This window comes from Pongo pygmaeus, chromosome X, assembly GCF_028885625.2.
Source record: "Pongo pygmaeus isolate AG05252 chromosome X, NHGRI_mPonPyg2-v2.0_pri, whole genome shotgun sequence".
Lineage (NCBI taxonomy): Eukaryota > Metazoa > Chordata > Mammalia > Primates > Hominidae > Pongo > Pongo pygmaeus.
Genome location: NC_072396.2, coordinates 42,055,430 through 42,632,145, shown reverse-complemented (window position 1 = coordinate 42,632,145; position 576,716 = coordinate 42,055,430). Strand labels below are relative to the sequence as shown.

Sequence of the window (576,716 nt, the reverse complement as noted above, 5' to 3'; positions counted from 1 at the left end):
GCCAAAATTGACAAATGGGATCTAATTAAACTCAAGAGCTTCTGCACAGCAAAGGAAACTACCATCAGAGTGAACAGGCAACCTACAAAATGGGAGAAAATTTTCGCAACCTACTCATCTGACAAAGGGCTAATATCCAGAATCTACAATGAACTCCAACAAATTTACAAGAAAAAAACAAACAACCCCATCAAAAAGTGGGCGAAGGACATGAACAGACACTTCTCAAAAGAAGACATTTATGCAGCCAAAAAACACATGAAAAAATGCTCACCATCACTGGCCATCAGAGAAATGCAAATCAAAACCACAATGAGATACCATCTCACACCAGTTAGAATGGCAATCATTAAAAAGTCAGGAAACAACAGGTGCTGAAGAGGATGTGGAGAAATAGGAACACTTTTACACTGTTGGTGGGATTGTAAACTAGTTCAACCCTTGTGGAAATCAGTGTAGCGATTCCTCAGGGATCTAGAACTGGAAATTCCATTCGACCCAGCCATCCCATTACTGGGTATATACCCAAAGGACTATAAATCATGCTGCTATAAAGACACATGCACACGTATGTTTATTGCCGCATTATTCACAATAGCAAAGACTTGGAACCAACCCAAATGTCCAACAATGATAGACTGGATTAAGAAAATGTGACACATATACACCATGGAATACTATGCAGCCATAAAAAATGATGAGTTCATGTCCTTTGTAGGGACATGGATGAAATTGGAAATCATCATTCTCAGTAAACTATCGCAAGAACAAAAAACCAAACACCGCATATTCTCACTCATAGGTGGGAACTGAACAATGAGAACACATGGACACAGGAAGGGGAACATCACACTTCGGGGACTGTTGTGGGGTGGGGGAGGGGGGAGGGATAGCATTGAGAGATATACCTAATGCTAGATGACGAGTTGGTGGGTGCAGCGCACCAGCATGGCACATGTATACATATGTAACTTACCTGCACATTGCGCACATGTACCATAAAACCTAAAGTATAATAATAATAATAATAATAATAATAAAAGAAAAAAAAAAGACTATAAAAAAAAAAAAGAAAGTAAAAGGGCAGAGGTGGGGTAGGCGGATTGATATGAGCATTGTAAGTCAGCTAAAGTTAGAGGCCATTATTATTTGTGATGTTATCCCCAAGGTTGCTTCATTTTCTTCAGCAGAGATCAGCAGATTGAGTGTTGAAGTGGAAAACCCAGAAACATCTCAAAATTTTTATGACAGAAGGTACTTCTTGAAAAGTTATTTCCCAGGATGTCCGAATTGGAGAGAAAAAGAGCAGCTATATCTGAAAGAGGAAGGAGGATAATATAATGGTTTTTCTTCACAAGCCATCACTTGATCTGTGTAGGTCATCCTTCAGTTCAGTTTCCTTTATCTGGTTCTTAATCTTCTCAGGCCCCATGAACCAATACTTCACAGAACATGACAGACCAATAGAAAGTAAATGAAGTCATATTTTTAAATGAACTACTATTATATGACAGTGACATATTCCAATACGGTTTACTTGGATAAAAACTTTTCAGTTTGGGGCTATTTAAATCTTGTGGCAGTTTCAGGTGACTAACACTTTTTGAGGAGAAACTGCTAAGCAGCTATGATCAAATATTTACTCTGGAACTTTTTCCAAAGAAAAAGAATATGACACATGAGTTACTATGAATAAAGAGCGTCAGGAAATGATGGGTTACTCAAGGAATCTAGATAAAAATTGTCATCAAATGGCTCACTTGGAAAAAAATTACTTCCAACTTGTAAATTCTTAATTTCAAATATTGTGCTTTTCTTTTTATTTTATATAATATTTTATCCATGTGAAAGGGTTAATGAAATGCTTAAGTTTAAAAACATAGGAATATAATAAAAGTCAATGAAACCCTTACCTAAGCACTATAACATTGTAAATAACTTGTATCTACTTACATGTTCTTCCCTATCCAAGTCTCCCACCTCCCTACAAAAGTACTTACTATCTTGATTTTGTGTTCACCATTCTATTCCTTTTTACAGTTTTATCAAATATGTATGTGTGCTTGAACCCTATATTATTAAGCTTCCTTATTTTGAGTATAAAAGTGTATATTACTGAAAAAGTTATACGGGCTAAATACTGTATGAGTCCATTTATATTAAATTCAGGAAAAATCAAAACTCTAGTGATAGAAAAAGTTTATTACTAAAAAAAAGTACAAACGTTTATAGCTAGATTTTTCACTATACATTATGCTCCCCAAAATAATTCATATTGTCACTTGGAGATATAGTTCATTCATTTTCATTTGTGTATAATATTCGATTTTATACATACAGCACATTTTGATACATTCTTCTGTGGAACATTCAGTGATTTTGTTTTATGTTTTTTCCATGTGTGTATATTCCCTGGAACACACAGGAAAAATTTTACTTTGGGTATTTAAAAAAGGAGAATTGCTAGCTCATAGGGTAAGCAAATGCTTAACTCTACAGCATAAATGCCAAAATTTTTTCAAGAATGGTTGCAACGACTTACAATCTATCAACAACATATGAGTTCCTATTAATCGAATCCTCTCCAGCACTTGGTGCTGTCAGACTGCATCATTATTACAAATATAGTGAGTATAAAATCTTATTTCATAATAATACACAAAACAACATGAGTAATCTCAGATATTAACACATGCTAAGTGAAAAAAGTCAAACATAAAAGGATATATACTGTATGAGTCCATTTATATTAAATTGAAGAAAAATCAAAACTCTAGTGATAGGAAATAGGTCAGTGTTTGCTGGGGCCAGAAGAGGGGATCATTAAGATGATGGAACTGTTTTATATCTTGATTGTGGTGGATGTTACATGAATGTATGCAATTATCAAAATTCATCACACTGCACTTAAAATGAGTGACTTCTATTGTATGTAAATTGTATCTTAACAAGCTAAGAATTTTTTTGTTTTTGCTGTTGTTGTTGTTTTTGTTTTTGTTTTTTGAGACAGAGTCTTGTTCTGTTGCCAGGCTGGAGTTCAGTGGCAGGATCTCGGCTGACTGCAACCTCTGCCTCCCAGGTTCAAACGATTCTTCTCCCTCATCCTCCCGAGTAGCTGGGACTACAGGTGCGCACCACCACACCCAGCTAATTTTTGTATTTTTAGTAGAGACAGGGTTTCCCCATGTTGGTAAGGATGGTCTCAAACTCTTGACCTGAGGTCAAGATCCCCCCTCCTCAGCCTCCCAAAGTGCTGGGATTACAGGCGTGAGCCACCACGCCTGGCCAAAATGTTTTTAATATTTTATTTTGGTCACAATTTCCATTTCCCTGACTACTAACAAGAGTGAGTGTAGTAGACACTATTGGTGCCCTGAGCAGATCTCCTTTATTGGGCCAGTGCATTTTTCCTTCAGATGCGGCCAGATTGGCTGCTAGTGGCTCATAGCTTCTCTCTTCTCTGGAGAAATGCTCTTGGTCAATGTGAGTCATCTCACCTGAAGAAGCCTGGGGCAGCTCACTGCCAACGACTGGCCATATAGGAATAAAAAGGCCCAGTCCCTTCTCTTCTAGTGGGACAAATTTATCAACAATTTTTTTGTAGTTTGAAACTTATCTTAAGATAAATCTGTAGTGCCATACCATGGGATCAGACTGAGAACATATCTCTTGTTTGGCTTCTTCTCCTGCTCTGTCTGTCCTACTTTTCTCACTTCCTTACAGGTTTCTCCTTACAGCACTACCCTCTCACTCAAGAATCCCTGTCTCAGGCTTCTAGAGAATCCAGCCTAAGGTAGTCCCTCTCTCTTTGTCTCTCTCTCTTTTTAATAAAATGCTAACTAATGTCTTTTGCCCATTTTCCTAATGGGTTGCTCTCCTTTTCTTATTAATTTTAGGAGTTCTTCATATACTGTCAGTTTTATGTGTTATAAATATCTTTTCACAATATGTAGCTTATTTTTCATTTGCTTTTCAGCTGTCATTTGATAAACAGATGTTCTTAATTTTAATGTAGACAAATTTATCAACAATTTTTTTGTAGTTTGAAACTTTTTATCTTGTTTAAGAAATCCTTCCACGCCCCTAGGTCTGAAATATATTCTTCTAGATCTCTTGTCAAAGGTTTTTAGCTTTTGTTTTTTACATTTTTCTCGTTTATCCACCTGGATTTGAATTCTGTGTATGGTGTAGGGTGGGGATCCAATTTCACTTTTTAATATATTCATATACATTAATATCCATTTATTTAAGAATTCCTCTTTTTCGCCACTCATCTGCAAGGACATCCACAGCATAAATTATAGTTCCATATATGTATGGGTCTCTTTCTTAGCTACCATTGCATTCCTGGGATAAATCCTATTTTTACCTTTCTTATACGTGACTGGATTGGGTTTCCTAATGTCTGTTAAAGATGTCTGCATAGATTCAGTAATAAGATTGGTCTGTAATTTCTTGCTATAATGTCCTTGTCTGGTTTTGGTAACAAGCTTATAGAATAAGTTGGGAAGTATATCAATTGCTAACTTTTCTAGAGGACTTTGAATAAGACTTTGTGGAAAATTAGGATGATCTGTTGCTTACAATTTCAATAAAACTTACCCATAAATCCCAGTAGATCCAATGATGTAACTTGCTAATTAAAGAAAACAAAATCACCAAATCAACAAAAGTCAAACTACAATAATTTAATGTAACAGATAATAATTGGCTTACACTAAATTATCCTCTTAAACTTAAGTATGGAACTGAATGTTATGGCCCAAGTTTGGTGGTGGTGGTGGCTATTGCTGTTATTTTTGGCACACCTATATTGCAATGCACCTGTGATGACTAAATCCTCCCACTTCTTTATTCAAAGCCCCGGAACATCTTCATTGTACACTGGTGATGTCATTTGGCTTCAACTAGGGCAAAGACATCAGGATCATTTACTTTTTCCGACCGTCTCTAATTGCCTAGGGAGTCCTAATAAAACAACCCAGTTGGTATTATTTTGTGCCATCTAATCACTGAAGCCAGTGCAGCCTCTGAAATCTTATGGCTGTCCTCAGTTTAAAGGGTCATCCAGAACACATTGAATTTATTTTTTTTAGATTGTCATTTAGATAAAAACAAAAAATTCTTCAATTCTCATAGACATTATTTGGCCGATGAAATGCATCACTTCTGAATAAAAGCTTCAGAGGACATTGTATGGCTTCCCATAGTTGTCTTTGCTTCTGTCCTGCCAACCAGGAATGTTCCAGATAGATGTCATTGTAAAATGGCATCTTGGGCTTAGGCCCTGGGGCCCTGGGGTAAAGCAGAGCCACAACTGACCCGAAATGTAGATATAATGTGAGCTGGAAATAACCCTTTGTTGCTGTAAAAATAATCTAAAAGAAAAGACATGGATCTTGTAGACTAGGTCTGTAGATCCCATTTTAAGAAATACTGGTCAGAAAAGTAAGCATCTTACACTGGCATGTTTTAAAAGCCTTAGATAATCTGTTCCAATCAACATTTCCCAAATATTTGCTTATCACTGCACTGAGCAATCCTTATACTTTCTTATCATTGAGATTTTACTCATGGAATTCTCTCTCCCTAGACTTTTATCTCTCTCCCCATCTCCGCTCCCTACAGATAATCAAAGACAATTTTTCTTCAGTCATTCCAGTGGAATGACGATTGAACTTTACATCTCTTTCGTGACACATATTACATCTTTCCTTCTATTTTACTTTTTCTCTATGTGTCTTATATTCCCTACCAGATTCTCTCCCTGAAAGCTGGAATGGGTCTTCTACATCTTTGTATACCTCCCAGTCCCTAAAACAATGTGTTGTTTATACTAAGGGCTCAATAGACAGTTGTTGAATAACTGAGTTTATTTAATCTTTATTAATGTGAGTTTAATAGCAATAACATTAAGATTGGTAAACATGACAAATCTAGACCACGCAACTTTCTTTGTAATGCAGCTGCAAAAACTGCTGTCCTACAATGACTGATTATGTTTTTGAACAGTTGTAAAACATTAGTTATGGAAAACGCCACAGAGGCAGAACTAATTTATCTGGTATTTAGTTAAAATTCCACAGGGCATGAGGCAAGAGAAGAATTATTGTAAATGCTCATTCTTATGAATGATTTAATTAGCCTTCTCTACCTATAGAACAAAATTAATTTAGAGACAAATATTGCTGGAAAATTTTTCAAATGTAAACTTTTTCAAAACCTAGAAGTTCTTGTTAAATTTCATAAGGTGTCTTTAAAAAATGCAAAACAGTCTCCTTAAGCATCAAGATAATTTTTCATCAGTCACCTTTAGGAGGTGGGGGTGGTGAAGACTAGCTAGACAAGACAAAAACCAAGGGACAGATGAGGGATTAGAGTCTAGGACCTTCAACTCTTTGCCCTACCAGTCTTGTTTCAAAACCCCACACTGCTCTAGAGTCTGTGTTCCTCTAGACCCTGACTTCTGGCTGCTTTGGTCAGCCTGTTCAATGCCCTGGCTTCACTCACTATTAGCTTCATGATAGTTGGGGCAGGAGCAAGAATAGGGGGCTCAGCTCTGCACCACATTTCCTTAAACACCACACCCAAGCCAGCTGACATTCTACTACCCAGTGCTCACCCCCATAGTCACAGTAGGAGACTAATGCAAAATGCCCTGGAGTCCTTGTGGGTTGAGAATTGAGGTGTGGGGGAGTCATACTCTGGGGAAGAATTAAAGCATAATCTGGGGACAGAGGGAAGGGGACACAATTGTTATAGGCAAAGAACCATCATGTGTAAAGGAAAAGAGCATTGTTGTATTTAGGAAGCTATTACATGTTCAGATGTGTGGGACACAGATAGAGGTTGAGGAGTGATGAAAGACAAGGCTTGAGAATATCATCATGATTCAGTTTTTGTCTTGAAAACATCATTCTGGAATAGGAAGAAGTCAGATGGGAGCCAGGGAGACCAATTCAGAGGGGATTGCAGTCATATGGGTGAGAAGTAATGAAGGGGAAACTGGGACAGCTGCAGTGGGGACAAAGAAAAGTGAACGGATCTGAGAAATTTATGAAGATACAATTAAAGAATTAATCACTGCATTCAGGGGGATGCCCAGTTAAAATCAAGCTGAATGGTTTGGTGCACCAGAGCCAGTGTGTTAAAAAGGCAGTGAGTTCTAGACACATCATGGGAATAATTTCCCTCTGTTAGTCAAATCAACTTTCCTGACCTAAGCTATGGATCCTGGACATTTGTTATTCAACCCAAGTCCCTAACACTCTTACGGCTCCACTGCCCAATCACTTCAACTTCTTGCTCTCCATCCTCCTTCATAAATTTCTGACCCAGTAATTACCCTGGCTTTCCTTCTAACTCAGCCCAGGGAACAAAAGATGCAGATCTGTTTAAGTCAACCGAGGCCATCCCGGGAGCCTGGAATGGAGTCAGCTCTCTCCAACATACATGGGCTGTAAAGGTAGGGTACAATTAAGAAGGGGACTGGGTAATATGTCTCTTGTGAATGTCCTCCTGCATGCCTATTGAAATAATTCTACCAATCTGTCAGGATAAGATTCAAATGCTACCTCTTTACTTTTTTTTTCAACCTTTATTTTAGTTTCAGGAGGTACATGTGCAGGTTTGTCACATGAGTAAATTGCATGTCACTGAGGTTTGGTGTACAAATGATCCCGTCACCCAGGTATGAGCATAGTACCCAATAGATAGTTTTTAAACCCTTGCTCCTCTCCCACTCTCTCCCCCATGGTCCCCAGTGTCTATTGTTCACATATTTATGTTCATGTTTACTCAATATTTAGCTCCTGCTTGTAAGTAAGAATATGTGATATTCAGTTTTCTGTTCCTGCATTAACTCACTTGGGATACCTGCCTCCACCTTCATCCATGTTGCTGCAAAGGACATGATTTCATTCGTTTTATGGCTGCATAGTATTCCATAGTGTATATGTACCACATTTTCTTTATTCAGTTCATCACTGATGGGAAGCTAGGTTGATAGCATGTCTTTGCTATTGTGAATAGATGCTACAATGAACATATGAGTGCAAGTGTCTTTTTGGTAGAACCATTTATTTTCCTCTGGGTATATATCCAGTAATGGGATTGCAGGATCAAATGGTGGTAGTTTTGCTTTAAGTTTTTGAGAAATCTCCAGACTGCTTTTTACAGTGGTTTAATTAATTTACATTCCCACCAACAGTGTATAAACATTCCTTTTTCTCTGCAACCTCACTAACATCTGTTGTTGTTGTTTTTTACTTTTTAATAATAGCCATTCTGACTGGTGTGAGATATATCTCCTTGGGGTTTTTATTTGCATTGCTCTGATGATTAGTGATGTTGAGCTTTTTTTCATGTTTGTTGGCTACTTATATGTCTTCTTTTAAGAAGTGTCTGTTCCACTTCTCAAAAGAAGACATTTATGCAGCCAAAAGACACATGAAAAAATGCTCATCATCACTGGCCATCAGAGAAATGCAAATCAAAACTACAATGAGATACCATCTCACACCAGTTAGAATGGCAATCTTTAAAAAGTCAGGAAACAACAGGTGCTGGAGAGGATTTGGAGAAATAGGAATACTTTTACACTGTTGGTGGGACTGTAAACTAGTTCAACCATTGTGGAAGACAGTGTGGCGATTCCTCAAGGATCTAGACCTAGAAATACCATTTGACCTAGCTATCCCATTACTGGGTATACACCGAAAGGATTATAAATCATGCTGCTATAAAGACACATGCACACGTATGTTTATTGCGGCACTATTCACAATAGCAAAGACTTGGAACCAACCCAAATGTCCATCAATGATAGACTGGATTAAGAAAATGTGGCACATATATATCATGGAATACTATTCAGCCATAAAAAAGGGATGAGTTCATGTCCTTTGTAGGGACAGGGATGAAGCTGGAAACCATCATTCTCAGCAAACTATCGCAAGGACAAAAAACCAAACACTGCATGTTCTCACTCATAGGTGGGAATTGAACAATGAGAACACATGGACACAGGAAGGGGAACATCACACACCGGGGCTTGTCATGGGGTGGGGGGAGGGAGGAGGGATAGCATTAGGAGATATATCTAATGTAAATGACGAGTTAATGGGTGCAGCACACCAACATGGCACATGTATACATATGTAACAAACCTGCACATTGTGCACATGTACCCTAGAACTTAAAGTATAATTTAAAAAAAGACAAAAAAAAGTGTCTGTTCATGCCCTTTGCCCATTTTTTAATGGGTTATTTCCTTTTCGCTTGCTGAATTTTTTAAGTTCCTTATAGATTCTGAATATTAGACCTTTGTTGGATGCATAGTTTGTGAATATTTGCTCCCATTCTGTAGGTTGTCTGTTTACTCTGTTGTTAGTTTCTTTTACTATGCAAAAGCCCTTTAGTTTAATTAGATCCCACTTGTCAATTTTTGTTGTTGTTGCAATTGCTTTTGGGGACTTAGCCATAAATTCTTTGCCAAGGCTGATGTCCAGAATAGTATTTCCTAGGTTTTCTTCTAGGATTTTTATAGTTTGAGGTCTTACATTAAAGTCTTTAATCCATCTTGAGTTAATTTTTGCATACAGTGAAAGGAAGGGGTCCTGTTTCAACCTTCTGCATATGGCTAGCCAGTTATCCCGGCACCATTTATTGAAAAGGGAGTCCACTCCTCATTGCTTGTTATTGTCACCTTTGTCAAAGATCAGACGGTTATAGGTGTGTGGCTTTATCTCTGTATTCTCTATTCTGTTCCATTGGTCTATGTGTCTGTTTTTGTACCAGTACCATGCTGTTTTTGTTACTGTAGCCTTGTGGAATAGTTTGAAGTTGGGTAATGTGATACCTCTGGCTTTGTTCTTTTTGCTTAGGATTGCTCCAGCTATTCGGGCTCTTTTTTGGTTCCACATGAGTTTTAGAACTGTTTTTTGCTAATTCTGTGAAAAATGACATTGGTAGTTTGACAGAAATAGTGTTGAATCTGCAAATTGTTTTGGGCAGCATTGCCATTTTAATAATATTGATTCATCCAATCCATGAGCATGGATGTTTTTTCCATTTGTTTATGTCATCTATGATTTCTTTCACCAGTGTTTTGTAGTTCTCCTTGTAGAGATCTTTCACCTCCTTGGTTAGATGTATTCCTAAGTACTTTGTGTGTGTCTGTGGCTAGTGTGAGATTGCATTCTTGATTTGGCTCTCAGCCTGAACAGTATTGGTGTAAAGAAATGATGCTGATTTTTGTACATTGATTTTGCATTCTGAAACTTTACTGAAGTTGTTTATCAGCTCTAGGAGCCTTTCAGTCAAGACTTTAGGGTTTTCTACAAATGCTACCTCTTTAAAGAAATCTTCCCAGACTCCACCACCGTTAACCCAAACTGTAAGTATATACTTAGTTAAAAGTCTGCCTCTTTTATATTTTTTTAACATTTTTTTTTCTGAGATGGAGTCTCACTCAGCAGTCCAGGCTGGAGTGCGGTGGCACGATCTCGGCTCGCTGCAACCTCCACCACCGGGGTTCAAGCGATTCTCCTACCTCAGCTTCCCGAGTAGCTGGTATTACAGGCGCATGCCACCATGCCCAGCTAATTTTTGTGTTTTTAGTAGAGTCAGGGTTTTGCCATATTGGCCAGGATGATCTTGATCTCTTGACCTTGTGATCCGCCTGCCTCGACCTCCCAAAGTGCTGGGATTACAGGCGTGAGCCACCGCACCCAGCCTTTTTTTTTTTCTTTTTTTTTCTTTTTTTTTTAACATTTTTAACCTGTCTTTGAGTACTTACATAGTCTATAATTTATAATATTTATAAATTTATAATTTGACTACATATGTTTTGTCTCATACTAGATAATAAATACCTTAAAGTTGAAAACTGCCTTCTTAATCTTTCATTTATTCATTCAACAAATATTTGAATGATTGAATGAACTAAGGGATGAATCTCTCTCTACTCCCCAGTGCCTTATATATAACATCATCCTTCCTCAGAAATCTTCCCAGAGCTATTAAAAAGAGAATACTTTATCAGCCTTAAAAAGAAGGAAATCTTGCCATTTGTGACAACATGGATGAACCTGGAGGACATTCTGCTAAGTGAGATAAGCCAGGCACAGAAAGGCAAACAGTGCATGATCTCACTTATACACACAAATTTTAAAAGTTGAACTTATAGAAAGAGAGTAGGAGAGTCATTACCAGGGGTCAGAGAGTGGGGGAAATGGAGAGATGTTGGTCAAAGGGTACAAACTTTCACTTATAAAACGAATAAGTTTTGGACATCTAATGTACAGCGTGGTGACAATAGTTAATAATCCTGTATTGTATGCTTGAAATTTGTGGTTAAGTATTCTCATCGCAAAAAAAGGTAACTGTGTGAGGTGATTAGTATGTTAATTAGCTTGATTGTGATAATCATTTCACAATGTATACATATATCAAAATATCACTTTGTGCACCTGAATGTATACAATTTTTATTTGTCAATTATATCTTAATAAAGCTGGAAAAAAATAAAATAGGCTACTTTTGGTAGTCATGACTGATACCTTCTTCCTCTAGGCTAGGAGTGAAACTACAAATAGATAAAATAAAGAATAGAGTAAAAAGAGGAGCTTAGAAGAAGAGGGCTAGATCCAATTGATCTTCCTCTTTCTTTCATATTACTTTTTCCTTTTTTTTTAAAGAAATTGCTTTGAATGACTGATAAAATCCCAAAGGCTTCAGTATTTTTATAGCCCAATTTGAGGTAAACTGTTTTTCTTTATCCTGTCAAATCTCTTCTCTATAAATATATCAAATAGATTCACCTTATTTTCCTTCCATCAGTATAAGTGTAAGTAAAATGATTTACAGGCTGGGTACAGTGTCTCACTCCTGTAATCCCAGCGCTTTGGAAGGCCAAGGCAAGAGGACTGCTTGAGGCTAGGAGTTTGAGACCAGCCTGTGCAACATGGAAAGACCTTGTCTCTACAAAAAAATTAAAAGAAAGCCGGATGTGGTGGTGCATGCCTATGGTCTCAGCTACTCGGGAGGCTGAGGTGGGAGGATCACTTAAGCCCAGGAGGTCAAGGATGCAGTGACCTGTGATCTCACCACTGCACTCCAGTTTGGATTTACAAAATGATGATCTGTAATAGGATGCCAATATGTGGCACATATTTGAAGCACTGTCATAATGGAATTTTTAAGTAATTAAAATTATTTCACAACTAATTAACAACAGTTTATAACCCCATAAAGCATTCCAACTTAAGGATTTCTATTCATACTCCATCTGCTAAATATTAAGTAGAACAGTACAAAAATAAGAAAGGGGAAGCCATTTCCAATTATGTTCCCATTTTCTATTTATTTAGGGCAATAGCTTAACTCATTTACTTCTCTTGATTAATAGCATTTAATATATATAAATGACTATAAACATTCATTATGAATGCAGAAGAAACACTGTTTATTCTATTTTAAAAAAGCAAAATGGAACTATCCTGCCTTTTAGATTTGTCTAAGCAAAGGCCAATACTAGTTAGAGAAAACATCTGTCTGAATAAAGTCAGAAAATTCCCAAGGATATACTTAACTACTTCTAAGCGTGCTTTCAGAACAGACGTACCCATATACGTGTCTTGCAGTCCAGATGGAATGATGAAACTTCCAAGACCCTCCTGGCATTTATTTAAATGTTTGGCTGTCCAGATACAAACTTTATCCAACAAATAAGAATTACCATTCCAAAAATAAGTGGTTCAAACCATCCACTTGCTTATAGAAGTAGCAAGTGAATTCTTCATGCTTTAATTCATACTGTGCTAACACTGTTTCTATTCTAGAATTTGAAGACCTTCAGTCAACACACATTGATTGGGCTCCTGTCCAGCAGAAGCCACTGTGCTACAAGTCTAGAAAAATGAATGAAATACATCTATCTCTCCGAAAGTGTCTTGGTAGGAGAGAGAGAATTTACCTATGAATACCTATAATGCAATAGCAGGAAATTACACAAGAGAAGACATAGTATTTGACATAGAATGTAAAGTTGGTTGGGATTTCAAGAAGCAGCAGTACCAGGAATAAAGGGAAAAAGGCAGAAAATATACAGTGTAAATGCATGAGCTTTTGCAATATTATTTACGATATGTGGCAGACACTATTGACACTCAACCCATATCCCCTTGTAACTCTCTGTTCTCTACACACAACCCTCAGACACAGAAGCATGAAAGCTGGTTAATCAATTCCTCTGCTTCTTCACCTCTCAAGTAGGATGTACTGTACCCTCTCCTAGAGGTCCCCAGCAGGATAGAACCCAATTACCCACATTAATAGACTATGTATTGGCCATTTTTCTTCCTTGTCTAACTTCCCTATGTCCCTAGCAGTGCTTCCCAACATTACCTCCCATGTAAAATTCTTCACTCAGACTACTCAGAAGATCAGCTTTTTGGGGAATCCAAACTAAAACACAATAACTCAGCCAAGTGGGAATGTTACTGATGACTGACAGAATGATCTGTTATTTCACAAGCCACTGGAATAGAGCAGCATTTCTCCAAACAGCCATACACAGGATATCTGTGACCACTGATTTGTTCTTCTTGGAGATTTACAATACACATTAGGATAAGGACAACATTAAAAAGTCCATTAGCATGCTGGGCACGATGAGTCATACCTGTAATCCTAGCACTTTGGGAGGCCAAGGCAGGCGAATCACCTAAGCTTGGGAGTTCGAGACCAGCCTGACCAACATGGTAAAACTCCATCTCTACTAAAAATACAAAAAATTAGCTGGGCGTGGTGGTGCACACCCATACTTCCAGCTACTTGGGAGGCTAAGCCAGGAGAATCGCTTGAACCCAGGAGGCGGAGGTTACGGTGAGCCAAGATCACGCCATTGCACTCCAGCCTGGGTGACAAGAGCGAAACACTATCTCAAAAAAAAAAAAAAAAAAAAAAGTCAAATGGCAAAACCAAAACCTATTTAACATTGTTTAAGAGTTAACCAAACTTATTTGGCACCCTTATTAGCCTCCCAGTTAAAGCCAGTTTGGAAAGTGCTGGAATTGATATTGATGCATTTCTAATTTTAATGAAATGTACTCTTCTTTCATAGAGACCCAGAGCCAAATTAAAACATGTTCGCTAGTGTCCAAATATTCAGAGTTTTAAGCCAAATTTTCATTTTTTTCAAGTACATTTTCAGTTGTTTGCTAATGATGGCAGATTGATTTTTGAATGCCTTAACCTAAGCAATGTTTAATACTGTTCAGACTCTCAGCTCACATGGCTTTCTATGCACCAATGGCCTTGACCTAATTTTCTGTGGGAACCCCCTACACTCAGAGGTGGAAAGAAGGTTAAAAAAGATTCTAGAAAGATGTCAACAGAAACACGCATCCCTGCTGCCCAATGCCTCACATCGCCAATCCGATGTGCACAGGGGCAGCCACAGGGCCCAGAGAGCAGGTGAGGGCTGAAAAGTGTGAGGAAGTCCTGATCAGACATCTCGGAGTTCTGAGGAAGGAACTTTCACACAATTTTGCTTCCCTCCAGACTGAACTAGAGTCTAGGAAATTCCTGTGGCAAGAAACTCTAGGATTGAGAACCAGAGCTTCTAAATTCCTAGAGACACGTTTGCTCCCTAAAAATCTCAGAACTCACCCCACCCGTAAAAGCCACTGGGAGTGGTCCAGAGAGGAGCTGTCAGGGAGCTAAATCTGGAGGTGAGTCCTCGATGCCAGAGAGATTGCTAGGATCTGGTCTTTCACTCTGAAAAGACAGTGAACAGTGTAGCAAACAACTTGCCCAAGAGGAGCTGCAGTACTAAAACAGAGTTCCTAAAGGACATCATAAAGGAAAAAAACCACCGAATGAGGGTCAAACAGTTCAAAATAAGAGTTTCTGAGGCCAATAAACATGATTTTTTTTCACTTTTAAGAAAATCAGTGGATGAAATGAAAGAGAAAATGAACACTTTTGAGACTTATATTGATGGTATGAAAGATCAAAAGGGAAAAATGTTACAAAACACAATGCAAAGAACTTCAACTTCCAGCCACAAAGGTGCAATATTTCTGGGAATAATCTTCCTGCCAACAACCATTATAAAAGTTGTTGGATACATCAAGTATCTGTTTAACATTATTGGACAACAAGGCAGGCAAAACTTCAAGGGTCAAAATGTTAGAATCGGGAGGTACATTGAGGTGAGCCCCACATTCACCTGTGACTTTTCCTTTAGGACATTTGCGAGTTCACTGCACTGAAAGTTGGAGCCTAGCAGAAATCAGTGGTCAGGGGCTTGTGGAAATCTCTTTGGGCTGCAGAGAAAAGAGTTAGTTTGGTATTGCCCAGGGGACCAGTGTCTCAAATAAGAGGAGAGAAGTAAACTAAAAAATTCTAGAATCAACCTCACCTTGAGATGTTTTCTAATTCCTAAGTTGTGTGCATGCTTAAGTGAGAGTCCCAGAAACCTAGAAGAAAGCCACATCTGGGAGGCTAAAGAGTTATTAAAGGACTTCAGCAGTCTAATAGCGCTAGGGAATCAGCAAATGAAGTTCAAGCTCAGCAAAGTGTAATGGTCCTTTTAAGCACACAAGGGTTTAAGTTGGGACTCCAGAAGGGAAAATCCCTAAGTGTAAACGTAATATTCTGCCAGTAACAACAAACTGGAAATAGACCAGCCATGACAAAGGCTAACACCTGCCATCAATTGAATCAAGGTGATCTTCCAATGCTGTGTGCCTATGAGCTAACATCAGTTGAAGCAGCCACAATTTTTCATACACAGTGTCCTGCATCCAATTAATAAGAATTTCTTGACACATCAAGAAACATGAATAGATACCTGAAAATCAAGAGATAAACCAGACAATAAAAATTGGCGATTTAAGTGTTGGTGTTACCAGACATGGAACTTAAAATAATTATGAACAATATGTTTAAGAAAGCAAAGGATGAAGAATCTCACCAGAAAACTGAAATTATATACATATAATTCAAGAACTTCATTATATATAATTCAAGAAACTATATATATATAGAGATATAGATATAACTCAAGAACTGAAAAACACATTTATTGAAATGAAGAATTCAATAGATGAATTTGATAGTAGAAGAGAGAACTGGCAAACTGAAAAACAGATCAATAGAAAATATCCATAATTGAGAGAAAATAAAAAGATGGAAAATTCAGAAAATAAACATATGGGACAAAAATTGAAGGATCTAAGATGTGTAATTGAGTCCCAGGAAGAGAGAGGAAATGAAAACAATGATTAAAGAAATACTGGCCAAGATTTCCCAAAACTAAAAAAAAAATTAATAATAAAAATATCAATTCAAGAATCTCTATAGACTCCTAACAGGATACTTTATAATAAGCTTCCTAAAAACTCAATACAAATAGAAGACATTTAAAGCTTCCAGAGGGGAAAATGACATATAACCATCAAAATAGTAATAACACCAACAACTGTCTTTTGCAAAGAAACTGTAGAATCCAGAAGACAATGGAATGACATCTTTAAATGATTTAAGAGAAAAGTGCCAACAGAGAATTCTACACTCAGTGAAACTATTTCAAAAACTAAATGTTCTAACAAATAAAAATAAAACAATTCCAGCAGAACTCCACCAAAAGAAATACTAAAGGGAATTTTTCAGATGGAAGGAGAATAATCTCAGATAGAATAATTCAAGAATAAATTAAAAGCACTGGGAAGAATATGTGACTAAATCTAAATGTATACTTTCCTTAGGGTTTAAAATGATAACTTTAATATATCCTTGTAAAATTTTAAATATATGAAGAAGTAAATATTGACGTCAGTAACACAAAAATGTGAAGGAGAACAAACGGAGTTGAGTTATAAAGAGCCAGGGGCAATGGCTCACACCTGTAAATCCCAGCACTTGGAGAGGCTGAGGCAGATGGATTGCTTGAGTCCAGGAGTTTGAGACCAGCCTGGGCAATATAGCGAGACTCTGTATCTACAAAAATTAGCCAGGCATGGTGATGTACACTTGTAGTCCTAACTACTCAGGAGGCTGAGGTGGGAGGACCACTTAAGCCCAGGAGGTCAAAAGTGCAGTGAGCTGTGATCACACCACTGCAATACAGCCTGGGCGACAGAGTGAGACCCTGTCTCAAAAAAAGGTTATGAAGTTATTAGGTTGCTCAAGAAATTATAAAAGCATTCATTTAAACTAAACAGTAATATGTTGATTATGCATGTTATAATCTGTAGAACGGGCACTAAAACAAAAATTTTATACCAGCTTCATTAAGATATAGTTCACATACCATGCAATTCATGCATGTAAAGTACACAGTTCAATGGCTTTTTGTATATTCAGAGATATGGGCAACTATCACTACATTCAATTTTGAGCATTTTTGTCACCTCAAAAAAAGAACCAAAACCCTGTACTCTTTAGCTATTGCCCAATCTCCCCATCCCAGTCAGCTCTAAGCAGATTTGTCTATCCGTGATGTTTCATATAAATGGAATCATACATCTTTAGTGACTGGTCTGTTTCACTTAGCATAATATTTTCAACGTTTATCCATATTGCAGCATATACCAGTACTTCATTCTCTTTTATGGCTAAATAATATTCCAGTCTAAGGATATATCACATTTTTTAATCCTGTGTTTGGTTGAAAAAAATGAGTAGTTTCCGCCCTTTGGCTATTATAAATAATGTTGCTCATGAATATGTTTTTGCATTGACATAGGTTTCCATTTCCTGTGTGTACATATCTAGGAGTAGAATTCCTGAATCATAGGTTAACTCTATGTTTAACCATTTGAGAAACTGTCAGACTGTTGTCCAAAGTGGTGGCACCATTTTACATTCCCACAAGCAGCATATGAGAATTCCAAATTCTCTGCATCCTCACTAACACATGTTATTATCTTACTTTTAATTATAGTCATATAGTGGGTATGAAGAGGTATCTCACCATGTGGTTTTGATCTGCATTTCCCTGACAACCAATGAGGTTGAGCATTTCTTTGTGTGCTTATTAGCCATTTATATGTCTTCGTTGGAGAAATATCTATTTAGATTCTTTGCCCATTTTTAATCATGTGATTTGTTTTCTTATTATTGAATTGTAATTGTTCTTTATACACTAGCCCCCTCTCCTTTATTTGCAGTTTCACTTTCCACGGTTTCAGTTACCCATGGTTAACTGCAGTTCAAAAATATTAAATGGAAAATTCCAGAGATAATCTACATTTTAAGTTGCACTCCATTCTGAGTTGCATGAAATCTTCCTCCATCCCACCCAGAATGTGAAACATCCCTTTATCCAGCATATCAATGCTGTATATACTAGCCAATGTCACTTAGTAGCCATCTCAGTTACCAGATTTTAAAAATAACATAGTACCTATAGAATTCAGTACTATCTGTGGTTTCAGGCATCCACTGAGGGTCTTGAAATATATCCCCTGCAGGTAAGAGGGGGAGATTACTATACTTTCTAAAAACAAATCCTTTATCAGATATATAATTTGTGGATATTTTCTTCCATTCTATGAGATATTTATTCTTTCTCTTGATAGTGACCTTTGAGGCATAGCAGGTTTTTATTCTGATAAAATCCAATTTACCTACTTTTTTTTTTGTACTTTTGCAGATTTACCCCTATGTTTTCTTCTAAGAATTTTATAGCTTAAGCTCTCACATTAAGGTCTTTGACCCATTTTGAGGTAATTATTTTACATGGTGTGAAGATAAAGGTCCAACTATATTGTTTTTCAACCAGTTGTTCCAGCATCATTTGTTGAAAACACTCTTCTTTCACATTAAATGGTCTTTGTGCCCTTGTAAAAAATCATTTTCTCTGTTATGTAGTCTCTATATCATTTTAGTCTCTGTATCATTAATTTCCTTTCTAATGTTTATTATTTCCTGCCTTCTGCTACCTTTAGCTTTACTTTGCTCTGCTTTTTCGAGTTTCTTAAGATGGAAGGTTAGGTTATTGATTTGACATTTTCTTCTTTTTTAATATAGGCATTTACAGGTATAAATTTCCCACTAGCACTGCTTTAGCTGCATCCCATACATTTTAGCATCTTGTGTCTTCATTTTTATTCATCTCAAAGTATTTCTAATTTCATTTTTTACTTCTTCTTTGATCTATTGGTTATTTAGGAGTATATACTAGTTTCCACATTTGTGAGTTTCCAAAATTTCTTTCTGTTACTGACTTCTAATTTTGTTCCATTATGGTTAGAAAACATACTTTGTATTTTTCTATCACTTTAAATGTATTCAGTTAATGTATGTAACGTATGGTCTATCCTGGAGAATGCTCCATCTACTCTTGAGAAGAACGTTTATTCTCTTGTGTTACATGCAGAGATGTTTGTTAGGTCTAGATGGTTTGTAGTGTTTTTCAGTTCTTCTATTTGCTTGCTCATTTTCTTCCTGGTTGTTCTTTCCATTCTTCAAAGTGGAGTATTGAAGGCACTATTACTGTAGAATTCCCAGTTTGTTTGTTTTTTCCTTTATTTCTGTCAGCTCCTACTTTATGTATTTTGGTGTTCTGCCATTTGATATACATATGTTTATCATTCTTATATCTTCCTGATGGTTGACCCTTTCATTATTACAAAATGTTCCTATTTATCTCTAGCAATATTCTTTCTCTTAGGGTCTATTTTTTCTCATATTAGTACACTCACTCTAGCTTTCTTGCGGTTGTTGTTTGCATAATATATCTTTTTCCATACCTTTACTTTTGATTTATTTGTATATTTGCATCCAAAGTGTTTCTCCTATAGACAGCATATGGTTGGATATTGTTTTCCTACCCAGTCTGAAAATCACTGCCTTTTTTATTGGATTATTTCATTCACTGGCAGCATGCTTAACAGTGCCCCCACATTTCTCTAAGACTCTGTTTATCGTCATTCTTTTTTCTCGGTTGCTTAGATTGCATAATCTCTTTCAATCTGTCTTTCAGTTTGCTGATTCTTTCTCCTGCCAGTACTAATACATTATGAATGCCTCTAGTAAATTTTCATTTAAATCACTGTACTTTTCAATTCCAGAATTTCCATTTTTTAAAATTTCTCTTTATCATTTTCTCTACTTGATGTGACATTGTCATTATACATTCTTTTACTTGTCTAATAATGGTTTCCCTTAGTTTTTTTAACATATTTATAATGGCTATTTTGAAATCTTTGTTAATTCTGACATCTGGTCACTTTACACAAACACTTCAGCTGCCTGCTTTTTTTTTTTTTTTTTTTTTTCTGGTGTAGGGACCATACTTTCTTGTTTCTCTGCATATCTCATAATTTTTGTTGAAAATCAAACATTTTAAATAACATATTGTAGCAATTCTGGGTACTTATCCTCCCTGTCTGGGCCTGGTCATTGTTATTTGCTTGTTTACTAGTTTAGTGAATGGCTTGTTTTAAGGAACTCTATTCCTTTCTCCCCTGTAGTATGAAGTCTCTGATGTTGCTCCTCAGGGATACAGCCTTGGATATGCCCAGAGTCACTCTAGGATGACAGTGGTTTTCCACAGCTCTCTCTAACTATCTCATTCTCTGACCACACCCCATTTTTAAGCTCCATTAATTCCAATTCTAGCTCCTTTGAAGATATATTTCCTAAGGTCAGGGTTTGAAATTTGTTCTGACCCCAGGAGGTCTCCCCAGCTGTCTCTTTCCTGTTTCTCTCTAGCAAACTAGTCAACTTACAATTACAATATGGCTTATAAGTCTAATAAATCAATCAGTCTTTTTGCAGTTGCCTTTCACTACCATTTCCACTGTTTCTGTGAGCTTCTTAGGCTTGAATTGCTCCAGGTCTGTTGCAAATAAAATTAGTTTTTGGGAGTAGAGATTTGTAGCTCTATGTTCTACAGTCTGCTTTCTCTTCCCAGCTCAAACCTTTGAGCCAAGGTTCTAGCACTGAGTACAGAGAGAACATGCTTCTTTCCCAGTGACACCACTGCTTTAGAAGCTGAGCACTCAATGGATGGGGGAGGAGAGAGCATCAGCTTACACCTTTCAGCATGGAACCCCTGCCCTATGGGCTGGGTGCAAGGGCAATTTGGACCCCAATATTCTAAGCAGCACCATGCCCAAGGTAGAGCCTTCATCTCACAAGCAGTGCTGGGCAGAAGGGGGCCCCATCTCTCAGCCCCACTCATGTGAAACTTAGTCTCAGCAACAAGTAGCTAGGAGCAGGATGAGAAACGTTAACATTCTGCCTCTCCTTGGAAGCTAGCCTTTTATCTGGGAGCTGGGGAGAGGGAACCTTGTGTTCTTGGTTTACCAGTCTGGAGTGGAGCTTCCATCTCACCAAAGTGGGAAGGGGAAGGATGGCACAGATATTGGTTGAAATACCAAAGACTCTTGCAATTCTTACCAAGTTTTAGAAGATTTTCTTAAATATATGTTTAGTCATTTGTTGTGTGTCCATAGGGCCACTGGACCAGCACAGTGTGACAGAGCTTGTCACACTATCATACTGGAAGTGGAAGTACTAAAATAAAATTGTAAACTATATAACTAATAAGCTAACAGAAGATGAAATAATAAGAAATACTTCAATAGTGTATGAGAAGTCAATAAAGGAAGAAAAAGGAAACAAGAACAGATTAGACAAATATATGAGTAAAATAGACAAAATCAGCTCTATCATTAATTACATTAAATCTGAATGAACTAAATTCTCAAAACACAGTTATCAATCAATTATCTTCTTTTGAGAATATCTTTTCAAATCATTTGCTCACTTTTAAATCAGAGTGTTTTGTTTTGTTTTTATTGATGCATAACAGTTGTACATATTTGGGGGTACATGTGATATTTTGATAATGCATACAATATGTAATGATCAACTCAATGTAATTAGGATATACATCACCTCAAACATTTATCTTTGTGTTGGGAACAAAATAGCTAATTCTTCTAGCTATTTTGAAATATACAATAAATGATTGTTAGCTATAGTTGCCCTACTGAACTATCAAACACTAGATTTTATTCCTTTATCTAACTGTATTTTTATATCTATTAATCAACCTCTCTTCATCCTCCCCTTTCCCTACCCTTCCCAGCCTCTGGTAACCACCAATCTACTCCCTATCTCAATGAGAGCCACTTATTTAGCTCCCACATATGAGTGAGAACATGTGATATTTGCCTTTCTGTGCCTGGATTATTTCACTAATGTATTCCCGGTTCATTTATGTCACCACAAAGGATAGAATTTCATTCTTTTTTATGGCTGAATAATATTCCATTGTGTCTATATACCATATTTTCTTTATTCATTCATCTGTTTGTGAACACCTAGGTCGATTCCACATCTTGACTATTATGAATAGTGCTGCAACAAACATAGGAATGCAGATATTTCTTTGATATATTAATTTCTTTTTTTTTAGATATACACCTAGCAGTGAGATTGCTGGATCATATAGTAGTTCTATTTTTAGTTTTTTGATTAACCTCATTGCTGTTTTCCATAGTGGCTGCACTAGTTTATATTCCCACCAACAGTGTACAAGGTTGTGCACATTAATCTGCATTCTTACCAGCATCCATTATTTTTTGTCTTTTTGATAAAAGTTCTTTTAACTGGGGTGAGATGATATCTCATTGTAGTTTTGATTTGCATTTCCCTGATGATTAGTAGTAATGAGCATTTTTTCATGTACCTGTTGGCCATTTGTATGTCTTCTTTTGAAAAATGTTTATTCACATCTTTTACTCAGTTTTAAATCAGATTATTTGTTTTTTTTTTTTTGCTATTGAATTGTTTCAGTTCCTTATACACTTTAGTTATAAACCCCTTGTCAGACGGATAGTTTGAAAATACTCCCTCCCATTATGTAGGTTGTCTCTTCAATCTGTTGATTGTTTCTTTTGCTATGCAGAAGCTTTTCAATTTGATATATTCTATTTGTCTATTTTTGCTTTTGTTGCCTGTGCTTTTGAGGTCTTATCCATAAAATCTTTTCCCACCAAAGTCCTGAAGCATTTCCCCTAGGTTTTCTTCTAGGAGCTTCAGAGTTTCAGGTCTTACATTTAAGTCTTTAAACCATCTGGGGTTGATTTTTGTATATGGTGAGGGAAAGAGTTCTAATTTTATTCTTTTGCATGTGTATATCCAGTTTTCCCAGCACCACATATTGAAAACTGTTCTTTACCCAGTGTATGTTCTCAGTGCCTAAATGGCCGGAATAAATGTAAAAAAAAAAAAAAATGGTCAGCATCACTAATCATTAGGGAAATGCAAATAAAAACCACAATGAGATATCATCTCACTCCAGTTAAAATGGTTATTATAAAAAAGACAAAAAAAAATGTTGATGAGGATGTGGAAAAAGGGAACTCTTGTACACTGTTGGTAGTAATGTAAACTAGTAAAACCATTATGGAAAACAATATAAAAATTCTTCAGAAAACTAACTATAGAACTACCATATGATCCAGCAATCCCACTGCTGGGTATATATCATAAGGAAAGGAAGTCCCTATGTCCAATAGATATGTGCACTCCCATGTTTATTGCAGCACTATTCACAATTCAACATATGTAATCAACCGAAGTATCCATCAATAGATGACTGAATAAAGAAAATGTGGTATATATACACAATGGAACATTATTTAGTCATAGAAAAGAATGAAATTCTGTTATTCATGTCAATATGGATGAGTCTGGAGAACACTGTGTTAGGTGAGATAAGCTAGGCACAGAAAGACAGATACTGCATCTTCTCATTCATATGTGAAAGCTAAAAAAGTGGATCTCATGAAGCTACAGAGTAGATTAGTGGTTACCAGAGACTGGGAAAGGTAGGGGAGAGGGAGGATGAAAAGAGGTTGATTAATAGGTACAAAAATGCAATTAGAAGAAACAAGAGCTAGAGTTTGATAGTTTGGTAGGGTGACTATAGTTAATAATTTAGTGCATATTTCCAAATAGCTGGAAGAGAGGTTTTTGAATGTTCCCAACATAAAGAAAAGATAAATGTTTGAGGTAATGGCTATCCTAATTACCCTGATTTGCTCATTACATATTATATACTTGCATTGAAATATCACACTGTATCTCCAAAATACACAACAATCATTATGTATCAATTAAAAATAATAACCAAAAAAAGTAAAATAGAAAATAAAAGACAAATTTATCAGACTGGAATTTTTAAATCAACTATACGCTGCTTACAAGAGACACGCTTTATATATAATGACACAGAAAGTAAGAAACTAAAAGGAAGGAAAACTACTAACCAAAGGAAAACTGGTACAACTATAATATTAGATAGAATATTATTTAAAGCAAGAAATATTACTTGAGATAAAGAATATTCTGTAACAATAAAGCATTCAATTCAACAGGAAGCTATAACAATCCTAGATTTGTATGTGACTAATAAAAAAGTTTAAACTATGTATAGCAAAATTGGCAAAACTTAGAAGAAAATGATAGGGAAATCAGAAATAATATTTAGAAATTTTAATATACCTCTTTTTAGTAACTAATGGTATCATTAAGAATGTAGAAGAATGGAACAACAGGACTAAAAACTTGCCCTAATAGACATATATAGAACATTGCAATAAACTGCAGAATAAACATTCTTTTCAAGTGAATATGGAACTTTTGCCAAAATAGAACATAAGGTAGAGCCATTAGTCAAGTCTCAACAAATTTCAAATGGTTAAAATCAGACACAAATTGAATTACCTAAACAGGTGAATTAAACTTGAAATAAAATCCCCAAATGTGTTAGAATTAATCAGTATGCTTCTGAATAATCCATGGGACAAAGAAGAAATTGCAAGGGATATTAGAAAATATATGAACCATATAGTAATGAAGATACAACATATCAAAAGCTTATAGAATTCAGTGCTTAGAGAGAAATATGTAACCATAAATGCATAAATTAGAAAATAAACAAGGCTGAATAATAAATAAGTCATCTAAATATCCATTACAGAAAGCTAAGAAAAAAGCAGCAAATCAAACACAAAGAAAGAAGAAGGAAATAAATAATAAAGATGAGAACAGAGCACCATAATATAAAAAACAATTGTGCAAAAAAGAAAATTACCACAGCCAAAAAATATTTCGTAAAAAGATGAATATAACCAATAAACTCCTAGCAAAACTGATCAAGAAATAAAGAGAACAAAATTATCAATTACCAATATGGGGAATGAAAAAGAGGACATTATTACAGATCCAAAAGACACTAAAAATATAAGAAGAAGATATCATGAATAATTTTTTAGAAAGTAATTTGGCAATATTTATTAAAACTGTAATTACATATACTTTTCAACTCAGAAATCCTACTCCTTGACTCTAATGCATAGAAATAAAAACACCAATTGAAAAACGAATCTCCCATGCATATGGAATATATCCAAAGATGTTTATTGCAGCAATGTTAGTAGTCCCAAAAAAAAACCCATGAAAATAAAGTAATGTAAACTAATTGGAGAATGGAATATTAGGCAGATATAGAAAAGAATGAGGCAAAAATAAAAGCAATGTACAATGAGAAAAGGAAGATACATCACAAAGATTCTGGGATTTGGGTTTTTCCATTTTAATTAATTTATTTTTAAATTGATGAGTAAAAATCATATATTTATGATATACGATGTGATATTTTGATATATGTATACGTTGTGGGATGAGTAAATCAAGCTAATTAACATATTCATCACCTCACATACCATTTTTGCGGTAAGAACATTTAAAATTTACTATTAGCAATTTTCGAATATGTAATACATTATTATTAACTATAATAGTCATCATGCTGCACAGTAGATCACAGTACATCTCCAGAACTTATTCATTCTAACTGAAACTTTGTACCCTTTCACCAACATTTCCCTATTCCACTCCCCCAGCCTCTTGTAACTACTGTTTTACTCTTTGCTTCTATGGGTTCCACCTTTTTTGTTTCCACATGTAAGTGAGATCGTGCAGTATTTGTCCTTCTGTGTCTAGCTTAGTTCACTTAGCATAATTTCATCCAGGTTCATCCATGTTGTTATAAATTAGATTTTTTAGAACTGAATAGTATTTCATTGTATAGAATGCTGCATTTTCTTTATTCATTCATTTGTTGATGGAACTTAGGTTGCTTTCATAGCTTAGCTATTGTGAATAATGCTGCAATGAATACAGGAGGGCAGATATGTTTTTGATATACTGATTTCATTTCCTTTGGATATATACCCAGTGGTGGGATTACTGGATCGTATTATAGTTCTATTTTTAATTTTTTGAAGAGCCTCCGTGTATTGGTTTCATAATTGCTGTACTAATTTAAATTCCAACAACAGTGTACAAGAGTTCTCTTTTCTCCACATCCTCACCAACACTTATTATCTTTCATCTTTTTGATAATAGCCATTCTAATAGGTATGCAGTAATACCTTACTGTGGCTTTAATTTGCGTTTCCCTAATGATTAGTGATATTGAGTGTATTTTTATGTATCTGTTGGCCACTTGTATGTCTTCTCTTCAGAAATGTCTATTCAGGCCCTTTGTTCATTTTTTTAATCAGGCTATATATTTTCTTATATTGAGTTGAGTTCATTACATATTTTGCATATTAACCCCTTATCAGATGTATGGCTTGCAAAGATTTTCCCCCATTCCATAGGTTGTCTCTTTACTCTGTTGACCATTTCCTTTGCTGTGCAGCTTTTTAGTTTGAAACAGTCTCACTTGTTTATTCATGCTTTTGTTGCCTGTCCTCTTTTTGTTTGCTTGTTTGTTTGTTTTAGAGACGGAGTCTTACTCTGTCACCCAAGCTGGAGTGCAGTGGTGTGATCTCGGCTCACTGTAACCTCCACCTCCTGGGTTCAAGCCTCAGCCTTCTGCCTCAGCCTCCTGAGTAGCTGGGATTACAGGTGCACGCCACTACACCTGGCTAATTTTTCTATTTTTAGTAGAGATGGGATTTCACCATGTTGGTCAGGCTGGTCTCGAACCCCTAACCTCGTGATCTGCCCGCCTCAGCCTCCCAAAGTGCTGAGATTACAGGTATGAGCCACTGTGCTCGGCCGCCTCCACCTTTGTTCTTTTAGCTCAAGATTGCTATGGCTATTCATGGTCTTTTGTGGTTCCATACAAATTTTAGGATTGTTTTCTCTATTTCTGTGAAAAATGTCACTGGAATTTTGATAGGAATTGCATGGGATCTGTAGACCACTTTGGGTAGTATGGACATTTTAACAATATTAATTCTTCTAATCCATGAACATGAGGTATCTTTCCATTTTTTTGTGTCTCCTTCAATTTCTTTCTACATTTTATAGTTTTCAGTGTACAGATCTTTCACCTCCATGGTTAAATGTATTCCTAAGTATTTTTTGATACTACTGTAAATGGATTGTTTTCTTGATTTCTTTCTCAGACAATTTGTTGTTAGTGTATAGAAATGCTACTGATTTTTGTATGTTGATTTTATACCCTGCAACTTTACTGAATTCATTTGTCAGTTCTAACAATTTGTAGTGGAGTCTTTAGGGTTTTCTATATAACATCATGTTGTCTGCAGAGAGAGACAATTTAACTTCTTACTTTTTAATTTGGATGCCTTTTATTTATTTTCCTTGCCTAATTGTTCTGGCTAGGACTTCAAATACTATGTTGAATAGAAGTGGCAAAAGTGAGCATCCTTGTCTTGTTCTTGCTCTTAGTGGAAAGGCTTTCAACGTTTTACCATTGAGTATGATGTTAGCTGTGGGCTTGTGATATACGGCTTTCATTGTATTGAAGTATAGTGCTTACGTACCTAGATCCTGTTTCTGTTAAATGGTTCTTAACTCTCTCTCTGTGTGTGTGTGTGTGTGTGTGTGTGTGTGTGTGTGAGAAATTCTATGATCTTGAGAAAAGGTCTGGGAAAATAAATACCAAGTCATTTATACAGATTAGTGGAGGTGTCGGTGGGAGGTTGAAGTATCAACAAAAAATTAAACAAAATTCATTTTTTCAATGTATGTCCGTATCAAAACATCTCATGTAACCCCATAAATATATACACCTACTATGTACCCACAAAAATTAAAAATAAAAAAATTTAAATTTTTTGAAAAGAAAAATCCTGTTCAAAAAAAGTTGTCCACAATTTAAAAGATAGTATGTATCATATTTTCTCTTTTAAGTAAAAGTACCCATGTAAATATGCATGCATCAACATGAAAGGATAGTCTCCCAAAACATTAATGGTGAGGATCCTGGGGTGGTGAGATTTCAGAAAGCTTTTATTTTCTTCCATACATGTTTTTCTAAATAGTATGAATTTTTTGAAAAGCAAAAATGTTTTAAAAGCTATTTTCATTGGTAAAACAATAAGTAAAAATAAAGGTAGAAAGCTGAATGGAGGGAAAAGCCAAAGTAGAATTAGAAATTGGGCAACGAAGCATCCCAGAAACATGGTGAGAAAATCTCTCTGTGTCTTCTTTTAGTGGAACCTGTCGCCATGGCACCAGAGTCAGAGGATTCCAGATAATCTCTCTTTTATTGTTTCTTAAATGATCATAACCAATATCTGAACCAGAGATGACTGACAATCCAACCATGAATAATTAGCCTGGGTCCCTCTGAGAAGCCAGAAGAAACCAGGGCATAATATTTCTGGCAGGCCTCCTTGCTTTGTCAGTTTTCCTGTGATTCTGCTTGGTATGGGCCAGTGTAACTGTTTCCTTAGATTTGCTTATTCAAGATGACGCCATGGTCCATTATACTCAGGTACCAGGTTCCATTATCCAATCGGTCACCTTCTGCCTACTCTGTGTCAGTTAAAACAACTGTGCCCCAGCCACCACCCACGCAGGCTATAAAACCGGTTTCAGGTTTTCATAGTGAATCACATCCCTGCGATGTTAACAGGAGCCTGCTTTTCCCAGACTGACATGTCTTTCCTTGAGGGTAACACCTTTCATTTTCCACCCACACACCACCCATAAAAGTTCTTTAATCATCTTCAGTTCTATTTGCTCTGAATAAATCTTATTCACAGTTCCTGATGGGCATGTGGGATAGAAGTATGCTATCACTTTTCCTTTGCCCAATAATGACACCCATTTTCTCTTTCCTAATGACTTTCTGAGTTTTTCCAGAACCACTGAGATCATGTCACATTTAACCCTGTTTCTAAATTCTATCCACCTCTTTCACTATTATTTCGCTCAGGCCAAAGTCCTTGAAATCATCCTTAACTCCTCACTCTCTTGCACATTCCACATCCATCACATCAGTAAACCTGGCTCTACTTTGCTCAACATCATTAGTTGTCAGAAAAATACAAATTAAAATCACAATGAGATACCACTTCATACCTAAGAGAATGACTAAAGTAAAAAGTACCAACAATATTAAATACTGACAAGGTTACAGAGCAACTGGAACTCTCTTGCATTGCTGGCAGGAATGCAAAATGATACAGCTGCTATGGAAAGCAGTTTGGCAGTTTCTATAAAGTTGAACAGGCACTTACCACATATACCAATCATATTCCCAGATATTTACCAAAAAATCTGGTAACAGAAAATCTGGTATGAACAAAAAATTATGTTCATACAAAAGCCTGTGCACAAATATTTATAGACACTTTATTCATAATCACCAAAAACTGGAAACAACCCAAATGTCCTTCAGTTGGTGAATAGAAAAACAAACTAAGGAACATCTATACAGTGGAATTCTACCCAGCAGTTATTAATAAAATAAATAAACTTTGATTCATACATCATAGATGAATGTCAAATGCATTTTGCTTAGAGAAAGAAGCCAGACACAAAAGTCTGCAAACCTTATGATTCCATTTATGTAAAATTCTGGAAAAGACAAAACCATGGGGGCAGAAAACACGTCAGTGGTTACCAGCTATTGGGTTTGAGGGACTAGTGTGACTACAAAGAGGCAGTATGAGGCAATGTTTAGAATATGAAACTGTTTTATACCATGACTTTGGTGGTGGATATGTGAATATATGAATTTGTCAAAACCGCCCTTGTCCAAGCCACCATCAACTCTTCCCTAGACTCCTACGGTGGTCTCCTAACTGCTCTCTTGCCTCCAGTATTGCCCTTTTACAGTGCATATGGTAGCCAGAATGATACTTTCAGATCTAAGTCATATCATATCATATCATACCCATGCTCAAAAAGCTTAAAATAAAATCCGATGTTCTTGCCATGATCCCTATGGCCCTACATGATCTGGCCCCTTGATAACTTCTCTGACCTCATCACCTAGTATTGCCTTCCTCACAATTGTATTCCACCTACACTGGCCTCCTTGCTTGTCCATGAACAGGCCAAGGGTACTTCAACTTCAAGTTCTTAACCCTTGTTGTTTCCTCTCATGGGAATATTTTTCACTAAATACCTGCATGGCTTATTCCCTTGCTTAAAACTATCACTGGCTCTCCACTGTGCACAGGATAAAATTTCAACTCCTTAGCATGGCACTTAAGACCCATGATGTGACCCACACCTATCTCTACATTCTTATCTGTCACACGTTGTACCCTGAACATAGCAAATTGTGTTTCTGAATTCTATCCACTTCCCCTTTTTTGCCTGATGAATATCTACATATTTTGTTTTTTGAGACTCCCTTCAAGCACTGCCTTCAGATAAAACAGATGGCTCCCTCTTCATGTACCTACCATGTCCTGCATGTGCTTCCATCTGGACATGTGTTTCATCAAGCTCTCCAGGTGATTCTTATGCATATTAACATTTAAGAAGCACTGGCCCAACATTTATCACATGTGATGTACGTGATTATATGTCTGTTTCCCCTGGCTGGACTGAAAAGGGTTTTGATCTATCCCCACAGCCTAACACAATGTCTGACTCCCAGTAGGAGCTCAATAAATGTTAGATGAAAGGACAATTGAATGAATACATGTCCACGTTTCCTACTTCAATGTTCCTGACAAAACAGAGTTCTCTCCCTGTAATGATCACATGTCCAACCAGAAATTAGAACAGCACAGAAGTGCAGTTGGATCTGGCACATACCTGCCTTGTGTTGTTGGAACCAGACTGTGAGTTTTCTTTCTTTTTAGGCTGGCTCACTAGGTCATTACAGACTTACTCAGGTTGTTGTTAATTTAGCTAGATATTTAGTCACAAGACAGTCCCTGAAATCTAAGTTTGAGGGCTACATTCATTAATTACACAGCATGAGTGCAAAGGTCTAGGGGTCACTGTAGATTTTTAAACCTAAACCATTTATTTCACCGACTAGATCTCCATCTTTCTTTGAAGGAAACCATCCCTTAGATGTAGAAAATTTGATATATTCATACTAAGTTCTTTTTTTAAGTTGACTCATTTCATAGTTACTGCTTCTGATTAAAATTCACTATTCTAGGAAATAATACGTTGAACAAAATCTTTATCAATGTTAGTTTTTTATTGAACTTAACTCGTACAAAGAATTTTAATCTGTAAAGTCCTTGACCGTCTCAGGCATTTACTGAAAGACAACATAGGTTCTCTCCACCCAGCTGCCTTTTAGTAGTATCACAATTGTTCCTTTCCGAGTAGGGATGATGAATTGCTAAACAAGGCCACTGGCAATTAAGAGTAGGGTACATGATATTTGCTACTATTAATGCCATCAATCCTGAGAACTGTCATGAGGCTTTATTTCTACCATCTAACAACTTATCTTCACTGTCCCAACAACCTACTCCAATGCTAATGCTTTCCAATAAAGCAGTGGTAGGTTGGAAAGAAAGAAAAGAGTAAAGGGAAGTAAGTGTCTTTCTAATTGTTATAAGGAAGTTGGGGAATCAGGGATAGAAGGAGGTGGCTGCCCAGACATTTCGCTTGGAGTGATATGTTCATGCCTACATCAGCCTGAATATTAGGTAGGTGTGGCCAGGAAAAAAGAAAAGGTTTTTAACTGATCGTGACTCATTCCCACATAGTGTATACTAATTAAGCTCCCACCCACTTATTTTTCCAGCCCAAAAAAAAAAAAAAAAAAAAAGATTTATGGCAAGATAGTCTGAGTTGCCTGCACTGTGACTCAGCAGTTTCTGTCTATGAAACCCAAACTGCTATAAAATCTTAAAGAAATTAGGATTAAGCATCTCTAAAGTTGGAATATTATATATTAATGGATCTTCTATCCCCAGATGTGTTTGATCTAATTTTTCCAAGTAGACTCTTCTAGTGGGCTTTAGGCGTACACACAGCCCTATGGCTAGAAAACAGAACATGTCAGAAGCCTACCAATGCCATCTGACACTTTCCCTCTTGCATCCCTTCTATATGGGTTTGTACAGGAGGGTGTGAGGCTCAGTTGAAAGCTGACACTGGTTTTTGCATGATTAAAATTATTGCGTGTAAATTTTCTGAGAATTTATTTCTGAGAATTTAAACAAGAGGCTGTGGCTGAGACTGCTTGTTGTCCTCCTAAGTTCATTCTCCTTGACTTTCATAATGACGGCAATGGCACATGACCACCCAGAATACATTACCCAACCACCTTTGCAGCTAGGTATAATAAATTATCCACTTCTGGCCAATGGAATGTGAATGGAAGTAGTATGTTCAACTTTCAGGTTGTGCCCTTATAGAGCAGAGGCCTGCCCTCACCTTGCACTTGGCTCATTCCTATTTATTAGAATGCTGGCATGACGGTGGGAACTGAAGCAAACATCTTGGACATAAGTTGGAAGCAATGAATTAAATGTAGAGGAGAAACAAACAAGATAGAAGGTGCTTGAGTCCAAGATGATTATGGAGCCAATATACCAGCCTTGAATGGTCTACCCAGATTTTTATATTAAAAACTTCCATCTTGTTTAAGCCACTATTAGTTTGGGTTTCTCTGTTACAACAGCTGTAGCAATATCCTAACTAGTATAGATACTTTCTTTTTTTTTTTTGGAAGCAAAATCAACCCTGTAGCAGGCAGAAAAACAGAATTTGAGATTAGACCACACCATGCTCAGTCATAGCAGCAAATAAGGATAAGACAAGGTATTATCTTAGATAGATGGGCCAAGACCAGGCCTAGAGGCAGGACCAAATTACCTTAGAGGAAAAGGAAAGTAGTTGCCAGCAGTCTCTGTAAGCAGGAATATTAAAACCCTTCCTTAGAGAAGCTGAGAAGTATGGAAGCAAGAGTCTTTGTTGTTTTCAGAGAAGGAAAGAAAGAGATGTTCCTAAGCCCTGTGGCATAATGAGATTGGAATGCATCCTAATATTCCAGCATTTCATCTCTGATCATCCTCTTCTTTACTGTATGAGTAACTGTATTCCCTTGACTTCTACCTGTATTCCTTCTCAAACAAAAATGGCCAGAGTGGACAACTTTGGGTCAATTTGAACATCAAAATAAATAATAATGGTAATACATTATAACACATTGACTTTTACAAGAAATATTCATAAGTCTACAGTGATACTCTAGAAAAGAGGAGGGAGGCAAAGTATTTTTTCTCAGAAGAATGCCAGCTAACAACCATAAGAAAATGATAAAAATTAGAACATTATCTGATATGGTTTGGATCTGTGTCTCCGCCCAAATGTCATGTCAAATTATACTCCCCAATGTTGGAGGTGGGGCCTGGTGGAAGGGGATTGGATCGTGGGGTCTGATTTCCCTCTTGATGCTGTTCTCTTGATAGTAGGTGAATTCTGAGTTCTCATGAGATCTAGTTATTTGAAAGTATGTACTACCTCCTTCCTTCTTCTGTTCCTTCTGCTCCTGCCATGTAAGACCCCTGCTCCTTCTTCACCTTACACCATGAGTAAAAGCTCCCTGAGGCTCCCCTAGAAGGAGATGCCACCATGCTTCCTGTACAGTCTGCAGAACGATGAGCCAATTAAACCTCTTTTCTTTATAAATTACCCAGTCTCAGGTATTTCTTCATAGCAGCGCCAGAACAGACTAATACGTTATCATTTTGCAACCACCACTGTAATAATTTATTCAAACTTTGGTGAAAAGCTTGTTGAAGAACAAGATATTTACACACAGTCTTGCTTTCTTCACCATAGACCACTTTTTTTTTTTTTTTTTTTTTTACTTTAAGTTCCTGGATACCCTTGCAGAATGTGCAGGTTTGTTACATAGATATACATGTGCCATGGTGGTTTGCTGCACCTATCAACACGTCATCTAGGTTTTAAGCCCCGCATGCATTAGGTATTTGTCCTAATGCTCTCCCTCTCCATACCAACCTGAACGTGCCCGATCTCCTCTGACCATAGAACACTTTTTAGGCGCAAAGGAGAAAAGGTCCAATGGAGAAATCCACTGAACACTTACCTTAGCCAAGTGCTCAAATTCAGTGCAATGATGAGAAAGCCTGAGACAATATGCATCCCGATGTGATGCACTGAACACTACACACTAGCACTTCTTGCAAAAAATGTGTAACTGAATCTAACCATAAACAAATAATTGGACAAATTTGAACTGTGAGACAACAAAACAACTTGTCTGGACTCCTCAAAAATGTCATTGTCGTAAAAGTTCCCTCCTCGGCCTTCCCAGAAAATAACTTCAAAAATTGTTCTAGATGAAAGAAAATAAAAGGCACCATGGTTAAGTTCAATATGCGGTCCTCGAAAGCATCCTGGATGTTTAAAAAATAGCTATAAAAGCTGTTACTAGGGACAATGGGGATATTTTAAATACAGATCTCAAAATAGATATTATTATAACAATATTAATTTCTTTGGTGTAAAAATGATATCTCATTATTTATTCTCATTATGGCCATGTTCTTACGAAATACGTGCTGAAGTATTTAGGGGTGAAGAGTCATAATGGCTACAATTTACTTTCAAATGGTTTGGGGGAAAATTTTATGTATACAGAGAAAGAGGGACAGAGAAAGAGAACCAAATTTGAGAAAGTGTAAATAATTGGTGATTCTAGGTACATGGTACGTGGGTGTCCATTGTTCTGTTTTTCCAACTTTCTTTATTTGAATTTTCATTAAAAACAAAGGAAAATGGCCAATTTGCCTAATGATCCAGATTTATCTTTATTCCACATATTTCTCTCAGTAAACAAACTAGTTAAGAAAAGCGGGGCTATGCTTTTCTATAGTCACTCACAATTCCTTCTCAACCTCCAAAGGCTATTATTTTTCAATGAAAGCCCAAAGATTATGAAATATTTATATATTCTAATCAAAAATCTTACTGCTTATTTGACAATTAATAAATGCAAAGGGGATCTTCTTCAAAATTGTGTTTTGATTCTGGCAACTTTAGTCTGGTAGGCTCTGATGAATTGAATAAAATCTTGGCTTTCCTTCTGAAGAATATATGTACCTGTTCCTTTCTAGACCAACAACCTTCAGCATCTATTGACACATGAGAAATAGCTATTTGAAGTCCTTGAAGCTTGTCAGTATTTGAGTTTCTGTCCCAAATATTTCCAGTGGAGGATTCAGCATTCTCCTATGAGTAGGGGAAATTAGAATAATGGCGAGATGGGTACATATTTGAGTTTTGCTGGGGTTAAAAGAATATTGTTTCATATGGTTTTACAATACACTGATATAGTTCAGTAATTTTACAGAAAGACTGTTCCACTGTCCTTGCGATGGTTCATAAAATCATCTTGGACCATGCAGTGGACCAAAAAGTGGAAAAGTGGACTTCATCTTGAAAAACAAGAATTAAAACTCAAAGAAGTTGGTGGTTTTCAAGATGAAGCCTACTGTCGATTACATAGAATAGACTTTCTTCACTGAAGGAAATAGGGTATGGCTGTCTCTAGGGATGGAATGGTTTGGCTCACTTGTCCAGAAAAATGCCTTACAATTTAGAGCATTAGTGTAGTTATTAAATAAGTGTCCACTCTCTATATGAAAATTACTATTTCCTTCAATCTGCTCATTTGGATAGGTAAACTGAGGCACCTCAGCAGCTATTATGATGTAACCAAGTAGCAAGTTCTATTTTCACTCTTTATATTTTTCCAGGGCACTCTTATGGATGTCCATAGCTCTGATTACCATCTCTACGTGCTGACAGTTTCCAAATCTGTATCTGTAACCCAGAGTTTTCTTCTAAGCTTCACACCCATATATCCAATTGTCTAGATGTTATTCTGCTGGGAAACCCCACAATTCTGTCAACCTGCATGTATCCAGAACAGAATTGGTGACGTGCTCCTTAAATCCTGCGCCTCCTGAATCCCCTTTTCAGTGAAAGGCGTTACCATCCACTCAGTTGTACAAACCAGAAAGCTTGGCATCATCTGTAACTCTTCTCTCTCCCTCACTCCCCATGTCTAATAAGTTACAAAGTCCTGTAATGTCTGCCTCTTATATATCTCCCAAATCCACCCACCTTTTCCATCCCCCTGGATTCAGAAGATATACTTCCAAATAGATTATTAAAATTGTCTACAAACTGTACTTCAATTTTCTCCTCTTCAAACCATTCTCTATATTGCGACCACAGTAATTTTCCCAAAGTGAAAATCTAGTTCTAAATCTCTTCTGCTTGAAATCTTTTAATGGATCCCCACTGCATTTAAGATGAATTTCAGATTCCTTGGGCTTAAAAGGTCCTGTAAAGGTCCTGTATGGTAGGGGCCTCTGCTAACCTCTTCCTAATTTATCTCTCACCAGTCAGCCCTTCAAACCCTGTGCTCCAGGAATACTGAACTTCTTTCAGTTTCTCAAAAATGACTTGTTCATACCATAGGGTATTATACTGTATTGTGGGATAACTGTGTGGATTGAGTGTTTGCTTATCTATGTTCCTTCACCAGACTGTAAGCTCCATGAGGACAAGAATTGTGTCTAGCTTGTTCACCATTTTATCCCCAGCTCATAGTGCAGTGCCTGCACGATTTCGCTTTTTGAAGTTTTCCTTAAGACATAGTAAAATCAATTTTGTAATTATGGTGTGGCTAATTAGAAAGAAAATATATTCTCTGCAGGGTATTAAGTTCAATATTTTTATTAAATTAACTTTATTAATTATGTTATTCAAATTCTACACATCCTTTTGTTTTTATAAATAATAGGGTTGTATCAAAGTCTCTCAAAGCTATTAGATTTATGTGAATTTGTCAATGAGTTTCTAACAGCTTCTGCTTTATAATAGCGACACTAAGCAATTTAGCATATACAGTTTATTATATCTTTGCTCTGTGTAATGCTTTTTGTCTTGAATTCCACTTCACCTGAAATTAATATTGCCACCTCTGCTTTCCTTTTGCTTGCATTTGCGAAAAAGATAAATTTTTGTCCGTCTTTTTCTTTTTAAGATTTAGTGTCTTTTTGTATGCTATTTCACAATATATAGGCATATTTTATATTACAATCTAATCACAGAGTATTTGTATTTTAATGAGAAGTTTTAGCAATTTATGTTTGTTATAACTGATGTCTTGTTGCTTTTATGACATTTTTCATGTTCTCATTGTTCCTTTAAAGCCACATATATTCTACACATTGTGCTTACCTCATTTGATCATTTAGAAAATATAAACTTTGTTTATATTAAAGAGAATATTTAATTTTTAAAGAATAGTCTTTAACCTAGTACCTAGGTCTTCCAAGTTAAAAATGGTATTATGATATCCTCTGGCTCTTCCACTTAACTTGCCCTCACTTGTTATGCCATTTTCAAATTTTTATTATTTGTTGGTAGTTATATAATCTTAATAATTTATCTTCACTTTCAGGAAGTGTGTGTGTATATATATGTGTAATCCATATAGTAAATGTTTACACAGAAGGAATATATCTTCAACTTATTTTTCAAGAAGTAACATGGATGGAATATTTTCTGAGTGCCTGATATTCATGTCTTTCTATTGCCTTCATTCCTAAAAGAAAATTGACTACTTGAACCAAATATTTTTCTGTCCAAACATTTTAGTCATTGCTTTGTAATCTTTTAGCACTTGCTTTAGTGGAAAATATAGGTGTTAGCCTTATTTTTTCTTCTTTTATATGTAAATTAATTAAATATCTAGACACTTATAGAGTATGTTTAAATCTTTAGGATACAAAATATGTCTATGTGGGAAATTCTTTTTATTTTCCATGGCTGGAAGATTCTAGACTCTTTAAATCTTCACAATCAGATCTTTTTCTACTCATGAGCATTTTTTGCAATTATATCTGATTATTGCTTGTATTCTAATCATTTTGATCTCTTTCTCTAGTATATCTATAATTTTACGTTTGATAATTGTTCTTACTCAAGCCGTTTCACTTTTTTCTACTTGTTCCATACATTCTAGGGCAAAAAAAATGTGTTTGTTTTATGCATTACCACTTCAATTTTTAGTGTCAATTCTGCTTTTCTCCATCACCAGAAAGGATTTTTGATTCTGCTATTGAATTTTTAGCTCTCTCATGGTTTCTTTTTTTAATTTTTTTCTTTACCTCAATTGTTTTTCTGTTATTCTCTTACAATTTTCTTCATTTCTGTTACAGTTTCCCTAAGCTTTCTGATCCTCTTTTATAGAAGTCACATCTTCTAGCCTTAAAGATATAATTTTCTTTTTTTAACTTTTATTTTAAGTTCAAAGGTACAAGTGCAGGTTTGTTATATAGGTAAACCTGTGTCATGGGGGATTGTTATATAGATTATTTTGCCACCCAGGTACTAAGCCTAGTACCCATTGGTTGTTTTTCCTGATCCTCTCCCTCCTCCTACCCTCTACCCTCTGATAGGTCCCAGTGTGTGTTGTTCCCCTCTATGTGTCCATGTGTTCTCTTCACTTAGTTTCCATTTATAAGTGAGAACATGTGGTATTTGCTTTTCTGTTCCTGTGTTAGTTTGCTAAGGATAATGGCCTCCAGCTCCATCCATGTCCATGCAAAGGACATGATCTTGTTCTTTTTCATGGTTGCATAGTATTCCATGGTGTATATGTACCACATTTTCTTTATCCAGTTTATCATTGATGGGCATTTAGGCTGATTCCATATGTTTGCTATTGTGAATAGTGCTGCAATGAACGTATGCATACATGTGTCTTTACAATAGAATTATTTATATACCTTTGGGTATATACCCAGTAATGGGATTGCTGGGTCGAATGGTATTTCTGTCTTTAGGTCTTTGAGGGATTGCCACACTGTCTTCCACAATGGCTGAACTAATTTAAGACTGCACACCTAGAAGATATACTTTTCTACTGGTTTCAATAGTAAATCATTTCCACAGTCCCATTTTTCTCCTGAGTCTTCACTGTGGTGTTTCTCTTGTTTTGCAGAGTTTTTTTCATAGGTTCCTATGTACCTCTTTTCTATTTGCACGTTCCAAAAACAGAGAGAGATCTAGCCTGGCCCAGTTCTTGACAAAAGAAAGACTTTGGTTATTCTCATTTTCCTTTGGGTATTGCTCAGTTCACCTTCTGAGAGTTCAATCGTGTTGATATTCACTGTTCTCAATCCAATTTTCACTGCCCAGAAGATATTAATTTTGGGCAACTCTGATATACTAAGTTGGAACTTTCTCCCACCCCCATAGCTTGGTTCTGTAATGCTCTAAGTCAATAAAGAACATGGAAAACTATAATGACATTAAGTTGTTTCCAAAAAATTAGTTCACCCCCAAAAGACAAATGACAGCATAGATTGAATCAAAAGTGCAACCCTTATATACATGTAAGGGTTCTTTTGGTCTCTTCAACTGCAATGAGGTATTATTAACTGTTTTCTGAAAGATTTTTGGTCTCTACTAAATATAAGAAGAGACATACTAATATAAAAGTAGATATGCAAGAAAGAATGCTCTGGCTGTCTCATAAAATCTCCCCTCTAGCAAATGGATGGCTGCCATGTTTTCTGGTAGGTCCATACCTGATGATTCTGAGCCACAGAACAGACAGTGAAGGAAGCATGAAATAACCTCCTTTATAACATTGGCAGATTTTGTTTTCTGTAATTGATGGCAAAGTACCAGATCACAAATTGTACTTTTCAAACAAGTATATCACCCTTGTAATTAAGTGAAATTCTACAGAGTTGGCAAACGACAAAATGTCAGTCTTGATTTTCTTTGTTATTATGAGCCTTCATCTTTTTCTGTGTTCATGATTATTTTACTGACAAGAATTATAGCAGCAGAAACCACCAGCCAGATACCATCTTAAGACAAAAATTACACCTTGATTTTGACACATCACCTCCAAAATCCCTCTTCCCAACCTGTCCAAAAAAAAGTAGAATCAAACCTAATTATATAACTTGTATTTTCCATGTTTAGCTTGGAAATGACATTATTTCCAAAAAGTTAATTCACCCTCAAAAGACAAACAAGTGACAACAGAGACTGATTCAAAAGTTCAGGCCACAGGCTCTCAAAGTAGGAGTTTCAAAGGTTCTTTGAACCATGGCCATATTGAAAGAATGAGTTGAAAAAATTCCCATGAAACTACTTTGAAGAGAATGGTTCTCATTTGTATGCTGAAGTTCTAGGGTGTTGTTAAAAATTCAATCACATTACTTTATAGCCACACCTCTACATAAGGTGTTTCTTTCTCACTCACATACTGCTTCATTAATTGCCATTAATCAAGCACTCATGTTAATGTTCTTAGGCCTAATCTTTACTTTCCTTGGGATAGAAATCTTAACTTTTCTGAGTTGCCTTATTGTCAAAAGTTGTTGTGCCAGTTCTTAAGCTATTCTCTCTCAGCTCCAAATTTGTTTTATGATGCAAATAAATACAAACCACATTTCTGCTTTGCTAACTGCTCCCTGTTAGGCACTGCCTATAGGGAACACTAGAGAGAGATACAAGATTAGAAGAGGAAGAAGAGACATGCTCCTTCCGGTTTACTTCCTCTATTTGGGATTTTCTATCTGCTTCTTGCTTCTGTGAGAGTCACCCCAACCTCACTTCCTAATTCCAGCAGTGACAGTCCCTACCTGTAGCAGCAGCTGAATCCAGTTTGCAGCTTTTCCCACACTTATAGAACCAGTCTCATCGTGCCCCCATCCCAGAGACACCCAGCCAGCCAGCACCCCCTCCTCAGGAGGCTGGGTCCAGGCCCCATGAAACCTCTTCTCTCAGCACAAAGACACCAACACCAGCCAACTGGCTGGTGTCCCTTCCTCAAGCATCTGCAGCTCAGCCTCATGTAGTCCCTCCTCCTGGCCTTTAAGTTTTAATGATTTCAACTTCCTCCCTTTGTTTCCACGGCCATAGGGATGGTAGCTGTTTCCTAAAGTTGCTACCTACATGATATGTCAGAATTTTCTTTTTGCCTCTTTAAGTATTTTTTGGGTTGAACTGTGTCCCCTAAAAAGATGTTGAGGTCCTAGCCCTCAGTACCTGTGAATGTGACCTTACTTGGAATTAGGGTCTTCATAGATGATCAAGTTAAGATTAGGTTATTAGGATAGGCTCTAATTCAATTTGACTGGTGTCCTTACAAAAAGGGGAAATTGAGGCACAGGGACAAACATATATAGAGAGAAGGCAATGTGAAGACACAGGGAGAAGACCATCTACAAGCCAAGGAAAGCCTGAAGCTACCAGAAACTAAGAGAGAGAGACCTGGAACAGATTCTCCCTCATAGTCCTCAGAAAGAACCAATCCTGCCAACACCTTGATCTTAGATTTCTGACCTCCAAGGACGTGAGGCAATAAATTTCTCACTATTTAAGCCACCCAGTTTGTGGTACTTTGCTATGGCAGCCCCCCAAAAAAAAATATAAATACTAAGCTGACTACTTTACACTTAATTAAAAATTTTTACACTTAATTAACAATTTTTACAGTAAATTCTCTGTTAAAATAAGTGGTGGGGGGCCAGGTGCAGGGGCTTATGCCTGTAATCCTAGCACTTTGGGAGGCTGAGGCAGGCAGATCACTTGAGGTCAGGAGTTTGAGACCAGCCTGGCCAATATGGTGAAATCCCATCTTTACTACAAATACAAAAATTAGCTGGAAATCACTTGAACCCAGGAGGTGGAAGTTGCAATAAGCCGAGATCATGCCACTGCACTCCAGCTTGGGTGACAGAGCAAGACTCTGTCTCAAATAATAATAATAAGTGGTGGGATTTCTGTCTCCTGACTAGACCCAGACTGATACTTGGGATTCCCTCCAGAAGCAGACCCTGAAAAAAGGATGTGAACACCAGTAGTTTATTTGGTTTCCAGGCAGTGGGCGAGCAGGTCTGAGAACTTGCCCCAGGCTACCAGCCTCCCAGCTGAGAAAGCAAGCAGGGCTTTTGCGCCTCCCTGCCTGTCAAGTCTGCACACTGGATTCACGCCCTCCCCCAAATTCTGGCCAGGAGACTTTGCCATCAGTTGGAATTGTTACAAAGTTCAGCTGGAGGTTTCCTTCTCCCTGTGGTCTTTTCCCAGTACCTCTGGCAGCCCTTCCCAAGGACCCCTGTGAGACAAGTCAGAAATAGGTTCCCTGGGGACCCAGAAAGCCCACAGGGCTTTTCCCGCTGCTTCCTCTACCCCTGTATTTCACTCAGCTCTCTAAATTGACTCAGCTTCAGTTAAGGTTGAATCCTTCTCCTGTGATCTAGACCTTCAGGTTCCCCAGTGAGGGTGTGTGTTTGGGAGCGGACAATCTCCCTTTCCCACTTTCACAGCTTTAGCACTCACAGTATTTGAGCTGTCTCCCGGATCCTGCAGGAACAATCCACTTCCTTCAGAGGATCTGTGGATTCTCTCAGCTTTCCTTGTATATTTCTGCAGTAGTTCCGGAGCAAAAGTTCACAATGTGAGTCTCCACATGCTGCTCTGACTGTCTGAGTGGGAGCTGCAATCTAGTCCTGCCTCCTATCTGCCATTTTCCCTTTCTTTTCCGAGTAGTTTATTTGGGATGTAGTTTATTGGGGAGTAGTTTATTTTGGAGGTGATACCAAGAATAACCAGTAGGAGAGACAAGGAAAGGAAGGAAGGCAATACAGGGTGGGTTATGAAGTTACTGCTATGGGCAATTAGGGTTTAACCCTGCTGGGGACCTCTGAGTGACTCTGTAGAACATGCCTCAGGATGATGAAGCTAGGGTATTTATCCACCAGCTCCTGTCCTTCATTAGTGGAGAGCTAGTCCTGGAGACATTAACTCCCTAGCACCTCCAGTCTTCTTTGTGCAGAGACTAAGCATGCTCCTATGGTCAGAGAAAGCCCTCAGGCAGAGTCATAGGTGCTTATGGCAAGAACCAGTCTCATTATGTTCCCTTCCCAGAGACACCCAGGCAGCCAGTACCCCTTCCTCATGGGTCTGGGTCCAGACCCGGTGAGACTTTCAGAGAAAAAGACACTCAGCACAAAGACACCAGCACCAGACATATATATATATGGTCATATGCAGGAATGGTGAGGACAAAAAGATAGGTGAGTACCAACAGCATCTGCTACATTGATTGTTAAGTCTTCAAGGTCTAGCTATTCAAAGCCCAAAGTTACCTTAAGTGGCACAGGAAATTATGAAATGTGAGCACCTTTTATTTTGCCTAAAGAATTGTACTGAAGTGGCCAGGTGCAGTGGCTCACGCCTGTAATCCCAACACTTTGAGAGGCTGAGGCAGGTAGATCACGAGGTCAGGAGTTCGAGACCAGCCTGGCCAACATGTTGAAACCTTGTCTCTATTAAAGATAGAAAAAAATTAGCTGGGCGTGGTGGCGCGTGCCTGTAATCCCAGCTACTCGGGAGGCTGAGGCAGGAGAATCACTTGAACCCAGGAGGCAGAGGTTACAGTGAGCTGAGATCACGCCATTGCACTCCAGCCTGGACAACAGGGCAAGACTCCGTCTCAGGAAAAAAAAAAAAGAATTGTAGTGAAGCCTTTGCAAATCAAGAGGCTCAGCAGAGTTGCACAATACAATACAATAACGCTCCCTTTTCACTTGCTGTCTGAACTTGTCGAATGCATGAAGGTATATTATGAAGATTTATTTAAACTATTTTGTTTATAGTCCTGATCCTATACCCTCTTTCCAGTGACTTGACAGAATCACAGAAAGTAAGAACTAGAGAACGTCTAAGAGATCAACTTGTTTGCAAGTTAAAAAAAAAAAAAAATCAGACTCAAATCTTTCTGCAAACAAAATCTTACAATAGCAAAAACAGCTGAAAGTGGAGTTGTTGGAGTTGACGTTTGTGACGGGACAAAAGTTGAGGGGTTTTATCTTTTTTTGAGTGCCCTCTCCCTCACATCCCACTGGCACCCTCGAAGGGAGGTCAGAAAACCCCTAGTGCTCATTTGGCCCAATTTAACAAGCAGTGATCTATTCCAACCTTCTCTTGCTAATGGGGAGAGAGAATTCCCATTTTTCTCCCCCAAAGTCTACAAAATAATACCATGTTATCTAAGATTGACTTTATCTTTGTTTTTAAAATCCTCATAATTTGGATCAGAATAATTCAGAATGGCTGACTGGGTTTTTACTTGAGTGCTTACTACTGCAAACAGGATTCGCAAAGCAAATTAATTAGATTAAAATAAAATGATTTGATGACCATTTCCATTTAAAAATCCTTCCAGCCACTTTATATAATGTGTTTTCATTTTTTAAACTGGGAAAAACAGCTCAGTGGAGGGACAGAAGTGAAAAGTGGGATAGGAGAAAGAACTGGCAGCTACAGTTGTAAGAATCAGTAAGTAGTTCTTGAAGGAGTACTGACATCGTATGCGTGGATAAGCTTCCTGAAGGTATGAAGCCCAAAATGAAAAGAACAGAAACCACAGGATGGGGCTTAGAAGCCAACTATCATTAACAGAGGAGAAAAATTAGCAAAGACACAGAAGAGTCAAATGGATAAGAAAAAACACAACTAATGTCAGAATTTAACAGAGGAGATTTAAAGAGATTCAAGTAGTTAATGTAGCACAGCTGAGTAGTTAAGAATGAAAGTTAAATTTGTGCCACTGGCTTTGGCCAAATAGTTTTAATGGTGCTCTTAAATGACACAGTTCTAATGAATGGTAATGCAGATTCCAGAGGATTCTAAAGAACATAGGTGTGGCCACCTATTGGGATCTTTACTAATTAAAAAAGAAAAAAGTCTGCTTTTCATGAGGTTCTTTTCAATGAATCTTTTGTTAAACCTCAATTACCCGTAGTCTACTTTTTCCTTAATTTGTCCTCTAGCCAAGGTTATGGGTACCAATTTGATGAATCTGTAGTTCAGGTAAAGGCTCTCCTATTTTAATCTGCATCACAGCTTGATTTCTTAGTATAGTTATGTTTGTGGAATGCTAAGAGGCTATTAAAGCATTTTTGTTGTATCTTCTGAAGATGGCTCGATTCTGGACATAATTCTTCAGTCTCATAATTTTTTCAGTTTTATATTTATTGAACAGTCATAATTTATTTCAAAAGGCCTACAGCAAGCATCAGTGGTAGTTTTCATTATTTAACAGTTTTCATAAGAATTCAGTATGTTAGAATGCATTCCTTACTGGCACTTCAATATGCAGGTCTCTACTCTACCCAACTGACAGTAATTCTTGTGGGCTGGTCAATCCTTACTCAGGGTCATCCCTGCTGCAATGAATTGTAACTTTAATACTTTTGAGAATTTCTGTGGTGTTCCTCATGGTACTGAGAATGGCGACAGGGAGATTTTTATCAAAACAGAAGGGATCCCTCATTTTGATGCTGCTTCTGAGGGATAAGTGATGATCACGTTTCTGTCCTTCCCTGATTCTTCGCAATCGCTGGCAATCTGCATGTCATGAGTAATGAGGACCACCATTCCCTTAGCCCTCAAGCAAGAGACTCAGGAATGATCTTTGCCTCTTCACTTTCATGCCTCCCTGTGGGTGTTACTAAATTCTGTTTTTTCTTCTTTCACACGTATTCTAGTTATTTATTATTGTGTGACAAAACACCCTGCAATAGTTTGTTTCATGTTTCAACTTGACTGGACCACAGGATGCCCAGGTAGCTGGTGAAATGTTATTTCTGGGTGTTTCTGTGAGAGTGTTCCTGGATGAGACGAGCATTTGAATTGGTGGACCGAGTCAAGCAGATGGCCCTCCCCAGTGTGGGTAGGCATCATCCAACCTGTTGAGTACTTGAACAGAACAAAAATGTGGAGGGAGGTTGGATTCAAGCTACTCTGCCTGACTGCTTGAACTAAGACATCAGTCTTCTTCTGCCCTCCTGGTTCACAGGCCTTCAGACTCAAACTGGAATCTACCCCATCAGCTCTCCAGCTCTCAGGCCTTTAAACTACACCACCAGCTTTCCTGCATCCCCAGCTTGCAGACAGAAGATTACGGGACTTCTCAGCCTCCTTAATTGTGAAGCAAAACCACACACATACACACACGCATATCCTATTCTGTTTCTTTGGAGTATCCCGACTAATACACTAATACACACCTCAAACTCAATAGCATAAAACAACAACCATTTAATGCTCACAGATTCTGTGGATTAGAAATTTAGACAGGGCCCAGAAAGGATGGCTTGTCTATGTGCTATAATTTGGGGGACACACAGATTCAGATTTATCTGGAGGTGGCTCAAATGACTGGGAGCTGGAATTATCTGGAGGCTTCTTCATTCACCCATCTGGCACCTGGACTGGGATGACTTCAAGGCTGGGCTCGGTTGGGACTGTTGACCAGGGCACCTACATGTGGCCTCTCTGTGTGGCTTGGGGTTCCTTGCAGCATAGAGCCTCACTTCCAAGAGGCAGTGTCCTGAGAAGTAGCATGTACAGAATTAGTATTTCAAGGGAAGCAGGTAGAAACTGCCTGGTCTTTTCTGACATAGCCTCAGATATTATGCAGCATCACTTTCATTACATTCCACTGGTTACAAGCAAGTCACTATGGCCACCCCATATTCAAGGGGAGGGGCCCCTTGATGGAGAAGTGGCAAGTTCTCACTGCAGAAGAGCATGTGGTATGGGAGATATTGTTGTAGCCATCTTTGGAAAATACAATCTGCTACAACACTTTTGATGGTCATTTTTGCTCTCTGTTTTGTAACAACTCAGCAAAACCCCTCGTCTGAGCCCTGGCTATCTTCCAGTCACACAATAAAAGCCTCCTCTGCAATAGCTTCTATATTTCTTTTCTTTTTTAAAACACAAATTTATTATTTTACATTTTTGTAAGACCAACACAGCTCTCACCAGATAAAATCAAGGTGTCGGCAGTGCTGCGTTCCTTTCCACAAGGCTCTAAAGGAGAATCTGCTTCTTTGTTCATTCAGGTTGTTGGCAGAATTAAGTTCCTTATACTTGTGGGACTAAGGTCCCATTTCCTTGCTGGCTGTCAGCTGAGGGCTGTTCTCAGCTTCTAAAGGTCTCTGAATTCCTTGGCTCATGGCCCCTTTTCTCTAGCTTCAAAGTCAACAACAGTGGGTGAGGCACGTCCCTCTCACACTGCCTGTCTCTCCCAACTACTCTTCCGTGACATCTGTCTGACCTACTCTTCTGCCTTCCTCTTCTACCTTTAAGGCCCCTTGTGATTACATTGGGTCCACCTAGGTAATCCAGGATAATCCCTTTATCTTAGGATCCCTAACCTTAATTCCATCTGCAAAGTCCCTTTTGCCAGATAATATAACACATACAGGCATAACAGCAGGGATTAGGATATAGACATCTTTGGGGGAGGAGAGCCTTATTCAGCCTGCTGCAGTGACTCCACATGAGAGCATTGCTTCTGTTTCTCGTTTTATTATTATTGTTGTAAAATATACGTAACATAAAATTTGCCATTTTAACAATTTTAAGTGTACAATTCAGTGGCATTAAGTATGTTCACAATGTTGTGCAATCATCCCCACTATCCATTTCCAAAATCCTTTCACCATCCCAAACCAAAGCTCTATAACTGTTCATCAATGACTCTCCATTTCCAAATCCTTTCACCATCCCAAACCAAAGCTCTATAACTGTTCATCAATGACTCTCCATTCCTCTCTCTACCCAGTAACCAATAATCTCCTTTTTGTCTCTACAAATTTGCCTACTCTGGATATTTCATATAAGTGGAATCATATACAATTTACCCTCTTGCATCTGGCTTATTTCACTTTATTCCTTTGTATGGCTGAATAATATTCTGACATATGTATATACCACATTTTATTTATCCATTCATCTGTTGTTGGGTACTTGGGTTGTTTTCACCTTTTAGTTTGTGAATGATGCTGCTATGGACGTTAGTATTCAAGTACCTGCATGAGTCTTTGATTTCAGTTCTTTTGGGTAAATACCAAGGAGTAGAATTACAGGGACATATAATTCTAAGCAGGAACCAATAGTTCTATGTTTAACTTTTTGGAAAAAATGCCAAATTGTTTTCCACAGCAACTTCACCATTTTACATTCATATCAGCAATGTATGAGGGTTCCTATTTCTCAACATCCTTGCCAACACTGGTTATTTTCTGTTTTTTTTTAATTACCCTAATAGGTGCAAAGTGATATCTCATTGTGGTTTTGGTTTGCATTTCTCTAATGACTAATGATGTTGAGCATGTTTTTATGCACTTATTGGCCATTTGTATACCTTCTTTGGAGAAATGTCTATTAGAGTCCCTTGCCCTTTTTTAAATTTAAGTTGTTTGTCTTTTGGTTGTGGAGTTGTACGAGTTTTTCATGTATTCTGGATATTAAATGCTTATCAGATATATGAGGTTTTAGTCTGCTCAGGCTGCCATAACAAAATACCATAAACTGGGTGGCTTTAACAATAGAAATTTGGCCGGATGTGGTGACTCACGCCTGTAATCCCAGTCCTTTGGGAGGCTGAGGCGGGGAAATGACCTGAGCTCAGTAGTTCAAGACCAGCCTGGGCAACATAGCAAAACCACGTCCCTACAAAAAATACAAAAATTAGCCCGGCATGGTGGTGCACTCCTGTAGTCCCAGCTACTCAGGAGGCTGAGGCAGAATGAGCCCAGGAGGCAGAGGTTGCAGTGTGCCAAGATTGTACCATTGCAGTCCAGCCTGGGAGACAGAGCAAGGCTCTGTCTTTCAAAAACAAAAAAAAAATATTTTCTCACATTTCTGAAGGCTTGTAAGTCCAAAATCAAGGTGCTGGCAAGATAGGTTTCATTCTGAGGCCTCTTTGCTTGGCTTGCAGGTAGCTACCATCCCACTTCTTTTCTTTGTGCAGCACAGAGAGCAAACATGTTCTGGTCTCTCTTCCTCTTCTTACATGGACACCAATCCCATTATGAGTTTCTACCCTCACGACTTCACCTAAACCCAATTGCCTCCCAAAGGCCTCACCTCCAGATGTATCACATTGGGGTTAGGGCTTCGCCATACAAACTTTAGGTAGGCGTGAATATTTTGTCCACAGCATATGCAAATATCTTCTCCCATTCTGTGAGTTGCCTTTATACTCTCTGAACAGTGTCCTTTGACAGACAGAAGTTTTTAATTTTGATGAAGTTCAATGTATCTCTTTTTTCTTTTGTCACCTGTGCTTTTGGTGTCATATTTTAGAAACCACTGCCAAATCTGGGTTATGCAGAACTTCCCATTATGTTTTCTTCTAAGAGTTTTAAGTTTTAGCTCTTATCTTTAGGCCTTTGATCTACTTTGAGTTAATTTTTGTATATGATGTCAGGTAAGGGTTTGACCTCATTATTTTACATGTGGATATTTACTAGCTCCAGTGCCATTTGTTGAAGAGATTGCTGTTCTCCCATTGAACTGTATTGACATCCTTGTTGAAAATGAATTGAATACTTCTCTATTTCTTGAGCAACTTTTATAGGGTAATCGCTATTTGTTGCTTCTTCAATTTTTCCCTCTATTCTCATTAGTTTTGTTGATCCTGTCCTCAGAATGTCACAGTGACTTCTGTGAACTAAGGTCAAGGCTGTTTCTTTCAGTGAGCAGTGCTCAGTCCACCTGGTCTGTCCCCAAGTCCCTCTATACTGTCATATAATTCTCCCCTAGCAGAGAATGTCCTATGGACAGGCAGTTTGTAAATTGTCCTCCTACTCCTCTTTCAATAGTTTTTATAAGCACCCCCACCCCATCCTTTGTTGCAGATTGTCAGAACTAGATCAAAGAACTTTTCCACACCCTGCCTCTCATTCTTCTCCCAGTCACGCATTCCATCTTGTGGCCTCAAGTTAAAGACTCATTGCTTCATTCACTCATTCATTCATTTAACAAATACTTGTCAAATCCTTCTATATGCCAGGCACTGAATTTGATGCTGGAATTTTCTATTCTCTGCCAAGTTGCTTTGGAGTGGTATTTCCCTGGGGCTAGCTCTTTAATTGTCTGCTTCAGCTTTGGCCCTGGTTGTAGTTTTTTTGAACGCCTTTGGCTCCATGCCTATCTTTCCTCAACTTCCTGAAATTCTACCCTGGGTTTGAAGCCTGTACCTCCTGCTTGGCTAGAAACAGAGATTATACAGTCTTCCCAAAAACATTATTCGTCTCCTCATGATAATAAAAGAGGCTACCTTGAATTGACACCTACTCTGTGCTGGATATTGTGCTGGACACTTGACAGTTTATCTCTAATGCTTATTCTGCCAATCATTGTTTTGGCCCTAAGGATACAACAGGGGACAAAACAAAGTTCCTACCTGAAAGGAGCTTATGTTCCCTTGTAATCCTTGACAAGATTCCGCAAGGCACAAAGAAGCAAAGGGGCCCAGAGAGCTTAAGTAACCTGCACCAAACCACACAGCTATTAAGTGTCAGAGCTGGAATTTGAACCTAATTCTCTGACCCCAACAATTATATTCTCTATACTGAATCAAGCTACCTCTCATGGTCTCACTGTAGTCAGTAGCTCACATTTTCCAGCAGAAAATTTCTCAACACCAAAACTGTCACATTTTATAAATGGATTAAAACCTTGATGAACGATAAAAACTGCATGTATTAAAGTACATGTAATTTGTAGATCAACTAGAAATTTTTATTTGTTTCAACCTTAGTTTTTGGCATCCTTTAAAAAATATATTGGTTAACTTTTCCACGTTTGTAAGAATAGTGCCTTGGGTTGCTCTTTATGTGCAGCAGTAGTATCCCCTTTCTATACTGACATGTTTTCAAGGTGCAATAGTTTGAGCACAGGCAGGCTACCTCCAGGTCAAATAGCTAATTTCTGTATTTTTGGTGCATCTGAGTTAGTAGTCTATATTCTAGCCTTGGCTCTGCTACAAGTTAGATGACTTCATACAACTTGGGTCTTTTCTTGAGCCTCAATTCTGCCTTCTTTAATATAAAAGAGATTGGGTTAAAAGCAATACTGTTAGGCAGGGCACAGTGGCTCAGTCCTGTAATCACAGCACTTTGGGAGGCCAAGGCAGGCAGATCACCTGAGGTCAGGAGTTCGAGTGCAGCGTGGCCAATGTGGCAAAACCCTGTCTCTACTAAAATTACAAAAATAAGGTGGGTGTGGTGGCACGTGCCTGTAATCCCAGCTACACGGGAGGCTGAGGCAGGAGAATCGCTTGAACCCAGGAGGTGGAGGTTGCAGTGAGCGGAGATCATGCCACCTCACTCCAGCCTGGGCGACAGAGTGAGACTCTGTCTCAAAAAAAAAAAAAAAAAAAAAAAAAATAGAGTAATACTGTTCATGTAGTGTTTTACATTTTTCAGTCAATATCTGCATATCAGCTGATTTATCATAATAATGACCTCATTATCCCATTTTACAGATGTTTCAGATTAGGTTTAAGGACATGCCCAAGTAATAAAGACTTAATCTTAACCTTTATCTGTAGACCCCAATCCCATGTTATTTCAGAAGAAAAGATCTTCAATGTCTCCTGCAGTTTCTACAATCTAAAATTTTACAGCTATGCTACTTGAGTTCTGATTAATCAAGGTTGTACTTATTCCAGCTCTATTTTATCATTTTTCTGAATATGTGCTACTATGTTCACCAGTATGAACAATATAATTATGAAAAAACTTGTTGGAATTCAGGTTACTAGAAATCAAGAACTCTTGCCTTTTCTTGCTTAGAAAATAGCTTAAGTATGAAAAGTTGACATTTATTGACTTTTTACTACGGGCAAGGTACTGTTCCAACTACTTTATACATATTAACTCATATAAGTCTCCAACCAGCCCTCTAAAGTAAATAACATTATGATGCCCATTTTGCAGATGATGGCTACTGAGGTACAAAGAGATTTGCCATATTAACCAAAGTCCCATGGTGTGTTAGATTGCATTATTTGCTCGCAATTTTTGCTTCTTGCCATGTTCCCCCTCCATAGGAGAAGTATACTTCCCTGCTCCATTGACATAGGCAATGGCCAATCAAATGTTAGTTGGCGTAACACAAGTAACGGTTTTAAATGTGCCTGTGTAGTTTGGCTTTCTTTCTTAAACTTCTGCCCATCTGCCATGGGGCAATATGCCCTGAGTAACTTCTCCAGAATATGGAGACACTTGGAACAGACCTGAATCCAATCTGCACCCTGGAATTAAGCCCAGCTGATTCCAGCTGAGCTCAAGAGAACCACAGTCAACCCAATGGCTTACTAGTGAGAAAAATAAGGGAGATTTGATAGTTATTTGTTACACAGTATTAGTTTAGCAAAATCATGAATAACACACAGAGCTGAGACAAGGTACAACCAGAATTCAAACTCCATAGCCCACATTTGACTTGAACTACTTCTAATCAATTTAAGACACTGTTCTATAAGTACTTAGTTCACAGCTATTTGACCTGGAGGCAGCCTGCCTGTGCTCAAAGTATTGCACCTTGAAAACATGACCAGTATATAAAGGGGATACTATTGCTGCACAAAAACAGCAACCCAAGGCAGACAGGCTTGTACTTACTTAGATAGGCTCTCACTCCACTAAAAATAATTCATAGATTTTGCTCTTGGGGGCCACATAGCCCAATTCAGTATGTTCTGCAAATTAACTTGGACAAAGTGATGTGTACTCAATCACTTTTCTTAGATTTACTAATCGTTTTATTTTTCTTTTGTACTAGAATCATAAACTTGGGTGAGATATCTTGTTTTAATGGTGCTGCACAAAGGGCATGGGAAGTCTTGTAATGGTTCTTTCAAGATTGTTTTTCCTCTGGTAGCACCTGAGGCAACATTATTAATTGTGTCTAACTCCATGTGGCAACCTTAAATGTCAGTACTTTTTTCTGCCCACTAGTCTCTCACTTGGCTTATCTGTGTGGGGCCAAATTGAATGGTGCCTTCATTCCCAGATGGCGTCCCTGCCACTCCTGGATGCCTGGCTCAAGATTCTCTGGGTCTTAGGTAATCAGGAATGTAAATCTCTTCATTCATTCAGTAAATATTTGTTGAGCATTTGCAAGATGAGGCATCATGCTAGGCAGGCACTGACATGTCCTTTGTTGTTTTCTCTACACCATAAACAGGTGACAAAAGAAGATGTGGGTAGACTGAGCCAGAAAGCTCTTCCTGCCTCTTTTCTTCACTTTTCTTCTGGTGAGTCTTGGTATTGTCACCTCCCAGGTATCCTTCCAGTCCTTCTCAGTTCTCTCTAGCCTCTGGCTACCCTCTTTCCCTTCCACTCCACACATTTAAGCTCCTTCCTAAGGTAGATCTTTTCCATACCCCTTAAGTAATATCATTTGCCCCTTTACATGTCAATCGAATCTACCTTGACTCCAGTTTAGGAATTATACACTCAGGGGCAGCTGATATTTCTGGCATATGTAGATAAGGCATCATCACTGGTGGGGATGAAACTGCTATTGACAATGTTTCCAAGTGTAGAGGCGCAGAAAGTGGTGTTACTTTTGGTATGCTCAGGCTTCTCTAACCTCTTTGAGCCTCAATCCCCTCATTTGTTAAAAAAAAAAAAATGCATGCAAAACAACTTGAATGCACCCCAACAAAAAGGTGGTTAAAGAAGATATGGAATATACATAATTTGGGATTCTGTGCAGCCGTTTTTTAAATGAGGTAAATTTATAGGAACTCACATGGAGAGATAAGTTATTATTGCAAGTAAAAAGCAAGTCAGTAATGCATGATCACATTTGTAATACAAAACACATATTATTAGGACTTATTTTAGTCAAAACCTGTGCTAGGCACTCCTCGTGTGTTGTCATATTTAATCTTCATAATAACACTACAAACTGGTCATTATTATTTCCCCCCACGTTAAAGGTGAGGAACTAAGAGATGATAAGTCACTTCCAAGGCTAGTAAGTGTTGCAGAAAAGATTTGAATGCCAGACCCCCCAACCTGAGATATTCCTTGAGTTATAATTCTCCTGTATAGAAAATGGAGTAAAAAAAAAAATAAAGCACTGTTCTGATTCTTCTCCCTGATTCTAGGCTTTTAGTCTCTTCAGAACAGTGCTTTCCCATTGTGTGGAATTTGTACTACTGATGGTGATAGGAGAGATAATTTCAGAGATGGCTTCTGGCAGGCCTCACACCTACCATTAAATAACGTTAAGTCACATAGTGACAGCATTATTCCTTGTTCAATTCTTTTTAATCCTCTGATTACATCACTACCAAAGTTTCAATTCAGTGTGCTAGTCTGTAATACTCTGTAACACTTTCTCTCTCTCTCTCTCTCTCTCTCTCTCTCAACAGAAAGCCGATCTCAGGCCCTGAGCAAGCAAGTGTATCTAGTTAGAATTCAGTAACACTGTGCTATTTTCATTATATTTTTCTCCATGGTAATCTTCGGTAATCTTCTATTTAAGGCAAGTGATACAGGGTATTCATTTATGGTGATAATGAAGTGTTTCCTCCTTTAAGGAAATATAATTAACATTTTTCTTCATTTAAGCTTATTAATTTAAAGACAAATATTAAGTAGTAGGATAAGTGGTAAAATAAAACAAAAGTCAGTACTTAACACGACTAAAATGTGAAATACTATACTGTGAAATAAAGCAAATGCCTCCAAATAGTCATACACACACCAACTATTTCTCAACCAGTTGATATCAATAAGATAACATGAATAACATATATTTTATATAAACAAAATTTGAACAGTAAAGTGTAAATAAAGTTTTGATTGCTAAGTAAGGAACCTAAGTTCAGTAAGGAACCTAAGAAATATAAAGTCACAATAACTGATGCTTGTTTAACACTTAATATGAGCCAGGCACCATAAGCCTGTGACCTATTGTCCAGTCAATGACACCCAGTCATCCAATGAAGTCTGTGTTGGTGACTCCAAATTAACTAATTAATTACATGTATTATGTTTTACATGTATTAACTGACAACAACGCTATAAGATAGATATCATTATCTCCATTTTATAGATGAAGAAACTGAGGTACAGTGAAGTTAAATAACATGTTATTTACATAGATTGTAAGTCTGACTCCAGAGTCCATGTTCTTGATTACTATGCTATACTGCCTCTTGATGTTTAGAAAACAAAATTATTCTAAACATTTATTCAAATTCTTCTTCTTCCTAATTACTTTCTGAGACTCAAGAAACTGAATCTCAGCTTTCAGTTGTCATGCCAGTCATTACTTTGCCACCTATATTCTCTTCTTTGAAAACTTGCTTTATCTTCCACCATAGAAATGGCAAGCTTACTACATCCCATGTTATGTCATCCCCATCCTTCGTCACAGTTGATTGCACCAGGGGATTACACCTGACCCAATCTGTGACAATCAGTTACTTTCTCCTGGAAATTTGGAATTGGAACATGGTGAAACTGAATTCAGAAATCAGGGTGCTGAGAGACTGAATCTTGGATAGAAAATCAAGTAGAGAGAGGGTAGGAGCCAGTGCCATGGCAAGCTAAATCCACACGTGAGCTGAAGTTCTGGATGTATAAAAAAAAAAAAGCCATGCAAGACAGCACCAAGCAACCTTGCCAAGAGAAGAAATTGTGCTGTGGCTCCACAAGAGTTGGCAGGACCCCCTTCGGTGCCTGACGTCCCAGTTCCCATTCCTCTGTGGTGTGGCCACAGTCCAGTTCTTATCCTTGAGTGCTTATGAGATTGTAGCATTTTAAAATGTGACAATAAATCCTGCTTTACTTCTAGGTAGCTTGAGTAGATTTTTATCTCTTGCTATCAAACATGCCTAAATAGGATTGAAGTTGCATACAATAGAGAGATAATCTGAAACTACCCATAGAGTGATGGTAGAATCAGTGGTCATAAGGTGTCCCCAGCCCCGAGCTGGGAAAATGGCAATACGTGTATAGGTGGCAAAGCAACTGCTTAAGTTATAGCCAGCAGTCTCAAGTGCCTGTGAAGGGACACCCATCAAGAAGGAGGGTTTAGGGGACTTGATAGCCAAATGTAAGAATATCTGAGTGACTGAGCTACATCATGGTAGCCAAATGTAAGGATATCTGAGTGACTGAGCTACATTAAGTAAAGAACATCAAGAAAAAGACAAATTCTTTCCAAAGTGCCCAGCTGAAGGAAGATAAAGAAAAGCAAGACACTTAGGTCATTTTCATAGGCTGTTCTTCCTTCTGTAACAGTTTGTCCCACGGAAATACTGGACAATCTCTAAAGTCTGAAATGTCTTCAGCAGGAAAGTTTATAATACTTTACTGAGTGATGATTTGGAAAGTTGTTAGTAGGCCTGATAGTCATAAATAAATCATCTTGCAGAGATAATTTAAATTATACATCATTGGTAGTGATTATTCAGGTGTAATGAGTTTAATTGATTACAAGAGAGTGGCTTTTTTTTTTTTAAGATGATGTAATAATCATCAGTGCTAGTTCGCTGTTTGAAGTGCACACTGGTGGGAATGATTGAAAAATTTAAGATATCTGATTTGCATTCGTTGTGAGAGATATTTTAAAATATGTAAGCAGGATTGACGCTCTCCCATAGCCCTGGATTGCCCTATCTGTCACTAAAAGATAAGGCTTTGGTTAATGCTCAAAAGCTCCTATTTTAAGGCAGTTATCTCAAGCAAATTCACAAAATCCAGTATTATTCATTCTTGTCTGCCCCAGCCAAAGAGGGAAAAAAGAAAGAAAAGAAAAGAGATCTTGCCACCAACCCCTCCTCAGCTAATTGAGGGCAGGCCTACAACCCCCCAGACACAGTGAATTATTATGTAAGCCTGCCTTCCTTGTTCTTTCTTCCCCAATCCACCATGGACCAATTTGGAGATCCAGGAGTAGTCAAAATAATAACAATAAAGTGAGTATATGTGGCAGTCATAGAGATGTGCTGCTCAGATTGTCCTTCAAGAAAAAACTTGTCATTCAGCTGCAAGAAGCTCGGGCAGCTGACCGCACCCAGATGTAATGTCTTCAGCATCTGCCTCAGCTCAACCAACCCCAGCCAATGACTCCTCATGGCAGAAGGACCAGGGACTGGCCATTTCTGCCTAATTCAGGACTCCTCTAATGGCAATCAGATCATGTAGGGCCTTGTAGGCCACAATGAGGACTTTGACTTTGACAAGAGTGAGGAGTCTGGAGGGTTTTGATAAGAGGAGTAACATGATCTGGCTTATCAGGATCACTCTGATTGCTCTGTGGATGGGGAGCTTGAGTGGAAGAAAGGGGGCCAGTGGCAGTTTGTTGCAACAGTCCAGGAGAGAAAGGTTAAAATGATATTGGTTTGAAGCAAATGGGTTAGCAGTGGAAGTGAGAAGAACTAGCTGGATTCTGGATATATTTTGAAGGTACAAATGATAGGATTTGCTGATTGATTACATGTGTATGCTGTAGACGAGAGGCATTAAGGGTGACTCCAGGGGATTTGGCCACAGCAACTGGAAAGGAAGCTATTTCCTGAGATAAGGGACACTGCAGGAGGAGCAGGTTTAGAAGGAAGACTGGAAACTCCATTTGGGACATGTTTTGTGTACGATGCCAATTACACACCCAAGTGGACCTGTTAAGGAGGCTGTTGTATCATCAGAAAATTCTCAGGATCTGAAACAACACAGCAGTCTAGCCAAGTAATTGCTAGGCTTCAATTCAAAGGATGCCGACCCTTGCCAGAAAGATACGTTTTGATGATGTATCTCCCTACAAGAGACTCCTTGCCAGTTTTCTTCCTCCAAAGCTGAACTTGCTCCAATGTTCTGTATCTCAGTAAGTGGCAACACCATCTATCCTGAAACCCAGAAGCCACTATCTTTTCCCTAAATGTTCCTCTCAAACACACATCCAATCAACCACCAAGCTCTATTTAATCTCCCTCCTCTATAAGTCTTAAATTCATCTACATTTTTCATCATCACTCCTATCTCTCTGATTCAAATACTGCCATTGTTCACCTGGACCACTGCAGATGGTCTCCTGTGTTCTTTCACATCCCTTACATCCATTCTGGATTCTACAGAGAAAGGGAAAATTAACACACAAGTTTGCCCAGGAGTACCCAGGATCCCACCCCACCTTGGGCTCAAAATCTGGGATGGACAGTAGAAACTCAGATAGTTGTGTGAGAATCCAGGAATATCAGGAGTGGTGTTGGATGGTGGCAAATAATGATAATTGACATCCTTTTGAATTGGTAGTGACAAATAATGGTTATTGAATTTGGGGAAATATTTAATAAATATAGTGGAAAATGATAAAATAAGTTATCTGCTTTAGCTAAAGTTTCCTTGATCTAGCTTGATATGGTTTGGCTCTGTGTCCCCACCCAAATCTCATCTGTAGCTCCCATAATTCCCACTGTTGTGGGAGGGACCCTGTGGGAGATGATTGAATCATGGGGGCAGGTCTTTCCCGTGCTGTTCTTGTGATACTGAATGGGTCTTTCGAGATCTGATGGTTTTAAAAACTGGAGTTTCTCTGCACAGGCTCTCTCTTTTTGCCTGCTGCCATCCATGTAAGATGAGACTTGCTCCTCCTTGCCTTCCACCATGATCATGAGGCCTCCCCAGTCATATGGAACTGTGAGTCCAATTAAACCTCTTTCTTTTGTAAGTTGCCCAGTCTTGGGTATGTCTTTATCAACAGTGTGAAAACAGACTAATACATAGCTAAAGTTGAGTCTGATAACAAAAAATGATGTTATATTTATTTGCACATTTGGGCCATGATATGTGATGTCAACCTGGCTCAATGAACCATTATTACCTTTTCGTCTGTAAGACACACACCATTCCTTCTACCCAAATGCTCTTTCCCCACCCCAAATGGATTGCTATTTATCCTTCAAAGCTCAGCTTCAATGGCCCTTCCTCAAAGAAATATCCACCCCCAGATTCAGTGGGTTCCCTTTCTACCCATTCTTAACACCTTCAGCATGTCCTTTCCAGCATTGACTACAAGTGTAACTGTATAATCATTTAAATCACTCTTTCATGTCTGTCTCATCTAGAATGCAAGCACCTAAATGGAGACTGCACTTAACTTGTTTACAAATTGTATATTATAAGGGCATAGCACAGTACCTAGTATATAGTAGATGCTCAATAACCATGTGTTAAATTAATAAATGAATATGGATATTTTACACTTTCATAATTCCAAATTCATAATCTGGAATTTTTCCTTTTTTTTTTTTCATTCACACCTTCAATCAGATAGCCAGCTCTGAACCTCAGGGAAGGTATGTGACAAGGCAGAGAGTGGAAAAAGCCTGCAAATCTTCCTGACTTTTGTTTTCTAAAAGCCTAAGTCTTTTGGAAAAGATTTGTAGGTCTATATAGAGTTTCTTGAAGAAACATGTAAAGAAAAGGATTTCCCTCAGACTAGAAAGAGATTTCCTCAAACTGGCAGAAGTAAGGGCTCATGGGACCTTAGAGCAAAGGGATTGGTGCCCTGCTTCTCAGCAATGCCCTTGGGGAGGGAGCAACACCTAAGAGACCAATGGGCACCACATGGTCAAGGTTAGAGTATGTCTCAGTGTGGACCAATCACAGAGCACCAGATGGACACTTCCACACACAGTATATTGACTCGAGGTAAGATCCCAGCCATGGGAATTAAATAGGCTTTAGGGAAGGCAAACCAAAAAATGATGAAAGTGGCATTTTAGAAAAATTTACAAAAGGTCATTTTTTTGCACGCATGGGTTTGTGGACTGACATTCATTAATGCTACACGCTTGCTTTACCAAAGAGATATTTACATACAGTTTAGCTTTCATGCCATACACGGTTTATTCTAGCCCAATCATTTAAAACTGACCTCCTGCATATGGTGTTGAAGAAACCTTGTATTTACAATCACATTTGTTCCTTACAATAATCCTGTGAGATAGAAAAAGTATGCATTATTCCCACCACTATCCCATTTTACAGGTGAAAAAAAAACTAACTTGGAGAGGTCAAATGAATGGACAAATGTCACCCAGCTATCCCAGAAGCAGAGTTGATCTTCTGAACCATAATTGCATAAAATTCTTTATGTAATGCCATACTACCTTTATTAATCAAAATGTTGATTTACAAGAACATTCCATCTCCTGACTCTATTAGACAACTATGAGTTTTCTGTATTTTGGATCAATTTTTCCCAACAAAGTTAATTTGCATTTTCCCACATTCAGTTACAATTTTCAAATATTCTTTATAGAACTGATGTCACATTATTTGTTAATTGTTGCTAAATTATTGAATATACTTGTCTGTTGGTCCAACTAAACTTTTTTTCCCTTTTGGATGAGATACATTCTGCTAAAATTACCTGCTGTTGTTTGTGATTCTGGTGTTTGATGCTGCCAGCTGGAAAGAGGAACGACAGCTTGAGTGAAATTTTCATGTTTGATATCTTCAAAGTGAGGCCTGCAATTACTTCTCTCCATTTTAAAATTTAAAACACGGTCGGGCTACTCAAATTGCACAATGCGGTCCTGAGGTGTTCTGATGTTTCCTCAAATTCTAAGACTTGTTTTATAATCATGACTGTATAAAATCTCTCGGTGTCTCCAGCAGCAAACATGGCTACAAAGGAAGCTCACTTCATGAAATACTGATGGAATAAAAAATATTTTCTTTGGTATTCAGCTATGTTAATGTTATAAGGAGGATAATCCCACATCAGCCCTTCACCTTAAAATTGTATATTGTAATAACAGCATTCCAGAGGCATTTGTCAAAAATAAAAATATGATAGACCACTTCATTTCTTTCTAACATCTTCACATAGACGAACAAAAGAGGGGAAAAAGTCTTACAAAAATGGTTTTATAAACACAAACATTGACCAGTGACTATTTTAAAAATATGGTAAAAACAGTATTATAAAAGGTCTGCTTTGTCTGGTTTTCTATTTTCATCCCCAAAGCAAGCATGTGGTTAATGATGAAAACTAGTTTCACTGAAAGTATGACTGCAAAGATAGAAGTGTGATGGTGTGGAGCAGAGAATGCTGGGCTGGGAGAGCTGCCGTGAGGACCGGTTTTGTTGCTGGCTTGTCAGCAAATCATTAACCTCTTTATGTGTATGAGTCTTATTTGTGAAATGAAGATACTACCACCTGTTCTTAATCAAGTGTAAATGGATGTTAGGAGGATTAATTGTACAATCCCTTGAGCTCCAAAGGGAACAGTGAGGTACATAGACAACAGTCGAAGTCTATTAACTAGATGCTAATAGACCACTATAGAAGCAGATTGCCTGTGCGTTGACATTTTCATTCTCTTATTTAGGAAAGATAAACCATCAAAAACTAGTTTTTAAAGAATCAGTAGCTTTAAGAATAAAGAATAATAAACATAAGCACCATCTATCATTGCCAGATACAGACATCTATGTTAGAAACTCCTAATCAGTTAATCCATCAAGTTAACAACGAGGAGTAGATGTGCCATCTAGAAATTTGCTCCTCCTCCGCCTTTTTTTTTTTTTTTTGAACCCTCTAGAAGAGATAGAGATTATCCAAGGACACATGCACACCAAATCCTTTTTTAAGTCGTCCAAATAGCTCAGGGCATAACGTTCCATGTTACCCTGTGGACTCAGAATGCTAAATTGTAAATATAAAATTTCATACATTGTGCCCTAAAATGTAATCAATTTTGAAAATTAGACAAAACATATCTGATTATTATATTGCTCTCATTAAATATATGTTTAATGAATAATAATTGTTTTAATTTTCCAGGGTTTAAAAAACCAGACTCAGGCGATAATTTGAAAAGTTAAGAAGTCTTAGCCAGCACACAAAACATTTATAGGATCTATCAGTTTTATCTCTCAGATAATTGTTTCTATATAATAGCTGGTCTTATACCCCTCATAAACTTTCAAATTAAGCTTCTACATGCTCTCCTGATTCATAATTTTGTTCTTATGGATACTACTGATATCAGTTGAAGTCAAGTCACCTAATGCCTTTCTCTTAAGAAAATGCACAACTAGCTGCTCATCTTACTTAGAATGAACAATTATGCTTGTAAGAGATAGAAAATACACTAAATAAATGCAATGTGAATAGATAATAAAGAATAATAACAAAATCAGAACATGGAATCCTCAGCCTACTCTTTGACTGAGAGAGGGTTAGTTCTACCGTCCCTGAATAATAGAATGAAACTTAACCAAAAATCACATCAGTGTATTTTAAGTCAGATTTTTGTCATTTGAAACATAGTACAGTTAAGTTACAAATTAATTAAAAATTATGTTAAGAAAAAGAAAAGTAAAAAGAGTTTTCTTAGAAGCAAGCAATGACCATTTAGTGAATGCAAGGCCCTAAAAATATAAAAGGACTATTATGGTGCCATGCACATTCTTCTGCTTGGGGAAACTGGCTCCTAGAAAGAAGATAATAAGCATTGAATCAACTGAAACACAAACTAAATGATGCTAATATCATGTTAAGATATAGCAAATACTAGTTTTTGTTTTCCATGGCCTCTATTCAATCTCGTCACTGGTTTATCTCACAGACACAGGATTAATATCGTGTATTAGAGTTCTAGTGCTGCACTGCAAATTACCACAGATTTAGTGGTTTCAAACAACACAAATATATTATCTCACAGTTCTGTAGGTTAAAGCCTGGGCACAGTGTACCTGGATTTTTCTGCTTAGTGTCTCACCAGGCTGACATCAAGGAATTGGCCAGGGCTGTGGCTCTCATCTGGAGCTTGGAGTCCTCTTCCAGGATCACTGGTTGTTGGCAGGATTTATTTCCTTGCAGTTATATAATTTAGATCCCTATTTTCTTGCTAACTATTGGCTGGGGACAGTGCTCAGTTTCTGGAGGTTGCTCGTAGTTCCTTGCCATATAGACCCTAGGTGCTTCACGTGGATGTTTGCTTTCTTCTGGGCCAGCCAGTGTCACTCTGCCTTCCTCTTCTGTGACCATCTGGAGAAAACTCTTGGCTCTAAAAGGCTCACTGCATTAGGTCAGCCCCACTAAGGATAATCTCCCTTTCTTACAGTCAACTGTGTCATATAACATAAAGTAATCATGGGAGTGATATCCCATCACATATATAGCTCCCTCCCACTCTCAAGGGGAGGAGATTATATAAAGGCATGAGCCATTGTGGATCATCTTAGAGTTCTGCCTATCATACATAGTTTACAAAACATTTCAATGTAGTTATCATTTCACAATCTCAGAAACCTGATGCCTGTTTTTAAAAATAAGAAAATCAAGATAGGAATAGGACAAAGAGGGGGAGGAACCATCAATTATGGCATTCCTGCTGAATTCCAGGACAATACTGGGTGCTTCTTATTTAGTGCCTCTTAATTTTCACAAAGCTTTTGAGATGAGGGCCTTATCCACCTTTATACATGAGAAAAACTAGGTTTAGAGTAGATGAGTAATTTGCCCAATGTTACAAGGCATGTAAGAAATATAGCTAAGACTTGCACCCAAGTCTTTTGATCCCAATTTCCTTTTTTTCATTTTCTTTTTAAATCGGTATTCATAATGAGAACAAAATATTTTGTGTGATGTGTGCTTGACAAAAAGAAGAAAAGAATTACTGATGTAAGAGCGTCCTGGGTGTGGCAGTTGAAAAGAAAATGGGCAAATGTGCAAGTGTGATTCAGATACAGTGATGTTGCTCAGAAGGAAATATAACACCAGCAAATGGGAATAACTCTGTAAAGGATGATTGGACCACATCAACCCAAATTACAAAAGTATATGACCTTTTTTTTTTTTTTGAGATGGAGTTTCACTCTTGTTTCCCAGGCTGGAGTGCAATGGTGCAATCTCAGCTCACTGCAACCTCTGCCTCCCGGGTCCAAGCCATTCTCCTACCTCAGCTTCCCGAGTAGCTGGGATTACATGCATGCATCACCATGCCCGGCTAATTTTGTTTTTTTTTTTTTAGTAGAGACGGGGTTTCTCCATGTTGGTCAGGCTGGTCTCGAACTCCCAACCTCAGGTGATCCACCCGCCGCGGCCTCCCAAAGTGCTGGGATTACAGGTGTGAGTCACCACACCTGGCCCAACAAAAGTATATGACCTTTAACCTAGCAATTCTACTTCTAAGAATGATTTCCTACTTCTAAAAATAAAGTCTGTGGTAATTTGCAGTGCAGCACCAGAAAACTAATACACGATATGAATCCTGTGTCTGTGAGATAAACCAGTGATAAGATTGAACAGAGGCCATGGAAAACAAAAACTAGTATTTGCTGTCTTTTAACTTGACACTAGCATCATTTAATTTGTGTTTCTACAGATAGATTTCTCATGGGAAAAATGAAGCACATACCAAGTTACGCTTTTCAGTACTGTTTGTTAAAAAAAAAAAAAAAAAAAAAGAATGGGGGCCAAGCATGGTGGCTCACACCTGTAATCCCAGCACTTTGGGAGGCTGAGGAGAGCAGATCACCTGAGGTCAGGAGTTCAAGACCAGACTGGCCAACGTGGTGAAACCCCATCTCTACTAAAAACATAAAAAAATTAGCGGGACATGGTGGTGCGTGCCTGGAATCCCAGCTACTTGGAAGGCTAAGGCAGGAGAATCTCTTGAACCCGGGAGGCGGAGGTTGCAGTGAGCTGAGATCGCGCCATTGCACTCCAGCCTGGGCAGCAGAGGGAGACTCCATCTCAGGAAAAAAAAAAAAAAAAAAAAAAGAATGGAAACATTTTAATTTTTCATCAGTAAGGGGCTGGTTAAATAAACCATGACACATCCATGCAATAAAGTGCTATAAATCCATAAAAAAGAATGAGGTGGCTCTTTATGCATTAAAATGGGATTATTTCACATTTTGTTAAGTGGAAAAAAGCAAGATGCAGAACAGTATGCATGGCATGTTACCATTTTTGTAAAAATGGGGGAAGAAACATAGATACATGTTTGTGTGTGTATGTATAAAGTATATATGTGTGTGCATGTGACTTGTGTGTGCATAGTATATCTGGAAATACACAAACACACACACACACACACAAACTGCTAACATGATCACCTCCAGGCAGGAGAACCGGGTGGGTGAGAATAAGAAATAAAAAGAAACATTTTGCTATGTAGACTGTGTATCTATTTGACTACTGATCCATGTGGATATGAAAATATATATATACAAGTAGGTGGTCTACTTGCATGGTGGAAGAATACAAGGGAAAGGGAAGAATAGGCTCGAGCTGTGGAAGATATTTGTGTATAGAAATTTGTTTATTTGGCAAGGGACATGGAGTTATTTCTGAAATTTTTGTTTGAGGAGCCAGTGTTGAAATTTACGTCACTGCCTATTAAGTCCAAAAAGCTAATAGCAAAGAAAAATAAAGGTGAATAGAAGCCACTAAGAGAAGTTTGAGGCACAGAACATTTAGAATTTAAATAAATGAAGAATGAAGCAATGTTAGAAGGCTAATGGAACCAGGACTGGAAATATGAGAAAATCACTTTAATGAAAGAAGTTACTGCTTTCTGTCCATGCCAAGCAGGTAGAGTAGATTCAGTTTATTCTCCTGAAACTTGTCATTTCCTACATAACTTACATCTTTATACTTTTAACTATAACATAGTAAATAACCGTCCTCTGTTTTCTTAAAACAACTACAATTTTGGGAGCTGAATCAGGTGTGGATCCTGCCACAGACTTGGTGGCAGAATATGGGACAGAGAAAGAATTTAGATATCAGTCATGATGCTCTACATGGGGTCTGTTTAGTGCCAAGGAAACCAAGTTTATCCTCAAACCTTCAACATAAAAGTTTTGAAAACTTGGGGTTTCCGGACAGCATCTGCATTAAAGGCTTCCAGGACTTACACACAGAAACTTCTGCAGATCACAGTCCCTTTGATCCCCTCTCCTCAGAGGCAGCCTGGTGGTATTTAACACTACAGGGGAAGGGCCAGATGGGGGAGAAACTGTAAGCATAGAGAAAGGAGCAAGCCCAGAAGGTCAGATAAGACACTTCTCTTTCTCCTGTTTGCTCTGTCCTTATAGGTATTGTTGCTTCCTTTCACAGCCAAAAAACTGGGAGATTCAACTGCAATTGGATTATGCCCTCTGTACCTAGGCTGACACCAGAGACTATCTAGCAAGCAACATTTCTTGTTCTGTTATGCCTATGCTGTCCTCATAACCCTGCATTTCCATTTTGCACCAGAACCAAGCCACCCAGTAGACCTTCATGAATCATCAGTGGTTAAGTACCCTCCTCCAGCATTTCCTTGAGAAGTTCTCCCTTTTAAATTTATTTTTCATTTGCAAATAAAAAATTTACCTGTAGGTGCTACGACAACAGTGGTTCAGGTCTGTTTGCTCCTGAAATTGTATACATCCTTTTCACCTACTCTGTTTCTAAAGACCTCAACTTCTGAAACGTTCTCTTTATTTTTGGCCCTTCTCCCTCACAACCCTCAGGGGGTGGAAATTTAGTAATTAAAATCTGAAAGAAAAAGTCTAATTTGCATTATAGCTTTAAAATGAAATTATTTTGCTGCAGAAAGTGCCACTGCACTATATCTAAAAATCATGACATATAATGGAGCCTGTAACGTTTTGTTGGAACAAATTAACTCAACATATTGCCAACTCACAGTTCACAGGACAGTAGTAGCTTTATGGAATTCCATGTTTAATCAATCCACTAGGGACAAAGAAATCTTTTCAGTTTGGTCACTGACTGCTTATATGATGGGTTTAAGTTTGGAGAATCCAAATGAACCCTAAATATATGCACTCACATTGCTTGGGCAGAATTAGCAAAATAAAAGACCGTGGCAAAAAAACATAGCAGTCAGGTAAGGCCATAAAGGGTTGTAAAGATTTAAAACGGGAGGCCACATGTGCCAATTGTTGCATATTTTAAAATCTCAGAGGACAAAGGGCACAGGCATCTGTCACATCCAGGGTGCTAGAGGGAGAAAACACCACATTCAAATGAGAACAACAACCTCTACACTTCAGGGAAAGATTATTTTTGAGCTATGGAAGAATCAACAGCATTATGACTGTTCTCAAAAGTTTCCTTTAATCATTTGAAACTAAAAGCGCCAATGCCTATTATGAACTCTCTGAGTTTGAGAGATATTTTGAAAGTAAGCTCTTAGGAATCAACTCTACCAATGTTTCATGGATTGTAAACGGTAGAGATTATAAAAACAACATCTAGGAGTAAGGACAATTCATCAGGGTAAAATGTAGTTTAGGCATAAGCCTTAATTTGGGGTCCCTCCAAAGTAGTCCCTGAGAAAAGAACGGGAGTACAAGTCGTTTATTTGGAAGGCAAATGAAATACCCAAAAGCAGAGTGAAGAAGTAAAACAGAAAACAGAAAGAAGCCAATAAAACTGCCTGTTTTCACGTTGGCGACTTGAATTCAGGTTCACTGAGGAATCCTGGTTGCCAATGGAGCACATACACCTGAGAGTTGTTACACACAAGGGTCCAGACAGCTGGGGTATTTATACACCAATTCCTGTTATTTATTGAATAAGCAATATTCCCAGGGGAGCATTAATTTTCCTGTACTTTCGGCCTGCTACATGAATGGCAAAGTAGGCCCTGGAGGTCAGAGAAAACTTTCAGGCCAATGTGCTTGAAGGTTGTAAGAGTGAGGGGATTCAGGCAAGGTGCCATTAGCAACCATTACCCTCTCTCATTGTACACTCCAATTTGCCACTGAAGTAGTGACTATAACTGAATTTATAAATCCTTAACAATGTGATTGCTGGCCTCCAAGCCCCAACCTTTTGTACCATGCTGTTACGTGTAATTCCTAAAACGTATTTGTTGAATGAATCAACAAATGATTTATCCCATCCGTTATTATTATTATTGGTGCAATATTTAAACAGCAAAAGCTCATCACATAATTTGAAGGTTCTTTCCAAATGTGCTCTCCTCCAAAAATAGCATCTAAAACCCTAAGCAGCACGGCCAAATGTGTGAGGAAATAGCAATTTGCACACTGTTAGTGAGCGTGCAAATAGGAGCAAGCTTCTTGGAGGCCAATTTGTCAATATTTATCAAAATGTTAAATGTACATATTTTTGGACCCAACAAATACACTAGTAGGAATTTATCTTACAGACATACCTGCATAAGGGTACAACAATATATATATAAGATTTCTATTGCAACATTCTTTGTAATAGTGACAAACTAGAATATAAGTTACCTATCAACAGTGTAAAGATTAAATACATTATAGTAAAACCATAGAATGAAATGCTGCACATAGCATGTAGGCATTAAAAGGAATGAGATATAGCCATATGGGCTGACAGAGAAAAAGTCCAAGATATATTTCTTTAAAAAAACACCAAATTGCAAAACAGTATGTTCAGTATGATCCCATATGTGTAAAACAAAGGGGAGGCTGGATATTCACAACATAGGTACGCTTATTTGTGCAGATAAAATACCTAGAAATCAAACCACTGAGTTTCCAAATCCATGAGACATCATAGAATCTTTTTATTTAATCTGGCCCTTACCCTCCAACTAAATTGATTGGCTATTTTGACAACTATATATTATATATACTTCGCCCTTACCAAAAATTCCACAAACTGGACAATAGCATCCTCTAGAGTAGTCACTGTCAGTGCCCTATTCATATCCCATGACCCACCTCAGAGGTGACCTACAGAAAATTCCAGTACAGGCCCTGCTTCCTGCATCTCTTTGCCTGGAGACATTCCCTAGGTACAGGAATCTTCCGGACTTGCAGGAGGTGTGGGCTGGAAGTGCCCCTCATCCAGTGAGTGACAAGAGATTGTGGATAAATACCCCAGCTTCCTTGGCTTTCGTGGGCAATGTTTTCAAGGTGCGTGCTACACAGTCCCTCAGAATGTCCCCAGTAAGATTGAACCCCAGTTGCCCAAAGCAGTAACCTGCTCATCAACACATCCTCTGCTGGCTTTCTCCTTTCCTTGTCTCACTTTCCCCACTCCTTCACTGGGTTTCCTGCAAAATTCTCCGAAACAAAATAATTGTACCTAAATCTTTGTCTCAGAGCCTACTAACCAAATGTTTATCTCAGGGTTCTTCTTAGGCTGCAACATCACCATGTAATAGGTTAAGAAACTGAGACTCTAAGTGGATAGGTAACGCACACCACACCACATAGCTGCTAGGTTGAACTAAATGAAACTGTTGTTTCTGCAGGTCAAAATGGTCAAATATCAACAATTTTATCCGATTGAAACTAATAGTAAATATTAGAGTGGAGGTTTGAATCCAGATTGATAACAAAGCTTGTGGGTTCAAACTGATTCTAATAGGTGTGGCCCAGAGTTGAATAAACTTTCCTTCAGTAGACAATAAAGGTTTGTTGTACACATTTTGCATACTGGTTATGAGTATCGGCTTTGGATTGAGTCAGACTTGGGTTCAAATCCTGCCTCTCATTAGTGTGCAATGTTTAACACATTCCCTAATCCCGCAGAGCTCCCACTTCATCACATATACAATTTAGCTCCCTCATAAATTTCCTGTGAAAACCATAAGAGATATCATGCAGCAAGTGCCTGGCACATAGTAAGTGTCCAATAAATAAATGGCTACTTGCTCAACATGAAAGAAAGAAAAATTCTGTTTTTCTTTTTTCTTTTTTTAAATTGTTATTTTTATTTTAAGTTCCAGGGTACATGTGCAGGATGTGCAGGTTTGTTACGTAGGTAAACATGTGCCATAGTGGTTTGTTGCACTTATCAACCCATCACCTAGGCATTAAACCCATCATGCATTAGTTAGTTTTCTTTTGCTTGCAATGGACAGAAACCCAATTCAAACAAGCTTAAGCATAAAGGGGTTTATATTGGGCCATGGAACCAAACAAAGAACATGGGTAAGCTGGCCTCAGGTGACTGGATGCCGGGACTTTGGACACTCTCTTTCTGCCCATTGCTTCACTCTGCTTTGTTTTTTAAAACATTCATCAGGTTTTGGGGCATGGAATTGCAGGCAGGCAGCTGGTAGAAAGAGGACTTACTCCTTTCTCCCAGCTCCAGTTTGAAAAATCCCAAAGAAGGTCTCTGAGAGGTCTGTCTTTGACTCATATGATCTGGACCAATTCTTGTGACCAAAGAAAAGTGTCCAGGTCTGGGTCACTTACCCACTTACTGAGATGGGTAAAGGGGTCTGGCTACCAGCAGAAGTATGGAAGAAGGAGCTCTTGGCAAACAAAAACAAAACTGTTCCTATCAATTTTAGCAGTCATTAACATAGACAGAAACAGGGTTTGTTTATTTTTAAATTAATTGGTTTTTATTTTTAGAACAGTTAAAGGAAAATTGAGCAGAAAGTACAGAGAGATACTATATACTCCCTCTCTTCCCCTTCCATTTCCCCTATCTTGCATTAGTGTGGTACATTTGTTGCAACTGATGAATCAATATTGGTACATTATTATTTACTAAAGTCCATGGTTTACATTAGGGTTCACTCATGGTTTTGTATGTTCTATGGGTTTTGCCAAATGTATAATGGCTGTATCCACCATTACAGGATCAGACAGAATAGTTTCACTGCCCTAAAAATCCTCTGTGCCCACCAATCATCTTTTCCTTCCCTCCTCCCATCCCTGAAACCATTGATCTTTTTACTGTCTCTACAGTGTTGACCGAAACATTGTTTTGAACAAACACTTGTAAAGGATTTGAAAATGATAACATTTTGCTTTATCAAAATTTCTGTTGTTTTCAAAGGAAGAAATGGAGATTATTTTACAAACCGATAAACTTGCTTTTTTGAATAGACAACCTATGTATCAGATCCTGTTGTGTTCTCACAAATTTAGTCTTACCCCAATTTGCCTCTTCTTACTCTTGTGCACTTTAATACCCCTCTCCCTGTACTTCTGGCATCTTTTAAGCTGCAAACACATGGCATTTGGATTAATTTACTGTCTATTAATTGGAAATCAAACCTGCTGTACTTGGTATGATGTTAAATTATTGGGTAGGTAAATTTTTGTGGCTTTAAGAGAGGTGTCTTCAGGAGGGTAGTTGTAGGGATGTTGTTTGGCACTTGCTTTGTTTTCTTTTGATTTTCCCTTCAATTTTATTCCCTAACCTAAATGCCATGGGAATTGATATGGCAGCTGTAACGTCACTCACAGCCTCTTGACATTGCTCACAACTTGTTTATTTCTTTTCTTCATTGCTTCCTTCAGATCCTCCAAACTGATTTCTCTTCTAAAGCATCTTTTTCAAAAACAAACAAACAAACAAAAAAGTATTACAAAGAAAACCCACAGCTAAGAATTCATGCTGCATTCTTCATATTAAAAAAGCACTTTGGGGATCGCCTTCATTTCTGCCAACAAATAAACATTTTCCCAAGGCTTAAACAAAGGCACTGCTTTAACAGTCTATAAAGAGACTGGCAAAGTTTGATACTATATTAAAACGCTGATGTTATCATGTTAAAAATTATACAGATAACACATAAAGATTATATTGGCTGAATAATTTTTTTAAAGATATTTCAGTACCACTTTATTACATTTTTCTTTATTGGTTGTATGTTTAACCATGTTAAAAATCTTCACAATGATATTTGTCATATGATGCTCTGTGACGGGGGAGAGAAAATCAAGAATAATACTGTCTTAAGTCCATAGTAAACCGTTCAGTTCAACCAGCATTATTGGGTGTGTACTGTGGCCTTAACAAGGTTTGGTTGTTAGTGATCAACACCTGTGAAAGGAACATGGGGAGAGTGGGATTGAGCTGAGAGAGAAGTTGAAGTGCAATCCAAGTCTGACAGTCTCTCTCAACCCAGCAGGGAGCTCTGAAGCAAGAATTGTTCATCGAAGTTGTTCCGAAGCTGAACTGGGTGAGGCTGAACACCAGCAGCTTGATCAGTCATTGATTGTGGGCTGCCTAGGAAGGGACCTAGGGCAAGGGAATGCCACAGCAGAAACAGACCCTGAAGGAGCTAGCCACCCTCCCTGCAACTGGACAGCAAGTCCTCCCTCAAAGGAGGATCTGGGCAGTGCATCGCTGTGTCTGCCATAGTCTGGTGGGAAGGACATAACCCAAATGTAATTCTAATCACAATATGGGGAAAGCTATGACAGAGTGTGTGTAGGTTGCTATAGAAATACAGAGCAGAGTCTGGGCCAGAGAGGGGATCAAAAAATGGCTTCTAGGCTGGGTGCAGTGGCTCACACCTGTAATCCCAGCACTTTGGGAGGCCAAGGCAGGCAGATCACGAGGTCACGAGATCAAGACCATCCTGGCTAACACGGTGAAACCCCGTCTCCGCTAAAAATACAAAAAATTAGCCGGGCGTGGTGGCTGGCGCCTGTAATCCCAGCTACTCAGGAGGCTGAGGCAAGAGAATGGCGTGAACCCGGGAGGCGGAGCTTTCAGTGAGCAGAGATTGCGCCGTTGCACTCCAGCCTGGGCGACAGAGCAAGACTAATCCCAAAAAAAAAAAAAAAAAAAAAAAAGGCTTCTAGAGAGAGGTGACCCCTCAGCTAAAAAGTAGCCAGGGCTGAAGAAGTGGAGGAAGATTTGTATTTTCACAGCATATTTGATCTGAGACTCTCTAAGCATTGGCTTCATTTGGTTCCTCTCTGGATTGGGACTTTGAAGAATTTAATTATTTCCCTTTCACAGCAGGATGAAATCAGCTATTCAAAGTCATTTAAACACAGAGCCAGAAAGAAACTTCAGCAGTCTTAGGGGCTCATATTTTAATCACTAACTTGATGGCCAAGGTGCTTGTTAGTTGAAGAAAATATTCCAATCTGCTAATGGCAGGCTTGATAGGAGGCAACACCCTGAGGTTGAGTCCAGTTATTGAAGGTTGAGCACCCATTTGTTTGTTGCATAATATGAAATATCTAGCTCTGGGGAAAGATCCAGGTAACTAACTGAATGTTTCACATTTTTTTAGTTGTTTTTTGTTTTGTTGTTGTTGTTGTTGTTTTTCAAGACAGAGTCTCATTCTGTCGCCCAGGCTGGAGTGCAGTGGTGCGATGTCGGCTCACTGCAACCTCCGCCTCCTGGGTTCAAGCAATTCTCCTGCCTCAGCCTCCCAAGTAGCTGGGACTACAGGTGCGTGTCATCACGCCCGGCTAATTTTTTGTATTTTTAGTGGAGACGGGGTTTCACCGTGTTAGCCAGGATGGTCTCAATCTCCTGACCTCGTGATCCGCCCACCTGGGCCTCCCAAAGTGCTGGGATTAGAGACGTGAGCCACCGCGCCCGGCCCCGAATGTTTCACATTTTTTATGAATTTTGGTGTCAGGTAGACACAACCAAACTAGTAATTATTATCAAAACAGTACAAAGAAGAGGAAAATACCAAAAATTAGCAAAGATAATTATCACCACAGGTAGTTTGTTTCTCATCACTGAAATTTGCAAAACTTAGTTCCAGCTCTCAGATTTTGCCTAACATAATGAATAAAACATTGTATCTATGTGTGACAATAAATATAACCAGGGCTGGTTTCTTGGGCAGATCACCTATGCAGTCGAACAAGACCCTACAATTAGAAGGGGCCCGCACTTCATTTAATGCTCTGCTGTTGCTGACTTGAAATTCTTAATAATTTTTTAACAAGGTTTCGTTTTACACTGGACCCCACAAATTATGTGGTCGGTCCTGATTATAAACAATTGCTTAAACTATGAAGCAGGTCTGTTTTCTGGGTCTACGCAAAATCTAGTGTTAATTGCTTTCAGGAAATTTGAATTTTAAGATCTGGAAATTGAAAATATTTTGTGTTTTTATTTTGTGTTTTTTAAATTAGATAACTATGTTTATTGTAGAATATTTGGCAAGTACATAAAGCATAAACAAAATCACCCAGAAATATACCTTCCTTGCGCCCCCTCTGTGACTGCAAAGATATTATTAATCATATCATTGATTAATCTTTCTTTGATTGTTTCCTGCAACATTTAAAACGTTGCTAGAGAAGTATGTCTTGTACCAGGTTCCAAAACCAAAGGGGATGAGGAAAGGAAGACCCATACGAATTCTAATTAGTCAGGGTGCAGTGGCAGATGCCTGAAGTCCTCAGCAGACTCAGGTGGGAAGATCATTTGAGCCCAGCAGTTCGAGGTTACAGTGAGCTGTGATCATCCCACTGCACTACAGCCTGGGCAATGGAGGTAGACCTTGTCTCTCTCTCTCTGTAAAATTAAAAAAAAAATGCTGAGATGATTAGGGTGGTGAGAACTTGAAGGTGAGATGTGTATTAAAACCCAGAGCTCAACTCCCATCCTTAGCACTCCCCGCCAAGAATAAGCACAGTGGGGAGGTTTCAGAGGGAATGAACATATTAGCAGTGTCTTGTTCACCACTGCACCTCCAAATCTAGCACTATACTCAGAAAATGTTTGTTCAATTGCCATTGAATTGAAGGAAGATTTTGATACATGGAGAGGTAGTAGCAGAACACTTAAGCAATAGGAGCAAATGAGGTGAATTTGGGAAAACGATGTGTGTTTAGAATAGACAAATAGGAATGAAGCTGGGGTAAGTCAAATAATGCCTTCTCCCCACCAAGATGTCCATGTCCTTATCCCAGGAACCTGTGAAGATGTTACCTTATGTGGCAAAAGGGACTTTGCAGATGTGATTAAGGTAAAGATCTTGAGATGAGGAGACTATCCTGGATTATCTGGGTGGGCCCCATGTAATCACAAGGGGTTTATAAGGGGGAAGCAGAAGGGTCACAGACACAGAAGACAATAGGCAATGTGATAATGGAAGGAGAGACAGAGAAACAGAGAGAGAGGGAGGGAAAGAAGATGCTACACTGTTGGCTTTCAAGATAGAGGACAGGGCCATGAGCAAACAATGCAGAAATCAAGGAAACAGATTGTTCCCTAGAACCTCCAAAAGAAGCACCTCCTTGCCAACTCATTTGAGGACTTCTGACCTCCAGAACTGTGAGAGAAAAAAAAAAAGTATGTTGTTTTAAGACACTAAATTTGTGGTAATTTGTTACCACAGCAATAGGAAACCATTACAGAAGCTAAAGGTTAACTCAAGGAAATGGAGCAGATAATTCTGGAAAGATCAAGTTTTCAAGCAAATGAACATTTTTTATTCATCGTATAATGGCAAGCTAGTCTTAATCTCCACAGAAATCAGGAAGAGGCATAGATTTGTAACATCATTAGGCATTTTAATTGACCAAAGAAAATTGCGGTGTCTTCTTCAGAAGGAACTTAAACACTAGGGGAGTTTAATTTACCACTCTGGTATGGTTTAGGTGCAATCCAGCTGAAAGCAAAATCAACACCAAACATTTATGAGTTGTGCAGATCACAAGCAACCTTGCAATAGATTTGCTTATATTTCTCTGTGATTAGAAAGAGTTTAGAAGCAAAGCCCAGGGGATGCTACCAGGGAATATGTGTTAGAAAAACAGGTAGAATAATTGGAGAAAGTGTTTGCCTAGAATTTGGATCTAAAGTTATATGACTCACTTTCCTGTTAAGATATTCAACAACAGATTTATGGAAGGAGAAGACAAGCAAACTAAAAAGGAAAAAAAGGGAGGGTTGAAGTGGAATTCCCAAATACAACTTTTCCATCACTGTCGTCTCCCTTTTGCTATTAGAATCTTGCTGCTTTTGAAAATCATGATTCCTGTAAATGACAATGAACACAAATATTATTATTCTCAGCTAATTGTCCATGGCATCTATTTTGTTAGTAATAAAAACAAAAGTACTATTACTTTAATATTTTTATGTCTATAAATAATGTTTTTTATGATCAGCAAATCTGCTAACTTAACCTCCTAACTACATCTCTAATCTGTTCATTTCCCTTCATACCCTGCCACCACCTACATCACTGAAGGTACCAAGAGGAAATATGTGACACACTCCAATTAGAAGAATAGGAAAAAGGTTTATTTACACAAGTGTGAGTGTAGAGAAACCACACCAAATAGAAAATATAGAAACCTTGGCAACAAGAGCAAAGCTTTTACCACCCCCAGTCCTGAAGGGACCAGAGGAGGGAGCAGTTACTAGAGCCTGGAAAGAGAGTCGTGTGCAGAAGGTAAATTTGAGAGGAATACATCTCTTGTTGAAGGACACAGCCAGCCAGAGGCAGCCCAGGAGGAAAGGAACTGGGGAAATAAATACCCTGACCTCATTCTCTCCTACAGGGGCTTCCCGTTGGCCAAACTCAGCCAGAAGCCAGAGGGCACAGAATGCTGTTTCTGTAGTTCATACAGTTCAGCTTCCCAGGGCATAAAGCAGGATGAAGAAGGTGGAGAGCAAAACTGGGGGAGGGGGGATGGAGAACGTCCAGCACAGCCCCCTCATACCATCGATCACCATCCCTCCACCACACGAAAGCCTAAGTGGTTTCTCACCATCCACTCTGGCTCCCCTCCAGTATGTGCTCCAAACTGCAGCTGAAGTGATCTTTCCAATACGCAAATCTGATTATGGTAAATCCCTGTTTAAAACCCATCAATGGCTTCTCCAAAAGGATCAAAATACTCACTATATCCCCAATCTCATCTTGGGTCAATTTTCTCCTCACTCCCGTTGTTCCTGCCACCACAGGCCTTCTTTCAGTTCCTACAATATGCCTTGCATCTTCCAACCCCAGGGCCTTTGTACATGCTATTTTTTTCTGTCTGGATTTCCTCACTCCCTACCCAACCCTTGGCCTAGTCCACACCTCCTCTGGGGAAGGCTTACCTGACCTCCCACTGTCACACCCCCAGTTCTAGGTTAAGTTTCCATTTTATACACAATGGTGTCTTTCCTGAGTGTACTTCTCTTAGGTTGTAATTCTTTATCTATTTGGTGTGATCCTTTGATGAAGTTATCTTCCTCTGTTTTGTTATCCAATGTGTATCCTGTGCTGAGCACTGTGCTAGGAACTTAGTAGGCACTAAAGAAAAAAAAAAAAAAGAATGAAAGACATATTAAATAAATTATGTAAATGTAAAAAAGTCTAATATTAGTAAATTACCTTGAAACTGAGTTAATTTTTTTGAATTCAAGCAGAAGCTAAAGTGGATATGGGAAAGAAAATTAGCTTTAAACTCCAGTTATAGAGGAACCTGCTAAAGAAAGCAGTTTTTTCCTTGCCAAAATGTGTTCCATTCCTTCATTTCTGAGAGCTATGATGCCTTCCATCATTCTCCTGCAACCATTTTCTCCAGCACAGCCTCAGCGCCTGGTCTCCCAGAGGAGGCAATGCTTCCCACAAGAGCCTGGTAAGGTACAATAAAACTGCCTCTGTGTTCTAGACATAAATGATGACTTAACCAGGAGCCTCTCCCTGCCTCCCTTCTCTGCATTTGTCCTACCTCTCAGGTCATGAAGGAGAAGAATTCATGACTCAGGAAATTTCAACTTATAGATGAGCTGCAGTATTTATTCCTCTCAATCTAAAGGCTGATATAAAAAGAGATCATAGTACTTGGTGGTATAATTCTTTGTATGTATGTTGATATGTAATGAATTTTAATGGTGGGTTTTATGACTTCCAATAACCCCAGGCTTAAAAAAATGACTCCCTATGTCTTAGAAGTCTGTAAATTCTAAACATTCCAGTTTAGTAGATTTTTCCACAAGCCTAGTACTAACTTAGTTTCTTAGTTTCTTGGGCTTTTTTTTTGTTGTATTTTGGGTTTTTTTTTTTTTTTTTTAGACAGTCTCATGCTGTCAACCAGGCTGGAATGCAGTGGCACGATCTTGGCTCACTGCAGCCTCTGCCTCCTGGGTTCAAGCGATTCTCCTGCCTCAGCCTGGGCAGGAGGGATTACAGGTGCCCACAACCATACCCAGCTAATCTTTGTATTTTTGGTAGAGCTGGGGTTTCGCTATGTTGGCCAGGCTGGTCTCGAACTCCTGACCTCGGGTGATCCGCCCACCTCGACTTCCCAAAGTGCTGGGATTACAGGTGTGAGCCACCGTGCCCAGGCCAACTTAGTTTCCTTAATTGAAGTATTTATAAGGCAGTGGGCATCATGTACTTTGGCTGGAGAGCCTCAACTTACTATTCCAAGTACTCTATATGATCTTTCATGTGATAAGTCTGCTCAAATGATGCCTTATCTCCTGAAAACATTTATTCCAAACCATTGTGGATTCTAGCATTCTTTTTAACATTTCTTACATTGCTTTCAGAAAAAGCAATTGTAAGGAAAATAGCTCACAGGCTAAGGGGAGGACAATTTGCCCAGGTTTTTCTTCCTATTGAAAAGCATCACATTTGACAGAGAAGCTGTTTTATCAACACACCCAGATTCTTCTTCCAGCCATTTTTAAATCCTCAAGTTCATGGCCCTAAAGAATTTCTAGCGACTTAGGCCTTCTGGGAATGAAGCTCTAACCTGCGTGTGCAATTGTGAACTCCATCCACCACCTCCATGTTACCCCAGTATTTGTGAGCTTATAGAGGAATGGCAGGACTATGTTCCTTCACTTGACCCAAGTTCTGTCCCTGTTTGGTCCCACTTAAGCCAGTAGCAGGTCCATCTCTCCCCAATTCCATTCTTGACACCCACTGCCTGATCCCAGGCTGCCTGACAGTATTTCTCCTTTGGCCTAAAACACAGCATCCATCAACCTTGCACTGCTCAACAATTTTGTGTGAATGGCTTTTTCTTTTTTTTCTTTTTTTTTTTTTTTTGAGACAGAGTTTTGCTCTTGTTGCCCAAGCTGGAGTGCAAAGGCACGATCTTGGCTCACTGCAACCTCCACCTCCCAGGTTCAAGCGATTCTCCCGCCTCAGCCTCCTGGGATTACAGGCGCACGCCACCACGCCCGGCTAATTTTTTGTATTTTTAGTAGAGATGGGATTTCACCATGTTGGCCAGGCTGGTCTCGAACTCCTGACCTCAGGTGATCCACCCACCTCGGCTTCCCAAAGTGCTGGGATTATAGGCGTAAGCCACCGTGCCCGGGTGTGAATGGCTTTCTTTAATGTCACAGTAGCTTCAGTCTGAAGTGCTTCAGTAGCTCCAACAGGTCATAACCCCCACACAGTCCCCATGATTATCCAGCCAGGGCATCTGCCATTTTTTTCTCCTTTCCCTGGGAGAACCGCTGTCCAGCTCACACCCACCAACTACCTTATTTAAGCGAAAGCAATCTGTGATTTAACCTGAACTCTGGCATATAATCAAGGTCTTTGTCTTAGGAAGTCATGCCCTCAGTTGCCACTCTGCCCTGCCAACAACAGGCTTTTAAGGCAGCCACTCTACTTAAAAAAAAAAAAATCTAGGCTCTACCTCCACCAGGGTTTAAAAGTGTTATATCTTTGGTGCAAAAGGAAAGAAAGTTATTGGAATAAAAACAAAGAAAACCCAAAACTGTTATCCTGATTCTGCACGTAGATGCATTTCTCATTGGCGGGGTGGGTAGAGGGACTGTCGTTATTATTAGAGATAAGCCCTTTGTGAGCACCCTTGCTATCCACTGGTACCCATACTCTAAACTTGTTGCTCTGTGATCTCTTTAATGGCAGTGATTCAACCCAACAAGAGGTGGTTTTGTTCATTCATTTGAAGACCTGGTTATCTAAGCTGGGTAACAGTTTAGAGCATGAACGTTAAGCACAGGAAATGGGCTCAAATTTTATCTCCACCCATGACTAATCGTGTCACCTTGAGCAAGTGACTTGGCCTTTCTAAAACTGAGTTTGTTCTATAAAATGAACACAATAAAAAGCTCTCTCACAGAGTTGTTTAAAAGATCAAAGGAGATAAATGTTTTAATTTTACATTTTAAATTTTTAAAAAGCTTTTAATTGCAATAAAATACATTTAAAATTTACCATCTTGGTTTTTTTTTGTTTCTGTTTTTGTTTTTGAGACAAGGTGTTGCTCTGTCACTCTAGCTGGAGTGCAGAGGCAAAAATCATGGTTCACTACAGCCTTGAACTCCTGGGCTCAAGTGATCCTCCCACTTCAGCCTCCCAAGTAGCTAGGATTACAGGTGCACACCACCACACTGGGCTAATTTTTGTATTTTTTGTAAAGACAAGGTCTTACTGTGTCACCCAGGCTGATCTCCAACTCCTGGCCTCAAATGATTCTCCCACCTCAGCCTCTCAAAGTGCTAGGATTATAGGCATGAGCCAGTGCACTCGGTCATCTTAACTATTTTGAATGTACAGTTCAGTAATGTTAATTATATTCACATTTTGCAACCAATCTCCAGAGCTTTTTTATTTTTGCAAAATTGAAACTGTATACGCATTAAAAAACTTCTCCTTTTTCCATCCCCCTAGCTTCTGTCAACCACCATCCTACTTTCTGTTTCTATGAGTTTGATTTCTCTTGATGCCTCATATAAAGGAAACCATACAGTGTTTGCCTTTTTGTGACTAGCCTCTTTCATTTACCATAATATCCCCAAGATTCATCCATATCGTAGCATGTGTCAAAATGTCCTTCCTTTTTAAGGCTGAATAATATTTCATTGTATGTGTATACCACATTTTGTTTAACCATTCATCCGTCAATGGCCATTTGGGTTGCTTACACTTTTTGGCTGTAGTGAATAATGCTGCTGTGAACATCTGTGTACAAACATCTCTTTGAGATCCTGATTTCAATTATTTTAGATGTATACCCAGACGTGGTACTGCTGGATCATATGGTAATTCTATTTTTAACTTTTTGAGGCACCCACCATACTGTTTTCCGTAGCAATTGCACCATTTTACATCCCCACCAACAGTGCACAAGGGTTCCAATTTCTCCACATCCTCACCACACGTTATTTTGTTTTTTTTTTTTTTTTTTTTTGGAGAGCAGCCATCTGATGAGCATAAGGTGATATCTTATTGTGGTTTTTATTTGCATTATAAGCATTTTGGCCATTTGTGTATCTTCTTTGGAGAAATGAATATTCAAATCCATTTTTGATTGGATTATTTGGCATTTTATGGTTGAGTTGTAGTTCCTTGTATATTCTGGATATTAACCACTTATCAGATATGTGATTTGCAGATATTTTCTCCCACTCTGTAGGTTGCCTTTCACTGTGTTGATCGCACAGAAATTTCACTCTTTTGATGCACAGAAGGTTTACTTTTGATGCAGTCCAATTTATCTGTTTTTGCTTTTGTTGCCTGTGCTTTTGGTGTCCTATTCGAGAGATCATTGAGAAATCTAATATCATGAAACTTTCCTCTATGTTTCCTTCTAAGAGTTTCATAGTTTTAGGTCTTAGATTTAGTTTTTTGATCCATTTTGAATTAATTTTTGAGTATGGTATAAGGTAAGGCTGGCTCCAACTTCATTATTTTGCATGTGGATATCCAGTTTTCCCAGTACCATTTGTTGGAAAGACTATCCACCCTGTGAATGGTCTTGGCACTCTTGCCAAAATAATTATACATTTATTTTTGTGATTATTTGATTCATGTCTGCCTCCCTCACTGAGCTATAAGCTCCAAGAGGGCAAGAATCTTGTTGATTTTACTCACTTTTGTACCTTTAGTCTCTAGTACATAATAAAGGCTCAATAAAGTTTTATTGAATGAGCCAATAAATGCTTGAAAAACACTTAGCACAGTGCCTGCCACTAAATAAAACTTCAATAGACAGGAATGATTATTGTCATTGCTGTTGTTATTCAACCTATTGTACTTTTTGCCTGGGGCATACATTGCTTAATATGAAGAAAGTGAAGATAAGACTTACTGCCTCAGAGAAATACACAAAAGCCAAAGGCTTTTGTACAATGATTCAGCCTTTGAGATATGGCAGATTTGGTTCAAGCATTGGTCCTGTCTCTTTCTTGTTGTGTGATCCTTGGCATATTAATCAACCTCTCTCCAAGTCTCAGTTTCCTCATCCATAAAATGAAGGTGATAATATTTATCTTATAAGTTTGTTATATGGGTTGAATGAAACATGTGTAATGTCTTTGCATAGTGTCTGGCATTTATAATAAGCCTCCAATAAATGGTCCTTCTGTTATTTCTTTACGGATCATTAGAATCTCTATCTTTTCCCCTTAGTTTGGTTTTGCTACCATCTCTAAAAATGCTACTGTCTTAGCTATTGTCTCCATTTATAAGACAATTTAAAAGCGATGACAAAGGTAAATAAGCCTGAATGGAAAATATTCGATTAGGACACTTAAGGTAAAATATTACTAAAGAGTTCCTAACAGACCTGGAAATTAGCACAAACAGCCTACGTATTTTTTCTCTTGACCAAAATGGAAAACATCTCATTAGTGCAGATCCTGACATAGGTTACCTCTGTGAGAATAAAGATTTTTCAGGAAGAGCGCCTCCATTTTTAAGAAGATATCATTTTATGAGAAAGTATGCTAAGAAGGAAATATCTCCTTAAGAGTTTTATAGACTCAAACTGCCAGAAAAGACCCCCAGAAAGGATCTGCTTCACTGAAGCCCCAAGGAGAGTAAATGATTAAAGCTTCCAGTGTTGATAGGCTTGTATCTCATATTGGTGACTTATTAATTACTTGACCTTTTCCACAGTGCACTTAGCATAGTAAATTATACTCATTTCTATTGGGACTTGGGTGACTTACACGACTCTTTGCAACTTAACCAGGGCTGGGCTCAATATAAGTCACCCAGTGAACGTATTGTAGCTGATTGTGTGTTTTTACCATGTGGTGTGACGGTTTCATGGCAGCTTGGAAAGAAAGCACCAAGAAATACAGATAAAATAATTTAAGGGAGAGATTTAATTTCTCACGTTTACCTTTGAAATCTTTCATAGCTAAAAATAGAAGGAAAAATTCCAGTGATGTGTGAAATTTTGTTTTTCTACATAAAAGATAGCTAGTAGAACTATTTTCAATTAGTAGAAATAAGTCCTGTGCCCCCTTTTCTGTCCCTGTTCCCTTTGATACCTTTTCAGCTCTAATATTTTTGACTCTCCCCTCCTCTGAGAAAATCCTGTTTCTTCTGTTAGGCGTTTTCTCCCCAAGAATTGAACCACTTTGTTTCTGTTGACTTCTCATTCTTTTTTCTAACTACGCATAATTCTCTAATTCAATAAATATATAGTAATTTGTTTCTTTACCAAATATATATGGAGTACCCACTATGCTTCAGACACTTTCTAGGAGTTGGTGGTGAAGAGAAAAAAAAGGATATAAACAAAATGAATAAAAGGGAATTCCAAGAAGTGATAAGGTATATGAAGCCATTCATTCATTCCACATTCAACAAATGCCTTTAGAATGCTTACTACACATCAGGCATTGTTCTAGATGCTGAGAATCCTCTCTCATGGATGTGAATTGAGCCTTCCCAGGGTGAGTAGGATAGGACAAGCAGTTGGAGGGAGGGGTCCAGTTAGTAAAGTGGAGTGACATTTTAGTATGGGTTGATGGGGAAGTGGATTGGGGTGGGGACTGAAGAAAGGGGAAAGAAAGGAGGATCTAAATGAAATTTTGAAATAAAAAATTGACAGGGTGTGGTGACTAGCTGAAATGTGGAAAAAAATAGAGTGCTAAGAAAAAGCCAATACCAGTGTTTGGAGGACTAGGAGAATAGGGAGCCTTCCCACCATTCATTCTGCCCTTCTCCTGCTGAAAGTGTCTTGATTTTCCTTTGTGGATTTTTCCTATCCCCATTCCCACCCCCAGCTTAATAACTTAACCCTGATTGGTTAAGTTATTTAGTGATTCTCATTCCCCAGCTACATTGATTGGTTCAGGGATAATCATGTGCCCCACTATCAAGCCGATGAAAGAGAGTGAATCATAGAACATGGGCAGGATCTATTTGATAAGACTCCTTTTCTCTTGTCCTAGATGTATAAGGAGATGAAGTCTGAAACAGTGGCAGCTGGTTTGCTACATCAAAGGGAGAGCCTGGAGCTCTGGGTGCTACGTTGTTGCACCTAAGTAAGGATAAAGCCAATACCACAGAATGCATAATGTTGAGACTGGGAGAAAGTGGATCTTCAGTGATATTATTTGAGTCCTTGATCAAGCCTCACCTGAAGCTAGCATACATCTCAATTTTCAATTATGTAAGCCAATAGATTATTTGTATTTTTAAGCTTGTTTAAGTTTTCTGTCACTTGCAACTCAAAGAATCTGACACTGTGCTGTTTCCAAAGGCAATATTATTTCCACTGTCAAAGTTTCCAGTGACTTGTTCATTGATATTAAAGAAAGAAGGGCAAAATGAATCATTTTTATTTATATGGTACTAGTACAATTTGTTACAAGGACACATTGCGTAGTGGCAGTGGGGAAGTCTGGGCTTTTAGCATAACTATCACCCGAGTAATGTACATTGTACTCATTAAGTAATTTCTCATCCCTGACCCCCTCCCACCCTTCTGAGTCTCCAATGTCTATTATTCTATATACCATGTCCATGTGCACACATTATTTAGCTCTGACTTATAAGTGAGAACACGCAGTATTTGACTTTGTTTCTGAGTTGTTTCATGTAAGATAATGCTTTCCAGTTTCATCCATGTTGCTGCCAAAGACATGATTTCATTCTTTTCATGGCTGAATAATATTCCATTGTGTGTGTTTGCATATGTATGTATATATACCACACAAAATGAATCTTTAGACACAGGTTTATGGGACTGGCACCAGAAGAAACTGGGAAGGAAACACATTTGTAGTCAGGTCCTCTTCTGCTCCCTGGAGTGTTCTTTTGCATTTCTCATGCCTTCTCCACCCTAGTGATGAGGTCAACCCTGGATCCTTTTTTCCAGAGAGCTTATTCAGCAGCCAGTGTTAGGACAGTGGTTCTTAATTTTTAGGTGTACTACTAGACTTACTTGTGGAGTTCATAAAAATACAGATCTCTTAGGAGGCTGAGGCAGGAGAATTGCTTGAACCCGGGAGGTGGAGATAGCAGTGAGCCAAGATTGCGCCATTGCACTCCAGCCTGGGCAACAAGAGCGAAACTCCGTCTCAAAAAACAAAAATAAATAAAAATAAATACAGATCCCTGCAACATGTTCCAGGAGATTCAGGTTCAGTATGTCTTGGGTGGGGCCCAGGAATCAACATTTTTAACATTTTTCATAAGCTTCCAGGTGATTCTGAGGCAGTTATCACTTGGAGAAACACCATTGTCTTAGGATGGATTCCCCAAAAGCCGATCCTGATAGGGTATTCATGAGCAGGTGATTTAGTAAGGAAGTGCGCCCAGGAGAAACTTGGTAGGTAATGAGAGAAGTAGGAAAGGGAACCAAACAAGGGTCGGATTTCAGGCAAAGTCCTGGGAAGGGTACTTTCAGCCTGATCCCACAGAGGACCTCTGGAGTGTAAGTAACCCCTCAGAGTTGTCCCCTCTTCCCCAGTCAAGGCTTTCATATTCTTGCACTATGGGTCATTGGCTAACAGCTAATCAACCTAAACTCCCAGGCACTTCTGCGTGGGCAAAATGATTCCAGTAGCTTGCAGGAAGTCCTTTGGAGTCACATGTATGAACTTTGGAAGCAAAAATACACTGAAGCTGGAGTGAGGCACACAGAAATGGTAAAGGGGATCCGAGGGAATTTGAATGGAGCACCTACAGTGTCTGCTGAAACCATTTAAAGGATTTCATATTTACTACAGGAGTATCTGGATTTTTAAAAGTAAGGGAGAGAACAACATGCACCCAGTGCAAAGGGAATAATTATTTAAAAGTAGAATTCTGTTCATGCTTGGGGTTTCAGGGTAACTCAGTCTACACATAAGACTCTAGTACCACTGAAATCTGTAATCTTTCAGTGAATGAACTCTTTAAAATGGTAATTGATGCCTTTCAGTATCTGGCCCCTGCCTATTTCTCTAACTCCCTCTGGCCTCTTTCTTCCTATAGGCTATGATCTAGCCGTGACCTACTTCTCCAAAAGAGCATGTTCTTCTTCTAGAAGAGCATATTCTTGCTCACCTCCAAGACTTCAGAAATGTTGTTTTCTCTACCGATAATCAAGTGGCCCCTACTCCCTTCACCTGATTAATTTCTATAATTTCTATAGTCTTGGTCTAAACACTTTTTCAATTGGGCCTTCCCCAACCCATAAGTCCTCTCAATATGTGTTCCCCATACTTCCCAAATCCTAAGAAACATCACTCTTCAATGTAATTACTTGCCGACAACTTGTTTTCTTTTAGAATGAAGTTCAGAGAGGGCAGGAACCATTTGCAGCTATAGCCCCCATGGCTAACACAGACATTCATTGAATAAATATAAAATAAATAACTTGCAAAATGATATCAGAGTATAAGTCTAATATATGTAGCTTTTTCTGGAGAGAGGAAGGATGTCTTTCACTTTAGCTTAGAACATCCTGTTCATACCGTGAGGCAATAACTATTCCAGTTGAGAACAGTGTCATTCTTAATTTTATTCATTAATTCAGTAATAATTTATATCCTTAAACAATCATACTACGGAGTGAGGCTGAACTCTAAATTGCCTAAATTAGCCCTGTGCCACACTGACCTCTGTGAGTGGCCCTCATGCTAATATTTCTCTGGAGTGTGTTTTTCCATTGTATATCTGTGTTATGCTGAAATGATGTGGGAGCCCGACAACCTGAGAATGTCTAGTGCAGTTGTGAGGAAAGTCCAAGACCTCAAAGTCACTGAAAATTTGCACTGACATCTGAGAATCAAATTTGTTTAGCACCAACTCCAACCTTGCGGGGTTTTAGATGTTTCTGAATTTTTTAAGGCCTATCAGTTATATACTAGAGGTATAGCTACATTATGATGAAGACATAGAACTGTTTTATTGGTAATTTTCCTAGCATTAGAAATCGGCCGGGTGCAGTGGCTCAAGCCTGTAATCCCAGCACTTTGGGAGGCTGAGGAGGGCAGATCACTTGAGGTCAGGAGTTCAAGACCAGCCTGGCCAACATGGTGAAACCCCACCTCTACTAAAAATACAAAAATTAGCCGGGCATGGTGTCAGGTGCCTGTAATCCCAGCTACTTGGGAGGCTGAGGTAGAAGAATCGCTTGAACCCAGGAGGTGGAGGTTGCAGTGAGCCAAGATTGTGCCACTGCACTCCAGCCTGCTGCCGAAGCCCATTTTCCCCCTACTTCTCCCTTGTCTACCTCCCAAGAGGAGGCAGGAGAAGACAAATACCCGTGTCCCCAGCTTCCCTTGCAGGTAAGTGTTGCTGCCTGTGACTCTGTCCTGGCCCGTGAGACGAGAAAAAGATATTTTCTTTCCCTAATAGATGAGAGACGGAGCAGAAAGGCCTCTCCTGTCCTTACTGCCCTCCTGCTTCCTCCCTTTAATGTCTGAAATTGCAGCAGCCATCTCATAATGATGAGGTAACAAGCCTGAGGATGAGATGCTAACATTACAAGAATGGCAGAGTAGAACGAATAAACCTAGGTCACTGATGACGCACTTGAATAGCTGATCACTGTTAATAACCACACATCTCCTTGCTACATGGAAAAGAGCACCCCGCCCCCTTGCATTTGTTTAAACCACTGTTAGTTGAATATTCAGTTGCTAACATCTGAACACAATCTAATAGATGCACTTACTTTAACATTTTCTTTGTGGAAACGAAAACAGAACCAAATCATTGACACCTGACTCACTAATACATGGGCTTATTTGTTGGAACAGTATTGGATTTTTGGAAGACACCCAGAGAAAAATTAATTTAAAAGGTTTGGTTATTTTAGTCCCCGAAGCAGAGAGGATCTACTTCTAGCCATCATACATGGTACAACTTCTGAGGGATGTGTATTGCAGAGAATTTCTATATGACTAAATATCACACTGGGAACTGGGAGATCTAAGTACAGATCAGGAGAAAAAGTCCTCAGCTTTGTGCTGATTGGCAGACCTCAAACCACTCAAAGCTTGTGACCAGGGAGTGCCAAGAGCTGATTAAATTAGGCTTATCGCTGTGGCAAGGGGGCTGCATGTGTTAGTTTAATTAATCAGAGCCCACCTCTCCGGTAAAGATGGTTACAATCTCACCTCAAGTCCAGAGCTGCTACCCTATGGTGGGGGAGAGGGGTGGGATGGCTTTTGGGAGAGCAACCACCACATTCTTCCATCTGTAAGTGAGGGAGGCTCTTTCCGGATCCAAACCAACTGTGATCCTATGAGCAGAGCGCTTACTTATCTTTGCAATCTCTCTCTCTCTTTTTTTCACCTGCACTTTCTTTTCTGTTTTACTTTATAATTGTCCTTTTCTACCTCTGAGCATAGGTCCTTGTGGAAGACAACAAACCCCAAAATGAAGTCGACAGGGCTTGGTATAGCTCAGTCTCAGGCTGGGGAAAAGAAGTGAAGCTGACAAGGTGACTTGAGAGGGTCCCTGTGCACTTCAGGGCAGAATGGAGTGACGCCTTATTCATTAGACATGAGCTGGACATGCCAACTTGTGGCGAGTAACTCTTGGACCCTTAAAGGAGGCAATGTTTCTCAAGTTCTGAAGCCCCCGTCTCTAGAGAATGCACAAGCTCTTTGAGAAAGGAGGAAAACCGTGTGCAATTACACTTGTCCTCTGATCAGCATTAAAAAAAAAAAGGTTTAGTATCCAAATCCTTAGCAGGCAAACCTCTCAGCCTTTTGAGGGAGTGGTCAAGGGTTTGCACGAAACGTTTCTGAAGAGAAAATAGGCTGTGAGTCTCCACATCATCCCCTCCACTTTGGTATTAATAAATACTTTTTTTAAAAAAAATACTGCACTGAGAAATTTACCAGACAATTTCTGGAAACTGACTTATGAACTAATTGGGCACTTTTGCTGTGCGGAGGAACAAAGACACTATTGGTCTTCAACTGAGGCATATACCTGTCTGATGGCGTTGGCTCATTCCGCACATGCTCAGTTGAACAGAAATCTTCATATTGAATGCAACCTAGCACAGCGGCAACACCCAGAACCTCACTCCCTGGCTGCTCCTGTGCCTGCACTCCCTCTAGTTGCATTTTGTTCCTGACAAGTCTAACATTTATAGGGAGCATAGAGAGCAGAGTAGGTGCTGGGAGTTTGAGGACAATATACAAAGGAGCTTAAAGTCGCGGTTTGTCCCTGCCTTCCTAGCTTCTCTCTAGGTTGGTCTCTAGTGAGGGTAGGCGCTGGATAGATATTTGTTGAGTTTGGGGCAGAACGTGGGAGAAGCTGTCTCTATTGATGACCGTTTGCTGTCGCACACCTTCCTAGGCAGTTTTTGTTTAGTCCTTTTCTTGGACGACCTCCCCTTACCCCCAGCCCTCATCTTCATTAAGGAATGACAGGGTAGCACTAAAAGCATCCGCTGCCAAGCACGGATTCAGTGACAACCTCTCTCCACCTCTCTTTTAGCTTTCTCATTCATTAGCACCTTTTCCCTGCCTCTTTTCCCAGCAAAAAAAAACTGGGAAAGGCTCCCTGCGATTACAAAAGAAGGAAAGGGGAGCGGCCAGAGTTTCGTGCCTCTTGCCCGACAACGAGCGTGCAGCCGTGGACCTTTTGTCTCCAGCCCCTTTCGCGGCTTGGTCGCGGCTAGGCGCGGAGGCGACGACCCCAACCAGCCCCGCCTCGGCAGCTGCAGCCGGCGCGCCCCGCTCAACCCCCCGCGCCCTCTAGAATCCCGGTGCCCGCCCGTTCGCCGTGACGCGGCCGGCGCCCCGCGCATGCGCCGCTCAGCCCGCTCCCCTTTCCCTGGGCCACCGCCTCCCGACGGGCTGGAGTGGGCGGAGCCTGTGGTTCTGGAAGCCGCGCCGCCGACGGGGGAGGAGGGCGTGTCTGCGCGAGGCGGGTGCGCGGGGCTGGCGAGCCGGTCGGCTGCTGAGGCGGAGGGGCGGAGCAGAAGGCGGTGGCCGCGGCTCCCGCCCGCACAGAGTGCCAGTCCCGCGAAGCCCCCTCCCACTCCCGGGCGGGCGGTGGCGGCTGCGGGAGGAGGAGAAAGAGGAGGGAGCGTCTCTGCCGCCGCCTCCTGGTCCCCAGCGCCGATCCGCCGCCGCCACCTCCCTCCGCGGCGATCCTCGCTCCATGGTCCTGCCGCGGCCCCCTCTGTAGCCCGAGCTGCTCCGCGACGCGACGGAGCCGGCCTCGGACAGAGGGAGCGGTCGCGGCCTCGCGGCCCGCGCGGGCTGACGAGCGGAGAGCGCGACGCCGCGCGGTCCCCGAGGATCCGCACGCCGGGCAGCGCGGCCCGAGCAGCGCGAGAAGCAGCGGGCGGGCGGGCGGGCGGCGCCGGGCCCGGGCCGCCCTCGCTCCCGCGCCCCGGCCCCGCCGCCCGCGCCGGGGCGGTCGCCTGCAGAGGAAGGCGCCGCAGTCTCTGGGCCTCGCGGCCCCACTCGAGCGTCCTCGGCACCGAGGGCTCGCGGGTCCTGAGGGGAGGAGGCGATCCCGGGGCTGGGCACTGAGCTCTTGGGCGCCCCCACCCCCGTTTTCGAAGCCCTCCACGCTGCGGCCGCTATCCCCTCCGGACCATGGCCGACGACGACGTGCTGTTCGAGGATGTGTACGAGCTGTGCGAGGTGATCGGAAAGTGAGTCTCCGCGCGAGGGAGCGGGAGTGTGGAAAAATGCATTTCAGTGATGCCCCGGTCTTCCCGCACCCACTCGGGGCCTGCCGCCTGCCCTCCCTCCTTCCCCTCTTCCCCTCTCGTCCTTCTCATCCTGGAGTATTTATAGACGTGTACCTGGAGCTCCTGCCAGGCGGGGGCCTGGGGGTTCTCAGCGGTCCATTGAGGCCACCGAGCCGAGGTTGGCCACCCCGTAAGGCGTGGGGCCGGCTGCCTGCATTTTATCTGACGGTCGCACAGGGACGTGGCACAGCCGATTTTATAGTTGCTTCAGTTGGGGTTATTGTTACCTTGCATGTACCATAGACCATTTTTGAAACAGAGCAGCTTGCATTTCCTTTGCTTGTGTGGTGAGAGTCCAGGGTTTTAATTGTGGGGTGTGTGTCTATTGTGCGGGATATTAGACAGATGCCTTTGTGTACACCCCATGCCCGGATTGGAGGGGGTCATTTAAGACGGGGTGCGTTCAGTTTCAGCAAACTCCCTCCTGGTGTACACGAACGTGGAAAGAGTTGGGGGCATTCGAATTTTTAATGCCTTGTTATGCAATGACTGTTCAATCAGTGCTCGAGGCTCCCCTCGACTGTTGTTGGGATGGTGGTTAGCGTGGTAGAGCCGTCTGCTTTGAGTCACCGGGCTGGTCTAGAATATAGAACTGACAGTCCAAATGCTCATCCTTTCATCTGTGTTGTATAATTACGCTGGGGAAAAGCAGGGAATCAGATTAATCACAGTGCTGATTGAGAATTAAATCTGCAGTTCCTCATCTAATTGTCCATTCCTTAAATCTATTTTGAATAGTTTCCTTTTCATTCTTGTCAAACAGTATTCCAAGTGCACAATCCTGCTAATTTGCTTGTGAAGGAAATGCTGGCAATCTGAAGTTGATTTCCTAACACAGCGTGTATTCTGTGGCTTTAGAAGTTGAGGAGATAAGATTTAAGAGCAAATTTTTGCTTAATAAGGATCGCTAGAGCTAACATTGAAATATCTTACCTCTTTTTTTTTTTTTTTTTTTTTTTGGAAGCGGTGCTTTATTGTCTATTTTAAGGTCCACAGTTGGGAAATGAAACCAAGACCTTAGAGCAGTTGGCCCTATCTCTTTTAAGTTGTCTGCAGTACTCAATTTCAATTTGAGTGCTAATTTGTTTCCTTTTCTTTGCATATTGAGGTATTACAGTGTTACCTCACATGGTGAAATTGTGGGTAGAGCTTGCTACACACTTTACTCAGACCCAATTGATGTGAGGACATGTTACTCCTTGCCCTATTGTTACATGACCAGCCAGACTGTTAAAAGGAAAGTATCCAAATGTGTCTTGTTAAAGTGGTTGTGGAAGTGTTCTAGAACAGCACTGTCTAAAAGATATATTATGAGCCACATTTGTAATTTAAAATTTTCTAGTAGCCACATTTAATAAAAACATACAGGTGCAATTAATTTTAATAAAATATTTTATTTAACCCTGTAGATCCAAACTTAACATTTCAACATGTAATCAATATGAAAAAATATTAACGAAATATTTTACATCTTTTATGCTGTCTTTGAAATCCCAATGTGTATTTTACGCTAACAGCACATCTCAATTCTGACACTAAGCTACATTTCTGATGAAAATCAGAAATACTTAATCTGTATTTAGGTTTCATGAAATTTGCATTTGCAAAAGTTGTTCCCAATATACATAAAAGTTTTCCAATAACCGAATCAAGTACCTTTTTCTAAATTTAAATTTTAATTAATTAAAATTAAATACAATTCAAAATTCAGTTTCCCAGTCGGACCAGCCACGTTTCAGGTGCCCAGTAGCCACATGTGAATAGCACAGTTCTAGAGAAAAAAATGTATCAAAAATCTCCTTGGTTTCCTCATTCTTAGGAGCACCCAGTGAAGATAAATTAGGTGTTTCCCAAAAGCCTCCAAATGACTGTATGTGTGGGTGAATGATGTTTGTTGCATCTTAGTTATAGCTGATGTAAATGAACTAACAAAGTCATAATTGGAAAATGTGAGATTAAAATGTTAATTATATTGTGAAGATGTAAAATAGCCATCCCTGAATCAGTTTTGGTAACTAGTTCTGATTCCTTAAAGTCTGGAAGGGTGATGATGTGATCTCTTTGGATATCAAAAAGAAATGTTCAGAATCACATTAACACAGTCCATATTCCGCTGATTTGTAATTGATAGAATATTTTTCAGGAAACACCCCTGGGAGAAAAAAATTCATCTTTTCTGACTGTTTCAGAGCTGCATAAAGAGGGGCAGCAAGCTAATTTTGAGGTGATAGGTACTCTATGGCTACCTTAACTACTATGAACTGTGAAATCTCATTCATATCCTACAAAATCTGACTTGGTCAGTGCCAATTATAAAATGCCATTATGTGAAATAATGAATTCAAGCTAGCCTTATTGTTAAAGAATGTAATAATAGTGTTCCTCAATCTGAGTAAAAGTTGAAGGTTTCTCTAGTAAATTGTCTTAGTATATATTGATCTGGAAATTGAAATTAGCTTGAGATTTTCTTGCAGGGACCTTGACAGCATACATTTTTAACTTAGAATTTGTTCACCTCTGAATTTGAACAGATAGCCCTTGAAGATGTTCACATGTACTGAAAACCTTTTTATTGATTTCTATCCAAGTTCTATGGAATTTTGATTTTCTTTTATACCAAATTAGTATCACAAGTTGTTTTTCACCACTAGATCTTAATAGGTTTTAATTTTTACTAAGGTACTTTAAAATAGATTTCACTTTTCAAGACTAATTGACTACCCACTCACTCCTCTACCTACGCAACCACCTACTCACTTAACCACTGTGTACTTGGCCTTACTTGATGTCATAAATGAAAGTTCTCGTTTAATTTAGACCCTTCAGTGTGTTTTTTTCCCCCCCTTGGTTGAGAAAGATAACTTATAGAGTTAATGAGGTTTTGAAATATAAGATCATTATTTGGAATATGTTTTCTTTCCAGTGGTTGCAGCCTTTACCCTTGTTAAAGCTGTCTTTGAGGGAACACGTGCCCAATTTGTTACAAATATTGGAAGGATGCCGTTTCCCTTTTTAAAAATTAAAATTCTTTTCCCTGTGTTTCTCATTTTTGAAAATCTTGCAGAAACTCCTTTGAATTCCTGTTGGTTCTATAACATTTTCTATGTAACTATCTTTTAAATGACTGAGACAAATCTCCAATAATACGACCTTATCATAGTCCCAAAACTTCTTGTCTTAGCAAATGTAGCAATTACTGGAAAGGAAAGGTGTTATGCAAATAAGGTTAATGACTAATTTTTATGTCAAGATCATTTACTGTATCTTTTACAATTATAAGTAAGTGTACAACCGGTAATACTACATGAAGGAAATTTAAGACAATTCATCGAAATTAAAACATAGAAAAATGCCTACTTTCTTGGTATAGCAGTGTCTATGAAAGAGAATAACAAAATACACACCATTTTTACCTTGTGTTAGGTGAATACTTGCCCTGTTATTTAGTAGCCTTTAGCTTCTGACTTTCCTGCTCTGGTAGGACATACACTAAAATTGGAATGATGCAGCATGACCCTTGCTTAAGGATGATGTGCAACTTTGTGAGGCATGCTGTATTTGCTTACACCTCGAGAGCACTTATATTTAATTACAGTTACTTATTTATGGATCTCTCTAGTTCACAAATAAGGAGCTTCTTGAGGGCAGGGAATGTTTCTTACACATCTTTCTCCACTAACACAGTGCTTGCAATGTAACCGCCTTTCATTAGCTGTGGAATGAATTGAGTAGTTTTAATAAAATCTCATTAAAAGGCAAAAAAGCATGCTTATCAACCTCAGAGCAATTATTGTCCCAAGAGCCTGCATTAGTTTAAAGTAGTGGTTCTCCACCTGGCTGCATATTAGAATCATCCGGGGAGCTTTTAAAAAAGATCAACGCCAGAGCCCTGTGTCAAAGCAGTGAAATCCGAGTTTCTGGGAGTGGGTCCTGGTCACTGACATTTTTTAAAGCTCTCTGTGTGATTCTAATGTGCAGCTATAATGGGGAATCATTGGCTTAAAACTTAGATTATGTATGTAATATTTTGGGACTGGCTTTTCAGAGGCTTGCAACTCTTACAAAGTAGAATAAATTCTTTTTGGAAGGTATTGAAGCTAAATGGCTAAAACATGGATTTTATCTTCTATGCACTTGTGTTTCTCAGCCTTATTGTGTAAAAATTTAGTTTTAGCTTGTGTTTGGCTTTGATTTCTTGGGCCTTTTAAGATCCACATTGATTTATGACACTCATCTAATGCTAACATGGCGATTGTCTGACGTTTGGAACAACACAGAACAAGGATTCCTTCAATAACAGTTGATGATGGTTTTCCACTATAATGGCTTGATTTAATATTAAGAAATTTATCAGTTTAGTATGGATTGTGTTTGTACATACACTCTTTAAAAGAGTATGGTTAAGTTGCTTGTATGCTTTAAATTACATACTTGTGATTCCAGTAATGCTGTTAGCCGGAGAATTGAGTTAATGCAGTCTTTATGTAAATACTGGATTAATAATATGTAAAGTATATAATTCAGCATACAGAAAAATTCAGCTTTACTAATTTGTACTAATTACTATGACTTTCACATGTATTGATTCATGCAGTGATTTGGGATTCTAGTACCATAGGGAGAATGTCGCATTGTGTTGAAAAAATGTTTCCTGGAAATTTTAACTAGACTTTGTAGGTAAACTAGTTTTTAATGTTAGGAAAAGATCAAGTGTTTGCCTGAAGGAACCGAGAATTTTCCAGAAATTAGTAGATATTCCAAAAATACCAGTGATCGTGAAAGAAGTGCATGATCACAGTGACAGCCAAGTAACAAGGTAAAAGAAGTGATCAGCAGCTAAATTGTTGGTGGCCCAGAAAGAATGCAAGCCATGGGAGTTAAGCTGTACTTCTACAGAGGAAAAACCTTTTGAACTCAGGGTGTGGATCCTACAGATAGCAGGCCTCAATGGGAGTAGGGAAGCAATATTGATTCCTGATGATCCTAGGATCATTTGGAGGGAGAACAGAGGTACTCCGTTGCTTTTCTGCATGTATACAACCTTCTCGAGTCTCTTCCTGTCTGCTTTTTACAGATTGCTTTAGGGTGTGTTGTTTGAAGTTGTCTTCATAAATACTTCCTGTGGACTCCCTTAATTTTTATGACCGTAACACACTTCTATGTACGTGACATACGCAGTTCTGCTCTCCAATTTTTCCTTGTATCTGCAACAGTTTCACCTGATGAACTACGTCTCAAATGTCCCTAAATTGTGTACCTGGATACTTCCTTTAAACTGAAAATTCTGTCTCCAGCTGTAGTTCTACTCAATAAATTAAAGAAGCAGATATACCTTGCTTCTGAGATTATTCTTGAATTATTACATTTTTGTAAACGTTTTCTCATTTTAAATGTGGTAGGAGCACTGCATTTAAAGGAACTTTGACATAAGGTTGTTTAAAAAACTTTTATAACTTAAAGCTTACTTTGTAAAGGGAATTGACATTTATTCCTCTAATGTTAGGCATTTTGGATGTATTATTTAATCATACCCATTTTACAGAGAACACTGAGATTCAGAGGGGGTGATCAGTAATTCACCTAAGATCACACAGATTCCAACGCGGTTCCATGGTTTTAAAGTCTATTCATTTCATGCTGCATTCTGCTGCTAATTCAAGTTGTGAAAATACTGCGTTGGATTTTCTTAAAGACACATATCTTCATTTTCAGAGTTTCTATACTGCAAATTTTAGTTGTTTGACTTTCTGGTCAAATTTCTTATCTCTTCAGTAGAGGTTCCATATACTCTATTCTTTCATCTGTTTCTTTTTTATTTTTGTCTTTCTCTTTAATGAAACATCAGCATTTGTTACCAAACTAACTGGCAAATCTAGCAATGGAAATATAGACTCTTAGCCATCTGTCCAAATATAATTTGTTTTGGAACTTTCTCTACTCCTTTTACTCTCCAAATTTTTTCTTCCATTTCCCTTGCCCCAACAGACAGGATAGTTGATTAATTACTCCTAACTTGCCAAACCAGAAGTAATAAGGTTTCAGAGGTAGATGTTTGTTGGAAGTGGGGTGGAGTGGTTTCCAAAGGATAGTTATTCCTTTATCCTGTGATAAAAATACGGAAATTGTTCTCTCGGATTCTGAAAACTGTGTAGTGAGCTGCAGCCGCTGAGTCTGTGAGCTTCTAGCTGTTTGCGAGCACTGTACACCTTAAATAATCAAGAGACTGAGTTAACTATTGCAGAGCAGGTACCTGACCCCAGCCAACAAGTTGATGGGATGTGCTGTTCTCACATTTTTTCGTTTTATTTTTTAGTTGCAACTGACAGTGAAGATTCTAGAAGCACCAAATATGGCTCTGGATTTATGCTGTAGGATTTAAGATGCTACAGAACTTGCTCTCCTTCCTTTCTGTCCTGGAGCCACTATGGTATTGGTTGTAGAGCCCAAGTCAGTATAGAGTCTCTGACTTCTACCCTGGGAAAATTTCATTTCCAAAGCTAGTTTGTTTTGAAGTTAATGTTTATTTCCAACATTGAGATTTAATAATTTTGTGTTACTTTTCTTTATTAATTAGTTTTTATACAGTAAATTATAAAAGTAATGATGCACGTAGTAAATTTTATTTTATTTTCTTTTTTTGAGATGGAGTCTCGCTCTGTCTCCCAGGCTGGAGTGCAGTGGCACGATCTTGGCTCACTACAACCTCCGCCTCCCGGGTTCAAGTGATTCTCTTGCCTCAGCCTCCCAGCAAGCTGGGATTACAAGCATGCACCACCGCGCCTGGCTAATTTGTGTGTGTGTGTGTGTTGTTTTGTTGTGTTTTGTTTTGTTTTGTTTTGTTTTTTGAGACGGAGTCTCACTCTGTCACCCAGGTTGGAGTGCAATGGCGCGATCTCGGCTCACTGCAAGCTCCGCCTCCTGGGTTCACGCCATTCTCCTGCCTCAGCCTCCCGAGTAGCTGGGACTACAGACGCCCGGCTAATTTTTTTTTTTTTTTTTTTTGTATTTCTAGTAGAGATGAGGTTTCACCGTGTAAGCCAGGATGGTCTCGATCTCCTGACCTCGTGATCCGCCCGCCTTGGCCTCCCAAAGTGCTGGGATTACAGGTGTGAGCCACCGCGCCTAGCCTAGTTTTTTATTTTTAGTAGAGACAGGGTTTCACCAGGCTGGCCTCAAACTCCTGACGTCAGGTGATCTACCTGCCTTGGTCTCCCAAAGTGCTGGGATTACAGGCGTGAGCCACTGTGCCTGGCCGTACAATTTAAAATATAGGTGATACAAAGATAAGTAGTGAGTCTGTCTCAATTCTCCTACCGTCCATATCCCCATTCTCTAGAGGTAACCATTGTTCAGTTTCTTCTCCATCTTTCTGGAAGCTTTTTGTTTAAAAGTGAGATATTTGTATACTATGCTGAAATATTGATTTTTCATTAATAGTAGTATATACTTGATGATCTTGTCATATCCATCAATATATCTGTCTGTCTCTATCTCCTCTTTAACTGCTGCCCAGTATTCTGTCATATGGATTGTTACTTTGGCTTTGGATTGAGTGCAAGCCATCTGTAATTTTACATTGCTGGAAATGCTGAACTGTAATTTGGGTGAGAGGTATGGAATGGCAGTGAAGATTTGGGAGTCATCTGTGTGGAAGTAAAACTGAGTGAACAACTTCTTGGGGGTTGACTGCTCTAGGCCTTGTGGTTTGGAGTATAACTCATAGAGTTAGAAGAATCAGGATAATGGACTGCACAGAAGTTTAAAAGTGGGGGGAGGATCAGTAATGTAAAATGCCAACGTACTCTGAGGACTAAGAACACACGTGGCTATAACAGAGAGACAATTTAAAGCACTTATCAAAATGAATATTATGTTTAATAGTCAATTCATGATGTGTCTGAAAAGCTAGGTCTGGCTTCTTTTCTGTGGATACTAGTAATTTTATACTATCTCTCTGTAAATCTATCTGAGAACCAACATATTTAGGGTAAAAACAAAGTAGATTTCTTTTTCACTCTAATTGTGTTTTGCAGATTTCTGATGACTGGCTTTTAGGTAAAATCATTTGGTTTTCCTAAGATTATGTCCTTTTCATTCCCAAGCTTGTGCATGACCGTCAATTAAATGGAAGCCTTTCATGAAGTGACAAAGTAAATTTTAGATACTTTACATTTACTTTAAGTTCTTGGTATGTGTCAAACCACTGTTATTGTCTTATATCTTTCTACTATAGGAAACTGAATTCTTTCTAGCCTCAAGGGTTTTTGTCCACGTTGGATGAGTGTAGTACTGTCCTCCTCTTTCACATTTCTTATCCCGTCACCTCCTAACTAAATTTGTTCTATGGCTATTTTTGGTTGTCCACATCCATTCACAATAAGAAACGATTGCTTCATTGTACGTAAGCCGGTTTTTTGGTATCTAAGTGCATGTTATTTCACTTCAGCTTCTTGTATTCTATTTATTACTGGGCTGTTGTACATTGTTTTTTCTCCCAATCTTTGTGATTTCTTTTAATATACTTTTTTTCCTTTTTGCTTTGTAATCATTGTTTTGAGTATTTGAATCATTTGCAGGTAAGAATGTGGATTGTTCTCTCTCTCATGTAGTTTAATAATATCCAAAATATACTATGTTCAGTCTGTATTTCAGGCTTTTAACCCTGAAGTTAGAGTATTTTGGTATATTTAAATCTAGGATAGAAGTACACTGTATTACCATTCAACTACATGCAGATTTTAATGTTTTCTTAAATTAAAGGATGATGATATTCATTCACTTACAGAGGTCTCTCTCTCTAGTCCTTCCATGGTGTGCAGATTACCATTATACTACTGCTATTTTATAGATTCTAATTTGTGTTTTTAGAAAACATTATCAATTCTTGGCCTTTTTTCTTACCCTTGGTATGTGATTTCCCCTAAACGTATGGATTGCGGTTGCTCCGTGGCTTGTTAGGCAGCCCCCTTCTGATCTGGTAACCTTTGGGCACAGTGTGGCTATTTTCTCCTTGTTTATAAAAGGAATGATAGCTGCTTCACAAACCATTTGTGTGGATTAGTGAATTGTAAAGTGCAGCATAAGTATTTTTTATTTCTAGAATGTCTCTGAGATACTCAAATTACTTTTGGCAGTTATGTACGTAAGTTTCAACAATTTCCAAATGTGCACATTCTCAGTGCTAAACACAGGCTCTATTACATAAATAATATGGTGAAATGAACATTCTTTTCTACCATGTGTGTAAAATTGTTAGTGGTGCTAACTTTTATTCATTGTTCATTTATGCATTCATTTCTAGCTATGAGGTCCTAGGCAAGTTAGTTAGCCTCTCTGACCCTCAGTTTCTTTATCTGTAAAATGTGGTTAATGGTACATACTTTGTAAGGTTGTTGTGAGGATTGAATAGCATGATCTATGTGAAATGTCTAAAGGTTGTTATTTTAATTGTCATTGTTATTATTATTATTTTTTTAATTTTATTATTATTATACTTTAAGTTTTAGGGTACGTGTGCACAACGTGCAGGTTTGTTACAAATGTATACATGTGCCATGTTCGTGTGCTGCACCCATTAACTCGTCATTTAGCATTAGGTATTGCTATTCACCAAACACTTGAGTTCTCTGGCCTCAGGGAGCTCAAATGACTTATTCACACACTCATGCACATATCCTCTGCATAACTTGGTAACCGACAGACACATAGTAAAATATTTGGTCAGCAGTTGTTGAATGAGTGAGTACATTAACTGAGAAATCCAGAGACCGTGTGACCACCTAGTAGGAGAAGGAAGTTGGGGAAATCGTTACAGAGGAGGTGGGGCTTGAATGATTTGTCGGTCTTCTCCTTGGGTAACTCATGTTATCTTTGTAGGCCTGCTTCCTCATTTATAAAAAGGAGTAGAGGAATACAGGTAGGGAAAATTAAAGAAACTTTAATAAAGTCATATGTATTACTTAAAAAGTATAACTTTCATAAATTATATAATTATAACATTATATATATTTTTATATATATTTTATATATATATATAAATCACTTGCAAGAGAGAGGGAGGGAGAGAGGGTCTCACTATGTTGCCCAGGCTGGTCTCAAACTCCTGGCCTCAAGCAGTCCTCCTGCCCCAACCTCCCAAAGCGCTGCAATTACAGGCGTGAACCACTGCACCCAGCCTAAGAAATATATTGAAGAGTGCTTTGTGTCTTTTTAAAAACCGTCCAGGCCGGGTGCAGTGGCTCATGCCCATAATCCCAGCACGTTGGAAGGCTGAGGCGGGTGGATCACTTGAGGTCAGGAGTTTGAGACCAGCCTGACTAACGTGGTGAAGCCCCGTCTCTACTAAAAATACAAATATTAGCTGGGCATGGTGGTGCGTGCCTGTAATCCCAGCTACTTGGGAGGCTGAGGCAGGAGAATTGCTTGAACCCGGGAGGTGGAGGTTGCAGCGAGCCAAGATTGCGTCACTGCACTCCAGCTGGGGCAACAAGAGCAAAACTGTCTCAAAAAAAAAAAACAGAAAACAAACAAAAAAACTGTCCAGTGAGCTGTAATCACTGCACTCCAGCCCAGGCAACAGAGCAAGACACTGTCTTAAAAAAATTCTTTTAAAACTGTCGTTGCTCTCATTGTTCAACTCCCACTTATGAGTGAGAACATGCAGTGTTTGGTTTTCTGTTCCTGTGTTAGTTTGCTGAGAATGATGGTTTCCAGCTTCATCCATGAGAACACATGGGCACAGGGAGGGGAACATCACACACCGGGGCCTGTCGGGGGTTGGGGGGCAAGGAGAGGGATATCATTAGGAGAAATACCTAATGTAGATGATGGGTTGATGGGTGCAGCAAACCACCATGGCACATGTATACCTATGTAACAAACCTGTATGTTCTGCACATGTATCCCAGAACTTAAAGTATAATAAAAAAAGTTAAAAAAAAAACAAAAAACTGTCATTGCCTCTTATGTACATAGAAAATATAGTATTGAGTTACAGATTTTCATAATTTGTTTCCAAGTCTGTTCTAGATTATAATTCCGTAGTGTTGTGAAAAACTCCCAAGATTATGTTAAAAGAAGGAATTTTGTATCACACTTCTTATGTTTGCATTTAGACAATTGACAGATTAATTAATTGTTCATAATGTGAAATTTCAAGACTGAAAAAAGGAAAATCCCAGAATATATATTTCAGAAACACCCATATATAGGATTTATGAATATTGTAGTGTTCCTTTATGTAACTTCCCCAAATTTTATTACAACAGCAATTTCTACATCTTAACAGTGAGCAAAATGAGGTGGAAAGATTCTGAAGTTGTAGTCTCTGACACTACTGGGCACTGAATCTAAATAACCTAAATCCACAGAACAGCATTTCATCTTCTAGTTCTTATTACATTGTCAGGTGTAAGAATGATCGTGTTGAAATTGAGTGGTTGGTCTGTTTAGATCACTCCTATGGAAATACTGCTTAGATTGGTTTCAGAAATCCTTGGACAGTATTATTTATATTGCATTATTTAGGTTAGAAATTTTTGCTGACTTCCATCTGAGTTATTAGTTCAGAAGCAGAATCATCAGCCTTTATATAGAATCTCTGCTGGTCCTCATCTTAGGCTTAGTATCTTCTTAACTGGGTTTTTGTTAGCAGTATAGTGTGGCATTAAATTTGAGACTATCTTTTTAATAAATTTTTTAAAAATTTTGTCAGTTGTAGAATAATTAGATACTTGTAAAACAAGCAAGAAGCTGTTTTCACTGAGGACTTTCTTTAATTACATTTCATATAAATTTAAGAGAACTGTTATTAGAATATTAAAATCACAGGTTAAAGTGAGAATGTATTTCACATAATCAACATACATAACATTTTTAAAAGCATGCTAAAGATGGAAAAAACCTTTACCAACCATACATATTATAGGAAAAGCTTTAAAAAAACAAAACATTTTGCTCTTATGGATGTGAAAGTAATCTGTGTAAATATGTGTTCAAATGAAAATATCTATTCATTATCATTGCAGAAGGAGTGTGGGCATCTGGAGAGGGAACATTCTAAGCTTGCTGCTCTACTTTTTGGATTATCTACATTAATATTTCTCCCATTGCTGAGTATTTCTGTTATACTGCTGGATCATCATACTTCCATAATCTATGACCCACTTGCTCTAATGGTAGAGTGGGCTTTAAATTGCCATCTGATTAAAGTTCAGGTTTCTTAGTTAGACTTGCCTGGGTGGCTTCAGAATTAGGCCCACAAATATGAATATGGACTTGAAGATCTTACTAGAACAATATTTTCCCCGATAAAGACACATCCATAAACATGGTCCTAAAAAGATATGTGTAAGTTGGATTTGAAAAATGCAATTTAAGAGTTACTAGGAAAAAGGAATTTTAAGGAAAAATTTTAAATAATTTGTGTGATATCACCAGTTGATTTTTCTTCAGTTTCTTCATCTTGTAAAAGAAGGATAGTAATGGCTATATTATCTACCTCATGAGATTCTCATGCACATAAAATTACATAATTCTTAAGTCTTAAACTACCTTACGTATATTATTATTTCAATTTTATTGAAATAAAACACTTTTTTTTTTTTTTTTTTTTGTGATGGAGTCTCACTCTGTCGCCCAGGCTGAAGTGCAATGGTGCGATCTCTGCTCACTACAACCTCTGCCTCCTGGGTTCAAGCAATTCTCCTGCCTCAGCCTCCCGAGTAGCTGGGACTACACATGTGCACCACCACGCCCGGCTTAGTCTTGTATTTTTAGTAGAGACAGGGTTTTGCCATGTTGGCCTGGCTGATCTCGAACTCCTGAGCTCAGGTGATCTGCCTGCCTCGGCCTCCCAAAGTGCTGGGATTACAGGTATGAGCCACCGTGCCTGGCCCAAACTAAAACACTTCTAATGGACTTGTACTTTGGCCGGGCGTGGTGGCTCACACCTGTAATCCCTGCACTTTGGGAGGCCAAGATGGGTGGATCACTTGAGGCCAGGAGTTCGAGACCAGCCCAGGCAACATGGTGAAACCTCGTCTCTACTAAAAATGTCAAAAAAATTAGCCGGCCATGGTGGCATGTGCCTGTAATCCCAGCTACTTGGGAGGCTGAGTCAGGAGAATAGTTTGAACCTGGGAGGCAGAGTTTGCAGTGAGCTGAGATCATGCCATTGCACTCCAGCCTGGGCGATAGAGCAAGACTCTGTCTCAAAAAAGAAAAAAAAAAAAAAAAAAAAAAACAAGAACATGGACTTTGTTGACTTTTCTTTGATTTTGTAAGAATCATTTACCTTTGTCTTTAAAACTGATTTTATTTTCTTGTTTGATTTATAGACGTTAATACTTTCAATTCCTTATAGGGCTCAGAACATGTTAGGTGAAAATATTGAATAAAGAGATTTGAGAATGAATGGGGCAATGATAAATTTACACTGAAGTCAAAGTAAAGAAAGACTCCTGAGTATTTTGTTTTCCCCAGCTTCTTTTTAAATTGCTTAATTTTGTTGGAGCTTTGATGTTTGGAACTTACTACAAGTGACAAATGTTTGTGGCCAATCAGATGGCACATTCTGTTCCATCTGATATTGAACATCCTGTTTAGTCAGTGAGGTTTAGATCAGTGGTTTTCAAAGTGTGGATCTTCTGACCAGTAGCAGCATCTGGAAACTCATTAGAAATGCAGATTCTCAGGCCCTGCTCTGGCCCTACAGAATTAGAAGCCCTGGGGTTGGAGCACAGCTATTTCTGTTGTAACAAACCCTCCGAGGGAATTCTGAGGCACGCTAAAGATTGAGAACCACTGCCTTAGAACTCTAGATCAGGGGTCAGTAAACTATGGTCCATGGGCCAAATCATCCTACTGCCTGTTTTTGTAAATAGTTATTTGGAACACAGCTAACATCATTTATTTAAGTATCATCTATGGTTGCTTTTATGCTATGGGGCAGAGTTGATTAGTTTTGACAGAGACCAAATGGTCCATACAGCCTTAATCATTTATCCGGCTTTTTACACAAAAAGCTTGCCAATCCCTACTCAAGATAAAGCCTTCGTGCTGTTTTCTTTCCTTTAATTCTGAACTGTGAACAGCTAAAATCATTAGGTAAGCACTTGTGTTTGTCTTTACACCTGACCCTCCTATTTCTACAGATCCATTCTTCTCTCTGATATCAAATTATTAATTCAATGAGTAGAGACTGGTAAATGAAAATAACATACTACTCTGCCCTTTCCTTTTCTGTTAGGTAATGGTGGTAGCCTGTTTAACAATTCTGTGACCTTTTCTCACTGATTTTGTGCTGGTGTGTCCTTGGTTTTTCTGTACTGTAGTGTAATCTAACTTAATCATGTATTATAATCTTCATTTTTCCCAATTCTTACTGCCTTTTTACTTCCTCAAGAGAAAACCCACCTTGTGACTGCCAAGTTTAGGGATTCATGTGAGCTGTTTGGAATGTTTCTTTGTTTGTTTGTTTGACAGAGTCTTGTTCTGTCGCCCAGGCTGGAGTGCAGTGGCACGATCTCAGCTCACTGCAACCTCTGCCTCTCAGGTTCAAGCAGTTCTCCCTGCCTCAGCCTCCCGAGTAGCTGGGATTACAGGCCACCACGCCTGGCTAATTTGTCTAATTTGTCTAATTTTTGTATTTTTTAGTAGAGACGGGGTTTCGCCATGTTGGCCAGGCTGGTCTTGAACTCCTGACCTCAGGTGATCTGCCTCCCTCAGCCTCCCAAAGTGCTGGGACTGTTTAGTGTGTTCTAAGCCAGGGGTCCCCAACCCTTGGGCTGCTGACCAGTACCGGTTCATGACCTGTTTGAAACCAGGCCGCACAACAGGAGGTGAGCAGCAGGCCAGCCAGCATTACTGCCTGAGCTCTGTCTCCTGTAAGATCAGTGGCAGCATTAGATTCTCATAGAAGCACAAACCCTATTGTGAACTGCACATGCGCGGGAACTAGGTTGCATGTTCCTTATGAGAATCTAATGCCTGATGATCTGAGATGGAACAGTCTCATCCCGAACCCCCCACCCCCCGCCCAGTCCCCATCGTCCATGGAAAAATTGTGTTCCACAAAACTGGTCCCTGGTGCCAAAAAAGGTTAGGTACCACTGTTCTAAGCCATTGAAATAGTGCCATCCCTTCTGGAAAATTGTTACCCTTGTCCTGGAGTGCTGTAGTCACTGGTATTTCACCAGGATGTTAGGGTATTTCACCAGGATGTTAGTGAGCACATAGATATTGAATATTTCGGGCAATCTTAGAACGTTTACTGGGAGAGTTTTAAAAGTTAGCCTTCCCACATCCATCCAAGGATAGCTGTTTCTCTTTGTAGTTGGAATGTCATGTTGTACTCTTGATTCTCCTTCGTACCTGTTCTTAGCCATTAAGGTGATTGGTGGTCAACTTCGTATAAAATACAACTGAATTTTACCATTGTTCTTATTGATGCACATGAATGTTTCTCTTTACGCATATCACTGAGGGAAGTATAATAGCCTTTGAAAGAAAGGCCTTCTTGTAGTCTCCACTGGCTCTTGTAGCAAGGTCAGGCAAAAGTGTTGTTTTTGCAGTTGTGACTCCATGGTTGTGTTTTTCCTTATGTAACTGATGTTTTAAGTCAGGAAATATGACTTTGCCAAATGATACTGAGCTATATTACTGGTGAGTTTGTTTGATTCCTGATTTCTTTCAGTAAATCTGGGTTGAATACTTTAGTAGTGGATGCTGGGGAAGATACAGGAAATAGTGAGTTTGAGACTGGAAATGATTGAGTTAGACATTTAATTTAGGCTTTCCCAATCAACTTACTTCATACCTTTTGCCCTGCTTACTCATCCCAGAGGTGAGGAACAATGAGAAAAGGGGTCAGGCAAAGGCCATCCCTCAGAGTGTGGTTACTTAGGTCTGTCGCCAAAGGCAACCTATCTACTGGAAAATTTGAGCTTTACTGTCTTCTGCAGTATAGTGTTGGAAATGCAGTATTTTAAAAACTAAATTGTTATTTATAGCAGTGAATAAAATGTGAACTCTTTAAAAGAGAGCAGTGTTACTGTCCCAGCTAGCACAATAGCCACCCACACGAATCATCTGAACAACCTCCTCATTTCTGTTTTATCTACCTGAAATAGGGGTCAGCAGTAGGTGATGATGAAAGCTTGGGAAATCATGCCATGCATTAGGCAAGAGAAATGCTGTGGTGACTCTTTCTGTGTTGTCCTGCCCTGCCTTCATGTGCATAGGAGTCTGGGGCAGCCCCAAGAGCTAGAGGTAAGCTTTAATAATTTCCCTGGGTTCCTTGGCAGCTGGCTGTGCTTAGGAGCTGGGTGCTACTTCCAGAGTAGCAACTGCTGTAGAAAAGTTCTGCCAAATGTGTAGATTTTGAACCATTTTAAAGGCTATAGTGTTCAGACTCAAATTTTTTAGTAGGCAGAGAGTATTATTTAAGGGTACTTATGCTGCAGTATTGGATAAGGTTCGTTGTGAAATAGATACTACAACAAGGCCTCCATGTGACATAAACTTATTAGAACTTGTGTGCTTTTAAAACCATATGTTTAATACATATTTTGAGCTTCATTAGGTCAGGATTTTTGGCTATCATAGTCATTGTTGTATCTCTACAACCTAGAGTAGTGTCTGGTACATAGTAGATGTTCAGTATATAGTTGAATCAGTTCAAACAAGGGGAAGAAGTGGCTGAACACATTAGAAAAGATAAAATTTATGGCCTATAATGCACAAAGTCAGAAGTTCATATTTTCTTTTAGTGCTAATATCTTGCTGCTTCAAAACCATTTAGTTCTCATAATGTTCTTTTGAAATAGGTTAGTAGAGATAGAATTGTATAGTATATGCCAAACATAGTAGTGGAATCCTGAATAATACCTGGTTTCCCTAGTTGAGATCTATAAGAGCAATGCTCTAATTAAATCAGATGAAGAAAAGAAGTTTCTAAGGTTGAAATGGAATGGAGAATTTTATAGTGAGTGGAATTACTAATGACTGGCTTACTTGATCTGTCTAAAACTATTTCATTGTTTGTAAAATGGAGACAGTAGACTTTAACTGATAGTATTGTTGTGAAGATTAAATAAGATAGTGAGTATGAAGTCCTTGGAGCCTTGCAGGTGTGCAGTGAGCATGAATTGTTTTCAACATCAACAGTAATTTTTGAGAGCTTCCTAATGAGTCACCTAGCTAGTCCCACCCGGCCTTGGGTGAAGTGAAGGGGCCATATGCCAAATCCTGCTGTCTGCTTTATATTGTAGCCACTAGCCAGATGTGGCTATTTCAAGTTAATTAAAATTAAAATTTAAAATTCACTGAACAGACATTTCTCCAAAAAAGATTTATAAATGACCAATAAATACACGAAAAGGTGCTCAACATCAAGTCATTATGGAAGTGCAAATCAAGACCAAATGAGATACCACTTCATGTGCACTAGGATGGTTAGAATCAAAAAGACAATAACAAGGGTTGGCAGGGATGTGGAGAAATTGGATCTCTCATACGTTGGTGGGAATGTAGAATGTTGCAGCCACCTTGGAAAACACACTGGCAGTTCCTCAAAAAGTTAAATATAGAGTTTCCATACAGCCCAACAATTCCATTCCTAGGTGTGTGCCCAAGAGAATTAAAAATGTATATTTACACAGAAACTTATACATGAACATTCATAGCAGCATTTCATAAAAGCCAAAAGGTGAAAACAACCCCAGTGTCCATTAATGGATGAATGGATAAACAAAATGTGGTAGTTGCACACAATGGAATATCATTCAACTACAAAATAAAGATAAAGACACATGCATGTGTATGTTCATCACAGCACTATTCATAATAGCAAAGGCATGTAATTGACCTAGATGCCTGTCAATGGTGGACTGGATAAAGAAAATGTGGTACATATATACCGTGGGATACTATGCAGCCATAAAAAAGAATAAGATTATATCCTTTGTAGCAACATAGATGGAGCTGGAGGCCATTATTCTGAGTGAAGTAACACAGGAACAGAAAACCAAATACCGCATGTTCTTACTTATAAGGAAGAGATAAACATTGAGTCCACACAGACACAAAGAAGGGAACAGTAGACACTGGGGCCTACTTGAGGGTGGAGCATTAGGATCAAAAATCTGTAGGATACTATGCTGATTACCTGGGTGACAAAATTATCTGTACACCAAACCCCTGTGACATACAATTTACCCATGTAATATGTATCCCCTGAACCTAAAATAAAAGTTGGAAAGAGGAAAAAAAAGATCACTTTGGGAAGAATTGATAGCTTAAATTATTGCGTCATCCAATGTATGAACAAGGTATATCTCTATTATTTGGGTATTGTTTAATTTCTCTCAGCAGTGTTTTGTAGTTTTAAAAGTACAAGTCTTGTACATCTTTTGTCACATTCTTAAATATTTCATATATTATGCTGTGGTAAATCTGTTTTTCATTTGAATTTCTGATTGATTGTTGTTAGTATATGGAAATGTAATTGATTTTTTGTATTTTACTCTTGTGTCCTGCAACTTTGCTAGATTCACTTATTCTAGTAGAATGATGTATATTGCATTGGATAGTCTACATAGATGATCATATCATCTGTGAATAAAGACTTCCTTTCCCCAAAAAAAGAAATAAAGTACAGATACATGGTGCAACATAAATTCAAAAACATTATGCTGAGTAAAAGATGCCAAACACAAAAGACCACATATTGTATGATTTCATTTTTAAGAAATGGCCTCAGTAGGTAAATCTGTTGATATAGACACTAGATTAGTAGTTACTAGGGACTGGGAGGAGGAGAGTGTGGGCCGTGACTACTAATAGGTATGGGGTTTCATTCTGAGGTTATGAAAATTTTAATGGAATTTAGGTAGTTCTTAGTGATCAAGGCACAACTTTGTGAATATACTAAAAACCACCAGATTGTATACGTAAAAAGGGTGAATTTTATGGTATGAATTATATCTCAATAAATGTTATTTTTAAAAATTCAGTTCCTTAGTTACTTTAGCCACATTTCAGTTGCTCAGTAGCTACAAGTGGCTAGTGACTGCATGGTAGATGGTGCAGATTTAGAACGTTTCCATCATCACAGAAGGTTCTGTTAGACAGCACTGATCTAAGAGTCTCAATCTGAGACCAAAAAATAAAGGAAGAAAAACCAGTCTAAAAAACACAGGGAGTGGAGAACAGATTATGTTCTGAAGAAATGTTACTTTGGGGTAATTTTACCCTTTGTTGCCCTTTGACTGTTCTACTAGGAGTCCTCAACATTATTTTCATTTTATTCTCAAAACAAATGCCTGTGGTAGGTACTGTTGTACTCACATTTTATAATTGAATTATATGAGTTTTAAGATATTTGTGTAGTAAGGGTAGAGCAAAATTTCTAACCTAGGTACATAATCTCTGTTACATTGTTTACCTCTGTTTATGGTATTTGATTTTCTTACCAACCATCCTTCACTCCCACTTTGTTGCTAGCCCAATAGAGCTATTTTCAGTACCCTAAATGCACAGTTCTTTTTGTGCCATAGCAGATGCTAGTCCTCCTTCCTCCTTCTGCCGTCTCCCAACACTGGTATGTGCATGTACACACATTTACTGGCCCCACTTACCTGAAAGCATGGTGCACATCTCTCTTCCTTTGTGAAGCTATCTGATAACGACAGTTTTAGGGGCTACTCTCTCACCTGGTTAAGGTTACATAATGTCGCAAGATATAAGCAAGAATGCTGACAGGATTCTTGTTGTGACACTATGACACACTGAGCCCAATTCATAGCTGCTGTGTTGGTGACTCTCACAGGGAAGTGGTCTTCTAGTCCAGGCCCTTGGCTCCCATTTATATATTACCTCCTTTCCATTCACAGCCTTCTTTCATCCCCACCCTCACTGCTACAGTGCCTGACTGAACTTTGCCTTTCTTTGCCTCTTCATATGTTTTTCTGCTTAAGCTTTTTGAACTTGATGAGATACTGCCATGTTTTTATATTTTTCTGCTCACAAAACTCTTAATGGTAAAAAGATACCTGATTGAATTCTGAAGTGCTTTCATGGCTTTGCCTGATTCTGAGGTCATATTTTCTAACTTTATGCTAACATCAGTTTACTCTCTGGTTTTATATGGAGTATGTACTCTGTAGCTTCTGAAGAAAGGTTTAATGGGAAGCAAATTTTGAGACTACATGTAGTAGGCTAAATCATGGCCCACCAAAGATGTACATATCCTAATTACTAGAACCTGTGAATATGTTACTTTACATGGTAAAAGGATCTTTGCAGATCTTATTAAATTTAGGATTTTGAGATGGGGGATTATCCCAGACTATTTGGATGGACCCAGTTTAATCACAAGGGTCCTTATAAGAGGAAGGCAGGAGGGTCAAAGTAAGTAAAAGGAGACACGACAATGGAATCAACCAGAGTTTGGAGTGATGCACTTTGAAGATGGAGGAAGAGGGCCACAAACCGGGGAATGCAGGCAGCTTCAAGAAGATGGAAAAGCTTCTCCCCTGAAGCCAACATCTTGATTTGAGATTTCTGACCTCTGATCAGAACTGTAAGAGAATAAATTTGTGTTGTTTAAAGCCACTAAGTTTGTGGTAATTTATTACAACAGTAGTAGGAAATTATGAATACACCATGTATAAAAATGTCATTATGCCCTTTGACTTGATTGATAGTTTATGTAGACCTAATATATATGTACACATACTAGTCTCCATGGCTCCATGCTGCAGTGGACCCAGGACCCAGGCCCACCATCCATGGACTCAGGTTCCAAGCCCACCCCAGCAGACTTGGCCTCCAGACTCACCCTGGTGGATCCAGGCTCCAGGATCATCCCTGGTTGTCTCAGACTCCAGGCCTGCCCCTGCAGACCCAGTCTTCAGGCCTACCTTCGTGATCCCAGGCACCAAGCCTGCTTCCTTGAATCCAGGTGCCAGGCTCATTCTAGCACCAGGCTAGTCCCTTAAGACTCAGGCTCAAGGCCCAATGCAGCACCAGATTGAGCTTTATGGACCTAGGATTCATGCTTGCCCCTGTGAATACAGGCTTTAGGCCTGCCCTGCATGCCCAGCTGACAGGCTTACCTGAGTGGGCCGTGGCACTAGGCTGGTCCCCATGCACACCAGGATTCAGATCCACCCCAGCAAACTCAAGCCATAGGCCTGTCCTAGTGGACCCAAGTTTCAGGATAGCCCACCTGAAAACTCCAGCAGCAAGCCCACCTGCCACACAGCCCTCCGGAATTTCTGGACAGGCTGACTGGTAAAAGACTTTTCCTGCCAAAGCCAGTCTGTGAAGACTGCAAGTGCCTACTTCTTTTTTTTTTTTTCTGAGACAGGGTCTCACTCTGTTGCCCAGGCTGGAGTATAGTGGAGTGATCACAGCTCATTGCAGCCTTGACCTCTCAGGCTCAAGCAATACCACTGCCTCAGCCAATCCTACTGCCTCAGCCTCCTGAGTAGCTGGGACCACAGGCAAGTGCCACCAGGCCTGGCTAATGTTTGTATTTTTTGTAGAGACAAGGTTTCTTCAAGTTGCCCAAGCTGGTCCTCAAGCAACCCACCCGCCTTGGCCTCTGAAAGTGCTGGGATTACAGGCGTGAGCCACCATGCCCAGCCAAGTGCCTGCTTTGTAAAATGTGCAGACACTAATGCAAGGCTGCAAGGATCACCGATAATCAGGGAAACATGACATCACCAGAGGAACAAAATGAAGCACTGGTAACCAGTCATAAAGAAACGGACATCTATGAATTGACTGATAAAGAATTCAAGGCCAGGTGTGGTGTCTCACATCTCTAATCCCACCACTTTGGGAGGCCAAGGTGGGTGGATCACTTGAGGTCAGGAGTTTCAGACCAGCCTGGCCAACATGGTGAAACCTCATCTCTACTAAAAATACAAAAATTAGCCAGGTGTCATGGCATGTGCCTGTAATCACAGCTACTCGGGAGGCTGAGGCAGGAGAATTGCTTGAACCCGGGAGGCAGAGGTTGCAGCAAGCCGAGGTCATGCCACTGCACTCCAGCCTGGGTGACAGAGCAAGACTCTGTCTCAAAAAAAAAAAGATTTCAAAATAATCAAATAATCATCTTAAAAGAAGTTCAGTGAGTTAAAAGAGAATACAGATGGACAACAAAATCAGGAAAATAATACACAAACAATATGAGAAGTTCAACAAGGAAACCTCAAAAAAAAAAAAAAAAAAGAACCAAACAGAAATTCTAGAGCTGAAGAACACAGTGTCTGAACTGAAAAATTCCATAGAAAGCTTCAATAGTAGACTTGAAGTAGAAGAAAAAATTAGTGAGCTCAAAGATGGGTCATTTGAAATTACCCAGTTAGAGGAAGAAAAAGACAACTAAATGAAAAAGAGTGAAGACAGCCTATGGGACTTATGAGATACCATCAAACAAAGCAATAAATGCATATGAGATTTCCAGATGAAGCAGAGAAAGAAAAAGGGGAAGACAGCTTAAAGAAATAATGACAGAAAATGTCCCAAATCTGGAGACATGAATGAACATCCAGATCCATGAAGTCCAAAGAACCTCCAGCTAGATTAAAGAGATCTTCACTGAGACACTTTATAATCAAATTCTCAAAAGTCAAAGATAATTTCAAAAGCATCAAGAGAAAACAAACCATCACCTACAAGGAAACCTCTATAAGACTATCAGTGGATTTCTCAGCAGAAACTTTCCAGACCAGGAGAGAATGGGATGATATATTCAAAGCGCTGAAAGAAAAAAAAAAAAAAACAAAAAACCTGCCAACCATGTATTCTGTACCTGGAAAGGCTGTTTTTCAGAAATAAAGTAGAGATAAAGACTTCCCTGTGGGAGTTCATGTCCCACTAGACCTACTTTACAAGAAATGCTAAAGGGAGTTCTTCAAGTTGAAACAAAAGGACTCTAACAACACAAAAACATATGAAAGTATAAAACTCACTATAAAAGTAAGAATATAGTTAAATTCAAAATCCTCTAATGCTGTAATGATGGTGCATAAATCTCTCAATTCTAGTATAAAAGTTAAAGACAAATATTAAAAATGACTATAGTTGCAATAATTTGTTGATATGCAATATATACAAGATGTAAATTGTGACATCAGTAATAGTGGGGCAGAGGAGAAAAAGTGTCGTACTTTTGTATGTGGTTGAAGTTATCAACGTAAGATATTTTATAATTATAAGATGGTTTATGTACACCTCATGGTAACCACAAAGAAAAAATCTGTAGTAGATTCACAAAAGATAAAGGAATCAAAGCATTCTCTTACAGAGAAATCATCAAATCAGAAAGGAAGGGAGCAAGAGAGGAAGAGTGGAACAAAGGAACTACAAAACAGGAAACAAGGTATCAGTAGTGAGTTTTTACCCATCAATAATTACTTTAAATGGCTTAAATTCTTCAATCAGAAGACACAGAGTGAATGACTGGATAAAAAGAAATAAGATTCAACCATATGCTACCTACAAGAAACTCACTTTAGTTTTAAGGACACACATAGGCTGGAAGTGAAGTGGAAAAAGATATTCTGTGCAAATGGTAACCAAAAGAAATAGAGGTGGCTATATTTATATAAAACAAGATAGACTATTAAGTCAAAAACTGTCACAAGAGACAAAAAGGATAATTATATAATGATAAGGGGTCAATTCATCCAGATGATACAATTATAAAATATATATGCACCCAACATCAGAACATTTACATATATAAAGCAAATATTAATAGAAGTGAAGAGAGAAGTAGATAGCAATACAATAATACTAGCAGATTTTAATACCCCACTTTCAACAATGCACAGAAAATCAATAAGGAAATAGCAGATTTGTACTACACTGTAGGCCAAATGGACCTAAGAGTCATCTGCAGAATATCTTATCCAACAGTAGCAGAATGTGATGTTCTTTTCAAGTGCGCATGGGCCAGTCTCTAGGATAGATCATATGTTAGGCTACAAAACAAGTCTTAACAAATTTAAGAAGATTGAAATCTTATCAAGTGTTTTTTTCTGACCACAGTGGTATGAAACTAGAAATCAAAAGAAAATGGAAAATTCCTAAATATGTGGAAAGTAGACAACACACTCCTGAACAACCAGTGGATCAAATAAGAAATTGTAAGGAAAATAAAATCTTGAGGCAAATGAAAATGGAAACACAACATACCAAAACTTATGGGATGCCATGAAAGCAGTTCGAAGAGAGAAGCTTATAATGATAAATACCAATACATGAAGAAAAAAGAAAGATCTCAAATAGACAACCTAACTTTACACCTTGAGGAACTAGAAAAAGAACAAACTAAGCTTGAGGCCAAAAAAGGAAGGAAATAATAAAGATCAATGCAGAAATAAATGAACTAGAGACTAGAAAAACAATAGAAGTTATCAACAGAACCGAGTTGGTTTTTTGAAAAGTAAAATCAACAAATCTTTAGCTAGACTAAGAAAAAAAGAAGACTCAAAATTATAAATAAAAAAGACATTGCAACTTAAATACAAAGATTTATAAGAAACTACTATAAACAATTATATACCAACAAATTTGATAGCCTAGAAGAAACTGACAAATTCCTAAAAATACAGCCTATCAAGACTGGATCATGAAGAAATAGAAAATCTGAACAGACCTATAATGAGAAAGGAGATTGACTTAGTAATCAAAAACCTCCCCCAAAAGAAAATCCCAGAACCTATGGCATCACTGGCAAATTCTGTCAAACCTGTAAAGAGGAATTAATGCCAGTCCATTTTAAACTCTTCCAAAAAATCGAAGAGGGAATACTTCCAAACTCATTTTATGAAGCCAGCATTACCCTGATGCTAAAGCTAGACAAGGACAGTACAAGAAAAGAAAATTACAGAAAATACAAGAAAAAAATTCCTGATGGATATAGATGCCAAAGTCCTCAACAAAATACTAGCAAGCCGAATTCAACTGCATATTAAAATCATGCATGCTTGGTACAACAAATATATGTGAAGAGACTCTTTATGGTTGGTTTCTTCTTGATTGTCACTACCTCTTAGTATACAGGAAGCTCAAAATATTACTGTGTGACCTTAACAAAATAAATTTACTTCTCTGGTCTTTAGGTTTTTTCAATGGGAAAATGGGAAGGTTGGCTCCATTAGTGTCTAAAGTCCCTTTGAGCTCTGAAATGAGTAATTTTATAATTTCTAAGTGTTTAATTCATTAACTATATGACTTTACCTTTTTTCTTCATTACCTGTCAAATTCACTTAAAAACTAATATCACACTTCATTTGCTTTCTAATAAATTTCTGACAGCATGAATGGGAGAAAAAAAGGGACTATACAGCATGATCAAAGAGGATTTATCCCTGGAATGCAAGGATGGTTCAACATATACAAATTGATAAATCACATTAACAGAATAAAGTACAAAAACCATATGATCATCTCAATAGATGCAGAAAATATGTTTGTCAAAATTCAAAATCTTTTCACAATAAACCTCTCAAGAAATTAGGTGTAGAAAGAACATACCTTAACACAATAAAGGCTGTATATGACAGGCCCACAGCTAACATCAACACTCAATACTGAAAAGCTGAAAGCCTTTTCTCTAAGATTAGGAAGACAGGGATATCCACTCTCACCACTTATATTCAGTATGATATGGGAAGTCTGTCCTAGCCAGAGTACACAAGAAAAATACATCCAAATCAGAAAGGAAGAAATAAAATTTTTGGTTTGCAGATGACTTAAAATTATATATCAAAAACTCTTAAAAACTCCACCAAAAAAACCTGTTAAAACTAATAAGCAAATTCACTAAAGTGGCAGATACAAAATCAACCTACAAAAATTAATAGTGGGGGAGGAGGGAGTAGGGATGGTTAATGGTCACCAAAATATAGTTAGATAGAATGAATAAAATCTAGTGTTTGATAGCACAACAGGATGATTACAGTCAACAATAATTTATTGTACATTTGAAAATAACTAGAAGAGTATAATTGGAATATTTGTAACACACAGAAATGATAAGTGCTTGAGGTAATGGATATCCCATTTACTCTGATGTGATTATTGTGCCTCTATCAAAATATCTCATTAATCTATAATGAGATATAGATTCTCATTATAGATTATAAATCTATATATATATAATATAGACTATAAATCTCTACACCTATGTACCCATAAAAATTAAAAATTAAAAACAATAGCATTTGTATGCACTAGCAATGAACTGAGAAAGAAATCAAGAAAGTCCCATCTACAATAGAATCAAAAATATATAATTCATTTCTAAGAGGTTTTTTTGTTCTCTCTTCTTTTATATAGCTTCAAGATTTTGTTTCTTGTATGCTATGTCTAATGTCCTCCAAGAGAAAGAGAGGGAAAGGGAATTATAATTAATTTAACATTGTCTTTTCCCTATATTATCTGTTTTCTCTGATTTTCTTTTTTCCTGTTTTTTAGCTTTGATACTTCTCTGTCTTTCATGTTAGAGGTGTTTCTCAAGCATCTTTAGCTGTTTGTTGCTATTAAGGAAAAGTTTATTGGAAACTGTGTTCATGACTATGGCTTGTTCAGTGATGGACCTCATGTGGTGTGATTGAGGGAAACCTGGCTATTTATGGGGAGCCTATCAGTTCTTTTTTCTTAAGCCAGTCAGCTTTTCTAAATAGGATTTCTAAATTGAATCTCTTGTGGGAGGGAGTTTGGGAGTAATAAGCTCACATCTAGGGCTGGATCCTTAATCATTGGCTGCAAAGACTTATTTAATCCTTGTTTTCAGTAAGGCATCCCATTTTTGTTCTCAGTTATGGCTGGTGTTCCTGAGTTGAGGGGCTCTGATTCAACCTCTCCAGAGAGTAACTTAAGCCCTCTGCTATGTGGAGAAAAGGCAGTTGCCAGATGCTCTGGTTGGAGTGAGAGTATGTGAAAATCTTACTTCTCTTTTTTAAACAATTTTTCAACATCCCCCCACCACTTGCTTTAAAAAAAAGGATTATTTTCTTCAAATGTGCCCATAAGCTGCAATTCCTGAGCTTTTACCTTCTGTTCTTCCAGGGTGCTCAGGAGTGAACTGGCTTACTTGCCTCAATTTAGATTCCCCCACTGCAGGTACTTGGCACAAAGAAGAAAGATACAATCAAGTCAGTTACCTCTTTTCCAAATGCTTTTCATTTTAAATTTTGTGGACATATCTCCTTTGCTGTCATCATCTCCCCACTCTCTTCATCTTGTTGGTTTATATCTTTTCTACTTCTTCAGTCTTTTGATTTGTAGAGGGAGTTAGATAAATGCTTGTATCTGATCAGTTACGTTTAAACAAAAGCGCCTCCCTCCCTTGACACCTTCTCTTTTTCTTGGACTTCTGTTTCTTAGACTCTGTTTCCACCATTAGAATAAGAGTATGTCAAGGGCAGGAACCAGGGTGTTTAATAGCTCCAGCATTTGTATAATGCCTGGAGTATAGTAGGATTATTAAATAAATGAACATGCCTTTATTTTCAATTATGGATTTCTCTGACTTGAGAAATAATTTCAAATAAAACAGTGAAGTCTCTCTTACAGATAAGTTAGGAAGCTTTCCTCTTTCCTTGATTCTTGCTTATTTTTATCCACAGTGCGTCTCGTGAAGGAAAAGAATGGATCATTCTTTCTTGGTTTCCTCATTGGTAAAGTATTTGGCTTTAAGAGCTATTCAAATTAATGTGCAAAGTAAGAGTAAGTTGGGCGTATTTCTAGCACTAAGTTGTTGAGGTTCTAGAAAGGTAGTTTTGTGCCTTCTAGATACTATGTCTGCCTTTTCTAATGAGCCTGGTATGTATACTTTTCTGCCTAGCATAACTAGGAGCAATAGGATAGAGAAGTGGGATATACTATTTCAAAGATTCACTGATGCTGCTTAGAAACAAAAATCTAAATGAAAACCAATGTACATAAATTAGATAATTCACATATACCATTAGAAATTCCACTTAAAGTCAGTACTGTTAGAAACCTTGTCATTACCTTGCTTTAAATGCGCTTTCTGATTAATTCTTTTTCAGTTTATTTACCTGGGAGGTATTTGATCTAAGCACCAGCATCTCTGCCCCCACTTTTATCTATTAATATTTACAGGTTTCTTCCTCTATGAAGCTCCCTACTGAATTCTGAATGACTTTGAACTTGGAATTGTTCTGGGTCTGCTTTTCACCTCCTTTCTCTACTTCCCACCCCTGACCTTCACTAATTTGCTTTTTTTTTTTTTTTTAAATATTTGGGTGGTTTCTTCTTGCATCCCCTTTTTTCTATATGCTCCATGACAGCCTGGACCACATTTCTGTTACTCACTGCTGCATCCAGTGCTTAGCACATGCTGGGCCTTAAGTCACTGTTTATTGAAAAGAATAAATGGATTACTCGTTGAAATTTTTTTAATTATGAATAACAAAAATTAGTAATCTAACTATATATTATCAATCTTTTGCTGTCTTATCTTACAGGTTTTCTTTCTGGTTTTCATACTGTATAGTCTCTATTGACCTAGCTTCAAGTTTGCTGATTTTTTTCTACTGTCAGCTTAAACTTGCTGTTGAGTCCTAGTGAATTTTTCGTCAAATATAGTACTTTTCAACTCCTCAGTTTCTATTTTTTTTAAGAATTCTTTTTCTTTCTTGATGTTCTCTATTTGGTAAGTCATTATCCTCATACTTTAAAAAAATTCTTTAAGTATAGTTTCCTTTAATTCTTTGAATATATTTATAATAGCTAATTTAAAGTCTTTACTAAGTCTAACAGCTGAGCCCCCTCAGGAACAGTTTCTATTGGCTGCTTTTTTTCTTCTGTATGGGCCATCTTTTCCTGTTTCTTTGAATGTCTCATAATTTTTCTGTTGTTGATAACTGAACATTTTAGATAATATATTGTAGCAACTCTGGATTCTGATCCACTCAGGTAGTGGTTATTGTTTTTACTTTTGTTTTTCCATTGCTTAATGACTTGCCTGGACTAATTCTACAGAGGCCGTCTTTGCTGAAATGTGTGGCCACTGAAGTTTCTGCTAGGATTTTTTGTTTTGTTTTAAATTCTTGTTTTTATTTTTAAGCCTGGCTTCCTAGGGTTTTCCCCTTGGTCATGCAATGGTTGGCCACAAGTTTTCCTTAAACACTTTGAGCCAATAAGCCTTCCATCTTTTGCTGAAGGAATCTCCGTGTGGGTTGGGGCATACATTGAAAGTTCAGGCAGTTTAAAAGTCTGCCTTGGCTTTCACTTTCAGCTTGTGCAGGGCCTCACAGTCAGCCAGGAGCAGCAGATAATTGGGAATCTCTCTGGTCTCTCTTGAACATGCATGCATGCACAGAGACCTCCAAATGGACACAACCTTCTGGAACTCCCAAGTATGTCAGAGCTTTAAGCTTTCTATGGCTGTCTCATTCCCCACATCTACCTTTTACATGTTGGCTAGTGTCTTACTTACTTCAACCAGTATTGCAGACTTAAGCAGCTGTGATTGTTTCTAATGATCACTATTGTTTTTGACAGTGCCCCTGGCCATGGGGCTTTCTCTTGAAGCTCTAAATCAAGTCAGCTTCCTTCAGTGGAACTGTCCACAAAGCTACAAGGCCAGCGAATTGTGGTAGAAGCTGACCCAAGTTAAAATGTCACAGACCCTGCTGGTCTTACCTAGGATCATTAGTAGCTGAGGTCCTCACTCTGCCATTCCAGAAGTCCTGCCCCCCACCTCTGCCTTAGGTTTTCAATGTGTTTTTATAGCTGTTTATAGTTTTGTGGCTTTTCATTTAGTATAAATATTTTCTCATGTTCTTGATAACTCATTATAACTAATTTCTACTGGCTCTCATCATTTGAATGTCTCATAATTGATTTGGTAATTTCCCCTATTGTTGGACTTCAGATAATCACTGGTGTAATTTGCCTTTCGCAACAGGCTCTAACCTGAATGAGGCCTGGGACTGCTTTGTTTACCACTTCATCCTCAGTGCCTGACACAGTAATTCTTGTTAAATAAAGGTCACCCCACAATTTTTTAAATGTTATAAATAACACTTTGAGGTGGATCTTACTGCCAAAACTGTATTCAGATTTCAGATTTTTTTTAAGAATGGAGTTTCAGAAATGGAATTGCTTGGTCAAAGGATATAGACATTTCTAAACCTCTTGACATAGGTTGCCAGATTGATTTCTTAAAAGGTCCTATCAAAATAGAACCTTTTGGCTGGGTGTGGTGGCTCACACCTGTAATCTCAGCACTTTGGGAGGCTGAGGCAGGTGGATCACTTGAGATCAGGAGTTCGAGACCATCCTGGCCAACATGGCAAAACCCTGTCTCTACTAAAAATACAAAAAATTTAGCTGGGTGTGGTGACGCGTGCCTGTAGTCCCAGCTGTGCGGGAGGCTGAGGCAGGAGAGCCACTTGAAACCCGGAGGCAGAGGTTGCAGAGAGCCAAGACCACGCCACTGCACTCCAGCTTAGGTGACAGCCAGACTCTGTCTCGAAAAGAAAAAAAAGATAACCTGTTTTTTCAGCAGCATCCTTATCTGTTGCATTGTATATTTGGCAACATCAAATGTGCTAGTTGCTCAAGTTTTATCGACCTTATTGGCCAAAAAAAAAAAAAAAAAATTCTCGTTGAACTATTTTGTGTCTTTTTTAGAGACAGGGTCTCAGTCTGTCACCCAGGCTGGAGTGCAGTGTTGCAATCACAGCTCACTGCAGCCTCAACCTCCTGGGCTCAAATGATCCTCCCATCTCAGCTTCTCAAGTAACTGGGACCACGGGTGTGTGCCACCACACCCAGCTAATATTTTTTTTTTAGAGATGGGGTCTCACCATGTTGCCCAGCCTGGTCTTGAATTCCTGGGCTCAAGCAGTCCTCCCACCTTGGCCTCCCAAAGTGCTGGGATTACAGGCATGAGCCACCATGCCCAGCTATTTTGTGTCTCTTTGATAACCAATGAAAGTATTCGTTTTCTTCATACTTTCTTAAAAAATTCTTTCTATAAATTGGCCATTTGTTTTTCCCCCATTTTGCTCTTAGTTGCCTAATGTTTTTCTTGCTAATTTATGTAAACTTTATATATCAAAGATATTTATCTATTTTTGTCTTTTATATATTTTTAAAATTTTTCATTTTGTTCCTGATGAGTTTGGATGTGCAGAAACTAAAAATCATACAGAAGTCCTTTATTTGATATGATTGGATCTTACAACTGGTCTGCTAAAGAGGGAGGAGTATAAAAAAAGTCTACAGATATCTCTTCAATATTTTAACTTAAAGACAAAATATACATTAAGTAGCTAATCCTTTGATATTATGTGACCCTTTTCTTTGAATAAGTCTAATTGATTCGAAACCTGCTCTATATTTCTTTTATATATCTCATCCAAAATGCATCATCAACGATGTCCAGTTTTGATTTATTTAAAATGGAGTACTGACTTAATGAGCTGTAATCTGAGTGCAAAATCCTTTTGGATATTTTATAGATCCTTGCTCCCCCCACCCCCCCACCCAGTCTTTTGCAATTTTGTCACCCACATTTAATTCAGTATCTCCTTTATCTGGTCTTCGCAGCCAGTTCTTCTCTTTTGCAGTCACATTCGATTGCTGTAACATATATGTAACATATAATTAAGAATTATAGGCCAGATGCAGTGCCTAACACTTGTAATCCCAGTACTTTGGGAGGCCGAGGTGGGCAGATCGCTTGAGGTCAGGAGTTCGAGACCAGCTTGACCAACATGGCAAAATTCCATCTCTACTAAATAAAAAAAAAATAGCTGGGCGTGGTGGCACGCACCTGTAATACCAGCTACTTGGGAGGCTGAGGCATGAGAATCGCTTTAACCCGGGAGGTGGAGGTTGCAGTGAGCCAAGGTTGCATCACTGCACTCCAGCCTGAGTGACAGACTGAGACTGTCTCAAAAAAAAAAAAAATTATAGTAACACCTACACAACCAACATAAAGAGGTACACATTTAGGAACAAATACAAAATTAAGTTGTAGACAACTTAATTTGTGGGGTTCATGGGCTCATATGTACTACACAGTACCCTGTCAGCATTGAGCAGTCAGCATGCAGCAGGCATTCATTAGGTTTCTGCGGAGGGAATGGAGAATTGATCAGTCTGTGAAATTTGTTAAGTGGGGTTAATTAAGAGTGCTTCTACCATGGTCAAAATCTAATCAGTCTTTTTCTTTGTTGTGATTGTTTCCATGCTTAGAAAGTCCTTCCCTTCTTGAGAGTTATGCGAAAATTCACCTACATTTTTCTGTCTTTCTTTTGATTCATACATTTAACTCTTTAGTTCATCTGAAATTTATTTTGTTTTTTAGTCAGAAGTAAGGATGTAAGCATCTAAATAGATTTTCCACCTTCAAATAACGTGCTGGTTTTTTTTTCCCCAGCATAGCCAGTGCGTTCTTCAAAGGCAAAGATCAAAAATGTAATTCTAGTTTTCAACAATTAGAATAGGGGTTGAATGGGTCTGGGTCTTGGGAGTGGAAGGTCAGTATGGTCGTTGGGGTTGGGGAAGGGCAGGCAGAGCATAGAGTGGAATTTAAAACACACACACACACACACACACACACACGATAAGGAGAAAAAGATAACTGAGAAATTGGATAATAACAGAGCTAGTAGGAAGAGGATATTGTCCGAGGAACCCTCTTTAGAATGCAGGCCCTTTCCAAAATGAAAATTTGAAGGGTACTTGGGCTCTATTTGATGAATTATAGTGAGGTAAAGTAGTTTATTAAGCATTTTAATAAACCTAAATAGTTAATAAGCTACTGTTTATTAATAAAAGGTATGCCAACAAGGAAGTAATTATGCTAAGTTCTACAGAGCTGTCAAACTTGAAAGCATGTTTTTCCCCACCAATTTTGCCAGTCTCTACTGGGAAATTATTTATGATCATTCCCTCAGTCTTTTGAATAAGTCAGCTTCTCTCAGTGCAATCATTGCTTTTTCCTGGGCCATAACATTAGGTCAATTAGTGAAATATTAGGCATAATACTCTTTAAGGCTACGAATGGCCTTGAAGTACTGTATGAAAAATATGAGATTAATATTAAGAAGCTGCTATGAAGCAAATGTTACCAGTGGAAAATTTTATTATACAGCGGTGTTTATGCTGGTTTTAAGTTTTAAAACATTTTATCTTTAAATTACCACTGTATAAATGTTACTTTCAAAATATTGTTTGGTGTTGATAGGTTCTATTTACTCTTCCCAACATTTATTTATATTATGAGTCACTTCATACTGACTCACCAGCATTGCATTAAAATAACCAATCACCATCAAAAAGTGGACTAAGGACATGAATAGACAATTCTCCAAAGAAGAAATACAAATGGCCAACAAGGGTATGAAAAAATGCTCAACATCACCAATGATCAGGGAAATGCAAATCAAAACCACAATGCAATACCACCTCACTCCTGCAAGAATGGCCATAATCAAAAAATTAAAAAAAATAGATGTTGGCATGGATTTGGTGAAAAGGGAACACTCTTACACTGTTGGTGGGAATGTAAATTAGTACAACCACTATGGAAAACAGTATGGTGACTCCTTAACATCTAAATAGATTTTCCACCCTCAAATAACGTGCCTTTTTTTTTTTTTCCAGGATAGCAGCTGCGTTCTTCAAAGGGACAGATCAAAAATGTCATTTCTAGTTCTCAACAATTGGAATAGGGGTTGAATGGGTCTGGGTCTTGGGAGAGGAAGGTCAGAACTAAAAGTACATCTACTGTTTGATCCAGCAGTCCCACTACTAGGTATCTACCCAAAGGAAAAGAAGTCACTATACAAAAAAGATACTTGCACACACGTTTATAGCAGCACAATTTGCAATTGCAAAAATATGGAACCAGCCCAAATGCCCATCAATCAATGAGTGGATAAAGAAAATGTGGGGTGTGTTTGCGTATATATATACACACATATATATACACATACATATATATATACATACATATACATGCATATAAATACATATATACACATACATATATACATACATAATACATATATACACATACATATACATATATACACATACATATACATATATATATAATGGAATACTACTCAGCCATAAAAAGGAATGAAATAATGGCATTTGCAGCAACCTTGATGGAATTGGAGACTGCTATTCTAAGTGAAGTAGCTCAGGAATGGAAAACCAAACATTGTATGTTCTCATAAGTGGGAGCTAAGGTATGAGGATGCAGAGGCATAAGGATGATATATTGGACTTTGGGGACTCAAGGGAAAGGGTGGGAGGGGGCTGAGGTATAAAAGACTACACATTGGGTACAGTGTACACTGCTTGCGTGATGGGTGCATCAAAATCTCAGAAATAAAAAAAAATAAAAATAAATGAATCAGCAACCAACAACCAACCAATATGGGAGATTTGTTTCAGCTGGAGGGCCTTAGTTTCTTAAAGTAGTTTTCTTCTCTTGCTCTGGAAAGTACTAATTCCAAGGCCTCTTTTCTCCTCCCAGTTGTAGGATATTGGAGATTCTTACTAGAAAGCATAGGCAGAGCACATGCAGCCAGTATCCCCAAGTTTTTTAGACCATCTGGAGCTACCTGTGGCTGCTGTGTAGCCTAAAACTTCAGAAGGCCTTATGATCTATTGGCAGATGGCTAAACTGGGATCCTTCGGTCAGGGTTTTCTTTTATCTTATTTTTAAATTCCAGAATAGAAGAGAAAATGAAATGGAGAAAGAAGACATTGAAGGTTGTGGTGTTTTCTGTGAAGTTCAAGAAGTATTGACATTTCTCAGAAGAGTATGACTATAGATGATATTGTTACTGTTTGGGGTTTTTTGTTGGTCATGATGGTAGTGATGGATTTTTTTTTAAGAGTCACATTTCTTCACCTAGAATTAGCTGAGGAAAAGTGGCATCTGTATTGATGGTTTTAATAGATATGACTTTATTGGTGGTGCCTTCAGAGTAGTGGCTTAGAGTAATTAGAAAGACATTATTGCTTTGTATAGGTCTTAAAAAGAATGTTGTTGAACTTTTAATTCAATGTTGGCTGAGTCTGCTGTGCCTGATACATTAAAAGAAAAAAGTCTTATGATTTACTGAAAAGAGTAAAATGGTCCTGATTTCAGTTACTCCCTTCTACTCATGCACACTGTGTTGCTTACTGCCCTTTTTAAATCCAAGGTGATTCTTTAGCCTCTTACATTGTTTTAACATTTCACTCTATGTCTAGGACATGTCTAGAATATTTAAGTGCCTTTTTCTTGGAAATAAAAGAGATGTATCATACCCAGTTTTATTTGCTTATGTAGCAGATAAAGACTTCAGAAATACTCAATATTTGAGTACTTGGGTTGGAATTTGACACGTGTGTGTGTGTGTGTGTGTGTGTGTGTGTGTGTGTGTGGACTCAACTAGCCTAGAAGAAAGATAAATGCCTCTTAGAAGATAGAGGGGAAAAACCTATGAAAACTTAGTTTGGGATGTCCCTGTGATGAAGAATTTGCCCTCTGATTTCTCTTCCATGTGGCTGATTTTGAAGGTTGTATAGTATTGTGTTTTTATGTTTTGATACAGCTTTTAATTCTTGACCATTTTCCTCAGAAATTGGCATTTCCAGATTGGCAAAATCTAGTATCGTTGTAGGTAGCTCTTTACAGATAAATTTGTACAGGAGAGTATGCAATATATTGAAACTTCTGTTTTTGTGTGTACAAATCTCTAAATCAGCCCAGATGGTGGCCATTATGGATAGTAATAGCAAGGAAGAAAGCTGTTAATATCACAGCTTCTAACATATGTCTCGTGATTGTGGATATATATGCCTGGTGTCAAAGATAACGCTACAGCATACCTATTAGGGCTTTTAAAAAGTTACTAAGGCATTTCTATCTATATCAGCCAACTAGAAGGATGGATTAGACAACATGATATATGTAGTTCTTTTATCTCTGGCAGGTAGCTAAGTCTTTGAAAGAAGCTTTTATCTTCTCATCTGGCCAGAATGTTTTGATTTTAACTTGAAATTTCCTAACAAGAGTTCTTATGTGTTTATTATTGCATGTTCTTATGTGTTTATTTTTAAAACTATCCTTTAGCATTTAGGCACATTAATTTATAGCACCTGTAGAGCAATCAGTTGCAATATCTGCATATATGCCTTTTATTTTCTGTAGTTGAGATCTGTATTATATTTATATAATCAGTGTGTAAGTTACTCTAAAAGTTACCTAGTCAAGCTTGACTTTAAAGATGTCTTTGTAACTTGTTCTACATTGTTACTGTTTCCTTCAGAAAGTTAAGTTTCCAAGCTTCTTTAAGTTACATTCTAGACTTTCCGAGGGGTTCCAAAGTGTTGAAAAGGAAATTGAAGTAAGCTTTGGAATATGTTAATAAGCTTCAACTGGAAACATGTATGGTAGCGGCTGTTTTAAAGGCCGCTGATAGTGAGATGTTAATTGAGTACTTTTTAAAATATATTACCCAACCTTCTCTAAGCTCTGAAGCTTCAATTACATTTATCCTAGGCACTAAGACTTGAATACAAAGGGGTTACTTCACTGCTCTTCTTGAGGTTGGGGGTCCTATGTTATTCACTATTGTAACAGCAACAGATTATAATGATTGGTAGGCAACCAAATGCTTGCTGATTTAATTAAACTTGCCTAGTTATTTTTACCTTATTGTAAATTTTGGTCTACAGAGCTGAAGAGATTTCTCCCCTTTTCTTTGAATTAAGAAAAAGCCACATATGTGTGGTAAACTCCCCTTCACCATAATGAAACTACTTTTTCTTCATTCTTTGTAAAATATTAACCCAGTAGGGTAAAAACTGAATTCTTCCATGAATGGTGGTATTTTTTCTATCTGGCAAATTAAAGCAGTGGAGACCATTAGGGTATAACCTTGAACTTTTTGTGCTCCCTCCACCCTGGTCCGTTATTTCTTTGGTATAAAATCAGAAGAATGAAATCTTAGTAGAGTTCTCGTACCACTACACAAGACAAGGTAACCATGCTCTTGAAATAGATTTAATTTTAGATGTTGAGTGTTCCTAATGGGTGGCAAATTATTTATGCTAATTGTGAGGAATAAATTACCTATAGATTTATTAATAATTTACACATTCATAGTAACTTAAGGTTCAAAGTTTGTTAACACTTATTTTATATATGACATTCACATCAACTGTATGAGGTAACTAGATTTTTCTTTTTCCATCTCATAAATGAAAAAAACAGGTTTTTTGTGAAAATGCAACTTGCCCAAAGTTGTAGAATTAGATTTTTATAAACAGATCTGAGTTACTTAATATGTGTAGAAATCTTTACTTGACAAATTTTCGACATTGTAAGGTTTGTAATTTTATCTCAGAATCCTAGAATTCTAGAGCTGAGAGAAACTTAAGTTGATACAAATGGAAAATAGGTTTTTTATTGAGTGCCAGGTTAATATCAATTGTAGCTGTTGAGACTTGGAGTTGAGACATTTTTATTGACTTATTTCCAGTTTATTGGCAGAGAGTGTCCTAATTGATTAACCATGCCTGAAGTGGACATGGGGCAACATATAGATGACAAATATGTGGCAGTCAGACTCAGTAAACTTGATATAGGATTTTGAAAGTAGCTGATACAGCTTTTTACAGATTCTAACATGAGTTTCTATTAAATTTGGCAAATTCCTCAGTAAGTTACAGGATTCTGTAGCTATCAAGAATTGAATTTTGCAGTGTGGAACAGAAAACCCAAATAATAGTGGCTTAAGTAAATTTGGATTCTTTTTTCTGTAATGAAATGAGAGAATTAAACATTCCAGGGTTGATAGGGTGCCTCCAAGATGTCATTAGGGCCCTAAGCACCTTCTCACCTTCTTCCCAGCCATCCTTGTTGTGTGCTCCTAGTTATAAGATGGCTCCTGAGGCTCCAGTCATCCCATTTGTGTTCCAGGCAGGCTGGAAGACAGGGAGGAGCAAAATGGTGCCTGCCAACTGAGTAAGACCTCTTAAAAGAGCTTTGCTGTAAACCACATCTATTGAAGTTTGCTTTTATCTCATTGGCCAAGCTGTATCACATGACTGTCTCATCTACCGCAAAGCTAGGAAATGTATTTTTACTTAAGCACATTGGAACCCAGCAACAATGGCCTTCTGACAGCAAAAAAAGAAGCAGATGGATAATTAATAATCTTTGCTACAGTACACCTCTTTAGCTATCCAGTCCTTACTCAGTTATCTTCCCACACAAAGAACATGCTTACCCCTTCCTTAATGGAAACACCTCCGAAGTCTTATCTAGTTAGTATATCCAACTTTTAAGTCTTTGATTTCTTGGTGATGTACAGTCCTCTCAATTAGGTCTAGGTGTGGCTTCTTGTGGTCTGGTGTCCCACAAACTGCCCCCTCCTTCATTGTTACGTAGATAGAAAAAGAATAGGATAACTTTAGTAAAAGTTCCCACCCAACCAAAAAGGAGAGAGTAGGAAACGTAGCATTTAACAGATCCTATTGGGCAGGAAAAGCAAAGACTCTCTGTCCTGGCTTCTTGGATGGCCCATCTGGCAGGCCCTGGCTCTGCTCTAGGGGAATTTCCTTTGCCTGGGAAAGAAATTTGTAAGGGAAGCCCCAGTATCCTTGAAGAACTCTGTGATCAGTGAGAAATTAACAGCGGGAACTGCGGCCACTGATTGGGAAACCTAAATACAATGAGGGTAATTGGATCCCAGGATGGCAAGGAGCAGTAGCACTTAATTGCCAAAGGAAGGGCAGGCATGGTTACTGAAATGGACAGCAGAGTCAAAGCAACAATTAGAATGAACTGACTAGTACAGGATGATTTCCTTTGCTCCAAGCAGGCCGCTGGCTGTTCTCTGGAGATTCTTTATTGTCCATTCTTCTCCATGGCCCTATCTGAAATGCTCTTTGGGGAGCACATTTTTCTTGGGGACTACACAGCTTTCATAGCTAACATATTACTGTTGAGGATTTGGAGCCATGAATTATTTTAGAGATTTAATAGCTATTGGCTGCTGCAGGGCAGTTTTGGGGTTTCCATGACAATATCGTTCCCTCAAAAAATGTCGATATATTTCTTTTTGTTTTTAGTAAGCTCCATGGGGGAGAAGCCACATCTAGACATAGTTTCTTAGCCTGAAAAATTCTTCTACTTACTGGCCTCTGTGCTCTGCCCTTTTCTTTCAGCTTTTGAGTTAATAGCAAGCTGCCTCGAGGTAGGCAACACCCTTAATCTGATTTTTGCTGGCTAGTTTTCTTTCTTGTCCTGAAGGGAACTCTTAAAACAGCTTGGGGTTGTGGTTTCATCTCCTGCTAAGACAGCCACTTCTCTGAGTTACTGCTTATAATCACCTCAGTTTGAGAGTACAGGAGCTGTTGATGTTTATAGTCCTCCAGAGCTTCAAATTATGTGACTTTCAGTCGATTTAGATTGAAGGCTGCAGGCACAGAATGGCTGGCTCAAGTTCTATTTGGTCTCTCTTAGGACTGGGCTCAAAAGCTGCAAGAGGAAACCATCATACGTCCATATCCCGAGAATGTCCTACATTTCCATAAACTGTAGCCTCATTTGGCATATGGTATTACCAAATGTTTTGCCACTACCTAACAAGAGTAGCCAGCTTTAAGAGTCACTGTGAATTGGTTAGAGACTGATGGGATTAGTTAAGACTAATTTTCCTTAAAGTCTTTCCTTTTCCTTGATATAGGTATATTCCAGGTGTTGATGGGCAGCTTGGGGTTTATTTACTTTTTAGACTTATAAATTGGGAGAAATTAGGACTAAGGGAAATGATTTTTTCTAAGGACATGAACATTTATAAAAGACAAGGAAAAAGTATGATGGAAGAAATATGTGGATGTAATTGCCAAGAAAGGAGTTCATCAGTGATGAGTAAATGGTCAAGAAAAAATGGACAATGTGCTCTCTGTGTGATCCTGTTAATATATATTGTGCCAGCCATTTTTTCAGCCACCAAGTGATGCAGTTTACCCAAGGTCTGGGTTCCAGTCCTCAGTGAGAGGAACCGTGGTTAAGAAGAAAGTGAACCTACAACCAGGAGTTTATATGTTCTCCCACATTTACCCTTAGGGTGGTGTCTAATCATTTGCTCCTCTAAATGAAAAGTATTACATTCTCTTGTGGCTGATTTCTCTGGTACTTATCTTATATATTCTTAAACTTACCTTTATGTAAATGTGCTCAATCAATTTTGGTAAGACTTAAACTTCCTGAGCTCTACCTTTTAACAGCATCCTAGACTGAGAGTTAGTTTCAAAAGTCCAGTTCTATAAGAGAATCCTTTATGCTGTTTAACTTAATATGTTGTAGTGTTGTGACTTCTCTACCTTTCAGTGTTTCTTGATTAGGATTCTTCAAGGTATTTCTTTTGTTTTTAATCTTAAAAAAGTTAACATGTCAAATAAGAGAATAAATAGTACCTGGCCTTTATTAGAATCTTATTTTCCATAATGTTTTAAATATTTTCATATCCTATGAGATATGAAGGGAAGAGTTATCAAACAATAAACATTTGAACACCAACTATCAGCCTTTTACTACACCATAAGGCTTAATAATAGTAAATAGTAGTTGGTTTTTATTGAGTGCTTATTAAATACCAGGCACAGTGGTAAACATTTTATCTTTTATATATATTCATTTTATCCTGAAAACAATCCCAAGAGATAGATGGTGTTATCTTCGCTTTATGGATATATGTAAACCAAGGCTCAGAGAGATGTAAGCCACTTGCCCAGGGTTACCAGGCTATTGAGTGGTAAAGCTAGGGGTCTAAGGAAGTTCAACTCCAAAGTCCGAACTGTGTAGCTACCTTGCTATAATTGTAGATGGTCCCTGCCATTTGGGAACTTGGTTTAACAGAGGAAGTAAACATGGAAATAATAAATTGAATGATTTCCCTTTCTTAGTTTGGCCATAGTTGTTATGATCATTTCATAATAATCATTTCTATAAATATAAGTTGGCACATGTGAAGCACCTTTGGTATGATGTCAGAATATCATTTTTGAAGTAGTGAACTAAAATGGCATATCAACTGACCCAAAATGTCATAAAGCTTTTTGGAAACATTCACTCTACGAAATTTATTGAACGATTATTATGGTCCAGGGTCTTCTGGGCCCAGAGGGTACAGTTGTGAATAATATAGAAGCTGTCCTTTCTGTCATGGAACTTGCAAGTTAGAGAGGGAGAGACAGGTTAAATAATTCTACAAACAATTGTTTAAAATTCAATGGTGGTGAGTGCTGTGAAGGAAGCCATGGAAGTGCTGCAACAGTATAAAAAGGGAACTGAACCTACTTCAAGAGTAAGAATCAAGGGAGTGATTCACCTTCTGAGTAGAGCTGTCTTTCAAACTCCATAACATACTTTAATATTTTATCAGTGAGTCTTGTAATTCTTGATCATTATTCTTTCTACTAGTATACTGCAGTCTTGTGCTTTGTGAGCACCAAGGGGAAGAGAGCTTAACTTGGTCTGAGGGGAAATGAAAACAATTCTTAGATACTTAAGCTAAATCTTGAAGGGATAGTAGAGAGGAATTAGACCAGGGGAAGTATATTCTAGGCAGAGGAAACAGTTTGTACAAAGTTTACACAAAGGTATTGGGGGCAGATGAGAACATAATCCTTTAAAGATAATTATGGTTAGTATAGCTGGATGCGGTGTGTGTCTAGATGGTATTGAGAGATGAGGCTGGAAAGATAGATAGAAGATGTGAAATATTTATGTAACCAAGTCTGGTTTCTGTAGAGTTGGTCTATTAACTTTTCCCCATATTTCAGAGGATCTAAGAGATGTGAGATTTTCTTTTCTCCCCCATATTTTAATTGTTAGCATTGTTAAATAAAGTGTAAGAATTGGCTTAAATAGATGTATAGTGAGATATCTTATAGTTTTAAAATGTATGTAATGCAGTAATTTTAAGGGTTGCAGTCAGGTATCCAAAGCAAGGTAATTAATTAGTGAAATACATTTGGATCTCCTGGCTAGACTGAGGCTTGAGTGTTGTAGAAATACATATTACTGCGTGTGTATAAGATTGGGTCTGCCTGAAGAGAAGGTTTAAGTGTGGTGTTCCAGGTGTATTCCAATGGTGAGGCAGAATATTTTGTTAATGATCAAAGGAGAAATAAGAGATCAAGTGGGAGGAAATTATTAACAGTGAAAGCAACATGGGCAGTTTGATGTAGAGCACTGAGAACTATGTAGGAGACACATGGCTTGCATCTGAGCTGGCCTCTACCACTGACCATAGGCAAGTCTCTGGGTATTTTGGAATCTGAATCCAAACTTCCTATTGAAGTATAACATGGCATACAGAAGAGTATATAAATTATAATTATGTAGCTTGATGAGCTTTTACAAACTGAACACATTCCTATAACAGCACCCAAGTCAAGAAACTAGAATGTTACCAGAAGCCCTCTTTGTGCTACCTGTACTTCCATTTGTTTAATCTTTGAAATAGGGGTAATAATGTCTTCTTCACTTTTAGAAGTGCTGAGAAAATGACAAATTGAAAAGTGCCTTGATCTCTCTCAGTGTTGTTATACAAGTGAAATGAGATGCTAGGAAGTAGGACCAGCTTCCAAAGTTGTAGAAGTACATAGAGCTTACTTACAGTATTATTAGTAAACCTATTAAATTGGGGATGCATAAGGAGATAATTCTGAAAACCACAAAGCAAAGGACAAAACAGTTGTCTAAAATGAATCATAAGGGTGCATGGGCATAGTATATGTGATGTATTTTGTTCTTATAAGGTGTCATTCTTGGGATGCAGGAGAGCAACTTGTGTATTTTTACCTGTTCAAAAAATGTGAAACTATTCTCATTATTTGAGGATGCTGGAGAAATGGTAGCTTCCTGAAATAAAAGTAAGTTATGTTTTAAAAATAGCCATAAGTCTTGAATTCACCAAATATTTCTGTTTGGGTTTCAAGAGGTCTAATGCTGAGTCTCTTTTTGTTAATCTGAATGCTTACGAATACTTTTAGAACGGGAAGTCCTCCTTCATGTTCTTAATGCCATTAGCTAAATTGATTTTTTTCAAAATAACAAAGTCATCATAAATGAAATTACATACGATAGTCCCCACTTATCCAAGGTTTTGCTTTCCATGGTTTGTTACATGTGGTCAGCAGTAGCTCGTAAATATTATAGTAGTTCAAAAATAAAGTATTTTGAGAGGGGGGAGCCACATTTATGTAACTTATTATAGTATATTGTTGTAATTATTCTATTTTATTATTAGTTGTTAGTCTCTTACTGCACCTAATTTATAAAATAAACTTTGTCATAGGTATGTATGTATGTATCAGAAAAATCGTAGTATATATGGGATTTGGCGCTATCCACATTTTCAGGCGTCCACTGGGGGTCTTGGAATGTATCCCACGTGGATAAGGGTAGGGGACTGCTGTACTCTTGTAGCACTTTTTGAAAAAGTTTCAAATTTGTTTAGTGTAGTAACAGATTGATGCATACCATTTCTTACATGACACTAGCTCTAGTCACCACAATAATCTGCATTTTTCTATCAGGCCTATTTGCTTTCCAATTCTCCATCATCTCCCTGTACAGGTATCTTACTAGACCCCCTTAAGATCTATTCTGTCCTTTACCTGTATACAGTGAAATATGACTTTTAATTTCTATAAGATAAGATCATTTTATTAGCATATTTTTGTCTTTGATATATAAAATTATCTTTGCTGAGCTCAAAAGTTTAGTAAATTTTTTGATTGATAATTTAAGAAAGTCTGTAACATAGGCAGTACAGTTATAAGGGATAGACAAATAGAGCAGCTTTATTTATAATAAACATTTGGCTCTTTTGCAGGATTTCCAGATTTTAAGATACACTGAACCCAATTTATAGTCTTTTATCCCTCACCGCCCCCCACCCTTCCCTCCCACCGGTCCCCAAAGTCCATTGTATCATTCTTAGAAACATTCTAAGAACCTCATGTTACAGTTCTGAAAACTGTTACATTTACACTTATTGTATTTCTGAAGACTTTGTTACATGTGAGTTACAGGTGAATGAATTTGAGGGAAAAACTGACAAAACTCAGCTTGAAAAAGAACCCACAGTGATTTCTCTACAAGGGTATTTTTTGAATTTGTGAATAATTTATTGGCAGCTTGCTTTGCAAAAAATACTCAAAACCCTATGGAAATAAAATTTTTTAAAAAAAGACAGGAAAGACTGCAAAAACCATGACCTTGCACAAAGGCCATTGCAACCTTATACAAAAAAAAAAAAGAACACTTCTGTTGAGGACATCTGCCCAGCCTTGGACTGGCATCACCCTTATTATTGATCCTTGAAGCCAAGGACAATGACCTAAAAACAATTATGTAATCCTCCTCATTTTTTCTTTGAAAACCTTTGTCTTCCTTTACTTCCCTGAATACACACATAGTTTACTGTGGCACACATATTTTCATTGCAATGCCCTATTCCCAAATAAATACCGTTTTCTGGTTTTTTTTTTAAAGAATATTTTGTGCTATTATGTGATTGATGTTGGTTAGTGCTATTAGTGAAGAAGTTGGTGCTTTAAAATTGAAGCACCAGAGTCTACTTATTTCACTTAAAACACGTGCTAGTTAATTTTTAAAACATATCTTCACACCTCATGAAAATAAGAGGCCTTGTGTCTAAAATGTATATTTTTTTGTGTCTTTCCCATTAAAAATTTAATTGTGGTAAAATTATATAACATAAAATTTGCCATTTTCACCATTTATAGGTGTACAATTTAGTGGCATTCATTACATTTACAATGTTGTGTAGCCATCACCACTATGTCTATACCTTTGTGCTATATTACCCTACGTAGATATTATGGGAAGAAGGAAAAATTCTTCCCATAATATCTACAATGGTATAGAATTGTTAAATCATTTCTTAAGATAGTTTTATTATTTTAGATCTGGATTAAGAAAATCCTTTGGTAAATGTTATAGTTGGATCTGATTGGCCAGAATTCAAACCAGCAAGTACCTTATTCAATAGCTGCTTTTGTAGGCACAGGTATTCCAGTACCACAGGGTAATGAGTATTTCAAACAAAAGAGGGTTAGAGATATGTCTAATGTTTATTGCCATACCCTCACCCTCTGGGCTTTGATCTTTCTGGTGGTCTTAAGTTACTACTATAGATTTCTTCCTTGCTCATAATACCTATTTGGCAATGGGACTGAAATCTGGTAACTTCTATTGGTAACAAACTGTTCCTCTCCATTGTGGAAATGGCTGTTGTCTCATAAGTATTCTCCCTCCTGCTCCCGATTGTTAATACTAAATCTTTAGCCAAGTTATTTAATTTCTCTGAAACTCGATTTCCTTATCTGTAAAATGGGGATAAATATGCTACCTTAGAGAGTTATGAGAATTAAGTGAGTTAATACCAGTACCTCTTAGAAAAATGACTGGCATATAGTAAGTACTCAATAGCTGTAATAATAATAATATACCAATACATACTAATACTAATAAAGTACCTGTTACTAATAATTTTATCATTGCTACTGTTGCTCTTGTTGGAAGATTATGGTAGAGGTGACATGTGAACAGGTAATCCTTTTATGCTTGTATGGTAAGTATAGGACTTTTTACCTGTGGATGCTTTTGACTACTTGGATTTAAATACAAATATTTTAATAATAATTAAACAACTATTAATGAAATTTTTTGTTAAGAAAATATTTCCCAGTCCAGATGGTTCCACTAAGCCAACTCCTTGATCAGTTTTCTGTACCATGCAGTTAAACTATTTTTTCCATTTTCATGTTTATGTTCCTGAAAGTATATTCATTGGGATTACTTTTTTCTGTTTAAATACTAAAACCAGGCTGGCTTTTTAAAGTATCAAATTGTATTAATCATGGTTTCCACTATTTTAAGTCTTCTTTTGTACTGGTATTGAAGTACATTATTTTTTTCTTTATCATTATACGCTAATGTACTAACCAATATAGCTTTTTTAAAGAAGCATTGTTACACTTCCCTGATTATGCTTCATTTAAAATGAATTTTTGTTTCCCCTACAGTCCTCTCCACCAATCCCCACCCCCAACCTTCATATTGTTCTTAACATCACTTTCTTCAATAACTCTGGAGTGAGGGAGCATAAACAGTAGGTTGTGGGTGAAAGTGAAATGGCCCCATAGTGCCATTTCTGATGACTAGAAGAGTAGCATGGCTGAGTCTTGGAGTACACCAGGATGTTCTGCATGAGAGGTTAAAGGTGGGAAAAGGAAGGAAGCTAAAATGATTTCACAAATGCTCTACAGCATCTGAGTTATGAAGAGAGGCATTTCAACAGGAAAAGGAGGCCACAATGTTTAGTTAAGTGGTAAAGAAGACTCACTGAAACTTAAGGAAAAACCAAAGAGTATTTCCATGGTTATTTTCAAATATTTGTTCTCTCATCAATTCTACTCTAGGCAAAGATATAATGCAGAATTTCACTTTTTAAAGAACACATTATTGAAACTATTCTGCTAAGCAATGACTTCTTGGTTTACGGTAGGACTCACCAAGATTTTAAATAAAGCAATAAAAACAGATTTGCTCTAATGGCTTTAGTGTTATACACTGTGGTTGATAGTGTAATGTTTTATTAAGATTGATAAACATTAAGCACTGTGTATTTGAATCAACCACTAATCCAAACCAGTAAGCATCTGTTACCGTTCGTGATTGTCTGTTATGTGAAAAGCAACATTGTTGCAGAGCTAAGAGTATCTTGAGCAGTAATTGAAATAGTAGCCTTTGCAAACTGGACTGATCACTACAACTGTCTTTATTTTCTGATCATTATAATGTATTCTATCTACTAGAGTTGAGGTTTTAGCTGAGTGATCACTTTCAAAAAGAATGATTAGTCTTGATCAATAGTGTATTACCTATCGATGAGACTTTTAGCATAATGCAATTTCCTTAGCTGGTGTTGAGATCCATTTCATCTGTTCAGGAAATGAAAGCAGGAGATATATAGTACTTTGGATTGTTTGTATTGCAGATTAGCTAAATATTTGTAGGAAATCAGAGGTCTAAAACATGCTTAAAATTCTAGTCTGATATCTGGAAAAACAAAATGCAGTACGTATACACCATGGAATACTATGCAGCCATAAAAAGGAACAAGATCATGTCATTTGCAGGGACATGGGTGGAAGCCATTATCCTCAGCAAACTAATACAGGAACAGAAGACCAAACACTGCATGTTCTTACATATAAGTGGGAGCTAAACAATGAGAACATATGGACATGAAGGGGAACAACACACACTGGGGCCTGTGGCGGGGGAGGGAGAGCATTAGGAAAAGTAGCTAATGCATGCTGGACTTAATACCTAGGTGATGGGTTGATAGGTGCAACAAACCACCATGGCACACGTTTACTTATGTAGCTAACCTGCACGTCCTACACATGTACCCCAGAACTTAAAATTAAAAAAAAAAATCTAGTCTGTTATATGGTAGTAACAGACTATTAGGTTGGTGCAAAAGCAATTGTGGTTTTTGCCATTAAAAGTAAAAGCAAAAACTGGCTGGGCATGGTGGCTCACGCCTGTAATCCCAGCAATTTTGGAGGCCAAGGTGGGCGGATTGCCTGAGCTCAGGAGTTCGAAACCAGCCTGGGCAACATGCTGAAACCCCGTCTCTACTAAAATACAAAAAATTAGCTGGGCGTGGTGGTGTGCGCCTATAGACCCAGCCACTCAGGAGGCTGAGGCAGGAGAATTGCTTGAACCCAGGAGGCGGAGGTTGCAGTGAGCCGAGATCGTGCCACTGCACTCCAGCCTCGGCGACAGAGCGAGACTCTGTCTCCAAAGAAAAAAAAAAAAAAAAAAGTAACAGCAAAAACTGCAATTACTTTTGCACTAACCTAATACAATCTCATTAAGCACAGTAACTCTGCATTGTGTATTGTAGAAGCACCAGAATTTTCTCACAAATGAAATGATAATGGCTTTTTTGATGTGTTCCCTAGAAAGAATTGTGGTCCATCATCTTTTCAGTAGATATACTTTTTGTTATTTAGTGCTTTAGGTGTTATTTGCTAATATTACAGCCAAAATAAAATAGGAATGTGCAGTGGAACTCATTTCTTCTCTGTTGTAGCTGGCTCTTTGAAAGTTGTTTGAGGAAATCTAATTGCCTACAGCCCTGCGATGAATTGCACAACAGATGTACTGTTTTAAAGTCTTGATTCTTAATGCATTTTTCACCTTTTACTTCAGTTTTAATATTTCGTTTGGAGCACTTAATGTTAAGCAGTATAAATGTGTCTTTCTAGGTGACATAATTGGATTCTCTCTCTCTCTCTCTTTTTTTTTGTGAGGAAGAAAGCAAGGTCAGCATTAGCTTTTCATTTTCTTCCCAGGTTGTTGTTCCTTGAATGGAGTCAGAGTTGGGTCAGGGTCAAAAATACTGACTACTACTGCTACTACTACTTCTTCTTCTTTAGCTAAGATATAGTAGTAGAATCTACATATTTTTGATAAAAACCCCTTCTGAAATTCTGCATTTTAGGTAATATTCAAATGACATCATTTCATTCCTTTTGTTTGTTATTAATTCTGACAAAGCACTTTTCTGTAAGCTTTTCATTTATTTTACTCTTCAGCCATGAAGTATTTGATTATATGAGGACACAGGAAGAAATAAGGAGTAGCCCATGGCCCCAGCTAATGTGTTAGACATCTTATACAGGATTAGTGCTAGATTAGTTCCATGAGGTGATTTGAACTGTCAAGGTCATCAAAAACAAGGTAAGTCTGAGAGAAACTGTCACAGCCAAGAGGAGCTGAAGGAGAATGATGACTAAATGTAATCTGGTATGCTGGATGGGATCCTGGAGCAGAAAAAGGGCATTTAGGTAAAAACTAAGGAAATCCAAATAAAGAATGGACTTGAGTTAATGCTGATGTATCAATATTGGTCCATTAATTATAACAAGTGTACCATTCTAATGGAAGATGTTAGTAATAGGGGAACTGGATTCAGGGTATATGGAAGTCTCTGTACTATCTTTGTAATTTTTTTGATAATCTAAAACTATTCTGAAAAATAAAGTTTATTCTTTTAAAAGAACAGCATCATAAGAGGTGATCTTTCTGTTTAGATGACCTCTTGGTAATAAGGTATAAGATAACTGTTTAACAAAAGCACAAGGAGCATAGGTAGGGGTATGCCATGAGATCTAGAATTTGATAATCCTGGTAGTGCAGTATCAATTCTTGGACAAGGGCAATTCTAAGTCAAATTGACATGCCGAATTCACTTGAAGCAGAATTGAAGAGGTAGGAAACATAGTCATTTAGCATAACCTGAAATCTTTACTCCAAATGCATTATGTAATTGAGATTAAAACTTGTTGGGAACATCTAAGTTGAGGGGTGGACAACCTTGTTTCTGTAAAGTGCCAGACAGTCAATATTTTAGTCTTTGCAGGCCATACCGTTTTTGTCACAACCACTCAACTCTGCTGTAGCAAAAAAGCAGTCATACACAACGCGAAAGTGAATGAGTGTGGCTCTACTCCAATAAAACTGTATTTACAGAAACAGGCGGCAGTCTGGATTTGTCCTGTGGTCTGTAGTTTGCTGACCCCTGATCTAAGTGATCATACTGCCCAGCTCCATTAGGTGTACTATAATATCTATTTCAAAAAGGAATGCAATCTGAGCAAGATAGAATAATGTTGCTTTCCCTCTGTTTTCAAGGAGAGTAGAAATGGCAGCAATGGAGGGACGGAAGTACATGGTTTACTTGTATATATGGTCATTGTGCCTCTGGAAACCCCAAGGTCTGTGTATCTGAACTCAGAGCAATTTATTAACCACACTCTTTTTAGATTTAGTCTGATTATGGTCTTTTTGTTTATTTGTTTATTCTTAACTGATTTTACTGACACAGTATTCAAAATCCTTTAGGGAAACCCTATACCACTTCTCTTTCCAACAAAATTTCTAACCAGGGCTTAAAGTAATATTTTCCCAAGTGCATGACAGGTATTGTGGTAGGCTGTGTTTTTAGGTGGTACCCTAATAAGTCATTAAATAAACAGCAATAAGCGGAATTATCTATAGTCTTCTTTCAGTCTTTCTTATTAATACATTTGAGAAAATTTAGTTTTAATATAGCATAAACAACCAACATAGCCTCTGTTTTTGGTTTTTGTTTAAGTGAGAATAGCCCTCAAGTTCACAGCATTTGGAAAGGAACAATACTTTCCTGGACTTTTGTAGTGCTATTGTTTTAGTTTGTTCTATTTCTTTTTAAGGTTACCTTCTGTTTATGGCAAGTGATACTGTTTTCTGTTAATGAAAGTGGTATAATAAAAAAAAATTGCCTAAGTAAAGAGAGTCAACTTAAAGGAGATTTCCTGAAGAAAGAGATTCAAATTATGAGAAGAAATTGGTATGAGAGAGATTCTCCATTGCTGGCTTGAAGATGGAAAGGGTTGTGGCACAAACTGAGTGGCCCCTGGCTGATAGCCAACAAGGAAATGGACCTTCAGTCCTACAGCTACCAACAACTTGAATGAGCTTGGAAGTGGATTCTTCCCTACAACCTGTAGATAAGAGCCCAGCCCAAGTAACACCTTGATTTCAGCATTGTGAGACCCTACGCAAACAACCTAGCTGAGACACCTGGACTCCTGACCTACAGAAACTGTTAGATAATAAATGTGTTTTAAGCCGGTAAATTTGTAGTGATTCGTTGTGCAACAGTCAAAAACTAATACAGCCTATAGGCTTTGTTCTTACTGCTCTTCAAACAGAGACCATGCCCTCCTCCACCAACACCACCAGTTCCCCTAACACTGTGTGTCAGTTCTTTTAGTGGTTACCCTTAAAATAACAACATGTATTATATACTTACCAAGTATAATATTAGTCAGTCTCATTAGCCTTATCTCAGCCAATGCAAGGATCTTAGGACATTTTAGCTTTATTCCTTCTTGATTTACATGTTAATGTCTATCATAATTTTAATTCTTTCTGTATTTGAAAACTCAGCAAGACATTATTATTACTTACATAGTCAGTTTGCTTAGGTTTATTCACATACTTAGGTTTTATTTTACTCTTCATTCTTTGCTGTATCTTTGACTTTCTATCCGGGATAGTTTTCCTTCTGCCTGAAGTATCCTTTAGAAATTTGTGTAGTGTGGATCTGCTATGACAAACTCTTTGTTTGTGTTGTCTTAAGTTTACTTTCATCATTGAAGATTATTTTCTCTGGTTATAAAATTATTTGGATGGCACTTTATTTTAGCTCATCAAGTACATCATCATTCTGTTGTCTTCTGATTTCTATTGTCCACTGTCAAACTGTCACTTTTTTGGAGATACTCTGTCCTTTTATTACCTCTGGTTATTTTCAGGTTTTTTCTTTGTCTTTATTTTTCTGTGGTGTGTCTAGGTATAGATTTCTTTTTGTTTATCCTGCCATGATTCAATGGAATCTTGAATTTGTAGATAGACACATCTGATGAAAATTCTATAAAAAGATCCTATGAAAAATTCTCAGCCATTTCCTCATAGATTTTCTCTAACTCATTCTCTCTTTCCTCTCCTGCTGGGACCCCAGTTGACATACATTAAATCTTCTCATTATTTCATCTAAGTTTCTTACCCTAATTCTGTGTTTTTCACCTTTTTGTTTTTCTCCATGGTGTATTCTGGATCATTTACTTTGACCTGTATTTCTCTTCATTAATTTTATTCAACTTTCAGTTCCTCTGAAACCCATCCATTGAGTTTTACATTTTGGCTTTTTTTTTGAGACAGAGTCTTACTTCATCACTCAGGCTGGAATGCAGTGGTGTGATCTCATCTCACTGCAACCTCTGCCTCCCGGGTTCAAGCGATTCCTGTACCTCAGCCTCCTGAGTAACTGGGATTACAGGCGTGCGCCACTGCACCCAGCTAAGTTTTATATTTTCAGTAGAGGCATGGATTCACCATGTTGACCAGGCTGGTCTCGAACTCCTGACTTCAAGTGATCAACCTACCTTGGCCTCCCAGATCGCTGGGATTGCAGGCGTGAGCCACTGCTCCCAGCCTGTATTTTTTGTTTATTTGTTTCAATATCTCATGTCTTTTGTCTTTTATTTTTGCTCATTCTAAGATACGGTATCTTTTCTTGAGAGGATCTGCCTACCAGGTTTAGGGGATTGGGCAGCTCATGGCCAGGACTGCTTTAATCCAACTTTAAGATTTAAAATTCCGTGGACCACCAGATAAAAGAGAGCCAGGCTCCAAGTCCATGTGAGGCCAGGTTTGTTTTGGGTTCACCTCCACCCTAGGCATAGCCTTTCAGAAGAAACCAGAATAAGGTGGAGGTTGGTTTATCAAATGGACTGTAGGTCTTCACTCACTCATTCATTCCTGTGAAGCCCTATGAGTCCTATGGGGCAGTTGCTTCCCAGGAGTGGAGAATCACCCTCCAGGCAAAAGTAGTTTTATGTGATTGAACTCACTACTGTGAGTTCCCTTTTTCTCCTAGATCATCAACTGGCAAAATTTAAGTACCTTATAAGATATTTGATACTTTCAAAAAATGATGGAGTGAGGAAGGTTTTATTTGTTTTTCAGTAGGAAGGCTAGTCCAGGTTATCTATTTCATGATCATTGGAAGCAGAATTCTCTCTGGCTTCTTCCTTGATTCTTTGTTTTGGTAGTGAAAGAGTACCCTTTTAGTATGGCAGACATGATACTTCTTAGGGGAGAAGTAATGAAGAAGTACTTGTACAATAGCAGATCAGCCCCAGAAGTCTCCTGTTGTTCGTATGTGCCAGACACAACCCTTTATGCCTTGTTATTTCCTGTACTGCTGAGAACCCTCTAAAGTAGCTATTATCTCCATTTCACAATGTAAATAAAGTAGCCCCAGAGAGATTGAATAACTGGCCTCTCATTATAGTTAGTAATGAGTAATGGGCACATCCAGGATGCAGCCCCAGGTCTTTTGAGCTGTCAAGCCCTTGCTCTGTTTATGTTGTGGTGGCTTTGATTCAAAGAGGAAAAAGTTAAAGTCTATCAGGGGCTAAAGTGCATTCTCTCAAGGGGACTTTCCCATAATTATGGGGTGTTTGCAGCTGGAGTGTCTGTACTTCAGGTTGCCTGGGCTTGCCAAAAGGAAGTTGTAAGTTCATTGTAAAATATTAATGTGCAGGGATTCTTGGTTAATAGAATAAATTATTTTTTCTTTAAAAAGTTCAATGGTCTCTCAGTGGAGCTGCCTAAAAAAATCATGTTAAAACATCTTTTTCTTTTACATGATCTCAAGCCATCTGTTTGCATCTATGATAGATATTCTTCATGCTTCATTCCTTATTTTTTCCCTACTGGTTGATATAAAATAAAGGATTCCATTAAAGGACAGGGCATAGTAATTGCATATGTCTTGATTTTTAATGAATTGATAAACAGTCATTGGCCAAAATGTTTCTAATTTTATGATCCCATCCTGTGTCTATTTACTGGTTTAAATTTGTGCTCAAAATTGTCAGTCTTCAGTCCAGCATTAATTAGGAACCACGAAGTTTTCTTTGTCATCTGAGTCTTAATTGAGTTTATATACCTCTGACTTCACAAAAAAGTGATCATGTGGATAATATAAGTAGTTTATTTCCATTTAATGATATTTTCTGGTGGTAAGCTATTATAGTGATTGAGTGTCATATTTCATCTTGCCAGATCATACAAACTGAAATTTTTAAGCAAACTATTAAAACATCCAAACCAACAAAAAGCTTGAATTAATTCTGAGCTAATCATTGTCACAGCTGATTTTGTAAACCTTTAGGTTGGAAAGCTTTCTGAAGTTTAGGAGCTATGTTTGGTTCAGTTCTCTGCTATTGCAAAATACTATTTTGTAAAATGCCTCAAGTTTATAAGGCCTATTTTAAATCATTAAAGTATTTAAGAACAGATGTTATTACATGGTAAAAGTTAAAAAGTCTGCTTTTTGAGTCTTAGTTATGGTATCACTGGAAGGATTTTTAATTAGCAATCAATGTCTCTAGTAAAACAAAATTATTTTTGAAGATGTGTTTAAAAAATAGTCAACATGTTATATGATTTTACAGCTTTTGTTTACCTTTCAGTAATTGGCATTGACAAATTAACATTTTTATTTGTATTAGATAAGTGAAAATCTCCCCCAAGGTATCAGAGAGCTATAGCTTCAAATTAACTTAAATGTAACTATGCTAATGTAAGTGTCTGGAAGATGGCACCCATGTTTGTGCATCCTAAAGTGGATTTATCTATTTGTCCATCCAGTAGCATTTACTGGGTCTTCATTAGCACAGTATCAGGCACAGTTCCATATGTTAGAGACTCAGGATGGGTAAGAGAAAATTCCTGCCTTCAAAGAAGTAGTTTAGTCAACTGGTAGGTCCTTTATTAAGAGCTGACCTTCAGTTATGCATAACCGTGCTAGAATACTGTAACCCCTAACTTTCCTATTTGTGTAATATGGAAGGCCAAGTGATGAAATTGTTATTAAAAACACCAATTCCCAAACAGTGTGCCATGATTTTAATATGCTAAATAGACTGTGGCAATGTTAGATTTCCTTTTTGACTCAGGAAGACTGTGAGGGTGAGTGAGTGAGTGAGGATATATATGTGTGTGCATGAGGAGACAACAGAACAGAACCCCTAGTCTAGTATGCTTTGGTTAGTTGGTATTCATCAAACCCCAAAAGATTGAGAAACATCAGTTGTTTGAGACCCTAAAATTCTAAGGTAGAGTGAGGAATCATGGAAGACTACATCATGGACCTGATGAGTTTAATGCCTGCCATTTTTAACTGAGTATGTTGATCATAAAAGAACTGTAGCTTGTACTCTCATTTTAAATAGACTGGACTCCTTCTGTAATAGGGATTGTCAAACAACAACAACAAAAAGAATGGATTCCTAATGCTAGCCAGAAAAAAATAGGTTGAAAATGCACAGATTTCCGTTTCCAGAACAAAAAGGCATAGATTTACTTTTCACTGCCCCTTCCTTCCTCTATAAATATAACTAAATGTCCTGGAAATTATTCAACTGACAGCAATAAAGGGATTCTGAAAGTTGGGAAGAAAGCAGAGTAGCTAGGAACCTCAGGACTAGAAGTTTGAGGACAGTGAGTGCAAGTTCACTGGATTTTCTTTTAATCTCCCATTTTCTCCTAGACTGGGTGCTGGAGAGACCTACAACCCAGAATCACCAGTGGGCAAAGAAAACAGAACAAAAAGCCTGCTTTCTCTGGCCAAAAGACCAGGAAAGGGAAAGCTCAACAAAGACCTAAGTGGGAGTGCTCATCCCCACTGTTTCACAGTGGGTCCCGGTGGGTACACTGATCTGTCCCCATTATGGCCCCAGTTGCTGCAGGAGCAGCAAAGCCCCTGGCCCTCCCACCCACTGCTCTACAACTGGGGCCATGATGGGTGGTTTGTTCTGCCAACTACGGTGAAGACCAGGCCATTTCAGCCCCTGTGGTCTGCTCTGTAGACAGCAGTGGCAACAGCAAAGCCCAGGCTATACTGCCTCTGCTCCCAACTGGCCCCAGCAGGTGGTCTCTTCTGTAGGGAGCAGTAAGCAGCTGCAGCTGCAGCGAAGCCATGTGTCTTCCTGCCCTCCACCTCATGGCTTAAGGAGACCCAGGCCCCAGTAGGTGACCCCCTCCCCCCTCAAGGTTTCCCAGCAATAGCAAGTGGCCCCGGGAAATACCTTTTGTCCCTGCAGATGGCATCAGCAGGGATTGAGTGGGAGTCCCAACATCACCAGAAGAATGAAGCACATCAAAATAGCATTGTGAGGGCTCAGAAAACTAACTGTCATTGGAACTGAAGCCCGCAAAAGTAGTCTAGAACCTACACACTAAACCTAAGCAGGGTGACCACCCTGCTAAAATAGAAGATCCTGTCATCAAGTCTTCTAACAATAAGCAAAACATCCAGGATACAATTGAAAACCACTTGTCATAGCAAGCACCACAAAATATCTAGGATACAATATGAATGAAAAAGACATCAACTGATGCCAATACCCAGTTGAATCAGATATGGGAATTTGATGAGGTTTTTAATTCAGCTGTCATGCAATTTATCCAACAGTCAGTTGCAAATTTTCTTGAAACAAATGAAAAGATAGAAGATCTCAGGAAAGTAGAGCCAAGAGCATTTCCTAATGAACTGGAATGTCAGAGAAAAAAAAAAGGTCAAGAATGGTGCCATAATTTTTGGCTAAGCTATCAGAAGGAAATACGGAGTTGCCTTCAACTGAGATAGCAAGAGGAGAGATTAGAAAGCTTAGTTCATTCAGATGTTTTGGGGGATCTGATTGCGCTTTCTCTTGTCTTCCATGCTCTCTTGTGTGCCTTATTGATTAGCAGGAGTCATTACAGAGACTGAGAGGTTGGTCCATCCATGGGAAACTGGTTAAAAGTGACCGTTACTAACTTGCATACTCACATGCAGGGAGTTTGGTTTCTTACCTAACTTGAAAAGTTCCCCAAGTGTTTAGATATTTGATTTTACTATGTTGCCTAAACAGTTACATCCACTATACTCTTATTTTCAAATTTTTTCCCCTAAAGCAATTATTTTCCAGATCATCTACTTTATGTCTTTAGACCTAGAAACTGATTACTACAGTTATGATTCAAAACCTATTTTCTGCTGCCCTGCACTGAGCTGAGTAATTGGGTGTAAATGGTTATTTCGTTTGCATGCTTTGCCTTTGTGTTAAGTGTTTTTTGGTTAAAAGACCAGAGGTTGCATTATTGCCTGCTGAATATGCTTATATTAACAATTGTAAAAAAGTAAATTACTTTTGGGAGTATTAATGAATAGGCATTTAAATTGCATAGTTAAATCTTTTCCATCCTTTACTAAGCAAACAATTGGATTACCCCCCATAAGAATTTAATTGACAATTTCCATGCCACATTTGGGTAGGGAATATTTCTTACAGAAAAAAGTTGTTTGAAATCAGAAGGTTCTTAGCCATTTCAATTTCGTAATTTATATTTGTGTTGTTATTATAAATACTAAAATTTAGATTATCATGTCCAAAGTCCACTGATAATAAATGCTACATGGGCAACGGGGTGGAGTGTGACAGAAGAGAGAGGTTTCTTAACCACAAGACTGGACTGCTAATGTGTAATATGAGTACGGGGGCAGGAGGTAGGTATTTTATATGGTGTTTCCCAAACTTACTTGAACGAGAAACTTTCATTCTTTAAGGACTCCACAAGATGCCAGTTTGGGAAACCCTTACTTAGAGTGTTAGGTAATTACATTTTTGTTTCTATTTTACAGTATAATTTTGTATAATCCTGATGCAACTGAAATGAATAGAGAGAGGCGTATTGGTGGCTTTGAGATATCTTTCAGTAGCTTATTTAGATAATTTAATTTTATTTAATTTAGAAGTAGGTTTACCTGGTTATGGAGATCTTTAAAACATGGTTTTAAATGAGAAGAGATTAACAGTATTCCACAGAAGTATCACTGAAATAAAAATCTGTTAAGGAGGATAACAACTTCAGAGTGCAGATATTAACCTCCGCCCCCTAGCTGCAGAGTTGTGATTAATGGCTTGCAACAATACTATTATAGGATAATGTAGCATTTGGAAAACAACGTATGTTAGTGGCATATTAACAGAACACATCCCTTAGAAATATGATTTACAATGCAATTTCAGACTTCCAGACTTCCATAATTATTAGTTTCCATTTACAAAGAGTGGATTATGCACAGAGAATTTGACAATTGTGATAATGCTAGGTACTAGTTAAAAGTAATTAGGTTTATGAACACTAGTAGAGAAGGAGGAGTGAAGAGGAGGAGAAAAAGGTCAATAGTGAATTTCAAAAAAGTTGTTTCTCTACTAAATATTTTCATTGGGCCAATTTCTGATGTATAGGCCCACATTTAGAAAATAACAAAATGTGAATGTATAGCTCTTAACATAAAAATGAAAGTTATGGTTTTCTTGCACCAGCCTTAAGAGGAGTGTTCCTGTTTAGGGCAGACCCTGCTAGGCCTTCCTGTTTGTTATTTCCACAAGATATTGTACCTTAAGAGCTTGCCTTTAGCACTTTTTCTTTTTCCTTTCTGGGCTTCTTACAGTCTTATGGGGATGTTTCCAGCAGTCCCTTGGGGAGGGGTTTGGGGATATATTCATGTTTTCTGGGGCTCTGTCTTCTGTATTCTGAAGTACTGTCATTAGCAGCAATGGCTTCAATTACCTTTCATTCACTCATGCTACCTAGGGAGTATAGAGGTTAAGAATTTAGATTTCAAAGTTCCATATGTTTAGGCTCCAGTCCTAGCTCTAACATCCACTAACTGTTTGACCACAGACAACCTCTTAGCCTCAGTTTCCTAATCTATAAAATGAGGCTGATATTATATTAGCTATGATGACAAATAAATTGTGATAAATAACGAGAATCTATGTAAACTTCTTAGCAGCATGCTTGCTGCTGACATGTTATATTATAAATGACAGTTGTTGATGTATTCATTATCATGACCCGTTCCTTGAACTTTATACTCCTATCTATATGCCCTCTATAAATCTCTGCCTGGATATTCCATGGAAACCAATATTTTCCAAACATAGCCATGTGCTTCGTTTCTTTCTCGCCTTCTATCAGTTCTTTCTCTTGTAATTCCTTTCTCATTTGGTGGTATCATTCACCCAGTAACTGTTGCCAGAAATTTGTAAGTTTTCTTACAACTCAACCTCAACCACCCTCTAGCTAATCATTCACTGTGTTATTTTGTGAATTTATTTTCTAAAGTATCTCTCTGTCGCCTTTACTTTATCACCTCTTGCTTGGGCTAATGCAATAACTTCCTGAGTGGCTCCCACCCACTCCACAACGTCTCTCACTCTCTGTCATAGTGATCTTTGGTCCCCTTTTCCTTTTCCAGCCACTTCTCACCCTCCAGTTTTTCATGCTAGCAGTACCAAATAGCTTGAAGTGCCCAGCACACACTTTTTTTTTTTTTTCTGAGACAGAGCCTTGCTCTGTTGCCCAGGCTGGAGTGCAGTGGCATGATCTCTGCTCACTGCAACCTCCGCCTTCTGGGTTCAAGTGGTTCCCCTGCCTTAGCCTCCCAAGTAGCCGGGATTACAGGCATGCACCACCATGCCTGGCTAATTTTTGTATTTTTAGTAGAGACAGGGTTTCACCATGTTGGCCAGGCTGGTCTCAAACTCCTGGCCTCAAGTAATCTGCCTGCCTCGGCCTCTCAAAGTGCTGGAGTTACAGGCATGAGCCACTGCAGCCTGCCAGGGCCCAAAACACCGTGCCCTGTGTTTTGACTTGGCTGTAGGCCATTGCACAGGCTATTACTTACCTCTGGAATCCTCTCCTTTCCCTGCTTAGCCCAACAAACTCCTATTCATTGTTTCAAGCCCTCCAGGATGTCCGTGTGTCATAGAGGCCTTCTCTCAGTACCATGCTATCCACAGATTTTTAAAACTCATAGTGTTCTACTATTTCTATACTTTATAACTTTATACTAACATTATATATAATGTATATGTATACATACATTATATATAATATATACATTATATATGCATGTATAATGTATGTATACATATATAATGTATATATGTATGTGTATAATGTATATATACATATGTATACATACATTATATATACATATACATTATGTAATGTATATATACATATATAATGTATATATACATTATATGTAATGTATATATACATTATATATAATGTATATATACATAACATATAATGTATATATACTATATATTATACTATATATACTGTATATTATACTATATATTATATGTATATATTATATGTATATATAATATATACATTATATATACATATATACACATGTATATGTATATATATACATATATACATATATACATGTGTATATATACACACACACACATATGTCAACAGCAGCCTACTAGATTGGAAGTTCCCTGAGGACAAGAATTGCTTTATTAATCTTTTTCTTGTTTATTCTTTATATCTTTGTCTTATTTTCATTGGGGAAATGAGATAAATAAGATAAAATGTGCAAATGTCAATAGAATTTTTAAAATCTTAGTGCTTCAATATTTATTTTTGATTTAGCTAAGATTGCCTAAAGTGTGTAACCAAGTCAGAATTCTCACTTTTGTAATGTTTATCTTCATATGTTTTCTTGATTGTTTCTTTCCATGCATGTCTAATCTCCTTCTTCACATTTCTTATGTTACAAAAATCTTTTTTCTTCTCTATTAATAGTTCTTGATATATCCTCCATCAAGTATGAGCTAACAAAGACCTAGAATTGATGTCCCTCTACATTGGCTGTAACCCCAGCCCTTCTCACACATGCATGCACACACACACACACACACACCAATCAAATTTTCCAGAACCTTTGCTTTGAGCAGAAATTGCCTTATATGACCGGCAGTCCTCTCATAAAAGTAGTAAATGATGAGTGTATTATAGGTAGACTCAGACCAGAAGATGGTGTGCTACATGAACTCTAAAGTGAAGTCTACTAAACTTCACTGAAGTATCAAGGTGTGACAGAGGTACTAATTATGTCAATATAAGTACTGAGTTAGTAAATGCTAGTCTTAACTCTGAATTGTTCAGCTTTGACAGGTGAGCTAGATTTGTTCCATTAGCTTATTGGAGATTCATTGCTAGCTGTTTCAAATAAACCTCCCCCTTCTATTTTCAAGGAATGATCTGAATCATACTCCTTTGTCAAGTCTTTAATTGTTAACATTTAGGCAACAGTTCCTGAGACTTTTATTTTAATAATTTTCCACTTCGTGTGTGTTTTTTGCAGTAGCAATGAGTAGGAAAACTTTTTTTTTCTTTGGTTTAATCACTGTACCTAAAGCAACTCAGCTTGGTGAATGTATGTAAGCATATGTGTTGGAGCTGGGGATGGGTACCAGAAGTGTTAAAAAGTGTCAGGACAGCATCTCTGTTCCCTTACCGCTATCACATTGATTACCACAATAATCATTGTCACAGCTGATTTTGTAAACCTTTAGGTTGAAAAGCTTTCACAAAGCTATCACAAAGCACAGGAAGACAAGGAAAGGATTTATTGATGAAATTATATGCATAAGCTCTTCTTTAGTGGCAATGACTACACTAAATAGTGTTGAAATAAGAGGGAACAGACCATCGTTATCTTTAATCGGTATAGTTTTTATATAAATTTATATATGTCTATAATTTTCAAGATTTTATTCTTACTGCTAATGTTGTCATTTATAGTTATTTTATTTTAGCTTTGTTTCCTTTTTGCCTACCCACCATCTATGTACCTCAATTCTTAACGTCAGAACTGTATAAAAAGTCGTAGGAAGATACAGATTTAGAAAATGGGTAGAGAAATATCTAGAAGCACCATGATTTCTCAAAATTTTATGTACTTACGTAAAATTGTGTTACTTAATAAATGTATCAATGGCTTATTCATTTCTAGTTTGTCATTTTTCTTATATCATTCACCAAATATTTTTTGAGGGCCTAATGTGTACTGGGTACTCATTAAGTTTATATTTTAATATGAATACAGACACATAAATAACATTACATATTATAAGTATATATGAAATAATATAAATATATGTATGTGTGTATATATGTGAATACACACAGTTTATTCTCAGTATTCATGGTAGTTGTGTTCTATAAAGTTACCATGAACGCTGAATGAACCAATACTGAACCATTGCTCCTAGGGGAAATACACGGTTGGGTTCCTTCAAACCTCTGGTCACAACATTTTCACCAACCGATCAATACATAACCTTGTTTTATGTGTGCTTCTGTTTAAAGATACTGCATGTAATATATACTGTTGATTCATTAACATTGAACTCACAGCCAACGTTGTTATAACTCATGCCTGAAGGAAGCTTCTCTAACTCATGTATTTTCCCCATAAGGCGCATCACAGCCTTCTTGTGCTTAGGAACACTAGACAGTCCCTTCAGCACTATGCTTGGTGACCATATTAAACAGCAAAATCACCAAGAAAAAGCACAAAATGCAAAAAATGCTCTAAATAGGCTTTGAAAAGATGACTTGTTGATGGCATGAGAGCTGAAACAAGAAAGCAGAGCATCATCTTGTTTGCCCTCAGCTGGCATCATGCACATTGGGTGACTCAAATTTTTCACCATTACATGCGTGCCTGTAAACGACTGAAAGTGCCATGACTATTGATTTGGGGGTTATAAGTGAATTTTACCAAGTAGGTGAATTTACAGACATGCACTCTGCAATGTAATGAGGATCAGCTGTATATCAACTTTGTGTGTGTGTGTGTTGTGTGTATATGTGTGTAAAAATTTGTTCTTGGCCTTCACTTTCCCCATCTTTGTCTTTTCTTTTTTAAATCATTCACGGTTTTCCTACGTATCTTGTGATACATTGCACAATTCATTATAAATGTAATGGGGCTTCTAGGCCTGTTGTTATGGACAGAAATTTCATTGCGTTTATTAAAGGTTTCCTGAGACATGATGTGCTTTTGTTTATAGACCTCTCATAGGGTGAAAATTTAACATGTAACTCCAAAGTTTACATGTAGCAACTCGAAGTATTATTTTAAATTTATTACAATTAGTTATAAAATGACAACTGACAATTCATATTGACTTTATTATGTTTGAGATGCAGTGTTTTTTTGAAGTGCCTTCAAAAGCCCTTTGTGCTCCTCCCCAATCACAACCCCCTCCCCCTCAAACCACTATACTGCCTTTTATATTAATCTTTTTAAATTCTCTTTATAGCTTTACCCCCTATATTTGTAGCTCTAAGGAGTATATTGTTTAATCTTTTAGAACTGAGTAGCAAACACAAACTTAGCTGGGTAAAGAAAGGACAATATTACTACTATTGTATGAAGACTTAGGAGAAGAGAAGCTGAACAAGGTCTTGTTCATAGTCTCGCTTCAGATGTTCTGAGAGTGGTTAGGAGCCCATTCTGGGAAGTCGGTTGGCAAGGTCATGCACAAATAAATCCCAAGACAAGGGGCTCTTCACAGGCAGGACATTTCCGCTGTAGTGCAGGATAGGGGGAGGTACTGAGCACCCAGCAGGAATGTGGTGGGGGGCACTGGCTGCCCTGCATTTCCTGCTCTTCAACTCCCTGATGCCTGCCTCCCATTCTCAGGAATAGGTCAAAGCAGGCACTGCTGTAGGGTGAAATTAGAGTCCTCTGCTAGTCTAGGCAGCAGAGAAGGACAGAAATCTCCTCAGCCAATTGTCAGGAAAAGAAAAACGAAAGAATCTGGATCCAGCTCACCTACCTATTCTGTTTTCAGGTTAAAAAGGTGGCCCGTGGCAGTGGGAAACTGATGGCTCTCAGTCTGGACTGGTTGTCCTCTGTGCCTGAGGCACAGCTGTCAGCCCGAGATTTCCCTTCCTTGCATTCCTGGGGATTCCCTTCATCTCTCTTCTGTGTTGGATCTCCTATTTGCTGTCTCCAGGCATGCTTTTTATTGGTCTATTCTTGTTTTAGCAAACACATCCTACAATAATTTCTTCAGAAAGTATGCATGGCAAGTAATTTATTGAGCTTTTTTGTGTCTGAAAATGTCCTTATGGTTATTGATGGTCTGGCTGGATGTTGAATTCAAGATTAGAAATCATTTTCCTTCATGATTATGATGGTGTTGCTCTATTGTCTTCTAGCATTGGCATTGAGAGATCCAAAGGTATTCTGGGTGAATTGTGTCATCCTTCCTCGCTGCACATCTTTACCCCCACTTCTGGAAACCTGACAACCTCCTTGTCCACAGTGATTTTAAATTTTACAGCAGTGTGTGTATGGACATAGGTCATTTATTTTGCTGAGTACTTGGTGGGTCCTTTTAATTTGAGCTCTTTATGATTTAAATTCTGGGAAGTTTTCTTGGATTATTCCTTTAATTTCTTCCCCTTCATTTTCTTTGTTATTTATGCTCTGCTTTTCCCAAGTTTATCGGCCAATGCTTCTATTGATAAATTCCTCTGTGTGTTTTTCAAGGGCTCTTTTGTTTTCTGAAAGTTCTGGTTTTTGTTTCACAATTGTGATATCTTTCTGAGGATATTAATGGTAATTTGAAGTCTTATTGTGTAGTGTGTTTCCTCTAAGTTGCTCTTTTTGTTTGTTTTTGGTTCTATCTTCCAAATTAGAAACTCTTCAGATGTCTTAGGAGCTTTGGTTGTTGTATACTTATGATTAGGAATAGAGCAATGAATCTCAACTGGGGGCAGTTTGAACCTTCCACACCCCAGGAGGATATTTGGCAATATCTGGAGGCCTTTTTGGTGGTTAAAGCTGGAGGGGGTACTATGCTACTAGTATCTAGTAAGTAGAGGCTAGGGATGTTGCTGAGCATCCTACAATGCATAGGACATCCCTGGGCAACAAATTATCTAGCTCAAAATGTTAATAGTGCTGATATTGGAAACCCTATAATAGAGGGCCTCAAAGCTGATTAAGAGAGCTCCGAAGGTGCCGGTGGAACGTGTTGACTTTGGATTTTGCTGGAGGATGATCTAGTTGAGTAGTTTGGAGAACCTCTTCATTATCTTTAGGTCTTTTCTTCTGAGCTAGTCAGATATTCAATAGAAAAGTCTTTCATCTTCTGCCTTAAGGGTAAAGGTCTGGCTTCCAATATTCCCCCTGTTAGTCAAAAAGGGACGCGGGCTGTCTGCGTTCAGTGTATATGTGACCACATAATACCCTTGCTTTTCATATAATACCCACTTCCTCAACAGCCTTGTGTTTCCAGTTGTGAGACCCTATAGTTTGTTTGTTTTTGTTTTTGTTTTTGTTTTTTTGAGACGGAGTCTTGTTCTGTCACCCAGGCTGGAGTGCAGTGGTGCGATCTTGGCTCACTGCAAGTTCCGCCTCCCGGGTTCACACCATTCTCCTGCCTCAGCCTCCTGAGTAGCTGGGACTACAGGCACCCACCACCACGCCCGGCTACTTTTTTTCTGAGACCGTATGTTTTATTTACTCTTTCCAGAGAATTAACCTGTTGGGATGAGGGAGCAGCAGTTATCCATGGTATGGAGTACAGGAGACCACCTAGGGCTCTAACTGCTTCTCTAACACATTTCATTCAAACCTTGTTATTTTAACTCTACCCTCTCTTCACTTCCAGTTCCAGGGTTATCTGGAACCCATTCGTGAGTTTCTTGAGGATTCTACAGTATAGATGGGTTTGGTTCTGAACTTTCTTTATTTTCTCTTTGCAGTTCAGCTTTTCCAGGTCTGCTAAGTCAATTACCACTCTCCCATCTGCTTTCTTGGATTCCAAATTTAATTATTACTATTATCTCCTCTCTTGTACTCCCAATCCTTTTTAAAAACCCCTTTGGTATCATTGTAGTGGAGTTTGGATAGGGAAATAAATTAGATACATTGTGCTCAATCTATCCCATGATTCTGGAAACCAACATACTATATTCTAGCATAATTTCATTTAATTCTAGTCTTATTTTGGTATATTTACCTTTGTTATCAGAATTATTTTCTAGACTTAGGTTTTCTTCACATAAATGAAAACTAGAGGATATTATTCTGTGTCTGCATAGGGACATAGTTGAATTCTTTTCAAAACCTTAGGGGATATTATAGTGATATTCACTTCTAACATATTCTGGTTTAATTTACCTTTTTGCTTAAAAACATAGGCTACTGTAAGCAGCCATCTGCCTCAAGTAGAACCTTGTGTTACCATCCCAATCAGTATTCAGAATTTGTAAAGAGTTGAATAAAGAATATATATTTCATTAAATCTGAAATGCTGTCAATTATCTAATTCCATTTTTAATACGGTCATAATTAGTGGAAATATGAGAAAGATAGTTGTTTATGATGATGGCTTATAACTATCTCTACCAGTATTTTCCCCCACATAAATGTTCAAGAATTGACTGTACCTTAGATTTAAAATTTTAAGGGTGATTTCAAACATCAATAAAGGGTACAGGCCAGACTGAAACCTATACCTCCTGAATTTTTGCTGTTCCCTAAACTGTCATCCAAGCATAAGTGTAATATAGTAGGTGTGTTACACTACTTTATCACTCCTCCCTTTTTAAGATGGGAAACCAAGCCAAATTTTAAATTTTTTATCAGTTTCTGCTGAGTTTCCAGTTAATGGGTTAAGTCGCAAAAACCTCAAAACATATTTTAGTATCTTTTTAGGGTGTTAAATTTGGTTTACCATTGTTAACCCCCTGGATGTCATTGACGGACAGACCCTTAAAATGCTTTACTTGTAACCTGTCTTCAGGTCTTCAGTAGTTCATAGATATAATTATTTTCTTTGCCTCATACTATAAAATTAAAGAATTGGAGATTTGATTTGATTTTTATTCACAGATTTTTAAAAGTTTGTGTTTTGTTGTCTAAGTATTCTCTTTTCTCCCTAGCTCCATTAATTTTATTGTTACTAAAAGAAAAGGGGGGAGAAGATATGCTTTCTTCCTCACCTTTGTTCAAGCAGGAAAAAGTAAAGAATTGACTTGATTGACCATGAACAATCAACCCCACATACAGGTCTTGGGAAGTTTCCAAAAAGATATAGTGAATTGAAGCAGACTACACAAATGTATCATAAATAGAGTCCCAAGGGTTTATGTGTGGACAAAAACCAATTACATGAAGCATTTCCTGAAATTGCTTGCTATTGTCAGGGTAAGTAATCACAAGTAAGACATCCAGGTTGAGAATGAAAACGTTTGTCCCTCACTTTGTAATACTGTCTTCTCACAGAGGAAAATCTTTGAACAGTTTTGAGGGATTATCAAAAGGATCCTCTTTCTGTAGAGTTCTGAAAGATACATTATTACCATTTCTTTTCCTCCCAGGTTAGCTTTTTTAGGTTACTTGAAAAGAGAGATTTGAAGCTGTGGTATAGTTGATGTCCTCATGATATCATCTTGGATAAATGTTTAAGTCTAAGATTAAATTTAGTAGTTCGTACTGTAGCTGAAAGAAGAAAAACTTCAAGGCCAGCAGTATCACAAGTGTAGTACTGTAAATGAAGAACTTTTCTCTATCTGCTAATTGAGCACATGCATCTAGGTGTACTGTTTGTACCTGTAATAAGCGAATGAAGGTGGTTTTTTTCTTTGTTTGCCTTCTCCTCAGGAGGGGAAAAATACACGCATGTATACATGTACACATGTATTTAATGACCACCATATTAACCTTCAAATAAACCAATCACATTGCTATTGCATTCTGTATTTTATAGTCAATTTAAACACACACAAATCTGTATTTGGATTATCTTAATTGAGTTCAGATGTTTCTTTTATAACTGTTAACCACAAGGAACCGTGTGTGTGTGTGTGTGTGTGTGTGTGTGTGCGCGCGCGCGCACGCATATTCCCTGGACCAGGGTATGGGCGTCTTTAAATCATCTCAGCTGATTCAACTGTGAGGTCTGGGTCAGCAAATAGCTAGACCAGTGGCTGTGCTCGTAGAAATTACTTCCTTTCCTCTGGTAATTTCAAACAATTCTAATTTGAAGTTTGAGGAAAATTAAGGATTTCTCTGTGATTTCAGGTGAAACTGGAGAGGTGGTTGGAGACCAAACCATGCAGGCCTTTCTCTTTGTAAAGTGTTTGTTCAAGTCTTTTGCCCAGATTTTATTGGAGTGTGTTTTTTTTCTTATTGTATTTACAAGTTACTCATATATTTTGGTTCTTGACTTGGACTGTGTATTGCAAATACTTTCTCTCTCTGGTGTTTTAAACAGGGATATCATATCAGATTTTCATTTTTTAAATATCATTACAAGAATGAATGGGAGAAACAAGTTTTTCAATAGTTCTAGTAGAAGATGGTAGGATGTGGGACATGGAGAGAAGAGGACAGGTTCAAGAGATATTTGAGATAAACTCAGTAGGATTTGTTAGTGATGATTAGGTAAACGGTGGGTAAGATGAGAGGGAAGTGTCAAGAATGGCTTCAGTTTCTGGTTCATAAGAATACCACCATTACTATGGACTTCACTTATTTTGTTTAAGATGTTGATAATCTATATAGAATTGTACAGTCATTATTTGCCTTGAGCATAAGACTACTATTTAGAATTTTTAAAAAAATTACTGCAAAGTGCAAATTTATTGGTCATTTTTATGGTTTTAGTAATCTTTTTAAATTATTACCTCATGAATTATAGAAAAATATGTTGGAAGTTATATTAAATTTTATTTCGAAAACTGTGTTCAATTTGAAGTCTAAAGTAGAATGGCTTTGTAGTTACATAATATGGCTATGGTAGATAATGAAACAGTAAGACATTAATGGGAAATAGGAACTTAAGAAAATCAATGAATTAAAACTGACTTTTTGTTTTATAGGGGTCCCTTCAGTGTTGTACGACGATGTATCAACAGAGAAACTGGGCAACAATTTGCTGTAAAAATTGTTGATGTAGCCAAGTTCACATCAAGTCCAGGGTTAAGTACAGAAGGTAAGAGATGGATTTCAAGTAAGTTATTTGATGTCTGGCTTTATTCCATCTCCAAAATCCATTTACCAACCTAACCTTCATCTGGGGGTGGGGAAGCAGAGGGTATGATGTAGAGGGAAGTGGGTGGAGACAGTTTAAACTCTATTCTAGTTTGTCAGAATTCTAGGACATAGTATTTGAAAGACAGGGTAATTTACAGAGTTATAAAATCATCTAGGATTTCTATGGGCCTATGTTTTTTGACTAGGAAGAAAGCAAAAATCTGGACATATATTTTTTAGGGTCTAATTTTGAATTATATTGTGTGGGTCATGGGATGGGAAAGGAAGGAGGTGAAATAATGGCAAGGATGATAATTGAAGATTCAGAAGAAACTTAGTTACCTCAGAATGCATCACTTACTACCTTTAGGATTATGATTTAGTGGAATCAAAAGATTCATATCTCACATTTGGCTTAAGTCATATATGAGATATGTGTAAAAATTTGAAAGGTCACTACTGTTAGGACTTTCAGGACTTAAAATTTTGTTTCAATACATTATTATGGATAACCATATTTATATGTATATTTATAAACAATACGTAAACATTTTAAAGTTTTATTTTGTTTGTTTTTTAAGCCATAGTTTCATGTAACTATGACGTACATGCTCATACTTCAGATGGCACAACTGATCATGATACTAACTTTTCTAATTAGCCCATTACTAACTTTTCACTTTTCCACAGTTCAGTAAAAAATGAATCCTTCTTTAGTCCTTCCCTTTTTCATCCCAAGAGCAATACAGTTGATAATTTAGATTGGAAAATCTAGGGCAGTGTAGCCTATTTATATTTTATCCAGTTATTTTACTTTGGGAAGTAGAAGCCCACATATTGTGAGCTTCAAGTTTATCTGTTCCTGGAGATCTTTTTTTCTTTTAAATACTTTTGTGACCCTTTGAATTATTATTATTCATATAATGATTATGGAAGATTCTTAGAAGTTGCTACTCACAAAGAATAACTAACTGATTTGTTTTTAGTGCTTTAATATTTAAAATATTATGGTAAGATTTAGAGATTTTGTATTTTATGGTTTTATACTCTGGAATTGGCTATTATTGCTTTTGAATATAAATTATTTTATAAATCTAGCAACATTTAAAATTGACTTTTAAGTAGGGTTTAGAACAAAATTATATTTCCTTACACTTTTAACTGCCTTTAAGCTTAATATTCTATATTTGATTTTTCTCTACCTCTGTTGTCTGACCAAATACTGAGGTAATTTTGTATAAACCTAATTCATTAAACATATGTTCTGATCCTGTTTATAAACTTAGTAAGACTCCAATTTTAAATCACAAGTCTAAGTCAGTTACTCAGTTACTGATATTAAATTGGAATAATATAAGCCAAATTCTCTTAAGCATTGTTATAAATAATTAAAATAAATATTAATAGCTTCTTTTTCAGCCCAAAATTATCAATACCAGAGTTTTGACTTACCTCATTGTTGTACCAAATTCTAAATCTCTCCAGGCTAAAGACATTCTTTCAGGAAACAATTACTTACCTTCTCGTTGGCTGAGGTTGTTTATTGACAGATTTCTTCAGCCAGATCTCTTGAGCTACAGACTCAGAATGCCAAGCTGAACCTGTCTCTTGTCACTTGGCCAGGGAGTCAAATTCCAAATTTACAAAAGGAGAGAGGACTTAGTATATAGTTCATATACCTGGTATTAAGTCCTGTCTTCATTTAATTTAATATATGGGAGTCTGTTGCTGAAGTTATAGCTCACTCCTTCATTACTTTGCCATTGCTTTGGCTATATAGATGTATTCAAGTCCTATTCTGAAGACAAAGCCACCCATTCTATTGATCCCTCATACTCTTAAGCCTCCTTGAACTTAATAGAATCCTGTACTCTTTTCATATCCTTCCTATATGGTAGGACCACAGCATATAGATATTAAATGACATCCAGTTGGATTTGGGATATTACTCATGACTTTATCTGATTTTGGTCAGAGTTCAGTGGTATTCAAGTGAAAATATGCAATTGGCCCTTTATGTTTATGGCACCAGAATTAAGTTTTTCCATCTTCTTTAGCACAACGACTCAGTTTAAAGTTAGGAAACAATCAAAATTCCATCTCCACCACCTCCACCTTTCTTTTTTGCGATGGGATTCCCATGCCCTCTATTGCTCATGTTCACACAAGCTTTCTTGATTCTAACTTGGACACATTTTATTATAAGATGTATAATATATGTAATAAATAGTAAATTATTTCATTATATAAAGTCTCTATGAACAGTGCTTCCTCTCCCTCAACTTCTTTCAACCCTTTTCCAGTCACTATGGGCAACACATCTTAACTCCTCTGCTCTTCTGGTCCATTTACAAATTGTTAGGGTCCAAAAATGACCTCATTCATGGCTTAGCATAGAAGGAGATGCTACATAAGAAGACACATATTTTGAAGTAAAATTTAACACAGTAAAAAGGAATCCATAAGTTCAAATAATATCTAGAAATATCTATATTTACCGTTACATTCTTTCCCAAATAAACTTATCTCTTAAGCAACAGATAATTTAAAATCTATTTTATTCTTTATTCTTTCCTTTTTGTTTCATTTTATTATTTTATTTTTGGCTTAGTGGTTTGTTTGCTCTTTGTTATTACCTCAATATTTTTTCTTGTTTTCCTAGTGTACTTGTATTCAAATACATTATTGAGTGAAATAGGTCTTTAAAGGGTTATCTAAGAACCTACCATATGCTATTTATTTGGATAGGTCATTATAATACTAATGATAAATAAAAAGAGCCCCTAGCCTTATGGGACCTATGTTTTAATAGTCTCCAACCATTGTTTATAACGTTTTTTATTAGGAAAACAATGTGTAATAAATTCAAAGTAAATCATTTACAAATTAATTTTTTTTCAGATGGGGTCTCTCTCTTGCCCAGGCCAGAGTGCAGTGGTGCAATTATGGCTCATTGCAGCCTCGACCTCCTTGGGCTCAGGTTATCCTCCCACCTCAGCCTCCTGAATAGCTGGGACTACAGGCATGCGCCACCACACACAGCTAATTTTTTGTATTTTTTGTAGAGATGAGGTTTTGCCATGTTTTTCAGGCTGATCTCAAACTCCTGAGCTCAAGTGATCTACCCACCTCGGCCTCCCAAAGTGTTGGGATTACAGGCATGAGCCTCCACTCCCAGCCCACAAATTTACTTTTGAAATGAAATGTGTTGATTTGCGGGAGACCACTTGTACATGTTTCAATATTTTAAATTCTCATTGCTCTAATGAAGATGAGATATTATAATTGGTGAGGCTAAAGATGAGATCTTTCATAAAAGATGAGATATTTTTGAATATCTGTTCTCTACTTTTGCCATCAAAATCATAATTTTTATTTTATAGGGCTTCTTAACTTGCAGCTTGCCGAGTATTCAATAATCCCTTGAAATTGTAAGCATAATTATGTTTATTTTTTTAGAGTCCATAGCTCTTATTAGATTCCTAAAAAGGCATATTATTCCTAAATGATTTAGAATTTCTGCTTTCACATGTATGAAAAAATGAAATTCATGCTTATGAACATGAGATGAATAAGAAGTTTCTACTAAATCAAAACTAGATGAATTTATATTAGGATCTGATTTCCGATTGGGGGATTTTTTATACTTACATATACAGCTTCCATTAATGAGTTTCCTAGATTATTATCTTGAACTTTTAATTAATATACTTTTTGTCTCTTACTTTACTGAGCCACTAATTACAGTTTTTGTTTTAAAAATAGGTATCAAAATTAATTCAGACAAATTATAATAAGGAAACTAAAGGAAAGTAAGATGTATAGAATTGGAAACTATCAAAGTTCTGAGTTCTTGATAGGACTCAATTCTTTATGGTTTATTATAAAAGTCCAAAATTAACTGTTTTTATTTGGAAGTATTATAAATTGTGTTCTAGAAAGAGTATATTTTGGGCTCCAGTTTGCTTAGTCTTCAAGAATGTCTCATTCTAAAGTCCCAGATAGTAGGTGATATCAGTGAAATTGAAGAAGTAAGGACCTTGACAGTTCTCACTTTCATTTAAAAAAAAGAGAAAACTGACAGAAATGTCAGAAGCAACTTTTTCCGGGCTCTGGAAATTGACCAAAGGCTTACAGCTATCCAGGAATAATTTATTCAAGAAAACTGACTGATTCTTAGTAAGAACAGTAAACTTCATAGCATTGTATAATAATTAGTCCCATTCATATCCCCCTTTCTTCCAGTTCTGTAGTAATCTTGAAAACAAACAGTTCACAATCACGATGAAAACCAGCAACTTGGCAGCCATCAAAGGAGGCTGAATGGGGATGGAGCTCCTCCAAGGCCGCATTCCCATAATATTGTCATTTTTTTACTTGTCTGGTAGTTCCCTGGAAGACTTGTCTTAGTACATTTGTGTTTCTATAAAGGAATACCTGAGAGTGCGTAATTTATAAAGAAAAGAGGTTTATTTGGCTCGTGGTTCTACAGGCTGTACAAGAAGCATGACACCAGCATCTGCTTCTAGTGAGGGCTTCAGGAAACTTCCAATCCTGGTGGAAGGGGAAGGGGAGCCAGTGTGTACAGAGATCACCTGGCAAGAGAGGAAGCAAGAGACAGATGGGAGGTACTAGGTTGTTTTTAACAATCAGTTCTCATGATCACTAACAGAGTGAGAACTCACTTGTTACTGCCAGGATGGCACCAAGGCATTCATGAGGGATCCACCCCCATGACCCAGACAGCTCCATTGGGCTCCTACCTTCAACATTGGGGATCAGTCTTCAACATGAGGTTTCAGGGGACAAACATCCCAACTATAGCAACCCCTCTTGCAATACCATCTTTAATTGGCCTGACTCAGACATCACCCAGTGCAAAAAAAGTTTCCTCTGAGGGCATTTGCCAAAAACCTTTAGAGGTAGTTGTTTAATTTCATTGCTGCCTGAGGCATAGATAACAGCTGGGCAAACAAAAAGCTAACCTAAAAGCTTAAAACAAAAAGCTAGCTAATGAGATGCCCATAGAGGCTTTGAAAAAGCTACAACATATTCTCTAGAAAATACTATGTTAAGAAGGCCATGCACATATATAAGGCTGTGAACAAGCTCAGGAAAAATCTAAGAAGGCCTTAATTTCTCACCTCTAGCTGACTTTCAGGCTACATAAACAGGAATTGAATGATAAGGTAGAAATGTGAACTCCCTGACTGAGTGTTGAAGGTATGCCCTACACATCCACAAAACCCTTGAGCAAAGACTAAACTAAACAAGCAGAGACTTAAGTGGCCACACATAAAAAAGAATACAGACTGCAGAATGTGTTCCCCCAAAAAATCGCTAAGCAAAGAGCAAGAGTAACAATAAACAGCAACAATAAATCCTGCAGAAAAGGAGATTCTGATTTTTAGAGTTGACACATAATATTATTTAAGACACCCAGTTTTCAACAAAAAATTATGAGGCATGCAAAGAAACAAGAAAATATAGCTCATACTTTGGGGGGAAAAGCAATCCATAGAAACTGTTCCTGAGCAAACCCAGATGTTGGACTTACTAGAAAAAGAGTTACCAAATGGAAAGTATCAATAATGAGATAGAAACTATAAAAAACAAAAAGAGAAAATCAAATCAAAATTCTGGAATTGAAAAATACAGTAACTAAAGAGGCTCAGCAGCAGATATGAGCAGGCAGAATAAAGAATCAGAACCAGAAGACATGAAGATAGGTTCATTATAATTATCTGGTCTTCAAAACTGAAAGATAAAAGAATGAGCAAAATGAGCAGAGCCTCAGAGACCTCTGGGGATACCATCAAGCATACCAACATATGCATAATGAGAACTTCAAAAGGAATGGAGAGAAAGGAGTAGAAAGAATATTTGAAGAAATAATGGTCCAAAACTTCTTAAATTTGATGAAAACATAAATCTACACAACCAATAAGTTCAGCAAACTCCAAGTAGGATAAATGCAAAAACACACCATAATCAAGTTGTCAAAAGCTACAGACAAGGGGAGTATCTTGAAAACAGCAAGGGAGAACTGAATCATCATATACAAGGGATCTATAAAAATATTAACAGCAGATTTCTTTCAAAAACCAAGGATACTGAAAGGCAACAGGATAACATTCAAAGTGCTGAAAGAAAAATAATATCTACCAAGAATTCTTTATCCAGCAAAACCATACTTCAAACATGTAGGATAAATGAAGATATTTTCAGATAAACAAAAACTGATAGAATTTGTCACTAGCTTCCTTGTCCTACAAGGAATACTAAAAGTAGTTATTTATGCTAAAAAGAAAACTTATTTTTTTAATTTTTATGGGTACATAGTAGATATATATATTTATAGGTTACATGAGATATTTTGATACAGGCTTGCAATCACATCAGGGTAAATGAGGTATTCATCACTTCAAACATTTAACCTTTGTGTTACAAACAATCCAGTTATATTCTTTCAGTTATTTTAAAATGTACAATTAAATTATTAAATTATTTTTGACTATAGTCATCCTGTTGTGCTAGCAAATACTAGGTCTTATTCATTCTTTCTATTTTTTGTACCCATTAACCATCCCTACTTTCCCCACCCCCTACTAGCCCCCCCACCTGCCGTCAACTACCCTTTCCAGCCTCTGGTAACCACTCTTCTACCTGTATCCTCCTGACTTCAATTATTTTAATATTTAGCTCCCACAAATAAGTTAAAACATGCAATGTTTGTCTTCTTGTGCCTGGCTCATTTCATTTAACATAATGACCTCCAGTCCTATCCATGCTGTTGCAAATGACAGGATCTCATTCTTCCTTATGGCTGAATAGTACCCCATTGTGTATATGTACCACATTTTCTTTATCTATTCATCTGTTGATGGACACTTAGGTTGATTCCAAATCTTGGCTGTTGTGAATAGTGCTGCAGTAAACATGGGAGTGCAGATACCTCTTCAATATACTGATTTCCTTTCTTTTGGGTATATACCTAGGAGTGGGATTGCTGGATTGTATGATGGCTCTATTTTTAGTTTTTTGAGGAACCTCCAAACTGTTCTCTATAGTAGTTGTACTAATTTACGTTCTCACCAACAGCGTACAAGGGTTACCTTTTCTCTGCATCCTTGCCAGCATTTGTTACTGCCTAACTTTTAGATAAAAGCCATTCTAAGTATAGTAAAAGCCATTCTAAGTATAGTAAAAGGAAGTATAGTAAAAGTATAGTAAAAGGAATGACAAGAAATCAGAGTAGAACACCATAAAATATCTATTTAACACAAAAGGAGGCAGTATTGGAGGAATACAGGCACAAAAAAGACAGATAGAAAACCAGTAGTAAAATTACAAACATAAATTGTACCTTGTCAGTAATAATATTAAATATAAATGAATTAAACACTCCAATTACAAGGCAGAGATTGGCAACATGGATGAAAAACAGGTGAGTTGGTATCTCATGTAGTTTTTTGCTGTCTGCAAGAGACATACTTCAGATTTAAAAAATACATATAAGTTGAAAGTAAATGAGTAGAAAATGATATACTATGCAAATAGTAACCAAAAGAGCTCTGAAGTGGCTATTACTAATATCAGATGAAATAGACTTTAATAATTAAATCAGAAATTTAATAATCAAACAAATTGTTACTAAAAAAGGACATTTTATAACAATAGCAGCATTAATCCATCAAGAAGATTTAGCAATTATAAACATATATACACTTAAGAACAAAGCTCCAAAATACATGAAACAGAAAAAGGCAGAATTGGAGGGAGAAATAGAGAATTCAGCAATAATAATTGGAGACTTCAGTACCTGACTTAATAATGGATTCAACAACTAAACAGAAGATCATTAAAGAAAGAGAAGGTAGATTTGGGCAACACTAGAAACCAACTAGGCCTGACAGACATCTGTAGAACACTCCACTCAACAACAAGAGACTATACATTCTTTTCAAGTACACATAGAACATTATCTAGGATAGACTGCATTAGCCCATCAAATATGTCTCAATCAACTTTAAAATATCTGAAATCATACAAAGTATCTTCTCTGGCCACAGTGGAATGAAATCAGAAATCAATAACGGAAGCAAATTTGGGAAATTCACAAAGATGTGGAAATTAACATAGTAGCCAGTGGGTCAAAGAAGAAATTACAAGAATACTTTAAAAATACTCTGAGATGAATGAAAACAAAAATATAACATACCAATATTTATGAGATGCAGCAAAAGCAGTGATTGGGGGAAGTTTATTATTGTAAATGCCTATATTGAAAAGTAAGAAAGAGCTCAAATCAATAATTTAACCTTTCACTTTAAGAAACTGGAAAAGAAAACTAAACTTGACAGGCAGAAATAAGGAAGTAATAAGGATTATAGGAGACATAGAGACTAGAAAAACAATGGAAGAAGTCAATAGAACCAAAAGTTGTTTCTTTGAAAAGGTAAAAATAAAATTGAGTAGGCTTTAAACTGACCAATAAAAAAGAGATAACTCAAAGTAATAAAATCCATAATAAAGGAAGGGACGTTGCTACTGACATTATAAAAATGAAAAGGATTATAAGAGAATATGCTGAAAAATTGTATGCCACTTAATTAGATAGCCTAGATTAAATGAGCTAATTCCTAGAAAGAGGCAAACTACCGAAACTGACTCAAGAAGAAATAGAAGATCTAAGTAAACCTGTAATAAGAAATAGACTGATATGTACTCAAAATTTTCCCATAAAGAAAAGCCCAGGCCCAGATAGCTTAATGGTGAATTCTACTACATGTTTATAGAATTCATATAATTGCTTCACACATATTTCTGAAAAATAAGAGAGGGAACACTTCTCAACTTCTTGTATAAGGCCTGCAATACCCTGATACCAAAACCAGACAAAGACATTGCAAGAAAGGACCAATATCCCTTATGAATATAAACACACACATTCTCAAGAAAATACTATCAAACTGAGTTTAGCAATTTAAAAAATGTTCTGTAGTTCTTCAGAAAGTTAAATCTAAGGTTATATGACCCAGCCATTTTACTCCTAGACATATGCCTAAGAGAAATGAAACATATATCCAGATAAAATCTTGTATATGAATGTTCATAGCAGCATTATTCATAATAGCTGGAAGATAGAACCCAAATGTCTACCAACTGGTGAATATATAAACTAAATATGGTATATCCATACAATGGAATGATTTTTTCAACCATAAAAAGGAATGACATACTGATATAAGCTACAACATGAATGAATCTTGAATATATTGTGCTAAGTGAAAGAAGCAAGTCACACGAGATTACATATGTTCTATTCATGTGAAATTTCCAGAATAGGCACATCTATCAGAAGGAAGTAAATTAGTGGTTGCCCAGGGTATGGAGAAAGATGAGATGGGGAGTGTCTGGTAATGGGTATGGGATTTCTTTTTGAAGTGATTAAATGTTCAAAATTTGAACACAGTAATGGTTGCATGACTGTGAATATACTAAAATCCATTAAATTGTATACTTTGTGGGCAGATTGTATGATAAGTTAATTGTACCTGAATAAGAATTTTTTAAGTACCACGAGTAAGTAGAATTATAACAGAAATTCAAGCTTGTTTAAACATTTAAAAATCAATGTAATACACCTTATTAATAGAAAAATGAACAACAGTCCACATGATCATCTCAACAGACAAAAAGCATTTAACAAAATTCAACCCCCTTTCATGATAAAAACACTGAACAACCTACAAATAGAAGGGAACTTCTTTAACCTTTTAAAAGACATCTAAGAAAAACCAAAGTCTAACTTTATATTTAATGTTGTAAGATAATGCTTTCCTCCGAAGATCAGGAATAAGATAAGAGTATCTGTTCTCAACATGTTTATTCAACATTGTACTGGAAATTTTAGCCAGGACAGTTATGCAAGAAATAGAAATAAAAAGCATCCAGATTGAAAAGGAAGACTTAAAGTGCCCTCTATTGACGTATAACATTATCGTGTATATATGAAAATCCAAAGAAATTCACAAAAAGACTTAGATGTAATAAGTGAGCTTAGCAAGGTTGCAGGATACAAGATAAATATACAAAAACCAATTGTATTTCTATACACAAGCAGTGAAAAATCTAAAAATGAAGTTAAGAAAGCAATTCCATTTACCATAGCATCAAAGAGAATAAAATACTTAGGAAGATATTTAATCAAGGAAGTGCAAGGCTTATAAATGGAAAACTATAAATATTGTTGAGAAAAATTAAGGAAGTTCTAAGTAAATGGTAAGATCTCTCATGTTTGTCTACTAGAAGACTTAATATTAAAGTGAAAATATTTCCCAAATTGATCTATAGATTCAGTGCTATCTCTATCAAAATCCCTACTGGCGCTTTTTGCAAAAATTGACAAACTGATCTAAAAATTTACATGGAAAAGCAAGGTACCCTGAGTAGCCTTAACAATCCTGAAAAACAATGGACAAAGTTGGAGTACTCACATTTTTCAATTTCAGAATTTTTTTTTTTTTTTTTTTCTGGAGACAGAGTTTCACTCTTGTCACCCAGGCTGGAGTGCAATCTCGGCTCACTGCAACCTTCGCTTCCTGGGTTCAAGTGATTCTTGTGCCTCAGCCTCCCAAGTAGCTGGGATTACAGGTGTGTGCCACCACGCCTGGCTATTTTTTTTGTATTATTAGTAGAGATGGGGTTTCACTATGTTGACCAGGCTGGTCTTAAACTCCTGACCTCAGATGATCTGCCCACCTTGGCCTCCCAGGGTGCTGAGATTATAGCCATGAGCCACTGTGCCTGGCCCAGAATTTTCTATAAAGCTATATTAATACACATAGTGTAACCCTGGCATAAGGATAGACATATAGATTGATGAAATTGAATTAACAATCCAGTAGTAAATCCATATATTCACAGTCAAATAATTTTCAACTGTGGTGCCAAGACAGTTCAATGGAGAAAGAATAGTTTCTTCAAAACAGTGTGGGACAACTGGAGGCTGACATGCAAAAGTTTGAAGGTGGACCTCTACCCTACACCATATACAAAAATTAACTCAAAGTAGATCAAAGATCTAAATGTGTGAGTTAACACCATGAAATTTTAAAAGAAAACATAGGCATAAATCTTTGTGACCTTGGATTAAGTAATGGTTTCTTCATTATTACACCTAAAGCACAAGCAACCAAAGAAAAAAATAGATAATGGGATTCAACATAATTTAAAATTTTTATGCTTCAATAGACACTATCAAGAAAGTAAAAAGAGGGTAGGCATGGTGGCTCATGCCCATAATCTCAGCACTTTGGAAGACCGAGGCATGCAGATCACTTGAGGTCAAGAGTTCGAGACCAGCCTGGCCAACATGGCAAAACCCTGTCTCTACTAAAAATACAAAAATTAGCCGGGGGTGGTGGTGCATGCCTGTAATCCCAGCTTCCCAGCTACTCAGGAGGCTGAGACATGAGAATTGCCTGAACTCAAGAGGCAGAGGTTGCAGTGAGCCAAGATCATGCCACTGCAGTCCAGCCTGGGTGACAGAGCGAGACTGTCCCCCCACCCAAAAAAAAAAAAACAAAAAGGGAAAAGATAATACACAGCATTGGGGGAACTATTTGCAAATCATGTATTTGATAATCTAGTATCTCAGATATACAAAGAACTCTTAAAAGTCAACAATAAATAAAAACAGATAACCTGATTAAAATGATAATTGATTTGAATAGACATTTCTTCAAATAATATTTACAAATGGTCAATAAACACATGAAAAGACATTCAGTGTCATTGGCTTTTAGGAAAATGGAAATCCAAACCATAATGAGTTACCACTTCACACTTACTAAAATGGCTGTAGTAAAAAAACAAAAAAAACAAAAAACAATAACATGTGTTGGCAAGGATTTGGAGAATTTGGAACCATCGTAAATTGCTATTGGGAATATAAAATGATGTAACTGCTGTTGAAAAGCTTGGCAGTTCCTCAAAAGTTGAACTTAGAGCACCCTATGACCTAGCAATTCTCATCCTAGGTATATACCCAAAAGCATTGAAAACATATGTAGGCATGAAAACTGGTACATGAATAGTCATTGCAGCATTATTTGTAGCAGGCAAATGTGGAAACAAACCAAATGGTCATCAACTGATGAATGGGTAAACAAAATGAATATTGCATACAATAGAAGATTTATTGTTCAGCCTTAAAAAGGAATTAAAGGTATGCAAAACTGGTTCAACATTTGAAAATCAATTAATGTAATCCATCACGTCAACAAGCTAAAGAAGAAAAATTACTTGATCATATTAGTAGATGGAGAAAAGGCAGTTGACAAAATCTAACACCCTCAACTTGATAAAGAAGTCTACAAAAAGAAAACCTACAGCTAACATCTTACTTAATGGTGAGAAACTGATGTTTTTCCCCTAAAATTGGGAACGAGGCCAGGATGTTCCTGTTCCCTACTCCTGTTCAACATCCTACCAGAAACCCTTGCTAATGCAATAAGACATGATAAGGAAATAAAAGCTATACAGATTGGGGGAAAAGAAGTAAAACTGTCTTTGTTCTGAGATGACATGATTGTCTATGTAGAAAGTCCCAAAGAATCAACAACAACAACAAACTCCTGGAACACATAAGGGATTATAGCAGGTTGCAGGTTACAAGGTTAACATATAAAAGTCTATCACTTTCTTACATGCCAGCAATGTGCAAGTGGAATTTGAAATTTAAAATATAACACATTATGTTAACACCAAAAAATTGAACTGCTTATGTATAAACATAACAAAATATATACAAGATACATACAAAGGAAATTTCTAAACCTTGATGAAAGAAATCAAAAAAGATCTAAATAAATAGATATTCCATGTTTGTGGATAAGAAGACTCAATGTTGTTAAGAATCAGTTCTTACCAACTTGATCTGTGGATTCAGTGCAATCCCAAGCATAATTTCAGGAAGTTACTTTGTGGATATTGACAAACTGATCTAAAGTTTATATGGAAAGGCAAAAGATTCAGAATAGACACCATATTATTGAAGAATAAGAACAAAGTTGGAGAACTGACACTACCTGACTTCAGTACTTGACTTCAATACTTTAAGGCTACAGTAATCATGACAGTGTAGTATTGGTGAAGGAATAAGTAAATAGATCCATAGAATAGAATAGAGACCCTAGAAGTAGATCCACACAAATATTGTCAATAGATCTTTGACAAAGTAGCAAAGGCAAACCAATGGAAAAAGATAGTCTTCTCAACAAGTGGTGCCAGAACAACTGGACATCCACTTGAATAAAAATGAACTTAGACATAGACCTTACATTTTTCCAATAAGTTTTTTCATAATACTTTTCCCCTAAGACCAGGAATAAGGCAAAGTTGATCACTTTCACCATTCTTCTTCAACATATTTCTGGAAGCTACCACAGTAAGGGAAGAAAGGTAAATATAAGCATATAGATTGGAAAGAAAGAAATGAAACTGTCCCTGTTTGGTGATGACATGACAGTCTATGCAGAAAAATTAAAAGGAATCTACAAAAAAAAAAAAAAAAGACTCCTGGAACTAGTGAGTGAGTTTGTCAAGGATATGAGATAAACATACCAAAAATCAGTTATTTCTCTATACTCGCAAAGAACACCTGGAAACCACAGTTAAAAACATAGTACCATTTGCAGTTGCTTAAAATAAAATGAAATGCTTAGGTATAAATCCCACAAAACATATACAAACCTTGTATGGTGAAAACTACAGAACTCTGGTGAAAGAAGTTAAAGATCTAAATAAATGAAGAGATGTACTCTGTTCAGGGATTGGAAGACTCAACATAGTAAATACATAATTTCTCCCCAAATTTATCTCTAGATTTGACCCAATTTCAATTAAAATCCTAGGAAGATTTTTTATGGATATAGAAGGCTTATCCTAAAATATTTCTGGAAAGGAAAAAGAATAAGAATAGCTAAAACAATTTTGAAAAACTATGATAAAGTGGGAGGAATAATTCTACCCACTATATAGATTTATACAGCTATAGGAATTAATATACAGTAGTACTGGCAGAGAGATAGACACGTAGCTTGATGGAACAGATTAGATTACCCATAAGTACCCCCACACAAGTACAGCCAAATAGTTTTTGAGAAAGATTCAAACCCAATTCAATGAAGAAAGAGTAATTTTTTTCTACAAATGGTGGTGGAGCAATTGGACATCCATAGGCCAAAAATGAACCTCAATTTAAACCTCATGCCCTATAAAAAAATTAACTCAAAATAGATCATAGATTTAAATATAAAACATAAAGCTACATAGCTTTTTTTTTTGAGACAGAGTCTTGCTCTGTTGCCCAGGCTGGAGTTCAGTGGCGCGATCTTGGCTCACTGGAACCTCCCCCTCCCGGATTCAAGTGATTCTTGTGCCTCAGCCTCCTGAGTAGCTAGCTGGGACTACAGGCACACACCACCATGCCCGGCTAATTATTTGTATTTTTAGTAGAGACGGGGTTTCACCATGTTGGCCAGGCTGGTCTCAAACTCCTGACCTCAGGTGATCCACCTGCCTTGGCCTCCCAAAGTGCTGGGATTACTGGCATGAGCCACCACGCCCAGCCAAGATACATACTTTTGAAAGAAAATGTACCCCAATATCACTAGGACATGGAGGGAGATGAAGAATTCTTAGACATGACACTAAATGCACAATTCGTAGATGAAAAAAGAAAAAAAAACCTCAACAGTAAAAAATAAAACAAATAGTCCAATTGGATAGTGGTTAAAAGACATGAACATTTTTCCCAAGAAGGGTTATACAGGTTCTAAACAATTACATGAAAATATGTTCAACATCATTATCCATTAGGGAAATGCAAATTAAAGCCACAATAAGATATCGCTCCACACTTAATAGAACAGCTACAATAAAAAGGTGAGGCCAGGGGCAGTGGTTCATACCTGTAATTCCAGCACTTGCACAGGCTGAAGCGGGAGGATTGCTTGAGCCCAGGAGTTCAAGACCAGTCTGTGCAACATAGGGAGACCCTGTCTCTTAAAAAAAATAAGTAACAATAATGACAATACTATATTCTGGGAAGGATGCAGAGAACTGGATCTTTCATATATCTGGTGTGAATATAAAGTGGTACAGTCACTCCAGGAAAGAGTTAGGCAGCTTCTTTAAAATACTAAAACACATTTGCCATACAACTCAGCAATTGTACTCCTGGGAAATGTACATCCTAAAGAAATGAAAACTTATGTTCAAAGTAAGACCTGTAATCAAGTTTTTGTAGCAGCTATACTCGTCATAGCTAAAATTTGGAAAGTACCAAAATAACCTCCAATGGGTTACTGGTTAAACGAATTGCGATACATCTATACCATGGAATCCTACTGAGCAATAAAAATGAAAAATCTACTGATGCATGCAACTACTTGGATAGATCTCAAGAAATTCTACTTTGTAAAAAAAAAAAAAATCTCTTAATTGTCGTGTACTGTATGATTTCCTTTATATAAGTTTCAAAGTGATAAAATTATAGAACTGGAGAACAGATTAGTGATTGTCAGGTGTCGGACACTGCAAAGTTTAGGTGAGGATTGTGAGATGGGTGAGTGGGTGTGACTAGAAAGGGTTAGCACTTGGGGTTTTTGTGGGGGATCATTATGTAGCAGTTCTGTATCTCTATTTTGGTGGTGACTACTTGAATTTACACATGGTGATAAAATTGAATAGCTGTGCATATAGACAAATGAGTGCATGTAAAACTATTGAAATCGAAATGAAGTCTGTTGGTTGTATCAATAGTCAGTTTCCTGGTTTTGATATTGTACTACTGTTATATGCTACTATGGGGGAAAATGGGTTAAAGGTACACAGAATCTCTGTACTACTTTTGCAACTTTCTGTTAATGTACAATTATTTTAAAATTTTTAAAAATTGTAAAGTTTCCGTTATGAACTATGTGCTCTTCCATGAAAGAGATAATTAGCCCACAAATATTTGGGAGTATAGGTAAAAGCATTTTAACTAAAGGTTTTGGTTTCCAAACATTCCAAATTGTTCTGTACAGGCAAACCCTGACTGGTGTAACTGATAGCATCATCAAAAACTGTCACTCGTTTTCCTCAAGAAACATGAATATTTAATAGATTTAATTTACATAGGAAATTTGTATTCATTTTGTGGAATAATTACTGGTTTAGTTAATAAATCAGTATACCTTCCTTTTGCATGCAGAAATCATTTGCCAAAACCTTTTAGTTGCAGTTGCATTTTCTTAGTGTCATCATTTGCTTGACTATGGCTTACAATTGATATTGTTAGAAGTAATCCAGCAAATTTCAAGATATTAAGGCTTATACTTTTGTTTAATTTTGTCATGCAAAATACTATAGAATATGCTTCCAGAACAGTTTGATCATGTATTTTTAAATTCCCATCCCATATTTAATATATCAAATTATATAGTTTATAAATTTAATATTTAAAATGAAAACTCATTCTTTGAAACATTAATGAATTGTGTTCATTGTGTGACATAATACGTCACATAAATGTGCAATATTTTATTTTTGAGTTGTCAGATAATCATTTTGAGCATTGGTATTATTAATTATAGATTCTTAAGGATGATGAAATCCTTAAACTTGGCTAGTATTTAAAAAACATATTCGTTAATTGTGGTTCTATGGAGAAAAGGATTTTGTATTTCATGAAATAGTTTGAGCAAAACTGCTGGGGACCAGCTTCTAGCTGCTGTAATAATTTTCAACGAAACACCTCCTTTTCACAGTTCCTGATCATAATAGTCATTTAATTATTGTTTTGCTCATTGGCTAGTATTTTCCTAAATGGGATTTCCCTTAGGGTTTTTTTGTTTGTTTGTTTTTCTTCACTTTTAAAGCAAATATTCTTTGTATAGAATTTCGTATATTTCTGTAGACCTTATATCTTTTTTTTTCCCACAGGGCAAGTTCTATCTGTAGACCTTAGACAATAAATTATGAGTACTGTTTTAGCAAACTGTACATCTTTGACTGTTTTTCCTAATGGTTTTGTGTATGTGTGTCTGTTTTGAATTTTTTCAGGCTAATGAGAGTCAACTTTAAATACGTCTGTTTCTTAATGATTAATTTTGCTGTATTATGACAAGCATTTCTGGATAACTATTTAAAATGAGATACAAATATTACAAATGTAAAGTTTATACTTGTCTTGCTAATCAGATCCTGCTATTCTGTGAAAAACTGCTGTTGAATCTCTAAACCTGAGACAATTTATAGTGATTGTGCTTGAGATCAACTGCATGGGAAAAGAAAACTTACTTCTTTCATCTTGTTTTTTTGCCTTTTAAAAAATAGTATAGATTACCTACTTCTGAAAGTATGTGGCTATTTGTTAACTAAAATGACTCATACTTGTTCAATATAATTCTAGGTGTAAACATGGCTTGATATTACATGTAACATGTTGGCCATAATCCCCAATATCAACATTTTATTTGTAAATGTCTCTTAACCTGAATTTCTCATCTTATATGACTTCAGTATGTAGATTAGGAGGCTCATGTTTATATAATAGAGCTCTCAAAGTTCATTGGCTCATATATTCCATTTTTCTTAGTATCATCTTAATGTTACATTCGGGAAATGTAGCAATATGAAAAAAATGTGAGATGAGTTTCTCTGCTCATTTTTTATTCTGAAATAAAGCAGCTTTTAAAAAATGTTTTTCCAGGCCAGGCACAGTGGCCAGGCATGGTGGCTCATGCCTGTAATCCCAGCACTTTGGGAGGCCAAGGTGAGTGGATCACCTGAGGTCAGGTGTTCAAGACCAGCCTGACCAACATGGTGAAACCCTGTCTTTACTAAAAATATTTATTTTTAATGTTTTTCCTCTACTATAAGTGGAATTTGTGTTTCACAAGTTAAAAATGATTTTTATCATTGTTGTTCTCTTTTTCTATACAAATAGCTACCTATTTTCTTTCAAATCTGCATTTTGCTAGCTTTTACATTATGTGATGTAGAGAATTCCTTAGGAAGCTGTGGGAATAGAAAATAGATAAAGACAGGAACTTGGTGGGTTGACATAACCCTTGATATATGGGCTACAGTAGCTGGGAAATTCAGTCTGTACACTAGGTACAAGATGAATTTTGGAGTATACTTGCTAATTAAAATTTGAGTCTGAAGATTTAGATGAGGAGTGTTCTTAGATGTATTGAATAAGTTACTGTTATCCCATCTATATGAATAGCCTTTGGAAATAACCTAAGAAGTGTCTTTTGTTATTAAGTTTGCTCTGTAAGAAATTTGTATTACACAATTAAATAATACATGTCAGATAGAAAATATAATAAATTCTAACTTAGCAGACAGTTTATTCAAAAGAATTATCGCAAGGGGGAGAAACTATTGCAGTAGGGAGCGGGGTCTATTTTAATAGAGAGAACACTCTCACCATAAGATCTATGAGTATCTCAAGGGTTAGGCAAAAAATATTTTTCTTTTATGGGAGGAATAAACAAGACTAGAAAGAACTTGGTGGGAAGAAGTGGGAAGGCCTGGGGGAAGGAGAGAAGCTTAACCAGTTTGATTAACAGGCAACTTCAAATTGGGTACAAGAGCTCCTAATTGTTCACAAAAACTTCTATACAATATCAAGCACGAATAGTTTTAAGGGAACCACTTTTCAAATTCTTACTTCTATATATACTCTTCATAAAGTCGATATGCTTAAGAAAATGTCTGCAATGGACATAGAAGTTCTCCTTTCTCAATTCCCCTTTCACAAATTTTTCTTCTCTCATTTTACTATTGTCCTTCCTCTTACCCATCCAGAATCTTAATTGTGGTGTGTTACAAGATCTGTTGTAATATGTATCAAAACCTCCAGGGTACCAAACAAAACGACAGTTTGAAAATTGGCATCAGTGTTGAGAAAGTTAATGACTCTGAAAGACCAATAACATACTTTTTCAAGTTAGATCTATTCTTGCTTTGCTTTCAACAAAATTGATGGATGACCTTATCAATTTGTAAGTTGATGCATTATTAACAGTAATTTTTGTGGCTCACTCCTGTAATCCCAACACTTGGGGAGGCAGAGGTGGGCAGATCACCTGAGCCTAGGAGTTCAAGACCACCCTGGGCACAACATGGCAAAACCCCATCTCTACAAAAAATACAAAAAATTAGCTGGGCATGGTGGCATGTGCCTGTAGTCCCAACTACCTGGGAGGCTGAGGTGGGAGGATCGCCTGAGCCCGGGAAGTCGAGGCTGCAGTGAGCTGTGATTGTGCCACTGCACTCCAGCCTGGGCAACAGAGTAAGATCCTGCCTCAAAAAAAGCATAATTTTTATTAAGTCATTATAATTCATGGTATATAACTCAAAAAGAGATTGCTTTAACAGAACTCCATCTATTCCCATATACTTGGTTTTTTTCAAATAGGTTTATTGAGATATAATTCACATACCATAAAACACTCCTTTAAGTTGTATAATTCAGTGGATTTTAGTATATTCAGAGTTGTGCAACTGTCATTGCTTATTTTCAGAACATTTTTATCTCCCCCAAAAGAAACCCTATAGCTTTTCATAGACACCCACTATTTTCCCCCCTCCCGGCCTCTGGCAATTACCAGTCTACTTTCTATTTCTATGGATTTGCCTTTTTTGGACATTTTGTATAAATGGAACCATAGAATATGTGTTGCATCTGGCTTCTTTCGCCTTACATATTTTCAAGGTTCATCCATGTAGTAGCAGGTATCAGTACTTTATTCCTTCTTATGACTGAATAGTATTCCATTGTGTAGATATATATCGATTCATTAGTTGATGTACATTTGGGTTGTATCAGTTTTTTAGCTGTTACATATAATCTTGATATGAATATTCATGTGTAGTTAATCCTCGTTATTCAAAGATTCTTTATTTAAAAATTCACCTACTTGATAATATTTATAACCCCCAAACTCATACTCTTGGCGTCACACACAGACATGTGCAAAGTGACAACAAATTTGAATCATTCAGCATGCACATTCCCAGCTAAGGTCAGACAAGGCAACACTCTTCTGTCTTGTTGTTTGGGCTCTCATACCATAAATGAGTTCCCTTTTCTATGTCTACTTAGTTCCACATTTTTTCACATTTTTGTGTTTTTTGCTGGTGATTTTGCTTCTTAAAGTGGCCCCCAAGCATAGTGTTGAGTGCTGTCTAGTATTCCTAAGTGTGAGAAGGCTGTGATGTGCCTTACAGAGAAAATAAATGTATTAGACAAGTGTCATTCAGGCATGAGTTATAGGGCTGTTGGCCATGGGTTCAGTGTTAATAAATCAACAATGTATATGAAATAACATGTCTTTAAACTGAAATACACATATGATAAGGTTATATATTGATCTGTGGACAAATATGGTGCAACCAGAGATTCACAGTAACCTGTATTTTCCCTAAGGAACAGTGTTTCTGTGTTTCCTCAGTCAGTGTTTGTGTTGACTTTATAGAATATAAGTACTGCAAATAATGAAGATCGACTGTATATGGTTTCATGTAAACATACGTTTTCAGTTCTCTTGGGTGTGTACCCAGGAATAGAATTGCTAGGTCATATGATAACATTGCTTGTTTTGTGAACAAGGTTTCTCAGCGTTTACATCTATAAAAGTGAAAATAGGAATAGAATTTGTGTTGAGCCCTGTCTTATTCTACCACATGCAAGAAAATGAGAACCTTGTTGGGCTGGTGTGGAACTGGCCCCATGACACACAGGAGTGTCACCTTTTGTGACACTTCCATAGACATAACTTCCAAGGACCCCTGAGGAGACATGCCCGAGTGGAAGAAATCACCACATTCAGGAAAGTCCAAAGCTGTTCAATTGTAATTTTCCTAGAGTAGATTGTTTTCTTTGTTCATTATACCAGCTTTCCACCATCTGTCTCACTTTCCTCTTTCCCAGTTCCTAGATGGCCAGTTTATGGGATTGAATCTAGAGAGTTTAAGCCTTACATAGAAAGTTGATAAGCCTACAAGTGGGTTAAAGCTTAGTGTTTTTTTTTTAAAGTTTTGTGTTTTTAAAAAAAGCATTTTCATATGAACTGTTGCTTATTTATTTATTTATTTATTTATTTTGAGACGGAGTCTTACTCTGTCACCCAAGCTGGAGTGCAGTGGCATGATCTCAGCTCACTGCAACCTATGTCTCCTGGGTTCAAGCGATTCTCCTGCCTCAGCCTCCCGAGTAGCTGGGATTATAGGCGTGCACCACAATGCCCGGCTAATTTTTTTGTATTTTTAGTAGAGACAGGGTTTCACCATCTTGGCCAAGCTGGTCTTGAACTCCTGACCTCAGATGATCAGCCGGCCTCGGCCTCCCAAAGTGCTGGGATTACAGGCATGAGCCACCATGCCCGGCTGAACTGTTGCTTTATAATATCTCAATTGTTTACTTCTTCGATAGCATGAATAATTTACTATATAATTAAAAGATTTTAGTGATAGTACATCAAAAAGAGTAGTATCTGCAAACAGAAGCAGTTTTGTGCTTGTTTGTAGTAAAGACTCTATCTATAACCGAGTCAGTAAGCATATTCTCCTTTTTAATTACTGCTGTGTACTAATCAAACACTATTTAAAATGCCAGGCATGTTGCTAGGTGCTGTTCATATCTGTTGTCTTATCTTCAGAGAAACCCTGCAAAAAAATACTTTATCTACATTTTGCAATTGAAGATTAAAGAAGTTAAATAACTTTTGGATTAATGCACAGGAAGTAGTAGAGCCAGGTGAATCCAAGTTGGTCTGTCTTTTGGACTCCAAAAGCTGTATTTTTCCCACATCTCAGGCTGTTAGCCCTCACCCTTTATATCCTAGTCCCCAGCTACTTTATGTGTCCTGCACCCCCAAACCCAAAAGTGGTGCGTGTGTGAAGTGAAGGTAGAAAGTTTTGTTTTTCTGGATTTGTTTTTTCACAGCTTTACTCTGACCACCTAGAACCATGCCTGGCACAATATAGGTAATACTTATTGAGTGAATGAAGGAATACCGTGTAAGTTTTGTGAATTTACTGAGGAGTCTTGGGATGGTGCAGTAAGGGAACAGTGTGACAGTTGATAAACAAAGGAAGGTTTCTGCTTTTTCGCAAAGATTACATCTGTAAAAGGTAAATAGGCTGAGTAGCACTTTCATGGTCAGGACTCCAAAGCTGGGCTATAAAAACACATTCTAATCCATGTTTATCTGTCACTTCTTTTTTTTTTTTTTTTTTTAACAGAGTCTCGCTCTGTCGCCCAGGCTAGAGTGCAGTGGCGCGATCTCGGCTCACTGCAAGCTCCGCCTCCTGGGTTCACGCCATCCTCCTGCCTCAGCCTCCTGAGTAGCTGGGACTACAGGCACCCGCCACCACACCTGGCTAATTTTTTGTATTTTTAGTAGAGACGGGGTTTCACCGTGTTAGCCAGGATGGTCTCGATCTCCTGACTTTGTGATCCGCCCACCTTGGCCTCCCAAAGTGCTGGGATTACAGGCGTGAGCCACCGCACCCGGCCATCTATCACTTCTTACCTGGCTGGCACGCTAGTTTATCCAAACTACTTTATTGTACACGCTTGTTGTACAGCTTGCTATTAATATAATGAGGTCATATAATTAGTTACGGTAGTAGATGGTGACCCTTCTCAAACTATGAGGAAGATGTTTAGGTATCCTCAAAGTAAATTCTGCAGTGATCCCAGAGACAGATTAGGAAGTCTCAGAGATGGACAAAAGACTTGAAAGATAATTCAGAGGCTGGGCACAGTGGCTCATATCTTTAATTCCAACACTTTGGGAGGCTGAGGCAGGAGGATCATTTGCGTCCAGGAGTTCGAGACCAGCCTGGGCAGCATAATGAGACCTGATCTCTACAAAAAATAAAAAAATTAGCCGGGCATGGTGATGTGTGCCTGTAGTCCTAGCTGCTTGGGAGGGTAAGGTGGGAGGATTGCTTGAGCCTGGGAGGCTGAGGCTGCAGTGAGCCGTGATTGCACCACTGCACTCAGCCTGGGCAACAGAGTGAGACCCTGTATCAAAACAAAAAAAAAAGATATTTCAGAAAAAAATGTATCCACATGAGCGGTAAACAATGCACAACTCCATTAGTCATCAGAGAAATGCAAATTAAAACCACAGATACCACTGCATTCCTAATACGATGGCTAAAAAATGAAAATGACAGTTGTAAAGTGGCAGTGAGGATGGAGAGCCACCAGAACTCTTACTGCTAATAGGGATGCAAATTAGTTTAACCACTTTGATAAACTGTTCGGGAATATCTACCAAAGCTGACATATATATATCTTGTGACCTAGCATTTGCATCCCTGGGTATATACCCAACAGAAATGTCTTAACATATGTTCACCCCAAAAAAAAAAAAAAAAAAGTACAAGAATGCTTTTAGCAGAATTCTTCATAATAGCCCTAAATTAGAAACAACCCAAATGTCCAACAGTGGCGGAATGACATAAATAAATACCACTGTATTCATACAGTGGAGCACAACAAAGCAATGAGAATGGATGGAACTTTGTTACACAAAAAACACAGATGAATCTCACAAGCATAATGATAAGTGAAAGAAGCCAGGCTTAAAAAACTACCTACTCTATGATTCCATTCATATAAAGTACAAAAACAGTGTAACTAATACATGAAGTTTGAGGTCAAAGTAGTGGTTACCAGTGGGGGAAGGTAGTGAATGGGAGGGGACATGGTGGGAGCTCCAGAGGTGCTGGTCATGTTCTGTTTCTTGATCTGGATGCTGGTTAAGTTCACTGAAAATTCATCAAGCTGTACATTTATGATATTTGTAGGAAGGATAGGTATACATTGTCCGAAGGGAAAGAGTGGAGCAGTTTTATTTTGTCAGCTCATGTGGTCTGGCATAAAGATCTGTCTGGGCTATTTAAATATTTATATTTTGCATAATGGGGATCTGACTTGTTCACAAAAGCATTCATTCAGTCTTGGGGAGAAAAGGGTGATGAGATACCTGTTCTGTGCCAAATGCTAAGTACTGGGATATGTAAAAATAGAAAGAAAACATAGATATCTTTAAATCTAATAATCCAGACATAAGATTCTCTTCCTCAGTAGTAAATGCTAAAGAGACAGAGTGACTCAGTGTACAGGTGAATCTGCTTTGTTATCCTTATTGGTTACTTTAAAAATAATGACAGAAGGCATTGGTGCAAAATGTATCTAAAGTTACAACGTAAGTGCCATTTCTAAAGCGTTTGGGAGAAAATTCCACTACTCTATTTGAATTGGCCTTGTGTTGTCTATGGTGTTTGGCTTTCTCTTGGGTAGCTTAAATTTCCTCCCCATCAGTATAGTAGATTTTATCTATTTTGTTTACTCTTCAGAAATAACTGCCAGGGGATTTTTAAGACTACTGATTGAGGAATGATTGCCAAATTACCCATTTTTTAGTGTAAAATCAGTAAGCAATGCCAGCTTTCTGAGGAGCTTCACCAATTTTCTCTATAATGTGTAGTATTTTTTTTTAACAGTTTTAATATATGAATGAAAATACTACCAAGTTTCTCCTGGATCCCCACCTTTGTTCATTCAGTGATTTTTTTGGAAATGAACCTTTTGTCTTTTTAGTATGATCCTCTCCCCTCATGTCGGTTGAAAATACCCATCTCTTGCACGAGACTAAGAACAATGCTGTCCTGTTGAGTTCTTATAAAATCCAAAGAAAATTCAAGTACTAAGTGGATGATAGTTAAAGGGTTTACAGCTTTTCTTACAGATCCATCAAAGTGGGAAAATCATGAGAAGAGTTGGAGTCAGACATACCAGACATTCCAAATCTGTCCTGTACAGTGTGACCTTAAGCAGTTCCATAAACCTCAGCTTTACTAGTTGTCAAATGAGGAGAATGATACTGTCCTCATGGGGCTGGTGCAGGGATTAAGGGTGATGATATCTGTGAAGCATCTCACCTTAGTGCTTAGCACACTGTAGGTGGTCAGTAATTTTCCTGTTCTCTGTTGTGATATATCCTCTACTAATTCTGGAGTTATCTTTATCTTGCCTACCTCAATCCATTCTCTACAATTTCCATTTGTTTATTTTAATTATTTTGTCTTCCTCTTTTTTTCCTAAAGAAAGCTACAGGAGAGTAGTTTTTCTGGACTCTGACAAGACGTACATTTTTCTTCTTTTAATACTGTTAAATGTCCAAAAAAACCTTTAAATAAAAAACCAAACATGTTCAAGGAAGTTACTGTCTTTTCTAAACTCTGTCAGGAGGGTGGCTGATAAAATAAATTTTCTACTCATTAGTCTGAGATGCTTATTGAAGACTGCTGATTTAGGAAGTATGGGCCTGCTATGGTCTGAATGTTTATGTCCCCCACCCCAAATTTATATGTTGAATCCTAATTGTCGAGGTGATGGTATTAGAAGATAGCACCTTTGGAAGGGCTCTGCCCTCGTTAATGGGATTAGTGCTCTTATAAAAGATGCCTTAGAGAGATCACTTGCCCCCTCTACCATGTGAGGACACAGTGAGAAGATGCCACTTATGAACCAGAGAGCAGCCTGCATTAGATACCAGATCTGCTGGTACCTTGATCTTGGACTTCCCAGTTTCTAGACCCATGAGAAATAAATTCCTGTTGTTTATAGACCACCTAGTCTATGGTATTTCGTTATAGCCAGCCCAAACAGACTAAGACAGGGCCCTTTTATGTTCTGGCTTACTGTATTTATCTATGGCTATTTTACTAGTCAGAACCCCTCTTTTCTCTAGTGTATGTTTCTGTGACTTAGATTTAGTTTGAGGGCATTTTCATGTTTACTTTTTTCTTAAAAATTTTCTCAAGATTATTAACAGATACTAAGTGAACTTCCCTCTTCCATTTCAATTTTATATGGTATCTCTTTTAGATCTTTCTCTTAAAGTAAATGCATTACATTGTATTTTTAAAACATTTTTTGCCTTAATAAACTGCTAACATTTCAGTTAAGAGGAGTTAATAACAGTTTCACCAATGCACATTGAAAATGATGGGTTCCATTAAATAGTCAATAATTATTAAAATTAAGCCAAGAATAATGAAAGGGATACAGTTACACTAAAGTGATATTTATGTCTTATAAACATTTCTCTTAAGTGAAAATTGACAATTATTAGACTAGCCATACACAAAATCTGGTATTTTAAAACTAATCTTGGCTGGGTGTGGTGGCTCACACCTGTAATCCCAGCACTTTGGGAAGTCGAGGTGGGCAGATCACTTGAGGTCAGGAGTTCGAGACCAGCCTGGCCAACCAACATGGTGAAGCCCTGTCTTTACCAAAAAATACAAAAATTAGCCAGGCATGGTGGCATGGACCTGTAGTCCCAGCTACTCAGGAGGCTAAGGTGTGAGAATTGCTTGAACCCAGGAGGCAGAATTGCAGTGAGCCAAGATGGCACCACTGCACTCCAGCCTGGGCAGCAGAGTGAGACCCTGTCTCAAAAACAAAACAAAACAAAAAACTAAACCAAGGGCCAAAGCAGTGTGGTGACAGGGAAATATTTTATATTTTCCCTTAGAGACTTCAGTGCTGACTCACCCCTTCCACCTACCATGTGAGGACGCAGTGATAACACACCATTGATTAATAAGAATATATTGAGGAAAATACTCTATCAGGCTAACAGGGAAACTGGCACAGTTTTGTTTCCACTATATTTTATTGGTTAGAGAAGTCACAGAGCCCACCTGGTTGGAAGGAGAAAGGATGTAGATCCCACCTCTGGATGGGAGAGATGACAAAAAAATTCCTGGCCATCTTTAATCTGCCACATCAATTAATTTTAAACTTAAACTTTGTTGCCTTAATGTTTGAGTGAGATTGTAGTAGTTGATGCTACTCCATTCCAAAGCAGTACTAAAATCCTACCAGAGGATCAAATGTCCTCATTTAGTCCCAATTCAGGATACATATGACAGCAGTGAATAATTTGTCACTGTGAATAGGAGACTAAAATAAGGACATATCATGTTCCACAATTACAGACTATATGAAATCCAGTCTGGCACTGTTTGTTAAAACAGAATTTTAATATTTTTGTAATCAAAAGATAGGGAAATTATTTCAGGCAGGCTGTTTTTATAATTTCGCTTTGGCATTCTTCTCTTAAAAATGAATAATATTATAAGGAAACAGGTAGTGATTGCCTTTTGAACTATAAAGTGCTTTTCATTTTTAGTAAGAGGTTTATGTCTATAAAATTATCTGAAAAGACAGGCCATCTGCCCACCAGTGGTAGAGTATCCACTGGAATGCTCAGGACTCCTGAAACACATCATAAAATTGTCATGTAAGGAAATTCTTGGAGCTGAGTGCAGAGCTAGTTTGATTTCATCATAATAGGCAGATATTGATGGATTAACTTTGAGCATTTCATGAAATAAAACATACTTTGCTGTTTTTGGTTTATAATACATTTTAAAACGTTTGATTCTGAAACAAAAATTGTAAAGCTGATATTTGTCTTTCCTTTGATTCTATATGTGACCAGTTTAATTTTTATGATTCAGGGCAATCAAAGAATTTGCTGGGTATCTAGAGTGAATATTTTATCATTTTAGATAATCTAGTCTAATCAAAGGCCTCTTAAGCCCAGTAATAACAGTTTTGGTTATTTTTTTCACAGGTGGGGTAGTGTATCAAACAGGGTCCAGTTAGGAGACAGAAACCAAACAGTAATTTAATGTATTTCTTTTGACTTTTTAAAAATTTTTGTTGGTACAGAGTAGGAGTATATATTTATGGGGTACATGAGATGTTTTGATATAGGCATGCAATGTGTATTAATCACATCCTGTAAAATGGGGTATCTGTTCCCTCAACTATTTATCCTTTATGTTACAAAAAACCCAATAATACTCTTGCATTTATTTTTAAATGTACCATTAAATTATTATCTGCTGTAGTCACCCTGTTGTAATATCAAATACTAGGTCTTTTTCAATAGTAATTTAATTTGAACATGCAAAGTTTAGTATAAGGAATTATTGCCAAGGGGTTGGGGTAATTGGCTAGTAAGAATTAGAGAACTGTGAAAAATACAGGCCTAAGAACAGCCACTATTCCAACGGCTGAGATAGAATCCCCAAGGAAGAGGTTTAGCCTTCCTCCTGGCAGCACTAAGATCTGAACCTTGTTGAAGAGAATATGGCCATGGCTCACCGGATCACAGTGAGGTTCACTGAAACACCATGCTAGTGGGACTCATTGGAAATCTGCCCTCTGGAGTCCAGGGGAAGCCATCCTTAGGGAAGGACCTCTGAACATGCAGCAAGCTCACTGAGGGGCTGCTGGGGGAAGCCAGTAACAAGGAGAGTACCTTGCCAGCAGCGCTGTGCTGCAAAGGCACCTGAAGGGGGTTCCAAGAGAAGCTGCACATGGAAAGATACATGCTGCTGGCCACTGTGCACTGCAGATAAACTGCACACACTGCAGGAGCCTGATGAGAAAAACACTGGAACCGGGACAACAGAACTCTTCCTCCTCCAGTGCCCCTCCAGTGCCCTTAATGGACAAAGCTTAATGTTGTGCCAGCTGGAAAAATATTCACAGTCAATCTCCAGTAGTGCAGAGCAGGCAATGAAGTGTGGATTTGGATCTGACAGACAATAGATTGATAAGTGGCATGAGGAGTGGAGAGACTGTGTATATGACAGTGAGTATAGTTTTGATGACATGTATCAAGCAACCTCATTCATTATACTTGGCAATGTTTTTATTTCATTTTGCTTCTTTTTTCCCCTCCTTTAAGGAGATTCATTCAATACAACTTAGTGGTATAGGGCTTAAGGAAGGAAATGCCCACGTTTTTGCTTCATATGACTAGTTGGATAGTGGTGCTACTTAATTTTATTCAAATGGATACTATCAAAGGGTCAGGAAGAATAAATGAGTTTTTGACATCTTGCATCTCAGTAACTTTTGAAATATAAATGTTGATCAGTTAAATATTTTAGTCTAAAATTTAGGACCACAATCTGAACAAAAGAGAAAAGATTTGAAAATCTTCATCATTTTGGTAATAGACAAAACTTCGGAAATACCTGTGATTGCTTAAAGAAAGTATATTAAAAGGCCACAATGAAAAAAAATGATCATGAGGAACCATTTTTGGTCATGAAAAATGGTCATGAGGAATGATCCTGACGAACACCTAAATTTAAAGAAAGGGTGGAAAGGGACAGAGGAAACCAGGAGGAGGAAAGAGAAGTAGAAGAATTATTATCAGAGAATGCTGTCATAGACGCTGAGATCAAAAAGATTTTCTGTGTTGTCAAATGCTATAAAGAAGCCAAATGAGGGAACAACTGTAATGTCTATGGAATTTGGCAACATGGAAACCAGTGTGAACCTTGGCCAGAGCAATTTCGGTATTGCACTGGGGACAAAAGCAAGATTGTAGTAGGCAGAGGAAGGAATGGGGAGTGAGGAAGCAGGGAAAATAAATATAGGATAATTTTCAAATGGCTAGACTGAGAAGAGGAGAGAGAAGCAGTCATAGATGCAGGGGCATGTGGAGCAGGGGTAGAGATTAAAATGAGAAGGATTCCAGTATCTTTTTTTTTTTTTCCTTTTTTGCCAGAAGAGAGAGCTAAGAGGAAAGAAAAGGGTGCACTGATGGACTGAGATCTTTGATAGGCAGCAGGTGGAGGGTGGGCCCCTCTTCCATCAAGACCAAAAGAAAGTCAAGGTACTGATAGAGCTAGGCCTGAAGGCAGGAGAAGGAACCAGAGGCTGTCCCTCAGCTGATGGCCTGATCTTCAGCAGGTGGGAGGCAGAGCCACCTGCTGAGAGTAGGCATGGTGGTAGAGAGTAGAGAGATAAGAGAGTTAGTAATAGCAGGTTAAGAGAGATAAGAGAAATTGCTAGGCTTCCTCAAGGCCCCTCCCCCCACCCCCGCTGAAGCTAAATGCAAGGAATTTGTAGCAGCGCTTATCAACATGTAGATATGATTTCTCTCAGCAACACCAAGTAGCCTACAATTGAGGAAAGGAAAATTGTATGGGTAGATTGTGCTAGAGTGAGAAGTATTACACACAGCAGACATGATGGACGAAGGAATCAAGAGAAATGAAAGTAATAGTAATAGCAAGAGAAAAGACCATGGAGCTGGATGGGGAGGAAGATTTTAGAGGTGCATCAAACATATTCTAGTTGGTCAGTCTCCTCACCGGTCACAATAGTTTTCATGACATCACCGTAAGAGGGACAATAATATGGTGAGTAAGAAAAGGAAGTTAATTTCAGGAGACTTGGGTTCAAATAATGATCTGCCATTTATTTATTTTGACCTTGTGAAAGTTACCTAACTTCTAAGCAAGGCTGCATTTTTTTTCTTTTTCTTTTTCTTTTTTTTTTTTTTTTTTTTTTTGAGATGGAGTCTCACTCTGTCGCCCAGGCTGTAGTGCAGTGGCGCCATCTCCACTCACTGCAACCTCCGCCTCCCAGGTTCAAGCGATTCTCCTGCCTCAGCCTCCCAAGTAGCTGGGACTACAGGTGCACACTGCCACACCCAGCTAATCTTTTGTGTTTTAGTAGAGACGGGGTTTCACCATGTTGCCCAGGCTGGTCTTGAACTCTTGAGCTCAGGCAGTCCGCCCGCCTCGGCCTCCCAAAGTGCTAGGATTATAAACGTGAGCCACCACACCTGGCCGCCTGAATTTTTACACATAATAAATGCTCAACAAATATTTAATATGAAGTGATATTTCAAGAAATAAAAAGGTGCAATACAACACATTAGAGATGCCATTCTGGCACAAAAAAACAAGTCAGTGCCTGCTCTAATTTTAATTTAATGTTACAATAGCCAGTTTTGATTAGAATATTTTGCTTCACCACATGGTGTTCAAGGTACTGTGGCTGCATAACAAATTACCCCAAAACTTAGTGTCATAAAGCAACTATTTAATATACTCACAGCTTCTGGGGCTCTGCAATTTAGACAGGGCAAATCTGGGGTGTGAGCCAGAAGACTTGAGGGCTAGGGCAGGACTCTTCTAAAGGCTCACTAACTCACATCTGGCCATTGATGCTAGCTGTTGACTGAGAGACTTTAGCTGGGAACTTTGGCTACACTTCATGTGACTTCTCTATGTGAAAAGGCTTCCTCATAGCATGGCAGCTGAGTTCCAACGGCAAATATTGAGAGAGACATCCTTTTGCTCAGAATAATGGTCTTGAGATTCATCCCCATGTCTGTTGTATTAGTACTTTTTAAATTGGTTAGTAATGTTCCATTTCATACATATAGCAAAGTTTTTAAATCCGTTTTCTTGTTCTTAGAAATATATGTTGTTTCCAGTTTGGGGCTGAGTAAAGCTGCTTTGAATGTTTGAATGTAAATCTTTTGAGTTGGACATATTGTCACTTCTCTCACATAAATGCAAGAGTGCAATTGCTAGGTCATTAAGAAACTGCCAAACTATTTTCTATAGTGCTTGCACTGTTTTATGTTACTACCAGTAATGTATGAGAGTTACAGATTTTCCACATCCTTGCCAATACTTGGTATTGCCATCCTTTTTAATTTTAGCCATTCTGGTGGGTATGTCATGATATTTCTTGTGGTTTTCATTTGCATTTACCTTATGACTAAAAATGTTGCACTTATTGGCCATTCATATATCTTTGTTGAAGTATATCTTCAGATCTTACACCGATGTCTATTTTTCATTGAGGTGTGTGTCTTTTGTATTAAGTCGTAGGAGTTCTTTGTATATTCTGGATACACTTCCTTGGTCAAATATACGTATTGCAAATATGTTTTCCCAGTTTGTAACTTTCCCTTTTATATTCTTAATGGAATCTTTAAAAGAGTAGAAGTTTTTCATTTTGATGAAGTCCAGTTTACAGTTTTTTCCTTCATGGTTCCTGATTTTTGTGACCTAAGAAAATTTCCCCTACCTCAAATTTGTGAAAACTTTCTTTATATTTTCTTGTATAATTGTAGTTTTGGCTAGGTTTATGATCCACTTTAGCATAAGAGCTGTATTTTGTATGAAGTGTAAGGGTTGAGATTCATGGGTAGCCATTCTCTCCAGCACTATTTGTTGAAATAACCCTATTGAGTTATTTTAGCACCTTTATCAAAAATAATGTTGGTCTATTTTCTGCACTTTCTATTCTGATCTGTATGTCTATCCTTACATCAGATTCACACTGTCTAGATTATTCTATATTAAGTCTTAAAATCCAGTAGCCAAAATCCTACAATTAGGATTTTGTGTTTAGGCTATTCTAGCTACTTATATTTTCATAAACAATTTAGAGTAAATTTGTCAATTTCTGCAATGAAGCATGAGATTTTGATTGGTGTTACTTTATATATTAATTTGGGGAGAATGGAAATCTTAACCATATTGAGTCCTCCAATCCATGAACACTACTCCATTTATGTAGATGTTTTTTACATTCTCCCAGAAAATATCTTTGTAGTTTTAAGAGTAGATACTTTATTCATATTTCATTACATTTATTGTTAGGGCCTCATGTTTTTGATGCTATGGTAAATAGTATTATGTTTAAATTTTTAATTTAATGATTATTGATAGTATATAGAAATACAGTTGATTCTTGTATATTGACCTCATATTTGGCAACCTTGCTAAATTTACTTATTCTAGTGGCTTAAAAAAATCCTTAAGATTTTCTATTTGAACAATTGTGTTATTTTATTTCTGTCCATTCTGTATCCCTTTTATTTCTTTTTCTTACCTTAATGCCCTAGCTAGGACATTCAATTCAATGATCTTATATTGATCTCATATTTGGCAACCTTGCTAATTTCACTTATTCTAGTGGCTTTAAAAAAAATCCTGAAGATTTTCTATTTGAACAATTTTGTTATTTTATTTCTTTCCATTCTGTATGACTTTTGTTTCTTCTTACCTTAATGCCCTAGCTAGGACATACAATTCAATGATCTTAGGGAGCAAACCGATCTCTTACCATTAAGTATTGTCTGCAGGTTTTTCTTAAATGCCCTTTATTAGATTCAAGAATTTGTTTTATCGTCCTAATTTGTTGAATTTTTATTATGGATAAGTGTTGAATTTCTTAGAATGCTTTTTTTCTGAATTGAGTTTTTCGTATTGTTCTCCTTTATTCTGTTACTTACATTGATTGAATTTTGAATACTAAAGTAACCTTGCATTCCTAGGATAAACCCTACTTGGTCATGGTTTATTAAATTTTTTATATACCCATGTGGTAAAAATACTAATATTTTACAAGATTTTTGCATCAGTGGTTATGATGGTTATTGCTTTCTAGTTTTCTTTTTAAAGTTTCTACTGGCGTTGGTTATCAGTAGAGTCAGGTTTACTGGTCTCATATAATTAGCTCATTATTTTCTCAAAATGTTTGTATTGGATTGCTATTACTTTTTCTTAGTGTATTGTGGAATTCACCAGTGTCACTATCTCCTGGGCCCGGGATTTTCTTTGTGGGCATATTTTAAATTATACATGTAATTTCTGTAATAAATTTAGGGTTATTCAGATTTTCTATTTTTTCTTGTGATAGTTCTTGTAATTTGAGTATTTCAAGGAATTTGTCAGTTTCATTTTATCTGTTGGCTATATTGGTATATCTTTATTATATTTCTTATAATTTTCTTGTCTGACATATCTGTACTGATGTCTCCCCTTTCATTGCTGATATTGATAACTTTTGTCTTCTCTCATTTTCCTTGTTCATTAAAATCTTTCCAATAGAATCTTTCAAAGAGCAGAAGTTCTTAATATTGACAAACTCCAGTTTATCATTTTTAGCTAGAGGTTTATTATTTTCATTGATCATACATTGAACAAGCTTTTGGTATCATTAACTTTATTGTTTGTTCATTTTCTGGGTAATTTCTATCACTGTTTTAATAAAGTCCAATTTGTCGATGTATTGTTTTGTGAATTGTACTTTCAGTGCTCCTTCTAAGAAATCTTTGCCTAATCCAAGGTTGGAAAGCTTTCCTCCTTTTTTTTAATAGAAATTTAATAGTTTTAGGTTTTACATTTAGGTCTTTGGTCCATTTTGAGTTAATTTTTAGATATTTTGTGAAGTCTGGATACAAGCTGTCTTTTTTTTTTTGGTCTTGTCTTTTTTTTCCACATATATAGTTGTTCCAGCATCATTTGTTGAAAAGATTATCTTTTCTCCATTGAATTTCCCCTTGCAATTTTGTTAAAATTTGACTGTACATACCTGTGTGGGTATGTTTCAAAACTCTATATTGTTTCATAGACTTATTGATCTGTCTTTAGGGTAATACCACACTGTCTTGATTACTGTAATTTTATGTGTCTTTGGATTTTTTTAAAAATAGAGACAGGGTTTCGCTCTGTTGCCCAGGCTGGAGTGCAGTGGGGTGATCTCAGCCCACTGTAACCTTGACCCCTCGGGTTCAATCAATCCTCCCACCTCAGCCTCCCGAGTAGCTGGAACTACAGGCGTGCACCATCACACCTGGCCAATTTTTGTATGTTTTGTAGAGATGGGGTTTCACCATGTTGCCCAGGCTGGTCTTGAACTCCTGGGCTCAAACAATCCACCCACCTCAGCCTCCCAAAGTGCTGGGATTACAAGTGTGAGCCACTACACCCAGCCCTGTAGTTTTATACGTCTTGAAATCAGGTGTCAGTGTCCCAACTTTGTTCTACTTTATCAAAATTGTTTGCACTTTTCTAGGTCCTTTTCGTATGAATTTTAGAATTAGTTTGTCCATTTCAGCAAACACACACACACACACACACACACACACACACACACACACACACACAAGGCCTCCTGGGATTTTTATTGGGATTATGTTGAATACAGGTAGTCCTCACCTTCCATGGCACTATGTTAAATGAAACGTACATATTGAAACCAAGGCCTCACCATGCACAGTTCCAATATTCATGTTTCAGTTAACACAGTACTAGCACTGTGCAAAGTATGGCCTATATGTAGAATAATTTGGGGGAGAACTGACATATTAATGATACTGAGTCTTCCAACCCATCAACCCAATATCATTCTTTTATTTGTATCTCTCATATATCTCTCAGCAGCATTTTATAGTTTTTAGTATAAATGTTTTTTCAACCTTTTGTAAGAATTTTTCTCTGTATTTCATATATTTGATGCTATTATAAAATTTTTCTAGTTTCAATATCCTTTTTTTAACTTCTGGAATATATAAGTACAACCGATATACAATTGTATATCAGTCTTGTATTCTACAGTCTTACAAAACTCAGAACACATTGAGCTCCCTAGTCCAAAAATTCAGAATGCTCCAAAACCTGAAACTTTTTGAGTGCCTGTATGACATCACAACTGCAATATTCCATAGCTAATACCTAAATCCAAAACACTTCTGGTCCCAAGGACTTTGGATAAGAGATATTCAACCTGTAGTTCTAATAGCTTTTTTGTAGACTCTCTCTGATTTTCTCCATGGATGATTATATGTCAGTTATGTCATCTTGAATACAATCAGCATTAATTACATCTTCCTTTCCAATCTGGATTCCTCTTGTTTGGTTTTCTGGCTTTATTGCACTGACTGGCTAGATTTCTCCTCCAGTATAATGTTGAATAGAAGTCATGACAGCAAATGTTTTCTTATTCCTTATCTTAGAGAAAAAACATTAGATTTTTTACCATTAAGTATTAATATTAGCTGTAGGTTTTTGTGGATGACCTTTTTGAGGTCGAAGAAGTTTCTTTCTATTCCAAGTTTGCTGAGAATTTTCAGTAGGAATGGATGTTGGATTTTGTCAAATGCTTTTTCTGCATTTATTGAGATGACCATTTTAGTTTATTGACATCATGAATTATATTGATTAATTTTATAGTAATCAACCAACCTGTATTCTAAAAACTGCATATTGGCCTCTAGTTTTCTTTTGTTATAATGTCTTTAACTGGTTTTGATATCAAGGTAATGCTGAGCTCATAGAGTGAATTAGAAAGTGTTCCTTTTCAATTTTGGGGGAAAGGTTTGTATAGATGTGGTATTATTTCTTCATGTTTGGTAGAGTTCATCTTGACCTGAAGTTTTCTTTGAAGGACGATTTTTAACTAAAAATTCTATTTTTTATAGTTATAGGAATATTCAGTTTATTTCATCTTAAGTGAGGTTTGGTTGTTTCTTTCATGAAATTTGTCTGTTTTACCTAAGTGGGTAAATTTATTGGCATGGAGTTGTTTGTAACATTCATTATTCTTGGTGTATCTGTAAAACCTTTAGTGATGTTACCTTTCTTTGTCCTTAATATTATTAGTTCATGTGTTTTCTCTCTTTTTTTTTTCTGAGCAGCCTGGCTAGAGGTTTATCAATTCATTGATCTATTTCAAGAACCCATTTTTTGTTTCATTTATTTTTTCTGTTGGTTTACTTTTTCCTATTCTGTTTATTTCAACTTTGGTCTTTATCTTTTCCTTTCATGGGCTTATTTTGCTTTAATTTTCTCATCTTCTAGTTTATTAAGTTGGAGACTAAGATCAAGTTAGTTAATAGTATTGTTCAACTTTCCTATATCCTCATTCATTTTCTGCCTACTTGTTTTACCAATTATAATTTTGGATTTGTCTGTTCATATATTTTTATCACTTTTGTCTTTTATGTATTTTGAAGTTCTGTTGTTAGATACTTATACATTTAGGATTATTATGTCCTCTTGATGAGTTGACTATGTTATTATCATGAACTGATCTTTTTTCTTTGTTCTTCCTTTATGCAGTATATTCTTTTTTCTGAAATAAAAAATTTTGTTTTTTTGGCTGGGCACAGTGGCTTATGCCTTTAATCCCAGCAGTTTGGGAGGACGAGGTGGGTGGATCACTTGCGCTCAAGACTAGCCTGGGCAACATGGCAAAACCCTGTCTCTACAAAAATACAAAAATAAGCCAGGCATAGTGGTGTGTACCTGTAATCCCAGCTACCTGGGAAGTTGAGGGGGGAGGATCATTTGAGTGTGGGAGGCGGAGGTTGCAGTGAGCCGAGATTACACCACTGCACTCCATACTGGGCAACAGTGCCAGATCCTGTCTCAAAAAAAAACTTTGTTTTTATCACTGGTTTTATGCAATTTGTTGATAATCTGCCTTAGTGCCTTTTTTTATTTGTATTTTAATTTACTTGAGATTCTTTGAGCTTCTTATATGTATGGGCTTATAGTTTACATAACATTTGAAAATTTTTTGTGCTTTATTTCTTCAGGGTATTTTTCTTCTCCGTTTGTCTCTTCTCTCCTTTGAAGGGCTCCAGTTACATGTATGTTAGACCCCTTTATATTGTCCCACGTGTCATTAAGCTTCTGTATTTTAATTTTATACTTTTTCATGCATTGTCTAACCTGTTTAGTTCATCCAGTGACTTTTTCATTTGAGATAATAGTTTTTTTAATTCTAGAAGCTCCATTTTGTTTCTATTTTTTTTGTATTTATTTTCTCATTATGTCCATCTTTTCTTTTAAATCTTTGAGCATATTCGTAAGCTATTTTGAAATTCCTGCCTTGTAATGCCTACATAGCTACCATTTATAGGTCTATTTGTATTGACTAGTTTTTCTTTTGGTTATATTTTACAATTTGCTGCTTTCTTCATTAGTCTATATCTAGAATAGCCATTATTTTAGTGCCAAATTTAGCTCCACTACTTAGGTGTGAATTATCCTTAGCATTTCAGTGAGGTCTCTCTACTGTGTCTGGTTAGAACTCCAGTTATCTCCCTGCTCTTTTTGACCAACCTCATGGAGTTTCAAGTTATGCAAGGACAAATTATTATTAAAGTATTGTTGAGACTTTTTTTATACCTCAGTCCCTTCTTTTCAGTACCCTCTCCTGAACATTCCATCTCCTTCATCCTCCCCAAACCATAATCTCTGTTTTCTCTACTCAGTGACACTGCATGCACTGCTTTGCTTCTCCTCCCTGTGCTGTATACTGGAAATTGCTTCCAGGAAGAAGCCAGGCTCTCATTTGGTACTCATTCCATTCATTTCCCTTTCCATAGGAATCAGAATCTTTTACTGCCTGTTGTCTCAGTGCCTCATAATATTTGTTTCATACATCTTATTCAATCTTCTAGTTCAGTGGGTAAAGAAAGTCCTATTCCAATTAAATTTGCATGATTAGAAGCTCTTTTTTTTCCCTTCAAAATCTATTTGCATTTCTTTTTTTTTATTATTATACTTTAAGTTCTAGGGTACATGTGCACAATGTGCAGGTTTGTTACATATGTATACATGTGCCATGTTGGTGTGCTGCACCCATTAACTCATCATTTACATTAGGTATATCTCCTAATGCTATCCCTCCCCCCTCCCTCCACCCAATGACAGGCCACGGTGTGTGATGTTCCCCACCCTGTGTCCAAGTGTTCTCATTGTGTTCACACTGTGTCCAAGTGTCCACCTATGAGTGAGAACATGTGGTGTTTGGTTTTTTGTCCTTGCGATAGTTTGCTGAGAATGATGGTTTCCAGCTTCATCCATGTCCCTACAAAGGACATGAACTCATCCTTTTTTATGGCTGCATAGTATTCCATGGTGTATATGTGTCACATTTTCTTAATCCAGTCTATCATTGATGGACATTTGGGTTGGTTCCAAGTCTTTGCTATTGTGAATAGTGCCGCAATAGACATACGTGTGCATGTGTCTTTATAGCAGCATGATGTATAATCCTTTGGGTATATACCCAGTAATGGGATGGCTGGGTCAAATGGTATTTCTAGTTCTAGATCCTTGAGGAATCGCCACACTGTCTTCCACAATGGTTGAACTAGTTTACACTCCCACCAACAGTGTAAAAGTGTTCCTATTTCTCCACATCCTCTTCAGCACCTGTTGTTTCCTGACATTTTAATGATCGCCATTCTAACTGGTGTGAGATGGTATCTCATTGTGGTTTTGATTTGCATTTCTCTGATGGCCAGTGATGGTGAGCATTTTTTCATGTGTCTTTTGGCTGCATAAATGTCTTCTTTTAAGGAGTGTCTGTTCATATCCTTCACCCACTTTTTGATGGGGTTGTTTGTTTTTTTCTTGTAAATTTGTTTGAGTTCATCGTAGATTCTGGATATTAGCCCTTTGTCAGATGAGTAGATTGCAAAAATTCTCTCCCATTCTGTAGGTTGCCTGTTCACTCTGATGGTAGTTTCTTTTGCTGTGCAGAAGCTCTTGAGTTTAATTAGATCCCATTTGTCAATTTTGGCTTTTGTTCATGGCTTTTGGTATTTTGGACATGAAGTCCTTGCCCATGCCTGTGTCCTGAATGGTATTGCCTAGGTTTTCTTCTAGGGTTTTTATGGTTTTAGGTCTAACATTTAAGTCTTTAATCCATCTTGAATTAATTTTTATATAAGGTGTAAGGAAGGGATCCAGTTTCAACTTTCTACATATGGCTAGCCAGTTTTCCCAGCACCATTTATTAAATAGGGAATCCTTTCCCTATTTCTTGTTTTTGTCAGCTTTGTCAAAGATCAGATGGTGGTAGATGTGTGGTATTATTTCTGAGGGCTCTGTTCTGTTCCATTGGTCTATATCTCTGTTTTGGTGTCAGTACCATGCTGTTTTGGTTACTGTAGCCTTGTAGTATAGTTTGAATTCAGGTAGCGTGATGCCTCCAGCTTTGTTCTTTTTGCTTAGGATTGACTTGGCAATATGGGCTCTTTTTTGGTTCCATATGAACTTTAAAGTAGTTTTTTCCAGTTCCGTGAAGAAAGTCTTTGGTAGCTTGATGGGAATGACATTGAATCTATAAATTACCTTGGGCAGTATGACCATTTTCATGATATCGATTCCTCCTATCCATGAGCATGGAATATTCTTCCATTTGTTTGTGTCCTGTTTTATTTCCTTGAGCAGTGGTTTGTAGTTCTCCTTGAAGAGGTCCTTCACATCCTTTGTAAGTTGGATTCCTAGGTATTTTATTCTCTTTGAAGCAATTGTGAATGGGAGTTCACTCATGATTTGGTTCTCTGTTTGTCTGTTATTGGTGTATAAGAATGCTTGTGATTTTTTGATTTTGTATCCTGAGACTTTGCTGAAGTTGCTTATTAGCTTAAGGAGATTTTGGGCTGAGACGATGGGGTTTTCTAAATATACAATCATGTCATCTGCAAACAGGGACAATTTGACTTCCTCTTTTCCTAATTGAATACCCTTTATTTCTTTCTCCTGCCTGATTACCCTGGCCAGAACTTCCAACACTGTGTTGAATAGGAGTGGTGAGAGAGGGCATCCCTATCTTGTGCCAGTTTTCAAAGGGAATGCTTCCAGTTTTTGCCCATTCAGTATGATATTGGCTGTGGGTTTATCATAGATAGCTCTTATTATTTTGAGATACGTCCCATCAATACCTAATTTATTGAGAGTTTTTAGCATGAAGGGCTGTTGAATTTTGTCAAAGGTCTTTTCTGCATCTATTGAGATAATTATGTGGTTTTTGTCTTTGCTTCTGTTTATATGATGGATTACATTTACTGATTTGCATATGTTGAACCAGCCTTGCATCCCAGGGATGAAGCCCACTTGATTATGGTGGATAAGCTTTTTGATGTGCTGCTGGATTCAGTTTGCCAGCATTTTATTGAGGATTTTTGCATCGATGTTCATCAGGGATATTGGTCTAAAATTCCCTTTTTTTGTTCTGTCTCTGCCAGGCTTTGGTATCAGGATGATGCTGGCCTCATAAAATGAGTTAGGAAGGATTCCCTCTTTTTCTATTGATTGGAATAGTTTCAGAAGAAATGGTACCAGCTCCTCCTTGTACCTCTGGTAGAATTTGGCTCTGAATCCATCAGGTCCTGGACTTTTTTTGGTTGGTAAGCTATTAATTATTGCCTCAATTTCAGAGCCTGTTATTGGTCTATTCAGGGATTCAACTTCTTCCTGGTTTAGTCTTGGGAGGGTGTATGTATCCAGGAATTTATCCATTTCTTCTAGATTCTCTAGTTTATTTGCATAGAGGTGTTTATAGTATTCTCTGATGGTAGTTTGTATTTCTGTGGGATCGGTGGTGATATCGCCTTTATCATTTTTTATTGCATCTATTTGATTCTTCTTTCTTTTCTTCTTTATTAGTCTTGCTAGCAGTCTGTCAATTTTGTTGATCTTTTCAGAAAACCAGCTCCTGGATTCATTCATTTTTTGAAGGGTTTTTTATGTCTCTATCTCCTTCAGTTCTGCTCTGATCTTAGTTATTTCTTGCCTTCTGCTAGCTTTTGAATGTGTTTGCTCTTACTTCTCTAGTTCTTTTAATTGTGATGTTAGGGTGTCAATTTTAGATCTTTCCTGCTTTCTTTTGTGGGCATTTAGTGCTATAAATTTCCCTCTACACACTGCTTTAAATGTGTCCCAGAGATTCTGGTATGTTGTGTCTTTGTTCTCATTGGTTTCAAAGAACATCTTTATTTCTGTCTTCATTTTGTTATGTACCCAGTAGTCATTCAGGAGCAGGTTGTTCAGTTTCTGTGTAGTTGAGTGGTTTTGAGTGAGTTTCTTAATCCTGAGTTCTAGTTTGATTGCACTGTGGTCTGAGAGACAGTTTGCTATAATTTCTGTTCTTTTACATTTGCTGAGGAGTGCTTTACTTCCACTTCCAACTATGTGGTCAGTTTTGGAATAAATGCAATGTGGTGCTGAGAAGAATGTATATTCTGTTGATTTGGGGTGGAGAGTTCTGTAGATGTCTATTAGGTCTGCTTGGTGCAGAGCTGAGTTCAATTCCTGGATATCCTTGTTAACTTTCTGTCTCGTTGATCTGTCTAATGTTGACAGTGGGGTGTTAAAGTCTCCCATTATTATTGTGTGGGAGTCTAAGTCTCTTTGTAGGTCTCTAAGGACTTGCTTTATGAATCTGGGTGCTCCTGTATTGGGTGCATATATATTTAGGATAGTTAGCTCTTCTTGTTGAATTGATCCCTTTACCATTATGTAATAGCCTTCTTTGTCTCTTTTGATCTTTGTTGGTTTAAAGTCTGTTTTGTCAGAGACTAGGATTGCAACCCCTGCCTTTTTTGTTTTCCATTTGCTTGGTAGATCTTCCTCCATCCTTTATTTTGAGCCTATGTGTGTCTCTGCATGTGAGATGTGTCTCCTGAATACAGCGCACTGATGGGTCTTGACTCTTTATCCAATTTGCCAGTCTGTGTCTTTTTATTGGAGCATTTAGCCCATTTACATTTAAGGTTAATATTGTTATGAATGAATGATCCTGTCATTGTGATGTTAGCTGGTTATTTTGCTCGTTAGTTGATGCAGTTTCTTCCTACCCTCGATGGTCTTTACAATTTGGCGTGTTTTTGCAGTGGCTGGTACCAGTTGTTCCTTTCCATGTTTAGTGCTTCCTTCAGGAGCTCTTTTAGGGCAGGCCTGGTGGTGACAAAATCTCTCAGCATTTGCTTGTCTGTAAAGGATTTTATTTCTCCTTTGCTTATGAAGCTTAATTTGGCTGGATATGAAATTCTGGGTTGAAAATTCTTTTCTTTAAGAATGTTGAATATTGGCCCCCACTCTCTTCTGGCTTGTAGAGTTTCTGCGGAGAGATCTGCTGCTAGTCTGATGGGCTTCCCTTTGTGGGTAACCCGACCTTTCTCCCTGGCTGCCCTTAACATTTTTTCCTTCAACTTTGGTGAATCTGACAATTATGTGTCTTGGAGTTGCTCTTCGCGAGGAGTATCTTTGTGGTGGTCTCTGTATTTCCTGAATTTGAATGTTGGCGTGCCTTGCTAGGTTGGGGAAGTTCTCCTGGATAATATCCTGCAGAGTGTTTTCCAGCTTAGTTCCACTCTCCCCATCACTTTCAGGTACACCAATCAGACGTAGATTTGGTCTTTTTACATAGTCCCATATTTCTTGGAGGCTTTGTTCGTTTCTTTTTATTCTTTTTTCTCTAAACTTCTCTTCTCGCTTCATTTCATTCATTTGATCTTCAATCACTGATACCCTTTCTTCCAGTTGATCAAATCGGCTACTGAAGCTTGTGCATTTGTCACGTAGTTCTCGTGCCATGGTTTTCAGCTCCATCAGGTCATTTAAGGACTTCTCTACGTTAGTTATTCTAGTTAGCCATTCATCTCATCTTTTTTCAAGGTTTTTAGCTTCTTTGTGATGGGTTCAAACTTCCTCCTTTAGCTCAGAGAAGTTTGATCATCTGAAGCCGCCTTCTCTCAACTCGTCAAAGTCATTCTCCATCCAGCTTTGTTCCCGTTGCTGGCGAGGAGCTACGTTCCTTTGGAGGGGGAGAGGCACTCAGATTTTTAGAATTTTCAGCTTTTCTGCTCTGTTTTTTCCCCATCTTTGTGGTTTTATCTACCTTTGGTCTTTGATGATGGTGACGTACAGATGGGGTTTTGGTGTGGATGTCCTTTCTGTTTGTTAGTTTTCCTTCTAACAGTCAGGACCCTCAGCTGCAGGTCTGTTGCAGATCCTGTTTGCCTGGGTATCAGCTGTGGAGGCTGCAGAACAGCGAATATTGCTGAACAGCAAATGTTGCTGCCTGATCATTCCTCTGGAAGCTTCGTCTCAGAGGGGTACCTAGCCATGTGAGATGTCAGTCTGCCCTTACTGGGGGGTGCCTCCCAGTTAGGCTACTCGGGGGTCAGGGACCCACTTGAGGAGGCAGTCTGTCCGTTTTCAGATCTAAAACTCCATGCTGGGAGAACCACTACTCTCTTCCAAGCTGTCAGTCAGGGACATTTAAGTCTGCAGAGGTTTCTGCTGCCTTTTGTTTGTCTATGCCCTGCCCCCAGAGGTGGAGTCTACAGAGGCAGGCAGGCCTCCTTGAGCTGCGGTGGGCTCCACCCAGTTCGAGGTTCCTGGCCGCTTTGTTTACCTACTCAAGCCTCAGCAATGGCGGGCACCCCTCCCCCAGCCTCGCTGCTGCCTTGCAGTTCGATCTCAGACTGCTGTGCTAGCAAGGAGTGAGGCTTCGTGGGCATGGGACCCTCTGAGCCAGGTGCAGGATATAATCTCCTAGTGTGCTGTTTGCTAAGACCATTGGAAAAGCACAGTATTAGGGTGGGAGTGACCCAATTTTCCAGATGCCATCTGTCACAGCTTCCCTTGGCTAGGAAAGGGAATTCCCTGAACCCTTGCACTTCCCAGGTGAGGCGATGCCTCGCCCTGCTTTGGCTCACGCTTGGTGGGCTGCACCCACTGTCCTGCACCCACTGTCTGACAAGCCCCAGAGAGATGAACCCGGTACCTCAGTTGGAAATGCAGAAATCACCCGTCTTCTGCGTCACTTACGCTGGGAGCTGTAGACTGGAGCTGTTCCTATTCAGCCATCTTGGAACTGCCCCCCTAGAAGCTCTTATCATGAGTTTTAATGTGATTTTAAAGAATCTTAATTCTAATGATATTACTTTCAAATAGAGACAGACTATTACAGAGTTTTATCTAACAAAGCTAACATTTATTTAGCATTTCAGTGATGTGAGACACCTTGCTAAGAGGTGTCTCAGTTCCCATTATAATCCTATTATAAAGGTGCCATGTTATGCCTATTTTACAGAAAGGAGGACTACAGCTTGAAAACAGTTAAGTGACTTGTTCAAGCTCACATGTCAGTCGAGTAAATGGCAAAACCTAGATTCAAACTCAATCTTGTCAAACTGCCAAGGCCTTGCTTATCATCACCATGTGCTATGGTTTGGATGTCCCTGCCAAAACTCATGTTGAAATTTAATTGCCATTGTAACAGTATTGGGTGCTGGATCCTTTAAGAGGTGATTGGCCTGGCACGGTGGCTCACACCTGTAATCCCAGCACTTTGGGAAGCCGAGGCAGATGGATCACCTGAGGTCAGGAGTTCGAGACCAACCTGGACAACATGGTGAATACAAAAATTAACTGGGCATGGTGGCAGACACCTGTAATCCCAGCTACTTGGGAGGCTGAGGCAGGAGAATCGCTTGAACCTGGGAGGGAGAGGTTGCAGTGAGCTGCGATCATGCCACTGCACTCCAGCCTGGGTGATAAGAGTGAAACTCTGTCTCAAATAAATAAATAAATAAATACATACATACATAAAGAGGTGATTAGGTCATGAGGAATCCTCCGTCATGAATGGATTGATGTTGTCATCACGAGAGTGGGCTAGTTATTGCAGGAGTGGGCTCCTGATAAAAGAATGAGCTTGGGCCCATTTTCTCTCTATGTCTTGTGCTTGGTTGCCCTTCTGCAATGGGATAAGCCTTACCAGATGCTCATGCCATGCTCTTGAACTCCTCAGCCTCCACAACAGTGAGCCAAATAAACCTGTTGTTTGTAAATTTCCCAGTCTGTGGGTTTCTGTTATAACAGCAGAAAACAGACTAAGATACCATAGTATGCTGCTTTGAAGTGGGTGGGCAGCTGGGACAATTAAGGAATCAGTTTCACTACTAAGTGTCTGGGATGCAATGCTTTGGGGGCCATTTTCAGGTTTTGTACAGCAGTCTTTCTTGGGTCACATTTTCACTGCTCTTTACTTCAAAAGGTCAAGTCAGACATCTTTTAAGCAACATCTATGGGTAGGTTCTGATGGCATCTTCCTTATATCTGCATATGATTGGAAATCTAAGAGCATTTGGGAACCTTGTCACTGACCATCTTTTTTTATTGTAACTCTACATTAAAGTGGGGTGTTTGTTGTTGTTGTTGTTGTTGTTGTTTGAGAATGATAAGGTACCACGGGAGCAGAATTACATTACTGGAAAAGTGGTGGCTAGGTTTATAAAAGCAAAACAGTCAATGATGTTCTCAGTCTCAAATTATTTCAAAATAAAAAGATTTTTTAAGAAAAATTTACCTAAAATGATTAGTCTCTTTTCTGTTTAGCCACCAGCTTCCTATATTCTTAGATTGTTTTATTTTGATTTTTGGGGGTTTTTTATTGTGATTTAATTTTTTATAATCATGTAAAACATTTACATGGTTCCAAAGGCAAACTATAAAAGAAAGTATATTCAAAGAAGTATGTTTTCTATCCCTGTTCCCACCCTCCTTCATAAGTAATCATTTTCATTAGCTTTCAGTTTATACTCATTGTCTTTGCTTTAAAATTGTAAATGTTGTAGCTGTGTGTGTTTTTACATACACATACATACACACACATTTCCCTCTTCCTTGGATAAAAGGTGGCATATTCTACACACTATTCTACATCTTCTTGTTTTATTAAGTCGTAGATACTCTGGAGTTCACTCAATAGCAGGGTATTAAGATTGTCCTTTTTTCTTTTTAAAGCTCCAGGATATTCCACTGGATTTAAATTTTTCAAAGTCTCATTTGATAAACATTTGTTGTCTACTGTGTGTGTCATCTGTCAAGGGTAGTGCATAGCATTATAGGGCAAACAGAAATGAACAACATAGAGTCTTCACCCTCAAGAAACTTACAGAATTTTAAAATACTTTTAAAAATGTGTACCTCTCACAGTAGCTGATCCAGTAACAATTATTTTTATTTTTACCCATCTCCTTTTTAGAGAACAGAGTAAAAATTTTTTTGCCATCTATTGTTTCTGTTATATTTAATGTCATTTCAGTAGTATTTATAAGCATTCTAGGAACACATCCCAACATTTAAAATACTTAGATATATGATTGTAAAGTGTGTGGCAGAGAAGTACATCATATGAACGTATGCTATTTCTAAATACTTGCTATTAATTTTAGTCCCTCTAAAGTCAGAATATACCAGACAGTCCAAATTACTGTAATTATACCATCCTTTTAAAAACTTGGCATCTCTTTATTCCCAATATTACTCCAGCCATTATCATTGTGACAGGTTCCTGTTCTGTACCTCACTCACATCTGTACTCTTCTCCAGTATTCCTTATTTCTTTAACATCTGTATCTCATAAGGTGCTGAACTTTTCTTTGAAGACTTAGGCATTGGGGCTGTGGGGGTACTAGCCTAGACTTATTGAAAGCAGCTCACCTATGGTACTTTGTCACAGGAGTGGGTATATCTGTGCTAGGTATTGTCCTTCTTATCTCTTTGTTGGCTCTTAGGGGCACTCCGTCTCTCAGGGTCCTGAGTCTGACTTTGCATCTTTGAATATGGTGTCTCTCCTTAAAGTCATCTTGGTTACACCTTAGGTTTTCCTTTTCTTTGCCTATCCTCCAGTAGTGGCCCTGAAGCCTATCCATGTTATCATTTGGCTACTCCTGGCTCTTCCATCCTGGACCTGTTAACCTAGTTGCTCTTGAACTCTGCATATAATGCCCCCTTCCCTTCCTCTTTCCCCTTTCCCCTTTCCACAGTTGCTATCTAGGTTTTCTAATTTCTTTCCTGACACTATGTATGGCTTTAGTCAAGCGTAACCCTTGTCCCTAAATCCACAAATATAAAGCTAAGACATGTTACTTGTCTAGTTTTCCTAGAGAAGGAAACTTCTCAGGTCTTTGTATGCTTCCTCATACAATTGTAGGTTGCAGCAAGGTTAAATAGCTGAAAAGTGGTGAAGGAACATGTTCAAGAAGTTTCATATTATTTCACTACATGAATGTAGATGTGGTAATCTAGCACCTACTGTACTACTTAAAGCATTTCCTACAGTGAAAGCTTCTGAGAAAATAAATACTATTCCTGAAGTAACCTCACAAAAAAACCTTTTTTAATTCAGAAAATTGATTCCATGTTAACTAAGTCAGCATTTTCTCTCATCAGGCATCGCAACTAATGACATTAATGAGAGCCATGCCATATTTTTTAAAACAAAGGATAAAAATGGGCAAAACTGAGAATTTTAAAAGGGAGTTGTTTCCAGTAGTCTATTTGAACATTGTGATTAACCAAGAAATAAAACAAGAAAAGGCCATTTTAATTGTGTTTTTTAGTACACCATTAACAGTACATCAAGCTCCTTATGAATTGAGACAGTATAAAATGAGTGCTTATGTTAAAGTAGGAAAGCCATCAGTCTGCAGTACAGAGCCTTGTATTAGAGTATCCCAGACCTGAATGAGTATTACCACCATTAGGTAATGCTTAAGTGTCTATTTTAATGAAAGGGTTTTTTGTTGTTGTTGTTATTATAGAGAACAAACACTAAATTGACTAAATAAATGAAGTTTAAACAAGAAATAAAACAGCTAGAATTTGCTTGCTTTTGTTGGTGGTGATATGCTCTTGCAGCCCCAGCAAATTACATCAGCATTGTTACCCTCGACAGGGAGCTTTATAATTTGTAGCATGTAAAATAACCCTTCCCAAAAAAGAAGAGAGCCAGGACCTGTGTTGAACTACTTACAAAGCAAGCATGTCCCTGGTGTCACCTTAGTAGTTTTAGTGAGAAAGATGGGATTTCTAAGGACAATAGTTCACAGTTGTGCTCTCTCTGTTTTCTGTCTTTCATGCTTTAAGGTTTTTTTGCTCTCTTATTTTAAAGTGTGTGTCTCTGTGTATGGGCATGTAAATAAATATGCAGATGGTGGCACCTATGTAAGAAAATGTTTGAACACAGCCCCAATTTCAGAGCTCAATATGGCATGGGGAATTCTTGGGAGAATGTGACCTATTGAGGGTTGGTTGTTTGTTTGTTTTTAAGATGGAGTCTCCCTCTGTCACCCAGGCTGGAGTGCAGTGGTGTGATCTTGGCTCACTGCGACCTCCGCCTCCCGGGTTCAAGCAGTTATCGTGCCTCAGCTTCCCGAGTAGCTGGGACGACAGGCGCCCGCCACCACACCTGGCTAATTTTTGTATCTTTAGTAGAGACAGGGTTTCACCATGTTGGCCAGGCTGGTCTCGTACTCCTGACCTCAAATGATACCCACCTCAGCCTCCCAAAGTGCTAGGATTGTGGGCATGAGTCACCGCGCCTGGCCAATTATCATAAATATATGCTTTTTAGTGGACCATATAGAAAGTTCTATTCTGGTTCTTTATATGGTTGGGTTTTACTTTTATCTAAGTAATGTAAGCCATGGTTTTAAAAGTCAAATCATGCTACTTCTAACAACAAAAAAGCAGTGTCTCTCCTAATTTGTTCCAACTCCACCACTTTAAGCATTTTTGCTGTTTCTTCTGTAACTAACAACATATATTACTATTTCTTGATTTCATAGTTTCAGATATCATCAGTTATTGCCTTTTTGCTATGAAAGATGTAGATCTTTTATGTTGCTACCTTCCCACCCCACTTCCTGGTCCCTACTTACTTTCCCTTCCCCATTTTTATAATATTCATATTTCAGTTATTCATATAATATGATTGTATTTCTTGTGTAATTTATTGTTATATCTGGGGTGAATCATTGACTCATTTCTTTGGTTGCTTAGTTTTTTGTTGTTGTTTTTGAGACAGAGTCTCGCTCTGTCGCCCAGGCTGGAGTGCAATGGCGTGATCTTGGCTCACTGCAGCCTCCACCTCCTGGGTTCAAGCAATTCTCCTGCCTCAGCTTCCCAAGTAGCTGGGATTGCAGGAGCGTGCCACCACACCTGGCTAATTTTTTTTATATTTTTAGTAGAGATGGGGTTCCACTATGTTGGCCACGCTGGTCTCAAACTCCTGACCTCATGATGTGCCCACCTCGGCCTCCCAAGGTGCTGGGATTACAAGCGTGAGCCACCATGCCCAGCCCGATTGCTTGTTTTTCTATGTATTATTGCTAATTTATCCCTAGGCTGTCCCACTAAACTATGTAAATTTCCTCAGTACATTCAACCCCATTGGATAATTTATCACATTCATTGTTTTTCTTGGTGACAGAGGGCCCCCTGCCTGTGAGCATTTCATCTGTTTCATTGTAAGTTGGTTGCTGTCCTGGCCTACTGGGCTCATCATGAGAATTCCTTTTGCCTTTCATCTGTGCTAGAGTCTTTGTTCCCTAGGTTTCTTGTTTTTTTGCTTTTTTGGTTTTTTTGGCTTCCTTCTTCATTTTGATAAAGTATGCCATCTAGTAACTTTCTGAGAAGAGGTGCTTTTTTGAGATACCTGAAAATGTCTTTATATTACTCTACAATTTGATAGTTTGGCTGGGTGTAGAATTCTAGGTGACAATTTTGAAAATATATAGCATATGAATGAAAGCTTATATGATGCAACGAGACTACTTGGGGTCATATCATACTTAACCAGCTGTGTGTGACATGGGCACATCACATAACCCTTCTGTGCTTAAGTTTTCTCATCTAAAAATCAGGCGTAATATCTTACCTGCCCTTACAGTTATTGAGAGGATTGATTGAATAATGTATGTAAAGCACTTAGGGCAGTGCCTGGCCGTTTTTCTCCCAAAGCTTTAATGATATTCTCTTTACCCCAATGCCCTAAAATTTTACAATGATGTGCTTTACTGTGGGCCTTTTTAAAAGTCGTTATACTGATTGCTTAGAAATATTTTTAAATCTGGAAACTCATTGTTCTTTAGTTCAGAAATTCTTTAAAATATTTCTTAGATAACGTCCTTTTCTCCAGTTTCTTTGTTCTTCTTTTCAGGAGTTGCTGTGATTCAAATAACATAAGGGCTTATAAGGTTGGGCTTCATCTCTAACCTTTTCTTTCCTGTTCCTCTTTCTTTATCTGTTTGCTCTACTTTGAAAGATTTCTTCAACTTGATCTTCTAACCCTTCTGTTTGAGTCTCGTGGTTTAGCTCTCATTTTTTATTTTCAAGGACTTTTTTCTGAATGTTTTTCTTTTAAACTATTGTATAGTTTCATACTCTTGTCTTCATAGGTTTCATATTCTTATCTATCTCAAAGTAGTATATTTTTGAAATTTTCTTTGCCTTATACAGGGAACAGTTTCTTCAGAAGAATATTAAGAGGCAAGTGTTAAATAGGTGCCTGGGAACACTTTGTATATGGGTAAATTCATTATCGGTGATCAGACAAAGACTAGGCCATTTTTTGAGCACCTTATGGATATCCGTTATCTGTAGATCTTTTGTTCTTAAGCAGGTCAGTTTGACAGAAGAATCTTCTGATCTTCTGCCTTGGGCTAGGGGTATGTGTATTAGGGGGAGGAAGGGTACACAGGGGCATTTAAGTCTGACTGCAGTGGTTCTGAGAGATAAAGGCTGAGGGTCTTTATTTTAACATGTTTAATACATGGAACTTCCCAGTTAATCCTCTTGTTTGAGTACAGCACTTCAGTTTGACGTGAGCTAGGGGTCTGGTGTCCAAAGTCTCCAAAAAGTGGGGGAAGGATAATTTGCTTGGTCAAAGATATCCAAGGTCATACTGCATACCTATTAAAGGTTCAGCCAGTCCTCCTGTTATCTGCTCCACCATGCAACCCTGCCCTCAAAGATACCTGGTGCTTCCTATTCCTCAACCTTTCTTGGGGACATTTTGACAGGCATATCAGCGTGCTTCTTACTGCCTCGCCTTATTGAAAGCTTGTGTTCAGGTTCTACAGAAAGCTTGTGTTCAGGTTCTACAAAAAGATGTCAAGAAGGGATTTGATGTGCAAGAAATTTATTGAGAGTGAAAATGAATAGATAGGGAGCTGGAGGAGGCTGGGACAGCCATCACAGGTTATGCAGGTCTGACCCCGTTGGAGGAAAAAGGGAAGAAAAAGAGGAGGATTGGGTAGGGAAATTATTTGACCAAGGTGCGGTTTCAAGGATGTTTTGGCAAGGCCTACTGGGAGTCCTTGAGCCAAAGTTGACCATCAGAGACCCATATCTCACAGGAATTAGCCTGCTTAAGTATTCCTGCTGCTCTTAGTCACCAGCTGAGAGTATTTATAATAGCTGCTTTGAAGTCTTTTCTGCTAATTCCAACATCTGGGCTCCCTCAAAGGCAGTTTCTATTTTCTGCTTTTTTTTCCCCTCCTTTGTAAAGGTCACACTTTTCTGCTTTTTGCATGTCTCCTAACACTTTGTTATAGCAACTGTGGATACTGACACCTTCCTCCACTCCAGGGTTATTCTTTTTTAGTTACTTGCTGGACTAGTTCAGTGCAACCTCTGATGTCCCTCTTCAGGACAGGTGTGGTCCTCATCCGTGCATTTCTCTGCTACCTCTGTTGGTGTTAAACTTAACCAATCGATAGCTGATTGCTCCCTTCTTTTTGACAATGCCCTGTGGTATAAATTGCTCTATAGTCTGATCCAATTAAAATTGGGTCCCTTGTCAGGGACAAGTTTTTCTAGTCTTTGAGACTTGCTATACCCTTCCCTGAGCAGAATCTCTGCACTATAGAGTAGGAGCTGGGGAAAATGGGGAACTCACTCCTCATTGGCTGTTCCACCCAGATCCTCCCTCTGAAGCAGGGTTTTTGTGTTGCCGGGAAGGAGGAGGTATGAACTGTGCCTCCTTTTGCCTCTGCTGCTACTCAGTATGGATCTTCCACAGCTCAAAACCAGGGAGTATGATATCTGTCAGTGTTCACTAGGTGCTGAATGTACTCAGAATAGTTCTTTCACCCTAGGAAGTTGAAGGAGATGGTAGCTGCCACTCAGCTGCCAAACACATCTCTGTAGCTCTCTTGACAACACAGAGCTGTGTGGGCAGGGGGGACTACGCTGTTTACCAGCTTCCTCACCTGATTCGTCTGTTTTTAGCTGGAGTTTAGGGGGGAGAAATGGCTGCTGCCATCAGCTTCTGCCGCTTGCTCTATATAGGCCTTCCACAGCATGGAGCCATGCAAAATGGGATCTGCCAATGTTTACTAGCTGTCAAATCCACCCTGAGTAGCTCTTCCACCTCAAGGGGTGGATCTGCCCTTAGCTGCTGAACTCCTTAAAACAGTTCTTTGGCAAAACAGAGCTGTGGGGGGACAGGTGCAGTCCCTGTGTGGTCCCTATCTCGAATGCTACAGCCTCTTATTGTTCTTATCAAATTTCTGTAGATTCTATTGAATAAATGCTTCTCAATTTGTTGTAAGCCCTTTGATCAGTCTCCAAGGACTTTGAATGATTGTGATTTTTGACCAGCTAATATATGTCACTCCAGGGGAGAGATATCCCTGAGCTCCTTTATACAGCCATTCCAGAAGTCCCACCTAGTCATTGTGGGGGTTTTTTTGGGTTTTTTTGAGACAGAGTCTTGCTCTGTCGCCCAGGCTGGAGTGCAGTGGCATGATCTCAGCTCACTGCAACCGGCTCACTGCCTCCCGGGTTCAAGCGAGTTCCCTGCCTCAGCCTCCCGAGTAGCTGGGATTACAGGCGCACACCACCACACCCAGCTAATTCTTGTACTTTTAGTAGAGACAGGGTTTTACCATGTTGGCCAGGGTGGTTTTGAACTCCTGGCCTCAAGTGATCTGCCCACCTCAGCCTCCCAAAGTGCTGGGATTACAGGTGTGAGCCACTGCGCCTGGCTGTCATTGTGTTTTTAATGATTCCATCTTAATAGAAAACTAGTTTTACACAAATATAATCAAGTGACTTAAATTGAAAGGACTAAGATTGAAAACTGAATTGAAATTGAAAATTGAATTGAAATTGAAACCTAAGATTTTTTGAAAGGTATGATTTTTATTACGGAAATTTGCTTGATTGAGCTTTATTTTAATCAAGAGTTTATATTTCCATTTTTAGAATTAATTCAGAAAAATAGCTAACCTATAAAGTTCATCTTCAGAATTGAGTCATTGTAGACCTAAGAAGCAATATAGCAGAGTTATTAAGAGCATAGGTTCTGGGGCCAGACTACCTAGGTTCCAGTCTTTGCTTTGCAGCTTATTGGTTCTACCTAGGTTCCAATCTTTGCTTTGCAGCTTGTTAGTCCTTTTTATTTTTGAGACAGAGTCTTGCTCTGTCACCTAGGCTGGAGTGCAGTGGCATGATCTCAGCTCACTGCACCCTCCGCCTCCCAGTTCTCCTGCCTCAGCCTCCCAAGTAGCTGGGATTACAGGCATGTGCTACCACACCCAGCTGGTTTTTGTATTATTAGTGGAGACAGGGTTTCACCATGTTGTCCAGGCTAGTCTCAAATTCCTGACCTCAGGTGATCCACGTGCCTCGGCCTCCCAAAGTGCTGGGATTACAGGCGTGAGCCACCGCGCCTGGCCGCAGCTTATTAGTTCTGTGAGTGAGTTACTTAACTGCTCTGTGTCTATTCATATATAACATGAGCATCATCTGCCCCTTAGAATTATTGTGAGGTTAAATGGGTCAACACATCTAAAATAGAGCCTGACTCATAGTAAGTACTCAGTAAATGTTAGCTGATGGTTATTGTTGTTAGACACGTTAAAGGCAAATAATCATCTCATCTTTGTATTTTATTATTGAGACCAATAATATTATTATCTAAAGCCAGAGACCTTGATGAAATGCTGGGTGCCCAACTAGCTATAATATGATCTTTAGTTCCCTCTAGTGGAAGAAAATTAGATAGGCTCTTTGCATAAACATGCTGCTTTTGGAATTGTGATCATTTAACCTAATAAAATTACCCCTGAATAATTAACCAAAGACAATATCCACATACATAAATGGATTTAAGAAATTGTTAAAACTTACAATCTTAAATATTCTTTCCAAGTGAAACTTTTTTGGGGACATGTAATTTATAATATTAAGTAATATAGTATATAAACCATCCAGTGACATAAAAAGTTAGGCATATATTACTTTTGTTTAAAGCAAGTGCATTCAGTAGTAGTAGTACCTTGAAGTTTTCCATTTTAACATTCATACCCAGTTATCTGCAAGTAGATGGCATTTCTTGGTCATTCTCTGAGAAGTCTTTAATCATTGTGATATGCCACCTGGAGTAGATTTCCTTGAAGTTTTGGCATTTTTAGCATCCTCTTCCACATAGCATATGGGGTAACAGAAAGATTGCTAGATTGGGAATCTGAGACCTGGGTTCATCTTCCAGTTCTGCTATGAAATATCTGTGTGACTTCGGGCATGTCTTACTAGGGCCTCATTTTCCTTCTGAGTGAAATTTGAGGATAGAGAGGAGCATGTGATGATAACTGTCTTACTGTCACTTCTGTTTCTAACGTTCTCTGATTCAGTGATACATACACTTTGATGTGAGACAGGAGATGTATAATAGATGTTGAGTCCAAGTTGGGTAAATGGGTCCTGTATGCTTGATGTTGCCTTCTAGCAGGATTGGCAGGAATGGAAATCACCAGCAGTGGAATGATTTGGTAAATGCCAAGATCTTGAGGCATCTATGGAGGCGGTTGCTAGATTGCAACAGGGTATACCTCCCTCAGCTTGGGAGATTGTTAAAGAGAACTTTGAGGCAACGTCTAAGTGGGATCTTGATGAACAAGTAGGGGGTTACCAGGCAGAGAAGGAAGCACATGGAGTATCATACAGAGGGAACAACATTTGTCAGGGGACAGAGAGCAGGGGGCCAGTGCACAAGCTGCGGGTGGTTCAGGATTGGGGTCAGGGAGGCTGAAGGAAGAAGCTACTGGAAAGGAATGTATAAATGTGTGACTTCAAAAAAAGAAAAGCAAGAGCTAAATTGTTTGACTAAGAAGCAGGAGAGCTAGCTTCTATTTCCAGTTATACTGTTAAATAGGTCTGTGAACCCTAGTTAAGTTGTTAGACTTAAAAGATTTTTTGGAAGGCTTTCAAAGCCATGCTGAGGGATTATAATGTCTTGCTGTATGGAATGGAGCTCAGTGAAGGTTTTGGAATAATATAAAACTGTTTTAGAGTAAAACTATGATGACACTTTAATGAGTCTAAAGAGAAGAAACTAGAGGCAAAGAAACCCATTTAAAGATCTTTGCTGTGATCCAGTCAATAATTGTTGAGGGCTGAAACTAGGGTAACCGCAGTAAGGGAAAGATAGTTTTGACAGGTGTTGCAGAAATAGAATGGACAGGTTTTGGCAGCTGCATATAGGAAGTAGAGGAGAAGTGGTAGATGGTGTGAAGATGACTCCAAGGGCTGTCTGGAAGATTAATAATTTTGGTAATCAGTAGGCCACACACATACAGCTACATGGGTTCTGTTTACTTTTCTTAACTAGTGTCCTTATTATTAAACATTTTGAGTGTGTCTAGTTTTTTTCCCAAATAACCCTACGGTCAACTTGAGGTTTTTTATGAAATATGTGATTTCCCAAAAAACTGTAGATGAAAACTGAAAAGTTAAAGTAGGCATAGAACTACACTACCTATAGCAGTGTGGTTTACTAATAGATGTTCACATTGCTGCCTTCTTGGTGTCAAACTCGGTTTGATTGACATTTGTTAAACATAGGAAAGAATGATTTCCACCAAAAATGATGAAAGGAAAAGAAAACAAAACTTATTGTGCATGTGCACCATGGCAAGCACTCTCACATACTTTATTAATCATCCAGGCCTAACTACAACCCTGTATAGGAGTTGTTATCTTACTCTTTCTATTTTACAAATGAGGAAACATGTTCTAAGGTTATGCAGCTACTAAGTGATGAAGACAGGAAAGACAGGTCTTTTGACTACAAGTCTATTGCCGTATCTATTATATCATAACTGCCTGCCAGCAGAATGTGTTAGTGCTTAAAAGGATAGATGCCAGATCTGTGGAAGTAGGGTGACCAGTCATCTTGGTTTGCCTGGGAATGAGGGTGGGTTCTCAGAACCCAGGACTTTCAACCTGGAAAGATCCTCGGTGCCCACAACTGAGAAAGTTGCAGGCAAACCAGGACAGGTTGGTACCCTGTCCAGAAAAGTCACTTATATGAAATAAACCATTATCTAGAATGACTTAAATAAGGTATTTACTGTATTTCTTCCCCATAATATTGTGTCATCAATGCTAAATGACAAATGATTCCTAAGTGAAGAGGAGTTAAGGCCCCGCCTTCCTTCCATCTGTTTGTTTTCACTGGCTCTGAGCATCCTGCCTTGCTGCAGTTACACTCAACTATGTGTGAATCAGATACTAGATGCCTTTGCTTCTAAGTCAGTTTTGTTTTATTTTTTTATTTTTATTTATTTATTTGTTTATTTTTAGACAGGATCTCACTCTGTCTCCCAGGCTGGAGTACGGTGGCATGATCTTGGCTCACTGCAACCTCCACCTCTCGGGCTCAGGTGATCCTCCCACCCCAGCCTCCTGAGTAGCTGGGACTACAGGCACACGTCACCACACCCAGCTAATTTTTGTATTTTTTGTAGGAACAGGGTTTCGCCATGTTGCCCAATCTGGTCCCAAACTCCTGGGCTCAAGCGATCCACCTGCCTCAGCCTCCCAAAATGCTAGTAGAATTACAGGCATGAGCTACCGTGCCTCGTCTCTAACTCAGTTTTGAATGAAACGTATGCTTTGCCCATTCCAAATTTGATGAAATGGCAAAAGAGCTATTCAGGGAAAAATCAAGGAGGGCTGTCAGTGTCTGTGATTTCAAAGTATTTATCAAAACAATTAACTCATTTTTCTTGGTCCTTTTTCAAATAAGTATCACATATTGGTAGTTATTTCTTTACAATAAATTTGTTTTATACTATTTTTATGAGACTTTGTTGACAAAAGGATTCTGTAGCTGGATGGGGAAACCCATATTATTAAAAGAAAAAAAAACCTCAGATAATCGTTTCACTATGCCGTATAGAATTTTTACCTCATTCATTTTTTACATATTGAAAGAGACCACAAATTGCTTTCTGGGAAAAGTTTTGGCCCTGCTGTCAGTATTTCCTGGGCTGGCCCCATCCTGGAAGAAGGAGATTTGGGGGAGAAGTGGGTGGTAAGGAAATCTATCCTGTCAACATGTCCTTGTTGAGCTCCTCAGCTATCAGTTAATAAATATAGAAAGTAAATTATAGATAACACAGTTATGAAAGTATAAAGCACAGGTATGTGAAGAACATTTTTTTACTTTGACATATTAGTTGAATTCCCATTTTATTTCAGTAACTTCTCTTTTGCTTTTTAAATTTTATTGAAGAATGTATGCACAATAAAATGTACCCATCTAATTGTACACTTCAGTGAGTTTTGACAAATGTATGCATTCTGTCATCCCACAAAGTTCCTTCGGGCTCTAACATGTATGATTTTTAAGACTTTAATATTGAAAAGTAATTGAGTTATAAACTGATATTTCTCTAATTTTCTTGTATAAAGTAAGGAATACCATGTTGAAATAGGTGTCTGGTTTTTCTAATAGTCAAATGCCCTGATCTTCCCTTCTTTGGTTTACATTTCCCAAAATGAAAAGCAGCAGAGCAATTGCACCTTTTAGACAAACTTAGAGCATTGTATTTCTATGTTTGTCATATACAAATTTGTTACACTTATCAGAACTGAAAACTCTTTGGGAAATATATTACCAAAACCCCATTAATTTGTAAATGCTTAATGCAGTTACAATTGATTTCTAATTAATACACATTTGCCTATTTAAGAAAATTTTCACATCAGTCAAACACTGAATTAATGGTATGCTGCTTCCTTTCTTTATTCACCTGATGATGATATTTGGGGCCATAGGAATTTTTTTTCAATGGGCAAGAATTCAAAGAAATTAGAAGCTGCTTGGATTTCTCTTTGTGTGTGTGAAAAAAGACAACAAAATGTATAGAGCTAGTAGTGAAACATGTAAAAAAAAAAAATCAAAGAAATTATGAGTTTGCAGTTGACCCGGATTTCTATGGGGGCCTGTCTAGGCCTCTACTCTTCACTAGCTGAGGTCAACTTTCCTGAAGGTCAATGAGGAAGATAGCCTCATTAAAGCCAACCTGACCTCTGTTGTTGCCAAAGGCAGCTGGGATCTTTATTCTTCAACTTGATTATTAGATAAAGGTAGAACCCAGCAGCAGAAATTGACTTTGCTACTATAATCCTTCCAAGGTTCTGCTTGGATTCCTTTCCTAAAGTATCATTTGGTCATTAATTTCAGTACACTAAGGAAAAATATGTTGAGTCAATAATGACTTTCATTTACTTATTTTGTTATTAATATTTATTGAAATGAACACATTAATACTTGTCCTAGTTCTTTCTTTGACTAGATTAAAATATTCTTTATTTTGATTTTGTGTCCAGGTCAGCTCTTAGCGAATTTTGTTTAACTGTTGAATTTCTAACACAACCTAGACATTGTTTGGAAATGAATGAGAATACTTATATATTTGTTAGGAAAAGCGCAGTGTCTAGTTTCTGACTATCACTAGTTACAATGCAGCTGAAATAAGCCGGTTCTGTAACAGTCTTGATAGCCTGTCATTCAAGTCAGTATTACCATATTAGCACTATTGTGTGATTGGGTCTTAGGATATATAAAAACTATGCAGACCCAGGAGGCACTGTGGTGTGATGTAAAGAGCAAAGGGCTTTGGTTATTAGTCCTGCTTCCTCCACTTACTAGCTGTGTGATTTATATCATTGAGCCCTGGACCTCAGTTTCTACCTCTGTAAAATGGGGAGATGTATGTGCATATATATGTATGTGTATATGTACATGTATGTCATGCAGGGTTATTACAATAACAATTAAATGAGGACTTATAGAGGGGCACTTTAAAGTCTCAAAGGTTGCATTAGATTAACAATAGTGAAAAAATTCCAGATTTAGTTATTAAATGATGGATTTGGGTTATTAAAAGAAGCTATAGGATTTCCTTCTGTGAAAGTATTTTTTAAAAACACATCTGTTTGAATTTAGATTCTTTTTGGAATGACTGACATTATAAATATCTGTAAGAATTACAGAACTCACAATCAGGAGAGGATAAGAATTAAAGCAAGTCAACTTATCTATAGTGGCACCATTCCAATTTGGTAGACACTAGCCACATGCAGTTATTGAGCACTTAAAATGTGGCCAGACCAAATTGAGATTTGCTATAAGTGTAAAAATACATGCTAGATCTCAGAGATACAGTACAAAAAAAGAATGTAACTTATTTTATTAATTTTAGTATGATTATATGTTGAAATAATACTTTGTATATACATTGAATTGGATAAAATATGTTATTAAAATGAATTTTACCTGTTTCTTTTTAGTTTTTTAATGTGGCTACTGGAAAATTTAAAATTATATACATGGCTTACATTATACTTAAATTGGATGATGCTGATCAAAATCTTTATTGAGCTAGGTGCAGTGGCTCACACCTGTAATCCTAACACTTTGGAAGTCCAAGGCAGGAAGATTGATTGAGGCCAGGAATTCGAGATCAACCTGGGCAACATATCGAGACTCTGTCTCTATAAACTATTTAAAAATTAGCTGGACATGGTGGCACGTGCCTGTAGCCCAGCTGCTCAGGAAGCTGAGGTGGGAGCATCCCTTGAGCCCAGGAGTTCAAGGTTACAGTGAGCTATGATCACACCACTGCACTCCAGCCTGAGCAACAGAATGAGACCCTAGCTAAAAAAAAAAAAAAAAAAAAAAAAACCCTTATTGAATGCTCTCGAGCAAACGAAATCTTAAATTTGGATTTTTTAAGTTCAGATACAGATAGAATGAAAAATTCTCCTAGTTCTTCAAGAAAAAATAGTAGTAAAATAATACTTTACAGGAAAATTATTTTTAAAACAGACCACTTGAACCAGCTTCCCTAACTTTCTCTTACTTGAGGACCAGTCTGATAGGCAGACCCTGGTGGGATACTTGCTTTACTATTGTTGGAAAGCCCAAACTTTTTAGGAAAATAATAATTGTTCTAATGCCATATGACAGGTTGATTTCATTTAAGTTTCTAATTTGGGTTAGAAAATTAAATATTGCTACCTGTATTACTAGTTCCCCTTTTAAAGGGAAATAAATTGATAAAATAAATATAGGCACATAGTTAAATATAAGGACACTAAACACAGAAATAGATTAGTTTAAAATATTTTTAAAATTTCCTGAGAAATTACAAAAAAGAAAGTACAACTTAGCCATAAAAAGGAACAAAATAATGCCATTCACAGCAAGCTGGATGGAGTTGGAGACCATTATTCTTTTTTTTTTTTTAATCTGAGATGGAGTCTTCCTTTGTTGCCCTGGCTGGAATGCAGTGACGTGATCTCGGCTCACTGCAACCTCCGCCTCCCAGGTTCAAGCAATTCTCCTGTCTCAGCCTCCCGAATAGCTGGGACTACAGGTGCACGTCACTACACCCGGCTAATTTTTGTATTTTTGGTAGAGATGGGGTTTCACCATATTGGTCAGGCTGGTCTCGAACTCCTAACCTTAGGTGATTCACCTGCCTCGGCCTCCCAAAATGCTGGGATTACAGGTGTGCGCCACTGCACCCAGCTGGAGACCATTATTCTAAGTGAAGTAACTCAGGAATGGAAAACCAAACATTGTATGTTCTCACTAGTATGTCAGAGCTGAGCTATGGGGACACAAAGGCATAAGAATGACACGATGGACTTTGGGGGAAGGGTGGGAGGGGAGGTGAGGGATAAAGACTACACATTGGGTACAGTATACACTGCTTGGGTGACGGGTGCACCAGAATCTCAGAAATCACCACTAAAGAACTTTTCCATGTAACTAAACACCACCTGTTCCACAAAAACTATTGAAATTTAAAAAAAAAATCTACTCATTAAAAAAAAAGAAAGTACAAAGGAGAGTGAAGAGAGGTACCAGTTACTAGTCTGTAAACAAAACAAAACTTCAAAATAGAGATGGTAACCCTGGGTTATGTCATTCACAGGTACATTTTGTGCTAACATCTGTAAGCAGTCAGATAATCACCACTTTAAATCATATTTTCATCACCTGCTTTCGAATTCCTTCCTGCTTTGCCTCTAGAGTTGATTTGTAGGCAAATAGTGTTTTTAGTTTGGTATGTCAGCGTGGACTTAATAGCACTTAATACATATATCTTTAATTCACATTCATATTTAGAAAAAACATTTTTAGTTTAATATTCGTGGAACCTATAGTTGGAATGGATATATAATGTATTTGTGTTTTTAATTGTGCTTTCTATTTGAGCTATTTAATTTATACTTGAATTCAGGAAAACATGACCACAATTTTTCTAGATCATTGCCCTTATCATTTGAAATATATTTTTATGTTGCTAGTTTCATACTGTCCAATCAGTGTTCTGACTTTAGTTCTGAAATGTCAGATCCGGTGACATTTAAATTGCTTTGAAGGCTGGCCCCCCAGCAATTCTGCCTTTATTTTGAGAGTGGGTAGGTGATAAGAGACTAGACCAAGGACTTGTTCAGCCATTTACCAAATCAAAATGTGAGGCTCAAATGGAGCCAAATGTGTGGCAGAAATGGAGCATCCATTTCTGCTTACAAACTTTCAGTATAACCAGTGTATCACATAGCAAATGGTGAATGTGGAGATAAAAATACAATTTAGACTGGGCACGGTGGCTCATGCCTGTAATCCCAGCACTTTGAGAGGCCGAGGCAGGTGGATCACTTGAGGTCAGGAGTTCAAGACCAGCCTGGCCAACACGGTAAAACCCCATCTCCAGGTGCTAAAGTTGAACGAGCTGATGGATATGAACCACCAGTCCAAGAATCTGTTTAAAGTTCAGACTTAAAATAGTGGCAAATAAAAAGTCCTCATTCGTGATGGTTTGCTTCTGAAAGAAAAAAAAAAGTCTCTACTAAAAATGCAAAAAATTAGCCAGGCATGGTGGTGCACACCTGTAATCCCAGCTATTCAGGAGGCTGAGGCAGGAGAATCTCTTGAACCTGGGAGGTGGAGGCTACAGTGAGCCATGATCACGCCACTGCACTCCAACCTGGGCGACGGAGCAAGACTCTGTCTCAAAAAAGGAAAAATACAATTTAGTTACATGAAAGAGGCAAAATAGAAAATAAACTGAAAATAAAGAGAAAAGATCAGTTTTAATTGTGGCAAACACCAAATCTGTTTACTTCATGACTCCAGTGTCATAGGATAGAGTTAAAATCAGGCTTTTGATTAGAATAGAGAGGAATGGAAAGAGAAAAACTTAAGTTGAAAACAGAAGATATGAAAGGGTGAGTTCTAATAAAAATGGGAAGCTAGAGATAAACATAAAAATGAGTAATAAAAATTTTAAGCCTTTCCTAGAATTGGAAGTCAGAACACTCCTGGAGAGGAAAAATCTGTGCAGGCATGTGATTGATGATGTCTGGCTCAGCCTGGCCCTCCAGCACACTTGTTAAAAGCTTTCCTCGTGGTTATGACTTCCCAGCACAAACCCCACAGCTGCTTCACATCCTCCCCTCCTGCGGGGCCTTCGTAACTACTTTTGGAGATGGAGGCATCTTTCCTGTGCCTCTGATCTCTTCCTTTGCAGTAAACACTGAGCCCCCAGCCCTGCCGTGCTGGGCTCCACACATCCAGCTTCTCATTAGAATCTTAACACTGCCCTTTCCAACTGATTTGGTAGACTCTGCAGGTGCCACATCACTTGTCACTGCCCCATTTCATTGACTCTAAGAAAGTCATTTGTAGAAGTTAGCGGTCAGCCTGCAGATGGTAGGACAAAGGCAGGACCAGCACCATATTTTCTGACTCCAGATCCTGTAGGCTTTTCCTCACTGCCACTTACAAACACACAGAGTGCTTCCTTTAAAAAAACAAACAAGTAAAACCTTCTCTTGACCCCGCTATTTCTTTCCTACTGCCAGATTCTTCTAATATGATCATGTTCAAACCCAGCATGGCATTATTGGAAGGACTGCTGACTTTGGAATTGGGCAGGCCAGGGTTCAAAACCTACCCTTATGATAGCTGTGTGATCTTGAACACATTTCTAAGCCTCAGTTTCTCCATCTGTAAAATACCTACCTCACAGTGTGGTTGGGACATCAAGTGACAGTGACTATATTAAGTACTTAGCCCAATGAGAGGTGTGATAATTTTAATTGATTATTACATAATTTTCTCAGGCATACTGACTTCAACCCTGACTCCTCCCCAAAAATTGATCTTGCCCAAAATTCTCATGACCTTTTCTGGCTGAATCTTGTGGTCTTTTCTCAGCTTTCAGCCTTCTCCAGCTACTTACAACTTAATTTCCTCTATTCTCTTGATTTTCTTAATATTATTGATTCTTCCTTTCCTTGTGGCTTCTCTTTTGTCAAATTTTCTGACTTCTTTTTCTCATTCTACCCTTATGTAAGTCAATCTTCTAAGGTTCCATCTATGATCATTGCTCTGTTGACAAGACTAAGTTGAATTAATAAATCAGAAAGGAGATAATATTATCTATTTTGCTTTGTGCAGTACATCCTTAGCCTTGGTTCTTCCTTACCTGTCCCCCTTTTACTTTCTAATATAAAAATGTCACATTGGATTTTAGTCATCAGCAAACAGGCAAAGCCCCAGTGCTATTAGCACTGGATGGCTTTCATTATTCTATTCCACGTAGACATGGCAAGCGATTTCCATGCCCAAACTGTTTTATATGATGATGATGATGATGATGATGATGATGATGATGATGATATTAACAACTTTGTTTTCCAAATAGTATTATAGAGTTTACACAGTAGTCTTACATACATTATTTGGATTTGTTCTTCAAAGTAACATTGTGAGGTAGGTAAAGTTTGGAATTATCCAACACTTTTTTTTTTTTTTTTTTTTTGAGACAGAGTTTCACTCTTGTTGCCTAAGCTGGAGTGCAATGACGCGATCTCGGCTCACTGCAACTTCTGCCTCCCAAGATCAAGTGATTCTCCTGCCTCAGCCTCCCGAGTAGCAGGGATTACAGGCGCCCGCCACCATGCCCGGCTAATTTTTTACATTTTTAGTAGAGATGGGATTTCGCCATGTTGGCCAGGCTTGTCTCAAACTCCTGACCTGAAGTGATCGACCTGTCTTGGCCTCCCAAAGTGCTGAGATTACAGGTGCGAACCACCACGCCTGGCCCCAGCACATTTTATAAATGATATTTTAAAAATTCTGACTTTGACTCTAGGAGTAGTGCCTTTTCTGTTTAAACCATACTATTTTTTGTTCCCTATTCCGTATAGCTTCCCTGATAGGTCTATAAATGCTAGATTTTAGGCTAAAGAATAGACAACATATTTTTATTTTATTTAGGGAAAAACTAAGAAAAAGAGGTAAAAATCAAAACAGTAAATTGAGTTATTAGTTTATTAGCAGATCAAGGAAGAGTTACAAATTTGGAGGCTGAGATTTTATTAGAAGAGTTGGGGAAAGTATTTGTGGTTTTTTTTTTTTTTTTTTTTTTTTGCTTTTGGGGAAAGTATTAAGAAATGTGAGAAATGTGTACTTTTTTATTAAAAGCCCACTCTATACTGTATATAGATTTAAGCTTGCAAAAAATACGAAAAGCTATAGTCAAAGATTTTAAAGGGTAAAAAGTTAAGCTAAGTTTAAATGGGGGATTTCATCTCTCTAGTTAGAGAAGTATCCATGTTACCATAGATCACATCCATTCATTCATCATTCACTCTAATTGTCTTTTGTTCCTACCTAATGAAGTATGCTGTATGTTTGTTTTACAGATCTAAAGCGGGAAGCCAGTATCTGTCATATGCTGAAACATCCACACATTGTAGAGTTATTGGAGACATATAGCTCAGATGGAATGCTTTACATGGTTTTCGAATTGTGAGTGTGTATTTTAATTCTTAAAGGGTAAAACTTTAAGTGACGTTGGTGTTGGATAATGCTAACACTTTTCTCTTGAAATTTAGCAGTAGTTGTGAACTTATCTGTTCAGAAAGACCTAAAGTCACAAGAAAAAAGGATTATGTCATCATAAGGTTTACAGTGGCAAAGGAAGCAAAAGCTGGGCATATTCAGTTACTCTCATGCTTTCAGCATGCTTCAGAGAAGAGACTCCAAAAGGAAATCGAGTTCAGAGGAATAGGAGGATCCCAAAATATAAACTTCTGACCAGTAGAAGTCTTAGTGAAGAAGAGTAGGATGAAAGTGGAGGCATCCATGTAGCAAGACTCTTGGCAACTAAAAACAAGTAACGACAGACTTAGTTTCCTCTTTTGATATAATCACCATATGGCATATAAGGGCAATTTTATAGATCACAGTGTATCTTGATTTCAATAAGTCACTTGATATGTTTGTCACAGACTTTTTGTTGGTAAGATGGAGAATTGTGAGCTAAGGATAGTACAACTGGGTCATCCAGCTCTGGTCGGATGATTGTGTCCAAAGAGATTGTATAAAGCTTTATAGGACAGCATCCTGCAGGGTTTTATCTTTGATCCTATTCTGTTCAAAATTGTAATCAGTCCGGGAGTGGTGACTCATGCCTGTAATCTCAGTGCTTTGAGAGTCTGAAGCAGGGAGGATTGCTTGAGGCCAGGAGTTCGAGACCAGCCTGGGAAACATACCAAAACCTGTCTGTATTTTTTTCTAAAAAAAAAAAAGGTTGTAATCAGTGACTTTGATTAGGAAAAAAAAACAGAAGATACGCTTGCTAAATATTCAAAAGATACCAAGGTCAGAGGGTATATTCATTACCTATTGCTTCATAACAAAATGCCCCAAAATGTAATGGCTTAAAACAACATACATTTATTATCTCAGTCTCTGTGGAATGTGTGTTCCAACTTAGCAGGGTCCTCTGGCTCTGGGTCTCTCACAAGGTGATAATAAAGCTGTTGGCCAGAGCTGAAGTCATTTTGAGACTCCACTACAATGTGGATCTGCTTCCAAGCTCACTCACATGATTGTTGGCAGTGTTGCCTTCCTCACAGGCTACTGGACTGAGAGCCACAATTCCTTAAGAGCTGTTGGCCCAAGCCTCCCTTGGTTCCTTGTCCGTTGGGCCTCTCCATAGAGCAGCTTCCAGCATGGCAGCTGACTTCATCAGAGCAAGCAAGAGGACAAGTGAGAGTATGAGCAAGACAGAAGTCACAGTCTCGTAACCTAATCTCCAAAATTACACACCATCACTTCTGCAGTTAGAAATGAGTCACTAGATCCAGCCTATACACAAGGGGGATGGGATTATACCAGGGCCTGAATATCAGGAGGTGAGGATCACTGGGAGGCATTTCACAAGTTGCCCCCTACAAAGGGCTAGCTAACATATTGGCTGTCTACATCAAAATTCAAAAATATTTTTACAAGTTTGTAGCAAAGGAGCTGAAACAAAGAAGGTGAAATTTAAGACCAGTTAATGTTAACTCCTTCATTCAAATATGAGTAAGTGCAAGATCAGTGTGAATTTAGTTGTGATTATGTGAAAAAAGATGTAAACATTTTAGTTATTGTTTGCAACAGCTTAAAAAGCCCTGAATGGATGGTTATCCTACATTAATTAGGAGTATATAGTATTCAGAACAAAGTCATACTCCCCCCGTTCACCCTGGACCATTCATAGTAAGCAGGACACTGGAATATCTGCAGAATAGGATAACCAGAATGGAAAGGAGCCTGAAAATTGTGTCATAGAGACACAGCCTTCAAAATCTTTTCTGGCAAACCTGCTAAAAGAATTTTGAGGCCAGGCATAGTGGCTCATGCCTATAATCCCAGCACCTTGAGAGGCCAAGGCAGGCGGATTGCTTGAGCTCAGAAGTTCAAGACCAGCCTGGGCAACGTGGCGAAACCCTGTCTCTACAAAAAATACAAAAACTAGGTGGGCGTGGTGGCACATGCCTGTAGTCTCGGTTACTTGGGAGGCTGAGTTTGGAGAATCACCTGAGCCTGGGAAGTCAAGGCTTTAGTGAGCCATGATTGCACCACTATACTCTAGCCTGGGCAACAGAACAAGACCCTGCCTCAAAAAAAAAAAAAAAAGAATTTTGAAAAACATATGTACCCCTTCACGTATTTTTTAGGTTGATATATAAAAACTTTTATTGTGAGAATTCTCAGTGTCTTGAATATTCTTTTAAATATGTTATGTTCGTTTGTTTTTTTTTTTTGAACAAAGTCTCACTCTGTCACCCAGGCTGGAGTGCAGTGGTACAATCTCGGCTCACTGCAACCTCCGCCTCCTGGGTTCAAGCAATTCTCCTGCCTCAGCCTCCCGAATAGCTGGGACTACAGGCACGCACCACCATGCCCAGCTAATTTTTGTATTATTTAGTAGAGATAGGTTTCACCAAGTTGGCCAGGCTGGTCTCGAACTCCAGACCTCGTGATCTGCCCGCCTCGGCCTCCCAAAGTGCTGGGATTACAGGCATGAGCCACCACGCCCAGCCTTAAATGTATTTTCTACACAACTGTAGAATTGCCTGTTTATCTCATTCACTGTATGGAAAATGTCTGCTATGTGACCTACATGGCAATGCTAGTCCTTATTGTCAAATCACTCAGCCAAATCAGACTCATTTTCTGTCAGGGAAAAAAAAAAAAATCTGACTTCATTTTTCAAACAAAATTAAAGTGTTAAATGGACATCCCTGTGACACTCATCTTAGTATTGATTTTGAATTCTTAAACAGCTTACCATGAATATATTGCCTGGATAAAGTAAGGTGGAACCTCCCTTTTTTTCTCAAACTGTCTTTGTTTTGCTTTCAAGGGTCTCTCCCTCCCTCAGGGGCTGTGCATTTCCCAGCCATCTCTTTGAAGTTAGGCTTTTTGGGTTGGAGGAGTAGTTTGCCTTTTGGATGGGTAACTGGAGATGTGGAGATGGGTGATTGTAGATGTGGAGATGTAAAAGAAAAACCAGCAGACCACAGACTTGTTTACAAACAGACAAAATTATGGAAAATGAAGATAGGGAAATTGATTGCCTTAAAAATATCCTAGTTCATGTGTCTCCTGGAAGGACTTTGGGTATTCCCAGAGATACCCAAATCCTGGGTTGAAGACCACTGGCCTGGAAGAGCAGTTGAAAGACTGGGAGGCTTTGGTTATCCACGAATGTATTCGTTTCATTATTCTGCTGGAAGAGTCCCCAAAGCAGAAGCCCATAGATAGAACATAATCAATGTCCACAGTTATTTGAAAAATTGTCATATTTAAGACTATATGCTTATTCAGTGTAGCATCAGAGGCTGTAACTAGAATCAACAAGTGGCAGACGTCACCTCTAACTAAAGAAGAACTTTTTGATGATTAAACTTACTCCATGAATGAAGCAGCCTGTCTCACAGACTATGTAGTTTCTCACTAGAAGCACTCAAGTTGAAGCTGGATCCTTCTAAGGGGCCTGAAGATAAGGTTTTAATTTTGGACTAGAGATGGCCTCTAACATCCCTTCTAATTTTAAGATATTATAATTCTTTTTTTTTTTTTTTTTTTTTTTGAGACAGAGTCTTGCTCTGTTGTCCAGGCTGGCGTGCAGCAGCACGATCTTGGCTCACTGCAACCTCCGTCTCCCAGGTTCAAGCGATTCTCCTCCCTCAGCCTCCCAGGCACACATCACCACGCCCGGCTAATTTTTGTATTTTTAGTAGAGACAGGGTTTCACCATGTTGGCCAGGCTGGTCTCACACCGCTGGCCTCAAGTGATCAACCCTCCTCAGCCTCCCAAAGTTCTGGAATTACAGGTGTGAGCCACCATGCCCAGCCTCCTAAAAAGCAAGTTTTACATACTATATAAAGTAATGATCACAGAAAGCAAATTTTAAAAATTCACCTAAATTTCACCATGTATGCTAATTGTATCAAAGGGGCCTTAGTGACAGTGTAGTAGAGAAAAGAGGATCTTTGGTTTCATAAAACCTGGGTTAGTATCCCAGCTCTGTCACTTTTACTAATTATGTGAGGTTGGCCAAGTCTTATAAGTTCCCTGAGCCTCAGTTTGCTTACCTTCAGAATCTTCCTAAGATTATGAGAACTAGATGAGAAACTGTACGTGACTTCCCTTTGTAAGTGGTGAAGTGCTTTTAACTATAAAGTATTATTTCCAGTGGCTTTAACAGGATAGTTTTAGTCCCTCATTCTTGAAGTAGTCTGTATGGGATTTTATGTAACTAATTTTGTATGTTGTGATGGAAATAATTCATGGTTGGCTGTATATCGAGATGAGACCGGGTTAAATTGGATATTTTCCAGTGACCTGATCCCAGTGTTAACCCAAATCACTAGAACATGGCCTTATATTTTCTTTTCTTTTGTTTTTTTTTTTTGTTTGTTTGTTTGTTTGTTTTACAGTGTGATTGTGGAAAATTTCAAATGAAAAGAGAGAGTGGTATAATAAACCCCAGCATACTGGTCACCAAGCTTCAATAGTTATCAAAACATTTTGCCATTCCTATTCTGTTCTTCCTGATGTCTTTTTCTCCCCTGGAGATTTCTAAAGCACTATAATTTCACCTATAAATACTCTCGTTTGTATTTCTAACAGATAAGGATTTTTTAAATGATCATATTATTATTATACCTAACAAAATCAACAATAATTCCTTAATATCATGTCATGATCAGCTGATACTCAGTTTTCCCTGATTGAACATGAATTTTAACTGACAGATTTCTGAATTTAGAATTGTTTTATTAGCTCTAGGGACCTGGAAGTAGATTATAAATTCAGTTAAAATAACAGTTATTTCTCAAAAGGGCCAGAAACAAACTAGAAATAGAAAATTGTTCTTTTGTATCATTGTTTTGTAAATTCACCTCAACAATTGGCCTTGCCCAGTTTTTTGCATCCTCCTTATCTCCTGGGTTTCAAACAAACCAAAAATATCGATTACTCTAACATTTAAAGTCATGTGGATCAAAAAACAAAGCCAATGCACTTGTGTATACTTCCACCTACTGGCTAGGTGAGAGATTGCTTCTATAGCTGCTATGTAGACCAAGCTACTCCAGAATTGCCCTCATGTTTCTGGCAATAGATGTAATTACCCCTGGTATTTAGGGGCTCATTGCTCAGGTTATGGGTTATCTAGATCCTTTTTACAGTTTTTGTGACGTGACACCCATACAGTGTAGACAATGAAAGGCAAAAAATAAAATAAAATTAGATCAATTTTGTTGTTTGTTGGCTACTTAGAAACAGCATTATCATTTTGGTGGAGAAAAGGCTAGACAAAACAACGTATTTGGATTATCAGTGAGTTTCTTAATATGGTGTCCGCATCTGTCTTTGCCACAGACTATGTATAACCAACACTCCTTTTTTTCTTCCTAAACTGAAGTCATGAAATTATATGGCCCGAGAATGTTGTTTATCATGTTAGAAAATCCTTAGAACTAGCTGATGGCTGGGCTCAGTGGCTTACGCCTATAATCCCAGCAGTTTGGGAGGCCAAGGCAGGAGGATCACTTGAGGAGGCCGAGGCAGGAGGATCACCCAGGGGTTTGAGACCAGCCTGGGCAATATAATGAGACCTCATCTCTACGAAAAAATTTTAAAAATTAGCCAAGCATGGTGGCACACACCTGTAGTCCCAGCTACTTGGGAGACTGAGGTGGGAGAATTACTTGAGCCACAGAGGCAGAAATTGCAGTGAACCAAGATCATGCCACTGTACTCCAGTGTGGGCAACAAAGTGAGACCCTGTCTCAAAAATAATAAGCCGAACTTGGTGGCTTACACCTGTAATCCCAGCAGTTTGGGAGGCTGAGGTAGGCGGATCACTTGAGGTCAGGAGTTTGAGACCAGCCTGACCAACATGGCAAAACCCCGTCTCTACTAAAAATACAAAAATTAGCCGGGTGTGGTGGCACACACCTGTAATTCCAGCTACTCTGGAGGCTGAGGCAGGAGAATCACTTGAACCCAGAAGGCAGAGGTTGCAGTGAGCCAAGATAGCGCCACTGCACTCCAGCCAGGGTTACAGAGCAAGACTCTGTCTCTAAAAATAAAATAATAATAATAATAATAATAATAATAATAGTTGATATCTACTTAATCACAAATGGTTTATAAGTTTAAAGCATGCTTAAAAACAGAGACTCACAAAACCAGAATTTTAGATATGGAAAAGATTAGATTAGTAAATTTCAAATTTTAGGTTAGAAAATCCGGTATAAAACTTGTTAAACAAGCAGGTACCCAGGTCCCACCTCTAGACATTCACTTTTGCAGATGTGAGTTCTGACAGGGCAGGTCAAGAGATGATTGACCTTTAAAATAGGGGTAATACAACGTAAAGGCTATATCGTCATTGCCCCAACACACACAGTAGTTTTGTAGACATCTGCATATATTTGCACATCCATTACTTTGGGATTACACTTAAATTTGAACCTGTCTGTAGCAATTTGCTGAAACATATTTTAAATACAGGTTCAGTTTTGAAGACAGGCTGAGTTGGGTTATCCCCACAAGTTAAATATTTATTTCTAAGTGACACATTTGGGCTTGTCTTTAGTAGTGTCTGGTACTTGAGTTAAGCTGTAAATCCTAAATTGGCTGGCCAAGGAATTATAATTACCTTATTACAGAGCGATTACATATACCACGGGGAGACTTTTACAATAATTAAATATGGATTTAAAACACATCCGACATGATGTGTATCTTTTAAAATAATTTTTTTTGTATCTTTTAAATTTTTTATCTTTAATATTTTTATCTTTTATATCTTTAATTTTTTATATCTTTTAAAATAATATTAGCAGTCTGTGTTTTTGTAGCTCACAAAGGCGATAAACTGAAAGCTCTTTTTTTATTTTTATTTTTTGGTCTAGTATTTATGCCTGGGGAAGGGAGTGTTTGTGAAATTTATTTATACTGATAGAGTGGAACTGATTACTACTTACCAGCAAACTTGCTGCTTAAGGGAAAATATGTTTGTCTCATACCAAGCAATAAATATCTGTACTGTAGCATTTTAATCTATTTGAAGATTTGCTCATATTTTCATAGCTAGTCTTATATAATCTATTTTGATTTTTTCTTTTTATGTGTGATGATATAAATCGCTATTTGTTCTTTCAGCAAAGTAAACATGTCTTTTGACTCTCAGTATCAAAATGTTTAGTTGATTTTAGTTTTGCAAACTGTGTGTCAGGGATCCCCAAGACCACCCCCAGGCTTGATGATTCACTAAGAAAACTCAAAAGACTCAGCATATAGTCATATTCACAGCTATGATTTATTATAGCTAAAGGATATAAAGAGAAATCAGCAAAAGGAAAAGATACGTTAGCTGAAGTCCAGGGGAAACCAGGCACAAGCTTTCAAGGGTCTCTCGAGCAATGAGTTGTGACAACACATGTGAAATGGTGCAACCAGGGAAGCTTATTAGAGACTCTGCCCTGGGTTTTTACTGGGGGCGGGTCACATAGGCATCTTCCACTTGGCACTTAACCAAATTCCAGACTCCCAGAAAGAAAGCAGGTGTTCAGCATAACACATATTGTTAGCACAAACAGTTTAGACACAGTGAGTCAGTCTTTTCAGTTAGGAATGTAGAGGACCCTCCTGAAATCCAGGTTCCCAGATAAACCTCTCAAGGGCCAACCTTAGTAGGCCTTTCAAGCCTTTTACAAGATAGTAGTTTAGGCCTGCTATATTAACTCTTCTGCACAAACTAAAATAGAGATAAATAGAAGAAGGGTTTTAAAAGAGTTGATATAAACTCCTGGATCTGCAAACAAAATATAATTGACTGTAAAGATAATGACAGGGTTTGGAGTTTGGGTTTTTTTTTTTTCTTTTTAACTGTAAATACAGTATCATTTTTATATCTGTTAAAAAAATTTAGGTGGTCAGATTTTTGTATAAAACAAATCCTGGATTGGGATGTTACAGTATAGAACAGATTTTAAGCTTTGAATGCTATATGAGAAAATAAACTGTATTCAGATGCTACTGTCTTAGAAATACATTTGAAATTGTCACTCCGATAACTTTTCGTCTATGACAATCTTCAAGCCACTAAAATAATTTTGAATAAATTTGTGTACATATAAAATATGAAGAAAATTCCGTTAATTTTCTGTTATTTAAAAGAAGTATAGTTTGTTCATTTAAAAATAAAAGTTATTGGCCAGGCACGGTGGTTCACACCTGTAATCCCAGCACTTTGGGAGGCCAAGGCGGCGGATCACTTGAGGTCAGAAGTTTGAGACTAGCCTGGCCAACATGGTGAAACCCCGTCACTACTAAAAATACAAAAATTAGCCAGGCGTGGTGGCAGGCGCCTGTAATCCTAGCTACTCGGGAGGCTGAGGCAGGAGAATCACTTGAACCTGGGAGGCAGAGGTTGCAGTGAGCCGAGATCGCACCACTGCACTCCAGCCTGGGCGATAGAGCGAGACTCGGTCTCGAAAAAAATAAATAAATTCTTAGTGTACAACCTTTGCCATATACATAACTTGTAAAAATTTAGAAATTACAGAAAATTTTGGCAAAAAATAATGTCTTAATTTTGTTATAAAAATTGTAACAGAAATAAATGTCATTCACAAACATTTTGGACCATTTTCTTCTATTGGAAGCATTTTGCTATACCATTAAATATTTTTTGGATACAATATTTTAATGACTTCATTAAGACATCTAAATGTGTGCATGTGCCATGTTTAATAATTTCCCTATAGTTCAACATTAACATTGTTTTTCCCTATTAGAAATAATTTATAATTAATATCTTGTACATAATTACTTGTTCACGTCCCTTGATTGCTTTGTTTCCCCAGAATACATTTCTGAAAGTAGAATAACTGGGTAAAAGAGTATATGAATACATACAAATACATACATCATACTTAGATTTAACCTTTTTCTCAATACAATGCATCACATTTAGAAAAATGCATTCACATAAATATACAACTGAAAGAATTATTGTAGAAGTGAACAACCATGTAACTACAACCCAAGTCAAGAAATTTTAAAACTGCCAGTACCTCAACAGCCCCTGAATTCCCCTTTCTCATGATAATCCCCTTCTTCTCTCAGAAATAACTAATCTGGACTTCACTTACTAATCTGGACTTCACTTCTGTGCTTTTATATCCCTAGCATCAAAATAGGAATTCTCAGAATTCTCAAATAATAAAGTTCAGTGTCATCTGCTAAAATCTTTTTTTTTTTTTTTTTTTTTTTTTGAGACGATGTCTCGCTGTGTCACCCAGGCTGGAGTGCAATGCTATATCAGCTCACTGCAACCTCCGCCCCCTGGGTTCAAGCAATTCTCATGCCTCAGCCTCCCGAGTAGCTGGGACTACAGGCATGCACCACCACGCCCGGCTGATTTTTGTATTTTTAGTAGAGACAGGGTTTCCCCATGTTGCCTAGGCTGGTCTCAAACTCCTGACGTCAAGTGATCCGCCCGCCTCGGCCTCCCAAAGTGCTGGGATTACAGGCATGAGCCACCACGCCTGTCCTAAAATCTTTATTTGAATGGAATCCTACAGTATATACTCTATTTTTGGTCTCTGAGATTCATCTGGTTGCTTTGTGCAGCTGTTCCGTTATTTTATTGCTATGTAGTATTGCAGTGAACAAACTCGCACTATTTATTCATTTTAATGTTAATGAGTATTTGGGTGATTCCCAGATTTGACTATTTTGTAGAGCAGATCCTTCCACGTTGTTCTTCAGCCATATTTTAAGGGATGTACTTGTCTGCATTTCTCATATACATTTTAGAATGAGGTTGTCAATTTCCACCAAAACAAAAAACTATTGAGATTTTTGTCTTGAATTACTATATCAAATCTTGATAGCAATTTGAGAATAATTGACATGTTTACAGTGTTGAATCATCCAATTCATGAACATAGTGTCTATCTTCCTATTTATTTGGCTCTTTGACTTCTTGCAATAAAGTTTTATATGTTCCTCTTTAGAGGTTGTGTGCATCTGTATTAGATTTATGTATTGTCAGATTTATTCTTAGGTATTTTGTTTTTAGGGTAAGTCAGTTTGTCTCATTCTCCCTTCTCTTTCCCTTTCCTTGTACTAACTTTGTGTTCCTATTCATCAGGCTTCATTAATTCCAACAATTAATCTGTAGAATCATTTGGATTTTCTCCATACATAATCATATCATCTGTGTATAAGGAGGATTTGATTTGCCCTTTCCAATGTTTTTACATCTTTTCTTGCCTTTATTACAACGGATAAAACATTCAGGGCAATGGTGATGGCAGTTATCTTTGCTTATTTCTGATCTTAGAGTTTGCTAAGCATGAATGGATTATGAATTTTATCAAATGCCTTTTTTCTGCATATGCAGTCATGCATCCTATAATGATATTTCAGTCAACAACAGACTGCATATACATGGGTGCTCTCATAAGAGTATAATGGAGCTGAAAAATTCCTATCGACCAGTGGTATCATAGCTGTCATAACATCATAGCTGAACGCATCACTCACATGTTTGTGGTGATGCTGCTATAAACAAGCCTGTGCTAGCAGTCGTATAAAAGTATAACACGTGCAATTATATACAGCACACAATACTTGATAATGATAATAAATAACTATGTTACTGGTTTATGTATTTACTATACTTTTATTGTTAGTTTAGAGTATGCTGCTACTTTTTTTTTTTTTTTTTTAAGTTAACTATAAAACATCCTCAGGCAGGTCCTTCAGGAGGTATTCCAGAAGAAGGCATTGTCATTATAAGAGATGACAGCTTCATATGTGTTATTGTCCCTGAAGACCTTCCAGTGGGACAAGATGTGGAGGTGGAAGACAGTGATATTGATTATCTTGACCCTGTGTAGGCCTAGGCTAATGTGTGTGCTTTTGTTTTTTAACAAAAAAGTATAAAAAGTAAAAAAATAAAAATAAAAAATTTCAAAAACAGAAAAAGCTTATAGAATAAGGATATAAAGAAAGAAAATATTTTTGTACAGCTATACAGTATGTTTTAAGCTAAGTGTTATTACAGGAGTCGAAAAGGTTTTAAAATTTTTTAAGTTTATTATATAAAAAATTTATAGTAAGCTAAGATTTATTATTGAAGAAAGAAAAATACTTTTATATAAATTTAGTGTGGCCTAAGTGTACAGTGTCTAGAAAGTCTACAATAGTAGAAAGTAATGTCCTAGGTCTTCTCATTCACTCATCACTTACTGACTCACCCAGAGCAAGTTCCATGAATGCAAGTTCCATTCATGGTAAGTGCCCTATACCAGTGTACCATTTTTTATCTTTTATGCTATATTTTGATTGTACCCTTTCTATGTTTAGATATGTTTAGATACCCAAATATGTATTACAGTTGCCTACAGCATTCAGTACAGTCACATGCTATGTAGGTTTGTAGCCTAGGAACCATAGGCTACACCATGTAGCCTAGGAACCATAGGCTACACCATGTAGCCTAGGTATGTAGTAGGATATCCCATCTAGGTTTGTGTAAGTACTCTATGATGGTTGTACAGGAACGAAATCCCCTAACTATGCATTTATCAGACTATATCCCCATCGTTAGCAACACATGACTGTATTGAAATAATTATATAATACCATCCTTCAATCTATTGCTGTAGTGAATTGCATTGATTCTTGGGTTAACCAAACCTGGTCATGATTTATGATCTTCATAATCCTTTTTACATATTGTTGGGTTTGGTTTAGGCTTTCTATGTCTCTCTTTTTTAATTTATCTCTACTTTTTTTTTTTTTTTGAGACAGGGTCTCATTCTGTCATCCAGGCCATAGGGCAGTGGCACCATCACAGCTCACTGCAGCCTCGACCTCCTGGGCTCAGTTATTCCTCCTACCTCAGCCCCTTTCTGAGTAGCTGGAACCACAGGCGCACCACCATGCCTGGCTAATTTTGTAGAGATGAGGTTTTGCCATGTTGCCCAGGCTGGTCTCAGACTCCTGGGCTCAGGTGATCTGTCCGCCCAGCCTCCCAAAGTGCTGGGATTATAGGTATGAACCACTGTGGCTTCCTGGTTTTCATACCTAGGTTACACTTGCCTCATAAAATGAATTGGGGAGTGTTCTCTGGGTTTTTTTGTTGTTACTATTGTTCTATTGATTGATTGATTGACTGAGATGGAGCTTTGCTCTTGTCGCCCAGGCTGGAGTGCAGTGGCGCAATATCAGCTCACTGCAACCTCCACCTCCTGGGTTCAAGCAATTCTCCTGCCTCAGCCTCCCAAGTAGCTGGAACTACAGGCGTGCACCACCACACCTGGCTAATTTTTTGTATTTTTAGTAGAGACAGGGTTTCACCATGTTAACCGGGCTGTTCTCAAACTCGTTACCTCAGGTGATCCGCCCGCCTCGGCCTCCCAAAGTGCTGGGACTACAGTTGTGAACCACCACACCTGGCCTCTATTGTTCTCTTTATGTGATTTGTAGAACTCACCTCTAAATCCATCCAGGCCAGAGTTTTCAATCTTAGTTCAATTCCTTAAATATTTATAGGAATATTCAGGGTTTTTATTCATTACTGTGTCACTTTTAGTAAACTGTATTTTGCTAAGAATGAGTGCATTTTATCTAAATTTTAAACAGTTTTGGCATAAAGTTCATAATATCACTGCAGGTTCTGTAGTCATGTCTTCTTTTTCATTCTTAATACTGGTAATTTGTGCCTTCTCTTTTTCGTTCTCAGCCTTGCCAGACATTTACCAGTTTTATTATTCTTTTCAGTGACAACTTGTAGCTTTGTAATTCTTTTTTTTTTTTTTTTTTTTTGAGACAGAGTCTCACTCTTGCCCAGGCTGGAGTGGCGTGATCTCGGCCCACTGCAACCTCCACCTCCCAGGTTCAAGTGATTCTCCCACCTTAGCCTCCCGAGTAGCTGGGATTACAGGTGCCTGCCACCATGCCAGGCTCATTTTTGCATTTTTAGTAGAGACGGGGTTTCACCATGTTGGCCAGACTGGTCTCAAATTCCTGACCTCAAGTGATCCGCCTGCCTTGGCCTCTCAAAGTGCTGGGAATTACAGGCATGAGCTACCGTGCCCGGCCTGTAATTTCTTTTTATTGTGTGTTGTTTTCTATTTTAGTAATTTCTACTTGCTGTTATTTCCATCCTTTTATTTTGGGTTTAATTTTCTGGGAGCTTTTTCCTTTTAGTTTCAACCTTTTTGTATCCTTGAGTTTTATTTGTGTCTCTTGTTAAAGGCATATAGTTGTGTTTTATTCCAGCCTCTCAATCTTTGTCTTTTACTTGGATCATTTAGTCCATTTACATTTAATTATATTTTAGTATATTTTGAGTTTTATCTATGGTCTTATGTGTTCTCTATTTGCACCACCTATTCCATGTTTTTTTTCTCTCTTGATTTATTTGAATCAAATGAATATTTTTATCATTCTATTTTCCCTCTGTTAATTTTGAAGTTTAAGCACTCTTTTCTGTTATCTTAGTGTATATCCCAGAAATTACAGTATGCTTCCTAACACATCAAATTCTGACATTGATACCATTATTGTCCTCCTGAACAGTGCAAGTACTGTAGAACATGTTAATTTTATATAATTCTTTCCTTGACTTTTAGGCTATGTTTTTCATGTATTTAAATTATATTGGTGTGTATAAAAACATAAATCCCATGTATTTATATCATCTCCTATTTCTTATATTATTTGTATTGATTTGGATTTACCCACACACTTATCCTTTGTTTGTTCTTTATTCTTTCAGCATCTCTAAGGTTCTATCTGGGTTCATTTTCCTTGTGTCAGTCTGCTGGATGCAAACTTTCCATTTTTCTTAGTTTCAGAATTATTTCTTATATCCCCTTCAGTCATGAAGGATATTCACTGGGTAGAGAATTCTAGATTGGTATTTTCTTTCCATTAGATATCATTCCACTATGTTCTGGCATCCATTGATGTGGAGAATTCAGCTAGCAGGGGCTGTAACTTCTCTGAAGGTAATGTCATTATTTCTCAGGTTATTAAAAATTATTTCATCATCTTTTGTTTTCTGTAGTTTGTGATGTGTCTTAAGAGTGTGCGTATGTGTGTTTGAACCTTGCCTTAGGTTCTTTGTTTTTTCAATCAGTGTATTGATATTATTCATGGTTTTAGAAAATTCTCAGCCATTATTTCTTCAAGTGTTGCTTCTGCCCCTTTATCTCTTTTGTCACCTTTGTGACCAAATTAAATATTGGTAGAGGTATACCTTGTGGTATTTTCTATGTCTCCTACCTTCTTTTCTGTATTTTGCATGTTTTTTTTTCTCCATGCTTTGGTCTTTTTGTTTCTTCTGTCCTCTCTTACTGGTCTCTTTCTCTTCAGTACTGTTTAATCTGATGTTAATCTATTCACTAATTTTTAAATGTTAATTATGTTTTTCAGTTTTATATTTCTATTTCCTTTTTAAAATCTACTGTATTATTTTTTGGCCGGGCACAGTGGCTCACGCCTGTAATCCCAGCACTTTGGGAGGCCAAGGCAGGCAGATCACCTGAGGTCAGGAGTTCGAGACCAGCCTGGCCGACATGGTGAAATCTTGTCTCTACTAAAAATACAAAAAAATTAGCTGGATGTGGTGGTGGGCACCTGTAATCCCAGCTACTCGGGAGGCTGAGGGCAGGAGAATCGCTTGAACCCGGGAGGTGGAGTGAGCCAATCAGCCTGGGCAACAAGAACAAAACTCCATCTCAAAAAATAGATAGATAGATACGTAGCCAGCCAGCCAGCCAGCCAGCCAGCCTGGGCAACAAGAGCAAAACTCTGTCTCAAAAAACAGATGGATAGATAGATAGATGGAGAGATAGATAGATAGATTGATTGATTGTATTATTTTTTGCTTTTATTCTCTTGCAAAAAAAAAAAACAAGCTCAGCTTTTATGTTCTAGGGCGTAGTAAGCTTCATTGTTTGATAATCTGTGCTGGATAATCTCAGTATATGAAGTCCCTGTGGGTTTGCTTTTATTGTCTGTTATTTTTGCTGGTTATTGGTCGAGATCTCTTATCCCTTCATGTACCTTATTCATTTTGATCTTGTGCTAGAAATTATGTTGAAAATTGTTGGCCTAAGATGATGCTTTCTTTCTCCAAAGAGGAATTTTTTGTTATTGTTGTTGTTGTTGTTGTTGAGACAGGGTCTTACTCTGTTGCCCAGGCTGAAATGCTGTGGCTCAATCACAGCTCACCGCAGCTTCTACCTCCCGGGCTCAAGTGATCTTCCTGCCTCAGCCTCCTGAGTAGCTGGGACGACAGGCACACGCCACCACAGCCACTTAATTTTTTTTATTTTTAGTACAGACATAGTCTCACTGTGTTTCCCAGGCTGGTCTCGAACTCCTGGGCTCAAGGAATCATCCTGCCTCCTCAAAGTGCTGGGATTACAGGCATGAGCCACTGTGCCTGGCCCAAAGAGGATTTTTATTTGCTTCTTCTACTGCGAACCTTCAGGCACCTAGCTGTTTAAGACTTTCTTACTCAAGATTTAAGGCTTAGATTTTCAGTGCCACCTAGATATAAAGCCAGGTTGCAAGTCTGTGAAGGGGCTGATTGCTTCCAGTTCACCCCTAGCTCTTTAGGGCATCAGCTCGGTGCTGGAGAGTAGAGTTTATCAGATTCTCTTGAATTCTCACTCATTTTCCCTTTTGAGCCCAGGAATTAGAGACCAGCCTGGGAAATATAGTGAGACCTCATCTCTAAAAAAGTTTAAAAATTAGCCAAGCATGCTGGTATGCGCCTATAGTCCCAGCTACTCAGGAGACTGAGGCGGGAGGATCACTTGGGCACAGGAGGTGGAGGCTACAATGAGCCAAGATCACACTACTGTACTCCAGCCTGGGCAACAGAGTGAGACTCTGTCTCAAAAAAAAAAAAAAAAAAGAAAAAGAAAAAGAAAAGAAAAAAGTACTTTTTTTTTTTTTACTTATTTAGTTGTCTTCAATGGGAGACATCATCTAGTCTACCATTACAAGAAGCAGAACTCTAGCAATGTATTTAAAACTCTTTTAACGTAGTTTTCATATTACTCTCCATAAAGATTTACCAATTTATATTCACACATGGTAAATAAATGTATCTATGTTTACATTTTGATAGGTCAAAAGGATGTTTTGGTTTAATTTGCATTTATTTTGTCATTAGTGTGGTCAAATATTTTAAAAGTAAGTTTACCCATTTGTTTTGCATCTAGTCACTTTCATTAGTTGTTTAGTTTTCCTTAGTTGTTTTAGTTGTAAGAATTCTTTTTTGTTTGTTTGTTTTTGTTTTTTGTTTTTAATAGAGATGGGCTCTCCCTTGTTTGCCTAGGCTGGTTCTGAACTCCTGGGCTCAAGCAGTCCTCCCACCTTGGCCTCCCAAAGTGCAGGGATTACAGGCATGAGCCACCACACCTGGCGAAGAATTCTTTATTTGCTAAGGATATTTACCTTTTTCATGTATTTGTAAATATTTTCCCCAAATCTGCCTGTTTTATTTTGCTTGTTGATTTTTTTTAACATGCAGAACATTAAAATTCTGTCAGAAAATTACAGATAAGCAATAGGGAAGGCTAGAATGAACTCTTAGCTACTAGATTAGAGTTGAAGACAGCAGTATAATCTCATATTGAATTTATTATATGTACACACACATGCACACATACACATATACATGTACAGATATATACAGAAAGCATAAATTATATGTGCATACATGAGTTAATACACATACATTCCTAGCTCTGTCCACTTAGAGAGCCTAAAGCATACCCATACCTAGATTTTTGTTTCTGAATGTCCTCCTCTAATTTAAGCAGCCAGGGATCCTCAGAGAAATGATTATAAATTCTAGGGCTGGAACAGAGAAAATATAAGATAAACATGAAGCATCTTAGAGTGCCTGAAGGTAAGTAAGTATTCAAAAAGATGGGGGCATATCAGAGAGACATAGGAACCAACCTGAAAGCACCTCCAGTGGCCAAAACTGGAACAATTTGAGCAAAAAATAACATAGTATTAGATTATAATCCAAAGTATAAAATAAATACATATGAATGCATAGTGATATAAAGAAATAATTAGATAAACAATTGAGAGAGAAAAAAAGAATTCCAAGTGTTAGGTATAGATAATTTCCCTCCACCCTTGAGTGTGGGTTGGACTTGGTAACTCACTTTCAAAGAACAAAGTATGGAAAGGGAAATAGTAATTTTACAGTAGAGAGAACTAACAGATTATCTTCACCAAGTGATCAAATTAGCGTTACCAGTGATCATTCCTGTGTATATCATCTGCTCCTTGATATGATGTGATGAGAAGGGCATTTTACCTCTGATATTCTTCCCAAGAAACCCATAACCCTGACCTAGGCAGGAGGGAGACGTCAGACAAACCCAAATTGAGGAACATTCTATAAAATACTTGGCCAGCATGCTTTAAAACTATCAAGGTCATGAAAAACAAGTAAAGACTAAGAAACTGTCACCAACCAGAGGAGACTAAGGAATCTTGACGACTAAATGCAACGTGGAATCCTAAATGGCAAGGGAAAAAGTATATAGTTGACAAACTGATGAAGTCCAGGTAAAGTCTGGAGTTTAGTTAATAGTAATGTACCAGAGTTACTCTTAGCTTTCACAAGTGTACTATAGTTACCTAAGATGATAACACTAGAAGAAGTTAATTTAGTGGTATACAGGAACTCTCTGTACAATCATTCCTCAGTATATATGCAGGGGATTGGTTCCTGGAACCTCACGTGTACTAAAATCCACGCATCTCAAGCTCTGCAGTCAGCCCTGTGGAACCCATATATAGGAAGTTAGCCTTCCATATAGGCAGGTTTCGCATTTAGCAAATACTGTATTTTTTGTCTGCATTTGGGTGAAAACATTCTGCATATAAGTGGACCCACACAGTTCAGACCTGTGTTGTTAAAGGATCAACTGTACTATCTTTTCAACTTTTACGTAAATCTAAAATTATTCAAAAATAAAAAGTTTTCTTTACTCTAAACAAACAAGAACCCATGAGTTTACACCACTATTTCCAGTTTAAAGTAGCAATTACAGATTTTTATTTACAAGACAGTTATTAAATTATAAGGAATTATTATAAGTAATTTTGGTATTATAGTTATATAACAAAAAAGAGTTCTTACCCTTTGGAGATAAGTACTGAAATATTTATGCATAATGCTCTTGTTTTTGTTTTTTTGAAACAGGGTCTCACTCTGTTGCCCCAGCTGGAATGCAGTAGCCCAATCTCGGCTCACTGCAACCTCCACCTCCCAGGTTCAAGCAATCCTCCTGCCTCAGCCCCCCAAGTAGCTGGGACTACAGGTGCGCGTCACCATGCCCGGCTAATTTTTGTATTTTTTATAGAGACAGCATTTCGCCATTTTGGCCAGGCTGGTCTCGAACTCCTGAGCTCAAGTGATCCACCTGCCTCTGCCTCCCAAAGTGCTAGGATTACAGGCGTGAGCCAGTGCGCCCAGTCATTTATGCATAATGTTTTATTGATGTCCGGGATTTGCCTCAAAATCAAGCAGTGGGTAGGCAGTGGGTACTGTGTTGGAATACAGGTGAAACAAGATTGGCCAATGTGTTGTTAGTTGTTAGAGCAATGTAATGAATGTATGAAACTCTGTATTTTCTACTTTTGAAATTTTCCATAACATAAAGTTTTTTTAAGTGAGAAAGAAATTACAGAGTTTTTAACTTTTTAAGTTTTATATTTGTATATCTTATCTCCGAAAATCTGGGTTCCTTGCCACATTAATATACTTATTTGCTTTATCCTACTAGTTTAAATATGCAATAAAAATAAGACTATTGAATGCAGATTAGGATTTCTTTGCACTTCTTTTCATCCGAAGGGTATATCCCACAGGAATGCACAATCAAAACCCTGGGTTTTAAAGAAATTTTAAATAACTCTTCTCATTGTGGTTTTGCCACAAGCTTGATATACATAGATTTAAGTTTGTTTGTTTGTTTCAGTTTGTGTTTTTATTTACATAGTTTTTATTACAATTTTAGATTCACATACAGCTATAAGAAATATAGATCCTTGTAGATTTTGCCCAATTCTTCCCAAAATTAACATTCTGCAAAACTACTGTGTCACAGCCAGGATATTGACATTGATACAATCCACTGATCTTATTCAGATATCTGCATCAGTTTGTTTTAATTTTTTAAATTGTCTTTTTTTCTCCTTGCTTTAATTTTGTTTTTAGATTATGAAAAACATGTATATGATTACACAAAGTCAAACCTGTGAATAGGGTTCATTCAGAAAGGTCTAGTTTGCATCCCTGTCCCCATTCACTTTCTTGCCCTAAAGAAAACTATTTTTAAAAATTAGTTATTTTACTTTTCCATTATTTTTATTTGAAAATACAAGAAGATATGTATATGATTTTGTGCCATCCCCCTTCTTACACACTTCCATATATTCTCATCTAAACCTTGATTTTTAAAAAATTTTAGTATGAAAACACTGGGGATCATTCCATGGCAGTAAGTAGACATCTTCTTCATCCCTGTTTATGCCTGCTGAATACTCCATTATGGCATAGAATTGTTTATTAAACCATTCCCCTAATGATGGACTTTGGGATTATTTTCAGCCTTCTTTTACTACATGAATAACCTTGTGCATACATTATTTCATACTGTTGCTAATGTCAAATTCCTTCCTCAAATGTTGTGTCATTTTGCATCGCCACCAGCACTGTGTGAGGGTTGTAGGCTTCAATTTTAAATTGTGATTTAAAGGACTAAACTAATCTCTGTCATATAAATTAGTATATGTCTTACTTCATTAAAAAACTGTACTCATATGTATAAGGCTAGACAAAGAGAGTCATAGATAAATTCTGATTTATTTTATGGCCCTCATTTATATCTGTGGACTTGACCAGAATGCTTTTAACTAGAGTGGGTTTCTTATCATTGTAAGGTCACTAGGTCTAAGAAAATTTGTAATACTCAGAAATAGAGAGAAGTTCATTTGTCCCTTTGCCATTTGTTTACTTTAGATAGTAGGCAGAGTCATTGAATCTTATTAGGAAATATAAAAAACATACTTGCTCTTTTTGCCAGACTCGAAAAAGTACTAAAGCTATTCATATTTCTTATACAGACCATTGAGAGCTCAAGAGGTTCACAGGAAATAAAGGCAAGATTTTGATGGGACTTTTAAGACATGGCAAGGATTTGGGGTTTATCTTGAAGATGTGGATGCCATCCTAAGGCATATGATCAGATCACCATTTTTAAAGGTTTTTTTTTTTTGGCTACAGTCTGGCTATAGTGTAGGAAGGAACACATTTGGATATGGGGAGAATTGGGAGGCCATTGCCGTTTAGTATGGATATTGGTGGCTAGGATAGATCAGTGTCAGCAGAGAGCAACAGAAGTGAATTAGGAATTAGAAAGGATAGGGTTTGATGATTAAAGGAAGTGAGGAAGGGGAGTCAAAGCTGACTTGCCATCTCTGGCCTGGGCATCTGCTATATGATGGTGCCATTGACTAACTTGGGCAACCCTGGAAGCAGATGATGCAGTATACTTTGGACATGCTGAGTTTGAAATCTCTGTAAGATATCTGAATGAAAGGATTAAATAGGAAGTTAGATATGTGGATTAGGAGCACAGAGAGAAATCTGGGTAGATACAGAGATTTGGGAATGGTTGCTACTTAGATGATTTAGAAGAGTGTATAGAGGGAGAAGAAAAAAGGACTTGAGGACTGAGGTTCTTCCAAATTTTGAAGGTTGTAGAAAAGGAGGAATAGCTAGCAAATGAGATAGAGAAGGAATAGCTGAAGAGATAGAAAATCACGACAGCAAGGAGTTGCAGAAGCCAGAAAAAAAAAAAAAAAAAAAGTGTATCAGGAACAATATTATAGGAAAACGAAGGGTTTGGGTAATTCTTAGTTCCATCCTTTACTAAATTCCTGTATTCTTCAACTATTGTCCAGTGTTCATGCTCTGCACAGCTCCCATTCGGCCTCATTTCTGAGATGTGCTGCCTTTTGGTATCTATTGGTATCTCTTTGCTGCCATTTGGTATTCCTATCTGATATCTCATTTCCTTAGTGAGGGACATAGTGAGTGAAAGAATATTAGAGGACAAATGGAAAGGCCTATACTGTTGTCCTAGCTCTGTCACCAACTTTATTTAGTAATTTTGTTTCTTTATGCCTATTATCTGTGAGATATAGCTAGAATTTCAGGACAGAGATGGCTACACATGGAAACAATTACAATGAGAGGTAAGGAGAGAGAGGAAGAGAAAGAGCCGTCATAGAGGAGGTGATACTGAGAATTGAAGGATGACCAAGAGTTTGCCAAGTGGTAATGGCAAGGATGAAACTAGACAGAAGTAGTGAATATATTATAAAGATACAGAAATATCATAAAGCTTTCTTTTTGAGACAGGGTCCCACTCTGTCTCCCAGGCTGGAGTGCAGTAGCACAATCATGGCTCACTGCAGCCTCGACCACCTGGGCCCAAGCTGTCCTCACACCTCAGCCTCCAAGTAGCTGGGACTACAGGTGCACACTACTTGGATAATTTTTGTATTTTTTTGTAGAGACAGGGTTTCACCATGTTGCCCGGGTTGGTCTCAATTTCCTGGGCTCAAGCAATCCACCCGCCTCCGCCTCCCAAAGTGCTGCGAATACAGACATGAGTCACTGCACCTGGCAAAATAATAAAATTTAAAGAAAGAAAATAGAATGAAGCCAGGCCTCATAGGAACTAGGAAAAAAGATCTCAGGAACCCAAGTTACTGTTCTCTTCATTCCTTAGGGTTTTGTGTCTACTTTGCTCTGGAAGAACCAGCTTTCTCCAGTTACTCAAGCGCTTGCACATGACCCCAAAACAGGCACCCCAGTTTCCAAAATTTGTATGACCTTGAAGCCCAAGTAATTTCTTTCTGCTTTTCTTACTTCACATTCCAGATAGAAAAAAAAATAAACATGAATGAGTGAATGTATCTATTACATTCTGATTATCTCAGTTTCCCCCCCTTTTTTCTAGAACTGAGTATCCTAAGTTGTTGACCTGACCCCCCTATAGATAACCTTATTTTGAATCAGGGATCTGTTTCAACCAGTGGCAAACAGAAGCCCACTGCTGTTTCCATGCTTGGGCTGGGGCTTTAGATGGGAGACTTTAATAGAATATAGATGGCAAATCGACTATGTGAGTGGGAAAAGAGAGAGGCATTACAGGCAGGCAAAGAGCATGTGGAATGAATGTCCAGAAATATGAGCCAGCTTGTGTGGTTGGGGCACTGCTAATAGTGGTGGGCTATGACTTTGGAACAAGGTGCAAGATGAGAGAATGGAGATTAGTTTGGATGTGTAAAAATAAAACCATCGATAAGTATGAAAGAGAAGCTGAGAGTCATGGAGGCCAGTTGAGAATATCCAACACACATAAACAGGAATTCTAGAAGTAGAGCATAGAGGGAATGATGAAGAAAAGAGACCTTATTCAAAAAGATAATAGCCCAAAACTTTCCCAAATTGAAGAAACATTGTAACCTCAGATAGATGTAAGGTTTGGAGAAGAAAATTGCTAATTTTCTTGGATTATTTGAGTTTATGGTGGTTGTAGGATACCCACCTGTAGGTGTCTACTCCAAACTGCCTGAGTCTGGCCCCCAGGAGAAGAACCTAGGCTAGCAATAAGAGTTTAGGAGGCATTACCATTAGCACAGGGTCCATTTCACTTTTTGGCACCTCAGTTTCTACCCTAGCAACTTTTGAGAATGAAATGAAGTGTAAAAGTACTCTGATAATCACAACACTACATAGTTTTACCATTGTCTTCATTGTCATTGTCATAAATTCTATTGAGTATAGAGCCTCAGTATTAGAGGAGAAGAGCTAAGGAACCTGGAGCCAGATTTCCTATATTCAAATCCTGGCCCTGCTACTTTGCAACCATGTGACCTTGGACAAGTTATATAACATTTGTCTTAAGCCTCAATTTCCTCATCTGTGAAATGGTACCTGTCTCCTAGTGTTTTTATGAGGACTAAATAAGTTATTACTTGTAAAGCACTTTAAATGGCACTTGGCATGTAGTTAAATGCCCAGTAAATCTTTGCTATTAGCTATTAACGTACCTGCATTTCACGGGAACCTTCAGTATCTTATTTCAGAGGAGTGACTAATGTAAAAATCATAGTCTATGAGGATAATAAATTTAGGTATCTGTGTCTTCCTGTAATACTCAAAGGATCAGTTTAGTTAACTGCTGGCTTTTGTCTATGTAAAGAGTTTTGTGGTTGTTTGCAAATTGCTCATGATGTTATTTGAACATTCAAGGACTTCTATTTTTTTCTTGGTAATGTCTGAAACTTGGAAATAATTCATGGGCATATGGGATATTCTCCTGAGGACACAATAATGGTTCCATTTTTCTTGCTAAGTTAGAACAATTTAATCTTGAGCAAACACCTATGCTTATGCTTCTGTTTTTGTTTATATCTGTATACATCTATAGTTTTACAAATACCAATATTGACATTTTCATTTTAGCCAGAAACTTGCCTAAAAGTAAGATTACACGAGCTAGTTTGATTTCAGAGTGCAAATGGCAGTAAAATGAAAGCAGAAAATAAAAAATTAACTGTATGATTATTTTGTAATCCCTGGTGTGTTTGTTCAAGGTGAGATCATTTTCCAGATTCATTCTTCACCTGTACCACCTTCCTGATCTGCAAGACCATATCAAGGCTGGCATGGTTATTTACAGTGATTTAGATGTTCTGTGAGGCAGATAAACAGAAGACATGACACAAGTAGAACTCTCAAAAAAAATAACCCAAAATCCATGAATTCCACAAGTGACTAGAAGGAACTTGTTGTGGTTTTCATATCTACATCGTTTGAAAGGGCACTCCCTCTCCTAGAGATCAGGAGCTTTACTGTTAGTGATGGCAGGGGCTGCACTGATACACCTGCCTCTGAATGAAGAGAAGGTTTTGAGGAGCAAGAAGGAGAACTTATTTCTAGAGAGAAGAATGGAAATAAGGGCTAGAGAGACTTAGGAACAATCGCAGATACTCATCCATACCAGAGTTACAAGAACTTACACAGGATAGAAAGCAAACTGATGCAATGGTTATGATTGATTTGGTTTGGGGTGGCAGAGGATCCATCCCAGCTTCTGACTGCAAAAGTAAGTGGGACTAGGTCAAAGGTCTAAGAAACTTAAAAAAAAAAGTGTTTAAACTAGCTGAACTAATACATCCAGTAGATAAAGAATTGCACATAAGGTATTTGTATAATAATTATTTTTTTGAATTAATGAAGTTAAAAAATTTGGGGAGAGAGGGCTGGGTAGAAAAGAGAGAAACTCGAGAACTTGGGCCTTTAGACACTGCAAGCATAACTGGGGCCATTTAACTAACCAATGTCCTAGTTGAACAGAGCTCATTTTGAGTATAGAAACAATAGTAGTTCTTAGTTCTACCTAACCCCATGAAACCCTGTCTGTCTCCTGGTCAGTTGGGAAAGAACTTGTGAGGATTTCAGTAATTAAAAAAGTAATCCCCTTGAAGAATTAGAATGTCACTGTTCTCTTGATAACCCTCGTAAGTCCAAGTTAAGGCAATAGCAACCTCCTCCTTCAAAAAGGTGAACAGGAAGCATGGAGTTATACAGCGGGCTGAGAATCAAGAGACTGAGGTTCTAGTCCTATCTGCTATTAATTAGTTACTAACCTAAAGCAAGTCTCTTAAACTTCCAGTTCTAAGATTCATCGTGATTTGTATCTGGAGGTCCCTCCCCCTCACTTTAGTGTTAGAGGGTAGGGAGGTGAGTGTTTAGCTGTAAGGATTAGTGAGTACACTGAGGGCTAACAGTGAAGTTCCTACATGGTAGAAGCTAGAACGGAATAGGGGCTAGTGCTCTCATCTGCCTTGCTTTTTTTCTGGAAATTATTAGAAAGCCATACAGATATGTATGTTAACATAAACAACAAATCCAGAGGTCATCTTAGAATTATTTGCTATCCCTTGTAGCTGGAGTTTCCTTATCCACTAGGAGGCACCATTGTCAAACAACATTGATTAGGGGTCAAGAGCTCTTGATCATTTAAGCAATTGGAGAGGAGAAATGTCTAGAAAGAAGAAGAAAGAGGTAAATATAGGACCCTGGAAATTGTGACAAATCAATCTTTGTTATCTAGATGGACATTAGAACAGTTCTCAGTTTCTAAAATTCGATAAACAGTATTTCAGACTACATATCAATTTTAGAAGTGGCAAAATCTTTCAGGGCAGTCTTTTTTTCGAAGAAACAAATAGGATATGAAAAAAGACCTTAGAAATTACTAAGCCAAATCCCATCTTTATTGAGGAGTCATGATCAACCCAGAAAGGTTAAGTGTCATGACCAAGATCTGCCAGGCTTGAGTCTAGAACCAATGTGTAGGGGGGGCATTTCTCATTGATTTTGGCCATCCCAACACCTGAACTCTTCAAGTATTTGGAGAATCCCTCATTTTAAGAGCCTTGATAGGGGAAAAAAATCCCATATTCTACTATAAAAGCTAAAAATGGCAGATATTTGCACTACTAAACATTTAGACCCACAGAACTACCACAGGCCACACTTGGCATCAGATTCACTTAGAAGGATACAGGACAGGGGGAAAGAAAAAACAGCTTTTTAGTGAGGCAGCACCAGGCATTCCTCTTCAGTAGGAGTCCTTTCAGTAGTATATACAATAAAGTTCAGTAAATATAACAGGGAAAAGAAGGATTTTTAAATAGTGTTGAGAAAACAAGTTAACAATTCAGAAATCAATTTAGATTCACCCTTCCCCACACATGTGCACATACAACAAAAATACTACAAACAAAACAGAGTTGATAGAAGCTAATCAAATCATAGGAAAGCTAGCAAAACATAAAATTATTTAACAGATCTTTAGAGAGCTTTTAAAACTTCAAAGAACTGGGATCCACAAAGAAAAAAGGTATCAATAGATTTAACAAAAATTGAAAAAACTAGAAAATTAATTTGCTTCAATCTTGACATAAAAGGTTTACATTCTATTGAACATAAAGAGTTCACCCCAACGAAAGGGAAGATATTAAGCTTCATACACAAACAGGCAAGGACAGAATAGACAGCTTCCACCAAAAGAACTACAATTGGTAAAGAGGCATTTGAGGATATGCTCAGTCATTTTAATGTCTTGACAGTATATCAGAATTGCTTTATTAAACAGTGAATATTCCCTTTCTCCATTGAAAAGGTGAAGGTTTCTATCTACTTGCATATCTTAATTAACAATCCTGAATAAGCACCATTCATATTGAAAAAATATGATTATATCCTATTTACAGTATCAATGCAAGAGGAGGCTTAGCTCCATTTATAGCACCTCAGACATTCCCAACCCCAAACCCACCTACTATGTTGACACATTTCCTGGTGCTCCAGGCCTTATTGTTGTTTGTCAGAACAAATGCCTTGAAATGCTGCTGTCCTCTTAACTACCATGTAGTCACCACCACTCCCCCATGCTTTCACCGTTGCTTCTTGAGGACCTGTCTCAGAGGCTGACTACTCCATGAAGACTTTCTTTTTTTTTCCTTTTTTTTTTTTTTTTTTTTTTTTTTTTGAGATGAAATCTCGCTCTTGTCACCCAGGCTGGAGTGCAATGGCATGATCTTGGCTCATTGCAACCTCTGCCTCCCAGGTTCAAGCAGTTCTACTGCCTCAGCCTCCCGAATAGCTGGGATTACAGACGCCTGCCACCACACCTGGCTAACTTTTGTATTTTTAGTAGAGACGGGGTTTCACCATGTTGGCCAGGCTGGTCTCGAACTCCTGACCTCAGGCTATCCGCCCGCCTGGGCCTCCCAAAGTGCTGGGATTACAGGTGTGAGCCACTGCGCCTAGCCCATGAAGACTTTCTTAATCTCTCCTTCTGTAATGTAGGCTCTTAGAAGATGGGATCTTCATGTAACTGGTCCTTCTATCCTCTGCAAATAGTAGATGTTTAATGATTGAATACTGAATGAAACATAATCCCCCCACAAATACGGAGTAGTTTAGATAGGGAAAGGGTGAAAAAGATTGTGCGTACATGACTCCTTTCTTTCAGAAATGAATTCGCCACCAACGAATATTTGTATATACTCATCAATATGTGGGATAGTATGCTGAAGACAAAATACCTGTTTATGCTCTCTATTTGTCTATAGACAATTGTACAGACCAGAAGGCACCTACCCATGAAATAAATAATAGTAACTGCCAGGTGCAGTGGCTCACGCCTGTAATCCCAACACTTCGAGAGGTTGAGATGGGAGGATCACTTGAGACCAGCCTGGGCAATATAACAAGATTCCATCTCTCCAAAAAAATTTAAAACTTAGCCAGACATGGTAGCACTACTTGTGAGGCTGAGGCAGGAGAATCACTTGAGCCTGGGAGTTCAAGCTTACAGTGAGCTATGATTGCACCACTGCACTTCAGCCTGGGTGACAGAGCAAGACTGCCATTCATTGACTTATAAATAAATACATACATACACACAAACAAACAACTTGTAGTGTAGGTCTAAATGACCATAGAGAGGTACAGATTGTTAGGGCCTCATAAGTTCATTGGAAGAAACAGTTGGGAGCTAGAATAGGCAGGCAGGCTTGTAGGAAGTTGATAAAGGGCATCAACACCAGTGTAGGAGTCAGATGGGTGGAAAGGTGAAGAAAGGACATCCCAGGCAGGAGCATATAGAATGCAAAAGTGTTGGGAAAAGATGGTAGTTATGGGACATTTGTGAAGACATCAAAACAGTACCACAAACAAAGCCCTGAATTAGAAAAAAAAAACAGAATTAAAGTTTTTTTAAAAAAAGACTGATTTGTATATGCAAAGATTACAGCATTTATCAATAAACGTACTAAATATAGACAATTCATTTAAATTATATCAATAATATAGTATTCATATGTATCATCTGGAAAGATGGGGACATAGGCTCTGTATTTTGAAAATCCCCCTATATGGTTCTGGAACATGGGGCCCCCATAATAGGCATGAAAATGGATTTCACATATGGAGCCTTTCTTTACATTATTATTTTACCTACTTAGTTATAATCTCTTGTCTTCCATTAAGTAACTGAACGCCTGGAGCAGAAGTGAGGAAGTTTCCCTCTTTGTAACCTGAGCATTTTGTGGAGGATAATGCATGGACTCTAAGTCAGCTTGCCTGAGTTAGAATCCAGGCTTTACCCCTTACAAGCTGTGTGATCTCCTGGTCAAGTTACTTAACCTTTGCTGTTTCTCAGTTTTCTCCTAAGTAAAATAGGGGAGGTAGTCATAATACCTATGTCGTAGACTTCTCGTGTAAACATTAAATGGGTTAATGCATATAAGGGACTTAGAAAATACCTTTCACGTAGTAAGCACTCAATAAATGCTAGCTTTAATTATTTATTACAGCAAAATAAGGTTACTTCTGTCTTTGAACTGTATATAAAATAAACCAAGCAGTTTAAGTTTGGCTACATCTGCTTCACTCAGTATTTTATCTTCAGGATTCAGCCGTATTCCTTTGTGTAGCTGTAATTAATTTCCTTTCATGGCTATATAGTATTCTATTGTGTGACTATACCCATTTTATCTATTCTACTATTGATGGACATTGGGTTGTTGACAGTTTGTGACCGTTGTGAACAATGCTGCTATAAACATTCAGGTACACATATCCTGGTCCACATAAGCACACATTTCTTTGAAGAGACTGTGTTTGCCCAGTATCCTCCTTTGTCATAAATCAAGCCTCTCTATATGTATGGTTATGTTTCTAGGCTCTCTGTTATGTTCTACTGTGCTGTTGTCTGTCCTAGTGTCAATATCATACACTTAATTACTGAGCTTTATAGGACATTCCATACACAGTACCTGTGGACATGGAGGTGGGGGCTAAATTTTGAAATCAAGTACAGCAAAAACTCCAGGAGGTGTTATTCCTCCAGAATATCTTGAGTCTTCTTGGCCTTCTGCAATTCCATATACATTTTAGATTCTGCTTTAGAGTTTCCACAAAACCTGTTGGGATTTTCATTCAAATTCTGTTGAATCTATGCTTCAACTTGGAAGAGATCGGCTGTTTACAATATTGAGTCTTCTTGTCAGTGAACAGGATAATTTTCTCTCCATTTATTTCATTTGTTTAATTTCTCTTAAAAAATATCATACTTTTCTCCACAGAGATCTTATGTAACTTTCTTTTAGATTTATTTCTACATTCTTAGAGAAACACTGTTTTAAAATTTCATATAACTTACAATGATTTTGCTGAACTCTGATTAGTTCTAATTTTAACTTAGATTATTTTGGATATTCTATATATACCATCTGTAATTAATGACTGTTTCTTCCTTTTCTATTCTCATACATTTTATTTCTTTATCTTGCCTTACTGCCCTGGCTAGGATCTCCAGAATAATATTGAGTTTAAATTGTTAGAGTGGACTTTCTTGGCTTGTTCCTGATCTAAGAGTTTTTTAAGTTTTTTAATCACAAATACACAGTTTTAAGTGTTTCGACATTTATTGACATGATCACATAATCTTTCATCTTTAATCTATCAGTGTACACAATTATATTAATTCCAAATGTTAAAAGTTTTGCATTCCTCGGGTAAACCCAATTTGGACCTGGTGTAATTCTTATATATTGCCTGATTTGGGTTGTTAAACTTTTGTTTAGGTTACTTGCATCTATGTTCTTTAGTGAGGTTGTCTTTTAATTATCTCATACTGTCCATAGTAGGTTTTAGTATATGGATTAAACTATTTTCATAAAGTGAGTTGGAAACTATTCCTGCTTTTTATTCATTTTATTTCTCCTTAGAATGTTCAGTAGAACTTGTCAGAAATGGGCTGGGCGCAGTGGCTAACGCCTGTAATCCTAGCACTTTGGGAGGCCGAGGCAGGCAGATCACGAGGTGAAGAAATCAAGACCATCCTGGCCAACATGGTGAAACCCCATCTCTACTAAAAATACAAAAATTAGCTGGGTGTGGTGGTGCACGCCTGTAGTCCCAGCTATTCAGGAGGCTGAGGCAGGAGAATCTCTTGAACCCGGGAGGCGGAGGTTGCAGTGAGCCGAGATGGCACCACTGCACTCCTGCCTGGCGACAGAGCGAGACTCCATCTCAAAAAAAAAAAAAAAAAAAAAAAACTTGTCAGAAATGGCATCTAGGCCTAGAGTTTTCTGTCTCAGAAGATTAAATTACTGATTCAATTTCTTGAATCAGCAAAGGATTATTCAGGTTTTCTAATTCTTTTTGTTAATTTTGGTGAGCTTTATTTTTCTGAGAATTTGTCGGTTTCATATACATTTTTAAATTTGTGACATAAAGTTTCAGTATCATCTTTTATTTCTGCAGCATATGAAATGATATCTCCTTCATTCTTAATACTGGGTGCTATATGTGTCTTTTCTCTTTTCTTTTTGTTATCAGTCTTGCCAGAGATTCATCATTTCATAGGGAACAACTTTTAGCTTTGTTAATTTCTTGAATATGTTTGTCTTCCATTTCATTAATTTCTGCTTCTATTTCCTTTCATCTAATTTCTTTGAATTTAATTTGATGATCTTTATGTAACTTATACAGGTAGATGTTTAGTTCTTAAATGTTTAGCCTTTCTCTTTTTTTGAGCCAGGGTCTCACTATGTTGTCCAGGTTGGAGTATAGTGGTGCAGTCATGGCTCACTCCAGCCTTGACCTTCCAGGCTCAAGCAATTTGGCCGTCTCAGCCTCCTGAGTAGCTGAGACAACAGGCCCCACCATGCCCAGCTAATTTTTTTATTATTATTATTTGAAGAGATGGGGGTCTCACTGTATTGCCCAGGCTGGTCTCAAACTCCTGGGCTCAAGTGATCCTCCCACCTCAGCCTCCCAGAGTGCTGGGATTACAGGTGTGAGGCACTGCACTTGGCCAGCCTTTCTCTTCTAATATGTACATTTATAGCAGTAAATTTCCCTCTAAGTACTGCTTTACCTACATTTCACAAGTTTTGATGTGTTTACTGTTATTATTATTCAGTTTAAAATATTTTCTAATGATTTATTCTGAGATATATGTAATAAAAATATATTGTGTAGTTTCCAAATGTTAGGAATTTTCTAGATTTATTAATTGCTTTAAAATTTATTTATTTACTTTTTTAGAGATGAGGTCTTGCTCCATAGCTCAGATTGGAGTGCAGTGGTGCGATTATAGCTCACTGCAGCCTCAAACTCATGGATTCAATCAAGCCTTCCACCTCTGCCTCCGGAGTATCTGGGACTACAGGCATGTGCTACCATGCCCAGCTAATTTTTAAATTTTTGGTAGAGAAGGAGTCTCACTGTGTTGCCCAGGCTGATATCAAACTCCTGGCCTCAAGTGAGCCTCTCACCTCGGCCTCCCAAAGTGCTGGGATTATAGGCATGAGCCACTGCACCTGGCCTTTATTAATCATTTCAAAGAATCTATTTGTTGCTTTGCTTTTTCTCTGTTTTGTCTTTTTACTTCATTAATTTCTGCTTATTATTTCCTTCTACCTTCATTGGGTTTAATTTGCTGTTTTTTAAAACATGTCTCATGATGAGATGTCACTGACTTGGTAACTTTTCATATTTTGTAATATTTTAAGTCAGCATTCACAATATTTCTATTAAATTTCTAATTAAAGTTTTAAAACAAGTTTATGGATACAAACTACTTTGTAAGTATCATTTCATCTGCATTCTGCTTTTTTTTTAACAGAACTGATTTCCTATGACAAAAGTATAGTGCCTATTCATTTTTTTAAAAGTAAAGGTAAAAAGAAGAAAACAAAAAATTTCAAATACGATACTACCCAGTCTTTAACACCTCATTTTAATACCAAAGCCTTCACACTGCATCTACTTATACATAAATATGCATGATATGTTTATACATGTTAATGTATTATGAACATTAGATGTCAATAAATATATGTCTGTAACATCATTTAATGGCAATATAATATTCTACTCTAGTTACCACAATTCATGTAACCATTCTGTTGGGAATTTAGGTTGTTTCTAATTTCTCCCTATTATAAATAGCTGTGATAAACCCTTGTCATTAAAACTTGACCAATATTCCTAATTATTTCCCTTGGAAGGAAATAATTGAGCCGAAGGACATATACGTGTTTAAGGTTTTTGTCACACATTATAAAATTGCCCTTCAGAAAGTTGTATTGGTGTATTTTTCTATCAATAGTAGATTACCTACTTTAAGCAAGGTTTCTCCAGTGCCGAGTTGTGTATGTAACATGGATCACCAGCTTCTTAACCTGTAAGATTGGACCTATACCCCTCCTCCTTTCAGCCATTTTTCTATATTTGTGGGTCTATTAATGGCAAAACCCTGATCTTGAAATGTAATGTACCAATCCTGTACAAGTTTTGATAGTACTCTTTTCATTATCATTGTTAGGAATATGTTCTGCTGGGCATGGTGGCTCACGCCTGTAATCCCAGCACTTTGGGAGGCCGAGGCAGAGGGGATCACTTGAGGCCAGGAACTCAAGACCAGTCTGGCCAACACAGAAAAACCCTATCTCTACTAAAAATACAGAAATTAGCTGGACGTGAAGTGTGCGCCTGTAATCCCAGCTACTTGGGAGGCTGACGCAGAAGAATAACTTGACCCTGGGAGGCAGATGCTACAGTGAGCCAAGATCATGCCATTGCACTCCAGCCTGGGCAACAGAGCAAGACCCTGTCTTGGAAAAAAAAAAAAAAAAGTTCTAATTTTCATTATGATGATTTCTCATTTGATTAATTGGCTATTTAGCATGATTTCTCAATTTCCAAGCATTTAGGGTTTTCTAGTTATTTTGTTAATTTATTTCTAACATAACTACTTTGTGGTTAGGAAACATACTCTGAGTGCTTGTTTCTTGCAGAAGTTTTTAGACTGAGCTTTTGTCTCCATGGTAAGCATTGAGGTTTTTGGGTTTGTTTTGTTTTGTTTTGTTTTGTTTTGTTTTTTGGTGGGAGGGGATGGGATCTTGCTCTGTTGCCCAGGCTGGAGTGCACTGACAGAGTCATGGCTCACTGCAACCTCAATCTCCTCGGCTCAAGCGATCCTCCCACCTCAGCCTCTTGAGTAGCTGGGACCACAGGTGTGTACCACCACACCCAGCTAATTTTTTTAATTTTTTGTAGAGACGGCATCTCACTCTTTTGCCCAGGCTGGTCTTGAACTTTTGTGCTCAAGCAATCTGCCTGCCTCAGCCTCCCAAAGTGCTGGGATTACAGGCCTGAGCCACCACCATGCCCAACCAGCATTGAGGTTTTTCTGTGCTACCAACATGACATACCAGAATATATTCTGTACCCCATTTTTCATAGTGCAGCTCTATGGTCCCAGCCAGGAGCAAAGGCTGTTTCATCAGAGCCTTAACCTCTTAGATCACCCTGGTGCAAAAGCAACTGGACCCTGTCATTCTCCATCTGACCACCCCACCCCCTCCTACCTCTCTAGAGTTCCTAAAAGTGCCCCTCCTTTCCAAAACCCACATTCTTCCCCTAGGGCAGAAGCAGCTCTTGTTCACCTCTTTGAGCTGTAATCCTTTCTCTGTTCTCAGGACTAGTTTTTCACTCACTATACTGTTAATTCTCACAAGCTTTAACAAAAACTTTTTGTTTGACTGGGCACAATGGCTCATACCTGTAATCCCAGCACTTTAAGATGAGAGGCCCAAGCAAAAGGATCGTTTGAGCCCAGGAATTCCAGACCAGGCTGGGCAACATAGCCAGATCCTGTCCCTACAAAAATTAAAAATAAAAAAATTAGCCAGGTGTGGTGGTGCATGCCTGTAGTCCCAGCTACTTCAGAGGCTGAGGCGGGAGGATCACCTGAGCCCAGGCATTCCAGGCTGCAGTGAGCCATGATTGTGCCCCTGCAGTCCAGCTCTAGGTGACAAAACGAGACCCTGTCTCCATTTAAAAAATAAATAAATAATTTTAAACATTTCATACAGTTTTTGTAGTTGGCGTTTTTGTCATCAAAAAAAATGCTGGTTGGAAAAATCCAGATTTGGTCTGTACAACAGTGTTCTTCAAGGATATTTGCAGATAAGTACCAATCTGTCACCAGTCTGCCATGAGATACGTACAGAAATTGAGAGTAAACATTTAGAAACTGTTATAGCAATTTGACATTGCTGTGAAATCATAGCACATGATTTTGTGCCTTCAACTCCAGATAATCCTGTTGCCAAAGCAGCATATTTTGGAGTGGCATATTCTGATCTCCCTCAATGTGCAGCCAGTAATACCTTGTGCCTCAAGACCTGTGATCTGTTTTGTTTGATGAGTTTGGTTTTGGATAATTTCTTAATTATATAAATAATGCTTGTTTATTATAAATTTTAAAAATTCAAATGGATGAAAAGGAGAGACAGCTAAGCTCATTCATAATCCCATTACTTTTCACAATTCAGACTAAACTGCCCTTAATTTCTCTCTGCATACAGTATAGAAGTCCACCTCCCCCATACTCTTCCATAGGAGGGTTTCTTCTCCCTCTCCTTTCATTCCCTCAGAATGGAGCCAACTAGGAAAATTCACAGTGTGTTCTTTGGGGGTTCTTGACAGCCCCAGAAGCACCCCAAGATGGGAAGCCAAAGAGAAAAGCAATAAAAGATGCCTTGTCAGTTTGTAGAATCATTATATTATCAAATAAAGTTTATCAAAGAATTGAGTCATCAACTTTGTTCAAAAGGTTCAAGGTTAGGATATCAGGATGGTGTGTATTATGAATATGTGTATTTTAAATTTCTTTGAATAAAATTTGCATAAATAACAGTATTTTTAGTTTTCATTTCTATATCTCATGAAATTTAAAATTAGTGGATTGCTTCTTTTACTTTAATATCAATTAATATTATAAATAATCAAATAGCTTTAATAATAGAAAAATATTTTCACAGTGATGCCTCTCTTTCAGAGTAACCCTTCAAAGAATGTGCCTGTATATTTACTAAGTCGCACAGGTGGTTTTGTTTGATATCTGTGGTTATGAAGCACTGAATTAAAAAAATATATAATGGCTGAAAGATCCCATTTATAATAGCAACTAAAATATAACATGTATAGGGAAAAAAACTAATAATAAATACTTTAAACCAATATAAAGAAAATCGTAAAACTATATCTTAGAGACATGAAAGGAAGTGGAGAGACATATCATGTTCATTGATGAGAATATTAGAAAATGTTAATGTCTAGAAGTTAATGGATACATTTACCATCTGAATCAAAATACAAAGATTTTTTATAATTTGACAAAATGATTTTAAAGGTCAACTGGGAAGAAAAAAATCATAAGAAAATGTTGGTGAAGGCCAGTTGCGGTGGCTTGTGCCTGTAATCCCAGCACTTTGGGAGGCCGAGGCGAGCAGGTCACTTGAGGTCAGGAGTTCGAGACCAGCCTGGCCAACACGGTGACATCCTGTCTCTACAAAAAAATACAAAAATTAGCTGGGCATGGTGGCCAGCACCTGTAGTCCCAGCTACTTGAGAGGCTGAGGCAGGAGACTCACTTGAACCTGGGAAGCAGAGGTTGCAGTGAGCTGAGATGGCGCCACTGCACTCCAGCCTGAGTGACAGAGCAAGAGTCTGTCTCAAAAAAAAAAAAAAAAATTGGTGAAGAATAATGAGATTTTTTGCCAAATATTAAAATCTGCTACTACAGTATTTTATTTTGTCTGTCCATGTTTTTGTTTTTGTTTTGAGATGGAGTCTCGCTCTGTCAGCTGGAGTGCAGTGGTGCAATCTCAGCTCACTGCAACCTCTGCTTCCCAGGTTCAAGTGATTCTCCTGCCTCAGCCTTCAGAGTAGCTAGGACTACAGGCGCAGGCCACCATGCCTGGCTAATTTTTTTGTATTTTTTTAGTAAGAGACAGGGTTTCGCCATGTTGGCCAGGCTGGTCTCGAACTCCTGGCCTCAAACTATCCGCCCGCCTCGGCCTCCCAAAGCGCTGAGATTACAGGTGTGAGCCACTGCGTCCGACCCTACAGTATTTTAAATGGTAACTTGATGCAAGAATAGGCAAGTCAGTGGAAGAAAGTAGAAACCTAAAAATACCCCCATGTGTGTATGCACATGTGTAGAGATTGTCATTTCAAGTACCAGTATTTCAGATATGACCAGACAAAATGGATTGATCCATGCTGATAATTATAGCACAGGGCAGTAAATAATTTCCAAGTATTTCTCACTGACTGGTTCCCTCCTTAGTCTTTATACCTCTCACCACTTTGCTGCCTCCTCCCCAGGCTCCGTCTTTTCCCTCGTCCCTTCTGGGTCCCTCCTTTTCCTAACCCCTCTCTCATCTAAGTTGAATCGTGCTTACCCTCATATATCACAATTACAAAGGAAAACACCTAAGCAAAACTGATTCCTTCACTATGAGATGTTTTTTAGTCCTCATAGATCAACTAACCAGCTTAAACTACAGCCAGTTTTTTAAATGGCATTTCTTTTCTCCCCACAGGACAAAGAAATTAAAAATATTTACTCTCTGTAGTAATCAAGGAAATGCAAATTAAAGCGATCATGAATGACTTTTTTCCTCTTATCTAATTGGCAAAGATGGAAAAAAAATAATCATTATCCTAGTAGAGCAAGGGACACATTCACACATGGTAGTGGGAGTATAAATTGTTAAACTGTTTCTGGTCTTGTGTATGTATCAAAAGTGTTATTGTAGGCCGGGCGCAGTGGCTCATGCCTGTAATCCCAGCACTTTGGGAGGCCAAGGCGGGCAGATCATGAGGTCAGGAGATCGAGACTATCCTGGCTAACACGGTGAAACCCCGTCTCTACTAAAAAAAAATACAAAAAATTAGCCGGGCGTGGTGGCGGGCGCCTGTAGTCCCAGCTACTCGGGAGGCTGGGGCAGGAGAATAGCGTGAACCCAGGAGGTGGAGCTCACAGTGAGCCGAGATGCACCACTGCACTCCAGCCTGGGCGACAGAGCAAGACTCCGTCTCAAAAAAGAAATGTTATTGTATATACCCCTTGTCCTAGCAACTCAGCTTGTAGGAATTTTACCATACAGATAATCAGAGTTGCTCACCAAGATGCATGATCACGTTCATCCAGGCTTTATTTCTGATGGTGGAAAATGAGTGCTGCCATACTAGGGAGCAGACTAGATCATTGTAGTAATGTTTATAGTAGACTAGGCCACTATAAACATTATTTTGGAGAAGAATCCTATTTGACATTGGAAAATGTTCCTTAGGTGTGAAATGGAAACTTGGTAAAGTTTTTAGAGCCTGTATAAATGTGAAAGTATTTTCATTCATTTATATAAAACCACACCAAGAATCAAATAATAGAATCAACTGTTCATTAGGTGTCTACAGTGTGCTCAGTCTTCTGCTGACTATTAGGTAGGGGTACATTGAAAGTATAAATATATTTTTTCTTGTTCTTTAGGACTTTACACTATCATGGAACTGTTGTAGGGCTTAAAGATGTGCATTTGTTCCTTGCACACCCAGTAGGTATAGCTATAATCAATGGGAAGAGCACAGGACATAGCTAGACAGGGATTTCGATCTTGTCCCTATCACATACTTGTCCACTTACTTAGACAAATTATTTGAAAATGATGCTGACCTCATGGGGTGGTTATAAGTATGAAGGGAGGCATAACAAGGACTGCTTCCTATGATGCCTCATGAATAGGAAGTATGTTAGTTCCTTTACTTTCCCTTCCAGAAGTTTCTATTTCCTCACTATAATATCTGCAGCAGGTATATTGGGAAACTGAACTACTGAATGAAGGAATGAATGAATGAGATACTGGATTTAAAAATATGTTATAAGCCTTAAAGCATTATGAAAATGTTAGCTATTAATATTTGAATAGTTTCATTAATATGTATAATATGGCAAAATTCATGTATACATATATAGGTATATGTGGGGGGAGGGGGAGGTGTTTGTATGTGCTAAATGTTATGGACCATATAGAGTTGTTATAGAATGAAAAGCAAAGGAAGGCATTAATATGGCTGGTAATCATTGAGGGGGCTTCCAGGGAAGGTAGGATTGGAATGAAACCTTGAATTAAGGTAGGTTTTGAAAATGAAAAGCAATATATACAAAAGTAAAAAAGAAAATGGTGTACTCAGGGAGTGATAATAAGACCGTTCTGCCTAGAGAGAAAGATTTTCTTGAAACATCAGTGGACAAGGTAGGTAGAAGAGGCAAGGTGTGGCCAAGACAACAAGAGGCCTTACTTATCTAGTAAGAAATAGAAAGCCACTGTAAGTTCTAAGACAATATCGTGACATTGTGTTACCAACACATCTATGTGTTACAATATGTTTGTAGCGATGAACTTTGGGAATGGCAGTGTAAACAAAAATAAATTTTATTTTATATATAAGTCATTGTTTTTTCCTTCCACAGTATATAGCCTGAATTTTCCATTTAGTGGTAATAACAATAGCAAGATTTTTTTTAAATCCTTTTATGCTACATAACTGAATGTTTTTGGAATTTGACTTAAAAATATGCACACAACCCTAGCATTGCTGTTTTCTGATGCTTCTTTTTGTGAAAACCTAAAGAAAAATTAGTCAATTTTATATACTCATGTTATTTGATATTACTGTTAGCCTACTCTTCCTGTTTCTTTCCCTGCAGATTTTCAATGTGAAGATGACTGTCATGCCCTTTATAATTTATGTCTATATTTCATTGAAAGAAAGGAGATTTACATAACATAATCCTTAGCAGTAAATCAACTAATAACTTAGTTACAATGTATTCACTTTCAGTGTTGTCTTTCTGGAATTTCCTCTTTTCTTATGTTCTTTTTCACATTTTTTTACAGTATGGATGGAGCAGATCTGTGTTTTGAAATCGTAAAGCGAGCTGACGCTGGTTTTGTGTACAGTGAAGCTGTAGCCAGGTATGTAGTGTATATCTAATCACCAGAGGTCAAGTTGAAAATAAAAAAGAAAATGACAAAGACATCACATGACAAACTGATAAAGAGCATGCTGCTGCTCTTTGCTACAAGGAACATCTCTGTTTTAGTATGTGTTAGTAGAACCGATAGTCACTGGAAATGCAAAATACCGAACAATGAGTTTATCTATTAACATGGGTTTATAGGGGCCAGGTGCGGTGGCTCACGCCTGTAATCCCAGCACTTTGGGAGGCCAAGGCAGACAGATCACAAGGTCAAGAGATCGAGATCATCCTGGCCAACATGGTGAAACCCCTTCTCTACTAAAAATACAAAAATTAGCTGGGCGTGGTGGCATGCGCCTGTAGTCCCAGCTACTCGGGAGGCTGACGCAGGAGAATCGCTTGAACCCAGGAGGTGGAGGTTGCAGTGAGCCGAGATCGCGCCACTGCACTCCAGCCTGGCGACAGAGTGGAGGTTGCAGTGAGCCGAGATTGTGCCATTGCACTCCAGCTTGGGCAACAAGAGCGAAACTCAGTCTCAAAAAAATAAATAAATAAAATGAAAACATGGGTTTATAATACAGGCTTACATTTTCAGTACTGCTGTCTTTCCCATTTCTGATGATTTTTGTACAAGAAGCGGGAATCTAATAGCTCAGGAACCATGTAGAATTCTACTTGGGTTTTTTTATTTTTGTTTTGGCAAATCTGCCTCATTAGTTCTTCATTTTGCCTTTTAGTGATATCAAATTATCTCACAATAATTAAGGAAAAGTAAAGAACAGTAAAAGGAAGAGAAATAAAAGCACCATTTTTAAAAATATATTTGCTTCAGGCCAGTGTGAGACCTACCAATCAAATGGCAGCTGTTGTTCTAAGTGGAGAAGTTGTTTGTAAAGACCTAATGACTCAAAATAAGAAGGAAATATGGGCCGGGCGCGGTGGCTCACGCCTGTAATCCCAGCACTCTGGGAGGCCGAGGCGGGTAGATCACGAGGTCAGGAGATCAAGACCATCCTGGCTAACACAGTGAAACCCCGTCTCTACTAAAAATACAAAAATTAGCCGGGCATGGTGGCGGGCGCCTGTAGTCCCAGCTACTCGGGAGGCTGAGGCAGGAGAATGGCATGAACCCGGGAGGCGGAGCTTGCAGTGAGCCGAGATTGCGCCATTGCACTCCAGCCTGGGCGACAGAGCAAGACTCCATCTCAAAAAAAAAAAAAAAAAAAGAAGTAAATATGAAAAATCACAGGAGCCATGCATGTGCTGGGCCACTTGCTTATACATTTAGAGCAACACAGCTTTCTGTTTTGGTTACATTCAATCATATCATAATTACCCACTCCTGTAGGTTGCCTTTTTAATACATGGAATATAGCATCCCTCCTTAGTCACCAGCCATAATATGTTGAAGAGTTCGAACTCACAAACATATTAAGTTTTTTTTGGGGGGGGGGGGTGCGGCGGGGGACGGAGTCTCACTCTGTCGCCCAGGCTGGAGTGCAGTGGCACGATCTCAGCTTACTGCAACCTCTGCCTCCCGGGTTCAAGTGATTCTCCTGCCTCAGCCTCCCAAGTAGCTGGGATTACAGGATGCGCCACCATGCCCGGCTAATTTTTGTATTTCTTTTAATAGAGATGGGGTTTCACCATGTTGGCCAGGCTGATCTTGAACTCCTGACCTCAAGTGATCTGCATGCCTCAACCTCCCAAAGTGCTTGGATTGTAGGCATGAACTATCATTCCTAGCCTAGGATTTATGAAAGCTTTCTATCATTTGAAAAACAGTTATATTAAATGATTTCCTCTGTCTTACCATTTCTTTTATAATTATAGCATCTTAGACAAACATAGCTGGAAACAACTTGGAGACCACCTTAATACAGCTTTGAGCTCAGCTTGACTTGAATGTCTTCAAACTCATTGCCCTGACTCCTTCTGGCTGAAGAGCAAGGGACCTAGTCTCAGGGATGGAGCAGCCATGGCTATAGCACAAAATAAAGAATATGCTCAATGTGTGGTCGCTGTGTTTTTGTACTGCTGGGGCTAGGGCGAAGGAGCAAATGAAAGTTTATGTGTGTTCTTTAGGCTTCTGATCTATACGTGGTAGAACTAAAGCTAAATATTCTCTTTTCTTTTGTGCCATGTTCTCTAAAGCACATTCCAGGGTTTTTTTAAATCCCATCTTCTATTATTTTGAGTTATTACAATTTTAAATTTTTATTCTTTCTTGTCCCTCAAAATTTTAAAGCATTCTTTCATACCAAAAATAGTCAATACTAGTGAAACTCAATGGAAGAAGGGGATTTTTTCCTTCTTGAACCACAATAACACTGGGATACCTGGCAGGTATGCTGACAGGATTGATGTGAAACCAGTACCACTTTTACTCTGGTCCCCAGTCATCTTTATTGCTTTTCCTTAACTTCAAGCCTATCTCTGCCACTGGGCTACGTGTCAGGATGGGCAGGATGGTAGTGTGAAGAGATGATGTCATACAATGACATGACTTGTGGGCTCTCCTAATCTTGAGATTTATAGAAAAGGTAGATGTTTATACACATCAAAATGAAAGCCTATTGATTTTTAAAGCCACCTGTATAAGCTGTTAAAATGGTGAAAGGAACTTTCCAGAGTGGACCAGAAAAGAGTAGCATTGGGACCAGTAGATGACATTGCAAAGTGAGAGGTTTGGAGGCAGTTTATTAAAGGTTCTTCCTCTGAACAATAAAAAAAGTAGGCGGGGACTCAGAAAGTATTATTATGTGTGTTTGCTATTGCAGAGGATCAATGACCATGCTACAAGGGCTTGTAGATTCTTCCGTTGGTTTAATGACAGACGACTTCTAATTTTTCTTCGTCCTCTCTGATTCTGTGATTTATTGTTAGGAAATTCAGCTTGTATCAGTATTCTAGTGAGACTGACTGCAAGAAGACTCTGAGACACCAAGTGATCAAATTGATAATGTTGTTTTTCTCCAACTGGCTGAGCTTCAAGAGGAGCAGCAAAGCATGGCATAAAATAAAACTGTGTTCAGTCCTTAGTGCAACCCAATTAGTTATTACCTCCATCCTTTCAGGGGTGATGAGTTGTGGAGTGAGCTAACACACAAGATCAGATTATCAAATCAAACTCTCAGAGATCTTCTTAACTAGTACCAAGCTTTACTAAATAATCTCAAGGATACAGGCAGTCAGAAGGCTCAAGTGAAGCAGAGAAGGGAAGGGCAGCCCCCCACGTCACTTCTTACTGCCTCAGAAATGCACCTCTGGCCCAGAATAGATGAGGTTTATACTGGGGTTTGTGGGTTTCCACACACAAAGGGGAGCATTGCAAATATCTTCATTTTACACCCCAGAGATTTGGATAGCTCCATGACATTCTCCAGGAAGCCATCTGTGCCTCAGAGATCCCGTGTTCTACTTACCATAGTAATCCTTAGCCAGAGATATCCTGTTAATGGCATTTCAGAGATAAGGTCTCTTCTGCCTAGCGAATAGCATTAGGCTTTTCACCTGCATTGACAAGAATAGCAGACTGAATCACCTCTCTTCTACCATGCTGCACCCCTGAAATGCCTCCTTCCAAAGGCAGTAAATGCATTGCTGGCCAGTTCTTTCCTTCCATGGAGTTATTATCTTGCTGATCCTTAGGAAAGATAAAGATAAACAAATATATTGCTGAGTTTCTCTGAAAGCACAGGTCCCTATGATGCTTCATGAAGTAAAGTTTTTTGATTAAAAGTTTAGTCAGCAACTTCCTAGAACATGTGGGCAGATTTTAGTTCTTGTTTTATTCTGCTTGCACACTTTGACGTGCATTGCCTCACAGGATCATGACTGGGAGGGTGGAGAAAGATAGTTCAGTTCTGTTATAACTTGGGGAGAAAAACAGTTCTACTGTCTCCACACACACTGCAAAGATTCTGCTGTGTACATACGTTTGGGTCAAATAATTGAGTGTTCTCATATGCAAATGAAAAAAGCCTCATTCATTGAGTTTGGTTTTGTGTTATGAGACTTTGAGATAGGAATTTTCTTTAGGTTAAAGATAATTTAGGTGGCTGTCTCAGTGCTTTGTATCCAAAATAGTTCATTCTGTAGGTACAAGCTATGTCCACTTTAACTAATTTAAATTTACCCAGTATTTCCATGTTGACATCTAGATGGACAAATAAGCTGTTCCTAAATCTTTGATTGAACTTAACAATAATAATATTGTAATAATAATGTCTTAACCTTTGTAGCATGGTTTAGAGTTTACAAAGCACTTGGACAGGTATAGTCTCTTAGCCATTTCAAGGGGTTACAGATCCTCCAAAGCCTGATTTGAACCAGTAATGGGCCACAACACCAAGTTAACCCCTCATTTAAACAAAACTTATGGCCAGGCGTGGTGGCTCATGCCTGTAATCCCAGCACTTTGGGAGGCTGAGGCAGGCTGATCACTTGAGGTCAGGAGTTTGAGACCATCCTGGCCAACATGGTGAAACCCTGTCTCTACTCAAAATACAAAAACTAGCCAGGCATGGTGGCGCATGTCTGTAATCCCAGCTAATTGGGAGGCTGAGGCGGGAAAATCGCTTGAACCCAGGAGGCAGAGGTTGCAGTGAGCCGAGATCCCACTATTGCACTCCAGCCTAGGAGACAAGAGGGAAACTCCATCTCAAAAAATAAAAATAAAAAATAAACAAAACTTAATTACAGGCTACAATGGCCCAAGCAAAGAGTATATGAGCACAACCCCTTATATGTGCATTTGCAAAGTAAGATAAACTAAAACATCAGAGCTAATGATTACATGAGCCTAGCTCTCTGGCTTAAAGCCCCGTTGTAAGGAGCCTGTGATTAGTACAGGAACAAGGCTTGGGTTTGTTTTTGTTTTTGTTTTTTTCTCCTACCTTTCATTTTTAAAATGGAACCCTTCCAATTAATTGTAATACATGAAATAATGCATATGCTAACTAGAGGAATATTCCTGTGAGCTTGATTAAATGGTATCATGCCAAAGAGGGAACTTGATGGAAATGTCTTTTAATTGTAAAGCCAGGATAGGGATTTTTTTTTTTGTCCTGAGTCACATACACGTGTTCAAGGTCACTTGTATCAGAAATATAAGATCTGGAAACAAAACAAAATTCTATAAATATTATAAAATGAACAGTGTTAAGTCTATTGCATTTCTGTCATGCTGGTTGGGAAGGAAAAGGGAAAAAATGAGAAAAGAAGGGGGATAGGAAGAAAAGAGAAAGACAAATGTGGAGGGAATAAAATACAGAAAATAAAACAGATACTCAGAGAAAGAGTAATAGGGCAATTATAGAAGAACTTTAGAAATAGGAGAAGGAGGTTCTAAAGTGGTACTGAATCAATTACTCTTGTCACACATGGTTGCTAGTTAACCCCATTACCATTTTTTAATTCCTGTTCTTTAAAATGCTGATTTCTTCTTTGTTCTTCACCTGTGCTCCATGAGGGCTCCTCAGCTGGCCATGTAAGGAGTCAGGCTTTCTAGGACATGTGTCTAGAATTAACTCCACTTTGTTCAAGGGAGCCCCAACTAAAACTTGATTTTGTTACAAAAAGAAATTGTCCAGTAAGGGCGGTTCTTCCCTCATTTGTCCTCACAGCTAAATAGAAGTAAGATGGAGAGCATCTTATTATTTGCTGGCAGATCAAAGGCTCCCACCGCTTGAGTCTGAATCCTTGGGGCAGCCCTGAGCACTGTTTACATAACAGCAGTCCAGTTTAAGTAGAATTACCTGAGTATTGGTGAAAAAAATTGTCATGTTTTAAGCTTGAATTTTTAGTTTGCAAAGCAAATTTACTTATGAACTGTGTGTAATTCTTTTGACTTAGATAGCTTAGAAAATATAGAGCATACTATTTCTTCATGAAGCCCATAAACTTTTGAATCTGCCAACATTTTCATTATTAAGCTTCACTTTACACCAGTCTTGTCTGCTCAAATAAAATGTGTCCATGGACAGCTAATATGAGAGTGGGAGTTATAAACTAGGAGCACTGTATATTAAGTTTTAAAATAAAAATTGTTTACAGTTTTTAGATTTCTTTTGTTTTTTACAGCCATTATATGAGACAGATACTGGAAGCTCTACGCTACTGCCATGATAATAACATAATTCACAGGGATGTGAAGGTAAGTCATTTGTTATCACTAACTTTAATGTTTGTGAAGAAATACTGATATAACAATGATAATCAAGAATTCTTCTTTAATATTGTCATAAAGAACATCTTAATTTTACTTCTAAGTAAAAATGTGTTTAACTGCTTTGTATTTGGGAAGTCATTGTACTAATTCTTACTAGGAACACTATAATTTCAATTTATTTATTTTTACTAAAGTGTTCATGCAGTCTAAAATTGTATTATTTCTCTTTTGCCATTGTGTGTGAGAGAGAAGTGAAAAATCCAATAAATAGGAAAAACCAAACAATATCCTATACTGAGTTAATTGGGGGGAAAATTAGAATTTGGTTTATATAGTAAAAGTTAATCATAACATATTTTCATAATATTGCAATGCAGAATAGTCAGCATTGTATTTTTTTGCAGATAGTTTTTAAATATAGTATGAAATCATAATTATACATGTAATATGATTTTATGCTTGGAATACCAGTATTATCATTATTCAGTCTTTCTGCCTATTTCATCCCAGTGTCGGGTTAATGAGAACTCTCAGTTCCTGGTTCTTTAACGGTGTCAAGCCAAACATAGAAGGAGGCAAGAAATGAGACCAGTAGGCCTTCCTCCTGATCCTTAGCTTTTCCCAAGGCCCAGAATCACTAGGGAGCCCCTGAGGTTTCTTTGACCCTGGGCTACACTTTTAAGCTCTGATATTTTGTCACTGGCCTTTCTCTAACCTCCAGCATGCACAGATATAGTGTTCCTTCCCTCAAGATGTATTATTAAAGGCCTGGTTTCTTCGATGTATTTAATACTTTAAATGATTAAGAAAATTAAGTAGAGTTTAATTAAAGTGTCTATAATGTTTGGGAAATTTTCACAGAAATCCTTGTAGTTAAAAGCTGAGGGAAAACATAAGCAATTCCAAAACCATCTAGTAAAATATTTTAATAGCAAATGAAAATCACTGGAGAAATATACAAAATACACATTAGTGTAAATTAGTTGTAAGATATCTCACTCATCCTTTTCAGATGTGTTAAGAAAATGATATTGTTATTATCAGAACTCAACACCGAGCATCTCAATGGGTCCACCTTTATGAAAAAGTATTCTGGCCAAGCCCGGTGACTTATGCCTATAATCCCAGCACTTTGGGAGGCCAAGGCGGGTGGATCACCTGAGGTCAGGAGTTCAAGACCAGCCTGGCCAACATGGTGAAACCCCATCTCTACTAAAAATACAAAAATTAGCCGGGCACATGCCTGTAGTCCCAGCTCCTTGGGAGGCTGAGGCAGGAGAATCGCTTGAACCCAGAAGGCACAGGTTGCAGTGAGCCGAGATTGTGCCACTGCACTCCATCCTGGGTGACGGAGCGAGACTCCGTCTCAAAAAAAAAAAAAAGTATTCTTCAGTTATCCAAAGAGAAATAAAAGTGTGGAAAGGTAAAAGGCGGGAAATTGTCAACTGTAGTAGCTTGCTGTACAGTTATTTTGCATTAATTAATGTAAGAAAGTTCATATGTAGAGAGTAAAATATATCTCTTTGTATATATTCTAAACTGTATACAAGAAAAAAATGATAATTTAAAAACCTAAAATGTGTTCATGTAATAGCATTATGTTAAGAACTGTTTTGCTCGAGGCAATTTTATTTTGAATGAATTATTCTCGAAAGATAATTATATCAACATCATATAATAAACAATGATTGACAATATATTCTACTGTAATACTTTCAATAATATAGTCAGCTTTTGATTAACTGGTATTTGATGTGACAACCTAAACCTAATTAATATCCAAAAGTAGATAATTTGACCTCACCTTTTAATTTACCTTCTGATTTATTTATTTAACAAATATTTGAGTGCCTACTTTATACAGATTACTGTGCTTGGAGCCCTAAAAGTATTATGATCTCAGTAGGGAGATAAGGCTCGGTATCTCTTACCTACTGCAGCAGATCAACACATGCCAAAACATAGTGACTTCAATCAATAACTGCTGCTTACTTGCTCACAATTCTGCAGTTTGGGCAGAGCTTGATAGGGACTGCTCAATTCTGTTTCACAGGATGTTGGTGACATAGCGTGGCTAGTTTCCACATAGGCTTCACTCATTTTTCTGGCATCTCAACTGAAGTGACTAGAACAGCTGGGAGCTGGCTGGGCGCTCTTTGCGGTCTCTCATTCAAAACGTCTCTCTCTCTCCACGTGGCCCTATCTCCAGCAAGACAGTGTCTTAGGGCTCCAAAAGAGCAAAAATGGAAGGTGCTAGGCCTCCTGAAGCAAACTGACACTGTGTCACATCTTATGCATTTCATTAATTGAAACATACTTCACAAAAAGGTCACAAGGCTAGTCTGAGCTCAAGGGGAAGAAACATAGATTCATGTTTTGATTGATGGAGTGCCAGATATATACAAGGATGGGAGAATTTGTTGGTGGCCACCTTTAGACAGACAAATAATTATTGTGCAAGGTAGAAGGTGATAAGTATCATTAAAAGATGAGGTCAGAGAAATTTCCTGGGGGAGGTCACATTGGAGCTTGTTCTTGAATCATGGGGTAGTTATATGGAGACAAAAAGACATTTCAGGCAGAAGGAACAGTTTGTGCAAAGGCCCAAAAGTAGTCTTACGTTGGAGTATATTAGATTAGTTTATTATTTCTAAAGTACATGCTAAATAATTTAGAGGAAGCACGTAGAAACATGCCAAGGAATGAAAAAGAAGTAATTCTCAAACTGCAAATTAGTAAGAAGAAACCACCCCAAAAATTGCCATTGTTCAGTCAGGAGACACACTCAACACAGAACACATGTTAATGTTGATATTCTCTTTTTGTTTGTTTTTTTTTGTTTTTTGTTTTTTTTGAGACAGGGTCTCGCCCTGTCACCCAGGCTGGAGTGCAGTGGCGCAATCTCGGCTCACTGCAACCTCTGCCTCCTGGGCTCAAGCAATTCTCATGCCTCAGCCTCCAGAGTAGCTGGGACTATAGGCGTGTGCCACCACACCTGGCTAAATTTTTTTTGTATTTTTTTGTAGAGACGCGGTTTCACCCTGTTGCCCAGGCTGCTCTTGAACTCCTGGGCTTAAGCAGTTTTCTTACCTCAGCCTCCCAAAGTGCTGGGATTACAGGCGTGAGCCACCGTGCCCGGTGTTGATATTCTTTATATTTCAGAAGCTGAAATCCACACATTTTTACATGGGTGAATAGAATACTCACATTTAGTTAACTGAAAATTTTTAATGTTGGTGTATTTTTCTTAAGACATTCATCCAAAAGATATTTATTGAGTGCCTACTGTGTGGCAGGCACTGTCCTAGGAACCGGAGCTACATCAATGAAGAAAACAGACAAAAATCACTGCCCTCATGGAGCTGACATTCTAGTTCAGGGAGGCAATACTCAGTAAACAAATGAACTACATAGTAGGCTAGAATGTGAAAAGTATCACAGAAAAAACTAGAGTGGTCAGAAGGTTAGGGAGTGTCCAGAGAAGGGCTTGCTTTTGTAAATACGGTGGTCAAAGCAGGCCACATTGAGATGATGATATCAGAGCAAGGACTTGGAAGAGAGGAAGTGGGCTAATACGACAGCTGAGGGAAGAGCATTTTAGGTAAAAGAACAGCCAGTGCAAAGACCGAAAGACAGGAACACAAGTAGCCTGCTTGAGGAACAGCAAGGAGGCCGGTACGGCTGAGGCAAAATGTGCAAAGAGGAGAGTAAAAAGGAGACAGGAGATGATCCTGCCTGGCTCAGACCAGAGTAGTAGCAGTGGAGGTAGTAAAAAAATAAAAAGTTAGTTAGATTCCTGATATATTTTGAAGATTATGCCAATAGGATTTCCTAATACAACTTTGGTAACCTAGGCAAAACTTAGTTTTATTCAAGACCCTGTTACAGGGGTATTTCAACATAGTGGTCATTGTAAAACTTCAAGAACAATACATTTCACGTGCTAATAATGTAAATTTTCACTTGGTTTGATTTGTTAATATTTTTGCCAATAAAGCAACCTATGAGCTTTTCTTTCCATTCAGATATATATTCAGTGACTTATCTGTATGTAGATTTGGTTTATGTGTAGATTTTTGTTTCTGCAGTTAAAGTTTTTGTCTAAGTTTTCTTTCCTTATATTTAATAAAGAAAATAGAAGAGCATTGCAATATTTTATTTCTCTAAGAAAAATTTATTTTATCATCTGTTTCATCTAGCCAAGAATATTCTCATTCTCTCTCTCTCTCTGTCATAATTCTTGGCATATGATCCAAAAGCATTGCATTTCCCAAGGATCCTGTTATTATATTTATTAATACTTTTTTCTTTACTTTTTTACAAAAGGCATTTCCTTTTGTAATCATTGTAACTGAGTCTTAAAAGGATTATTTGGTTAGATTTGAATATATGGTACCATGTAATCTATTTTTGGGAACTGCTTGCTCTGGAGAAGCAGTTTCACATAAAACTGCATAAAAAGCAATAATATAATCCTTTGAAATTCAAGAGATGTGTGAACATAGTACTGGGCCTCCCCACAGCCACACTTAGTGACATATCAGGCTATATTCTTTGCTGTGGGAGGCTGTCCTGGGAATTGTAGGATGCTGCTAAGCATCCTTCACCCACTAGATGCCAGTAGCATCTCCCCCTAGTTGTGACAACCAAAAATGTCTCCAAACATTGCTAAATGTCCCCTGGGGCACAAAAATTTGTCCCTGGTTAAGGCCCACTGTCATAATAGACTGTTATAATTCTCAAGATTTGCCTCCCTACAGGTATTAATTAAGGCATGCATATAAATTTCTATTTTTTTCTGTCATCTTCTTCCCTTTAATTCTACTTTTTCTTGTGAAAGAATGTGAAAACTTTCATTATGTTTCTGGTATTTTTTTTTTCTTCCTCTCACCCCTAAATTAAAAGTACTTTAGAAAGAAATAGCACAGTTGTCAAGGTAAATGCAACTCCTGGCTCTTTGCCTTCTTTTATGGGCGCTACTAAGCACTGAGAGTTTGTGGAATTTTCTCCTCTCTCCTAACTCTTGCAGGCAGCCTTACATCATGAGGGTGTGGGGAGACTTCGTTTTAGACCTTTCTGTCACTCTGACCTACTCATGTATAATTCTAATAACTGAAGTTGAAGTGAAACAGTTTCTCTGAGAATGCAAATTGCTACACACAATCACTTTCTATTCTGAATGGTGCCTGTGCCCAGAAAGTCTGGGTGCTGTTTTTAGTTCTCAGAACTGTGCAAACCCCAGTCACACACACACTCAGCCAGAGGCCAGAGTGTTTCTGAGTGTGCTTCCTTTAAATGGTTTTCCTTGCTAACCTGTGTGAACACGCCTGGCTGCTTTTTGGTTCCCTTCTGGTCTCAGTTCTCCTTTTACCTATTTAAGGCCAGGCTTTATGATAAATTTGTGTTTATCATATAACACTGGTTGGCATGACATTGTGGATTTCTTAAAGCATTCCATAGTCTCTTGTTCTCCGTTACTGATGTTTCTTTTACACCTGATACCACAACTCCCCAAAGTTTATCATGTTGTATAGAGAAATTTAAATTCTCATAAAACAAAAACGTATTCATTCATTATTTATTTTTTTTTAATTTATTTTTTTTTGAGACAGAGTCTCACTCTGTTGCCCAGGCTGGAGTGCAGTGGCGCCATCTCAGCTCACTGCAAGCTCCACCTCCCAGGTCCACGCCATTCTCCTGCCTCAGCCTCCCGAGTAGCTGGGACTACAGGTGCCCACCACCACACCTGGCTAATTTTTTGTATTTTTAGTAGAGACGGCGTTTCACTGTGTTAGCCAGGATGGTTTCGATCTCCTGACCTCATGATCTGCCCGCCTCAGCCTCCCAAAGTGCTGGGATTACAGGCGTGAGCCACCGTGCCCAGCCACTATTCTTTATTATTATATTAACATTGGTTAATCTTCTGCATTTCTTTTGTAAGATTTTTTAACATAATGTGCACATTCAGTTTTAATGTGGCATTTTAATAATTGTACTTAGGAAGATCTCATGGATTACATGATTATTATAAATTTATCTTGTGTTTCTAACTGCTATACTTCTCTTTGCCCAGCCTACTCCTACAAAAAAAAGAAGTCAACTCCTTGGTTTTAAGTTTTTCAGCCTGAGCAACATAGTAAGACCCTATCTCTCTCTCTCTCTTTTTTTTTTTTTTTTTTTTTTTTTTGAGACGGAATCTCACTCTGTTGCCCAGGTTGGAGTGTAGTGGCACGGTCTCAGCTCACTGCAACCTCCACCTCCTGCATTCAAGCAGTTCTCCTGCCTCAGCCTCCTGAGTAGCTGAGATTACAGGCGCCTGCCACTACGCTCGGCTAATTTTTTATATATTTTTTTTTAGTAGAGACAGGGTTTCACCATGTTGGCCAGGCTGATCTCGAACTCCTGACCTCGTGAGCCACCACGCCTGGCCAGTAAGACCCTATCTCTATCAAAAAATAAAAATTAACCAAGTGTGCTGGCACATACCTGTGGTCCTAGCTACTCGGGAGGCTGAAGCAGGAGGATTGCTTGAGCCCAGGAGGTTGAAGCTGTAATGAGCTGTGATTTTATCACTGCACTCCAGCCTGGGCAACAGAGTGAGACTCCATCTCAAAAAAAAAAATTTTTTTTTGCTTATTAGAAGTGAATCCTTTTACTGTTCCTCTCCTTCTGAGCCAGGAGTAGCGTGTATGATATAGCCAGAGGTTTTTCTGTCAGGTGCAACTATAGCTGTAGTAACTCTTCCCAGTGTTATCAATTCCATTTGAGTGTAGGGGCCATCAGAGGAAGGTTTGTGGCATTAGGCTGCTGGATTGAAATGCTTATGTTTAGCAGATTACCAGTGTTCCCTCTGTTCTCCCTTTGTGGTTTGCCAGCAGGATTTCCTTTCACCTTGTCTTCCCAGATTTGCCCGTAACTCCCACCCTGACAGAGCACAAGGCCAGTGATAGGCCTAGAGTCCTCAGCAAATTGAACAGAATGGGCCATCTTCCTCTTCTATCCAGGGAGTAGAAACTTACTTACCTGTTAAGTTGTTTATCCTAAATTTTGTTTGTCTAGTCTTAATGGTTTGTGTTCCTGATTATAGTTTGAAAGCTGCCTTAATGAGAGTATGTGTATGCCTGTTTTCTACAGTTTAAGATAAAATCTTGTTGGCCTTTGAGTCAAAATTTGAGATTTCTGAAACCCCAAATTTGTGTTTGACTGTAACTCACACAGACACATTAAAAACACTGTTTTTTTGAAATCCAAACTTTAAAATAGGGTAAGTTTTGAAGATGATTTTAAAACCAGACACAGTGGCTTGCACCTATAATCTCAGCACTTTGGGAGGCTGAAGCGGGAGGATCACTTGAGCCCAGGAGTTCAAGACCAGCCTGGGCAACATAGCAAGAGCACATCTCTACAAAAAAAAAATACAAAAATTAGCCAGGCATGGTGGCACACACCTGTAGTCCTAGCTACTCAGGAGGCTGAGGTGGTGAGATCACCTGAGCCCAAGACTTTGAAGCTGCAGTGAGCTATGATCACCACTGTACTCCAGCCTGGACGACAGAGACAGACCCTGTCTCCAAAAACAGAAGTGATATTTTAAATAAAATATGTACTATGCCATTAAATAGCCAGTTCTTCAATTACATAAAAAATTCAACATGATTTAAAATCAACTGTTTAGGAAAGCATCTATGGTGTAAAGATATCCATGATGATAATGAGCTGAGTATATAGTTCATTCTTCAGTATAGGAAATTAAAATGTGAGTTTATCAGAATGAGTAACTTAAAGAGAAATTGCATATCTCTTTTCCTGCCTTTTTAAATGTAAGAATCTCTAGAAATATTTTTTGTTTAAAGTAGTGGTAGAGCTGTAAAGTGATTGTTTTTTAAATAATTATTTTTAGAAGTTACATTTTTTGGGTTTTTTGTTTTTGTTTTTGAGACAGGGTCTCGCTTTATCATCCAGGCAGGAATGCAGTGGCGCAATCATGGCTCACTTCAGCCTCAACCTCCTGGGCTCAACAGATCCTCCCACCTCAGCCTCCCAAGTAGCTAGGACTAGAGACATGTGCCACCATGTCCAGCTAATTTTTGTACTTTTTGTAGAGACGTGGTCTCACTATGTTGATCAGGCTGGTCTCGAACTCCTGGGCTCAAGTGATCCCCCCACCTCAGCCCCCTGAAGTGCTGGGATTACAGACATGAGCCACTGTACCTGACCAGAAGTTGTATTTTTTTAAAACTCCTAAGTCCAGTGAGATTATTACATGCAGTATAGCTTAGGTTAAACAAACATTACTGTCTTAGTCGGATGAGTTTTGGTCTCAAAACTCATGTAAGAATAAAACTACTTAGGCTGGGCACAATGGCTTACCCCTGTAATCCCAACACTTTGGGAGGCCAAGACGGGCAGATTGCTTGAGCTCAGGAATTCGAGACCAACCTGGGTAACATGGCGAAACCCCGTCTCTACAAAAAAATAACAAAAATTAGCCGGGCATGATGGTGGGCACCTGTGGTCCCAGCTATTCAGAAGGCTGAGGTGGGAGAATCACTTGACCCCGGGGGGGCAGAGGTTGCAGTGAGCCAGATCACGCCACTGCACTCCCAGCTTGGGTGACAGAGTGAGACCCCATCTCATAAAAAGAATAAAACTACTTTTGTAACTGTGGAGAAATCTGTGCATCTCAGGAACTCTCCCTGATGGACTTTGAGTTACTCTATGATTTGCATGCCTAGGAAGTCACCAGATTGGACACTTCCATTTACAGCTACCATTCAGGGAGGTCACCTCAAGTTCCCAAGTCTCCTTTGTCTCTGCACATTAATGAGCCAAAAATCCAATTGCTACTATAAACGAATTGATACTCACTGTAAATTTTGAAGCCAGAATGTGTTCAGACTTTTCTCAGAACATTTTCATGTCTCAGTTAAGCATTGAAGTAGAAAAGGAAAAAAAATATATTTACTGGGTTGTTTTGTGTGTGTGTGTGTGTGTGTGTGGTTTTTTTGGTTGGTTTGTTTGTTTTGCCCCCGGAATAACCTCTAGTGATTTTTGAACACATGGCTCTTGGGCAATGTACTGTGAATTGCTTTTACAGCTCTAACTCAAGAACAAAACATGCTATGAGATTAAAGGCTTGGAAGGATTATGTGAACTTAGTTTAAACTTCATTTTGGACACTGAAGGAATTACTATGTGAAGAAAAAAATGAGTCTTTAAGCAGTCTCTAACAAAGTGGCAAGTTACTATTAACGGTTGTTTTTATTCAGCTGTTTTTGTTTGGTTATCTGAGAAGAGAATACCGGTACCATGGAAGTAGAAATAGACAAGAAGTTCATAGCTCCAAAGTGCTTATGATCTCTTTGGGCAGATAGAACACGCTTTTGTTTTTAATCATAATATATGTACTTATTACAGAATATAGTCACCGTCATTTGTCTACTGACAAGATTACATGGAAGAAAAGAAATTAACATTAAGAAATGCTTATCTTTAAATGTTCACTTAAATATTAGAAAAAATTGGGGTGATTTACTTAACTATGCACATATACATATATATATATATATATTTTTTTTTTTTTTTTTTTTTGAGACAGAGTCTCACTCTGTCACCCAGGCTGGAGTGCAATGGCACGATCTTGGCTCACTGCAGCCTCAGCCTCCCGAGTAGCTGGGACTACAGGCACGCACCACCACGCCCAGCTAATTTTTGTATTTTTAGTAGAGGTGGGTTTCGCCATGTTGGCCAGGCTGGTCTCGAACTCCTGACCTCAGGTGATCTGCCCACCTCGGCCTCCCAGAGTGCTGGGATTACAGGCATGAGCCACTGCACCCAGCCCACTTCAATATTTTCATCAGTAAATTAGTATACTTTAGAGTTATGGTGATTAAAATAATATATGTAAAGCATATAAGTAGAATGCTTGGCAAACAGCAAGTGCTTACTAAGCGTTAGCTACTCATAATAGTAACAGCTGATTTAATATTAGGATCTGTGAATAAGATAGTATTTTCTGCTCTACAAATGAAGAAATTAACACATACAGAGGATAAGTTAATTTGCCTAAGATTGTCCAGCCAAATAAAAAGTAGAGCCAGATTGAACCCAAGAAGTATAACTTCAGAGATCAATCTCTTAACTGCAATACTATTACACTCCCTTATTATTCATTCATTTATTTCACAAAAAATTAACTGTCAGGTATTGTTTGTCACTAATAACATTATATTGAATACAGAAGAAAATATGCACAATGTGATGAAGATGGGCATATAATGACATAGCTTTTTACTTTGACAAAGCCTAATCCAAATATTTAAGCATTTTTATAAGTATCATCTGCTTTAAAACTATAGTCAGTGAATATTGCTTCTCCCCAATAACAGGAGCCAGATAATTTTAAATAAATAATGTGTTTATAAAACCTTGGATTTTTTTCACTGTATTCTTCATGCATTTAGATAAGACATGAATGAGGATATTTCTTATTTATTTTTTACTTATTTTTATTTTTTTGTTTTGTTTTATGAGACAGAGTCTCGCTCTGCCACCCAGGCTGTAGTGCAGTGGCGTGATCTCCGCTCACTGCAACCTCCGTCCCGGGCTCAAGCGATTCTCCTGCCTCAGCCTCCCGAGTAGCTGGGATTACAGGTGCCCACCACCATGTCCAGCTAATTTTTATATTTTTAGTAGAGACAGGGTTTCACCATGTTGCCCAGGCTGATCTTGAACTCCTGACCTCAAAATGATCCTCCAACCTCAGCCTCCCAAAGTGCTGGGATTACAGGCCACTGTGCCCAGCTACTTATTTTTAAAGATTTTAAAATTACCAATGAACACTAGCCATAGATTGACCCTTGTATTCTAACTACCAGAAAGCAGACAAGTCATAAACCATTTGCTTCTTTATCCTAGTCATGAAATAACGTGTTCTGAACAGAAGCACTCACAGTTGAGTTTAAACGGAAAACAGCCTGTTAGTTTCATATGAATGGGATCCTTTCAATATGCTTAATTTTTGCTTCTGAAAGTTTCTGCCATCTCAACGTTCAGTATAAGTAGAACTGTTTTTTGAGTTTTATGAATATATGTTTATTTATTTTTAAAAACCAAAGAGATTTCCTTGGTGATTATTGTCAACCAAGCTGTGACATGTTAATGATGTAGTTTAGTGTCCCTAATAAAGTCACATGAATGCTTTTCTTAATATTGTGGGGTTTTCCATTCAAAAGTCAACCATATGATTGCATATGTGCTGAATTAGATTTTGTAAAGAGATTATATAGTGTCTTCTTGAATGTTTTATCTAATAAAAGAAATATAATGGGGTCTGTGCTACTTCTGGCCGAAGCAAGACAGGTGAGGATGTTTTTTGTTTCTATTAAATAATTCAATTGCTGACAGTTATCTCTTTGGTGTAGAACATAAAAAATGGGTTTAAAAATACTATAAGGAAGGAAGCAAACTATTAGTAGAATCTGGATGACCAAAAGATGTCTTTTCACAGAACTGTAAGTCAAATCTTTCTCCATAATGGACGTACAGGTTCTTATTTTTCTCAGATGGCTTACAAAAGAGTAGTATGATGTTAGTACTACTAAAAAGGAAAATCCAATAAATGTGGTTCCAATGAGACCTGCAATCTGAGAGATCATGGCTCCTAATTCCATCTGCCGATTGTAGCATAGGCTCTCTTCTCCTTCTGTAGCCTCTATGACTGAGTAGTATACGGTAACTGGAATAATTATGCCCAGTACAACTCCCCATATGTAAATGCATAGTTTTCTAGCAAAGTTGGGCTGGCGAAATTTTTTCAGTAAGTGGCCATAAAATATTTTCTCATAGCATGAAGTAGTCTCTTGCGAGGAATCCTTTTGCATTAAGGTAGCATAGCGGCTTATGGCAATCCAACTTAAAATTAAGAGACTGACAAACATACTTACATGCATGGATAGAGTTCCCAGAAAATTGACCACTCTGCATTGAGCAGATTGATATTCCCATTGGAAACCTTTCAGGAAATAGATACTCATGAAAGGCATGGCACTGCACACAAGTAAGTTTGCAGTCACAAGGTGTGACAGGTAGATGTGCGTTGATGTTTTTTTACCTATTTTTGTTAAAAATATCCATTGAGAGAGAGTGTTTCCAAAAACACCAACAATACAAAGGAGGATGTAAATGATTGGTAAAGCCATGGAAGAGATCATAGATGGTTGAATACATGTTGTGGTGTTGTTCATTTATGTCAGGTTTTCTTGAATTTTGTCACAGGAGCTAGAATAGAATTGCAGATATTTAATATTAAAATTATTTTTGGTACAGTATTTAAGCTGAATAGTTTTAAAAAAAATTGAATTAAATAAAATAGTAACAAAAATGTATTGGATGGAATGGGAAAGTATAGATGGCTTCTTACCTTTTCCAATCACGATTGTCCGGTTGAAGTAAAGACAAAAAGTTACTTATTGTGATGGATAATGCCTTTGTCTGAAAAACAAAATTTGGTGTGAATAGTTACATGCCTGGGATTTATAATTTTACTTAGAGAAATGTATAGTTCTTAGATTGTAAAACAATTTGTAAGTGATGATTGATTTTGCCTAGAAATATAATTTAAAAAATTTTAAGGCACATGTAACCAATACATGTTGGCCAAAGTATTATAGAAGTATTTTGTGGCCACAATAATAGAGAGTTGACTGGTTTTTAATTACCACATTACTTATATATAGTTTTCAAAATGGTGTCTTTTTGTGGCTAGGCTAAAACACTCCTTTATAACCTAATACTATTAGAAGAGTCTCTTTTCATATTTCAGAAGTTAACTCAATTCCACATGAACAAAAATTCAGGCAAGATCCTGAATTGAACAGAAGAAAAGTGTAGCAACCAAGGACAGACTCCAAAATCCCAGGGTCATTACCAAAGAATATTTAAAATGTCCTTTCAAATATTTAATGTTAAACTGTCATACTTCAATAAAAGTTTATACATGTATGTCAAAACTGTAGTACAGCCAGATGTGGTGGCTCTGCACCTGTAATCTCAGCACTTTGGGAGGCCAAGGTGGGAGGAGTGCTTGAGACCAGGATTTCAAGAACACCCTGGACAACATAGCGAGACCCTGTCTCTATAAAAAATACAAAAACTAGACCGGGTATGGTGGCTCATGCCTGTTATCCCAGCACTTTGGGAGGCCAAGGCCAGCCTGGGCAACATGGTGAAACCATGTGTCTACAAAAAAATTAGCCAGGCATCCTGGCATGTTCCTGGAGTCCCAGCTACTTGGGAGGCTGAGGTTGGAGGATCAATTGAGCCTAGGAGTTCAAGGCTGCAGCGAGCTATGATCATTCTACTGCACTCCAGGCTGGGTAACAGAAAGAGACCCTGTCTCAAAAACAAACAAAAAAAAAACTGTAGCTGCTATGCTTGTTGGTTAGAGTGTCCTTGTGTGTAATTTGGTATCTGAGTTTTTCAGAGGATTTTTTTTAAAGGATATGATGTTTTAATCACAACATAAATGCTGGTTTTTACTTTTTTCTGTCTTATATTTAAATCTTTCTCGCTTCAAAGGGTACACATGAAGTGCTGAAGAATCATATACAAACTGCTTTTATTCTTATTTTTCTCCTTATTTCCTCACTTCTTTCAGGTAAGAATAACAAAAGTTACTGGATTCTGGTCAAATAAGAACCATGATCTCTATTCAGAATGTGCCATATTCTCTGTGTTCTTCACCATAGCCTTCTGAGCACCACATGCTCCACTCTTTCATGATCTACAGCAAGGTTTCTCAATCTTCTTTTTAATCATGTTCTCTTTTGATAAACATAAAAATTGTACCATACACAGCCCTTTGAAATTCTTATATCCCCCCAGCCCCTCAGGGCAATTTTACTCTCTACCCCCTTCAGAATTATGGTTTGATTTATTTTCTGCATCTTGGATTACAGAAATTGGGGTTTTTTCTCAAATATGATATTATAATTTTATAATAACTTTTTAAACCAATCCACACCCAAAGTCTTGAAAACTTGAGGACTGTGCAGTGTCTGTGGGTTTAAATACCAAGATTCTTAATTAATGTTTACCATTGCCTTTATAATTTTATTTCTTTGCTATTTTTATTTAGAAAACAGTCCATATGCTTCATTGTAAGTTTGTATCTGAATCTAGTGCAACCTGATGAATTATAATCTGGTTTCAGTTAGTGTAGACCCTGGTATAAATATATAAAACCTAATCTGTAACTTCACCAGTTCAAAAATCAGACAGTGAAATGAGCCAGTTTATTTAAGAAAAAATTATCTGCTCACAGTAGATTTTGATTTTACATAAGGATTGGAGCTTCCTTTTATGATGCTGTTAAAGAAAAGCAGTAGCTCCTACCTTGTGCAGATAATGCATAGTATACTAAAAACTGCAAAGGTAATGGTGCTTCTGTATGAATATTAAATGCTTCCAAACAAAAGGGAGATAGAAAGACTTCTGCAGAGGCTAGCTTTATCAGACAGAAGTTGAGTCTCTATAGGACTCTCAGTATAGCAATCAACAACTAGGTCATCATCTTTACCTTCCCAAACTTGTATCTACTATGTACATCTCCTTCAAAAATGAACTTGGATCATAAAACTACTAGATAACTATTTTCCAAAATTTGGAAAGTACTGTTAAGAAATCAAATAAAAATTACATGTTACAGATGCAAAACTGGTCTCCAGAAAATGTCTCTAAGTCTATATTCCCCTCAGGAGAATGTCTATCTCAAGTCACTCATGCATACATTTTGTCTCTGCTAATTTGACAAATGAAAAAAGTTCTACAACTCTTAACTTCAGTTACTAATGACTGTCTACATAGTTAATATGCTGACTGCCTTTCTTAATGATCAGCTTTCAAAACTTAAACCATTAGGTCCTGTTTATTTTTATAGAGTTTAATTTTTAAGCTAAAAATGAATAATAATCACTCTTACCTGTATGAGTAGTTTGTGCCAACTAAGGTTATATTGTTCAGGGCAGTGATGCCAAATTTCAGACTTCAAATTCTCTGATCTTCACTCTTCCAATATCTTTAGTCAGTGTGAATAGATTCTTGCATGACACCAACTACAGTGGGAGGAAAAGGGGAAATTAAACAGAATATTGAAGAAATTCAATAGTTATGGTCAGTGTGGCAACTGCCTCCTCAAAAAACCCTCATTTCTGTTTCTGTAGTGGGAGGAAGTTGGTGAACAATATACATAATTATACTTCCTTATGATTATTTCATGAACTAGTTACACCCCTGTAACCTCTGTTTGCACGATTGACAAGTTAAGTTCACAGGTTTAATCCCCCATGGCCAGTTTTATATGACACAGGTAGAAGGAGCCACTCTGTAGTAACCCAATACAAATATTGGTGCAAACTCGTCTGTAAAATTGTTTGTGGATGGCTTATTTGCAATCCATCTTTATCAAAAAATAGAAACAAAACTCAAAGTTTTCTTATAACTTACTAGAATCAAATATTATAGAGCTAAAATAGAACTTCATGATCATCTGTGGACTGAGACCCTTTGTTTTAAAGTTGAAGAAGCTGAGGCCCAGAGGAACTCACTGTAAGCAGACTGCACCCAGGGTTGGGTCCCAGTTTGGTTACTAATGAGTTAACCCACTCTGTTTCTAATTGCCCTGCACTATCTCCATTTGTCAACATAATACACTGTTTGGGGCATTTCATACTGGATTTGGCAAATCCTGGGAAGTGCCAAGTATGCCTCAGATCAAATGAATAGTTATAAAGAATTGGGAAACCATGACTAGTCTAAAACAATAAAAATTTAAAAAATAAAAAATAGAATTGTGAAACCAGTTTTTTTGTTCAGGATTGTCGAATCAGTCTGTGACCTACTAACTAAATGAAAGCTAAGTGTGTACATCTGAGGAGGAAGACTTGCATCAAGCACTTCCTCTCATCCTTGAGTAGTTAAACCAGTGGGAGTCTGAAAAAGGGAACAGAAATCTAATTTCATCAAACCTGAGCACTTTAGTTATCAGTAAATCTGCACTTAAAATTTACAGAAGTACCTTGCCATTTCTCATAAACCCCTGATGCTTACTTTATTTCATGTTTATTTCATAAATTCTCTCTGATGTTTGCTAATATTTCTCTCCAAAACAAAAGTGAGAACTGCCTAAAGTGTCCAGATTGTGTTCTGCTGCTGTTCATCTTTGCCTTGCCACTATTTACTTAAGAACAGTGACTCATCCAGGGTTACATGGACATTCATTACAGAGTAATTTGGCTTTTAGAATTCCCATCACTTTTACTTCAGTAATGTATCATGTTCCGGGAAGGAATTACATAGAACAAAAAACAATTTTAAGTAATTTAGAGAAGAACAGAAATGGAATGCTATTTCTAAGTGATTGAAAGATAGTTGTAATATTATCTGTTCAGGCATAAGCGTCTTTGGTCCGAAAAAAGAACGCTCTTGTTTTCCTCCATTGTCTCCAAACTCAGTAAATGATACCATCACTCCTTCAGTTATTCAAGCCAAAAACTTACGAATCATCCTTAATTCCTCTTTCTTTCACATCTCACATCTAATCAATTGCTGGTACTACAGCTTCTACTATCACTACCATCATTCATTAGCCACATTTCATGAGAGCTTACTATGTGCCAGATATCTCGCTATGTGCCTTACATCCAAGTCTTATTTGGTTTTCACAACACCCTGTGAAATGTCTCATTTTAAAGGTGAGGAAAACTGAAACTCAGAAAGATCTCATAAGTTGCCCAAGGTCACATAGCCATCTGTCCTCACAGGATGATGATTGGCTCACCTCAAAGCAACTAATTCAAGAACAAGTCCATAGCTGCAATGCCTTTTTGTGATCTAGCCTCTGAAGTCAACACTGTCACTTCTGCAGTATTCTATTGGTCACACAGAGCCAGCCCTGCATCAGTGTGGGAAGGGTAAATATCAGGAGGTGATGATCACTGGGAGCCATCTTGGAAACTGGCTACCAGAGATGTCAATCAACCATTGAAACAAAGGAAGAGTCAGAAGTACTGCTTAAAAACCGTTGTCAGTCCACTGGTTGTTTGTTGGGCAAGCATACCTGGATAGGTGTAAGTTTTGCCAGTTCTTACACTATTTTGGTTTTTAGGTCTATTTTTGTTAAACAGTGTAATTCATTCAACAAATATTTATTGGAGTTTCTACTATGTTCCTAGCAGCATGTGGAGGTCACAGAAGTAGGATGTTTAGTCACAAGCTAATTGAGGGTCTCTGGAAATTGAGCAGATTCCACAAACAAGCCAGGAATTTAGATTAATATGTGATATGTGATACAGATTTCAAATGCTCTGTGAATTAGAGAAGGGCAGAAACAGTGACTCAAAGTGGTTCTGAAAGGCTTTGTGAAAGCAAATGGAAGGAAAAAGAGGAGAACATAACCTAGTAAGTGACAGTTTTGTGCCAGGTATGGGACAGAGCATTTTATGCCTAAGAACCCTAGAGATAGGTGGTGGGAGTCCCATTTTACACGGGAGGAAATTGAGGCTCAAAGAGGTTAAAAAGCTTGCCTAGAGGAATACAATTAGTAAATTAGCTTTAAAATGACCTCATTCTCTGCCTTAGAAAGAAATTATTGGTTGTTCTAGCAGGTCAATAAGGGTACCTTGTGGTACTCACGGTAGGGTCATGTTTTAAGTATTTTTAACTTTGTTCAGATAGGGTTTCCTGTTCTGATTTATGTATTTGTGTATCCTGTTCTAGACTTGAGGTAGCAGAAACTGACCATGGAAGAAATCAAGTCCAGTTTTTTTCTATCTTTGAAAACTCTGGACTTTGTTAAGCAAACTATTATTCCAACAATGGCAGTATAAATTCTTTAGGATTCAGTGATTTTGAGTTCCCCAATTGAAATATACGTAGATTTTATTTTCATTCTTCTAAGAAATTAGGAAATATTGTTACAATTAGTAAAAAGAGTAAATGTCAGGGAATACTAGATTTAAAAAGTATGTTACAAGTATTCTGTAAAAGTGGCCCCTTTGGACTTTTCTCATTCAAATCACCAGTAGTTTTCTTTGGTTCTCATTCATCTTGCCCATCCGTCTCTTCAAGGTTCCCCTTCTATTGTCCAAGTCCAAATGCTCTTGGCTTAACAGTTCTGGTTGATTCCTATATCATCTGCCAAATATTGATCTCCTAAGTGTTCTGCTCTCACCCTTAGGATTTACTTCCTTGAGGTGTTAGAGTTATGTCCTACAATTGAAGTTCTGTCTTGTATTAATTTTCCTGCTTTTGAGATGGATTTGTGTATCAAGTGTGTTTTTTAATCTGGCCTCAAAATTCATTTGGAGTGGTTCAGTGAGAGTGTTTCAAAGGGCAGGCACATACTTACCTGGCAGAGGAGATACCATGATCAAAGGGCAGGCATGTGGACATTTATTTTGGCAATCCATGGTGGGCTATACATAGCAGGGGGACATGAGAGCTTTCCTGACTCACATGGGTTGTTGGGGTTAGAATTAGGGTCCCTTATCAATTTCCCTCTGAGCCAGAACCCAGAGGACACAGGACAGCTTAGTCATTCCTGAAGCCATGTGCTTCATCTAGAAATTATTTTATGCTATCCAAACTAGTATTTAAACTGGCTGCAATTGGCCTTTTAAGTACTCTCACTAACCAATCAGGAGCTCAGGGCATTGGGAGGCTGGTATGCAGAAAGAGAAGACATGACTAATTTAGTACACATTAGAATATCATATTCAAAAGATAATAATTTCTTTAAATCAGGGGCAGTGGTAAGTAAGCCTTGTCCAGTTCAACATACACCCAAGCCAGTGGTTATCTTCAGGAGGAGTGAGGCACGGTGCAGTTACTCAAAGCTATGGTTTGTTCAAGGCTCACTGAGCCCCCTGCCCTCTCCAGGAAGTGGTGTCTGGCCACAGCCTTGTTTCCAGTCACACTGTTCTCAGGCCCTCACTGCCTGCCACAAGCAGCTCTGATCGTGGGTGCCCCACCCTTAATCAGAGTGTGAAGAAAAACCTCTCCTTGTTCTGAAGAGCTGGTTTCTCAGCAAGCAATGGGAGCGTTTCTCTCAAGAATTACTTTTAAAAGCAGCAGAAAATACAGTCTGAAGTTTGTAAATTTATAATAACACAGAAAAGTTATCAGCTTTTGTAAAAAGTAAAGTAGAGTTTCCTCTTCAAAGACTTTCCTCCCCATTTAATTAGGAATAAATAGTAACTTCTCTTAGAAGTGAAATTTATTCAAAGACCTGTGCTAACATTCTTAAATATCTGCTAGCCGTGATAAAGAAATCAATGTACTTTATGTTCTTAGCTCCCACAATTTAGCCTAAATATTTGCCCTGGCATGCTTATACTGGTCCAAGCAAGCATTGGGTCATAGCCTGTTCCTCTTCCTTATTTGAAGGTGTTTTTACTTTTCTCAGCATTCCACAAGTTACTTCCTCCTTCCTTTGTTCTCCTCTGCCTTTGCCTTTTTTAAAAAGTTCTAAGTTGCTAGCCAATCGGGACAAATACAGAATGTGAGGTCCTGTTCCAGCCAATGGAAACCGGACACAGCAGTAGGGTGGACACGTCAGCTTATAAATGACCCTGTCTCCTTTGTTCAGTGTACTCTTGTGGCAAAACTGCTGGCGAGTGTACCCTTTCTGCAGGAAGTAAAAATGGCCTTGCTGAGTAAATTAAATTTATGTTCAAGTGGTATTTCTTTATGGCACTGGGGAACAAGCATTTCAAACACTTTTAAGAAAAGACTAATGACAAAACAGAAATGGACTTTGTGAGTTGAAAAACACACATACACAAACTCAAAGCGCATTTTCTTATTAGTTTGCATTTCTTTATGCATCCAGTGAACCAACTCCCCAGGAGTTGGATCCATCTCTGAATTCCACTAGTAACTTCACCTTCAGTAACCGATTGCAGCACAGCTGCTGCTCCAAACTGTGGGTGACCACCCAGGAATTAAAGGTTCCTCATCTCCCAACCCTTTCATCCTTTGTCTTACCAAACCACATGTTTCCATGAACCTGAACCAGGGCCATTCCAGCAAACCCCACTTCATTGACACTGAGAAAGAGTAGAGACAGGCTTGGCTTCAGCTCACCTCCACTAGAGCACTCCCACTGATCACAAAACCCACACCACTACCTCAAATGCTAATAGTTCTTAAAGAATTCCAGGAATTGGCCTTATGAGATAACTAAGATTGCCTCAGGAAGGAATGCTGAACAATTGATTTACAGCCTTGTTGCCACAGGCCAGACCACCAGGTGGCCCATTACTCAAGATAACCATAGCAACCAGATCTGCTTACCTGCTTTGCTCAGCCCAGCCTGCATACCCTTCCCCTGTTACCAGTTCCTGCACTTTGCCTAATAGGAAAGCCCTATGACTCTTTTCAGGAGGAAGCCCGGGAATTCTCTCTCTCTTGTGCTGCCTCCCTTTTGTTTGGGCATAAGCTCCAGTGAAGCTTTGTCTATGAAAGTGCTTTTGGCCTCATATCAATTTCTATTGCATTGAGAGTCCAAGAACCCATGATCGGTAACAATGCCAATTGAGGGTAGAAAAAAAGAAAAAAAATCACACACAAACTCAAAGTGCTTTTTCTATTCTCTCATTCAACAAGAGTCTAAACAGATGACCTCTGTGACCAAATGTGTGGGGATTTCTCCCAATGAACAAGCAAGCAAGCAATTCAGTGGACACCAGATGTGTGTCCTCTAATTCAGTTCTATTCTGACACTATCTACCTGGAGATAGCGTCAGATCCTACAGGTTGAAGGCTGAGTCCCCAAGACTTCTTCCTACCTTCAGATGCCAATGGCAAGCCCCAGGTTTTTTCACCTGTGCTTCTGACCGACAGGCTATAAATCAAAGATCCCACAGCCCCCCCTCTTTGGGTCCAATTAATTTGCTAGAGCAGCTCACAGAATTCAGGGAAATATGTTTACCGATTTATTATAAAGTATATTACAAAGGATACAGTTGAAGAGATGCATACAGTGAGGTGTGGGGGAAGAGAGGGACGCAGAGCTTCCATGCCCTCCTGGGCATGTCACCCTCCAGGAACCTCCACATGTACAGCTATCCAGAAGCTCCTTGAACCCTGTCATTTTGGGGTTTTATGGGGGCTTCCTTACACAGCCATGATTGATTAAAGCACTGGCTACTGTTGATAACCTTAACCTTCAACCCCTCTACCCTCTCTGGAGGGTTGGGAGTAGGGCTAAATGTTCCAACCTTCTCATCCTGCCTTGGTCTTTCCTATGACCAGCCCCATCCTGAAGCTACCTAGGGGCTGCCAGACCGCAGTCACCTCATTAGCATACAAAAAGACATCACTTTGGAGTTTTTGAGGATTTTAGGGGTTGTATGCCAGACAACAGACCAAAGACCAAATATATATTTCATAGTATCCAGTCCACCCTCTGTCTTGGATCCCTCACATCAAAAGGATGTACAACTCAAAAGATACCGCCAAATTACTAGAATCTCATTCAATCAGTAATAATCAGTCCAGCCCATCATATTGTATGAATGTCTCCCAAGGCGAGGCCACTCAGGTTTGCAGGCTTCCATTCAGTCTTGTCTGAGTGCTCTCGGCAAACATATAGCTTCACCCTTTACAGCAGCTGGTATAATTAAGCTAGGAGACAGATATCATTTCTTGCTCTAAGCCTCTTTCAAGGTATGAATATAATACTGGGTTTCTTTCATTTCATAACCCATTTATTCTTTACTCTCACTACTATTTTTCCTTATCTCTATAAACTCCCAAACTTTTCCACCTTTGGATGGGAAAATAGACTCAGCCACTGTGCTTGTCTAGATTGCAGGCAAGAATGCTAGTCTAGCAAGTGCTGCCCCCTCAGTCCTCTCCCATTCATGCTAGAAATAAATTTTCGGTGCCACAAGAATCGAATCAGCACTCCTGCAAAAAGTTTTCTCAGCAAGGCAAATTAACTTCTATAGAAGGGTGCTTCTCACTGGTGGAGCAATGGTGAGAGCACACAGAACAAAGGAAAGCAGGGGTTTTTATTCCTAATGCAATGAGTTTCTACTACTGTGTCCTGTCTCCATTGGATGGAGCTGGACCACACAATCGAAACTGGTCCTAGTTGGCTAATTTGAAGTGTGCAGGGAGGGGGTTACACTGGCGGGAAGGGCAGTTTTGGGGGTAAGAGCTGTTATGGCAGGAGGGGTAATTTGCAGAGTGAGTGACTAAGGGCAACGAGCAAGAAACAGCTGTGGACTATAGACTGGTGGGAAGGTTGTTTACTTCAGTCAGGGGCAAGGAGACATGAAGAACAAGGAAGTTGAGTTTGAGAACAAAGAACAAGGGAATTAACATGCCAAACTTTTGAAGAGAAACTGATTGTATCTGACATTCAGATAGGGTAAGGTTCCATAGGTGCAGCAGAACGAGTGGGCTGTTTTTACCACTAGGGAGTATAGCTGCATTTATTGTTAGCCCCAATTTTGCCAGATGGGATAAGGCACAAGCCACCCCTTAGGGGTCCACCCCACAATCAGACCCTTAGGAATTCTGACTCAAAGTTTAAAAACATAGTTACAGTTTCTTACTTAGGAATCGCCCCTGCTTCCAGCACTTGTAGTTGCAGCCCTGGTCCTAGGACCAATGCATCAGGTAGGCGAAATGTAAAAAAAAAGTTGAGGTGACGTGGGAAAGAAAAATAAAGTATGATCATTATACCAATGTACTCCTCCCTTAGCAAGAAATGCGTAGTCATACCAGCATCCTTCCACACCCCCTCTTCCCGGATACCTCAGAAAAGCGGAGAAATCTACTGAGTGGGGAAATTCCCTTAGCCCCACTCATGTTGAATGTGAGCACACACTTGCGAAGGCAAATGAGGCAGCTCTTCATGCTTTCATCTCCCTCTGTTTTAGACAACCAGTGTTTTCATTGCCTGTTCCACTCTCTATCAAACTGTTACTCTGAGGAAGATATCTCTCTGCCCATTGCTGAACATTATAGGCTATATAATGTGTTCCTGGGTCTGAAGAAGTGACAGCCATCCAAATCTGTGCAATATCTTCTGCTCTAGCTTTTATGGCACTCTGAGCAAACTATTACTCTGAGAAGAATATCTCTGCCCACTGCTGGAACATTATGGGCTGTACCATGTGTTCTTTGGCCTGAAGAAATGGTGTTCAGCTCTCCAAATATGTGCAATATCTTCTGTTCTGGCTTTTTTATGATATTCTCATCATTCACATCTTCCACCAGGCAAGCAAAGCCCAGTCCAGAATCAGTGTCTACTCCTGTCAAAACCCATTTGTGGCCTCCCAGGGCTACCAGCATCAGCCTCACTTGCCAGCTTGTTCAGGGCTTTCCCACCAAGGAAATCTGCCCCACAGCCATGGGCAGTGTCTGTCTCTTTTGCTGGCAGACAGAACAGTTCTTATTGGCATTTTGTGCCTAAGATGATGCAAAAGAAACATGTCTAAATGCAGCCTATCTCTGCACTGTTGCAGTACCCGTTTATCCACTCATTTCATGGACCCCAGGTGGCCACTTCAAGGGAGCACCCAGAGTTGTCTGCTTGTTGATATCAATCACTTTCTGAACCAGGATCTTTTTTTTTTTTTTTTTCAAGTCAGAGTTTTGCTCTTGTCTCCCGGGCTGGAGTACAATGGCACAATCTTGGCTTGCTGCAACCTCCGCCTCCTGGGTTCAAGTGATTCTCTTGCCTCAGCCTCCCAAGTAGCTGGGATTACAGGTGCACACCACCATGCCCAGCTAATTATTTTGTATTTTTAGTAGAGACGGGGTTTCGCCATGTTGGCCAGGGTGGTCTCAAACTCCTGACCTCAGGTGATCCACCCACCTTGGCCTCCCAAAGTGCTGGGATTACAGGTGTGAGCCACCACGCCCAGCCAAGAAAGGAGCTCTTCTGATGGGCATTGACATGTTCTACTTTAATGCACTCCTCAAATTTCCATAGGGCCATTCTCCATATGGGCATCCCTTTAATAAATAGGCCAGGTTTCCACTGCCCTTCTGCCTGACCATGTGGCTAGGCCACTGAGTCAGTAAAAAAATCAAACACAGGGGCTTTTGCTATTGTTCATTTCTTTAGAATGCAATTCAGCCACCAAGCTAATTTGATCTTACCTTCTTTGATCAAGAGTGGCATCCTTCCAAACAAGATTGTTCATCTTGGAACTGTCATTTACACACGAAGCAACTCTTTGTTGGTCAGTTGAGAGCTGTTTACGGGGCCCTGTCCAAGTGTCAGTAGAATTCTGCAGTTCCTCACACAGTTCCAGAGTCAATCCTAGAGGAAAAGAGGCTCCCTGCTTGAGAGTATTTCCTCTTTGCACTTCCCAGGGAGGATGCTCCTGTATAAACCATTTCCATTTTATTATGGAACTGTTCTGGGCACTGCCATCCGCATTTGAATGTTTCTCTGACATCATGTGAGAAAGCATGGGTATTTCAGGTGTCAAGATCATTTTATGTCCTTCAGTCATAGGGGTTAACTTCAGTTAATGTCCCATAGCAAGGTAGTAAATACCCCCAAGTGGAAATTCTCTACTGCAAAGTCCCAGTAGTTGTCACTGGGAGATGCTCACAGACTTCTGAGTAAGCCCCAGTAAACGCTCACAAAGGGGTAGCAAATGGAGAATTTGTCCCTACTGATATTCCAGCTTCTATTCTACAGATTGTGGGCTTGGGTAATCTTACTGGTTTCCCATTTAGCATGTTCAATTAATATTGCTACAAGGGTGTTTTACAATACGAGGTAAGGGAAACATTCCCCAGTCAGACACAATATCCCCATAATACAGTCAAGTGAAAGAGACAAAACCACTTCATGTAAAGTGTGTTCAAATGTACCAACTTACCTTAATTTTCTCAATGCTTACTTTCCTAACTGTAGCCTCTATTACGACTTTACCAACAGGTTTTGAGTTTACAGTACTAGGTAGGGGAAGTGTTCCCCACCCAGACATAATATCCAGTTCCATCAAACATTCAGGTAAAGGAGACATAACTTCTTTACATAAAGCCTGTTTATAAACATTCTAAATCTCGTATTCCTACCAACCCTTACTTTCTGTCCCAGTCCCAGAATTTCTCTTCTTCACTCCCAGACCATTTTACCATTTTCTCCTTAGAAAAAAGCTTTGAATCCCCAGCAGAGGGTGGAGCCAAGGGACCTTGGCCCTTTTGTCAATCTTTGTCATGATTAACCTGCCTCGACACTGCCCCAAGTAATTGTTGGTCAGCTTTCTCATTGTAATCTCTTCCTCTCATTTTTTCAATTTCTCCTAACTGGGATAAATACACCAAACCTGTTTGGAACCCTTTACCGTTAGGAGAACAGCAGAATCTCCCTACCAACCTTCTATAGTGATGACCTTTGTTTTAACCCCATCAATTTCCACTTTATTCATCCCATTTTTTAATAGCCCTCTAAAGACTCTACCCTGCTTAGATGAGTCCCATGACTCTCCTTTCTTTTTCTTCTTAGTTTCACCCCATCAATGTTTTCTTCATTCACCTTATTTCTCAATAACCATTTAAACTTTCCACCTTCCTGGGATGAGTCCTGTGACTCTCCACTCTGCCTTTGCCCAATCTCTTGTTAATTATACTCATGCTTTCATTGGCGCCCATACAAAAGAGGCTCCCTTAGCCACAGCATTTGTCATGACCTGGGTAATAGGCATATTCAGTCATCATAAAGCCAGTCCCACGTGGTCTGCATAGGAAGCAAATGAGCTGCTGCTTCAGGGTACACCACTTGGCATTTACAGGTGAAATTGGACAGTCCCCTTCTCAGGGTAAACAGGTCCAGTCCACCACACTGGCCATTCCCTTGGAAATAACCTCCTGTGTGTCTGGAAATCTACCTTTCCATCTGTGATTGTTCAATAATGAACTGCAGGTCCTACCTCAACCAAACATGCTCTTCCACTCTTGAGCATTTAAAACCAAAGAAACTGCTCTGACAGTTCCTTCACAGTATACCCTCCAGTTTCAATAGTTTATCAGTTTTACCCTTTCCCCACATTGACTACCCTTCTTGATAACCACAGGTTGTGTAACTGCCCAGTGGGTTCATCTTGCCCGCTGTCTAGACAGAGCTGATTTATCAATACAGGGAAATTGCAATAGAAAAAAAGTAATTCATGCAGAACCAGCTGTGCGGGAGACCAGAGTTTTATTATTACTCACATCAGTGTCCCAGAAGACTCGGGGATCAGAGTTTTTAAGGATAATTTGGTGGGTAGTGGGCCAGTGAATCAGGAGTGCTGATTGGTTGGCTCGGGAATGAAATTATAGGGAGTCAAAACTGTCCTCTCATGCTGATTCAGTTCCTGGGTAGGGGGCCACAGAACTGGTTGGCAGGTCCAGGTGGGGCCATCCAGTTGTTAGAAATGCAAATACCTGAAAAGACATCTCAAAAGGCCAATCTTAGGTTCATGATAGTGATGTAAGTTGCAAATCTTATGACCTCCAGAATAATGGCTGGTAACATTTAGAATTCCAGCCCCTCTCATCCGTACTTGGTGGCTGGTGGCCTTTCATTCATTTTACAAGAACAGTTTAGCTTTTGGGAAGGGCTATTATTTAAACTATAAATTAAATTCCTTCCCAAGGCTAGTTTGGCCTATGCCCAGTAATGGACAAGGACAGTTTAGAGGTTAGAAGCAAGATGGAGTTGGTTAGGTCTGATATTTTTCACTGTCATAATTTCCTTAGTTACAGTTTTGCAAAGGCAGTTTCAATCATAAAGGTGCTTCATTGTCCTTACATAATTTTTTCCTTGGGGTCAGCTTTGAGGCTAGTGGCCTGGGCTCAGACAGACAAAGTCTAACCTATCACTCTCCTTTAATTTCATTTAGCTATTAGAAATAAACACCAAGGAATTTAGTATTTCACTTTTTCATATTAGTCTGCATACCCTTATGCAACCAGTGAACCAACTCCCCGGGAGTTGCATCCATCTCTGAATTCCACCAGTAACTTTTACCTTTAGTAGCTGATTGCAGCACAGCTGCAGCTCAAAACAGTGGGAAACCACATGGCCACCCAGGAATCAAAGATTCCTCATCTCCCACCTTTTTGATGCAGGATTTTTCTTGGCCACTTTGCCAATCAGGGACCTCCACAGCCAGCAACGCCCCTCTACCTGGCCTTTGCTTGGCCATGGGCCTGCTGAGGCGTCAGGCCCACTCACCCCACCTGTGCTATGGCTTGTACCTGCATTCATCAGTTCCCAAGCTCCTGTCCTTATCCAAGAAGAATGAGGATACGCTGACAATTTGAAGGGTGAGGATGGGTAGGAAAGAATTTTATTGAGCAGCAGAACAGCTTTCAGCAGAGAGGGGACACAGGGGTGGCCCCCCACCCCTGCAGTCGGGTGGTTTGTCTCTCTCATTGTGGCTGGGTCCAGGATATTTTATGGATTCAGAATGGGGTGTGTGTGCTGATTGGTTTGTGAGTATGCAGAAAAGGTTAAAGCGAAGACACCACTCAAAGGTGGGCACAACAGTGTAGAAAACCAATTAGGGAAGGGTAGGTATATGTGAAATAGGTGAGGGGCGGGGATCAATCAGAGGAAAGCGCACCGAACGGAAGACAGGTTCTCGATCCAGTCCATGGATTTACCCGGGACATGTAGGTAGGCTTTAAACTGTCTTCAGCTTGAAGGTCGGTTTCACTGAGGACTCGCCCCTATCTGTCTAGGCATTTTGTCTGCCTCCTGCTGCTGTCACTTTCATTCTTTCTCTTCCCAAACCACATGTTTCTGTGAGCCAAGTCCATTCTAGCAAACCCTACCTCATTGAAACCAATTCATAGTTTGGAAAGAAAACAAAACTCACAAAGTGCTTTCTACTCTTTCAACAACAATTAACACAGATGATTTCTGTGACCAAATGTGTGGGGATTTCTCCCCAACCAACAAGCAAGCAAGCAATTCTGCAGTGGACACCAGCTAGGTGTCCTCTGATTCAGTTATGTTCTGACACTATGTACCTAGAGATAGCATCAGATCCCACAGGTTGAGGGCTTAGTCCCCAAGACTGGATCCCACCTTTAGATGCCAACGGCTAGCCCCAGGTTGTGTCACCTATGATTCTGACCGACTAGCTATAAATCAGGGATCCCACGGCTCCCTCTTTGGACCCAATTAATTTGCTAGAGCGCCTCACAGAACTCAGGGAACCAGTTACATATACCCGTTTATTATAAAGGATACAGATGAAAAGATGCATAATGCTGGGGCACGGAGCTTTCCTGTCCTCTCTGGACAGAGGCACCACCATCTGGGAAACTCCACAAGTTCAGCTATCCAGAAACTCTCCGAACACTGTCCTTTTGGGTTTTTATGGAGGCTTCATTATATAGGCATAATTGGTTAAACGATTAGCCATTGGAGATTAATTTAACCTTCAGCCCCTCTCCCCTCCTTGGAGGTTGGGGATGGGGCTTAATGTCCCAACCCTCTAATCCTGCCTAGTCTTTCAAGGCTACCAGCCCCATCCTGAAACTACCTAAGGGTTCCAGCTATCAGTCAACCATTAGCATACAAAAAGACATCATTCTGGAGTTTCTAAGGATTTTAGCAGTTGTATGCCTGGAAAGAGGGTTGAAGACCAAATATATATTTTATAGTATCACAGACCTGATCATCAAAGTTTCACTATCCTTCAGCTTTGGCTTTTGGCTTTTCATATAAGCTTGAGTGTGCTGGCTAAACATTGTCTTTTAGGAATGCACAGCATAGAAACTCTAGCGACTTCAGTGGCAGTCATAAGAATTGGGGTGGTAGTTGAATTTCAGGGGTGGTAGTTGAAAAGCAGACAGGAAATTAGCAGGTTTAGAATGGGGAGAAACTTTAGCATTGAATTAGATGAGGCAAAAATATCTTTGAGGGACAAATTTTGAATTTTGACATCTTCAAATCAGTCAAATTTGGTTCATATTATGCTTCAGAACTAACCATTCTTTTCTGTAGAGTCTTTAAAAAGCCAAAAGTAGATAAAGATTTCTAAGAATGAAGCAGTTGAGGATAGAATTCCAAAAATAATGCTGTTCCATTGTATCGCCCCAGGTACAAAACACACACACACACACACACACACACACACACACACACACACACACACGCACGCACAAAATCTATACCCTGGGAAACGGTGACTTGGATTGCAGTGAGATTTAGCGAATTTAAAAGGCATCATATATCAGTGCCCAGAATTCTACACTCCACTGTCTCTTTCTAGGACCAAGGTTTCCTGGCCATTTTATTACCAATCACTTCTTTTGAATTTCTAGATACAATTGTCTTAAGGTGAAGTCCCCTGCTCCATGTAACTTCCTGTCCTTAATCAAGGGGAAAAAAAGAGAGATAGATGTCAAGGGAAGAGAAAGAAGAATTGAACATCTCATGTCTTCCCTCCTATACCCGTTAGTGTCTGTATTCATTTTCTCTTAAGAGCCCCAAGCATTAAAGTCACAGGTTTCTCTGAGAACCACATTTAGAAAATTAATAATAATAAGTGACAGCCACTGATCTGCTTTTATATATACATTCATATAATTTTAGAAATATCTCTGAGATAGATTCTGTTATTACTGTCACTTTCTAGATGATGGATGTAGTAGGTCCACAGAGGATAACTTGCCTACAGTGATACAACTGCTATATTATAAGGTCTAGATTTGAACCCAGATAGTCTGACTTTAGAGCCCAGATTCTTTACTGTTTTATATGGACTCTCATAATATATGATAATACTCAATAGAATCTAGTTTATTGCTTTAAATAAGGAGACCAGCTATCCCCAATGACCAAAAATATATCTCATTTATGTACTTGTTTCCAATTTTCAATCTCGAGATTTATTAACTCCTGCCAACTCTCCACTGTAATTACCCTGTTTTCATTGTAATTGATAAGTAATCTGAAGGTCATATTTTGAGACTCTGTGAATATACTGTGTTTCCCTTTCACCCACTGGATTTTAGCATTCTTCGATGATTCTCTTCTTGCCTAAATCAGCTGTTTCCTTGGTGGTGGCATCTTGGTAATCTTTTGGTGAATGGATATATTAGATTTGAAGTAGTCCTTTTAAGACATCTTTTGGTGAATGGATGTATTACATTTGAAGTAGTCCTTTTAAGACATCACTCTAAACAAGTCTCGTTGTTTTATATTATTTCTCAAACAGCACTGTATGTGGCATAGTTTCTAATATTTTCATGTTGCCTCTTCTTCCCTTTCCTCTATCAAAAGCCAGCCTAAAAATGTATGGTTTTAATAAACCTACAAATAAAGTATTGAACTGGGAAGTATAAGTTCTCTAGAGTTGCAGAAATATCTGGAGAAAAAAAAACTGGAAAGAAGAAACCTGCGTTAAATTTTATAATAACACTGAAAAAAGTCTTTAAAGAGGGTCACTTTTTTAATAGTGCCTTGGCCAGCAGAGGGCAATATATTACCAGCCCTAGTTAAACCACTTTTGCTGACGCATAAACTGCCCACATTGCACTATTTTCCAGCTAGAAACATAAAACAATAGAAAAGTTTGGGGATTTTTTGAAGCTCCAATGCAACAATAAATTTCTTTTAGTAGCTGAAAACCACTTCACACATGATAGAAAAAAAATAATTGTATAGACAATGGATTTCTGTCCTTAAGATGAAAGCCCAGTGCCACTCATCTGCCTTTAATAGGGTGTGTCCTTTAGGGATAGTTTTTGTTTTGTTTTGTACTAGTGATTATCACAAGAGTTACTTTTGTAAAGTATTCACAACTACAGTTATCCTAGTGGTAGAAAGAAAGTCTTACATTTTAGTATGTGAAAGTTTTTATTACTGTATCTTTTAGTTTTTCTTTAACTTTTTTTAATCATAGAAATTGATGGACATAGTTTTAAAAGTCAAATAACACTGAAAAGCTTGTAATAAAAACATGTTACGTCTATTAATAAATGTAATTTAAAGTATTTTCACCTAATGAAGACAGTATAGGAGAAATCACCTCTATCCTCGACTATAGTCACTTCCTCGTCAGTGTAACAACTTACAACTTACGCTACATATCCCTTCCACTTAAGTGATAATTTTTGTTTTGTTTTGTCTTTTGAGATGGAGTCTCGCTCTGTCGCCAGGCTGGACTGCAGTGGCGCGATCTCGGCTCACTGCAACCTCCAACTCCCTGGTTCAAGAGATTATCCTGCCTCAGCCTCCCAAGTAGCTGGGATTACAGGCACGCGCCACCACGCCCAGCTAATTTTTGGATTTCACCATATTGGCCAGGATGGTCTGGATCTCCTGACTTCGTGATCCACCAACCTCGGCCTCCCAAAGTGAAGAGATAGCTTATAGTAACCATTCCCTCTTTTTTCAGTTCTCTTCATCAGGGGGAGTATGTACTTGTTTTTATCTCCGAGAACACGTGGTTTATTCCTAAATCTTCAGCAGCTCCACTACTCCCTGCCCTTCATTGGTTTGGAAGGTACATTCTGTCTCTCTCTCTTTCTCTCTCTCGCTCTCTCGTGCACACACACAAAGCTTTGAAGTAAAATAACTCAAGGCATTGTCTTTTGTTAAATTACTATATTTGTTGTCATCTTTTTAGAAATCAGTGCTACACATATTCTTCATTTATATTTTTTATGCTTTGTTTATCTATTGCTGCATACTAAACTACCCCTAGACTTGGTGGCTTAACACAAGAACTATTTATTCACTCTCAATTCTGCAATTTATTCTAGACTCAGCTGGGTAGTTCTGTTTGTCTCACCTGGTGGTCATTCATGCAGCTTAGTCATCTGTCAGCTCAGCTGAGGCTAGCTGGTTCAATATGGCCTCACTCATGTGTCTGGAGCATCATCTGGAAGAGTTGAACAGGCTGTGCCCCTCTCTCCATGTGATCTTTCATCCTGGGCTTCTTTACAATGTGATGGTCTCAGGCTCCAAGAGGGCAAAACTGGAAGCTACAAGGTCTCTTAAGGCCTTATTCAAATGTCATACAATGTCTACCACATCTTATTGGTCAAAGCAAGTCTTAATACCTGCCCAGATTCAACTGGGAAAGTAGACTCCACCTCTGGATGAGAAGAGTGGCCAGGAATTGGGGGCAATTTTTAATCTAACACATTTCCTTGGATGTGCTTGCAACTTTAATGTTCTAACTAGACTTGTTATATTTTCTCCTTGAAATGCAGTGAATTGGCTCTTTCTTTAGGGATTACTATAGTATGTGTATCTCAGAGTTCATAGTTTCCTGGGTAATATTCCTAAAAGAAAAGGAAATTTTGCTTTGTGAGAGATACCCACTGTGTCCCACTTTGGTCTTGAAGCTGTCATGTTGTTTTGGTGGTTTCTTGTATTAAAAGGTATATTCAATGTGCCATGAATCTAGCTGGGTACAGTGGCACTTGCCTGTGGTCCCTACTACGTGGGAGGCTGAGGCAGGAAAATCGCTTGAGCCCAGGAGTTTGAGGCTACAGTGAACTGTGATCATGCCACTGCACTCCAGCCTAGGTGACAGAATGGGACTGTGTCTCTAAAAAAAAGTATATGTGTATATGTATATATAATATGCCATGAATCCATGATGTTTCCTTTGTGCTTTTTATCTTCTATAAATCCTCTCCCTTTACCTTCTTTTTCCAGAATATTAATCTAACTTTTCAGTAAAACCAGAAGAAAAGTCTGTTGCTCTTGCTTCCCAATAGCTAGTTTGATTCTGAGAGCTGGATAAGTTCACTGACATCTTCAATACCAGAGCTTAAAAGGATGTAGAAAGATGATTAGTCTAGCATGGTGGGGTAGCTTTCCCTCCTACCATGCTGGGTTGTACTCATTATTCAGGGTTTCATTATTTTCAGGATCATAAATGTCAAACTGCTGGGCCATGAGACTTGCATTCACTTACTTAGCTGCATCCTCTCCCTACTTGCCACATCTTTTTGGAACCCTGTAATCAGTCCCCACAAGAGCTGACCCTGTGTGTTCCTGTGTTTTTCAAGTTTCACTAGCCAAAAAGGGGAACTGAATATGAACATGCATGCAAACCTCACCAGTTCCCTTTGCAGCCAGCTGAAAGTTGTTTTTCATGTAGAGGAAACAGCGTTTTTCTTTTGAGTAGAAACTGAATTTCCACACAAATATGAAGTATTTCATCTTCTGACAGTTCAGAGGACCCAAGAGAAGAGGGCACCAAATTGTGAGAAAGGCCATTAAAAGAGAAACTAGGAAAACAAAGAGACAAACTGAATTGGGGAAAAGAGAGGTGCTGCTGAGTACAGGAAAGGAAAAAAGCAGACCATGGGGAGGGGCGCCGGGGTGCTAGAAAGTCTCAATAAGTAATGGCACACAGGACAAGGCAGGAAATGTAGGAAGGAACTGTCTGCAAAGGGCCTATAATAGCTATGCCAGCAGTATTAATGGAAGGCATTAAGAACTTTTGGTTTAGAAATCTGCTGTTGGACAAAATTTCAAAATATACCACATTTGCGTGATTACTGGGCCTGCCTGAGTTCATGCTATGGAGCCAGGTTTAGATGAAGGTGCCTTGTCCTCACTTCAGAATGCAATATGGTGACCTGTTTGGTGTCTCTGATTACACGGAGAAAAACCAAGAATCAGATATGTATTAACATCTCTTCTAATTTTTTTTTTTTTAGAAGATCTCTGTCACCCAGGCTTGAGTGCAGTAACATGATCGTAGTTCACTGTAGCCTCAAACTCCTGGGCTCAAGTGATCCTCCCACCTCAGTCTCCTGAGTAGCTGGGACTACAGGCACATGCCACCATGCCCAGTTAATTTTTCAATATTTTGTAGAGACTGCTTCGCTATGTTGCCCAGGCTGGTCTGGAACTCCTGAGCTCAAGCAATCCTCCCACCTCAGCCTCCCAGAATGCTGGGATTACAGGCATGAGCCACTGTGCCTGGCCCAACATTTCTTCTAATGGCATCCTGCCAGGTGCCCTCACACTCTCCTCCTTACTTGGTCAAGTTTCAGAGTATGGTTCTGATTAGCATAAAATACAATGGATCTGTTACCTCTCCTGTCCTGGACATTGCTATTATTAGTGAAAGCTGAGGCTGAATAAAATTACTCTTTCTGAGTTACTTCCCCCACCTCCAGATCCAGATCAACTTCCACTATGTATCTTCCTAGTTCTGATGTTTACCCTCAGCTTCTAGCCATTCCATTTTATGTATTTTCTCTGCCTTTCCCTTGGCATTTGGGTATTTAGATACCATATATTGCATGTTTCTACTTGCCAGGTACATTTATTTACTCATTGAGTCCTCATAACAACCCTATGAGTTAGGTACTACTATTATTCCTGTTTTCTCAGTAGAGGAAATAGAGCTTACCCAATGTTACATTCTAAGTGATGGCAGCAGAAATAACTCAGGCAGTCTGACTGCATCATTCACCCTTTTAACCAGTCTTTTATGCTGCCTCTCAGTTTGTTATTTAATAATGCTTAGTATTATTGGGATAAGAAAACCTATTGGATTCAGCCTTACCATAATTCTTGCCATGGCCTTAATGATGGGACCATAATAATCCATATACATTGGCCAAGATCAATCCCCTGGACTGTGTTGGATGGGCAATACCAACATTTTTCTAGCACTTTTTTTCTTCTAGTTTTCCCTCATCCCCTAGTGAACAGCCAATTCTTTCTGTAGATATGCTAATGCATTTAATCAGGTCATCTTCTGGTCTAAGAGACTTTCTGTCTCTGAAGTTGTTTTACATATTTGTACTCAGGTATTTGGATTTTGTAGTTGAACTCTTAGAAAACATTTCTATTTTCATGTTTTCGGGAACACCTGATTTTGACTCCTCTGTACTATTTATAACTGAAATACCAAGCTGTCTAATTATAATTTCATCTGCAAGTTCTTTAGCTTGGTCCTTGAGGAATGCATAAGGGCCAGTGTTTATTTAGATTTATTGATTAGAAAATTTTTTAGTTTTGCTTCTAGTGTCTGACAAAAGAAACCGTAAGCAAAGTAAAAGACAAGTACATAGTGTTAGAAGTTATTTGCAAACTATATAAATAACAAAGGATTTAGAACCCAGAATATATAAAGAACTACTTCAACAATTTTTTAAAAAGAAAAAGGAAAAAAAAGATAAGCAACTCATTAGGGGAAAAGGAAGGGGGAGGGGTATAGATATGAATAGGCCATTCACCCAAGAAGAAACCTGAATGAGCAAAAAGTATATGAAATGATGCTTCATTTCACTAGTAATCAGGGAAGTGCAAATTAAAACCACAATGAGATACCATTTCACACCTACCAGATTGGCAAAAATTAGTAAATCTGATAAAACCAAGTGTTGGTAAGGATGTGGGTAAACAGGAACTCATTTCTGCCTTGTAGTGGGATGGGCATATAAATTGGTAAAATCACTTTGGAAAGCAATTTGTCAAAACTGAGATAAGCTGAAAATGTACATACCCTTACAACCAAGCATTTCTGCTTTTAGGTGTCAGCCATAAACTTCACACATGGGCATTGGGTATACAAAAGACTTCACTTGAGCATGGTTTCAATTAGTGGAAAAAGTGGAAACCACCAAATTGCCCATTGTTAGGGGAAATGGAGAAATGAACCGTTGTTTATTCATGCAGCAAAACACTACATCAGTGAAAATGAATGAACAAGACCTACATGAGTCTACATAGATAAACATAATTTGAGTGAAAAGAGTTACAAAGAATGTAATAGTAAGATACCATTTGTGTAAATTTTTAAAAGAAAAAGTGCATAATGTTATGCATATGTATGTTGTAAAAGCACAAAAATATACGTCAGAATGATATACACCAACTTCAGGAAAGAGGTTTCCTCAGGGAAGGATGTGAAGTGAGCTCCAATATATCTAACATTTTGGATGATGTATATGGGTACGAAAAATCTTTTAAGTAAAACCAAAACGTTAACATCTTTTCAATCGGGGTGATGGGTACTTAGCTGCCTGTTATGTTGTGTTTTTCCATTTTTGTATGTTTGAAACGTTTTATAACTAAAAACTATTTATATGTGAAATTACCAAAAAAGAGTATAAGTGTAACAGTTAACTGTTGCTCCCAGAAAACTTGCATGACTTATTAAAGCAAAAAGAGATTCCATGTATCATCAACACCTGTATCCAAACCATAATTAGAAGGCCTTTCCATCTTCTGATGGTTCTTTATGCATTTCATGGGCCAGAAGCAAAACTAATAAGGGTAGGATGCTCTAATTTGATTCCATTTTTTTTTCCTCTATTCAACCTGTATGAGTTTGTTCTGGATTATCGTACATGTTTCAGAGAGAGCTTCCAGAGTATATAAATGTGTGATGGTTAGAAGACTAGTCTTAAAGATTGTTTTTTGTTTTTGTTTTTGTTGTTTTTGTTTTTGTTTTTGTTTTTGTTTTGAGACAGAGTCTCACTCTCATCAGGCTGGAGTGCAGTGGTGCAATCTTGGCTCACTGCAACCTCCACCTGCCGGGTTCAAGCGATTCCTGCCTCAGCCTCCCGAGTAGCTGGGACTACAGGTGCGTGCCACCACACCCAGCTAATTTTTGTATTTTTATTAGAGACGGGGTTTCACCATGTTGGCCAGGATGGTGTCGATCTCTTGACCTCGTGATCTGCCCGCCTTGGCCTCCCAAAGTGCTGGGATTACAGGCGTGAGCCACCACGCCTGGCAAAGATTTTGTTTCTTTGACATCACACAATTATGATGAGTCGTAAGCAGAAATTTTTGCCCCCAATACATATTAATGGCAATTTATGTTTTTATTTTATTTTATTTTAATTTATTTATTTATTTATGTTTTTGAGACGGAGTTTTGCTCTTGTTGCCCAGGCTGGAGTACAATGGCACGATCTCAGCTCACCACAACCTCTGCCTCCCAGGTTCAAGCGATTCTCCTGCTTCAGCCTCCCGAGTAGCTGGGATTACAGGCATGCGCCACCACGCCTGGCTAATTTTGTATTTTTAGTAGAGACGGGGTTTCTCCATGTTGGTCAGGCTGGTCTTGAACTCCTGACCTCAGGTGATCCACCCGCCTTGGCCTCCCAAAGTGCTGAGATTACAGGCGTGAGCCACCACGCCTGGCAAAGATTTTGTTTTTTTGACATCACACAATTTTGATGAGTGATAAGCAGAAATTTTTGCCCCCAATACATATTAATGGCAATTTATGTTTTTTTTAAATAAAAGACATCTCAGCAATCACCATTGTGCTTGGACAGAACTAAACAAAAGTGAAAAGCATTAGCAGAGACAATGTCAGTAGAATGGAAGTCTACCAACTTGCATCCCTACATATGTAAAATACAGTTGCTGCTTACATCACAATGCCATGAAGATTAACTGATGATAATGCATGGGAAGCACCTAGAACAGTGAGGGGCACATAAATAAACAAATGTTACTTTGCTTCCCATTCCCTTGCATGTGAACTTGAAGTGGGGAAATAAAAGGAAAAATAGAAGTTTCGAACAAACTTAGTACCTCCTTTCCAGTTCTGTGCTCACTGTTACCATCCCCAACCAGCTCTTCTCCAAGTCTTCATCTGAAAACATGGACTGACTGCGGCATTATGGCAGCCACTCAGCTGGGCCATGTAGCTATGACAGAGGACACTACATCATCCAACATGGGAATGCCCCATAGTTTATCTCTCGTCTGAGTTGACATAATTCAGATTATATTCTGAGTTTCAAATCTTTTTTTCTGATTAAAAATACCCCTACAAGCTTCTTTACAAGTGAAGTTTGTTGGTTGGTGGCTGAAATAAAAGGCTCTCCAGTAAATGTCATATCTGTTGTGAATATTTTTCCTGCTTTGTACTTTTGCTTCAGTTTTTATGGTTTGGGACAAAGAATCTAAATTTTTAAGTCAAATCTATGAATTTTTCCCTATAGTTATTTCTATTATTTTGTTTGAAAGTTCTTTCCCATCTACAGATGAACTACTCATTTTTTTAATCTTTTATGGTCTCATTATTTATACTTAATTCTTGAGTGTCCTTATAAATTTTGGGGTATGATAAAAGGTAAGGTTGTAAATTGGCCTTTTATTTTAAATAGGCACAGCACTATTATTTATTAATCCATCTCTTCCTTCCTGATGCTTTTTGTGATGTTTCCTTTATTTGCAGTGATTTTCTCTGAGGGAGGAGAAGGTATGGGGGTCACCTAAGCTTTGCAAAAACACACTTAACCCCACCTTTGCAAGATTCCAGCACATCTTGACTAACAGGAGCTTTTTTTTTTTTTTTTTTTTTTGAGATGGAGTCTCACTCTGTTGCCCAGGCTGGAGTGCAGTGGTGCAATCTCAGTGGGGCATGGTGGCTCATGCCTGTAATCCCAGCACTTTGGAAGGCAAAGGCGGGCGGATCACCTGAGGTCAGGAGTTCCAGACCAGCCTGGCCAACATGGCAAAACCCTGTCTCCATTAAAAATACAAAAATTAGCCTGGCATGGTGGCACGCACCTGTAATCCCAGCTACTCCAAAGGCTGAGGCAGGAGAATTGCTTGAACCCAGGAGGCAGAGGTTGCAGTGAGCCAAGATTGCACCACTGCACTCCAGCCTGGGTGACAGGGTGAGACCCTGTCTCAAAAAAAAAAAAAAAAAAAAGTCATATACATATTTTGTACTTTTCTCATATATCATCTAGGATCTGCTTAGACATGCGTATTCGATTCCACAGACAAGTTTATCCTTGTGTCTGCTCCCCAGTGTTATCCTTACTGAAGGATAAGAATATATTTTAATATCTGATAAAGTATTATATTTTGAAAACCTAAAAAATAATTAGCCCATTAACATGTTGCTGAAGCATCCAGGTTGCTTGTTGGGAGAACTCTCTTCATATTGCTTTTCTCTTGTGGGATAACTTTCAGTAAGTCTTTCGTTCAAATAGTTATATTACCTCTACTTTTATGTCAGCAGGAATAAAGAATCCATTTTTTAAAGTTGAAAATAAAACTGTACTGGAAGAGAATTGTCTTTTTCTACTGACCTAATCTTAGAAATTCAACCACCATCAAACCTGGCTCTATACAGCATACTTTTCTAAAACTAACAGCAATATTCAACACTGAGGTCTCACTCTGACAGCCAGACAATTCATTTTGCCCATATTTGGTTTTGCATGTATGAGATGTTATTTAGAAAGCTGTTCTGAAGGTCTTTGCAAGGTAAAGATACGTATATACTTCTGAATTTCCTTTTCCTATATGCTTCTAGAACTAAACCTTGGGTTAGGAGAGGTAGGAACTGTTTCCTGCTTGCAAATACTAATGCTTAGTAAGAAATAAAAGATTATATGTCATAAGTAGCCTTAACTTTGGTAAGTCAGTAGCATATTTTTTCTAAAAATTTAGAAACCTTCTCAGGATTCAAATTACTCTAAGGCATGTTATCAGATTTCTCTCAGTAAGCAATCTGTTATAAATAGACAGATTGATTTATATCAAAATGTATTTTATTCCAAATAATATAGCAATAATTAATTGAGTATACTTTAAAATTTTCTTAAGAATGCCATTGTGCAGAGCTTTATAGTAATCATCTAGTATAATGAGACAGCTTCTAGAACTGAGTGTATTTATATTCATTTTAATGTTCCTTAAAAGTGATAATAATTGATAATATAATTTCACCAAACTGTATACAATGAGATATGTAAGATGTTTACCAGTAATGTAAAATAAATTTTTAAGTTTGAGGACATGAAGGAAAATAGAAGTTTTCATAACTTAAAACCATACAAACAGAAATGCTAAATTTCATTTAGATGGTATGTGTTAACATTGTCAGGGCAAAGTAATTAATATAATTTTGTCACCTTTTTCTGACCCTCTAATTTTTCTGCAAATTTCAGTATTTATCCTCAAATATTACTTATTTTTAAAATATACTTTTGCTTTGACTTATTCTTTATTCAATTAATTGTGGGCATTTATTGAAAGATAGTTAACTGGCCGGGCGTGGTGGCTCATGCCTGTAATCCCAGCACTTTGGGAGGCCGAGGTGGGTGGATCACCTGAGGTCAGGAGTTTGAGACCAGCCTGGCCAACATGGTGAAACCCCGTCTCTACTAAAAATACAAAACTTAGTCGGTCATGGTGGCAGGCGCCTGTAATCCTAGCTACCCGGGAGGCTGAAGCAGGAAAATCACTTGAACCCGGGAGGCAGAGGTTGCAGTAAGCTAATATCACGCCACTGTACTCCAACCTGGGCAACAGAGCGAGACTCCATCTCAAAAAATATATCTATATATAGTTAACTGAGCACTGTATACAAGCCAAATCTCATTAAAATAAACTCAGTTCTGATCAAAATCTTCATGCTCATTCACATTTATTTCTCAGCCAATGGCCTACCTTAAGTTTTAAGAAGTATTCTGACTATAAAAAAATTTTATACACCATGATAGAAACTTTCAGATGAGTCCTTGGAGTTTGTCCTAAGAGGCTTTTACATATTCAGTCAATAACATTCAGGTTCTGTGTATGACCAAAGAACTGGACAAATGCTGGCCAAACTTTCAAGAATGTTTGCCTAATGACACCCCCTAGATTGCAACTGTATGGTGTTCTATATAGCTGTATTCAAATGGACTAGGAAAAAAGCTAATTACTCCCAACTTTTTTTCTTGTAAGCACCCCTTCCTTCCCTTTCTCCCTATCGTATTCATCCGTCCATTCTTCTTAATTATTCAACAAATGTATATTGATCTCCTATAGCCAAGAAATGTACTAAGCTCCAGGGAGGCAATGACGAACAAGACTAAGACCCCTTTCTTTTAGAGCTTGCTGTCCTGTTATTTTTTAATGTACATGAAAATTGCAGAGTTTGCTCCTTTTAATTCTAATTTGCAGGTTTTTATTGTTGTAAAGTATTTCAAATAGCCAGAAATTTACCAAAAATAATATAATCACATGCCTACTACCTAGATTTAAGACATTAACATTTTGCCATATTTGCTTCAAATTTCTCCAGATATAACCATTAACTTTAAGTTGGTATGTATCTTGTATATATTACCATACATGTTTTGTATCTTTATTGTATATGTATTGGTCCATAAGAATGTGGTATTGTTTTCTACCAGGCGCGGTGGCTCACGCCTGTAATCCCAGCACTTTGGGAGGCTGAGGCAGGTGGATCACCCTGAGGTCAGGAGTTCGAGACCAGCCTGGCCAACATATGAAACCCCGTCTCTACTAAAAATCCAAAAAGTAGCCGGGTGTGGTGGCATGTGCCTGTAATCCCAGCTACTCGGGAGGCTGAGACAGGAGAATCACTTGAACCTGGGAGGTGGAGGTTGCAGTGAGCCAAGATCGCGCCACTGCACTCCAGCCTGGGCAATAAGAGTGAAACTCTGTCTCAAAAAAAAAAAGAATGTGGTATTGTTTTATGTTTTTATATTTTACATAAATGATTTCATGCAGTACATACCCTTTTGCAATTTTGTGGGGTTTTTTTACTCAACATTATATTTGATTATACCCGTGTTGATGCATGTGAGTGTAGTTCATTTCATTGCATCACTACATGATATTCCATTTCATGAGTAAACCAGTTCACTTCTCCATGCCTTTGCTGATATGTACTTATTTCCAGTTGTTTCGTATTATGAATGGTAGTTCACTGAGCATCATTACATGTTTCTTATGTACATATTTGAGTGATTCTGTAAGATGTATACCTTGTAGATGACTTGCTGGATCACAGAATATGCATGTTCAATGTTACTTTATCAAAGTGTGGCTGAAATGACCCTATTGTTTATAAACCTGTTTTAAGTAAGGTGTGGTTTTAAGACCTATTGCTAGGCTATTGAATCGTTAGCTTATCTGTTAATTTTTACTATACAGTATTTAAATTCTTTCCCTTTTTATCTAAGCAGTGATAGATAGTGGGTGATCTCATTTTTTGATAAGGATTTTATTAATTATCTTTTCATCTGTTATAGAGATTTAGGCATAAATGAATACAGTGGCAAATTATACAAGATTTTAAAATGATAAATGAACATATATTTTCTGACACATTGTCAGTTCCCAAATCATTTACTTTTAAACACACTTCAAATTAGTATCAAGTGCTTGATTTTAATAACTACTTTAGTCACTTGAGAAACTATGGCACTTTAATTATTTTGCTGTTAAAGCCATAAATTTCACTTAACTTCATAATCTATGTTAAGAGTATTAGCTTAAAAATGTATTTTGAAAAGATTTTACATACAGATTTAAAAGATAGTACCTTGAAATGGTTTACAATTAAGCAAATGAAATATCGCAAATACAAGCAGAGCTTTGAGATCTGAGTTTTGTAAATGCTAGAACTTTGTTTCCTAATTTTTTAGTTCTTCAAAGAATTAAGAGGCTGCATTATATAATTCATTTTAGTATGTTTACCTCAAGTACTTTTAGAACTAGACTGTATTTTCGCTGCCATAGATGTATCATGCAGGGAGTATCCTGGTTTAAATTCTGAAGTGCTTTCACTCCTACTTGGTTCACCTTGAAATCGTCTAAAAAGAAGTTGGCACATTATTTTGCGAATGTTACTGGACATCAGGAAATACATGACTGGATCTAAGCAACTGTTGAAAGATGAGAGAACCAGCATGATCTCATTGGTTTTGTGAACAATTTCTTTCCAGTAGCAAGATGATACATTTAGCTGTGAAGAAATGTAGATGAATCGAAAGGCATGATAGGGAACAAAACATATAGTAAAAATGATAAGTACAATAAAGGAGTTCCTAGCTGTAGTGGCATATTTACCAGAATTAGGAAATTTTGACCTCCTTTTAGAAATCCTCAATAGATTCTTCCCAATCTTAATATATGAAAGGATTATTAGTAAGAAAATTAGCCAGAACATTACCACAAGAATGAAGTTAAAAATGGCTTCTCCTTTTGCGTTATGCTTATCTCTGTAATGGAAACACATTGTGGAATTATGCCCTCCTTTCTTAAGTGTTAAAATAATCATAGTTAGGAATCCACCAAGAGCAAGCATCCATACTATACAACAGACATAAATACTTTGTTTGGTTGTTATTGCCTTCCGTTGCTGTATGGACCGATTAATTTTTATATAGCGATCCAAACTGATGAATCCAAGCAAAATAATGCTAATGTACATGTTCATATAAAATAGTGTTCCCACAACCTTGCACAGAATCACACCTAGTGTCCACTTGTTTTGGTTAATGTGATACATTATTCGGAAAGGGAGGCAGAAGATGAGTAGGAGGTCTGCAATGGCTACGTTAAGTAGATAAATTTGAATGGAATTTCTTTTGCGGTGAATACCCAGAAATACATAGAGGGCGATTATGTTCCCAACCAGTCCCACGATGAAAATAACAGAGTAGGATGTTGTTAACACAGTAGATAGCAATTTTTCATCCATGGGACAGGTAGTAACATTTGGTGTTGCTGAGAAGTTTTGTGGCGGTTGGTCGCTATGATTGGTTATAAAGCGCATTCTGTGGGAGGAGTAAGGCCAGCTGCTGACTGAAGTTGTCGTCATTGTTATGGTATGACTTCTCATTGTCTTCTGTGGAGATCAAAAAGTGAAAGTGCTAAATGACATATTCCTCATGTGTAGTTCTTATGTCTTCAGATTTTTCCTACAACAGAATGCCAAACATTGAGTCATTTGCTATTTTAATAACAGTTACTTTAACTAAAAGTGTAAATAATAGTCTGGGCTTCCCAGCACGCGCCTATGGTCCTAGCTACTCAGGAGGCTACATATAGCAGGAGGATTGCTTGAACCCAGGAGTTCAAGGCTGTAGTGAGCTGTAATTGGGCCACTGCACTCCAGCCTGGGCAACAGAACAAGACCCCATCTCTTTAAAAAAAAAAAAAAAAAAAAAAGACAGTGTAAATAATAAATGATTTATTTTCAGACATTGTGAGAAACTTTACTTTTATCCTACTGTATGTAGTAACATTATTGTATCATTAAACAAGCAGCACATAGTGTGGTATCTCATTGAGTTTCATGCTCTAACCTTTCCTGTGGCCATGGCCTACATTCAAGTTCTGTTTCATGTATTATATTAAAATAACTCAGTTTATGAGATCATCTTCTCTTAGGGAAGTTCTTATGGGAATACAGATGGTGGTGAAGAGAAATGACAGCTCATATTTCTCAAAGATGAGCATCAGTTTCTCTAAAGGTATGTACAGCCATAAGAGAGCTGGGCCCACTGCTGGCCCTGCCCAGCTTCAGAACCACTTCCTGCCTTGACTTTTTCCCTCATATGTGGCATTCATTCATTTTGACATGTATTGCTACATGGCGTGTGACTTGTGGTGGTCTCATTCTATAAGTGGGAATAAAGAAGAGGATCCTAAATTTCTTTTCAGCCTAAGACCAAGGTAGGGGTCTTAGGGCATGCAATTAACATAATAGACTAAGAGAATACAGCACCTGCAAGTTTACACAGACTGTTGTATCACTGGACAGGAGAAAAAAGTAACCAAACAAAACCAAGTTAGCTGGCAGCTGCTATTTAGCCACTCCTAACCTAGAAGCATAGAGTAATAACGCAGATGGGAAACAGCATGTGCAATCCAAGATTTTGAAAGTAACCTGACCAAAGCTTAAATGTGCCCTGGGTTCAATAATTTGAGACTTGCTAGAACCCTCGAAGAGATAGTGTTTGAATTCTACTTGTTTGTGGCAGCAGAGAATACTTGCAACACTACTTATGATTGGCCCATTGACTGCTGTGAAGAGCTTAGTCTGAGAGCTGGTCATAACAAGTAAAGAAAGCATTTCTGGAGGTCTCATCACATTCCTCTCTTAGAGTGACTGCCCTATTTCTCTACAGCAGCCACTTAGCAGGGTTAACATAAAGATACCCAGAGCAAGGTTCTCAAAATCAGACCCAACTAACTTGTGACCAAGGACAAATAACTTAATCTTTTCTATGCCTTAGTTTTCTCATTTGTGAAAATGAAAAATGCATGAGAAGAACTTAATCCTGGCACATAGTGACTGCTTAATAAAAGTTAGCTTTAATAAACATCTTTTGATTAATCTCATTTTAATAAATATCTCACACTTGGCTAAGTACTGTGTGGGAAAGGAAGGTGGATAAGACAGAGACCCTATTAGTAAACATTTTGGAGGAGTGGACATTCAAACCCTGACTGCTACCATGCAAAGTGGATTTGAATTACATAAATTAAGTCCCTGATTTGATCTTATACACAGAGAAAAATAGCCTTTCTTAAAGCTCTACACATAATTTGATTAAGAACAAAGCATTTTGGTAGAGGGTAACATTAAGGTTTAAAATGTTGTAAAGTTAGGGAGCATTGATTCCACAGAAGAGGAACTGGCTGGTGAAGAGGAAGTTATGTAATCCCTGGTAAGAGCCTGTTTCCAGAATTCAGGAAAGTGGAGGGAGAAAGGAAGGGAGCGGGGAAGGACTGAGTCTAGTCTGTCATGTGTCTCAACTGCAGGAAGACAAATTTCAGAAAGTTTATAGAAAGGTATAGGCATGTTTCTTGTCATCTAAGATTCTGTTTTTTGTTTGTTTGGTTGGTTGGTTTGTTTTGTTTTTGAGACAGAGTTTTGCTCTTGTCACCCAGGCTAGAGTGCAATGGTGTGATATCGGCTCACTGCAACCTCCGCTTCCTGGCTTCAAGCGATTCTCCTGCCTCAGCCTCCCGAGTAGCTGGGATTACAGGCGCCCGCCACCATGCCCGGCTAATTTTTGTATTTTTAGTAGAGATGGGAGTTTCACCACGTTGGCCAGGCTGGTCTCGAACTCCTGACCTCAGGTGATCCGCCCACTTCGGCCTCCCAAAGTGCTGGAATTACAGATGTGAGCCACTATGCCCAGCCTGTGATCTAAGATTCTATAAGGAAAGGGCTATCTAGAAAGAATGTCAGGCTACCAAAAATGAAACTGATAATGCAACCTGCATTACCAGGAAAAGGAAAAGGGTGTCTGTAGAGGAACCACCTATATTGTGTGGTTATGTAGGGAGCTCTCATAGGTTCAGGGAATTGAGGCACAAGAAGTAATATGATTTTGAGAGCTCAAGTAGCTGAAATGACATGAAAAACTCACCTGTGAGTAGTTATTTTGGATTTTTTTTCTTCTCTCATGCTAGACTTTAAGTTCCATTAGGATTAAGAACCAAGTCAGTTTTGTTTGGCTCTCTGTACCTAATGCTTAGCATAATAAATATTATTAAATCAAAGAGGGAATTTAGTAGAAATGTATATGAAGTTCTACATGTGGATATTAAAAAGCAGCTGTACAAGTACAGGAAGAGCTTTAGCTGCATTAACAAACACAATTGCAATTGCTCTATCACTAGCGTAGTGTGGTGGCAACGAAAAACCCATCTTTAGTTGAATTCCTAGATGCGTGGTGTCTGAAATGAAAATTGTTACTACTATGCTGCTTCTGTCCCAGGCTGGTAGGGTCTCACCTGGAATGCAGTGTTTGATCCACAGCAGCACACTTAGAAAAGGCCATGGACTAAATGGAGAGAAGAACTCAAATCATGTCATAGAAGCAAGTTGAAGGAAATAGGCACCTTACCCTGGAGATGAGAATGCTTTACAAAGCCATAGAGAAAAGGGTTTCACTTTGTTATATGTGTCTTCACAAAGCAAAACAAGAACCAATGATAGAAATTGCAGAGACAGATGTTGCCTCCTTTTAAGGAAATCATTTTTTTCTAATGAAATGATCTCTCTTGGGAGGCAATATAAGGATCTTACCACTGGAGATTTTTGAGACTACCACCAATTGGGTTCTTTGTAGAAGGGATTTTCAGTGGTTCTCAATCCTGGCTGCATATTAGAATCCTCTTGAGGGTTTTTTAAAGATACCAGTGCTTGGCTCCTTCCCCAGATATTCTGATTTAATTGGTCTGGAATGAGTTTCAGGCACTGGTTTCCTTTAAAAGCTCCTCAGGGGATTTTAATGTGCAGTCAGAATTGAACTCTTAAGCTAGATGGCCAAACCATTAACTAATATTTATTTAGTACTTTCTGTGTACCAGACACTGTTAAACACATTTATATTACTTCCTTTACGTAATCCTTGCAATACTCTGTGAGGTAGGTATCACAAAAGAGGTAATGAAAGATCAAAAGGTTGGCCAGGTACAGTGGCTCACGCCTGTAATCCCAACACTTTGGGAGACTGAGGCTGGAGGATCACTTGAGACCAGGAGTTCAAGACCAGCCTGCCAGCCAAGGCAACATAGCATGAACCTGTCTCTAAAATAAAAAAAGGAAGAAAGAAAGAAAGTTCAAGAGGTTATGATCTTTACTCTTGGCCACACAACTCCTTTTTTTTTTTTTTTTTTTTTTTTTTTTTTTTTTTTCTTTTTGAGACAGAGTCTCACTCTGTCACCCAGGCTAGAGTGCAATGGCATGGTCTCAGCTCACTGCAACCTCCGCCTCCCGGGTTCAAGCAATTCTCCTGCCTCAGCCTCCCAAGTAGCTGGGACGGCATCCAGCTAATTTTTGTATTTTTAGTAGAGACGGAGTTTCACTATGTTGGCCAGGCTGGTCTTGAACTCCTGACCTCATTTTCCGCCCACCTCTGCCTCCTAAAGTGCTGGGGTTACAGGCATGAGCCACTGCACCCGGCAGGCCACACAACTCTTAAATGACAGTGCCCAAGTTAGGACTCAGATCTGACTTTTAGAGCCCATGATGCTTTTCACCAAATCTCACCCTTATCACATAGGATCAGCATTTTCTTTATTAATATTGAGTTCTATCAGCAGTATTTTGACATGATTCCTTTAACATACACTTTAACAATTTTAAGAACAGATTATGCCATCTAGCTTTACTTCTTTGGAAAGGGTATTAATCTTATTTGCTATGTCCATTATTATAAGGAAGTAAATCCAGAGTTTACAGAATCACAAATCATTCATCAGAATGATTGCCACTACCCGCAGAGCATATCTTTTTAAACTTACTTCTAGACCCGATAGCCGTAATCAAGATGTCTCCAGAAAGCTGTTAGCACAAAGCACATAATCCTGAAACCATTTGCCTCAGCTCTAATCTGCAAATAAAATAAGTAATAGTTGGACAAATCTGTCAGTAAGCATTTCTGGTTTTGCTTTAGTCTTCAGTTTAAAGAGCATAAAGCAAAGCCAATGCGTTTGTTTACGTTATAATAGTGGCCATCATTTAGAACTATGTATTAGACAGCTAGCATACAATTATTGATTCACAAATTGACAGCTGGGCGCCATGGTTCATGCCTGTGATCCCAGCACTTTGGGAGGCTGAAGCGGGAGGATCACTTGAGTTCAGGAGTTCTAGACCAGCCTGGGCAAGATGATGAAACCCTGTCTCTACAAAAAATATAAAAATTAGTGGGTATGGTGATGTGCGCCTATAGTCCCAGCTACTCGAGAGGCTGAGGTGGGAGGATCGCTTGAGCCTGGGAAGCAGAGGTTGCAGTGATCCTAGATCACTCCACTGTACTCCAGCCTGGGTGACGGAGTAAGACCTTGTCTCAAAAAAAAAAGAACATAAAAAAAAAAATTGGCCCGGCACAGTGGCTCATGCCTGTAATCCCAGCACTTTGGGAGGCCAAGGCAGGCAAATCACTAGAGGCCAGGAATTCGAGACCAGCCTGGCCAACATAGCGAAACCCCGCCTCTACTAAAAATACCAAAAAAAAAAAAAAAAAAATTAGCAGGGCGTGGTGGCAGGCACCTGTGGTCCCAGCTACTCTGGAGGCTGAGGCTGGAGAATTGCTTGAACCTGGGAGACAGAGGCTGCAGTGAGCTGTGTTCATGCCACTGCACTCTAGCCTGGGCAACAGAGCAAGAGTCTGTCTCAAAAAAAAATTTTTTTTTAATTAAAAATCACAATTAGATTCTGTTTTAAACTTGATGACTGTTTTTTTTTTCTCCTTTGAAGTTGGTTAGTACATTACAATGTCATTCACTATATAAGGCTATTTACTGATATTTTTAAAACTACCTGTTTGATATGTTAAGAATTGCTTGTGAAGACAAGAAACAAACCACTGTGTTTACATAGGGGATTAATTTCCCAGTGGGCATTGCTTGTGACCCATGTGCTATATTGAAGTGGTCACAATAGTTTTGTAATAGTAGATAGTGTTTTTTAAATGTTGTTACTTGGCAAATCCTATTCACAAGTTCAAAAACCTAGTATTAGTGCATTGTACCCCTGCACCACCACCTACTCCTGCAGTTTTTTTTCAACTGGCTCATGTAGGAGTACTGGACCCAGAGGGCAGGACCCAACAGATTCCACTGTGACTCCAGATGAGCAGAAGCTTTTAAAATGCAGTTTGGGTATGTTTGTGAAAATATCATATTGCTGTGTTGAAATACATACCTATTTGGTAATAGTTGCAACCTTTCACCGTTTTTAGTTTGACTTGATAAGGACTGAATCTATTCAGGGCATGCTTCAAAATTGCATTAACTGCTGTATACAAAATGAAAATTGAAAACATATTACTTTGGAAATAATACTATTAGTAGTGTGTTAGGTTTTGTTACAAATTTAACTGTGTCCATAGAAACACATTTTAAAAAATTATTATTTGAACTAAAGCATATTTTGCTGTCTCTCTTATCTAATATTCACCTTATTTACTTCTGAAACACCAAACTTAAATGTTATATGGTCTGGTAATACTATAAAGTAGTAATAATATAATAAAGAAAAGACAGTAATTGAAAATAGGGAGACAGCATAACTTAAAGTCAATAAGTTATAATTTATAATACATTAGAAATAAAATGTATTGCATATGAAAATAACTTTTAATTCATGCAAGTAGATCTGCAAAATCTTGATGGCAGTATCCAAATACAGTATCAACAATGTGACTATATTGACAGTAGGAGCTTAAATACCTTGAATGTCTTAAAGTACTTAAAGTAACTAAAAAGACAGTCTCATTTGAAATCAAGGCAGAGGTGTCATTCAAGCAATTTACTCAGTAGTTCTAAAAGTGAAGAACTGCTGACATTAGAGTAGCCTTATCACCATGAATCACGTTTCACTTTGAATGTTCAGATAATCAAATTTTAGCTGAAATAAAGGTTCATTTATGTAGCTGAAATCAAGAAATACTCACAGTTCAGGTTCGCCTGAAGTAAAAGGAACAGAACCCCAAGCTTCCCTAGACACTGAGACTCGTCTTGGTTGTGTCAGCTGGGCTCTTCCATCCGGTCGTGGTGCAATTGGTTGGGGTTCTCTTCTGTTTTATGTTCACATGTGGTGGTAGGGGTTTTTTTTTTTCCCCCTCTTTTTTGTTTTTCTTTCTTTTTTCGGTATGACAACTCTCAGATTCCTTTTGAAAATATTAAAAAGCCCTACTACCATGGAACAACTTTAAGCTCAACCAACACTGAACTTTAGGAAATTATTTGTGTCTTCTTTATGAATACCTTCCAACTTGACAATTGTGGAACGTTTTCCTCCCCCGCTCAAAATTTAAAAGTTTTATAAATTCTAAGCAGAAATATGTATTTTCTGTTTTTTGTAAGAAATGATACATCATATGCTATATGGACTTTCAAAGCACAAGCACTGAATTTCTGTTTCTTAAGTTTTCATCTGTACATTATTTTAGCATATTTTCATGTATTTCTTTAAGACCTTTGCTAAAACAATCTTGTATTATTAGGACTAGATGAGATTTCTGATGGTGTTCTCCCCTTTTGATCACTATGATAAACTCTCCCGAGCAAATTAAAACATCACCTGTATTTTAAGCAAAATAATGATGGGATTCTGCAGTCTTGGTTTTGATCCTAGTCCAAAATTTAACCACTATCTGTCCATCTATGTAACTGCTGGCCCTGCAGTTTAGTGTTATTTCCCTTTTTTTGTTGTCATTTGAAATGAAGAAGAGTTAGTTTTTATTCTCCCCATAATTGTTATCCTGCAGCTTGTTTGCACTAAATATTTGACTCATTGGGCTGTATCTAACATTCTAATTATTTCTGGGTATGCTCTTCTGAACATTATATTCTCCAGAGCTTTTTGTTTGTTATAAATATGATATATGGGACAGGATATTTTTAAATTGCTAGAATAAAAATGTTTTGTAGCTCTTACTTCCCCTTAGAACCTCTGAGAAGGAAGGTGGTTGCTGTATTGGTCTGGCAGGATTTTCTTTTATTGTGGTACAATATGTAACATTAAATTTACCATCTTAACTTTTTTTTTTTTTTTTTTTTTTTTTTTGAGATGGAGTTTCGCTCTTGTCGCCCAGGCGACAAGAGATTATACAATGGCACAATCTCGGCTCACTGCAGCCTCCACCTCCCGGGTTCAAGCGATTCTCCTGCCTCAGCCTCCCGAGTAGCTGGGATTACAGACATGCACCACCATGCCCAGCTAATTTTGTATTTTTAATAGAGACAGGGTTTCACCATGTTGGCCAGGCTAGTTTCAAACTCCTAACCTCAGGTGGTCCACCCACCTCAGCCTCCCAAAGTGCTGGGATTACAGGTGTGAGCCATTGCACCCAGCCCCATCTTAACCATTTTTAGGTATACAATTCAATAATGTTAAGTATATTCACATTGTTGTGCAACAGTTTCTAGAAGTTTTTCATCTTGCAAAACTAAAACTCTTCACGACTAAACTATTTCTCTCCTCTCCCCCTGCCCTTGACAATCATGATCCTTTATGTTTCATTGATTTTGACTACTTTGGACACTTCATATGAGTGGAATCACACAGTATTTGTCCTTTTGTGACAGGTTTATTTCACTTGGTGTCATATCCTCAAGGTTCATCTGCGTTGCAGCATGTTACAGGATTTCCTTCTTTTATCAAACTGCATTATATTCCACTGTATATGCACCACATTTTCCCTATGCATTCATCTGTTGATGGATTTTTGGGTTGCTTCCACCTCTTGACTAATGTGAATAATGCTGCAGTGAACATCAGTATGCATATATCTCTTCAAGATCCTAGCAGGAATTTTTTAATGACTAAATAGGCATTTAACTATGTGCATTCTATTTCATATAATCTAGTATGAATATATTTTTTTCTATATTATTTTCCTACATCTAAGCCAACCCTTTTCAAAACACTAATTGTTTTAATCTTCAGTTTCCTCATATTGTGACCACATTTTCTCCTCAATGTGAGTCAGCACAGCTACCACCAGATTTGAGTATAATCTTTTTCTAGTTCTTTCTTTATATAAGCTTTTTCCTGTTCATTCTGAACATTCTGGTTTGTCTCTGCGTTCTTAGCTCATTTTCGATATGTCCTCTTCCCTTCATGCTTCCTCTTTCTCTTGTTGGGATTGTAAGGTATTTATATTAAGATAGAAGTAGAAAAGAACAAATGTATATGCTTGTTTGGTGCCATCTATTACTGATATCACTGTTCTCTTTAAATCCCAACCCTGGTTAAATTCAGCTCACCACCTACTCCAGGCCTGAACCTTGCCATCTAAAATGAGGACTGCTGGATACAAACACTCAATAATGCTGATTGGTCTCACTTCAGATTCATGACTACAAACCTCAAGTGGGCCCCTGGGTTGCCAACAATCCTAGTATATTTCCTTAGTCCAGTGGTTCTCAAAACAGGGGCCCCAAACGAGTTGCGTCAACATCACTCAGAAGCTTGTTAGAAATGTATGTTCTTAGTTGGGCATGGTGGCGTACGCCTGTAGTTCCAGCTACTTGGGAGGCTGAGATGGGAGGAGCACTTGAGCCTGAGAGTTTGAGTCTAGCCTGGGCAACATAGCAAAACCTTGTCCCTAAAAAAAAAAAAAAAAAAGAAAGAAAAGGCCAGGTGTGGTGGCTCACGCCTGTAATCCCAGCATTTTGGGAGGCCGAGGTGGGCAGATCACCTGAGGGTCAGGAGTTCGAGACCAGCCTGACCAACATGGTGAAACCCCGTCTCTACTAAAAATAGAAAAATTAGCTGGGTATGGTGGCACGCACCTGTAATCCCAGCTACTCAGGAGGCTGAGGCAGGAGAATCGCTTGAACCCGGGAGGCAGAGGTTGCAGTGAGCAGAGATTGCACCATTGCACTCCAGCCTGGGTGACAGAGCGAGACTCCATCTCAAAAAAAAAAAGAAAAAAATGCATGTTTCTGACTTCATGCCAGACCTGTGAGCCAGAAATTCTGGGGATGGGGCTCAGCAACCTGTGTGATTCTGATGCTAAGGTTTGAGGACCACTGCTTAATCAGTTCATTCTCCTATTCCTTGAAAATACTTTTTCACACCTGTACTCTTCTCAGACTGCCAGGAACCCCCCTCCTTCCTCACTCCCACCTGGTGACCACTTTTTATTTCACTGAGAAAATAGAAACAGAAGAGAATTTTATTGTCTTCCAGCGTCCACCTCTGCTAGTATATACAAATGTCTCTCTCTAAGAAACAAAAGCTGGGCGCAGTTCTTCATGCTTGTAATCCCAGCATTTTGGCCAGCTGAGGTGGGCAGATCCCTTGAGCTCAGCAGTTCGAGAGTAGCCTAGGCAACATGGCGAAACCCTGTCTTTACAAAAAACTACAAAAATTAGCCGGGTGTGGTGGCACATACCTGTACTCCCAGCTACTCAGGAAGCTAAGGCAAGAGGGTGGCTTAAGCCCCAGGAGGTGGAGGCTGCAGTGAGCCATGATTGTGCCACTGCACTCCAGCCTGGGCGACAGTGAGACCCTGTCTCAAAATAAATAAAATAAAAAATTTAAAAACCTCCACAAAAAAGCTCTAGGTACTGCTATGGAATTACCTATAGAATATATTGTTATGTGGAAATTTTAAATATTTGTACATATTTTCTTATTTTTAAAAAACTGAAGGATAAACTGAAAACTGATAAAAATAGTTACCAATGAGGAAGAAAAGATTGGGAGTGGGGGAAGAGTGCAAAAGCTAGACCTCTCTGAATAGTGTCTGTTTTACAGTTTGTACTTTAGAACCTATGTACATGTTTTATACAATTAAAACACCAAATTAAGGCAAAATCTAGTTGAAACAAATGAACCTCACTCTATTGCAAAGTGAAAGCATAACCACAAGGAGAATTATTTTTGGTAACTTTAAAATAGGGTAGGGGTTTTTGTTTTGTTTTTATGTAATTTTAGACTTATAGAAAAGTTATGAGAACAAGTACGAGGATTCTAGATACCTTTTACTTAGATTCTCTATGTTAACATTTTTTTCTTCATTTGTTTAATCCTTCTCAATCTCTCACTCTTATCCATTTATGTATTTCCTAAAAATAGGGAATTCCTTTACATAGCTGCAGTACAGTTATCAAAATCAGTTAATTTATGTTGACCTAATATCATTATGTATTCTACAGACCTTGTGTCAATTTCATCAGTTGTCCTAGTAATATCCTTTATAACAAAAATAAAAACAAACCAGGCACAGTGGCTCACACCTGTAATCCCAGCACTTTGGGAGGATGAGGCGGGCAGATCACTTGAGGCCAGGAGTTCGAGACCAGCCTGGCCAACATGCCAAAACACTGTCTCTACCAAAAATGCAAAAAATTAGTCAGGCATGGTGGCACGCTCCTGTAATCCCAGCTACTTGGGAGGCTGAGGCACGAGAATCACTTGAACTCGGGAGGTGGAGGTTGCAGTGAGCAGAGATCATGCCATTGCACTCCAGCCTGGGTGACAAAGTGAGACCCTGTCTCAAAAATATATATATATTAAAAACAAGATCTATCTTTTTAGTCTCCTTTAATCACTTTAACCTGGAACTGTATTTGAAGAATATAGGCCAGTTACTTTCTAGAATGTCCCTCTTTGGGTTTGCCCAGTGTTCCTTCGTGATTAGATCTGGTTATGTACTTTGGCAGGAATACCACAGCAGTGTTGCCGAGTTCTCAATGCATCATATCAGGAAGCACATGCTATCAAGCAGTCCCATTAGAAGCAGTGTTAACTTTGCTAGTTTCTGCTGGGTTTCTCCCCTGTAAAATTACTAGTTTCCCGTTTGTAATTAATAAGTATCCTGTAGGGAGATATTTAGAGATCACATAAATATCTTACCACTCTTCAAACTTTCACTCACAGGTTAGCATCCTTGATGATTCTTACCTGAATCAGTTTCGATAATGAAAACTGCCAGATTCCAGCATTTCTTCTACATTTAATTGATTTTCTACTTAAAGTTTTTCCTCCTTCCCCATTCATGTATTTGTTTATTTATTTACATCAGCATAGACTCATGGATTCTTACTTTACTCAGTAGTAAAATGCTATTTTGACCGGGCATACCTAGTGGGATATATCTTAAGGACAAAAAGAACCACAAAATCTTAAACAGCATTCAGTGGTGTTGTTATTGATAATGTAGGTATTACTATTATTTTAAAACTTTCACACACACACACACATTCTGCAGCACAAAGCAAATGAATAATTATGTTAGTATCATTAGGTACCAAGATTACAGTTGACCCTTGAACAACATGGGGATTGGGGTACTAATCCCCGCACAGTTGAAAATCCATGCATAACTTTTGACTCCCCCAAAACTTAACTACTCCTGGAAGCCTTACCAATAACATAGTTGATTAACACATATTTTGTGTTATATGCATCAGGGGAGCCTCAAGTGATCCTCAAGTGATCCTCCCACCTCGACCTTCCAAAGCACTGGGATCATAGGCATGAGCCACCACTCCCAGCCGGTTTGATAATTATAGAAAGAAGTTTGGCTTTAAAAATGTCAAAATAGCAGGATGCAGTGGCACATGCCTGTAGTCCCAGCTACTCAGGAATCTGAGGCAGGAGGTTTGCTTGAGCCCAGGAGTTCTGGGATGTGGTGCATTATGCCAATCAGGTGTCCACATGAAGTTTGGCATCAATATGATCTCCCGGGAGGGGGGTACCACCAGCTTGCTTAAGGAGGGGTGTGAACTGGCCCAGGTTGTCAGCGGAGCAGGTCAAAACTCCCATGCTGATCAGTAGTGGCATTGTGCCTGTGAATAGCCACTGTGCTCCAGCCTGGGCAACAGGGAGAGACTCCCACCTCTGAAAATAAATTAAAATTAAATAATGTCAACATAACAGGAGGATCAGTTTTTGTCAGCAAAGAGGCAGCAGATGAGTTCTCAGATGCCATTCAGAAAAGTATTGAAGAGGAGCAATATCTGCCTGAACAGGCTGTTAATATGGATGAAAAGTGCCCTATTCTGGAAAGAAAATGCCACAAAGGACATCTATTAATAAGGAGCAGAAGCAAGCACCAAGATTTAGGGCAGGAAGGGATACGCTAACTCTAATAAGCATAGTCCTGATAAAATTCCAACTGCATTTGCACAAAACAGTAGAGTCAGCCTATCTGCCTCACTTGAGGCCAGGAGTTTGAGATGACCCTGGGCAACATAACGAGACACTCTAACCCCCCAAAAAATGTTTTTAATTAGCCAGGCATGGTGGCACACATTTGTAGTGCCAGCTTCTCTGGAGACTGAGGCAGGAGGATCGCTTGAGCCCAGGAGTTGAAGGCTACAGTAAGCTATGATTGCACCAACTGCACTCCAGCCTGGGTGACAGAGTGAGACCCTGTCTCTTAAAAAAAAAAAAAAAATTTATCAAACTGTCTTTTGCCACCATTGTATTCTCCAGCTTTTAGATCCTTCACTTTTTTTTTTTTTTTTTTTCCTGAGACAGTCTCGTTCTGTCACCCAGGCTGGAGTGCAGTGTCAGCCTCCTGGGTTTAAGCAATTTTCCCGCCTCAGCCTCCTGAGTAGCTGGAACTACAGGCACGCTCTACCATGCTGGGCTAATTTTTGTATTTTTAGTAGAGATAAGGTTTCGCCATGCTGCCCATGCTGGTCTCAAAGTCCTCCACTCAAGTAATCTGCCCACCGCAGCCTCCCAGAGTACTGGGATTATAGGCATGAGCCACCACACCTGACCCCTTCACCTTCTTTTTGCTTTAAGTTGCCATTTCGCTTTTTCTCAAATTATGTTAGAATCTATAGGTATATCTTTTTTGTATCAATCCTGCACAAACATAAAAGCTGCATTTTCAATACTACTTAAAAAGGTATTTCACAAAAAGTGCAAGATTTTAGCACCTACTGGTGTTAGCTGCAGGAGTAGCTTCATGAATTTCCTTTCCTTTTTTTTTTTTTTTTTTTTTTTTTTTACAATGGTCCTTATGTTGGATTCATTTATCTTGAGATGGCAGCCAACTGCAGTTGCAGACCTCAATCTACAATACATATCAAGCAATTCAGTTTTTTCTTTTCTTTTTTTTTTTTTTTTTTTTTTTAAGATGGAGTCTCGCTCTTATCACCCAGGCTGAAGTGCAGTGGCACAATCTCGGCTCACTACAACCTCCGCCTCCCAGGTTCAAGCAGTTCTCCCACCTCAGCCTACTCAGTAGCTGGGATTTACAGGTGCCTGCCACCATGCCCGGCTAATTTTTGTATTTTTAGTAAAGATGGGGTTTCACCACGTTGGCCAGGCTGGTCTCGAACTCCTGACCTCAGGTGATCCACCTGCCTCAGCCTACCTTTTTCTTGTAATGTCATGACTTCCCTCTGTTTCTTAGGAGCACTTCTAGCATCACCAATGGCACTTTGTATGGATCCTATGGTTTAGCGTATTGCACTAAACACAGTGAAAATAATATGAGAACTGTGAGATTACTTTTACTGTGATATGCAATTTATTGGAGAGATGAACTGCTCAAGCAGAGATAAGTAGCATCACACAACATATTAGGTGAATACTTGCAAGACTTGAGCTCACTGCAACAGCAACAGGAGGGAGCTGTGAAATTATTACAGTAGTATAATATGTACTACAGTTAATTTTATGGTTATGATTTAATATTGCATCTTTGCATTTGTTCACATTTCTCTTGACTGAATGGCACCATTTACAGTCTGTGTAGGTGTAAGTTTTGATAAATTTTAACTCTTTATAATAGATTCGTGTACATTTTTATAGTACTAAATAATAAAATAGTATCTAAATATGTTTTATGCATTTATGATATAGCTTTTTCTTAATTTTTTATTCCAGAAGTCATCCTTCACCTTTTTCTTAATTTTTAAAATAGTTCTAGGCAACAATGGTTGGTCTACGAGTTTTTTCAAGTTGTTACGAATCTCAAAAAAAAAATTTCAATATATTTTGTTGAAAACAATCCATGTATAAGTGGACCCACACAGTTCAAACCCATGTTCAAAAGTGAACTATACTTGCCAAATCAAAGAATTAAAGTAAAAACGCTATAATTGAATAGGAAGAAATATTAGCTTGAACTTGTTTTTTTTTTTGAGACAGAGTTTCGCCCTTGTTACCCAGGCTGGAATGCAATGGCATGATCTCGGCTCACCACAACCTCCGCCTCCCAGGTTCAAGCGATTCTCCTGCCTCAGCCTCCCGAGTAGCTGGGATTACAGGCTTGCGTCACCACACCCAGCTAATTTTGTATTTTTAGTAGAGACGGGGTTTCTCCATGTTGGTCAGGCTGGTCTCGAACTCCCAACCTCAGGTGATCCTCCTGCCTCGGCCTTCCAAATTGCTGAGATTACAGATGTGAGCCACACGCCCAGCGTGGTTTATTTTTCTCCTAAAAAATGCATTCTTTTTTCAGCACTGTTCACTGAAAAGCCAAAGTAATAATAACCCTGTAAAAATAATACGCCTAGTACCCACATCATGGATTTGTTTATATATTTTATTTTATTTTTATTTTTATTATTATTATTTTTGAGACAGAGTCTCGCTTTGTCGCCAGGCTGGAGTGCAATGGCGTGATCTTGGATCACTGCAACCTCCGCCTCCTGGGTTCAAGCGATTCTCCTGCCTCAGCCTCCTGAGTAGCTGGGAGTATAGGCGCATGCCACCACACCCAGCTAATTTTTGTATTTTTAGTAGAGATAGGGCTTCACCATGTTGACCAGGATGGTCTCAATCTCTTGACCTCCTGATCCGCCCACCTCGGCCTCCCAAAGTGCTGAGATTACAGGCATGAGTCACTGTACCCAGCCAATTTTTTTTTTTTTTTTTGAGACAAGGTCTTACTCTGTCACCCAGGCTGGAGTGCAGTGACGCAATCTCAGCTCACTGGGTTCAAGTGAAGCTACTGCCTCAGCCTCTCGAGTAGCTAGAATTACAGGCATGTGCCACCACGCCCAGCTAATTTTTGTATTTTTAGTAGGGACAAGGTTGGCCGGGCTGGTCTTGAACTCCTGACCTCAAGTTATCCACCCACCTTGGCCTCCCAAAGTGCTGGGATTACAGGCATGGGCCACCGCACCTGACCCACATCATGGATTTAAATCCTTTTTTGCACTAAAAAGAAACAGGGCTACTTAGGGAAATGGCTGATTCCAGATCTGGGGCAAGAAATGAACATGACAAGCCTGGAACATCATCTTGTGACTGAAAGCAAGGAAGTTATCAGACTTCTGGAGTCTTACAAAAATACAAAAGAACTGACTTAAAGGGGCTCCCACTGGCCCAAAATGGGACAATTTGAGCACAAAAATTTGTAAAGGCAGCAATTGATTAAAACACATTAAATATATAAAAATCTGTAAGTTCATAATAATTTAAAAAAAAAAACCTCATCAGTCACCTTTGGAGGTTGCCTAGAAACTAACTTGGTATTCTGGAAATAAATTATAACAGCTTTATTCATAATATCCAAAAACTAGAAATAGCCCAAATATCTGTCAACAGGACAATGGACAAACTGATATATTCATACAATGGAATACTTACTCAGTAGTAAAAAGAAATGAACTACCGATCACAACGAAATGGATGAATCTCAGAACATGCTGAATGACAGAAGCATTACATAAAAGAATACATACTTACGGTTTTGTGTCTATCAAGTTCTAATATAGGCAAAACAAACCTATGGTGAAAAAATATCAGAGTAGTGGTTTGCACTGGGGGAAATGGCGGCAGAGATTGAATGGGAAGGGGATGAGGGAGGGAGGTTTGTGGGATAATGAATTTTTTTAGGGGTTTGGGTTACACAAATGTATGCAGTTCATCAAAACTCTAATGGTACGCTTTTGTGCATTTCACAGTATATACATTTTTTACCTTAAACATAACTTTATTTTTTTTTTTACTTTTTATAGAAGTTTTAAGAGATAGGGTCTTGCTGTCACCCAGGCAGGGGTGCAGTGGCACAATTGCGGTTCACTGCAATCTTAAGCTCCCAAGCTCCAGTGATCCTCCTACCTCAGCCTCCCAAGTTACTGGGACCACAGGTGCACGCCACCAAACCTGGCTATTTTTTTTTTTAAGTAGAGGCATAATTTTAAACAAATATTAAATTTCAATGATATGTGTGCTAAGGTGTAGTAAAAAGTAAGATGGATAGAAGAATAAAGAGATAGATATTTGATAAAGCAAATGTAACAATATTTAATTGTAGAATCTAGGTGGCTCTTTACAATATAATTCTTTCAGTTTTCTATATGTTTGATAGTTTTCATAACAAAATGTTGAAGAAAACCTCCATTTTGGAACCTCTAATTATGGGTCTAGGCATCAACATCTGCTAACATCATTGAGTGAAAAGTTGATGGTGAATCTTATAATGATGGGCCAGGCAGACAACACCTGAACCCACTGCTCAATCCTGTCACTAAAAGTAGGATAGCCAGGTGCTATGTTCTTCCTGATGCGATACAATAGATATATCACCTATGAAGTATTAGTGCATAAAACTAAAATTGAATCTGAATCTAATCAAGATTCTAGATCTAACTACAAATTTACAGGAAATACAGGAGAGTAGAGAACATTAAATAATACCATGTGGGTACCATTAGCCAAGTACAGATTGTGGGGGATTTCACAGGAAAAATTACCTAGTATCTTAACAAATCAATGGCATGAACATTGGAAAAAAAAAAAAGCATAAGGAAGGGGATCTGTTACAGAGTAAGAGACACTCACAAGACATTGTCATCAAATGCAATGTACAGACCTTGGATCCTGTCTAGAACCAACCAACCGTAAAAAGACCTTTCTTCTTTTTTTAGTCTGTTCTACTCCTTCAAGTTATTGGTAGAGAAAAGACATTTTTGAGACAATCAAGGAAAACTGAGTGTGGACTGAGTATTAGATGATACTAAAGAAGTATTGCTCATTTTGTTGGACTTAATAATGATATTATGGTTATTTTTAAGTCCTGTGTTAGAAATACTGAACTATTAACAGGTTAAATTACATTTATGTTAAAATACTTCTGGGGAAAAAAAGTAAACAGTTGGGGATAGATGAAGCAAAAATGAAAGAATGTCCTTGTTTTTGGATTTTTCATTTGTTTGTTTTTGTTTTATTTTTGCTTGGAGACGGGCAAGTTGCCCATACATCCCAGCAGGCCAGGGGAGGAGCTGAAAGAATGTCAGTAATTGCCAAAGCTGGGTGATAGATACATGGAAGTTTATTAATCTATTTTCTCCACTTGTAAATGTTAAAAAGAGGCATCCTCATCTTCACACTTTCTTCTACATCGCATTTCTCCATTTTTACTACAGTAAGACTGTGAAAGAGATCTGTATTTACTGTCAGTACATCATCTCCTCCCATTCTCTCCTGAACCTGGTCCAATGGGGATTTTTGCCTCCATCGTGCCACCAAAACCACTCTTATCAAGGTCACCAGTAACTTCCAGATTGCCAAATCTAATGGTCAGTTCTCAGTTCTCATTTTAAATGGCCTTTGTAACATTGATGACTACTAATCATTCCTACTTGAAAAAGTTTCTTTACTTAACTTCAGGATACCAAACTGATTTTCCCCCTGCTTCATTGTCTAGACCTTGTTTTCTTTGCTAGATTTTTTCATCTTCTGACTTCAGATATTGGCGTGCACCAGGACTCAATCTTCTGACTCTTCTCTATGACTTCCTAAGCAATTTCATTCATTACCTTGGCTGTAAATATCATCTGTGTACTGTTGATTCCCAAATTTACACCTCTAATCCCAGCTTCCCCTTAATGTCATCTTATAAAATCTCACACTCAATATGTATGAAACCAAATTTTTTTTTTTTTTTTCATTTTTCTATAAAATAGAGATGGGGTTTTGCCATGTTGCCCAGGCTGGTCTGAAACTCCTGGGCTCAAGCAATCTTCCCACCTTGGCTCCCCAAAGTGCTAGGATTACAGGTGTGAGCCACCGCACCCAGCCTGAAACCAAATTCTTGATCCACCTTACAAACTCCTCCCTCAGTGTTCCCCGTTTCAGTAAATGGCATCTTCATTTTCACTCAGTTGCTCAGACCAGAAACCTAATTGTTATAATTGACTTGTGTCTTTCTCTCACGCTCATATCCAGTAGCAATTCCTGTCAGCTTTACCTTTAGAACATAAACTGAATTTGACTACTTCTCATCATCTCTGCTTCTGTCACTCTAGTCTAGTCCAAGTCACCATCTTCTCTTGCCTGGGCAACTGCAGTAGCCTCTTAATTGGTCTCCTTTTTCCCTATTTCTTCACAATCTCCTCACACAGCAGCCAGAGTGATCCTTTTAAAACCTAAAACTAATGATAGTACTCCCCTGTTCAAAACCTTATGGTGATTTCCCATCTCGCTCAACATAAAACCCAGAGTTCGGAGAGCAGGCCGGAGCCCAGGCCCGGCCCAGCGGCGCCTGCCAGGTAGACCCAGGCGAAGCCGCGTGCCGGCGCGAGGGAAGCCCTCTGCGGGAACATCCAGTCATGGATAAAAATGAGCTGGTTCAGAAGGCCAAACTGGCCGAGCAGGCTGAGCAATATGATGACATGGCAGCCTGCATGAAGTCTGTAACTGAGCAAGGAGCTGAATTATCCAATGAGGAGAGGAATCTTCTCTCAGTTGCTTATAAAAATGTTGTAGGAGCCCTTAGGTCATCTTGGAGGGTCGTCTCAAGTATTGAACAAAAGACGGAAGGTGCTGAGAAAAAACAGCGGATGGCTCGAGAATACAGAGAGAAAGTTGAGACGGAGCTAAGAGATATCTGCAATGATGTACTGTCTCTTTTGGAAAAGTTCTTGATCCCCAATACTTCACAAGCAGAGAGCAAAGTCTTCTATTTGAAAATGAAAGGAGATTACTACCATTACTTGGCTGAGGTTGCCGCTGGTGATAACAAGAAAGGGATTGTGGATCAGTCACAACAAGCATACCAAGAAGCTTTTGAAATCAGCAAAAAGGAAATGCAACCAACACATCCTATCAGACTGGCTCTGGCCCTTAACTTCTCTGTGTTCTATTATGAGATTCTGAACTCCCCAGAGAAAGCCTGCTCTCTTGCAAAGACAGCTTTTGATGAAGCCATTGCTGAACTTGATACATTAAGTGAAGAGTCATACAAAGACAGCACACTAATAATGCAATTACTGAGAGACAACTTGACATTGTGGACATCAGATACCCAAGGAGACGAAGCTGAAGCAGTAGAAGAAGGGGAAAATTAACCGGCCTTCCAACTTTTGTGTGCCTCATTCTAAAATTTACACAGTAGACCATTTGTCATCCATGCTGTCCCACAAATAGTTTTTTGTTTACGATTTATGACAGGTTTATATTACTTCTACTTGAATTTCTGTATTTCCCATGGGGTTTTTATGCTTAATATTAGGGGAGTAGAGCCAGTTAACATTTAGGGAGTTACCTGTTTTCATCTTGAGGTGGTCAATATGGGGATGTGAAATTTTTATACAAGTTATAAATGTTTGGCATAGTACTTTTGGTACATTGTGGCTTCACAAGGGCCAGTGTAAAACTGCTTCCATGTCCAAGCAAAGAAAACTGCCTACATATTGGTTTGTCCTGGTGGGGAATAAAAGGGATCATTGGTTCCAGTCACAGGTGTAGTAATTGTGGGTACTTTAAGGTTTGGAGCACTTACAAGGCTGTGGTAGAAACATACCCCATGGATACCACATATTAAACCATGTATATCTGTGGAATACTCAATGTGCACACCTTTGACTACAACTGCAGAAGTGTTCCTTTAGACAAAGTTGTGACCCATTTTACTCTGGATAAGGGCAGAAACGGTTCACATTCCATTATTTGTAAAGTTACCTGCTGTTAGCTTTCATTATTTTTGCTACACTCATTTTATTTGTATCTAAATGTTTTAGGTAACCTAAGAACAAATGTAAAAATAAGGATGCAGGAAAAATGAATTGCTTGGTATTCATTACTTCATGTATATCAAGCACAGCAGTAAAACAAAAACCCATGTATTTAACTTTTTTTTGTAGGTTTTTTGCTTTTATGATTTTTTTTTTTTTGATACTTGCCTAACATGCATGTGCTGTAAAAATAGTTAACAGGGAAATAACTTGAGGTGATGGCTAGCTTTGTTTAATGTCTTATGAAATTTTCATGAACAATCCAAGCATAATTGTTAAGAACACATGTATTAAATTCATGTAAGTGGAATAAAAGTTTTATGAATGGACTTTTCAACTACTTTCTCTACAGCTTTTCATGTGAATTAGTCTTTTGGTTCTGAAACTTCTCTAAAGGAAATTGTACGTTTTTTGAAATTTATTCCTTATTCCCTCTTGGCAGCTAATGGGCCTTTACCAAGTTTAAACACGAAATTTATCATAACAACAAAAATACTACTAATATAACTACTGTTTCCATGTCCCATGATCCCCTCTCTTCCTCCCCACCCTGAAAAAAATGAGTTCCTATTTTTTCTGGGAGAGGGGGAGATTGATTAGAAAAAAATGTAATATGTTCCATTTAAAATTTTGGCTTATGGCATTTTCTAACTTAGGAAGCCACGATGTTCTTGGCCCGTCATGACATTGGGTAGTATTAACTATAAGTTTTGTGCTTCCAAATCACTTTTTGGTTTTTAAGAATTTCTTGATACTCTTATAGTCTGCCTTCAATTTTGATCCTTTATTCTATTTGTCAGATGCACAAGATTACCTTCCTTTTTTAGCCTTCTGTCTTGTCACCAACCATTCCTACTTGGTGGCCATGTACTTGGAAAAAGGCCGCATGATCTTTCTGGCTCCACTCAGTGTCTAAGGCACCCTGCTTCCTTTGCTCGCATCCCACAGACTATTTCCCTCATCCTATTTACTGCAGCAAATCTCTCCTTAGTTGATGAGATTGTGTTTATCTCCCTTTAAAACCCTACCTATCCTGAATGGTTTGTCATTGTCTGCCTTTAAAATCCTTCCTCTTTCTTCTTCCTCTGTTCTCTAAATAATGATGGGGCTAAGTTATACCCAAAGCTCACTTTACAAAATATTTCCTCAGTACTTTGCAGGAAACACCAAACAAAAATGCCATTTTAAAAGAGGTGTATTTTTTCTTTTAGAATGTAAGCTCCTCAAGAGCAGGGACAATGTTTTTTGTATGTTCTATTGTGCCTGGTACACTGTAAATGCTCAATAAAGATTGATGATGGGAGGCAAAAAAAAAAACAAACAAAAAAAAAACCCAGAGTTCTCACCACAGTTTCAAGGCCCTACACCTTTGATCATCCCTCAGATCACATTTCCCACCACTCTGCCCCTTGCTCTCATGCCTTTCCAGACACACTGGCTTCCTTCTTCTCCAAACAACCCTCCTTATTCCTGTGGGCCTTTGTATTGGCTGTTCTTCTCACCTGGAACTTGCTGCCATGTGGCTTGCTTTTTCACTTCGTTCTGGTCTCTGTTCAGATATTACCCATTAGAGAGGCCTTCTCTGACCCCAACTAAAATAGCAGTTCCCTAGTCCCCATCCCTATAACACCTCCTTACCAGCTTAATTTTACTTCCTAACAAGTAATACTACCTGGCTTTACATTCTGTTAATTTGCATTTATGGCTCTATTTGCTTTCTTAAGTTCAACTCTTTAGGCTGGGCACAGTGGCTCATGCCTGTAATCTGGGCACTTTGGGAGGCCAAGGTGAGAGGATCACTTGAGACCAGGAGTTCAAGACCAGCCTGGGCAACATATCAAGACCCCTCATCTCTTTTTAAACATAAGTTAATTTAACTTAATTAAGTTCACATTTTATAACTTGTCTTAAGGATTCGAGAATGACTGAATCTACACAGAGGAGAATTATATAGATTCCCTTGTAACATTAACTTAAGCATAAACATCATCAACATACTATTAAGGGTATACAGAACTTTGGAGTTCTGATTTCAGCTTCTACTCCTTCCTAAGGTGATAACAGTTACACAGGCATGGCCAGAAGACCCTGTTGGAATCTAGTTTGCATTTTTTTCTTCTGTATCATGTTCATTCTTTTCTAGGCTTGCTCACTTGCTGTGTCCCACACTAGAATCATGCTAGGGGTATTGCCATCTTAGTCTGTTGTCATTGTTCTCTCTTTGAACCAACAGAAAGTTCTAACTAACAGCAGTCTATCCGTTGATTTCGGTAGAGGTTTGCCTGCTCTCCCATAGACTCTTCTTGCTACTTTGTGTCATGCTGTGGTTTGCTCACTATTCATTTCTACACTTGCCTTCCTTCTTTCTCTGGCTCTCACATACACACTTACATTTCCTGGCTCATCTCTGTTTGTGCTAGACTATTGTAAAAGTCTTTAAACTTCTTTGCACAGAAAGAATAACTTCCAAAGTAGAATCCTGATGCTCCCATTGGGCAGAGTAAGGATTCCTCCCACCTGTGTGTCATCATCAAACACAGGTGTACCAGCTCAGTATGATTGCACACGTTTTTTTATACCTATTATGTTGGCTAAAACTGAACAAAAACTGTGTCCTTTTATGAATGAGAAAATGTAGGAGAGAATTTTTAAAAACCTTTTGTCTTCCATGACTAAAGAGACTTGCCTTTTTTACTAGCCCCTGTTTTGAGAGCCGGTCAGACGTAGTTTTAGTCATATTGGGGAGGACAGTGTTTAAGCGGAGACCAGAGCTCCCCATTATGAAATTCTTTCCTGACACCAGCCCCAACTAGGTTCCAGTAAGAAATAGATGCAGAGGACAACATCCTACAAAGGAAACCCTCATTGTTATCACAAAGCATATGATATAAAAGAGCCCTGGTCAAGCAGGATACCCCTTGGGGAGAGGATGTCTTTGCCCTGGACTAGGAATCAGGCAAGTGGTTTTCTTTCCCCTTCTCCTTTTTCACCTCCCACCCCCACAGAGAGGAAAAGCAGATCCAGAGAAGACATGCCCAGGAAGAGCGTTGAAGTCCCTGGGAACAAGGCTTAATTAAAATCATTAAATCTGACCCATCCATGTAGTACTCCTTGGCTTAAGGGTGGAATGAATAAAGCAAAGAAAAGAGGACTGGGCAGAGTGGAGAAAGAAAGGGCCGTGACTGTCCCCTAACAACCAGGATACAATGGCTCTGTAGGTAAAATCAGAGGTTTCAAAAAACATTTTGGAAGTGTAAAATATATTTTTTCTTAAAGAAATCTAGACTGTCACTCGAAGGAAGACAATATTGCATAGTAAGGCAAAAAAAATATATCTGTGTTTCTTGAACATCCATGCTTCCTTAGTAATTCTTAGCACTGTACTCTAACCTTACAAGCAAATAATACCTAAAGAACATTGGATGGAACAGGTATGTATTTGGAGAAATCAGCCAGGCGTGAGAATATGACAAATAATTCAAGCATCCAAAATAATTTAGAAGTTTTTAATGTGTTTTTCTATTATCATGTTATCTAATTTTATGTAAACTGAATTGTTCATCTTCAATTAATCCTTATCTTCGGGTTTGTTTTTTGTTTGTTTGTTCATCTGTTTTTCTTTTCAGCCCCACTGTGTTCTCCTTGCCTCAAAAGAAAACTCGGCACCTGTTAAACTTGGAGGCTTTGGGGTAGCTATTCAATTAGGGGAGTCTGGACTTGTAGCTGGAGGTAAGACTGCTTTAAAAAAAAAAATTTCTTCAAAACCTGGTCACTTGCGACTGGTATAAAACTTTCAAGCTACATATTAGCCCAACCTCAGTGTTTCATACCTCATTCCACCCCACCCCAGCCCCCAAAAAGCATCATCAGATAGTTTTTAATTTAATAACTCTGTAGTCATAACTAGAATTTTAGTCCCTTAAGAATAGACTCTTTTTTCTCTTTGTACCTCCAGTACTTAAGAGACTGTAAGAGATTAAAACAGTGTTCAAAGAAAATAAGTTTGAGGCATAGTGCCTTGTAAAGTTGAACTGGCCAAATGAAGTCAAATCTAAAATGTGTAGATTAGCCACTTCCTGGTTTACACTGGTGGCTAATTTTTAATTTCATACTGTTTTCCTTTTTCCATTTATCAAAGAATCCTGCTCAAGCCATCAGTCTGTATATTAGCAAAGAATAAGCAGATGTGAATGCAGGCTGATTTTATTATTAGCCAAAGCAAAACATAATTTTTAAATTCCCATGCCAGAATAAAAAGAAAAAAGTTACAAATTATATAATCTTGCACAGCACATTTCATATAACCCAATTCCTTATAGCTAGAACCTCAAGCAGTAACAACATAGACCATCTTCAGAAAAATGAGCCATAGGTCATAGTTGTAATTTTTTTTTTTTTTCAGACAATGTCTTGCTCTGTCACCCAGGCTGGAGCACACAGTGGCACGATCATGGCACACTGCTCTGCACCCTTGACCTTCCAGGCTCAAGTGATCCTCCCACCTCAACCTCCCGAGTAGCTAGGATCATAGGCGTGTGCCACCATACCTGGCAAACTTTTTTTATTTTTAGTAGAGGCAAGGTCTCACTACATTGCCCAGGTTGGTCTCAAACTCCTGGGCCTAAGCAGTCCTCCTGCCTCAGCCTCCCAAAGTGCTGGGATTACAGGTGTAAGCCACTGCACCCAGCCCATAGTTGTATTCTTTAAATAATTTTTTCACCACATTGCCCTCTAAAATTAAATTACATTCAAATTTTCTTTTAGTTTCACATTCTTTTCCAGTTAATCATTTCCAATAATATGCAAAATTGCAAGCTGAGTATAGTTTCAAAGAATGCTAATTTTTTCCCCTAATTTAAAACTTTCTGTTAGTGATTGGAAGACTGACCAAAGGGTCAGCTAGTAAAGCACAGTTTAATCATGGAATCTCAGAACTCCAAAGGGCCTTAACTTCTCTAGTCTTGTAACTAATGATTGAATTCTTCCATAATATTCCCAAGAAAAGATTGAGTTCTGGTATTAAACCTCAGAGAGCAAAGTAGTCACTACATCCCAAGACAGTTCATTTCATTTTTGGACAACTCCTTAAGTATTAAAAAGCTCATCTTTGCATCTTTCTGTAACTTCTACCCAGTCATCCTAATCCTGACTTCTGAAACTACTGTGAACGATTTTCATCCTTCCGTATGATAACCGTTCATCTGTTTGTAGACAACTACCATGTCCCCCTAGGTCTTATCCAAGTTAACTTCCCTAGGGTGATTTGGCCATTCTTCATATAAACTGGTTCAAAATCTCTTCAGTATCCACAAAGTACAGGGCCTGGACTGAACACTAACTACAGGTAGTACAGTACAGCCGATCCAGTGCACAGTAGCATTGGGCTATCATTTTTTTGTGTTCTGGGCCTTAAATTTCCCTCGGGTTCCCCAAATTGCATTAGCTTTTTAGACAACTACATAGCACTGATGGTTCATATTGATCTTGTAATCAAGTGAAAATCCTAAATTATTTTTTAAACAAATGTCACTGTTAAGCTAACTCTCTCAATTCTGGTACTTATACAGATCATTTCTATGTTAAGACTATGTAATTATAACAAATAATTTCTGATGATTATATTACCAAGGTTAATGGGATGAAATGAAATGAATTTATTTTATATGTTATATACTGGCCATATATGACTTTGTTTCTGTTGCTCTGGATCTATGTCCTGTTGGTATGTAGAATGTCATGGGCTTCGTATTTTATTGTACATCTTGATTGGGGGGAAAAATAGATGCATTATGTTTACCTGGACATTTTCTCCATATTAATCTTTTTCTAAAGACCATGAACCTTTCACCTACATTGTTTATTTTTAAAGCTAATTTTGAACTCCCCCCCACCGCCTGCCGCCGGTATGTCAGTATTCAAAATTTATTTTTCTCCATGCTTCTAGAATTAAAATACTTCCTAATGGTCAAAATATTGTCATTTCTTAGCATACCTTTTTTTGTATTCTTGAAATAACTTTGAATGTTACGTTTTAAAAAATAGAATATGAATAAATAAGAGATAAATTATTTCTCTTAGAAAAAGCTTTTCTGCTGTTTAAGGTACTTTTGAAATTTTGCTAATTAAGGTTGGGCACGGTGGCTCATGCCTCTAATTCCAGCACTTCGGGAGGCTGAGGCGGGCAGATTGAGCCCAGGAGTTCAAGACCAGCCTGGGCAACATGGCGAAACCCCATTTCTCCGAAAAGATGCAAAAATTAGCCAGGCATGGTGACAAGAGCCTGTAGTCCCAGCTACACAGGAGGATCGCTTGAACCCGGGAGGCAGAGGCTGCAGTGAGCTGAGATCGCACCACTGCCCTCCAGCCTGAGCAACAGAGCAAGACCCTATCTCAAAAAAAAAAAAAGAAAGAAATTCCGTCAATCGTTCAATTATTTATCAACTTTAAAGCAGAAAGCCATTTTCCTGTCAGTTTGAAATCCCAGTCCCTAGTCCTCATAATAGAAAGGAATTCATTTCTTTATATGTTGCATATAGTAAAAATCATTTAAACATATTTACACTCCCCCTACCTGAAACTCAGCTATTTAGGAAACTTACTTATCCAGAATACAACTAGAAACCTAGAAAATAACTATAATAGCAGCAAAATTATTCCTACCCTTAAAAATCCACTCATGCTCCTCACAATTGAGCATCTAAAGACACTCTCTAAGGCTGACTTGCTCCCATGTTTTAAAAAGTTGTATAGATTCGTGTTCCTTCATACCTTGCACATGCTATTCCTTCTAGTTGGAGTGCCTTTTGTCATTTTATCTATCTGGTTAACTCCTACTGTTCTGGAAGGTTGAGCTAACAATTGTCTCCTCTTTAAAGCAGGCTTACCTTCACCATCCCGAGTTGGATAGCCCTATTCCTTCTCTTCTATATTCCCATAACTATCTGGGCTACATACCTCCATGTAGCATTGGATGCAGGGACTTACATCAAAGACTGTGATTTGTAAGAGTAAGGAGGACCATGGCTGAGGGTATCTAGGACCTAGCAAGCACTTAGGAAATTGCTATTAAATGAAATAATCTGGTTGCTAGTCAGGTTCTAGTTAATAGCAGATTATAAAAGCAACAAATTAGGAGAACGCAGAACTAAAGCGTAGTGAGAGAAAAGAAATAAAAGCCTGACAAAAATATATATGATATATACTGAGCAGACACCAAAACTTGGAAAGCACAACAGCCTTTCGGTATGAAAGAAATCAACTCCTGCATACCTCTGAAGTTCCTGAGGGTGCTTTCTGTTCTATAGCCTAGGTCTTTAATCAGTATCTGTAATGACAAGTCTGAGTCATCAAGAAAAGGTTAAATTATGAGCAGCATTCTGTGTAAAAGAAGTCAGGAAATTGTAGAAAGCCATACAAAATTATTTAACTAAGGTGGGCACTGTGACTCACACCTGTAATCCCAGCTGCTTGAGAGGCCAAGGCAGAAGGATCGCTTGAGCCCAGGAGTTTGAGACTAGCCTGGGGAAAATAGTGAGACTCTGCAAAAAAATTATTAAAGCAAAAAGGATTGTGTGCATAAAGATTCAAATCACAATGTATTTTAAAATGTAGCTATTCAGAACAATTCTCCCCCTGAGATTCTGGTAGGAAGGTTTTATTGTATTATCAAAATACATAATATTTAAATATTTGTCCAAAATATCTCAAACTGCCATTTAATTTAGTTTGCTAATTTGTTTCCTTTTCTTAAAATTTTGTGGTCAAAGTCCTAAAAGTAAAGAAGTATCGGCAAAAACAAGGATTTTTAGGAAGTTGGTGTATATTAAAGGTTAACTCCAGTCCTTTTTACCTTCTACTGATTTACATGAAATAAAAGAGCATTCCTCTACATTCTTTCTACCATGGTTTTTCCCCTATCATCTATGAGCAAATTATTGAACCAAACAACAGGCATCTTCCCGAAGATTGAACACTAGTTCTCCAGCATTGGGTAGTCTTCGTCTAGCTAAATGGAGAGAACCTTCTCAGGATGGCTGGGACTGGCCGTGGTCGCTCTGATTATTCCCAGGTTAAGGCCCCCATTTTGAGTGGCTTGGCCCAGGAAGTGGTAGGAGTCAAGTTGAGTTTCAAAGCATCATACAAACTGTCAGCAGGTACCTAACTGGTACTCTGGTACCAGTTGAATGATACTGGTTTCCCCTACTCCTGCTAGCTCCTGTGCATCAGAACAAGGCTAATTCTCCAGTGGCCCCTCCCTGTCCAGGCTATTAATGAAGTATGGAAGGCTTAGTTCCCATCCCTTCAGCTTCTTCATGTTACTTGAGGAAGAAAAATGGGGCAATACAGAAATAAAAATATTTCTCTAGCCAGATCCTTCTAGCCAATAGTTTTCACTGATCTATCGTACATTTTAAATGAAAATATTTTTACTACTGGAACCCTGAACTTAATCTTTTCTATTATGGGGGGAGGAAGGGAAACCATATGATCTGCAGCAAAAGTACATCCTGATACACAAGCTAAGAGCTCTTTTATCTTTCTGCATCCCAACTGAGTTTGATAATCATGAACAGAACTTGATATATTCTCTCTAGCTGAACCAGAAGATCTCTAAGGTCTTTTAAAACCACAGTTCTGAGTTGTAGATAAAGTATTGTACAATCTTCAAACTAAAAATTATCTTGAACTCAGTATGATGAAAGAGAGAGACAGAGGGAGGAAGGGAGGTGGCTGGGCTTGCATATATCTAGAAGAGCTGCCAAGTCTAGTGGGCAGTGCCCCATCCTACAGTGATCTTCCTACAGGGTACAAGCCTTTCATTCCACAATAGAAGACTTCTTTTGGGATACTGAGTTAAAGATAGTTATGAATGTGCAAACAGCTGATATCAGATTCCTTACAGAACGCTAATTTTTGATAGAGAAACAAAAGAAAACTCTTTAAAGAAGATGAAAGTCAAAGAGGATTGAATGGAAGGAGTTTCATAATTTTGCTTTTGTTTATGCCATATATTTGCTCTCATTCTCTTCATATGTTAATGTTAGGAGGAAGCTAAAAACTCCTACTATAACAAAATATTACTAACTATTGTTAATTGCTATAATTAACCCATAAAATCAACTGAACAGGATTTCAGAGTCAAATTCATATTTCAAATAACAGTTCTCAGCATTTGGTTTCATTGGGGAATTTCCATTTGGCAGTCAAGTCATCTTTTTTCCACCGATTTTTTTCTCATGCCTTCCTGCCCACTCCTCTCCTTTCCCCTGCCTCTGCCTCTGCCCAGGGCAGGCCTCCCAACTCTTTCCTGGACAGCTACAGGCTCTGCCTGTTGACTCTTTCACCTACCTCTGCTCTGTATATTTGGTGACTTTCAACCATGTGAAAATTAGAAAATTTAAACTTCTTCATGAGGTAAGAACCACATAAATACCTACTATGTAGCATGCAGAATTCAATAGGGAGTGCCAATGTACAAGACAGAATACCTATTCTGGGCTCAATATTTTCAGGAAGCAATTAGATAAGTAATTTTTTTCACCTGTGTGAACTTGATTTTATGGCGAGGTGGAGAAGTGGTGAGAGTATATGTATTGGTAAACTTTTTATTTGGATTGTTATTGTTCTATTATTTTTAGTTTTCAAGTGAAAATCCCATTTTATGTAAACATTTTTCCTTAATGTTGTTTTAAATGTAGGACGTGTTGGAACACCTCATTTTATGGCACCAGAAGTGGTCAAAAGAGAGCCTTACGGAAAGCCTGTAGACGTCTGGGGGTGCGGTGTGATCCTTTTTATCCTGCTCAGTGGTTGTTTGCCTTTTTACGGAACCAAGGAAAGATTGTTTGAAGGCATTATTAAAGGAAAATATAAGGTAATGCATCATGAACATTTTCTTTTTCCATTGAGATTAATTTATCCTGAAAAATGTTTTTTTGAAGTTACTGTCTGTCTTTGCCCACTAATTGACTGCCAGGTGGTTACCCCATCAGAGAAAAGGTCTTTGCTTACATCATTGATCTAGTGGCCTTGATAGGCAACATAGGCCCCAAGTAAATTTCTGAGTCATTGTCAGCTGAGCTATCACCCTGGTGAAGAAAACATTTATGAACCTTCTTTGTGTAATTTGAGAAAGGGGCTTCATTTTTAAAGCCTTCTGCTTAATTTGTAAAGTTAAAATGGAATTTCATCCAGGTATAATTTTAGTCATTCTTTATCTTAATTTTAAATTTAGGCCAGCACAGCTGAAAACATTTGCCATTTACATTCCAGGATAAACTGAAATGCCAGGATGACAACTGCATTTCATGATACAATATAGAGGCATTTCAGTGTGGCTTAAACATTCCTATTCTTCTTTGGCTATTAGGTGTTGGCAGCCTCATGTACTATCACAGACTTGTGATTAGTAAATCATTACTTTAACTAGTAAAAAATTGAAAATTCATTACTGACATTATGAATAGCTATATCACAAACACCTAAGGACTTCTTGGAAATAAGTAAGCTTAAGGTTGGACTCCTTTGGCCTGTCCCACAGGGTACAACTGACAGTGACTAGGAGGCTGGGCATGGGAAGCATGGGGGAGTGTGTGTCTGGATATCAGGTTAAGGCTGTTTAAGTTGGGGAAATTCTTTTTCCTCTCATTATTACTGAAACTCATACTTTCTATTCAACCTCATCACTGTTTCATTTTCAGCCATGACTGACAACATAAAACCAAAAACATGTGTATGTAACACTGGACTCTAAAACTATGAGGCCCCTAAAGTTTTCTCTTCAATTCCTCGGTAATGTTAGAATTTTATATGGGACTTGGAAAAATAAAATTTAAAAAGAAGAAAAGTAAAGTGGTTCCAGAGTTACAGTCTTATCCTTTTAAGCCATAACTGAAGTTTATGGAGATGAGAATGGTATATACTTTTGTTGGTTTATTTACCAACAAAACTTATATGCACTCACTATCAGTTTATGAGTGCATATAAGTTTGTCTTGTTTTAGTTAGTTTAAGATATATACCAAAACTCTGTTAACAGAGAAAGATGTTTTCAGTGTAGCATTTCCTGCCCCTCCCAGAGTTAGTTGGCCACTGGGGAATAAAATCAATACTTATGAGGTAACTAAATGTCTCGGAAACTGCTTGTAAGTAGTCATCCCTCTTCAATCCAGGGAAGTTGTAAGTTGCTCACAGGAATGCACAGCCAAATTCTGGTTGAATTTAGCCAAGTGAAATCACAGATACTAATATTTTAAAAGAAACATGATTAGTGATACATCAGCATAATAATACTAGCAATAATGATAGCTAACTCAGGCATAGCACATAGCATAGCATAGTTTACATAAGTAAAGTGCTTAGAACAGTTTAATTCATTTAACCCTCACAGCAACTTGTGAGGTAGGTACCATATAATAAAAATCCCCCACCTGAGTTTTTGAGTTATAGGCATTTGCTAATAATAGAATTCTTCCTTTGTGTTTGTTCAGTTGTTAACTTCCTAGTTTCCAAGGCAATGTGCTTCATTCCAACAGACTCTGGTATTTTATTTCGTCTATTTTTAAAACATTGAATAGTTATTTTTTTTTCTTGGTAAAAAGCCTTAGACTATTCACACATGTGCAAAAATTAAGTCATTTAAAAATTCCCTCTTCCTAGTATTATAGTAAGTCAGATGGATGGTGGCAGCTACATCATAATTTTTTTTGTACCCGGGGTTTGAATCTTTGAGGTTAATAATTTATTTACTTTTTTACTTGGCTAACCTCACCTCTCATTTATCTTCAGGACTTTCCTTACAAAAGGCCTAGGTTTTCACCACCTTAGTTTGAAGTATAGATCCATCTCTACCATCTATGATGAATCTCGGCCTTTTTCTTTTAGTATACTGTGATATGATTCTGTCAGCATTTATTTTTCTATCTTTTATTATCAAAAATTTCAAACAAAAATAGTAGAGAGAATAGTATAATGAGCTCCCAGCTTCAATAACACAGACAATCTTGTTTTATCTGTATTCAACATATTATTATATTATTTTAAAGCAGATCTCAGCTGGGCTCACTTGAGCTCAGGAGCTCAAGACCAGCCTGGGCAACATAGGGAGACCTGGTCTCTACAAAAAGTGCAAAAATTAGCCAAGTATGATGGCACACACTTGTAATTTCAGGTACTTGGAAGGCTGAGGTGGCAGGATTACCTAAGCCTGGGAGGTCAAGGCTGCAATGAGCCATGATCACACCACTGCACTTCAGCCTGGGCAGCAGAGCGAGACCCTGTCTTCCCAAAAAAAAAAAAAAAATAGATTTCAAAAAAATTATTTCATCACCCTGGTGGTTCTTTTTTGAGACAGAGTCTTGCTCTGTCACCCAGGCTGGAGTGCAGTGGCATGATCTTGGCTCACTGCAACCTCCCCCTCCCAAGTTCAGGTGATTCTCGTGACTCAGCCTCCCGAGTAGCTGGGATTACAGGCTCATGCACCACGACACCCAGCTAATTTTTGTATTTTTAGTAGAGATGAGGTTTTCACCATGTTGGCCAAGCTGGTCTGAAACTCCTGACCTCAAGTGATCCACCTGCCTCGGCCTCCCAAAGTGCTGGAATTACAGCTGTGAGCCACCACCCCCAGCCTCATTTCATCACCCTAATGGTTCTGAGCAAAAGAACTATTAACAAAATTCTTGATCTCTATGGATATTTTAAAGAAAAGTTTGATGACACCTTTTAAATGCAGTACTTTTTTTTTTCTTTTTTCACCTCCAGCACTTGCAAATGTGAGACCACCTTAGAAAATACTGTTTCACTGGAGTATATGCTAACACTTAACCTCAATTAACTTCTTTATAAAGGGCAAAAATATATTTCCCAAACCGTATATAGGAAGTGTAATGTCATATCATTATTACAGGTAACCAGTTAGTATATACACAGCAAGATTATGCTATGGGTTTGGTATTCAAATAAGTAAGATTGTTTTATAGCCTTATTTTGTTCCCCCGTATAGACTCAATCTCCCAAATTTGTTTTAGCTACTCTTCTCAGCTGAAGGAATGGAAAATCCTGTATTGGACTGTCTTGTAAAAAGGACAAGGGAGTGTCCTTCTAAACCTCTACTCATTTCAGAAATCTTACCACCCCTTTTAGATGATTTCTCAACCACTTTGTCAAGGAAAAATTATTCAGACTTTAAAGAGCACATTCGCTCCAGGATAGGGAGAGGAAACAAGTCTACCCAAGCCCTGTCTAATCGCTTAACCTCATTTCAAACTGGTCAGTTGACCACAATTTCACTAGGATGAAAAGTGTGGGATTTCATCCCTCCCAAAGTGTGGGATTACAGGCATGAGCCACTGTGCCCAGCTGGATAATGATAATTAAACAGCCTCATGGCATTAGTCTTAATGGGATTTGACAAGCAGAAGTGGCTACTATTTGAAATTCTGCCTGTTGGGGGGGAAAATGAAGCACACTTCAATTTTAAGCGTTATCCCCAACATAAAGACACTTTTCACTCCCCATCTTCAAGTACAAAGTCTCACATTAGTCAGAGCTAATGCTAGCCCTTGCTCAAATTGTAATGATTCATTTATACTGCAGTGCAAGTACTGCAGTTTCATTTGGCTTTAAAATGTTGTGGAGTTTATTCTTCATCTTTCTTCCTTAGAAGGTGATGTAGGTCTCTGCCTGTTAAAGCCATGGCTTTGCTTGAAGGTCCTGGCACTGGGTAGCTCACATAAGCTCACCCCATCAGTAAACCTGTTGATGTTGAACAAGGAATGAGACCCTACTCTGTCTCTGTCTCCTTTCCCTACTTGCCTTCTCAACCCCATGCCCTAACCACTCTGATTTTTTTTTTTAATGATTCTGGGTCTCAGACATATCCCTTTTCCCAGGAGCCTTCTAGCACTTGGCTCACAGATCCACAGCCTTTCTCGTAAGTCCTGTGTCTTTTGAACAATTCATAATTATTTTTGTTTGATTTTAATCAATATACCATGTGGCTTAGTTGTCTCATCTCTAAAAGAGACAAAAGTAACTTCACTGAGGATAGTATTCAAGCAAATCTGTTATTCTGTGGGACCTACGGTAGTAGAATACTTTTTCCTAAACACCGAAATTGATATGAAGTGACCAAAATATCCCACTAAAAACTTTGCATAGTTTACAATTATTGCTAACCTCGATTTTTAAAAACATATCTTAAAAATATTTCTTTAAAAATTTTAAGTTTTATTTTAGTTCTTTCTGGATCGATGTATTCTGATCTCCCTAGCTAAGGATCCAAAGATAGAAACTGGAATAATGAACATTCTAGTCTTCAATTATTGAAAATATTATCACTTACATAACAAGAATATGGGTATGGAATATTTACTAACACAAATTCTTATGTAGTAAAGAACAACAGAAGAATTGCATTTGTCCTTTTCTTAGAATGCAAGCCTTTAGAATCAAATTTCTGTTCTTTGCTCTCAGAATTTTATTCACATTGAAGCAATATAGGAATATTAAATAATAGTGAATGTTAATGTCTCATTTAAGGTAACTATGTAGTTTTCCTTTCCTCCTCCTCAGATGAATCCAAGGCAGTGGAGCCATATCTCTGAAAGTGCCAAAGACCTAGTACGTCGCATGCTGATGCTGGATCCAGCTGAAAGGATCACTGTTTATGAAGCACTGAATCACCCATGGCTTAAGGTACATGAGCATTCACAGGTCACCTTCTACACTTTGTCTGAACACTTCCAGTGACAGGAATGCATTGCTCTATGAGATGGTCCTTTTTACCTTTTCTTTTTTCTGAGCAGTTTTCATTAGTTTTTTTCATCTTGTTTGCTGTTCCTGCACATCATCTGTGAACATCTGAATAGAAGACATACCATTTGAGTGTCATGCAGCTATCGGAGGGTAAAAAACAGGATTAAGACAGAATATATCAGGGGAAGGCCTCTTTGTTCTCTGCCAACATGTGTTCCAAAGATATGCAGCATCAACAACTGAAGTAATACCATGTTATAATAAATTAACTATCTTTATTTTGGGTGTGACTGTGTGCTTTATAGCATTAACTATTTTTCAGTAGATACTAGGTATAAATTTACTGTCTTAAGAAAATGGCAGGTTTTTTTTTTTTTTTAGACAAGGTCTGACAACATTGCCCAGGCTGGAGTACAGTGGCACCATCTCTACTCACTGCAACCTCTGCTCCTGGGCTCAATCGATCCTCCCATTTTAACCTCCCCAGTAGCTGGGACCACAGGCATGCAGTACCACACCTGGCTAATTTTTGTATTTTTTGTAGAGATGGGGGTTTCACCATGTCGCCCAGGCTTGTCTCAAACTCCTGGACTCGAGCAATCTGCCCGCCTCAGCCTCCCAAAGTGCTGGGATTACAGGCATGAGCCACTGCGCCCAGCCAAAAGGCAAATTTTAAAAGTTCATTTTATATCCCATCTTGCCAGTGAGTATTAAGAAAAATTATAACTTGGGACAGCAGTGAAACAGCACTTTTTGATTAAAACATTATACAGCCCAATAATTCCAGGCAATTTTCACTTTAGAGGTTAGAAAAACTAATGCTTGGAGAGGTTAAGAATTTGCGCCAAGTTGGCCGGGTGCGATGACTCATGCCTGTAATCTTAGCACTTTGGGAGGCCAAGGTGGGTGAATCACAAGGTCAGGAGTTCGAGACCAGCCTGGCCAATATGGTGAAACCCCATCTCTACTAAAAATACAAAAATTAGCCTAGCGTGGTGGCAGGCGCCTGTAGCCCCAGCTACTCAGGAGGCTGAAGCAGGAGAATAGCTTGAACCCGGGAGGCGGAGGTTGCAGTGAGCCAAGATCGTGCTACTATACTGCAGCCTGGGTGACAGAGCGAGTCTCTGTCTCCCAAAAAAAAAAAAAAGAATTTGCACCAAGTCACAGAAGTTGTCAGTGGTGGAACCAGGATTCTAATTCAGCCTGCCACTACCCTTTGATTTGTGCACCAGATCCTATCCCTTTTTATTTGACCACATTGACCCAACAACTTCCTCCCTTCCTGCGTCATCAGAGTTCTCTCTCTGTTAGATCTAACATGCTATAGGTTATTTGTATTATACACACACTTATATAGACATAATACCTTCTCCTGACCCTACAACCCCCTCCAGCTTTTGCCCCTATTCTTTGCTTCCCTTGACAGCAATTCCTGAAAAGAGTTGTATAGACTACTCACATTGTCCAGTTTCCCATTCCCTTCCCATGAACCCAGTCTAGTCAATATCACAATCTTATTTATTCCACTAAAACAGCTCTGGTCAAGTCACTACTGACCTTCATGTTGCTAAGTCCAGTGTTCAAATCCCAGGGCTTGTTCTTGGCCTGTCAGCAACATTTGACATCCATCCTTCTGAAACACTGTCTTCTCTGGGCTTCTGGAACACCTGCTTTCTTGTGTCCTTCTACCTCCTGGCTGCTCCTTCTCAGATCCTGCTGATTCTTCCTCATTTCCCCTCTTCCACCTCTTCACACTGGAATGCCATGGGCCTCCATCCTTGCTCCTCCTCTTTTTCTCTATTGAAGCTGAAGAAACTCAAACTGTTCTCACACCACACAGCAACAATCAATACAGAAGACTTCTGTGACCAGAAGTGTGGAGATTTCTTCCCACCAACAAGCAAGCAATCAACTCTGCAGCAGACTGCAGCTGGGTATCCTGCCAACTAAATTCAAACACTATCTACCTGGAGATAGCATCAGATCCCACAGATTGAGGGCTCAGTCCCACAACCCTCACCTCTTCAGACACCAGTCATAAGTCCAGGCCACTGAAACTTCTGCCAACCAACTACAAATTGGGGACACCACAGCCTCTTCCTCTTTGGGGTTGGTTAATTTGCTACAGCAGCTCACAGAATTCAGGGAAACATTTACTTATGTTTACCGGTTTGTTACAAGAGATATTACAAAGAATATAGATAAAGAGATGCACAGGACAAGTTATAGGAGAGGAGGGGAGCAGAGCTTCCATACCCTCCCCAGGCACAACACCTTCCAGGAACCTCCATGTGTACAGCTATTCAAAAGCTCCCCAAATCCTGTCCTTTTGGGGTTTTATGGAGGCTTTATTACCATAGGCGTGATTGATTAAACCATCGGCCATTGGTGATCAACTTAACCTTTGGTACCTCTCCCCTCCCCAGAGATTGAGGGGTGGGGCTGAAAGTCCCAATCCTCTAATCCTGCCTGGGTCTTTGTGACCCCATCCTGAAGCTGCCTAGAGGCTGCCAGCCATCAGACATCTTTGGCATTTCTAAGGATTTTAGGAGTTGTATGCCAGGAAATGAGCTAGACGACCAAATATATATTTCACAGTATACCTCTGGTCTTCGAACCTGGATTCCTTACATTAAAAGAATATAGGCCAATGTGGTGAAACCCCATCTCTACTAAAAATATAAAAATTAGCTGGGTGTGGTGGTGGATGCCTGTAATCCCAGCTACTTGGGAGGCTGAGGCAGGAGAATCGCTTGAACCCAGGAGGCAGAGGTTGCAGTGAGCCAAGATCACGCCGTTGCACTCCAGCCTGGGCTACAAGAGCGAAACTCTGTCTCAAACAAAAAAAAAAAGAAATATAAAAGAATATATAACTCAAAAGACACTGCCACATTACTAGAATCTCATTCAGGCATTGATAATTAGTTCAGTCCATCATCATAATGTATGAATAGGTCTCCCAGCGTGAGGCCACTCAGGTTTGCAGGCTTTCCATTGATCTTGCCAGGTTCTAAAAGCAGGAATGGTCTTGGTTTCACCGTTTCAGACACCTGATATAATTGAGCTAAGAAACAGTATTCTTTCTTGCTCTGAGTCTCTTTCAAGGTGTTAATGTAGTGTAATAATGGATTTCCCTGAATTCATAACACATTTATTTATTCCTTTACTCTCAGCTGTTAATTTTTTCCTCACTTTATTAATAACCTTTGGAAGAAACATTAGAATCAACATGGTGCTGGTCTAGATGGCAGACAGCAATATTAGTCTAGTAATTACCTCCTCCTCAGTCCACTCCCATGCAGGGAGACTAAGGTTACATAGGTGCCAATTTAGTGGACCGTTTTTACCACCAGGCAATATAGCTGCATTCACAATTAACCCATTTTGCACAACCCACCCACATCAGGTCCTTAGGAATTCTGACACAAGGTTTAAAAACATAGTTACAATTTCTTGTTTAGGAATCATCCCTGGTTCTAACACTGGTAGTTATGGCTCTGGTCCTAGAACCACTGCCTAGGGAGGGGCGGGGGAGTTTAGGTGATATGGGAAAGAAGGAAAGAAAAAACTATAGTCATTATATCAGCATACTCCCCTCTTGTCAAGAATTGCGTAGTCATAACAGCATCCTCTGCCACTCCCTCTTCCCCAGATCAATCAGAAAAACAAAAGAATATCTAGTGGGGACACTCCTTTAGCCCCACTCATGTTGAGTGTGAGTACACACTGGTAAAGACAAGTAAGCCAGCCCTTCCTGCTTTCATCTCCCCCTGTTTTAGACAACCAATGTTTTCATTGCCTATTTTAGTCTCTATCAAACTATTACTCTGAGAAGAATATCTCTGCCCACTGCTGGAACATTATGGGCTGTACCATGTGTTCTTTGGCCTGAAGAAATGGTGTTCAGCTCTCCAAATCTGTGCAGTATCTTCTCTTCTGGCTTTTTTATGGTGTTCTCATCATTCACATCTTTCACCGGGCAAGCAAAGCCCAGTCCAGAATCAGTGTCTACTCCTGTCAAAACCCATCTGTGGCCTCCCAGGGTTACCAGCATCAGCCTCACTTGCCAGCTTATTCAGGGCTTTCCCACCAGGGAAATCTGCCCCACAGCCATGGGTAGTGTCTGTCTCTTTTGCTGGCAGACAGAACAGTTCTTATTGGCATTTTGTGCCTGAAATGATACAAAAGAAACCTGTCTAGATGCAGCCCATCTCTGCACTGTTGCAGTACCTGTTTATCCACTCATTTGATGGACCCAGGTGGCCACCTCGAGGGAGCACACAGGGTTCTCTGCTTGTCAATGGCAATCATTTCCCAAACCCAGAAAGAGGCTCTTCTGATGTGCATCAACATATTCTACTTATTGCACCCCTCAAATTTCCATAGGGCCATTCTCCATATGGGCATCCCTTTAATAAATAGGCCAGGTTTCCACTGCCCTTCTGCCTGACCATGTGACCAGGCCACTGGTGACTGTCCATGCGTCAGTAAAAAACCAAACACAGGAGCTTTTGTTATTGTTCATTTCTTCAGAATGCAATTCAACTGCCAAGCTAATGTGATCTTACCTTCTTTGATCAAGAGTGGCATCCTTCCAAACAGGATGCTGTCGGTTCACCTTGGAACTGTCATCCACACACCAAGCAGCTCTTCGTTGGTCATTTGAGAGCTGTTCACGGGGCCCTGTCCAAGTGTCAGTAGAATCCCACAGTTCCTCACACAGTTCCAGAGTTAGTCCTAGGGGAAAAGAGGCTCCCTGCTTGAGAATGTTTCCTCCTTGCACTTCCCGGGGAGGATGCTCGTGTATAAACCATTTCCATTTTATTATGGAACTATTCTGGGCGCTGCCATCCCCATTTGAATGTTTCTCTGACATCATGTGAGAAAGCATGGGTATCTCAGGTGTCAAGATCATTTTATGTCCTTCAGTCATTAGGGATAGTTTCAGTTAATGTCCCATAGCAAGGTAGTAAATGCCCCGAGGTGGAAATTCTCTAGTGCAAAGTCCTAGTAGTTGTCACTTGGGAGATGCTCACAGACTTTGGCCATAAGCCCCAGTAAACACCCTGCAAAGGGCGAGCAGATGGAGAATTTGTCCCTACCAGCACTCCAGCTTCTCAACTCCACACTGTGAGCTCAAGCAATCTTACTAGTGCCTAGTTAGCGTGTCCAATTAATATTTCTCGAAGTGCAGATTTACATTTCTTCTGTTTTACAATACTGGGTAGGGGAAGTGTTCTCTACCCAGTCATAATTATCCAGTTCCATAAAACATTTAGGTAAAGGAGACATAACTTATTTATGTATATCCTGTTTAAACATTCCAAATCTCATACTCCTATCAACCCTTACTTTTACCCTTTCTTGTTAAAAAAAAAAAAAAAAAAAGACGTTGAGTCCCCAGCAGCAGGTTGAGCCGAGGGACCTTGCCCCTTTTGTCAATCTTTGTATTGATTAACCTGCCTCAACATTACCCCAAGTAATTGTTGGTCAGCTTTCTCACTGTAATCTCTGCCTTCTGACTTTTTCAATTTCTCCAAACTGGGGTGAATACAGCAAACCTGTTTGGAATCCCTTAACATTGAGAGAACAGCAGAAGCTCCCTACCAACCTTTGATAGTATTATATTGAGATCTTTGTTTTAACCCCATCAATTTCCACTTTATTCATCTCATTTCTTTTTATTTCTTATTTATTTTTTTGAGACAGAGTCTTGCCCTGTCACCCAGGCTGGAGTGCAGTGGCGCAATCTCAGCTCACTGCAACCTCCGCCTCCCAGGTTCAAGCCATTCTCCTGCCTCAGCTTCCCGAGTAGCTGGGATTACAGGTGCCCACCACCATGCCTGGCTAATTTTTTTGTATTTTTAGTAGAGAGGGGGTTTCACCATGTTTGCCAGGACGGTCTCAAACTCCTGAGCTCAGGTGATCCACCCGCCTCGGCCTCCCAAAATGCTGGGATTACAGGTGTAAGCCACAGCATCCGGCCCTATTCTTCCCATTTCTTATTAGCCCTCTAAAGATTCCACCCTGCTGGGATGAGTCCCATGATTCTCCTCTTTCTTTTTTCTCTTAGTTTCACCCCATCAGTGTTTTCTTCATTCACCTGATTTCTTAATAACCATTTAAACTTTCCACCTTCCTGGGATGAGTCCTGTGAGTCTCCTCTCTGCCTTTCCCCAGTCTTTTGTTAATTACACTCGTGTTTTCATTGGTGCCCATACAAAAGAGGCTCCCTTAGCCATAGCATTTACTACAACCAGAGTAATGGATGTATTCAGTGAGTGAATATCTCAGTCATCATAAAGCCAGTCCCACATGGCCTGCATAGGAACCAAATGAGCCGCTTCACCTGGGGTACTCCACTTGGCATTGATAGGTAGAGTTGGACAGTCTCTACCTTCTCAGGGTGTATAGACCTTACAGTGGCTTTTATTCCATTCACTAGGCTGACTGTTCCCTCAGGAATAACTCCGTGTGTGTCTGGATCACATTATACCCATTGTGATTGTTCAATAGTGAGCTGTGGGTCCTGCATCAACCCAAACATGCCTGTCCACTCTGCAGCATTTAAAACCAAAGAAAGTGCCCTAAATGAGTTATTCTCACAATCCATTTTAGTAAAGGATTTTCAGTAAACTGATGATACCAATCTATGAAATGAGACAATTTCTTCACACTGTACCCTCTGGTTTCAATAGTTTCTTGGTTTTGCCCTTCCCTCACATCAACTACCTTCGTGGTAACCACAGGTCGTAGAGGTACTGTCATCCCTGTATAATTTTTCCTTTGAGGGTCAGCTTGAAGACTAGTGGCCTGGGCTCAGATAGACTGAAATCTGAGCTTGGTCTAGCATCAAGGCCTCATCCAGCATTTGTTTCATTTCCGTTCAGCTATTACAACCACCACCAAGGGAGTGAATATTTCATCTTTTTCTTACTAGTTTGCATATCCTTATGCATCCAGTGAACCAACTCCCTGAGTTGGATCCATCTCTAAATTCCACTGGTAACTTTTACCTTTAGTAATTGATTGCGGCACAGTTGCAGCTCTAAACCATGGAAGAACACTTAGTCTACCCGGGAATCAGAGCTTCCTCATCTCCCACCCTTTCATTCTTTCTCTTCCCAAACCACATATTTCTGTGAGCCAGGGCCGTTCTAGCAAACCCTACTTCACTGACACTAACTGAAGGTGGAAAAACTCAGAACTGTTTTCCCCTGCTCTCACACCACACAACAACAACAATCAACACACAAGACTTCTTTCACCAAATGTGTGGGGATTTCTCCCCATTAAGAAGCAAGCAATCAGCCCTGCTGCTGGGTATTCTCTAATTCAATTCTGACACTATAGTATCACATCCCACAGTTTGAGGGCTTGGTCCCCAAGGCCTCCCCTTCCCACCCTTTCAGACACCAGTCACAAATCCAGGCCTCCAGAATGTCAGAATGACTGGCTACAAATCAGAGATCCTACACCTGCTCTTTGGGTTCCATTAATTTGTTAGATCAGCTCACAGAAATCAGGGAAACACTTTTACCATTGTGTTATAAAGAAAATTACAAAAGATACAGATGAAGAGATACATTGATGGAGGTATAGGGGTGGAGTGGGAAGCTTCCATGCCCTCTGTGGATGCACCACCCTCCAGGAACCTCCATGTGTGCAGCTATCCGGAAACTCCCTGAACCCTGTCCTTTTGGGTTTCTATGGAGGCTTCATTACCATTGGCCATTGGAGGTCAACTCAACCTTCAGCCCCTCTCCCCTCCCTGGAGGTTGGGGGTGGGGCCAAAAGTCCCAACCCTCTCATCCCTCCTTGGTCTTTCCTGTGACCACCCCTCATCCTGCAACTGCCTAGGGGCTGCCAGCCATCAGTCAGTCATTGGCATACAAAAAGATAGCCCTTACGCCGTTCTAAGAATTTTAGGAATTGTATTCCAGGAAATGGTGTTGTAGACCAAATATATATTTCAAAGTATCACGTCCATCTACACTCCGGCCCTTGGAGAGCTCATCTAGTTTTGATGGCTTTAAATGCTATCTGTACAACAATGACTCCTGAATCCAGGCCTCTCCCCCTAGGTATTCTTTCTTAATTCTCTATACAGTTTGGCTTCCTGACACTTGACTCATGTCACCCCTTCCTACTCTCCCTTCTTACTCCATTCCCATCATATCGGCCTCCTTGCTGTTCTTCAGACTGCAGGCACATTTCAGCTCAGCACCTTTATATGACCCTTCCCTAGAATACTCTTGCCTCAGGTATCATGGCTTGTTCCCTCACCATCTTCAGGTCTTTGCTTAGATATCAGCTTCTTAGTAAGACCTTCCCTGACCACCCTATTTAAAATGTGGGGGAAGGAATGCCACCAGTATTCCCTATCCCCCTTCCCCTCCCTTATTTTTCTCCATAGCATCTGTCACCCTAAGACATACCTATATGTTACTTATATGTTTATTGTCTGTCTAGGTCATAAAATATAAGCTGTGTAAGTCTAGGGATTTTTGGCTCTTGGTTCACTTCTGTCTAGCACCTAGAATGTATCTGGCGTGCAGTAGGTGCTCAATGAATATTAATGATTTAATCAATGAATGAATGTTTGTTGTATTATACCATGCTACTTCCTCAGATTATACAAAACAATAAAATATTTAAAAAGTAGATTAATAATGTATCTTAAGGCGATGACATGGAATAGTATTACAGGACAATTTTGAGATTTCAGTGGATCTTGATTCTCCTTAAGAATATTACTTCTCAGCCTGGGCAACATAGGGAAATCCCGTCTCTACAAAAATAAAAATAAAAAATTAGCCAAGCGTGGTGGTGCGCACCTGCAGTCCCAGCGACTCAGGAGCCTGAGGTGGGAGGACTGCTACTTCAAAAATATGCATTCACCCCTCTGATACTCAGTGCTAGTTATTCCTGATTTCCCCCAGAAGAGTGGTGAATAATTTTTAGATACTTTCTTTGTTTTGTTTTGTTTTTTGTTTGCTTGTTTGTTTATTTTGCCCTCCCAGATATACAATGAACAGTTTAGAGGTAATTCCTATTTCTCCTTTACTTTTCTCACTTTCTCCATAACGGGGATCTTTTGTTCATTCAAAGCTGGTTTAAATGCCAAATAACAATGAAAATGGCAGCCATTTTAGTCATTTTTCAAATCTCTTAGAAGATAGTTTAACATTATACCGTACCTACTTACAGTGCTTTCAAAGCTTATCTTGGCTAATAGCATATTTATTTTTGGAAACCTTTGTTCCTGCCAGTGATTATAGTTCTCGTTCTAAGTAATTTGAGCTTAATACATAATAAATTTCTAGCACAAGAAAGACAAAAAATGTCAGTAACTTAAATGAAAAAGTTTAAGACGGCTCTTTGAGCTGAGTATCACATGCCATGTCTAAACAACAGTTTAACTTCACTACTTATGTCATCTGAAGATGGAAAAACTCAATTAGAATGTTATTCAGCTGGTAAGAGCAGGCTTATGTTATATTTCAATATTTGTCCATGTGTATTTATAAATCATTACTGTGGATGTAAGAGGTATTTTTTTAGAATGGCTGAAATTTAAATATGAAAAACTCCTGGATAACTTGCAAATTGAAGAGATAAAATGATACTGATTGCAGTGGCTTGAGCCTATAGTCTCAGCTACTTGGGAGGCTGAGTAAGTAATTACTGAGTAATTACTCTAAGTAATTAGAGTAAGGTGGGAGGATTACTTGAGCCCAGGAGTGAAAGGCTGCAGTGAGCTACGACCATGCCACTGTACTCCAGCCTGGGAGACAGAGCAAGACCCCGTCTCCACAAAAAGAAAAAAAAAAAGCAAATAAGATGAAGAAAAACTTTGTAATGAAGGCTACCCAAAGTCATAATACCTTTGCTTTGTGTCAAAAAAAAAAAAAAAAAAAAAAAAACAAAAAAAACCAGGCATGATGCCATGCACCTATAGTCCCAGCTATATAATTTTTTAAAGTTCACAGCCACTGCAAAAACATGCCAAATTGTAAAGACCATTGATGCTAGGAAGAAACTGCATCAACTAACAAGCAAAATAACCAGCTAACATCATAATGACAGGATCAAATTTACACATAACAATATTAACCTTAAATGTAAATGGGCTAAATGATCCAATTAAAAGACCCATCAGTGTGCTGTATTCAGGAGACACATCTCACATGCAGAGACACACATAGGCTCAAAATAAAGGGATGGAGGAAGATCTACCAAGCAAATGGAAAACAAAAAAAAAAAGCAGGGGTTGCAATCCTAGTCTCTGATAAAACAGACTTTAAACCAACAAAGATCAAAAGAGACAAAGAAGGCCATTACATAATGGTAAAGGGATCAATTCAACAAGAAGAGCTAACTATCCTAAATATATATGCACCCAATACAGGAGCACCCAGATTCATAAAGCAAGTCCTTAGAGACCTACAAAGAGACTTAGACTCCCACACAATAATAATGGGAGACTTTAACACCCCACTGTCAACATTAGACAGATCAATGAGACAGAAAGTTAACAAGGATATCCAGGAATTGAGCTCAGCTCTGCACCAAGCAGACCTAATAGACATCTACAGAACTCTCCACCCCAAATCAGCAGAATACACATTCTTCTCAGCACCACATCGCACATTCCAAAATTGACCACATAGTTGGAAGTAAAGCACTCCTCAGCAAATGTAAAAGAACAGAAATTATAACAAACTGTCTCTCAGACCAGTACAATCAAACTAGAACTCAGGATGAAGAAACTCACTCAAAACCACTCAACTACATGGAAACTGAACATCCTGCTCCTGAATGACTACTGGGTACATAACAAAATGAAGGCAGAAATAAAGATGTTCTTTGAAACCAACGAGAACAAAGACACAACATACCAGAATCTCTGGGACACATTCAAAGCAGTGTGTAGTGGGAAATTTATAGCACTAAATGCCCACAAGAGAAAGCAAGAAAGATCTAAAATTGACACCCTAACATCACAATTAAAAGAACTAGAGAAACAAGAGCAAACACATTCAAAAGCTAGCAGAAGGCAAGAAATAACTAAGATCAGAGCAGAACTGAAGGAGATAGAGACACAAAAAACCCTTCAAAAAATCAATAAATCCAGGAGCTGGTTTTTTGAAAAGATCAACAAAATTGATACACCACTAGCAAGACTAATAAAAAAAGAGAGAAGAATCAAATAGATGCAATAAAAAATGATAAAGGGGATATCACCACCGATCCCACAGAAATACAAACTACCATCAGAGAATGCTATAAACACCTCTACTCAAATAAACTAGAAAATCTAGAAGAAATGGATAAATTCCTGGACACATACACCTTCCCAAGACTAAACCGGGAAGAAGTTGAATCCCTGAATAGACCAATAACAGGCTCTGAAATTGAGGCAATAATTAATAGCCTACCAACCAACAAAAGTCCAGGACCAGATGGATTCACAGCCTAATTCTACCAGAGGTACAAGGAGGAGCTGGTACCATTCCTTCTGAAACTATTCCAATCAATAGAAAAAGAGGGAATCCTCCCTAACTCATTTTATGAGGCCAGCATCATCCTGATACCAAAGCCTGGCAGAGACACAAAAAAAAAAGAGAATTTTAGACCCATATCTATCGGGGGACTTGCCCCGATAATCACGTAGGTTCTTTTCTATTTTTCTTAAGCGTCGGCCGGCTTGAGAAATAAAGGGACGGAGTACAAAAGAGACAAATTTTAAAGCTGGGCGTCCAGGGGAGACATCACACGTTGGTAGGGTCTGTGATGCCTTTCAAGCCACAAAAACTAGCAAGTTTTTATTAGGGATTTTCAAAAGGGGAGGGAGTGTGTGAATAGGTGTGGGTGACAGACATCAAGTACTTAACAGGGTAATAGAATATTACAAGGCAAGTGGAGGCAGGGCAAGATCACAGGACCACAGGACTGAGGTGAAATTAAAATTGCTAATGAAGTTTTGGGCACTATTGTCATTGATAACATCTTATCAGGAGACAAGGTTTTGAGATCAACTGGTCTGACTAAAATTTATTAGGTGGGAATTTCCTCTTCCTAATAAGCCTGGGAGCACTATGGGAGACTGGAGTCTATCTTACCTCTGCAATCTTGACCATAAGAGACAGGTACGCCTCGGGTGGGCCAGTTCAAAGACTTACTCCTAGGTGTGCGTTCTCTTTCTCAGGGACGTTCCATGCTGAGAAAAAGAATTCAGCGATATTTCTTCCATTTGCTTTTGAAAGAAGAGAAATATGGCTCTGTTCTGCCTGGCTCACCAGCAGTCAGAGTTTAAGATTATCTCTCGTATTCCTTGAACAATTGCTGTTATCCTGTTCTTTTTTCAAGGTGCCTACATTTCATATTGCTCAAACACACGTGCTGTACAATTTGTGCAGTTAATGCAATTATTACAGGGTCCTGAGGCGACATACATCTTTCTCGGCTGACAGGATTAAGAGATTAAAGTAAAGACAGGCATAGGAAATCATAAGGGTATTGACTGGGGAAGTGATAAGTGTCTATGAAATCTTTACAATTTATGTTTAGAGATTGCAGTAAAGACAGGCATAAGAAATTACAAAAGTATTAATTTGGAGAACTAATAAATGTCTATAAAACCTTCACAATCCACGTTCTTCTGCCATGGTTTCAGCCGGTCCTTCTGTTTGGGGTCTCTGACTTCCTGCAACATCTCTCCCTTTCTTTTTAATAAATGTGCCATGGCAATGAGGGCTTGTTTGTTCTCTCGATTTTGACACAGAATTCTTTGACTGGTCCGGCACACTAAAAACAAACTGATTAAACAGAGAATCATAATCCTAAAACTTACTACAGTGGAGCCCCCAATAGACTTAATCTAAGTCGTGGGGTTTAATCTATAAAGATTTTCTGCCACCTGATCTAACGCCTCAGCTCCAGGCACGATGGATAAGTGAGCTTGAGAGACTTCAAAAATTTGTTTCTTTAATTTAGTTATGTCTAATGATAAATTATCTTCTTTACCTAGAACGTGTCCTTTGACTTTTTCCTATGAATGATCAGTCTCGTTATAGGAATACGGGGTGATGCAGAAATCCGAAGTATTCCAATCGCACTGCACTTGCTTGCAATGTTCGAGACTCACTACTTGATCTCTAAGCCAAATAACAGACTGTCTTAAATCATTAATTTGATTTGCCAATTTTTGATCGATGCCTTGTTGAGAATTCCACATTTGGGTGGAATTGGCTTGCCAATCATTAACAAAATGAGCCCTTTGAATAGATTGGTGTAATGCCCTTCTAGCAGTGGTGGCCATTGCAGTGACTGTAATTAGGCCTATGATAACAGCGATTAAAGTGAAAACAAATCTCTTAGATCTTTTTTTAGAATTCGCTGTAGCACTTCATTAATTAAATGTATTGAGGGGGAGGATACCTAAGGTCGAGGTAAAGTTACTGGAATCTAGATTCCTTCTTGAGCTCAAACCAACATTACACTTTTCCTGGAGTCAAAATGGGAGTTAATACAAGTGTATAGATGACAATTGATGCATTGGACAGTTTGATTATTCGTCTAAATTTTGATATTTCCTACTAACAGCATGTAAGGAGGCTTAACACAACTCTGTATGGGAATAGTCAGGTTGGAGGTAAGTAAAGCAGAATGTCTGGGTCTACGTTGATACTGAGAGAGTGGGACAGTAATGGGAACAACAGTCAAAATAGTTTTCTTTTTCTATACTCGCAGTCCAGACATGGCAATAGCCAATTTTTAAAGTTCTGGGTGTTCTGGGCTCAGAATGGGGAGTATCATATGAGGGCTGGGGGTGGTAATGCCTTTATCTTCATATTTTAAGGGAAAGAATGAGCTGATCCTCGTATGCACAGTAGAATGATGATTCTCCTTCTCCTGATAAGAAATAAAATAAGTAGCCTCCAGGCATTCCTTTCCACCAGAGGAGCAATTGTTTTTTAAATAGCCTTTTGGTGCCTAGTCTATTACTAGACCATATGAGTCATTTTTTAATATTACTGCATGTGAGTTAACACAATCTTCCTAAATTAAAGTTTTAGATGGGCCCTCAAAATTTTTAGGGCATGGTTTTCCTGCAGGTTTATATTGAAAGTATGGGGTATCTCCTATTACTCCTCCTTTCATTTGTTTTAAAGGAGAAAGGGAGAGGCCAGAGACTAAATGTCCTGTTTTATCTGTAGCTGATGTTTCCGGAAGATAAGCAGCCTAAACTTGAGTTCGTAGATGGATGCAACTAGGTGCATGTCCGAGGCACAGAGGGGGGTATTTATAACCTATGGTAACATTAAATGCAGTGCCTTCTTCTGGTTGAGCAGGGCAACGGTCATCTGTGGCTCTAGCCATCCACACACTGTCGTTAGCGTAGATTTCTGTAGGAGCATCTATCTAGGTGAGAGGTCGAATAAGTGGAGGAAAAGGCACATAAGCCTAATAAGAATAATTATGTGTAGCAGGTAAATCAGTGTGAGAGGAAACTTGTGAGACAGAAAGTATAAGGAGGAGAATCATTAAATAAAACCTAGTGTAAGCGAGATTGAGTGCTGAAGGAGGAAGAGAAGAACAGAGGGACGTTATTTTCAGGCTAATAGAAAAGGTGAGATTTTTAGGTTTGTAAGGAGAAAAAGAAAAGTAATCAGGAGGAGTGGGATTAGTTAGATGGGTCTGCATTGCCTTCAGGGAGGATTGATTTACACCTATTGTGATTTGATGTGCCTGTTTCTGAAGAGTCGGCACAGATCTCATCACATCTGAAGGCAGTCTCTGACACAGACGTCTTTTCTCTGTGGTTTTGATTGTCAGTATTCACCTGAAGCTTGAGTCTTCTGGTGGGTACTTAGATAGGGGATTGATGATCTCCTGGTGCAACACAAGCATATCCTCTTCCTCACATTATAATTGTGCCAGATTCCTAGGTATTGGTTTGGGAGTTTTTCCATAACACTGGCTTGCCTTCGTTTAAGGAAAATTTTTTGCCTGTATAATGGCGTTCGGCTGCAGTTAGAGTATTATCTTTAGGAACATTTAAAAAATTTAAAGTAAACAATGCCAAATGTAATTGGGAGTGGGGAGTTGTTAAATCATGTTTTGGTCAGACTGTTTGGACAATTGCGTTTTTAAAGTGCGATTGTAAGGGATTCTAGTAGTAGGATCTGTGATGCCTTTCAAGCCACAAAAACTAGCAAGTTTTTATTAAGGATTTTCAAAAGAGGAAGGAGTGTGCGAATAGGTGTAGGTGACAGACATCAAGTACTTAACAGGGTAATAGAATATTACAAGGCAAGTGGAGGCAAGGCGACATCACAGGACCACAGGACTGAGGCGAAATTAAAGTTGCTAATGAAGTTTCAGGCACTATTGTCATTGATAACATCTTATCAGGAGACAAGGTTTTGAGATCAACTGGCCTGACTAAAATTTATTAGGCAAGAATTTCCTCTTCCTAATAAGCCTAAGAGCGCTATAGGAGACTAGAGTCTATCTTACCTCTGCAATCTTGACCATAAGAGACAAGTAGGCCTCAAGGGGGCCAGTTCAAAGACTTACTCCTAGGTGCGCATTCTCTTTCTCAAGGACGTTCCATGCTGAGAAAAAGAATTCAGCGATATTTCTTCCATTTGCTTTTGAAAGAAGAGAAATATGGCTCTGTTCTGCCTGGCTCACCGACAGTCAGAGTTTAAGGTTATCTCTCGTATTCCTTGAACAATTGCTGTTGTCCTGTTCTTTTTTCAAAGTGCCTGCATTTCATATTGCTCAAACACACATGCTGTACAATTTGTGCAGTTAATGCAATTATTACAAGGTCCTAAGGCGACATACATCTTTCTCGGCTGACAGGATTAAGAGATTAAAGACAGGCATAGGAAATCACAAAGGTATTGATTAAAGAAATGATAAGTGTCTATGAAATCTTTACAATTTATGTTTAAAGATTGCAGTAAAGACGGGCATAAGAAATTACAAAAGTATTAATTTGGGGAACTAATAAATGTCTATAAAATCTTCACAATCCACTTTCTTCTGCCATAGTTTCAGACAGTGCTTCTGTTTAAGGTCTCTGACTTCCTGCAACAAATATCCCTGATGAACATCAATGCAAAAATCCTCAATAAAATACTGGCAGACCGAATCCAGCAGCACATCAAAAAGCTTATCCACCACGATCAAGTCAGCTTCATCCCTGGGATGCAAGGCTGGTTCAACATATGCAAATCAATAAACATAATCCATCATATAAACAGAACCAACGACAAAAACCACATGATTACCTCAATAGATGCAGAAAAGGCCTTTGACAAAATTCAACAGCCCTTCATGCTTAAAAACTCTCAATAAACTAGGTATTGATGGAACTTATCTCAAAATAGTAAGAGCTATTTATGACAAACCCACAGCCAATATCATACTGAATGGGCAAAAACTGGAAGCATTCCCTTTGAAAACTGGCACAAGACAAGGATGCCCTCTCTCACCACTCCTATTCAACATAGTGTTGGAAGTTCTGGCCAGGGCAATCAGGCAAGAGAAAGAAATAAAAGGTATTCGATTAGGAAAAGAGGAAGTCAAATTGTCCCTGTTTGCAGATGACATGATTGTATATTTAGAAAACCCCATCGTCTCAGCCCAAAATCTCCTTAAGCTGATAAGCAACTTCAGCAAAGTCTCAGGATACAAAATCAGTGTGCAAAAATCACAAGCATTCCTATACACCAATAACAGACAAATAGAGAGCCAAATCATGAGTGAACTCTCATTCACAATTGCTTCAAAGAGAATAAAATACTTAGGAATCCAACTTACAAAGGATGTGAAGGACCTCTTCAAGGAGAACTACAAACCACTGCTCAACGAAATAAGAGAGGACACAAACAAATGGAAGAATATTCCATGCTCATGGATAGGAAGAATCAATATCGTGAAAATGGCCATACTGCCCAAGGTAATTTATAGATTCAATGCCATCCCCATCAAGCTACCAATGACTTTCTTCACAGAATCGGAAAAAAACTACTTTAAAGTTCACATGGAACCAAAAAAGAGCCCACATTGCCAAGACAATCCTAAGCAAAAAGAACAAAGCTGGAGGCATCACACTACCTGACTTCAAACTATACTACAAGGCTACAGTAACCAAAACAGCATGGTACTCATACCAAAACAGAGATATAGACCAATGGAACAGAACAGAGCCCTCAGAAATAATACCACACATCTACAACCATCTGATCTTTGACAAACCTGACAAGAACAAGCAATGGGGAAAGGATTCCCTATTTAATAAATGGTGCTGGGAAAACTGGCTAGCCATATGCAGAAAGCTGAAACTGGATCCCTTCCTTACACCTTATACAAAAATTAATTCAAGATGGATTAAAGACTTAAACATTAGACCTAAAACCATAAAAACCCTAGAAGAAAACCTAGACAGTACCATTCAGGACATAGGCATGGGCAAGGACTTCATGACTGAAACACCAAAAGTAATGGCAACAAAAGCCAAAATTGACAAATGGGATCTAATTAAGCTAAAGAGCTTCTGCACAGCAAAATAAACTACCATCAGAGTGAACAGGCAACCTACAAAATGGGAGAAAATTTTTACAATCTACCCATCTGACAAAGGGCTAATACCCAGAATCTACAAAGAACTTAAACAAATTTACAAGAAAAAAATCAAACAACCCCATCAAAAAGTGGGTGAAGGATATGAACAGACACTTCTCAAAAGAAGACATTTATGCAGCCAACAGACACCTAAAAAAATGCTCATGATCACTGGCCATCAGAGAAATGCAAATCAAAACCACAATGAGATACCATCTCACACCATTAGAATGGTGATCATTAAAAAGTCAGGAAACAACAGGTGCTGGAGAGGATGTGGAGAAATAGGAACACTTTTACACTGTTGGTGGGACTGTAAACTAGTTCAACCATTGTGGAAGACAGTATGGCAATTCCTCAAGGATCTAGAACCAGAAATACCATTTGACCCAGCCATCCCATTACTGGGTATATAACCAAAGGATTATAAATCATGCTGCTATAAAGACACATGCACACGTATGTTTATTGCAGCACTATTCACAATAGCAAAGACTTGGAACCAACCCAAATGTCCATCATTGATAGACTGGATTAAGAAAATGTGGCACATATACACCGTGGAATACTATGCAACCTTAAAAAAGCATGAGTTCATGTCCTTTGCGGGGACATGGATGAAGCTGGAAACCATCATTCTCAGCAAACTATCACAAGGACAGAAAACCAAACACCGCATGTTCTCACTCATAGGTGGGAATTGAACAATGAGAACACTTGGACACAGGGTGGGGAACATCACACGCTGGGGCCTGTCGTCGGGTTGGGGGAGGGGAGAGGGATAGCATTAGGAGATATACCTAATGTAAATGACGAGTTAATGGGTGCAGCACACCAACATGGCACATGTATACATAAGTAACAAACCTGCACGTTGTGCACATGTACCCTAGAACTTAAAGTATAATAAAAAAAAAAGTATAACATGAAAAAAATAAATAAAAGTAAAGTTTTTTAATTGAAAAAAGACAGGAATTATTTCTTTGATAAAACCACCAAAAAAAGTTCTATTCACTTATTTCACATCAAAAAAGAATTTGAGTGTTAGACCAAGTAATATGTTAATGTCTTATGACTGTTAAATGATACCTATTTAACACCTTTATCTCTCTGAATTAATGATACTTGGTGTGAATATTTATTCCAACAAAAGTAGGCCATCTAAGATTATATTTTCCTCACAGATGGTTGAGCTCTTCTCACACCCTCTGTAGCCTTAATATATAGACTGTAAAGTATATTGTCATTTAAAAAAAAGTGAAAAGGATATTTATATCAGGCTAATCAATTTGAATTTTGGGAACACACCAATTACATGTGTTTTCCAAATCTCATGTGCACAAGGGACTATGAATCATGTACTTCATTAAAGTGCAAGGCACATTACTATTGAATTTTTTCTGAATTCATATTACATTATTGTTATTAGTATCAGGAGATACTATTTAATTCAGAAAAAACAGCCTGGCCAACATGGTGAAACTCCATCTCTACTAAAAGTACAAAAATTAGCCGGGCGTGATAGCGCATGCCTGTAATCCCAGCTACTTGGGAGGCTGAGGCACGAGAATAGCTTGAACTGAAAACGCGGAGTTTGCAGTGAGCCAAGATCATGCTACTGCACTCCAGCCTGGGCAACAAGAGTGAGTCTCTGTCTCAAAAAAAAAAAAAAAAAAAAAACAAGAGATACCTTAACAGACTTTTTTTTATACTAGCTTAGAAAATAATTGATATCATAATTGAAGCATAATTTTATTTAAAAAAAATACATTTTGACTCTGTCCTCACCTCTCTTTCCACATCACCTTAATGAATGGTGAGCAGAAAAGGTGTTTGCTAAAAATAGAGTTCACAGTCAGATATGTAATAAACTTAAACATATTTGCAATATGTAAAGAATCCTCAAAACTCAATAATAAGAAAACATACAAACAACCCAATTCAAAATGAGAAAAGATTTGAACAGATACTTCAACAAAGAAGATAATATAGATGGCAGATAAGCACAGGAAAAGATGTTCATCATTAGTCATTAGGGAAATGCAAATTAATGCCACAATGACATACCTGTAAACATGTATTACAGTGGCTAAAATCAAAAAGACTGACCATACCAAGTGTTGACAAAGATATAGAACAATGGAGGCCGGGTGTGGTGGCTCACACCTGTGATCCCAGCACTTTGAGAGGCCAAGGTGGGAGGACCCTGTGTGAGTCCAGGAGTTCAAGACCAGCCTGGGCAACATGGCAAAACCCCATCTCTACAAAAAATACAAAACTTAGCAAGGCGTGGTGGCACTTGCCTGTAGTCCCAGCTACTCAGGAGGCTGAGGTGGGAGGATTGCCTGAGCCAGGGAGGTCGAGGCTGTGGTGAGCCAGGATCTCACCACTGCACTCCAGCCTGGGCAACAGAATGAGACCCTGTCTCTAAAAATATATAAATAAATAATGGGGGATTCATTTATTTTTGAGACAGGGTCTTACACTGTCATCTAAGCTGCAGTACAATGGTGAGATCCTAGCTCACCACAGCCTCAACCTCCCAGGCTCCAACAATCTTCCTGCCTCAGCCTCCCAAAGTGCTGGGATTACAGGTGTGAGCCACCACACCTGGCTTGCAGTGAGCTATGATCAGCCCGCTACACTCTAGCCTGGGCAACAGAGGAAGACCTGTCTCAAAAAAAAAAAAAAAAAAAGCGTGTCCTAATTAGAAGAGTCTGTAATTGTTATAGTCCATGACAATGTAGAATGCTGAATCAGTTGTGGAATTGATTTTTCAAATGCCTGTTTTACCTGGCAAATCATGTCAAAGGTAACTTGAGGCCGGGCACAGTGGCTCACGCCTGTAAATCCCAGCACTCTGGGAGGCCGAGGTGGAAGGATTGCTTGAGCTCAGGAGTTTGAGACCAACCTGGGCAACATAGCAATACTCCTTCTCTATTAAAAAAAATAAAATTAGCCAGGCTGGTGCACTTATATCCCAGCTACTCAGGAGGCTGAGGTGGGAGGATCACTTTGAGCCCAGGGGTTTGAGGCTGCAGTGAGGTATGATTGTGCCACTGAACTCCAACCTGGGCGACAGAGTGAAACCCTGTCTCAAAAGAAAAAAAGTAACAATGCCTTTATAATAATTACGATTTGTTATTTTAGCCACATAGCCATATATATGAAATTTATGTGACCTATTATTTCAGCCCTTTATTGCTGAAAATGAAATATTATTTTATTACTATCAGTTTAACCTTAATGTCCCTCATTTCAGATTGCTTACCAGTATCATGGAATAAAATCTCCAATCTAAAATTCAATCTGAGTTTTATATTTAAGAATTTTAGCTTTATTATTTGTTTTAGATTAAGCTTCTGCACTTTTTTAAACGGTTATATATGTTCATTATCTTTCATCTTACATAGGAGCGGGATCGTTATGCCTACAAGATTCATCTTCCAGAAACAGTAGAGCAGCTGAGGAAATTCAATGCAAGGAGGAAACTAAAGGTAAATTAAACAAATCAGCAAAAAAGCCAAACAGATATAGTTAATGATCATGTTTTTATTCTATTTTGGTGCCCATAAATATGTACTAATGCTGGCCGTTGTTTTGGTTGTACCTAAATTCTCATTTCCAAAAATTACCACCACTTCAATAAGATTTTGGCTTTTTAAATTATTTAAGGTAGTATATCAGTATGAGTCTGAACAATAAATTATAATAGAAGATTAGTTGTATTTTAGATTTGTCTTAAATTTATAGCAGAGATATATTATTATCCATTATTATTGAATATGAATCTAGACCATGTTTTTTCAAACTTAAATATTTTGACAAATGTATGTTTAGTTCAATGGCAATAACTTTGAATTAGAATTGGAATTAGGGGCCGGGTGCGGTGGCTTATGCCTGTAATCCCAGCACTTTGGGAGGCTGAGGCGGGCGGATTGCCTGAGGTCAGGAGTTCAAGACCAGCCTGGCTAACATGGTGAAACCCCGTCTCTACTAAAAATACAAAAATTAGCTGGGCGTGGTGGCAGGCGCCTATAATCCCAGCTACTCGGGAGGCTGAGGCAGGAGAATCGCTTGAACTTGGGAGTTGGAGGTTGTAGTGAGCCGAGATCACACCATTGCACTCCAGCTTATGCGACAAGAGCAAGACTTCATTTCCAAAAAAAAAAAAAAGAATTGGAACTAGGATTGAGCAACTATCAGAAAGCAGTAAATAAAATCTTACACTGCCTTGATCTACTAGAAAATATTTTCAGCTCAGATCACTTTTCTCACCTTCTTTATTCTTCCTAGGTGTCTTTCTCCCTCTTACTACTCTCCCTATCCTCCACCTCACCAAAAAAAAAAAAAAGAAGAAAAGAAAACTGGTAATCACCCCATATGGGGAGTCCATTTGACTTTAAAAGGTTCTGAAAAAGACCAAACATAAAATAATGGAATCTTTTCAGCACTGAGAGAAAATGCTGAGAGAGCATCCCCCACCCAACCCTCCAGAGTAACAAAGGGAAATTGATTATCTTAACTTCTTAAAATTAATTTATGTTTGACTTACTTTTGATACTGAAAAATGTTAACTGTTCTCTAAGTGGTTGATTAGATAGTAGTCTTCCTTAGTCACATGACTCCTGCCAACTATAAAACTTTTCTTCTTAAGTATTTTCAGATATGCCATAAATTCTAATACTACCATTTTATTTTTCAACCCCTGAAATTAGTGAATTATTATGTGTAACTCTAGACTTATAAAAACATTTATGTGAATTTTGAGGAAACTATTAGGCCACAATATTATCCTATAGACCTGAAACTTTTAACATGGTACCCGCTTGCCACATGCAGCTATTTAAATTTAAATTAATTAAAATTAAAAGGTCAGTTTCCCAGTCACACTAGCACATTTCAAGTGCTCAATAACCACATTTGGCTAGTGGCTACTATATTAGACAGCACAGATGTAGCTTGGGACATTTCCATCATTACAGAAGGGTCTATTCAACCATGCTACTATAGAACAAGGGAAATATTAACATATCATTGTTGGTGTTGATTATTCCCATTTTAGCCTTTCTTCTCACTGATTTTGCAGTCAAGGGTTCAAAGTGACTCTTCTCTATTTTAAAAATCCTTGGCCAAAATAATTATTAATGATAAGCCATTATTGAGATGGTACCCAAAGAAGTTTCCTAAAACTTTTATTCTTTTTGCCTTGATATCCACCTAAACCTGTGTAGCCTACAAATAAAAAACTCTTTTATTATCCAAAGTGAAATTTGGTCAACTGTTTTTGAAGTTAGTTTCCTCCCCAAAGAAACTATTATTACACTTTTTTGTCAGCTCTTCTATAAGTCCTTCTGAACCTAATGCTGCTTTGGCCTCATGTGACATTTCACTGTATGGGGTTGAACCTTTCATTGCCCAAATACAGACATTTCACCAGAGAGCTTGGGCTTGCCCCATCACAAGAAACACATGCTGTACTTCTCCCAGGGCCACAGAATCAGACTTGGGCCTAAAATAGCCAAAGTGGTGACTAAGATTCATTTGGACGGGGCCAAGCTGTCAAAACAGAGAGGGGTCATGTGGATTTACCACATCCCCTTGCAAGGCTATTTAAAGTTTTAAGACCCACCAAACAACCTAGAACTAGGAACATCAGCAGGGTCATTAGTGAATGTGTTTGGCTTCTGATAAGGCTGTATTCTTTTGAGTAGTTCAGCCACCTTGTTAAAACATGTTACACCTACCATCCTCAAGGAACTAATTCCCATTCTGCCTCTTCAGTGGACTTCTAGAACAGAGATTGCAACTTCCTTGGCTTTCAGAGTCCACCACACACTTTATTTTCACACAACTAGGTGCTCATCCTACCCAGACACTATTCTTAACCTCCTCAGTGGTGGGTGACAGTTTAATTTGTAATGACTCCCTTGGAAGTGATTAAAAGGGAGTTCACAGAAAGCAGTAGAAAATTACTTTTGTGGCCAGGCACAGTGGCTCACATCTGTAATCCTAGTACTTTTAGAGGCCAAGGCGGGCAAATTGCTTGAGCTCAGGAGTTCAAGACCAGCCTGGGCAACATGGTGAAACCCCGTCTCTACAAAATATACAAAAATTAACCAAGTGTGGTGGCTGTGCATGCCTGTAATCCCAGCCACTGGGGGCCTGGGGCAAGAGGATCACTTGAGCCTGGGAGGCGGAGGTTGCAGTGAGCCAAGATCGCGCCACTGCACTCCAGCCTGGGTGACAAAGTGAGACCTTGTCTCAAAAAAAAAAAGAAAAAAGAAAAAAAGAAAGAAAATTACTTTGGTAACTTAGTCATGATGGAATGATGGTGGAAAATGTATTTTCCCCATTTTGGTTACCACGTTTCATGTGTCGAGTTTTTTCCTCCTAATTCATACTAAGCTCTGGAATTGTAATACTTCAGTAAAAAAAAAAAAAAAAAAAGAATCCTCTAGATAACAATACTTTCTTTAATAAACTACATATTTCTGAGCACAGACAGAACTGAATATGAGGATCATATTTTCTCAAACTGAATATTAGGATACATGAGACAGACTGCATGATCTCCAGGCTGTGTGGAAAATCTGTGCTCTGTGGTCTGGGGCTCTTGAGGGGGCACACCTGTACTCTAACCCTGGCTGTCATCTACTGAAGGAGGTACTGAGGAAAGTGGTAACTGTTGTTATCTGAGGATGTCTATCCAGAGAAGAGACTCAGGAGGGAATGTATTCTGAAGTCATCCCTATTGCTTCTTCAATTATTTCTACCCCTAGAAAGCAAATTTCCCACAGTAAAGTATGTTGAAGAAATTCTATACAAATAGAAGCAATATTCTATGTTTGGGTAAGTTTATTGCAGTCCATTTAAGAAATGGTGAGTCGAGTCCACGTGATTCAGTTAAGAGGATAAAATCATTTATTTCCTATATATACAGAAAGCAAGGGTTTCTAATAACTTTCTACAGTTTTTCTTTATTATTATTTTTTTTTATTATTTTTTTTTTTTGAGAGAGTCTTACTCCGTCACCCAGGCTAGAGTGCAGTGGCGCAATCTCGGCTCACTGCAGCCTCTGCCTCCCAGGTTCAAGCGATTATCCTGCCTCAGCCTCCCAAGTAGCTGGGACTACAGGCACCACCACATCCAACTAATTTTTGTATTTTTAGTAGAGACAGGATTTCACCATGTTGGCCAGGCTGGCTTTGTACTCCTGACCTCAAGTGATCCGCCCGCCTCGGCCTCCCAAAGTGCCGGGATTACAGGCATAAGCCACCGCGTCCGGCCTTTATTAATTTTGCAAATTGCAAAAGTATTCTATGACTTACTGATTGGTCACTTGTGTTCCTGAACTGTGCATAACTACGAAAGGTTTGTTTAGGAGTGCCATTTTCTAGTACTGTATAAAGCTGTACTATCCAGTACAGTAGTAAATAGCCATATGTAACTATTTACATTTCAATTTTAATAAATTAACATTAAATAAAATGTAAAATTTGGTTGTTCCGTTGCGCTAGCACCTTTCAAATGCTCAATACCACGTGTGGCTGATGGCTACTGTATTAGACAACACAGGTTTAGAAAATTTCCTTCATCACAGATAGTTCTATTGTACGATATTGCTATGGAGTCTTGGTACCTGCAGAGTAATGCTTATACCTAAGCAGCACTTTTTGATAGGTCAACCAGGAAGCTATAATAGATACTTTTTGGCAATTTTCTTTCTGTTAGTTCAACAAAAACTAACTTAAAGATTTATCAAAGACCTTTGTACCTTAATGAAACCCAGCATTTACATACAGTCTTCTCTGTAGTAAGGGTTTGTACAAAGGCAGTAAATTGAGATAGCAGTCGTTGTAGGCTTCAGCTAATCAGAGCATTAAATCTGGTATCCAAAAGGTAACCTTTGAGCCTAAGCAACATAAGGAGACCCCGGCTCTACAAAAATAAAAAATTGCCGGGTGTGGTTGCACACGCCTTTGGTCCCAGCTACTTGGAAGGCTGAGGTGGGAGGATCACTTGAGCCTGGGAGGTCAAGGCTGCAGTGAGCTGTGATCACACCACTGCACTCCAGCCTGAGTGACAGAGTAAGACTCTGTCTCAAAAATAAGTGGGGTGGGGACCTTAATTCTAAAAACTGAAAACTGTTATTCTGGTATGAGCAGTTCCCAAATATTCTGGTATGAACAGTTCCACAAATAATAAGTGAAGTGATTTTGATCTTACATATTGATTTTACAAATCAATTAATTTGTGATTTTTTTTAAGAAATACATATATAGGCCAGGCACGGTGGCTCACGCCTATAATCGCAGCACTTTGAGCGGCTGAGGTGGGCGGATCACCTGACATCAGGAGTTCGAGACCAGCCTGACCAACATGGAGAAACGCCATCTCTACTAAAAAAAAATACAAAATTAGCCGGGCATGGTGGCACATGTTTGTAATCCCAGCTACTCGGGAGGCTGAGACAGGAGAATTGCTTGAACTTGGGAGGTGGAGGTTGCAGTGAGCCAAGGTTGCGCCATTGCACTCCAGCCTGGGCAACAAGAGCGAAATTCTATCTCAAAAAAAAAAAAAAAGAAAGAAAAGAAAAGAAATACATATATAGATATATGTTGTTTTTTCTTTTTTAATTGAGACGGGGTCTCACTCTGTTGCCCAGGCTGGTCTCAAACTCCTGGACTGAAGCAATCCTCCCACCTTGGCCTCTCAAAGTGTTGGAATTACAAGTGTGAGCCACCATGTCCAACCAGTTTATGATTCTGAAACGTAGAATTTATTACTTCCTGTTGGGCAATAGATTTTGAAAATTATGTACATTTAAGACCATCTTTATAAAATACTTTTACATAGACCCGAAAGAATTTCTAAGATATCTATTCTGTGCAATTACTCTTAAATATAACTATATCTAGTACACTTAGAAGTCTCATTTTTCATTTTCTCTAGAGAAAATACTGCAGCCTCTTTTAGTCATATATCCTGACTGAATATTATGAAATTAAAGGTTTTAGACCTATGTTTAGGTTATGTTTGAGTATTATATATGTATAGGCTATGCAGACTAAACTGAATGATAACTTTGGTTTTGGCTATATGGAGACATATCAAAAGTTCTGATTTAATTAATCATCTCACCTAATTATCATGTAGGACCTAATTATTAAGTATAATCAACCCAAATTCTTTAACATCTCTACCTTGAAATGATTTTCTTGACTTTTGGTCATCTCTGTTCAGCCTCAACCTCTCCAAATTCTCCACCCTTTTTAGGGCTTTTGAGTTCAGTCGTCTGAATTCTAATAGGATGATTATCTTTCAAATTTCTTTGTCACACTCCTATTGGTATGTTCTGGTGATACACTTTCTCCCCTCAGTGTATTTCCCTGTTCTCTCAGGAATATGACTATATATTACCTTGTTATTTAGGTACAAAGCCAATTATTCTATATCTGATACTTGTATATTTTGTATTTAGATGTTTTAAAATGTACCCTCCTGCCATGACTGTGTATTACCTTGTTATTTAGGTACAAAACCAATTATTTTATATCCGATACTTGTGTATTTTGTATTTAGGGTTTAAAAATGTACCCTTCTGCCATTGTGCCTATCAAACTTCATGATGCATGTTTCTGAGCTCAGGAAATACCAAAAAGGGAGTATTCGGTTTTTGGCTTTTGTCTTCAAGTCAGCAATACATCTTTGTTCAGCTCTTGTGTTCCTCAATAACTTTGTTCCCTCCTTAAGCACATTCAGTAGTTAAACTTAGCAGAAATCTGACCTAACCATTTTCTTATTTTCCACTTCCTTAAATGCCACACAGAATCATCTAGCCAGAAGCATTCCATTTTGATGTTTGACATATTGACATTTCAAGAAAACTATAATTATGATTAAGAATTCTTTCTAGTTCTTAACTACAAATTAAAAACTTGTGGTGCTGTTTTTCTCTGAATTTATAATCTGCCTTCTCCTTTCTAGGTTAATTTGCTTGATAGAAAATTACAACTTTAATATTATTTATCTTAACAGATTGTGAATAGTCTAACTCAAAAGTATTATGTTTCACCCTTAAAAGATACTAAATTATACCTTCTAAATTAAAGCAGGTAGAAAACTTCTTTGTCAAGGGTTTAATAAACCAGAAAGTTTGAAGAACTACTTGTATAAAATCTGATTTTTTAATTGTTGTATTACATTATTGCTATCGATGAGCAATATTACATTATTAGCGATCAATAGCAATAATGTAATACAGGGGTTGGCAAACTATGACCTGGGGGTCAAATCCAACCCACTGCCTATTCTTGTATATAAAGTTTTACTAGAACATAGCAAAGTACATTAATTTGCATATTGTCTATGGCTGCTTTCACACTACAGTGGTAGAACTGAGTAGTTGCAAAAGAGATCATATGACCTTTAGAGCCTAAAATACTTACTGTCTGATTATTTACAGAAAAAAAATTGCTGACCCCTAGTATAGTAGAAATCCTTGAACTGGGGAGAGTAGTCATTGGATGTCAATTATGTCTACTCTTCATTGTGTCTCTAAGTTGACAGAGACCTTAACAGGTTGCTAAGCCTCTCTGGACCTCAGTTTTCTCATCTGCAAAATGAGTCCCTTAGAATGAATAATCTCTAAGGTTGATTCTCAAACTAATAAAATTCTATGAATCCGTGACCTATTTCAGAATGATGTTGCTGTTTTACATAATGGCTTGCATTGAATATTTAAACCACCTATAGTCACTGGGTTCAGACAACTAAATATTAGGTGGGGCACCATGGCTTACACCTGTAATCCCAGCACTTTGGGAGGCTGAGGCCATAAGAGTGCTTGAGCCCCAGAGTTTGAGACCAGCCTGAGCAATATAGTGAGACTCAGTTTCTATTATTTAAAAAAAAAAAAATTACGTAAACCTGCTAGTCATAAGACAGATAAATTTAAAGCATACTACTATTGTTTCAAAAGCATTTGCATCTCAGGGCTCTTTTAGATAGTGTTTTCCTAGTAGTATAGGTATTTATTACAGATCTTTGACTATAGTAGCAAGAACAGGCCTTGAAGCATATAACTAACATCTTAAGAAATACAGTTGTACTTCATTTGGAAATAAAAATAAAGCATCTCTAAAAGCCTAGTTTCCGTGTGTGGGAAACGTGATTTGATATATAAAAATTCCATTCCCACCCAGCTTTTAGGAAACATGTATAATACATAAAGTAAAATAAGTTTTTATAAAAAGAAGAACTCAACATTCACTACTGTTTTTTCAACATGGTAGCTATAATTCTGCTTAAGAACCTTTCATGCGTAACTTCAGACTTTTGGAAATCTCAAAAGTTACCTGGAATGTTAACATCAATATCACTTCTCTCTTTTTGCTCTTCCCTTTCTACAGTAAGTAAACTTTGTGGAAATATATTTTATTAATGTTTTCTAGCCAGGCGCAGTGGCTCACACCAGTAATCCCAGCACTTTGGGAGGCCGAGGTGGGTGGATCGCTTGAGCGCAGGAGTTCAGGACCAGCCTGGGCAACGTGATGAAACCCCATCTCTACAAAAAAATACAAAAGTTAGCCAGGCATGGTGGCACATGCCTGTAGTCCCAGCTACTTGGGAGACTGAGATGGGAGGATCACCTGAGCCTGAGAGGTTGAGACTGCAAAGAGCCGAGATTGTGCCATTGCACTCCAGCCTGGGCAACAGAGCGAGACCCTGTCTCAAAAAAATAATAATAATGTTCTCATATTAGCAGATACCTAAACACAAACAAGTTTTATCTTTCCAGAAAAATTCAAGAGTTAATATTTAAAATTTAGACTTAGACTACTTAGGTGATTTGATAAACTAACTAAATGAGTGATTCTACATAGACCAGCAAAAGGCTATGCTCATGTTCTAGATCTTTATTAGTAGAGTTAGTAATGATATGCACTTACAGAATGCTTTACAATTTGCAAAGCACTTTCATGAATACATTATGACTTTTGCCAATCCTGTAAGATAAGTCCATTTTAATATTCTTTTTTTTTTTCTTTTTTGAGACGGAGTTTCACTTTTGTTGCCCAGGCTGGAGTGCAATGGCACGATCTCGGTTCACTGCAACCTCTGCCTCCCGGGTTCAAGCAATTCTCCTGCCTCAGCCTCCCAAGTAGTTGGAATTACAGGCATGCGCCACCACGCCCGGCTAATTTTTTGTATTTTTAGTAGAGACAGGGTTTCTCCGTGTTGGTCAGGCTGATCTCAAACTCCCGACCTCAGGTGTTCCACCCGCCTCGGCCTCCCAAAGTGCTGGGATTGCAGGCATGAGCCACCGCGTCTGGCCCATTTTCATATTCTTACTTTACAGATAAGAAAGCCTAGAGAGGTTAAATGATTTACTCCCAAATACCACATGTTCTTCCTTATAAGTGGGAACTAAGCTATGGGTACACAGAGGCATGCAGAGTAGTATAATGGACACTAGAGACTCAGAATGGGGGAGGGTGGAGGGGCAAGGGATAGAAAATCACCTGTTGGGTACACTGTACACTACTCAGAAGACAGATTCACTAAAAGCCCACACTTCACTACTGTACCATTTATCCATGTAACCACTTGTACCCCTAAAGCTGTTTAAATAAAAAATAAAATAAATATGATTTACTGAAGCAGTAACTCCCAACATTTTTCCACTCTACAGTCCTAAGGGATGTCATGCACTCAAACGGCAGTGATTTCCAAATAGGAATAAGGGGAGGCTATGCATATAGCTTAAAAGAGTCATATGTAGTTGATTCTGTTGTGTGGCCTGATGGAGAATGACTATACAAAAGTAACACATTGTCATTGTTAAAACAAAAAGAGGGAAAAAAGATTTTAAAAAGAAAAATGACTCATAATCCTACCACCCAGAGATAATTAATGCTATTAACATTCTGGTGTATACGCAGTCTTTTATATCCATATTAACTTTTTTACCCAAAAATGAGATTATAATATACATTGATTTTAAACCTTTTTCATGTAATTAATCACAGACATCTTTTCATTCCACTAAACATCCCTCTACAACATCGTTTTATAATAACTGCAGAATATTCCATTCTGTGTTACACGTTTGAATTCAAGATGTAAGTGGTTTCACATACTTTTACAATTCCCACTTAGTATTATTCTGGTATATGCATATGTAATTTATTTCAAGGAATCTGAAATAATTTAAAAACTACCTCTCTTCTAGCCATCATCTCCTATATATTTGACTTAATGGATAATCCTTAAGATAAATAATTTGTTAAATAACTTATTTATATTTGTGTATTTAGGGTGCAGTACTAGCCGCTGTGTCAAGTCACAAATTCAACTCATTCTATGGGGATCCCCCTGAAGAGTTACCAGATTTCTCCGAAGACCCTACCTCCTCAGGTAATTGGATAATTCACTTATTCACCTGTGTGAGTCATTTGGTATTTACATCCATTCTCTCCCATTGTGAATAAACTTTTTCTGTGCTTTTAGTTAAATCCTCGAACGGATTCTAGGGAAGTTTGTCAGCAACCAAATCCTGTCTACGTGTGTCTTGTTCCTTTTCATTTTAATACCAAAGTTGCTTTCTCCTGTGACTCCAAAACCAACCCTTCACTTTTTTTTCTTTTTACCTCAGTAATACTTCTTCCCCTTTACACCCTCTAGACCCAGCATTGTACTCCATCCAGTCCAACATCCTAGTCAGTCTTTTGGGATCTTTCTGATTACCTTCACTCTCAACAAAAACTTCTGACATAAGCTTTTCCCCAGGTCAGTCGTATTAAATCAGACTGTGGGCAGCACTGCTTTGAATGGAATCTTTCAGTGTAGAACTCTCTTGTGAGTTATCTCCTGAAACAGTTACCAAGTTCTTCTTTCTATATAAAAATCTATAACACGGCCAGGCATGGTGGCTCATGCCTGTAATCCCAGCACTTTGGGAGGCCAAGGCAGGTGGATCACCTCAGGTCAGGAGTTCGAGACCAACCTGGCCAACATGGCAAAACCCCATCTCTGCAAAAATACAAAAAAAAAAAAAAAAAGCCAGGTGTGCTGGCCTGGGCCTGTAGTCCCAGCTACTTGGGAGGCTGAGGCAGGAGAATCACTTGACCCGGGAGGCGGAGGTTGCAGTGATCCGAGATCATGCCACTGCACTCCAGCCTGGGCGATAATGCGAGACTCCGTCTCAAAAAAAGAAAAAAAAATCTGTAACACATGCGTACAAGTATCCAAAGGGGAAGAACATAGAAGAGTTATTTGTTTTGATGAACTGTATATAAGTACCCCTGAAACAACCTGCCACTGTTCACAAAATCATTTTATAAGCCAGTGCAGTGGTGTGCGTGTGTAGTCATAGCTACTCAGGAGGCTGAGGCACCCGGCTCAGGAGGATCACCTGAGCTCAGGAGTTTGAGGATGCAGTGAGCTGTGATCACACAACTGCTCTCCAACCTGGACAACAAAATGAGACCTCGCCTCTTAAAAATTAAGAGATAAAAGGCCGGGCACAGTGGCTCACGCCTGTAATCCCAGCACTTTGGGAGGCCGAGGCGGGCAGATCACGAGGTCAGGAGGTTGAGACCATCCTGGCTAACACGGTGAAACCCAGTCTCTACTAAAAATACAAAAAAATTAGCCGGGCGTGGTGGTGGGCACCTGTAGTCCCAGCTACTCGGGAGGCTGAGGCAGGAGACTGGCGTGAACCCGGCAGGCAGAGCTTGCAGTGAGCCGAGATCACGCCACTGCACTCCAGCCTGGGCAACGGAGTGAGACTCCGTCTCAAAAAAAAAAAAAAAAATTAAGAGATAAAAAAATAAAAAACTGAAACCATTTTATAAAATGCTCAGATTTCCATCTTACCAGTGTGATATTCTCAAGGATCATTTACTAAAAACCCATAGGGTCCATTTATATGTATATGTAAATGTGTGTGTGTGTGTTCTAAATTTTTATTTATGCATTTTTTATTTACTTAACTCCTGAATCATGTGTCCTCTGGCCTCAGCTTTTTTTCTTTCTTTCATTAGAGTCACTCCATATTTGTCATCTTTGATTTTTGTACTCTTGGACTAGCTTCATCAATATTCATATATTACCACTGGGACTGAGGCCCTGGGCCCTTCCTAGAGCCTGAGGTTTTTGTCCCACAGTTAGTAATATAGGAAGAATTAATGTGCTAATGCTTCTTTCCTGTTGGTACCATGAGCATCTGTCAGTGTTTATGCTTCTCGTCTCCTCTGTTTATACATGTGTGTGCACCTACACATTCACATACACACACACAGAATTTCTTACCAATTAGTATGTGCTTGTACCTTGTGCAAAATGACAAGATCTTGAGGTGATGGATACCCCATTTACCATGATGTGATCATTATGCCCATATCAAAATGTCTCCTGTACCCCATAAATACGTACTATGTACCCACAAAAATTTAGAACTTTTTTAAAATGACAAGATCAACTTTCCCATTCCAGCAGTTATACAGTTCCTCATTTTGACCTTTACCAATTAGGATGTGAATCTTCCTCTTTTGAGTGAAGGTGATTTCCAAAAACATTCAGAAATGGGAATCTTAGAGAAGAGACTCTGAGGAGAAAGCCTTGCCATTTTTCTCTTGTGCTGACTTGGTCATTATCCAGGGCCCTTCCCACATGAAAGGCAGGGATCTAGTTGTGTTTATAGGTGTGGTCCCCAGTGCTTCTTATTGTTTCATGTCTGTCTTTTCTTCCACTCCATTTTGTTCCCTCCACCTGTAACTTCTTTTGTTAGCTGAAACCTCTGTCTTCTCTCCTCACACTCAGATTACAGTGGACCCTATTTAAGGGGAGTGGATCCAGTAATGGTTTGTATTGTCATACTGTGGCTGTATGATATAATCACATGCTTATAATATATTTAGGATAAATCTCTTTGAGATTCTAGGTCAAGATCTCTACTACCATTTTCATCTTTAGAAATGGGGCTAAAGGCTGGGCATGGTGGCTCATGCCTGTAATCCCAACACTTTGGGATGCCAAGGTGGGTGGATCACTTGAGCCCAGAGGTTCAAGACCAGCCTGGGCAACATAGCCAGACCCTGTCTCTACAAAACCAAAAAAAACTAGCCGGGCCAGGTGCAGTGGCTCACGCCTGTAATCCTAGCACTTTGGGAGGCCAAGGCGGGTGGATCGTTTGAGCTCAGGAGTTTCAGAACAGCCTGGGCAACATGACAAAACCCCGTGTCTACCATGTCTACCAAAAATACAAAAATTAACCAGGTGTGGTGGCATGTGCCTGTTTGTCCCAGCTACTGGAAGGCTGAGATGGGAAGATTGTTTGAGCCTGGGAGGCGGAGGTTGCAGTGAGCCAAGATGGCGCCACTACATTCCAGCCTAGGTGACAGAGCCAGACCCTGTCCCCCCAACAACAACAACAACAAAATTAGGCGGGTGTGGTGGCACACACCTGTAGTCCTACCTTCTTGGGAGGCTGAGGCAAGAGGATCACTTGAGCCCAGGAGTTTGAGGCTGCAGTGAGCTATGATTTTGCCACTGTACTCCAGCCTGGACAACAGAGCAAGACTCTGTCTCAAAAAAAAAAAAAAAAAAAAAGAGCCAGGCATGGTGGCCCATGCCTGTAATCCCAACAGTTTCAGAAGCCAAGGCAGGAGGATTGCTTGAGCCTAAGAGTTTGTGACCAGCCTGGGCAACATAGGGAGACCCTCTACTTTGTAAGAAGTCAAAATATTAGCCAAGCGTGGTAGCACACACCTGTGGTCCCAGCTACTAGGGAGGCTGAGGCAGGAGGATCACTTGAGCCCAAGAGGTCCAGGCTGCAGTAAGCCGTAAGTGCACCACTGCACTCAAAACTGGATGACAGAACAAAACTCTGTCTCAAAAAAAAGAAAAGGGGCCAGGCACAGTGGCTCATGCCTGTAATCCCAGCACTTTGGGAGGCCGAGGTGGGTGGATCACTTGAGGTCAGGAGTTTGAGACCAGCCTGGCCAACATGGTGAAACCCCCATCTCTACTAAAAATACAAAAATTAGCCAGGCATGATGGTCACGCGCCTGTAATCCACCTGAGGCAAGAGAATTGCTTGAACCCAGGACACGGAGGTTGCAATGAGCCGAGATCGTGCCACTGCACTCCAGTCTGGGTGACAGAGCGAGACTCCATCTCAAAGAAAAAAAAAAGGAAAGGAAACTAAAAAGAGTAATACTCTATGCATTTAGGAAAATATGAATATTTAAAATAACAGTTTAAAAACTTGTTATCTAATAAGAAGTCAAACATGTTTAGGTATATTGTTTACGATGTAAAACAATTTTTCTATAAATGATAATTTTCTATTTTGATTATTGAAATTCATACATTATGCATTTACTAGAATTCATTTAATCTTATGATGAACTGTGTATTGCTTGAAGTCGGGCTGGGCACGGTGGATCACTCCTGTAATCCCAGTACTTTGGGAGGTGGAAGTGGGTGGATCATTTGAGGTCAGGAGTTCGAGACCAGCCTGGCCAACATGGCGAAACCCCGTCTCTACTAAAAATACAAAAATTAGCTGGGCGTGATGGCATATGCCTGTAGTCCTAGCTACCAGGAGGGTAGGGAGCCAGGTTGAGCCCAGGAAGCAGAGGTTGCAATGAGCTGAGATTGCACCACTGTACTCCAGCCTGGGTGGTAGAGTGAGACCCCATCTCAAAAAAAAAAAAAAAAAATTCAAAGTCGAAATATTCTTTTCTCATATTTCAAATCAAATAATTCAGAATCAGAACCCAACATTTGATGTCTGAAATCCCAAACAGTTCCAGTGATTGTACTCATGGAACATGAGGGCTCACTTTGGGGTCGGCTGTGGGACCATGCTTCTGGTGGCTCATGTAGTGGGCCGAACTGTGGCTTGATAACCTGCTTGTTCTAAAATCATACTGTTTGTTGTTTGTCCATATGCTGCCTTCCTCCTAGGACTTCTAGCAGCAGAAAGTAGGTATCCCTTTGTTTTCCTTTAAGGTGTATCTTTTATGCAAAAGTGTTTGGCTTTGCATGGTTCGTAATCAGCTTGACTTTTTCCTTGGCTGTTTATGTGTAGTTGTTTAAGTATTAATTTTAACACTGCCTGGTCATAAAATTAAAACTTGGATATATTGATTTTTGAGGCATTGTTACACAAACAATATTAACTTCTCACTTCTTTCATAAGAGGAAAAAAGACAGTGTTAAAATTTCAACCGCACTTAATACTTCACATCTGAATTTCACATACGAATACATTAATTCTGGGGAAAGAGTAACATTTGTTTTAGAGTTTGGTTTCAAGAAAACTTTCAGGGTAAGTGAATTTTTCTTTGACAATTACATCACCTATAAGTGGTCTTTATTGCTTCCTGTTACTGAGTCCATTTTCAGTTTATTTGGAGCTGTGAAATAAATTCTGAAATGATATCTCTTAACAACTTTTACCATCGGATAGAACATTTATAAGGAATAATGTAATAGCTAGATTTTAATTACAAAGGGGCATAATTTCAGTTTGGGAGAAAATTAAAATGTAAGAAATGTACACACTGTTGAGTACATGTAAAACTGAGGTAATCTGAATAAGATGGGTGGATTGTATCAATGTCAGTATTCTGGTTATGATACTATACTATAGTTTTGTAAAATGTTACCAAAGGGGGAACTGAGCAAAGAATACAAGGGATCTCTCTGTATTATTTCTTACAAGTGCATGTGAATCTACAATTATCTCAATAAAAATTCTAATTAAAAAAATAAACCTTTACCTAAAAGATAAATGAGAAAGCCTGGGTATTAATGATTGAATTCATTTTCACATTTTCTTACATTAGTTATCTGTAGCTCAAATTGCAGCTGATTTAATATAAATCTTAAAGTATATTAGTTACCTATTGTTGGGTAATGAATTACCTTAAAACAGCAGTTGTCATCTCACAGTTTCTGTGGGTCAGGAATCTGGGCGTGGCTTAGCTGTGTGCCTCTGGCTCAAGATCTCTCATGAGATTGTGATCCAGTGCTGCTATCTCACCGGAAGGCACAACTGCAGGAGGAATCCTCTTCCAAGCTCACTCACATGGTTGTTGCCAGGCTTCAGTTCCTTACTGGCTGTGGTCCTCTTCACAGGGCTGGCTGTTCACAGCATGGCAGCTCACTTCCCAGCACGAAAGATAAAAGAGGGGGGCAAAAGTGAGAGAGAGTGCCCAAGACTGAAGACACAGTCTTTACAGCCTAATCTCATAGTGACGTCTTACCACTTCTGCGCTATTCTGTTCATTAGAAATGAGTCAGTCAGTCCAGCCTGCACTCCAGGGGAGGGGATTGATTACACAAGGGTGGAAATACCAGGAGACCAGGTTACTGGGGCCCATCTTAGAGGCTGCCCACCACGTACAAATTAATAACTATTAAAATGTAAGATTCTTCCCGTCTAGATTTAGCACTCCTCTTTTTTTTTTTTTTTTTTTTTAATCAGCCAACCTGTCATGTTATTTGAAAATGGGCATCTTGGATGTATCAGTAGTGATTTTCCTTAGTTGTAAAGCTTTACACGAGTGGGTACTTAATAGCAGAATGTTATTAAAGTACTTTGAAAAATCTGTGCTCGAAGATGTTTCTATTTGGAAGCATAGACTATTTTAATAATCATAATGGCATTAGAGATTGTAACATCTATACGCTGACAGAATACATATGCAGAGTTTACTTCCTTTAATAAATTTCAAGGTATCTGTACCATAATCTACATATGGAGACTCTAAAGCATGTATCACCATATGTAAGTTTTCATAACTTTAGTTGGATATGGCACAGATGCTTATGTCCAAAATACAGTTTCCATTACAGGATTCATTATTGCTTATAACTTGATTGATAACAAAAAATTTGCTTTGTGCAGTGGGAATAAAAGATATTGAACAGGGTGTGGTGATAGAGGGAAGAGATTGGCTGCAAAGGGACAAGAGAGAACTTTTTTGAAGTGATGACAGTGTACACTTAAATGGCGAATTTTAACTTAAAACAGTATACCTTAGTAAGCAGATTTTTTTAAAAAAGTATTGTGCTTGCAAGGAGGGGCTTTGATTGAGTAGGTGATAATGTGTGTGTGTGTAATAATATAATGTGTTAATTGATCACTAATATAATAGAAAAGGTATTGATTACTCTTAGAAGAAGCTAGGCTAGATTCAGATTCTAGATTTGCTCAGTGATGCTGAGTTTCATAGCTATACATTGTAAATTAAGAAATACACACACATTGAGAATTTAATGTGTTATTTTGTGAAAATCTGAGAAGCAGGAATGGGATTTAATGATCTCAACTGTCATCCATCTGAAAAACCTAACTTGTGATTTTAAATAAGATGGCATACTGCCTTACACTATTCCCTTTTAAAAACAGGAAATGTCCCTGCTTTTATCTTTATGAAGTTTTATTTATGAATAAAGTTTGTACTATTTTTTAAAAAAAGAAATACACAAATCTTTATTGAAACAATTACAGTGAAAACCTGAGTATATCAAAACTCATTGAATGGTACACTTAAGATTTGTGTATTTCATTCTACGTAAATGAAAAAAAAAATGAAAAAAAAATACCTCAGAGAAAAATAAGCATTGCAATCTTTGCTGAAGTCTTTAAGGGTGAAGTGTGCTAATGCTGGCCACTGCCATTTAATGTGAAATGAATGAAAAATACGTGAACTGATGGATAGATGGGTAGACATGTGATAAAGCAAATACAGCAAACTGTCAACATATGTAGGATCTAGGTGGTGGGCACGATTCTTTCAAACTTTCTGTATGTTTGAAGCTTTTCGTAGTAAAATGTAAGGGGAAAAACTTTTAAGACATACTCAGCGTACTTTAACACTGAGAACTTTTTAGTCTAAACATTTGACTGTTTATTTGTCTGTCCTCCTTTTGGGTTATTTTTACTTGGTCAACCTTTTTATGAGACTTCCACTCTTGTAATGAGATTATTCTAGACTCAAAGCTTTTATTGACCTTAAAAGCATATTTCTCTTTAAAGAAATAGACTTAGAAACATTTTTTAAACAGTTGACATATTTATGCTTTTTTTGACTATTATTTCATAATAGTAGCAGAAAACTTTTGAAAAACTTGTTTGTGCTGGTGAGATTATTTGAAAAAGTAGAAGTATTCAAAGTTAAAATGTGCAGGCCAGTCATGGTGGCTCATGCCTTGCCAGCACTTTGAGAGGCTGGGGTGGGAGGATTGCTTGAGGCCAGGAGATTGAGATCAGCCTGCACAACATAGTGAGAGCCCATCTCTATTAAAAAAAAAAAAGTATGATTATAAACCTGATTTTTAGATACAAACTTTATTGCCAAATGAATTATGAAAACAAAATACTATTCTGAAGGCAGGGCATTATAGTATCTAATAAGTTCATGAATGTGGAAGTTTGGACCAAGGGCTAGGAAAAAACCTTATATGGTAAATCAAATTGAAATTAAAGAGAGAATAGAAATTAGACATCACGCCTGTAATCCCAGCACTTTGGGAGGCCGAGGCGGGTGGATCACGAGGTCAGGAGTTTGAGACCATCCTGGCTAACACGGTGAAACCCCCTCTCTACTAAAAATACAAAAAAAAAAAATTAGCCAGGTGTTGTGGTGGATGCCCATAGTCCCAGCTACTCGGGAGGCTGAGGCAGGAGAATGGCATGAACCCGGGAGGCGGAGCTTGCAGTGAGCCGAGATCACACCACCGCCCTCCAGCCTGGGCGACAGAGCGAGACTCCGTCTCAAAAAAAAAAAAAAAAAAAAGAAATTGGACATCACCTCATTACCAAATGCAAATCATTCTGGTGCATTGCTGAGGATAAAACATGATTTTGTGGGTGGGGGACAGTCTATTATGGAAGGAACACTGAATTAGGAGTCAGAGACCTGGGTTCTAGGATTTGATCTTCTGCTTATTGCCTGTGACCCTTGGAAAGGTTATTTAACCCTACTGAGCCTCTGGTTTTTCAAATATAAAAACACTTGCTGACCAAGCACGGTGGCTCAATGCCTATAATCCCAGCACTTTGGGAGGCTGAGGCAGGAGGATTGCTTGAGCCCAGGAATTTGAGAATAGCCTGGGCAACAGAGAGAGACCCCCATCTCTACAAAAAACTTTTAAAAAAATTATCCAGGCATGGTAGCGTGCCTGTAGTCTCAACTGTTTGGAAGGCTGAGGTGGAAGGATTGCTCAAGCCCAGAAGGTCGAGGCTGCAGTGAGCCAGGATCACGCCACTACACTCCAGCCTAGGTGACAGAGCAAGAGCCTGTCTCAAAACAAAAAAACACTTGCCTGCAGAGACAGGGTTATTGTGGAATCACATAAGGTAGTAAGTGTAAAAGCACTTTGGAAATTATAAGCTGTTAATACAAATATAAGTATTAAAATAATTTCAAATGTGGCTTTAAGGAAACAGTACTATAAAAGAAATTGTTTTCTGTGGTTAAGTCTTTCTCATACTTTGTTTTCAATTCTTCAGAATTTACTCAGAAAAAAATCATTTTAATCAGGCCATTTTATGAAGTGTCTTGGTACAAAGCACTCTGCAAAGTACACCCCAGAATACAGAGGTAAATAGGATACCTACAGTCCTGCCATTAAATCAACTGCCCTCTGAGGTGAACTTGTATACTTTTTATTGATTGATTTTGTTTTCAAGATAGTTACAAGTTTATTCAGAGGTTTTATAGGAAAAACAGCCTTTTTAGTCTTTGAGAAAAATAGTTATATGTGGCAGTATTGATCTTCAAAATGAAGACTAGTAACATCTTAATTAGCATGTGCTGCATGTGTTATATTAATAATCACTACTGCCTCGGGGTTTAAAATCTAAAACAAATAGCAATGGAAAAGCCCGAGAAGTGTCTTTGTGTCTATTTATATCTTATAATGAATTGAAACACCATGGGATTTTTAGATGGTTGGTACTGAACTACAGATATCAATTATACACACATCTATCCAACCAAGAATGTGTTCTGTGGTTCTGTTTGTCATACCCAAAGAAAGAAATAACGGAACTAGAACAGGTGTTAATGGAAGGTGTTAAAATAATCAAGGGTGAAGACCGATTTTGAGGTTAAGCCAAAAATATGTATTTATTCCATTTGAAAAGATGAAGGAGAAATGGAATAAAAACTCTAATTTTTCTGCCTAATTACGGAAACTTAAAAATAGGGGCACTTTTCAGAGCTTGAAATAGACAACTTGAGTACAACTAGGGAAATGCTTCTTTTCATGATTGAGAACCCATCAAGTTAATCATATTTGGGTACAAGATAAGACTATAAATCAGTTCAGAAGAGGTGACAGATCCAAGGAGGTTTAATAGACCTGTTGGAATTGTGGCTCTTGCCTACTCTAAATGCCTGCTAACAGATGCCTTTGTGCTTTCCAGCAAAGTATCTGCTGGTCCTGTCAACACAGCTTTGATCCTGTGTGGGGGTGGTGAATTCCTGCTCATCTACCTCTCTGCGGCTCCCCAACTCCTCCCTAGGCAGCCTGTGTGTCAGTTTGTTTTTACCTCTTCTATATCGTTTACTTCAGGGTATAATATGCCTACTTCACACACCAGTCTGAGAGCCCCTTCCTCAGGGCCAGTGATCATATCTCTGATTTCTCTGAAGCCCTTGCCTAGTACCTAGCAAAAAGCAGGAATATTCAATAAAGATTTTGGGGCCGGGCGCTGTGGCTCACGCCAGTAATCCCAACACTTTGGGAGGCCTAGGCGGGCGGATCACCCAAGGTCAGGAGTTCGAGACCAGCCTGGCCAACATGGTGAAACCCCGTCTCTACTAAAAACACAAAAAATTAGCTGGGCGTGGTGGTGTGCGCCTGTAATCCCAGCTACTTGGAAGGCTGAGACAGGAGAATTGCTTGAACCCAGGAGGCGGAGGTTGCAGTGAGCTGAAATCATGCCACCGTACGCCAGCCTGGGCAACTGAGTGAAACTCTGTCTCAGGAAAAAAAAAAAAAAAATAGATTTTGGTTATTGTCTGACCCAATAGGGCATTGTTCAAGTTCTTTTCCAACCTCCATATTCATGCATAAACCACACAACTTCTTGTTGAAGGTTTCCCGTATGTTTTCTAGCATAGCCTATTAGTGTAGTAAGTTAGGCAAAACATGGACTTTGAAGCCAAACAAACCCAGGATTGAGTCCTGGCTCCACCATTTACTAGCTATGGCCTTCCATGACCCTTCTGAAGCTCAGTTCCCTATCTAGAAGGTGGGATAATATATCTGCCTTACTGTGTTGTCCTGAGGATGTTCCTGGAACATAATAAACACTCAAGAATTGGGAGCTGCTGTTAATGTTTCCTTAAGTACTTAATTCAGTGCATACTTTGTAGATATTATAAAATGAATAAAATAAAGAGCTGCCTTAAGGACCTTACAGCTAAGGGAAAAAAAGAGTGAACAAGCACACACGTAAGTAACTCATGGAGTGCGCTGGTGGTACAGGAATGGCATGGAGCACTTGGGAAGTTCACAGACCAACAAATGATACATCTCTGGTCTGGTACAGCCAAAATTGCTTCCTGGTCTTGAGACTGACCATCTTAGTATTCACTTGATAAAAGGTTATTTTTGCTTTAATCTGATATTATTAATAAACTGCTACATAAACTATATATCAGCACGAGCAATGCTGGTAAAAGGCCGGGCACAGTGGCTCAGGCCTGTAGTCCCGGCACTTTGGGAGGCTGTGGCAGGCGGATCACTTGAGCCCAGGAGTTTGAGACCAGCCTGGCCGACATGGTGAAACCCCATCTCTACTAAAAATACAAAAATTAGCCGGGCGTGGTAACCTGTAGTCCCAGTTGCTTGGGTGGCTGAGGCACGAGAATCACTTGAACCCAGGAGGCAGAGGTTGCAGTGAGCTGAGATCATGCCATTGAACTCCAGTCTGGGTGACAGAGTGAGACTCTGTCTCAAAAAAAAAGAAAAAAAAAAACTCAGTAAGATTTCACTGAGATAACTGAGTGAAGATGATAATTAGGTTTCTGTGGTATCAGCTGAATTTTTTAATATACAAAGGAAGCACTCGATTAGTATTTTTGTTATTGTGGTTTCATAAGTCCAGAAGTTCAGAACTGGCTTTAGTAACTTGATAAACCTAGCATCATTTAATTCTGTTGTTGATGACATGCTGGGGTCAGGGGTTCAGTGGGACATTTGGGACTAATTTCTTCACATCATCTCTTGCTTTCCAAGGCTTTCAGTAAAGGATGAAGAGAAAATTGGCTTTTAACTAATTTCCAGATTTTTTGATGGGGGGGGGGGGCTCTCTGAACAAAGTAAAAATCCTGAGAAGATCAGGTAGAAGGAAGTGGATTGGGTTAATACCTCTTTAGGAATAACAGAGGAGATGAGGACTGATTTCTGCCATTTATCTCTTTTATCCCACTTAATATCCACTTAATGTTTTCAGTGAAAGGATACCAATAGCCTGGCAGGCATAATTCAAAATTTAATATCATCCAGCCGGGCATGGTGGCTCACGCCTATAATCTCAGCACTTTGGGAGCTCAAGGCAGACGGATCGCTTTAGCTCAGGAGTCCAAGACCAGCCTGGGCAACATGGCAAAACCCCATCTCTACAAAAAATACAAAACTTAGATGGGTGTAGTGGTCCCAGCTACTCGGGGGGCTGAGGTGGGAGGATCACTTGAGCACAGGAGGTCGAGGTTGCCGTGAGCCGAGATTGTGCCACTGCACTCCAACCTGGGCAACAGAGCAAGACCCTGCCTCAAAAAAAAAAATTATCCAGGCCAGGCGCAGTGGCTCACGCCTGTAATCCCAGCACTTTGGGAGGCCAAGGCGGGCGGATCACGAGGTCAGGAGTTCGAGACCAACTTGACCAACGTGGTGAAACCCCATCTCTACTAAAAATACAAAATTAGCTGGGCATGTTGGCACGCACCTGTAATCCCCGCTACTCAGGATGCTGAGGCAGGGGACTCGCTTGAACCTGGGAGGCAGAGGTTACAGTGAGCCAAGATCATGCCACTACACTCCAGCCTGGGCAACAGAACGAGACTCTGTTTCAAAAAAAAAAAAAAAAAAAATTATCCATAGTTCCTTCAACAGACGAATGGTCAAACAAACTGGTACATCCACGCAACAACCTGGATGAAGCCCCAGATAATTATGCTAAGTGAAAAAATGCAGTCCCAGAAGGTTACATACTGTATGATTTCATTTATTCTTTTTATTTTATTTTATTTTTTAATTTTTAGAGGGACTCCTCCTTGCAGACCAGGGCTACCCCATAGGCAGTATGCCCAGAATAGGAGCCTCATTTATTATCAAAATGACAAAATTGTAGAAATGGAGAACAGATTAGTAGTTGCCACAGGTTAGGAAGGGATAGAGTAGGAGGGAAATGAGCATGGCTATAAAAAGGCAGTATGAGGGATCCTTGTGGTAATGGAATGTTTTATAGCTTGACTGTATCAATGTCAATATCCAGGTTGTGATATTGTACTACAGTTTTGCAAGATGTTACTATTGGAGGAAACTGGGTAAAGAGTACATGAGACCTTTGTGTTATTTTCTTTTACAACTGCATGTGAATCTACAATTATCTCAAAATGTCAAATTTTAAAAAACAGCTACAGTAATTTCCACGTGGACAACCAACCACACAGTATGTGGCTTAAGACCCAAATCTTTAACATAATTAAATAGAGCTACAAAAATCAGTACCTTATATAGCATTTTTTTTTTTTTTTTTTTTTTTTTTGCTATTGTAGAAAAACTTGGAAAGTATGGACAAGAACAGAATGAAATAGAAATAGGACAGTAAAGATAATGACTGTAACACTTTTGCTGTGTTTCATTCTGTTTTTTGTTTTTCCTGAGTTTGCATATATGTTTTGTTTGGTTTTTTATCGTAACTGGGAATATACAGTTTATATAGTTTTGCATTCTGCTTTCTTGAATTCTATATCATGAAGATTTCTCTATGTCTTTGAAATTCTTCAAAAACAATTTTCATTTGGCTACATATTCCATTATATGGATATTCTATAACCTATGTAATCATCCTCTATTAGATTTATTTTCCATTTTGTATGATAATATCATTATATATAAATCTCCCATTTTTTTCCTTAAGGTGGGTTTTTGTAAATGGAATTACTAAATCGAAGTGCATGAACATTTTTAAGGCTTTTTGATATATGTTACCAATTGCTTTCTGGAAAAGTGGTACTGATATATATTCTCACCAATAATTGCATGTGAATGGATGAGGTCTAAGTCAGGAAGAATTAGAAACAGAGTTCTGGAGCATAAAGATTTTTATCTTTATCAAAAATATAATTTCTCAACCACAGCAGTACTGACATTTTGAGCCAGATAATTCTTTGTTGCGGGGGCTGTCCTGGGTATTGTAGGATATTCAGCAGCATCCCTGACCTCTACCCACTAGACAGCAATAGCCGCCCTCCCGCTGTAGTTGTAACAACCAAAAATATCTCTAAACATTGCGAAATGTCCACCTGGGTAACAAAATTGCCCCTGGTTGAGAACCACTGATCCAAAGACTTGAATGTGCAATGAGACACTTATTCTTAGACTTTCTCTACTGTGTACTAATGTTCTGAAGCTTAGCTCCTTGGAGCTCTTTTTTTGTGGAGTATGTATGTGTATTCTGCATATTGCCTGCAATGTAAAAGAGGCTGATCTTTTTTTTAAGGCTGTGTAAATGGCTTTGTTACTCCTCATTATGTATCTTTCCCTACTGACATCTGCCTGGTTTCCTGGTTATGAGAAGAAACTTAAAGTGATGGCACTTCCATTTGCTTTGCCCTACAAAAATGATTTGCCTTGAAATTTAATATGGTATTTGGAAGTGTCAGTGTACCTATACTTTGTCTTCTGAGTAAGAAGGGTAAGAGTAAAACAGAATGAGAATGACTTTGGGTCTCTTGAGTCTGTATGTAAAGGAGAAAAAAAGGAGTGGACTGGGATTTTTGTTAACTAAAGTTCGAGTCTTAAAAACTAAGAAGCCTATTTTAAGCAGCAGGAGTTCCCAGTTGAAGGTCTGTTCCTTGTATCTACAGCTGGCTTTACCTTCAGTTCTTGATGGAATGCACCTGGGTAAAAGGCCAATCTTGTTTCTATAATATTTCAAAACATCTTGGAGTCCTGAAACCCATACTCTCTTCCTGACATAAAACTTGCTGTGTCCAGATCTTCTAGTGCTTAGGTTATACTTGATAAATTTCATTAATTCAAATAAGCTGCAGTTTCTTTTGAAAAATGAAGAGCACACAAATACATTTAATAAGAACATGAACTCTCTGAAAATAGTGTCCTTAAATGATATGAAACTCATTTAAGTCTATCCTTCAGTAAAGACACTAGCCTTTGAAGTTCTGATATGAATTCATTGTTCTTAAGTGTAAGATTTAGGTTAAAAAAGTTAGTTTGACATTGACTTTCTATACTGGCTGTTTCTTTTCTGTTTGTCCCCCTTAGGAGCAGTCTCACAGGTGCTGGACAGCCTGGAAGAGATTCATGCACTTACAGACTGCAGTGAAAAGGACCTAGATTTTCTACACAGTGTTTTCCAGGATCAGCATCTTCACACGCTACTAGATGTAAGTCTGTCTTTTTATTATTCTTGTTTTTTGGTGAATTGAATATTGGCCAGGCACGGTGGCTCACGCCTGTAGTCCAAGCACTTTGGAAGGCCGAGGCGGGCGTATCAGGAGGTCAGGAGACCAAGACCATCCTGGCCAACGTGGTGAAACCTTGTCTCTACTAAAAATACAAAAATTAGCCGGGCGTGGTGGCGCGTGCCTGTAGTCCCAGTTAGGACTGAGCTGAGGAGGCGGAGGCACAAGAATCACTTGAACCTGAGAGGCGGAGGCTGCACTGAGCCGAGATCACACCACTGCACTGCAGCCTGGGTGACAAAGCAAGACTCTGTCTCAAAAAAAAAAAAAAGAAATTGAATATTTAGCATACCTTTTTGCTTTACATGAATTCTCAGATGTCTATCGTAACAGTCCTTTTCAGTTGCCTTAAGTCTATGAGAAATGTGGGAAATCATCCATCAAAAATTCATGATTGAAATACAGTATATGGCCGGGCACCGTGGCTCATGCCTGTAATCCCAGCACTTTGGGAGGCCAAGACGGGTGGATCACCTGAGGTCAGGAGTTCGAGACCAGCCTGACCAACATGGGGAAACCCCATCTCTACTAAAAATACAAAATTAGCCAGTTGTGGTGGTGCATGCCTGTAATCCTAGCTACTCGGGAGGCTGAGGCAGGAGAATCGCTTGAACCCAGGAGGCGGAGGTTGCAGTGAGCCGAGATCGCTCCATTGCACTCCAGCCTGGGCAACAAGAGCGAAACCCCATCTCAAAAAAAAACAAAAAAGAAATACAGTATATGTACAGTACAAATGCAATAGAGCCTAGCAGGCTACAATGGGGAAAAAATTATATATCTTTATATTTATAAATTATATGTACATAATGCATGCAAGTGGTATGTGAGTTTTTAAAAGAGTAGAATGCAATCCTACTTTACTGAATTATCTTATATTTCTGTTAGAAGAATCCATTGAGGTTAGCTGTGGTTACTTTTTATTGCTTTGCACATTACTTTAAAACATTATACCTCCAGCATGAGTATAGGAGAGAGAAAAGCAAATGAGATACTGTGCAATAGGCTGTATTCCCACACACATTTCATATTTAACATTGTTTTGTTCCATAGATTCAATGTCTTCTCCTTAAAACATAAGCATATACTCCATCTTTAAATATTACAGGCTCCACTGACAGCAGACTGGGATACAAAAGAAAAAACAGAAGCTGACCATTTTCATTTCAGTCACATTTTAAGTAAAATACCTTTCTTAGAGAACTTGGTTCACTTCAACAATGAAAACTCTTGGGTGGTTTTGATGGTGTTTGAACATGTTAGTCTTTTTGCAAGAAAAATCTTCCCTTAATGAGAGAATCATACTTGCTTTGGGGTACCTAGAACTGTTTGGTGCTGAATAATTCACCATATGATGTAAATGAAACTAAAGCAAAATTTCTCAGAATGTGTTCTACAGAGCATTGCTCTGGGAGGTTGCTATGGGTGTTGCCATGGTGGGAGGGGGAAGTAGATCTTAAATTTATTGGTTAAATTATTTATTGACTAAATAAGTTTGGGAAATGCTACATTCTTTAGTCTTTTTATACAGATCCACAGTGGGCATTGGTATATTGATGCTCTGAGATGATCTAAAGCAAAGAAACCTTTTTAACTTTCTTTATCAGCATTTCTCAAACTAATTTGGGCACAGAACTTTTATTCACAATCCTGTTGAGTTCTGTTTTGATGAGGACCAGTTTGGGAAAAGCTCAGCTAAGAGTGTTTGTTGCATTATGCTTCAGCTTCACACTAAATGCAGCCGTAGGTATCTAACAGTTGCTTCTTTCCCCAAATGTGGTCAGTTCAAATTAATTATCAGATTTTCATAGCTAGTTTGGCCTTTGTATATAGTGTACATATTAATTAGGGCTGACTAACTGTTATAACATGTGATTCTAAAATTTGAGTGGCTTAACAGAATAGAAGTTTACTTCTTGCTCACTTCACGGTCCAATGCAGGTAGATGAGGGAGTTCTTTTCCACACCGTCATTCAGAGACCCAGGCCTCTTCCACTAGGTCACACTGCTATTTCCCAAAGTCTTGGAATCTTCTACTGTATCCTTTGTTCCTAGCCAGCAAATGAGAGAAGAGAGAACATGGAGAATCTTGCAGGGTCAAGCTTGGAAATGGGTTTATCTCACATTCCTTGGCAACTGCTAGTCACGTGCCCACCTGGATGTGAGAGCTGAGGAACATAGTTTAGAAATGTGCTCAGGAAGATAAGGAATTGGGTCTTCTCTTTAGTGTAATTTATCTTAAGTAGTATCTATTCACTGTCATTGCTGCAGAAAGTTTTCACAATTGTGTATTTCCCACTGAAGTTTATACCCTTTACTAGAACTAGTTAGTGCAATATTTAGAAAAGGCTGCAGCAGTGTGTGGAGATTTTGTTTATTTTATTGTGGTCAGTGGTTAGGTCATTGCCAGGTAGATTTACTGACCTTCTTTTGAATCAAGGACTTTTTGTAACAAAGACTTTTTGTAATTTAAACACTGAGAGAAGCCCAAATTGGTTTCAAAGTTGTATTTTTTCTTATTGATATAACAAGGTATCTGAGCACATCAAGCTCAAGATTGCAGGGGAGATGCAGGAACATTACTGGCTTATACAAAGAAAGGGGCAGCTATTCAGACACGAATAACTGCTGCACTGTTTGGTATAAATTGTCACAATTTCAGAAGAGATTCTTAGATGTTAGTGAGAAAAACATACTTAACTTTCCTTTGCATTTGTTTACATTATAAAGAAGTATCTGCCTTATTGGCATCTGCCCTGTCAGTGCAGGTCAATTTGAAAGAGGAGCTGTTGGACTGAAAATGAACCATGCCTATTAAAAAGATGCAGTATAAGACCAGGAGTAGTGGCTCACACCTGTAATCCCAGCACTTTGGGAGGTCATTGTGGGAGGATCACTTGAGCCCAGGAGCTCAAGACCAGCCTGGGCAACAAAGCAAGACCCCATCTCTACAAAAAATTTAAAAAGTAGCTGGGCATGGTGGTGTATGCCTGTGGTCCCAGCTACTCTGGAGGCTGAGGCTGAAGGATCACCTGAGCCCAGGAATTCAAGGGTGCAGTGAGCCATGATCACACTACTGCACTCCAACCTCGGCAACAAAGTGAGACTCTATCTCTAAAAAAAAAAAAAAAAAAAGGTGCAGTATCTTCTGAATTTTGTAAACAGGTGCCATACATGAACTCCAGTCAAATTAATGACTATGAGGCCGAGCCCTGGACAATATTTGCATGCATGTGGTTCTGAATCTCCAAACTGAGCTATTTCTAAATGAAAGTTTAGGCCAGGTACGGTGACTCACGCCTGTAATCCCAGCACTTTGGGAGGCCAAGGCAGGCGGATTACCTGAGGTCAGGAGTTCGAGACCAGCCTGACCAACATGGTGAAACCCATCTCTACTAAAAATACAAAAATGTGGTGGGCACCCGTAATCCCAGGTACTTAGGAGGCTGACGCAGGAGAATCACTTGAACCCAGGAGGTGGAGATTGCAGTGAGCCGAGATCATGCCACTGCACTCTAGCCTGGTCAACAGAGCGAGACTCCGTCTCAAAAATGAATGAATGAATGAATTAATGAAAGCTTAATCATCATGAATGAAATAAACCATCATTAGAATTTGCCCTCATACCCTACATCCCATAAATAAGGCTTATTAAGCTCATTTCACAGCTAACAGGCTACATTTTAATAATATAATCAATGAAGAATTCAAGTGAATGCCATATAGAGAAATCTAATCATTTAAAAATTTTTAATATTTAAATGTTTGTGGTATACATTAAGGAAGAAAAATGGCTATGACCAACTCTTGGGGAGCAGCTGTTAAAACTTTGGACTTTCAGGCTGGGTGCAGTGGCTCACTCCTATAATCTCAGTACTTTGGGAGGTCGAGGCGGGAGGATCACTTGAGGTCAGGTGTTTGAGACCAGCCTGGCCAACATGATAAAACCCTGTCTTTACTAAAAATACAAAAATTAACTAGGCATGGTGGCGCACACCTGTAGTCCCAGCTACTTGGGAGGCTGAGGCAGGAGGATCGCTTGAACCCAGGAGGTGGACGTAGCAGTGAGCTAAGATCACACCACTGCACGGTAGCCTGGGAGACAGGGCAAGACTCTGTCAAAAAAAACTGGGCCTTTCATTTTTCTTTCTTCCTATGTTCCACATACCATGGTTGATTTGGAATTGTTTTGTTTTGCAGAATCAAAACGAATTCTTCTGCCTTTTTTTGTTTGTTGTTTGTTTTTTGTTTAAGACAGGGCTCTCCCAGGCTGGCTCACTGTAGCCTCGACCTTCTGAGCTCAAGCACCCTCCTACCTCAACCACCCAAGTAACTGGACCACAGGTGCACTACCACACCCAGCCTTTTTTTTTTTAAGAGACAGGTCTCACCATGTTTGCCCAGGCTACCAGGCTAGTCTCAAACTCCTGGGCTCAAGCAGTTCTCCTGCCTCGGCCTCCCAAAGTGCTGAGATTACAGGCATGAGTCATTGCCCCGGCATGAATTCCTTTTTAAGGATTCCAAGTAGGGACACCCAGGGGGCATAGTTTCATGGACCATGGATTAATTAAGGCTAATTAATCCCACTGAGCCATTTTAGGAAATATCTTTACCATTTTTATGTTAATTCTGTTAACTCAATAACATTCTAAATAGCTAGGTATGAAGCCATAATTTTAAGGCTGACAAAAAGAAACAGGATTAAGTTCCTAAGAAAAACTAAAGATTATCTATGACTTTATTTTTTCTGGTCATGTTCTTAAAATAATAACAAGCTCAAAATTTGAAGAGGCATTATTAGAATTTGTTTAGAGGAAACAAAACTGCCAAACTGAAACATTTACATTAAAATGGAGAAGTACTGTAATTCTACTGAAAGGGAAATGCTTTCTGAAAGCTTTTGAATTTGAGTAAAACACATTTAGTTTAATCTGTAGTTAGAAACTGATACAGAAAACTCTAAATATTTGCTATCTAAGTAGTTCCAGCCTGGCACACATACGCAGCTTCTCATTTTGTGGGAAGAAATACAGAGGCATGAGGAACTGCTTGGTCCAGCTCGTTGCAGTATGCCTGTATTTAAAAATTAAAAGCACTGGTGCTAAGATGATCTTCGTATGAAATGTATAGATCAATTAGTAAAGTACAATTTGACATTAGTTTACTAGGACTGCCATAACAAAGTACCACATGTTGTGTGGCTTAAAACAACAGAAATTGATTGTCTCATAGTTCTGGAGGCTGGAAAGTCCTAAATTAAGGCATTGGCAGGGGCATGCTCCCTCCAAAGGATCCAGGGAAGAATCCTTCCTTGTCTCTTCCAGTTTCTGGTGGTTGCCTGCAATCCTTGGCATTCCTTGACTCGTAGATGCATCATTCCAGTCTCTGCTTCCGTCATCACATGTCATTCTCTGTGCGTGTGTGTCTGTGTATTTACATAGCCTTCTTAGAAGGACACCAGTCATTGGACACCCTAATCCAGTATGACATCATCTTAATTAATTACATCTATAAAGACACTTATTTCCAAATAAGGTCACATTCTGAGGTTCTGGGTAAACATAAATTTTGAGTGAAGGACAATATTCAACCCGGTACAGCATGGAAAACTGATTTAACCCTGAATTAATTCTTCACGTGTGAGTGCAAATTACACAAATCTAATATAAAATAATGAAATGTTACCCTGTCATCCATTAATTATGCTTTATTGGGAATTGGTGTTAAAGTGTTATTTATGTCTTGTAATGATATTTTGAATCAGTTATGGGTTGGAATTTGTATGTGATACATTGGAAGGTCAGTGGGTGGGTGAGTTTTTGATGGACTGAAAAGCCACGTTTTTCAGATTAAAAACGTTTTACAAATATTATTTGGTAGTAGTTTTCAGTCTTCTCAGTTTCTAGTATAAATTTTCCTATTAAAATAATAAATGTTTAGTTTGTAAATCACCAGTGTTACAAAACGTTGTTAAATGACACATCTCTCTGCCAAACTTTGACAACTAAGTTTTAAACATTAACTGGCCATCTGTCATACCTCTCAACAGCTGTTAGCATTTGTTACACACTGCTGTTTCCGTAGTAAATGCCCCCACCTAATTATTTCTGTAAGAAGTCTTAAAATTGTGGTTTCTGAAAATATAATGGGTGATTAGATTAATATAGCAATTTATCGATGAATTTTTAAAATTGCAGTAGCAATTAATTTAGAAGTCTTTATAATATTAATTTATAAGTAGACTTTTATAATAGACTTAGTAACTTTTAAATATTGCATTAGCAATTAACTGATACTTGGAATCTTTCATATTTTGTATGGCCAACATCTTTATTATAATTTTTTACCGTTTAGGGAGAGTTAGCATTTTTCCATCTGGCCTGGAGTTAGCCATGGAAAACTACAATTCTTGATTTACTATTTTGCTTTTTTGAGATGACATTAAATTAGTAGCCATATTTAGAAGAGCTTATTTTTAGAACTCAGAAGTTTCCTAAAGGAAAAAGATGGAACTTCTACAATAATCTGGAGATAATGTTTTTGAGCAATTTGGGGTCTGAGAAGTAAGTTAAATACAGTGTTAGGTTTGGATATTTAAAGAGATTGCCAATCAGGAAATGCCAAAGCTAAGTTTCCCAAGAATTTGTAGTCCAGCCAATTTGCATTTAAATGTCTAGAATAATAAAGCCTATCTGAGGACCTTCAGAGGATGAGCTACTAGTAATTTCTTAGGGCCCCGTCCAGTCTTAAGAGTCAGCTTTGGCAATTATGAAACCAGCTGCACAGTGGGCCCCCGCCCAGTGGTGGTGGTCTTTGTGCTTCTTGCCTCCTGGGGCTGTAGACTGAAGCGCATTGCTGTTCACTTTGAATTTGAGTGTCTCTCCACTGTTTTCTAACTGGATGGGCAAAACCTCCCATATCTGTTTCCCTCCGTGTATTGAAGTATTATTGTCAGTGTAAAAGTACGGCATGAAACAAAATACCTGAAAGCTAGAAACACCATATGTCGTGAATATTCTCAAAGTATTTTTCATTCTTTCTTAATGTAAATAAATATCAATAAACTTACCAAAAAAAAAAAAAAAGCCACTAAGCATATGGTTCTTTGTTAAGCAGCAATAGAAAACTGATAGAACCAGGAACAAGATGAGGATTGTCCACTCCCCACTTCTATTCACCATTGTCCCAGAGACTCTGGCCAGTGCAGCTAAGACAAGAAAAAGAAATTCAAGGCATGAAGATTGGAAAGGAAGAACTAAAATCATCCTTTCCCAGAGTTGTTATCTTGCATGTAGAAAATACTAAGGAATCCACAAAAAATCTAATAGCATTATAGGCAAGCTTAGCAAGGTCACAAGATACAAGATTAATATACACCCATTATCTAAATTTCTATATGTGAGCAAAAAATAACTCAAAAATAAAATTAAAGAAATATTCACAATATTATAAAAAGAATAAAATAGAAATAAATAGAACAAAAAAAGTAGGATTTGTATACTGAAAACTAAAAAATGCTGCGAAAGAAAGATCTAAATAAATGAACAGAGATATACTGTTGGATTGGAAAACTTAATATTGTTAAGATGGCGCTTTTCTCCACATTGATCTATAGATCCAATGCAGTCCCTATCAACATCCCAGTAGGATTTCTTTGTAGAAGTCAACAAGGTGATCCTAAAATTTATATAAAAATGCCAAAACAATTTTGAAAAAGAAAAAAATTGGATAACTGATTTCAAAACTTACTATAAGGCTACAATAATCAAAATAGTATGGTGTTGGCATGAGGATAGATATACAGATCACTGAAACAAAAAAGAGTCCAGAAATAAACCCTCACATTTATGGTCAATTTATTTTCAACAAGATTGCCAATGCAATTACATGGAAAAGGGGATAGTCTTTTTTTTTTCAAATGGTCGTGGAGCAGTTGGAGATCCATATGCAAGAAATGAACTTAGACCCTGTCTCATACCATACACAAAAGAAAATTGCCTCAAAATGGATCATAGATTCACTTTAAGAGCTTAAAACTATAAAACTTTTAAAAGAATATAGGAGTAAATCTTCATTACCTTGGGTTAGGCAAAGAGTTCTTAGATGTGACACAAGGGAATTTGGGGGGATTAAGGAAATGTTCTTGAACTGGATTGAGATGGTGGTTGTACAACTATATAAATTTACTATCATCCCACTAGATTTCACAGGGCCATTACACTAAATTAAAATTTAGCTTTGTGGCTAAGAATTTACCACTGATTCAGAAATACTAAATATAGTTTTTTCTCCCAAGAACTGTTTTATTAACCAGCGTGTAGTTGTGCCTTATGGAAGAAGTCCAAATTGTGTTTTTTGTTTGAAAATGTTATGAATCACATGACTTTATAGATTTTCAGTATGGAAGACACCTTAGAGCAACTTATTTTAGTTCATTCCTTCTACATTCAAGTACATATTTGCCATTTCCAAAAATTCACAGCTTTTTGACATTTTTTTAACATCAATTTTTTGGTCTTTTTTATTGTGGCAAAATATATATAACATAAAATTTGCCACTTGCACCATGTTTAAGTGTACAGTTCAATGACATTAAGTATATTCACATTGTTGTACAACCATCATCACTATCCATCTCCAGAACTCTTTCATCTTTCCCAACTAAATGTCTGTACCCATTAAATACTGACACCCATTCACCCCTCTCCTTAGCCCCTGGCAACCGCCCTTCTACTTTCTGTCCCTATGAATTTGACTACTCTGGGTACCACGTATATAAGTGAAATTATCCAGTATTTGCCCTTTTGTGTCTGGCTTATTTCATTTAGCATGATATCTTCAAGGTTCATCCATGTTGTAGCCTGTGTTAGAATTTTCTTCCTTTTTAAGGCTGAATAATATTCCATCGTGTGTGTATACTACATTTTGTTTGTCTACTCATCCAATATTGATGTTTTGTGGTTGATAATTATGTACTAGGAAAAACCAAATTCTCAGAATAAGGCTATCTAATCGTAGGGAATTCTGCCTCGTTCCATCTCCACACAATTACTCTTTCTAGGATGCAAGTTAGATCTTATACTATACATCTTTGTGAAGGAATGTGTGATTTCCACTGAAAGTATTAATGACTACGGGAGTCCCTCCAGTTCCCTTATTTGTTCAGATAAATTACTTCTTAGAGCAGGGTTTAGAATTTACTCTAGAATACCAAGAATAATGAATCAGCTTGTCACCAGTACCAGTGTTACCCACTGAGTGCCATTCTCTTTTTATGACACCATGATCAACTTTACCAAAAGGCAAAGGAATTTGCAGAAAGCCATCAAAGTACAACAAGCACTGATTCTTCTTTATGCTATTCTCAAGGAAAGGAGGGGTTTCCCCCTAGAAAGGAATGTGATATGCTCAGTTAAAGAATGTTCGATGGAGTGGCTTGCAGCATTCATCATCCAAGAACATAGCTGTTTTCTTCTCTTTGTGGCCCTTCAAACATGATCTCATAAAACTCTTCTGCCAGACTGCCTTTGTGTTATTCTCTTTAAATTTTTCATGACAGAAATTCATTTTTGCTACAGCTACACCAAGTACAAATGCTTGGTGTTTACCTATGCAAAATAAAAATGCTAGCAAAAGCCAAAAATAATTAAATGAAATATTATCTGACACACCTAATATAACATAAATGTTACCTTTTAAAGCAGCACATTAATAATTGTATGTTCATTTAATGTAAATATCATTTAACTCTTGTAGTGGCTTAAGAAGAGCCAAGCTAGGAAATGTGATTTTAACACTTTAAAAAAATAGAAAGGAAATTAATATCATAGTGAAAATTTCTCATAGTTGGGCAAGCTCTTGTATCTGATACTACAAAGTACCGTATTTCAGAAGATTTTATTAAAACAAAATAAAATCTGCCTTATTATATCATGTAACTGGTTTTTTTCCTCATGCTTTCTTTTGCTCAAGAATAGGCATTATGATTTGTGTTTTACAGGGCTTAATTTTAGAGTTATTTGCCCACTTGAAAAAGGCATAGAGAACAGTCAAGCTAGGTCATCTGAGGCCAGTGTTTGAGTTTCTCAGAAATAGCTGCCAACTGACCAGAAATCTGCCACACTGGCCTATGTTGTTAGGCTACCAAAGGCACAGTCTTCTTGGATTGAACTAGGAGGTCAAGCAAGTCTTAATTTCTTGAATTCAAAAATAAATCCCTGTAAGTGCAATGTTCTAATAAGATTAGAACAAAAGCAGCCCTGTATACAGACAAATAAAACCTAAACAAAACAAGGGCCTTCTTAGAGGTTCTTTTGCTGTCAGGATCCAAAGGATTTTTGCAGCTTTTTCAGGAAATCTTGTACTGGCCCAGAGGTACTGATTTTTTAATTGCCTTTTTTGCTGACAGAAGAAAACTTTAATAATGGATTTAGAGCAATGTATTACTAGGCCAGCTGCACTCCTTCTTGCACCTTCGAGTAAGGATATATTCCCCATCATGATTTTACTAAAACTTGATTTAAGCTAGCATTTCACTGCTAAGCTATTAAACTAAAGCTTTCCTGGAACACCTAACTCAAGAGCATCCAGGAACATTCTTCTTGGCCACTAAATACAGTAAGCAGTTGTCCATTACATGTCCATCTTCAACTTGAGTTATGTAGTACAAACTGGGCCATGGTATTGGGAGCAGCCCTGAACATTAGTCCAGGGAAAATCTAAATTCCAGGGTGGAACTCTTGCTCCTTGATTTCAGTCACTAGATTTAGGAATTTACACACTTTTTAAGATGAGAAACAAATTTAGTTTAAGATTTGTGAAATTTTCAAAATGAATGAAATGAAATCTTCAAATCTTCAAATGAATTCCCTTCAAATGAATGGAGTTTGCTATCTCCATGCAGATAGTCATCTGTATGACTATTATTTGAGTGCTTTCAACTATTTAAAATAAATTGATTTTTAGCAATTTCGTAGAATATAAAATTTCAAGAAAAACAATTTTTGGTGCAGGTAGGATAGGCATTCTTTGTACGTCAAAAAAGAAAAATGGCCTGAGTGATTTTGATTTCTTTTTGTAACTTGTAATATCCCAATGATACAGAATTGTGTTTAGATTTGTAAGAAGGACAGGTTATAGAACTTCTTCCAGCCAGGTGCCATGGCTCACGCTTATAATCCTAACACTTTGGGAGGCTGAGGTGGGTGGATCACCTGAGGTCAGGAGTTCAAGACCAGCCTGTCCAACATGGTGAAACCCCATCTCTACTAAAAATAAAATAAAATACAAAAATTAGCCGGGAGTGGTGGTGCGTGCCTGTAATCCCATCTACTCAGGAGGCTAAGGCAGGAGAATTGCTTGAACCCAGGAGGCGGAGGTTGCAGTAAGCCAAGATCGCACCATTGCACTCCATCCTAGGCAACACAGCAAGACTCCGTCGCAAAAAAAAAAGAAAAAAAGTTCTTCCTAGTGTTTAATTGTAGCTCCTTAAGTTTTTGAAAATGCCATTTTAAATTTTGCAATGTTTCTTTCACACTTACGTTGCCCATCATGCAATCTTTAGGCCACTGCTAAATACACTGCTCTTCTCCAAGCTTGAACTACATGATGTTTAATGATGCCAAGGATCTTTGAAAGGACTGTGTGTGTGTGTGTGTGTGTGTGTGTGTGTGTGTGTGTGTGTGTGTGTGTGTGTGTGTGTGTGTGTCAGGGTCTCAGTCTGTCACTCCGGCTGGACTGCGGTCATGCAATCATAGCGCATTGCAGCTTCGACCTTCCAGGCTCAGGCAATCCTCCCACCTCAGCCCTTCAAGTAGCTGGGATTACAGGAGTGCGCCACCACGCCTGGCTAATTTTTGTATTTTTTGTACAGACGAGGTTTCCACATGTGGCCCAGGCTGGTCTCAAACGCCTAGCCTCAAGCAGTCTGCCCACCTTGGCCTCCCAAGGTGCTGGGATGACAGATGCAAGCCACTGCACCTGGCCTCAACAAGTTTATATGTAAACTTGAGCAAGAAAAATAGATTTTTAGATCTTACAAAGTTTTCTGTGATCTCCAACTTCAGAAAATCAGTTCCAGTACAGTAATTGAATATCAGTTCTCTGTGTTTCAGTATTAAATCAGCTTTCCCTAATATTTTGCTCAATTTCAAATGTATATGAGAAAATACCTGTTATGTATTGATGGCTGATCTGCTCAGTTCATTGAAAAGATGTGACATTGGAACTTTGTTCCTATTTACCCACGTAATTCACAGAAACTGAAGAAAGTTCTTAATAAGATAGGCAGTCTTTCCAGAACAAGTTATTTCAATGTTCATTATTGCTACACAGTGTAATTCCGTGCACACTGTTATTATCTGTTTTATTAGGATCATCACAGACACATTCATTAAATATTTTGCAGCTAAATATTTGATTCTTGCAAACTTTCATTCTTTTCCAGCAGGAAACTTCTTCAGTATCTATAAAGTAAGTGATAAGATGATGGTTGCTAATGAATATCAATGTTCTTTGCAACCCTACAAGCCTATGCCTACAGTATAGTTGCAAAAGTTATAAATTTGTCTCAAACAATATACATTCTGGTCCTTAGATTTGGTTTTCTCTGTGCAAAAAAAGTTAGTGGGACATACAACTCAGTGATAATTATTTTATAGCTTCTTACCATGCATTCCATTTTAAATGTTGATCTTGATAAATACTGCACATAAACTATGAGCAAAACACAGGTTTCTATTTGATAACTAAGAAATCAGAAGATAATGTGATATAATGAGTATGATAAAAAATGAAACTTGATTTAGTGCTTTGAATGTAAATAAAAGATGACGTATTAACTGATTTTATCATCTTTATGTTTGAAAGTACAATCTCAGGAGATTTGAATTTAATATCACCACCAAGTTTATTCTGCTTCATTTGAAAACCCATGTCAAATGTAGAATGTGGTCTCTTTACGGAACTGTGGCGACACTTCCTAAGACAGAAAGATGAATGAAGCATGTCGGTGTAGCTATGTGTGGTCATATCTGACTCAGTGCCAGAGATTTGCAGAGAGCAGGCCTATCTGTGAGACAATATGAGACAGTCTGTTTCCCTTGCAGCTGTTCACATTTCCTTGTTTTGCCCTGGTGTTGTGTGTGCATGTTTTTTTTTTTTTTTTTTTTTTTTTTTAATAAAAAGTGCTGAATTTGGGTAATGGTAATTTCATTAGAAAAAGAGAGTAAACAGTAACAGATTCATTCTTGTTTTCCCTCTAGGGATAATTTATTAACATTCTTCCTTCTCTCTTCCTCCCCTTTCACACCTCAGCTTTACAAATACACCTGATACCTTCAAATTTCAGGAAAGCAAATAGCAAAAGGAAATACATTTTGTCCTTCCAATACAACTTGAATTTAAGCTTCTAAAGCAGGGATTCACAAACTATGGCCCTCAGGCCAAATCCAGCTGGCCACCTGTTTTTGTCAATAAAGTTTTATTGGAACACAGCCATGCTCATTCATTTATGGATTATTAACAGCCGCCCTCATACAACACAACAGGGTTTAGTGGCTGTGACAGAGACCATATGGCCTGCAAAACCTAAAATATTTTCTATCGTGCCAGGATAGGATTAGGATCCTGATATTCTTTTTTTTTTTTTTTTTTTCTTGAGACAGAGTCTCACACTGTTGCCCAGGCTGGAGTGCAGTGACGTGATCTCGGCTCACTGCAACCTCCGCCTCTCGGGTTCAAGCGATCCTTCTGCCTCAGCTACCCTAGTAGCTGGGACTACAGGCATGCACCACCACACCCGGCTCATTTTTGTATTTTTAGTAGAGATGGGGTTTCATCATGTTGGCCAGGCTAGTCTCGAACTCCTCACCTCAGGTGAGAATCCTGACATTCTTTAACATGGCAAGGCTTGTAATTGATTAGCTAATAGTTTTCAAATCATATTGAGTGTATTTTTCCCTGCAGCCTATAAATAGAATTTGATACAGCTTTTTTCCCAAGTATTTGCCAAAGATATCTCCTTGGCACAAGGCATTGTGTATTACTGAATTCTAGTAACAAGCTGAGGAGATCTGGATGAGAGAAAGGACAGCATATCAGCAGGGCAGGGTCAGGTCCCTGCTACTCTGGCTGTATGACCCTGACCATGACAGTTCACCTGACTGGAACTCAGCTTTTGACTTTTTAAAATGGAGGAGTTGAATCATGTTGACATCTAAGATCTCTTCTTTTTTTTATTTTTTATTTTTTGGTACCCCAAACAGAGTCTCATTCTGTCACCCAGGCTGGAGTGCAGTGGCACAATCACAGCTCACTCATCCTGGGCTCAGGGAATCCTCCCACCTCCCCATCTTGAGTAGCTGGGACTACAGGCAATCATCACCACACCCAGCAAATTTTTTTATTTTTTCGTAGAGACAGAGTCTCACTGTCTTGCTGAGGTTGGTCTTGAATTCCTGGGCTTAAGTGATCTTCCTACCTCGTATGGCCTCCCCAAGTGCTGGGATTACAGGCATGAACCACCACACCCAGCCCTAAGGTCTCTTTTACCTTGAAAATTGTATAAAGTAAGTCAGACTTAAAAGATACAAAAGAAAGGATTAAATATAGTCAAAACACATTTCTTAATTTTGAGGGAAAGTTTTTAACTGCACATGCAGGATCGAAGAGAAATAATATCTGGTTCCTAAAGAAACAAGCTGAAATAAATATTCCTGATGTGTTTATTTTATGTTACTCTGAATTTTTTTAAATCTATTTACAATTTCTATGTACTAGTCCAAATATAATACTTATTTTTTCTAGAGGAAGCATTTCTTAAACACTACTGTGTACTCAGCCTCACGCTAGGGGCTGTTACCTAATGTCAGAGAACCCGAGTCTGGTCGTGGGAAAGAAAAAGAACCACTTAAACAGCATGTTCTACAATGTACCTCAGACATTCAGTTCCCTCTTGACTGTTGATGCCCTTGGTATGGCAGACACCCCAGTGTTGGCTCTGTCCTGAGTTGCAGACGTGTGGTTTCTGCATCGTCAGTATACTCAGCACCTGGTCTCAGAAACGTTCTCGTCCCCTGCCCCCGGGGTTACCACATAGCTTTTTACTTCTGAGTCCTCTTGTCCTCCTGGGCAGGGCTGCACCCAGATGGCTCCAGCCAGGCTACCTTCTGCAGTGTCTCCTTGACTCATGGGAAACACACACATGCTTAACTCAACATACACTACAAGCATGGCCTGCCCCAGGTGGCCTCCAGCCATGAAAGAGGCAGGCACCAGTCTCTTTTTGCTTAGGACCCCAAATGCTACATGTCAAGCTGCCCCAAGGACTCTCTGTCACACAGAGATCCTTTCTAGTGTACCAAGGTGGGCCTATAAGTTGCTACAATTCAGCAAGCATCCCTCCAGAGAGTGAGATAGTGAGCTCTTCTGGCTGGCACCTCCAGTGTCTAATGCGTGGTTCTTTTGGGGCATCTACCATCCTTCACTTTGTATGAGGGAGGGTGCAATCCCCTCTCCTTTCCTCCCGAACAAGAAGAAGGGAATAATCAAATACTTGCTCTTCTTAGTCCTGTGACTCCTACAAATCCCAGACTTCTGCCTCTATAGGCAGAATGAGGGGTCCTGGGGTGAATATGGAAGGGCCATTTTGACTGCCTTTCAGCAAGCCCAGGAGAAGTGGTCTAGCAGCTTCGTAGCAGGTTCAGTGCCATTTACTTCTTCTTGGCCTTAGCTTTGGGCTTTAGCTGAAAGTCCGAGACTACTGGTAAGGTCCCAAGTAACATTTTATATATTCTTTATATATGATAGAATGGGGGGTGGGTAAAGGGTAAGAAAGACAAGCTGCAGTCTTCCTTTGTTCCCAAAACCCAGCTACCTCTCATTTGCCCCAGACCTTGACAAAACTCTACCTAGATTTGAAATTTGAGTCCTGCATATCTTTGCAGGCAGCATATAATATGCAGATGACCCATGAGAATGAGAAATCCAAAAGCACTATGCTTCTAACTACTGTTTTTAAACACTTCAATGTTACATCGCATTCGAACTTTTTTCCATTGATGACTTTTTATTTACCTGCTTTGCCATATTTCTCAAATGCTTTGTATATGCTATGGATATCACTAAAGTCTTTTGAGTCTCTAAGACAAAAATATAGAAGTTGGTGGGGGGAAATGAAGGTTGACATATTATGCATATACATCAAGATACTCTCCAACTTCGGGTTGCCCACTGAGATCATTGCCAGTTGTTATTGCTGGGGACCAAACTACTTACTCTCAGGTCTCCAAAGGGATGAATCCTTCATACATTTCTGGGCCTTTGGTTATACAGATTTTTGGAATTTGTGAGCTCTTTGAAGACAGAAACTCTCATCTTTTTCATCTCTGTATCCCTAGTACATAGAACCCCACATTTTAGTACATGGTAAGACTTCAATAAATATTGAGTGGATGGGTATGTGGATGAACCAACAAAGGGTCACTTCTCTCTGACAGTGACAAAATGAGCCCATTCCTCACTCCGTCCTGCTTCAGTTCTTACTTGCCCTTTTGGTTGATGAGCCAGCAGCCGAGATTCACAGTGTATTCTTTTGCCACATGGACACCATCCTCTCTATCCTGTGGCTGCCTTGAGAGGTGCAGTTTCTAGGACTTGAGAGCTGCAGTTTTTAGAAGAAGCAGAGCCCAATGCCCCCACCTCAGGTAGAAGCCCCATCTTTTAATTCCTTCCCATTGTATCTGCCTTTCATATTAAGCATCCCACCTCCCCCTCATCCTGCCACTACTTCCACTGAACTTTAGGTGAATTGAATTTAATTTAGGTGATTGAACTGGATCAGACCAGACCAAAGGCATGGAAGAAAATTTGGTCTGAGTATCTTCCTTGGAGCAGTGCCTTAAAAGAGATTCCAGGCACTTGTGTGCCACCTATGAAGTTGTACGGATAGAACAGCGGTTCTCACTTGACCACTCTGTGCCTCATTTTTCTCATCTTAAAGTGAGAATAGTACGGGTAACCAACTGCATAGGATTGTTTGAGGTTAAGTGAATGAGTATATGTTAAGAGCTTAGACTAGTAACTATCATCTAGTAAGTGCTCAATAAAAGTAATATTATTGCTATTAGTAGTAGTACTATTAGTACTCTCAAAAGTTAGCACTGGACATAAGATTTTCAAATACCTAAGGAGTTTATTAAAGCACAGATTTCTGGACCTCCTTCTTAAGTTCTGATGTTGTAGGTCTGGAGGGGGGTCCAGGAATCTATGTTCCATAAGTACTACATTTGATTCAGCCACACGTTCTTAAGAAATTACAGATATAAGACCTAAGGAACTGTATATGACATAGTAAGACCAGTTCAAAAATTATCTCCAATTTGGGGAGTTGTGGGATTATTTTTTCTTTGTGAGAAAAATTGATGTGCATTTATTAAATGTTTAAATAGAAATGAACCATAATCATAGTTGAAAATGTTGGAGATAATAGTCCTTGATCAAGAAGAAGGCAAAACTTACAGTTTATCATGGAATTAGACATTATAAAGTGATGGTGCTATCAACTTGTAAAGCCTCAAATTAAATTTGCTTTTTTTCTCAAACAGGTTTGAGATTTTTTTTTTTTTTTTTCGAGACAAAGTCTTGCTCTGTCACCCAGGCTAGAGTGCAGTGATGCGATCATAGCTCACTGCAGCCTTGACCTTCTGAGTAGCTGGGAATACAGGCACATGCCATCATGCCTGGCTAATTTTTGTATTTCTTTTGCAGAGACAGGGTTTTGCCATGCTGCCCAGGCTGTTCTGCAACTCCTAATTTTTGGCTAATTTTTGTATTTCTTTTGCAGAGACAGTGTTTTGCCATGCTGCCCAGGCTGTTCTGCAACTCCTGGGCTCAAGCAATCTGCCTGCCTCAGCCTCCCAAAGTGCTGGGATTACAGGTGTGAGCCACTGCACCCAGCCGGGTTTGAGATTTTATAAAAATATTTTTATGTATTCACTTAGATTATTTAAGCTTTGCTTGATAATTAATATTATGACACGTCAGGTGGTGACTAAATGTGTTTTTAAAGTGTTATGTATTTTTTTAATTGTGATAAGAACACTTAACATGAGCTCTACCCTCTCAACAAATTTTAAAGTGCATAATACAGTATTGTTGGCCGGGCACGGTGGCTCACGCCTGTAATTCCAGCGCTTTGGGAGGCCGAGGCGGGCGGATCACAAGGTTAGGAGTTAAAGACCAGCCTGGCTAACATGGTGAAACCTCATCTCTACTTATAAAATACAAAAAAATTAGCTGGGCGTGGTGGCACGCACCTGTAATCCCAGCTACTCAGGAGGCTGAGGCAGGAGAATCACTTGAACCGAGGAGGCAGAGGCTGCAGTGAGCCGAGATTGAGCCACTGCACTCCAGCCTGGGAGACAAAGCGAGACTCTGTCTCAAAAAAAAAACAAAGTGCACAATACAGTATTGTTAATGATAGATGCAATGTTGTACAGCAGATCACTAGAACTTACTCATCTTGCAAATGTAATGTAGTGTATGTATGTATGTGTGTTTTATGGTTTCTTAGTTTTTTTGGTTTTGCATTTTGTTTGGGTTTGGGTGGTGGTTTTTTGTTGTTTTACTATTTTTTATTGCATGCATGCAGTGCAATTCATTTCTATAGGCTAGTCTGGAAACCTAATCACTATTTATAACATTATTTTTGTGGGAAAATATGATCCCAGTTACAACATTGACATTTCTTTAGAGATAGAAAGCATTCAGAAGATGGAGACTGCTCACATATATTTTACAGGGATTTGGGCAAACTTTTGTGGACCAGCCACAAATCACCATTTCCCTAAAATGTTAATATAATGTTTTAAATAGAGCAGCATTTTACTAGTCTACTTATACTATTTATTTAATCTCTGATTTAGTAGTGCTTTCTTAATTAATACATCATTTAAAAACTTGTCCCTGCTCTATCTTCACATTGCTTTTGTTAGGCATTTTTATGTATGATGTGGCCCAAATATTTACAAGTCATAAAAATTTATCTTGCATCAGTATAAGCAAATCTGACTATAATCTGAAGAATGTTTATAGTCAGTATTTGACTTCTCAACTAGCATTGGTGTACAGAGTAGGTGAAGAAAAAAAAAAACAGAATAAAACCAACCACAAAAATCCCCACCTATTTTAGAGAAGTTAGGAAATAAAAGTGTTCACAACAGCCGAGGTCATCTTTAACTTTTCACTTTTCAAAGCAGACTGTTGACTATGAAACACTTTATTTGAGGTAGAAATTAATATTTTAATTGTATTTCTAAAATAATTAAATGTATGTTCTTCAGAAAGCTGAACTTTGGATCATTTAGGTTTGTGGAATTTTAGAAATATATTTAGTTTCTTTCTTTTTTTTTTTTTTTTGGAGACGGAATCTCGCTCTGTCACCCAGGCTGGAGTGCAATGGCGTGATCTCGGCTCACTGCAAGCTTCACCTCTCAGGTTCAAGCAATTCTCCTGCCTCAGCCTCCCGAGTAGTTGGGGTTACAGGTGCCCACCACCATGCCTGGCAAATTTTTTTGTATTTTTAGTAGAGACGGGGTTTTGCCATGTTGGTCAGGCTGGTCTCGAACTCCTGACCTCAGGTGATCCGCCCACCTTGGCCTCCCAAAGTTCTGGGATTATAGGCATGAGCCATCGCACCCAGCGTATATTTACTTTCTTTTCAGTGTGTTCTCCACTCTGAATTGGCAGAGTCAAAAGAAAAAAAGTTTATGTCCTTGACTTCCTGCTGAAGGATACCAGCACTGATTCTGTTAATGAACAGCCCTAGTAAAACAACCATAAACCTTTGTGAGAACATTCCTTCCTAGAAGGAGTTGGGTTTGCCCTTTCCCAAGATTTAGGTTTCTGTGAAAATTCTTCCAGACGTGCCTTGGCCAGAAAGCATTCTTTCATTTTACTCCGTATAGACGTGCCTTGGCCAGAAAGCGTTCTTTCATTTTACTCTGTATTCATGCTATTGAAAGTTGCTTCTGTCAGAGGAAACAAACACTGTGATTGAGGAAATATTGACGAATTTTAAATGACAAGGAAATTGCCACATTGACAGAATTTTGGTCCATCTATTTAAAGGTGATTTTTTGAAAAGATATGCATAAGACTCATATTCTGACAAGTTTCACGGAACAATTCAGAGGTTATTACCAAGAGGATCCCACTGAAATCATCAGCCTGCCTTTTTAAAAGGAAAATATTGTTTAGTGAAATAATAAATAGGAAGCTCTGAATTTTAGCAAAGAATTGTGAGTGTTTACTGGTTTTTCTTCTTTGCTTTTTAGCTGTATGACAAAATTAACACAAAGTCTTCACCACAAATCAGGAATCCTCCAAGCGATGCAGTACAGAGAGCCAAAGAGGTAAGTGATATATTTTATAGAAGTATTTGGCATCATCATATTTGCCACCTTTATTGAAGACATTTCTGTTGCATATTAAGAGGCAGTTTCCCTGGAGTCACAATTTAACTCATTATATTCAAATTTAGTATTTCTAAGTTTAATACTGAACATACAGAAAAGAAAAAAAGATCTCTGCGGCAATATTGCCTAGATTTCTAGTTCTGGTTCTGCAATGTAAACTTGAATACATTACCATCAATTTTACTTCTCTTTTTCTGTTTTTTAAAAAAGAAAGTTATTTTACAACACTTGGTGGAAATAGACATGCTATAAAAATTTGAGTTGCTTTTTGAAGGTGGTAATGTTTGAAAGTTAATTAAATTTCTGTAGCAATTAAATATACTGAGTTCAAAGAAGTCATTTTTGTAAATTGTCAAGGTATGTGGCTATATCTGTCACAAACTTTTAAAAACCTATTTATGATAGAAATACAACATTGCAGAAAGTTTGGAAAATAAAAATAGATCCATAATCTCATCACCCTGACACAGTAGTTTCCATTTTTATATATCGTTTTCTAGTCACTCTCCATTTGCATATAAATTTTTTTATAGTTGTAATCAAAATGTGTCTTTTTTTAACCTACCGTTATATAATAAGTATATTTCCATGTTTCTACTTGATCTTTACAAATATAACTTCTAATGACTGTAATATTTTTCTTTGCTGTTGTTAAAGTATAACATATTAGCAATTCTCCCATTGTTAGACACATAGGTTGTTTTTTTTTTTCATTTTTTGATCATGTCAGTCTTTGTGCAAATACATTTTTCTTTTAGAAAAATTATTTCTTAAAAAGTGAAATTACTATGTGAAAGACTATGAAGGACATAATCCCTTCCCTACCAGATTTTAGACACAAAGTCTGTACTGGAAGATGGTATACGTTCACTGAGAAATGAGACCCATGCAGTGGAGGCTGCCCGGCCTGCCCACTTGGTCAGGACTAGCTTGGAGGGGTTGTCTCTGACTTTGCCACAAAGGGCTCATAGAAGGGAATTAAGGTATCGCTGATAGAAGCATGAATCACCACCCTGTCTTCACAATACGCAGATAGAAGCAGAGAGACTCTGGGGACAATTATTTGGCTCAACTGGACAGTGAAAACCTGCTGGTTTCCCCCTAGCCCTGCTTAGGTGGAAATACCACACCTCTGTATTTAAAAATAAACTAGGAGAGGAGCAAGGACCCAGAGAGAGTATGTGGTTTTGTCCTCTCATTTCACTAGTAGAGAAACTCGGAGCATAAAATACACCAAGGATAATTGTTTTATCATCTTGAAACAATATGAATTAACAGCATAACCAGCACTCTAATGAACAGGGTATTCGGATAAGAAAGCTCTGTCATTTTTGTTTGTTTGTTTGTTCTTCCCTGAGGCAGTAGTTGAGTAGCACAGAACATTCTAGTTATGATGCTAAAATCTAAGGCTCGGGCCATGTGACCTCACAACATCCCCCTCCTGCCCCAGTAGGAAGCTTTTGTATGGTTTTCACAGGTTGAGGTGAGAGTCCTCCTGGATGGATGGTGGTATGATCCTGCCATCCAGTTGTGCTGAAGCAATCCTTGATTGGCTTGATGGTTGGAATTCAGTTGAGTGTAATGCAAACCTCTGAATCCAGCCATATGCAGTTAGAATAGCAGCAGGTGTTTACTCAGAAAAAGAACAGAGGCTTTTTCATGGGTTCATGTCCCATAAATAACTTATACAGGTAAACTCCATCCTGGTGGTAAAGGAGAACTTTTGAAAACAATTTTATTTGAAAACAACCAATATTACCTGTGCAGAAAAATGTTAATGACTAATTAGTGAAGAAAATTTGAGTGGAAAGAGAAAATAAGGCTTTAAAAAATTGTTCTCTTAGGCTCCCTGGCGTTTAACCCTAAAAGCCATTAGCAGAGGCATGACTCTCTGTGTGGGCAGATGACTATGGGGAATAACATTGATCCGGCAGGCATTTTTGCATTTTCTACATTACTTAAAGAAAAATTACTTGTGTATTCTTAATTAAGTAGTCTAATTAATTAGTACTGTTCTTGAAATCGTTTTTATTTGTGCCTGTGTCATTGTGACATTTCTAAAGGGAATTGGTAGTGCTGTTAATATAAAAGAAAACTTCTTATTAACTTTTTGTCCATATTGATTTTTATGGTGGGTTTGGAAAAAGATATTCAGAGATACTCTTCCGTTAAGTTTCATAAATCTGTAATAAATACATGTTTCAGGCTTGTCATTTTGTTTTATATTTTTCAATAACCTTTTAGGTTATAGTTGACAGACTATTAGAATAATTTGCTTCATTTTTATTACCATCAATACTGTTCTTCTATGTATTAATAACATTTGAATAAAATGAAAAGTTTTTCAAAATAATTGTTTTGCCTGCCATAAAAATCCACTCATAATTTTTAACTTAAAAGAATTTAACATTTTGTAAATCTTGTGTCATGTTTGTATTATTATATATCTTGTTTATTTTTTAGGTATTGGAAGAAATTTCATGTTACCCTGAGAATAACGACGCAAAGGAACTAAAGCGTATTTTAACACAACCTCATTTCATGGTAAGTAATAATTAAACTTCCATAGAACTGAAACCTCACTCTCAAAAGAAGTTTTTAAACTACCCTCATAAAATGTAGCCAGCTTCATCTCATGCATTTTTATCCATATCATATGAGACTATTAAGATTACAATACCAGGTAATACCAAATATTTTAAGATTCTTTTGTTTATTTTGTGTCACAACTGTAAAGATACTCTTGGTGAAGTGGCTTTTCCGGGACTGTACTCATCAGACAAGGGATTTTCTTTCTTATGGGGTAGTCCTTTAGTCACTAGAACTGTTTATGTTACTTAAACCACAAAGAACTAAAATTAGAGACAGTTTTCAATAATAAGGAATTGTCTGAATCTAGGTGATATATTGGAAGAATTACATCTCTTTTGACAATGCAAAACTGCTGCACTTTCTTGGTTCATTTCTACTATATGGAAAATGGGGATAACACCTGTATTTAGCCAAATATAAAGCTAAATAACTAAACAAAGCTCAAAGCTCAAAATAGATAAGATACTTTGCTGTGGAAAAAGGTCCATGCTTATCTACCTAACTGCAATACAAAAACACAATTACAGATGGAAATTCATGTTGAATATACCATTTTAAAAGCATTAGCCACATCAGTTTGTGAAAAATATGTGAAAAGTAGAAAATTTACCTCACTGCCCTTTGGGAGAAAATCTGACTTAAAAGCCTTGTTCTTATAACTACTGTTACAGATGATACTTTGAATTTTTATTTATTTATTTACTTTTGAGATGGAGTCTCACCCTGTCACCCAGGGTGGAGTGCAGTGGCGCGATCTCAGCTCACTGCAGTCTCCGCCTTCCAGGTTCAAGCAATTCTCCTGCCTCAGCCTCCCGAATAGCTGGGATTGCAGGCATGCACCACGACACCTGGATAATTTTTGTATTTTTAGTAGAGACGGGGTTTCACCATGTTGGCCAGGCTGGTCTAGAACTCCTGACCTTACCTCCTGCCTCAGCCTCTCAAAGTGCTGGGGTTACAGGCATGAGCCACCATGCCTGGCCACGGGTGACACTTTTAAAGTAATAGTAACAGTATAATATGTGTATCAAAGCAATTACCTGTGAGTTATTATATATATGCTATTTTATGATAGTGTTTCTTTTTTTCTTTTTTTCTTTTTTTTTTTTTTTTTTTTGAGACGGAGTTTCGCACTGTCGCCCAGGCTGGAGTGCAGTGGCGCAATCTCGGCTCACTGCAAGCTCAGCCTCCCGGGTTCACAGCATTCTCCTGCCTCAGCCTCCCGAGCAGCTAGGACTACAGGTGCCCGCCACCACGCCTGGCTAATTTTTTTGTATTTTTAGTAGAGACGGGGTTTCACTGTGTTAACCAAGATAGTCTCAATCTCCTGACCTCGTGATCTGCCTGCCTCAGCCTCCCGAAGTGCTGGGATTACAGGCGTAAGCCACTGTGCCCGGCCCTTTATGATAGTGTTTCTAAACCTTTAACCAAGTTGTTGAAATAAATTTTTTTTCCTCAAAGTAACTACCTGGAAAGAAACAATTACCATATTCATCCTTCCTAACTCTCCCACCCAAGCATTAAAGGCTGAGTTCAAGTATAATCCTTGAGAGTATTTGACTTTATTCTGTGGTAACAGCACTGTCCAGTGAAATACAATTAGGATACAGGTTCTAATGCCTGTGGATGAGTGCATTTTTACAACCTAGGTGTATAAACACAGAACTTCGTTCAAATCTCACCTCTTTTATCAAGATATCTTGTAACCTCTCTACACTTCTCTTGAACTTTCTCTTCTCTAACTCTTTTCCACTTGTTTGTATTCACCTGCATAACATTCTAATGCTTGCTGGCCTGCCAGAGCAGGTCCCTTCCCAGTGAATGAGCCAGGGCAATTTTTCTTTGTCCTTCCATATCCCAGCCCAGTTTTGTTGTTCTCATTGAGCTTATGATCTCATTTAGTCATTGTGCTTATCTCTATTTCACAGAGCAGGAGAATAAAGAAACTATATGCTTTATTAATAATCCTCAAATGTGATGAATCACAAATATCTGCAGTTAAATTACCGTTAATATTATCTTGTTCACTGTTCCATGCATATGTACTGTGTTTCCCCAGATTATAATTCATTCCCTTTTAGACAGCATGTCTTCTATAGCAGAGGTCTCCAACCCCTGGGCCACCGACCAGTACCCATCCATGGCCTGTTAGGAACCAGGCCACACAACAGGAGGTGAGCAGCAGGCCAGCAAGCATTACCACCTGTGTCCCCCTCCTGTCAGATCAGCCTAGGCATTAGGTCCTCATAGGAGTGGGAACCCTATTGTGAACTGCGCATGCGAGGGATCTAGGTTGCATACTCCTTATGAGAATCTAATGCCTGATGATCTGAGGTGGACCGGTTTCATCCCAAAACCATTCCCCGACCTCTATCCCCCACCCCCACCCACCCTGCCATCCATGGAAAAATTGTCTTCCACAAAATGGGTCCCTGGTGCCAAAAATGTTGGGGACCACTGTTTTATATTATAAAAGTGGTTAAAGATGTGAATTCAGATGACATGGGGTTGAACTCCATCCTTGCCACCGTAACTTTATGAACTCTGACTCTGAGCCAACCTCGTGGAGTCAGAATAAGAATTAAGTAGCTGATATATCTACTGTGCGTAGCACAATGCTTGACATATGCTTAATGCCTAATAGATGTTATCTGATACCTATTATTAGTTGCTCCATAGTGTCTATCATGTATAGGGCACATAGTAAGTTATCAGTAAAACATTGAATAGATTAGGAACCTGCCCGTTTGCAGATAGGTTAGCCTCTCCTTGGCTGACTGCTCTGTGCAGTGTTCCATAGCTAGAAACAGATATATAATAAATTTTGGACCAGGCACAGTGGCTCATGCCTGTAATCCCAGCATTTTGGAAGGCCAAGGCAGGAGGATTGCTTGAACCCAGCAGTCAAAGACCAGCCTGGGCAACATAGGGAGACCCCATCTCTACAAAAAATTAAAAATAAACTAGCCAGACATGGTGGCACATGCCTGTAGTCCCAGATACTTAGGAGGCTGAGATGGGAGGATCACATGAGCCTGGGAGGTCGAGGCTGAGGTGGGAGGATCACATGAGCCTGGGAGGTCAAGGCTGAAGTGAGCCATGATGGCACCACTGTACTTCAGCCTGGGCAACAGAGCGAGACCCTGTCTCAAAAAGTAAAAAATGCCAGGAACTGTGGCTCATGCTTATAATCCCAGCACTTTGTGAGGCTGAGGAACAAGAATCATTTGAGGTCAGGAGTTCAAGACCAGCCTGGCCAACATGGTGAAACCCCATGTCTACTAAAAATACAAAAAAAAAAAAAAAATAGCCTGGCGTGGTAGCACACACCTGTAGTCTCAGCTACTTGAGAGGCTGAGGCACGAGAATCACTTGAACCTGGGAGACAGAGGTTGCAGTGAGCCGAGATCACGCCACTGCACTCCAGCCTGGGTGAGAGCGAGACTCTGTCTCAAAAAAAAAATAAAAATAAAAAATGAATTTGGACAGACATGTCTTTCTATAAATTGCTAAGTAAACTCAGCTCAATTCAGAGAATGATATAGGGCCATATGAGACCAATAGATCTTTCAGATTTGAAGTAAGCTAAATAAATTAACATATACCCAAATAGGAGCCTTTTTTTTCATCAAAATCATTACGGCTCATATAGCCCATTGTATGACAGCTTATCTGCCTTCTAAGTCTCGATATGTTTTGCTTTTCTGAAGTCAGAGAGAAGTTAATATGTGCATTGCTATTAGTAAACATTTTCAGAAATAATAAGCAATTTTTATAATTTATTGAATACCTAGCTAGGTGCTTAAAAGACATTTTCATTCATTTATCAAATAAGTAAATGCCTACTGTATGCCAGGCACACTATGCCAGGCACTAAGGACCTAGTAGTGAATAAGACAAACAAGATCCCTGCCCTCATGGAACTTCCACTCTAGTGGAGGTGGGGTGGGAGGACAGGTAGGAGAGGTAGAGGTAGACAATGAGCAAGTAAGCTAACAAGGTAATTTCATATGGCAATAATAACTATGAAGAAACGAAAGGATAATGGTGCAGAGATTATAGTAAAGTGGGAGCTGCTTTAGATAGTCAGGGGAAAGCCCCTCTGAGGAGTAGACACTTGGGCTGAGACTCCTTTGGGGAAGAGCAAATGCAAAGGCCCAGAGGCAGGAAAGAGCTTTGTAGATTCAAGGAGCAGAAGTCCATTGTGGCTGAGATACAGTTAACAAGGGAGAGAGTGGTACTTCCTGTACCAAGAGAGGTCAGCAGAGGCCAGACCAATTTATTTATTTTTTTAATATATAAAATAAGGCCAGGCATGGTGGCTCACGCCTGTAATCCCAGCATTCTGGGAGGCCAAGGCGGGCGGATCACGAGGTCAGGAGTTCGAGACCAGCCTGGCCAACATGGTGAAACCTGTCTCTACTAAAAATACAAAAATTAGCCGGGCATGATGGTGGGCGCCTGTAGTCCCAGCTACTCAGGAGGCTGAGGCAGGAGAATCTCTTGAATGCAGGAGGCAGAGGTTACAGTGAGTTGGGATCGCGCCACTGCACTCCAGCCTGGGAGGCAGAGCGAGACTCCATCTAAAAATAAAATAAAAAATAAAAATAAATAAAAGCCTTCCAGGCCATTGTAAGGAGTCTGCAGTTTTCTCCTGATTGCAGTAGGATGACACTAAGTGATGGCACGCAGGAAAATATCTGATCTGTGCTTTGCTGGAGCTGATGTGTAGAGAACGGACTATGGGGGGATAAGAGTTTAGGGAGACCAATTGGAAGGCTGTTGTGAGAGGTTGTAGAGGCTTGGAGAAAGGTAAGGATGGTAGAACATGGGCAGATGGGGTTTCTGTGTTGGAGATGGTTACATACAAGAGGACTTGCTGATGGTTGGGATGTAAGCTGGTGTAATTAAACCCATTTCACAATTCCGAGAGGAAATTGTGCCCTAACAAGGTAAAGAGACTTGCTTAAGGTCACTCACCTAGTCAGTGGCCTCAATGAGGTTCAAGCCAGATCTTGCTAGCGCCAAAGCCTATGCTCCTAAAAGTCAGTTGATTTATAATGCTAATCAGTTTTCTAATAAATTTAAGTTGAGCTCATTGGTCATTCCTAAATAAGCTTATGTGTGGATAATATCTTATGTGGGAAATATAATTCTGAGAGATATATATATATACTATATTAAATAAGCTTTTAAATGCTGGGGCTTTCTATCTTAGAAGCATTTTTAAAATCATGGTTTCAAAATCTTGGTATTTTTAAAGAAATATTAATAGCTGAGGGGAAATATGTTAATACTTACAATTTTTTTATTACGCCAAGGTTTGGGAGTTATTCTTGGCATATTTATAATTTCACACTTACTTGCTCAGTCATCCGAATTTTTCTTTGCTTTCTGATTATTATAACATAAGGATTTAACATTGAATTACCCAACACTGAAAATGCAGATACTTGTAGATATTTACAGTAACTAAAGGAAGAGGAAATAAGGGTAAATTTAAACGACTTTAAAACTCTGTGTTTTTTTTTTTTTAAGAGACGGGGTCTTGCTCTATTGCCCAGACAGGAGTGCAGTGACACCTTCTTAGCTCACTGTAGCCTTCAACTCCTGGGCAAAGCAATCCTCCTGCCTCAGCCTCCCAAGGAGCTGGGACTACAGGCATGCACCACCATGCCTGTCTACTTTTTTTTATTTTTTGTAGAGACGGGGGTCTCACTTTGTTGCCCAGACTGGTCTTGAACTCCTGAGCTCAAACAGTCCTCCTTCCTTGGCCTCCCAAAGTGCTGGGATTACAGGCATGAGCTACCACACCTGGCCTAAAATCTGTATCTTTAGAGGTCATCATAAAAGAATATTATCTCACTGATTACTTTTTTAGTTATTCCATTGGAAAGGCTGACTTTTTAAAAAGAACATTTCCTTTGCTTATTGCAGCTGTAAAATATGAAACATTAAATAGTCAGATTTTTTCCACTCCAGTCTGATGTTAGTTGTCTTATACATATCCTTACTATAGTACAAAAAGTGAAAGTGTTTTTTCCTATTACACGATTGTTACGTAATTAAAACTGACAGCTATTTCAGCTTAGTGACAACTGCTCACTCATATGTCTTAACATATTTGAAGAAAAATGTTCAAATTTTGGTTTCCCTATTTTTTATTTTACATACTCTTTTAAGCTTTTAAAAAGATAGTCTGTAAGTGGCTCCCTTTTTCTGTTTGGATATGAATTAGAGCTTTATGTTAAGTTTCATTTTGTGGCAGCAGTCATTGACAGTGCCAAATTGTGGTTAATATCGAGTATGACCTTATTTGGTGACATCATTTGAGCATTTTTCTTTTAAAGTCCAGTTTGGGTATTATTTTATGATTGTGGGCTTAATCCTTCCTTGTAAATAATGCATTAAATACAAATGTTTGCTTATATAATTTAAAAGAATGAGTAGAGGCCTGAAATCCCAGCACTTTGGGAGGCCGGGGTGAGTGAATTGCATGAGCTCAGGAGTTCAAGATCAGCCTGGGCAACATGGTGAAACCCCGTGTCTACAAAAAATACAACAATTATCTGGGTGTTGTGGCACATGCCTGTGGTCCCAGCTACTCGGGAGGCTGAGGTGGAAGGTTCACTTGAGCCCAAGAGGTCAAGGCTGCAGTGATATGACAAACATAATTTTAGCAAATGAAATGTTCCAGTTTTTATGTTACTGATTTTTGCTTTTTGCCCTAAATCTTGGTTTCTTACGTGACCACAGTTAAATCAGAAAAAGAGGGATTTGCCCACATAGCACAGCCTCTATACTTGGGCTCAGGAGTACCAGTACAAGGTGCAGTTAGGGCACTGGTGAGGAAGCTAAGGTCCCCAGGGCCATCATGGAGCACTACTTTCAAGCTATGTATTGCTTAGTGCCCCTTGGTGCTCCTCACCCAAATCCCAGTTTAGACCAGCCTTCTGAGATTGTGAAAATATCTGCCATTTCCATTAGAAACCCAACTGTGTATAATGCTCAAAGCATATTCTTTACTGGTAACAAATCAGCATTATCTTCTTTATGATTTTACCAGATTATTACCTTTGTTTTTTGCTTCGTATGCATGCCTTTAAAATTAAATAGCCAAGTCATGACTTTTTTAAGCCTTTTAATAAAATAACTTAATTTCAGATGCTATGAGTTATTATTTTTAAAGCAATTTTAACTGCATTTCATTATCTGCAGATATTACCACACAGATCCCAAATTAAAATAGAACCAAATTTATAGTTAGCACATAAGAAAATATAATCTTTGTATAAAGCTCCAGACATTTTGATAGCTATAGATTCTCTTTGAAATAGAAATGTTCAAATATTTATGCTTAATAAAAAGAGTTTATTATGATGGCACAAAAAGTGTGGTGAGTAGAAGGACATTCTTTTTTAGGGAAACAAGGAACATTTTATTGTCGAAGTTCACCAAGCTGACAAATAGAGATGTCAGTTCAAAGAAATCACTTTCTCTTTGTTAATAGGCTTTGCAAAAAGAAGTCATAATAATAATTCTCAACTTATTTTTTATTTAAATAAGTGCTCCAAAAAATATAATGAACAAAAAAATTTAACATGTTTAGAGTTTGAGTTCCATATCATATGTGATATTTTGGAAGATTACGTTTTTAAGGTACATCTGTGTGTATTTTTTTTCTTTTTCTAAATCATATGCTATAAATTATTTTCATCCTTTGGGTTATATAAAAGTGTCATTGTAAATGCCATTGATGAAAGATACTTGCTCAATACTCCAATTATTGCACCATTTCTTTTTAAATTTGTTTCAATTCTAAGCCCCAGCACAAATTTGCCAACTCTATTTATAGATGATTCTTTTAGCTAAATTATTTGAAATTGTACCGTCTTCCTTCATTTGAACAAGTTAGTTGATAACACCTCTGACCCAGATAATCATCAAACATATCTCTTTATTGATTCACTCATTTATTCACTTATGTTTTAAAAAATCTATTTATCATGATTGTTTGTCACAAAAAAATTGAGATAGTTGGATGTTGATATTACACATTTTATATTCTCTTTAGATGAATGATACCTTTGAGAGGAAAAGAATGAAATATGTTTATAGAATAAATTTGTCAGCCCCATGTCTACAAAGAAAACATTTAAAAATTAGCCAGGTGTGGTGGCATGCACCTGTGGTCCCAGCTACACAGAAGGCTGCAAAGGAAGGATCGCTTGAGCCCAGGAGATGAAGCCTGCAGTGAGCTGAGATCTCACCACTGCACTCCACCCTGGGTGACAGAGTGAGACCCTGTCTCAAAATAAATAAATAAATAAAATAAATTTCTACTGAAATAGTAATGTTATTAATAATTTTTTTCTTCATAAAACACTAGGCCTTACTTCAGACTCACGACGTAGTGGCACATGAAGTTTACAGTGATGAAGCATTGAGGGTCACACCTCCTCCCACCTCTCCCTATTTAAACGGCGATTCTCCAGAAAGTGCTAACGGAGACATGGATATGGAGAATGTGACCAGAGTTCGGCTGGTACAGTTCCAAAAGAACACAGATGAACCAATGGTAAGTAGGAAAAGAAAGTTTTCAATACTCTCATAAAATCCCAGCATGAGTTAGATCAGCTAACTTCAACCTATGCTACTAGGAGTTGGGGAGGGAAGGAAGACATGGATAGTTTTAAAGAAATCAGTTTCCAGATCTTCAGTTCCCCACTGCCCTTCTCTTCTAGAATTGTTCTGCCTGAAACTATGTCTTAAGCATTCCGGTTCTCTTTCTCACCTCTCCTTTCACAATTGCCCTTCAACCAAAAAAAGGGGAACATACTGTAACATTCTTCCAGGGTGTAAAAACCTCTGGGGCAGCAAAGAAAGGGACAATTTGAAATATTGGTATTGGTATTGAGAAAGTGAATGTCTAGTAACATTGTAAAAATCATCCTTTTATAAATCTTATAGTTTTCAGATCTTTTGCCTTCAACAAAATTAGAGGAAGATTAATTCAGGGGGCATTCAAAGAATTGAGTAACATTGCTAAAATAAATTTCTTCCATTCCCAGCTACCTACTTAATATGAATCAATTTACTCAGTGCTTGGGAGTAGAGTTGGAAGAGAATTGATGCTGAACCTTGCTTCGTCATTCTCATAGAATTCTCATAGACTGAGAAGATCAAGGAAAGGCTCCTTGATGTTAACTGAACAGAGCAAGGGGTGTGAGGGGAAGCAGGGGAATACCATTCAGGCAAACCAAATAGCACATGTGTAAACCTGGTAGTAAAAAGGCTCTTATCATAGTTTCCCAATGGAAAGAAGGCACCATGGCTGAACTGCAGACAGCAAGGTGAGTGGCTGGAACAGAATCATACAAGTGTTGGAAGACATGTTAAGGATTATGTTCATTATCTTAAAAACAATGGGAGGCTATTGAAGACTTTCAAGCAAGGGGGGATAATATCAGATTTTTGTTTTAGAAATATCACTCTAGAGAATGTATGAGAGGGATCAAGAGTGGATGTACAGAAACCAGTTAAGAGGCTGTTATTGCAGCAGTGCAGGGCAGATATGATGGAACTCTGAACTTGAGGGATGGATGTCAAGATGGAAAGAAGTGAACACATTTAAGAAATAATGAAAGAGTAAGTAAAATCAGTAAGCCTTAACAATGGATTGACAATGGAACTGAGGGAGAAGCAAGGATCAAGGACAGCCCTTAAGCTTTAGGCTTCTAAAACTGAATGGACGTTGAGACAGGGAACATTGGATAAGCTCCAAGTTGGAGGAGAAACCATATCTTTAGAAGAGGAAAAAAATTCAAATTTATGCATTTATATCTTTTTCCTCAGAGATAGAAAAGGGATATTAGGATATAGGAAAACAAATTACCTACTTCTAAAAGTTGCCTTTTAGATTAAGGGAAAAGTTATAGCAGTGATTCTATGACCATGATTTTTGGAGAGCCCTCAGCTTAGACATTTCTGGTCCTAATCCTCATTTAGTAATCTTTGCCAGTTATACAATATTATCTTGCAGCACATGAGGGGCATGCAGATCACCTCACCCCTTCTGGTACTGTCCAGGCAACTCTTTGGCTTAAGAGCATAGGCTACAGCAGGTTTTGGGTGTCTTGGGCAAATCACTTCATGTCAGTGGACCTCAGTTGGCTCATCTCTAAAAGCATAGTTGACTAAATGAATGATCCCCAAGATCCCACCTAGCTCTGAAAGTCTAATATTCCATTCATTCATTTTATATATTCATTCATTTATTCACCAAATATTTTTGAAGTCCCTACTAAGTGCAAATCACTCTTATTAGATGCCAGTGATCTATTGTCAGCTAAGACACTGCCCCTCACTAGAGCTCATGTTCCACAGGGCTGGCTACATTAAACAAGTAAATTTGTAGCTTAGCACGGTTTACTTAACAAGCCCAGTTATGACAGAGCTGGAGAGGAGAGAAAGCTGTGTTGGAGAGGCAGGAAGAAGGGGTGATGTTCATCCAGGCAAAGCAGGCAAGAAGGTAGAAGGGACCACAAGAAGGAGGCCTCAGAGTGTCTTGGGATCATTATGTTCTCAAGCAGTCCAATGACAGCTGCTTGATTGTTTGTATGAAGACTCACTACATAGAAACAAAAACTGAATTGGCCCGGTGCAGTGGCTCACACCTGTAATCCCAGCACTTTGGGAGGACGAGGCGGGCGGATCACGAGGTCAGGAGTTCGAGACCAGCGTGGCCAGTATGGTAAAACCCCATCTCTACTAAAAATACAAAAATTAGCCAGGTGTGGTGGCAGGTGCCTGTAATCCTAGCTACTCAGGAGGCTGAGGCAGAAGAATCGCTTGAACCCGGGAGGCGGAGGTTGCAGTGAGCCGAGATCGCACCACTGCACACCAGCCTGGGCAACAGAGTGAGACTCCGTTTCAAAAAAAAAAGAAAAGAAAAGAAAAAAGAAACATAGACTGAATAAAAGCATAAAACTACATCCCTGAGTTACTTTTTCAGAAAGCATAAAATGGTCTTGAGTCTCCCGTAAAAGTCTCCTTCCAAAAGCTTTTCTGTCTTCGGTGATCCTAGTGAAGATGTATATTTCTTCTCCTTTTGATGGGTTTCCATGAAAACAGGAATTATTTTATGTGAAATATAAAATATATATTTTCAATAATAGAGTGTAAATCTCTAATGCATTTAATACAACTTTATTTGCTTTCTTAGTTGTCTTATTCAAAGCATTATGTTACTGTGCAGGATATTCCTATATGATCTATTTTGTTTTTCAGACCCTGTGCAATGTGTCCATTCCTCAAGGGTGGCATACTCCTGTTACACACCTCTGTTTTCCCATTTGTAGCATCATACTCATAATTATTTTTTTTATTGATTGGAATTCCCATAGTTGCAAGTGACAAAAATCAAGCTTGAACTAGCTTACAAAATAGAGGAAAGGCTTATATAAACAGGGAAAGGCCAGGAGTATAACCTTCCTAATATCTCCCCTCAAGCTGGTAGGTTCAGGAGTAGGCACCTAACCCAAGCTATGCCAATGCCTTCCCTAGAATTTGTGAACTTGGAAACAGAGAGAACGTGAATCAGTTCCTCTCTACAGAGAAATGTTTGGGACCTACAGAATAATAAATGTTAACTACAGTAGGTTTGAGGTGAACTTCTCCTGGCCATGAGAGACCCTTTTTGTCTCATTTGCCACTGTACCTAGCAGAGTGCCTGCCTCATAGTAAATTCACGTTAATGTTAGTTGAATGAATACATAAATCTATTAGTTTCAAGGGTGGAACCTCTATTGTACTATCATTTCCCTTATGAAATTAGATTTGACTTACACACTAATTTACAGCATTTTTCCAGGAACGCTTTTCTTAGTAACCGTACAAGCTGATTGAATGTACAAGTTGGAAATGAAACTTGAATATTACAATTGAATCTTAGGACTGGAAACATTTTGATAAACCAGTTTTTCACATTGCTCGCCTACCACTTTTGAAAACTGCAAAATAGGAACCATGCAAAGTTATAGTTTGTGGAATGGTACAAATTAAGTTTAGAGTATAAAGTTTCAGATATTTTTATCAAGCTTTCTGACAGTGTTATTCTCTAGTGAAAAATAAAAGACAGAGTCCCTACCCTTAACCATCTCAAATTCAAGGCCACTTTCCAGCAAGAGAGCCTGTTAAAAAGTACAGATTTCCGGGCTCCATTCAGGGCCTCCTGAGCTTAAATCTAAAGAGTGGGTTTAAGAGTCAGCATTATTTAAAATTTCCCTGTGTGATTCTTAGGATTAACCAGATCTAGTGCAAAAAATATGTTTATGAATGCTTGTTTTTTTTAATAGTGGATAATCAGAAAACAAAAAGTAATCTACTCTGTAGAATAGTATTCTGGCATTAAATGTGACTGTAGAACTTTCATTTCTGGCCAAGATAGAGTAACCGGGACCAGATTTATCCTCTCATTTGAAACAACCCAACATATAAGAAACAAAATCTCATGAAAGAACAGTTTTCAAGACATTAGACATCAGGCAACTAAGGACAGTGATCTCTTATGAGACAGGAAACAAGGTGACCCATATGAATGCCCCACCATGCTGCCTTGAGAGAGTTTCCAGGCCACAGCACAGGGAGGGGAACTAAGGCAGAGTAGGCAGACTCCCTAAATTGAGGGGACAGAGCTGAGAGTCTGGGGTGACCAAAGCAACTAGAGTTCATAGGACAGAGTACTGAAGAGGAGAGAGCTGCATACAGAGAGAACCTCAGATCTGTAGAGGATCTCCCTCAAGTATTCAGCAGAGTATCGATCAGTGCATGTCTAATGGGAAATTTCCCAACACTGAGAAACTCCCCAACACTCTCCACTTTGGATGGAAAAAAAAAACATCCAAAAGGATTGGAAGGAACAGCGCCTGCATTACCTGTTCCCACCAGTCAGACTAGAAAAATTTCTAATTCATGGCTCATTGTGTAGAGTGCTCAGGGAAGTCTTATCTCTGTAATGAGAAGTAATTAGCCCCAAACTGACAACTGCTCCAGACCTGCCTAATGGATCATGAACACAAGACCCAAAGGATCAAACTATGTCCGAGTAACTGATCTAAGTCTCAGAACAAAACATAAGAATATTTTTAGGAATACAAAAACATCAACTATGCAACAAATTCACAATGTATGACATCTAATCAAAGATTACTAGGCATGTAAAAAGACCAGAAAGTGTGACCTATAATATGGAGAATAATCAATCAAAAATGACATAGAACTGACAGATAATAGAATTAGCAGGAAAATACACTATGGGATTAATGGCAGATTAGACATTTCAGAAGAGATTAGTGAACTTGAAGACAGAGCAATAAAAACTATCCAAAATGAAACACAGCAAGAAAAAGAATTTTTAAAGATGAAAAGAGCATCACTGAGCTGTGGAACAACTTCAGTCAGCCTAATACATGGTTAATTGGAGTTCATGAAGAAGAGAGGAAAAGAAAGAAGAAATGTTTGAAGAAATAATGACTGAAAACATTCCAAACTTGATGAAAACTATAAACCCACAGATCCAAACACCGTGGTAAACCCCAAGCACAAGAAACATGAAGAAAACAATACCAAGCTACATCATAATCAAACTGCTTAGAACCTATGACAAAGAGAAAATCTGAGAAACAGACCAAAAAAAAAAAAAAAAACAAAAAAAAAGAAAGAAATTGGGAGACAGAGGTAGGAGAATTGCTTGAGCCTGGTAGGCGGAGGTTGGAGTGAGCCAAGACATCGTGCCACCGCACTCCAGCCTGGGTGACAGAGCGAGACTCCATCTCAAAAAAAAAAAAAAGAAAGAAAGAAAGAAAAAAGAAATTTTACACACAGAGGAACAAACTTAGGGATGACATCAATGTCTTATCGGAAGCAGTACAAACAAGAACAGTGTCATAAAGTACTAAAAACAAACATTTCTCAACTTAGAATTCTAAACCAAGCAGAAGTATCCTTCAAGAACAAGAAGGCAAAATAAAAATGTCTTCAGACATACCAAAGCTGAAAGAATTCAGCAGACCCACACTATAAGACCCACAGTATATTTAGGACATTCTTCAGGCAGAAGGAAAATGATAACAGATTGAAATCTGAATCTATAAAAAGGGAATAAAGGGCACTGGAAATGATAGCTATATGGGTAAATCTGTAAGTTCTTTTTCTTATTACTTCAATCTCTTATAATTGGCAATTTAAACAAAAATAACAATGTGTTTTAGAGTTTATAGTATATGGAAAAATAAAATGTATGACAACAGTAGCACAAAGGTCAGGAAGAAAGACATAGAAGTACGATATACTATTGTAAGGCTCTTATATGATGTAGGGGGGATAAGTGTTATATGTGAAGTGGTATAATATCACTTGAAGGTACACTGACAAGTTAAGATAGATGCTATAAACCCTAATGCAACCACTAAAACAACAAAATGAAGAGTTGTGAGAGAAAACACAGGAGAGAAAACAGAATAAAAAATAATACAAAGAAAGGCAGAAAAAGATAACATAGAACAGGTGGAACAAATAGAAGTCAAATAGCAAGAATATATATTTATACCAGACTGTATCAATCATCATATTCTACTTGTAAAACATGCACTTTATACACAAAGAATAGTTTCAAAGTAAAAAGGTAGAAGCCAGGTTTGGTGGTGCATGCCTGTAGTTCCAGCTACTTGGGAGGCTGAGGCAGGAGGATCACTTGAGCCCAGGAGTTCGAGGATGCAGTGGGCTATGATTGCACCACTGTGCTCCAGCCTGGGTGACAGTGTGAGACTTCATCTCTTAAAAAAAAAAAAAAAAAAAAAAAGTAAGAAGATAGAAAAAGATATACTGTGATAACATTAATCAAAAGGTAGCTGGAGTAGCTTTACTGATATCAAAGTATATTCTCAGACCACACTGGGATTAAATTACACATGAATAACAGAGAGAGAGAAATCGCCAAGTACTTGAAAACTAAATAACATAATTCTAAGTAACCCATGGATTAAAGAGGAAATCAAAAGGGAAATTAAAAAGTATTTTGTAATGAATTAAAATGAACCGCAGTATGTCAGAATTTGCAGGATGCCACTAAAGCAGTACTTAGGGAGAAATATGTACCATTAAACACCTATATTAGAAAAGAAGAAACATCTCAAATCAATGACTTCAGCTTATACCTTAAAAGTAACTAGGGCAAAAAGGAGTAAATTAAACCCAAAATGAGTAGAAGAGAAGAAATAATAAAGATCAAAGTGGAAATTAATGAAATAGCAGAAAGCAATGGAGTATCAATTAAACAAAAAATACTTTTTCTTTGGAAAGATCAGACTGATGTGGAAAAATGGCTATACAATCACGGGGAAAAAAAAGACATGAATTACCAACATCAGGCATGAGAGAAGGGGCATCACTACAGAGTCTACAGATATAAAAAAGATGATAAAGAAATAGATTTATGCCAATAAATTCAACAACTTAGATAAAATGGAAAAATTCCCTGGGAGACAGAAACTACTAAAGCTCATTTAAGAAGGAATAAACTGAATTGCCCTATACTATTTGAAAATTGAATTTGTAGTTAAAAACTATTCCTCAAAGAAAACTCCAGGTCAAGATGGCTTCACTGGTAAATTCTGTCAAACATACAATGGAGAAATAATACCAATTCTATACAAACTCTTTCCAAAACATTGAAAAAAAAGGAATTTTTCCCAGCTCATTCTAGAAAGCCAGCATTACCCTGATACCAAAACTAGTTAAGACATTACAAAGAAAGAAAACTATAGACTAGTATTCCTCATGAATATAGATGTAAAAATTCTAAACAAAATCTTAGCAAAGCAAATCCAACAATATATGAAAAGGTTAATATGTTCTCACTTCAGCAGCACATATACTAAAACACAAACAGTACAGAAAATACTATCATGGCCTCTGTATAAGGATGACATACAAATGCATGAAGTGTTCCAGATCTTTAAAATATATATATGTTATGATCAAATGGTGATTAACCCAGGAATACAGCTTTACTTATAATAGCCCAAACCAGGAAACAATTCAGTGGGTGAGTGGATATACTGATATGTCCATACAATGGAATACCACTCAGCAAGAACAAAGAACGAACTACTGATACATGCAACATCATGGTGGAATCTCAAAATAATTATGCTGAGTGAAAAAAGCAACAAAAAAGAGTTCATACTGTATGATTTCATTTATGTACAGTGCAAACAAATCTGTAGTCAGCAAAAGTTGACTGTATCAGCCTTTGACTGGTCGACAACTATATTATCAGCTTTTTGATTGTGACATTAGTAGTTGCTTAAGGATGTGGTGGGGAGGGTATGGAGGGATGGGAGAATATTACCAACGAGCATGAGGAAATTTTTGGGAATGATAGATATATCACTATCCTGATTGTGGCCATAGTTTTATACATATGTCAGACTTATCAAATTGTACACTTTAAATATGTGCATGTCAATTATATATCAATAAACTGTTTTAAAAAAAAATAGGCAACATTAAAAATGGAGCAACAGGGAAAATAATCATAATTAGAAGATTTAAAAGCACTATCGGCCAGGCATGGTGACTCACACCTGTAATGCCAGCACTTTGGGAGGCCAAAGCAGGTGGATCACTTGAGGTTGGCAGTTTGAAAACAGCCTGGCCGACATAGTGAACCATCTCTTTCCTTACCCTCGTCTCTACTAAAAATACAAAAATTAGCCTGGCATGGTGGCAGGGACCTTTAATCCCAGCTATTCAGGAGGCTGAAGCAGGAGAATTACTTGAACCCTGGAGGTGGAGGTAGCAGTAAGCTGCGATCGTGCCACTGCACTCCAGCCTGGGTGACAGAATGACACTCTGTCTCAAAAAAAAAAAAAAAAAGAAAATAGTGTGTTAAAAGCATTATATAAAATATATGTCTATAGCAATCAAAAAATCAAAAATAGTGTTTTTGTCATGGAGCAATTTTGTGTGTGTGGCATACTGGATGGTCTTCTCCATTTTCCATATTTTCTGTAATGTTTTTTAACTTTGGTAATTAAAGTTATCTACCGCAAAATCACAAATATTAAAAGAAGTACTGTCATAGTAACTCTACTTTTACTGAACTTTTTATTTTTTTTTAACAGGGAATCACTTTAAAAATGAATGAACTAAATCATTGTATTGTTGCAAGAATTATGCATGGGGGCATGATTCACAGGCAAGGTAAGTTTCATATATTTCTTTCTTTGCCTTCCTTAATTTTTTTTCCCTGTAGCCTAGTGAAAAAAATGTTTTTGTTTGTTTTGTTTTTGAGATGGGATCTCACTATGTTGCCCAGACTGGTCTTGAGCTCCTAAGTGCAAGCAATCCTCCCGTCTCAGCTTTCCACAGTTGCATGCCATCACACCCAGCTAAGAAAGTATAAAGGATACATATAAAGAATCTTTTAAAATCATCTTTGATTTTAATCATTATTGGCCTCCATTGTTTCTTATTCATCTGCACATGCTCCAGCATGTAGATAATGAAGGGAGAGTATATTAGAGTTCTGTTAGCCAGAGCATCTCTGTATTAGATTACTACTTATGGGGACCACGGGAGATAAAGCAAATTATTACACTGGGCCTCACGATGTAGGAGAGACATCTGTTCTAGAGTAAAAGATATATGTAAATAAATAACCATTTAAGAAGTATTCTCTCATTCATTTAGGAATTAGATATGCTATTTATAAATTAGGACATCATAGAGTTAAATAATACAAAAATTAAATGGTAAGAGATGTCAAATCGATGATTAAATTATTAATACCTGCCATGGTGAGTGCAGTCATTCTGTGGAGAGAATTCACTAAGAACTGGAATAGACAAAGAATGATGTGGGGGTTTTCTTTGAGACAAGGTCTGGCTCAGTCACCCAGGCTGTGCAATGGCACAATCTTGGCTCACTGCAACCTCTCCTCCCGGGCTCAAGTAATCCTCCCACCTCAGCCTCCTGAGTAGCTGAGACCACAGGCGCACACCACCATGCCTGGCTAACTTTTGATATTTTTGTAGAAATGGGGTTTTACCATGTTGCCCAGGCTGGTCTCCAATTCTTGAACTCAAGCAATCTGCCTGCCTCCTCCCAAAGTGCTGGGATTATAGGCATGAGCTACCCTGCCCAGCTCGAAGAATGATTTTTTAAGAAGGTGCATCTTCAAAGTTAACTCTCAAGGATGGGCAGGGCTTGGACATGTGGATTTAGGCTTTTTCTTTGAAAGGATTGAGTTATATGCACTAGTATTTAGAGGATGTTCCAAAAATGATTTTTCTGGCAGACACTCTGTCTTTGAGATAGGGTTATTTTTGTGCTTAACACCTCTTTCCTTACCCCCAGAGAGCGAGAAGTAACACTCAAAGCATTTTAGTGCCTTATTCTCCTCTTGAGAATAAGAGGAGACCACTGTGTACACAACATGATGTCTGGCATCATTGCTGCTTTCAGAGGAATCTTTATAGGCGTAGAGGGTGTGCAGCACTCCCACAGGAGGATATTTGGTTTTAGATTCCAGTATGTGTTTTTTGTTTGCTATTTTTAATAATTTTTATATGTTCAGTAAAGCCACAATATCATTTCTTTTTTTTTATTTTCTTTTTTGTTTTTTATTATACTTTAAGTTCTAGGGTACATGTGCACAACATGCAGGTTTGATACATAGGTATACATGTGCCATGTTGGTTTGTTGCACCCATCAACTCATCATTTACATTAGGTATTTCTCCTAATGCTATCCCTCCCCCAGCCCCCCACCCCCTGACAGGCCCCAGTGTGTGATGTTCCCGCCGTGTGTCCAAGTGATCTAATTGTTCAGTTCCCACCTATGAGTGAGAACATGCGGTGTTTGGTTTTCTGTCCTTGTGATAGTTTGCTGAGAATGATGGTTTCCAGCTTCATCCATGTCCTTGCAAAGGACATGAACTCATGCTTTTTTATGGCTGCATAGTATTCCATGGTGTATATGTGCCACATTTTCTTAATCCAGTCTATCATTGATGGACATTTGGGTTGGTTCCAAGTCTTTGCTATTGTGAATAGTGCTGCAATAAACATACGTGTGCATGTGTCTTTGTAGTAGAATGATTTATAATCCTTTAGGTATATACCCAGTAATGAGATGGCTGGGTCAAATGGTAATTCTAGTTCTAGGTCCTTGAGGAATCGCCACACTGTCTTCCAGAATGGTTGAACTAGTTTACACTCCCACCAACAGTGTATAAGTGTTCCTATTTCTCCACTTCCTCTCCAGCATCTATTGTTTCCTGACTTTTTAATGATCACCATTCTAACTGGCATGAGATGCTATCTCATTGTAGTTTTGATTTGCATCTCTCTGATGACCAGTGATGATGAGCATTTTTTCAGGTGTCTGTTGGCTGCATGGATGTCTTCTTTTGAGAAGTGTCTGTTCAAATCCTTTGCTCACTTTTTGATGGGGTTCTTTGTTTTCTTCTTGTAAATTTGTTTAAGTTCTTTGTAGATTCTGGATATTAGCCTTTGTCAGATGGGTAGATTGCAAAAATTCTCTCCCATTCTGTAGGTTGCCTGTTCACTCTGATGGTAGTTCCTTTTGCCATGCAGAAGCTCTTTAGTTTAATTAGATCCCGTTTGTCTATTTTGGCTTTTGTTGCCATTGCTTTTGGTGTTTTAGTCATGAAGTCCTTGCCCATGCCTATGTCCTGAATGGTATTGCCTAGGTTTTCTTCCAGGGTTTTTATGGTTTTAGGTCTAACATTTAAGTCTTTAATCCATCTTGAATTAGTTTTTGTGTAAGGTGTAAGGAAGGGATCCAGTTTCAGCTTTCTACATATGGCTAGCCAGTTTTCCCAGCACCATTTATTAAATAGAGAATCCTTTCCCCATTTCATGTTTTTATCAGGTTTGTCAAAGATCAGATGGTTGTAGATGTGTGGCATCATTTCTGAGGCCTCTGTTCTGTTCCATTGGTCTATATCTCTGTTTTGGTATGAATACCATGCTGTTTTGGTTACTGTAGCCTTGTAGTATAGTTTGAAGTCAGGTAGTGTGATGCCTCCAGCTTTGTTCTTTTTGCTTAGGATTGTCTTGGCAATGCAAGCTCTTTTTTGGTTCCATGTGAACTTTAAAGTAGTTTTTTCCAATTCTGTGAAGAAAGTCATTGGTAGCTTGATGGGGATGGCATTGAATCTGTAAATTACTTTGGGCAGTATAGCCATTTTCATGATATTGATTCTTCCTATCCATGAGCATGGAGTATTCTTCCATTTGTTTGTGTCCTCATTTATTTCGTTGAGCAGTGGTTTGTAGTTCTCCTTGAAGAGGTCCTTCACATCCCTTGTAAGTTGGATTCTTAGGTATTTTATTCTCTTTGTAGCAATTGTGAATGGGAGTTCACTCATGATTTGGCTCTCTATTTGTCTGTTATTGGTGTTTAGGAATGCTTGTGATTTTTGCACATTGATTTTGTATCCTGAGACTTTGCTGAAGTTGCTTATCAGCTTAAGGAGATTTTGGGCTGAGACGATGGGGTTTTCTAAATACATAGTCATGTCATCTGCAAACAGGGACAGTTTGACTTCCTGATTTCCTAATCGAATACCTTTTATTTCTTTCTCTTGCCTGATTGCCCTGGCCAGAACTTCCAATGCTATGTTGAATAGGAGTGGTGAGAGAGGGCATCCCTGTCTTGTGCCAGTTTTCAGAGGGAATGCTTCCAGTTTTTGCCCATTCAGTATGATATTGGCTGTGGGTTTGTCATAAATAGCTCTTATTATTTTGAGATAAGTTCCATCAATACCTAGCTTATTCTGAGTTTTTAGCATGAAGGGCCATTGAATTTTGTTGAAGGCCTTTTCTGCATCTATTGAGATAATCATGTGGTTTTTGTCGTTGGTTCTGTTTATGTGATGGATTACGTTTATTGATCTGCGTATGTTAACCAGCCTTGCATCCCAGAGATGAAGCTGACTTGATCGTGGTAGATAAGTTTTTTGATGACCTGCTGGATTCGGCTTTCCAGTATTTTATGGAGGATTTTCGCATCGATGTTCATCAGGGGTATTGGTCTAAAATTCTCTTTTTTTGTTGTGTCTCTGCCAGGCTTTGGTATCAGGATGATGTTGGTCTCATAAAATGAGTTAGAAAGGATTCCCTCTTTTCTGTTGATTGGAATAGTTTCAGAAGGAAGGATACCAGCTCCTCTTTGTACCTCTGGTAGAATTCGGCTGTGAATCCATCTGGTCCTGGATTTTTTTGGTTGGTAGGCTATTAATTATTGCCTCAATTTCACGGCCTGTTATTGGTCTATTCAGAGATTCAACTTCTTCCTGGTTTAGTCTTGGGAGAATGTAGGTGTCCAGGAATTTATCCATTTTTTCTAGATTTTCTAGTTTATTTGCATAGAGGTGTTTATAGTATTCTCTGATGGTAGTTTGTATTTCTGTGGGATCGGTGGTGATATCCCCTTTATCATTTTTTATTGCATCTATTTGATTCTTCTCTCTTTTCTTCTTTATTAGTCTTGCTAGCGGTCTATCAATTTTGTTGGTCTTTTCAGAAAAACCGGCTCCTGGATTCATTGATATTTTGAAGGGTTTTTTGTGTCTCTATCTCTTTCAGTTCTGCTCTGATCTTAGTTATTTCATGCCTTCTGCTAGCTTTTGAATTTGTTTGCTCTTGCTTCTCTAGTCCTTTTAATCGTGATGTTAGGGTGTTGATTTTAGATCTTTCTTGCTTTCTTTTGTGGGCATTTAGTGCTATAAATTTCCCTCTACACACTGCTTTAAATGTGTCCCAGAGATTCTGGTACGTTGTGTCTTTGTTCTCATTGGTTTCAAAGAACATCTTTATTTCTGCCTTCATTTTGTTATTTACCCAGTAGTCGATCAGGAGCAAATTGTTCAGTTTCCACGTAGTTGAGCGGTTTTGAATGAGTTTCTTAATCCTGAGTTCTAATTTGATTGCTCTGTGGTCTGAGAGACAGTTTGTTGTGATTTCTATTCTTTTACATTTGCTGAGGAGTGCTTTACTTCCAATTATGTGGTCAATTTTAGAATAAGTGCAATGTGGTGCTGAGAAAAATGTATATTCTGTTGATTTCAGGTGGAGGGTTCTGTAGATGTCTATTAGGTCCACTTGTTGCAGAGCTGAGTTCAGGTCCTGGATGTCCTTGTTAACCTTCTGTCTCGTTGATCTGTCTAATATTGACAGCAGGGAACATCATTATTTCTTTAATTTCTCTTTGTTATATTACTGCACTGGCTGGGACCTGCAGTCTTTCAAGGAGTGGTATAGTAGACATCCTGTCCTATTCTTGTTTTTAAAAGGAATCTAAAATTAGCTGGGCATGGTGGTGCTCACCTGTAGTCCCAGCTACTCAGGAAGCTGAGGTGGGAGGATTGCTTGAGCCCAGGAGTTCGAGGCTGTAGTGAGCTACGATCACGCCACTGTACTCACCTGGGTGTCGGAGAGAGACCTTGTCTCTAGAAAAAAATGTTTTTTTAAAAAGGAACCTTTCCAATATTTCTTCATTAAGAATAATGTAGATTTTTAGTACATACCTTTTATTAGGGCTAAAGAAGTTCCTTTATATTCTTAGTTGCTGAGCATTTTAATTGTGAATGGGTTTTGAATTTAATCAAATGCTCTTTCAGAATCTGCTGAGATGATCATTTGTTTTTTTCCTTTTATCTGTTAATGTGGTGAATGTCTTTTAAAGATTTCCTAATGATAAACTACCCTTGTATTTCTCAGATAAACTCAGCTTAGTCATTACATATTATCTTTTTTATGTACTGCCCGACTGTCTGCTAATGTTTTGTTTATAAGATCTCAGTATTTGCATTTATGAGTGAGACTGGCCCGTAGTTAATTTTCCTCTCTTGTATTTCTCTGATTTTAGTTTCAAAGTTATATCTACCTCACACAATGACTTGGAGAGTATTCCCTCTTCAGTTCTCCAAGAGACTTTGTATAATATTGGAATGATTGTATCTTGAAAGTTTGGCAGGACTTGCCTATAAAAGTATCACAGCCTGGTGTTTTGGTTTTTAGTTTTAAGAAAGTTTTGTTTTTGTTTTTTAACAACTGCTTCAATTTCTTTAACATTAAGAGGCCATCCAGGCTTTCTATTTCTTGAGTGAGTTTTGGTAAATTACATTTTCCTAAAAAAATATAAGTTTTAAAATATTGCAGAGAGCTTCTTCATAGTATTCTGTCATCTTTTTATTCTCTGCCATCTTTGTCATTATGCCCCTGTTCATTTCTAATATTGTTTATTTGTGCCTACTCTTTTTTTCTTGATCAACCTTGCTAGAGGTTTGTTCAGAAACCCACTCTGGGTTTGGTTCATTCTCTTCATTATATGTTTATTTTCTGTTTCATTGTTTTATGACCTAATTTTTATTATCTCCTTTTTTTTTAACTTTCTATTGGTTTTGGCTAACTTTACAAATTTGACACATAGTTCATTTATTTCCAGTCTTTTTTTTTTAATTATTATTTGAAACAGGGTCTCGCTCCATCGGCCAGGCTGGAATGCAGTAGCATAATCATAGCTCACTGCAACCTCAAACTCCTGGGCTCCAATAATCCTCCTGTCTCAGACTCCTGAGTTAGGACTACAGGCAACCACACTCAGCTAACTTTTTAAATACTTTGTAGAGATAGAGTCTTGCTTTATTGCCCAGGTTGGTCTCAAACTCCTGGCCTCTAGTGATCTTCTCGCCTCACTCAGCCTCCGAAAACACTGAGGTTATAGACATGAGCCACCATGCCCAGCCTTCTTTTCTTTTTTTTTTTTTTTTTTTTTTTGAGATGGAGTCTCACTCTGTTGCCCAGGCTGGAGTGCAATGGTGCAACCTCTGCTTCCAGGTTCAAGCGATTCTGCTGCCTCAGCCTCCCAAGTAGCTGGGATTACAGGTGCCTACCACCATGCACAGCTAATTTTTGTATTTTAGTAGAGACAGGGTTTCACCATATCGGCCAGGCTGGTCTCGAACTCCTGACCTCGTGAGCTGCCCACCTCAGCCTCCCAAAGTGCTGGGATTACAAGTGGGAGCCACCATGCCTGGCCCAGCCTTCTTTTCTAATATGTGCCTTTAAGACTAAACTCTCCCTGTAAGTACTGTCTTAATGTATCCCACCAGTTTTGATATGAAGCATTTTTATAACTCAGTTCTAAGTATTTTTACATTTCTATTATGATATTTTTCATTGACCTGTATTATTTATAATTGTCTGTTACTTTTCACACTTACAGGATTTTCTGTATATCTTTTTGTAATTTACCTCTAACTTAATTACATTGCGGGTCAGAGAATGTAGTCTGTATGACACCATTTCTTTGAGGTTTGTTGAGACTTGCTTTATGGCATAGCACTTTAATCATTTTTATAAATGGCCCACGTGTACTTAAGATGAATGTTTATTCTTTAATTGTTGCATGCAGAGTTATCTTTTTGTAATGAATCCAGGTCAGTATGTACATTTCTGCACAATTTATAAATAAGGAAGCAACATTGTAAATAACACTCTAAGCATTGGTTCTTGGTCATTTCTTTCTAGCTGAAGTATTACAAGTTGCTGAAATGCCAACCAAAAGATTAAATTATGTTTAACAGAACTTGCTGTTATGTAGATATTATCATGTCACAACTCTTGGAAAAATGACAACCTTCGTATCATATCTGGTAGATAACGATAGCAGCAAACACTGACATGGTGCTTGGTATGCGCCAAGAACAGTTCTAAGCCTTCTGCATTTATTAAATTTGTTTAGTTCTTAAAACAATCTTGAGATGGGTGCTATTTTCATCTCCATTTTACAAATGTGAAAACTGAGGTATGGAGAGTTTCAGTAATTTACCCAAGATCTTAAAGCTAGTAAGCAAGGAAGCTGGAATTTGAACCCAGGCAGTCTGGATCCAGAAGCCATACTTTTAAGCCACTATACATACCACCTCTCTCAGAAAAATAGATTTCTGCAGCTATCCATCAAAACTGTGCCTTCCACAAGTAGATATATCTGTTTTGATGAGGTTACTACATGAGTTAAATAATTCTGCTGCAACCAAACTTGTACCTGTCTCTGAAATATTGGCCCTCAATATTCAACTTAGTTTTTAAAAATTACATTGATGCCTCTGGATTTTGTTACTATGAAAGCATATATCATTTCATGTTTATAATGTTATATAATTTCTTAGGTACACTTCATGTTGGTGATGAAATTCGAGAAATCAATGGCATCAGTGTGGCTAACCAAACAGTGGAACAACTGCAAAAAATGCTTGTAAGTAAATGAAAGTTTTTCCTTTCCTAAAATTGACTTTTACTTTGTTAGCTTGTTTTTAAATACACAAATGAGGAGTATTCTTCTGTAATCAGAGAATTTCTGGTACCATATTTATGTGGACTTGAACTTATATAACATTCATAAAACTGACAACTAGAAAAATGTTGAAATACAATAGAGTTTACAAACATTTTGCCTGTCTTTAGCAGTGTGGGCTTTAACACTCTCCTTTTATCCTTTATCTCCTGTTTCTTACTAAGCAGATGTTTAAAGAAAACCTTTTCAGTGTTTGTACATGTGAACTAGTTTTCTCACTGACCTCAACTCTCCTGACATCAGCAGTGTCAGAAACCTCTTTCCTGTTGAGCTGAGTCATAGCCAGCTGTCGTGGATTTCTCTACAGCATAGAAGGGAGGAAAGCCACAGTAGACCAGGCCATTTTTGACCGTACATATCCAAAATCTGTATTCAAATTAGGCTTTGGATTTTTTAAAAAGGCAAAATGACAGCCTTTGCCTATGTTCATTGTCATAGCAAGCAGACAGAGGTGTTTGGGGCCTCTGATCCCTTTTCCCACTGCAGTGTAGTAGCACCCAGGTTATGAATACCTATTAAGTATGAAATAAGCTTCACAGACTCACCAAAAATTTTTTTTCTTTTTTTTGAGACGGAGTTTTGCTCTTGTTGCCCAAGCTGGAGTGCAACGGCGTGATCTCAGCTAACCGCAACCTCCGCCCCCCGAGTTCAAGGGATTCTCCTGCCTCAGCCTACCAAGTAGCTGGGATTACAGGCATGTGCCACCACACTGTGCTAATTTTGCATTTTTAGTAGAGACGGGGTTTCTCCATGTTGGCCAGGCTGGTCTTGAACTCCCAACCTCAGGTGATCTGCCGGCCTTGGCCTCCCAAAGTACTGGGATTACAGGTGTGAGCCACCACTCCCAGCCCAAAATTTTTTTTTAAAAAAGCCAAAGTTAATAAGCAAAAAGTGGCTGGGTGCAGTGGCTCACGCCTGTAATCCCAGCACTTTGGGAGGCCAAGGTGGGTGAATCACCTGAAGTCGGGAGTTTAAGACCAACCTGGCCAACATGGTGAAACCCCGTCTCTACTAAAAATACAAACATTAGCAAGGCATGGTGGCGTGTGCCTATAATCCCAGCTACCCGGGAGGCTGAGGCAGGAGAATCACCGGAACCTGGGAGGCAGAGGTTGCAGTGAGCCGAGATGGTGCCACCGCACTCCAGCAGTGCAGTTTTTTTGAGACTCTGTCTCAAAAAAAATAAATAAATAAAAATTTTTTTAAAAGTAAAAAGCATGTTCTGTGGGGTACACCATTATAATGTGGCATACTCAATATAATTTTTATGTAATTACCTAGTCTATTGTCTAATTCAATGTATATTCACTTTTGAAAGGCATGTCACTTAGAAAGTTTTGTATTCACATCTGTAAAAAGGTGACCACTGAAGATCTGTGAGACCATTGCTGTATGAGCAAAAGGCAGTCGGCTGCTGGGCTTTTCCCAGGAACTTACTCTACTGTTAACTCGAGCAGTCCCTGCTTCATGACTACGTTTCATTTTCCGGCTATGTGCTCTCAGATGGCTCGTGCTAATTGCCCCCACGTGTTTTGAGTGGCTTCTTACATGGTTTTGTGAACAATTGTTTGTAAGAAAACTTTTCTTTCTTTCCCACCCACCCCCTCCAGAGGGAAATGCGGGGGAGTATTACCTTCAAGATTGTGCCAAGTTACCGCACTCAGTCTTCGTCCTGTGAGGTAATGACTCTAACAAACCACCCCCATCTGCTCTGAGTTCTTAACCAACTGTCTGCTGATGGCTGTATGTTTTTGCTTTCTGGGAAATTGTTTCTGCCTGTGCTGTTAGATCACTGCACACCAATTTTACAACAAAGATAACGGAACAGAGTAGGTCCCATCCACCTACTCAGCCCTGCTTCCATGTGGATCTCCTCAGCACTTTGAACTTTTTGCAGGCTGAAATCTGAGCAAAATGTAGAGAAGTTACAAATGATGACATAAGGCTTAATAAGGAAAAAACGGAGTGTCTGAGGGAAAAAACCTAAAGGCCATAATTGCAATAATATTTCCAGGAAGTTCATTCACTTCCCTTGTTAAGAAATCACATAGATAGTTCTTCTTTCCAAGAATCTGAGAAGTGATCTATTTCTGTTGAGATACAGTTGTTCATACAATTGTGACAGGTCTCTAGATGGAAGTTAAGTCTGCAATGAATTGATAATTGACTTCACTAGAGGGAAATAGGCTTTTGCAACCTTTTGTAAAATTGTTTAAATTTAGAATGGTATGTGATCTGTAAACAAGTAAGTTTTCTAGAGTAATACAGCCCCAAAGTTTCTTTCTTAAAATAGGCTTGTCCTGTAGAAATTATAGTTCTTCCAACCTATATTATTCAGTTTTGTGTTGGTTGTTAAATGAGATTCAAAAATCTATTCTTTTTATATTGGAAATATAAACGGGCATAAATGATATCATCCTTTGGTCATTGCACGTTCAGCTCGAGTGTTACTTATTGAAGCTTGTTCTTTCATGTGCATCTTCCAAGAATGTGTGCATCAATATGAAGTACACATTTCCTAAAGTTTATTTTTAAGGCTGACAGGTAACTTATTGGATTTGTACTTAGGAGAACCTGAGAGAGAATTGTAATACTTCTAGTCTCTAGTGATGGTGTAAATTTCATAAGAAAAATCAGAGGCTTCATATTTTTTAAAAGCCTATTGAAGATATATATTAAAATGTATAGTTTTGTCAAGTATATTTTTGGTGAGCCATGGCAATTGAGGTGTCCGTTATAACGGGTCTTGAGCTCCTCTTGGTGGCTTTTTATGGAACTTCAATAAATAGTATATTTCAAAAGAAAATGCAGAATTGCTTCTGTTCCAGGATTCAGAGTATTGAAATTTGTTACCTAGAACACAAACTTTGCTGGGAAACAAAGAATGTCACACTTAACATTTTATGTGAATAATTTTAATATTCTAGGATTACAGATGTCCTTATATCATTTCTCATCTGTTGAAGAAATTTAGTAAATACAATTGACTTTTGTCTTTTTGACTAACTAACCAGAAGGTACTGTTAGTTATTAATATAATATAAGTTTCTCTTTGTTTTTTAAGTGGTCGAACTAGTTTGGGGTGAAACCAGTATCATAGATATAAATTCTATGTTCTTGAGTAAGAAGAACACCTCTTACCTTCTTTGCCTTTGAATAGTAGAAAAAATAATGATACTTCTCTCCTAGCTCCACCTCAAGCCTTTTTGGCCCTCCTGTTCCCTGGCAGAATTCAAGCTTGTGGTTGGACTCTTCCCAGCTAGGGCAATACTTCAAAAAAAAAAAGAAGGCTCTCTGGCCACCTGCATCTGCATCCCCCAGGTCCTTGGTTAAAGAGTAGACCCCTGCCCCTCACCCTGGCTCTACTGACTTGAGTCTCTGCGGGTGGCACCTGGAGATCAGTCTTGCTCACTAACATATGAGAATGCTCTTCTAAGGGATCTCATTACCTTTAAGGCTGACAGGTTCTAGAAATGCTCTTAAGTCATCTAGGGAAAAAAAAATGTCTTTTAAAAAGACATGCACATTTCTAAGGCTTAAAAGAACTCTACAGAAGCAAAAATTAAAAAGTACTTATTTCCTTCCTCTCCTTGTTCTTATCGTTAAAGTTGATTTGGACACTAAGGGAATGGAGCCTGGAAAATATTTTGAGTTTATAGAATAGTAGAGAGAAAGCAAGCGATGGAGAAGCCTGGATATAGGAAGAGTGGCTGTGGCTCCTAGGATCTTTGCTGGAAGTGTAATATTGTTATAGGCTTGAGATTATTGTTTTAATCAATCTGCTAAAATAGTCTTAAAAAAAGAGTTCTTCTCTGATGTATATCTCTTTTACCCTTACTAGTAATAATATTTATTCTATAATAGGAAGATTCTGAGGTGATTACAACATGTGAAATCTTAGGTTTGTTTCTCTTCAGATTGGGTCAGTTAGTAACTCTTGACACTGAGGTACTAAAAATTATTAAATACTTTTCAAACCTAATCTTTAATAAAAATTAGGCAGTTGGGATCTTCAGCACAATAATTTATAATAATGTTTGTCATCTTATACTTGATAGGGTTTTAATATCAAGTCACTCTTCTGGGTCTCATTAAAAGAAAGAAAAGGTATAGAATGTTAGAGATAGGAAAGAATTGATTAATGAATGACACAGTCATCACTTAAAATATGTGAGCCTTCGAACTGCAAAATTTTTTTCATACTTCTGTGAAATCATGCAAGCAAGTCAGTATGGCACCTATACAGCTCAAACCTCAAAGGAAATGGTTGTCAGACTGTGGTTGTTACTGTTGATGTAAATATCTCTGTGTTTCTGTGCTGGTGTTCTGTGTTAATGAACCTTGTGTCTTATTTCAGAGAGATTCCCCTTCCACTTCCAGACAGTCCCCAGCTAATGGTCATAGCAGCACTAACAATTCTGTTTCGGTAAGAACTTTAGCTCCACACAGCAAAGTGTGACAATTTTGTTGGTGCTCACCTGCCATGAGTGTTCTAGTTACATGTGTTCAGTGGAAATAGTGTCTTCTGCTGATATACAAGGCTACTACAGCTACAATGCACTTTACTCCTGGAAAATCTTTTTCAACATTTCCTTCTCATTAAAAATCTCCTTCAATAGTTAAATTTGAAGAAATGTAGTTCAAGACTGCTTTGGTCATTCTAAAAATATTTCCATACCACCCCACTTGTATGTATGACTTTGCTCAAACCTATGCAAAGGATGTAAACGGAAATTTGTTTAAACTTCTAAATATTTTTTAATTTGAAAAAGATAAATGTAAGAATTTTGCAGAGTAGGCATTTGGGTATTCTTGGGCTTTGTAGTTTTCTATTCTGAGTGATATCAGCAACATGTTTTAGTTTCCGCTATCTAAGTTTACGAATTGGTGTGCCCTCTGTTATTGTGGTACGTGCACATATTTTTGTGAATTATAAGCCTTGCCTGGATATGAAAAGCAAAAAGAACTGGCTTCAAACTGCACTTAAGCCATGCTGTTATCACATCTTTAACACAAAGTACTTTATATTTGACTCGAACTTGGAGTTTTAAATTTTTTCAGAACTATCCATTTTGGAATATAGAAAGAATTGTTTTTAACTTATTTAAACAAATGGAAGCACTTAACAGGTGCAGGCTGGCAATATTTTGGTTGCTAATACTGCTGTTTATGACCCAGTTAAAATTATTGAGAGTTCTAATAATGCAGCAGTATTCTCCTATCCTGACTTTTAATTTGCCCTTTGAGAGTATATCAACTTTTTTATCAGGTAAAATTGTAAATAATTTAGAAATTATCTCAAATGGAATGATATTCTAAGTATATCATAAGAGAAATTATGAAAGAAAATTGTCTATGACTTTATTTTCAACTTTAAAATAGGCTACCAAAGGAATTCATTCATAACAGTTAACATTTAATACTTTTAAGATGATGAAAAGCCATATAGCCATTGAATTTTTCAAAATCTAAATGGTTGCAGTGACTAAGTTGAAAAGGGCAACAGCTCCTTTTATTTTGTTTTTTTTTTTAATAGGCTGTTTCACTTGCAGTGGCTTTTGTGTTGAAGATGCTGAGTTGTTTCTTAAGAACACATTTTCTCTCTGCTTAAACTTACCTGCTTTCTTCAGCTTGCTGCTAAATGGCCTGGGTTTGACTTTTTGATAACTCAACATTTCTGATAAATGGAATAATGTATATTATCTCTTTACAACTTTAATCTAGCTCATTTTTTTAACCATATTGTAACAGAACACACAAATTACTTTGTACTCTTGAAAAATAAATGAAAATTTTTCTCCTGGGTTGGCTTTATTCTACAGGACTTGCCATCAACTACCCAACCAAAAGGACGACAGGTGAATAGATATCCTCTATAGAAACTTCTCTAAACTGAGCTGCTAATAGCCAATCCTTTATTAACACTTTCCATCCCATAATGTTTGCATTTTGGACCATAACATTTGAGCATTGAGAGCTTGTACCATTTCATTTTAACACATTACACATGACTAATTCTCTATAAAGAATTTTTCCTCACATCTTTGTAGCTGTAATGGTTATTGTAATTTCAACCTGATAATTTTATATTAATGGTTAAGAATTCAGCCTTTGGGGGTGGCTGTGGGCCTGCCTCTGGCATGCAAAAGAATTTTAAAGGTTATAACATTCTTAGAATTCTAAGACTAACTGAAAAGTTATTCTTAAAATGCTGATGCACATTTTTAAGCAAAAATTTTCTGAAGTTGAAAGCTTTTTCTTAAATTTGTATTTGCATGTGTATTTCTAAAAGCTATTTGCAATGAAAAATAAGAATAGAATATAAATTATCTTGGCTTTACATCCTGATATACCTGTGTTAGTTCAAACATGAAAAGTTAAGTGCTGCCTAACACTGGCAAGTAACTTTCAAATTGCCAGCACTTTAGAGATATAGATTTTAAATGCAGATGCAGAGACTTGTTAATTTTATAGGCTGGATTGCTGAAAATAGACAGAAAAAATCACACAGTGGTTCCAAAGTCTTCAGGTTGGTTTTACAGTGACTTAAACATTAATATTCAATTTTAATTTCAAGAGATAGAATTTTTATGGGATTTTTATCTTGAAATATGGTATTAAAAATAATCAGATTTAGTGTTAAGATATGTATAAATTAGTACCTGATAGAATTCACCCATAATTTTGTCTTAAGACTGTATAATTGATGGAACATTGGATATGAATTACCTTATCTTAAAGCATTTAAAAAATAAAATAATTCATAAAATGCTGCCATATAATAAACCCTTGAATGCTAATCTATTTCCTAAGTAAACTCACATATCATAAAACTCAGAGCCTTGAACTATGCATGTCTTGAAGCTCTGTGCTGATTTCAAGTGTTACATTGGGGGAAGCTAGGGTTCAAATTCATTTTTATTCTCTCAGAAGAGTAAAATACAAACCTGAAACCTAAATTAGAAAAAAATAAAGCTTTTTTTTAACTTTTAAAAAATCGTTTGAGTTACACTTATCAACAGTGTGTAGACACACTGCCAGTTGTCATATAAGCATTCTACAGCAAGATACCAACCCAGAGTTCTTGCTAATTTTATATCGTGTGCTGCTTTAGGGTTAAAACCTATCCTGACTGCTAGTGTTTATGGCTTAAAGGCTGCCACACAGTCATGACAACGTATCCATAATGCCAGCATCACCAATGCAGGTTTAAAAAAGAGCGAGCATACTTTTCTATAATTAGAGGCCTATTCTGTTATAGTAAAAGCATAAATTAAGTCTTTATTTTTATTAAACAAGTATTTCAAGTGTTCCTTCCAAATAAAAACAGCAAAGTTTTGAAGCTATACACATCAAAGATTACTAGTACATTGTTTCTAGCAGTAGAAGTTTTTTGTGTCGTATTTCCATGCATCGTTTTTGCTTTCACCATCTGATGTCCTGTTTGTATTGTAAGTGTTGGTGTGTGGTTATGACATTAGAGCTAACTTCTCTTTCACATCACTATGGCATCCTTTCTTACAAACTCCTGTTTTATAGATCTATGTAAGAGCACAATTTGAATATGATCCAGCCAAGGATGACCTCATCCCCTGTAAAGAAGCTGGCATTCGATTCAGAGTTGGTGACATCATCCAGATTATTAGTAAGGATGATCATAATTGGTGGCAGGGTAAACTGGAAAACTCCAAAAATGGAACTGCAGGTCTCATTCCTTCTCCTGAACTTCAGGAATGGTATGTTTTTATGCATGTTTTGCTTTGCTTGGTTATAAAAACAAAGCCCTGACCATCCATTTTCCAATTTTATATTATTTTAGAGCGTAAAACCTGTTTGATATATTCCTTCCTTTACGAGCCAAACACAATTTAAATTAGTCATCCAAGAATTCTGTATCTTCAGTATCTAGTGAGATCCTAGTTGCAGAGTCAGGGCTTCATTTTACACACAAAGAAAGGAAGGTCTGGAAAGAGATTGGGTGAGCAGCCCTGAGCCAAGTCATGGTCTCACAGCAGAGCCCTCCACTCCTATATGCTGTTATAATTGTTTTAGAATGGCATTAAAAAAATGTACCTTCTCCTTGCCCTTCTACGTGCTTTCATGCCCATCCCATCCCACCACCAGCAAAAAATGTAGATGCAGTGCTTCAGTGTCACTCAGAGTATTTGAAGATAAAATGTATTTCACTGTTAGAAGAAGGTAGTCAGAAGCTTTGTTCTTTACCTTGCCAGACCTTTAAAAATACCTTTTCTGCTAGAAAGTTTAAGCCCTAAAAGCAGGCTAAAGTTAGGGGTTTTAGGCACTGTTTTTAACTGAGAGAAAAGGAGTCACAGATCACTGTATATTTTGATAAAATCTATTTCTGCTATTATTGTTACAGTTTCCTTAGTTGAACTGTCTTTTGGAAAATATTGATGGTTTTACCTTTGTTGGTACTTGGGCAATATACCAGATTATTTCTAGCACAAAAGAGAGAATGTCTGAGTTTTGTTTCATGTGGCAAAAAATAACAGCCATTAAGCATCCTGCCAGTTCCTCCTAAAATACTTGAACCCAGCTAAAAGAGACCGAAGACATTGAGTCCATAGAAATTTCTACCTGCTTTTATCTATTTTTCTCACTAGTTAAGAAATTTCTCAGTTAATCTCTTTTGCTTGATCGCCTCTTTCAGCTATCCCGTTTCCCCAAAAAATAGTATTAAATTTAGAATGTTGGAGCTGATGAGGACTTCAGATGCCATCATTTTATACATAAGGAAACGTGGGCCCAAATGGAGAAGCAGCAGCCTTCCATCTGGCATTGTCTTTCAGTCTGATCTTCGAGAAACAGTTCAAGCATAAGCAGGAGGAAAGCAATCTCTAAGTCGTTGTCATGATGATGCCATTATATTCTTACTGATATTTACATTTTACAGAATGTCTTCTTTAATGTTACCATATATTATGGGCATTTATTGAAAATAATTGTGTAGATTCCAGACCTCTTCTGCCTAGTCAGATCATCTATATAAATGTTTCACCAGTCTCTATAACTCCGAGTCCTCTGGAGGAATCCTGAGTGATGGCAGTGCAAAAGCAGATTTGCTTCCTATTTCCTGTAATGGTGGATGAGATTATTTGGATAAATCCTCCTGATGAAAAAAAATGAAAAGTGCCCCAGAAAATATGTTTTTAAAATGACCTTGAAAGCACTGAATAGCTGAAAAGATATCAGGGGCCAGGCACGGTGGCTCACACCTGTAATCCTAGCACTCTGGGATGCCGAGGCGGGCAGATCACTTGAGGTCAGCAGTTCGAAGCTAGCCTGACCAACATGGTAAAACGCTGTCTCTACTTGAAATACAAAAAAAAAAAAAAAAAAAAAATTAGCCAGGTGTGATGGCAGGCACCTGTAATCCCAGCTACTTGGGAGGCTGAGGCAGGAGAATTGCTTGAGTCCGAGAAGTGGAAGTTGCAGTGAGCCGTGATCGCGCCACTGCACTCTAGCCTGGGCAACGGAGCGAGACTCCATCTCCGGGAAATTAAAAAAGGTATCGGGGAGCTCAGTGACCAATTTTTTTTTTTTTTTTTTTTTTTGAAACGGAGTCTCGCCCTGTCGCCCAGGCTGCAGTGCAATGGCGCGATCTCAGGTCACTGCAACCTCTACCTCCTGGGTTCAAACAATTCTCCTGCCTCAGCCTCCTGAGTAGCTGGGATTACAGGCACCCGCCACCACGTATTTTTAGTAGAGACAGGGTTTCACCATGTTGGCCAGGCTGGTCTTGAACTCCTGACCTCGTGATCCACCCGCTTTGGCCTCCCAAAGTGCTGGGATTACAGGTGTGAGCCACCGCACCAGGCCTCAGTGACCAATTTTTATGTGAAAGCCTTTAATAAGAATGATAAGTGGAATATCAGAGTTACCAAATGGCCCATTTTGCAAAGAGGGCATTTGTCATTACTGAACACTTCTGTGCCAGAGAACCAAGGTTAAGATCTAAGGCCGGTACAAGCTGGGGAATCTGTTAGAAGACCCTCCTCATTGTTAGGAGTGCAAGAGGCAGTCCCCCCAGGCTAAAAGGAAACAGATAAGCATACCCTTATTTCCCTTCAACACCCGAGGACTATAGAGAAAGCTGCCTTGTCACTGAGCGAAGCAAAAGATGAGGAAGTTGGGAACAAACTTCCAAATTGCAGCCACCAGTCCACCTTGAATGGATTTGCACTCAGGTACACATAGCCTGGGGCAGCCAGGGGAGCTGAAGCCATGTACTTGATTTGAAGTTTCCCCTTTCTTTACTAATAGTTTCAGATGTATGGTATAAACAAAAAGAAAGTCTCTGAAGGCAAACACTTTTATCCTAACCCCCACTAACTTCATCCTATCCGCCTGACATAAACTTTTTCCAGGGCAGTAGCCAGCAAGTCAAAATTATCAGGCACACAAGGAAACAAGTAAGACCCAACAGAAATGACAGATAGTAGAAACAAACCCAAACCTACTGCATATATTGGAATTAAGAGACAAAGATTTTAAAAATAAGCTTACCAGGTTGGTTCGTTGGTTTTTGAGACAAGGTATTGTGCTGTCGCCCAGGCTGGAGTGCAATGGCATGATCACAGCTCACTGCAGCCTTGACCTCCTGGACCCAAGCAATCCACTCACCTCAGCCTTCCCAGTAGCTGGGACAACAGGCGTGCATCACCACACCCAGCTAATTTTTTTCTTTTTCTTTTCCTTTTTTTTTTTTTTTTTTTTTTTGTAGAGATGAGGTCTCACTATGTTGCCCAGGCTGATCTCCAACTCCTAGGCTCAAGTGATCCTTCCACCTTAGCCTCCCAAAGTGCTGGGATTACAAGTGTGAGCTACCGCGCCTAGCCCAGGTTTTTAAAAATCAATAATAAGCTTGTAAAATATCTTCAGAGAGCAGGAAAAAAATGTTAATGACATAGCAGATTTTAAAAAGAACCAGAGGAACATCCAGGGGGAAACATGCAGTAACAAAATTAGAATCTCAGTGGTCACACCTATTAGAATGGCTAAAATTTTTTTGAATTTTCATCAGTGGGTAAATAGATCAATAAATTGTGATATATCCATACAATGGAATGCCACTCAGCAATAAAAAGGATCAAACTATTGATATATGCAGCAATATGGATGAAACACAAGATCATTATGCTGAGTGAAAGAAGCCAGGCAAAAAAGAGAACACGCTATGTGATTCCATTTACATAAACTTCTGGAAAATGCAAACTTATCTATAATGACAGTTGCCTAGGGATGGAGGTGGAGGGAGGGAGGAATTACAGAGGGGCATGAGGAAATTCTGGAGGTAATGAATATGTTTTTCTTTTTTTGGAGATGGAGTCTCGTCCTGTCACCCAGGCTGGAGTGCAGTGGCACAATCTCAGCTCATTGCAACCTCTGCCTCCCCAGTTCAAGTGATCCTCCTGCCTCAGCCTCCCAAGTAGCTGGGATTACAGGCGCCTGCCACCACGCCTGACTAATTTTTTGTGTTTTTAGTAGAGACAGGGTTTCACCAGGTTGGCCAGGCTGGTCTCGAGCTCCTGACCTCAAGTAATCTGCCCACCTCGGCCTCCCAAAGTGCTAGGATTACAGGTGTGAGCCACCATACCCAGCCATTTTTATTTTTTATTTTTTTTTTATTCTTCTAAAGTCAAGGTCTCTCTCTGTCTCCCAGGCTGGAGTGCCGTGGTGCAATCTTGGCTCCTTGCAGCCTGGAACTCCTGGATTCAAGCAATCCTCCTATCTCAGCCTCCCAAATAGCTGGGATTACAGGCGCCTGCCACCACGCCCAGCTAATTTTTAAATTTTCGATAGAGATGAGATCTCGCTATGTTGGCCAGGCTGGTCTCGAACTCCTGACCTCAGGTGATCCGCCCGCCTCAACCTCCTAAAGTGTTGGGATTACCGGTGTGAGCCACCACACCTGGCTATGAATATGTTTTTCTTGATTGTAGTGATAGTTTCATGGGATATTTACAGATATCAAAACTGATAAATTTGTGTACTTTAAATATGTTCAATATATTGCCAAAAAACTGAACTGTTAAAGTTGCAAAATATATAGAGGGAGAAAAGGATTCTAACTGGGATGATAAGAAAGAGGCCCACTGGGCAGTGTGTACCCCAAGACCTGAATAGGACTTTGGGGGTATAGGAAGCTATTCCTGGCAGAAGAGAAAGATCAGTTTTCCTTTGCTTGGAAACTGAATTGGCCTCTGGGATGTCAGTGGGCATCCAATACTAACAAGAAAGATTTGAAACAATTGTATCAGCCAGACCCCCAAAAATTTGATCAAATGTATTGCTACCAAGTCACATTCTTCACATTTTCTAGATGAGAAATCAGTTTTTTTGGACCCAAATGCCTTACTCTAGGCACATCAATTTAGTCCTTCAATATATTTTAGCTCCCAGACTCTGTCATCCCTCCCCTTGTCTTGCCTACAAGATCCTGATCTAAGCCATCAATAAATTGTTAAGCATGTGTTTGAAATTTCCTTCCAGGTTGACCTTAACCCTAACACGGTTTCTGTGCACTTACTGAGCTAAAAGAGCTAATGTTTATTTCTGGAGTGTCTGGTAAAAATCAGTTTCATTCCTCTGTCATCACACCACATGAGACTATGCTACAATTTTTTCCTGGGAACGTGTATTTTTGTTTTAAGCTTAAGAACATTTATTGTAAGATACTCTCTACATTGTAACATAAGCTTCACAAGGTCACATGATTTTGTCTCTTAACCTGTCAAAAAATTCCTCAATTCTGTTTGTTTCCAAAGATTCTATGCCTTTTAGTTCTGACTAATAGCACATATTGACTTGCACCAAAAGAATCCCCAAAGCAAGCCTTTATCAGCCTCCTCTGTATGGCACGTAGGTAATATATGGAGATGGACTTTGATACTATTACTGAGAGTTCACAGTATTTTCCAATAAATGTCTTTCCCCCAACCAAAAATAAATACATAAAAACTTCAGTGGACAACAGTGAGTAAGAGATATGGAAGACAGCCTCTTTAAGAAAATAGAAAATAATACTTCCCAAATCATTTTATGATGTCAACGTTACCCTGATACCAAAATTCAGTAAAGGCAGTTCAAGAAAAGAAAACTACATACCAGTATCTGTCATTAACACAGAAGTAAAAATCCTCAGCAAAATATTAGCAAATTGAATCCAGTAACATATTAAAAAGATAACATATTATGAGCCAGTGGAGTTTGTACTGGGAATGCATAGCTGGTTCAGCATTTGAAAACCAATCAGCCGATCCACTAGATTAACAGACTAAAGAAGAAAATCCACACAGTCATATCAATAGATGCAGAAAAAGCATTTGGTAAAATTCAAAACCCAATCAGATTAAAAGTCTCGTAAACTATGAATTGAGGGGAACTTAACCTGATGAAGGACACGTATAGTAAACCTACAACTAACATTACTAGAAAGGGAAAAAATTTGCAAATGATATGATTCTGTGTGTAGAATTCAAAGGAATCTGTAGACAATTAGAATTAGTAGCAAGGTTTAGAAAGGTTGCTGATATAAAATCAATATACGAGGGGCCAGGCGTGGTGGCTCACGCCTGTAATCCCAGCACTTTGGGAGGCCGAGGCAGGCAGATCATGAGGTCAGCAGATCAAGACCATCCTGACTAACATGGTGAAACCCCGTCTCTACTAAAAATACAAAAAATTAGCCGGGCGTGGTGGCGGGTGCCTGTAGTCCCAGCTACTTGGGAGGCTGAGGCAGGAGAATGGCATGGACCCGAGAGGTGGAGCTTGCAGTGAGCCGAGATCGCACCACTGCCCTCCAGCCTGGGCGACAGAGCAAGACTCCATCTCAAAAAAAAAAAATCAATATACGAAAATCAATTCTATTTACAAGCCACAAGCAGAAAATAAAACTTTTAAAGGGTACCATACATAACACCACTTGCAACACCATAATATTATAAAGTGTTCTTGCACACACACAAAACAAAACTGGATCTGATTAGGCCTCTAGGTTTTATTACCTATTTGCAGGAAATACAAAGGACAGAGAGACATACTAAAGATACCACAGGGACACAGTCAGAAAAATCCAGACTCTACAGAAACTAAAGGACAAAGTAGTTTCTACAACAAACAAATTATAAGAAAAGAAAGAGGAGGGAGAGGGAACCTATAGATTTTAAAGGGATTTCAGAAGAAAACTGTACTCTTGGATTTGTTCCAAAATAATCTATGATAAGGTGGTATAAATAAGACCAGGCGCGGTGGCTCACACTTGTAATCCCAGCACTTTGGGAGGACAAGACGGGCAGATCACCTGAGGTCAGGAGTTCGAGACCAGCCTGGCCAACGTGGCAAAACCCCGTCTCTACTAAAAATACAAAAAAAATTAGCTGGGCGTGGTGGCGGGTGCCTGTAATCACAGCTACTTGGAAGGCCAAGACAGGAGAATGGCGTGAACCCGGGAGGCGGAGGTTGCAGTGAGCCGAGATTGTGCCACTGCGCTCCAGCCTGGGCAACAGAGTGAGACTCTGTCTCAAAAATAAATACATAAATAATAAAAAAATAAAATAAGCTATGACTAATAATTGTCAAAGCTGGGTTGTAGATAGCTGGGTTTCATTACACTATATCCTTGTATGTGTTTGAAATTTTTAGTGTTACAAAGTGTTTCTTAAAATACCATTTACAAAGCCTTTAATTAAAAAATGGCCAGGCGTGGTGACTCATGCCTGTAATCCCTGCACTTTGGGAGGCCAAGGTGGGCGGATCACTTGAGGCCAGGAGTTCAAGACCAGCTTGGCCAACATGGCGAAACCCCGTCTCTACTAAAGGGAAAAAAAAAAATACAAAAATTAGCTGGGTGTAGTGGCGCACGCCTGTAGTCCCAGCTACTCAAGAGGCTGAGGCATGAGAATATGTCAATCCTGAAAGGTGGAGGTTGCAGTGAGCCAAGATTGCGCCACTGCACTACAGCCTGGGTGACAGAGAGAGACTGTCTTAAAAAATAAAATAAAATAAAATAACCTAGGAATAAATCTAATAAAGATGTCAAGACATTTATAGAATAAATTATAAAATGTATTGAGACCGGGCACGGTGGCTCATGCCTGTAATCCCAGCACTTTTGGAGGCCAAGGCAGGCAGATCACTTGAGCCCAGAAGTTTGAGACTGTCCTGGGTTACATAGCACGGTCCAGTCTCTACAAAAATACAAAAATTAGGCCAGGCTCGGTGGCTCACACCTGTAATCTCAGCACTTTGGGAGGCTGAGGCAGGCAGATCACCTGAGGTCAGGAGTTCGAGACCAGCCTGGCCAACATGGCAAATCCCCATCTCTACTAAAAATACAAAAATTAGCTGGGCGTGGTGGCAGGCACCTGTAATCCCAGCTACTTGGGAGGCTGAGGCAGGGAGAATCACTTGAACCTGGGAGGACGGAGGTTGCAGTGAGCTGAGATCGCACCATTACACTCCAGCCTGGGCAACAGAGCAACACTCTGTCTCAAGAAAAAAAAAAACTGGGTGGCATGCACCTGTAGTCCGCTACTTAGGAAGCTGAGGTGGAAGGATCACTTGCACCCAGGAGGTCAAGGTGTCAAGGTGACAGTGAGCCAAGATTGCACCACCACATTCCAGCCTGGGTGACAGCAAGACTTCGTCTTGGGCGGTGGGGGGGTGGGAATTGTATCTCGAGACATTTAAAAAGATATAAGTAAATGGAGAGACATACTGTGTTTAAGGACTGGAAGACTCAATATTGCAGGGATGTCTATTCTTCCTAGATAGATTTCATAGATAAGATGCAATCCCAACAGTTTTGAAATTGACAAGCTAAGTTTAAAGTCTACATGGAAATGCACAAGGTCGGGAATAGCCAAAATCCTCTTGAAGAACAAGGAAGGAGGTCTTGTTCTACCAGATACCAAGACTTATTATAAAGCTATAGTAAACAAGATAATAAGATATGGGTTTAGAGATGCTCAAATAGACCAGAAAGGAATAGAGAACCTGAAAACACTCTCATACGTAAATGGACACTTGATGTGTGACAGAAATAGCACTGCACAGCAATGAGGAATGGACAGGCTTTTCAATAATGTAGGACAATTGGGTATCCATTAGGAAGAAAAAAGGAATTGGACCCCTCCTTTACACCATAAGCAAAAATCAGCTCTAGGCCGGGTGCAGTGGCTCACGCCTGTAATCCCAGCATTTTGGGAGACCAAGGCAGGTGGATCACATGAAGCAGGAGTTCAAGACCAGCCTGGCCGACATGGTGAAACCCCATCTGTACTGAAAAAATACAAAAATTAGCCAGGCGTGGTGGCACACTCCTGTAATCCCAGCTACTCAGGAGGCTGAGGCATGAGAATCGCTTGAACCTGGGAAGCAGAGGTTACAGTGAGCCGAGATTACACCACTGCACTCCAGCCTGGGCATCACAAGGAGAATCTGTCTCAAAAACAAACAAAAAAAACAGCAGTACTAGTACATTAATACCCAAAATGTAAAAGACAAAACTATAAACTTTGAGAAGGTAATATTGGAGAATATCTCCTGGGACAAGGAAGGATTTCTTTTTATTTTTATTTATTTTTTATTTTTCTGAAGTCAGGGTCTCTGTCTCCCAGGCTGGAGTGCAGTGGTGTAGTCTTGGCTCACTGCAGCCTGGAACTGCTGGAATCAAGTCATCCTCCTGCTTCAGCCTCCCTAGTAGCTGGGACTACAGGCACGTAACATCACACCCAGCTAATTTTTTTTTTTCTTTTTGTAGAGATAGGGTCTTGCTATGTTGCTCAGGCTGGTCTCAAACTCCTGGCCTCAAGTGAGCCTCCCTCCTTGGCCTCCCAAAGTGTTGGGAAATCCCCTGCTAAGGATTTCATTTTTGTTTTTTTTTTTTTTTTAGACAAGGTCTCACTCGGTTGCCCAGGCTAGAGTGCACTGGCATAATCTCAAATCACTGCAACCTCCACCTCTCAGGCTCAAGTAATTATCCTGTCTCAGCATCCGGAGTAGCTGGGACTACAGGCACAGGCCACCACACCCAGCTAATTTTTGTATTTTTAGTAGAGATAGGGTTTCGCCGTGTTGCCCAGGCTGGTGTGAACTCCTGAGCTCAGGTGATCCGCCCGCCTCGGCCTCCCAGAGTGCTGGGATTACAGGCGTGAGCCATCGTACCTGGCTGAGGATTTCTTAAGATATCAAAAATACTTCCCATTAAAGAAAAGACTGATAAATTTGACTAAATTAAAACTAATAAGTTATGTTCATCAAATGATACCATAAAGAGAGCAAAAAGGCAAACCACAGAGTAGAAGAAGATATCTGCAACACGTATATTAATAACTAACAAAAGCATAATATCGAGACTATATAAAGAATTTCTACAAATCTATGAGAAAAAGACAACTGAATAGAAAAACGGTCAAAAGACTTGAACAGACACTTAACGAAAGAGGAAATTCAGTAGCCATGAAACATATGAAAAAATGATCAGTCTTACTAATGAGTGAAACATAAACTAAAATGTAAATTAAAAACAGTGGTATTCCATTATTCAATCCACCATGATGGCTAAAGTTAAAGATGGATAATACCAAGTGTTGCCAAGGAAGTGGAACAATAGGAATGTTCATACACTGCTGGTAGGAGTGTAAATCAGTACAATGTCATTGTAAAGTAACTTGCCATTTACAATAGCACCATATGGCATTCCGATCATGATTTTGGACTCTTATATGTGACTCACTTGGGGACCCTTGGTTGGCCTCCATGAGCAAAATCATTAAGAGAGCAAAGTCTTCTGTGGCAGTATTCTGAAAGGCAAGTATTTGTTTAGACCGAACCTGAAGGAGCAACTTTTTAATATCATCTTTATGTTACCAATGCTGGATATTATAGATCAAAATTATAATTTCCTGATTGTGGTTATAACTGTGAATTTAATCAGAGCACACTTTTTATATCTTATATTAGAATCTCCATGTAGCAGTAGTGCCATTTATTAAGCATATACTGTGTGCCTGGTACTGTACTAGGGACATTATTTACATTTTTGTTCTAAACGTTTACAATAGCCATCCAAAAGGCTCCAAGAGTTTAAAGACACTGCGGATAGAATATTCTGGCTAAGGTCATAAGCTCTGGTGCCAGACCTTCCCCACTCTTTCACTTATTAGCTGTGTGATTTGGGGCAAATTGCTTAACCTTTCATTCTTTCAATCCCCTCATCTGTAAAATGCTGATGCAATTCCCTGTGTTGTTAGAAAGATTAAAGGAGTTAATACATGTAAAGTTCCTAGAAAAGTGTCTAACATTAAGTGCTCAGTACCAGCTAACAAGTGACAAAGCCAGAATTCAAACCAGGCCTGTGTTGAAACATTCTACTCTATCTCATGGCCACATGTTTAGGCATCTAATCTGTGTTGTCAGTATATGTTCAAGGAATACCATGCCATTTTAATATAAGCCTATATTTTAAAAACATTTCTAGGAAATTGTCATGAAAACCAAGGAATAGCCTTTGTCCAAATTTTTTAAAAGATTAGGATGAGTATGGTTATGCTGTTTTATGTAAATTCTTCAAATGGATGACTCTTCTATTTTATCAACCAGAATTATAAATTCATTTTATTTTATTTTTATTTTTGTGTGTGCTAGGCGAGTAGCTTGCATTGCCATGGAGAAGACCAAACAGGAGCAGCAGGCCAGCTGTACTTGGTTTGGCAAGAAAAAGAAGCAGTACAAAGATAAATATTTGGCAAAACACAATGCAGGTAGGGAAAAGCACAACTGTTACTGAGGCTGGGTTAAGCATCTCCAAGACCTAAAAAGATGTAATATTTTAATTCAGTCTTCAGTGTTCTCTATCCAAAAAATTCTACCATATGAGATCTTCATCAACTTTCAAAATCTTTAAGAAACCCCTACCTCCAATTAATATGTTGGTTATTTGCTAGATATTTTACAGAGCTATACTTTATAGGACAAAAATGTTATTTTGAAATAGTATCCTCTGGAATGAAAAGAATCCAACACGTTAAGTCCTCCCCTGAGAAATGAAAGCTTGAGAGTTTGCTGAGTAGCCAGGATTCCTATCTCCTTGGCTGGGATTGGTCTTGAACAGATCTCCTCCCACCTGGCTCCTGCCTGGCCCTTGGGCGTGGCCCTGAGATAAACATCTAAGGGTAGAGGTGTGCTCTTATCAGAGAACTGTGCCACAAATGGTTCTGTGGTTGGTTTGAAAGAGTACAAATGACATGGACACTAACTTGATTTTGTCCATTTCTGTGAGTAGTCTTCTTCCCTCATGGTATTTCCAAGCTACCACAAGAGCAAGAATCTCATCTTGGTCTTCCCTTTATAGTATGTATGTTTGCCCATATGGAAGTTTGTATTCAACTTAAGTCAAAATGTTCACTTGTCTTGTTGAAAACTGGAATTAATACCAAAAAGGCATGATCTGTTGTTGCAATAGAATCCCCAGAAGATTCACAGGGTGCAACTTAAGCTAAAGAAAATGCATGGTGATATACAGGAGTGCTAATATAAGAAGTTATTTTCAATAACTTCTTAACACGACTCCTTTTATAAGGAACTTTTTCTGAGGAATTGAAAGTCCTGACTGGCATTAGGTTAGTTCCCAAGGTTTCAGAAATAACTCCAAAAATTAGAAATGTGGCCAAAAAAATCAAGTAAATCCAGTCATGCTTACCCAGATTGATGGCATAATGTTTCTGACAAGTATGAAATGCATTTTTCTCTGTAAATGTTATAACGTACTCTGAATTGTTCATTTCTCAATCAGAGATTAAAAGTAAACATTTCAAACTGCTGTATAATGTGGAATGAATGTGAGTGGCCACATGGGTTAAGTTTAAATGGCTCAGTTAAATAAGGAATCATTCCCTTCCCATTAGTTACATCGTACCACATTTTTATTTCCAAAAACAATATAATTTCTGATTATGTACTACTACAGAGCAGTAGTTTCATAATGGCTTTTTTGGTTTTATAAAGGGAAGAAATAGTTAAAGCAGACTAGTTACACAAAATGTAGCAACTATTAAGTAAATGCTCAAGTATACTATTTGAAGAAATGCACTACAGAGCCAGGCACGGTGGTGGTGCCTGTAATCCCAGCTACTTAGGAGGCTGAGGCAGGAAGATTGCTTGAGCCCAGGAGTTCGAGGCCAGCCTGGGCAACAGCAATACCCTGTCTATACAAAATAAAAATAAAATAAATAGAAATGCACAGCAGTATCAGCAGAATGTTGCTTCACACAAAACATCAGTGGTTATTACCAAGTCTCCTTAGTTGCCCTTACTTCTGTCAGCTTCTAACAGTCTAACACAATCTAATAGGCTCACAAGGAGAAGATGTGTTGACATATAAATTGAGAAATGTATGCATCTCATCTTGTAATTTGTACAGCAGTGTTAAATGATACATAGATATAGATGGCATTGAAATTAACTTACACCTAGAAAAGCAAAGAAATGGCTGGTTCAGGCTGTCAGTTCATCATTAGATTTATGCTGTACTAATAGAGGGCATGTAAACATGAGTATTCAGTTTGCCAATATTCTTTAATTCAGCTCTGAGGAAAGTAAGAAATTCATTGAAAAACTAGAATTCTCAAAATGCTGTCAAAGGGTCAATTTAATCATTAATTTAAGAAATTTGCCAGAGAATCAGCATCCGATCTGGCAGCCAGTGTTTTCACTTTTTCCACTCTTTCGCCACCAGGGTATCACTGATCTTCTTCCATTGCTCCCATTCTCTGATTCCCATTAGATGGTGCACAGTGGTCCTGCAAACACACCTGTAAGCTTAATAGGTAGCTGGAGATAGGACCAGGAATTAGCACACCTGAGTAACTGTGCAATTTGGGCAAATCACTTCGCTCCTACGGGCCTTGAAATGAGGGAATTAGGTTAGTCAATCAAGGAGATCTTTCTAATTCTAAAGATCAGTGGGTCTCAGGTTCTTTCATCACTGGGCCTGACAAATGGCGATCATTCAATGAAGCCAAGTATTCTTGTACTGTCTATCTCAGGCCCTTGCTCTCTGGTAGACATTGCCTATCCAGGTTGAAAGCTATCACCCTTGACATAGAAGGCAGGAGCCTAATAGGAGTAGAATAGAATTGCTTTTTCCTCTGTCTTTTGACATTTACCTCCTATCCCAAACCATTGACCTCTCTAAGTTCTTGTCAACTTAGAATGAAGAAAGGAGGGGTTGAGAGGACAGGGGAGCCTACTGCCACCACCTGTTTGGTATCATCAGTATTTTCCTAACCAGCGGTCTTCTGGCCATCAGAACCTTCCTTGCCATGCTTAAGGGGTTGTTCTACATGTCAGTTTGTGTCACTGTGTATAAGGCCCTCCTTTGGAAGAAAGTCTGAGCTTCTTAGATGGTCCTTGCAGAGCCCCTTAAGTGTCTTTGTAGAACTTTGTGTTTAGGCCTATTTGTGATTTCTCTAGTCAGGATATCATTGTTAGGCTTCCCTTGCCTGCAAAATAATCACTGTGAGCTCTCTTTTTAGTTTCTCTTTTTGGGAGAAGATTCCCAGCTTTTTTCCTTGACTTTCTGAAATACACTACCTGCAAAGCCTAGCATTCATTTCTGTCACCATCTCTTCAGGTTTCTTCTGTGTCATCAACCAGCTCTTCCATTTTGTTCATTAGAAAGTCCAGAAGAACCATTTGCTTAGTATTACCTTTGCTTTACAAGAGATCACAGGGTCAAGTATTTAATCAGCTGTTCTGCTTTTAGCTATGATGAAAGGTCATCCCAATATACAGGAGTGTCCTTATAAAGAATTGCTCTAAAAGAGTGAGAAACAAATACTCTTCACTTCCATTGGTGAGGCAGTTGCTTTGAGAACTTAGAAATATCATAGCCTTTCATACCAAACCAGATGGGCTCATGGGCCACAGATCAAACAACATCTCAAAAGGATTTTTCTGGCTTTTTTAGAAGTTGATGGTAAAATACAGTACTCTGTTCTCCTGTTACTACTCAGTAAATTAAAATAAGGGCCATATGTTTTGTTTCCTGCTTCAAATCTTTGAGAATTCATCATATATTGATGGCAAGATCCAAACCTTATCAAATTCTGACATTATTTGTATTTGTGGTACAAATGAAGGTTGGGAATTTTGTCATTATCTAGAACTGGTGGGAATGATAATACTAGAATTATTTCCATTTTTGTCGTCAGAAAATTCTACATAGCTTGTTAAAGTGGAATTCTGTTCAAACTGTGTTACCTACAACTCCCATCATAAAGTGACAGCCTATTTGCTGAATTTGACCCATAAGTAAATTTTGTCCCTCTAACTCCCACACACACAGTGTTTGAAATAAGTTTTAATAAGTCATCACATGTGAAAGTCAGGATATTTAACATAAAAATTTGGGTTTCAGAGTTCCCTTAGAAGAACAAGGAATGCAGCAATACCAGGCCCACTTTCTCTTTCAGTAACTCTGGGTGGTTAATGTGGCCTTTGAATGGACGCTCATTCTCCAGCACACACTGTCCATACCACTCCCTGTTTTTGCACCTGGCCCACTTCATTCAACCACATTAGCTACCTGACCCCTGCGGGCATTCAAGTATGTACTCCTTAACCCAATGCTACCAGTGTGCAATGCTCTTTTGAATTGGAGGTCTTTATAGTATTTGAAGATCTTGGTAGCATTTCCAGCTGAGACAAGGATTCAATGTTAATGGCTTTTTTATGGAAAAAATTCAACCTGGAAAGTAGTTACATAAATACTTAAAAGAAGTGTCTGGAATGTTGAGTAGTTTAGCAGAAAATCAGGGTAATATGAGCAAACTATGCTAGACAGTATTTCTGAATCCTTGGGAATAGATTTGATTATGGTGTGTGTAGCTTTTACAGCAAATACATTTTCTGTAACACATAGAAGGTTTCCAGCCATGTATACTTGGTACAAAAAGCATTGTGGTGTGGCTGGAACAACTGAACTCTAGAGGCATTGAGATTCCTCAGCCCCCAGGACTTCCAAAAGTCATTTTAGATCAAGTTACTAGTGTAAACTTTTTAAAAATTTAGGAAGTCTTCATTAATTTGTTTTCTTAAATGTTAGAGCCCCGAAATACTCTATTTACATACACATATTTGAACATGGGATTTCTACAGTACCATTCACAGGTGTGCTTAAATTATGCTTAATACCACAAATTAGTACTGTTGACTTTAAAAGCTATTCTTTTTTTTCTGGAATACAAGCAACTCTAAAGGAAACAAAAAGTAGCCCATAAACTCACTGCCCTGTTGGCATTAAAAATAATAATAGGCTGTGCGCAGCAGCTCATGCCTGTAATCCCAGCACCTTGGGAGGCCGAGGTGGGCAGATCACTTGAGGCCAGGAGTTCGAGACCAGCCTGACCAACATGGCAAAACCCCATCTCTACTAAAAATACAAAAATTAGCTGGGTTTGGTGGCACACGCCTGTAATCCCAGCTACTTGGGAGGCTGAGGCAGGAGAATCACTTGAACCCGGGAGGTCCGCGGAGGCTGCAGTGAGCCAAGATCCCACCACTGCACTCCAGCCTGGGTGAAGGAGCGAGACCCTGTCTCAATAATAATAATAATAATAAAAGTAATAGGCACACATGGTTAGAAATTACACATGGTACAGGAAGGTACAAAGTGAAAAGCAAAAGGCTTCCACGTCTACACTCTCTGAAGAGATTCTCTTGTAACTATTCTCGATAAAATGTCTATGCATATGCTAGTATATAAAATCCACTGGCTTTTATATAAGGATATTGTCGAATTTCTATTAAAATGAGTTTGTTTCTTAATGTGATTTATTTGCCTTGTGTTTAGAATATTGCATGATAAAGTTTATTTTATACATATTATACTTTTATTTTACTAATATATGAAAAGCCATATTTCAATGACCCCTGTACATTTTTCATGCTGTCTCACTCCCAATGGCCTCTGTGCATGTAAGTAACCTGTTGAATGACTATGCCTCTGTGTTTTTGGTGGTTTTCTTTTATTAAGTCCTTTTTTTATCAGCAAGCAACTTAAAACCTTTAAAAGTTCATTCTTTAAGTGCTTTCCTAATACTATTTGTATCTCTTATTTTAAAATACCCTTTTTTTATTGTTTCTCAACCCTATGACCATGTGGCAATTTCATTTAGACCAGAGTAACCTCTTCATGCTGCTCATTTATGGTTAAGATATTGATGTTTAACATATCTGTTTCATTTCATTTTCATAACATATCTGTTTGTGGTTTTGATTGTTGACATCTAACTCATTCTTACGTGTTTTTTAAAAAGATGACAAGTCTTAATTTGGTAGGATCAGAGTTAGGGCTCTATAGAGGGATAGATATGTGTATATACCATTCAGAAAGCTTGTGTCATCATCATCATCTTGCTCTTTCGTGAGATGCTTGCTTATTTTTGTTAAAATATATTAAAACATATCTGCTTGTCAATGCACTTCTTCTGTAAGCATACTTTTTCTTGATGGAAATATCACTCAGAGGGCAATAGGTCTAAAAAATAATGCCATCAGCACTCCTGCTTTTATTTTTGCAACTCTCATCACTCCATTACTACTGCAGTATAACTAACTAGCCCTACCACAGAGAGCCTCATGTTCATTTTAATTTTGTGAGTCTGCCATTCTGAACACAGAAAACATTTCTTGGTTTTTAGCTATTGCTAGAGGATATGCTTTAAAGACTTTCAATCAACCTTTATAAATCAAGTTATCAAAAGAAAACAACTGTGCAAATACCCATTAATATACACTAACCTCTATTTTAATATATTGTGTTTCTTTTTTTATATATTGTGATAATGGTGCTTTTTGTTTGTTTGTTTCTGATCTATTCTATTCCCAAGTATCTTATTTTGCATTTTAAGTGATTGGGCAAATCACTAATGTTAAGAACTAAGGTGATATTCACAGTCATTTGGCCATATTGTTTCTAGGAGTAGAAGGTTCTCTTAATAAATGATTGGCTAAAGTAACGCAGATTTCGGCCGGGCACGATGGCTCACACCTGTAATCCCAACACTTCGGGAGGCCAAGGCCAGCGAATCACCTGAGTCAGGAGTTCAAGACCAGCCTGGCCAACATGGTGAAACCCCGTCTCAACAAAAATACAAAAATTGGCTGGGCGTAATGGCAGGTGCCTGTAACTCGGGAAGCTGAGGCTGGAGAATTGCTTGAACCTGGGAGGCAGAAGTTGCAGTGAGCTGAGATCGCGCCACTGCACTCCAGCCTGGGCAGCAGAGCGAGAGTCCATCTCAAAAATAAATAAATAAATAAATAATAAAGCAGCCCAGATTCCTTTATTACATCATGAAATCAATTTTACTGAATTTATTTTAACCCCTCTAAAATCCAGGGTTTATTCAATATTCTTTAAAAAAAGAAATGTCAGTATGTAACTGACAGCATTTGGGTATGACCATATAAAAAATATTACAGGAAACACAGACATACAATTTTAGCCCTTTGTGAAAATTTCCAAATGTGTGTGAGAATTGGACCATGTTGAATTTCAACAGGAATGGGCATCTGCTCAGGAAAGTTTTGTACATTGCTTGAAATTGCTTTTATCATAGTGTTAAGAGGCAGGTTTCAGAAAAATATTTGTTAAAGTATTTCTCCTCAGTCTGTAGTGATTAGAGAACTCCACTTTTGCAGAGATTTCTGAGCTCAGACTCTGCTTCATGATTCTTTCCATCCTGATCCACCGCACACCCATGTAATGGGCGACAAGTTTTCAGGCCCAGAAAAGCATGTAACTCTCCTTACACATTCAAGACTTTCCATTGAATGGATATCTGGGTTACAGTAAAGCTTGTGAGGTGCTCATTGATAAGCTTGTGCAATAGTTACAGAACTTGCCTTAGAATCTAGCATGCCACCTTCATCAACTCTGTTGAAAGAAAGAACCATGAAGTTAAAGACCAGCTGTCCATGCATTTCTCATCCATCTCTAGAAATGATCTAGCTGGCCCCTCTCCTGGTTAACTTTAGTTGCATTCATGCTATATTCATGTTGGTCACTGTCTGTAGACTTTTTCTTTTTAGTATTGCTGACTTCTTAGAATTGGAAAAATATGAACAGCATGTGGTTTCAAATGAATTCATATGATTTGTTGGATACTACATGAAAAGATACGTAGTATCTTTTAGATTTGGACATTTTAATGCATGTGTTCAGCATCTTTGGATGCCCCTGGTTCTAAAGTGCATTTTCATGGGCTTAAAAATGAAAATTTCTCCCTAGATGCTATATGACTTAAATTACATGTAAGCCATATATCATAAGTTGGATTCATATTTTTAAGACATGGTTTTAATATAACTGTAGTTTTGCCAGTAAAATTATAATTTATGTACATGAAATAGTCATTCTACAAATGTACCTTTCTTCTAAATCTTTGCGTTTTAGTGTTTGATCAATTAGATCTTGTCACATACGAAGAAGTAGTAAAACTGCCAGCATTCAAGAGGAAAACACTAGTCTTATTAGGTAAGTTTGATTGTGTAAGTGGGTTGCTTATTCTTACTTTCAAAACATTTTGTGAACATTATTAAGAATTGTCAGTTTTAACATTCTTTTTTTCTAAATGACATAGGCGCACATGGTGTTGGGAGAAGACACATAAAAAACACTCTCATCACAAAGCACCCAGACCGGTTTGCGTACCCTATTCCACGTAAGCAATGTCTCAATCTCTTTTCATTATATTTTTCCTATCACTTTTTTAACTCTATAATTTATGTATTTTTTTCTGATTACATAAGGTATAACTGTTCATTGTAGGAAATTTGTAAAATCAAAAAAAGAACAAGGAGGAAAATGAGTTAACAATAATCCCAACCCCTCTTTCCCTATAAAAAGTGCTATAAATATTTTGTTGTATACCCTTCTAGGCTTCTCTGTTGTATATACCCTTCTAGGCTTGTCTTAGTACAGATATGTGTATGTGTGTGTGTGTGTGTGTCTGTGTGTGTGTGTGTGTGTGTTTTAAATAGAATTAGGTTTATCCATTCTGTTTGTAACAATTTTTCTAACAATATGTCATACACATTACCTAGATGAATTATTCTTCAGAAAAATAAGTTTTCATAGTTGTACAGTTTCTGATATGACAGTTTTTTCCCTTAATTAATATTTAAATTGTTGATTTCTTACCACTTTTTAAACCCAATCAATATGCTAACAGTTGTTTCTGTAAAGATTTTCAAATCTGTAAGATTTTTAATTCTCCTTATTTTCTGTATCTTATTCTTAACCTCTTGCCCTCTTCATTTTCTCAATTGTAAAATGAAGTAATTCAGGATTGCAGAGAGGATTTGAGATCATGTGTATGAAGCACTTAGCAGATGGTGGATAAGTAGAAGCTATCTACCACTATCATTTCATTATTATCATCATTATTCTAAAGTTTAAAATTTTAGGCCAGGCGCGGTGGCTCATGCCTGTAATCCCAGCACTTTGGGAGGCTGAGGTGGGCGAATCACCTGAGGTCGGGAGTTTGAGACCAGCCTGACTAGCATGGAGAAACCCCGTCTCCTAAAAATAAAAAATTAGCTAGGCATAGTGGTGCATGCCTGTAATCCCAGCTACTCAGGAGGCTGAGGCAGGAGAATCACTTGAATCCGGAGGTGGAGGTTGTGGTGAGCCGAGATCGTGCCATTGCACTCCAGCCTGGGCAACAAGAGTGAATCTCTGTCTCAAAAAAAATAAATAAAATAAAATAAAATTTTAACCCCAGAAGGTTTCTAGCAGCTCAGGGTTGGAAGAGCTAAAGGAAAATTATTTTTTAAGAGCAACAGGAGAAAATGTGAAGATTGGCTCCATTCTATAGGGCCTTCACATGCCTTCCTGAAGCAATGTCAATACCACTTACAGTTATCTATACACCTCAGAGAGGCAGGAGGCTTCATGAGACAACCTTCATCCCAAAACCCTGTCTGATTTACACCAGAAAAGAAATGTATCCAATAGTGTCTCATTTGGCACTACTGGGGTTTTCTAGTGAAACACTTTGAAGTGTTATTTTAATTATCCTTATGTCTAGATCATGAGTACAGCAAGCTTAGCTAACATTTAGCTTCTTCTTAACCACGTAACAACTGAACTTCCATGTTATTAAATGGCCAGTTAACTAGTTTGGTTTTAAAACTTACCTTTGATGACGTCAATCATGACTAGTCTTTGAAATATTTGACCCCATATGTGTATATAACATATATCTAACTACTGAGATGACTGAAGATAGTACAACATCAATATGTTATGTCAGTTCTTGGCCAGGCGCGGTGGCTCACACCTATAATCCCAGCACTTTGGGAGGCCGAGGTGGGTGGATCACATGAGACCAGGAGTTTGAGACCAGCCTGGCCAATGTGGTGAAACCCCATCTCTACTAAAAATACAAAAGTTAGCCGGGCATGGTGGCACGCACCTGTAGTCCCAGCTATTAGGGTGGCTGAGGCATGAAAATCACTTGAACCCGGGAGGTGGAAGTTGCAGTGAGCTGAGATCTTGCTACTGCACTCCAGCCTAGGCAACAGAGTGAGACCCTGTCTCAATAAATAAATAAATAGTAACGCCAGTTCTTCAGCTTTTGATGTGCCTAGAGAAAGGGCTTCTCTTAAAATGTCCACATTTTGATGACCACAAGCACTTTATGTTCTAACAGGCTAGCAGGAAAGGGGGATTCCCCATTAGTTTAGGCTCATGTACACAGAAGAGAGTAGCATAAATTTGTTCTTTCTCAAAGAAAGAAGGAAGCAAAGAAATTGAGAGAGAGAGGGAAAAAAAGGGAAGGAAGGGAGAAAAGAAAGGAGGGTAGGGAGAGAGAAAGAGAGAATATTAAAACCAGTGTTCCTGGCTCATCTAGAAAAACATTTCCTAAAGTGTGTTTTGCAGGATACTGGTCCTATTAGTATCCACAGAACTAGAGCTTATTGGCATATACTTAAGTTACACTCACTTAGGTGAGGGGTGGGCAAACCTTTTCTGTAAAGGACCAGATAGTACACATTTGAGGCTTTAAGGCCGTACAGTCTATCACAAGCACTTAGCTCTGCTGTTGTCTCATGAAAACAACCGTTATAGGCAATATGTAAACAAAAGCGCATGGCTGTGTTCCAATAAAACTTTGTTTACAAAAACAGACAGTAGGTGGCCGGGTGCAGTGGCTCACACCTGTAATCCCAGCATTTTGGGAGACTGAGGCGGGCAGATCACCTGAGGTCAGGAGTTTGAGACCAGTCTGGCCAACATGGTGAAACCCCGTCTCTGTTGGAAATACAAAAAATAGCTGGGCATGGTGGTACACGCCTATAATCCCAGCTGCTCAGGAGGCTGAGGGTACAAGAATCTCTTGAACCCAGGAGGTGGAAGTTGCAGTGAGCTGAGATCGCACCACTGCACTCCAGCCTGGGCTACAGAGTGGGACTCTGTCTCCAAAATAAAAAATAAAAATAAAAAAAGACAGTAGACCGTATTTGGCCCATAAGCCAGTTTATCACCTCCTGATTTAGGTCTTCCATAATGATTATTGGTATGTCTGGCCACAGTCATTGTGTTTTCAGTGTAACGTGCCTTTTGCTGTATCCTAACATTCTCCTTTTGCAAGATGTTATAGAACATCACTTTTCAGTAGAACTTTCTGTGACAATGACAGTACTTGATGTCTGTGCAGTCCAGCACAGTGGCCACTAACCATATGTGGTTATTGAATCCTTGAAATGCCACTAGTGAGACTCAGAAACTAAAATTTGAATTTTATTTAATTTTGGCTTATTTAAATTTAACCATATGCAGTTTTCCATTTTTTTATTCTCCTTTTTTCCTTCTACACAAGACCCAACTGCATTAAGGCATACAGTGAGTTATATTAATCTCGGGTCATTTCATGTCTTCCTCCTGTGGTGGTTCATGAAGGGATAAAATACATCTCACCTGAACACTGAAAGATTCACCAAATCAGACAACTCACTGGCTACTATGGTGTGATGCACACAGATAAATACGGTTGCTAGAATTTAGTTCTGCAAAGCCACTGGGGGTGAGAACAGGGGATATGAGATATACGCTAAAGAATCCACAGCTTTTAGGAAGAGACTGGGTTTGAGTAAATCTGTTGGGAGCGTAGTAAGCTCATCAGCTCAGCCTTTTAAACCTCTTGTGCCATGCGACTTTGCAGATACAACCAGACCTCCAAAGAAAGATGAAGAAAATGGAAAGAATTATTACTTTGTATCTCATGACCAAATGATGCAAGACATCTCTAATAACGAGTACTTGGAGTACGGCAGCCACGAGGATGCGATGTATGGGACAAAACTGGAGACCATCCGGAAGATCCACGAGCAGGGACTGATTGCAATACTGGACGTGGAGCCTCAGGTAATGCCCAGCCTCCCCGAATGTCTGACATCCTGCCTGCATGCCAATAAGCACAGATTCTGAAATCAAAAATGCCATCAGAAAGTCACAGGTCACATAATAATTTGATAAACTACAGAAAAGTGTTAGTAATGGAGGCATGGGAGTTCACAGTCTAGAATGCCAGCTGACTAATCGTTGGACTCAGTGCACACACCATGTATTTAAGAAGCAGAGATTATTCTCTTAAGAGGTTTATTATATGCAGAAGCTCAATAAGGTTACTGATTGGGTCTACGCCTGCCAGAAATCCTATGATCATCTGACCTCAGGATGAGGCTCTGGCACTTTGTTATCACAACAGCCACCTTCCCTCTCTGGGTACAGCTCACACTGGACCATCAGAGCCTCTACCAGCACATTATGTTAATCTCCAGTGAGACACTGATCCTGGGGCCTGGGTCTGAAACACAGCACTAGCTTTATGAAAGCAAGCATGAGTGAGCCCAGATGTCAGAGACAGCAGGGATGGAAACCCATGGTGGCTCTCAGCCTCTGCCATTTCCTTACCTGAGCACAATGCCTGACCCTGAGCGAAAACTAGGAGAGAGATAAAGACTTGGAAGAGGACTCAAAAGAGAGCCAGACACAGAGATGATGAAATGGTTTCTAGATATGTCTTGCGGTAGGAATTATTAAACTTGAAAAAGAGAAAGCTGAAGGCTTTACATCAAAAATGCGGACAAGCTGTTTTTTCATCTCTGAGTACAAACCAAGTAGATATGGGAGGTAAAGTACAGTAGGAAGGATTTGGGAGTTGTAGACATCAAGATGGGTTATAGGAGAGGCTTGTGGGTGCCATGTGACTCCCGGGTCTGCCATTTCTAGGACTGATCTGTACCAAATCTCCTTTAACACTTAGAAATAGAACCAGTATGCTACCTGCTGAAATAGTAGACCAGCTTCCCTCAAGCAGGCTGTGTTTCATCAGGAGGCTTACCTGGCTATCCTAGGCAGGGCGAATCCCTGTTCAAGGGCCACTGTATGAGACTTGGTCCCCTAACCATCCCTAAAGCAAGGACAGAACCTATATAGCCAGAGTCTGTGTGACCTGGGACCTGACAGCTCAGTTTCTGGGCTCCAGGATCCTAATTCGTGGCCAGTGGGTTCACCCATTTCCGTTTACAACACCTGATGGGGTTCTTGAACTTGGAACTTTGGAAACCACAAAAGGATCTGTTTAAGGGGCCAGGGAGGAAAGCAGCAGTAGGGTGAACACTGCCGTTTACTTAACAATTAACTTGGACCTATATAGAACTAAATATATGATGTGTACCACAGATTGATTTTTGTTTAACTACTAATCCCTCCTTACTAGGGATTGGAAAAATCTTCTGGCCAGGGGTGGCTAGAGGCAAAGTCTCAATCCTGGTCCTGGTCTTCGACATCCTCTCCTTGGGTTCCACACTGGTCTTCACCTGAACGTCGTTTTCTGCTGGTAGTAATGTCTCTAGCAGTATGCTGGCTGCAGGGCTCCTCAGACTCCCTCTGCATTACCTAAGTCCACTTTCGAGGGCTTTCTGCCTTACCTGCCTCCGCTGCTGCCGCCGCCACCGCCACTGCTGCTGCTGCCGCTGCTGCTGCTGCTCCACCCATAGCGTCCAGCTCTCCCTGTCTCTTTGCCCTTGCACAGCCATGCATTGCTCTGCACTGCTGAGTGGGAGACACTTCTCTCAGCCTCCTCAGGACACCCACAGCAGTTACTTTTACCCATTGCACTTGGCCCCAAAGCACCTCCTCACCCCGGCTGGGCACTCTCTGCTCCCCTGAGTGCTGGATGAGCTCACCTGCACTCTTCTCTCCTGCTTCCTGGGTCCCTGCCTCTCAGAACTGTGATCTCTCAGATCCACCTAGCCCTGAGGGCCAGCCATAGGCATCCTGGCTGCCTGAGTCTCTTTGGGCCAGCAGCCCTGGGGATAGGGATTGCCCAGGTCCTGCTCCTCCTGTTGGTCTGGTTGACTACACTGGTCCCAGGCCCTCCTGCACAGGCCAGCCTCATGCCAGTCCTGGTCTCACAATGACCATTGCATACCACAGTACAGCTGAGGATGCCCGCAATCTGCACCGACTGGGCTTCACTCTCGAGCTTCTCTGCCCTCAGCCCAGTCTCTCCTCAGCTGGACAAGGCCTTCATCCTGCCTTCAGGATGCCCGTGACCATGAACAACTTGCTTTCAGGCAGAGCCTTACTGCTCTAGGGAGGCTCTCTCCTTAGGACATTTTTCTCCATCCCCCTTTCCCACTCCAGCTTCTTAGATGACCCCTCTACTGTATCTCACAGACAGTTTAATCCAACAAACTTGTATTAAGCCCTTATTATATGTCAAGCACAGGGTCAGGAGCTAAGAATACAATTCAGAAGACAAGATGGTGAGGATGAAATTCCTTCCTCATTGTACATCCAAAACTGTTCATAACAGAAGGGCCTTGTGGCATTTTTTAGAATCCTCTCACTTCTGCCAAACTACATGTGGACCATAGGAAAACCACCTAACACATGTCCAGCTCTTTTAGTACAGGTCTAATACTTTATGCCATCTTATTTCAGACAACTGAGGCCCAATTGAGCACGTCTAATAATACTATATGATAAGATATTGTGGTCCAACTTTAAAGCTAGAGGATGATGGTAAAGACATTAAACTAGAAAGAAATTAATAACCTAGCTTCTCATAAAATAGTAATAGATTATGTTCTTATAGTGCTGTATATTTTGCCAGGCGTTATGACTCCTTACCTAATCCTTGTAACCCTGTGAGCTGGAGATCAGTATCTACTTTTGTAGATGGAGAAACCAAGGCTTAACATAATTGTGACTCGATTAAGGCTTTACAGCCAATTGAAAGTGAGGTGTGAAGTTGAACTGTGTTGATTTTTAAATTTTTATTCTTTTACAATAAATCCCCACTTCCTTTCACTGTACCACCCTAAAAGAGGTAACCCTGGGAATCCTTAAGATGGTTCACCTTATCCATAGTAGTACAATGTAAAGCCTCATTTTTTTTTAACATTCAGAAAAATCTATAATTCAGTCAAACTTAAGAAAAACTGTAGAATTTATTTCTCATGAAAATAAAGCTATGGCTCAGAAAATAATCTGTGCCCCTAAAGCTGAAACTGTATAGCCCCAGTGTGTAATCAGAGCTTAATGTGATGGTTTTAGATTTTAACTTTATTCTGATGTATCCATTTGTAGCATGAAAAAGTTAATAGTAGCAGAATATTTGTAGTTTTGCTTTTGCCCACAGCGGAAGAGGTCATCATCAAGAGGTAGCATACAGTCTTGTTAGGAATCCATACTTTAAAACAAGAGCCAGGTTCTGAACCAGAGACTATTTTGTGAAATCAGTTAGCTCTCTTGAGATGGGTTCTGGGGTCACTGCACTCTTCCTGAACCCTTAGATTTTTGTACAAAATGACTCAGATGCTTGCCTCTGTATGCCTTTTAAGTTTGCAAACCAGAATAGATATCTGCATCTTATACACTTGGGTCAAATGAGTTTCTATTCCTTGAGGATAATAACCTGAGATTAATTATTGGCCATAGCCAAGCCATAGAATCAATTTATCTCCACAAATGTTAGATTAATGTTACTTTGACTATCTGAATCTAGCATGCTTTCAGTGATCTTTCTAGAGCATGCTCTTTCTCTCCCTGTCCATATCTGTCCCTGTTTCTCTCTCTCTCTCCACACACACACACACTCTCTCCCTCTCCCCCTCTCTCTCACTCTCTGTCTCTCTCTCTGTCCCTGTCTCTCTCTCCAAATCCCAGAGAGATTCGGAGAGAAATATTTGCCCATGAACATTAAAAAATTTGTGCCTCATCCTGAGTCAGAAAGGAAGAGGGTTTAGAGTTCATCTTTAAGTCACCTATTAACTGCCTGAGAGAGGGGAATCCTTGTGAGCAATTCCATTTCCTGTCCCTGAAGTAACTCTGAACCTCAGCCAGGCTACCACAGCACCAAAAGTGGCACCCACTTGAGACCCGTAAGTAGTGCAGAGTATGGCACAAAGACCTTCAAAAAAAGCGAGGAAATGTGTGGTGAGTCTGCTGAAAATATGAGGCTGACTAGACAGGAAAATCTCAATAAGGATTTGAGGCATCTTAGAATTTTTGACAGTACAATAATAAAGTATAGAAATAGAAAAAGCCACAAAAAGGAGGAGAAAGCAAATATGCTAACCACAGGGCTACTTTAGTTACTGTGATAAACATTAAATTTGGCTCTGAACTTCCTGACAACCAGGGCAAAAAAAAGGAAATCAAGGAATATAACCTGATTCATAGACATAAGAGGCATTTGGCAATGTGAGGAACATGGCCACCATTGATGATTTTATGCAGTGAGTGCAGTCTATGGATATAGACCAAGGGTGTGAATGCAGTGCAGAGATGGGCAGTCTGCAGGAAGCTAAACTAATGTTCCAAGCAGTTTGTTTTCTGCTGTTGTAATGTGATAGCTGGAATGGAAAACATGAGAAGGACTGGGTAGCTGGCAGGCTGGGCCACTGAGTGGAGAAAAAAACCATTTCATGCCCAGGGTGTCATTCTCTACTTCATCTGTGGGTTCCGTTCAGCATCCAGGCTGGGTGGACTTTCATCTAGCACTTAGAGTAGCTTTGGGGATAGAAGCAAATAGGATTCTTTCCCATCTCAGTTGCCCAGAAGCAGGCTATGGGATGGGTATACGTGTGTGACCAGGAGTAGGGGTGATGAGAAAACCTTGTCTCAGCTGACCCTGTATTCACCTGATCTATGAGCATAGGAAGGAAGGAAAAAAGGCCTAAGATAATACTGACATAAAGGATATTTCTAAGTGAAGATCCCTGTTAGCTTGCTTGAGCTATATATGGACTTCGTCATAATGTTTGTTCCTTGCTTAAGTCTTCAGCCACAAAAGGATTGGCAAAGAAATTGCCAGTTACCTCTTTCAAAAATTAACATATGCAAGCTTAAAGAGCTTTCTTACCAGAAGAATCAGAGCCTAGGACTTGAAGAATTAAAAAACTTTGATGGATAAATACAATGTACCAGTCTCCCTCAACCCACAAGAAGATGCTGTATGACTAAAATTCAGAAATATAATCCTAGTGAAAGCCAACCTTGCACTAAAAAAAGAAAGAACCTTTCATGTCAAATTTGTCTCTTACATGCCTGTATACACAAAGAGGCTAAGAGAGTCCCTTCAGCCAAGAGAGTAGAGTGCTCTGTAGATGAACCTGCCTTAAAAGACAAGATAAATTCTGTGCAAATTATATCTACTATTTTTACATTTTAATTTTTTCATAAGGGCAGTTTATGCTGGGTGTCATATTGGGCATGAGTGAGACAGCTGAACAAGACACAGTCCCTGCCCTCAAGGAGGGTACCCGCTAGTCCCTGGGGTCTTGGGTTTCCCATGTGATGGGTACTTCAGGAGCACATGGGAGGGTCTCAGAGCTCACAAAGGACCTCCCAAAGAAAAGAGCATCAGTACTGAGTTCTGAAGGATTACTCAGCCAAGCAAAAGAGTGAGTGGGGAAGGGGAAGAGAGGATGGGAGGTCCAGGCAGAGGGAGTAGTAGTAAGTCAAAAGGCCAGGAAGCCAGAGAGAGTCTGGCCCTTTCTGGAACTGAAAGTAGTTCAGGAAGGCTGGTCCATGGAGCCAAAGGGGCAGAGAGAAAGGCTGAAGAGGTTAAGCATAGGCATGCTTGTGAGAGAGAGAGGTGACGTTCATGCTGAGGAGTATACATTTTATCCTGAGGCCAAGAGGGAACTGTTGAATTCTGAGCAGGGGAGCCATGGGTTTTGAATTTCAGAAAGATCATTCCAGTAGCAGGGTAGAGTATGGATTGGAAAGCAGCAAAACCAGAGGCAGGGCGACCAGTCTAATTACTATTACAATAAGCTGGGCAAAAGATGGAGCAATAGGAATAGCGCAAAGCAAGCAAATTTAAAGACCATTTAGAAAGCAAAATATGTGGGGAGCAGGATAGTTAAATTCTTGTGTAAATGACAGCAAGATATTTACCCCAGCACATATGAATTAATCACATGTCAGTCACTTGTGAATTGGGTACCTGTATGTGTTGGGTTTTGTTCCTTGGAAGGGAGTTTGTAACCTCCCAGATAATCATAACCTCCTGGGGAGGAGCTGAAACAGTAATCCCTTAGCAGAATCAACTCCCACAGCGTCTGATTGCAGCGTTTTAGTATATCTATCCAAACTAGTAGCTTGCATTTAGAGGTTTTCAATGCCTTGGAAGGGAACTGAAAGGGATCTCAGAGGCCCTTCTGTCTTGAGTGCAGCATTTTCTCATGGGCCTATACATTGCCCACAGCCACACAGTGTCTTTAGCGACAGGACTAAGACACAAAGTCTAGGGCTCCTAACTCCAGCCCTGGGCAAGGTTCCCCCTTCCCCAGGAGTCCCAGGGGGCTTTTCTGCAGAGCAACACACAGTTACAGTGGACAGATTTGCTAGCAATCCTTGGGTAGCAATTTGAAATTTGAAATGTGAGGGAGTGGCCTCCAGATTAGTGGTAAAACCAGCCGGCAGGTCCAACTCTCCCCTTAAATGCATTTTCTGTCGATTAAAATTCAGGCTACAACTAATAGCCAGGTTTAAATGAACATTAACCAACATAATCAGTGTTAACTTTTATGAAGAAAAATAGATTGATTCATGAGTCATAAGAAAAATGTCCAGTTTGCCAACTTTTATTTTCTGATGGCTGTTGTCCATCCTTTAGAAAAAAAGTAATATAAGTTATGTATAAAGTTGGTAAATTTAATAATACCTTGCCAAAAATTTGAGCCAAGAGCTTGGAATTTTCAGTTGTGTAAAAATTTTTATAGACTCATTTGAAAGTTACATTAGTTATTTCTTCTTTTAAGTCGGGATTTTTTTTTTTTTCTTAACACAGGCACTGAAGGTCCTGAGAACTGCAGAGTTTGCTCCTTTTGTTGTTTTCATTGCTGCACCAACTATTACTCCAGGTTTAAATGAGGTAAGAATCAATCTGTTTTTCCCCAAATAAGCTGTAAGGATCAAGCCTTACTCCCCAGCACAGTCAGAAGCGTGTCAGTCTACATTTGCAGCAAGGCTGCTCTGATGAAGTAGGATGTGGAACAGAATGCTACATGGGACAGCCTTATCAGTAAGCTGACTTCTAAAATCTGAGGACAAACCCCCTCACTCCCACCAGGACCGAGGCGTCCCAGGTGTCTCACAACCTCCGGGGCTGCCAGCCTACTCCCTCTCCGGATAGGGATTGTGCGGCCCCTGGAGTGGAACCTTTGTGGAATTTCTCTCCAGGCCCCTGGAGACTACCAAACCTAGAAATCAGCTCTGTCCACTGTCAAGCCAGCTCAAGTCAGAAACTGCCACAGACGTGGTGCTCATGAGAGTTGACTGCCGACTTAGAAGGTTTTCCATTGCTGAGCAGATCAAAGGGTAGTTACCATGTGTCTGCTAAGTGTAGCAGTGCCTATCTGCTGTAGGTTCCTTAGTTAAGGGGAGACTCTTATACAAAGTTATCCTGAAGACCATTGCTTTCGCAGGTTCTAGAAATCATCAGAGGACTCCTGATTGACTCTGTTCAGTCAACACTGACCTAAACTGACTCAAGCTTAAAATCTAGTTAAATCATGGCTTGGAAATTTTCCCTTTGTGTACCTTTAAGGAAGATTCAGGATTTTGATTTACCTATGTTACTCATATTTTCCGTCATTATGTTTTTGTCATTTCATCTGCAAGAGGTATATTCCTTTGTAAAATTCTACCTTCCCATCTTATTTAATAGACAAGCATGTTTGAAACTCCACATTGTGGTTAGCTTTTATCCTTCAGTTGCCATGTATTTTTCTTGAATCATCATCTTTGCTTTGTTTTTGTTTTGCCTGTTTTCCTGCCCTTTTACTAATTTTCCATAGCTGCCAAAATGGTGCAGAAAATTGCCTGTAAGTACCAGCTAGGAGGTGGTGAAATACAGCCGTGTTTCTTTTAATAGATTTAGAATGTAGACACTTTGTTCCCACAAATCCTTGCTTTTGCTGTTAGAATAAAGGCATTTTGTTTTCACTGAGTTAAACCCTGCTCACGTGTGAGTCAAGCACACAGACAAGCTGTTGTCGAGGAAGAGACTGACAAATATAGCTTCGTCTTAAAAGATTCTTAAGAGGGAGCTTTATTTTTCTGTAAAGAGACCTACATTAAAAATGTGATACTTTCAGCCATAAATTTTCTTGAATATTTTCATCAGCCCAGCTTGCTGAGCAAATCATAAACTCTGCTAGTGGTTTTTGAAGCTCAGGACTATATATTCAAATAGAATCCCATGTGCCACAGAGTGATGTTATAGGAATTGTTCCTTTTCATCCTGGTAGGAAGCACTCGTGTCTTTGGGTGAATGCACGTTTGCTAAAATGGCGTTTTTTGCATTGTGTTGATTATAAAGTAAAGCCACAGTGAAAATACTGTGCTTTTTAAGTGCAAGCCGAACTAGAAGGTGATGATTAACTGGAGTCTTACCTACACTGTAGTACTTAACACTAACATTCAAAGCATGCCCTGTCCTGCTTTGAAATGCCTGTAAAAGAGGACAAAACAGGTAGGACATTCTTGATTCAGAGTGCCCTGAGAGAAAAGATTGAGTTCCTGTCTGCTGTGGTGTCTGCGCATGTCCACTGCAGTGCCAGGACAGAATCAAGCAAGTCTCTTTATCTTACTTCTAGTCCCCTTTCTTGAGAGCTGTACCCAGAGAGCTGAGGCTTGCCTGGACCTCCCAGCAGCCTCCCAGGAAAGGTCTCTTGCCAATAACAGAGGGGCCTTAGAGAAGAGGAGGGGAGGGGCCCTAAGCCGGTACTGGGCACTACGGCTCCTAGGTCCTTGAAGGTACCGCATCTTTTATTTTCTCTGGAGATCTGTCTCTGTCACCCAGGGCCCCCATTTCCTGGAAGAATTGCTCAGTCTCTTGATTTTAGATTTAATACTTGTAAAACCCTATAATGACTGGCACTAGTCAGACAAGTGCTTGTTCTTTTGACAGCATTTATTAAGCACTTACGATGTGTAAGGCACTATGCCTAATGCTGGGGCACAGCAATTACAGGGCACACAAGACAAGTTTATGCCCTAGCTGGAGAGAGAGCCACTAATCGAATAAAGAGGTATTTCATTATCTCTATGTATATTTAAGACTCAGCCCAAGAGCTCACCCACCTAGTGTTTGGCAGGTAGGGGGTGGTTAATTTGACTCACAAAGTTCCCTAGTGTCAAGGTTGAACTTGCCCTTTGGGAGTTCAGCATGACAAATTTGACTTGCGAAGATATAGAGGCAGACTTCTTTCTGGTGGCTCTTAAGAGACCCCTGTCTTGAAAGAGCTGCCACTCTGTAGCGGAAGCTATACTTGCATGACAAAGCTGGGACCCTAAACTCCCTCCTCCTGTTGGATCCCTCTTGCGAGAGTTCTTAAAATGTGTGGCAAGCTGCAGCCTAGGGAACATCCTTTGTTGCAGCAAACCTCCCTAGAGTTCAGTAGCTTCTCTTCCCTTCTGTTTTTTTCATAAAAGATATGAGGACCTACGAACAGTGACATTTGTCTAGCCACTTCCAATGCAGACCAATTTGGGGGGATTCATCAGGTGCCAGGTGCTGTTTATTGGGGAAACAGCCTTATTCCAGCCATTATTTGTAACACTCAAAGAGCTTTTGCCTCTGGCATCAGCTGCTATTGAGTGAGGGCCATTATATGTAATTGAATTCCTGGAACGTGTGGCACCTTTAAGTAGAAGAGGAAAAAATACAACTTAATTTGTCATCCAAGGGCAGGGACTTGTTGGTGCAAACACAGCTGGGCCCTGAGGCCTGGCTCCAGTGAGTGTGGAGGACCAAGGGGAGGGGGACAAAGAGCTCCAGCCTTGCCACCGTAGCCCTCTCGCCAATTGGGAGAGTGGCTTGAGGCTAGGGTGGGGGGCTTCCTGCTGGCCTGTTTGGGCCACCATAGCCACTGTAACTCACACCTGGCATGGCCCTACCAAGCCTGACTCTGGGGACAGGCACAGCTAGGCCTGAGTGGGGGTGGCGTGTTTCCTGAAGAGTGTCTGTTTTCTCTGGTTCGTCTGCTTTGTCATGGACCCTCTGTTGCATGTTGAGCAATCACTGTCTCCTCTGTCATGGAGCGGACTTGGCCTCATGCTGGCATATGGCATGTCAGGGTCTGGCCTTGACTGTTTCTGACACTGGGATGAACAAAAATGTGAAAAGAGAACGAATCCAACTGATTTCTCTCTTCTGTTTGCTTTTCCCTCCTCTCATGCCCACCCCTACCTCCATCTCATCACCATTTAGGATGAATCTCTTCAGCGTCTGCAGAAGGAGTCTGACATCTTACAGAGAACATATGCACACTACTTCGATCTCACAATTATCAACAATGAAATTGATGAGACAATCAGACATCTGGAGGAAGCCGTTGAGCTCGTGTGCACAGCCCCACAGTGGGTCCCTGTCTCCTGGGTCTATTAGGCCTCTCCCCAGATATCTGAGCATAACTGGGAGCACCTCATTCGTGGAAAAGCCTCTTTGTTATCGGCCTTGTGTCAGCAGGTCATGGTCCCTAGAGACTACCTAGTTGTAGTGTGACCTACATTTATAATTATTGTCATGTCCGAATAGATAGGAGGAGAAAAACAATTACACACTAATTTAAAGAGACAGTATCTTTTTTAATCAGTTCTCCTAAACTTTAATAAAATGTATCTTTAAATATATGTATTATTCAATCCTTTGGAATGTTATATTTTTGGAAATCATAGCTTTTTATTTCCAAGGCCCCTAAAAACTGCACAAAATAGATGCTGCTTTCTATAATCTATTTTAATAATAATAAACAATGATTCTGTTACCTTGACTGGGGATGGAACACTACATTCTTTTTAGAGTCTGATTTTATGGATTGGAATATTGGAATATCTTTCTTTCCTTTATTTATTTGAAATAATTAGTGTAGTGATTACAAAACAGTCATAAATTTTTAAAGGCCTTTTTTCTCTCTTTTTTTTTTTTTTTTTTTTAGAATAGTATTTTTTTTTTTAAGTCCTTTATGTAACATCCAGATAATGTGATACTGTCTCTTTGAAGCACCCTGTAAACCTTTTAGAGATTTGAAGTTGGGTCTTGACTCTTAATGCATGTGGACAGTCGCGAGCGTTTATGCTGTCGGTGTGTCTGTGTTGGACAAAACAATCTGTAATCTACAGCAAAGTACATTCTACATTCCGTTCATGGGGCACACCCAGGGGAATAAGAATAAAATGCTATTATGACTAAGTTGTAAACCTATGCACATCCCTTGCATTTTGGGCAACTTTATAAAAAAAAAGAAACTGATTTTTATTAATAATAATCATGTAGTGAAATGTGTTTGTAATTTTGTCTCAATTTAATTTGTTGTAAGGTGGGGTGGGGGGAATTGCTGGTTTCACCATTTCAGATCTGTGTTGTCTAAGAGTATTAACGTTTTAATTAAGCAAAGAAATGAGGATTTTTAATCTGTATGTAATTGTTTTAAAGCACCCATTTTAAGAGAAAATACTGTGCAATGAAGAAACCAGTTTAGGCATTTGCTATAAACTGAAATATTCCAAAAGAATCATCTATAACAGCCCTGTAAATTCCTTTAAAATGATAACTAACAGGACAGTTTGACCAATTTTTTTTAAATATATTTCCTTTTATGTGTTCAATAATTAAATGCCTTTGGGTCCTTCATTTCATTATAGATTTGTTCAGGCTTCCAAGCTGATAATCTTTACAATTGTATAATTTGTTAGATGCTCATCGAATCTTTGAAGGCCCAGGAGTGAGTATCAGTTGGCAGGGCGACAAAGTAGCCTGCCAGAGCACAGCTGGACCACGTCTGACTCGCACAGAGCCATGCGCCCAAGGGCCACGGGTGTACTGGAGGCCACCTGTGGTCTCTCCTTCCTCTTGCTGTATCCCTTGGCACAGGGGAATCATCTGTCCTTGTTGCTTTAGAGACATTAACCATCTCATAACCCTTCCATGAAGTCACATTCTTCCAATACAGGAGATTCGGGCTGGGGTTCTCAGACTCTTTGACAGAGGTCAGTAGAATGTTTTTCATTAGCGTGTGAGGGTGTGGAGTGCTTATATTAACCTGTGATCCTTGAAAACGTACCATCGTTTTTTGCTTCTTGTAGGTTAGATGGCCTTGTCACTTTGTGCCTTGGCAGGATGTGCAGGGTGTGTTCTCAGCTAAACAGCTCCTCTTAAAGGACCAAACAGAGAAGGCATTAGTATACTTCTTTTACGTTGTCAACACCCTACCCGCCTCCGCCACCCACCACCTATTATTAAATGGTGGCGATTTTTTTTTTCTGATGTTGTTCTTTGCCAGTGACCAGATAAGTCTGCAACTTACTAACAAGGTATTGAGTGAACTACTTCTGTTTGGGCCCCACAGTGGGGTGACCAAGCCACCAAACCAGAGACAAGCTCAACAGTGGTCTCACGCTAGATGGAGAGAGAAACCTTCAAAGAGTTGGGTAGGGCTGTGTTAGAACTGATTCGAATCTGATAGATGCCAAGGCCAGACAGTCATTCCTGGTATGGTACTGACCACAATTCGGGCTCTTAGTGTGAAGGTGCCCACTCTACCTCTTTTCTGGTGAAGCACAAAGACAACTACAACTAACACATGGGAAACAGAAACTTCCCTCCCTCTAGTGGAAACCCCCACGCCCCCACTTGCCCTTTGAGCCCACATCTCCAGAGATGCTGATGATGCCTGTTTTAAGCCATCAGCCATGTTTATAAAGGTGGATTAAGCAGAGGAGGAGAAAAGCAATGCCAACTTAAATGTCTGTGGCCCCAGAATTCACAGGCACTGTAGCACTCATCCTCAGTGGCTTTATACGTCCTCTGAGAAGCACACAGGCAGGCATCATTCTTGCCATCATTTCGATGGTGAAACCTCTGCATGCAGAACTCATTGACTTCTCAAAGATGTTATCTGTTCCATTCCACTAATACATGTCTTCTCTAAAGCAGTGTCTTTATGACCTAGCTGCATATACTTAAATTTCTGAAGTCAGAGTAATTTCAGTACATTGCTGCTGCTGCTGCTGCTGCTGCTGCTGCTGCTGCTGCTGCTACTGCTACATTACAGTTGTCCACTAAGCAATCAGAGAAAATTGCTAAAAGCTTCTTTACTGCTTCCATTCCATCAGCAGAACGTTTTTTTTTTCTTTCTTTCTTTCTTTTAAAGACCAGAACGAATGATTAGAGTACTAAATCTTATTAGTGGTCAATTGAAGTATTGCAGAGCCACATTTTGAAGGTTCTCTCCCCCACCCAACTCCATTCCCTACAGCAAGAAAGGGAGTGTTTTTATATGTTGAATTCTTTGTTAAAAAGATGAAATGTCCTGATTTTCCAATCACAAGACAGTAATTACTTTGCACATGCAGCATATCCCATTTTAATGCTAAAAAGGGAAATGTCACTCGATTTAATTCATCTGGAAGTTTCCCAGTGTCAAGATAACATTGTAGCCTTTTTAAATGCAATTAAATGTATCTTTTGTCAGGTGAGATGATTTAAAATGTTTGCTCAGAGAGGAAAAGAAATGGTTGACCTACTTCTTGCTATTTGCATTCAGAAGGCATCGTCCCAGCCCATCCTATTGGTGGCAGAATATCTAAAGATGTTGCAAAGTCCCCCACTGCAGTAGAAATGCAGGAGGTGTTCCTGTTCCCCGTCCAGTTCCTTCTTAGGCTGCTAGAGACAGCCAGTGGGCCAAGCCTTCCTCTGTGCTCCAGGCAGGCCTGGGCTGCAGCTACTGTTATCTTTTTACAGCCTTTGATCTGATCGCTGCAGAGTTCTTTTGTTTTTAAATCACTTGTATTTGTCTCTTCATTAAGGCTTCAAGTTTATTTCTTGAAAAAGTTGAGTCAATTGAACCACCCTCCAGGAAGATTCCCAGCGTGGAAACTGCCCCTGAAAAACAAGGCAGCCCAAAGCCAGCTCTCTTTTGTCCCCCACTGATGTCATGTCCTTTTTTTTTCATTTCAGGCCAGTTTCTTAACTTGGGGCAAAGAGAATGTGTTGCTAAAGCTACCAAGAAAACTGCTTGATTAACAAATTCTTAATAGAAATGCCTCCCACACTGTTTCTTTGGAAAGAGAAGGCACCTTGGAATCGGCATTCCAAAACCAAGCTCCTTGTCGTCCTCATCCCTCCTCCTTCTTGCTTCCTATTATCAAACTCGTGTGTGTTTCTTGTTTTCTCAGAACTGAACACAGCCTCCTAATTCCATCCTCTTGACTAGGGCTTACAATACTGAGAGCGATTACAGCCTGTAATAGGTTAAAGGTCCCTGAGCGTGGCTCTCTTGTTCTGCGCCTCTAATTAATTCTTCTATTAAAAGATGCTTTCCTTCTCACTGCAGCTTACAGAAAGGCTACAAGCTTTAATCACAGATCATTTCATTTGCCAGAGCCTTTCCTTTTCTAACTCCTTTAGAAATAAGATTTCCCTCTCTGTTTGGAATCTCTGGATACAGGACTCTCCTCCAAGCTCATGGCTTGATTGGCTTTGCCTGTGCACACGCACATGAGTTTGCCTTAAACTTGGAGCTATGGGGAGTCCCAGATTTTCCAGCTTAGTGGGTGAAGTTTAGCTGTCGCATACATCCAGGAAATGGGGGAAAAGGTTAAAAAAGAGGGTATTCACCACCATGTTCCCATCTGGTCTTTCCCCTGCCTTGCTTTGTGCAGCAGGTGGGCAGACAGAACCCACAGAAACAGAAGTAGAAAGAGGGCCGAACCATCTCTGGGGCCAGCACTCCCAAGTCTTAGCCCTTTGTGGGGATACAAAATCCTGAGCTCCCACCACCTCTCATCTGACCCTCCATCAACTCCCTTGAACCTGTGCAAATGGACTGAGCAAAAGAAAATGGAAAGAGATGTTTGTCACCACACAGGAGACCTCCTTTCTGGCCCCAAGCACAACTCCCATCTCTGCGTATGCTCAGAAACTCAGAATTTAGCTACTACTTATGTGTTAGCTCCATTCTCTCTGGTGTGTGACAGAGAACACGCCAGTGTTCTTACTGACAGAGGCTTAGGGGTGACCCTCTCTGGACCCAGAGGAAGTACAACCTCTGTAGCGGGAGTTGTCCTTGGGAACAGAAACAGGCATTCCTCCACAGTGAGTGGCTCCCCCTATTTTTTTTTATTTGGAAGAGACCAAGAATTGGGGGAATTGATTTCCAGTCTTAGCTGTTTCCCGGAATGTCATCTGTGCAGGCAGGTAGGCGGCTGCCGGGTGCAGCAGGCAGCGTGACTGATGTGAAGGCCGCCCAATCCTCACGTGCTAAGACCCGAGTATCGTGTTTAATTGCATTGTAGGCACGTCGCCATTCAAACTCAGTTCTGGGGTGGGTTTGCATAAAGTTTTGCCAACGTGTTCTTTTTTCTGTATGTATTATTGCCTTTTTATAAAAGGTGTTGAAGTATTGTCTCAGTGATAAAAAGAGAGAGATGTTAATGGTTGTTGTATATTTCACCGTATCCAGTTGTAAGTATTTGCAGGGTACAGCAGAGCCTTAGCTTGCAAGAGCGTTTGTGCAGGAGGTGTCCCTCAACACCCAGGAGCTGAAGGGATTGGAAAGGTTTGGATTCTTTGTAAATGTCCTGCTTTTCTTTCTCTCTGTGTGTATCTATTTACATGCCTTAGCACACGCCCTCCCATCCTGATCCCTTTGCCCTGTCGCCGGAACAACCAGAATGCTGGTGCGCTGCCGGCACAGTACAAGTTGATGAAACCCTAATCAGTTATCTTGTGTGACAGGGGAAGAAGAGAAACTCCATAGTATTCCTTGTAGAATATACATACCTGTAGGATGCTGTGTAATGGGAAACCATAGAATTGGGCTTTTGTCATTTCAAAGTTGGAGAAATGTATGAATAAAATGTATAAAACATGAAAAGGCAGTTGTCTCCTCAGATTGCAGGCCAAACAGCTTGGGGACAAACAACAGAGGGTTAAAAGAAGAGGGATGGCCTGATTTCTAAAGGCGCCTGCAGAGTTCATCCACACAGTTAGTTAGGCCTCAGACACCTTCCTGCAATGGTTGGGGTGGGGTGGAGGTGTTGCAGAGGGACAGCTCCTGGCCCTGTAAAGGAGCACGACCCAGGCTCCTGGTGCCCGTCCTGCAGGTTTCAGTCTTCAGCCGTGACTGTTAACAGACGGCATCCTGCAAGCAGTTCCAGCTCAGTTGCTTGCATTTGGATGCAGGCTTAAAATAGCTTCATCTTAAAAAAAAAAAAAAAAGAAAAGAAAAGAAAAAGTCTAAGTTGTGACATCTCCTAGAAATAGAAATCTAAATTGATATAGGTGGTGTAGGTGCCACAGCATGGAAAATGTGGCCCTTGGTTGACATTTGCATCAAGAGCCGTGGGAGGACGCCTGCTCCAGGACTGCCGCTCCGCCCAGTGCCTTTGTGATTTCATGGTTTGATTTGGTCTCTGGCTGGAGTCTGGGACGTGCTTCCTGGCATGCCTCACTAACCTGGTTTACACACGATTCCTTCCCTGCCCTTGCCCTACGCTTTGCCCAAGCAAGGAACCATGGTGGCTTCAGAGACAACACTCGTATGTGTCACACACACCCCAGAAAGAGCCCAGGCCTGAATGAGCTTACCTGGCTCATTTTCAGAAGACCCATATGAAGGAAACATAAACTACCAGTGATTATTTGCTTTACTCAAATAAATATCACGCTACAAAAATTGTATAGAAGAGTTTAGGCCACATTCAGACCGAAAACTTGAGGCCCTGGCCTTTTAGTTCAGAAAATCCTGTTACCTTTGTACAGACTTCTTACCCTAGATACACAGAGGACAGAAAGCAAAATGCTACCATTAAGCTCATTTTTTGGACTTCATGGTATTTAAAACACATCCAACATGTCAATATTAAGCTGGTAGAAAAATATAAATATGTCTTTTCTGTGTTTTTGCCCAGTTTGCTATAACATGATAAACTGAAGAAATAACACTAGGGATCATTCCATGAACCGCTATGAACAGCACATCATGCAGAAAGAATGCAATGAGATTGGTGCAGGGCAATAGACAGAGTTCAAGGTCACTGAAGGTTGCAAGCCCCATGAAAGGTCAGTGTTGTAGTGCAAGTAAGCCACCCAGCCACTAAAGGAAGGGATGTTCTGGGAGAGAATGTTCCAGAAAGTGGTATGTGACTTTAACAACAAGTGAGCACACACACAAGGCATGGGGCCTGCAGATAAAATCCCATGGCTGTGGCACTGTCGGAAATACTGCACCCACCACACGTATTCCCTAGTCTCCTCACCCATCATTACCTTTCAAGCCTGGCTTGGCACTTTGGGAGGCCAAGGTGGGCAGATCACTTGAGGTCAGGAGTTCGAGACCAGCCTGGCCAACATGGTGAAACCCCGTCTCTACTAAAAATACAAACATTAGCTGGGCATAGTGGAGGGTGCCTGTAATCCCAACCACTCAGGAGGCTGAAGCAGGAGAATCCCTTGAACCTGGGAGGCAGAGGTTGCAGTGAGCCGAGATTGTGCCACTGCACTCCAGCCTGGGTGACAGAGCAAGACTCCATCTCAAAAAAAAATAAAAAAATAAACCTTTCAGGCGGTGGTGCCCAGAAATGTTTTTGCCATAGATGCGTTCTTAGGCAGGATCTCGAAAAGCTTCAATCTACTGCTGTTGCCCTCTTCGCTCCTCCAAAGGCAGCTTTATAACCCTCCCACCATGGCCACTTGCCCTGCAGAGAATCTGGCTCCCTTCTGCCACCAGAATGGTCTGATGAACAACTTAAGAGTGACAGAGGGGGCAGCCTGCTGGGACCTCAAAAGTGGCTTCAGGCCGGGCGCAGTGGCTCATGCCTGTAATCCCAGCACTTTCGGAGGCCAAGGCAGGCGGATCACCTGCGGTCAGGAGTTTGAGACCAGCCTGGCCAACATGGAGAAACCCTGTCTCTACTAAAAATGCAAAATTAGCCGGGCGTGGTGGCACATGCCTGTAATCCCAGCTACTCGGGAGGCTGAAGCAGGGGAATCGCTTGAACCCGGGAGGCGGAGGTTGCAGTGAGCGGAGATTGCGCCACTGCACTCCAGCCTGGGTGACAAGAGGGAAACTCGGTCTCAAAAAAAAAAAAAAAAAAAAAAAAGGTGGCTTCAGGCTCGCAGGATGTTAAACTGAGGCCAGAGATGGGGAAATGGAGACCATGTACAAAGCAGGTGGCAGCAGCTTAGCCACACAGATCAACAGCTTACCACAGAATTTCCCTCAGAACTTTCTGGGGGTGGTGGAAATGTTCATTTCTTGTTTTCACTGGTGGTTGCATGGGTGTATACAATGGTCAAAACACATCAGACCGAACACCTAGGATCTGTGCATTTTATTTTCTGTAAAGTATGTCTCAGTTACAAAAAAGAAACAAGGAAAACCATGATCATCTTTGCAGCTGCCAAAAAAAAAAAAAAAATCACTTCACAAAATTCAACACCCAGTTCTAATTTAAAAACAAACAAAAAACCCTTAAAAATAAGGTAGGAAATATTCTTAACATATACAGAATAACTGTTTCAACCCACAGCCAACATAATCCACCTAGAAGTGACAGAACAAAAGCACTAAAATTGCCATTATTTAAAAATTAAATAACACGTGATCATCATAGAATGATTAGAAAATATGGATAAACAAACAAAAAAAAGGTAGATTCAACCACATTCTGCTATGCAGAGCCAACTGCTATAAACATATCTATGTATATCTGTCAGGCTAGCAGGCTAGTATAAATTTGTGTGTGTGTGTGTGTGTGTGTGTGTGTGTGTGTATTATATATATATATGTTTTGCTTTTTGGTTTTTTTTTTTCATTTTTGAGACAGGTTCTCACTCTGTTGCCCAGGCTGTAGTGCAGTAGCATAATCACAGCTCACTGTAGCCTCAACCTCCTGGACTCAAGTGACCCTCCCACCCCAGCCTCCCCAGTAGCTGGGACTACAGGCCTGTGCCACCACACCCAGCTAATTTTTGTATTTTTTGTAGAGATGGGGTTTCACCATGTCGCCCAGGCTGTTCTCAAACTCCTGGGCTCAAGTAGTCTTCCCATCTGGGCCCCCCAAAATGCTGGGATTACAGATGTGAGCCATACCTGGCCCTATACATATTTTTAATACAGTAAGAAAGTCATACTAAACACACCGTTCTATTACATAACATGTCTTCCTCCATCATAATTATTTACTATTGCTTTTATTTATTTATCTTTTTAGGGTCCCACTCTGTCACCCAGACTGCAGTGCAGTGGTGTGATCACAGCTCACTACAGCCTCAAACTTGGGCTCAAGGCATCCTCCCACCTCATCACCCCATGTAGCTGGGACTACAGGCACCACCATGCCCGGCTAATTTTTGTATTTTGTTATTATAGAGACGAGGTTTTGCCATGTTGCCCAGGCTGGTCTCAAACTCCTGGGCTCAAGCGATCTACCAGTCTCAGACTCCCAAAATGCTACTATTGCTTTTAAAGCATTTCTCAACAACAGAACAGAGTATAACCATTGGAAAAGACACAAAATTGTCCATATTTGCTAATAATATCATTGTATACCTTGAAACACAAAAAAGGACAACTAGACAACAAGTAGCTGAGTTACAAAGCAGCTACTCGGGAGGCTGAGACAGAAAAATCACTTGAGCCCGGGAGGTGGAGGTTTCAGTGAGCTGAGATTGCGCCATTGCACTCCAGCCTGGGTGACAGAGCAAGACCCTGTCTCAAAAAATAAATAATAAATAAATAATAAAGAGCAGATACAAAAACACCCAGAAATCAATAGTATTCTTGTATATTCACAGTAAAGTTCAAAAATTAAATGGGGAAAGGATGCCATTCTCAACTGCAACAAGTGTTTTCAAACTAACAAATCCATGGGATCGATATGAGAAAACGGCAAAGCTGCATTGAGAATATAAAAGATGCAGATAAACAGAGAGATGATTTTGGATGAAAGAATTAAATGTTTTAATGGCATCAGTTCTTTCCAAATTAATGTAGGCTTAATATAATACCAAATCAAATGCCACACAATGATTTTTCTGGGCCTTTATAAAATGACTGTTCATCGGCCGGGTGCGGTGGCTCACACCTGTAATCCCAGCACTTTGGGAGGCCGAGGCAGGCAGATCACAAGGTCAGGAGTTCGAGACCAGCCTGGCCAACATGGTGAAACCCCGTCTCTACTAAAAAAAAATACAAAAATAAGCCGGGCATGGTGGGGAACACCTGTAATTCCAGCTGCTCAGGAAGCTGAGACAGGAGAACTGCTTGAACCCAGGTGGGGGAGGTTGCAGTTAGCCGAGATTGCACCACTGCACTCCAGCCTGGGTGACAGAGCGAGACTCGGTCTCCAAAAAAAAAAAAAAATTATATATATAATATGTACACCAAAATTAGTTTCAGCCCAATTAAAGAGTTGAATATTAAAATTAGTGCTAGAAAATGAAAACAAATAGAATGAGTAGTCAGTAAAACTCTGGAAGAGGGTAACTTTTTAAGCTTATGCAGGAGAAAAAAGTCAGAAAGCAATTGAAAGATTTGACCCCATGAAAGCATTACAGCATTTTTTTTCTTTTCTTTTTTTTTCTTTTTGAGACGGAGTTTTGCTCTTGTTGCCCAGGCTGGAGTGCAGTGGCGTGATCTCGGCTCACTGCAACCTCTGCCTTCTGGTTTCATGCAATTCTCCCACCTCAGCCTCCAGAGTAGCTGGGATTACAGGTGCCCACCATCACACCCGGCTAATTTTTGTATTTTTAGTAGAGACGGGGTTTCACTATGTTGGCTAGGAGTTTGATCTCAAACTCCTGACCTGGTGATCCGCCCGCCTCGGCCTCCCAAAATGCTGGGATTACAGGCATAAGCCACCACGCCCAGCCAAAACCATTACAGCTTTGATATGAAAACTTGTAGACCACAAACAGAAAGGAAAGGCATTTTACAGCAAATATAATATACAAAGAGTTAATATATTTATTATACAATGAAGACATAAAGTGGTTAAAAATGCTAACATTCCAACAAATGAACAAAGGACATGATGAACATTGCACAGACTATACAGAGAGCTACTATTAAAAACATTGAAAAATATCTCAATGATCAAGAAAATGTAAGTGGCACAGTGGCTCGCACCTGTAAGTCTAGCACTTTGGGCAGCTGAGGCAGGTGAATTGCTTGAGCCCAGGAGTTCGAGACCAGCCTGGGCAGCATGTCAAAACCCCATCTCTACAAAAAGTACAAAAATTAGCCAGACGTGGTGGCATGCGCCTGTAGTCCCAGCTACTCAGAAGGCTGAGGCGGGAGGATCACTTGAACCCGGGAAGCGGAGGTTGCAGTGAGCTGAGATCCTGCCACTGCACTCCAGCCTGGGTGACAGAATGAGACTCCGTCTCAAAATAAATAAGTAAATAAAAAAAAAATTAAAATAATAAAGGCAAACTAGACATGGTGGCACACACCTGTGGTCCCAGCTACTCAGAAGGCTGAGGCAGGAGGATCACTTGAGCCCAGGAGGTCGAGGCTGTAGAGAGCCATGATTGCACCACTGCACTCCAGCCTGGGTGACAACAAAGCCATGTCTCTAAATAAATAAATAAAAATAAAGGCAATCAAGCTGGGTGTGGTGGCTCACGCCTGTAATCCCAGCTAGCCAGGAGGATGGCTTGAGGCCAGGAGTTTGAGACCAGCCTGGGCAACATAGCAAAACCCTGATTAAAAAATTTTTGTAAAAAGGCAATCAGTACCATTGACTGAGCCGTCACTCTGATGTTCCGGTCACTGAGTGCTTTGCATGCCTCAGCGTACCTCCACCCTCAGTCCTCTGACCTGAGGGCTCTTAACCATAAATATTAATAAATATCCCCAAATTTAAACAGTGCTTTATGATAGGATAATCAATGAAGTGTTTCTTTATTTTACAAGTCTACTTGTAATATTTTATTTATTTTTTATTATTTATTTATTTATTTATTTATTTTGAAACAGAGTCTGACTCTGTCACCCAGGCTGGAGTGCAGTGGTGTGATCTCAGCTCGCTGCAACCTCTGCCTCCTGGGTTCAAGTGATTCTCCTGCCTCAGCCTCCCAAGTTGCTGGGATTACAGGCGCCTGTCACCACGCCCGGCTAATTTTTGTATTTTTGGTAGAGATCGGGTTTTGCCATGTTGTCCAGGCTGGTCTTGAACTGCTGACCTCAAGTGATCTACCTGCCTTGGCCTCCCAAAATGCGGGATTACAAGTGTGAGCCACTGTGCCGGGCCTACTTGTAATATTTCACATACAAATTTTTTTTTGAGACAAGGTCTTGATTTGTTACCCACACTGGAGTGCAGTGATACAAACACAGCTCACTGCAGCCTCAATCTCCCTGCTCAAGCCATCCTCCCACCTCAGCCCCCCAAGGAGCTGGGACTACAGCCTTATTCTGTCACCCAGGGTGGAGTGCAGTGGTGCAATCATGGCTCACTGCATTCTCAACCTCCTGGGCTCAAGCAATCCTCCCATCTCAGCATCCCAAGTAGCAGCTGGGACTACAGGCGTGCACCACCACACTCACCTAAATTTTGTATTTTCTGTAGAGATGTGGTTTTGCCACATTGCCCAGGCTGGTCTCAAACTCCTGGGCTCAAGCAATCCACCTGCGTCAGCCTCCCAAAGTGCTGGGATTACAGGCTTAAGTACACATTTTTAAATGTCTTTCAAATGCATTTGCCTGTTCCCTTAGTTCAGGTGACTGTTGAAACATTACAGGGATGATATCATGGCCAAGTCCCCACATCATTTATGTGTCTGTCTGTGGCATTCTCTGCCTTCAGTGCTGGTGACATGGGGTAGGAGCAGAGAGAGGCCAGCCAGTGCACAACTGTAGTGCTGCCTTTTGCATCTGAGTATCTTGTGCAACTTGCTCAACCTCCTAAGCTCAGGTTTCCTCATAGATAAAATACAGAGAACAGCATCCATCCACTGGGCTGGTTGCAAGCATTGAGTGAGGAGAGTGTGTGACTGCTGAAGCTCACTTGGTACCCTTCCTCCTCCCTGAAATTCCCTCTTAATTCCTCTTCATCTACCCACATATGCATATACCAAAGGCACCCGCTCCTGGTGGGACTAGACCATTATAGTGGAACACAGATGACATTTTTTTCATTATGATAATAGCTGCTTAAATGCACATCTACGTGAAAATGGTGATTTTACAGCTATCATTGCTCAAGTGAAGCAAAGGTAGAGGAGCTCTATGTTTTTATTTGGATTTTCGTTTTGTGTTTTGTTTTGTTTTGTTTTGAGACAGGGTCTTACTCTGTTGCCCAGGCTGGAGTGCAGTGGCGTGATCTCGGCTCACTGCAACCTCTGCCTACCAGGCTTAAATGATCCTCTGCCTCAGCCTCCTGAGTAGCTGGGACTACAGGAGCGCACCACCACACCAGGCTAATTTTTTGTATTTTTAGTAGAGATGGGGTTCTGCGATGTTGGCCAGGCCGGTATTGAATTCCTGGACTCAGGTGATCTGCCCGCCTTGGCCTCCCAAAGGGCTGGGATTACAGGCCTGAGCCACCGTGCCCAGCCTCTGTACAGTTTTTAAAGTGAATCAACCTGAGCACTTCTTTTATGGCTGCCTGATGGGAGCGTAGGAGAGAGCATGGCCTGGGAATGGCTGACGCCAGCCACTCTCCGGGTCCGCTTTCACCCTGTCACTACGCCTGGCTGCCACCATCAGGAGCCTGGGAACATTTCTGCTTCCCTGCGAGGACACCCTTCTCTAGCCAGCCAGACCTGAGAATTGGGGGCTCACAGAGTGGCAAAGAGGAAAAGGGACGAAGTCAAAGGACACCTCATAGCAAGACATGAAATTCAGTCCGAATAATTTATTCATCCCAATAAGTGCTTTGGATTTCTGCCTAAGAACTCAAGCTGTCAATTTTCAGCTAAGTGAGCTACACGGCTTGTTCATCTAAACAAACTGCAATGGCAGAGTTGTACTAGGCTGAAAAGCATAAACATCTTAAGGGCAGAGTTGCCCAATCAGAGAACAAAATACATTAGTGAGCTTAAGTGAAGTAGTGAACACAGTGTGCAGGGCCCTAGGAACAGAATAGAGACCCCAGAAACAGCCTGGGCAGATGAAAAACTGAAGATGACAAAGATGGGACTTCAGGCCGGGCACGGTGGCTCACACCTGTAATCCCAGCACTTTGAGAGGCCAAGGTGGGCAGATCACCTGAAGTCAGGAGTTTGAGACCAGCCTGGCCAACGTGGTGAAACCCCGTCTCTACTAAAAACCCACAAAATTAGCCGGGCATGGTGGTACACGCCTGTAATCCCAGCTACTCGGGAGGCTGAGACAGGAGAATTGCTTGAACCCGGGAGGCTGAGGTTGCTTTGAGCCGAGATCGCATTACTGCACTCCAGAGTGAGACTTCATCTCAAAAAAAGAAAAGAAAAAGATGGGACTTCAATGCAGTGATGAAATCATGAACTCTTCAAGAATTATTCATATGGAAAAAGTAAAATTAGATCCCTACCTCATGATACATAAAAAATAAAATTTTAGATGGCTGAAAGATCTGTGAAAATCTTAAAATATTACATACACATACACACATACACATATACACACACATATTGGGCTATATATATATATATATAATATAAAATATTTTTCATGACCACAGGATAAGAAAGATTTCTTTGGGTGGTTTTTTTTTTCCTTTTTTATTTTTATTTTTTGAGACAAGGTCTCATTCTGTCTCCCAGCAGGAGCTCAGTGGCACAATCATGGCTCACTGCAGCCTCGACCTGCTAGGCTGAAGTGATTCTCCCACCAGTAGCCGGAACTACAGGAGAGCACCACCACACCTGGCAAATTTTTTAAAAGTTTTTTGTAGAGACAGGGTCTCGCTTCATCGTCCAGGCTGGTCTTGAACTCCTGGCATCAAGCAATCCTCCTACCACAGCCTCCAAAAGAGCTGGAATTACAGGTGTGAGCCACCAGGGCCTGGTAAATTTCTTAAATAAAACTCAAAATGTGCCAGGCACAATGGCTCATGCCTTTAATTCCAGCTACTTGGGAGGCTGAGGTGGGAGGACTGCTTGAGCTCAGGAGTTTGAGACCAGCCTGGCCAACATAGAGAAACACTTATCTCAATGAAAACAATTTTTAAAAACCCACAAAATGTATAAGTTATGAAAGAAAAGGATTGATAAAGTTGAATCTCTTGAAATTGAAAACTGAAAAGTTTATTTGCAAAAATCTGCATAAACAAGCTAGGTGCTCCCAGCACTTTGGGAGGCTGTGGCAGGAGAAAGGCCTGAGTCCAGGAGTCTGAGGCTGCAGTGAACTATACATTGCACCACTGCACTCCAGTCATGGCCACAGAGGGAGACCCTGTCTCTTAACAACAACAGCAACAAAAATTCTCATAAACAACCTAAAAAGATAAGCCACAGGCCTGGATGTGTCCGGAATTGGAGGGTTCTTGGTCTCACTGACTTCAAGAATGAAGCCGTGGACCCTGGCGGTGAGTGTTACAGCTCTTAAGGTGGCGCGTCTGCAGTTTGTTCCTTCTGATGTTCGGAGTTTCTTCCTTCTGGTGGGTTCGTAGTCTCGCTGGCTCAGGAGTGAAGCTGCAGACCTTCGCGGTGAGTGTTACAGCTCATAAAAGCAGCGTGGACCCAAAGAGTGAGCAGTAGCAAGATTTATTGCAAAGAGCGAAAGAACAAAGCTTCCACAGTGTGGAAGGGGACCGGAGCGGGTTGCCAATGCTGGCTCGGGCAGCCTGCTTTTATTCTCTTATCTGGCCCCACCCACATCCTGCTGATTGGTAGAGCTGAGTGGCCTGATTTGACAGGGTGCTGATTGGTGCGTTTACAATCCCTGAGCTAGATACAAAGGTTCTCCATGTCCCCATCAGATTAGCTAGATACAGAGTTTCGACACACAGGTTCTCTAAGACCCCACCAGAGCAGCTAGATACAGAGTATCGATTGGTGCACTCACAGACCTTGAGCTAAATACAGAGTGCCAATTGGTGTGTTTATAATCCCTGAGCTAGACATAAAGGTTCTCCAAGTCCCCACCAGAGCAGCTAGCTACAGAGTGTCGATTGGTGCACTCACAAACCTTGAGCTAAACACAGGGTGCTGATTGGTGTGTTTACAAACCCTGAGCTAGATACAGAGTGCCAGTTGGTGTGTTTACAATCCCTGAGCCAGACATAAATGTTCTCCAAGGCCCCACCAGGGCAGCTAGCTACAGAGTGTCGACTGGTGCTCTCACAAACCTTGAGCTAAACACAGGGTGCTGATTGGTGTGTTTACAAACTTGAGCTAGATACAGAGTGCCAATTGGTGTGTTTACAATCCCTGAGCTAGACATAAAGGTTCTCCAAGGCCCCACCAGAGCAGCTAGATACAGAGTGTCAATTGGTGCACTCACAAACCTTGAGCTAAATACAGGGTGCTGATTGGTGTGTTTACAATCCCTGAGCTAGATACAGAGTGCCGATTGGTGTGTTTACAATCCCTGAGCTAGATATAAAGACTCTCCACGTCCTCACCAGACTCAGGAGCCCAGCTGGCTTCACCTAGTGGATCCCGCACTGGGGCTGCAGGTGGAGTTGCCTGCCAGTCCTGCGCCATGTGCTCGCACTCCTTAGCCCTTGGGCGGTCGATGGGACTGGGCGCCCTGGAGCAGGGGGCAGCGCTCGTTGGGGAGGCTCGGGCTGTACAGGAACCCACGGAGGTGGGGGAAGGCTCAGGCATGGCCGGCTGCAGTCCCGAGGCCTGCCCTGCGGGAAGGCAGCTAAGGCCCAGCGAGAAATCGAGCGCAGCGCTGGTGGGCTGGCACTGCTGGGGGACCCAGTACACCCTCTGCAGCTGCTGGCCCGGGTGCTAAGTCCCTCATTGCCCGGGGCCGGCAGGGCCGGCTGGCTGCTCCGAGTGCGGGGCCCGCCAAGCTCACACCCACCCGGAACTCCGGCTGGTCCGCAAGCGCCGCATGCAACCCCAGTTCCCGCTCGCGCCTCTCCCTCCACACCTCCCTGCAAGCTGAGGGAGTGGGCTCCAGCCTTGGCCAGCCCAGAAAGGGGCTCCCACAGTGCAGCTGTGGGCTGAAGGGCTCCTCAAGTGCAGCCAAAGTGGTAGCCCAGGCAGAGGAAGCGCCGAGAGCGAGCGAGGGCTGTGAGGACTGCCAGCACGCTGTCACCTCTCATGGAGACACTAGCAGCACATGGTACTGCCATCCAGAACTTATAAAGAACTTCAAAAATTCACTTTTCTGGTGTGGTGGTACACGCCTGTAATCCCAGCTACTCGGGAGGCTCAGGCAGGAGGATCGCTTGAGCCCAGGAGTTCAAGACCCACCTGAGTGACACAGCAATACTCAATCTCCAAAACTGAAAAAATATATATATATTTTATATTTCTTGAATAGCACGCTATGTAATTTGGACCCAATCCTCATTCTTAAGACAACTAAAGCAGCTGATTGAAATATTAAAAACATCTGTTTGGAAACTTTTGCAAACTAACAAGATAGTTTGGGCCAGGATCTGGGAGAAAATTGATGTCTAAGGGAGGGAGAGAGCACTGAAGGCCAATTCTCCTCAGGTGCCATTTGCCCACTCCAGAAGAGGCAGCCTAGAAGCCGACCAGCACAGGGGTTGGGGGAAGGAATTGGAGTCGGGCGCGTCTGCTGGAGTGAGAGGGGCTAGCGTACTTCTCTCACTTTCAGTGGGGACCCCGAAAGTTTGCCTCCTAGGAGGAAGGGTGAACCTCAAACAGGTCCTCACAGCAACTGCTTACCTTCAGATCTTCTCAAGCCCTGACATTTGATTGAAGTGATCCCAGCTTGGTTGTGTCCTGGGTGCTTCCCGGAAGAAAATGTCATTCATCCCTGGAGGAAGTTAACATACTCCTAGGCCTTAAATAATGTCTACAATTTAGCAGATACAATGTGACAAATGACACAAAATAATGAGGCACATGAGGAGAAAACAGGTAAATAGATGGATACATCTGTATAAACAAATAGCAATCAGATATTTTGGGTTTTAAATATACATAGGATTAGGCCAGGCACGGTGGCTCACACCTGTAATCCCAGCACTTTGGGAAGCCAAGGTAGGTGGATCACCTGAGGTCAGGAGTTCCAGACCAGCCTGGCCGACATGGTGAAACCCCGTCTCTACCAAAAACACAAAAATTAGCCGGGCATGGTGGCGTGTGCCTGTAATCCCAGCTACTCAGGAGGCTGAGGCAGGAGAATCACTTGAACCAGGGAGGTGGAGGTTGCAGTGAGCTGAGATCGCACCACCGCATTCCAGCCTGGATGACAGAGCGAGACCCTGTCTCAAAAAAAAATAAATAAATAAATAAATAAATATACATAGAATTAAAATACATGTCACACCTGTAATCCCAGCACTTTGGGAGGCCAAGCCAGGGGGATCGCTTGAGACCAGCAGTTCAAGACCAGCATGCGCAACATAGTGAGACACCGTCTCTACTAAAAATAATAAAATAAAATTAGCCAGGCACGGTGGCACACACCTATAGTCCCAGCTACTCAGGAGGCTGAGGTGGGAGGATTGCTTGAGCCCAGGAAGTCGAGGCTGCAGTGAGCAAAGATTGTGCCACTGCACTCCAGCTTGGGCAACAGAGTGAGACCCTGTCTCAAAAAAAAATTTTAAAAAGATTTAAAATACATGATAACTCTGACATATAAGTTGCAAAGGAGGTAAATAGAGTTAATATGTCTTAAGGTCTTTACATTGTCAAGGGAGAAGGGATTAGGATTAATTAATTTGGCAAGTCAAGGATGCAAGTTTAGAGCAACCACTAAAAGAAAAATGAGAATGTATAACTTCCAAGCTAAATTAAACAGGACACAAAAGCACAAACCATAAAGACAGAGATTAATAAATTGGACTATTAAATTTAGGATGTTACGAATTAAGATCTGTTCATCAAAAGATATAATAAAAAGCTGAAAAGGCAGCCTTGACAACATAGTGAGATCCCGTCTCTACAAAAAATAAAATTAAGCAGGCATGGTTGTGTGTGTCTGTGGCCCCAGCTACTCAGGAGGCTGAGGCAGGAGGATTGCTTGAGCCCAGGAGGTCGAGGCTACAGTGAGCTGTGATCATGCCACTGCACTCTAGCCTGGGCCACACAGCATGACCCTCTCTCTCAAAAAAAAGAAAGAAGATGAAGAAGAAGAAGCTGAAAAGGCAAACCACAGAATGGGCCTGGCATATTTTGAACAACCTCTGAAATTTGGAATTTCCTACATTATAAGTAAATCTCCTCAAAGTAGAAGCCACAGGCTCTCTTTCTCAGCTTCCCTTGCAGCTGACAACCAGGCATGTGTGTGATCTAGGTTCTGCCCCTGTAACGCATCTGGATTCAGAAGAAAGCAACATGAGGAGTAAGTGTCCAATGAGGAGTTTTATAATCAGGATGGCAGTGGTGGCATCTGGCTGTCAGGGGCAGAGGTGACAGAGGTTCTGACTCCCACGCCCAGCAGCAGTGGCCATGGGGCTTCACCGGAGGAACCCCTCAAGACAGTTTGAATTTTCTTTCTTTTTTTTTTCTTCACTATTGAATGTCTGGTCCATGCCAGAATTCTTTTTTTTTTTTTTTTTCTTAAAGATGGAGTCTCGCTATATTGCCCAGGTTGGTCTCAAACTCCTGGGCTCAACCTATTCTCCTACCTCAGCTTCCTGAGTAGCTGGGACTACAGGTGCAAGCCACCATGCCCAGCTCACCCCAGGATTCTTTGATCTACCCTAATAGTTTTTTAAATTCTAAATTTAAAAAATTAAACTTGAAATACTTTGAAACAAAAAAGTTCCAAATATAGGTGGGGCACAGTGGCTCACATCTGTAATCCCAGTACTTTGTGAGGCTGAGGCAGGAGGATTGTTTGAGGCTGAGAGTTCAAGACCAGCCTGGACAACATAGTAAGACCCTGTCTCCAAAAAAATAAATGAATTTTTTTTCTTTTTTTGAGATGGAGTTTAGCTCTTGTTTCCCAGGCTGGAGTGCAATGACGCTATCTTGGCTCATTGCAACCTCCGCCTCCCAGGTTCAAGCCATTCTCCTGCCTCAGCCTCCCAAGTAGCTGAGATTACAGGTGCACGCCACCATGCCTGGCTAATTTTTGTATTTTTAGTAGAAACGAGGTTTCACCATGTTGCTCAGGCTGGTCTCAAACTCCTGAGCTCAGGTGATCCACCTGCCTTGACCTCCCAAAGTGCTGGGATTACAGGCATAAGCCACTGTGCCTGGCCTGAATATTTTTTTAAAAAAAGAAAAGAGTTGCAAATATAGTACAAAGAATTTCCATATACTCAGACTCCCTAAATGCTAATATTTTATATAACAGTACAGGGCAGGGCATGGTGGTGCACGCCTGTAATCCCAGCACTTTGGGAGGCCAGGGCAGGCGGATTAGGAGGTCAAGAGATCGAGACCATCCTGGCTAGCAGGGTGAAATGCCGTCTCTACTAAAAATACAAAAATTAGCTGGGCGTGGTGGTGCGCACCTGTAATCCCAGCTACTCAGGAGGCTGAGGCAGGAAAATCTCTTGAACCCGGGAGATGGAGGTTGCAGTGAGCCGAGATCATACCATTGCACTCCAGCCTGGGCGACAGAGTAAGACTCCGTCAAACAAAAACAAAAACAAAAACAAAAAAACACATTAAAGGCAGGGCACGGTGGCTCATGCCTATAATCCCAGCACTTTGGGAGGCTGAGGTGGGTGGATCACCTGACGTCAGGATTTTGAGACCAGCCCAGCCAACATGGCAAAACCACGTCTCTGCTAAAAATTCAAAAATTGCCTGGCACGGTGGCTGACGCCTGTAATCCCAGCACTTTGGGAGGCTGAGGCGGGCAGATCAAGAGGTCAGGAGATCGAAAGCATCCTGCCTAACAAGGTGAAACCCCGTCTCTACTAAAAATACAAAAAATTAGCCGGGTGTGGTTGCGGGCGCCTGTAGTCCCAGCTACTCTGGAGGCTGAAGGAGGAGACTGGGGTGAACCCGGGAAGCGGAGCTTGCAGTGAGCCGAGATCGCACCACTGCACTCCAGCCTGGGCGACAGAGTGAGACTCTGTCTCAAAATAAATAAATAAATAAAATAAAATAAAAAATTAGCTGGGTTTGGTGGTGGGCACCTGTAGTTCTCAGCTACTCAGGAGGCTGAGGCACAAGAATTGCTTGAACCCAGGAGGCAGAGGTTGCAGTGAGCCAAGATCACGCCACTGCACTCCAGCCTGGGTGACAGAGTGAGACTCTGTCTCAAAAAAAAAAAATATATATATATATATGTAGAGAGAGAGAGAGAGATATTATATAAATTAAAATTTAAAAATGTAAAATGTAAAACTATAACAGTATAAAGATGAGAATTAAGAAATTAACACTAATACATTACTGTAATCTAATTTAGAGACTTTATTCAAATTTTACCAATTGCCTCACTAATGTCCTCCTTTTTCTGGTCCAGGATCACACATCATCCTAGTCATCATGTCTCCTTCAATCTGGGCTAGTTCTTGAGTCTTCCTTTGTCTTTCATGACCTTGACACTTTTGAAGAGTACCAGTTATTTGTTGAACATTCCTCAATTCTGGTGTCTCTGGTGTTTCCTCATGATTAAATTCAGGTATGCATTTCTGTAAGAATACCACAGAAGTGATAGTGTGTCCTTCTTAGTGCATTATATCAGGAGGCACAAGTTGTCAATTTGTCTGATTTCTGGTGATGTGAACATTGATCACTTTATTAAGGTGGTGCCTACCAGGTTTTTCCACTATTAAGTTACTGATTTCCCCCTTTGTAATTAAAAGGTATCTTGTGTGGACCTAATAGCTTTTAATACATTCCTTCTGTACTTAAACTAGTTAGAATGATTCTTGATTCTAGAATGCTGACTTATTTTCCATTCCTAGTTTGTCAAGAATGTTTATCAGGAATGTGTTTTGAACATTATCAAATAATTTCTTTTTTTTTTTTTTTTTTTGAGACAGAGTCTAGCTCTGTCACCCAGGCTGGAGTGCGGTGGCGCAATCTTGGCTCACTGCAAGCTCCGCCTCAGCCTCCCAAGTAGCTGGGACTACAAGCGCCCACCACCACACCCAGCTCATTTTTCTTGTTTTTTTTTGTTTTTTTTAGTAGAGACAGGGTTTCACATGTTAGCCAGGATGATCTCGATCTCCTGACCTCGTGATCCGCCCACCTCAGCCTCCCAAAGTGCTGGGATTACAGGCGTGAGCCATCATGCCTGGCCCAAATAATTTCTTTGGCCATTATTGAGATAATTATATGGATTTTCCCCTATTAAGGGCGTGAACTGCCAGGCAAGGCGGCTCATGCCTGTAATCCCAACACTTTGGAAGGCCAGCATGGGAGGATTGCTTGAGCCCAGGAGTTTGAGACTAGCCTAAGCAACATGGTGAAACCTTGTCTCTATAAAAAATACAAAAATTAGCCAGGCATAGTGGCATGTGCCTGTAGTCCCAGCTACTCAAGAGGCTGAGGTGGGAAGATGGCTTGAGCCTGGGAGACAGAGGTTGCAGGGAGCCAAAATCATATCACTGCACTCCAGGTTGGGCAACATAGCAGAGCTTATCTCAAAAAAAGAAAAAAAAGGTAGTGAACCATCCTTGCATTCTGGGGGACACTCTAATAGTCCTGAGAGTTCCTCATAATATCCAGATAATCAATACAAGAAAAAGATCAATAAAAGTGAATCCACTTGAAATAGGGAGCAAGACTGTGTTAAGTAATAAAGAAAAAGTTCTGATTAAAACTCTTATCTCGGGAATGAAACCTAAAATTTATGAAAATAATGAATATATTTGATCTTATGCCCTCAAAAATATTGCATAATTGGCCAGGCACAGTGGCTCACGCCTGTAATCCCAGCACTTTAGGAAGCTGAGGTGGGTGGATCACCTGAGGTCAGGAATTCAAAACCAGCCTGACCAACATGGAGAAACCCCATCTCTACTAAAAATACAAAATTAGCCAGGCGTGGTGGTGCATCCCTGTAATCCCAGCTACTCAGGAGGCTGAGGCAGGAGAATTGCTTGAACCTGGGAGGCGGAGGATGTGGTCAGCCTAGATAGCGCCATTGCACTCCAGCCTGGGCAACAAGAGTGAAACTCCGTCTAAAAAAAAAAAAAAAAAAAAAAGGCATAATTGCAACTGTGCTGTGATACTTAGAAAAAGTAGTAGATTAAATTTTTTATATATTTTTGTACAAAATTGTATAGTGGAATATATTATGCCTTTTACTTTATGATTGACTTTTGGAGTAGAAAGATAATCATTTCAGTAAAAGGTTCTGGGGCTTCATCGATTTTCCCAAGGGTCTCTCTCAATCTTTTGCTTATCACATGTCTTAGTCTGTTTTCTGCTGCTGTAACAGAATACCACAGATTGGGTAATTTATAAAGGAAACAAATTTCTTTGGCTCACGGTTCTGGAGGCTGAGAGGTCCAAGATCAAGGGGGCCACATCTGGTGAGGGTCTCCTTGTTGTATCATAGCATGTCAGAAGGTATCACAAGGCTAAAGAGGGCAAGAGAACACGAGACAGAGTAAAAGGGAGCCAGACTCTCAAGATAACTAACCCACTCCTGAAATAACAACATTAATCCATTCATAAAGGGGGGCCTCAGTCCAGCCCAGGTTGCTGCTGGGAGGTGATCATTGGCAGGGATGACATTGACAGGGACAGTCAGCTGGAGAGGACAAGGACAGGGCATAGCTGGACTAGGGTGGTGATGGCCACAAGCTTCCCACAGGGTGGGAGGGAAAGGCTTCCAGTCCCACTTGTAAGGGCAGCCTGCCATTCCATAGCCACTGTCTCCTCTCTTGTGGATGGGAAAATGGTGGCACCTTCCTAACCAGTGTGTTGGGAGGACTAGATGGGAGAGGCCTCCTAGTGCGGAGGCTCACAGCCCTTGCTCAGCCACTGGGAGCTGTCGCCACCTGCACTGTCCTCCTGCCACAGGTGTCTGGGGGCAAGGAGAGAGTTCTGCCAAAGCCAGAGCTAGGGTTGGACCCCCAGGGCTCCTTGGTTGGCACCTGGAGGGAGAGTGGCGTGTTTGCCTCATGGTCCTGGTGGCCCAGCTCTGCCCACTGTCTTCGGGGTCAGAGGCTCTTCATCCTGGCTGGCAGCTGCTGCCCAGCTCTCTGGCTGGAGCTGGTGCCTCTTAGATAGTATCACCATCTGCAGAGGAAAATAGAAGTGCTGACTAATCTTTGATGAAGGCCTACTATGCTGGCAGCACTTGATGCGGCCAGGTGAAGTCCTGAGGGCAGCAGCTGAGGCTCCCTGCTCCCCAGTGTCCCTGTCCATAAGATGGGCGCATCTAACTCCTGGGATGACTTTGAGGGTAAGATGCTTCCTGCAGGTGCTTGAACCAGTATCTGGCACGGGGCAGGTGCTCAATGAAAGTTGGATATTAATCGCTGTACTGTTCACTATTGGAAGTAGCCCAGTGTGTTTGCTCAGTGGTTGCACAAGCACTGTGTGAGAAGGTGGTGTATCTGTTCACCCCTGGGTCCCCAGTGGCTGAGGCAGAGCCAGCCACGTAGGAGGCATTCAACACATACATTGGACGGAAGATTGAATTGCATAATAAAAGATATTAAATATTGCCAGCGTGAAGGAGTGAGGAGGTCAACAAACCCTCTCCCCAAAATGCACCTGTAAATCTGAACGAAAGCCAGAAACAACCATTTCAGTGCTTTGGAATTTAACCAAAGGCAAACAACAAACCAAGGAGTGTTTATTCATCAAAGAGCCAGGTGCTGTGGTTCTAGCTACTCAGGAAGCTGAGGCGGGAGGATCATTCAAGTCCAGGAGTTCAAAGCTGCAGTGAATTATGATCGCACCACTGCTCTCCAGCCTGAGCGACAGAGAGAGACCCCATCTCTAAAAAGAAAAAAACCCTGAACTTTAGGATAAAACCCAAAATTACTTGGCATAAGTGAACCAGGAAAATATCAATTTAAATAGAGAACAACAGTCAGTAAACGCTAACACTGAGATAGCACAGACTCTGGGATTTGTTAAAAAGCACCAAAACACAGTTGTAAGCCTTTTACATCAAGCAACGGATGGTTGAGCGTTTGACAAAATTTAGCATGCGTTCACGATTAACATCTCAGCAAAGCAGGAACAGAAAATAACTTCTTCAATCTAAGAAAGACCTCTGACGAAGTACAGCCAGTGCTGTACTGAGGTGAGAGAATCCTTTTCCCAGGACCAGAAGCAGGACGAGGACATCCACTCTTGCCCCTATTATCAACACCTACTGGCCAGGCATGGTGGCTTACGCCTATAATCCCAGCACTTTGGGAGGCCGAGGCAGGTGGATCACTGGAGGTCAGGAGTTCAAGACCAGCCTGGCCAACATGGTGAAACCCCATCTCTACTAAGAAACAAAAAAACAAAAAAACAAAAACAAAAACAAAAACAAAACTGGGTGTGGTGATGGGTGCCTGTAGTCCCAGCTACTCAGGAGGCTGAGGCAGGAGAATCGCTTGAACCCAGGAGGTGGAGGTTGCAGTGAGCCAAGATCACGCCACTGCACTCCAGCCTGGGTGACAGAGCAAGACTCTATCTCAAAATAAACAAACAAGAAAAAAAAAATCTACTGGGAGTCTTAGCCAGTAAAATAAAACAAGAGAAACAAATTACAGGAAAACAGATTGAAAATGCAGAAATAAACCTGTCGCGATTCCCAAACAACATTGTTGTCTATGTAGAAAATCCCAAGGAATCTACAAAAAAGCAAATTCAATGAAATTCAATGAGTGGGGTTAGCAAGATTGCAAGATACAAAGTCAACACGCAAAAATCCATTGTATTTGACATGGTTTGGCTCTGTTTCCCCGCCCAAATCTCATGTTGAATTGTGATTCCCAGTGTTGGAGGTGGGGCCTGGTGGGAGGTGGTTGGCTCATGGGGGTAGTTTCTAATGGTTTAGCACCATCCCCCGAGGGCTGTCTGGTGATAGAGTTCCCCCTAGACCTGGTGGTTTGAAAGTGTGTAGCACTTCTCCCTTCACTCTCTCTCTCCTGCTGCCACATGAAGACGTGCTTATTTCCCCTTTGCCTTCTGCCATGATTGTGAATTTCCTGAGGCCTCCGGTACAGCCTGCGGAACTGCGAGTCAATTAAACCTCTTTTCTTTAAATTTTTTTTTTTTTTAAAGGCAGGGCCTCATGACCTAATCACATCTTAAAGGCCCCACCTCCTAATACCACTACACTGGCAATTAAATTTCAACATGAGTCTTGGAGGCGACATTCAAATTGTAGCATTATGCTCTTTTAATGTTCCCATCATCATCATTGTCAATTTATTTCTTCAATTGCTACTTGGTGTCACTACCAGAGGCTCATTTGTCAAGAGCTTTGCAATGTAGTTCAGCATCATTTTCACTGACATTATAAAATCTGCATCTTTTTCAATGTTTGTAATTTCAATTTATAATCAAGTGCATAGTACTGTTTAGCACGGTTTAATTAGGTATCACAACATCAGACAATCATCAAGAGACTGATGACAAAGACATGGAAGCAAAGGCCAGGCAGGGCTTCTCAGGCAGAGGAGAGTTTAAATGGGGACTAATTTTGTAAATGATCAGTTTATTAGTATATAGTTACAGGTTATGATAATATTTGCTTTCTAGAACAAAACTCACAAATAGCAGGAACCCGGATACTGTCTACTTGGAAAATAAAGATACTTATGTTATTCTTTTAATTTTTTCATCTTTTCTTTATTCCAAAGCAGTTATTTTTTCCCTTTATCTTATCCCAGAACAAATTTTGGGGGGATTATTTGCACAGTTGCTTTGAATAATCTCTGAATGCCTCTATCTTTCTGTCCCTCTCTCAAGATTGAGAGACCCAGACAGGAGTATCCATTTGGGACTGCCTTGATCACACCCCCACCTGCCAGAGAGGGAGAGGAAAGAATATTTGCCTCTCTTCATCATTTAAAGTGGAAAGTAGGGCTCCACCTCCCCACCTACCTTGAAATATACCCCCAAATAGGAATCATGTTCAGATGCTTGACCGCCAACATTGAGAGAAAGAGTTGGGGAAGAATATTCTTTGTTCTGGTTGCAAAATGACATTCAACAGCTCAAAACCAAACTCATTATTTCCCTCTTGCTTCTACCCAAAACTGCTTCTCCTCTGTCTTCTTCCACTTCAGAGTAAATGGCCCCCAAATCTACCCATCACTCAAGACACAAATTGAAACGTGTTCTAGGCTGGGTGTGGTGGCTCACGACTGTAATCTCAGCACTTTGGGAGGCCAAGGTGGGTGGATCACCTGAAGTCAGGAGTTCAAGACCAGCCTGGCCAACATGGTGAAACCTCGTCTCTACTAAAAATAAAAACAAAAATAAAAATAAATTAGCCGGGTGTTGTGGCAGGTGCCTGTAATCCCAGCTACTCGGGAGGCTGAGGCAGGGAAAATTGCTTGAACTCAGGAGGCAGAGGTTGCAGTAAGCCAAGATCAGCCACTGCACTCTAGCCTGGATGACAGAGCAAGACTCCGACTCAAACAAACAAACAAACAAATGTGTTCTAGATGTTTCCCATTTCCTCCCTCACTTCCCACATACAAAGCATGGCCAAGTCAAGTCACTTTCGCCTTCTAAACGTCTCTCCAATGTGTCCCCTCATCTCTGCCTCCAGTCCTAGATTTTCCAACCTCCCCACTTTGGAAGCCTTCATCCTTTCTTATGGAGGCCGTGGAAATGGCATCCTAACTGATTTCTCATCTCCTCACTCACCAAAATAATATTTCTAAATCACAACTCTTACTCCATTTCTTCTTTGCTTAAAAACTTCCAAGTGGATAAAGAAAGCATGGCATATATACACAATGGAATACTATTCAGCAATAAAAAGAATGAAATCATGTCTTTCGCAGCAACATGGATGGAATTGGAGGTTATTATCTTAAGTGAAAACAAGCCAGGCACAAAAAGACAAATATTACATGTTCTCACTCATGAGTGGGTGCTAGAAAAGGTGTAGACATGGATGTAGAGAGTGGAATGATAGACAATGGAAACTCAGAAGGGTGAGGGGAGGGCGAGAGGGATGAATGATGAGAAATTATTTAATGGGTACAAGGTATATTGTTTGGGTGTTGGATACCCTAAAAGCCCTGACTTGACCACTATGCAATCTATGTGGGTAATGAAATTGCACATGTACCCCATACATTTATACACATTTAAAAAAATATATTAAAAATGTTCCAAGAGCCATCAACTGATGGCAAATGGATAAAAACAATGCGTTGCATCCACACAATGGAATATGATTGAGCCATAAAAGAGAATGCAGTGCTGGGCCTGGCATGGTGGCTCATGCCGGTAATCCCAGCACTTTGGGAGGCCATGGCAGGCAGATCACCTGAGGTCAGTAGTTCGAGACCAGCTTAGCCAAAATGGTGAAACCCTGTCTCTACTAAAAATACAAAAATTAGCTGGGTGTGGTGGCGGGTGCCTGTAATCCCAGCTACTCAGGAGGCTGAGGCAGGAGAATCACTTGAACCCAGGAGGCAGAGGTTGCAGTGAGCCAAGATCGTGCCACTGCACTCCAGCCTGGGCAACAAGAGCAAAACTCCGTCTCAAAAAAAAAAAAAAGAATGCAGTGCTGACACACACTACAACATGGATAGACGTTGGAAACATTATGCTCAGTGAAAGAAGCCAGACACAAAAGGATGCATATGTCAATTCCACTCATATGAACTATCCAGAACAGGCAAATATATAGAGACAGACAGTAGATTAGTGGTTTCCGGTTCTGGGACAGAATTTAGGGGGCAATGGGGAATGACTGCTAATGGATATGGGGTTTTGATCGGGGTTGATAAAAATGTTCTAAAATTGGTTGTGATGATAGTTGTACAACTCTATGAGTAGGCCCGGGCACAGTGGCTCACACCTGTAATCCCAGTGCTTTGGGAGGCCGAGGCAGGAGGATCTCTTGAGCCCAGAAGTTCAAGACCAGGCTGGGCAACATAGTGAGACCCTGCCTCTACAAAAAAAAAAAAAAAAAAAAAAAAAAAACATAAAAACTAACTGGGCATGGTGGTGCACACCTGTGGTCCCAGCTACATGGGAGGCTGAGGTGGGAGGATCACTTTAGGCCCAGATGATCAAGGCTGCAATGAGCAGAGTTTGTGCCACTGCACTCTAGTCTGGGCAACAGAGCAAGACCTTGTCTCAAACAAACAAAAATACCACCACCAACAAAAAACACTGAATAGTTTAAGTGGAGGAATTACATGGTATATAATTCATGTCTCAATAAAGCAGACAAGGCTGGGCACGGTGGCTCACACTTGTAATCCCAGCACTTTGGGAGCCCGAGGTGGTAGGATCACCTGAGGTCAGGAGTTCAAGACCAGCCTGGCCAACATGGTGAAACCTTGTCTCTACTAAAAAACAAAAAATTAGCTGGGCGTGGTGGCGCATGCCTGGAATCCCAGCTACTCAGGAGGCTGAGGCAGGAGAATCGCTTGAACTTGGGAGGCGGAGGTTGCAGTGAGCCGAGATCGTGCCATTGCACTCCAGCCTGGGCAAAAAGAGCAAAACTCCGAATTAGAAAAAAAAAATAAAAATAAAAATAAAGCAGACAAGAAAAAACAGGAAGAAAAGAAGGGAAGACCAAAAGAAAGAAAGCTAGCTAGCTTCCAAAAGCCCTCTAATGCCAGCAGGAAAACTTGTTACTGTTTAAGAGACTAGGCCCTGGTGTCCAACAGACTTAGTTCAAGTCCCAGCCCTACTGAGTCCTTGTTATGCAATCTTCGTCAATATGCCTAACCTCTCTGAGTCTCAATGCACTCATCTGTAAAATGGGAATAATAATAATACCTCCCTCATAGTGTCACTATGAAATTTCAACCAGACAATATCTATAAAGTATTTAGCACAGTGCCAGGGTCATAGTGAGTGCGGGAGACATGTTTCCAATCTTCTGCCTCCACTCCAGCTTCATTTCCCATCATCTCCCACCACCCACCCATGGCCCCAGCCATCTTGCCATTGGCTACCCTGGGCCACATTCTTCCAAGCTTCTCTGGCTTTGCTCATACTGTCCCCTCAGCTGGGAATGCCCTTCCTCCTTGTCCAGCCAGGGACCCTGCTCACCTCAGACCACAGTTCAAGCAACGTTTCCTCTGTGAAATCTTCTCTGATGCCTCTTCGCACAGCCCCGTCCTGCCTTCACTGCCCTGCGCTACATCTCCATATTAAGCCCTGTGTCTTTTTATTTATTTATTTATTTATTTATTTTTATGAGACAGGGTCTCCCTCTGTCGCCAGGCTAGAGTGCAGTGGTGCAATCATGGCTCTCTGCAACCTCCACCTGCCAGGCTCAAGTGATCCTCCCACCTCAGCCTCCCAAGTAGCTGAAACCACAGGCGCGCACCACTACACCTGGCTAATTTTTGTATTTTTTATAGAGACAAGGTCTCCTTGTGTTGTCCAGGCTTGTCTCGAACTCCTGGGCTCAAGTGATCCACCCATGTCAGCCTCCCAAAGTGCTGGGATTACAAGCATGAGCCATCATGCCCGGGCTAAGTAGTTTTGTTCAAGGTCACTTGGTTTGTCATATGTGGATGCTTGATATAGATGTTGAACCACCGGGTTCCAGAGAGAAGGAATCCCAACTCCCATCCCCTGTATGTTTTCAAAAACTGCTCGATGTCTCCCCTATGGGACTGCAGGTGGCCATAGGAATGGGAGAAGTAGTGGCTGTGAGAGCAGTTTCCCCTTCTGGGAACTGGGGAGTGTTCAAGGGCCAGGCTGAAAGCAGGCAGGCAACGCCGGGCAAACAGGAGGAATCCCTCAGAGCAGGGAGATGAGAACCCTAAGGGCAGCAAGGACATGTGCTTGCCCCTACCTTCAGTCATGCCAAGACAGGGCAAACCTCCCAAGGGCCTGGGACAAGGCTGAGGGTGAGTTCTCCCAAGGGTGGGGGTTCCTACTTTCAGGCCGGTTGCAACCCAGAGTTGGCTTGGTATGAAAGGCACACTGTGCATGTTTTTGTTGCCATGATCAAAGTCTGTTGGTGGCCGGGCATAGTGACTCCCGCCTGTAATCCCAGCACTTTGGGAGGCCAAGGCAGGTGGATCGTCTGAGGCCAGGAGTTGGAGACCAACCTGGCCAGCATGGTGAAACCTCGTCTCTACCAAAACTACAGAAATTAGCCAGGCGTGGTGGCGCATGCCTGTAGTCCCAGCTACTCAGGAGGCTGAGGCATAAGGCAGAGGTTGTAGTGAACTGAGATTGTGCCACTGTACTCCAGGCTGGACGACAGAGTGAGACTGTCTCAAAAAAAAGAAAGAAGGAAAAAAAAAGAAAAAAATCTACTCTCTTAGCAATTTTCAAGTATACAATACATTGTTATTTTGTTTTTGTTTTTGTTTCTTGAGACAGAGTCTCGCTCTTGTTGCCCAGGCTGGAGTACAATGGTGCAATCTCAGCTCACCGCAACCTCTGCCTCCCAGGTTCAAGCGATTCTCCTGCCTCAGCCTCCAAAGTAGCTGGGATTACAGGCATGCGCCACCATGCATGGCTAATTTTTTTTGTATTTTTAGTAGAGACGGGGTTTCTCCATGTTTGTCAGGCTGGTCTTGAACTCCTGACCTCAGGTGATCCACCCGCCTCGGCCTCCCAAAGTGCTGGGAATACAGGTGTGAGCCTCTGCGACTGGCAGTCACCATTTTAGTAATAGATCTCTTGAGGTACAAATTTTGTACCCTTTGACCAACATCTCCCCAACCCCTCCTGCCCAGCCCCTGGTAACCACCACTCCACTCCACTCTTTCAGTTTGTCTCTTTTAGATTCCACATATAAGTGAGATCATGCAGTGTTTGTCCTTCTATGACTAGTTAATTTCACTTGCATAACGTTCTCCACGATCATCCATGTTGTCACACTCCTGCACTTTATTACGAAAAAGGAATAAACTTCTACCTCGTTTAAGCCACTGGTATTTCAGGGTTTATATTACTCACAGCTGAGCCCAATCCTACTTGAGACTCAAGCGGTGACTCACATTTCCTTGGCTGGCGTGAAGTGCTTCCCAACTATTTCTGCTTTTCATTCTTCACAATAGCTCTTTGAGGTAAAAGGAATGTTCCTAATGAGGAAAAGGAAGCTTCAGCACTCCGAGGAGAGGTGAGACAAATGATGCTGGTTTTGTCTTTCCAGAAGGCTGTTCCTGCAGCTGCCGCCTAAATCACAAGGAGTAAGCCCTATGATGTCAGCTATGTGCCAGAGAAACCAGAAAGCACACGCCGTTCCTTGTCAGCCATCACCTGAAATTACTAAAGTGCTGTATTGGGTTCGTTCATCTAGAGACCAGCTCCTAACCACAGGATGCTGTTTTACAAGGTCAAAAACATGCCAGGCAAACCCGCAATGCCACTGCTCAGCTTGAGAGAGAAAAGTTTTACATCCCTGGGAGGAGCTTCTGACAATATGATTCACAATGTTCTGTTTTGTTGATGAATGTATTTAACTTTTTTATGTTTTAATTTTAATTTTTATTTTGTGTGGGTACATAGTAGGTGTATACTTGATGCATGTATTTTAAAACTAGAGAAGAACAAAACTAAAACAGTAAAGAAAAAATAAAACTAGAGAAATAAAAAAATCTACAAAAAAAGTTTAAAGAAAAAACTAAAAAAAAAATAGAGAAAGCAAAAAAAAATTATAAATGAAAATTACTAGTGGTGAGCAGGGGAAAGCCAAAAAAAAAAAAAAAACAATAGCAGAGTTTGTTTCTTTTTTTTTCCTTTCTTTCTTTTTTTTTCTTTTTGAGACGAAGTCTTGCTCTTGTCACCCAGCCTGGAGTGCAATGGCACGATCTCGGCTCTCTGCAACCTCCACCTCCCAGGTTCAAGCAATTCTTTTGCCTCAGCCTCCCGAGTAGCTGGGATTACAGGTGCCAGCCACCATGCCTGGCTAATTTTTGTATTTTTAATAGAGACAAGGTTTCATCATGTTGGCCAGGCTGGTCTCGAACTCCTGACCTTAGGTGATCCACCTACCTCGGCCTCCCAAAGTGCTGGGATTACAGGCATGAGCCACTGCGCCCAGCCCAGAGTTTGTTTAACCAGTCACCCATTGAAGGATATCTGAGCTGGTTTCAGTTTTTAGCTATTATGAATAAAGCTGCTGTGAGCTTTCATGTACAGGCTTTTCTGTAAACATAAGTTCTTGTTTCTCTGGGATGAATGGCCAGGAGTGCAATTGCTAGATCATAGGGCAGTTGGATGTTTAATTTTGTAAGAAACTGAAAAACTTTTTCCAGAATGACTATACCCTTGTACATTCCCACCAGCCATCTATGAGTGATCCAGTTTGTCCCTATCTTTGCCAGCATTTGGTGTTGTCATGATTTTTTATTTTTGTGTAGTGTTATCTCACTATGGTTTGAATTTGCATTTTTCTGATGGCTAGTGATGCTGAACCTCTTTTCGTGTGCTTAATTACCATCTGTGTATCCTTTTCGGTGAAATATCTGTTGTAATTTTTGCCCATTTTCTAATTGCATTGTTAGCTTTTTTACCAAAAAGTTTTGAGATTCCTTTGTGGGATATGCGGTTTGCAAATATTTTCTTCCAGGCCATACCGTGTCTTTTCATCCTACTTACATGGGCTTTTGCAGAACAACATTTTTTAATTTTGATGAGATAGAATTTGTCAATTTTTCCTCAATGCTAAGAACTATTTGTCTAGCCCTAGGGCCTACAGATTTTCTATTTCTTCTTAAGGTTTTATAATTTGTATTTTACGTTTAATTTCTTTTTTTTTTTTTTTTTTTTTTGAAATGGAGTCTTGCGCTGTCGCCCAGGTTGGAGTGCAGTGGCACGATCTCGGCTCACTGCAAGCTCCACCTCCCAGGTTCACGCCATTGTCCTGTCTCAGCCTCCCGAGTAGCTGGGACTACAGGCACCTGCCACCATGCCCGGCTAATTTTTTTGTATTTTTTAGTAGATACGGGGTTTCACCGTGTTAGCCAGTATGGTCTCGATCTCCTGACCTCGTAATCCGCCCGCCTCGGCCTCCCAAAGTGCTGGGATTACAGGCGCGAGCCACTGCACTCAGCCCTACATTTAATTTCATGATTCATTTTGAGTTAATTCTTATCTAAGGTGTGAATTTAGGTTGAAGGTTCATTTTTTTGCCTATGGATGTTCAATTGCTCCAGCACCATTTGCTGAAAAGGCTCTCATTTCTCCATTGATTTACATTTTTTTTTTTTTTTTGAGATGGAGTCTTGCTCTGTCACCCAGACTGGAGTGCAGTGGCGCCATCTCAGCTCACTGCAACATCCACCTCCCAGGTTCAAGCAATTCTCCTGCCTCAGCCTCCTGAGTAGCTGGGACCACAGGCACACGCCACCATGCCTGGCTAATTTTTGTATATTTAGTAGACACAGGATTTCACCAAGTTGGCCAGGCTGGTCTCAAACTGAACTACTCAAGTGATCCGCCAGCCTCAGCCTCTCAAAGTGCTGGGATTACAGCTGTGAGCCACCGCACCCAGCCTCCACTGATTTACTTTTGCACCTTTGTCAAAAGTCAGCTGGGCATATTTGTGTGGCTCTATTTCTAGATTCTCTACTCTGTTCTGTTGTTCTGTTGTCTATCCCTCTACCAGTACCACAGAGCCTTGATTATGTAGCTAGATGATGTCTTAAAATCCTGTTTTTGCACTTTTGTCAAAAATTGGCTGAGCATATTTGCATTGATCTATGTCTGGGTTTTCTTAAATTATTTTTTGAGACAGGATCTCACTGAATTGCCCAGCCTGGAGTGCACTGGCACAATAAGAGCTCGCTGCAGCCTCGATCTCCCAGGCTCAAGAGATCCTCCCAACTCAGCCTCCCAAATAGCTGGGACTACAGGCACATGCCACTATGCCCAGCTAATTTATTTTTATTTTTACTTTTAGTAGAGGCGAGGTCTCACTATGTTGCCCAGACTGGTCTTGAACTCCTAAGCTCAAGCAATCCTCCCACCTCTGCCTCCCAAAGTGCTGGGATTACAGGTGTGAAGCACTGCACCTGGACATATGTCTGGGTTTTCTATTCTGTTCATTGATCTATGTTTCTATGTTGTTCCTGTGTCTCTGACCATACCACACTGTCATGATTACTGTAGTTATATAGTTAGACTTAGTGTCACGTAGAGTGATTCCTCTCACTTTATTCTTCTCCATGAAGATTGCTTTAGCTATTCTAGGGACTGTGTCGTTCCATATACATTTTAGATACACATTTTAGAATGAGCTTGTCTATGTCTACAAATAACCTTGCTGAGACTGTGATAGGAATTGCATTACTCCTCTAGAGCCATTTGGAGAGAACTGACATCTTTACTATGTTGATGCTTCCAGTCCCTGGACAGTATGTCTCTTTGTTTATTTAGGTCTTCTTTTGATTTCTTTTCTTTTTCCCCCAAGACGGAGTCTTTCTCTGTCGCCCAGGCTGGAGTGCAGTTGCGCCATCTCGGCTCACTGCAACCTCTGCCTCCCAGATTCAAGCAATTCTCCTGCCTTAGCCTCCCAAGTAGCTGGGATTACAGGTGCCTGCCACCACACCCAGCTAATTTTTGTATTTTTAGTAGAGACAGGATTTCAGCATGTTGGCCAGGCTGGTCTTGAACTCCTGACCTCGTGATCTGCCTGCCTTGGCCTCCCAAAGTGCTGGGATTACAGGCATGAGCCACAGCACCCGGCCTTCTTTAATTTCTTTCATCAGCATTTTGAACAGATCCTGTACATGTTTTGTTAAATGCATACCTAGGTATTTCATTTTCCTTGGAGTGATTGTAAATAATGTTGTGTTTTGAATTTCAGTTTCCATGTGTTCACTGTGTGAACCCACAAAATCAGACAGGTCTTAGTTAATTTAGAAAGTTTATTTTGCCAAGGTTGAGGACATGCACCCATGACACAGCCTCAGAAGGTCCTGACAACACGTGCCCAAGTGGTTATACATTTTAGGGAGACATGAGACATCAGTCAACATATGTAAGATGAACATTGGTTCGGTCTGGAAAGGCGGGACAACTCGAAGGTAGAAGGGGCCTTCCAGGTCATAGGTAGACAAAAGACAAATGATTGCATTCTTTCGAGTTTCTGATTAGCCTCTCCAAAGGAGGCAATCAGATATGCGTTTATCTCGGTGAGCAGAGGGGTGACTTTGAATAGAATGGAAGGCAGGTTTGCCCTAAGCAGTTCTCAGCTTGACTTTTCCCTTTAGCTTAGTGATTTTGGGGGCCCAAGATAGTTTCCTTTCACAACTGTTAATGTATAGAAATGCAGTTGATTTTTGTGTATTGATCTTGCATCCTGAGACCTTACTGAACACACTTCTTAGTTCAAGGAATTTTGGGGTAGATTATTTGGAATTTCCTACATAGAAAATTGGGTTGTTTGCAAATAAGGAGAGTTTTATTTCTTCCTTTCAACTCTGTATGTCTTTTTTCTTTTTCTTGCTTTATTGCTCTGGCTAGAACTTCCAGTACTATGTTAAATAAAAGTGGTAAGAGTAGACATCCTGGCCAGGCATGGTGGCTCATGCCTGTAATCTCAGCACTTTGGGAGGCCGAGGCAGGTGGATTGCCTGAGGTCAGGAGTTTGAGACTAGCCTGGCTAACATGGTGAAAGCCTCATCTCTACTAAAAATACAAAAATTAGCCTGGCATGATGGCTCACGCTTATAGTCCCAGCTACTCCGGAAGCTGAGGCAGGAGAATCATTTCAACCCGGGAGGCAGAGGTTGCAGTGAGCCAAGATCATGCCACTGCACTCCAGCCTGCATGACAGAGCAAGACTCTGTCTCAAAAAAAAAAAGAGTGGACATCCTCACCTCATTTTGAGACCCTGTCTCAAAAAAAAAGCATTCAGTCTTTCACCAGTTAGTATGGTATTTGCTATAGGTTTCTTGGTTTTGTTTCCTTGTTGGTTTTTTGTTTTAGAGACAGAGTCTGCTCTGTTGCTCAGTCAGGAGTGCAGTACATGCTGATCCCAGCTCACTGCAGCCTCGACCTCCTGGGCTCAAGGGATCCTCCCATCTCAGCCTCCCAAGTAGCTGGGACTACAGGTGTGTGCCACCACGCCCAGCTAATATTAGTAATATTAGGTTGGTGCAAAAGTAATTGCAGTTTTTGCCATTACTTTTTTTTTTTGAGACAGAGTTTCACTCTTGTTGCCCAGGCTGGAGTACAGTGGCGCGATCTTGGCTCACCACAACCTCCGCCTCCCGGGTTCAAGTGATTCTCTTGCCTCAGCCTCCCAAGTAGCTGGGATTACAGGCATGCATCACCACGCCGGGCTAATTTTGTATTTTTACTAGAGACGAGGTTTCTCCATGTTGGCCAGGCTGGTCTTGAACTCCTGACCTCAGGTGATCTGCCTGCCTTGGCCTCCCAAAGTGCGGGGATTACAGGCATGAGCCAGCTCTCCTGGCCCTTTGCCATTACTTTCAATGGGAAAAACCACAATTACTTTTGCACCAATGTGATAGGTTTCTTGTAAATGGTATCAAGTTGAAATCATTCCCCTCTAACTTGCTGAGCATTTTTATCATGAGTGGGTATTGGATTTTGTTAACTGCTTTTCCTGCACCAGTTGGCATGATCATAGGATTTTTCTTCATTAGCCTGTTAACATGATAAGTTACATTAATTTTCAAACGTTGAACCAGCCTTGCATACCTGGAATAAATCTCACTTGGTCATGGTGTATAATTCTTTTGGAATTTTTAAAAGTCATTTCTTCTGAACTTCAACTATTAGCCCCAGAAGAGAAATGTCACCTCATTGTCTAGAGATAGGGACGTTTACTCAGGGTCTGGAGCTTCTGGAACTTAGAGACCTGGATTCACAACCCAGTTTTGCCATTTACTAGCTCTGGGCCTTTGGCAAGTCACTTAATTCTCTAAACCTTAGTTTCCACATCTGCAAAATGAGGATGACAATGCTTATGTCAGAGGATTGTTAAAGGAACTAAATCACTAAGGTGATTACGCATTGACTACCTGCCTGGCAGTCAATCATGGTAACCATTTGATTTCCAGAGCAACAACCATTTTGGAGTAGAAATTGGAGAATTTTGGAAAGGCAGTTAGATACAGTATTAGGAACAGGACACAGAGCTGACACGATGGGATTTATCCTAAATGATCACAACCTCTGTAATCATTCATCCTTGGGTGGTTGGGTGGGGGTTTTTTCTTCATGTTATTGAGTGCTTTAATAAGTATCACTGCAAGACACCAAGAAGGTCATTCAAAGACATTCTTATCAATAGTTATTAACATATTGAACGAAACAGAATTGCACTGCGGGAGTCCAGCACTCATTAGTGGCCTGCTCTGCACATAAAAATTCACCCTGCCTTTTCAGGCTGAAGAGTACCTCGATTACATTATTTTTACCATTGAAAGTAATAGCAAAAACCGCAATTACTTTTGCACCAACCTAATAACTCCTGACTGCCAAGGTAACCTTCAAAATTCCCAGTCTTACTTCTTTGGATTTAACTATGTCTTTAAACATGGTATAAATAAGGCAAGTGCACTTTGTGGTGGTGGTGCAGGAAAATAAAGTGGCTGGAAGACAAATAAGCAACAAATGAAGTGGAGTACTACTGCACTTTCAATCCTGTGCTCCTTGAAAACAAATAAGGAATCAAATTGATCTATGACACTGATTTTCTTTCTTTCTTTTTTTTTTTTTTTTTGAGATAGAGTCTTGCTCTGTCACCCAGGCTGGAGTGCAATGGCACGATCTCAGCTCACTGCAACCTCCGCCTCCCGGGTTCAAGTGATTCTCCTGCCTCAGCCTCCTGAGTAGCTGGGATTACAGGACTGCGCCACCCCCAGCTAATTTTTTTTTGTTTGTTTGTTTTGAGGCAGGGTCTCACTCTGTTGCCCCAGGCTGGAGTGCAATGGCACGCGATCTTGGCTTACTGCAACCTCTTCCTCCCGAATTCAAACAATTCTCCCACCTCAACCTCCCAAGTAGCTGGGAGTACAGGCACGCCACCATGCCCAACTAATTTTTGTAATTTTGTTTTTTAGTAGAGATGGGGTTTCACCATGTTGGCCAGGCTGGTCTCGAACTCCTGGCCTCAAATGATCCATCCGCCTCGGCCTCCCAAAGTGCTGGGATTACAGGCATGAGCCACCGCACCCAGCCAACACTGACTTTCAAATATGATTGTGACTGACAGAAAAATACGCTTTTTTTTTTTTGAGACTGAGTTTCGCTCTTGTTGCGCAGGCTGGAGTGCAATGGCACAGTCTCGGCTCACTGCAACCTCCACCTCCCGGCTTCAAGCGATTCTCCTGCCTCAGCCTCCCAAGTAGCTGGGATTACAGGCTCCTGCCACCATGACCGGCTAATTTTTGTATTTTTAGTAGAGATGGGGTTTCACCATTCACCATGTTGGTCAGGCTGGTCTCAAACTCCTGACCTCAGGTGATCTGCCCGCCTCGGGCTTCCAAAGTGCTGGGATTGCAGGCATGAGCCACTGCACCGGCCGCTTTATTTATTTATTTATTTATTGAGACAGCGTCTCACTCTGTTGCCCAAGCTGGAGTGCAGTGGCACCATCACGGCCCATTGCAGCCTCAAGCAATCAAGCGAGCCTCCCACCCCAGCTTCCTGAGTAGTTGGGACTACAGGTAGGCACCACCACACCCGGCTAATTTTTTTGATTTTTAGTAGAGATGAGGTTTCACTATGTTGCCCAGGCTGGTCTCAAACTCCTGAGCTCAAGCAATCCTCCTTCCTCTGCTTCCCGAAGTGCTGGGATTGCAGGCATGAGTCACTGCGCCTGGCTGAAAGATGCATTTTTGTATTGTAATCCGGTGTACACACACGCACACAAGCACACACACATAACTGAAGCAAACGTTTGATTAAGTAATACTTATCTTACTACCTGTGATGCATGTGGAAATTTCCCCATCTACTTTGTTACTATTATTTTGTATTGCAGCTTGTAACTAATGATGCCACAACCCACGTGACCTGCTACTGGATGGCAAGCGAGCCACAAGCCGGCCTAGGCCCGAGGTGATGTAGGCCCATTAGGGAACTCCTACTAGGCAAATGGGAACCACGAAGGAAAGACCTCCATGGGCTTCCCTGCGGGCTGGTGTTTCAGTGAGTCCACCTGTGAACAAAAACTCCTTTTCTCCTCTCAGGATCACAGTTGTAAAAGTCAGCAAAATGTCAAGGGAACTCCCTTGAAGATTGCATATGTTTGTCTAAGTGCTTCTACATTTCCTCTGCCTGGAACATAAATGGAACAGAAATAACATTTGTTCAGGAACTGAAGTTGACCGGGAGTGGCTACACTTCACCCCTGTCTGTACCCCAGACCACAGTGAGGACAGACACCAAAGTGCTGGGTACCCCTGCCTGTACCCAAGACCACAGTGGGGACAGACACCAAAGACCAGGGGCTGCCTGAGACCAGGGAGAGGAGAATTAGACAGAAGACTCCTCAAATCAGCCCAGTCCCGTGACAGAGAGAGGAAAGGAGGGGAGGGGAGGGGAAGAGAGGGGAAGGGAGGGGAAGAGAGGGAGGGGAAGGGAGGGGAAGAGAGGGAGGGGAAGAGAGGGGAAAGGAGGGGAAGAAAGGGGAAGGGAGGGGAAGAGAGGGGAAGGGAGGGGAAGAGAGGGGAAGGGAGGGGAAGAGAGGGGAAGGGAGGGGAAGGGAGGGGAAGAGAGGGGAAGAGAGGGGAAGGGAGGGGAAGAGAGGGGAAGGGAGGGGAAGAGAGGGGAAGGGAGGGGAAGAGAGGGGAAGGAAGGGGAAGAGAGGGGAAGGGAGGGGAAGAGAGGGGAAGGGAGGGGAGATACTACTGCTTAAACACAAGAATACCACCTCCCCTGGTGATATGGATAGTTTGGCTGTGTCCCCACCCAAATCTCATTTTGAATTGTAGTTCCCATAATCCCCACTTATTGTGGGAGGGACCCAGTGGGAGGTAATTGAATTGTGGGGGTGGTTCCCCCATGCTGCTGTTCTTGTGATAGTGAGTTCTCACGAGATCTGATGGTTTTATAAGGGGCTTTTCTCCCTTTTGCTCCGCACTTGTCCTTGCTGCCATCATGTAAGAAGGACGGGTTTGTTTCCCCTTCTGCCATAATTGTAAGTTTCCTGAGGCCTCCCCAGCCTTGCGGGACTGTGAGTCAATTAAACCTCTTTCCTTTATAAATTACCCAGTCTCAGGTATGTCTTGTTAGCAGTGTGAGAATGAACTCTGCTATGACACCTGTCCCCCTCATCCTTTCTGGATGACACTGAGGACAAGGCCATGCCATCCCCACACCCATCACCCAGGAGAGCCAGTAGTAGATGCAGGGACATTTCCTGGCCAACAGGGTTAATGGGACAAAGATGGAGCTCTCCGGCTTCTGGAATCTGAAAAACTCATGTAATGTCACAAGCAGTTTCTGCCCTCTGGGGTGGAGATGGTGGGGCCTCCAAGAAAGACTGTACTTTCCTCTGTGAAGTTATCAGGCCCAGTGCAAATAGAAAGGCAGGGCCCACCCCTCACCCTTTGGGGGAAACCTGAACACAGTCTCAGAGGGGGAAGTGAAAAGTCTTGTTCCATCAAAGAAAAAGGAAGTATCTTTCTAGATAAAAAACACTGGTCATACATGCAACAGTTAAAAAAGAAGGGGCATGCTGTCCTTTTTTTTTTTTTTTTTTTTTTTTTTTGAGACAGAGTCACTTTATCACCAGGCTGAGTGCAGTGGTGTAATCATGGCTCACTGCCACCTCAAATTCCTGGATTCAAGGGATCCTCCCGTCTCAGCCTTCTGAGTAGCAGGGACTACAGGTGCGTGCCACCATGCCTGGCTAATTTTTTTTTTTTGTAGGGATGGGGTCTCACTATGTTGCCCAGGCTGGTCTCAAACTCCTGGGCTCAAGTGACCCTCCTGCCTCAGCCACCCAGTATCTGCTAGTCTCCCAGAAGTTGGGGCTTTTTGGAGAGAAATGTTACTTTAGTCTGTGTAATATTAGGCTAACTGGTGTCCCCAGAATTATTGTTTGTTCTTTTGGAGCTCTGAGCAGCAGTTTTTAGACAATGTGGAGCCAGGGCAAAGAAGGGACTGGAAGGGAGGCAGGCAGGTGGGCTGAGGACCTGGACTTGACTGCTCCTTTTGGCAGCTCTGATGGCCCACACAGTAGAACTATGTGTGACATCCTGTGGGGAGTGCTGCTGAGGACAAAGCGGGCCACTGCCTGGAGAGTGGAGTTTCCCGTGTGGGGTTGGTGAGGTGGGCTTTAGGCTGGGGGACAAAAAAATCCTCCCTGAGAGTTTGGCCTCAGAAACAGAGGGAGGCCTTAGCATTCCCAGGGCGTGTGGGTAAGGAGGGAAGTTAGGCCAGCTGCAGGGTCCCCTGAGGGGGTTGGGGGCTGACAGTTCTGCCAACAGCCCCATCCAGTGTTAGTCAGTGGCCTATTCACTTCCCTTCTATTATAACCAACCCTTTGGAAAAGTCTCATTCACTTCCCAGCCTGGTGTTCTCTTCCGGGCTGTGAAGAAAGGGTCTAAACCATCTTTGGGCCTGAGGATCAAAGAGGACTAGGGTTCCCTTCCTTGAGGTCAGGGTGAGGTTGGCAGAAGGGACAGACAGCCAAGGACAGCTGTGCCCAGCAGATATTGTCCTCTAGAGGGCAGCACTGTGGTAGCCTAACAAAGGTGGGTGGGTGTGGGGGCTGTTGACCTCAGGTGTGAAACCACCACAGAGGAGCCTCTCAGAAAGAGCCAGAGGGCTAAGGGGGAATATTTTCCAAAGATCAAGCTTTTGGGGAGTTGAATATTGTACGTTGAGTATTTGTATGGAAAACATTTTTTAAAGGAAAAATATGAGCCTTTTGTCTTTATATTTTCTGTCCCCTTAACTTGAAAGAATCAATACAAAGAGGCCATAGCATTCCTATTGGCTAAATACAGTGTCCAGAAGCCTAGCTGGGGGCTAGTGGATTGCTCACCAGATTTCCCCCTCGAGTCTCTATTCCTTTTGACAGTTCTGAGAAGTAAAGGTTTTTATTTGTTTTTTAGAGACGGAGTCTCACTCTGTCACCCAGGCTGGAATGCAGCACCGTGATTGTTAGCAGTGGTGAATCCGCCTGGGTCTGCAGCAGACTCGATCCTTGCCTCTGCAGAGGAAAGAATTTGTCCAAGGGGCATAAGGCAGAGTGAGAGACCTAGGCAAGTTTCAAAGCAGGAATGAGAGTTTATTAAAAAGTTTTAGAGCAGGAACAAAAGGAAGTAAAGTAGACTTGGAAGAGGGCCAAGCATGCAACTTGAGAGTTTCAAGTGCATGGTGTGACCTTTGACTTGGGGTTTTCTATGTTGGCATGCTTCCGGGGTTGCGTTACTTCTCCCCTGAGTCTTCCCTTGGGGTCAGCGGCCTGCATGCACAGTGGCCTGCCAGCACTTGGGAGGGGCTGCACGCACAGTGCATTTACTGGAGTCGCACGCATGCTCACTTGAGGCATTTTTCCCTTACCAATCCAGTGTTCCTAGAGGAAGGTTAAACTCCACCATTTTGCCATTTTGTGTGCATGTTTGAGTCCACTCGGCCAACTCCTGAGATCTTATCGGGAAGCTGTTGATCACCAGTTTCAGGTGTTTTCTATCTATTGGCAGCCTGCCTTTCCCTGACACCAGCTGTGACAAATTATTATTTGAGTGCGACACTTTACCAACTGCCTGCCCATCACTTGATGGCCACCTGCCATTCCTGGTGGGGGGAGAGCCCTCTTCTGCTCTGCTCATGCCTGACTACCTACTCTAACATTATCATAGCTCACAGCAGCCTCCAACTTCTGGACTCAAGTGATCCTCCCACCCCAGCCTCCCTAGTAGCTGGGACTACAAGCACGTGTCACCACACCTGGCTAATTTTTTTTTTTTTTTGTAGAGACAGGGTCTCACTATGTTGCCCAGGCTAGTCTAAAATGCCTGGCCTCAAGTGATCTCCTGCCTCAGCCTCCTGAAGTGCTGGGGTTACAGGCATGAGCCACCACACCCAGCGTGGAGCATTACTCGTGTTCACTGATATTCCCAGTTCCCCTCTCCTGGGTACATAGGGAAATCATGCTTCCATTTCTCAGTGAAGTGAAGTCTGGCTATGTGTCCTTTTTGTTCAATGAGATTTGAGCAGCAACGTGTGTCACATCTGAGTGGAAGCATTTAAGAGTGATGCACAGGAAGGATGCGGTGGCTCACACCTGTAATCCCAGCACTTTAGAAGGCTGAGGCGGGCAGATCACTTGAGGTCAGGAGTTCAAGACCAGCCTGGCCAACATGGTGAAACCCCACCTCTACAAAAACACAAAAATGAGCTGGGCATGATGGCGGGTGCCCTCCCAGCTACTTGGGAGGCTGAGGTGGGAGAATTGCTTGAACCCAGGATGGGGAGGTTGCAGTGAGCCAAGATGGCACCATTGTACTCCAGTCTGGGTGACAGAGCGAGACTCCACATCAAAAAAAAAAAAAAAAAAAAAAGGCCGGGCACGGTGGCTCACGCCTGTAATCCCAGCACTTTGGGAGGCTGAGGCGGGCAGATTACAAGGTCAAGAGATCAAGACCATCCTGGCTAACGCGGTGAAACCCCGTCTCTACTAAAAATACAAAAAATTAGCCAGGCGTGGTGGCGGGCGCCTGTACTCCCAGCTACTCCGGAGGCTGAGGCAGGAGAATGGCATGAACCCGGGAGGTGGAGCTTGCAGTGAGCCGAGATCACACCACTGCACTCCAGCCTGGGCGACAGAGCGAGACTCCATCTCAAAAAAAAAAAAAAAAAAAGAGTGATGCACAACTCTCCCAAGCTCTCCTCTTCTGTGGCAAACCCTAGAGCTTCGTGTTTGGATAACAATGTCCTAAGATGGTGTATTCTTTGTCAACCTGGGTCCGTGAATGGCTACAATGAGCAGAGCCCTGCTAATGACCCTACAATGGACAGGTAGCATGAGCAAGAAATAAACCTCGTAAGCCACTGAGCTTTGGGAGTTATCTGTTACCGCAGCATAACATGGCCCATCCTGATTGGTACACATAGTTTTGCTTAACAGAATATACAGTACCTACTATTTACTTAAGGTACCATGTAGCCAGTGATGGGGTGAGAGACTAAATGAACTCAAAATGGAAAGTCTTCACTCCCTGTTTTCTCATGAGAGCTCATAACGGCCACAAATTCACTGGCAACTCATTCCAAGCAACTCTGGGTCTGTTTGGCAGTAAGTAGCTCCCACGTTCCCAGAATTCTACTGGGCTGAGTAGCTCTGTAAAAACCTGTTTCCCTGGAGGCTATTTTAATGCTGATACTCCTTCAAAAACATTCAGCCAAGCAAATGTCCATTAAAAAGCTGGCCATCTAACCACCCAGGCAGAGCCGGAGCAGCATTTTGAGGCTGACTCTCAGAAACCCGCTCCAAATGAAAGGAAGGACATTCCTCTCAAGGCAGCACCTTGTTCCTCAGTAACCCAGGCTGCATGTCTGCCACGGACTTCCATGGATACCTCAATGCAGAGATCTGGTCTCCAGGATCCTCGTGATCTTCACTCAGTTGCCATGGCCACAACACTCGGTTTAAGCAAACAACAATTCTGCCCTCATCTGCTTCTCACTTTTCAAAAGTAACACATTTGGAGAACAAATTCACTTGGAAATATTACAATCAATCAACAGGTTTCTAGTTTTGAGTATTGTGACCAAACCAAAGCAAGCCATGACCTAGAAACCTCATTTTTCACCCATAGGAAAAAAACATGACTGCTTAATAATTTTGATAACTCTTAAAAGTTCAATATAGAGTGAATCTTTTTTTTTTTTTTTTTTTTTTTTTTTTTTTTTTTTTAAGAGAAGAGGTCTTGTTCTGTTCCCCAGGCTGGAGCACAGTGGCGCAATCACAGCTCACTATAACCTCAAACTCCTGGGCTCAAAAGGTCATGATATTTGCAACTAACTCAAACTGTTAGTAAGAAATAATACGGAGAGAGAGAGAGAAAAAGCAAATATGGTAAAATGTTAACAACTGGAAAACCTAGGTAAATGGCCAAAGTGTTCATTCTTGCAACTTTTCTGTAGGCTTGAAATTTTTCAAAATAAAAAATCACACATGCTCCAGATCAGTAGCTTTCAAATTTTAACATAACCCATAATAAAATATAAATTGTACACAGTAACCCAGTACACACACACATACATGTATAATTTGAACAAATACATATATATTAAATAAAAAGTTTTGCCGGGTGCGGTGTTTCACGCCTGATAATCTCAGCACTTTGGGAGGCTGAGGCGGGTGAACCACAAGATCGGGAGTTCGAGACCAGCCTGGCCAACACAATGAAACCCCATCTGTACTAAAATTACAAAAATTAGCTGGGCATGGTGGGGGGGGTGCCTGTAGTCCCAGCTACTCGGGAGGCTGAGGCAGTAGAATCGCTTGAACCCAGGAGGCGGAGGTTGCAGCGAGCCGAGATCACGCCACTGCACTCCAGCCTGGGCAACATAGCGAGACTCTGTCTCAAAAAAAAAAAGTTTCACAAAACAATACTTAGTTTTATAATATTACGTGATACTCTGTGACTTTTCTATTCTATAATTTTTTTTTTTAATGCTGGTTAATTTTTTTTTTTTTTTTTTTCAGACAGGGCCTTGCTCTGTCACCCAGGCTGGAGTGCAGTGGTATGAACACAGTTCATTGCAGCCTCAACTTCCTGGGCTCAAGACATCCTCCCACCTCAGTCTCCTGCATAGCTGGGACTACTGGTGCTCGACACCATGCCAAGCTAATTTTTTATTTTTTTGTAGAGATGGGGTCTCACCATGTTGCCCACACTGGTGTCAAACTACTGGGTTCAAGCGATCCTCCTGACTCAGCTTCCCAAAGTGCTGGGATTACAGCCATGAGCCACTGTACCCGGTCTGGTTTTTTAAAAATTTAAAACCCATTGACTTAATGACCATTAGTGGTTGAAACATTTGAATACACCTGTCCTCAGCAGTACTTTGTGCGACACTTCCAATACTTAGTATCACACAGAGACACAGGAGTGTCCCCATGAAGAAGTGACTGCTTGGCCGGGCATGGGGGCTCACGCCTGTAATCCCAGCAGTTTGGGAGGCTGAGGCAGGCAGATCTCCTGAGGTCAGGAGTTCGAGACCAGCCTGATCAACGTGGAGAAACCCTGTCTCTACTAAAAATACAAAATTAGCCAGGCGTGGCGGCACGTGCCTGTAATCCCAACTACTCTGGAGGCTGAGGCAGGAGAATCGCTTGAACCCAGGAGGTGGAGGTTATGGTGAGCCAAGATCGCGCCACTGCACTCCAACCTGGGCAACAAGAATGAAACTCCGTCTCAAAAAAAAAAGAAGTGACAGCTTGGTGCACTCTGAATTCATTTGGGGTTTTTTTTTTTTTTTTGAGACGGAGTCTTGCTCTGTTGCCCAGGCTGGAGTGCAGTGGCGCAATCTCAGCTCACCACAACCTACGCCTCCCAGGTTCAAGCAATTCTCCTGCCTCAGGCTCCCAAGTAGCTGGGACTACAGGTGCATGCCACCATGCCTGGCTAATTTTTGTATTTTTAGTAGAGATGGGGTTTCACTTTGTTGGCCACGCTGGTCTCGAGCTCCTGACCTCGTGATCCACCTGCCTCAACCTCCCAAAGTGCTGGGATTACAGGTGTGAGCCACCACGCCTGGCCTTCATGTGGGTTTTCAAAACCCACCTCTTCAAATACAGAGAGGACATTAAAAAGATGACAATTTCCAGAATGTTGACAAATGCAGTCATAGCATGCAGTGCAGAGAACAGTTTGGGTTCTTGTGTAAGTGGTGAGCAGCATATGCCCTTTTCTTGACTTGACTGCCTTATAGTCTGTCAGGAATCCCTGCCTGTTGTGACCAGCTTAGGACGGTTCTGCTGCAAACCACAGAGATGGCCACTGCAGGCCAGCAGAGCCAGCATTTGCAACTCAGCCTGCAAAGCCTTATTCTTGCAGTATATGCTAAACGAGCTGCTGATCCTGAGGCAGACAGAACAAACACCGTTTGTTCCCACCGCAACCCTGAGAAAAGCTGGGTTTGGTAGGGCCCCTAGGTGGGATTTGGTAGCCCCGCCCTCAGGCACAGCACACCCAGAGCCATGCATGCTTGCTGCAGGCCTGGCTCGCCTTTGCCCTTGCAGTTAAGCCTGGGGGAATATAGCTGGCCAACTCCCAACCTGAGAAATCTCTAAATCCCCTTTCCCAGCTACTGGCTGCCTCCTTCCCTCTTGGCCGTTAGCCCCGAAGTGTGCAGCCCATAATAATTTCCACACCTAATGGAATCATCCAAGCTGGAGCCTCCCTGCCCCGCTCTCTGTGTCTTCCGGACATTCATCCCACAAAACGCTAAGAAAAAAGGATTGTGTGGCCTCTTGGGAGATTCACAATGAATGTTAGCATATGAAAGACTCTGAAAAGTCCAGCAGTAGAGAAACCGGTTTAACCTTTTTTTTTTAAATCCTCGGACTTTACAAATTTATTTGTCCACAAACACACCCCCTGCTGCCCCTTTTTTCCCTACCCTGCCCTAAAGTTCCTTTGTGGCTAGGGCCAGCCCTGGGAATAATTGTGGAATAAATGAACTGGATCTTTGTTTTAAACGCCTCTTAACACATCTCAGACCCCAGGAACCACCGCCACCCTTTGTCTTAAGTCTCTCTCCCATCTCCCTTCTCTCACGTCCTCCCTACCTTCCTGAATCCTAGTGTTTTCAGGCCCCTGGATTGGAGGAGGAGGATTATGGTAGAAAACAAAGGACTTCGGTATAATGGGTTACCCCGCCAGGAGAAATGGGACGGCTCTTAACTACTTAACCAATGGAAGTCTCTCTAATTCAGGCCTTGCAGGCACTGTTGCCTGGAAGATGAGGGGAAGGGGAAGGGGAGGGGAGGGGAAGGGATGTGAAGCCCTAGAAGCTTCCGATTCCTAGTCTTCCCACCCGAGGGCCCACGTTCATTCTTGCTTCTCTTTTCCAATGGATGCCCGTGTGACAAAAGCAGAAATCCATACCATCCTCCCCCTCAAGTGGCAGGTCCCTGTTTTCTCCCTGGGGCCACCACTGGAGGCAAACGGTTCCTTCCACCCTCCACTGGGATTTTCACCTCTGCTCCCCATCCCGGCTCCTCTCCCCTTACCACAAACACACTCAAGCCCAGTTATGCAAACTTTCCCCCCTCTGGCCAGGTCAGTCCATCTGCAGGCCAAACACCACGTGCTGGGCCACGCTGGGCAGGAGACAAGAGGCGAGGAGAAACCAGGGCTGCCGGCTCGCGCCTCCCACCCCACGGGAGGAGAGGCTGTCGGACAGGGAGGCGTTGGCCAGCCCCCCAGTGGTGTTGGCCGCCTCCTCCACCGCGACCCTCGGGGCCAGCAGCTTGGAGAGGAGGCTGCTGAACCTGCTCACGGTGGTGGCCGCTGGTTCTGGGGACGGGCCTGGACTGGACGTGGTGAGGTTCAGCTCCTCGGGGTCCACACAGAGGCCATTGGAGGAGCGCCCGAAGGTCACCTGGCTGAGGTCCAGGCCGGCCACGGAGCCGGGGGAGGCGCACGGCACGTCGGTGACACGTCCGGAGCCCTCCATCCAGTCCCTCAGCCACTCCAGGCGGCAGTCGCAGCACCACGGGTTGCGGAAGAGGAAGAGGCGGCCCAGGAAGAAGCCGGGCTGGAAGGCGGCCCAGGCGAGCACGGTGAGGCGGTTGCCGTTCAGGTGCAGGGCGAGGAGGCCCGAGAGGTTCTGGAAGGCGCCCTCCTCCACGAAGGCGATGCTGTTGCGGTCCAAGTAGAGCAGCTCGAGCTCGGCCAGGTCAGCGAACCAGGCGCGCACCACGCGGTCCAGCGCGTTGCCACCCAGGTTGAGCGAGCGCAGGCGCCGCAGGCCGCGGAAGGCGTCGGCCGGGAGCTCGGCCAGCAGGTTGTCGTTGAGCAGCAGATGCTCCAGGACGCCACAGTCTCCGAAGGCGCCAGCGTGCACGACACGGACGCGGTTGGCCTGCAGGCTGAGCGAGCGCAGGCGGCGCAGGCCCTGCAGCGAGCTGGAGGCCACCGCCTCGATGCGGCCGCGCTCCAGGTGCGCGTGCGTCAGGTTGGCCAGGCCGCGCAGCGCGCCCGGCACGCGGCGGAACAGGTTGTCGAAGGCGGCGAGCTCGCGCAGGGCCGGCAGTTCCGCCAGGAGGCGCTCGGGCACGCTGAAGAGGCGGCAGGCGGCTAGGTCCAGGCGGCGCAGGCGGCCGAGCGCCGCGAAGGTGCGCGCGTGCAGGTAGCGCAGGTCGCCGTTGTGCGCCAGGCGCAGCTCAGCCAGGCGCGGCAGGCCCTTGAAGGCGCCGGGCGTGATGAAGGACAGGTTGTTGTGGCGCAGCGACAGGCGGCGCAGGGACGGCAGCGTGCCGAAGGCCCGCTCGCCCAGGAAGCGCAGGCCGTTCCGGTCCAGGTCGATGGAGACCGCCTCGCACGGGAGCTCGGCCGGCACCCGCAGGAGGCCCGCGCGGTCGCAGCGCACCGAGCAGCCGCGCTCCACGGTGCTGCAGGCGCAGGCGGCGGGACAAGCGCGGGCGCAGGCCCCCACGGCCCGGGCGCTGGGCAGGCCGAGGACCACCGCTGCGGGGACAGGGTGGTGGGGAGTCGGGAAGGAGCAGAAAGAGAAAAAAGGAGCAACCGTCAGCCAAAGGTCACCCCAGGAAAAATCCTGCCTGCCGGGGCAGCAGGATGCAGGCCCTCCACTGAGTTATCTTGTGTCAGGCACACGGCCTCTTCCCACCTCCGCGGCCTCACACGGGTTTATCCGCCTAAGACACCCGCTCCTTTGCTTTCCGGTTACCTTAATCAGCAAAACCCAGCTGCAATCCCTGCAGCTGACCCCGTTCTAAACTCCCTCCTGCCTGTACCACTACTTGTGTGCTCCTAGTGTGGCAGGCCAGGACTCACTAACGCAGGCCTCCATAACTACCGTTTCGGCACTGACTGAATGGTTAAGTTAAATATTAAAAGCTGGCCGGTCGCAGTGGCTCACGCCTGTAATCCCAGCACTTTGGGAGGCCGAGGCGGGCGGATCACCTGAGCTCAGGAGTTCACACCAGCCTGAGCAACATGGTGAAACTCTGTCTCTACTAAAAATACAAAAATTAGCCGGGCGTGGTGACGGGGTCCTGTAATCCCACCTACTTGGGAGGCTGAAGCACGAGAATCCCTTGAACCCGGGAAGCGGAGGTTCCAGTGAGCTGAGATCACGCCACAGCACTCTAGCCTGGGCGACAGAGTGAGACTCCGTATCAAAAATAAATAAATAAATAAATAAATAAATAAAAGTGCCCGTGACCACGTGGGTTGGTGGCAGTGGCGCAGGCGGAACCCAGGCTCCGCGGCTCGGGGCCGGCCTCTACTGCGGGCTGCCGGCGGAAGTGGGGGCGCCCACAGTAGCCACGGACCTCGCCAAGACATTGCAGGCTCCAGTGACCTTTCCCGTGCCTGTGCTCTGGCTGCCCTGAGGCCCTGATGGTCTCAGCCGTGGCTTTGCCCCTGATGGACGCAGAGCCCCCCTGTAGCCAGAGGTTCTTGAAATCCAGGAGTGTCCCATAGCTCAAGAATCCTTGGAATCCCGGGAGCAGCGGGCCCGAGCCGCCCTTCGGTAGCGTTACCTCCGCAGCCTGCTGGCCATGGTGAGTCATCAGGTGAGCTTCACATTGCACGAGGGTGTGCGTGTGGCTACCCACTTTGGAGCCACCGACATGGATGTGGCCAACTTCTACATGTCACAGCTACAGACTCCCATAGGTGTGCAAGCAGAGGCACTGTTCCGATGTAGTGACATTTCGTATACCTTCAAGCCATAAAGATATTGTTCACCTTTTTGCTTGAGGCTAAGCCACTGTATCCCAGGCCTCCCAATGTTCCCGAGCCAGGAACTCTGGGCCCCATGGAGTTATGAGCTCCCTTGGAATTTTGAGCCAAGCTTTAAGGAAGTCTGGACTCCTGAGACCTCCTGAGTCTAGTCAGTAAAATTCTGCAACTCTAAGAATTCTAAGATCCCATTGGAAGGAATGCTCTACCTCACAGAACTCTGAACTCTACGGAAATATGGGCCTGATGCCATTTCCTGAATACCGGGGCATCGGGGTGTGGTGATAAAGGAGGACAAACTGCACAGGGGGAAGTTGTTTATTAAAGAGGTTGCAAAGTTCAGCCACCCTGAAGATACTCCCCAGTGCTCCCCTCCTGCTAAAGAACCAGTTACCCCAGGAAAAAAAAAATTATATATATATGTGTATATATACATATATAAATAAGCCAGTGCCCTTATACAAAGGCTGGAAGGTAACAAAAGCCCACCAAGAGTTTTGCCCAAGCCTTTCCTGGGCCTTAAAGCATGACAAGATTATGAAATAATTCTTAACAGGACCCATTTAGGATTAAACAAGTTTTACTGGGGGTCTAAACTCCCCAGACCTCCACAAACAAGTTTATTGGGGATCTGGAGGAACTCCCCAAACCTCCATGATTTAGCAGGAGACAAAATAAGGGTAATCACCCCAGCACCTGGACCCATCTAGATTAAGTAAATTTACTGAGGCTCCAGAGGAAGGTCTTCAAAACTCAGATTTTAGTTATAGATTAAAATAAGTTAATCACATGTCTTTAGATGAATGCACACTTACACGTAGACATATAGCTTAGAAGGTATATAAACTCTGGGCCAGGTGCGGTGGCTCACACCTGTAATCCCAGCACTTCGAGAGGCCGAGGCGGGCAGATCACTTGAGGTGAGGAGTTCAAGACTAGCCTGGCCAACATGGTGAAACCCCGCCTCTACTAAAAATACAAAAATTAGCCGGGCATGGTGGTGGGTACCTGTAATCCCAACTACTCAGAAAGCTGAGGCAGGAGAATTGCTTGAACCCGGGAAGTGGAGATTGCAGTGAGCTGAGTTAGTGCCATTGCACTCCAGCCTGGGTGAAAAGAGTGAAACTCCATCTCAAAAAAAAAAAAAAAGAAGGTATATAAGCTCTGGAAAACTTCGTAATTTTGAGTTGGTCTAGAGATATTTTCCAGGCCTTTTGCCTGTAACCAGTTACAGAAATAAAAACTCCCTCCTTTCCCAGTTCATCTGCATCTCATTATTGGGCCGTGGGAAATAGCAGCCCCACCCTCAGTTTGGTCGGGGAACACTAGAATGTGGCCTTGAGGGTTTGTTGTCTGCAGGCCCTGGGGGAGCTCCAAGGGCATCGCTGTAGCCTACACCCTAGACCTGCGCTGTCCAATACAGTAGCCACTAGCCCCATGGGCTACTGAGCATTTGAAATGTGGCCAACCCAAATTGAGATGTGCTATGCATATAGAAGATTTCAAAGACTTAAAAAGAGTAAAATACTGCATCAATGATTTTTTTTTTTTTTTTGAGACAGAGTCCTCACTCTGTTGCCAGGCTGGAGTGCAATGGCGCTATCTCGGCTCACTGCAACCTCTGCCTCCCAGGTTCAAGTGATTCTTCTGCCTCAGCCACCCGAGTAGCTGGGATTACAGGCATGTGCCACCACACCCGGCTAATTTTTGTATTTTTAGTAGAGACAGAGTTTTGCCATATTGGCCAGGCTGGTCTCAAACACCTGACCTCAGTTGATCCGCCCGCCTCGGCCTCCCGAAGTGCTGGGATTACAGGTGTGAGCCACCACACCCAGCTGCATCAATGATTTTTATACTGATTACATGTTACAATGGTATTTTAGATATATTGGGTTAAATAAAATATTAAAATTAATGTTAACTGTTTCTTTTTACGTTTTTTAATGTGACTACTCAGAATTTTTAAACATGCGGCTTGTGTTATATTTCTGTTGGTGCTACTATAGTTCCTCTCACCAGAAGAATTCAATTCCTGAACACTCCCATTGAGTGAATTATGCCTCAAGGAGGAGGGAGAATTAGGGAGCAGGAGATTCGGAATGAAAGAAAAGCCTGTCAATCAATTTTTTTTTCTTTAACAGTCACTAAAATTAAGCCAAAAGGACAGCATACTAAATAAAATCAATGACCTTCTTGCACATCTCAAAAGAATTAATTATAGACACTCTGCAGTTAAGTTCCATTCACCAGTCCTTGCCTGCTAGAAACTTTTTTACATCATCATGGGAGAGTAAGTTGCTTATAAATTACTTTCATTTTGAGCATTTGAATGGAGGATCAGATAAAGACTTCAAAAGCCCACAAGTAGGCTTGCCACCTGCAGCAAAGTAGAATGTCATGAGGCTGGGCACAGTGGCTCATGCCTGTAATCCCAGCACTTTGGGAGGCAGAGGCGGGTGGATCACCTAAGGTCAGGTGTTCGAGACTAGCCTGGCCAACATGGTGAAACCCTGTCTCTACTGAAAGTACAAAAATTAGCCGGGTGTGGTGGCATGCACCTATAATCCCAGCTACTCGGGAGGCTGAGGCAAGAGAATTGCTTGAACCCAGGAGGCGAAGGTTGCAGTGAGCCGAGATTGCACCCTACACTCTAGCCTGGGTGACAGAGTGAGACTCCGTCTCAAAAAAAAAAAAAAAAAAAGTAGAATGTCATCGTGGCCTGCTACCCTGTGGAAGCCAGAGGCCCCAAGCCCAATCTTGAGGACCATTGGAAAAGGCAGCATGGTAGATGCACAATGTTTATTTCATGGTCAGGGGCAGCTCTATCTGAAATTCCTGCAAGAGAGCAAACAGTACCCAGATGTAAATATGCCCACTGATTCATAATTTCTACCCCTCCTCATCATTACTCCCGAATTCCTAGCAAATACCCCTGGCCTGCCACTCACATCCTCCCGTTCTGTACACATTACCCGGCCTTGCCTACCCAAGTCCCTGCAGGAACCTGAAGATGTGGCCCCAAAAGGGATATGTAGAATACACTCGCTGCCACCTCTGTAGCTCTGCTTGGTTTCCAATGTCTTTTCAGGTTATCTGTTATGGACACTCCATGTTTTCTAAGCAGCTGAGAAGTGGATCCAGCCCTCTCAGACATAGCTGAAGAGAACTCAGGCCTTTGAACAGCCCCTCAGTTGTAAACTGGAGCCACTTCAACATTCTGATGTTGAGGATGCCTGACTTAGCTTTTCCATCTCCCTAAAAACTGAGATAGACACCAAGCTTCCAGCAAGGTTCTTGGGCTCTGTGCTGAGCCTGGCTGTAAACAGGGCTGCTGCTGGGCTGGGGAGACACCCTGCTAGGGAGACAGGGCCAATAATATAACCTTAACTGCAGGCCTCAGCTGGAAAGAGGCGGAACCTTTTTCTATCAACCCTTCCAACTAGGTCAAGCATCAGGCATCAGGTTTCTTTACAAATAGTCCTTCATTCTACTCTCTTCTCCTTTCTAATTAAGAAAAGTACACTCAGTCATATGACTTATGTTTATACCCCACAATAGCTAACACTGTTCCAGGCGCACTGTATGGCTCAATAAATGTTTGTAGAATTAAATGATGCCTTCCTATGCAAGGATTCCTCCATTTATTTTAAAAATTGTTTGCTGGCCAGGCATGGTGCCTCATGCCTGTAATCCCAGCATTTTGGGAGGCCAAGGCGTGCAGATCACTAGGTCAAGAGATCAAGACTATCCTGGCCAACATGGTGAAACCCCGTCTCTACTAAAAATACAAAAATTAGCTGGGTGTGGTGGCACGTGCCTGTAGTCCCAGCCACTCGGGAAGCTGAGGCAGGAGAATCGCTTGAACCCAGGAGGCAGAGGTTGCAGTGAGCCGAGATCGCACCACTGCACTCCAGCCTGGGCAACAAGAGCAAAACTCCATCTCAGAAAAAAAAAAAAAAAAAAAAAAGACTACTATTTCTCACCTTAAGTGCTTAAAAGACAAGTGACTATTTAAAGCAAAAATAACAATGTATTCTGGAGTTCAAAACATGTAAATGAAAACTATGACAACAATTACATGAAGGATGAGAAGGGAGGTGAATTGAATTGTACTCTCATAAGGATCTTACATTATACTTGAAGCAATACAAGATTAATTCAAGGTAGACCACGACAAGGATGCATAATGTAATCCCTGGAAAGTAAAAAGACTCTCAACACCTACCTCACACCGTACGTAAAATTCATTTTAGATGGACCGTAAACCTAAATGTAAAAACTAAAACTTATAAAGCTTCGTGGAGATAACACAGGAGAGTATCTTTGTTACCTAGAGGTAGGTAAAGATTTCTTGGGACAAAAAAAAAAAAGAGAGAGAAGAAAAAGCAATAACCATAAAATTAAAAATAGTAATAATAAACTAGACTTCATCAAAATTTAAAACTTCTTCTCTTTCAAAGACACTGCAAAGTGAATGAAAAGATGGGCAATAGACTGAGAAAATATTTGTAAGTCACATATCTCATTAAAGACTTGTATTTAAAATATATGAAGAACTCCCAAAACTCAATAAGAAAATAATCCAATTAATAAATGGGCAAAATATTTGAAGAAACATTTCACCAAAAAAAGATAGACAGAAGATAAATAAGCACATGAAAAGATGCTCAACATCATTAGTTGTTAGGGAGATGCAAATTAAAGTAGCCACCTATTAGAATGGCTAAAATTAGAAAGACTGGCCATACTATAGGAAGACAGCAGCCTGCAGCCCAGAAAAGAGCCATCACCAGAACCCAACCATGCTGGCACCCCAGTCTTGGACTTCCAGCCTCCAGAATTGTGATAAATACATTTCTGTTGCTTATAAGCCACCCAGTTTATGGAACTTTGATACAATAGCCTGAAGGGACTAAAACAGGTGCCAAGTGTTGGAGAACATGTGGAACAGGTGGGACTCTCTCACACTGCCGGTGGAATGTAAAATGGGACTTCCACATTGGAAACAATGAGGTTGTTTCTTTAAAAGTTAAACATATGCCTACCTTATAATCCAGCCATTCTACTCCTAGGGAAATAAAAGCGTATGTCTATACAAAGACTTTGGCAGCTTTATTCTTAATAGCCCAAAACTGGAAACAGTGCAAACGTCCATCAAGAGTTGAATGGGCAAACAAATGATACAGCCATACAGTGGAATATTACTCAGCAATCAAAAGCAATGACTACTGGATAATTCACAAAAGAAGATATACGAATGGCCAAGAAACATGAAAAAATGCTTGGCCAGGTACAGAGGCTCATGCCTGTAATTCCAGCACTTCGGGAGGCTGAGGCGGGTGGATCACGAGGTCAGGAGTTCAAGACTAGCCTGGCCAATATGGTGAAATCCCGTCTCTGCTAAAAATACAAAAATTAGCCAGGCGTGGTGGCCCGTGCCTGTAATCCCAGCTACTCAGGAGGCTGAGGCAGGAGAATTGCTTGAACCCAGGAGGCAGAGGTTGCAGTGAGCCGAGATCGCACCACTGCACTCCAGCCTGGACGACAGAGTGAGACTGTGTCTCAGGAAAAAAAGAAAAAAGAAAAAAACACTCACCGTCATTAATGATCAGAGAAATGCAAATCAAAACCACAGTGCAAAACAACCTTACTCCCGCAAGAATGGCCATAATCAAAAAATCAAAAAATAATAGATGTTGGTGTGGATGTGGTGAACAGGGAACACGTCTACACTGCTGGTGGGAATGTAAACTAGTACAACCACTATGGAAAACAGTGTGGAGATCCCTTAAAGAACTAAAAGTAGAACTACCATTTGATCCAGCAATCCCACTACTGGGTATCTACTCAGAGGAAAAGAAGTCATTATATGAAAAAGATACTTGCACACATGTTTATAGCAGCACAATTCGCAATTGCAAAAATATGGAACCAGCCCAAATGCCCATCAGTTAACAAGTGGATAAAGAAACTTTGGTATATATATATATACACACACATATATATGTATATGTATATATGTGTATATATGTATATATGTATATATGTGTATATATGTATATATGTGTATATGTATATATGTATATATGTATATGTGTATATATGTATATATATGTGTATATATGTATATATGTGTGTATATATGTATATATGTGTATATATGTATATATGTATATATATGTGTATATATGTGTGTATATATATGTGTATATATATGACAGAATACTACTCAGCCATAAAAAGGAATAAATTAATGGCATTCACAGCAACCTGGATGGGATTGGAGACTATTATTCTAAGTGAAGTAACTCAGGAATGGAAAACCAAATATCATGCGTTCTCACTCATAAGTGGGAGCTAAGCTATAAGGATGCAAAGGCATGAGAATGATACAATGGATTTTGGGGACTCAGAGGGAAAGGGTGGGAGGGGGGTGAGGGATAAAAGACTATAATTTGGGTTCAGTGTTTGTTGCTCAGGTGATGAGTGCACCAAAATATCACAAATCACCACTAAAGAACTTACTCATGTAACCAAATACCTCCTGTTCCCCAGAAACCTATGGAAATTTTAAAAAATGAAAGAGAAAAAAATAATGTTAAAATTGCCAAAAAAAAAGGAATGACTATTGATACCTGCAACATGGATGAATCACGTGATAGATAATTCTGCTGAGTGAAAGGAGCCAGACCGAAAAAAAAAAAGAATACATACTGTGTGACTCCACTTATATAAAATTCTAGAAACTGTAAACTAATCTATAGTAACAGAAAGATCAGGGGTTGCCTGGGGATGAGTAGGGAGGCAAAGAAGGGCAGGAGGGAAAGATTATAATGGGGCATGATTCTTGGGGATGATGGATATGTTCATTATCTTGATTGTGGTGATGGTTTCATGAGGATACACTTTAAATATGAATTGTATGTATGTATGTATGTGTTATATATATGACTATACAGAATGTAAAAATAACTCCTACAAATGAATAATGAAAAGACAACTAAGTAAAAATGGGTGATTGCTTTCACTTTGCCAGCAAAGAAAAAGAATAAAATTTTTAAAAATTTATTTTTTTAAAATGGATAAAAGACTTGAATGCTTAACAAAAGAATAGGCTGGGTGCAGTGGCTCACGCCTGGAATCCCAGCACTTTGGGAGGCCGAGGTGGGCGGATCACTTGAGGTCAGGGGTTCAAGAACAGCCCCGCCAACATGGCAAAACCCTGTCTCCACTAAAAATACAAAAATTAGCCGGATGTGGTAGCGGGTGCCTGTAATCCCAGCTACTCAAGAGGCTGAGGCAGGAGAATCGCTTGAACCCAGGAGGCAGAGGCTGAAGTGAGCTGAGATGGCACCACAGCACTCCAGCCTGGGTGACAAAGTGAAACCTTGTCTCAAAAAAAAAAAAAGAAAAAGAATATATTACATGGCCATTAAGCACATGAAAAGGTGCTCAGCATCATTAGCCATCAGAGAAATGCAAATTAAAACTACAGTGAGATTTTCTACTAAAATTCAAAAGACTGATAACCCCATATGTTGATGAGGATGGAGAACAACTAGATTCTTTCACATACTCAATGGGAGTGTAAAATAGCTCAATAGCTTTGTAAAACTTTGGCAATATCTATTAAAGCTAAACATATGCCTATCGTGTGACTCAGCAATTCCACTCCTAGGTATTTGCCCAAGAGAAATGAAAAAGAAAAAAGTCCACAAAAAGACTATAGAAGAATGTTCATAGAGGTTAATTTATAATTGATAAAAAGTAGAAATTACCCAACAGTAGAATGGAGAAATAAATTATAATTTATTTGTACAGTAGAATACTACTCAGCAATAAAAGGAACAAACTACTGATACAAGCAATAAAAACATGTTAACAGAAACTTGACACAAAAGAAACATACTATACGATGACTTTTTTTTTCTTTTTTCTTTTCTTTTTTTTCCCCCCAAGACGGAGTCTTGCTCTGTTGCCCAGGCTGGAGTGCAGTGGCGTGATCTCAGCTCACTGCAACCTCCGCCTCCTGGGTTCAAGTGATTCTTCTGCCTCAGCCTCCCGAGTAGCTGGGATTACAGGCACCCACCACCACACCCAGATAATTTTTGTATTTTTAGTAGAGATGGAGTTTCACCATGTTGGTCAGGCTGGTCTCCAACTCCTGACCTCAGGAGATCCACCTGCCTCGGCCTCCCAGAGTGCTGGGATTACAGGCATAAGCCACCACAGCCAGCCTATATGATGACTTTTACGTGCAGTCCTAGAACAGAGCTGCTGGGAGTGGCTCGGGGCAGCTCAACAGAACAAGACCTACAGATGGAAGCACCCCCAAATGACAGCAGATATCTACAGGACATAGTTTAGGTACTGTGGTAACATACGTTATCTGGGTAATATGAACATGTATAATGCTACTCAAATTAATTAAATTGTATGGGTTTCTTTTGCTCTTAAAACAACGAACTTTGTTGTTGTTGTTTGAGATGGAGTCTCCCTCTGTTGCCCAGTCTGGAGTGCAGTGGCGCCATCTCAGCTCACTGCAACCTCCACCTCCTGGATTCAAGTGATTCTCCTGCCTCAGCCTCCCAAGTAGCTGGGACTACAGGCACCTGCCACCACACCCGGCTAACTTTTTGTGTATTTTTGGTAGAGGCGGGGTTTCACCATGTTGGCCAGGCTGGTCTCAAACTCCTGACCTCAAGTGATCCGCCCACTTTGGTCTCCCAAAGTGCTGGGATTACACACGTGAGCCACTGCGCCTGGCCAACAACCAGCTTTTAATAAGAATTTGCTCAGGGCCGGGTGTGGTGGCTCATGCCTGTAATCCCAGCACTTTGGGAGGCCGAGGTGGGTGGATCACTTGAGGTCAGGAGTTTGAGACCAGCCTGGCCAACATGGTGAAACCCCATCTCTACTAAAAATACAAAAATTAGCTGAGCATGGTGGCACGCACCTGTAGTCCCAGCTACTCAAGGGGAGAGGGGCTGAGGTAGGAGAATCACTTGGACCCGGGTGGCAGAGGCTGCAGTGAGCCAAGATCATACAACTGCATACCAGCCTGGGCAATAGAGTGAGACTCCGTTTCAAAAAGAATTTGCTCAGGGATACGCTTGCCATAGACATTATTCCATTTAATATGACAGCCATGCAAGATAAGGATTATTCTTCTCTTCTCATGAAAGAGGAAACTGAGGTTCAGGATGGTTAAATGATGCCAACCTTTGTTTGTTTTTCACTATACTGTACTATCTCCCACCCCACACACCTAGCCTTTCTGAGCTTTCATTGCTTTAACTGTAAACTGAAGAAACTGCATACTATGGTTTGAATATGTCCTCCTAAGTTCACGTGTTGGAGACTTAAACCCCACTGCAGTAGTGTTGAGAGGTGGGCTCTTTAAGAGGTGGTTAGGTCGTGAGGCCTCTGCTCTCATGAATGGATTAATGTCATTATTGCAAAAGTAGATTTGTTATAAAAGCAGGTTCAGCCCCATCTTGCTCTCTCACACTTCCACCTTCTACCATGGGATGGCGCCGCAGGAAGGCTTTTACTTGATGTGAGTCCCTCAATCCTGGACTTCCCAACCTCCAGAAATGTAAGATATAAATATCTGTTCTTTATAAATTGCCCAGTCTCTAGTATTGTTACAGCAGCACGAAATAGACTAAGACACTGCACATCCTGGTCCTTGAGAGCCCTTGTAGCTTTCATTTTCCACGGTCTGACAGCAGGTATTGCCAGCCACTGCCTCTAAGAAAAAAATACCCTACTCAGAGCCCCATGTGTCTCTGCCATCTCCTCCCAACCACAGCTGTTTGCACCGCAGATGAACACTTTGACCTAAACAGAGCTAATCAGATTCATTATTTCTCCGTGAAAATGGAATAGGCACTGAATGACTAGTCAGTAAGGTCATGTGAGCACCAACCTGTCTAGCTTTGAGGCTGGAGTTTGTACCAAAGCCATGTGCAGGTCAAAGTTATGGGGGAGCAGGAGCCAAGGGCAAGGTGAAGAAGCTGGTGTATTGTCTTAATCAGTTCAGGCTGCCATAACACACTACTGTAGACTCGGTGGCTTACAAACAACAGAAATTGATTTCTCACAGTTCTGGAGGCTGGAAAATCCAAGAGCAAGGCAGATTCTGCGTCTGCCAAGGGCCCACTTCTTGGTTCATAGACAGTTGTCTTCTCACTGTGTTCTCACATGGTAGAAGGGGCAAGGGAGCTCTCAGAGGCCTTTTTTTTTTTTTTTTTGAGATGGAGTTTCATTCTTGTTGCCCAAGCCTGGAGTGCAATGGCATGATCTCGGCTCACTGCAACCTCCGCCTCCCGGGTTCAAGCAATTCTCCTGCCTCAGCCTCCCAAGTAGCTGGGATTACAGGCATGCGCCACCATGCCCAGGTAATTTTGTATTTTTAATAGAGATGGGGTTTCACCATGTTGCCCATGCTGGTATGAACTCCTGAGCTCAGGTGATCCACCCGCCTCAGCCTCCCAAAGTGCTGGGATTACAGGCATGAGCCACCACACCTGGCTTCTGAGGCCTCTTTTATGAGGGTACTAATTCCATTCATGAGGGCTCCACTCTCAGGACCTAATCCCCTCCTAAAGGCGCCACCTCCTAATACCATCATCTTGGGGAGTTGGGTTCAATGTATGAATTGGGTGGGGAATGGGGGTCAGAAACATTCAGACCATAGCATGTGTTCTGGCTCCCGAGTACCTTTTAAGCACTCTTTCTACATTTAGAGAATTTCCAACATCATAAGTCCTGCCTCCTCAAGATGGAAGCCGGAAACCCTCTTTCTCAACTCCCTTTACAGTTAGGGCTCAGGCATGTGACATAACTTTGTCAATCAGACACCCAGTAAGACTTGGATTCAGAAGTAGGCACCAGGCAGAAACCAATGTCTGGCCAGAATGATGGCAGAGGCTTTTAGGCTTGCATTTCTGGCACCCAGTACCCAACATGATTCCCTGGAGCTGCCAGGTGTGGCCACCAATGGCAGTGGCCACAGGATTTTTGCTGGAGCTGCGCACGTCCTGGTTTAGGCATTGCTCTGGGCAGTGTGGCCTCTAGTAGGAAGCCTGAGAATACCTAATGTCCCTAAGTAAACTCCTTCTTGGCTTCAACGACCTAGAGTAGATGCTTTGCAACAAGAGTCGTGAGCAATATCCTGAATCAGACAGGCTCCCTTAATCTCTCTAGAACCATCTCCCTCTTCCTGGCCTCTCCTCCTTTTCCTGAAGAACCACGTGATGCAATGGCAGGATCTCAGCTCACTGCAATCTCTGCCTGGCCTCTCCTCCTTTTCCTGAAGAACCACGTGATGCAATGGCAGGATCTCAGCTCACTGCAACCTCTGCCTCCCAGGTTCAAGCGATTCTCCTGCCTAGTCTCCCAAGTAGCTGGGACTACTGGCATGCACCATCACGCCTAACTAATTTTTGTATTTTTAGTAGAAACGGGGTTCCACCATGTTGACCAGGCTGGTCTTGAACCGCCTGGTCAAGTGATCCGCTCTCCTCAGCCTCCCAAAGTGCTGGGATTACAGGCATGAGCCACCGCACCCAGCCAGTGACCTCTTCACCTTGGCAGAGAAAACAACTCAAATTCAGGACCATGCAGCACCCCTCAACCAAAAGGAAACTGCTCCCCATTCACTGACAGGAAATATATAACATCAAATCAAAGACTGTTTAGGACATCCCTGGTTTTGCTGAATCCAAATGAAAAAATAGCCTCTCCCGGAATCAGCAGTGATCATTCCAAAAACGAATCTCCTTGGCTATTCAGAGCTGGGTTCCATGGGAATACCTTGGCCAGAAAAACATTTACCAAATTAAAAATAAAGATTACAGTTTGTGAAAAGAGAAGGTGAAACTCATTTGGCAGTTGCTTAGCAATTTCTCTTCTTGCACCGGTATTTTGGGGAAGGATCCATCTGGAAATCGGAAAAAGGCTTCAGTGCTTTTTTTTCCCAGTCTGAGGTAGGGAGGGGAAGATGAGAAATAAATGTAGCAGGACTGCCCTGGGCTCATGACAGGTCCCTACTCAGCCAACCTCTGTCATCACCCTGGGATTCACATGCAAGGCTTTCCAGAACATTCGGTCTTAAAATACTCACCCCGAGGGCACAGCCTCTTGACCTAGTTCTCTCATAAACTCTGAGGACACTCTCATCCCTGTTCTGTCATACTGCTTTAAAAAAAAAAAATCCTCAGGCTGGGCGCAGTGACTCATGCCTGTAATCCCAGCACTTTGGGAGGCCGAGGCAGGCGGATCACCTGAGGTCAGGAGTTCGAGACCAGCCTGACCAACATGGTGAAACCCTGTCTCCACTAAAAATACAAAAAATTAGCCGGGCATGGTGGTGGGCGCCTGTAATCCCAGCTACTCAGGAGGCTGAGGCAGGAGAATCACTTGAATCCAGGAGGCGGAGGTTGTAGTGAGCTGAGATTGCAACACTTTACTCCAGCCTGGGCAACTGAGTGAGACTCTCTCAAAAGAAAAAAAAAAAAAAAAAAAAAACCTCAGACAATCTCTGTCTCTCAGTTTCCTCATCTGTAATTTGTAGACAGTTATGGGGGACAGATGTGTCTCGTTGCTTGACATAGCTGTGAAAACACTGGCCCAAGCTAGGTGTGGGCTCTTACGAACCATTCTTGTCACAGGATTAAACCTCACTAAGGCACAAATCCTTCAAAGACCATGTGGAGGCCAGGTGCAGTGGCTCATGCCTGTGATCCCAGCACTTTGGGAAGCCAAGGTGGGAGGATCACTTGAGCCCAGAAGTTCAGGATGAGCCTGGGCAACATGGCCAGATCTCATCTCTACAAAAAATACAAAAATTAGCCAGGCGTGGTGATGCACAACCTGTACTCCTAGCTACTTGGGAGGCTGAGGTGGGAGGATTGCTTGAGCCGAGGAGGTCGAGGCTACAGTGAGCTGTGCCTGTGCCACTGCGCTCCAGCCTAGGTGACAGAGTGAGACCCCATCTTAAAAAAAAAGGATCAGCCGGGCGCGGTGGCTCACACCTGTAATCCCAGCACTTTGGGAGGCTGAGGTGGGTGGATCACAAGGTAAGGAGTTCAAGACCAGCCTGGCCAATATGGTGAACCCTGTCTCTACTGAAAATACAAAAAATTATTCAGGCATGGTGGCATGCACCTGTAGTGCCAACTACTCCGGAGGCTGAGGCAGAAGAATTGCTTGAACCCGGGAGGTGGAGGTTGCAGTGAGCTGAGATCACGCCACTGCACTCCAGCTCGGGCGACAGAGTGAGACTCCATCTCCAAAAAAAAAAAAAAAAAAAAAGGGACCATGTAGAAATCTGCCCTAGAATGGAAAGCAAGACACCAGTTGTCAGAATACTGAAGTTATTACTAGGGATAGGCTGTAAAGAGGAGTCTGGAGTCTAGGATGGTTCATTTCCAGGGCTGAACATTAGAATCACCTTGTGGAGCTTTGAAAACTCACAGTGCCCAGGCCATACATCAGATCAATTACATCAGAATCTTCAGGGGTGGGATCAGGCATTGGTATGTTTAAAGCTCCACAGGTGATTACAATATGCAGCCAAAGCCAAAAATCAAGGGTCTAGATGCACCAGTTTTATAAAAATGGGATTCATCTGTGTGATATAAAGAGTTACAAAGTGTAATGTAGAGTTACTATATGACCTAGCAATTCCATGCCTAGGCATATGCCTAAAGGAATTGACAGCAACGTCTCAAAGAGACAGTTGCACATGCACGTTCACAGCAGCATTATTCACAACAGCCCAAGGTAGAAAAACAAATGTCCATCAGCCAATGGATGGATAAGCAAATGTGGCATAACTATACAACGGAATATTATTTGGACTTAAAAAGGAATGAAGGCCTGGCACGGTGGCTCACGCCTATAATCCCAACAGTTTGAGAGGCCAAGGCAGGCAGATTGCTTGAGTCCAGGGGTTCAAGACCAGCTTTGGCAACATGGTGAAACCCCATCTCTACTAAAAATATAAAAGTTAGCTGGGCTTGGCGGAGTGTGCCTGTAGTCCCAGCTACTTGGGGGGTTGAGGCAGGAGAATCTCTTGAGCCTGGGAGGTCCAGGCTGCAGTGAGCTGTGATCTTGCCACCGCATTCCAGCTTGGGTGACAAAGCAAGACCCTGTCTCAAAAACAAACAAAAAAAGGAATGAAGGACTGACACATGCTACAACATGGATGGATCTCCGAAACATACTGAGTGACAGAAGCCAGTCATACAATGCCACATACTTTATGATTCCCTTTATAGGAAATGTCCTGAATATGCCAATCCATAAAGACACAAAGTAGATTAATGGTTGTCAGGGGCTGAGGAGAGGGAAGAATGGGGAGTGACTGCTTAATAGACATTGGGTTTCCTTTTGGGGAGACTAAAATGTCTTGGAACTAGGTAGAGGCGATGGTTGCACAACACTGACAATGTGCCAGATGCCACCAAATTGTACATTTTAAGATGGTTAATGGGCTGGGTGCAGTGGCCCATGCCTGTAATCCCAGCACTTTGGGAGGCCAAGGCGGGTGGATCACCTGAGGTCAGGAGTTTGAGACCAGCCTGGCCAACATGGCAAAACCCTGTCTCTACTAAAAATATAAAAATTAGCTGGGCATGGCGGTGCATGCCTGTAGTCCCAGCTACTCGGGAGGCTGAGGCATGAGAATAGCTTGAACCTGGGAGGCGGAGGTTGCAGTGAACAGAGATCGCACCACTGCACTCCAGCCTGGGCGACAGAGCAAGACTCTATCTCAAAAAAAAGAAGAAAATAAGATAGTTAATGGTTAATTTTATCTTGTGTGAATTTTCCTTCAGTTTTTTAAAAATGTTACAAGGTGTCCCTGAATCTGGGAAAATAAACACCAGAAATGGCTCCCTGCTTGTGTGTCCCTATCGGGTGTCCTGGCCAGCCCCTGAGCTGCAAGGAGGCAGGGATGGCCAGCCTTAGGCACCCACATAATGAGGTCTAATGCAGACCATCTGAGCAGTTTCTCTTTCCTAAGCCCTCGGCTTTTCAAATATGTGCTTTCCCACCTTGAGGTTTGCTAGGAGAACAGCTACTTGGTGTTTCCAACCACAGACTGAGATTGGAATGTTTCTTTATTCTCATTGTTTTAAAAGAACTTGAGCCTTATGAAACCAAAAATAGCAAGGGAAAATATGGTCAAATTTCTGGTTTCAGCAAAATCTATTTAGCTACCTTGGCTCTAGAAATCATTCTCCTTCCATTCTTGGCAAATGCTACCAAGTGGCTCCTCGGACCAAAACCCAATGCTGGATCTTCAAAACAAGACTAGCTGGAGGAAACAGAAGTGCGGTGGCGGAGACCATGCCATGGCCTCTGGCCTCCTGTGACCCCAGAACTTGGTTTTCACCCCATGCAGGTACCTTTTGTGACAGGAAAGAAAGGATTTGAACTGCAGTTTTGCTGGCTAATGCGAGTCATAAGGGATGGAGAAATCAATGTTTCCAGAGGGGTGGTCTGCTGGTAGCCTCGCAGGCCTGGTGAAACGCGAAGATGAATATCTGTCCCATCTAAGGAGAAGAACGCAAGGCCCCAGAAAGGCCTCCAGGCCTAAATATTAACAATCACCTCAAACTGGAAACAAATGCCCGACAATAGGGGAATGGATAAACTAACTATTCAATCTGTACAAATGAATATTACTAGGCATTCAAAAGGAAAAAACTACTCTAATCCACGTAATAATGTTGATGAATCTCACATACATGTTGCCTGACATACCACAGTGCCTGACTGTGGACAGTGAAGGATTTTTTCTGCTTCTGATACAGCCACTCTCTCCCTCCAGCCTTCTTTTTTTCTTTTAAATCAAGTTGATTAAGGTATACTTTACTTACAATAAAATGTACCCATTTTAAGCATGCAGTTCAGTAAGTATAATAAATGTACACATGCCTGTGTAACCACCACCCCAATCAAGACTTAGAATATTTCTGGCCGGGCACCCAGCACTTTGGGAGGCCGAGGCAGGAGAATTGTTTGAGGTCACGAGTTCGAGACCAGCCAGGGCAACATGGCGAAACCCCATCTCTACAACAAAAAACAAAAATTAGCCAGGCATGGTGGTGCACATTTGGTCCCAGCTGCTCGGGAAGCTGAGGTGGGAGGATCCTTTGAGCCCAGGAGGTTGAAGCTGCAGTGAGCCATAATCGCACCACTACACTCCAGCCTGGGCAACAGAGCAAGACCCTGTCTCAGAACAACAACAACAACAGCGACAGCAAAAAGACTTAAAACATTTCTACCACCCAGAAAGTTTCCTCAGGCTCCTTTGACTTCAGTCCTTTTCCCACCCCTGGCTCCAGGCAACCACTGACCTGCTTTCTGAACTATAGATTAGTTTTGCCTGTTTTAGAACTTTACAGAAATGAAATCAAGGCTGGGTGCAGTGGTTCACGCCTGCAATCCCAGCACTTTGGGAGGCCAAGACAGGTGGATCACCTGAGGTCAGGAGTTCGAAAACAGCCTGGCCAACATGACAAAACCCCATGCCTATTAAAAATACAAAAATTAGCAGAGCATGGTGGGGGGCACCTGTAATCCCAGCTACTCAGGAGGCTGAGGCACGAGAATCACGTGAACCTGGGAGGCGGAGGTTGCAGTGAGCCGAGATCACGCCACTGCACTCCAGCCTGGGCAACAGAGCAAGACTCTGTCTCAAAAGGAAATGAAATCAAATGCTTATTTTGCACAACCTTCTGTAAAGTTCATCCATGTGGTCATGAATATCAGTTGATCATTCCTTTCTATTGCTGAGCAGTATTTCCCTGGATAGAGGTGCCTCAATTTGTTTATTCACTCACCTGTTGATGGACATTTGCATTGCTTCTAGTTTCAGCCTATCGTGACCAAAGCTGTGACATGTGTTTTTGTTTCTCATTTATCTAGTAGTGGGATGGCTGAGTTATATGATAAGTATGTATTTCACTTTCTAAGAAACTACCAAACAGTTCTTCAAAATGGTTGCACCATTATACATTCCCAGCAGCAATGTATGGGAGTTCCAGTTACTCCACATCCTCACCAACATTTGGTGTTGTCAGTGTTTTAAATTGTAGCCATTCTTGGCTGGGCATCGTGGCTCACACCTCTAATCCCAGCACTTTGGGAGGCCGAGGCAGCCTCACTTGAGCCTGTCACTTGAGGCCAGGAGTTTGAGACCAGCCTGGCCAACGTGGCAAAACCCCATCTCTACTAAAAATGCAAAAATTATGACTGGGCGCAGTGGCTCACACCTGTAATCCCAGCACTTTGGGAGGCCGAGGTGGGCAGATCACTTGAGGTCAGGAGTTCAAGACCAGCCTGGCCAACATGGCAAAACCCCCTCTCTACTAAAAATACCAAAAAAAAAAAAGTATATATATATATATATATTAGCCAGGTGTGGTGGCTCACGCCAGCAATCCCAGCTACTCAGGAGGCTGAGGCACGAGAATCACTTGAACCCAGGAGGCAGAGGTTGCAGTGAGTCGAGATAGTACCACTGCACTTCAGCCTGGTCGACAGAGGGAGACCCTGTCTCAAAAAAAAAAAAAAAAAGTAGCCATTCTAGTTGTGTGAGTGGCATCTCATTGTGATTTTATTTTCCTATAGACTTCCTTTAAAATGCAAATCTTGGTGGGGCACGGTGGCTCACACCTGTAATCCCAGCACTTTGGAAGGCCAAGGCAGGCAGATCACTTGAGGCCATGAGTTCAAGACCAGCCTAGCCAACATGGTGAAACCCCATCTCTACTAAACACACAAAAATTAGCCAGGTGTGGTGGTGGCGCATCCCAACTACTCTGGAGACTGAGGCATGAGAATCACTTGAACCCAGGAGGCAGAGGTTGCAGTGAGCCGAGATCATGCCACTGCACTCCAGCCTGGGCAACAGAGCGAGACCCTGTCTCAAAAGAAACACACAAAAAAAACACAAACACACAACCCCTGACTCTCTTTGAAGACTCAGTGTAGAGGAAGTCACATGTGAAAGACCCTGTAAAGGAAGTTAAGGGGTTCAGATATTATGCTGTGAACAGCGGGAAGACCCCAGGGGTTAACATGGGGGGAGGAGGTGGAGGTATTTGCACTTATGCATCTGAGAAGTGGGGCACTTCCAGGAGCCCTGTGTGTCCAGAGGAGAATTTCTCTTGCCCCAAATTTCCCTGCTGCAAGCCACTTCTGATTTCTCCAAGGTCTTGTTTTGTGAGGCTCACTTGGTCATTTTTTTTTCTGGCCAAGGAGGTAGAGCACTATCCCTGCCTGCTTCTCGGGAACATATTGTCCGTATTGCTTGTGACTCGCAGTCAGAGAAATATTCTCTGTGCTTGCTAGAGTGTGTTTTAAATTAAAGTGCCAGGGGATGTGGAGATGGTCATTAATTTTAAGTGCATCTATTGTTAGCAAATGATGTCACCGCTGAGCTCTCCAACTTGTCACAAGAAGTCTGGATATATTTCGGGTTTCTGTAGCAGGGACAGTTCCTGTTTTGAAGTGTGCAGGCTATGAATACTGTCTGCTTTCTGTGAGGAACGGTAGAGCTTTTGGTGCACGTTTAAAATGATACTGGCTGTTGGAAGCAAACATTGTGCCCCAATGAGTCAATCAAGTTTCATATTTTTTTCAAGGTAGGAGGAATGGCAAGAAGTTGGCTGTTAGTAATTATATAAATATCAACCTCTGTTCTTTAGAACCTCCTCGAGGTAGGAAGTCATGTCCTATTTATCACAGTGTTCTATGTGCCTTGCTCCAATTTTTTTTATTGCTTATTTATTGAATCTCTTATAAAAGAATTTTCTCAAGGACAAAGAGCATGCTATTATATCCCTCATAAATATCCCTCGAGTGTTTTGAAGGCACACAGTGTATGCCTGTTGGTTGACTGAACAGAGCAAGTTCCGGTTTTTGAAAAGGTGGAATAAAGAGGAAGAAAACTCCATTACTCCCGTTTTAGATGATCTGGTAAAATGTTCTCTACCAGCATCACATACAGAGGTCTATTACATAGATCATCATATCTCAAATAATTAAATTCACTTGAGGGTCAGAAAAAAACAGATTCTTTGTGTAGAATCATTTACTGAAGAATTTAAAGGATTTTTCCTTGGGCTATCTCAGTCAGATTGGAACAGCTAGAGCCGGGGAAAATATTTCCTAATAAGTCTTCTTGGTATATTAAAGTGCACATAACAGAGCAAGAAACTTTGAAAAATAACTTCAATATCCATAATCCTATAATTCCAAGGCATTTTTCATTTTTTATTTTTCCTTTAGGAAGGTGGTTTTTTAAAGGGACTTTTGTTTTTAACTAAATGAGCTTAAAATAATGTGATTAGAAACCACTGTAGGCCGGGCACGGTGGTTCATGCCTGCAATCCCAGCACTTTGGGAGGCCGAGACAGGCAGATCACCTGAGGTTAGGAGTTCAAGACCAGCCTGGGCAATATGGCGAAACCCCGTCTTTACTAACAATACAAAAAATTAGCTGGGCGTGGTGGCAGGTGCCTATAGTTCCAGCTACTCAGGAGGCTGAGGCACGAGAATCACTTGAACCCGGGAGGCGGAGGTTGCAGTGAGCCAAGATCCATGCCACTGTACCCCAGCTTGGGCGAGAGTGAGACTCTGTCTCAAAAAAAAAAGAAAAGAAAAGAAAAGAAAAAACCACTGTATGGTGGCTCACACCTGTAATCCCAGCACTTTGGGAGGCCGAGGTGGGCAGATCACGAGGTCAGGAGATCGAGACCATCCTGGCTAACACGGTGAAACCCCGTCTCTACTAAAAATACAAAAAATTAGCCAGGCGTGGTGGCAGGCGCCTGTAGTCCCAGCTACTCGGGAGGCTAAGGCAGGAGAATGGCATGAACCCGGGAGGTGGAGCTTGCAGTGAGCCGAGATCGGGCCACTGTACTCCAGCCTGGACGACAAAGCGACACTCCATCTCAAAAAAAAAAAAAAAAAAAACACCGTAGCACTGTAGCTTTTGTTTATCACACCAATGAATTCATATCTGAAATTAGAATAAGAAAATCACCAAGAGGACTATTTCATATATTCGGCTCAGGAGTTTTGTTTTTAGCAAACAAAAATCCCCACCACCTGCTGTTTTCTTGCTTTCTCTATCCCCTCCCCCACGATCACAGGGTCAGTGAAACCTGATCAGAAGTGTCCAGATACCGCTGTCCCAGAAGCCACTTTAAAGACTCTTTGGGCAGAAGCTCTGTGGCTTCCACCCCTCTTCCCAACCCCTGCACCCACCAGCAGGAGAACTCACCATGCAGAAGCAGGACCAGCATCCCTCGGCCTTTCATCCACCCAGTGGCTTAGGACCACCCAGCCGTGGGATCCCTACCTGAGGGGAGAAAGGACAGGTTACCCAGTGCCCAGGAGGGCCCCATGAGAACCCTCCCATGCCTCCACACTTCCTCCTGAATGCCCTGCCTTTCTTTCTTCCTCACATTCCTTCCTTCTTAATGATCCTAGTGTTGGGCTAAGAGAAACCAGTAACAACAGGCAATCAGAAGCTCCCCGCAAATGGACAGCTTGGATCTATTAGGAAACCCTTTGTCAGGCTACAGCCCTGACAGCAACTCAGATGGCATCACTGACAACCCAGCAAGGAAATGGATGGAGAGGAAACCCCTGCAGAGAAGCGTTAGTGAATGGTCCTCAAATGTTGCTTACCGTCCTGGGAGTCTGCCTGGTCCCGCTCCTCTGAGGTGCCCCTCCACTCCCTCAGCCCATCCATCTCCCAAGTCAAGCAGCCACAGATGCTAAAAATGGTTTGAGAGAGAAGTAAAGGTGGGGGTTGGGGGATGGGAGCAAGGGGTGAAGAGGAATAGTTGCTTGTGCAGGTTTGAGTGCTTATTTTTCTTTCTCCAGATTTAATGGCAGGAAAATCCTCTGTATCAGATGAGGATTAACAGAGATGAAAGAATGTGTCTGCCTTTCGAATCACTAAAGCCAGTGACAGATTTTGCTGACATACCAATCGGATTTATCCCCGGGGCCTTGACCACCCTGGCCCTCCTGTCCTCTCTCCATCTGCCTGGCCCCTTTCTCTCCTTAAACCTTCCCCAGACCCTGCCCCGTTCCCTGACCCCAGCCCCAGCCCCAAGCAATATGTAGCCTGAAATTGGCTTCCTGCCACCCAAATAGCATTATCAGCATTTTCAACAAGGACGCATTATATAACTTGGAGAGCTGGAGAAGGGACAGGACAGCTTAAAATGTTTCCCCAAAATGCAGGCTGCTGATTTCCTTTCTTTGAAGTGGTTGATGGTGAATGATACAAAAACGGACTGGAGAGAGAGTCCTTCCACTACAAGAAGGCTAGAGGTTCCCATTGGGGTTAGGGCTGGTAGTGGTGGCCTAAGGCAGTGGGTCCAGGAATGGGACCTTCGGAATCTGGCTGAGGTTTCTGAAACCCTCCAGGACTCAGTTTAGGCCCTGGCTACTCAGTGTGGCCGGTGGACCAGCAGCAGTACCTGAGAGCTGGTTAGGAAAACAGAATCTCAGCGCCTTCTGCCCCCGCCCCAGACCTGTTGAATCAGCATCTGCATTTTTTTTTTTTTTTTTTTTTTTTTTTTTGAGACGGAGTCTCACTCTGTCGCCCAGGCTGGAGTGCAGTGGCACAATCTTGGCTCACTGCAACCTCCACCTTCCGGGTTCAAGCAATTCCCCTGCCTCAGCTTCCTGAGTAGCTGGGACTACACCATGCCCAGCTAATTTTTTGTATTTTTAGTAGAGACGGGGTTTCACCATGTTAGCCAGGATGATCTTGATCTCTTGACCTTGTGATCCACCCACCTCAGCCTCCCAAAGTGTTGGGATTACAGGCGTGAGCCACCGCGCCCAGCCAGCATCTGCATTTTAACTAGGTCGGCGGAGAGGGGGATTCCTGTGCCTGGTAAAGTTTGGAAAGCCCTGTTTTAGGAGACTGGTGGAGGGAGTCTGATCAAAATGAGGGTGGCAGAGGGGCCTGTTTATCTAGCCCTTCTGGCCAGCAGTTCAGGTGCCCCCACATTCTCCTGGCCCCAGCAAGCCTCTGCTGTCTGCTGGGACAGGACTTCCAGGTATCCATGGCAACCTGCCAAGTTCTGGCCACGCAGGACTTGGTGAGCCAGTGTTGATGAGAGGAAGCCAGGAGTTCCCTTCCCACAGAAAGGGTTCTGGATGTGAATCTAGGCATCTCAGGCCACTGTGCCCTGGGGAATATTTGTTTTCTTCCATTTGAGCCTTGAAAGCCAAAATGTGGCTGAACTTGTCTAACATGCTGGAAAGAAGAGAATACTAGGGATGGGGTAGGGATGTGGGTGGGGGAGGCCTCTCAACTGACATCTCTATCCCCAGGGTTGGACTTGCCTCACTTATTAGATGAGAGCAATGGGCAGCCCTCTCATTGTGACCACCAGTGTCGGAGGTGTCCCTGTAGCCATCACGCCAAGCCTTAGCCCAACGAAGCCCCCACTCCCCCAGCAGCAGTCCAGAGGCTGAATCTTGACTGTAAGAGCCAACCTGTCTGCACCCACAACCTTTGTTCGTAGCTTATTGGGTCAACCTTGCCTTCAATCTTCTCCAGGCCAGTGGGCCTGGTGCTCTGGCACTGGGATCCCACTAAGGAAGACCTTCTTCTCCACCTGTGAACTGAAACATTTCTCCCTAGTGGAAAATAAGGAGGCATCAGAGACTCTTGGCATAAAAAGGAAGGAGCCCATCCACCAGGTGAGCTGGTACCACCAGCTTGGGAGGATAAACAGCCCTTAATCAAAACCTTGCTGCAGGGAGAAAAGCAGGTGGCCCAGGGTTGTTACAGGAAATGTGATTGACTGACTTCCCCTGGGAGAAACTTAAAGATCAAGACAGGAGAAAGGCTGGCCCTTTCAGAGCCTACTCCAGCCACTCGTGGGCTGCTGGGGGAGGGATTTTTTTGTTTTTGTTTTTCAGACGGAGCCTTACTCTGTCCCCCAGGCTGGAGTGCAGTGGTGTGATCTCGGCTCACTGCAACCTCTGCCTCCCAGGTTCAAGCAATTCTCCTGCCTCAGCCTCCTGAATAGCTGGGACTACAGGGGAGTACCACCACACCCGGCTAATTTTTTTTGTATTTTTAGTAAAGATGAGGTTTCACCATGCTAGCCAAGTTGGTCTCGAACTCCCGACATCAAATGATCCACTCACCTCAGCCTCCCAAAATGTTGGTATTACAGGCGTGAGCCACTGTACCTGGCCCTCCTGGGGTGGTTTTGTGCCCATGCTAGCTCTCACTCATCATGCAATTGGTAGCCCATAAAAGGAGCTGGAGGAGGGAGAAGGGGTGTGTAAGTGACCTTGAGAAATAGTGATGGCCCAAGATGCATGATTTTGCCAACCTCCACCTCCTGGGTTCAAGCCATTCTCCTGCCTCAGCCTCCCAAGTAGCTGGAACTACAGGCGCCGGCCACCATGCCTGGCTAATTTTTGTATTTTTAGCAGAGATGGGGTTTCGCCATTTTGGCCAGGCTTCCCCACCTTGGAATTAGTAAGAATTACCGATTAATTAAGACAGCCGGCGACTACTGGAGGCTTTGCCTGCTATCTGGAGGACACAGATTTGCCCTCCAGCCTTTCTGCCCTGTAGTGACAATTCACAGACACCCCAACCCTGGGTAGCCCTTCCTGGGCCTTTGCTTTGCTCCCTTCTTTCCCCACTTCTCCACCTGCTGAAATCTCAATCCGCCTGCTATGCTTAGCATAAGTGCTACCACCTCTAAGAAATGAATCCCCTCCCACTGCCCTCCTTTCTCACTTGCAGGCATCTGCCTCGAAGTTCACAGTGTTTGTTTCTTTGTTTTGAAACTGAGTCTCGCTCTGTTGCCCCGGCTGGAGTGCAGTGGTGTGCTCTCGGCTCACAGCAACCTCCGCCTCCCGGGTTCAAACAATTCTCCTGCCTCAGCCTCCGGAGTAGCTGGGATTACAGGCATGCACCACCATGTCCGGTTAATTTTTGTATTTTTAGTAGAGACAGGGTTTCACCACATTGTCCAGGCTGGCCTCAAACTCCCGACCTCAAGTGATCCGCCCGCCTCGGCCTCCCAAAGTGCTGGGATTACAGGCATGAGCCACCACGCCAGGCCTGAGCCACTGCACCCAAAGTTCACAGTGTTTGGATGGCTGGCCTCCTTGGAGGGGCTGTGCTTGATCCAAGTCTGCACCCCCACAATGTCTGGCTGGTGTCGCCTTCAGACAGGGCAAGAGGCAGGGAGACACAGGGCAAGAGGCAGGGAGACACAGGGCAAGGAGTCATTGGGGCCAAGACACTTGCCCACTCAGAACCATGTTCTGGATACCTGCGACCTGGGAATTCACTGCCCAACAGGTTCTGAACCCACTTCTCTAGGTCCAGTCTCCTGAAGGTGGATGGTCTCACCAATGTGCACACGCGAGAGGTGATCCTTTAGGGGGTAGACAGTTGCAGAGATGCGGACAGAGCTTGGATATGAGGACGTGTGTGGGAAAGATCCGTTATAGCATGGGATGGATCTGGCCTGGGAATAGAGGGAAGCTACGCCATGGCCTTGAGCTGGGGCCACTCTCTGTGCCATCACACCCTAGCCCAGAATGCTGAGGAATGCAAGAATTGCAAACTTGAATTTGACCTTCCAGATTGTTATGAAGGTATATCTGCTCAGATAGGAGGATAGAACATGTTTTATTTAACAGTTTGTTAGCTTGATGTGTAGCTTTTAAATATTCAGACATACAGTGTGTGGTCCTCTGTGCGTACTCTTGCCCCAGGCCCCACAAAGTTGGGCCAAAGCCTGGGTTTGGCACACAGGCAGAAGTGCACAATTGTTTGCTGAAGGGAATTGAAGCCCATGTGAGAATTTGTAAGGGAACTATAGAAAGAGAACCGGGTGAGTGACAGCCTTGGCCTCTTACCCTTCCTTTTTCTCTGACTTACTGGATGGTGTCAGGACAGGGACTTTCACTTCCTAGGCCTCAGATAGTACTCGAAACATATTCCATAATCTTGTCCAGACCCCTCATTCTTCAAGTGAGGAAACTGAGGCCCAGAGAGGTTAAGTGACCTGCTCCCCAGAGTGACAGATGAAGGTGGAGCTGGGACTCAGTGGGTACCCAGTCCTCCTGCCTCCCAGTCCCTGGGTTTTCCTCAGGCCCTAATAAGGACACACACAGCCCCTATGGCCACCCCCGACGTCCCCGCTGCATACCTCAGATCAGGATGGGGGAGGGGTAGCCACTCCCCTCTTGCTGGGCACCTCTAAATGACCTTGGCTGAACCTATTCTGTGGCTAAAGCACCCAACTCCCTTGTTCTTTATTCGCAAACTATCCTACTTCTGTCGTTTCACATCCGCCCTTCCAATCCAAACCCCAGCTCAGTGGGGTTGGATTGGATCAGCCTGGGCTCCCGGGCCTCATTTCTGGAATTGGAGGAAGGAGGAAGAGAGGCGAGAGTGCCCTCATTCCGCTGACTCCCAGTGTAGTGACAGTGACGTCGCCCCAACGGCAGGCCCGGACACAGTCGGGTGCGGGCTCGCGCCCCATCTGGTGCCCGGGGGCTCAGGGCGCGCCGCCGCGGTCCTGGAGGGGCAGCAGGCAGCGAGTCACTGGGCTGGACGTTTCCGCTCTGGCCCCTCCCTCCGCGGGCTTCAGAAAACTAGTTCAGCTCGCTGGCCCCGGCTGGCAACTGTGCGTGACACAGTGGGTTTTTTTCCCATAAAGGTCACGTCCTTGCGAAACCTCTGCAGCCTCTGTCGGTAACCACCACCCTGGCCCCACCCTGGGGAGAAGGGGCGGAGCCTCCGGGGCAAGCCACGCCCCCGATTAGCCCGGTCCTGCCCAGTGTGGCCGCCAGAGGGCACCGAGGTTCGGGAGTCGTGGGGCAGCGGCCCTGGGGCCTCTGTCTGCTCCCCGCCGTGGCACCCGCACCTACTCGGTGGGGGCGGGGGCCAGGGCTGGGGAAAGTCCCAGGGTGTGCCTGGTGCCAGAAACGTTCCTCACGCACCTGGAGTCGCAGAATGCCCGGGCTGGAAGGGATGCCAGGGTGGGGACCTAACCTGCCAAAGGTCACACCCTGGGGAAGGTCTCCCAGTGCCGTGTCCTCCTGACCAGGCCGCGTAGCGCGGATGGCCTGTTTGTCACCTGTAAATGAAGGGTTAGCTCACCAACAAGCTCTGCTCACTGCCCACAAATACACCTTCCTGGGGCCTCTTCTGAAATCATCGTTCTTTACATTGCATCCAAAGTAGGTTTCTCTCCCATTGCAGCAGATGTCAAACAAAAAACAAAGTAGGTCTCTCCATTTCCCGATACAGTTGACCCTTGAACAATATGGGTTTAAACTTCGCGTATCCACTTACACTTGGATTGTTTTTTCAATAAAAGTTACACCAAGGGCCGGGCGTGGTATTTTTGGTAGAGATGGGGTTTTGCCATCTTGGCCAGGCTGGTTTTGAACTCCTGACCTGGTGATACACCTGCTTCGGCCTCCCAAAGTGCTGTGATTACGGGCGTGAGCCACCGTGCCTGGCCAGTTATTGTTTGTGTATGTGTGTGTGTTTTGTGGTTTTTTTGTTTTTGTTTTTGTTTTTCGTTTTTTTGAGACAGAGTCTCACTCTGTCGCCCAGGCTGGAGTGCAGTGTTGCGATCTCAGCTCACTGCAGCCTCCACCTCCTGGGTTCAAGAGATTCTCCTGCCTCAACCTCCCGAGTAGCTGGGACTACAGGAGTGTGCCACCACACCCAGCTAATTTTTGTGTTGTTAGTAGAGACGGGGTTTCATCATGTTGTCCAGGCTGGGCTCGAACTCCTGGCCTCAAGTGATCCGCCCACTATGGCCTCCCAGAGTGCTGGGATTACAGGTGTGAGCCACCTCGCCTGGCCTGGTTATTGTTCGCAACACCCAGAACAAGAAACAGAACATTACCATTGCGCCATGCCCTATTTCAGACACTACCTCCCCGAGGGTAGTCACTATCCTGACTTTTCACGGCACCGAATAGTTTCACCTGGTTTTGTGCTTTATTTAAATTGAATCATACAACATGTACGATTGTGGATCTGGCTTTTTTTTTCCCTCAACAATCTGTTTGTGAGATTCATTCAGTTATTGCATGTAGTTGTAGTTCATTCATTCTCATTGCTACATAGCCCAGGTCAGCAAACTTTTTCTGTTCAAGGCCAGATGGTAAATATTTCAGGCTTGTGGGACATGTGATTTCTAGCACAACTATTTAACCCTGCAATTGTAGGGTGACAGCAGTCATAGACAATACATAAACAAATGAGTGCAGCTGTGTTCCAATAAAACTTTATTTACAAAAAACAGGCAGCAGGCTGGATTTGGCCTGCAGGCCATAGAATGCTGACCCCTGCATATTCTATTGTGTGACTATCCACATTTCTCGCTCCGTTCTACTGCTGACACACATTGGAATAGTTTTCAGTTTGGGGCTATTAGGAACAGTGCTGCTATGAATATTCAAGTACATGAATTTCTCTTGGGTGTATGCCCAGGAGTGGAACAGATATTGCCAAACAGTTTTCCAACATGATTGTACCAATGTACACTCCCAGCAACCGTGTATAGGAGTGTTGGTTATTCTATATACTTGTCAACACTTGGTATTGTCTTTTTTAATTTGAGCCATTCTGGTGGGTGTGAAGTGGTATTGCATCGTGGTTTTACTTTGCAACTCCCTGATGATTAATGACATCGAGCAACTTTACATAAGCCTGTTGGCCATTCAACACCCTCTTTTGTGAAGTGTGCATTCAGGTCATTCATTCCTTTGTACTTACAATCAGTGCATGTCTGCAATTTTTCTTGTTTCTTTTACTTTATATTATTTTATATGAACATTGTATTAGTCTGTTTTCATGCTGCTGATAAAGACATACCCGAGACTGGGCAATTTACAAAAGAAAGAGGTTTAATTGGACTTACAGTCCCACGTGGCCGAGGAAGGTCTCACAATCATGGTGGAGGGCAAAAGGCACTTCTTACATGGCGACAGCAAGAGAGAATGAGGAGGAAACAAAAGCAGAAACCCCTGATAAACCCATCAGATCTCATGACACTTATTCACTATCATGAAAATAGCATGGGAAAGACCGGTCCCCATGATTCAATTACTTCCCTCGGGGTCCCTCCCATAACATGTGGGAACTCTTAGAGATGCAATTCAAGTTGAGATTTGGGTGGGGGCACAGCCAAAACATATCAAACGTGTTCATGTTTGTACATGGTGCACACATGTCATTACAATTTTTTTCTTAGTTGTCATTCATATTGATGTATATCATGTTGTTTTCATAATTTATTATTATCAATAGCCTGCTATGAATGCTTTTGTTCAATATAGTTTGTGTGTGTGTGTGTGTGTGTGTGTGTGTGTGTGGTGGTGGTGGTGGTGATGGTGGTGGTGGAGAGTTCTTCTTTGGGTTATATTCTCCAGAATAAAATTATTGTGACAAAGAGTTTGAATACTTTTATACTTCTTGTTATATGTAATTGTATATGTCGTATTCTGTTTTCATTGTTTTAAAAACAGGCCGGGCAAGGTGGCTCACACCTGTAATCCCAGCACTTTGAGAGGCCAAGGTGGATGGATCATCTGAGGTCAGGAGTTCGAGACCAGCCTGACCAACATGGTGAAACCCCGTCTCTACTAAAAGTACAAAATTAGCCAGGCATGGTGGTGCATGCCTTTAATCCCAGCTACTTGGGAGGCAGAGGCAGGAGAATGATTTGAACCCAGGACGTGGAAGTTGCAGTGAGCCAAGATCATGCCATGGCACTCTAGCCTGGGCAACAAAAGTGAAACTCCATCTCAAAACAAACAAGCAAACAAATATTCTCTGCTGGGTACAGTGGCTCATGCCTATAATCCCAGCACTTTGGGAGGCCAAGGGAAAAGGATAGTTTGAGTTCAGGAGTTCAAGACCAGCCTGAGCAGCATAGTGAGACACTGTCTCTACAAAAAAAATTTTTAAAATTTAGCCAGGCATGGTGGTGCATGCCTGTAGTCCCACAACTCAGGAGGCTGGAGTGGGAGGATCAGTTGTGCACAGGAGGTTGAAGCTGCAGTGAGCTGAGTTCGTGCCACTGCACTCTAGCCTGGGTGACAGAGTAAGACTCTTTCTCTCTTTCTGTCTCTCTCTCTCTCTCTATAGATATAGAATATCTATAGAGAGAATATATATAGAATATATAGAGAGAATATATATAGAATATATATAGAATATATATAGACTATATAGACTATATATAGAATATATATAGACTATATATAGACTATATAGACTATATATAGAATATATATAGACTATATATAGACTATATATAGTCTATATATAGACTATATATAGACTATATATAGTCTATATATAGACTATATATAGTCTATATATAGACTATATATAGAATATATATATAGAATATATATAGAATATATATAGACTATATATAGTCTATATATAGACTATATATATAGAATATATATAGAATATACATGTAGAATATATATGGAATATATATGTAGAATATATATGTAGAATATATATAGAATATATATATAGAATATATATAGAATATATATATAGAATATATATAGAATATATATATAGAATATATATAGAATATATATAGAATATATATAGAATATATATATAGAATATATATAGAATATATATAGAATATATATATAGAATATATATAGAATATATATAGAATATATATAGAATATATATATAGAATATATATAGAATATATATAGAATATATATATAGAATATACATATAGAATATATATAGAATATAGAATATATATATAGAATATATATAGAATATATGTATAGAATATATAGAATATATAGAGAATATATATAGAATATATATAGAGAATATATATAGAATATATATAGAATATATAGAGAATATATATAGAATATATGTAGAATATATATAGAATATGTAGAATAGATATCTAGAATATATATAGAATATATATCTAGAATATATATAGAAAATATATAAGAATATATATAGAAAATATAGAATATATATAAGAATATATAGAATATATATAGAATATATAAAATATATATAGAATATATAAGAATATATAGATATATAGATATATAATATATAGAATGTAGATATAGAATATATAGATATAGAATATATATAGAATATATAGATATAGAATATATATAGAATATATAGATATAGAATATAGATAAAGAATATATAGATATAGAATAGATAGAGAATATATATAGAGAGAATACATATATTATATATATATATATTCTCTTACGAAGTTGTGTTAGTTGACTCTTGATTACAAGGTACAAGTATCTAACTCAAAACAGTTTAAGCTCAAAAGTGAATTTCCTGGGGAGAGGGGAGAATCAGGAGTTATAGTTTAAAGGGTATAGAGCTTCAGTGTGAGATGAGGGAAGCATTCTAGAGAAGGATAGTGGTGATGGTTGCACAACAATGTAAGTGTACCTACTGCTATTGAATTGTACTTTTTTTTTTTTTTGAGCCTCGCTCTATCACCCAGACTGGAGTGCAGTGGCATGATCTCGGCTCACTGCAACCTCCGCCTCCCAGGTTCAAGCAATTCTCTTGCCTCAGTCTCCCACTCAGAGGCTGGGATTACAGGCGTGCATCACCATGCCCGGCTAATTTTTGTATTTTTAGTAGAGACAGGGTTTCACCATATTGTCCAGACTGGTCTCAAACTGCTGACCTCAGGTGATCTGCCTACCTCGGCCTCCCACAGTGTTGGGATTACAGGCGTGAGCCACCGAGCCCTACTTGCTTTTATTTTTTTTTAATTTTATTGACTTGTGGTTTGACCATTTGGTGGATGGTATTTCTGCCTTTCTGTGAATACCAAAACAACCTAATACATTGAATAAACTGGTTAATGTGCGCTAAACTAATGAAAGAATGAGTCTTTATTGTCCAATATAGGATCTTAGTTTTTTTATATGTTCGTTTGTTTGCAGATGGTATGATCTATGTACACTTGAAAAGAGACAATATTAACTTGTCCCATCTCTAATCTCTCCATAAGTCTGTTAAATTCATATTGTTCATGGACTTGTCTTCTAGCATGTAGCACAGACTTAAAACCTAGTAAGCCCGGAAAACAGTTTTTTGAATGAATTATTCAATTATACAGTATTTTTCAATTTAGTTTTTGTCTATTTTTTCCAGAAATGGAATATTGAGGGTTCCAATTAAAATCATATTTACTTCTTCTTGCCTTTTTGTCTATTTTCTTTTATGGATTTGTTACAATGGTTTTTGTAACACATACATTCAGTATTTTCAATTTTCATAATGTAATATACATTTGAGCATTATGTAATGACCTTATTTATTTATTGTACTGCCTTTTGCTATGACATGACATCTGCTTTATCTGCTACTAAAATAGTAATCCCAGCTTTTCTTCTGTTCACGTGGGAATATCCTCAAACATTGCTAGTCTCTTGATGACGATTTTGGTTTGTGTGTCTCTTGTTTGCAACAAGTTGTTAGATTTTGTTGTAGGCAGTTGGTAGGCTGCCATTTTTTAATAGGAGAGTTCAGTCTGTTTACATTTAATTCTTTAATTGGTAAAATTTTACCATACCCTGTTTCCTTTTAGGTTTAATTTTTATTCGTTAATTCCCTTTCAGTTTATGGAGTTTATGTAGATTACTTAACTTTTTGTTTCTGGCTGGGCGTGGTGGCTCAGGCCTATAATCCGAGCACTTTGGGAGGCCAAGGCAGGCGGATCACCTGAGGTCAGGAGTTCGAGACCAGCCTGACCAACGTGGCGAAACCCCGTCTCTACTAAAAAGACAAAAAAAAAAAAAAAAAAAAAAATTAGCCGGGCATGGTAGCACACGCCTGTAATCCCAGCTACTTGGGAGGCTGAGACAGGAGAATCCCTTGAACCCGGGAGGTGGAAGTTTCAGTCAGCCAAGACTGGGCCACTGCACTCCAGCATGGACAACAGAGTGAGACTCCGTCTCAAAAAAAAAAAAAAAAACTTTTTGTTTCCTTTTCTTTTCTTTTTTGAGACAGAGTCTCACTCTATTTATCAGGCTGGAGTGCAGTGGCATGATCTTGGCTCACTGCAAACTCCACCTCCCAGGTTCAAGCAATTCTCCTGCCTCAGCCGACCGAGTAGCTTGGGCTACAGATGTATGTCACTACACCTGGCTAATTTGTGTATTTTTAGTAAAGATGAGGTTTTGCCATGTCAGCCAGGCTGGTCTCAAACTCCTGACCTCAAGTGATCCACCCGCCTCGGCCTCCCAAAGTGCTGTGATTACAGGCGTGAGTCACCACGCCGGCCTTTGTTTCCTTTTAAATGACATCAGAAGATTTTGTTTTTCTTTCTCTCTTTCTTCCTTTTTCTTTCTCTCTCTCTCTCTCTCTTTCTCTCTTTCTCTCTTTCTCTCTTTCTTTCTTTCCGAGACAGCCTCACTCTGTCCCCCAGGCTGGAGTGCAGTGGCACTATCTCAGTTAACTACAACCTCCGCCTCCTGAGTTCAAGCAATTCTCATGCCTCAGCCTTTTAAGTAGCTGGGATTACAGGCATGAGCCACCACACCTGGCTAATTTTTGTAATTTTAGTAGAGACAGGGTTTCACCATGTTGGCCAGGCTGGTCTCGAACTCCTGACCTCAGGTGATCCTCCCGCCTCGCCCTCCCAAAGTGCTGGGATTACAGGCATGAGCCACCGCACCCGGCCTAATTTTTGTTTTTTCTAACCTTTCTATTTATTAGGTTTTTACACAACTGTTTTGTTCCAGTATTTACTTCTGTTCTTAGCATACTTTGAATTCTCATGTGGGGATGTTAAAGATATAGTTTCAAAACTTTATCCTCTGTTTCTTTGTTCTCTGCCCACCCCCATCATCTATGATTACTAGATAGTCTCATTGAAATTCAACCTGTACCAATTATTTCTAAAAAATTGTTACTGATTTATTTTACTTTTTCTTGTCAAGCTTGTCCTTTATTAATGTTAGAATGTACTGATCTCTCATTTGCATCTTGCTGTTTGCAAACCTCTATTGTCTTGAAATTTTACTTTTGGCTTAAGCTGGACCATCAAAGGGCTGTGTACCTGTGCCTGATCAGGGTGAGCATTTGTGGTATAACATTTATGGAAACTTGCCTTGGCATTATGCCCCCCACCTATGTTGAAGATGTTAATAAGTAGTCCAATTTACCTCCTTATTTATTATAGAGATGGGTTTCAAAGTTTGTTTTTGGTTTTTTAAATATCACAGTGCCTCTATGTATGTATGTGTGTGGGCCTGGGAGACAAAATTTTCCTTAGAAACAGTGGAATTGTGTATTAATTGCATTTCCATCTTTTAATTGGCTGCTGGCTGTTAAGCATCAAATTTGAAAGTCATCTCTGTTAAATACAATTTATGGAGGCCATTGATAGACTGAGCTCCTGCACAAAACCCCAACAGACCAACCCAAAATGCAGTCACTCATGCTGTTTCCATATCACCAAACCAAAACCTAAGCTGTTCACTTGTCAGATAGGGTCTTTCAAGAAATCAGAGAGGGCACCACCCTCATGAATAGAAAAATGTCATTATAAAAAGGGCTTGTGGCAGTAGGTTCGCTCTCTCCTGCTCTTCTGCCACGTGAAGACACAGAGGTTATCCCTCTCTTGCCCTTCTGCCTTCTGCCATGCAAGGATGCAGAAGGAAAGTCCTTGTTAAGGTGCTTTGATTTTGGACTTGCCAGCCTCTAGAAAAGTGAGAAATAAATTTCTGTTTTTTATGAATTACCCAGTCTGAAACTGCCTTAGTCTGTTTTCTGTTGCTATAAGAGAATATCTGAGACTAGATGATGATGATGATGATGATGATTATGATTATTATTATTATTTGAGATGGAGTTTCGCTCTTGTGGCCCAGGCTGGAATGCAATGGCATGATCTCAGCTCACTGCAGCCTCTGCCTCCCGGGTTCAAGTGATTCTCCTGCCTCAGCTCCTGGGCTCAGGTGACCCACCCGCCTTGGCCTCCCAAAGTGCTGGGATTACAGATGTGAGCCACTGCATCCGGCCGAGACTAGATTATTTATAAAGAACACAAATTAATTTCTTACAGTTCTGAAGGCTGAGAAGTCCATCTGGTCGGCTTCTGGTGAGGGCCTTGTGCTGGGTTCATAACATGGCAGAAGGCATCATAGGGCAAGAGGGGCTCTGAGAGCCAAATTGGCTTTTATAACAGATCCACTCTTGCGATAACCTATCAATCCATTAATCCAACCACCTCTTAAAGGCCCCACCTCTTTTTTTTTTTTTTGAGCCATAGTCTCAGTCTGCCATCCAGGCTGGAGTGTAGTGGCGCAATCTTGGTTCACTGCAACCTCTGCTTCCTGGGTTCAGGCAATTTTTGTGCCTCAGCCTCCCTAGTAGCTGGGACTATAGGTGCACGCCACTACATCTGGCTAATTTTTGTATTTTTTGGTAGAGATGGGGTTTCACCATGTTGGCCAGGCTTGTTTCGAACTCCTGGCCTCAAGTGATCCACCTGCCTCAGCCTCCCAAGGTGCTGGGATTACAGGCGTGAGCCACTGTGCCCAGCCAAGGCCCCACTTCTTAATACTGTTGCATTTGAAATTAAGATTCAATATGAGTTTCAGAGAGGACAAGTATTCAAACCATAGCACAAGTATTCTGTTATAACAGCACAAAATGGACGAAGGCATCCCTTCTACTTTAACCCGAACAAGTGAAGTAACCTGAAGTAACCCGATGTTAACCAATACGATTTTGCATTACGTTGTTTCCTTTTTCCTGCTGGGTCTGCCTTACAAAAGCTGATCAGTCTGCCAAGACCAGCAAAGCTCCTTCTGTTTTGTACACAGGATATTACTCAATTCATGAATGGCGAATAAAAACCAATTAGATCTTTAAAACTCCGTTTCTTGAAACTTTGTTCTTTGACACCTCTAAAAACAGTACATGTCCACCATCCTCCGCAAACACGGGAACAGAAAACCAAACACCGCATGTTCTCACTCATCAGTGGGAGCTGAACATTGAAAACACACGGACACAGAGAGGGGAACAACACACACCAGGGCCTGTTGGGGGGTGGGGGGTGAGGGGAGGGAACTTAGAGGATGGGTCATTCGGTGCAGAAAACCACCATAGCACACGTATACCTATGTAACAAACCTGCATGTTCTGCACATTTTCCCGTTTTCTTTAGAAGAAATTTTAAAAAGCTCATCCCCCCCCCAAAAAAAAAACACAAACAAAAATTTTCTCTTAAAATGTCAAATCCCAAGGTTGTAGTTTTTTGTTTTGTTTTGTTTTGTTTGAGACGGAGTTTCATTCTTGTTGCCCAGACTGGAGTGCAATAGTGCGATCTCGGCTCACTGCAACCTCCGCCTCCTGGGTTCAAGTGATTCTCCTGCCTCAGCCTCCTGAGTAGCTGGGATTACAGGTGCCTGCTACCATGCCTGGCTAATTTTGTATTTTTTTAGTAGAGGCGAGGTTTCTTCATATTGGTCAGACTGGTCTCGAACTCCCGACCTCAGGTGATCCGCCGGCCTCGGCCTCCCAAAGTGCTGGGGTTACAGGCGTGAGCTACCGCACCCAGCCAAAGTTGTAGTTTTGACTCAGGATTTAACCAGCAAGATATTTATGACAATCAAACTCAAAGGAAATATACTTCATAGCAATGAAAAATAAAAAAACAACAACAAACAATACATGTTAGCCAGGCGCTGTGGCTCATGCCTGTAATCCCAGCACTTTGGGAGGCTGAGGTGGGTGGATCACCTGAGGCAAGGCGTTTGAGACCAGCCTGGGCAACATGGCAAAACTCTGTCTCTACAAAAAATACAAAAATTAGCCGGGCATGGTGGCCTGCACCTAGAGTCCCAGCTACTCGGGAGGCTGAGGTGGGAAGATTGCTTGAGTTCAGGAGGCAGAGTTTGCAGTGAGCTGGGACTGCACCACTGCACTCCAGCCTGAGTGACAGAATGAGACCCTGTCTCAAACAAACAAACAAACAAACAACAACAAAACCCCAAAAAACCCAGTATATGTTATATCATGAATTTTATACGCTAACCTAGGCTTCATTCTATTTTTCCTGTCCTGTTTTCCTTCCTGTCCAATTTCTTCACTTTGGTTAGAAAAAAGTTGATTTTAAAAAGTCTTACTGTAGATGCCCAATTTATTTTATTTTACTTTTGTGTTGTATGCCACTAGACTTCCTTTTGGTATAAGTTTCAAATAATAATACTTGGCCGGCCACGGTGGCTCACACCTGTAATCCTAGCATTTTGGGAGGCCAAGGCGAGTGGATCACCTGAGGTCAGGAGTTTGAGACCAGCCTGGCTGACATGGCGAAACCCCATCTCTACTAAATATACAAAAGTTAGTGGAACATGGTGGCTGGTGCCTATAATCCCAGCTACTTAGGAGGTTGAGGCAGGAGAAACACTTGAACCCGGGCGGGTGGAGGTTGCAGTGAGCCGAGATCGCACCACTTCACTCCAGCCTGTGAAAGAGCGAAATTGTCTCAAAATAATAATAATAATACTCTTATTTATATGTGCCAAGACTGCTCAATGAATGTTTCCTGAAAGATTGAGTAAGCGTTTTCAAATTTGTGGCTCATCATCTTTGGACATCATTGCACTGCAATTATGTGGAGTCATAGCTTTGCTTGATAATCCACTTAAGTGAAATGATATTCTTTAATCTTTACGATAATCTTTAGCATGGAGTTCTGTCGTCTCCACAAAAATCTTACATCCAAGGAAACCACAGAAAACTCTTTTCTGATAAGATATTCATAAAATGACTTTAGAGATGGCCTTGAGAATCTATATGATGAAGGATTTTCACATTCGATTTAATGTTCATTTTAATGTTTGAAAAAAGGTGGCTGGGCACAGTGGCTCACGCCTGTAATCCCAGCACTTTGGGAGGCTGAGCTGGGTGGATCACCTGAGGTCGGGAGTTCAAGGCCAGCCTGACCAACATGAAGAAACCCTGTCTCTACTAAAAATACAAAATTAGCCAGCTTGGTGGCACATGCCTGTAATCCCAACTACTCGAGAGGCTGAGGCAGGAGAATCGCTCGAACCCAGGAGGCAGAGGTTGCAGTGAGCTGAGATCGTGCCATTGCACTCCAGTCTGGGCAACAAGAGTGAAACTCCATCTCAAAAAAAAAAAAAAAAAAAATGGCAATGCTTTTCTACACTTTCACCCCACTTGGTAGGTCAAGTTGACCAGGGATTTCTACGAGAACATTTTTACTAGAAATCCCAAGCCTCATGTCTGAGGTTCTGCCAATGGTCAATTGCGCATTCTGCTTCCTTATTGTGGATAAAGGTATAGGAGGAGAAATCTTTATTAGTTTAAGAGCTGGAGGTGGCACTGTTTGTTGCTTACCACAGAGCCAATCTCCCATCTACATGGCTAACAGAATCCTGATTTTGTTTGGGCAAACTTGTGCCCAGCTCCAGTGGATGAAGGAGGCTGGGTTTCAGCCTATCATAGGCATCTTGCTTTCTTTTGCCAGAGATTTGCCTCCCTATCTTCCTTTGCAGTTGAGAGTAGCCATATGGACCCATCAGGGCCAAAAATGTTCAAGAAGAAGTCCGCTAGAGTACTTCTGGAAAAAAATTTCTCTTCCTGGTAAGAAACAGAGCGATGAAGAGAAAGTTACAGCCTCCCTGGATACAGCTTCTTCCTCCTTCCTTTGAATATATGCTTCAAAGACAGAATGTCTGGAGCTGTGGCTGCCATCTTGCAACAAGCATGAAGCTGAAACGCCAACATGCAGTGGTGGGCGAATGGAAGGTAGGAAAGCACCTGGGGAGATTATTACCCAAACCAACCTGGACCCACCTACCTCAGACCTCTTATCAATACACAATAAATGTCTTTATGTTTTAACATAGTAGTTCTCAAAGGGTATTCTGGAGATCTCTGAGGATCCCTAAAACCCTTTAAGGGATCCCACAAGGACAAAACATTTTCATGATTTTATATATATATATATATACACACACATATATATGTGTATGTATATACGTATATATGTTTGTATGTATATATGTATATACATATATACTTATATACATATATATATAATGTGTATATATATATTTTTTTGAGGTGGGGTCTCACTATGTTGCCCGGGCTGGTCTTGAACTCCTGAGCTCAAGAAAGAGATCTGCCCACCACAGCCTCCAAAAGTGCTGGGATTACAGGCATGAGCCACTGTGCCTGGCCTCATTTTCATAATAATATTGACATTATTTTTTCATCCTCATTCTCTCACAAGTATACTGTAGAGTTTTCCAGAGGCTATATGTTTAATAGCTCTTCAATAGACAGAAGCAGATAGAGAATCCAGCTGTCTTCTATTAAGTCAGACATGAAAGAGATTTGCAAAAAGGTAAAACAATGTCATTCTTTTCACTAATTTTTTTGTTTTGGAATTTTTTTCATGAAAATGTATTATTGAGCTCATTAATGTTATTTTTAAATGAATTAATGGGCTGGTTGCAGTGGCTCATGCCTGTAATCCCAGCACTGTGGGAGGCCAAGGCGGGTGAATCACTTGAGACCAGGAGTTCAAGACCAGCCTGGCCAACATGACGAAACCCTGTCTCTACTAAAAATACAAAAATTAGCTAAGCGTGGTGGTGCACAATGGTACACACCTGTAATCCCAGCTACTGAGGAGGCTGAGGCACAAGAATCGCTTGAACCTGGAAAGCAGAGGTTGCAGTAAGCCAAGATGGCACCACTGCACTCCAACCTGGGTAACAGAGCGAGACAAGGTCTCAAAAAACAAACAAACAAACAAACAAACAAAAACACTTAAAATGAATTAATGAATACTTATTTTTAAATTTTCTCAGTTTGAATTGGTAATACAGTAAATATTGGTGGACATAACCCTCACAAACAAAAGTTCTTTGGGCTCCTCAGTAATTTTTTTTTTTTCTGGAGTTGATACCCGAAGATCCTCAATAATTAAGAGCGTCAAGGAGTCCTGAGACCAAAAAAGTTTGAAAGCTGCTAATTTAAGCCATCATTAGATAGGTTTTTCTGTCAATTACTGCCCAAAACATTGCTGAATGACAGAAAAGAATTCTTCTTGGGGGATAATTGTCTTTGTTAGAAAACAAAACTGTTGGACCATTGTGGTTGTAGCAGAGCTGAGGGGACCTGGGGCTGAGGTGGAGAGAGAGCTAGACTGCTCAACATAAGAAAACAATGAAAAACTGAGGCCTGGCACGGTAGCTCATGCCTGTAATCCCAGCACTTTGGGAGGCCAAGGTGAGAGGATCGCTTGAGGTCAGGAGCTCAAGACCAGCCTGGGCAACATAGTGAGACTGCATCATTATTTATTTATTTATTTGTTTGTTTGTTTGAGATGGAGTCTCGCTCTGTTGCCCAGGCTGGAGTGCAGTGGCGTGATCTGAGCTCACGGCAACCTCCGCCTCCCAGGTTCAAGTGATTCTTGCGCCTCAGCCTCCTGAGTATCTGGGACTACAGGCACCCACCACCATGCCTGGCTAATTTTTGTATTTTTAGTAGAGACACGGTTTCACCACGTTGTCCAGGCTGGTCTCGAACTCCTGGTCTTAAGTGATCCCCCTGCCTCAGCCTCCCAAAGTACTGGATTACAGGTGTGAGCCACTGCATCTGGCCTGCATCTTAAAAAAATAAAAATAAAAAGTTAGCTGGGCATGCTGGAGCTCGCCTGTAGTCCAGCTACTTGAGAGGCTGAGGTGGGAGGATCATTTGAGCCTGGGAGTTCGAGGCTGCATTGAGCAGTGGTCACACCACTGCACTCCAGCCTGGATGACACCCTGTCTCAAAAAAATAGAGAGGGAGACCCTGTCTCAAAAAAATAATAAAATTAAAAATTAAA

At 39.7% G+C, this 576,716-nt stretch overlaps 5 protein-coding genes, 1 non-coding gene and 1 pseudogene across 26 annotated transcripts; 4 read left to right on the top strand and 3 right to left on the bottom strand.

Annotated features, from left to right (window-relative positions):
* Window positions 1-90,057: 90,057 nt before the first annotated feature.
* CASK (calcium/calmodulin dependent serine protein kinase) lies at window positions 90,058-490,604 on the top strand. Of its 8 annotated transcripts, none has more exons than XM_054470901.1 (26): window positions 90,058-90,683; window positions 159,304-159,416; window positions 224,855-224,960; window positions 263,992-264,069; window positions 270,159-270,231; window positions 338,080-338,182; window positions 344,152-344,327; window positions 349,027-349,149; window positions 370,266-370,349; window positions 380,175-380,274; window positions 395,401-395,522; window positions 415,931-416,008; window positions 418,535-418,615; window positions 427,053-427,241; window positions 435,850-435,928; window positions 443,929-444,014; window positions 445,724-445,792; window positions 448,471-448,539; window positions 449,936-449,971; window positions 451,653-451,849; window positions 462,783-462,898; window positions 470,593-470,673; window positions 470,780-470,860; window positions 474,365-474,567; window positions 481,514-481,597; window positions 484,940-490,604. In XM_054470901.1, exons 1-26 carry the CDS (start codon window positions 90,625-90,627, stop codon window positions 485,114-485,116), a joined length of 2,763 nt encoding a protein of 920 aa, XP_054326876.1. In that variant the 5' UTR covers window positions 90,058-90,624; the 3' UTR covers window positions 485,117-490,604. The 8 variants fall into 8 exon arrangements, with proteins under 8 accessions (XP_054326876.1, XP_054326880.1, XP_063516519.1 ...); XM_063660445.1 differs by having other exon boundaries at window positions 90,494-90,683; window positions 159,304-159,434; XM_054470905.1 differs by lacking the exon at window positions 448,471-448,539.
* Window positions 279,439-302,324, bottom strand: GPR82 (G protein-coupled receptor 82). Its single transcript, XM_054470917.2, has 4 exons — window positions 302,076-302,324; window positions 285,227-285,359; window positions 282,668-282,738; window positions 279,439-282,525 (listed from the first exon to the last, which is right to left on the bottom strand). Exon 4 carries the CDS (start codon window positions 282,489-282,491, stop codon window positions 281,481-281,483), a length of 1,011 nt encoding a protein of 336 aa, XP_054326892.1. The 5' UTR covers window positions 282,492-282,525; window positions 282,668-282,738; window positions 285,227-285,359; window positions 302,076-302,324; the 3' UTR covers window positions 279,439-281,480.
* GPR34 (G protein-coupled receptor 34) lies at window positions 309,946-397,543 on the bottom strand. 12 transcript variants are annotated; one of them, XM_063660450.1, is made up of 5 exons: window positions 397,522-397,543; window positions 385,795-386,035; window positions 319,713-319,805; window positions 318,308-318,396; window positions 309,947-313,962 (listed from the first exon to the last, which is right to left on the bottom strand). In XM_063660450.1, the coding sequence occupies exon 5, from the start codon at window positions 313,881-313,883 to the stop codon at window positions 312,738-312,740; it is 1,146 nt and encodes a 381-aa protein (XP_063516520.1). In that variant the 5' UTR covers window positions 313,884-313,962; window positions 318,308-318,396; window positions 319,713-319,805; window positions 385,795-386,035; window positions 397,522-397,543; the 3' UTR covers window positions 309,947-312,737. The 12 variants fall into 12 exon arrangements, 10 of the variants coding, with proteins under 10 accessions (XP_054326888.1, XP_054326889.1, XP_054326891.1 ...); XM_054470912.1 differs by lacking the exon at window positions 397,522-397,543 and adding an exon at window positions 386,136-386,152; XM_054470913.2 differs by lacking the exons at window positions 385,795-386,035; window positions 397,522-397,543 and adding an exon at window positions 320,464-321,566 and having other exon boundaries at window positions 309,946-313,889.
* LOC129023966 (14-3-3 protein zeta/delta-like) lies at window positions 331,438-335,754 on the top strand. The gene has a single exon (XM_054470918.2). It carries the CDS (start codon window positions 333,050-333,052, stop codon window positions 333,785-333,787), a length of 738 nt encoding a protein of 245 aa, XP_054326893.1. The 5' UTR covers window positions 331,438-333,049; the 3' UTR covers window positions 333,788-335,754.
* On the top strand, window positions 434,574-434,680 carry LOC129025517 (U6 spliceosomal RNA). The gene has a single exon (XR_008497270.1). It is a non-coding gene; the product is annotated as a U6 spliceosomal RNA (small nuclear RNA).
* Window positions 490,605-533,319: 42,715 nt separating the features above from the next.
* On the bottom strand, window positions 533,320-557,616 carry NYX (nyctalopin). 3 transcript variants are annotated; one of them, XM_054472705.1, is made up of 3 exons: window positions 557,443-557,616; window positions 557,033-557,110; window positions 533,320-535,485 (listed from the first exon to the last, which is right to left on the bottom strand). In XM_054472705.1, the coding sequence occupies exons 2-3, from the start codon at window positions 557,067-557,069 to the stop codon at window positions 534,077-534,079; spliced, it is 1,446 nt and encodes a 481-aa protein (XP_054328680.1). In that variant the 5' UTR covers window positions 557,070-557,110; window positions 557,443-557,616; the 3' UTR covers window positions 533,320-534,076. The 3 variants fall into 3 exon arrangements, with proteins under 3 accessions (XP_054328680.1, XP_054328681.1, XP_054328682.1); XM_054472707.1 differs by lacking the exons at window positions 557,033-557,110; window positions 557,443-557,616 and adding exons at window positions 541,526-541,529; window positions 542,522-542,539 and having other exon boundaries at window positions 534,077-535,485; XM_054472706.1 differs by having other exon boundaries at window positions 557,033-557,616.
* Window positions 535,853-536,717, top strand: LOC129025394 (gem-associated protein 7-like; annotated as a pseudogene).
* Window positions 557,617-576,716: the final 19,100 nt, after the last annotated feature.

Excerpts from the sequence above, each read along its gene's own strand:
- CASK (XM_063660445.1), top strand. The coding sequence starts at position 90,625 with ATGGCCGACGACGACGTGCTGTTCGAGGATGTGTACGAGCTGTGCGAG. Across the intron at positions 349,150-370,265 it reads TGAATCACCCATGGCTTAAG|GAGCGGGATCGTTATGCCTA; the intron begins GTACATGAGCAT and ends CATCTTACATAG. Across the intron at positions 470,674-470,779 it reads GAAAACACTAGTCTTATTAG|GCGCACATGGTGTTGGGAGA; the intron begins GTAAGTTTGATT and ends TAAATGACATAG.
- GPR82 (XM_054470917.2), bottom strand. The coding sequence starts at position 282,491 with ATGAACAACACCACAACATGTATTCAACCATCTATGATCTCTTCCATG.
- GPR34 (XM_063660450.1), bottom strand. The coding sequence starts at position 313,883 with ATGAGAAGTCATACCATAACAATGACGACAACTTCAGTCAGCAGCTGG.
- LOC129023966 (XM_054470918.2), top strand. The coding sequence starts at position 333,050 with ATGGATAAAAATGAGCTGGTTCAGAAGGCCAAACTGGCCGAGCAGGCT.
- NYX (XM_054472706.1), bottom strand. The coding sequence starts at position 557,069 with ATGAAAGGCCGAGGGATGCTGGTCCTGCTTCTGCATG. Across the intron at positions 535,486-557,032 it reads GCTGGTCCTGCTTCTGCATG|CGGTGGTCCTCGGCCTGCCC; the intron begins GTGAGTTCTCCT and ends CTGTCCCCGCAG.